Here is a 525,000-nt window from a genome sequence, read left to right as displayed (position 1 = left end):
GTGCATTTCATAACCCAACTTGTACTGAAGCAACCTTCACCAGGCTCACACTTTCATTAAAGAATTCTCAGTTCTTGATTGATATTACAGTTTAGTGCCAATTAGTGTCAGAACATTCCAAATCACTCCCAGTCAATGAAGTTTTGCAAGTGTAGTCCACAGAGGATCCTTTCAGTACAGTTGGAGGCCATTTGGCTCATCAAGTCTGCACTGGCATTCTGAAACACCCAGGCCCACCCCATAACCCCATGTATAAACCTTGGCTAACCCGCCTGAGCTGAACATGTCACTCCCACTTGGAGTACTGTGCGCAGTTCTGGTCGCCTCACTACAGGAAGGATGTGGAGGCTATTGAGAGGGTGCAGAGGAGATTTACAAGGATGTTGCCTGGATTGGGAGGCATGCCTTATGAGGATAGGTTGAGGGAGCTGGGACTCTTCTCCCTGGAGAGACGAAGGTTGAGAGGTGACCTGATAGAGGTTTATAAAATGTTGAGAGGTTATAGATAGGGTGGATTCTCGGAGGCTATTTCCCAGGGCTGAAATGGTCACTACGAGAGGACACAGGTTTAAGGTGCTGGGGAACAGGTACAGAGGAGATGTTAGGGGTACGTTTTTCACTCAGAGGGTGGTGAGTGAGTGGAATCGGCTGCCGTCGGTGGTGGTAGAGGCGAACTCGCTGGGGTCTTTTAAAAGACTTCTGGATGAGTATATGGGATTTAATGGGATTGGGAGTTACAGATAGTTCGATGGCCTGGTAGGTATGGATATGATCGGCGCAACTTGTGGGTCGAAGGGCCTGTTTGTGCTGTAGTGTTCTATGTTCTATGTCAGAACACTAAGGGGTCTGTACTCGTTGGAGTTTAGGAGGCTGAGGGGTCATCTTATTGAGATGTATAAGATAATGAAGGGGATGGATAGGGTAGAGGTAGAGAGATTCTTCCCGCTTAGAAAGGAAAAGAGAACTAGGGGGCACAGCCTCAAAATAAGGGGGGGGGGCAGTTTAGAACGGAGTTGAGGAGGAACTTCTTCACTCAAAGGGTGGTGAATCTCTGGAATTCTCTGCCCGTTGAAGTGGTGGAGGCTACTTCGCTGAATATATTTAAGTCACGGGTAGATAGATTTCTGATAGACAGGGGAATTAAGGGTTATGGGGAGAAAGCGGGGAAGTGGATCAGCCATGATCTTATTGAATGGCGGGGCAGGCTCGAAGGGCTAGATGGCCTACTCCTGCTCCTATTTCTTATGTTCTTACATTCAATTTAGCATAGCCAACCCATCTAACCTGGATATTTTTGGTGTGTGGGAGGAAACTGGGGCACCCGGAGGAAATCCAGGCAGACACGGGGAGAATGTGCTAACTCCACACAGACAGTGTCCCAAGGCCGGGTCCCTGGCGCTGTGCCATTGTGCCATCCTGTTGTGATGTAGAGAAATATGGCTGCCAAGAGCAAGATCCTATGAACAGAAATGAGGTTCAAGTTCAGCCTTGGAAAAGCTTGTGCCTCCTTCAGCATGGCACTCCCTCAATGCTACATTACCAGTGGCACAGTGGTTAGCACTGCTGCCTCACACTGATAGGGACCTGGGTTCAATTCCCAGCTTGTGTCACTGTCTGTGTGGAGTTTGTACATTCTCCCCATGTCTGCGTGGGTTTCCTCCGGGTGCTCCAGTTTCCTCCCACAGTCTGAAAGGCGTGCTGGTTAGGTGCATTGGTCTTGCTAAATTCAACTTCCATGTACCCAAACAGGTGCTGGAGTGTGGTGCGTAGGAGATTTCCACAGTAACTTCATTGCAGTGTTAATGTAAGCCTACTTGTGACTAATAAATAAACTTCAAACTTGAAGTGTTTTGTCAGAACTTGGGTCAATGAAAGGTTAAAATCTCTATTTTGTATTTCTGTCAATCTCCTGCAGGATGTTTAAGAGCACACGGGTTACAATCGGAAGGCCACAATTTACCCTCAGGTAGGGTCAAGATCACCAGCCTGAAGTGAGTTATTACCGTCTGAAAAATGACATCAGTTTCCCCATCTCCTGGGTAAAAAAGCCTTTGGGATAATAAGGTTGAAGATAATTTAGAAGATAATAGCCAAAGGAAGTCATAACTGTCTGAGTTACATATTGGGCAAAGATAAACCTTTACATAAGAACATAAGAAATAGGAGCAGGAGTAGGCCATCTAGCCCTTCGAGCCTGCCCCGCCATTCAATAAGATCATGGCTGATCTGTCGTGGCTCAGTTCCACATTCCCGCCCTCTCCCCATAACCCTTAATCCCCTCGCTTATCAAAAACCCATCAACCCGCGTCTTAAAAATATTTAGCGAGGCAGCCTCCACCACCTCAACGGGCAGAGAATTCCAGAGATTCACCACCCTTTGAGTGAAGAAGTTCCTCCTCAACTCCGTTCTAAACCGCCCCTTTATCTTGAGGCTGTGCCCCCTAGTCCTACTGTCCTTTCTGAGCGGGAAGAGTCTCTCCACCTCTATCCTAACCATCCCATTCATCATCTTATACATCTCAATGAGATCTCCCCTCATTCTTCTAAACTCTAACGAGTACAAGCCTAGTTTATTCAGCCTCTCCTCATAGTTCAACCCCCTCAACTCCGGCATCAGCCTAGTAAACCTCCTCTGCACTCCCTCCAAGGCCAAAATATCCTTGCGTAAGTACGGCGACCAAAACTGCACACAGTACTCCAGCTGCGGCCTCACCAATGCCCTATACAGCCGCAGCAAGACCTCCCTACTTTTATATTCAATCCCCCTCGCTATGAAGGCCAGCATCCCATTCGCCTTCCTGACCACCTGCTGCATCTGTAGGCTGGGTTTTTGCGACTCATGCACAAGGACCCCGAGGTCCCTCTGCACCGTCGCCTGTTTTTCACCACGTAAGTAATAGTCCTTCACTTCATTGGCCATTTCATTTGGCTAATATCTAACTCTTGTCACTGTTGGTCTTGGGCATGGGTGGGTCAAAGAGGTGATTGATGAACTGGCCACTATAGTTAAACACGTCCCACGCCAAAACTCTGAGAAGAATCAATGCCCAAAAATTAATGCCTAATTGTTGAAAAACATGGGGAGGAATCGGTCAGACCCGGCGTAGGGACACCAGCGGGCAGTTTCTCAGCTGGTAGGATCTGCCGTCCGATGTCGCCACATGGAGGCAGTCGGGCAGGGCAGCCAATGAAGGAGGTGGGTGGGGCTTCTACACTGCTGATCCAATCAGATGGCTGGCAGCTCTGCAGGCCGTCATGATGTGGAGATGCCGGCGATGGACTGGGGTAAACACAGTAAGAAGGTGTTGAGAGACCTCTAACTCTGCAGGCAGCAGAGGGAGCCCGAGAGCATCTCCATGTCAAGGCCTTCTCACCGGACTGGCAGGCAGGCAGGGGTCAAGCAGGGAGGCCCTGGCGATCGGAGGGAAAATCGCTCCTATGACGGTTGCGTTGTGCCCTGGGGCTTTGGCCATTGATGAGCCTTTCTTTAGGCCCTGGAGCCTCTGGCTCTGATGTGCCTCGCCCTACTGGGGAAACAACCTCCTCCTTAGAATCATAGAACCCTACAGTGCAGAAAGAGGCCCTTCAGCCCATCGAGTCTGCACCGAACACAATCCCACCCAGGCCCTATCCCCATATCCCTACATATTATACCCACTAATCCCTCTAACCTACACATCCCTGGACAACAAGGAGCAATTTCTTAGCATGACCAATCAACCTAACCCGCACATCTTTGGACTGTGAGAGGAAACCGGAGCACCCGGAGGAAACCCACATAGGCACGAGGAGAATGTGCAAACTCCATACAGACAGTGACCCGATCTGGGAATCAAACCCAGGACCCTGGAGCTGTGAAGCAGCAGTGTTAACCCACTGTGCTACCGTGCCGCCCCTCCTTGTAGCCAATCACCTCCCACATGGTGGGGGAGATGGGGTGTTGAGAGGGGGGCAGCAGGGGGTGATCCAACACCAGCTGATGGAAAAAATGGCCTTTAATTGGACCTTTCACTTTCTAAGTTGGCCACTTGCTCCTAGTCAGGGCTGGGCTAGTCAAGCCACTGCCACTCCCACCAGTGGGAAACTTCTCCATCAGCAAGGCTGCCTGGCATTTTATCCCATTCCTTTGCCCCATGTGTAAACCCAGGAATAATGAATATTATCCTCCCAATCACTTAGCTCCATCGGCCAGGTCACTGAGTGGGCCAGCGGCGGGGGAAGGGTTAAATCAGCCTTATCTTGGGCAGGAGATTGCCAGCTCCCTACTTGTGATCTGTCTCTCCAAAATCCATTAGTTAGTCTCCTAAGTTTGGTTCAATGCTCATTAGCGTCTACTTAATGTCATCCGTGCATTAGGAAAACATGACCAGAAGGCAAAAGCTTCGAAAGCCTTCTGAAAATGCTCATCTGAATTTCAAACAAACTGCGCATTAATCAGAGCCACTCTGGAGGTGTCACAGGCTCTAATGGACTGAGAAGCTTTGATCTGAATTTCCATTTCTGGCTCCGATAAAATTGTCCTCTGTTTTGAGCCTGTTGCAGTGATGTTCGCCATGTGCAGTCCCCTGGGGGGAGCTGAAAGAATAGCTGTATATACCACCTTAGACCATTGGATTTATCAAAAACACTTTACAGCAATGATGCACCTTTTGGATGTGTCATTACTGTTGTAATGGTGGTCATGAGAATGGAGAAAACAGAATTCAGAAGTCCAAAGACAAGAATAAACAGTGCAACGAGTACTTTATGAAGACTTTCATCCTCTTCCACTTTGGCTTTGGAAACAAGTTTAGTCCTGGTCCAATTCTTGATCAGCTGATCTCGCCCAGGGGAGTAAGGTCCTTTCACTCACTCTAGCCGAGACCCACTTGCTCTGTATCAACCACAGCTGTCATGATGTGGAGATGCCGGCGTTGGACTGGGGTAAACACAATAAGAAGTCTCACAACACCAGGTTAAAGTCCAACAGGTTTATTTGATAGTAAACCCACAAGCTTTTGGAAACGCTGTTCCTTTAACAGGTGTGTGGGAGGTTCTGCTTCCTTCAGAACTTTCCACACACCTGTTAAAGGAACAGTGTTTCCAAAAGCTAGTGGTGTTTACTATCAAATAAACCTGTTGGACTTTAACCTGGTGTTGTGAGACTTCTTACTGTGTCATCCACAGCTGGACAGGTCACATCAGGTAAGGGCAGCTTATGTTAGCCTCCATTGTTGAATAGTTGTCCGTGTCGACACCTAGGTGAGGCAGCAGAGGGTAGGGCCCGACCACAGCTGGAGAAGGTGGCTGGAATTTTATTGGCACGCCTGCCCCGATTCCGGGTGCCGGGTGAGGCTCGGAGGACAACATTTTCTACTGGCTTCAGGCAGGATTGTACGAACCTCGGGGCAGACACGCTGGTAAAATGCTGCCCAGTATCTTCGAAGAGTAAAACTGCATCTAAACAATTCACTCTATCGTAGATTTGTACAGCTTTACAGTGTAGAAGAATCATACAGTCCCTATGGTGTAGAAGGAGACTATTTGGCCCATTGAGCCTGTAGCAACTCTCCGAAAAAGCATCCCACCCAGCCCAGCTGCCTGCCCTACCCCCCTGGTAACCCTGTGCATTTATCAGGGCCAATCCAACTGACACGCACATCTTTGGAGTGTGGGAGATAACCGGAGCATCTAGGGGAAGCCGGCAATAACAGACAGGGGGAGAAATTCCACACAGACAGTGACCCGAGTCCAGAATCAAATCCGGGTCCCTGGCGCTGTGAGGCAGCAGTGATGACCATTGCGCCACAGTGCCGCCCACAAAATATTTCACTAGTCTGCGTGGCCAGGTTTGGTCCTCTGCTGGGTGTACGCAGGATGGCCTGTCTACCAGCCTCTCCACGTCTCACCGCTCACTCCTCCTACTCCCCCTCTCTGTCTGCCAAAGTTAATCAGTCAGATTTCAGCTGGAGTAAGATTTGAGCCCAGGTTTCTCGCTTCCCAGCCTTCTAGCACTGTGCCACCACTCTCCCATTCGTTCCATCTGTCCTTTGAAAGAGCTCTCTAATTAATTTTAGATGTTTCGAGAGTAGCCTAGTGCTTCACGTTGTTAGTGTACGCTTAAACTGGACCAGCAGATGGGCACCACGACAGCTCAGTGACTATCACTGTTTGCTGTGCAGACACATGGATTTGGGCCAGTGTCTGTGGGAGTTTGCGCATTCTCCCCGTGCTTGCGTGGGTTTCCTCCGGGTGCTCCGGTTTCCTCCCACACCCCAAAGATGTGCTGTTAGGCTGATTGGTGTAACAAATTGTCCCTAAATTATTATCCCCTTAATCTGGTTTCCAATGGGGGTACCATAAGCATAAACATGGGTCAAGGGTGGAGGAGGAAAAACACATTGTTAAGATGACAGCGCAGGCTCGTTGGGCCGAAGGGCCTGTTTCCCGTGCTGTGTTGTTCTTCTTTGTTCAAACTATTCATTTTCACACGCAGCTGTGATCTCTTTTTAAAAGTTATCATTGAATCTGTTCCACTGTTTACATGGGGCGGATCTGTTTAGAGAGGGTGGACAGTGATAGCCTTTTTCCTCGGATGGAGAAAGCTAGCACGAGGGGGCATGGCTTTAAATTAAGGGGTGGTAGTTATAGGACGGATGTCAGGGGTAGGTTCTTTACCCAGAGGGTGGTGAGGGATTGGAATGCCCTGCCTGCTGCAGTTGTAAATGCGCCTAGTTTGGGGGCGTTTAAGAGATCCGTGGATAGGTTTATGGATGGAAAGGGATTGGTTTAGGTTAGAGGGTCATTGCTTTTTAACTGGTCGGCGCAACATCGTGGGCCGAAGGGCCTGTTCTGCGCTGGAATGTTCTATGTTCTATGTATTGCCTCATTCCAGACAGTCCACCACATTGGGGCAACTCGCTGAGTGAAAACGACTCTGATTCCCCCTCCCTGTTCCTCAAATTCTGGTTACGTATCTCCCTGTCAGCCAGAATAATGTCTCCTTATCTCCTGTACCCTAGCAAAGCAACATGAAATTGTGGGCTGGTCGAAATTTCTGCGTCAGTGAGCAGGGTGAGATTCGATTTGAAGGTTGTGATGTTTCCTTTATTAAAAGGCACGTCCTTTAGCGAACACTGTGCTGAGTTAGAGATTTTCAAAGCAGAGCACTGCCTCCTGCCCTGCCCTCAAACCTGTCCGAACATTAATTGGAATTGTGACCATTTGCCTGTGCACTGATCTGTTTCAGTGCATTAGTAACAGCGGCTTATCCCTGACGTGGAGACTCGAGCTGCTTCTCCTTCCTGATTGGTGGTAGCCTCAGGTTAGACCTTGAGAAAGTGCTGGAAATTGATGGCAGCGTACAGGCATGGTGAGGAATATTCCACAAACATGTTTGTGTGTGTCTCCAGGCAAGTTCAACTGTACGTAAGAGCAAATTAGGAGCAGGAATAGGCCATTCAGCCCCGCTCCATTATATGATATGACCATGGTTAACATAGAACATAGAACATAGAACATTACAGCGCAGAACAGGCCCTTCGGCCCACGATGTTGCGCCGACCAGTTTTTTTTTAAAAAAAACAATGACCCACTAATCTAAACCAATCCCTTTACATCCATAAACCTATCCACGGATCTCTTAAACGCCCCCAAACTAGGCGCATTTACAACCGCAGCAGGCAGGGCATTCCAATCCCTCACCACCCTCTGGGTAAAGAACCTACCCCTGACATCCGTCCTATAACTACCCCCCCTTAATTTAAAGCCATACCCCCTCGTGCTAGCATTCTCCATCCGAGGGAAAAGGCTATTACTATCCACCCTATCTAAACCTCTAATCATCTTATATGTTTCAATAAGATCCCCTCTTAGCCTCCTTCTTTCCAGCGAAAACAACCCCAAATCCCTCAGTCTCTCCTCATATGACCTCCCCTCCATACCAGGCAACATCCTGGTAAACCTCCTCTGCACCCTCTCCAAAGCCTCAACGTCCTTCCTGTAATGTGGGGACCAGAACTGCACACAGTACTCCAAGTGTGGCCGCACCAGAGTTGTGTACAGTTGCAACATGACGCTGCGACTCCTAAATTCAATCCCCCTACCAATAAACGCCAAGACACCGTATGCCTTCTTAACTACCTTATCTACTTGATTCCCAACTTTCAGGGATCTATGTACACATACACCTAGATCCCTCTGCTCCTCCACTCTATTCAAAGTCCTCCCGTTAGCCCTATACTCAACACATCTGTTGGTTGGATTAAGGGGTCAACTCCATGACCCGCCCACCCCCAATGAGCTTTGACTGCAGAAAGTCCATTCACCAACTTATAGAATCATAGAATCCCTACAGTGTAGGAAGAGGCCCTTCGAGTCTGCACAGAACACAATCCCACCCCGATCCCCATATCCCTACATATTATACCCACTAATCCCTCTAACCTACACATCCCTGGACACTAAGGGGCAATTTCTTAGCACGGCCAATCAACCTAACCCGCACATCTTTGGACTTTGTGGGAGGAAACCGGAGCACCCGGAGGAAACCCACGCAGACACGGGGAGAATGTGCAATCCCTACACAGACAGTGACCCGAGCCGGGAATCGAACCCCGGTCCCTAGAGCTGTGAAGCAGCAGTGCTAACCCACTGTGCTACCGCGCCGCCCCAACTTCATCTCTTAAGTTCAGGCTATCACACATCATGGGTGGGAATTTCTGCACTTTCTGTGGCATGTTCTGCAGCAGTGGAGGTACAACAGAATCTTCTGGTCCCATCGCTGTCAACAGGGTTTCCCTTCCCGCCGTCAGTAAACCTGTGGCGGGGTTTGACGTCGGCAGGACTGTAAAATCCCGTTGGTGCGAACCGGCTGGAAAATTCCATCCCATTTTTTATGGGTGATGTGGACAACTAAACAGAATAGGCAGCTTGGCTATGGCTTATGTTATGAAGAGGAGGTTGATCCTTCCTCTGAGAACTAACACTGAACCACGCAAAGAGGAGTACCTCACTCATAATCTGTAAAAGGGAGTGTTAAGTGGTACAATCTACTCTTCAGCAACTTTTAGTGGTTAAATCAAAATAACGGGTGGCACAGTAGCACAGTGGTTAGCACTGCTGCTTCACAGCTCCAGGGTCCTGGATTCGATTCCTGGCTCAGGTCACTATCTGTGTGGAGTTTGCATGTTCTCCCCAAGTCTGCGTGGGTTTGCTCCGGTTTGCTCCCACAGTCCAAAGATGTGTGGTTAGTTTGATTGGCCATGCAAAAATTGCCCCTTAGTGTCCTGAGATGCTTAGGTTAGAGGAATTAGCGGGTAAAATATGTAGGGATATGGGGGTAGGGCCTGGGTGGGATTGTGGTTGGTGCAGACTCGATGGGCTGAAGGGCCTCTTTCTGCACTGTAGGGTTCTACGGTATGGCAACTCCCTGACACACACACTCTCAAATCAACATATAACACTATTTATCAAACTCATAGTGAACAAATTAACTAAACTATTAATAAAACACAATTCTAATGGGATGCTGCTCAGAAAAATACAATTCCCACTCTTTAACAAATAAAAATCTAGAATTTTAGTCACTCTCTAAATTACAACCAGGTTTTTCATCTTCCGGAATATTCTGGGCTTTCTCTGTTGATTCTTGTGTCTGGAACTGCTTTCTTCTCTGGTACATTTGCTATCGAGGTGCTACTTTGAGCTGAGGGCTTTGAGCTGGGCAGATGGCAGTAACTTGTTCTGTTTTTTTGTCCCACTGCCTGTTCTTTTATATCCGTGATGACAGATCAACATCCCCCACAATCGGATTGGTCCTAGGTTGCCAAAAATCATCGGATTCAAATCTGATAGGTTGCTGGTATCCGAGTGCCTAGTTTAAACTGATAGGCTGAATTTAAAAAAGTCAAAAGTCTGTTACCAAAGCAACTCTGCTGCTTGACTTTTATACAAATGATTCAGTCTGGCACCATATGCACCTGCATTTGAAAAAACATAACTTTGCAACATTTCATGCCACCTCTATCAGTACAGGCCCCTCTCAATACCAAAGATACGTGGGATCAGGTTATTGAGTTGGATGATCAGCCATGATCATAATGAATGGCGGAGTAGGCTCAAAAGGCTAAATGCCTCCTCCTGCTTCTATATCTACATTCCAATGTAAGGCTGGAGGGCCTTTGAACCTCTTGACCTGAAGCAAGACTGAGCACAAGAGTCTAATCCCATACGGGGTACAGACTAACCTGCTCAGCCTCTGGGTTTCTCTCAGCCAGTAGCATACAGACCCAAACACTAGTAACAGCCATCACCCTGAATGTTTCTATTTAAATCAGGAACGTCCTCGGAGCTGAGGCAGCACAATAAATATTCATTTCCCTGCTCGGGTCTCGGAATTCCATTTATCAACATCTGACTACACTTCAGCGCATGTTGAAACTCCTGAAACGTTTGCCAGAAGAAATGGAGATAGAATTACAGAGCACAGGAATCGACTCTGTGCCTCACCAAGCTCGTCTCCCGGATACTGTAATCCCAGAATCATACACATTCCCAATAACCCTCATTAGCACACTCTTAAACAAATCCCCTTCCAAAAGCAACTGTAACACACTCTGCCACAAGAACACTCAATTCAGACAGCTCAATATTCTAATCCTCTCTTAACCCTGAAACATTTCAATTCTAGTTGAAAAAATTTCTCAGATCTTTCTTCATAATAATTAGACTTTTAAGTGTTGTCGTTGGGTTAAAAATTCATTCGAGAGAAGCATTCTATAAAGCTCAGGTTAAGGCTGGAATTTTACCGGCATGCTGGCCCCGATTCTGGGAGCTGGGCAAGGCTCGGAGAACGGCCTTGGGCGGGATCGGACAAACATTGGGCTGATGTGCCGGTACAAATTCCACCCAAAGCGTCAACCGTGGCAAACTGGTAGAACTCTCGTCTGCCTGAGGTTTGTGGGTTCAAGCCCCATTACAACATTCTCAAATCGAAGCCCAGTGTGTACCGCAGGAGTGCTGCACGGTTAGCGGTGCTGTCTTTCTGATGATACATTAGGATGAGGCATCGTTAGTCTTTTAAACTCAGCATAAAATATCTCAAAACACTATTAACATAGATCATACATAGAACATAGAACACTACAGCACAAACAGGCCCTTCGGCCCACAAGTTGCACCGATCACATCTATACCTACCAAGCCATAGAACTATCTGTAACCCCCAATCCCGTTAGACCCCATGTACTCATCCAGAAGTCTTTTAAAAGACCCCAGCGAGTTCGCCTCTACCACCACTGACGGCAGCCGATTCCACTCACTCACCACCCTCTGAGTGAAAAACTTACCCCATTCTCTATACCTGCTCCCCAGCACCTTAAACCTATGTCCTCTCGTAGCGACCATTTCAGCCCTGGGAAATAGCCTCCGAGAATCCACCCTATCTATTCCTCTCAACATCTTATAAACCTCTATCAGGACACCTCTCAACCTTTGTCTCTCCAGGGAGAAGAGTCCCAGCTCCCTCAACCTATCTTCATAAGGCATGCCTCCCAATCCAGGCAACATTAAGGACAAGAAATACAGCTGCCCTTGAGACCAAATATCTCTTGAGCAACATCACTAAAGCTGGTTAACTGGTCATGTTTGCAGGATCTTGCCTGGATGGTGTCAAGCTTCTTCAATGTTGTTGGAGCTGAACTCATCCAGGCAAGCAGGGATTATTCCATCACACTCCTTGTAGATGGTGGACAGACACTGGGGAGTCATGAGGTGAGTCACTCACCACAGTATTCCTAGCCTCTGACTTGCTTCTCTAGCCACAATATTTATACGGCTCGTCCAGTTCAGTTTCTGGTCAATGGTAACCCCCAGGATATTGATAGTGGGGGCGTCAGTGATGGCAATGCCATTGAATATCAAAGGGCAATGGTTAAATTCTCTCTTCTTGGAGATGTTATTGCCTGGCACATGTGTGGTGTGAATGTTACTTGCCAATGTCAGCCCAAGTCTGGATATCGCCCACGGCTTGCCGTATGTTGACACGGACTGCTTAAATATCTGAGGAGCCACGAACGATACTGAACATTGTGCAATCATCGGCGAACATCCCCACTGACCTTATGATGGGTGGAAGGTCATTGATGAGACAGCTGTAGATGGTTTTGCTACCCTGAGAAACCCCTGCACTAATGTCCTGGGACTGAGATGATTGGTCACCACCAACCACAACTATCTTCCTTTGTGTTTGCTTTAAGAGATCACACACCAGGTTATAATCCAACAGGTTTAGATGAAATCACAAGCTTTCGGAGCACTGCTTCTTCGTCAGGTGAAGATTGCTGCGAATACTTCCGCCTTATCTTTTGCACTGATGTCCTGGGCTCCTCCTTCATTGAGGATGGGGGAGCCTCCTCCTCCAGTGAGCTGTTTAATTGTCCACCACCATTCACAATTGGATATGGCAGGACTGCAGAGCTTAGATCTAATCCATTGGTTGTGTGATCACTTAGCTCTGTCTGTCTGTGATGATTGTCGCTTCAAGAACAACACGGCAGAGTAAGAGTTACATAGTCTGTGTGACAACTGGGACTCAGGGTGTGGAATGGTGAGACAGGCTCCTTGGCAGACACGTTTTTGGGAGCTAGCTATAGCCATGAGGATGCTGTACAATTCTTATTAATAAATATCTTTTGTATTCATTAACAGTAAAAATCTATCTTTACATCTGGCGACGAGGATAAATGATCCTGATACTACATCTAGCCCAACACCTGTGAGCATCCTGAGTTAATCAAAGTCTGAATATGAAAGTACTCACCAGAGTGCCTCTCTATGGTGGAATAGACCCATTTGCCTCCTCCATGGAGGACTGGGTGCAATATGTTGACTGTCTTGGGTATTATTTCCAAGCAAGTGAAATAGGGGAGGAGACAAAATGCAAAGTGCTCGTGGAACTCAGAACTATAAACTTATGCACAGTCTTACAATCCCAAGCGTGCCCAACTCCAAATCATTTAATGAGCTTGTGGATTCAGAGAAGGCTCAATTATAACCACAACCATCAGTCATACTCCAGAGATTCACATCTAATTCAAGGGTGAGACCTCAAGCAAATCGATTGTGCCTTACATTGTTAAACTGAAGCAATTATCAGAGTGTTGTAATTTTGCAGCCACTGTAAATGACATGTTGTGGGATAGGTTAGTCTGTGGTGTGAAAAACGATGCTATTCAACACAGATTGTTTGTAGAAGTTGACATAAACTTTAAATGAGCAACGGAGATAGTGCTGGCCATAGAAAGCCCTGAAGAAGGTGCACAAGGGCTTCCGAGTACACAAAATGTTCACCTGTTAGCCAGCCCGAACACCAAAACTGCCATGAAGCAGGAAACAATTTCAACCACCAGCTAAACAAAAAGGTACAAACTGGGCAATCAGTCAATAACGCTTAAAGTGGAATGTTACCAGTGTAGAGGTAACCACACCCCTAAACCATGTCAGTTTAAGGAGGCTGAGTGTTTTTATTGTCACAAAGGAGGACATTTGATAAAGCAGCGCAGAGCTAAGTCGAGATCACCAAGTAATTGATCAACTGAGATGTTACAAGTTTCAAAGGTGGAAGAGCTGAGTGTTAGTGACTGCAATATTCACTCTGTTTAATCTAAAAACAGGAAAGACAGACCCTGTCTATTACTGTAACTCTCTGGGAAAAGGGAAAGCCTCTTCAGATGGAAGTGGATACAGGGGCATCAGCCACCATGATGGACAAGCATATAGTTCAGTACCTGAGAGAGGGAGTCCGACCATTGAACTCAAGGACTGTGGGGGTGTGGGTTAGTGGCACTTCTGCCAAGTTGAAGGTATAATCGGAGAAGCAAGAAAAAAGGCATCACAGTGATACCTATACACCTTGGACAACAGTCTACCCAGCTCCCTTTTGATGGGTGAAGACCAAGGCTCTCAGCCGTGATTGGCTGAAAGAAATCAAGTTGAATTGGGCCCAGATATTTTGCACGGGAACAAAGAACAAAGAGCACAGGAAGAGGCCCCTCACTCACCGAGCCTGCATCGACACGTGACACCTTTCTAAAGTAAAAGCCTTCTGCCCCTCCAAGGTCCATATCCCCCTATTCCCAGCCTAGTTATGTATCTGTGAAGATATTCAGATACATAAACAGCTGAGAAAGACTTGAGAAGGAAAAGCTATCAATAGTCTTTGGCATCAAGAAATTCTGCCAGTATTTACATGGTAGACTCTTTCCCATTGCTTCTGGCCATTAACCGCTCCTGGCCTCCTTCAAAGAGGACCAGGAGATCCCACTGATCCTCTTGGTAAGAATTTAACAGTGGGCATTAATTCTGTCCGCCTATGGTTATACTTTCAAGCACCAACCTGGGACATATGTAGCGAATGCATGTGCCATTAGCTGCCTGTCCTTGCAGGAAAGTATCGCATGTACCCCACCAACAAAGCAAATCACAGCTTTAAATCTTTTAGACGCATTGCCAGTCTCGGTGAAGCAGATCAGGAACTGGACCAATCAAGATCCAGCTCTGTCCAAACTGAATACTTATCAGAATGGGTAAATGAGCCAGTTTCCAAGGAAATGGAACCATTCTTTACTCGCAAGAAGGAATCGAGTTGTCAGGGATGGCATCACACTGTGGGGAGCAAGAATAGGCTGTTCCTGTCCCAGACCGAGAGCTGCTGTAAACTGAATTACACAGCGCTCATCCTGGCATCTCCAAGGTGAAGAGGTTTCCAGGAATTATATGTTGGTGGCCTGCTATTGATCGAGAAGCTAGTCAAACACTGTCAATAGTGCCAACTGCTACAGCCCCACTGCACCCTGGGAATGGCCTGGCTAGCCATGGGTAGGAATCCATATTGAATGTTTTGGTCCATTTGGGCACAATGGTTTTGCTTGAGATTGATGCACAAACATCAGTGATAAATGGACGGATGTTTTAGAGATGAAGGCACCTGAGTCACACACGACTTTCGAAAGGTTCCGCCAATGCTTTTCAACTTGCGGATTACCTGAAGTCACACTGTCAGACACCATGTTCACAAGTGCCGAGTTTCAAAACGTGGCCACTCTCCATGGTATTAAACATCAGAACTGAGAGTTACCACCCAGCATCAAACAGATTAGCCGAGAGAGCCGTCCAAACTTTCGATTCTGGCCTAAAGAAACTGTCGGGAGGGAGCTTGAGAAACCAGGATCTCACCATTTCCCCTTGGCTATCGTACCCCATCCACAAGCAACAACAAGAGTTCCACCCGTAAAGCTGCGAAATGCAACACATCTCAGATCGAGACTGAGCTCCGTGTTTCCACAAGGAGGGCAGAAGCCAGCCAAAGTAATCAGAAAGCAATCCCTGATTCCCGCTGTACAGCACCATCAGTTCTGGTCAACGAAGCCACAATAAGAAGTCTCACAACAACAGGTTAAAGTCCAACCAATTTATTACATATATGCTCTGTCTGAGGCCAGAACTCTCCATCTACCCGACGAAGGGGAAAACCCCGAAAGCTTGTGAGTTTACTATCAAATAAATTGGTTGGACTTTAACCTGGTGTTGTGAGGCTTCTTACTGTGTTTACCCCAGTCCAACGCCAGCGTCTCCACATCAGTGAAGCCATATACATGGATAATGGATGAAATTGGATCCCTACTGCCTGTAAGATTGGACCCCTTTCATATCCAGGGGAGGGATAGATCGTTTGTAAGCACATGGACCAGTTGAGGAGTAGAGACAGAGACACACTCCAGTGCTCAGTCTTTTTTTTATTAGTGTCACAAACTGAGGTTGACATTAACACTGCAATGAAGTTACTGGGATCAAGAAATGTTTTTGAACCTATGAGCACTGAAGTACCAGATGATCCTGTTATCAACATAACTGATACCTCCATGGAAGTAAACAGTGATGAACTGCCCGCACCAGGAGAGGGTCCCGTTATTGCAGTTCCTGCCAATGTTGATCCTGTGGAAGCATCTCAGACCACACAGTTACACCCGCCCTGCAAGGAACAGAAAACCCCTCAAAGACGCCACTTATAACTGTCCAACTCACGTATTTAATGCTGAGCTAGTATTTAGGATGGAGAGAATTAGTTACTGTGTAAAGGGGGAGGGATGTGGTGTATATCCTTTTAAGGGCAACACAGCCTGTGTGACCAATCAGAGTGGGGGAATCACCCATGGTAAGAGAGGCTTAAAGAACAAAGAACAACACCGCACAGGAAACAGGCCCTTCGGCCCTACAAGCCCAGCCCGCCATTTTAACATTCAGTCAGTGCCCTCTTAGACCTATGACTTTTGTCTACACCTATTGGACTCCAAAATAAAGGGGTGCAAATTTAGAGAATTATAACCAGATTGAGGGGTGCCTAATTTAGGGACAATTTGTTAACACCAATCAGCCTAAGAGCACATCTTTGGGGTGTGGGAGGAAACCGGAGCACCCGGAGAAAACCCACACCATCACGGGGAGAATGCGCAAACTCCCACAGACACCGGCCCAAATCCATGTGTCTGCACAGCAAACAGCGATAGTCACTGAGCTGCCGTGTTGTCCTGGGCACCATGAGGCTGCTGTACAATTCTTATCAATAAATACCTCTCACTTTCACTAATAAAGGTCTGTTAAAGTACTTTGGTAACAGACTCAAGTATTTTAAAAATGCAACTTTTGAAGTTACGATGTCAATGCTCAGAGTGGACAGGGCAACCCTGAATCTATCTCTCTGCTCGCTCCAAAAACACAAATGCAAATTGAATCCAATTCATGGTCCCCACAAGGGAGACAAACAAGATCCAAGCTGAAAAGATACATCTTTGAACCCCATCTTGGACTTGAGCTTAGCCAAAAGGCTGTGAAAGTGTAATCTTTACACTAGTGCATGTTCCTAATGCTGTTTGGTACATAAGTAGTCCTGTATTGTAACTTCACCAAGTTGACACCTCATTTTTAGGTATGGCTGGTGCTGCTCCTGACATGTCCTCCTGCACTCCTTATTGAACCAGAGCTGATCCCCTGGCTTGGTGGCAATGGTAGAGTGGGGGATATGCCGGACGATGAGGTTACAGGTTGGGGTGGTGGTACGCAGTAATCAGCAGGAGGTTTCCTTGCCCGTGTTTGATCATGAGCAGACTAGAGATGGAGGGATATAGGAGACTGTTCTAAATAAGGATCAAGAATGTTGGGATGTTCCTGGGAATCAATTGATTCCTATGGACCTTCCAACATATTTTATGGCTCACTTGTCTTACTTCTGAGCTTCTGGGGATTCCGTGAATGTCTGTATAAGTTGTGTATGTTTATTGATGTCTTTTCTTTTAATCCACAGGGGATTCGGTCCGCCTTGTTGGCCAACGAGGGGCATACACGCGGTGGGTCGTGCGAGGGCTGCTCTTGGATGTTGCTTCGGGAGTTGCCTAGTGCTTCACGTCGTTAGTGTACGCTTAAACTGGACCAATTGACGGGCAACACGACAGCTCAGTGACTATCACTGTTTGCTGTGCAGACACATGGATTTGGGCCGGTGTCTGTGGGAGTTTGCACATTCTCCCCGTGCTTGCGTGGGTTTTCTCCGGGTGCTCCGGTTTCCTCCCAAAAACGTGCTGTTAGGCTGATTGGTGTTAACAAATTGTCCCTAAATTAGGTATCCCTCAATCTGGTTATAATTCCTTTATTGTGGAGTCCAATAGGCGTAGACAAAGGTCATAGGTAGAAGAGGGCACTCACAATGTTAAAATGGTGGCGTGGGCTCGTTGAGCCGAAGGGCCTGTTTCCTGTGCTGTGTTGTTCTTTGTTCTTTGATGCAATGGAGTCCAGAGTAGGTGTCATGTACGTGCAGAGAAATCCACTCCTGACTGTATACTTCAATACTCCCTGTTTTACTGTGTCTGGTGGGACAAGACATACCCTGTCCTGTGGTAGTGGTGTCTGGGACATTAAGGTATGATTCAGTCTGTCTGACTGTCAGGCTGTTGTTTGACTAGTCTACAGAATAGCTCTCCCAATCTTGACACAATCCCCAGATGTTAGGTTTACTGCTGTTGTTTGCCTAAGTTGAGTTTGAGTTGTCTGTCTGGCACCATCCATAGGCTTTGTGGTGGTTGGCTGCAACTGAGTGGCCATTTCAGAGACCATTTAAGAGTCAACCACATTGCTGTGCTGGAGTCACATGCAGGCCAGACTGGGTAAGGACAGTAGATTTCCATCCCTAAAGGACATTGGTGAACCAGATGGGTTTTTATGACAATGGTTTCACGGTCATCTTTCGACTTTTAATTCCAGGGCCAGGATTTTACAGCCCCTCCCACCCAGCAGGATATTACAGTCCCGCCAAACTAAATGGAGAGTAAACTGGATCACCACATCAGCCAGGAGAAGACATGCCACAGCGGGGCTGTAAAATCCTGGCCCAGCTTTTATTGAACTCAAATTGCACTGTCTGCTGTGGCCCACACAGCATTAGCCTGGGTCTCAGGATTACTCACCCAGTGACAATAATGCGATGCCACTGCCTCCCCTGGACTGAACTCAACAAATGCTGCTTTGTCATTTGGGAAATCCCACACTCTGAATTTATAGAAACATGTAAACTAGAAGGAGGAGTAGGCTGTTCGGCCCTTTGAGTCTACGCCACCATTCATTTTGATCATGACTGATCATCAAATTCTATATCCTGATCTCCTACCCTTCCTCCCATATCCCTAGATCCCTTTCACAGAATCCCTACAATACAGAAAGAGGCCATTCTACTCATCAAGCCTGCACCGACAACAATCCCACCTCGGCCCTATCCCCATAACCCCATGCATTTACCCTATCTAGTCCCCCTGACACTAAGGAGCAATTTGGCATGGCCAATCCACCAGCTTTCGGACTGTGGGGGGAAACCGGAGCACCCGGAGGAAACCCATGCAGACAGGGGAAGAATGTGCAAACTCCACACAGACAATGACCCAAACAGTGACCTTTAGTCCCTATATCTCATCCTTAAAGCCTTGCCCTTGTCATGGGTTTAAAATTGACCAATGGTTACAAGGTTCCAATTGTCAATCCATGTTTACAACGAGGAACCGGATATCTGAATACCCTTCAGATTCTATCCCCTGATATCTCAGGTAAATGTAATAAACTGTAACAAAACAGAGACTGGCAAACACACAGCTAACCCAGCAGCTTCTTGAGGACAAACTAGCTAAAATTATAGCTTTGGATCTTCCATCAAAGGGTGTTGCAGAGGAAGAACATTTAATTGGGACTTACAAAAGAACATAGGAAGAAACATAATGCAAGACATTAAATGCACTCAACAGATACAGAGTAGGTGTAAATAGCTGAGCTGCTGCTTGGATTTTGTTGAAGAACAGAGAGTGTTGATAAAGGTTTTACAGTGGATACTGTAGATGGAGACTTTGGGAAGGTATTTGATAAAGTATCGTAGAACAGATTTACTCAAGCAAGTGGGAGCAATTTTCCAATCTTGTCGCGCCTGGACCTGGGGGTGGGTAGGGGTAGTCTACGTGTTGTCGGTGAGGTTCTGATGTCCGTGGGGAGAGGGAGGGGGCCTCCCAGTGCACTGTGAGATTGGGGTGACCTTTCAAAACAGTGTCTGAGCACTTTGAGGTCAGGCTGACCACCATGCATGGGCTCCACCTTCTCCCCCACCTCACGCCCCTCCCCCCCACCCTTCACCCTCTGCCATACTGCTGCGTACCTCACCTTGCACCAAAAAAGTGACTGAGTGTGGAATGATTGCGATGCAGAGCGTGGTTGAGGGACCAGCGCAGGTCACTCCCTTATTCTTGCCATTATGACACTTAATTGTTTGGGGAGAAGTTCTGTGCATGGTAACAAAGGGAGAATGGTAACTTGGGTATAAAATATGCTAAGGCTTAGCGTTAGGAGACACAGAAGTGAACAGATGTTTCCTTGGGTGGATATATACAGTTGAATCAACCAGGGATTGGTATCATCACTTTTCATGTTACAAAGAACCCGGACTTGGATACTGGGAATACAATTTTGAAGTTTGCAGATGACACAAAATTAGGCAGTGCAATGAATGGTGAGCAGGGTAATAATGTGAAGGATTCCAACCTCAGACTGTATGTTTTTATAAAATGGCTATTGATATTCTCATTGCTATTTCTGAAATCTTAAAACTGAATAAAATGGTTGAACCTATGTCAGGCTCCGACCCTCCTGAACAAAAGGAGCTGCATCGCAGTCTCAGGAAAACTCCCACCTTGTCATCTCTGAGGATCTGCTAATGAGCATCTTGGAGAGGTGAAGGTGGGTCGTCTGCTCAGACCAAAGACCCACAATCTTCATTTCCATTTCTGTGACAATTAAGTCTTTGGAATCCAGACAGTACATTAACATAGTCTGTCAAAGACCTGTGCAGGGGTGGGTGTCAGGTTACACAGGCCGCTGGCTTGTGGAGCAAGTCATATTTGCCTTGTTGAACTGCAAAACTCAGGCTGCTGTCTACCATCTTAGTCATGATGTGGAGATGCCGGCGTTGGACTGGGGTAAACACAGTAAGAAGTCTCACAACACCAGGTTAAAGTCCAACAGGTTTCTTTGATAGCAAAATCCACTAGCTTTCGGAGAGCTGCTCCTTTATCAGGTGAGTGGGAGTTCTATTCACAAACAGGGTATATAAAGACACAAACTCAATTTACAAAATAATGGTTGGAATGTGAGTCTTTACAGGTAATCAAGTCTTAAAGGTACAGACAATGTGAGTGGAGAGAGCGTTAAGCACAGGTTAGAGATGTGTATTGTCTCCAGATGAACAGCTAACTGGAGACAATACATATCTCATTAACCTGTGCTTAACGCTCTCTCCACTCACGTTGTCTGTACCTTTAAGACTTGATTACCTGTAAAGACTCACATTCCAACCATTATTTTGTAAATTGAGTTTGTGTCTTTATATGCCCTGTTTGTGAACAGAACTCCCACTCACCTGATGAAGGGGCAGTGGTCTGAAAGCTAGAGGATTTTGCCACCAAATAAACCTGTTGGACTTTAACCTGGTGCTGTGAGACTTCTTACTGTGTTTACCATCTCAGTAGCAGCCTCACGGACAAGGAGCTCTGTACAGGTGGAATTCCTGACACCTACTTACACGGCTTCTGCTGAAAATGATGTACCACCCCTCTGCAAGCCTGATTCATCTCTGCAGGCCTCCCTCAGCATGTGAAATCAACCTCATTGGAAAAGTGAATTATCCAGCATCGGTGTTTAACCCCCTGGTCTTCCTGAAGGAATTGGACATTGAATATGGACTCTGGACCTCATGTGGGTGAATATATATTTCACTGTGGCCTCTGTAAAACCTCTTTTCTCTATCCTTCTTTTACTGTCAGAGTGGGGAGATGATTGTTATCGAATCCTGACAGTGAAAATGGGGGCCATCTAGCCCATTGAGTCTGCACCAACTCTCTGAAAGAGCATCTTACTCCCACCCAACTCCCCCTGTTCTATTGCCATAACCCCATGCATTTACCATGCATAATCACCCTAACCTTCACACATGACACCAAGATCAGTGGCATAGTGGACAGTGAAGAAGGTTATCTCTGATTACAATGGGATCTTGATCAATTGGGCCATTGGGCTGACGAATGGCAGATGGAGTTTAATTTAGATAAATGCGAGGTGATGCATTTTGGTAGATTGAACCAAGGCAGGGCTTACTCAGTTAATGGTAGGGCCTTGGGGAGAGTTACAGAACAAAGAGATCTAGGGCTACTTATTCATAGCTCCTTGAAAGTGGAGTCCCAGGTAGACAGAGCGGTGAAGAAGGCATTCAGCATGCTTGGTTTCATTGGTCAGAATATTGACTACAGGAGTGGAATGTCTTGTTGAAGTTGTACAGGACATTAGTAAGGCCATGCTTGGAATGCTGTGTACAGTTCTGGTCACCCTATTCCAGAAAAGATACTATTAAACTGGAAAGAGTGCAGAAAAGATTTACTAGGATGCTACTGGGACTTGATGGTTTGAGTTATAAGGAGAGGCTGAATAAACTGGGACATTTTTCTCCAGAGCTTAGAAGGTTGAGGGGTGACCTTATAGAGGTCTATAAAATAATGAGGGGCATAGATCAGCTAGATAGTCAATATCTTTTCCCAAAGGTAGGGGAGTCTAAAACTAGAGGGCATAGGTTTAAGGTGAGAGGAGAGAGATTCAAAAGTGTCTCTCCTCATAAACTAATCCCCTCATCTCCGGTATCAACCTGGTGAACCTTCTCTGCACTCCCTCCAAAGCCAATTTATCCTTTTGTAAATAAAGAGACCAAAACTGCGCACAGTACTCTAGTTGCGGCCTCACCAGTGCCTTGTACACTTGCAGCAAGACCTCCCTGCTTTTATATTCTATCCCCCTCGTGATAAAGGCCAACATTCCATTCGCCTTCTTGATCACCTGCTGCACCTGCAAACTGAGATTTTGCGATTCATGCACAAGGACCCCCAGGTCCCTCTGCCCAGTAGCATGTTGTAATTTTTCTCCATTTAAATAATATTCCATTTTACTATTATTCCTTCCAAAGTGGATAACCCCACATTTGCCAACATTATACTCCATCTGCCAGATCCTCGCCCACTCACTCAGCCTATCCAAATCTCTCTGCAGACTTTCTGTGTCCTCCATGTAATTTGCTTTTCCATTCATCTTTGTGTCATCAGCAAACTTTGTTACCCTACAGTCAGTCCCCTCCTCCAGATCATCTATATATATGGTAAACAGTTGAGGCCCCAGCACCGATCCCTGCGGCACGCCACTAGTCACCAACTGCCAACCGGAAAAGCACCCATTTATTCCAACTCTCTGCTTCCTGTTAGACAGCCAATCCTCAATCCACGCTGACACTGTACCCCCAACTCCATGTTCCTTAATCTTTTGCAGCAAACTTTTGTGAGGCACCTTATCGAACGCCTTCTGGAAATCTAAAAACACCACACCCACCGGTTCCCCTCTATCAACCGCAGATCAAGTTGATGTGTCAGTTAAGAAAGCTTATCGAATACTGGTTAGGCCACAGTTAGAATATTATGTACAATTCTGACTGCCAGACTTTAGGGGACGGCACGGAGACACAGGGGTTAGCATTGCTGCTTCACAGCACCAGAGACCTGGGTTCAATTCCAGACTCGGGTTACTGTGTGGAATTTGCATGTTGTCCCCATGTCTGCGTGGGCTTCCTCCGGGTGCTCCGGTTTCCTCCCACAGTCCAAAGATGGATTGACCATGCCAAACTCCAGATGACGGGGATAGGGCAGAGAGGAGGGCTTTGGTAGGATGCTCTTTCAGTGAGACAGTGCAGACTCAAAGGGCCAAATGGCCATTTTCTGCAGAGTAGGGATTCTATGGTTCTTCGGGAGGATATAAAAGCCCTTGGGAGGGTATAGAGGCTTACCAGGATTATTCCAGGGGTGACCGAGAGATTGGAGAAACTGGATTGGTTCTCCTTACAGCAGAGAGATGGTTACAGGGAGACCTTGTGGGAGTGTTCAAAATTGTGTGGGGATTTGTTGAAACAAACAGGAGGAAAATATTTCTTCTGTCAAAGATCCCAGATTAAAATAATTGGCAAGCGAACCCGAGGGGAAATGAGGCAATTACTTCACACAGAGGATTGCTGTGAACTGGAACTGACCTTTACCCAAATGGATAGTACTTATAAGATTCCATAGATACTTTCAAAAGGGACATATACCCAAAGAAGATTAATTTGTGGGATTATGGGGGAAAAATAGGGTTGCGGCAGTAATTGGATAGAGGTGGGAAAAAATTAGTAGGAAACTAGTGGGAAAAACTAGAACCAGAGGGCAAAACCTCAGGCTAAAGGGACAATCCTTTAAAACAGAGATGAGGAGGAATTTCTTTAGCCAGAGAGTGGTGAATCTGTGGAACTCTTTGACACAGAAGGCTATGAAGGCCAGCTCATTGAGTGTCTTTAAGACAGATAGGTTCTTGATTAATAAGAGGGTCAGGGTTTATAAAGAAAAAGCAGGAGAATGGAGATGAGAAAAATATCAGCCATGATTAAATAGTGGAACAGACTTGATGGGCCGAGTGGCCTAATTCTGTTCCTATGTCTTATGGTCAAAGAGCCAGCATGGGCTTGATGGGCTGAATAGTCTCCATGAATGTTGTAGGATTTTATGAATGGAGAGATCTGAAGTGGAAATAGGAAAAGCTGGTAAAAGGGAACTGAATCCAACAGTTGCGGAGATAGTAGCTAGCTAACACCAATCATTCTCACTGGCTGGGGTAGAGGGGATCTCCAATCTCCACGCTCACCCCCCACCACCATCACACCCATTACCACTCTCCCATCTTAAAAGGAATGTGTACCAAAGTCGCATTTTGACATTATTAACATCCAATGGTAAAGCTTAAACTTGCAGGAACACAGACCACTTTGAGTTTTATGTGTCTGGTTCATGAGGAACTGCACTGGAACAGCTCAGGAAACCAAAGACAGATGTTAGAGTGTTCTATCAGAAAGTGATAGGGCACTCAGGGTTATACATGTAATTTGCTTAATAAATGCAGTATTTTGTCATACAAAACTTGAATATTGTTGAACAAACACTTTTTTGTCGAATCTTTTCATCTTGCGCTCATCAGGACATTGGGAGGAAAACAATGTAAAGGAAATCAACAAATTTAGTCTGTGTGAAAAGAAAGTGCTAATTGGGTGGCAAGTGGACTCTGATTGGTAGAGGCATTACCATGGAGAATGCACCAGTTGATGATGACCGACAGTTAAATGGCAAGCATTGTTTGGAACTTAAACCAGCTTGACTCTGATTGGTCAAGATGTGGAGATGCTGGCATTGGATTGGGGTGGGCACAGCAAGAAGTCGCACAATACCAGGTTAAAGTCCAACAGGGTTACTTGGAATTATGAGCTTTCCGAACGGTGCTCCTTCATCAGGTGATTTAGCAGAATCTGAAAGCTCGTGATTCCAAATAAACCTTTGGTACTTTAACTTGGAGGCTTCTTACTGATTGGTCAAGGCATTGTCTTGTGGAATGAATCAGCAAATGGCTGTCACTTACTTTGTTTAGCTGAAACAGGCTCGATGTGTGAATGTGCTCCATGCCAGCACAGAACGTATGCTGGTACGGAGCACATGTATTAATATGTTTTAATACAGGCAAATGCACTACACTCTGAGTCTGACTGACAATCTTAAATTGGTTGTCAGTATAATTCTTAGCACACTGAGGATTACTTAGCAAATGTTGTCCAACTGCAGAAACAAATCTATTGTCCGACATTAGATTTTGAGTTTTGTAAGTACAGGCTGTACTTGCCAGTTGCGAACAGTGCAGGGGAAATTACGTTTGATGTGATCCACCCAGTTTTTGGGACCCATGGACTACGTTGGTTTGCAATGTGGAGCAGCTCCCTATCTCAGCCAACACAACCTGGAATGACCTTCTGAACTGAGCTTACAGGATACTGCAAGGCTTGGATAGAGCGGATGTGGAGAGGATGTTTGCACGAGTAGGAAAAACTAGAACCAGAGAGTGCAACCTCAGGCTAAAGGGACGATCCTTTAATACATTGGGGATACATTGGGGAGACCATGCAGACGCTATGACAACGGATGAATGAACATCGCTCGACAATCACCAGGCAAGACTGTTCCCTTCCTGTTGGCGAACACTTCAGTGGTCACGGGCATTCAGCCTCTGACCTTCGGGTAAGCATTCTCCAAGGCGGCCTTCACAACACACGACAGCGCAGTCGCTGAACAGAGACTGATAGCCAAGTTCCGCACACATGAGGACGGTCTCAACAGGGATCTTGGGTTCATGTCGCACTATCTGTAACCCCCGTGACTTGCCTGGGTTTACAAAACCTCACTTACTGTACTGTCTGGAGACAATACACATCTCTGTAACCTGTGATCAGTGCTCCTTCCACTCACATTGTCAGCCACTTCAGGTCTTGAACAGCAGGTTAGGTGTAAGGATTCGCATTCTAATCAGTAATCTCTAAACTGTCTGTGCTTTATATGGTCTGTCTGAGGCCAGAACTCTCCATTCACCTGACGAAGAGGGAGACCTCGAAAGCTTGTGAGTCTATTATCAAATAAATCGGTTGGACTAAAACCTGGTGTTGTCAGACTTTTTACGATCCTTTAAAACAGAGATAGAACATAGAACATAGAACATTACAGCGCAGAACAGGCCCTTCGGCCCACGATGTTGCGCCGACCAGTTAAAAAACAATGACCCTCTAACCTAAACCAATCCCTTTCCATCCATAAACCTATCCACAGATCTCTTAAACACCCCCAAACTAGGCGCATCCACAACTGCAGCAGGCAGGGCATTCCAATCCCTCACCACCCTCTGGGTAAAGAACCTACCCCAACATCCGTCCTATAACTACCACCCCTTAATTTAAAGCTATGCCCCCTCGTGCTAGCTTTCTCCATCCGAGGAAAAAGGCTATCACTGTCCACCCTATCTAAACCTCTGATCACCTTATATGTTTCAATAAGGTCCCCTCACAGCCGCCTTCTTTCTAATGAAAACAACCTCAAATCCCTCAGTCTCTCCTCATAGGACCTCCCCTCCATACCAGGCAACATCCTGGTAAACCTCCTCTGCACCCTCTCCAAAGCCTCCACATCCTTCCTATAATGTGGGGACCAGAACTGCACACAATACTCCAAGTGCGGACGCACCAGAGTTTTGTACAGTTGCAACATGACGCTGCGGCTCCTAAATTCAATCCCCCTACCAATAAACGCCAAGACACCGTATGCCTTCCTAACAACCCTATCTACTTGATTCCCAACTTTCAGGGATCTATCTACACATATACCTAGATCCCTCTGTTCATCCACACTATTCAAAGTCCTACCGTTAGCCCTATACTCTACACATCCATTATTCCTGCCAAAGTGAATTACCTCACACTTTTCCGCATTAAACTCCATCCGCCACCTCTCGGCCCAGCTCTGCAACTTGTCCAAGTCTTCCTGTAGACTAAGACACCCTTCCTCACTATCTACCACACCTCCGACTTTGGTGTCATCAGCAAATTTACTAATCCACCCAACTATACCCTCATCCAGATCATTTATAAAAATTACAAACAGCAGTGGCCCCAAAACAAATCCCTGAGGCACACCACTCGTAACCGAACTCCATGATGAATACTTACTATCAACCATCACCCTCTGTCTCCTACCCGCCAGCCAATTCCTAATCCAATTTCCTAAATCACCCTCAATCCCATACATCTGCAATTTCTGCAGAAGGCTTCCATGGTGAACCTTATCAAACACCTTACTAAAGTCCATATACACGTCAACTGCCTTACCCCCATCCATCTCTTTGGTCACTTTCTCAAAAAACTCAATAAGGTTAGTAAGGCACAACCTACCCTCCACAAAACCATGCTGACTATCTCTAATCATTTCATTACTCTCCAAATAACTATAAATCCTATCCCTAATAATTTTTTCTAAAACCTTGCCCACAACAGAAGTAAGACTCACCGGTCTATAATTCCCAGGGAAGTCTCTGTTCCCCTTCTTAAACAATGGGACAACATTCGCCAACCTCCAATCTTCTGGCACTATACCGGTGACCAACGACGACCTGAAGATCAGAGCCAGAGGCTCTGCAATCTCGTCCCTTGCCTCCCAGAGAATCCTAGGGTAAATCCCATCCGGCCCAGGGGACTTATCTATTTTCAAACCCTCAAGAATAACTAGCACATCCTCCTTGTCAACTGCAATACTGTCCAGTTTACAACCCTGTAACCCAGTGTTCTCCACAGCTACATTTATGTCCCCATTTATGTTTGAGATGAGAAGCAATTTCTTCAGTGGTGAATCTGTGGAACTCTTTGCCACAGAAGGCTGTGGTGGCCGGGTCATTGAATGACTTTAAGACAGAGAAAAGTAGGTTCTTGATTAATAAGAGAATCAGGAGTTATGGGGAAAAGGCAGGAGAATGGGGATGAGAAAAACATTAGCTATGATTGAATGGTGGAGCAGACTCGATGGGCCAAATGGCCCAATTCTGCTCCTATATCTTACGGACTGTATAGAATCATAGAACCCTACAGTGCAGAAAGAGGCCCTTCAAGTCTGTGCCGAACAGAATCCCACCCAGGCCCTACCCCCATATCCCTACGTATTATACCCACTCATCCCTCTAACCTGCACATCCCTGGACACTAAGGGGCAATTTCTTAGCATGACCAATCAACCTAACCCGCACATCTTTGGACTGTGGGAGGAAACCGGAGTACCCGGAGGAAACCCACGCAGACACAAGGAGATTGTGCAAACTCCACCCAGACAGTGACCCCAGTCGGGAATCGAACCCAGGACCCTGGAGGTATGAAGCAGCAGTGCTAACCGCTGTGCTACCGTGCTACCCACTTTCCTATAATTCTATAACAATGACCAAAGCAGGATTTCTTTTTTATTTGCTCGTGGCATTGATGGAAAGGCCAGCATTTCTTATCCTGTTCCTTCAAAAGGTGACGGTGAGCCACAGAGTGGAAGCATTGCAGTCCAATCGTTATTGGAATTTGGATAGATCAGATAATACTGTCCTGGGCTTTCAGTATTGGACTCAGGCTGGGGGGCCGGGTATTAATATAACACATAGGGCTAGGAATTGTGGATGGAAGTATCATGAGACGGTGGGAGCAATTATTTTGTGACAGAAGAGATTTGACAGTCTTGTTAATATTTTATGACACGTTTGTGATAAAATATTCTCTAACTTAATAAGATTAAACATAGGCTGTTTATGCAGTTGCCAATGCCTACATCATCTTCTAAAGCCTAACAAGGTTAGACTCACTGTTTGCAGGGATCAATGAGAGTCCATCAGTGAAAGTGGCCCTTTTCAATGTAACTCTGGCTCAGTAATAATTGTGGCGAAGACAGATCAGAGACCGGACAACATTCATAAGAACATAAGAACATAAGAACCTAAGAAATAGGAGCAGGAGTAGGCCATCTAGCCCTTCGAGCCTGCCCCGCCATTCAATAAGATCATGGCTGATCTGTCGCTGCTCAGTTCCACTTTCCCGCCCTCTCCCCATAACCCTTAATCCCCTCACTTATCAAAAACCCATCAACCCGCGTCTTAAAAATATTTAGCGAGGCAGCCTCCACCACTTCAACGGGCAGAGAATTCCAGAGATTCACCACCCTTTGAGTGAAGAAGTTCCTCCTCAACTCCGTTCTAAACCGCCCCCCTTTTATCTTGAGGCTGTGCCCCCTAGTCCTACTGTCCTTCCTGAGCGGGAAGAGCCTCTCCACCTCTATCCTATCCATCCCATTCATCATCTTATACGTCTCAATGAGATCTCCCCTCATTCTTCTAAACTCTAATGAGTACAAGCCTAGTTTATTCAGCCTCTCCTCATAGCTCAATCCCCTCAACTCCGGTATCAGCCTAGTAAACCTCCTCTGCACTCCCTCCAAGGCCAAAATATCTTTGCGCAGGTGCGGCGCCCAAAAATGCACACAGTACTCCAGCTGCGGCCATTCCCCACCATCAGGCTTAGGGATAACCCAAGGGCTCTTCGGAAACCTTTCCAAGCCACTTGGGGAAAGGGGACAGAGAATTCCTTGTTGGTGGGCGGCAGTTTGGCAATTCCAAAATCCCAGCTGAACTCCAAAAATGCCTCTCCCTTTTTATCCGAATCCACTAGGATTCCTTAACTTGGAAATCAAGGATTGTTGCACCCAGAAACCGTTCGCGGGTCTGGATTTCAGGAGGCGAAAAATAGCAGCAGATTGCTAACGGCTCCGGCAAGTATCCCATTAATGTGGAGATGCTGGAGCTGGACTGGGGTGAGCACAGTAAAAAGTCTCACAACGCCAGGTTAAAGTCCAACAGTGCACTCACCTGATGAAGGGGCAGTGCTCCAAAAGCTTGTGCGACTGAATAAACCTATTGGGCTTTAACCTGGTGTTGTGAGACTTCTTATCCCATTAAAGTAGTGGATTGAGTATTTGGTTGTTTCATTTCTGCTAAATATCATCCAGTGAGGTCTCCCAACTTCCAATAGTGATTATTCACTGACCACTTTACAATGAGAAATGAAAATACGAAATGCAGATAAAAATAATTCATTTTTGGGATGTCTTTTGCTTAATTTGTGAAGAGGTTTATGTTTAAAGCACTGGGGAGGCAAGTTTGAGATCTATGATTCCTTCCTGGTCAATCTCCCTCCTGAGGTTCATTATATTAAAAAGCATAACATCTCACATCCACCCACCGCTTAATAAATGTGTGCTTATTATCGCTTTACAGCCCAATTATCCTGCCGCCCTCTAACCTTCTGCTAAACAAAAATCAATGTGTAGATAATGATGAACACAGGGTTGTTTGGTGTGTGTAATGTGTGTGTTAAACTCATTCCAAATCAAACATCCATTGGTACACCCCCTCAGCCACCACTCCCCCGAGATCTGTCTGGGGGAACAGTACAGGCAGTTTTCCCTCCAAGATGCTGAGTTGCTTCAAGCTCTGGGAAGGTCAAAACTTCACTGCTTTCCTTCTGAATTCTTTGTTAAACGGCACATATCCGAGTGGGCTTGTTGCATTCAGCAGTGTGTGTGTTGCCCCCATGGCTTGCCTGGGTGTGCAAAACCTCACTTACTGTACTGTCTGGAGACAATACACATCTCTTTAACCTGTGATCAGTGCCCCTTCCACACACATTGTCGGCCACTTTAAGACTTGAACAGCAGGTTAGGTGTAAAGATTCGCATTCCAATCAGTAATCTGTAAACTGTGCTTTATACGCCCTGTCTGAGGCCAGAACTCACCTGACGAAGAGGGGAAACCTCGAAAGCTTGTGAGTTTACTATCAAATAAATCGGTCGGACTTAAACCTGGTGTTGTCAGACTTCTTACTGCAATTCATCAGTGCCAGGGCTGGCTGCTGCTCACATCTCGGCTGCTCTCAGCCCCAACTTGCGGGAGGATTCAGTGCTGGAAGCTGCACACTTTTACCGAGACAACTTCAACAATTCTGTAACATGACCGCCTGCTCCTGCCCCAGGAGCTGGAAATGACTGCGGTAGACGGGGCAAAAACAGCAGAACAACTTCTGATGCACCCGAAATATTAATTACTCAGACATTCCGCACCCCAGCTCTGATTAACTCTGACAACATTCCCCCCCTTGGTACAAAAGACATTTAAAAATATATAACCTATTCCTGGAAAGTTTATCTGTGGCTGCAAACACTCAGATATAAGGATCGGATTTCACCCTGAACTCAATCCACACACACAGGAGAAGCTGCGGATTTCTCAGGGAGAGTCACAGGGTGGTGCTGGGCAGGTGAAAGCTAAACTCGCTTTAACTTGTTTTTGTCTTTGCATTGCTACTTACTGCATTGTCTCCTGTGTGCACTGCGCACTGCCTGTCCCTTCCAGCGACACATGCTGCTAAGCCGAAGGCGTTCTCTTCCCCCTCTCTCTCTCTCTCATTCATTCAGCACTTTGCCACCTCTGCTGCCGGCTGTGGTTCCACATCGACCTGTCCATGTCTGGCTGTAGGGGGGAGGTGAGTTAGCAACTGGGAGAGGCGATGGACAATGATCAGGTCAGAGGACATCAGCTGCTTCTGTGTTAAAAAAAATAATACAGAGGGATTCAGTGTAAGGATGTCACAAAGATCAGGATATTAACATTGTGGCTGTCTTACCAAGAGTCCACACACACACAGTGCAAAAGGAGATTCTCATCTGCTGGATGTTTAAATGAATGAGGTGCAGTCTCTGGCGGCAGGCCAGCACCGAGCCATCAGCTCGACTTTTCCCCCACTAGGAAGAAAGCTCAGTGAGTGTTACCAGTCCGGGAAAATGTTCCACTGATGTGGCAGCTTCAGACAGCGATTGGTTCCCTCTGACCATCAGTGGAGATGATGTAGAGATGCCGGCTTTGGACTGCACACAGTCAGAAGTCTGACAACACCAGGTTAGAGTCCAACCAGTTTATCTGATAGTAAACCCACAAGCTTTCGGAGACACGGTCCCTTCCTCAGGTGTGTGGAAGGTTCTGATCAGAGAAGGGTGTATAAAGACACACACGGTTCCCGGAATACTGATTAGTGGAGAAGCAGGAGGGCTGATTTTCCTCCACCATCTGGGCTTTACCCCAGCTCAGCTTCCACTTGTGCTGTCTCCTGAGAATAAAGTCTGACAACACCAGGTTTTAGTCCAACCGATTTATTTGATAATAGCCTCACAAGCTTTCGGGGTTAGCCCAGTCCAACGCCTGCATACCCACATCCTGAGAATAACCCAGTCAACACTCTCCTATTGGGGAATGTCAGCCTGACCAGGGCAATAATCCTGTCCAGCTCCCACTGACAGAGAACATTGCAGCCTGCTAAACATTCTTTTTATTTCGCAAAAAATATACTTTACTCCTAAAAGATCTGAACAAGGATCACAAATGTTTCAGAATTGCACAGTGCAAGAATATTCAGGTGTTCTGCACACATCATGCTAAACATTGAACAGTGTACAGTCAAAAATAACATTACAGACATTTTAAAATGTTATTACAAAGTGTGCAATGGCATTTTGGTTGTCTGCATAGATCAAGTTAGAAATCCCTACAGAATTATAGAATCCTTCCAGTGCAGAAGAAGGACATCCGACCCATTCTCAGTCTGTACCAAAAACAATCCCACCCAGGACCTATCTCCGTAACCCTGCACATTTACCACGACTAACTCACTTAACCTCGGGACACCAGGGGCAATTTAGCATGGCCAATCCACCTAAACTGCACATCTTCAGAGTGTGGGAGGAAACCAGAGCACCCAGGGGAAACCCACACAGATACGGGGAGAACATGCAGACTGCACACAGACAGTGACCCAAATCTGAATTCAAACCCGGATCCCTGATGTTGTGAGACAGTGCTAACCACTGTGCCGCCCTCAAGCTACACTCTGAGGTCCTTCAATACAACTGTGATGTGTGTAACATTCACTGTGTACATTCAATGTGAGTCGTACAGCCTTAGGGGGTTCTGTACAATTCCCCTCCCCTCAGTTCACTATGGCTGATAGATCCTCCCCCCACTGGGTCTCTGTCGTGTCTGTCCCCAGGGTTTAGTGCATCCCTCAGCAGATAGTCCTGAGCTTTGGAATGTATAATATAAAATCCCATGAGGGAACCATGGTGGAATGAGTGAGTGACAGGGGCTTTAATCTCTATTATTAATCCTATTCACGGGATCCAACCATTCTGGCAAACCTAGCCAATCTAATGTGTAGGGTTAGATTTAGAGGGTAACAGGGATGCTGATAGCTAAGGCCAAGTCTCACCTTCCTTCACCTCTCCTGACGTAAGTGAAATATTTTCACTCACCCTCAGTGGTTCTCCAATAGTGGAGTAAGAAGTCTCACAACACCAGGTTAAAGTCCAACAGATTTATTTGGTAGCAAACGCCACTAGCTTTTGGGGCTTTGCCTCCGTCAGGTGAGTGGGATTCTGATCACAAACAAAACAGATTTCCCCACTCACCTGATGAAGGGGCAAACCTTGAAAGCTAGTGGCGTTTGCTACCAAATCAACCTGTTGGACTTTAACCTGGCATTGTGAGAGTTCTTACTGTGTTTACCCCAGTCCAACGCCAGCATCTCCACATCACATCTCCAACAATGGACAGAGATGCTAATGAGGGTTTTCTGATTTGAATGATCTACAAAGACCCGTTGCTTGCAGGAGACGCTGGAACAAGAATTCCCATTCTGCCTTTTATAGGTCATTATTTGGCCTGTCTCTGGAGTTCTGAGCCCAGTTTTGGTGGGTATGATGAGGTGGCATGGAAAATGGTTCAGATAGCTAAAAGAATGAATCCTGTTTGTAAGACAGACAGATATATAACATTTAGAGTTGAATAATATTCCTATTGACAGAGTATTACAGTTTGAGAGACTGGGGAGTGTAGTATAAGGGCCTGGCATATGAAGGGTTAATGTGAGACCGTGACCAGTACTGCCCATACAGTAATGTAAGAGAACATGCACCCAAGGGTCAGTGTGGTGTTGGATAGAGTTGTGTGTAGAAGCAGGTATGGAGATAGCTCCTAGCTTTGACCTTCCTACCTCTATATAGTTTCTAGTAGTTAATAAATTCCTGCTATCAAACAACCTAAGACTAGAAATATTTTAACAGACCTACTGAACTATGCCAACAGCTCACACCATGGTGTCTTACAAATGGAATAACTCAAAACCTCACAGAAACTGCAGTAGAAATTAAAATCCAGAGACCTTAGGCAAAAAAAATCAAAGAAGCATTCTGACCAGCAAAGGAGGTGAAGACAGAGAATCACCAGAGACAAGCTCCAAAGAAAGGCTTGGAAGCTGAAGGCAGAAATTAAATTTCTCACTGCAGCAGAAGACTCCACTGAATCACGTGGAAGAAAGCTTCAATACCCAGGGTGGAATTTTCCAGCCATGCTCACCCTAAAACCAGAAAATTCCATCCGAGGTCAATGGACCTTTGCATGGTTCACACCCCTCCAACCCCCACCCGCTACGATTCCCGTGAACAGGCGAGACAGGAGATATTCCAGTTCCAGAGTCAGTAGACCGAGCAGGGGTGAGCTAAAAATGGACAACACTAGTTCTGAAAAAAGTTGAACACCTGCAATGGTCAGAAATTGCCATTTAAAGCTCAGTCAGAGAAGCCTGAATCTGTGCCTGAACACATACTCGAGTTCCCTCAGAACAAAAAAATAATGCATTGAAAATGGATCATAACTATTTAGGCAGCTTCAAAAACCCAGTAAAAGTCAGAGTTCATCACTACCATGACTCAAGAACATTGCGCCAAAGTGGGGAAGGCTCGAACCAATTAATCCAGGTGGTTGTTGAGAAATTGTAAATGTTGAGATAGCAAATGTCATTAGCGCAGGAGCCCACTAATATCAGCAAATACTGGGAAAGCCTTTCGGGAAGAAGCGTACTGCATCACCATCTTGGGGCTTTAGAAAATCTTAAAGCTAAACCTACAGTTTAAACATTTTATTTTTGCTTTTGGGTATTAGGTCACAAATCCAAAGTATATCATGAAGCCAGACTAGACCCCAACAATTTTCTACTTTGGCATTAGTGTGAGGATAAGATGATTCAATCCAGGCTCTACTGACAAATTAAGAAGCTTTTATCAAAACAAAATTTATTTAACAATGCAGTTTAACTATAACAAATAAATTAGCTTAACTGTTAACAATTGAACAATATTCAAGTATGACAAGATACAATTCTTAACTGCTGACCTATCACTATGAGTTCCAATTCAAGCAATATTCCTCTTATAGACTAAATCAACTCTTTAAAATTAGTTAGCAAAACACAGGCATAATTACTTATCTTAGGTTAACAGTCCCAGAGCTTTCAGAACATTTCTGGAGAGAGAGAGAAAGTGAGACAACTGTTTCCTCTATAGCTCAGGTTGCAACTGCCTGTAGTTTTAAATTGAAACTGAAACAGTATTTTTTCCTTGCAATCTTAGCTCGTCCCATTAACTGCACGACTCTGAGTAACTGGTCTGAAAGCCCAGGAGAACCTAAAGAAACAAGAAGTCTATTAACTCTACAAAATAACACATTCCTTAGCTAAAATCAATTATTAGCTTGCACTCTTAGCATCTGCAGACGAATCGACTCTTGTAACAAAACGCTTCATAGAACATTGAACATTACAGTACACTACAGGCCCTTCAGCCCTAGATGTTGCGCTGACCTGTGAAAACCAATCTAAAGCCCATCTAATCTACACTATTCCAATATCATCCATATGTTTATCCAATAACCATTTGAACGCCCTTAAAGTTGGCGAGTCCACAACTGTTGCAGGCAGGGCATTCCACACCCTTACTACTCTCTGAGTAAAGAACCTACCTCTGACATCTGTCCTATAATTATCACCCCTCAATTTAAAGCTATATCTCCTCATGCTAACCATCACCATCTGTTGAAAAAGGCTCTCACTGTCCACCCTATCTGATCCACTGATCAACTTATATGCCTCTATTAAATCACCTCTTAACTTTCTTCTCTCTAACGAAAACAGTCTCAAGTCCCTCAGCCTTTCCTCATAAGACCTTCCCACCATACCAGGAAACGTCCTGGTAAATCGCTGCTGCACACTTTCCAATGCTTCCATATCCTTCCTATAATGTGGCGACCAGAACTGTACGCAATACTCCAAGTGCGGCCGCACCAGAGTTTTGTACAGCTGCAACACGACCTCATGGTTCCTAAACTCAATCCCTCTATCAATAAAAGCTAACACACCGTACGCCTTCTTAACAACCCTATCAACTTGGGTGCCAACTTTCAGGGATCTATGCACATGGACTCCGAGATCTCTCTGCTCATCCACACGACCAAGTAACTTACCATTAGCCCAGTACTCTGTATTCCTGTTACTCCTTCCAAAGTGAATCATCTCACACTTTTCAGCATTAAGCTTCATTTGCCACCTCTCAGCCCAGCTCTGCAGCTTATCTATGTCCCTCTGTAACATGCAACATCCACAACTCCACTGACTTTAGTGTCATCCACAAATTTACTAACCCATCCTCTAACCCTCATCAAGGTCATTTATAAAAATGACAAACAGCAGTGGCCCCAAAACAGATCATTGAGGTACACCACTTGTAACTGAACTCCAGGATGAACATTTCCCATCAACCACCACCCCCTGTCTTCTATCAGCTAGCCAACTTCTGATTCAAACCATTAAATCACCCTCAATCCCATGCCTCCATATTTTCTGCAATAGCCTACCATGGGGAATCTTATCAAATGCTTTACTGAAATCCATTTACACCATATCAATTGCTTTACCCTTATCCACCTCTTTGGTCGCCTCTTAAAGAACTCAATAAGGTTTGTGAGGCACGACCTACCCTTCACAAAACCTGTGTTGACCATCCCTAAGCAAATTATTCCTTCCTAGATGATTATAAATCCTATTTCTAATAATCCTTTCCAAAACTTTGCCCACAACAGAAGTAAGGCTCACTGGTCTATAATTACCAGGGTTGTCTCTACTCCTCTTCCTGAACAAGGGGACAACATTTGCTATCCTTCAGTCTTCTGGCACTATTCCTGTAGACAATGACGACATAAAGATCAAAGCCAAATGCTCTGCAATCTCCTCTCTAGCTTCCCAGAGAATCCTAGCATAAATCCCATCTGGCCCAGGGGACTTACCTACTTTCACACTTTCGAGAATTGTTAACACGTCCTTCTTATGAACCTCAATCCCGTCTAGTCTAATAGCCTGTATCTCAGCATTCTCCTTGACAACATTGTCTTTTTCCTGTGTGAATACTGACGAAAAATATTCATTTAGCGCCTCTCCTATCTCTACGGATCCCACGCACAACTTTGCATTTCTGTCCTGACTGGCCCTAATCTTACCCTAGTCATTCTTTTATTCCTGACGTACCTGTAGAAAGCTTTAGGGTTTTCCTTGATTCCTCTTAAAGCAGCTCCACCCTAAACTCAAAATATATCAATATATTCTGATCCAAGTGTATCATCACACTTGGATCAGAAATCCACTCTTCCAGATCAATTTGGACTTTTCCAAGGCCCAGATAGATCACAAAATTGAAGACTTTGACGAAAGAGATTCCTTAAGTACATGAACAAGGTATCAGTAAAAAGACAGAAGCTGACAAATGAACACACTGCTTTATTCAGTAGGACTGATAGCTGATGATATAATAACTGGGAAAGAAATCAACCAATCATCTGCAAAGCTTAACGAAATTTTAAAATCGTTCAATGTTTATTTAACCTAAGAAGTAACAAAATCCTTGAAAGGTTTCAATTTAATAACCACATCCAGCAGTCAGGAGAACCTGTGATCTGGTGATCTATAGAGAGTGGCTGAAGACTGTTATTATGGCAAACCAAAATCTGAGCTACTCAGGGGTAGAAAAGGTGAGGCAGTGCCAGATTTGTTTTTTTTGTTCATTCTTGGGACATGGGCATCATTGGCTGGGCCAGCATTTATTGCCCATCCCTAGTTGCCCTTGGAGGGCAGTTGAGAATCAATCAAATTGTTGTGTAGTCACATGTAGGCCACACCAGATAAGGATGGCAGATTTCCTTTCCTAAACATCAGTCGACCAGATGGGTTTTTCCAACAATCGACAATGGTTTTATGGTCCTCAGCAGATTCTAAATTCCAGATATTTTTAATTGAGTTAAAATTCCACTATCTGTTGTGGTGGGATTTGAACCTGGGTCCCCAGAACATTAGCTGATTTTTTTGGATGAATAGTCTGGCGATAATACTGCTCGGCCATCGCCTCCCTGTGGGGTAACTGCTGGGCTCCCCTATGTTGCGTTCTCAGACAAGTTTCAAGGAAAGGAAGATCCAACCCTTGAGAAAGCCATTTAGATTGTCAAGCAATCTCAAATCTATTGGCAGTAAACTTCCATATTAAGGGGAAAAAGTCAACAACAAAAAAAATCTTCCATCCAATTTGTGAAATAGCACAGAGAGGGACACTATAGACCAAGGGAAGCAATATCCTAGCCAACCAGTAGAGTAGAGTCCAAAGAGGTTGATTGGCCATGCCAAATTGACCCTAGTGTCAGGGAGATTAGCAGGGTAAATGTGTGGGGTTAAGGGAATAGGGCCTGGTGGGATTGTGGTTGGTATAGACTCGATGGGCCGAATGCCTTCTTCTGTACTGTAGGGACTCTATGATTCGATGACCATGCCAGCTTTGTAGAGCAAAGCTTCCCCCCAGAGGGGATCAATGTCTTGCACTTTCAGCCCAATGCTTTCAATGTAACTATAGGACACTTTGGGAATCTGTACAAATCCAAATCAGATTATATGGGAGACTCCAAAAAAGGATTCACAAGGCCAAGACAGTATGTCAGGAAGACACACAGCCATACTTCTTGGGTGAGGTCAAAAGATCCTAGATTTTTACGTTGAAGTGTGGACATCTCAGTTAATGGCCATCGCACAAACTTTAAATTGGACTTGAGGTGCACTAGGTGTTATGGTCCTTACAGACAAAGAACCATCAGCAAGAGACTTCTGGCTATGAACAACGTCATCCGCAACCAGTCTATTTCTCTCTTGAGAGAAATACCTGCGCAGACCTGAATCTCCTCAAAACGGCAAAAGGTGTTAAAACATCTCACGTGGTCTATTATACAGAATTTCAATTTCTTGAGAGCTCAAACAAGAAAGATTCTCTTAACTGGAATTTCAGTTTTGAATTGTTTTCTCTTTTTGCGGAACCGGTTTTGTCCACTTTCGTTACAGGTGCCAGAAGCCCTTCATTGGTCAGACCAGCCAACCGGATAGTTACCACAACCCCTCGAATGGATGACAGTTGCAATGAGGAAAGTCTTGACCTGAAATCCAACACCACATAAACCGAGACCACAGGCAGATGCTGCAGTCTCCAGCAACGTGGTAATGCCTCAGACAATGCTGAACCTGAATAGCAGCTATCCATTAACCACAGCATACCACACAGACAACGCAAAGGTGAGCTTACCACCACATCATGCCCTCACAACACAAAGAGGCGTCCTTCATCCCAGTGTGTGTCACGGTGAGGTACACAAAGACGGAAGAGAGAAAAACACCATAGCTATGAACCTAGAGTTGGTCCACCCTGTAAAGACTGGGATAAACCAACTGCGAACTATCACTACAACCGGGGAATTGACAAAGAGCGATTCATATTAAAGAGCAGATAAAGAGGATGCCACGAACTCTAATTCAACAAAGTTTACCTCCAGCAGCGACAGGTTCTACCACTCTGACTGTAGTGAGAAAAAAATTTGGAAGGGTCTAAGACCACCTGAACCTATGAACTTGAGGAGGGGAGGATAGGGTGGTAATTTATGGGATAAATTGGGATAACTTGTAAATTCATTAGATAAAGACATAAAGAGAGATATGGTATAATGGTGTGGTGCATAAAGGGTTAATGTGGGTCTGAGTACAGTACCGCCCATACAGTGATGTAAGAGAACACATGACCCCCCATGTAGCTTTGGACTGAGCCATGTGTAAAGGCAAGCATGGAGCCTATAGTGGAACCTTTACTGTACCAATGTATATCGTTTCTGGTACTTGATAAATACCTAGTGTTCGACTACCTGAGACTAGCAATACCTTAATAATACCTACCAAACTACATCCAACACCTACAACAGGGAGGACTGGAGACAAGTATTTAACCAATGCAAAAGTGAGGGTAGACCAAATGTTAGGCAGGGCTTCTTTAAGACTTGAACAGCAGGTTAGTTGTAAAGATTCACATTCTAATCAGTAATCTGTAAACTGTCTGTGCTGTTATGTGCTCTGTCTGAGGCCAGAACTCTCCATTCACCTGACGAAGGGCAAATCTCAAAAGCTTGTGAGTTTGCTATCAAATAAATCGGTTGGACTTAAACCTGGTGTTGTCAGACTTCTTACTGTGTTTACCCCAGTCCAACGCCGGCATCTCCACATCAGGTCTTCTTTTCCCAGAGAGTAGCGAGTCTACACATATAAAGTTCAAAAGTACTTGTTTGGACAGCTGTGTGAGGATGTTTTTCCTGTTTGGGGGATATAGAACACATGGTCAAGAGTCTCAGAATAAGAGTTCAGTTATTCAGGACCGAAACTTCTTCACTCATAGGGTTCTGAACTTTCAGAATCCTTTACCCCTGAGAATTGTGAATGTTCAGCGTGTGAGTAAATAAGACTGAGATGGATCGATTTTTGGTTTCTAAGCAAATCAAGACATATTGTGAGAAGGTGGTGTTGAGATTGAGGATCAGCCCATTATCTTACTGAACGGCAAAGCAACATCAACAGGTGAAATGGCCAATCCTGTTCTTGCCTTCTTTGCCACGTATCTTGACCTGGTGTGCCGGAGTTGACTCTTTCTGGGAAATTTCCCCATCCTGCCTCCCAGGGGAATTGTTGCAGGTGGAGGTCAAAAGTCCGTTGACCTGGGGTGAGGTTTTTTGGTTTCGGGCAAACGCAGCTCCCGCTGTTTATATTTTTTTCAGGAGAGAGCTCGAGCATTGCTTAGCCGAGGTGGGGATTGTTTCACACTGGGTGGTTTCATCGCCTGAAGAGGGTCGGAGACGAATTTTCCACTGTTTTCCTTCTTATTAATCCTGGGTTTTTTTTCTCTCCGGTGTATCTGGTCATGATGAACGTGGGACAGGCTTGATGGTTCTTTTCCTAACCATCATTTCAGTCTGTTGCTAACTTTAATGACACAGGTAAAGCTAACAGATTACAGAGAATACACATCCTCACAGATCGGCCCATTGTGAAGATACTTGTGAAGATCAGGTGAGGAGGAGTGAACTGGCTCTCCTCCATTCAGTTTCTTCAGTTGGTGACGACAAAAGTTTTTAAATTTCTTTCCCCTGTAGAGGCCTTTCCCACATCCCAAATGTATCTTCGGTAATATCTAAGCAGGGAATAATAAAAGGCCAATCACAAGGTTTTCCTGAAAGAGCCAGTTTATTGGCTGCTAAACTTGAGGGAAAAAAGAACTACAGATGTGACGTTACTCAGGTATTAAAAGCAAGGAAAGTTAGAGTCCAAATAAAAAGTTAAACAATATATGGTTAAGTCCTTTGCTTGAGACATAATGTTGCAGCTGTTTTAAGTTCGTTGGTTGCTTTAAAATCCTGGAGTCAGGGTGAAGTCTGAGTAACTGCATTTGCAGGATCTTTACTATCCATAATCCATCTCCCAGAAATTGATGTATTTCTCCTGAGGTCCTTTCTGATGGACTATCTGTATCTGCAATTTTAGTCTGTAGAGAAAGGATTTATTAACTTAAGAAGGAGAGAGAGAGATTCTTAACTATTCCATTAGCAGTTTTTCAAGAGTCCTATTCATAGAATCATAGAACCCTACAGCGCAGAAAGAGGCCCTTCAGTCCATTGAGTCTGCACCTAACACAATCCCATCCAGGTCCTACCCCCATATCCCATACCCACTAATCCCTCTAACCTACGCATCCCTGGACACTAAGGGGCAATTTCTTAGCACGGCCAACCAACCTAACCCGCACATCTTTGGACTGTGGGAGGAAACCGGAGCACCCAGAGGAAACCCACACGAACACGAGAAGAATGTGCAAACTCCACACAGACAGTGACCCGAGTCGGGAATCGAACCCAGGACCCTGGAGCTATGAAGCAGCAGTGCTAACCACTGTGCTACCGTGCCGCCCAAAGCCAGCTTTCAAAGTCCTGCTCTCTGTATCTTCCAGAGATACATTCGCCATGTCTGCTGTATTGTTGTAACATTTTGATATGCCATCTCAGAAACTTGTTTGCCTTTCTTACCCTCGCTTTGGAAGGTGGCCTTTCATCGTAAAGCAGGTTTGTGCTGTCTCATTTCAAATTGCTGAATTTCAATTCAACTTTTTAAAATCATTTTTCAAAAACTTTCATACCTCACAGAAACACGAGTGAACACACAGGAATTACACTCTGAGTGGGAAGAATATCGGCTAGCTCCAACTGGCACCAAAACGCTTCCCACTTCTCCAGCCTCACAGCTCCAGGGACCCGGGTTCAATTCCTGGCTTGAGTCACTGTCTGTGTGGAGTCTGCACATTCTCCCCGAGTCTGCGTGGGTTTTCTCGGGTGCTCCGGTTTCCTCCCACATTCTGAAAGGCTTGCTGGTTAGGTGCATTGACCCGAACAGGCACCCAAGTGTGGCAACTAGGGGGATTACACAGTAACTTCATTGCAGTGTTAATGTAAGCCTTACATGTGACTAATAAAAAAACTTTAAACTTTAAGGAAGAATATATACAACCATCCACAAGTACACTTCCAACTGTCACACCACATTGACTCAGAACAAAAACATTCTTTCACTGTCGCTGGGTAAAAATCCTGGAACTCTCTCTCTACCATTATTGAGGGGGTAGCTAAACCATGGGCCTGCAGCAGTCCAGGAAGGCTCACCACCGTCTTCCCATGGGAAATTTGCAATAATCAATAAATGCTGGTGTTGCCAGCGACACATCCCACACACAGATAACATTTTAAAAAGAAACAATGTGACGTTTAGAACTGTTGGGGGGAGAAAAAGCTGATTTTCTGGTAAAACAAGTGATGTCAAGTTGTTAAATTCTAGAAACAAGCAGAGAATTTGAGTTAATTGTGAGTATGTGTTAGTGCAGCTTGTTCACGTGTTAAACAATGATTCCAGTTGGTGATGTGGGTCAGGATACTGCTGGCATGTTCCTGAGCTGGATTACTGAAGTTGTCTAAGTGTCAATGCATGTTCTGTAAGAGATTAATGGAGAGTGTCACAGAAGGTGCTGGGACTGTATTTTATGGGATTTATTTTTCTCTTCTAAAGGATGATGGTTAATGGCCCACGTCCTGTGGAATTTAACAAAGCAATTATAAAACACTGACTATCTGCCATTTCGCTTGTACTCTTTCTGTGTGATTTGTGAATTACTAGATCACAACTGCAGGTGCAGAAATCCATTTAGTCCATATCAACCTCTCGATCTGGGGAGGATCCACCCACCCTTCCCAGAGTAACATCTAACTGGCTTTGTGAATGATTCCATGGATTTTGCCATCACTAAACTATCTGGACATTTATTTCACCTGTTGACCTCACCATACATGAAGAATTTCGCCATACATGAAGTAGGCCTACCTACTAGACCTATCTATAACTCCCAATCCCATCAGATCCCATGTACTCATCCAGAAGTCTCTTAAAAGACCCCAACGAGTTCGCCTCCACCACCACCGACGGCAGCCGATTCCACTCACTCACCACCCTCTGAGTGAAAAACTTACCCTGACATCTCCTCTGTACTTGCTCCCCAGCACCTTAAACCTGTGTCCTCTCGTAGCGACCATTTCAGCCCTGGGAAATAGCCTCCAAGAATCCACCCTATCTATTCCTCTCAACATCTTATAAACCTCTATCAGGTCGCCTCTCAACCTTCGTCTCTCCAGGGAGAAGAGTCCCAGCTCCTTCAACCTATCTTCATAAGGCATGCCTCCCAATCCAGGCAACATCCTTGTAAATCTCCTCTGCACCCTTTCAATAGCTTCCACATCCTTCTTGTAGTGAGGCGACCAGAATTGTGCACAATTTCCTCAATTAATTGGTTTGTTTACTGGTTTGAACTTGTGGTTCCTCATTTCATTCCTGTGGTTTAATTGAAAGTTAGATTCCTCTTTGTCTTCCTTCTTTTTTGGCTTCTCTTCTCATCACAGGACTTTTCCCAGTCTGTCTGAGTCTTCACTTGCTCAAAGAAATCAAAGCGTTGGTCGGAAAAGATTTTGGGTCTGTGCTGAAAGTTCTTACCGATACTCCCCCAGCAGTCATCCTCAGACCACCCTGAGGTCAAGAGGTTACTATTCGGGTGAATTCGGGGTTTACATGTTCCAGGAAAGCCCAGCGAACATTTGACTGTTGGTGACATTAATATTTGAACAAGATATTGTATCGGGCAAATATTCAAAAGTGTGGCTCAAATAATGGAATATCGAGTTTTTGGCAAGTGAGGTGTGAAATTTTGTCTTATTAAGTTACCCACTGTTGTGGTTGAGGCCATCAATCTCCATTGTCAGGCTCTCCCATAGATCTCAGGGTTCTAACCCTACTTTATCTTCAATAGTCTTTACTTGCACTTGGTAATCCCACGTTTACCAAACTTTGAATGAAGCAATGTGATCTTAACACTGTATCCATCTTTTCTCATCCAAATACAAAGCCATGTCCGATGATTGGATGGATTATCCCAGTGGCGAATATCTTTCTGTGTTCCGGTTTATCAATATCATAAAGAAGGTTTAGTGCAATTCACCATCAAAGGGTCATATCCAGCTTTATGTTGCTACCAAGAGCTTTGCAAGTGCTGGACCTTTTCTGCTATGGTCAGAGAAGGATCATTGTAGCCCAAGTTGTTCCTACCAGACTGGAGCCCTACCTCACTGGGAACAACAAGGTGCAAATCACTACTGAAGACATGATGAAGTCAATCATAAAAACCCTTTATTTACCTTTCCTGATCTCAGCTTGATGCAACACACCACAGTCAGTTGAATGTTTTTAAAGACACTACGCAGGAAGTGTGATAGCCAAAGTGTGCACAGCAAGATCTTACAAGCAGCAATATGATAATGGCCAGAGAATCTATTTTTAGATGTTAGCTATTGGATAAACAATTGACCAGAACACCAGAGAGAACTCTCCAGTGCTTTGAATGTCATAGGAATCATTTAGGTCAAACTGAGAGGCAGAAAGCAGCTTGTGTTGTGAATGAAGTACATGGCATCTCATTAGTGGTATTTACAGTGACTGGTAATTATCATTGGTTTAATATCACCTACAAACACTATTAACAATTGTACTGTCTACTTTTTGCGTACAAGTCTCTGGGGTGGGACTTGAACTTCTAACGCAAAAATGGGAGTGCCACCAACCAATCCTATAGCAGGCACATATCTGAAGATTGACCAATTATCTGTTGGACACCAGAATAGCTACACAGTATAAATACCTGGTTAATGTTATTGTGCAAGTACATACCACTGCACTCAGAAAGGTTACAGATCAAGAAAGAGATACCCCTGATACGTGTACAGCTAATGAATTTTATATTCGTTCTCAAGATTTGGGAGTCGCTGACCAGGCCAGTATTTAGAACATAGAACATAGAACATAGAACATTACAGCGCAGAACAGGCCCTTCGGCCCACGATGTTGCGCCGACCAGTTAAAAAAAAACAACAACCCAAAACAACAATGACCCACTAACCTAAACCAATCCCTTTTCGTCCATAAACCTGTCCACAGACCTCTTAAACGCCCCCAAACTAGGCGCATTTACAACTGCAGCAGGCAGGGCATTCCAATCCCTCACCACCCTCTGGGTAAAGAACCTACCCCTGACATCTGTCCTATAACTACCCCCCCTTAGTTTAAAGCCATGCCCCCTCGTGCTAGCTTTCTCCATCAGAGGAAAAAGGCTATCACTATCCACCCTATCTAAACCTCTAATCATCTTATATGTTTCAATAAGATCCCCTCTTAGCCGCCTTCTTTCCAGCGAAAACAACCTCAAATCCCTCAGTCTCTCCTCATAGGACCTCCCCACCATACCAGGCAACATCCTGGTAAACCTCCTCTGCACCCTCTCCAAAGCCTCCACATCCTTCCTGTAATGTGGGGACCAGAACTGCACACAGTACTCCAAGTGCGGCCGCACCAGAGTTGTGTACAGTTGCAACATAACGCTACGACTCCTAAATTCAATCCCCCTACCAATAAACGCCAAGACACCGTATGCCTTCTTAACAACCTTAATTGCCCTTTAATTTAATCCCTAATTGCCCTTGAGAAGGTTTCGGTGATTTGCCTCCTCAAAACTGTGCTGCAAATGTGGTGATGGGTGCTCGCAAAGGGATGTTAAGTAGCGAGTTCCAAGATTTTAATGCTGAGGAATGTTCAACATACGACAAATCTGAATAAAGTCTGACTTGGGGAGGAACCTGGAGGTGACGATGTTGTCACAGATCTGCTGCTCTTGTCCTTCTAATATTCTGAAATGTTATTAGGTCCAAGGCAAGACCATTACAGAGGCTTTAGGTTGCTTTATTAAAATGATCGAAAATGAAGCTTTGACCACTATACTCAAATTGCATTAAGATTTATTGCACCTGAAAATGACCATGAAGATAGATTCCCCATAGTCCTTCTAAACAGAGCTAGAGATTGTCTTGAGAGAGGGGAACATTTTCAGTTCAAGCCACAAACTTGGGAGTTCTGCTCCAACACCTTGGTAACTTTAGTGAATGGGAGAGTAATTGCCTGGAGGGTTTGCCCCATTTCTTTGTGATTGTATGATTAGGGGATTGAATCCACACGGCTGCAACATATCTAAACGGGGCAGGTTTGATAAACTGGTCCAGATCCACGTTTTTAATCACGTGTTTGGATACCACTGATTTGTGGATTTGTTTTCTGTACAGCCATGTTAATTTGTTGCCATCTTCATAGGATAATAGAAACCCTAGGGTGCAGAAAGTGGCCCTTCAGCCCATCGAGTCTGCACCGACCACAATCCCACCCAGGCCCTACCCCCATATCCCTACACATTTACCCTCTAATCCCTTTAACCTACGCATCTCAGGACACTAAGGGGCAACTTTAGCGTGGCTTAAACCACACATCTTAATGATCTAAGTATCTGCACACCAAAGCCCCGCCATTGCATTTCAAATCTGACCATCATTCTTTCACTAATCTTACTTCCAAAATATATTGCTTCCCACTCATCTGCATTTGCCACCTGCCTGCCCACACTGCCAGCTGATCTATGCCATTCTGCAGCTTTCACAATCACTGCCAAAATTTGCCATCCCTCAATTTGGTGTCAGCCGCATTTTTCAGTAATGTCTCTTCAATGCAGGAATGAAAGTGCTATTGACAAGGACTCCTGTGGAACAACACTTATTTCATTTGCCCAGTCCAAGAATTTTCCTCTCAATTTACTCTCTGTCCTCCGGCCATTTCTTTATTCCTTGTGTTTGCATTTTCCTTAATTCCATCTGCTATTATCTTTCCTACACACAATCTTTTACACCGTGCCTTATCAGATCAACACACTTTTTGACCTTCAGGCAGTATGAACACTTGCAGACTCGATACATCACAGACTTGAGAGAAACAAATCTCCCCTGCCCAGCAAATGGACCATATCTCTCGATTCCAAACTCCAAATACGCCAGTGTGAAATTGTGTGCCAGTTAATGCTAAACGTGCGCTATGGGCTCACATCCACTGGGAACCGGTATGAGAACACTCAAAACTAATTTTACTTGGAAAAATTGGAGGAGGAGAATTTTACGTTGTTAATGTGAGTTTCGAAAATAAGCCTCATCTACGGAAGAGAGCATTCTTGCCCGCTGTGCCACCCTACCCCTTGCCATCTGTTTTGTTTCTAATAATAAGTTACCTTGTTCGTTTTGGTGTGTTGCATCAGAACTCTGGGATGAATAACTCGGATCAATAACTTGGGTCATCTTCATTCCAGAGGTTACCCAGTGAACATCCTTTGCATCTGAAACAGAGATCATTCTAGTCATTGTTAATCACATGAAGATTCGAGTTGTGGGGAGCTGCTTGTCACCGTGACTGACAATGATACAGGAGGATGATGACAGCAGCCCAGATCCATCAGTTGCAAAGACATTTGATTGATTAGTTTCCTTCCACTGATTCTGTACCACAATTGATCGCTGACTCCATTCCCATGAATTTATTCCTGCTTCCAATCTGGAGGCAAGAAAGGAAGTTCAACTGAAGCTCCCTCTCCCAAACTAACATTGAGGTTCATCTCTCTCAAGTCCGACTTGAGTGGGGCAGTATAGTGGCACAATGGTTACTCACGGCGCCCGGGACCTGGGTTCAATACTAGCCTTGGGTCACTGTCTGTGTGGAGTTTGCACGTAATCCCCATGTCCATGTGGGTTTCCTCCGGCTGCTCCGGTTTCCTCCCACACTCCAAAGGTGTGAAGGTTAGGCGGATTGGCCAAGTTCTTCCTGAGGACAGGAGTTTATGGCCTCGCTCAAGCGACATTGGAAATTCCCACTAGAGGTCGATGGAGATTGTCGGACCCTTGCCCACTCCGATTCCGTGCTGGGTGAGGTGGTAGAGTTCTGGCCTTAGCATCCAAGATGGGTAAGTTAGGGGGAATTAACAATATAAATGCACGGTGTTTTGGGGCTAGGGAAGTGGATGGGCCTCGATAAGATGTTCTTTTGGAGTGACAGTGCAGACTAGATGGGCGAGATGGCCTTTTTCTACACTGCAGGGATTCTATAATTCTAACTCCACTCTCATTCTAACATGCCGTTCGTATACCTGACACCAGACTCCTGAAGCAACAGCTGCACACAGAACTTAGTAGATGGACTGGGGAAAGGCTCTGGTCTGATTGATTTATTATTATCACATGTGTTGGGAAAGTGAAAAGTATTGTTTCTTGCACACTGTACTGACAAAGCATACTGTTCATAGAGTACATTGGGGAGAAGGAAAGGAGAGAGTGCAGAATGTCGTGTAGGGTGCAGAGAGTGATCAGCTTAGTGTAAGGTCCACTTGCCATAGTTGGCGGGGATTGGTGTGGCTAACCTGGGACTCTAGCTTGTCCCGTACTGTCTTTTGGCATCCTTGTTGGATCTCCCTAGATAATATCAGGATTTCTTGTATAGATCAGGGTCGCCTGACCTGAACGCCTGAGACCTGGACTTCAGCAGGCAGTGGATATCCCTGTTCATCTGGGGTTTCCAATTGGGAAACACACAAACTTGCTTCTTTGGCACACAGTCTTCTACACACTTAGGATTGAAGTCAGTTTCTATAGTGGTACTCGGAGAGGATGGTTGCAGAGTTTTTAAATACTGACCAGTCCACTGACTCGAAGCAGTCCCGCAGGACACTGAACAACTTCCTTTATTGGATTCTCCCATTTCAGTTTTTGCTTGTAAGCCGGGAGCAGGAGCACAGCCTTGTGGTCTGATTTGCCTCAGTGTGGCTGGGCAATAAGAGCAACAGGCATGTTTCACATTTGTGGAGCAGTGGTCTAGGATGTTTGGGCCTCTGGTGGAACGGGACATTTGCTAGTGGTAACTTGGTGGTACACTCATGAGCTTGGCTTGGTTGAAGCCTCTGGTCAAGATGAACAAGGCCTCAGGATGTTTCATCTTAAGGCAATTTGTGGTGGTGTATATTTTGTCCAGTGCAGTCTTCATGTCCGCGTAGGGTGGGGTGTAAACTGCTGTCAGGATAACAGAGGTGATCTCCCACAGAAGGTAGTAGGGGCAGCATCTTAGTGTCAGGTTTTCCAGATCTGGGGAGCAAAAATTCACCAGTGTTGCTACGTCTAGGCACCACTAGGTATAGATTAGAAGGCAGGCCCCACCTACATAACATAAGAACATAAGAAATAGGAGCAGGAGTAGGCCATCTGGCCCTTCGAGCCTGCCCCGCCATTCAATAAGATCATGGCTAATCTGAAGTGGATCAGTTCCACTTTCCCGCTTTCTCCCCATAACCCTTAATTCCCCTGTCTATCAGAAACCTGGTCTTGCTTGAGGCCGTTGTACAGTCCATTCAATGGATTGAGAAACCCTCTGGTTATAGAGCACTGTCCGTGAAGCAGGAGTGAGCCACGTCTCCGTGAAACAGAGCACACAGCAGTCTCTCAGTCCCTTTGAAAAGTGAGTCTGGCTTTAAGTTCATCTAGCTTGTTTTACAGAGATTGGCCAAGGGTAAGCTGGGGAGAGGGGGGGCCTTGGGTCCACACTGCCTCGGCCTCACCTGCAGGCCTGCACGTTTGCTGGAGTAGCTGCTTCAGTTTGGGCCTGGGAGTCAGTGTGAGTAGTCTGTGATGTCAAGGGTGTAGGTTTGTGCTAAGGATGGTCCTCAGGCTCTCCTGAAGAGGTCAAACACCCTCACTGACTCCAGCTTGTGACCAAAGAGAGAAGGCTCATTCGCAAATTCACTCAACATATCGAGACACTTGGTTGCAAACTTGAAGAGGCAAAGTTGATGTTTCAGAAGGAGTGTACAAACCTCCGATCAACCCTTCAAGCGCATCTGTCCCACATGTGGCAGAGTTTGCAGGTCGTAAATTGAAATTTTAACTATTAGTGTCACAAGTAGGCTTACATTAACACTGCGATGAAGTTACTGTGAAAATCCCCTAGTCGCCACACTCCGGCGCCTGTTAGGGTACAGAGGGAGAATTTAGCAAGGCCAATACAGCTAACCAGCACATCTTTCGGACTGTGGGAGGAAACCGGAGCACCCGGAGGAAACCCACACGGGCACGGGGAGAATGTACAAACTCCACCTAGACAATGACCCAAGCTGTGAATCGAACGCGGGTCCCCGGTACTGTGAGACAGCAACCACTGTGCCATCGTGCTGTCATGGACAGCAAGTAGCCAGGGGGAGAAACATCCACCAATGCTGGGACATGATTTTCAAGATGGGTAGATTATAGAATGTCATTGTAGGAGTTGCTGATATTTAACAGCACCTGGGGTACTGGGTAAAGCTTCCATGGGGTGGGGAGCCCAAGAGAAAAGCCTTACACCTCCGATTGACTCATTTGTACCTTCAGGCCTCAATTCCCTTCCTCTCCCTGTGTATCCCAGTCCTCCCCAACACTCAGCCTGTGCATTCCAATAGAAACCTACTCGTTCTTCACAGTTTTTAAATGGAAAATCAACTCTAGTGTCAAAAAATGATGACATTTAGGGACCAAAAGAGGTTTCGATACAAATGATTGGTTTCCTAAAATAGAAAGAAAATACTGCAGAGGTTAGAAATCTGAAATTAGAAACAGAAAATGGTGGATAAACTCAGCAGGACAAGTAGCGACGGTGAGGAGAGAGTTAATATTTCTAGCCTAATACGCCTCTTTCTCTGCAGTTCCATCCTGCACATTCCAAATCCACCCAGGATCATAAATATTTCTAGGATCCTCGCTCGGACTGCTGTTTCCACTGTGTGCTGTGAGCCACATGTACACACTCGACTTCCCGGTCACCAAGTCACCTCTCAAAGTTACCCTTGTCCCCAGTTTCCATTCATCCTTTGCCTCATCTTTTCAGGCGTTCAGGAACATAGTTGTGAAGAAGAGTCATATTTGAGTCGAAATGTTGGCTCTATTCCCTCTCCACAGATGCTGTCAGACCTGCCGAGATTTTCCAGCATTTTCTGTTTTTAGATGGATGGTTTGTTATTTCGGGGAATGTTGATACTAAACCACATGGATGTGCCACAGGCTGACCTTGAGGGATCATGAGGGAGCGACTGAGAATTGCTCACACAGGTTCTTCAGAATGAAATGAGAATTTAAAAGGATTAAATTGTAAGAACAAGTTGGATAGACTTGGCAGGCAGTCACTTGTATCTGTAAGATTGCTGGTTGATCTAATCATGGTGTTTAAAATGTTAAAAGATTTGATTTATTATTGTCACTTGCGTGGGTTACAGTGAAAAGTGTTGTTTCTTGTGCGTTATACAGACAAAACATACCATTCATAGAGTACATAGGGGAGAAGGAAAGCAGAGAGTGCAGAATGTAGTGTTACAGTCATAGCCAGGGTGTAGAGAAAGATCAACATAATAAAAGGTAGGTCCATTCAAAAGTCTGATGGCAGCAGAGATGAAGCTGTTCTTGAGTCGGTTGGTACGTGATCCCAGATTTGTATCTTTTTCCCGACAGAAGAGAGAATATTCAGGGTGCGTGGGGTCCTTAATTACGCTGGCTGCTTTTTCAAGGCAGTGGGAAGCGTAGACAGAGTCAACGGATGGAAAGGTGGTTTGCGACATGAACTGGGCTACATTCATGACCCGTTGTAGTTTCTTGCAGTTTTAGGCAGAGCAGGAGCTATACCAAGCTGTGATACAACCAGAGAGAATGCTTTCTATGGTGCGTCTGTAAAAGTCATAGGGGACTTGCTGAATTTCCTTAGCATCCTGAGAAAGTAGAGGCATTGATGGGCTTTCTTAACCATCGCATTGGTGTGGAGGGACCAGGACAGACCGTTGGTGATCTTGACACCCTAGAAACATGAAGCTTTCGACCATTTATATTCACCCCCATGGATATAGACAGGGGCATGTTCTCCACTACACTTCCTAAAGTCGATGACTATCTCCTTTGTTTTGTTGACATTGAGGGAGAGATTATTGTCATTGCTCCAGTTCACCATATTCTCTATCTCATCCCTGTACTCCGTCTTGTCACTGTTTGAGATACAACCGACTTGAAAAATCGAGTTGGAGGAGAACTTGGCCACACGGTCATAGATGTGTGAGTACAGTAGGGGGCACCGGTGTTGAGGATGGTTATGGAGGAGACTGGAGAACACTGTGTTAGTGATTTCAGCAGCTTGCTTCTGTGAGCTTTGATGGAACAAACAATAGGGATATCAGTCTATCGTTTAAAGCTCAAACATTGGCCGCCTGCTTGATGGCCACAGCGTTTCCAGGACAATGAATGAAGAACTTACAGTCTGGAGATAATTTACAGTTGTAAATTTGGTGAGCTGGAGATCAAGAGAGGGACCTTCCAGTCCTGCTGCTGGCAACGGGTCTTCTTGTTGTTCTCACCCTCCTCTGCTGGGGAACCCACAGTGAGGTGCCAGCATTGGTGGGACTGGAAAATCCCATTGGCAGGAACAACCAGAAAGTTTTGGTCCTGATATCATTACTTGAGAGCTTCAAATGAAAGTATTTGTCTCCATAATTTAAGTTGCCAGTTTATCAAAGCAGTTCTATTTTATTTGGTTAATATTCCAGTCTAGTTTTGGTAAACACATGATAGGAACGCAGGATCTCTTCTCTGAAAAGAGCCAATGTTTGCTGCTCACTTGCTATAATTTGGTAATGGCATGATGTAATGACAATGACAATTCATAGCAAACCTATATATATCAATTAGTCTATAATAGACCAGCATGAGGCAAGAGAAACCTCAGTGGTGGAACCAATAGTTGAAATACTATGATCACACAGTGCCTATCATGTTTCTTATAAGGGGTATGTTTAAAATTCAGCTTTGTTTTGCAGGGTGACGGTTTGTCTGGGAAAACCTTTAGTAGCTGGGAGTAGGAAATAAGTACTCATTTTAGATTTTGAGTGTTTAAGCAGAGCTAATACATTTGTATTTATTTAGTTTCCTATGGGGTTTCAGAGTAAAGTTTTGATAAGGTTGATTGACAGGGACAGGATCATGTGGTTAATGGGAGTATTTAAGCTTGTAATAAATAAAGAATTTCTGTTTCATTTTAAAATACAAGCAAGTGCTGCCTGGATGGCCAGAAGAAAACAGTCTCTATCTCTCTCTCTCTCTCTCTCTCTCTTTCTCTCTGTCTCTCTCTCAAGGTGTTCTGAAAGCTCCAAGCCTGGTAACCTAAGTCACAGCAAGTATACATGTGTTTTGCTAACTCATTTTAAAGGGTGATTTACGTCTATAAAAGAAATATTGCTTGATTAGAATTCATAGCAATAGATTAGCAGTTAGGAATTGTGTCTTGTCATGTTTGAGTATTATTCAATTGTTAAAAGTTAAGCCATTAATTTGTTATTAAACTGTGTTGTTAAACCAAATTTGTTTTGATAAAAGCTCCCAAATTTGTTAGTAGATTCATGCCTAGATTGAAACATCTTACCTTCACATTAATGCCAAAATAGAAAAGTTGTTGGGGTTTAGTTTGGCTTCATCACATACCTTGGGTTTCTGACCTGGAACCCTAAGACCATTGGTTCAAAGTCACTTGTTATTCTCAAGCACAATACATTCATCTAATGAACCTGTCTCAAATTATTCATCTGCTTTAACTCAAAGTATTATTTTCTGAAGGAAAGCTATCTGAGTTGTACTTGAATGAAACAATATCATCTGCTTCCACAGTCTTGTAAAGTAAAGGCTTACATTAACACTGCAATTAAGTCACTGTGAAATTCCTCTAGTTGCCACAGTCCGGCGCCTGTTTAGGCAATGCACATAACCAGCACGTCTTTCAAAATGTGGAGGAAACCCACGCAGACACAGGGAGAATGTGCAAACTTCAAACAGTGACCCAAGCCTGGAATTGAACCTGGGTCCCTGGTGCTGTGAAGCAGCAGTGCTAACCACTGTGCTACCATGCTGCCCTCACTCAGAAGGAACAAACAGTAACTCGGGGAATAAGAATGCTGGTCCAAATAGTTCCTCCTTGTGGGGAGGGCCATTTGCTAACAATCATGTCCAGTAGTGTGTGTGTTTGTGGATGTGGAAAGGAGAGGGTTAATGTTTCACATCAATGAAAAATGAATGGAATAGTTTGGGGAGGGAGAAGTGAGACTCATGTGGAGAAGATATTGGTCAAGATGCAAGTGGCAGAATTCCACATTTCTGTCCTGCCACATCCTAGGTTTCCTGATTTGAGTTATTTTACCAATGCCTTCAAAGGAATTACTAAATGGAAATCTAAACTTTTACTGTTGGCCCAAAACAGTGCAGGATAAACATGAACCTGCCGATCAAAGGCTCTGTGATTTAGAAGCAGGAAGGGGGAGGTTACTGCTATTTTTAAACTACTTGTTTTCTGTTGCCAATTTGTTAACTTAGCGTTCTGAACAGCTGTCCTTTATCTGCTAACTTATTATTTTTAATGATATCAATTCAAACACACATGAATTAAATCTTTTGAATGTTGAAACCTAGCAGCACCCAGCAAGTGCATCAGAGTGAGGTTCACTCAGTTGGTTTGGAAACAGGAGGAAATGATTCAGCCTCTTAAGGATCAATTCAATGAGATCGCGGCTGATTTATACCTGAACTTTGCTTCCTTTCTGTTGATAACCTTGCTTATCAGTGATCCACTGATCTTAATTGTGAAATCTCCAATTGTCTCAACATCCACAATATTTCGTGGGAGGGAATTTCAGATTTTTACTATCCTCCTTGTGGAAAAAGCATTTTCGGATTTCCCTTCTGAATAACCAAGCTGTAATATTGATACCGCGCCCAATTGTTCTTCATTCTTCCATGGAAGGAAATTGTTTTTTTCCGATCCTATCTATAGTAGCATGAGGTAACACTGCTGCAATCACACAGTGATTGAATTAAACAAGGTAAGGCTTTATACAAACACAGCAACTACATTAACAAGTCTTTACTCTTTGGCTCACACTGAGGGTCTGTTTGCTTCCTGGACTCGCACCCATTTGTCCCATTGGCCAAGGTTTGCGTGCTTCCATGCAATAGGCCCTGGATGGGTCACCTGATCAGCAGATGATCGTCTTTTAGAGGCCTATACTACCACATTCCCCACCCCACCCCAGTCCCTCAATACTATATACATAACAGGATAAAGCCAGTAACTGTTTACAATGAGGCCAAAAACGAAAAAGTGGGGTCATTGGGTGCAGTCTTTTATAAAGTCAGTCGATCAGGCAGCTTCTGGAGTTTGGTGGAATGCCTCAGTTCTATGATAGGTCTTTCCACCACTGAGTCAGTGGTTTAGTTAGCAACAGCTGGTTGACCAAAGGTCACAGATGGTGCGCTAGTGTCCTTCTAAATGGAGCAAGAAGGGCTTCTTCTCAAACAGCCAGTTCCATCATTCCAAGCTCTGATGAAGGAACATTGGTAGTAATCACTGGATCCACTTGTTCTGCTGGTGGAACTGCAGTTTCTCTTCTCCTTGTGTTCCAAATCTCACTTGTAGGTCCACCAAATACGATGCAAGCCCAGATCTTGCTATAATTCTTCCAGGTAGCCCTGTTGGTCCAACCTCAACATTTCTAACAAAAATGAGATTGTCTACTCTGAAGGATCTGATACCTCTGATCAAAGAACAAAGGACAAAGAAAATTACAGCACAGGAACAGGCCCTTCAGCCTTCCAAGCCTACACTGACCATGCTGACTGTCTGAACTAAAACCCCCTACTCTTCCGGGAACCATATCCCTCTATTACCATCCTATTCATGTATTTGTCAAGACGCTCCTTAAAAGTCACTATCATATCCACTTCCACTACCTCCCCTAGCAGCGAGTACTGACAAATTGCAGAGGCTGCCAGAAACATCTTGCAAAGGAACATGGTTAAAATACATTTCTTAAAGACACAGTATCATCACACTGTCTTCTATTTTGTGTGATAGGATGGCTCCTATCCAATAGGGTAATAGCACATTAATGTTATCTGTTTGTCTGAATCAAAGTGGACTAGTGAGTTGGCTTATTGTAAAGCCAGCTGAAGTTGCTCAAAGGCTTGCTTTCCAGTGCCAACAGTGATTTTTTTAAGGAGATAGTGCAAGGGATGTTGCCAAGTTTGGGATAAATTGGCTGTAATAATTAACCATACCCAAAATTATTTTAATTCCACGGTGTCTCTCGCCGCTGGGACATCTCTGATTGCTTTCACTTTTGGCATCATCTTTAAACCCAAATACTTAGCCTCAGTTTCATTCTTATTCCTGCATCTCGAAACCTTTTAAGGACTTCCTCCAAGTTGGCCAGATGTTCTTCCTGTGAGGCCCCCATCACCAGGATGTCATCCAACACAACACGACTTTTGGAATTCCTTGCAGCAAATTCTCCATCGTCCATTGGAAAATTGAACGTGTGGGGCATGATGCCAGGGCACAACCTTGTGTCGTAAATAGCCCCCTGTGATTCTCGGTCGTTGCTAGGTTCCTGGAGTCTTCATCTGGCTTGAGTTGTAGGTAAGTGTGGCTCAGATCGAGTTTTGAATCCATGAGGCCCCCCCACTGCCAACTTTGCATAAAGATCTTCTATTTTAGATTTTGGACACATGTCGAGTTGCACTGCCTGGCTTATGGTGAGTTTGTAATCGTGACAGATGCTGACGGTGCAGTCTGGGTTTGCAATAGGAATGATAGGGGCTGCCCATTTGGAGAACTTTATAATTTCCAAAAAAATTTAGATATAGACTCAGAGTCCACACTGATTTTGGCCTTGTCCTCCTTGTATCCGGCCCAGCTCGTTCTCATCTTTGTTGGGCTGGTGGCCTGTTTTTCTCTTTTGCTTCTGTCCATGATCCTGCTCCAGCGATCTCTGCTCACCCCCCCTCTGTACCTGCCACTCAAAGCCCTCATCTCACAGCTGTTCCTCACCATAGTTGATTCACCTTCCTGCGTGCCCTGTAGCTCGAAAGTGCTTTTTTGGGCATTTTTGATGCTTTGGCCTGTCCAAGGATATTTTCGTTTCTGCTCATAGTTTTCTTTTGGATATTCAGATTATTAAAGCCGCAAACCAAACGATCACGTAACATGTCATTCAATGAAGATCTGAATTCACAATGCTTAGCCATTTCACATTGCCTCACTACAAATGATGGCTGAATTTAATTTGTTTTGTTGCAATATACTGGAAAGCTTGGGGGTGTAACGCTCTTTCACTCACTGCTTTTCAGAAGAAGTCATATTCGATTTGAAATATTAACGCTATTTCTGTCTCCTCACAGTCACTGCTGGAGCTGCTGAGTTTATCCAGCATTTTCTGTTTTTATTTCAGATTTCCATCCTCTGCAGCATTTTCACTTTATTTTCGGAAGTCACTCAGTTGCACTGAAACTTCTACAGAGGACTTGGTATCTGAAGCCACTGGAGAAATTAAGCTTCTAAGGAGGTTATAAATCTGGGGTCTGCATACCGTAAGCAAGATGACTTTCTGTTTGTCTTCCCCAGTACTATCATTAGCGGTGAAGGAATAGCCCAGCCCCTCAATGTTCTGACTCAAGTCTTCAATCCAATAATCAAAAGGATTATTTCTCACTCACTGTTACTGCAGAGATCTCTTCTCTTTCTTTCTTTCTCTGGAGATCTATAATCATAGAACCCTACAGCACAGAAAGAGGCCCTTTGGCCCATCGAGTCTGCACCGAACACAATCCCACCCAGGCCCTACCCCCATATCCCTACATATTATACCCACTAATCCCTCTAACCTACACATCCCTGGACACTAAGGGGCAATTTCTTAGCATGGCCAATCAACCTAACCCATACATCTTTGGACTGTGGGAGGAAACCGGAGCACCCGGAGGAAACCCACGCAGACACGAGGAGAATGTGCACACAGACAGTGACCCGAGCCGGGAATTGAACCCAGGACCCTAGAGCTGTGAAGCAGCAGTGCTAACCCACTGTGCTACCGTGCCACCCACCCTTAATGGCACACCCTTCCCCCCTCGAATCCTGAAACTCGTGACTGTTGCCAATGTAATAGCAGGAGGTATCAATGAGGAGGCTGCTGTAACCACAGATTTATTTAAACAATGACGAGGTAAAGCTTCCACTCACACAGCAACTACAGTACAGGTCTTTACTCATTGACTTACAGGCTCACACCAAGGGTCTGCTTGTTCCCTGAATCCATGAGTTTTTCCCCACTTGGCCAATATTCATGCACTTCCATGCAATAGGTCATGGGTGGGTCACGAGATCGGCGGATGACTGTCCCTTAAGTGGGACACTATCAAATTCTATCAAACTCCTATTTATTGACCACATCTCAGCTTTCAACACCATTAGTCCTCCAAAACTCATCTCCAAAATCCATGCCCTAGGGCTTGGCTCCTCCCTCTGCGACTGGATCCTGAACGTCCAAACCCACAGACCGCAATCAGTAAGGATAGGCAACAACACCTCCCCGGCCTCACTTCAACATCAGATAGAAAAATACTAGTGAGGGCCCTGATATCATTGGGTGGCACGATGGCACAGTGGTTTACACTGCTGCCTCAAAGTCCAGGGACCCGGGTTCAATTCCGGCCTCGGGTCACTGCCTGGGTGGAGTTTGCACATTCTCCCTGTGTCTGCATGGGTTTCCTCCCGCAGTCCAAAGATGTGAGGGTTAGGTGGATTGGCCATGCTAAATTGCTCGTTAGTGTCCCAAGACGTGTCGGTCAGATAGATTAGCCATGGGAAATGTATCGGATTACAGGGGATAGGGCACAGAGAGGGCCCAGGTAAGATACTCCTATCAGCGAGTCAGTGCAAACCCGATGGGCCGAATGGCCTTTTCTGCACTGTAGCGATTCTATGATCATTGTCCAGAAAAGAATAGCTTCCCTCCATGAGCAACACATTAGATTGACTCTCGGACAGGATGCAGTAAACTTCGGAATCCTAGACTCTTGTCAATGGATGGCAGTTTCACTAACTCGGTGAATGGGTGCAACCTGTTCAGATGAGGGAAGTGGCTGATGTTTCAGGAATGAATGAACTCCTTATGATATCGAGTGTGGCAGTACCGACTAGAAAATGGAACAGATGCTCAGTGTTACCCTCAGTGTCAAATTGCAAGGACAGGATTTCCTCCAGGATCTGACCTGCCCCGATCCAAACACTATTTCACAGTGGAGCAGTTAGGATCTCAGACAGGAAGCCCACCCTTGGCTCTAATAAGGCCCTTCAGTGGCGATATAATGGCCACTTAAAGGCCTTTTCCTGTCCAGCCACAACTTCAGGTTGGCAGGAGCAGGGTGCCAAATAGAGAAAGTTACCAATCCCGATATTGGGTGGGGAGGGGGAGGGCTCAGTCTGAAGTATGACACTAGGACGAAGACTCAGACACAGCACTGCGGTACCTCTGTCTGTCACTGCGGCACTGTACATGGAATGGCTGGAGAGCTGACGGCCAATCCAATTTGATGACAGCTCTCCAAATCAGGACTCTGTCCGAGAATGGATAATAGTTTTGCTTGTTGCCAATGGCAACGGGTCTGTTAGAGTTGATGGGTTGTATCCAGGCTCATGTTTAGCAGACTAGAGGGGCACAGCCTCAAAATAGGGGTGGGGGGGGGCAGTTTAGATCAGAGTTGAGGAGGAACTTCTTCACTCAAAGGGTGGTGAATCTCTGGAATTCTTTGCCTGTTGAAGTGGTGGAGGCTACCTCGCTAAATATATTTAAGTCACGGGTAGATAGATTTCTGATAGACAGGGGAATTAAGGGTTATGGGGAGAAAGCGGGAAAGTGGAACTGAGCCACTTCAGATCAGCCATGATCTTATTGAATGGCGGGGCAGGCTCGAAGGGCTAGATGGCCTACTCCTGCTCCTATTTCTTATGTTCTTATGTTTACGGTCACCTCAAAGAATTATTCGTCCAATATCTAGAACTCTATTTATGATCCGTGCACAAGTGTCTCCTTTTATATAATACCAAGTTTAATTATGTTGACTGATATTGGGTTTCCACAGGGTGTTAAATGGCAAGGCGTCACGCAAAAAAACACAAGCTGGTTCCCAGCCTCCAGCTTCCTAGAGAGCATTGCTTTGACCCAAGAAAATATCCTCACCCCAAGCTGTGGATCAACTTGCTCCGAGCCCTCCACATGACAAGGGGGAGCTGCTGATCCTCCCAGGAATGCCTGACTTAAAAGAGGAAATGGGTTCATTTCTCCAAATGGAAACCTTGGACCTTGCCAAAGGATTACAAAGGTTGTACTTTTTATACGTTCAGCTACATTTTAGCTGCTCCTCAGTTTTTACTTTGTGCTCCACAGGATTTGTATAGAATACCGGAAGGAGTCAGTAACAATCTTTGTCTTAAACTCTGGTATCCGGTGTCTTGGCAGCTGGTCAGAATTTCAGCCTTTGACTTGAGCTAACTGTTTAAAAACACGGTTCTTGCATTTCCAAACTGTTTGTTATTCGCACACACGGGCAAATTTAAGATTTTCCCTTTATTGCAGTATTGCTAGAAAATTCTAAAATTATTATACTGTTATATAACCACAACACTTAAACTAAGCAAAAGGATGCTGAGATGGACCGAGCATTTAAATTATCTTAAGACATTCTAAAACCTAGGTAACAACAACACTTGATGTTTGTGAAGTGCTTTGGAACATTTAGAGATGAAAGACAAGATGAAGGGTGATATAAATGCAAAGTACGTCTTTCATTCTGCGTGGATGTTATTTTGGGCACAGCTGCAGAATAACTATTCAACAGAAAATATTTAATGAACTTGGACAGGTTCCTGTAGCTGTGCATCTGAATAGTGACAGCGTGTAGCTGACTGTCTGACTCCATTTCCCTAGCTGGCTTTGAGTGAAATGTCTAACAGTGATTACAAAGTATGTGCACTTCTGAAGACAGCTTCAGCACGCAGATGAGGGCTGAATATCCTCCTCCTGCTCCTATCTTCTATCTGTGTAAAGGCTTCCGATTCAAATTCTCTCCTCACACTTTGTGGTGCAGTAAGGCACACTTTCAGAAGAAATAGGAGCAGGAGTAGGCCATCTAGCCCCTCGAGTCTGCCCCGCCATTCAATAAGATCATGGCTGATCTGAAGTGGATCAGTTCCACTTTCCCGCTTTCTCCCCATAACCCTTAATTCCCCTGTCTATCAGAAACCTATCTACCCATGACTTAAATATATTTAGCGAGGTAGCCTCCACCACTTCAACGGGCAGAGAATTCCAGAGATTCACCACCCTTTGAGTGAAGAAGTTCCTCCTCAACTCCAATTTCACCTGTTTCCATAGCAAATAATTCCCAGAACAAGTCATTGGTCTGTTGCCAGATGTTTATAGCTTGAGGAACATCAAACTTAGTTGATCAGGAGTCTCCTTGCTCTTACCGCCAGCCATTGGTGTGTTTGGAAGGATTTTGCAGGTTGACAGTCAACCTGTTTGACTGTGTCATGAACGCACCTTCCTTGGCCATCAGAAGGGATGGCCTTCTAGGATGGGACTTCCTTCTGGCCAGGAAAGGCTGGGATTTTCTTTCCTGAAGAAGAAAGGAAATTTTTCTTCTTCTGGGATGAAGACTTGAAACTTGAGCTCTGGCTCAGAGGCAGGGACACACACTGCACCAAAATATATATCCTACATAAAGACTCAAAGAGTTGGATTTTCAGGGAGTTGGGGAAACTCCATGAAAATGAACAAATTGGCAGCTAGGACCTGGTTCTGGGATTCATGACTCCATTCCCAGTGCCTCTATTGCGGGTGTGGCCTGTTTCAGATTGTGATCTTGTACCCGACATTCCTGATCTGGTTGGTTCTAGAGCAGGGATAACCATCTGACAGCCCCATGCAATTTTCTTGGAATTGGCTGAGCTTTTAAAAGACTTGTGGCTCATGGTCTCACAGAGGTGTCCTGAACCATAAACTGCATGCAACATCAGGTTGTGAGACTTCTTACTGTACCCACCCCAGTCCAACGCCGACATCTCCTCATCATAAACTGGATGGGGGAACCTTTAGTAAGGTAAGTTCACAAGGTCTAACCCGATCTTCCCATGCCAAGCTCTGCTCCTTCACTCATCCCCATGGCACCCTCATACTTTCGATCCCAAGCTATGGATCTTTAATACCTATTCAGCCACTATCTGAACCAATTAACTCTGAAGTAACAATTGGATGTGTGAAAAAACTTTAACACGAACAATCTTCCATTTATAACTTTCTACTTTCTTTAAGAAAAGCCTTTTACGACAGCCATAGAAAAATGTCATTCACCTGCCCTTTTAAAATACCAGTAGTAGAATTTGCGACCATTTGATATGTCTTTATTCTGTGTAAAATGTGCAATGGATCTCAGAGCAAGAACGGTCAATATTTTCCCTGGGGCAGTTTCAGTGGTTGAATGGGTGTCAGCCAAACCTCATTATACATTATTGAAAGGTGGGTGAAGGGCCATAGCTTGGCATGGAGGGTACGATAAGGAATGGGGAGGGTAGAAGGACATATGCTGTCATCTGAGGTATTATGGACCGTGGGAGTGGGCAGGGGGTTGGCATGGATTTTAAAAATTCTTTCATGGGCCAGCCCCAGCTGAGTCAGCATCTACAGTCTATCCTTAATTGCCCCTGAGAAGGCAGTTAATTGCCAACCACACTGTTTTATGTCTATTGATGTTTATCGATGTCTCCTTTTACATCCACAGGTCCGCCTTGTTGTCCAACAAGGGGCGTACACGCGGTGGGTCGTGCGAGGGCTGCTCTTGGATGTTGCTTCGAGAGTTGCCTAGTGCTTCACGTCGTTAGTGTACGCTTAAACTGGACCATCTGACGGGCAACACGACAGCTCAGTGACTATCACTGTTTGCTGTGCAGTTATAGGGACCCACGTCAGATCTCCGAATTGGATCAATGTCTGTGGGAGTTTGCACATTCTCCCCGTGCTTGCGTGGGTTTTCTCCGGGTGCTCCGGTTTCCTCCCACACCCCAAAAATGTGCTTTTTGGGCTGATTGGTGTAACAAATTGTCCCTGAATTGGATCTCCCTTAATCTGGCGCACATATAGTTCTCTAAATTTGCACCCCTTTATTGTGGAGTCCACTAGAGATAGACAAAAGCGTTGACGATTGAAGAAAAACTTGAATGAGGCACTGACTGAGTGTTAAAATGGGCAGCACGGGCTTGTAGGGCCGAAGGGCCTGTTTCCTGTGCTGTGCTATTCTTTGTTCACACGGATACAGAGCCACGCTCAGATCAGATAAAGATGATAGACATCCCTGCCCAAAGGACACCAGCAAACACGATAAGCCCCCTCAACAATTAACAATGGTTTCATCGTCATTATTAGACTTTTAATTCCAGATTTTTATTGAATGCAAATATCATCATCTGCTGTAGTGGAATTCGAACCCAGGTCATTACCCTGTGTCTCTGGATTACTAGTTTGGTCACAATACCGATACACCAATGTCTCCCTGTGAGGAATGGGGTGTGCGTTTGGGGGATGACGGGTGGTGGTTACGGGGCTGTTCTTCATTGTGCTGACCTTATTACAAAACCTCAGAGGTCTGAGGCAGCTCTTTCAGGCAGTACCCACCTCAGGACCCACCTCCAGACCATTTTCAGGGCAGTGGGTACATCCCTAAATTCACCCAAACCCCCTAAATCGAAAATCTCGCCTTTGCTGGCATTTTCCCCAGAGGCGGGCACATACAGCCAGGAAATTTCCAAACTCCCGCCATCCACCTCTGGGATACATGGCATTAGTGAGAGAGCTGAGCAGAAGTTCTTCAATGCAGCGACTCCTCTGACTATTTAATGCAGCTGTAGGAATTCAAATTAAATGAATTAAATCTGGAATGAAATGAAGCTATTGGATGGTCATAAAAACCCATCTTCAGGGGAATAAATCTGCCAGGTTTTCCCAGTCTAGCCGTATGTGACTCCAGACCCACAGCAATGTGGTTGTGTCAGGGATTTTTCTAGCAGCGAAAGTAACGATAATTTTAAAAGACCTAAAAGGTAGAAATCTGCCTGGCAACAGTAATGGCCAACATTTCCCGGGCCAGGTAAGCATCTGAAAGTGATCAGGGCATTCCAAAGGCATGAGAGCATCTAACGATTGCTCTAGGAGTAGAAACAGATTACCTAGATGACTGCTGCAGAATTGTGAGGTTCCACAAGCAGTTTACCGAAATGACGGGGTGATTCAGGACTAGCGAAATGCTAAACTCCACAAAAGAAAAAAATTTGAGATACGAAGATAGCCTCTCGAGTTTGAAATACAATATGAGGAAACAGTGTCACTGTGAGCCCAGGCAGGCAGACTTGTCCACACCTGAAGTTTATTTCTTAGTGTCACAAAGAGGTTTACATTAATACTGCAATGAAGTTACTGTGTAAACCCCTGAGTCGCCACATTCCGGCACCTGTTCCGGGTACACCGAGGAAGAATTTAGCATGGACAGTGTGCCTAACCGGCGCATCTTTTGGACTGTGGGAGGAAACCGGAGCATCTGGAGGAAACCCACGCAGGCATGGGGAGAACGTGCAGACTCTGCACAGACAGTGACCAATGTCAGCAATCAAACCCGGGTCCCTGGCATTGTGAGGCAGCAGTGCTGAGCACTGTGCCACCCTGCAGTCACAGACAGAGTCAGTCTGGCACTCACAGCCGGGAGGCTAGGACCCACTTCACAGCCAAGGGAGTCGAATAACATATATTATTTCTCAGAGACGCTATTGTGTTGCTCCTAAGTCACAGAGCCAAGACGTTGCTGAAAACCTTCATAAAGGCAGGTTAAATATCTTCACTGGAGCAGGAAACGATGTTTCCCAGACTTATTCATCATCCCTAATTTGTGTGGTAACTATAAGCTTGATTTGATTTATAGATTTATTTAATTTGGATGTTGTTTAGGAAAGGGAATCTTAGTGAGTTCAGGGATTGTAGATATATTTTGGAACAACAGATAATTTCAACATAAACTGTGTGTTTAGTTATTAAGTTTCTCAAAGTATCGTCATTGTCATTGAGCATTTTTCTTAAGTTAATAAATATTATGATGACTGGATTGGCTCCTCACTGGGGTTTTATGTGACTTTTTACAATATTCCAAGAAAACTCTGTACCATCCAAACTGGAGTTTCAAGTTGGAACACCTTGACAGTAATACCAGTATGGTTTGTGATACTTGACTTTTAGCTATCCTCTGAAATGGTCTAACAAGTCACTCAGTTGTGTCAGTGACAGAAAGGTCAATTAAGAATAAAACTGAACATCTGAAATTGACCGAGGCACCAGAAATGGCATTGGCTCAACTTACCCAGTCAACCCAGTCCTCGATCCAGACTACCATCTGACAACTTGTAGCAAAATTGCAAGGTCCTTCTCACAGACTAGTCAAAACATAACCAACACAATCACACTCAGTGGATCATACCTTAGAACCAATGTCCCAGACTCCTCCTTCACAGTCCCTTGGTATTTCTTATCCCACTGGCAGGACAGACCCAGCAGAGGTGGTGTACAGTAAGGAGGGATTGGCCCTGAAGCCCTCAACATTGACCCAATACCCCTCATGGCATCAGGTCAAACATGGGCATGGAAATGTCCTACTTATTACCACCAGATTTTTGACGGCTTCCTTAATTAATACACACTTATCTAAATGTCTTCTAATTTTGTTCTCGATTATTACTGCCAAGGTTAGACTGACTGACCTGTGGTTTCTGGATTTATCCTTGCATCCTGTTTGGAACATTTGCTATTCCCTATTCCTCTGGCACCATCCTTGTATCCAGGGAAGATTCAAAAGTTATGGCCAACACAGTTTCCATCCTGATCTCCCTCGAATAACCTCAGATGCCTCAACTGGTCCCAGTGACTTGTGAACTTTATGTACAGTCAGCCTTTCTGATACCTCCTCTTTATCAGATGTTAATCTGTCCACTATCTCATCTACCTCCCCTTTCACTATACGTTTGGAAACATCTTCCTCCTGATATAGACTGATGCAAAGGACTCATTTAGTACCTCAGCCATGCCCTCCGTATCTCTTCCCTTTTTGTTGACCCCCTTCCCTCCTTTTGCTACTCTTATATGTCTACAAAAGACTTCTGAAGACTTTTTTTTAGCTCTCAGTCCTTTCCCATATTATTTATTCCTTCTCTCTTGTTTTCTTTCTCACTTCCCTTGTGAACTTTCTACGTTCAGTGTGGAGATCTTTTCTTTACAATTTTGCTTCCTAACTAACGCAACATTTTTGGTGGATCACAAACTGACCCTTCACGAGGACTCCAGAGTGTGATTGGTGGAAGAGACCCACTGTTCAGACAGGACCCAGAATTCCCATAGGAGGCACCATCGTGTTTCAGACACCAAGACAGGAAATTGTCATTCAAAAACCCACAGGGGGTTTGGGAATGTTCTATGTCTAATAAACAGCAAGCATAGTTTGCTCACCACACGCCATAAAGTCCAAATTAGATTTACTGCTCACGTTTCCATGTTGTCATGGGACTGTGAGTAAAATGTCTTCAGAGGCAGAAGTCCCTTCGCTGAAATCCATTTATTTACAAACTCTAACAGCAGTACACAGAGTGCTCGCAGTCAGCAGTTTGGGGTGTCAGAGGAACTGACACTCTCAGTTAAATCCAAGGCAAAGACTCCCTGATAACAAAGAACAAAGAACAAAACAGCCCGGGAAACAGGCCCTTCGGCCCAACGAGCCCGTGCCACCATTTTAACACCACCAGTCCCCCCCTCCACCCATGACCCTTATCTATTGTTTTTATGGCCATCCACATTGAGGGAAACTGATTTAGGGACAATTTATTCCTGCCAATCAGCCTAACAGCACATCTCTGGGGTGTGGGAGGAAACCGGAGCACCCGGAGAAAACCCACGCAAGCACGGGGAGAATGCGCAAACTCCCACAGACACCGACCCAAATCCATGTGTCTGCACAGCAATCAGTGATAGTCACTGAGCTGTCGTCTTGCCCAGTATCTGGCCCAGTTAAGGCACACACTAATGACATGAAGCACTAGGCCAATCTCGAACAACCAAGAGCAATTGATTGGCCCATCAGTTGGATCCTTAGTCAGGGACATCTTTTGGTGTAATATTAGCTTGCAAGAAAGGCATATTTCAGCAATCATTGAAAGGAATTAAGGCTCATGCTGGGATTTGAATCCAGGATCTCCTGTTTACTAGGCAGGTGCTTTAACCAACTGAGCCATAGAGCTTTATACTCCAACAGGCCAACCTCAATGGCCTGATTAAAGTCATTACACTATGCCTGTTTAATTTTGAAAGCATGGTGCTCAAAACTGTCAACTGACTGGGAATTTTGCAACTTAAAATGAAACAGAATAAATGATTGAAAATACAAGGCTGCCTTCCAAGGTGAAGGTGAAAAACAAACAAGTCACCCTCAGAGGGGTGCAAAGATTCAGATGTTTCCTATAATTCAGAAGCCGATCAAAATTTGTCACTAAGGAAGAGAGATTAAAATGTAAAGTGTGGGGATATTGGCTGCCACAGATAAACCCACCCAAAACCCCTTGGAAATACACAATGGGTGAAGTATTTCAAGCCAGGCTACAGTTACTGCAGAGAGGTTGCAAGAAAGATTTCAGCTGAGAAAATTGGCTGAAAGCTGGGCTCTCTCGCTCTCTCCTTTGGGTGTCACCAACCATGCTGCAACTGGCAGATGGACTTCAACCTGGGTAAATGTGTACTGGTCCATTTTGGCAGGACCAATGGGATGAAGGAGTATAATATCAAGGAGTCTTAGCAGTTCCTCCTCAACTCCGTTCTAAACTGCCCCCCCCTTATCTTGAGGCTGTGCCCTCTAGTCCTGCTGTCCTTTCTAAGCGGGAAGAACCTCTCTACCTCTACCCTATCCATCCCTTTCATTATCTTATACGTCTCTATAAGATCCCCCCTCATCCTTCTAAACTCCAGTGAGTACAGACCCAGTCTATTCAGCCTCTCTTCATAGTCCAACCCCCTCATCTCCGGTATCAGCCTAGTGAACCAGCCTAGTGAAGGTCTCCAACAAGCAGCAAATTTCCAGGCCCTGCCTGGAAAGGTGGAATACATAACACACCGCAAAGGTCTTCAAACCAATAAAAGTGATAATCAATCAATATTGTTTCGAAGGATAGTGATCTGAACGCGTGGTTGCTGGAATTCGGCCTTCATGGTGCATGCACCTACTGTACTTAATCAAACTTTGCCCCATTCCTATGACGCAGGGGGCTCAAAATTGGCAGATTCAGTAAGGATGTATGGATATTCGGGTCCAATAGGCCACCATTGACCCGACTGAAGGGAAGGTGACGGTCTAATAGTATTATAGTAATATTATAGCTAGACTATTAATCCAGAAACTCAGCTAATCTTCTGTAGACTCAGAAGAATCCCACCACAGCAGATGGTGGAATCTGAATTCAATTAAAAAAATCTGAAATTAAAAATCTACTGGTGACCGTGGAACCATTGTCGATTGTTGGAAAAACTCATCTGGCTCACTAATATCCTTTAGGGAAGGAAATCTGCTGTCCTTGCCTGGTCTGGCCTACACGTGACTCCAGAGCCACAGGAATGTGGTTGACTCTTAACTGCCCTCTGAAATTACCTAGGAAGCCACTCAGTGAGGGCAACTAGGGATGGGCAATAAATGCTGTCCCGCGAATGAATGAAAAAACAGCTCCTTAGCTGCCTGAACCTTCCAATCAGGAATGTTCCAGTGGGCGAAACAGCTTGAATGAGAACAAAGAACAAAGAACAACACAGCACAGGAAATAGGCCCTTTGGCCCTACAAGCCCGCGCTGCCCATTTTAACACTCAGTGGGTGTCTCATTCCAATCCTCCTTCTATCTATGACTTTTGTCTACATCTCATGGACCCCACAATAAAGGGGTGCAAATTTAGAGAATTAAAAGTGCACCAGATTAAGGGAGATCCAATTTAGGGACAATTTATTGACACCAATCAGCCTAAAAGCACGTTTTTGGGGTGTGGGAGGAAACCGGAGAAAACCCACACAAGCACGGGGAGAATGTGCAAACTCCCACAGACACCGACCCAAGTCGGAGATCCGACCCGGGTCCCTGTATCTGCACAGCAAACAGTGATAGTCACTGAGCTGTCGCGTTGCCCGTCAGTTGGTCCAGTTTAAGCGTACACTAACGACGTGAAGCACTAGGCAACTCTCGAAGCAACATCCAAGAGCAGCCCTCGCACCACCGCGTGTATGCCCCTTGTTGGCCAACAAGGCGGACCGAATCTCCTGTGGATGTAAAAAAAAAGACATCAATAAACATACACAGCTTATACAGACATTCACAGAAGATCCCCAGAAGCTCAAGCGTAAGACAGGTGAGCCATAAAATATGTTGGACGGCCCATAGGAATCTATTGATTCCCAGGAACGTCCTGAGGCTCTTAATCCTTATTTAGAACAATCTTTTGTATCCCTCCATCTCTAGTCAGCTCATGTGCCTATCTAGGTAAGCCTTAAACAGCTCTAGCATGCCTGCCTCCACCACCCTACTTGTCAGTGCATCCCAGGCTCCCACAACCCTCTGTGTGGAAATCATCCCTCTGACATCTGAATTATACCTCTCCCCTCTCACCTTAAGCCCGTGACCCCTCGTGATTTTCGCATCCAACCTGGGAAAAAGCTTCCCACTGTTCACTCTATCTATACCCTTCATAATCTTATACACCTCTATTAGATCTCCCCTCATTCCCCATCTTTCCAGGGAGAACAACCCCAATTTGCCCAATCTCTCCTCATAGCTAAGTCCTTCCATACCAGGCAACATCCTGGTAAACCTCCTCTGCAATCTCTCCGGGGTCTCCACGTCCTTCCGGTAGTGCGGTGACCAGAACTGGACGCAGTACTCCAAATGTGGTCTAACCAACATTCTATACAACTGCAACATTAGACTCCAGCTTTTATAGTCTATACCCCTTCCTATAAAGGCAAGCATACCATAAGCTTTCTTCGCCACCTTCTCCACCTGTACTGCCACCTTCAAGGACTTGTGAACTTGCACACCGAGGTCCCTCTGTGTTTCTGTACTCTTGACGGTCCTACCATTTATTGTATAACTCCCCCCTATGTTATTTCTTCCAAAATGCATCACCTCTCATTTATCTGGATTAAATGAGTTTGAACAATTCCTCCTTTTCACCCCGTTCTTTACTGGCCTTCACATTGACAAGTGAAATATTAACACTCTGACCAAAGAAACTCATCTACCTCCCACCTCTTATTGCCAAGAGTAAAATTAATCATGAGTGAAGGTTCAGGGCTTTAAAGCTACGAAGGAATGAATCAATTTTATTGTTTTTTAATTACAGTTATTCTTAGTCACATTGTGATTCATTTATACAGCACTGGCTCAGGACACAGAGAGTTTGGTTCAGCGAACGGGATACAGAGTGAGAAGGAATGAATAATACATTGAGGCTTTCGCACAGGCCAGAGCTCGTGTCTGCTGGGCATAGGGAAGTTGCAGTGACTGATGATGGTTATATTGATAATTGCTGTTCCTTTTTGGCTCATTTCGCTGTAGAGTTACGACTCTCACAAAAAGATGATTTAATAACCACATATGCAAAGTGACCTGGATGCTGATATTTTGACCTTTATCAGTACGATGAACAGTGCAATTTCAGAGTGTATATTTCTATCTGCTAAACTGAAGGCTTAGGAAACTGTTAAGTGCCAGAGAATGAGTGTTGAAAGGTCAAAATTCTAGACCATAGACAGAGGTAATTAAGACCATTAGATTATAAGAAGTAGGAACAGGAGTGGGCTGTTTGTCCCCTCAAGCCTGGTCTGCCACTCAGTAAGATCATGGCAGATTTCCTCGTCTGGTGAAATGGTACGATGACAATAATCTCTCCCTCAATGTCAACAAAATGAAGGAGATAGTCATCGACTTCAGAAAGTGTATTGGAGGACATGCCCCTGTCTACATCAAGGGGGATGAAGTAGAAAGGGTCAGGAGCTTCAAGTTCTAGGTGTCCAGATCACCAACAACCTGTCCTGGTCCCCCCCATGCCAACACTATAGTTAAGAAATCCCACCAACGCCTCTACTTTCTTAGGAGGCTAAGGAAATTCAACATGTTCACTATGACTCTCACCAATTTTTACAGATGCATCTTAGAAAGCACCCTTTCCAGGTGTATCACAGCTTGGTATGGGCTCCTGCTCTGTCCAAGACAGCAAGAAATTACAAAGGGAACGAAGCCCAATCCATCAGGCAAACCAGCCTCCCATCCACTGACTCTGTCTACACTTCCCGCTGCCTTGGCAAAGCAGCCAACATAATCAAGGACTCTATGCACCCCAGACATTCTCTCTTCCACCTTCTTCTGTCGGGAAAAAGATCCAAAAGTCTGAGGTCCCGTACCAACCGACTCAAGAACAGTTTCTTCCCTGCTGCCATCAGACTTTTGAATGGACCGACCTTACATTAAGTTGATCTTTCTCTACACCCTCGCGATGACTGTAAGACTACATTCTGCACCCTCTCCTTTCCTTCTCCCCGTGCTTATGTTTATTTTATTCGTGTCACAGGTAGGCTTACATTAACACTGCAATGAAGTTGCTGTGGAAATCCTCTATGTACAATATGAACAGTATGCTTTATCACTATAGTGCACAAGAAACAATGCTTTTCATTGTATACGAATAGTGACAACAATAAATCAAGTCCACTTTCCTGCCCTTTCTCTGTAAGCCTCAGTTTCCTTACTGATCAAAAATCTACTTCAGCCTTAAGTCGACACAGGACTCTGTCCCCACAGCTCACTGTGATAAGGAGTTCCAAAGACTCCCAACCCTCTGAGAGAAGAAATCCCTCCTCATTTCAGTCTTAAATTGGCAGTCCTTCATTCTGAACAAAGAACAAAGAACAACACAGCCCGGGGAACAGGCCCTTCGGCCCAACAAGCCCGTGCCGCCACTATGCTTGCTCCTGGACTCTCCCATAAAAGGGAAACATTCTCTCAGCATTTACCCTGTCAAACCCCTGAAGAATCCGATATGTTTCAATGAGATCACCTCTCATTCTTCTAAATTCCAATGTGTAGACATTAAGTATGTAAGGTCAGATAGATCCCAAAGGTAAAAGGGGAAGAAGGCAGTCATGCCGTTAATGGAAAAAAAAAATTGTGAGTGTGGTTTCGAACGAAGTTGGTTTTGCTCATGAGAGTTGCTTGTATTTTGAGGCTGTTCTGAAACACTGGGCAGGAATGTGTCCCGGCAAGTGACCACTGCTGGTCAGAGATGAACAGTTAGCGGCAGTGGTACCAGGGATCCAAGGTTAGCAGCCACGGCTTCATTAAAATACGGCTTGCCCACTTCCTGATCCAAACCCAGAAAGTCAGCATGGAATATCTACCTGCCTGGCTGTTAAATCCAGCAATAAAATGTGACTGCCCAGCAGAACGGTCCCTATTACAAAGTAATTGGATAGGGAGTGGTTGGAAAGGTTAAGGGTTTCCTGAGTGAAACACTCAGCTCATCCTCACCTACCGATAAACCCTACTTGAAAACCTACCTTCGGTTACGGGCCTCTAAGTAGCTCAGATCATGCTTGGTTTAACAGGGAAACAATCGCTTATCTCACCTCTGGTTAAGGTAATAGATTGAGCCTGGATGACATCAGCAGAGCTCAAACTGCATATTTAAAAAGGACACCAGCAGCTTCGGGCAAGAATCCTCACCTCCTGAAATTGAAAACTGCCCTCAGCCGGACCTGGGCAGGAAAACAGTGGTTAGTTTCCCCTCTAACAGGAACAGAAAATGCTGAAAAATATCAACAGATCTGTGGAGAGAGAATAGAGCCAACGTTTCGAGTTTGGACGACCCTTTGTCTACTCGATTTCCCCTCCTCCATTTACAGTCCCACTGTCATCCCTCCCCATTCCCGCTGCCACATCGGATTAAGTTATAGATTCATAGAGGTTTACAGCATGGAAACAGACCCTTCGGTCCAACTTGTCCATGCTGCCCCTTTTTTTAACCGCTAATTTAGTCCCAGTTGGCCCATATACATACCCATGTAACTGTCTAAGCGCTTATTAAAAGACAAAATTGACAAAAAAGGAGTTGAAATTGAGCCCATTAATGACAAACGCTTGAGATTTCATTGTCAAGTAGTAAAAGGTTGAAAACAGCAGCAACTGAAGCTTTCCAACAGTCAAGGGGAAATTGCTGATCTCAGTTTTTTGACCATGCATGACCAGTATTGATCATTGAATCAGTCATTCAGATCACGCAGTACTGCTTTCTATATTCATTCTGACCACAGTGAGACAGCTAATTGCCTCGGTTGGAAATTTCCCTGTGTTATGTTTGACGACATTAATTAAATTCTCAAAAGGACAGCTGAAAATGGATGACTGTAAGGGCATTGAATTTAGAAAAGAGAAGCAGAAATAAATATAGCATCTCGTCATACCCCCGCTGTCTCAGAATGATTTATAACTCATACATTTTTTTTTAGCAGAGATGTGTACAGAAATAACAGTCAACCTTCCAATGCCAAACTCAACAGAAAGCAAATAAAATAAATGACCGTTTAATTTATTTTGGTGCAGACACATATATCTGCTGGGCTTTGGGAGGACTGCCCAGCTCTCCTTTGTATGGAGCCAAGAGATATTATAACCCCCACCTTCAACAGTGCAGCACTCACTCAGTGCTCCATCTTGAATGTCACTCTGGGTTATGTGCCCTGCATTGAAGTTTGAATTGAGGAGGTTCATTCCTATTCCGAGTCTTCAGACCCTGTCAGTCCTGATCTTCAAACACATCTCAGTCTACACACTCCCCCAGTACCAGTTGCCTTACCTCCCTCAACTTCCCCTTCCCTCCCCTCCAATCTTACTCTCACGTCCCCTGCAACAAGAATCCCAATCCCTGACCAGCCTGGTCTCATTTATCTGAGCCCACTCAGTCTCCTGCCCAATTCCCATCCTGAGTCCTGGTGTTCCAATCAACATCCACAGTCCACATGCATTATGTGTAACGTCTTCCTGTGTCAACAGAGGCTGGGGGCTAGCAGGTGACCAGGGATTGGGCCTGCGCAGTTAAAAGATACCTTTTTCTCAAGCTGTTAGGAATGTCGGGGAAATCCATGCCCCATTTGACTGCACACAACAACCTTAAAGATAAACGTGCAAAAGGATCGTCCACATGAATTGTTAACTCAAGTTTCTCTCTCCACAGATGCATCCTGACCTGCTGCGTATTTCCAGCACTGTCTGCCTCTCTGACCTCAAGCAAGCACAGGTTGGATAGAAGTGTATCACAGCTGGGCTAGACGTTTGACACCCCGCTTTCATTCAGATTGCGTTCCATTCTCCTTATCTTTGAAGTTTAGTAAAGTAACAGAAAAATAGAAATAATCAAGTTTTAACTACTAAATGCAACTGACAACAAAACCATGCAGAGGTTTACAGGGGAGTCTAAAACTTAGAGGACGTAGGTTTAAGGTGAGAGGGGAGAGATACAAAAGGGTCCAGAGAGGTATTTTTTTCACACAGAGGGTAGTGAGTGCCTGGAACGAGCTGCCAGAGGTAGTAGTAGAGATGGGTACAATTTTGTCTTTTAAAAAGCATTTAGACAGTTACACGGATATAGAGGGATATGGGTCAAATGCGGGCAATTGAGTCTAGCTTAGTGGTTAAAAAAAAAGGCAAGTTGGCCGAAGGGCCTGTTTCCATGTTGTAAACCTCTGTGACTCTATGACACTAGTTATTCATTTAATATTGTGGTCATCATGGGAACAGTCACAAGCCATTTATCTGTTACAGGCTTGTTGGAACTAACCTGAATGGAGGATGAGGGTAAAGCAGTTGATGTGGTGTACATGGATTTCAGTAAAGCATTTGATAAGATTCCCCACGCTAAGCTATTGCAGAAGATACGGAGGCATGGGATTGAGGGTGATTTCGTGGCTTGGATCAGGAGTTGGCTAGCTGCAAGAAGGCAGAGGGTGATGGTTGATGGGAAACTCAGTTACTAGTGGTGTACCGCAAGGATCTGTTTTGGGGCCACTGCTGTTTGTCATTTATATAAATGACCTTGATGAGGGTATAGAAGGATGGGTTAGCAAATTTGCAGATGACACTAAAGTCGGTGGAGTTGTAGACAGTGTGGACAGTGTAGACAGTTGCAGGTTTCAGAGGGACATAGATAAGCTGCAGAGCTGGGCTGAGAGGTGGCAAATGGAGTTCAATGCGGAAAAATGTGAAGTGATTCACTTTGGAAGGATAAACAGGAATACAGAGTACTGGGCTAATGGTAAGTTACTTGGTAGTGTAGTTGAGCAGAGAGATCTCGGTGTCCATGTGCATAGATCCCTGAAAGTTGGCACCCAGGTTGATAAGGTTGTTAAGAAGGTGTACGGTGTGTTAGCTTTTATTGATAGAGGGATTGAATTTCGGAGCCATGAGATCATGTTACAACTGTACAAAACTCTGGTGTGGCTGCACTTGGAGTATTGTGTACAGTTCTGGTCGCCACATTATAGGAAGAATGTGGAAGCATTGGAAAGGATGCAGAGGAGGTTTACCAGGACGTTGCCTGGTATGGTGGGAAGGTCTTATGAGGAAAGGCTGAGGGACTTGAGACTGTTTTCGTTAGAGAGAAGAAGGTTAAGAGGTGACTTAATAGAGGCATACAAGATGATCAGAGGATTAGATAGGGTGGACAGTGTGAACATTTTTCCTCAGATGGAGATGGCTAGCACAAGGGAACATAGCTTTAAATTGAGGGGTGATAAATATAGGACAGATGTCAGAGGTAGGTTCTTTACTCAGAGAGTAGTAAGGGTGTGGAATGCCCTGCCTGCAGCAGTAGTCGACTCGCCAGCATTAAGGCCATTTAAATGTTCATTGGATAAACATATGGATGATATTGGAATAGTGTAGATTAGATGGGCTTTAGATTAGTTTCACAGGTCGGTGCAAGATCGAGGGCAGAAGGGCCTGTACTGCGCTGTAATGTTGTATGTTCTATGTACGGTGTATAGTTCCTCATCAGATTCACCTGCTGATTTCTCTCCAATGATCTTCTGTGTTAGCTTGTTTGGATCTTTTCCCATTTGTTTAAAGTTTATTTATTAGTTTCACAAGTAGCCTTACGTTAACACTGTAATGAAGCTACTGTAAAAATCCCCTTGTCGCCACATTCTGGCACCTGTTTGGGTTCACTGAGGGAGAATTTTGCACGGTCAATGCACCTAACCCGCATGTCTTTTGGACTGTGAGACAAGAGCACCTGGAGGAAACCCACGCAGACACAGGGAGAACGTGCAAACTCCACACAGACAGCAACCCAAGCCAGGAATCGAACCCGGGTCTCTAGCGCTGTGAGGCAGCAGTGCTAACCACTGTGCCACCGTGTTGCCCACTTGTGTACAAAATAATTTTGCTTCTTGCAGTTAAAACACTACTTTCGCCATGCTGGATAATCCTTCTTTTCCCATGTGAGATGTCCTCTGCAGTATTTACATCCTAACCTTTGTCTGTGATTGCTCTATTCCTCTGGTTTGGACTGTCTCTCAGTGTAAGTATCTCCTGCTCTGGTGTGCCATACGTATGCTGCAACTGATGCTTTACAACTTCTGCACGTCTATCACCTTCTTTACAAACAGTTTTTCAACATGAGATAGAATTGCTCTCACCAAGGGGTCTTCATGTCTGAGATTAATGTATCTTTAATCAGATCATCTTTTATCTGCTCAAATTCAAATTTTGTTGTCACATGCCATTCGGTATCTCATTTTCACTCTGAACTCCAGTGTTGAATACAAGATGTTGAAATGTAACATTCACTCAAGGTTCAAAATGTGCATTCAAGGTTTTCAAAAGCTCTGTCATCTTTTCTCTTTGCTCGTCTGCTGGATTTAGGGTGATATAGGACAGGATTCTCCAGCCACACATGCCCTAGGACCTGAAATACCACCCAGGCTCAACAGATTTTTGCCGAATTTCCTGTCTCACTCGCTACGATTCCTGTGGTGGGTGAATGGGACAATTTTGGCCATATTTTCTGAAGAAACCTTCTCCTAGGAGTGTTAATAGCTCGGCCACTCTTATTGGTTCAGGTTTGTTAATGAAGTCAGTTGCAATTCCATAGTTTTGCCATTGTAAGTGGAGACACTGGCAATGCTGCCATATATCACATTTCATTTTGAGTGGAGACAGGATTGGAAAGTTTACAAAGTTTTCTATGTTCGTTCATGCAGTATTTTTAGTAGTTTTATGCAAATTTGTACTTTTCTATGTACCTTTCTGAGCTGCGTCTCACTTGCAGCCTCTGTCTGCTTTCCCCAGTCTTTTTTTGAATACTTGAACTTTTATTTCCTGGGTTCTCAGTTCTCTGCACCTTTAACAGGGTTCAAAATCTATTTTGTTTTTGCTTTTGTACACCATATTTCAAGGAAAAGGAGAGCAATTTTCATCAGTGCGTAATCAGTGAGATTGACTTGAAATCGCAGCCCGCAGGCAACCTGCCTCATGGCAGATTCACATAACCATGGAAAGCCAGTGGTGTAATGATAGTATACTTAGTGTTACAGAATACCATCGTGCAAAAGAGGCCCTTCAGCCCATCAAGTGTGCACCAATGCATGAAATGCCCTGACCTGCCCACCAAACCCACTTGCCATACCTGAAATGTTATGGTGTGCCAAGGTACTGTTTAAAGGATGTGAGGCATCCCACCTCCACCACCCTCCCAGGCAGTTCATTCCAGACCATCACCACCCTCTGAGTAAAGAAGTTTTTCCTCAAATTCCCCCAAACCTCCCGCCCCTTCACTTTTAACTTGTGACCCCTTGTAACTAATCCTTCAACTAAGGGGAGCAGCTGCTCCCTATCCACTCTGTCCGTGCCCCTCATAATCTTGTACTCAATCAGGTCACACCTCAGTCTTCTCTGCTCCAATGAAAATAACCCAAGCCTATCCAACCTCTCTTCATAACTTAAATGTTCCATCCCAGATAGCATCCTGGTGATTCTCCTCTTCACCCCTTTCCAGTGCATTCACGTCCTTCCTATAATGTGGCGACCAGAACTGCACACAGTGCTCCAGCTGTGGCCTCACCAAAGTTCTATACAACTCCATCATCAACCTCTCTGCTTTTGTAACCTATACTCTGATTGATAAAGGTGAGTGTTCCATATGCCTCTTTCACCACTCCATTTACTTGCTTTTCCGCCTTCAGAAGTTTATGGACAAGCATACCAAGGTCCCTTTGTTCTTCAGAACTTCCTAGGGTCAGACCTTTCATAGTACACTTCCTTGTCAAATTAGTCCCTCCAAAGTGTATCGCCTCACACTTTTCAGTTAAGTTCCATCTGCCACTTATCTGCCCATTTGACCATCTTCTATATCTTCCTGTAAACCAAGACATTCAACCTCACTGTTAACCACCCAGCCAATCTTTGTCTTATCAGTAAACTTACTGACCCTACTCCCCACATAGTCATCAATGTCATTCATATAAATAATGAACAATCGATGGCCCAGCACAGATCCCTGTGGTACACCACTGGTCACTGGCCTCGAGTCACATGAGGACGGTCTCTTGGGATCTTGGACTCATGTTGCACTATCTGTAACCCCCGTGGCTTGCCTGGGTTTGCAAAATCTCACTTACTGTACTGTCTGGAGACAATACACATCTCTTTAACCTGTGATCAGTGCTCCTTCCACTCACATTGTCGGCCACTTTGAGACTTGAATAGCAGGTTAGGTGTAAAGATTCGCATTCTAATCAGTAATCTGTAAACTGTCTGTGCTGTTATACGCTCTGTCTGAGGACAGAACTCTCCATTCACCTGACGAAGAGTTTAACCTTGAAAGCTAGTGAGTTTACTATCAGATAAACCTGTTGGACTTAAACCTGGTGTTGTCAGACTTTGTACTGTGTTTACCCCAGTCCAACGCCGGCATCTCCACATCTCGAGTCACTAAAGCAGCCATCTTTCACCACCCTCTGTCTCCGACCACTAAGCCAATTATGAATCCACCTTATCAGAGCCCTAACCCTAACCCTGTATCCCATGTGCATTAGCCTTTTGAATAAGTCTCCCATGTGGAACTTTATCAAAGGATTTGCTAAAATCCATGTAAACTACATCAACCGCACTGCCCTCATCCACACACCTAGTTACATGCTCAAAAAATTGAGCAAGAGTAAATTGAGTAAATGTGCATTTCAAAAACCCAACACAGTTGAGTGGTAGAGGACACCAGAAGCCATCAGTTCCCTTCCATCGTTCTCATCTCTTGACTTTCCAAGCAATGAGATGGTATTGGAACAGAAAATTGAACCTAGATTCTGCCATTCTCGCTGGCATATGGCCACCAAACAAATCTACTTGTCTGTTTCCATGAATTTGTAAACCTCCCAACACCTGAATGGATTCTGTCATCACTCTTTGAATCATAGAATCCCTATAGTGTAGAAGGAGGTCATTCTGCCCAACGAGTCTGTACCTACCCACAATCCCACCCAGGTTCTACTCTCATAACCCCACACATTTACCCTACTAATCTTCCTGACACTAGGGGCAATTTAGCATTGCCAATCCACAAATCTTTGGACTGTAGGAGGAAACTGGGGCACCTAGACGAAACCCACGCAGACATGGGGAGAACATGCACTCCACACAGACAGTGATCCAAGGCTGGAATTGAATCTGGGACCCTAACGCTGTGAGGCAGCGGCGGTGCTAACCACTGTGCCTCACTCTCTCTACTGTAACTTGTTACTTATCATTTAATTCTTCTTTTGAAAATATAATTTCTCTCAATTCGACAGGGGCACATTAAAAAAAAACGTAGTCCAGTTCTTCAGCAATCCTGTTGATGATTTGTAATCACCACCTTGTTTAAGAGTGCACCTCTCTGCCCAACCATTGACTTTCTGGCTTTAACCACAAGTATTACTTCCTTCAGAAATACTCTGACCTTGTATTACTCAAAGACATGTTTTATACTAAACACTAATATCTCAGTGTGTCTATGTCCACCCTATCAAGCCCTTTCAGAATCCTGTATATTTCAGTGAGATCACCTCCCATCCTTCTAAACTCCAGGGAATATCGAGCAATTTGTTCACCCTGTCTTCCCAGAAATCAAGATTGTGAACCTAAATTGCCACAATGCTATCAATCGCTTCCCCTCGATAATACAAATGCAAAATTACTCTCACCCAACAATAAGAGTGATAGCAAGTCTTTACAGCGAATTCAATACTCCCAGTTTTAGTTCAGGGTTGATTCGCTTTGACAATGCCTGGTTTTCAAGACAATGCACATACAGAAAATTAAAACTTAACATTTTGAGGGGGAGTTTTTTTTCTGTCATGTGAATGTGGATGCCACTGGCAAAGCCAGCACTTGGTGTCTATTCCTAATTGCCCCGGGAAAGGTGGTGGGGAGCCGTTTTCTTGAACCATTGTGCTATATCACATCAAGGTACACACACTGCTATTAGAAAGGAATTCAAGGCAATTATAGTTCCAAGTCAGGAGTATGTGGCTTGGAGGGGAACCTACATGTGGCGGTGCTCCCATGCATCTGGTGTTGATAATTAGCAAGAATAGTTTGTGGTTGCAAATAAAGTTGAGGACTCCAATTTATAAAAGGATTCGACAGAAGTCCCCACACCTACAAGGCATTCTTTTTTTTCACTACAGATACACATTTGTCCACTCATTTAAATTTGCAAATCTAATCTACAATGAGTAAAATCTTTTCTCCATCGTCTATAACTCTTTTGAACTGTACTCACCAATGCTATTTACAACATAAACAGGAGCAGTATTGTTGGTGATACAATACCCTTAACATCCTCCAACATTTATTTCTATGCAAAATCCCAAACTAACTCCATTTCAATATAACATTCAATATAACTCTCCATGGAGTGACCCAGCAGGAAAGATGTGGCAGGCCACCCAGAATCCAATCGCTTTCAAGCACACAGCGAGCTTCTTTTCAATGTTGTTTCTCTGCAAGCTTTCTTTAAATGTTTGTTCTTTTGATGACTACTGCTGCTGTTATTCAGCACCCCTCCATTGCCAAGTGACACAGTGATTAGCACTGCTGCCTCACAGCCCCAGACCCGGGTTCAACTACCAGCTTGAATCACTGACTGCACATTCTCCCTGTGTCTGCGTGGGTTTCCTCCGGGTGCCCTGGTTTCCTCCCACAGTTCGAAAGGCGTGCTGGTTAGGGTGCATTGGCCATGCGAAATTCTCCCTCAGTGTACCCGAACAGGTGCCTGGGTTTGGCGATTTTCACTATAACTTCATTGCAGTGTTAATGTCAGCCTACTAATAAATAAACTTCAAAACTTTTAAACTTTATTTGTTAAGTCTTTCTGGGTATCTGCAGTGGGGACATACAATTTTTCTCTTGTTCCATTGAATTTCTGCAATTCCTTTTTGGCTGTTTGCAGTGTCCATCAACCAGTCATCGCCAGATTCCATTGTGGTATTCTTAACAGATAGATTTACAGACCACAAAGTTACAAACAAAAGCTTTATTGGAACGATGGTTACTCTACAGGCTATTAGGATAGACTGCCTATTTGCAAATGGCCAACGATGCCATCAATGATGTCACATGACTGGTTTCTTAAAGTGCCCTTGTTCCAACTAATAACAACATCAACACACAAGAACCTGGAGTTCAACTACTCCAGGCAACCATGTGGAGTTCCACTCAAGTGGCTTTGATCATCAAAGCAGATTTTGGCAGCCTTGGTGCTATTCTGGTGATTAAGGTGGTGTTGAATATATACTGGGCTCCATTAGGACTCAGATGTTTAGATCATGCCGCCCACTACCAAGGAATGCACAGGGGCATTAAAAGCAGCATCCTGCCTCCATGCCAGGCGTAGGGGAGAATGAGGTAGGGTCCACAATCTACCAGCATCGAGAAACCAATGCACTGCCACCACCACGATGCATTGGGAAGCCAATTTTCAGGTTGTGTAGATAATTAATAATGGTTTAAATATGACCAAGTGTGACTTAATATAGAATTTAAAATTTAACAAACGGTACAAGGGAATCAAAGTCAAACCAGAAGCAGATTTATAATGAAATTCTATGCAATCATAGAACATAGAACAGTACAGCACAAACAGGCCCTTCGGCCCACAAGTTACACCGATCATATCCCTACCTACCAGGCCTATTTATAACCCTCAATCCCATTAAATCCCATGTAATCATCCAGAAGTCTCTTAAAAGACCGCAGTGAGTTTGCCTCTACCACCACCGACAGCAGCCGATTCCACTCACTCACCACCCCCTGAGTGAAAAACTTACCCCTAACATCTCCACTTGTCTATTGTGTCTTAATTCTAAACAAGTAAGCCCATCGTGGGATTTCCCACCTCCCTACGGTGTGGTTTCGGTGACAGATGTGGCTCACCATTGGTCACCACTCCTGCCAATGTCCATGGCATTTTACATGGCTCACCCGCCTCGCCACAGGAGGGGGTCATTTTTGTTGGAATTGGGAGATTCCATCGATGGGAAGGGCCAGAAAATCCCACCCTCTGTTCATTCAGCTACATCATCCCTCAGTTCGACAATCACTTTTTTCGCCCATGCTGATCTGAAGCATGCCCCCTCCCAACATCTCTGCACCCCCCCCACCCCCAACACACACACAAACACAAGTACCCACCCTCATCTGTTTCTTCCCTCCTTTATCTTCCCTGAATCTGAATGCACTGTAACCTGGAGTAGTAAGTTCCCATTCCTCCCCTTTAAGGCAGTTCGCTGTAATTGTCATAGTTCTATATGGTAACTTGTGCTAGCAGTTTCAGCAACATTATTTAGCTTGCCCTGTATATTTACATAAATGCACCCCAAACCCGTTTTTGGCTCCTTCACATTTCCCCAAGTCTGATCCATCTTATTTTCCAAACTATTTTCACAAGAATGCTATTTGCCTCTCCCAGCCCTCGTTGCGCCTTGTTTCTTGTAGTTATTGCTTTATCCTGGTCCCCAACCCTCTGTGAACAGTTGAAACACACTCCCAAGCCTTATTTATTCTTCCAGTGAGGACATCATCCCAATTTAGTTAAGGTGCAGCCCATTCGCTGTGTGTAGGTCATCCCTTCCCCAAAAAGTGGGCCCATGCCCCAGGAAACTGAAGACTTCCCTTCTACCTCAAACAAAGGGATAGTGTTGCCCACGATCTCCAAGATCACCACAGCCTTGACTGTGTCTCTAGCTCCTTCCAGGCAACCACAGGCAAAAAGAGCAACACTTGCCAATGTTTTCTTCAGGTCATCATTTACAGCACCGGGGGGGTGGTGGGGCTGTCCTCTGAAGAGAGATTGGGTTCTCAACTCTCTAGAGTTTTGAAGAATGAGAGATGACCTGAGTGAAACCTACAAAATACTCATAGGAATAGACAGGGTAGATGTAGGTAAGATGTTTCTCTTGGCTGGGGGGTCTAGAACCACAATTTCAAAAGAAGGGTGAAGACTCATAGGACCTAGATGAGGAGAAATTTCTTCACATGGAGGGCTGTGAATCTTCAGAATTCTCCACCTCAGAGGGCTGTGGAAACTCTGTCATTGAGTATGTGTAAGGTCGAGATTGATGGATCTCTGATTAAGAATAATGTAAAGGGTTATTGGGATAGTGTGTGTAAAAGGCATTGAGGTGTCTGATCAGCTGTGGTCACATGAATATAGGAGAAGGCACAGTGGGGCTGAATGGCCTCCTCCCCTGTCCTACGTTCCAATATGAATCTCACAACATCAGCAATATTCAAGGGGGGGCAGGAAGTGTTTAATGAATAAGCAGCACAAGAGCAGAGGCAAAAGTAACGATACCACCCAAATCAGGAGAGACATCATAGGCAGTGAGTGAAAGGTGACAATATGAACAGGTAGGGAGCACACTGATTGGCATCTTGAATTTGGAGGGGGAGAGTAATTACAGATCTGTAAGGGTATGCAATTTCCTGGCGATGAACATTTGGAGAGGTTTGACATGATCAGGAATAGTCAGCATGGATTTGTCAAGGGCAGGTCGTGCCTTACAAGCCTAGTTGAGTTCTTCGATAATGTGACTGAACACATTGACGAAGGAAGTGCCGTGGACGTAGTGTACATGGACTTCAGCAAGGCGTTTGATAAGGTCCCCCATGCAAGACTTCTTGAGAAGGTGAGAGGGCATGGGATCCAAGGGCCTTTGGCCTTGTGGATCCAGAACTGGCTTGCCTGCAGAAGGCAGAGAGTGGTTGTGGATGGGGCTTTTTCTGAATGGAGGTCAGTCACCAGCGGAGTGCCTCAAGGATCTGTTCTGGGACCCTTGTTGTTTGTCATTTTCATAAATGACCTGGATGAGGAAGTGGAGGGATGGGTAAGTAAGTTCGCTGATGACACGAAGGTCGGTGGTGTTGTGGATGATCTGGAAGGATGGCAAAAGTTGCAGCAGGACATAGATAGGATGCAGGACTGGGCGGAGAAGTGGCAGATGGACTTCAACGCGGATAAATGTGTAGTCGTCCATTTTGGCAGAACCAACGGGATGAACGAGTACACTATCAAGGGCAGAAGTCTGAGTAGTGTTGAGGAGCAGAAGGATCTTGGGGTCCGGGTCCACAGGACTCTTAAATCGGCCTCGCAGGTGGAGGAGGTGGTCAAGAAGGCGTATGGTGTACTGGCCTTCATTAATCGAGGGATTGAGTTTAGGAGTCGGGAGGTAATGCTGGAACTTTATAAGACCCTTGTCAGGCCTCATTTAGAGTATTGTGCGCAGTTCTGGTCGCCTCACTATAGGAAAGATGTAGAAGCTATTGAAAGGGTACAGAGGAGATTTACAAGGATGTTGCCTGGACTGGGAGGCATGCCTTATGAAGTTAGGTTGAGGGAGCTGGGACTCTTTTCCCTGGAGAGACGAAGGTTGAGAGGCGACCTGATAGAGGTTTACAAAATGTTGAGAGGAATAGATAGGGTGGATTCTCAGAGGCTATTTCCCCGGGTTGAAATGGTCGCTACGAGAGGACACAGATTTAAGGTGCAAGGAGGGAAGTTCAGAAGTGATGTTAGGGGTAAGTTTTTCACTCAGAGGGTGGTGAGTGAATGGAATCGGCTGCCGTCAGTGGTGGTGGAGGCGAACTCGCTGGGGTCTTTTAAAAGACTCCTGGATGAGTATATGGGGTTTAATGAGATTGAGGGTTATAGATAGGTCTGTAGGTTGGTAGGTGATGATGTGATCGGCGCAACTTGTGGGCCGAAGGGCCTGTTTGTGCTGTAGTGTTCTATGTTCTATGTTCTATGTTCTATGTTCTTCACAAACAAGGAGAGAAAATGACTGTAAATTTTGCCACAATCTTCCATTATTCCACTAATAGAATTTTGGCTTTACCTGAGTGATTGCCTGAATTATAACAAGCTTGCATTCAGCTGCACTCAGTCTAATGGAATGGCTCAGACTGAATATTAAACTCTGTTTTCATGTTCCCAGCTGCTTGGAAGCTATTGCTTGGCTTTGACAATTTTTTTTAGGTTGAAGCAATAATTAAAGGCCAGAATACAGGTAATCATGGACAAATTAATTCTGTGCAATTGTGAACATGCCTGGCAGTTACAGCTGAGGCCTTGAGAAGGTTTTGTACATTATTCTCCTCCCTCTGCCTCCGTCATGTCCCTTGTTAAACCTTGTTTAGTTGCTGCTTCAAGTTCTGCCTCGGGACACTACGGGAGAGATTTTACTGCCTCGCTCATCCCGAAACCCATAAAATTCCGTCCAATGTCAACTGACTTGTCCATTGTGAGTCTCTCACCTGCTCCGATTCGCGTGATGGTAAAATACTGGCCTACATTTTGCTTCTGATCTATTTGGGTATCTTTAAAAAGTGAAATCATTTCACCCTCCTTTAAATTTCCATGCCTGCGAGTAAAGGTAGCATCAATGAGAGGATGGAGAACCCCACTTGACAATTCATTCAAAATATTTCCCATCCTGTAGCTGGAATTTGGGTGGTGAATGGAGCTGTGCCTGAGAAAATCTGACACTAGCTGGAATTAGATCCTCTACTAAAGTCCTCTTGGATCTGACAGTAATCCCACAACCAACTTCGGAACATTGTGATGACGCTGTGTTAATTTGATATATTTCATGTTTAGAGTGGGGTTGCTTTAAGAGGCAGTGTTCTGTTACAGGAGCCGATTTGACTGGGAAACAGGCCACTCAAGTGCTAAGAATGTAGGATAATAAGACTTTAGCGAGGGATGTGTTTTGCTGTAGAGTTAATGGACCTTTTGTTTATTTAGGTTCTCCTGGGGTTTCTGACCCGTCATGTGGTTAACAGGAGGATTTAAGCTTGCGGGGAAGACATATGTTTCAGTTTCATTTTTAAAGAAAAGGGAGATGCTGACTGAAGCTATTTAAAAGAAGAGGCTCCCTCTCTTTGAGAATATTTTTCTGAAAACTCCAGGGCTGGTAACCTAAGTCACAGCAAGTATGCCTGTGTTTTGCTAACTAATTTTAAAGGAGGGGTTTAAGTCTATAAGAGGAATATTACATGGATTAGAACTCATAGTGATAGGTTAGCAGTTAAGAATTGTCATGTTTAAGTATTGTTCAATTGTTAGAAGTTAAGCTAATTAATTTGTTATAGTTAAACTGTGTTGTTAAATCAAGTTTGTTTTGATAAAATCTTTCTAGTGTGTCAAGGGAATTGCACCTGGAGTGAAACGCTAATGCCAAAACAGAAAATTGTTTTTGTCTGGCTTCATAATCATAGAAACATACATTGCAGAAGAGACCCTTCAGCCCATCGAGCCTGCACTCAACATGCAAGAAACACCTGACCTCCCACCTGCCAGTATTTGGCCCATAGCCTTGAATGTTATGACGTGTCAATTGCTGATCCAGATACTTCTTAAAGGATGTGAGTCAACCCGCCTCCACCACTCTCTCAGGCAGCGCTTTCCAGACCATCACCACCCAACTTTTTTTTAGTTTAAAATGTATTTATTAGTGTCTGAAGTAAGCTTACATTAACACTGCAATGAAGTTATTGTGAAAATTCCATACTCACCGCACTCCAGCGCCTCTTCAGGTAGACTGAGGGAGAATTTAGTATGGTCAGTGCACCCCACCAGCACATCTTTTGAGCTGTGGGGGGAAACTGGAGCACCCAGAGGAAACCCACGCAGACACGGGGAAGGAGGTTCTTTGACCAATGCGTCAATGCCAAATCTTTGAACGAGTTGTCCAATTGAAATCCATACCCCAGCCCATCCCTATAACACTGCAAATAAATCCTCTTCATGTCCCTATGTTGGAAATGCTACTGTCTTTTGAAAGTTTCTATGGTTCTGATTCCACTAGCCTGTCAAGTAATGTGTTCCAGATCTCAACAACTCTCTCTATATGACGTGTTTTCTTAATAACCTGCTGGCTCTTTTCCCGAACATTTTAAATCTATTTTTAATGATATATTAGTTGTACTTAATTGATTGCAGTTGATGAACATTAACTGGGTATTCACTTGTGCCCCTAGATAAGGGAATGGACTGAATATAATTGCTTATAAAAGTGTGTGGAAATTGGCTCAGAGTCTATTCTTCAGCAAGTGGCTTTCTGAAGCATAACTTGAAGCTTAGGATGGTTGCTGTGAGTTGGAAGTTGGAAGCTAAAAGAAAAGAAATTCAGACAGAAAGCGAACATTCCTGCAGAAAATTGTGGAAAGCAAATATAAATTTTTGGGGTATGATTACCCTCTGACTGCTATTGGGTCTGAACCATATTATCAATGAAAGTTGAAAGGGTCGGGTTAGAAACTCCAAACTACTTTTTTAAGACTGCCCAAACATAAACTGTTTACATTGAAGTTGGTTAAGATGAGCATGATATGTTTCACTTCAGGTATGATTCAACAACCCACTAGGGCGCTTTTATCAAACAAAGTTCATTTAAGAATATAGTTAACATGTATAGAAAGAAAATTAGCAATAGCTTTTATCAATTACAAACAGAAAAAACAGAAAGAAGATAACCACAATAATGTATTAACCCTTAATTGAATATTAAAACTGTTCCGACAAACCAACACCTTTTATAAACAAATCTATTTTCACAGGCTTAACACAGCATAGATTAAAATCTCACTTGAATGGATTGGATCTTTCTAAAGTCTGTACTTGAGGTAACCAGCAGAATTTCTGAATAGGACAGGGAGACAGAGACCGGTAAGCTCACAGAAGGGAATTCTCCAATGGCCTCGGAGCTGGGAGGGGTGGATTTTATGAGCCTCACCCGTGCGAGGTCGTAATATGCCGGCCAGAGACTTCAGCTTCTTTCTTGCTCGATGCCTCCTGGGGCAGTACAGTGGCACGGTGGTTAGCACTGCTGCCTCTCACAGCGCCAGGGACCTGGGTTCGATTCCTTCTTGAGTCACTGTCTTTGTGGAGTTCGCACATTCTCCCCGTGTCTGCATGGGTTGCCTCCGGGTGCTCCTGTTTCTTCCCACACTTCAAAAATGTGCGGGTTAGGTGGATTGGCTATAGTAAATTTCCCCTAGCAGGGTAAATGCATGGGTTTATGGGGATAGGAGCTTGGTGGGATTGTGGTTGATGCAGACTCGATGGGCTGAATGGACTCCTTCTACACTAGAGGGATCCTATGATTCAGCCTTAAAACTAAAAACTAAACTGCAGCCTCAGAACTCTCAAAACTGAAACCTTAAACACACTGGAAAGAAAATAAAACTTTCTAAAAGCACATGATCTCTTCTAACAATGCAGGATCATAAATCTAATCCCAGAGTAAACACAAACAACTCCATTTAAGCTTTGAAGTAGCAATAAAAGGACTCATGTAGTCAGCCTGGCAACAATAATGACATCACTGAAGCTTTGAGAGCTGCAGAAACCACGATTAAAAAAAAACTTTCTTAAAGAGACACTAACGTGACACATTTGTGCCACACAAGCATCAGGCACTGATCACCTTCATGTGGGAAAATGTGGAATTGTCCACTTTGATGGGAAGAATAGGTAAGCAATACATTTAACTGGAGAGAATCGACAGAATGCTAACACAGATGGACTTGTACATGAATCTCCTCGAATTATTCTTCAACTTCACCAAGTTATTAAGAGGGCAAATTGAATATTGACCTTTATTGCAAGGAGAATGGAGTGGGGAGATCTTGTGACAACTGGAGAATACTACAATGTTTTTGTTTGCTTCTATCAGATGTAATTTTTCTGACCGCATTCAGTGACCCTTGGAGGAGAGGTCAGGATGGTGAGTGACCTCGATCACTGACACATCAGAAAGTGGAGGTTGGTTGATGGATGTAATACTTGAAGGATGGCAGACGGGAAAAGACCATCAAAAGATGGGTCAACAATTTGGATCTTGCAAAATCTGACTGCCTCGCAGTGCCTGGGGGGAGGATTGGTAAGAACTGTGACTTGTTTTGGGAAAGGACTTTATCGGATCCCGAAATGCTGGAATGGAGACAGAAATCTGCCTAAAGGGATGTTGCTTTGAGGACTTACTGCTGCCGCTGTAGTGGAATAGCCACCACTGAAAACGGGGGGACAGAGTGAATGAACAAGCTGCCCGTCCGTAAGGTCATTCAGTGACTTGGTAATGTCTGTATCAAGGAGACGGTAATGTATGGACCAATTTAGGGAGCTATCGGGAACAGGCTGGATTGAGGTTATTGTTTGCACTGATTTTATATGTACATATATATCCTTTCAATAAATTTATCTATCTTCTTAATTATTTTTCTCCTATAATTATGATATGAATTATAATAACCAATATTCAGTAAAGTTGTTTTAATACTAGTGAGGCTCTGAAAGGGACAAAGCCCGGGAAACAGGCCCTTCGGCCCAACGAGCCCGCGCCGCCATCATCATCATCATCATCATCATCAAGGACCCCCTTGCCCAATTCCTTACACAGACGAAGCTCACGAGGTTGATTCCCAGGATGAAATGGTTACCTTACAAGCGAAGGTTGAACAGATTGGGATGGGGTAAAGGATTCCAAACACTAAACCCAGCCTGCTGAAAAAAGCAGTTCATCCTCATCTCCATCTGAAATGGGAGACCCTTACTTTTGAACTGTGCCTCCTAGTTCTAAGTCCCCCCTTGAGAGGAGACATCCTCTCAGTGTCTATCCTGTCTAGACACCTTCAGTCACAGCAGTGCAGGGGGCTGGGAGATATAAGTGGAGGCCATGTAGAGGGTTTCCTGCTGGGGGCCATGGCCTTCCACACATCTCCGCCCACCGGAATTCCAGCGTGGTCAGCTCCATGTTGGAAATTGGTGCAGAGCTAAATTGAATTTTAAAATGAGCATTTAAACCCGATTAACGGGCCCAGTGGCCTCTCCCCCACATTCCCCACTAACAGGTAGCTAACGGCCCAACCCCGCTGGAGTGAAGGAGAGGCCAGGGAGGCTCTCAATAAGCCAGGGATGGGAGAGTGCCCTCTGGGCATTGCTTGGTACTGCCAGCATAGCACCCTGGCACTACCCAAGGGGCAAAGTGGCAATGCCCAGGATTGCCTTGGCACTGCTAACCCAGTCGTTGGGCAGTGCCAAGGGATGGGAGCTATTGGGCAGGGCTTCTGGCGAGGATGATGAGTCTGCACTTTGGGTGACTGTCTGTGATGAATGTGCACATTCTCCTTGTGTCTACTTAGGTTTCCCCTGGTTCAAAGATGTGCGAGTTAGGTGGATTGGCCATGGTAAATGCATGGAGTTATGGGGATAGGGCAGGGTGTATGGGCCTGAATAAGGTGCTCTTTTGGAGAGTCGGAGCAGACTCGAGAGGTTGGATGGTCTCTTTCTGTTTTCACCAGCACAGTTACCTGAGGGTAACTTTTGTTGTGTCTGGCATTGGTTGTAGCGTTTAACCAAGCTTTCTCTGTCTGTGTCCAACCTGGCTCACCACACACAGCCGTGCGCCAACATTGTCAACTGGGTGGGCACTGTGTACTTTTTCCAGTAATAATCTGCTGCCAGGATGAGCATCCTTACTCCTCACAGAAGGACACTGTCTTCACAGCTCAATTTGTCCTTCCTTATTTGAAAGGGGTTTAGTTTCTACACATTCCCTGGTAACGCCAGCCATAAAGAACCACTTGCTTAACTTTGGATAGTGTTGGATCTTTCTGAGTCCAGTATTTGATTTTTTGCAACAGCACTGGTAGTGTGTACAGGAAATCCAAGGAAGAACAATTTCCTGTGGCACTGGAGGGGACGGCATATTTTCTAGTAGTGGGAGTCGGCTCAAGGCATCTGCATTTGGTATTTATATCCCCAGTCTATATTGGAAGCATATTCACAAGCGGCCATCAACACAGGCCAATTCTGTGTCCTCACAGATGCTATTGGAGCGATGGCTTTACCTTCTCAAAATAAGCCTAGCAGGGATTTATGATCAGTTATTATGGTGAACATGATGGTGGAATTTCTTTATCCCAAAGATGATGACCAACTCCTTTTCGATCTGTGAGTGTGACTTTACTGCATCAGTAAAGACCTTTGAAATACAGCCAACGAGCCTTTCAAACCCATCCTCCCTTTTATATAACAAGTCAGTTCCGATTTTACAATGAGATGTATCACAATGAGGATGGTTCCTTTTGAAGGATTGAGATGGACTCAAAGGCAGGGCGATCGCAGGGCTTGTTTCACTGGTCAGAAGGTTTCCTTGGAAAGAAGGAGAATGAGGGGAGATCTAATAGAGGTGTATATGATTATGAAGGGTATAGATAGAGTGAACAGTGGGAAGCTTTTTTCCCAGGTTGGATACAAAAATCACGAGGGGCCATGGGCTTAGGGTGAGAGGGGCAAGGTATAATTCAGATGTTAGAGGGTGGTTTTCCACACAGAGGGTTGTGGGAGCCTGGGATGCACTGCCAAGTAGGGTGGTGGAGGAAGGCACGGTAGAGTTGTTTAAGGCTTACCTAGATAGGCACATGAGCGGACTAGAGATGGAGGGATACAAAAGAATGTTCTAAATAAGGATCAAGAGCCTCAGGATGTTCCTGGGAATCAATAGATTCCTATGGACCGTCCAACATATTTTATGACTCACCTGTCTTACGTTTGAGCTTCTGGGGATCTCCGTGAATGTCTGTATAAGCTGTGTGTGTTTATTGATGTCTTTTTTACATCCACAGGGGATTCAGTCCGCCTTGTTGGCCAACAACGGGCATACACGCGGTGGGTCGTGCGAGGGCTGCTCTTGGATGTTGCTTCGAGAGTTGCCTAGTGCTTCACGTCGTTAGCGTACGCTTAAACTGGACCAACTGACGGGCAACACGACAGCTCAGTGACTATCACTGTTTGCTGTGCAGTTACAGGGACCTGGGTCGGAACTCCGGCTTGGGTCAGTGTCTGTGGGAGTTTGCACATTCTCCCTGTGCTTGCGTGGGTTTTCTCCGGGTGCTCCAGTTTCCTCCCACACCCCACAACCGTGCTTTTAGGCTGATTGGTGTAACAAATTGTCCCTAAATTAGACCTCCCTCAATCTGGCGCACATATAATTCTCTAAATTTGCACCCCTTTATTGTGGAGTCCAAGAGGCGTAGACAAAAGTCATGGGTAGAAGAAGGATCGGAATGAGGCACTCACTGAGTGTTAAAATGGGGGCGCGGGCTTGTAGGGCCAAAGGGCCTGTTTCCTGTGTTGCTTTGTTCTTTGTTCTTTGTTCTTTGTTTCAGTTTGTCATGTCTGGTGTTTTTTTAATAATACCAATAGCGGCGACCGGTTTGGAATAAACCTTCTGAAGTAATTTACCATTCCAAGAAAAGATTTTAACTTTGGGGCTGGTGCTTCTGCAGTGGCTCAAACTTTATCTTCCATTGGGCGCAAACCACGTGCATCTACTCTAAACCCCAAATAAATCATCTTGTTTGCCTTAAAGGTGATGCCTCCTTTTAATCTTATTTCCGCTTCTGGAACCTTTATAAAACCTCCTTTAGGTTGGTTAGATATTCCTCTTCTGTGACTCCTACGATTAGAACAGCATCCAAGCGAACAACTAACTGAGATCAGTCAGAGTGGTGAATAATTTGGAGGAGAGCTTCCAGTTGGTGGTGTTCCTATTTGTCTCTGCTCTTGTATTTCTGGATGGTTCGGGGGAAGAGAATTCCATACACTAATCACAGAATCATAGAAATCCTACAGTGCAGAAGGAGGCCATTTGGCCCATCGAGTCTGCACCAACAACAATCCTACCTAGACCTTATTCCCGTAAACCCAGATATTAACCAGGCTAATCCCTCTAACCTACACATCCCAGGACACCAAGAGGCAATTTAGCATGGCCAATCAACCTAACCCGCACATCTTTGGACTATGGGAGGTATGCGCAGACATAGGGAGAACATGCAGACTCCTCACAGACACTGACCCAAGGCCAGAATTGAATCTAGGTCCTGGCGCTGTGAGGCAGCAGTGCTAACCACTGTGCCGCCCTCAGAGAGAAAAAAAAAACATTGACAGTGAGCTTCAGAAACCAAAATAACAGAAAGTGGCCGAACGTTTGATAAAAGTGGTTTAAGGAAGAGGATGAGGTAGAGAGATTTAAGGAGGGAATTCCAGGCTTTTGGACCTCAGCAGCTGCATGGCACAGCTGCCAGTGGTGGAGAAATTAAAACTGGGAACATTCAAGAGATCAGAACAAGAGGGGTGTCGACATCCTAGAGAGTTAGCGGAGATTTCAAAGAGAGTGAGAGACAGGGTCACGGAGAGATTTGAAAATGAGAATGAGAATTTGAAAATCAAGGTACTGCTAAATGAGGAAGCAATGTGGGTCCGTGAGCCCAGAGTGATGGGTGAGAAGCATCTGGAACATGTTCGGATATCGGCAGTAGAATTTTGGGTGTGTTTAATTTTACAGAGGGTGTGTAATTGCCTGAGTGTGTGTTGGAACAGACCAGTCCAGAGGTAAAAAGGGCATAAATGATGGTCTCAGAGGGAGATACACTGAGGGAGGAACAGAATCAGATAATGTTATGATCCAGAGAAAGAGAGAATTAGTCACTTGGGAATAGAAATCATATTTACAACAGAGGCCATAACAAGGAAACTGTATTGCAGCCACTCTTCCTCCTTCTGTTGTGTGCAGGGTCTGGAGTTTAACTGGTTGGAATCCAATTTCTGAAACATTTTCCTCAAATTTCTTCATCATTGTACTGCCCTTTTTAAGGAAATTTATGGAGCACTGAAAGAAGGGAATCTATGTATGGTTACGAAATTTGCAATGACAAAATGGCAAAATTTGCTGACAAGTGGCAGATGGAATTTAATGTGATAAGTTTAATTGAGTTTAATGGAGATAAATGCGAGGTGATGTGATTGGGTTGATCAGACCTGGGCAGGACTTACTCAGTTAATGGTAGGGCACTGGGGAGAGTTACAGAACAAAGAGATCTAGGGGTACAGGCTCATAGCTCCTTGAAAGTGGAGTCACAGGTGGATTGAGTGGTGAAGAAAGCATTCGGCATGCTTGGTTTCATTGGCCAAAACATTGAAGACAGGAGTTGGGACGTCTTGTTGAAGTTGTACATTGGTAAGGCCATATTTGGAATACTGTGTACAGTTCTGGTCACCCTATTATAGAAAGGATATTATTAAAGAGTGCAGAAAAGATTTACTAGGATGCTACCAGGACTTGATGGTTTGAGTTATAAGTAGAGGCTGAATAGACCGGGGCTTTTTTCTCTGGAGCGTAGGAGGCTGAGGGGTGATCTTATAGAGGTCTATAAAATAATGAGGGGCACAGATCAGCTAGATAGTCAATATCTTTTCCTAAAGTAGGGGAGTCTAAAACTAGAGGGCATAGGTTTAAGGTGAGAGGGGAGAGATACAAAAGGGTCCAGAGGGGCAATTATTTCACACACAGAGTGTCTGGAACAAGCAGTAAGAAATAGTAGTAGAGGTGGGTACAATTTTGTCTTTTAAAACGCGTTTAGAGAGTTACATGGGTAAGATGGGTATAGAGGGATATGGGCCAAATGAGCTAAACTGGACTAGTTTAGGGGTTTAAAAAAGGGCGGCATGGACAAGTTGGGCCGAAGGGCCTGTTTCCATGCTGTAAACATCTATGACTCTATGACACGAAGATAGGTAGGAAAGTAAGTTGTGAGAAGGACATAAAGGCCAGAATTTTGAGAATAGTGGGGGTTTCTCACCCTCTATCATTCAAACATCAGTGGAGAACACATCCCCCCAGACACTGTCTGCCCCGCAGCCATTTCACCCTCAAATTGGTGTTAATTAGCCACAGGCGGAACCTCTGCCCCTCACTTGGGGGGCGACCCCTTCCTTGGAGAACTACAGGCCAATCTGGCTGGAAGGGGCTCCCTATCCCTGCAGCACCAGAAGCTGCAGTGGTAAGGAATAGAACTTCAGAAAGAGGTGTCTGGCACTCTGGCACTGCCCACCCACTGCCAGGGGGGTGGATGGGGAGGGGGTTGTGGGGGGTGGGGGGAGGGGTGCAGGGCCAGAGGTCATACTGGGAGTAGCCAGTCGGTGGCAGAGGGAGGGGGAGATGCACTGTCACTCTGCATCAGGGATCAGTGGGGGAAGGGGGGATGATTGAGGCAGGCCACTTGGGGGGTGGGGGGGTGTGTCAATCTGGCGATTATGAGGGGTTTGGGCTAGTGACCGCAGGAGGGATGAGGGTAGGGGTCAGGTCAGTGGTTACTGGGTGGACGAAGGGAGAAAAATTGATCCAGGCTGGAGGACGGGGTGCTCGTGGGGTCAATAGGTATGGCAGTAAACCGCGGGCCTTGTGGTAGCACGAGGCAGGGCGGTGGGGGGTTGTTGTGCTTAGGCAGGGAGGCTGGCTGAGAGTAGCAGAGGCCGAGTGATAGGTCTCTGCTGCTAGAGGCCTGCGCATGTGCAATTGCGCCCTCTTCTGCTCTCTGCCAGCATTCGGGTAATTTAAGTCCCGCCCCCTCCCCCTACAGGCAAGAAACAATTCTACTCTGCAGAAGGAGGCCATTCAGCCCACTGACTCGGCACCAACCACAATCTTGCCCATCTCTCCCCATAACCCCAGGCAATTACCCTAGCTAGTTCCCCTGACACTAAGGGACAATTTGGCCAATCCACCTAACTAGCACACCTTTGGACTGTGGGAGGAAACCGGAGCACCCAGAGGAAATCCAAGCAGACACGGGGAGAATGTGCAAAGTCCACACTGACACTGACCCAAGCGGGAACTGAACCTGGGTCCCTGGCATTGTGAGGCAGCAGTACTAACCACTGTGCCTCCATGCTGCCGAGTATGAGGATTTTTCTTTGCAGATCTGAACTCACCAAAAAAGGGATCTTGATTTCTCATACATCTTGAGCTTAGAATTCTTTTGGTAAGATCGCTCTTCAAATCTACGTTAAGTTTAACATGCTTAGGAAAAGGGGACATTGGACCTGTGTTTTCCTTAGAATTTTCTTTGTTATATGTCTGGGTCAATTACAGGCCCATTGATAAAGGTTGAGTGCCGTGATTAATCAACAGTTCCATTGCTGTATCAGGCGATCACCAGGAAGGTAGAAGGTGAAATGGAAGGATCTTTGTAGAGCAATTCCTTTTAATCCAATGATTAAAAAGGTCAGCAAGTCTCCACATGTGAATTTTCTACACTTGTCTGCACCTTACTGCATGGTCAGCATTTCAATAGATACCCATGGAACTGTGACTGTGTGCTTCTGTCATTTAATTAAAAACCCGTAACGTGTTTCTTTGTTTCCTGAGGTCTGATTGTAAGCAGCATGCTTGCTGAGTAACTGAGCAAGGCCAGCCTTGAGATATAACTCAGCCATTCATCTAAATGTTAATTAATTTCAAGGAATTAAGCAACTGCTCAATTTTCATCCAGCCCATGCACACGGGAGCGTGTAGTCCCCTTGCACAGTGACGTGATAACTACGGCTCAGTGGTCTTAACTCCCAAGTCCTATTCCAGAGACCCAAACACAGCACCTAGACTGGGCTTCCCGTGCAGTACTGAAAGAATGCTGCACTGTCAGCATCTTTCCAATGGCATGTTAATCTGAGGCCCCTGTTTGCCATCTCAGGTTCTTCCTGCTGTCCTGCACATTTATACTTTGGCCAATACTTAGAATAATAGAATTATTGGATGCTTACAGCAGAGAAGGCGGTTATTTGGCACGCAGCGTCCATGTTGGCTGAGCTGGGCCCTTGAAAAGAACGATCCGGTCGTTGTCACGCTGTTTATTGTAGGATCTCCACTTGCATAAATTGGCTGCTATATTTCCTACAGTGGGTATTTCTCAGAGGTAAAGTTTGTCAGGCCAATATGGAGCTGTGAAATGCAATCTGTTTTCTTTTTCTCCCACTTATATCAATTACATTGGGATATCTTTCATAGAAAACATAGGAATAGGAGCAGGAGTAGGCCATTCGGCCCTTCGCACCTGCACCACCATTCAATATGATCATGGCTGATCATGCACTTCCAGTATCCCACTCCCGCTTTCTCTCTGTACCCCTTATCCCTTTAGCCACAAGGGCCATGTCCAGCTCCCTCCTGAACATATCTAATGAACTGGCCCCAACAGCTTTCTGTGGTAGAGAATTCCACAGGCTCACAATTCTCTGGGTGAAGAAGTTCTCCTTATCTCAATCCTGAATGGCTTATCCCTTATTCTTAGACTGTGATCCCTAGTTCTGCACTTCCCCAACATTGGAAATGTTCTTCCCGCATTTAGCCTGTCCAGTCCCATCAGAATTTTATGTTTCTGAGATTCCCCCCTCATTCTTCTGCATTCCAGTGAGTACAAGTTCAGTTGATCCAGTCTCTCCTCATATGTCCGTCCTGCCATTCCAGGAATCAGTTTGATGAACCTTCACTGGACTCCCTCAATAGCAAGAATGTCCTCGCTCAGACTAGGAGACCAAAACTGCACTCAAGATGTGGACTCACCAAGGCCCCATATAACTGCAGCAAGACAACCTTACTCTTATGCGCAAATCCTCTTGCTGTGAAGGCCAGCATGCCACTAACTTTTCTCGCTACCTGCTGTATCTGCATGCCAACCTTCAGCGACTGTTCCACCATGACACCCAGGTCACGTTGCACTTCCTCTTTTCCAAAACTGCCACCATTCAGGTAATAACCTTCCTTCCTGTTTTTACCACCAAAGTGGATAACTTCCCACTTATCCACATTATATTCCATTTGCCAAGTATTTGCCCATTCAGCCAGCCCGTCCAAGTCACTCTGCAGCTTCTTAGCATCCTCCTCACAGCACACACTGCCACCCAGTTTATGCTGTCTGCAAATTTGGAGACATTGCATTCAATTCCTTCGTCCAAATCGTTAATGTACATTCTGAATAGCTGGGGTCCCAGCACTGAACCCTGTGGAAGCCCACTAGTTAGTGCCTGCCACTCTGAAAAGGACCTGTTTATTCCCATTCTCTGCTTCCTGTCTACCAACCAGTTCTCTATCCACGTCAATACTTAACCACAATACCATGAGCTTTAATTTTGCTCACTAATCTCTGGTGTGGGACCTTGTCAAAAGCCTTTTGAAAGTCCAGATACTCAACAACCACTGATCCACCCTTGCATTCTACTGGTCACATCCACAAAATATTCCAGAAGATTTGTCAAGCACGATTTCCCTTAATGAATCCATGCTGACTTGGACTGATCTTGTCACCACTCTCCAAATGCTCAGTTATTACATCTTTAATAATTGACTTCAGCATTTTTTTCCATCACTGATGTCAGGCTAATCGGTCTATATTTCCCCGTTTTCTCACTCCCTTCTTTTTTAAAAAGTGGGCTACATTCGCTACCCTCCAATCCACCGGTACTCTTCCAGAATCTATGGAATGTTGGAGAATGATCACCAATGCGTCCACTATTTCTGGGGCAACTTCTTTAAGTACTCCGGGATGCAAAGCATCAGGCCCGGGGTGTGGGGAGGGGGGGGGGGTGTCTTTCGGGAGCATCAGGCCCTGGGGACTTATTGGGTTTTAATCCCAGCAATTTCCCCAATACAATTTCCTGACTAATGAGGATTTCCTTCAGTTCCTCCTTCATGGTAGACCTTCTGTTCCCTCGTATTTCTCGAAGGTTATTTATGCCCTCCTTAGTGAAGACATAGCTAAAGTATTTGTTGCCCATTATGAATTCACCTGATTCTAACTGTAAGGGGCATTTGTCTTCACCAGCCTTGTTCTTTTCACATACCTATTGAAGTTTTGCAGTCAGTTTTTATGTTTTCTGAAAGCCTATTCTCATATTCTATTTTCCTATTCCGAATATAACCCTCTGTCCTCCACTACTGAAGTTCAAATTTCTCCCCGTCCTCAGGTTTGCTACTTTTTGGACCAATTTATATGCCTTCTCTTTGGCTTTAACACTATCCTTGATTTCCCTTGTTAGCCATGGATGAGCCACCTTGCCCATTTTCCTCTCATGCCAGACAGGGATGTACAGTTGTTGAAGTTCATTCATACGTTCTTTAAATGTCTGCCATTGCCTATCCACTGTCAACCCCTCAAGTGTCCTTTGCCAGCTTATCCTAGCCAATGCACGTCTCATACCATCAAAGTTATTTTCCCTCAAGTTCAGGACCCTAATCTCAGACTTAACTGTGCCACTCTCCATCTTAGTGAAGATTTTTTACCACATTATGATCACTCTTCCCCAAAAGATCTCACACCACAAGGTTGCTAATTAATTCTCCCTCATTACACAATACCCATTCTAGGATGGCCTGCTCTCCTGGTTCCTCAACATATTGGTCAAGAAAACCATGCCTTATACATTCGAAGAAATCTTCTTCCATCGCATTGCGATCAGTTTGGTGAAACCAATCAATATGCAGATTGAAGTCACTTATAATAACTGCTGTACCCTTACTGCATACCCCTCTAATTTTCTGCTTGATGTCATCCCCAACCTCACGACTGTTTGGTGATCTGTGCACGACTCCCACTAGTGTTTTTTGTCTTTTGCTGTTCTGCAGCTCGATCCATACAGATTCCGTATTGTCCAGGCTAATGTCCTTCCTTACTATTGCATTAATCTCCTCTTTAATCAGCAACACTACCCCACCCCCTTTTTCCTTTCCGTCTATCTGTCCTGAATATTGAATCCCCTTGGATGTTGAGTTCCCATCTCAAGTCACCCCGGAGCCAGGTCTCCGTGATCCCAATTACATCATATCCGTAATTCATTCACCTTATTACAAATTCTCCTCACGTTGAGACACAGGCTTTTTATTGGCATTTATTACCCTCTTAGAATTATGAGGTACTGCGACCCTTTTTGATTTTTGTCTTTGGTTTCTCTGCCTTTGACTTTTCCTCTTACTGCCTTTTGTTTCTGTTTCCACTTCACTTCCCTCTGACTTCCTGCCTCAGTTCCCATCACCCCACCACATTAGTTTAAACCCTGTCCAACAGCAGGAGCAAACACTGGGACATTGGTTCTGGTCCTGCCTAGGTGCAGACAGTCCAATTTGTACTGGTCCCACCTCACCCAGAACTGGTTCCAATGTCCCAGCAATTTGAATCCTTCCCTCATGCACCATCCCTCAGGCCAATATTCATCTTAGCTACCCTACTCTGACTAGCATGTGGCACTGGTAGCAATCCTGAGATTATTACCTCTGAGATGCTACTCTTTATATCCTATGTGCCTATATGCACCACAACAGCTGGTTGGTAACCCTCTACCTTCAGAACATCCTGCAGCTGCTCTGAGACATCCTTGATTCTTGCACCAGGGAGGCAATGTACCATCCTGGAGTTTCATTTGCGTCCGCAGAAATGCCTGTCTATTCCCCTTACAGTTGAATCTCTGATTACTATAGCTCTGCCAGTCTTGTTCCTGCCCTCCTGTGCAGCAGAGCTGCCATGGCGCTGTGATCTTGGCTGATGCCACCTTCCCCTGGTGAGCCAGCCCCCCCAAGAGTATCCAAAACGGTATATCTGGTTCAGAGGGAGATGACCGCAGGGGACCCCTGCACTGCCTTCCTACTCTTCCTCTGTCTGATCGTCATCCATTCCCGATCTCCCTCAATACTTTTTACCTGCGGTGTGACCACCTCACTGAACATGCTATCCACGACTTCCTCAGCATCGCGGATGCTCCACAAAGGGAATCCATCCGCAGCTCCAGAGCCACCAAGCGGTCTAACAGGAGCTGCAGCTGGACACACTTCCTGCACATGAAGGAGCCAGAGACACCAGAAGAGTCCCTGAATTCCCACATCGCGCAAGAGGGGCATAACACAGTTCTGGGATTTCCTGCCATGACTTAACCCTTAACTTACAACGATCGCAATACCAAGAGGAAAAAAAGGGAGTAAAGAAAACTACTTACCAGTCACCAGCCAATCACCTACCTGGCTGTGATAGCACACTTTGATTTCTTTCTACCTCTCACTTGCCCTCGAGTCTCCCTCGCAGGTCCGCTTCTCAGCTCCTCCCAAAGGTGAGCATCTATCTCCCCTCAGCACCAAATTCCCACTCAACTCAAAATTTCCGATACCCTCACTCTGGCTGAATCTCACTCCGGCTACACTCTCCGTTCCACCAGTAGGACGTATGTGTGGGCAGTATGGTAGCACAATGCCATGTAGAGTGGCACGGTAGCACAGTGGTTAGCACTGCTGCTTCACAGCTCCAGGGTCCTGGGTTCGATTCCTGGCTCGGGTCACTGCCTGTGTGGAGTTTGCACATTCTCCTCGTGTCTGCATGGGTTTCCTCCGGGTGCTCCGGTTTCCTCCCACAGTCCAAAGATGTGCGGGTTAGGTTGATTGGCCATGCTAAGAAATTGCCCCTTAGTATCCAGGGATGTGTAGGTTAGAGTGATTAGTGGGTAAATATGGGGGTAGGGCCTGGGTGGGATTGTGGTAGGTGCACATTCAATGGGCTGAAGGGCCTTTTCCTGCACTATAGGGTTCCTTGATTCTATGATACACAAGTCACTGGTCCAGGGGTCCCCTGTGGTCGTCTCACTCTAGAACAGATACACTGTTCTGAATACTGTTGGGGGAGATGGCTCACCAGGGGAAGGTGGCAGCAGTCCTCACAGTGACTTTTTTTTCGGTTAGAGGAGAAGGGAAGAAGGGAAACATAGAACATCGAACACTACAGCACAAACAGGCCCTTTGGTCCACAAGTTGCGTCGATCACATCCATACCAACCAAGCCATAGAGCTATCTGTAACTCCCAATCCCATTAAATCCCATGTACTCATCCAGAAGTCTCTTAAAAGACCCCAGCGAGTTCGCCTCTACCACCACCGACGGCAGCCGATTCCACTCACTCACCACCCTCTGAGTGAAAAACTTACCCCTAGCATCTCCTCTGTACCTGCTCCCCAGCACCTTAAACCTGTGTCCTCTCGTAGCGACCATTTCAGCCCTGGGAAATAGCCTCCGAAACATTGAAATAGTGTTTGGGGTTTAACTGTCCCATTATAATAGCTCCCCCACAAACCACTGCCTTGCTCAGGTCCCCTCTGTGGAAATGGTGACTGTGCCAAAGGTGCAAATCTTCACCCCAACAGCCAATCAGCATTGTCACTTTGCTGCCCTCTGCTGGAAAGACACAGGAAATAAGTGGATGCGACTGGGATACTGATATCTTCACGGGGGGCGGGGAACGAGGTATTCTTTAAGTTAGGCACTGGTGCAGCTGTTTCAGTTCTTTCTGATGTGGAACTGTGTTTGAATTAGAATTGATCATTTCAGCCATCATGCAAAACACAATACAGTCCAGGAGGTACAGAACTTAAGGTCATAGGAGTTGGGATTGGAGGGAGGGGGGGGTTGCTGTGGTGGGATGGTGGTGAGAGATGGTAAGGCCACAGTACTAATAACCCAGGGTCACGCTGGGGATCTCTGGGTTTGATTCCCACCACAGCAAATGGTGCAATTTGCATTCAATAAGAATCTAGAATGAAAGGTCTCATGATGAAACCATTGCTGAGAAAAACCCATCTGATTCACTAATGTCTTTTAGGGAAGGAAATCTGCAGTCCTTACCTGGTCCAGCCTACATGTGACTCCAGATCCACAGAAATGTGGTTGAATGCCCTCTGAAATGGCTGAGCGACCCACTCAGGTTGTCAAAGTGCTGAAAACAAATCAATAAGAAATGAAACCAAATGGACCATGACCACCGTGTGTTGATGCAGGCACTGGAAACAAGAACAGCAAATTCAGCCCTGCTGTCCCGACAATGTCCCCCTTACTAAAACTTGGGGCTTGTGCCAAAATTGGGAGCCCTGCTCCACAGGCTGGTCACCCAACCGTCTGACACAGTCATACTCATGAGATCATAACTTACACCACCATCACCCAGCAGAGGTGGCAGCGGTACAGTGCAGCACCAGGTGGCACAGTGGTGCCAGTTAGCACTGCTGTCTCACAGCTCCAAGGGCCCAGGTTTGACTCCTGGCTTGGGTCACCGTCTGTGTGGAGTTTGCCCATTCTCTCCGTGTCTGCATGGGTTTCCTCCAGGTGCTCCAGTTTACTCCCACAGTCCAAAGATGTGCGTGTTAGGTTGATTAGCCTGCTAAATTGCCCCTTAATGTCTCAGGATGTGCAGGTTAGAGGGATTTGCGGGGTAAATGTGTGAAGTTAGGACCTGGGGTGGGATTGTTGTCGGTGCAGGCTCGATGGGTCGAATGGCCTCCTTCGACATTGTAGTGTATCTCTCTCTCTCTCTCTCTAGTGGTTACAGTCAGGACAGAGTTGCCCTCAGGGCCCCAGCAACAGAAGCAGCAATTGATGGACAAGGCTAAGCGATTCCACAAACAATGAAGCAGATGTAGGCTCTGCAGCTGGGAATTCTGGTGGACAATTAACCATTCCCTGGGGCAGGAGGCTCCGCAAATATTCCCATCCTCAATGGTGGAGGACCCCAGAACCTCATTGCAAAGGATAAGGCCGATGCATTTGCAACAACCTTCAGCCAGAAGAGGCTGAGATGGATCCCCAGGACCACAGATACCAGTCTTCAGCTAATTTGATTCACTCCACATCGTATCATGAAATGGTTGAAGTCACTGGATACTGCAAAGCCTATGAGCCTTGACAATAGTACTGAAGACTTGTGCTCCGTAAACTTGTTGCACCCTATCCAAGATGTTCCAGTACAGCTACAACACTATCAGCCACTCAGCAATGTGGAAAATTGCCCAGGTATGTCCTGTACATAATAAACAAGAAATTAGCCAACTACTGCCCCATCAACCTGATCCCAGTCATCGGTAAAGTGATAGAGGGGGTCATCAACAATCAGTGAAGTCAGGGGGCAAACTCTCCTCTGGTTGGAGTCATACCTAACACAAAGGAAGATGGTTGGAGGCCAATCATCTCAGCTCCAGGGCATCACTACAGGAGTTCCTCAGGGTTAGTGTCCTCGGTACAACCATCTTCAGCTACCTCATCAATCATCTTTCTTTCATCAAAAAGTCAGAAGTGGGGATGTTTGCTGATGATTGCACTACAGCACCATCCATGACTCCTCAGATTATGAAGCAGTCTGTGTCCAAATGCAGCAAGATCTAGACAATATCTAAGCTCTGGGCTGACAACTGGCAAGTAATATCTGTGCCACACTAGTGCTAGGTGATGACCATCTCCAACAAGAAAGAATCTAACCATCGCTCCTTGCAAGTCAATGGCAATGCCATTGTTGAATACTCCACCATCAACATCCTGGTGTTACCATTGCCCAGAGACTGAACCGAACCGGCCATATTTATACTGTGGTCACAAGAGTAGGGCAGAGGCTGGAAATCCTGCTGGTAACTCACCTTCTGACTCCCCAAAGCCTGTTCACCATCTGCAAGGCAAGTATCAGGAATGTGATGGAATACTTTCCATTTGCCTGGATGAGTGCAGCTCCAACAACACTGAAGAAACTTGACACCAGGACGAAGAAGTCTGTTTCACTGGCTCCACTTCCACAAACATTCACTCCCTCTACCACCAATGCAGAGTGGCAGCCGTGCACTGCAAGGACACACCATGGCTCCTTAGACAGCACCTTCCAAACCCATAATCTCTAACATCTAGAAGGGTGGGAGCACCACTAGCTGGAAATTCCCCTCCAAGTCATTCACCATCCTGAAGGCACTCACACCACCTCCTCAAGGGGCAATTAGAAATGGGCAATAAATGCTGGTTTGGCCAGTGAGACCCCCATGAATCAGTTTTTTAAAGTAGGAAAGACTGATCTAGGCTGTGGAAGTGGTGGTGTAGTGGTATTGTCGCTGCACTAGTACCCTGGAGACCCAAGATAATGCTCCGGGGACCTGGGTTCAAATCCTGCCATGGCATATAGTAAACTTTGATTTTGATAAGAATCTGGAATTAGGAGGCTAATGATACCATGAAACAATTGTCGTAAAAACTTTGACTCCAGATTTTCTAGGGCTCCTTGATGCCCCACTCAGTCAAATGCTGCCTTGATCTCAAGTCACTCTCACATCATTTCTGGAGTTCAGGCCTTGTGTCCATGTTGAAACCAAGACTTTTATGATGCCAGGTGTCTGCGTGACCTTGGCCAAACTAAACTGAGTGTCAATGAGCAGGTTATTGCTGAACAAGTGCCACCTGATAGCGCTTTTAATGACCCTTTCCATCGCTTTATTGATGATCAAGAGTAGACCGATGGGGCGGGAATTGGCTGGGTTGAATTTGTCCTTCTTTTTGTTAAGTGGACCTACCTGGGCAATTTTTCACATTGCTGGGTAGATGCCAGTGTTGTACCTGTACCAAAACGGTTTGGGGTGTGGCTAGTTCTGGACTGCAAGTCTCCAGTACTATTGCCAGAACTGGAAACATAGAAACTAGAAGCAGGAGTAGGCTACTTGGCCATTTGAACCTGTTCTACTATTCATTTTGATCACGGCTAATCATCAAATTCAGTATCCAGATTTCCGCCCCCACCTCTTCCCCCCCCCCCGCCCAATATCCATCGATCCCTTTAGCCCCAAGAGTTTTATCTAATTTCTGTGATCAGAATTGAACCAGTAGATCAGACAAGGATTGAACAATGCCTTTTCCAACAACAAAACCAACTTTACTTCATCATTCCCCTGTTAACGTGACATGCATGCTGTTTCACCTTCATAATGCAGGAGGGAGAGAAAAATGGTATCAAAGAAATGAGTTCAGGTTCACGGAGGGGGAAGGATGTGGCCATTCTCTTGCCAAAGCAAAGGTCATACACTGAAACACAACAAGAGGGGTTGACTGAGGTCGATTTGCAAATCCATTCAGTGGAACATGATATCATGTTGCTGGACAGGATGCCATTGGATAAAGTATACCCGTGAGTATCATTTCCACTGGGAATTTCTGTTACGATTTCTGACCAATCGATATCAAGTGAAATTCCTTTTTCTCACTCTTGCAAACTGCTGGATCTGGTGCCATGGTAACAGTGAGTATTAATGGATCTCAAAGCAGTTTTAATCCCAAGAGTCAGAGAAAGGTTCAGCCCTTTGACTGGTGAAGCAATCTTGATATAATGTTTGATCTGCGGTGGAATCAAGAAATAAGCAATACGGAGGCAGCTGAGTCATTTACATGCTGGCACCTTAAGTACAAATTAGTATTCTGTCAATAAATCTCATTAAATCTTTAAACAAAATGCAAATTTTACTGTAAGAAGAACACAAAAGAAGTGATTGGTCTGCATGCAAATGTAGTTTATTTGTGAAATCCACTAATCCTGAGAATTGTCCCTGTTTCTAAGCACTTCTGTTTGAAAAATAAATTGCATTAACAAACAAGGAATATGGAGATTAAGGATTCACATGCTTATTACATTCTCGATTGCAAAAATGAATGTTAAAATCAGTTACTGTCTTTGTATTCATCTCAAACACCTACCATAGAGCATCAACTGTCCCTCAGCACCATGAGTGTTAATTACAAACTTGCTGTCAATTTCCGATAGTTCAATAAATTCCGATCTTGCCCTTATCATTTCAAACTTCTTCACTTAAAGAGTGGTGAGTAAGTGGAGCTCAACGCCACATGAATTGATTGGGATGAATCGTATAGGATCATTGCAGGGGAAACTAGATAAACAGAAAAAGGGAAAAGGAAAGGAAGGTAATTCTGACAGGATTAGAGGAGGAATGATAGGAGGCTCACGTGAAGCATAAACCTGTCTGGCCAAATGATTTCTGTGCTGTGTAATGAAGACTGCAACAAAATACAAAACCTGCAGAACGAGCACGTAAATAACAAATATATTTCAATGTAGATAAGAGGGAAAGATTCTCAGAGAGGGATAAACCAACCAAAGAAGTTAAGGAGAGTGAAACAAGAACAGAAAATGTAGAAACTCATCCAGTCTCGAAATGTTGGCTCTATTCTCTCTCCACAGACGCTGTCAGACCTGCTGAGTTTCCCCAGCATTTTCTGTTTTTGTTGCAGATTCCTGCATCCACAGTATTTTCCCTTTGTTTAAGTTAAGGAGAGTATTAAGTTGAAATAAAATACATTCCAGGAGGAAAAGTCAGTGATAGCCGAAAGGACTGGGATAAATCCAAATTCAGTAAAAGTGGACTAAAAACATCATAAAGAGAGAGAAAGTAAACAAAGAGTATAAAACTTGACAATAAGAGCTTCTTTGTATAAATAAAAAGGAAGAGAGAGGTCAAAGTGGACATACACTCCTTAGAAAATGAATCTGGCGAGATAGTTATGGGGAACAAGGGAATGGCAGGGGAGTTAAAGAGATATTCTGCATCAGTCTTTCCAGTGGAAGATACTTTGAACAATCTATTAATACTAAAGAATGTAGGGGAGATATCAAGTAACATCCCTATAACAAGAGAAGTAGTATTAGATAAACTAATTGGGCTAAAGGCAGTTAAGTTCCCTAGCCCTGATGGTTTGCATACTAGGACCCTAAAATAAGCCATTACAGAGATGCCATAGAATCCTTACAATGCAGAAAGAGACCATTCGGCCCATCACGTCTGCACTGACTCTACAGAAGAGCATCCAGGCCCACCAACCCTCCCCTATCCTATCCCCATAACCCTGCACATTCACCATAACCAATCCATCTGATCTACACATCTTTTGGGTATCGAATGCATTGCTTGTAATTTTCCAAAAATCCTTAAATTCGGGAGAAAGTGCCAATGTGACACCTCTATTCAAAAAGGGAGGGAGGTAAAAAGCAGGTAAGTAGACTGATTAGCCTAACATCTACTGTTGGAAAAATGTTAAGGAATTAAGGAAGTAATAGCAGCACATTTGAAAAATCATAATCTAATCCAGCAGAGTCAGCGTGGCTTCATGAAAGGGAAATCGTATCTGAATAATTTGTTAGAGTTTTTGTGGAAATGTCAACCACAGTGGATAGAGGTGAACCAGTAGATGTGTTGTATTTCGACTTCCATATGGTGTTCAACAAAATAGCTCACAAAATGTTAAGTCATAAGATAAGAGCCCGTGGTGTTAGAAGTACATGTTGGCATGGATAGAGAGTTGACTAATTGAAATTAAACAACGAGTGGGGATTTGGGGTTCTTTTTCAGGTTGGTGACCTATAACCAGTATGATTCCACAGGGATCAGCACTGGGACCATAACTGTTTACAATAAATATTGATGATGTGGAGGACGGAAGCGAATGTACTGTAGCCAAATTTGCAGACAACACAAAAACAGGTGGAAAGGTAAGTTGCGAGTGGGATACAAAGAGATATTGGCAGGTGCAGTGGGTAAAAAGTTATCAAATGGAAAAAATGTGAAGTTGTTCATTTCGGAAAGGAGAATCAGTTAGATGGAGAAAAACTGCAGAAACAAAGCTGCAAAACAAAGGGACTAGGGGCTACACACACATGTACACCAATTATGATTCCTGGTATGGAGGGATTGTCTTATGAGGAAAGATTTAAACAGGTTAGGACTCTATTCTTTGGAATTTAGAAGAATGAGAGGTGATCTCATTGAAACATATAAGATTCTTAAGGGTTTGGTAGGGTAAATGCTGAGAGGACGGTTCCCCTCATGGGAGAGTCTAGGACCAGAATCTCAGAATAAAGGAGTGCCAATTTAAGACTGAGATGAGGATGAATTTTTTCTCTCAAAGGGTCATGAATCTTTGGCACTCCTTGCCACAGAGAGCTGTGGGGATGGAATCCTTGTGTGTATTTAAGGCTGAGCTAGATAGATTTTTGATCAGTAAAGGAATCGAGGATTAATTCCCGCCTTACAATAGAACCTGGTCTCTAGTCATCTCAGATGCCACTGGGCCAAGACCTTTCTCCGCTGGGACTGTGTGGTGGTTGATAAGAGTTTCTCAAAGTATTTAAAAAGGAGAAGAATAACTAAAGTGAGTATTGATCCTCTAGAGAGTGAGTCTGAGGAATTAATAATGGAAAACTAGGAAACAGCAGGTGAGTTGAACAGATATTTGTGTCTGTCTTCATTGTAGAAGACACAAACAACATCCCCAAAATCCTTGTAAATCAAGAGGTGAAAGGGAGGGAGGAATTTAAAACAATTACAATCACCAGTGGAAGAGTATTGAGGGAACTACTAGAACTAAAGGCTGACAACTTCCCAGGATCTGACCCCAAGAGGGGTCAGATTCATTGCACTTTTTCAGAATTCCCTGGATTCTGGAAAGCTCCATCAGATTGGAAAATAGTGAATGTAGCTCTTCAATTCAGGAAAGGAGGGAGGCAGAAGGCAGGAAACCACAGGCCAGTTAGCTTAACATCTGTCACAGACAAAATGCTAGAATCATTATTCAGGAGATTATAGCCGGTACTTAGTAAACCTCAATGCAGAGATCAATGCTTAATCAAGCAGAGCCAACATGAAAGGGAAATTGTGTTTAACTAATTTATGATATTCTGGATGTAACAAGCGATGTAGATAAAGGGGAACCTATTGGTGCACGCTTAGATTTCAAAAAGGCATTTGATGCAGTTTCACATCATAGGTCATGGAATAAGATAAGAGCTCATGGTGTAGGGGAGGTAACATACGAGCATGGATAATGGGTGGCATGGTGGCACAATGGTTAGCACTGCTGCCTCACAGCGCCAGGGACGCGGGTTCAAATCTGGCCTCGGATCGCTGTCAGTGTGGAGTTTTCACATTCTCTCCGTGTCTGCATGGGCTTCCTCTGGCTGCCCTGGTTTCCTTCCATAGTCCAAAGGTGTGCAGGTTGCCCCTTAACATCAGGGGATTAGCAGGGTATTTATGCATGGTTGAAGAACGGGGCCTGGGTGGGATTGTTGCCGGTGTAGACTTGATGGGCTGAATGGCCTCCTTCTGCACTGCATGATCCTACGACAAAGGATTGGTCCATCAATAGGAAGTAGAGGGTAGGAATAATTGGGTCACTTTTGGTTGGAAAGCAGCAATTATCTTTCTTAAGTAAAGCAACCAAAATTATACATAGTACTCCAAGGTCCTTTACACCGCAGTAGAATTTCCCTACTGTCCCCTTGCAATAAACAACAACATTTCACCCACCTTCCGAATCACTTGCTGTACATGCATAGTAACAATTTGTGATTCAGTGGCTGAGCGCTAGGGCCCCAGTTATTTACAATCTACGTCAATGACTTGGATGCAGGGACAGAATATATGATTGTTAAATTTGCTGATGACACAAATTTAGGTAGACGAGTAAACTATGGAGCAAGATGTGGGAAAATGTGACCTTGTCCATTTTGGCAGGAAGAATAAAAAAGCAGTGTATCAGTTTAATGAAGTGAGGTTGCAATGCGACAGAGGGATCTGGGTGTCCCGGTACATGAACCACAAAATGTTGGTATGCATGTACAGCAAATGATTAGAAAGGTGGATAAATGTTATTATTTATTGCAAGGGGAAGGTAGGGAAATTCTACTTCAGTTGTACAGGATCTTAGAATACCATGTATAACATTGGTTACTTACTTAAGAAAGGAAAGAATTGCATTAGAAACAGTTCAGAGGTGGTTTACTTGATTGATCCCTGCAATGAAGGAGTAATCTTACGAAAAAAGGTTAGAGAGGTTGGGTCTCTATCTATTAGAGTTCAGAAGAATGAGAAGTGATCTTATTGAAACATTTAAAATCCTGATGGGACTTGAAAAGGTGCAAGCTGAGAGGAAGAGGAGAGAGGAGAACTAGAGAACATGGTTTAAAAATAAAGGGTCTTCCATTTAAGGTGAAGATGAGGAGACTTCTTTTTCGCACAGGATTTTTACTCTGTGGAATTCTCTTCCCTGGAGATGAATGGAGGTTAGGTCATTGAATAATTTTAAAGCAAAGTTTTGCAGATTCTTGATTATCAAGGGAGTCAAAAGTTATAGGAGATAGATAGAGAAGTAGACTTGAGACCACATCAAATCAGCCATGAACTTATAAAATGGTGGAGCAGGTTCAAGGGGCTGCAACTGGAGTACTGTGTGCAGTTTTGGTCACCGCACTTGCGGAAGGATATTTTGGCCTTGGAGGGAGTGCAGAGAAGGTTCACTAGGCTGATACCAGAGATGAGGGGGTTAGACTATGAGGAGAGATTGAATAGACTGGATCTGTACTTGTTGGAGTTTAGAAGGCTGAGGGGGCATCTTATAGAGACGTATAAGATAATGAAGGGGATAGATAGGGTAGAGGTAGAGAGATTCTTCCTGCTTAGAAAGGATAGCAGGACTAGAGGGCACAGCCTCAAGTTAAGGAGGGGGCAGTTTAGATCGGAGTTGAGGAGGAACTTCTTCACTCAAAGGGTGGTGAATCTCTGGAATTCTCTGCTCGTTGAAGTGGTGGAGGCTACCTCGCTGAATATATTTAAGTCACGGGTAGATAGGTTTCTGATAGACAGGGGAATTAAGGGTTATGGGGAGAAAGCAGGAAAGTGGAACTGATCCACTTCAGATCAGCCATGATCTTGTTGAATGGCGGGGCAGGCTCGAAGGGCCAGATGGCCTACTCCTGCTCCTATTTCTTATGTTCTTATCTTCTTATGAATCGCCTCCATCTGCCCTTAATTTGTACCTTTGACTATCTCAGGTGGTATTATAGCTTTGGACTCTTGTAGCAGGGCTAATCCAGTCCTTTTTTGTTGAGTCATCTATTTGTAGAGTGACAGATTTCTTCATAGACTAGCACAACAAACTTTTCATATTACTTATTTGAACTCATGCACAACATTCCCTGTGCAACTATCGTCAAGTGCCTCCAACCAGAGCCTGTGAAAGAAATCATAGACCCTGGTGTTTCTTCTCTTTCTGGGTCCCTTATTTCCTCCTTGTTCCACTTTAATGCATGTTATTTTTCCATCTTCTCAAATTCATCAGTCAATCCAGCAGTTGCAGAAAGGTTCTAGGAAAATGATAAATGATGAAAATGGAAATGATGGAATCCAGTTACAAATATCGTCTGATAGACAAGCAGCGTGGGTCATTAATATTAGGTACAGCAACAATATAATGCAGTGTTGGATTGTGTGTTTGACAGTGCCATTGTGACTATTAAATCAGTGAGTACAAATTTTACTTCCTCGGCATCGCGAAATATTGTTAATTTGACAGGAAGGTATCCCTTTAGTTATTTATATCACTGCGCAGTAATAATACTGATTCCAGTGACTGCCTCAGCCTCATTAACATATTTTGCACATTGCACCAGATAGACACAGTGACAGTAACTTCATATTTGGGGTAACGATTCAATAGTTGCAACCCAGATAAACTGCACAGGGTCTTTTCCATTCTGTAGAAGCATTAGAAAACTTTCTCCTCCCTGGCTGCGTGGTATTATTCAATATCATTATTTCATACAAGGGGTGCAATTAGATTCTATGTTATCAGTAATCTCAAAGGGCAAACAAACAAAAAAAAAATCAAATGACTCCTTAGGGAATTTGTTCCTGCCTGTGCTGGTGAGGTCTCTTCCAGTGTTGGAATGAGGTGGTGATTGTACTTAACGTGGGGGTTGAATCATTGGTCTCTTCTCTGGGTCAGTTGGGATGTGATACCAAAAATCTTCAAAGCATCAAATTGTCTCATCACAATACTCTATATGCATTTGGATCAAGAGCAGGTCTTTCTTACTTCTGATCGGAGGGGACTTTTCAATAGCTGTGCTAGCCTCAACCCTCAGTGACACCTCCCTCATTTCAAGTTTAGTGAGATCTTCATAAAGATGGTGCCGGAATGTGGTGGCCTCTTGCAAGCTGTGCCCAGTATACCCTCTAATTCTATCCTTTACTCTTGTTCTATGCTTCTAAAACTCTGTTTTAACTCTTTTAAACGCTCTAATAACAATGTACTATTACAACCTCTTACAGGTTTGGCGACAAAGGCCTGTCCATCAGGCAAACCAGCCTCCCGTACATTGACTCTATCTATTCTTCCCACTGACTTAGAAAAGCAGCCAGCATAATCAAGGATCCCACACATCCCTGACATGCTTTATTCTACCTTCTTCCACCAGGAAAAAGAGACAAAAGTTTGAGATCACATATCAACTGACTCAAGAACAGTTTCTTCCCTGCTGCCATCAGATTTTTAAATGGACCTACCTTATACTAAGTTGATCTTTCTCTCCTAGCTGTGACTGTAACATTATATTCTGCACCCTCTCCTTTCCTTCTCTATGTACAGTATGCTTTGTCTGTATAGAGGGCAAGAAACAATACTTTTCACTGTATACCAATACATGCGACAATAATAAATCAGATCAAATAAAGAACAGCAGTTTCACTGTTTCAGTGACATAGAATATATTTTCCTTTGTCCATTCCTCTGGTTTGGGTTGTTGGAAGTTGTCAAACCTCAGTTCCTTTGTATGCTGTCAGCATGACTTTGTTCCATTTCAGAGCATGTTTTTTGAGTTGTTTTTCAAATTTTAAGGAAAAATTGATTGATTTTTCTCAGTCTAATTCAGGATAAATCATGCTAGGATCTTATTCACAGACACTGCTATATTGTGTGGTTCCCAGCAGTCTGAAATAAGCACAGTTTTAGACACAAATATTAGAGCTGATATCAGATCAACTTGAACCATTTCACCATGTACTGTGGAAGGCTACATTGCTGTTTTGGTATACAGGCTGTAGTGAGTAATGTGGCATTTTATATACTGATGTGAACATGCATATGAATGCATAGTTACATACGATCATACAATTTGTTTTATTCCTTCATGGGATATGGGGCAGGGCCAACATCTATCACCCATCACTGAGGACACTTAAGAGTCAACCACATTGCTGTGGGTATGGAATCACACGTAGGCCAGACCACGTAAGGATGGCAGATTTCCTTCCTTAAAGAACATTAGTGAACTAGATGGGTTTTTATGATAATCAACAATGATTTCATAGTCATCAGTAGAGTTTTAATTCCAGACTTTACACCATCTGCCATGGCGGGATTCATACCTTGGCTCTTAGAGCATTGCCCTGGGTCACTGGATTGTACAGTAAGAAATCTCACAACACCACGTTAAAGTCCAACCGGTTTATTTGGTAGCAAACACCACTAGCTTTTGGGGCTCTGCCCTTTTGTCAGGTGAGTGGAGACATATAGAGACATACACTCAGTTTACAGAATACTGATTAGAATGTGAGTCTTTACAGCTAATTAAGTCTTAAAGATGCAGACAATGTGAGTCAAGGTAGCATTAAGCATAGGTTAAAGAGAAGCGTATTGTCTCCAGATAGGACACTAAGTGAGATGTTGCAAGCCCAGGCAAGTCACGGGGTTACAAATAGTGCGACATGAACCCAAGATCCCTGTTGAGGCCGTCCTCCTGTGTGCGGAACTTGGCTATCAGTCTCTGCTCAGTGACTCTGCGTGGTCGTGTGTCATCAAGGCCACCTTGTAGAATGCTTACCCAAAGATCAGAGGCCAAATGCCAGTGACCACTGAAGTGTTCGCCAACAGGAAGAGAACAGTCTTGCCCGGCGATAGTTGAGCAGTGTTCATGCATCCATTGCCGTAGCATCTGTGAGGAGCAAAAGGCTCCTTGGTCTTGCTCTGCCATTCAATAAGTTGATGTTTGATCTGATTGTAACCTCAACACAGTAAAAAGTCTGACAACACCAGGTTTAAGCCCAACCGATTTAATTGATAGTAAACTATCACCTGAAGAAGAGGGAAACCTCGAAAGCTAGCGAGTTTACTATCAAATAAATCGGTTGGACTTAAACCTGGTGTTGTCAGACTTTTTACTGTGTTTACCCCAGTCCAACACCGGCATCTTCACATCATTTAACCTCAACCCCACACTGCTGTGACCCCCAATAACTGTTTGCCCCCTTGCTCTGAAGTCATACTAGAATAATACACACTAATATAAGTATAATCAAGCAGCTTTTTCTTTTTAACTTTCTAACAATTTTATAACTAATAAGCAAAAAGTTTGAAAAATTGCTTTTGTATGTAAAGCTCTGTATTGCTGGTATCTCCCGGGCAGCCCGGGAGGGTTGGCATCGCCTCCACTGAGGCCCCGCCCACTGCGATCCGGGTGCGCAGAGCGCTTGGCGCAGGCGCAGTGTGCGGGGCGGTTGGCGCAGGCGCAGTGCGTGCCGCTCATTGTACCCATGGCCGCCGAGATGAGTTCCGAGGTTTCGGAGCCGGTGCCTCTGACAGCGCCCAGCAACCCGGTGCCGGCCGGGCCCGGCCAGGTCAGGGTGATAGGAGCGGTGCCTGCCCGCGGAGGGAAGCGGCGCTCCGGGTAAGAACTTTACAATCACCCACCACTTCAGCCCTCAGCACCATTGATAACCCAGCATCACCCAGGGAGGGGCCAGGGGCAATGGGGGCGGGGCCAGGAGCAATGGAGGCGGGGCCAGGGGCAATGGGGGCGGGGCCAGGGGCAGTGGGGGAGGGGCCAGGGGCAATGGGGGAGGGGGTGGGGCCAGGGGCAATGGGGAGGGGGGAGGGGGTGGGGCCGGGGGGAGGGGCCAGGGGCAATGGGGAGGGGGTGGAGGGGAGGGGGTGGGGGTGGGGGAGGAGGGGTGGAGGGGAGGGGGTGGGGGTGAGGGGGGGAGGGAGGGGGTGGGGGTGGAGGGGAGGGGGTGGGGGTGAGGGGGGAGGGTGGGGGTGGGAGGGGGTGAGGGAGGGTGTGGGGGGGGTGGGGGGGGAGGGTGTGGGGGGGGTGGGGGGGGAGGGGGTGAGGGGGGGGGTGGGGGGGGAGGGGGTGGGGGGGAGGGGGTGAGGGAGGGGGTGGGGGGGGAGGGGGTGGGGGGTGAGGGGGGAGGGGGTGAGGGGGGGGGTGGGGGGGGAGGGGGTGAGGGAGGGGGTGGGGGGGAGGGGGTGAGGGAGGGGGTGGGGGGTGAGGGGGTGAGGGAGGGGGTGGGGGGGAGGGTGGCGGAGGGGGAGGGGGGGAGGGTGGCGGAGGGGGTGGGGGGGAGGGGGTGAGGGTGGCGGAGGGGGTGGGGGGGAGGGGGTGAGGGTGGCGGTGGGGGGGAGGGGGTGAGGGAGGGAGAGGGGGAGGGGGAGGGTGGAGGCAATGGGAAGGGGGAGGGGAGGGGCAGTGGGGAGGGGAGGGGCAATGGGGCAGGGGAGTGGGAGAGGCTGGTAACGGGGGAGGGGGCGGGGCTGGTAACGGGGGAGGGGGCGGGGCTGGTAACGGGGGAGGGGGAGGGGGAGGGGGGGCTGGTAACGGGGGAGGGGGAGGGGGGGCTGGTAACGGGGGAGGGGGAGGGGGGCTGGTAACGGGGGAGGGGGAGGGGGGGCTGGTAACGGGGGAGGGGGAGGGGGAGGGGGGGCTGGTAACGGGGGAGGGGGAGGGGGGGCTGGTAACGGGGGAGGGGGGGCTGGTAACGGGGGAGGGGGAGGGGGGGCTGGTAACGGGGGAGGGGGAGGGGGGGCTGGTAACGGGGGAGGGGGAGGGGGAGGGGGGGCTGGTAACGGGGGAGGGGGAGGGGGAGGGGGGGCTGGTAACGGGGGAGGGGGAGGGGGGGCTGGTAACGGGGGAGGGGGAGGGGGAGGGGGGGCTGGTAACGGGGGAGGGGGAGGGGGAGGGGGGGCTGGTAACGGGGGAGGGGGAGGGGGAGGGGGGGCTGATAACGGGGGAGGGGGAGGGGGGGCTGGTAACGGGGGAGGGGGAGGGGGAGGGGGGGCTGGTAACGGGGGAGGGGGAGGGGGAGGGGGGCTGGTAACGGGGGAGGGGGAGGGGGGGCTGGTAACGGGGAGGGCTGGTAGCGGGGGAGGGGGGGGCTGGTAACGGGAAGGGCTGGTAACGGGGGAGGGGGGGGCTGGTAACGGGGAGGGCTGGTAACGGGGGAGGGGGAGGGGGGGCTGGTAACGGGGGAGGGGGAGGGGGGCTGGTAACGGGGAGGGCTGGTAACGGGGGAGGGGGGCTGGTAACGGGGAGGGCTGGTAACGGGGGAGGGGGGGCTGGTAATGGGGGAGGGGGAGAGGAGGGGGGGCTGGTAACGGGGGAGGGGGAGGGGCTAGTAGTGGGGGAGGGGCTGGAAATGGGGTAGAGGCTGGGGGCAATGGGGCAGGGGTAGGGGCTGGGGGCAATGGGGTGGGGGCAGTGGGGGAGGGGCCAGGAGCAATGGGGTGGGGCCCGGGGCGATGGGGATGGGGAAGGGGAGGGGTCAGGGCAATGGGGGAGGGGCTGGGGCAATGGGGGAGGGGCCAGGGTCAAGGTGACCAAGGAGAGGGGAAAGGATAACAGGTGGGTGGGTAATACTGGGGTATAAACTAGCATGGGAAGGGGGTGTGGTGCCACTATGACCTCGACAAGGGGCTCTGGGTGACGAGGCACTGTAACCTGGGGACTGGGAATGGCAGCCAAAGGGAAGAGTCCAGGCATCGGGGCAATGGCATCCAGACAACGGGACAGCCTTCAGTAACTAGGGCCGGGGCCAGGATATCAGCAGGTGGGGCCACACTGTAACCAGCGGGAGGGGTACAGATTCTTCCTGGAATGAAAACTTTTTCTGACTTTCAAAAGTGCTCAGTTTGTTCCACTTCCAAGTAATCTTGCTCTTCTTTAAATTCTTTGGAAAATGTTTCCATCCTGACTTTCATCAACTTTATGCTGTTCCATTAATTGGGGTAAAACAGAGCCACAACTTGCTCTTTCTTTGGCCAAGGAATTTATGCATCTTGAATTCAGTAGCTTTGAAGCTTGAAGCTACCTGACCCACGGATTAACAGTTACCTTAAATGTGGTATTGTTATATGGGGCAAGGTTAAATGTCTTACTCCTGTTAGTAAGTCCCATGTTCCTAAATTTTTAACAGATGCTAATTGCATTTATTTTCAAAATCCTATCAACTTCCTGGAGGATACCATTGAACAGAAACTGAACTGGACCAGCAATATAAGTACTGTGGTTGCAAGAACAGGTCAGAGGCTCGAAATCTAGCAGTGAGTAACTCAACTCCTGACTCCCAAAGCTTGTCCCAGGCACAAGTCAGAGTGTGATGGAATGCCCTTCACTCGCCTGCTTGAGTGCAGCTCCAGCAACACGCACGCTTAACCACATTCAGGACAAAACAGCCCTCTTGATTGGCATCCCATCCACAAACATTCACTCCCTCCACCACCAATGCTCAATATCAGCAGTGTATGCCATCTAAAAGATGCACTGCTGAAACTCACCAAGGATCCTTAGACAGCACCTTCCAGAAGGACAAAAGCAGCAGATACCTGGGAACGTCACCACCTGGAGGTTCCCCTCCAAGCCATTCACCATCGTGACTTGAAAATATATTGCTGTTCCTTCACTGTTGCTGGGTCAAAAACCTGGAACTCTCTCCCTAACAGCACTGAGTGTACCTACTACATTGACTGCAGCAGTTCAGGAAAGTAGCTCATTACCACCTTCTCAAGGGCAATTAGGAATTGGCGATAAATGCTGGACTAGTTATCGGTGTTAATAAAACAAGAATTTTAAAATATTGTGAGATAATAAAGTACAGAATAATAATGATTTCTAACTTGTTTCCATTGGAGCTCTTGGCAGCTCTTTTCCAGTACACAAAATAAATCTTGGAATTGAACCTCTCAGGCACTGTCACAGGTAATGATAGCAGAGACTTGGCAGTAGTATTCTGTCAAACTGAAACTGTTGGGTAGGAATATTTTTGTGGAGTGTGCAAGCTCAGTTATACAGGGCATTGGTGAGACCACATCTTGAATACTTGTGCAGTTTTGGTCTCCTTAATTAGGGAACGCCGTAAATGCGTTGGAGTTGGTTCAGAGGAGGAATACTAGATTGATACATGGAAAGAGCTGGTTGTTTTATGAGGACATTTTGGTAGGACAAACTTGAATGCGGATTACAGGGTCAACGGCAGGATTCTGAGGAATGTAGAGGAACAGAGAGATCTTGGGGTTCCTATCCACAGATCTCTGAAGGTTGCCACTCAAGTGGATAGAGCTGTGAAGAAAGCTTATAGTGTGTTAGTGTTTATTAACAGGGGTTTGAGTTTAAAAGCTGTGGGGTTATGCTTCAACTATACAGGACCTTGGTGAGACCACATTTGGAATATTGTGTGCAGTTCTGGTCACCTCACTATAAGAAGGATGTGGAAGCATTGAAGAGAGCGCAGAGGAGATTTAACAGGATGTTGCCTGGCTTGGAGCATAGGTCTTATGAGGAAAGGTAGAGGGAGCTGGGGATTTTATCTTTAGAGCGGAGGAGGATGAGAAGCGACTTATTAGAAGTTTGTAAGATGATGAGGGGTTAGATAGAGTGGACGTTCAGAGACTATTTCCTCGGGTGGATGTAGCTGTTACCAGGGGGCAGAACTATAACGTTCATGGTGGGAGATATACAGGGGTGTCTGAGGTGGTTCTTTACTCTGAGAGTAGTTGGGGTGTGGAATATACTGTCTGCTGTAGTAATGGAGTCGGACACTTTAGGAACTTTCAAGCGATTATTGGATAGGCACATGGAGCACACCAGAATGATAGGGAGTGGGATAGCTTGATCTTGGGTTCGGACATAGCTCGGCACAACATCGAGGGCCGAAAGGCTTGTACTGTTAGATGACATAGAATCATAGAACCCTACGATGCAGAAGGAGGCCATTCGGCCCATCGAGTCTGCACTGACCACAATCCCACCCAGACCCTATCCCCATAACCCCACTCATTTACCCTAGCTATCCCCCCTGACACTAAGGGGCAATTTAGCGTGGCCAATCCACCTAATCCTCACATCTTTGGACTGTGGGGGGAAACCCACGCAGACATGAGGAGAATGTGCAAACTCCACACAGACAGTGACCCAAGCAGGGAATCGAGCCTGGGTCCCTGGTGCCGTGAGGCAGCAGCAGCAACCACTGTGCCACCGTGCTGCCCGTGTTTGAAAGGTTGGAATTGTTTCCGTTGGAGATTAGAAGAATGAGGGATAATTTAATTGATGTATACAAAACCCAAAAAGTATTGACATAGTGAATGTTGAAAGGATTTTCCCTCTTGTGGGTGAATCCAGAACATGGGGGCACTGTTTTAAAATTAGGAGTTGCCGTGAGACAGAGAATTTTTTTCACTCAGAGGATTGTGAGACTTTGGAACACTCTGCCTCAGAATTTGGTAGAAACAGGATCACTGAATATTTTTAAAGCGGAGCTAGATAGATTCTTGTTGGGCAAGGGTATCAAAGGTTATTGGGGGCAGATGGGGAATATAGAACTCAACATAAACAGCCACCATCGTATTGAATGGTAGAGCAGGCTTGAAGGGTTGAGAGGCCTAATTCTGCTCCTATTTCATACGTCTGTATGTAGCTCTTATAAGGGGATCAACGTTTCTGAGTGGACAGTGCTTAGTTCTTCTGTTTGATTGCAGCTGATGTAGAATTAAAGTTATATTTGATATTTCTGTTGTTTCCCCAGCGCTCTGAATAATCAGTTGCAATGGTGTGTTTGCATGTTATTAGCATGAGAGCTGGAATATTGGGTTAGTTCCAGTAAAATCAGCTTTTTGCATAAGTATTTTTATTCAACTTTCTTTTTCATTCGCAGCAGGTGTGTCACTGACAAAGCCAATATTTATTGTCCATTCCCAATTGTCTTTGAGAAGGTGAGCTGCCTTCTTGACTGGATATAGTCCAAAGATACATTCAGTGCTGAGAAGGAGGGGGTTCCAGTGTTTTGATACAGCAAAATGTCAACTCAGGATGCTAAGTGACTTGGAGGGGATCTTGCAGGTGGTGGTGTTCTCATGTATCTACTACTTTTACTCTTGTAGGCGGTGAAGGTTGTGGGTTTGGAAGATGCAGTCAAAGGAGCCTTTGTGAGTTGCTGAACATAAACACTAAGTATTTTACTGATGGTACACACTGCTACCACTGCACAGGGAGTTAATGCTTATTGTGATGGATGGGGTGTTGATCAAGTAGGTTGCTTGGTACTGGATGGTGTTGAGCTTTTGTATGCTAATGGAGCTGCATTCATCCAGGCAAATGAAGAGTATTCCATCGCACTTGTGCTTTGTGTCTTGTAGATGGTGGACAGTCTTGGAGGAGTCAGGGCATGATTATTCACTGCAGCATTCCAATCTCTGACCTGCTCTTGTAGCCCAAATATTTATAGCACTGGCCTAGTTAAGTTTCTGGTCAGTGGTGACCCACAAGATGTTGATGGGAGGGATTTAATGATGGTAATGCCAGGGACAGATGGTGAGACTGTCTCTTGTTTACAGTGGTCTTTGCCTGGTGCTTGCATGGCAAGAATGTTTCTTGCCACTTATCAATCTGAATGTTGTCTAGGACTTGCTGCATTGGTGAGGCAGCTGAAAAATGAATGGAGGGTTTTCTTGCAATTCCAATTGGTATAGATTTTTCTAAGGATGCTTGATGACATGCTTAATCAGATGTTAATTTGATGTCACTCTAACCTCAATTCTTGAATTCAGTTCATGTCCCTCTTTGGACCAAGGCTGTAATGAGGGCTGGAGCAGAGTAGCCCTGATGGAACCCAAACGGAACATGCTGGGCAGGTTAATGCTGCAGAAGAGCTTGATAGTGCTATCAATGACACCTTCACTGCTGATTGAAAGTGAACTAGTGAGCTGGTAATGGGCTGATTTGGATTTGTTGTGTTGGGCAAGCAGAACATACCTGGGCAGTTTTCCATGCCCTCCGTTAGATACAAGTGTTAGAATGTGACTGGTGTCAACTTTGTACTGGATGTAATGTGACCAATAGTACCAAGATGTGAGGGTTTGCTGACCCAGTGAAGCATGAAACCAAATACAGTGTGATGTAATAGTCGGCTGACTCACTATAAATAAGAACCTGTGTGCAATTGTGGGGAACTTGGATTGGCCCAGGGTGAGGCCCCAGGTTGGAGTAATGATGTTTCTTTATGAAACCCTTTTTTTGATTTATAAGTTGGAAGAAGTTCTGTTCTATTTTTATTGTCTGCATTTGAAGAGTCACTTCTAATGAAACAGCCAGTGGTGAATTGGAACAGGTTGGATAGAGGTCTGGGTCTTATTAAATTTCCATTGGTCTATAATTCTCGAAATTATCCACCCAGATAGCAGTTGGCTAATCTGAGGACTGGTTTCCGGTTCTGTATCGGAGTTACGTGCAATCCTGCAGAGGATATTCAGCCAAAAGACAATTAAATCAGTTAGAGCTTAGACATTAAACAACAGAGTCCACCACTATTACTTTATCCCTGTTTATAAAGCCCACAGCCCATGTAACTTTTTAACCACTTTCTCAACCTGCCCTGCCACCTTAAACAATTTGCACATATTTACCCCCAGGTCTATCTGTTCTGCACCCGATTTAGAAATGCAAGCTTTATTTGATACTGCCTTTCCTCATTCTTATTTTGAATTACTACCTTTAATTGTTTGTCCTTACAATAAACTATTGCAACCAAATTAGGACTAAAACAGGATCACTGTTACCATTTTAAGAATACAACAAACATCTGAGGTTTTATTTGGTGCTGCACCTTATGGATTATGAAATTTAATGCAGAGCAGTGTGAAGTGATTTTTTACAGGAAGAATGAGGAAAGGCAGTATCAAACAAAGTTTGCATTTCTAAATCAGGTGCAGAATAGATGGACCTGGGGGTAAGTATGTGCAAATTGTTGAAGGTGGCAGGGCAAGCTGAGAAAGTGGTTAAAAAGTTACATGGGCTGTGGGCTTTATAAATAGAGGGATAGGGTAATAGTGGTGGAGTCTGTTGTTTATGGATGTCTAAGCTCTAACTGATTTAATTGTCTTTTGGCTGAATATCCACTGCAGGATTGCATGCACCTCTGGTACAGAACCGGCAGTTCATGTTGACATTGTGACCTTCCTCTGAGCCTGTTGGATCTGCTGATTTTGGCCTACATGTTCCTTAAAACCTGCAGAATCAAATTTCAGTGCATGCTTCTACCTTGGTCAGTTGGTGCAGTTATTTCCCCAAGAGATTAGGTCTGCAGTACAGAAGTTTGTGGGCTCTTTTTTCAGATGTTCTTGTATTGTTTTCAGGGTACACAAACCAGGAAATTATGCTGTGTCTTTGTAAAATACTAACTCAGCCTTGAGTACTCTGTCCAATTCTGGTCGTTGCAGTGTAGGAAGAATGTGAAAGCTTTACAGAAGGTGCAGGAGAGACATACAAGAATGGTTCCAGGAATGAGGAATTACGATTCCCAGGATAGATTGGAAAAGCTGAGTTTGCTCACCTTAAAGAAGAGAATGTTGAGAATCATGAGGGGGTCTGGGCAAAGTAGATAGCGAGAAACTGTTCACTTGGTGGAAGGCTCAAGCAGAGGACATCGATTTAAGATGATTGGCAAAAGAACCAACGGTGACATGAGAAAAGACCTTTCTAATGCAGTGCCTCAAAACGTGATGGGGGCAGATTCAATGATTTCTTTTTCATTCGTGGGACATGATCATCGCTGGCTGGCCAGCATTTATTGCCCATCCCTAGTTGCCCTTGAGAAGGTGGTGGTGAGCTGCTTTCTTGAATCACTACAGTTCATGCGCTGTGGGTGACCCACACTGTCAATAGGGAGAGAATTTCAGGATTTTGACCCAGTGTGTGGCTTTCAAAAGGAATTTGTTAAGCACTTGAAAATAAAAACATTGCAGAGTTAGGGGAACCGCAAGGGAATAGGGTGAGCTGATTTGTTCTTGCAAAGAATTGGCATGACAAGTTGACTGGCATCATTCTGTGCTGTAAACCTTCTATGATCCTGCAAATAAACCATGCTTGTCTGTGCCTGAATCATCTTGTACAGGAAAGCAGATGAATTTTAAATGCATTTTCAAGCAAAAATAAAACTGAAAAATGTTATGAAGACTTAAGTCAATCCAGACATGCTTAATTGTGACAAAAATGAATGTTTGTTCCTAGTTCCTTTGTTTTTCATTACAGTTTTAAACATAGGGATTAAAAATGCTGCAGCCAGGATGGAGCTTGTAGTTTTCCCTGTACAATTGTTGTGGAACGAGGTCTGAATTTTGAAAGGATAGCAATGTGCTAATGCATTGATTAGGGTGTGCGGCAGGAATCAGACTGCTCGCTTCTGCTACAAAGCAAAAATCAATTAAACAAAAGACAGCCTGAACTAGATGTGAACAAAATGTGCTTAGTATTCATTGGGAGTTCCAGCTGTCAGTTGACCAAATGCAAACGTTATATATTTTTATTCCTCATCCAACGCCCCACTTGGTAAACCAGATGCCAACTTTGCTGCTTGTAAACATGGCACCCTCTTACAATCACTGCTTGTTCTACAGTTGGATTATACAAATATAAAGATGTGTTACAAAGAAGTGTTGCCATTTGGTTTGGTTTACTGTGCAACATCTCAACAAATTACAGTTTGGAACTTTACTCTCTGCCCCTGCAAATATTGTAATGGAATGCTGGCCTTTGTATCTTGAGGAATAGAATGCAACGGGTAGATGTCATGTTTCAGCTAACGATGGCCCTGGTTAGACTGCACCTGGAGTATTGTGAGCAGAACACCATAAGAACAGTATATTGGCTTTGAAAGGAGTGCAAACATAGATGTACTAGAATGATACCTGGACTGCAAGTTAAATTATGGGAAGAGACTACACAAACCAGCATTGTATTCTCTGGAATTGGGAAGGTCAAGGGGTGACTTGATCAAAGTGTTCAAAATATTAAAAGGAACAGATGTGGTAAATGCAAAGAAAGTATTTCTGTTGCTTGGGGAGTGGAATTAGAATCATAGAATCATCGGTGAATTCCTACAATGCGAAAGGAGGCCATTTGGCCCATCGCGTCTGTACCAACCACAATCTCACCCAGGCCCTATCCTCATAACCCCATGCATTTACCGTAGCTAGTTCCCCTGACATTATGGGGCAAATTAGTATGGTCAAACCACCCAACCTGCACATCTTTGGACTGTGGGAGGAAACCGGAGCACCCACAGGAAATCCACGCAGATATGGGGAGAATGTACAAACTCCACGCAGATAGTGACCCAAGCCAGAAATTGAACCCAGGTCCCTGGTGCTGTCAGGCAGCAGTGCTAACCACCATGTCGCCCAAAAAGAAAACTGTCTGCACCTAGTATTCCCAGGCAGTCTTCCATCCAAGCACTAACCAGGCCTGAGTCTGCATATCTTCCGAGATGAGACAGGATCGGACGTTTTCAGACGAATAGGAAGCACATACCAAGGGCAATGGAAGAGTGGAACTCTCATCCACAAACAGCAATCAATGCCAGATCCAGCTGTAAATTTCAAATCTGAGATTGATGGATTTTTGTTATTGAAAGGTGTTAAGAAATATGTTGCAAAGGTAGGAATGTGAATTTGGTTTGCTGATGAGCCATGATCTTATTGAATGGTGGAGGAAACCTTGGGTTAAATGGCCTGCTGTTCCTCTGGTTTCTACTTTTGCTGGCAAACAAAATTACTGATGTGTTTTCCAATATGGTAGAGAATTTCACAGGTTCATCTGAAATTCTGTAAGAAGCACGTGGGGCGGCACAGTAGCACAGTGGTTAGCACTGCTGCCTCAGTGCCACGGACCCGGGTTCGATTCCCAGCTTGGATCACTGTCCGTGTGGAGTTTGCAGGTTCTCCCCGTGCCTGTGTGGGTTCCTTCTGGTGCTCTGGTTTCTTCCCACATTCTGAAAGATGTGCTGGTTAGGTGCATTGACCCGAACAGGCGCTGGACTGTGACGACTAGGGGAATTTCACAGTAACTTCGTTGCAGTGTTAATGTATGCCTTACTTGTGACTAATAAATAAACTTTAACTTTAAGAATTCAGAGGATGTTATTTATCTGGTTGTGTGCTATTTCTATACAATTCCTTGGCTATCTGCTTTTTTTCTAAGAGTAACTAAATAGTTTAATTTGTTGTGAAAAGGTCTGGGATAAATTAAATTCGTCTTTCGAGGTGGTGAATCATTTCCGGTATGTATTATTTCATGTTCACAAAATGGGAACGTTTACATTTCTGATCATGAGGGTAGGCTTACCAATAGTAGTTTGCACTGGGAATGAAAGTATTCAGAGCAAGTCTGAAGTGTAACAATCTACATTTGCATATAGAATCATAGAATCCTACAGTGCAGAAAGAGGCTCTTCAAATCTGCACCGACCACAATCCCACCCAGGCCCCACCCCCATATCCCTACGTATTTTACCCACTAATCCCCCTAACCCATGCATCCCAGGACACTACGGGACAGTTTTAGCATGGCCAATCAACCTAACCTGCATGTCTTTGGACTGTGGGAGGAAACCCACACAGACACTAGGAGAATGTGCAGACTCCACACAGGCAGTGACCCGAGCCGGGAATTGAACCCAGGTCCCTGGAGCTGTGAAGCAGCAGTGCTAACCATTGTGCCACCGTGCTGCCTAATGATGAATTCACATAGACATTTTCTGCCTCTTAATTGAAACATTTAAACTCCCAAGTGTTAATAGTTAACATAGAAGCCGAGTAGGTAAGAGCTGGTCATTTGGCCCTTCAGGCTTGCTCCACTATTCATTACGATCCTCTATATCAATGCCATACATGCACTCTCCCCATATCCCTTAATGTCTTAGAGTTGAGAAAACCTACTTATTTTCTCCTTAAATATATTCAGTAATTTTGGCTCCTCAGCCTTCTGTGGTTGAGAACTGCACAGGTTCATCACCCTCCTGAGTGAAGATATTTACCTGATCTCATTACCTGATTCTGAGAGAGAGAGAGACGCACACCCACACACACGCACACAGCCAGAGGAAACAACATCCCTGGATCCAGCCTGTCTAATACTGTCAGAATGTTATGTTTAACTGGGATCCTCTCTCATTCTTCAACTTCAGTGAATATAGGGCTGGTCAACCCAATTCCTACTAATATAACAATCTCACCATCTCAGGAAGCAGTCTGGTGAAACTTTGCTGCATTCCTTCATAGAACCATAGAAAATTACAGTCAGAAACAGGCCTTTCACCCTTAACCCATGCCCTCTTTTTTTTCTCCCTTAGCTTCAGTGGAAAAAGCCTGCTTGCATTCACTCTATCTATACCCATCAAAATCTAGTACACCTCTATCATATCTCCCCACATTCTTCTATGCTCCAGGGGATAAAGTCCTAACCTATTCAATCTCTCTCTGTAACTCAGCTTCTGAAGTCCCAGCAACGTCCTTGTGAACCTTCTCTGCACTCTTTCAACCTTATTTACATCCTTCCTGTAACTAGGTGACCAAAACTGTACACACTACTCCAAACTTGGCCTCACCAATGCCTTATATAACCTTACGATAACATTCCAACTTTTATACTCGATACTCCGATTTATAAAGGCCGGTGCACCAAAAGCACTCTTTACGACCCTATCCACCCGTGATATCACTTTTAGGGAATTCTGTACCTGTATTCCCAGATCCTTCTGTTCAGCTTCAGAGTCCTACCATTTAGCCTGTTCGTCTACTTTGGTTTGTCCTTCCAAAGTGCAATACCTCACACTTGTCTGCGTTAAATTCTATTTGCCATTTTACAGCCCATTTTTCTAGTTGGTCCAAATCCCTCTGCAAGCTTTGAAAACCTTCCTCACTGTCCACTACACCTCCAATCTTTGTATCATCAGTAAATTTACTGATCCAATTTACCACATTATCATCCAGATCATTGATACAGATGACAAACAATAATGGACCCAACACCGATCCCTGCAGCACTCCACTCGTCACAGGCCTCCACTCAGAGAAGCAATCCTCCACAACCTGTCTCTGGCTTCTTCCATTGAGCCAGTGTCTATTCCAATTTACTACCTCCCCATGTACACCTAGCGACTGAACCTTCCCAACTAACCTCCCACGAGGGACCTTATCAAAGGCCTTGCTGAAATCCAGGTAGACAACATCCACCGCCTTCCCTTTGTCCACTTTCCTGGTAACCTCCTCGAAAAACTCCAACTGATAGGTCATGTTTGACCAATCATGCACAAAGCCATGTTGACTCTTCCTAATAAGTCCCTGTCTATCCAAATATTTGTAGATTCTATCCCTTATCACACCTTCCAATAACTTGCCAACTACCGACGTCAAACTTACTGGCCTCTAATTTCCCGGATTTCTTTTGGAACCTTTTTTAAACAACGGAACAACATGAGCTGCCCTCCAATCATCCGGCACCTCCCCCGTGAATACTGACATTTTAAATATGTCTGCCAGGGCCCCTGCAAGTTCAACACTAGCCTCCCTCAAGGCCCATAGGAATACTCTGTCCGGTACTGGGGATTTATCCACTCTGATTTGCCTCAGGACAGCCACCACCTCCTCCCCTGTGATCTGTAAAGGTTCCATGACCTCCCTGCCTGTTTACCCTATTTCTGTAGACTCCATGTCCGTTTCTTCAGTAAATACGGATGCAAAAAAACCATTTAGTATCTCCTCCATCTCTTTTGGTTCCATACACAGTCTACCACTCTGGTCTTCAAGAGGACCAATTTTATCCCTCACTATCCTTTTGCTCCTTACATACCTATAGAAGCTCTTTGGATTTTCCTTCACTCTGTCTACCAAAGCAACCTCATGCTTTCTTTTAGCCCTCCTGATTTCCCTCTTAAATAGCTTCTTGCACTTTTTATTCTCCTCGAGCGTCTGATCTGTTCCTTGCTGCCTGTACGTTACATACAACTCTCTCTTCCTCTTAATCAGCGTTACAGTCTCCCTTGAGAACTAAAGTTCCTTATTCCTATTTACTTCCATGTATTCCTATACTTCCATGGCAAGCATATTATTTCTTAGGTGTAGCGATGAAAACTGCACACAGTACTCCAGGTGTGGTCTCACCAAGGCCCTGTACAACTGCAGTAAAACATCTTTGCCTCTGTACTCATATCCTCATTGCAATGAAAGCCAACATATCATTTTGCCTTCCTAACATCCTGCTGCACCTACATGCTTGCTTCCAATGGTTCGTGTACAAGGACACCCAGGTCCCTTTATACATAAAGGCCTTTGGCCTTGTGGATCAAGAACTGGCTTGCCTGCAGAAGGCAGAGAGTGGTTGTGGATGGGTCTTTTTCTGAATGGAGGTCAGTCACCAGTGGAGTGCCCCAGGGATCTGTTCTAGGACCCTTGCTGTTTGTCATTTTCATAAATGACCTGGATGAGGAAGTGGAAGGATGGGTAAGTAAGTTCGCTGATGACACGAAGGTCGGTGGTGTTGTGGATGGTCTGGAAGGATGGCAAAAGTTGCAGCAGGACATAAATAGGATGCAGGACTGGGCGGAGAAGTGGCAGATGGACTTCAACGCGGATAAATGCGTAGTCGTCCATTTTGGCAGAACCAACGGGATGAACGAGTACACTATCAAGGGCAGGCGTCTTGGTAGTGTTGAGGAGCAGAAGGATCTTGGGGTCCGGGTCCACAGGACTCTTAAATTGGCCTCGCAGGTGGAAGAGGTGGTCAAGAAGGCGTATGGTGTACTGGCCTTCATAAATCGAGGGATTGAGTTTAGGAGTCGGGAGGTAATGCTGCAACTTTATAAGACCCTTGTCAGGCCTCATTTGGAGTACTGTGCGCAGTTCTGGTCGCCTCACTATAGGAAAGACGTAGAAGCTATTGAAAGGGTACAGAGGAGATTTACAGGGATGTTGCCTGGACTGGGAGGCATGCCTTATGAAGTTAGGTTGAGGGAACTGGGTCTCTTTTCCCTGGAGAGACGTAGGTTGGGAGGCGACCTGATAGAGGTTTATAAAATGTTGAGAGGAATAGATAGGGTGGATTCTCAGAGGCTATTTCCCTGGGTTGAAATGGTCGCTACGAGAGGACACAGGTTTAAGGTGCAGGGAGGAAAGTACAGAAGTGATGTTAGGGGTAAGTTTTTCACTCAGAGGGTGGTGAGTGAATGGAATCGGCTGCCGTCAGTGGTGGTGGAGGCGAACTCGCTGGGGTCTTTTAAAAGACTTCTGGATGAGTATATGGGGATTTATGGGATTGGGGGTTATAGATAGGTGTTGATGTGATCGGCGCAACTCGTGGGCCGAAGGGCCTGTTTGTGCTGTAGTGTTCTATGTTCTATAAACACTTCCCAATCTATCACCGCTTAAATAATCTCTTTTTTCTACTGAAGTGGATAAACTCTCACTGAACCACATTATATTGCATCTGCCATGTGTTTGCCCACTTACTCAACTTATCTAAATAGCCTTGAAGCCTCTTGGCATCCTCCTCGCCACTCATTTCCATGTTGTCAACAAACTTGGAAATATTACATTTGGTTCTCTTATCCAAATCACGACTATAGTGAAAATCCAAGCACCGCTCCCTGCAGTACCCCACTAATCATTGTCTGCCATTCCTAAAAAAAATTAGTTCCTAATCTCTGTTTCCTAGGAGTCTGCTGACTGATTCTCAATCCATGCCAATAATATCCCCAATCCCATGTGCATTAATTTTGCACTGTGGCCCTTCTTGCTGTCAGCCATTGTTTTCTCTACCTTCCTTCAGTTCTAATGTAGTTTCCCTCTCTTGCGTCTCTCCATTCAGATTCTCGTACCCCTGCCACTTGAGTAATATCGAATGCCCCCTTGAGGATATTGGCTCCAGTTCTACTTACAAAGGTCTCATTTTTGCCAGAATCGGTCTCAATGTTTCAGGAAGATAAATCCCTTCCCTTGTACACCATGTCTCCAGCTGTGCATTTATCTGATCATAGAAATACAGAACGCCTAGAAGTGCAGCATGATCTTATTGAATGGCGGGGCAGGCTCGAAGGGCTAGATGGCCTACTCCTGCTCCTATTTCTTATGTTCTTATGTTCTTAACCCATCGAGCCTTCAGCAACATCAATCCCACTTTGGCCCATCCCCGTAACCTCAAGTATTTAGTCTCTAATCCCACTGACACTGAGGGGCAATTTAGCATGGCCAGTCTGCCTAACCAGCACATCTTTGGAGTGTGGGAGGAAACTGGAGCACCCGGAGGAAACCCACACAGACACGGGGAATTCATGCAAACTCCACAGAGATAGTCATCTGAGGCCGGAATTGAACCTGGGTTCCTAGCACTATGAGGCAGCAGTGCTAACCACCGTGCCACTTCTAGAAGATCTATTTTCACATTCCTGATCTTGTTAGCACTGGCACTGTGAGTAACCCCGAGATTACTCTCTTTGAGATCCTGCTTTTTAATTTATTTTCAAACATAAAGTAAAATTCTTGTGACCATCATGGAAATGGCTGAAATCAAATATGAATTGTCAGGATATGATTACACTCTGATCTTAAAATCTGAACCATATGACAAGTGAAAGAATGAAGTGATATGTGGACACAATTTGCAATCCTACCAGAGAGAAGATAAGGTGTGGCCTTGGCTTTGTCATTTACCGCAAGAAATAAAATCAGAAATGATGTATTTTGTGAGATGGATGCATGTCAGTTGGATCATATTGGTCCTTCTATCAGAGCACGTGGAAGAAATATACAAGAAAGATAATCTTTTATAAGTCCCCATGAGGCATGGTCATTTTGTTTTTAACAGAATTCAAAAAAAATTTAGTAATTCCATGGAAGATATGTGGCGGACTTTAACAAATTGTATAAAATGTTGACATAATTAAATTTGGAATCCCTAGCTCTGTAGATTGCTGGATTGTGCTAAGATGTCTCGTATGGACATGAAACTGCCTCTAAATTGTGTTTGACCACAGTCTCCTTCACCAAGAACAATCAGATGTTTGCTTCCTTAAAAAAATCACCAGCAAAACAGGAATTTCCTTCAATCTTTGTGGTTTTTTTTGAGGACGGCACGGTGTCAGTGGTTGGCACTGCTTTCTCACAGCGCCAGAGATCCAGGTTCAGTTCCGGCTCCAGGTAACTGTGCGGAATTTCCATGTTCTCCCTGTGTCTGTGTGAGTTTCCTCCTGTCGTCCAAAGATATGTGGGTTAGGTTGATTCACCATGCTTAATTGTCCCTTAGTGTCAGGGAGATTAGCAGGGTGAATACTTGGGGTTATGTGTTGAGGGCTTGGTGGAATTGTTATTATGCGGGCCCAATGGGCTAAATGGCCTCTGGCCTCTTTTTGGACTGCAGGGATTCTATGATTCTAATCTGTGATTCATATGAACAAATGTGACATTCCACAGTGACAGGAAGTGTAGAAGACAATTATCAGATTTTGAAATAATCCAGACATCAGATATGGGCATCTGTTATATATTTAAGTAGTTGCATGATTGCTTTAAGAGCTGATCACATGATGGTGGGGCCAGTGACACAAAATGGTATTGTCACTGGACTAGTAATCCAGAGACCCAGGGCAAGATCTGGGGACCTGAGTTCAAATTCCACCATGGTAGGTGATGAAATTTGAATTTAGTGAAAAATCTGGAATTAAAAGTCGACTGATGACCATGAAACCATTGTTGATTGTTGTAAAAACCCATCTGGTTCACTAATGTCCTTTAGGGAAGAAAATCTGCTGTCCTTACCTGGTCTGGCCTACATGTTAAACCAGACCCACAGCAATGTGGTTGACTTTTAAATGCCTCTGAAATGGAGGGTAATCAGGGATAGGCAATTAATGCTAGCCCAGCAATTAATACTATGGTCACATCCCATAAATGAATAACAAAAAAAAATTGATGGTATTTTTAGAGTGTTTCACAAGGTGCTATTTCTGCACAGGCAACAGCTCTTACAATACATCTTGTTAATTTGGAATCACAGATGCGAACCACTTTTTTTTTTCCTTTTTGTCTAAAACCACTACCTCTAATGTAGTACATTACAAAAAGAAAATTGGTGCTGAGTTGGGATTTGTTTTATCAAGAACATCGAGAAAAGGTCAGAAGGAAGAAAAGCATTTCACTTTTAATATTAAAAGACTGGGAGAAATCAAGGATTAAAGATTAAAGTGCCAGTGCTGAAAGAAAAAAGAAAATAAAATTGCATTTCTTATCAGGGAAAAATTTGGTTAGACTCTTCTAAGCTGCAGGGTCCGCATGTGTGTTGCAGTGTGTGGCAGCAGAGCAGGACGCTCACTACACAGTTGAAAAAGAGTGAAAGCTCTGTATGGTTTTAATAAAGGGGGTTTTTCTGATTAGAGAAGGTTGAGATTCCAGGCAGTATCTGACATGTTTGAAAAGACTTTGCTGTATGCCTGGGGTTTGCAAAAAAAAAAATCAGATCAACAGCCTTCAGGGTAGGAAGGGAACACTGGGAAACAGTTAAAAAAAATATATATACTGAGCAGTCTTGAGTTGCAAGAGAAATGGCAGGTCAATTAGGCACCATAGTTCTTTTCCATGAAGACAATGAAACATGGAGTTTGTGATGATACTGTGCTATTTTGATGTATTTTGTGTTTAAGGTGGGGTTGTTAAGAAGAATTTTTTTGTATAAGAGTTGATTTTTTTGGTAAACATGCAACAGGTGGTAAGAATGAAGGCAAATTACTTCAATAATTTTAGCTAAGGAATGCGTAACTTTGCAGAGTTTATTGATCATTGGTTTATTTAAGTTCTCCTTTAGACTAGGTTGATTGACGGAGACAGAGTCATGTAGTTATTGGGAAGAATTAAGCCTGTAGGAAAGAAAGTGTTTCATTTTCATTTTAAATATTCAAGCAGTTGCTACCTGAAGAAAGCAGTGGCTCTCTGTCTCTCTTTCTAGGGGCTTTCGGGATGATCCAAACCTGGTAGCCCAAGTCAAATCAAGTATGCCTGTGTTTTGCTAACTAATTTTAAAGAGAGACATAAGTCTATAAGATAAATATTGCTTGATTGGAACTCATAGGGATTGGTTAGCAGTTAAGAATTATATCTTGTAATTTTTTTTGTATTGTTCGGTTGTTAAAAGTTAAGCTAATTAATTTGTTATAGTTTTGTTATAATCTGTTAATTTGTTAAAAGCTCCATATTTTGTCAGTAGAATTGCACTTGGAGGAAGACCATAATACCATAAGATATAGGAGCAGAATTATGCCACTTGGCCCATCGAGTCTGCTCTATCATTCAATCTTTTTTTTCATCGCTATTCCCCTGCCTTTTCCCCATAACTCCTGATCCCCTTATTAATCAAGAACCTATCTATCTCTGTTTTAAAGACACTCAGCGACCTGGCCTCCACAGCCTTCTGCGGCAAAGAGTTCCACAGATTCATCACTCTCTGGCTAAAGAAATTCCTCCTCATCTCTATTTTAAAAGATCGTCCCTTTAGCCTGAGGTTGTGCCCTCTGGTTCTAATTTTTCCTACTAGTGGAAACATCCTCTCCACCTTCACTCTATCCAGGCCTCCCTGTGTCCTGTAAGTTTCAATCAGATCCACACTCAGCCTTCTAAATTCCAACGATTACAGTCCCAGAGTCCTCAACCGTTCCTCATACAACAAGCTCTTCATTCCAGGGATCAATCTTGTGAATCTCCTCTGTACCCTTTCCAAGGCCAGCGCATCCATTCTTAGAAACTGCACACAGTAGTCCAAATGGGGTCTGACCAGAGCCTTATACAGCCCCAGAAGTACATCCCTGTTCTTGTATTCTCGCCCTCTACACGTGAATGCTGACATTGCATTTGCCTTCCTAACTGCTGACTGAACATACATGTTAACCTTAAGAGAATCTTGAACAATGACTCCCAAGTCTCTTTGTGTTTCTGATTTCCTAAGCATTTTCCCAATTAGAAAATTGTCTGTGCCTCCATTTCTCTTTCCAAAGTGCACAACCTCACACTTTTTTACATTGTATTCCACCTGTCACTTCTTTGCCTACTCTCCTAACATGTCCAAGTCCCTCTGAGCCCCCTGCTTCTTCAATACTACCTGTCCCTCTACATATCTTTGAATCATCTGCAAACATAGCAACAGCACCTTCAGTTTCTTCCTCCAAATCGTTAATGTATATTGTGAAAAGTTGCGGTCCCAGCACTGACCCTGAGGCGCACCACTAGTCACTGGCTGCCATCCTGAAAAAGACCCCTTTATCCCCACTTTCTGCCCTCTGCCAGTCAGCCAATCCTCTATCCATGCCAGGACCTTACCCTGAACACCATGGACACTTATTTAAAAGTCTCCTGTGCGGCATCTTATCAAAGGCCTTCTGGAAATTTAAATAAATCACGTCCACTGGCTTTCCTTTATTTAACTTCCTTGCTACCTTATCAAAGAACTCTAACAGATTTGTCAGACATGACCTCCCCTTGACAAAGCCGTGCTGACTCAGTCCTATTTTATCATGCACTTCCAAGTACTCTGCGATCTCATCTTCAATAATGGACTCTCAAATCTTGCCAATGACGGAAGTCAGGCTAACTGGTCTATAATTTCCTGTCTGCAGCCTCCCTTCTTAAACAGCAGTGTTACATTAGCTACCTTCCAGTCCTCTGGTACCCTCCCTGCCTTCAGTGATTCCTGAAAGGTCACCACAATTTCCTCAGCTATCTCTTAGAACCCTGGGATGTTGTCCAACCGGTCTGGGTGATTTATCCACCTTCAGACCATTCCGTTTCCCTAGACCTTTCTCCTTAATGATGGCCAGTACATCATCTGTGCCCCCTGACTGCCCTGGAGCTCTGGCATCCCACTGGTGTCTTCCACCATGAAGAATGATGCAAAGTAATTATTCAGTTCCTCTGCCTTTGCTTTGTTTCCTATTATTACTTCTCCAGCCTCATCTTCCAGTGGTCCAATGTCTATTTTCGTCCCTCTCTTTTATATATCGAAAAAAAACACTTCCTATCTTCTTTTATATTACTAGCTGGCTTACAGACATATTTCATCTTTTTTTTTAGTTGTCCTCTGTTCACTTGTAAAGGCTTCCCAATCTCCTGGCTTCTCACAAGTCCTCACCACTTTGTATGCTTTTTCTTTTGCTTTCATGCTGAGCTTGACTTCCCTTGACTGTCATGGATGCCTCGTTCTCCCCTTAGCATGTTTCCTCCTCCTTGGAATGAACTTCTGTTATGCCTCCCGAACAACTCTCAAAACTCCTGCCCTTGCTGTTCCACTGTCTTCCCTGCTAGGCTCCCTTTCCAATCAACTCTGGCCAGCTCCTCCCTCATGTCTTTGTAGTTACCTTTATTTAATTGATATACTGTTACATCTGACTCCAGCTTCTCCCTCTCAAACTGCAGGGTAAATTCTATTATATTGTGGGCACTGCTCCCTAAGGGTTTCTTCACCTTGTTCCCTAATCAAGTCTGTCTCATTACATATCACCAAATCCAGAATTGCCTGTTCCCTAGTAGGCTCTGTCACAAGCTGCTCCAAAAAAAATCTCTTCGACATTCCACAAATTCCTTTTCTTGGGATCCACTACCTACCTGATTTTCCCAGTCCACCTGCATATTGAAGTCCCCCATGATCATTGTAATATTGTCTTTTTCATATGCCCTTTCTATCTCCTGAATAATTTTCTGCCCCACATCCTGACTACTGCTTGGGAGCCTGTACATAATTCCCATCAGGATCTTTTTACCTTTGTGATTCCTCAACTCTACCTATAGAGATTCTGTGCCTTCTGATTCTATATCACTTCTTGCTATCGATTTAACTTCATTCCTTACTTACAATGCAACCCTGCCCCCTTTGCCCATCTGCTTCTCCTTCTGATAGGACACATATCCTTGGATATTTAGATCCCAGACCTGATCCCCTTGCAAACACGTCTCTGTGACGCTCACAACGTCGTGCTTGCCAATTTCAATGTGCGCAACAAGCTCATTTACCTTGTTCCGTACACTGCGCACATTTAGGTACAACACCCTCAGTCCTGCATTGACCAACTCCCTTCTCATACCTGTTACTTTCTAAAATCTCTGTTCTATTACGTGGTCTGGAAACTTTACTAACCTCTCCTGAGCCTTCAGCTCCATTAACCTGCACTTCTACCCTCTCCTTTGATTTTCTAGTTCTCCGTAGAACTGAACCCTCCCGCCCCACTATTTAGTTTAAAGCCTTATTTATGATTCAGATGAAGACCGCCCCATCGGAACAGGTCCCCTCTTCCCCAATTCTGGTGCCAGTGTTCCATGAATTCAAACCCATTCTTCCCACACCGATCTTTGAGCCATGCATTTACGTCCTTAATCTTATTGACCCTGTGCCAATTAGCTCGTGTCTCAGGTAGTAATCCAGAGACCATTATCTTTTTGGTTCTGCATTTTAATTTAGCTCCTAGCTCTTCATAGTCCTTTAGCAGAATCTTTGTTTCTGTTCTACCGATGTCATTGGTACCTACATGTACCACAACAGCTGGATCTTTACCCTCCCACTCCAAGTTCCTCTGCCGCCCAGATGAGATATCTCGAACCTGAGCACCAGGCAGGCAACACAACCTTTAGGTTTCTAGATCCTGGTCACAGAGAACAGTGTCAATGCCTGTAACTGTATTATCCCCAACTAAGATTACATTTCTTTTTTAACACAGTGCCGTGGTCAGTTTGCTCATCCTGCCTGCAGTACCCGTTCCCGTCTACACAGGGAGCAAGAATCTCAAACCTGTTGGACAAGTTCAGGAACTGAGGCTGCAACAACCCTACCTCCTGGATCCCTCTACCTGTCTCACTCACAGCCATACCCTCCTGTCCTTGACCACTGGCCGAATTTAAGGTATCAGAGGGTTAGATAGGGTGGACAGTGGGAGCCTTTTTCCTCGGATGGTGATGGCTAACACGAGGGGACATAGCTTTAAATTGAGGGGTGGTAATTATAGGACGGATGTCAGAGGTAGGTTCTTTACTCAGAGGGTAGTAAGGGAGTGGAATGCCCTGCCTGCAGCAGTTGTGGACTCGCCAACTTTAAGGGCATTCAAATGGTCAGTGGATAGGCGTATGGATAACATTGGAATAGTTTAGGTTAGAGGGTCATTAGATTGGTACCACTGGTCGGCGCAACATCGAGGGCCGAAGGGCCTGTACTGCGCTGTAATGTTCTATGTTCTATTTACTCTAAGGGGTGTGAATGCCTCCTGGAACACAGTGTCCAGGTATCTCTCCCCCTCCCTGATGTGTCGCAGCATCTGAAGCTCAGAATCCAGCTTATCCACTCTGAGCTGGAGTTCCTCGAGCAACCAACACTTACTACAGACCTGCTCACTGGGAGCCACAATGGGGTCCACCAGCTCCCACATCCTGGATGAACATCACCTGACCCTCCATCTCTATTTGGTTCACCATGGTAGGCTTCTGCAGAAAATGCAGATGTATGGGATTGAGGGTAATCTAGGAAATTGGATCAGGAATTGGCTAGCAGATAGGAGACAGAGGGTGGTGGTTGATGGTAAATATTCGTCATGGAGTTCGGTTACGAGTGGTGTGCCTCAGGGATCTGTTTTGGGGCCACTGCTGTTTGTAATTTTTATTAATGATCTGGATGAGGGTATAGTTGGGTGGATTAGTAATTTTGCTGATGACACCAAAGTCGGAGGTGTGGTAGATTGTGAGGAAGGATGTCATTGTTTGCAGGAAGACTTGGACAGGTTGCAGAGCTGGGCTGAGAGGTGGCGGATGGAGTTTAATGCGGAGAAGTGTGAGGTAATTCACTTTGGTAGGAATAACAGATGTGTTGAGTATAGGGCTAACAGGAGGACTTTGAATAGTGTGGATGAACAGAGGGATCAAGGTGTATGTGTACATAGATCCCTGAAGGTTGGGAATCAAGTGGATAGGGTTGTTAAGAAGGCATACGGTGTCTTGGCGTTTATTGGTAGGGGGATTGAATTTAGGAGTCGCAGCGTCATGTTGCAACTGTACACAACTCTGGTGCAGCCGCACTTGGAGTACTGTGTGCAGTTCTGGTCCCCACATTACAGGAAGGATGTGGAGGCTTTGGAGAGGGTGCAGAGGAGGTTTACCAGGATGTTACCTGGTATGGAGGGGAGGTCCTATGAGGAGAGACTGAGGGATTTGGGGTTGTTTTCGCTGGAAAGAAGGCGGCTAAGAGGGGATCTTATTGAAACATATAAGATGATTAGAGGTTTAGATAGGGTGGACAGTGATAGCCTTTTTCCTCGGATGGAGAAAACTAGCACGAGGGGGCATGGCTTTAAATTAAGGGGGGGTAGTTATAGGACGGATGTCAGGGGTAGGTTCTTTACCCAGAGGGTGGTGAGGGATTGGAATGCCCTGCCTGCTGCAGTTGTAAATGCGCCTAGTTTGGGGGCGTTTAAGAGATCCGTGGATAGGTTTATGGACGAAAAGGGATTGGTTTAGGTTAGTGGGTCATTGTTTTTTAACTGGTCGGCGCAACATCGTGGGCCGAAGGGCCTGTTCTGCGCTGTAATGTTCTATGTTCTATTTCAGTTAATTAGTTTTTAATTTGGATTTTTAAAAAATTTATACCTTGTTATTACCCCAGTCTCGATGCAATGTCTAACCAGTAATTTAAATAGGTTTTCAAATTTAGCACAGCTCCCTGTTAACCAATCAAATCACAGCCCTCCTGTGATGTCACTTCCACGTTTTTTTTGTCTGAATTCACTCAGTTTCAGAGAGTGAAGAGTATCCCTTACTGACCAATCGGCACTCTGCCTTGTGGGACTTACTGACCAATCGGCACTCTGCCTTGTGGGACTTACTGACCAATCGGCACTCTGCCTTGTGGGACTTACTGACCAATCGGCACTCTCCCTTGTGGGACTTACTGACCAATCGGCACTCTCCCTTGTGGGACTTACTGACCAATCGGCACTCTGCCTTGTGGGACTTACTGACCAATCGGCACTCTCCCTTGTGGGACTTACTGACCAATCGGCACTCTGCCTTGTGGGACTTACTGACCAATCGGCACTCTGCCTTGTGGGACTTGCTGACCAATCGGCACTCTGCCTTGTGGGACTTACTGACCAATCGGCACTCTGCCTTGTGGGACTTACTGACCAATCGGCACTCTCCCTTGTGGGACTTACTGACCAATCGGCACTCTCCCTTGTGGGACTTACTGACCAATCGGCACTCTGCCTTGTGGGACTTACTGACCAATCGGCACTCTCCCTTGTGGGACTTACTGACCAATCGGCACTCTGCCTTGTGGGACTTACTGACCAATCGGCACTCTCCCTTGTGGGACTTGCTGACCAATCGGCACTCTGCCTTGTGGGACTTACTGACCAATCGGCACTCTGCCTTGTGGGACTTACTGACCAATCGGCACTCTCCCTTGTGGGACTTGCTGACCAATCGGCACTCTCCCTTGTGGGACTTGCTGACCAATCGGCACTCTCCCTTGTGGGACTTACTGACCAATCGGCACTCTCCCTTGTAGCCTCTACTGCCTGTTTTCACCCAACTCCAAAAGCACTCCTCACAGTCGGGCAGCACTCACCGTGCAGTCAGGGCAGCACCGGGAGGCCTTTGATTTTGTAGGCACAACTTATAAATCCCTGGAACTGGTTTTATTAGTTGTCCAAACATCTAGCCAAGTTCAGTTGAGAGCTGACTCAGATGATTCCTATTGCAGGAATGCACTAAAGTGCAGCTTTTAACTTCCCAGATAAGAACTAATTTAGCTCATCCTGAAAGTAAGTTTAATGACTACTTGCCTTCTTATAACTTGAACTCCTTGTTTTCACCTAACTCCAAAAGCACTCCTCACAGCCAGGCAGCACTCACTGTGCAGTCAAGCTAACACTGTGAGGAAACATCCTCATGTGAAGGCCAAAATAGAAAATTGTTGGGTTTTAATCTAGATTCATAGTATACCTCGAGGTTTCTGATCTGGAGCCCTCACAAAAGAGTTAAAAGCTGTAAGGCAGTGGGTGTTAAGAATTGCTATTTTCTTTTCGGGTGTTGCATTTGGTCAATTTAAATAGGGAGTGCCTTGTGGAACAATGGCTCTTTCCGTGGCTAAATGTTTCCTGGGTGTGGAAGAGGTCATGACGTGGATGTGCCGGTGTTGGACTGGGGTAAACACAGTAAAAAGCCTGACAACACCAGGCATTCTAGTCAGTAATCTGTAAACTGTCTGTGCTTTATATGCTCTGTCTGAGACCAGAACTCTCCATTCGCCTGACGAAGGGACTAACCCGAAAGCTAGTGAGTGTACTATCAAATAAATCGGTTGGACTTAAACCTGGTGTTGTCAGACTTTTTACTGTGGAAGAGGTCACTCAGAGTGGTTTACAAAAGGTGGTTAAAACAAAGCTTTTGGATCTTGCAAATCAGCTGAAATTGACTTTGCCTGAAAGGTTGAGGAAGGAAGAGGTGATTTTAGTGATAGCTCAGCATTTAAATTTGCCAGAGACACAGTTGGAATTATTGTAATTGGCTAAAATTCAACTGCAAATGAAACAGCTTGAAATGGAATTTGAAGCAACAGAAAGAGTAAGATAGGCAATTGCAGTGGGAAAAGAAAAATCGGGAATTGCTCTGGCAAAGCAAAAAGAAAAAGAGAATTGTCCAGAGGGAAAGAGAGACTGTAGCAATCACAAAGGAAAAGAATGGAGACAGTTTGAATTGTAATTAAAAGCAGCAGAAAGGGGAGAAAGAGAGAATTACAACTTCAGGACCTGGGGAAAAAAAAACTTGAACTTGAAATGGAAGAAGTGCAAAAGGTTAAAACTGCAAGAATAGCAGCAAAAATCGCAGATGATTTTGCTGTAATTCCTAAATCAAGGTTTGGTTTTCGACATCAATTTCAATCTGTGAAGGATAGAAACTGGGGAAAAATGGTAAAAGCAAAGGCGATCTCGTTGGAGATAATTTGCCTCAGGTTAAAAAGGAAACATATGCAAGTGGAAGAGAAATAAGAAACCTTAGATGGATTAATTGGAATAAAGTTGGGCATGCAGTGTTTAAAAAAAACAAGAGAAACAGACACGGTAAACAGGGTCAGGTGGAGGATGAAGCAAGTAACTTTAGTTCAGGAAAGTAATTGGAATTGCAATGGAAAGATGTGTGGATAAAGCAGTTGTATCTGAAAGTAAACATTGAATCTGAGTCTATACTGGAGTGTCATTACATTAAAAATAATGCCTTAATGAGGAAGTGGAGACCTTTACATATTCAGGTGGACAGAAAATAGAACGTGAACATTACAGCGCAATATAGGCCCTTCGGCCCTCGATGTTGCGCTGACCAGGGTCTAATGACCCTCTAACCTAAACTATTCCAATGTTATCCATATGCCTATGCACTGACCATTTGAACACCCTTAAAGTTGGCGAGTCCACAACTGCTTCAGGCAGGGCATTTCATGCCCTTACTACCCTCTGAGTAATGGGCAGAAGTTCATCAAATTGTATTACTGGTGGGTTATAGAAAGGAAGTGTTGTAGGTAGTACATGAGGTTCCAGTAGAAGATCATTTAGGAGTAAGGAAAAATCAACATTTTTAGTGGCCTGGATTGCACAAGGACGTAATAGAATTTTGCTGTACGTCACTCATGTCAGGTAATACGAAAATCTCAAGCAATAATCAAACCACCCTTAATACCAATTCTGACATTTGAGGCACATTTTACAAGGGTCTGAATTGATTGCGTGGGACGCCTGCCTAAAACGAAAAGTGGAAATCAGTATTTGTTGAGCATAATTAGATAATGAGGAAATAATCAGAAAATGGGATAAATTATTGAGTTATTTTCCAGAGGAAAATAAAAATGATCTGAAAAGGTTATTACAATCCGTGGAGCTATATGTGGGAATAAACTGGAAAGTACTGAAGTAATTGTACATGAAAATGCTGTTCCAATTAAACAACATCCTTATAGATTTAATCCACTCAACTCAGCACAGGTTCAGAAGGAGAAGTTGATGTTTGCTCAGTGAGATGCAGCAACCAAAAGTCTCCATCAAATATGAAGAGCAGGTGGATACTTATAAATCTCAGATAATAAAGACATGAATGGAGGCAAATTAGTGCAATGTAAAACTTCTCAAGTGCAATAAACCTAGCCAGTGAGAGCCAATCACATTGCGGTAGTTCTGAACTCGCACGTAGGCGAGACTATGAAAGGACGGCAGATTTTCTTCCCTAAAGATGGGTGGTTCTGATAATTAACAATGGTTTCATGGTCATCAGTAGATTCTTAATTCCAGTTTTTTTTTCACTGAATTCAAATTCCACTATCTGCCTTGGCGGGATTCAAATCCTTGTCCCCAGTACACTTGCTGAGTTTCTGGAGTAATAGTGTAGCGATAATACCACTAGGCCATTGCCTTAAACAGGATTTCCCCTTGCTAAAACCAAGTTGACTTGTTCTAATCATCCTATGCTCTCTGAATGCACAGTTAAGACTACCTTCATCACAGTTTCCAATATTTTTCCCATCACCTGATGTTAGCCTAACTATCTGGTAGTTAGTTCACTGTTTTCTCTCTCCTTTGAAAAGTAGTGCAAAATTTGTCAACGTCTAATGGGACCATTACTGAATCTGGGAAAGTTTGGAAAATTCTAACTAGCAACATGCACTGTATCTGCAGCTACCTCCTTTGGAGTCCTAGGGTGTAGGCTATCAGATCCTGAGGAATTATAGGATTTTAGTCCCTGAACTTTCTCCAATACTTTTTCTTTGCTGATATTCATTTTCTTAATTTCCCCACTTGTTTAGCCCCTTGATTATCACCTATTTCTGGTATGAAAATTGTCTTCCGCTGTGAAGACAGACAAAAAATATTTGTTCAATGCATCTGCCATTTCCTTATTCCCTATGATAATTTTTCCTGTCTTTTCCAAGGGACCAATGTTTATTTTAGTTACTCTCTTCTGTTTTACATTCTTTTAAAAGCCCTTACAATCTGACTTATATGAGGTTTCGGTGGCCTTTGCTGGTTGCTAAAACATTCCCAGTCCTCAGACTTTCTACTGTTCTTTTGCAACGTTGTCAGCCTCTCCTTTTAATCTAATACTTTCCTTGATTTTCTCCGTGAGCCACAGATGGGTTTTTCTTGCTGAGGTTTTGTTTTACAGTGGAATGTGTTTTTGTTGAAGACTTTAAATTGTTTCTTTAAATGTTTCCCACTGTTCGTTTACCTCCATACCTGTTTGTCTGTTCACCCAATTTTAGCCAGTTCTCTTTTTATATTATGATCACTATTCCCCAGTGGACCTTTTATAATGAAATTACTAATTAATCCTGTTTCATCATGCAATCTTGGTCTAAGTTAGTTTTATCCCTAATGGTTTTGCAGTGGTATTATTCCAAGAAAATGTATCAAAAATGCGCTCATCTTCTGGATCACTCTTTGACAACTTGATTGTCCCAGTCCATTTGAGTTCAAGTACCCACAATTATTGCATTTCATTACTTGCACTAAGTGGTGTCTTGATTTATACCACCTAGTGTGACTGGTGTGACAGCCTTAATTATGCTCATCCCTGGAGTGGAACTTGAACTTACACCCTACTGAGCTAGAAGCTAGACTGCTACCCCCTGAGCTGTGTCATACCTGAATATGGTAAGTCCAGTGTAAGTTTACTAGTTTGATGACCAGGATAGGTAAACTATACTTGAGGAGAGACAGTGATACTGGGTTATTCCCTCAGGAACAGAGGAGGCTAAGGGAAGAATTAACAATTGTGAAGTATTTTGATGGAATGGATAAGGAAAGTTTATTTGCTTTGGTTGTGTGGACTACTTTGTTGTAAGGAATGGTTAAGCTGGAGAACATTTATAGCAGAGAATTACACACAAAATGGAGAAGATGGAGTACTGGGATTAATTGGCTTTTTCTGGCAAAGAGCCACATTAGAGGAAGGTAGGTGGAAGTGTGCTCAATAGAATGGCACAGTGGTTAGTACTGCTGCCTCACAGCACCAGGGACTGGGTTCGATTCCTGGCTTGGATCATTGTCTATGTGAGTCTGCACATTTTCCCCATGTCTGTGTAGCTTTCCTCCAGTTGTTCCAGTTTCCTCCCACTATCTGAAACACATACATTTGCCATACTAGATAAAGTGTGGTGACTAGGGGATTTTCACAGTAACTTCAGTGCAGCGTTAACATAAGCCTACTTGTGACACTAATAACTAAACATTAAACTTTTAAAACTTTAGCTTTTATAGTTTTAATTCATGTCAATCAATTTATTGTTGTCACGGAAAATGGTCAGAATTCCAGAATATAATTTCCAAATGGCAGTTAAAATCTCTTTTAATATAAACAGAATTTGATTTACTTTCCATTAATCAGTGGTTATAATGCATAATTCCATTATTTTTAAAGTTTATGGGATGTTGGTATCGCTGGCTAGGCAACATTTATTATCCATCCCTAATTGTCCCCAAGAAGGAGGTGGTGAACCGCTGCAGTTCCTGAGATGTAGGTACACCCATGGTGCTGTTGGGAAGTTCCAGGTTTTGACCCAGTGACAGTGAAGGAACGAAGATATATTTCCAAGTCAGGATGATGAATGACTTGGAGGGCAACCTCCTTGTGGTGGTATTCCCAGGTGTCTGCTGTTCCTGTTCTTCTCATGGGTATGGAAGGTGCTATTGAAGAAGCCGTGGTGAGTTCCTGCAGCGCATCTAGGAGATAGTATATACTGCTGCGACTGAATGTTAGTGGTGGAGGGAGTGAATGTTTGTGAATGGGTTGCTACTCAAGTGGGCTGCTTTGTCTTGGAGGGTGTCCAGCGTTTTGAATGTTGTTGCAGCTGCACTTGCCCAGGCAAGTGGGGAGTATTCCATTGTACTCTTGACTTGTGCCTTGTAGATGGTGGACAGGCTTTAGGGAGTCAGGACATGAGTTACTCTCCGCAGGATTCTTTACCTTTGACCTGCTGTAGTAGCCACAATATTTATATGGCTGGTCGAATTCAGTTTTTGTTCAATGGTAACCCCCAAGATGTCGATAGGATTTTGAAAATAAATGCAATTAGACTTTGTCAAAAATATAGAAACGTGGATCTTAGTAGTCTTTTCCAAATAATTATTTTGAACCTTAATTCACATATTAGTTTTATGCTCGTTCATTGTATTCCAAAGCTTCATTCTTCGTATTTTTGGGCCCATTAAATAACAGTCAGCAGATGATGAAAGATTAATTCTCAATCAGTGTAGAACATGTGTGACCTTTAAATCTTGCCATTTTGTTGTAATTCTGATGTTCGGAGTGATAGGTCCACTAATGTCGGCTGTTGTCTTTGTCCATTGATCTTTGCATTAAATGGTTTTCACTTCAATTTATCAAAATATTGGCAGCCAGTACTCGCTCATGTTGCTGTTGTCTAACTAAGGTCACCTTCTGAGCTTGTTTCATATTTGCTAACGGTGCACTATCTCAAAATTGAATATAATTAATGTTTAAAAATACCTTGAGAGCTTTACTGAGGTTATCTGCATTATCGGATAACTGTGTAATTTCCAGGTTTACGATGTTTGATTTGGTTGGGATCAGAAACTGAATTACATAGGTCAGTCCATAAAGTGAAAAAACGGACTCACTGGCCCTTTCACTTGTTTTCATTGCCAGAGACCAGGATTATGGATTAAAGATTTTCTTATTGATCTTTGCCAGGAGTGAACAAAATCCACATTTAGCGAGTAAATCTATTTCGAGGTCTATAATTAACATGCAGTTTTAATGGAGCCAACCGTATCTTGGTTGTAATGCTGAAGAATTATGTTCGAGAACTGTGCCCTTAGCCGTGCTGTTCCAGTAAAGTCACAACGCTGCCATCTACCTGACAATGTGGGAAATTAGGAACATAGGAATTAGGAGATAGAGTGGGCAATTCAGCTCTTCGAGCCTGCTCCACTATTCTATATGATCGCGGCTGTTCTCCATCTCATCCTATCACCACTTCTTTGCCTTTCCCCGTAGCCCTTTATCCCACTTTTGATCAAATATTTATCTATCTGAGCGGGCTGCACGGTGGCTAGTGGTTAACACTGCTGTCTCACACTGCCAGGGACCTGGGCTCTATTCCTGGCTTGGATCATTGCCTGTGCAGAGTCTGCATATTCTGCTCGTGTCTGTGTGGGTTTCCTCCAGGTGCTCCAGTTTCCTTCCACAGTTTGAAAGATGTGCTGGTTAGGTGCATTGGCAATGAAATACTCCTCAATGTGTACCCAAACAGGTGCCGGAGTGTGGTGACTAGAGGATTTTCACAGTAACTTCATTGAAGTGTTAATGTAAACCTTGTGGCACTAATAAATAAACTTTAAAAATTTAAACTACCTCTTTCTTGAATCCATTGATTTATTCTGTATCTAAAGCACTCTGGGGCAGTGAGCTCCTTAGATTCACAACTCCCTGAGAAATAGCTTCTCCTTATCTCTGTCTTGATCCTCCCACCTTTTACTCTACAACTATGACCTTTTGCTCCTAGACTGTTCTGGAAGGGGGATCATTTACCAATTCCATTGAATACTTTATATGCCTCAGTCAAATACCCCCTCATTCTTCTGTTCTCCAACAAGTACAAGCCCAAGCTACTCAACCCTCCTCATATGACAGCCTCTTCAAATCTGGAATCAATCTAGAGAACCTCTTCTGAAATGCCTCCAATGCCATCACATCTTTTCTCAAAGAAGGTGACCAAAACTGAGCACAGTACTCAAGTGTGGTCTCACCAATGCTTTATACAATTGTAACAACACTTCTCTACTTTTATACTCCAGGCCCTTTGCAATAAATGCCAAGATTTCATTTGCCTTCCTTATAAGATTCTGCACCTGCATACCCGCTTTCTGAGACCCGTGCACAAGGACACCCAGATCCCTCTGCACAGACACCTGTTTCCCACTTAAATAGTAATTTAAACTCCATCTGCCAGATTCTGGCCCATTCTCCTAGCCTGTCGATATCCATTTGTAAACTTTTAATCTCCTCATCAGAGCTTGCTTTCCCACCTATTTTCATGTAATCAGCAGATGTCGCTATGTTACGTTCTGTCCCAGTATGTAGATCATTGATATAGATTGTAAATGGTTGTGGTCTGAGAACTGAACCCTGCAGGACCCCACTAGTTACAGATTGCCAACTCGAGAAGGAGCCATTTATTTCAACCCTCTGCTTTCTATCAATCAGCCAGTCCTCAATCCAAGCCACTACTCTACGCCCAACCCCTTTGGATCTAACCTTCTGAATTAGTCTCTTGTGTAGCACCTTATCAGATGCCTTCTGGAAGTCCATATAGATCACATCCATGGGATCCCCATTTTCTACCTTGCTGGTTATATCCTCAAAGCGCTCGAAAAGATTTATGAAACAAGACTTGCCCTTCACAAAACTGTGCAAACACTGGTGAATTGAGCTTTGCTGTTCCAGATGCTCAGTCACGCCCTCTTTAATGATTGACTGCAGCAACTTTCCTACCAAGCTGACTAGTATATAGTTTCCAACTTTGTGCCTCGCTCCTCCCTTGAATAAGGGCATCACATTAGCATGTTTCCTGTCCACCGGTAACTTTCCAGAATACAGGGAATTTTGGAATATCACAACTGATGCATCCATCGTCTCTGTTATCACATCTAATGACACCCTAAGGTGTAGGCCATCAGGTCCCATGGACTTGTGTACTTTTAAACCCTTCGGTTTACTGAGTACCTTCTCCCTGGTTATTGTAATTTCACTAAGTTCCACTGTATTAACTGCAGTTTTTGGGACAGAATTATTATCTTCTACTGTGAAAACAGAGACAAAGTATTGATTTAGTGCCTTTGCCATCTCCGAATTTCCCATTATTACCCCATTATTTCCATCATCTAAAGGACCGACATTGACTTTCATTATTCTCTTCCTCTTTACATATCAATAGAAACTTTTGGTGTCAGTATTTATGTTTTCAGCTAGCCTTCTTTCATAGTCCATTTTAGTTTTTTTGATACTGCATTTGGTCACCTTTTAGCGCTTGAAGTTTTCCCCAATCCTGCTTGTTGCCACTAACCTTTGCAGTGTTATATGCCCTTGCTGTCCTTGAGATTCTCATGAAACCATGGATGATTTTTCACCCTTTTGTAATTTCTCTTCCTCTCAGGAATGTACCTTAGTTGAATGTTTAAGTTTATTTATCAGTGTTACAAGTAGGCTTACATTAACACTGCAATGAAGCCACTGTGAAAATCTCCTAGTCGCCTGACTCCAGCGCCTGTTCGGGTACACTGAGGGAGAATTTAGCATGGCCGATGCACCTAATCAGCACGTCTTTCGGACTGTGGGAGGAAACTGGAGCATCCGGAGGAAACCCAGGCAGACATGGGGAAAATGTTCAAACTCCACACAGACAGTGACCCAAACTGGGAATCGAACTCAGGTCCCTGGCACTGTGAGGCAGCAGTGCTAACCACTGTGCCACCTTTAATATCTTCCTAAAAACTGCCACTTCTTTTACCGTCCTCCCCTTTAATATTTCTGAGGCCTGCATACTTACCTTTGCCCAAGCTTGAGTATGGGACTCTGTCCTCTCTCTTCCAATCTGAATTTGGAATTCTACCTTGCTGTGATCACTCCTTAACTACAAGGCCATTAACCAATCCTTCCTTATTAGATAATACCAGATCTAAAGTAGCCAGTTGTTCATAGAGTCCATAGAATCCCTACAGTACAGAGGAAGCCATTTGACCCATCGAGTCTGTACCCACTACGATCCCACCCAGGCCCTATTGCCAGGTATAAACTGTCCACAAAAGGCAGGACAAATCCAGTCTAGCCAGAACCCCCCCCACCAATCTACACTCAAGTATCAGTAAAGTAATGGAAGGTGCTGTTGACTGGCATTTACGTAACAATGACCTAATATTTTAGTTTGGGTTTGGCCAGGACCACTGGGACCGTAACCACATCACAACCATAGTGCAAATCTGGACAAAAGAACTGAACCCCAGAGGTGAAGTGAATGACTTCCCTTACTTGCAAGACAGCATTTGACGCGAATGTGGCACCATGCAGGTGTAGTAAAATTGACGTCAAAGGGATAAGGTGGAAAATTCTCCACTGTTCAAATGGTGCTGAAGGCAAAGGAAGATGGTTGTGACTGTCAGAGGCCAACCACTTAACCCTAGGATATCACTGTTGGAGTTTGTTATTGAGTGTTATTTTGCACCTTCTTATTTAAATCCATTGCTGATGTTAGCAGTAATTGCTGTGACATGTCAGTGATTGCTTTTGCCACGTGTGTATACTTGTATATTAACTGCCATTAGTTCTGATTCTTTTTCCATTGCTGATATTTCAGTGTTTAACAAGCTGCTCCCCATTCTGAGTGCGTATTGTATCTTAAATTTCATTATTTTTATATATTAAAAGAAGATTAACTCTCACAATACCTTCTGATTATCTTTTTGTGGGCAAGTTATCTTTTTGGTGACAGAATAAAATGAATTCAGAGCATAGGACATAAAATATAGCTAATTTGCCATGTGAGTGGCAGTCGAGAGCTCTAATCTGTGGGTTTTGTGAGTTTGCCAACAGAAGACAAGTTAGCAACACCATGGATGATCAGTAAGTTTGTGAAAGAACTGGGATTGAACTGAATATATGGAAAGGTTGGAGCACTTTTTCTTTGCCTCATCTGCAATCTGTTTTGAAAAAGCATTCAATTCTCTTGACTCTGGAGGGTAAAGACTTACAAGCTAGTGAGAAATGTAGTTACTCTTTGGAAGCCGGAGGACATTTCATTTGCAGTTTTAGATCAGCATGTTCAGAATCACCACAGTCCTAAGCCCTCGGTGATTGTTCAACGTTTCAAGTTTCATAAATTTTCAGAAGACGAGACAGTGTGTCATTAACGTTGTTGCTGATTTATGCCAGCTCTCTGAACATTGAGTTTGGGGAAGTTTTGGAAGAGATGCTTCGAGCCAGACTAGTTTGTGGCATTAACAAGGATGATGGAACTGCGGGAAAGTGGAACTGATTCACTTCAGATCAGCCATGATCTTATTGAATGGCGGGGCAGGCTCGAAGGGCTAGGTGGCCTACTCCTGCTCCTATTTCTTATGTTCTTATGATATTCAGTGGTGTTTGTTGGGAGAAACCACATTTACCTTCAAGAAGATTCTAGAAATTTTGCAGGGCATGGAAATGACTTCCAGTCATGCAAAAGATATTCAGAAGACCATTGGCGCCACGCAGGCAGGTGCACCGTATAAAGTAAAGAAAGAGGCTGCAAGTAAAAAGATGAAGACAGTGGAGTGTTTTAGGTATGGACAGTCACACTATGTAAATCATTGCAAGTTTATGGATGCCGTTTGTCACCGTTGCAACAAGAAGGGCTAGCTAGCTAAGAAATGCTAAGGTGCTAAGAGCAAGTTGAAGGCTCAGCTGAGGACTTCAAAGGTAAGGAAGCCTCAATCGACGATGCATCCTTGGAAAGGGCAGACCAGGCAGAGGAGGACACTTACAACATGTTTAATATGTGTGCAGAGCCTATTTATGCTACAGTGGAGATTGATGGTAAACAAATCGCGATGGAGGTGGACAACCTCTGCATCAGTAATCAGTGAGGAGACCTTCAGGAATACTTGGAGCTCTAAGCAGGCACCAGACCGTAGAGGAATCAAACTTCGGATGTACAGCAGTGAGACTGTATCATTGCGTAGCGCGTTAGAGGTGCAAATTGAAAACAGCCAAGGAGCAAGAGCATGGCTTCTGGTGGTAAAAAGGCATGGTCCCAGTGTAAGAAGTTTCAAAACACCAGGTTAAAGTCCAACCAGTTTATTTGATAGTAAACCCACAAGCTTTCGGGGTTTGCCCCTTTGTCAGGTGAGTCACAAGGGACAAAATTGTGAGACTTCTTACTGTGATTACCCTAGTCCAATGCCGGCATCTCAACATCATGGTCCCAGTGTACCAAAGTATGACCAACTCAGGAAAATTCAGTTGAATTGGGGTGAGATAAATTATACAAAAGTGACAAAGGATATCATTCAGTAATATTCTGAGGTTTTCAAAGACAGACTGGGTTCTTGCAGAGCACTGCAGTAAAGTTATTCTTAGATCCTTAGCCTATTCCTTGCTGTGTCAGTCACAGGATTGTGCCCTCTAAAAGGCAAAGTGGAGGAGTAGTTGGAGCAGCTGCAGAGGTGAGGAATGATGAGTTCATTCAGTTTTTACATTGGGCAGCTTCGATTGTTCCTGTTCTTAAAAGTGATGGTACTTTGGCGGGGCAAAGTTCAATACAGATATATGGGGGATGTATTTTACACAGGGTTGTGGGGGCCTGGAATGCACTACCAAGCAGAGTAGTCTAGGCAGACACGCTAGAATTATTTAAGACTTATCTAGATAGCCACGTGAGCAGACTGGGAATAGAGGGATACAAATGGATGGTCTAGTTAGGAACACATGATCGGTGCGGGCTTGCAAGGCTGAAGAGCCTGTTCCTGTGCTGTGTTGTTCTTTGTATTGTGTGCATAAGTGGGGAGTACAAACTTGCCATTAATCAGGTTTCCAAGCTGAATGTTTACCCATTGCAAAGGTGATCTGTTTTCAATTCTTGCTGGGGGCAAGACATTTTGAAAACTGGGCATGAGTCAGGCATATCAGCAACTCTTGCTAGAGGAAGATTTGAAGCAGTAAATGACAATCAACAACCGTAAAGGGTTGTTCAAGCATAATTGTTTGGCTTTTGGTGTATTCTGTATTCTAGCGACCTTGCATTTTCTAGTCTAGCAATCTTGCAAAGGACAATGGACAAACTGTTGCAGTCTACTTGGATGACATTTTAATTATGGGTAAGACCGAGGAGGAGCACCTCAGCCATCGGGGTTGATTTTTAAAAAGATTTTCAGAAGTTGGGTTGGATCCAAAGAGGAGCAAGTGCATTTTTCAGGCAGAATATGGAGTATTGAGGCCTCAATCTCTGCAAAATGCTTATCTCTTGTGGAAGGGAAAGTTTGAATGATTAAGCGCCTAGAAATGTGGCCAAGTTCAGGTCATTTGTAGGTTTGATAACATAGAAACATAGAAAATTGGATCAGGAGTAGACCATTTGGCCCATTCATTTTAATCATGGCTGATCATCTAACTCAATAGCTTGATCTAGTTCGCTGACAAAAGCTAATCATGGGAATTCACAGTTGAATAAAGAAGATATAGCTATTGTGAAATGATGGAAGGATTCCATTAGTACCTCTATGATCGTTCGTTCACCATATGTACCGAATACAAGCCGTTGAGTCTTTTGAGCGAGATTAAAATATATTCCTTCCATGGCCTCAGTAAGAACACAGTGCTGGGTGCTTACATTGTCAGTGTACCAATACAATATTGTGCACAGAGCAGAGAAGGATAATGTTATTCATTGGGTCGCCTCCTTTTATTGGATTTGCCAACCCAGGTATTGTCTGCTCCCGAGATGATTTTCTTAATATGGAGATTTGCTCCATCTCCAGCGAGTGCTAAGCAAATCAAGCAGTAGGCAGCCAGAGATCCTATTCTGTCACAAGTTAAAAAAATTATGATGTGAGAAAGGCCAACTATCACAGAAGATGGGCTCATTCAGGTGCCCCTTGAGTCAAAAGTCCGTGTGATATTGGTCTGTGTTTTGTGGGATTCCGGTTCGTGATGCAGATTCCCAATGAAAACTGAAAATTTAAGTTGAGCCTTTAAAAGCCCCAGTCGAACGTTTAACTAAATTAATATGACCACAAACATTTAAAATTTCAATTTATATGGATTGATTTTGTAATAATCTTATGCAAGGCCAGTCTTCCATCACCAATCACTCTTTATTTACAGTGTGTTCGTAAAGCTATTCAGCAGCTCCAGCGTGCAGGTCAGCCCCGAGTCTAGCGGCCACTGGCTTGAGTGGAACCGGCTGGGTTAAACCCCCTAATGCTCCTTTCCTACTGGGGGAGCCTCCATTCGCCTAATGGGGAGCTCATATTCTACAAGGCCCACTGCGAAATCTATTAATCTCCTGTGGCCATCATAACAATTTTAGTTTCTGGTAACATTCTTATTTTGGATTTGTAAAAAATGTCAAGCATTTAAATGTCTCCTGGAACACTTATTCAGTATTAAAGAGCATGCCAAGAGTTTGGGAATATCTCACTTTTTCCATTTTTTTCCCCAGTTTACATTGAAAGTAAAGAAGATTACGCAAGACAAGTATTTAAAATAATTGTACATGATGTATTTTTGGCGATGGCGTTACCTAGCTTGGGTAATGGGGTCATGTTCAGCGTTTGTGTTCATTTTTGCTAGAAGTTTAAGAACTGTGGGTACAAACTTAGATTGTTTTATTAAAGTGCCCAATGTATTTTTATTTCCTGTAAGTAATTGATTTAAAATTTCTAAATGATTCATGCTTGTCTAAGCGTGACCTTTTCTTTAAATGCTAAAAAATTGCAAAGAGCAAGCTGATGAACATAAGTTGTAATTTATGTTCATCAGCTTGCTATTCTGATTGGCGGTTGGTGACTAGTGGAGTGCCCCAGGGATCGGTGCTGGGGCCTCAACTGTTTACCATTTATATAGATAATCTGGAGGAGGGGGCTGAGTGTAGGGTGTCGAAATTTGCTGATGACACGAAGATAAGTGGAAAAGCAAATTGAGCGGAGGGTGTGGAAAGTCTGCAGAGGCTCAGCGAGTGGGCGAGGACCTGGCAGATGGAGTACAATGTTAGCAAGTGTGAGGTTATCCACTTTGGCAGGAATAATAGTAGGAGGGATTACTATTTAAAGGGCGAAAAGCTGCAGCATGCTACGGTGCAGAGGGACCTGGGGGTCCTTGTGCATGAGTCGCAAAAACCCAGCCTGCAGGTGCAGCAGGTGATCAGGAAGGCAAATCGGATGCTGGCCTTTATAGCGACGGGGACAGAATATAAAAGCAGGGAGGTCTTGCTGCAACTGTACAGGGCACTGATGAGGCCGCAGCTGGAGTACTGTGTGCAGTTTTGGTCGCCGCACTTGCGCAAGGATATTTTGGCCTTGGAGGGAGTGCAGAGGAGGTTCACTAGGCTGATGCCGGAGATGAGAGGGTTGGACTATGAAGAGAGGCTGAATAGACTGGGTCTGTACTCGTTGGAGTTTAGAAGGATGAGGGGGGATCTTATAGAGACGTATAAGTTAATGAAGGGGATGGATAGGGTGGAGGTAGAGAGATTCTTCCCGCTCAGAAAGGACAGCAGGACTAGAGGGCACAGCCTCAAGATAAGGGGGGCGCAGTTTAGAACGGAGTTGAGGAGGAACTTCTTCACTCAAAGTGTGGTGAATCTCTGGAATTTTCTGCCCGTTGATGTGGTGGAGGCTACCTTGCTAAATATATTTAAGACACGGATAGATAGGTTTTTGGTAGGCAAGGGAATTAAGGGTTATGGGGAGAAAGCGGGAAAGTGGAACTGATGCACTTCAGATCAGCTATGATCTTATTGAATGGCGGGGCAGGCTCGAAGGGCTAGATGGCCTACTCCTGCTCCTATTTCTTATGTTCTTATGTAATTTTTTGGGGGGTTTTTGTTGCTCAGTTAGAAACACCAGTGTATGTTTTTCTAATATATGCTATCCTAAAGCCAACACACTGTACTTTCAGAGAAGGAGCAGGCCATTGGAGTTTGCTCTGCCAATAGAAGGGCGTCTAAGTACTCTTCTCCCACTCGAGCATTGAAATCACTACGAATGATGAGTTTGTCCTGGTGAGGTTCTCCACAAATTATCTTGCTGGTATGATTCAGCTCAGAAACTCCAAGTGTTTTCTGAAGCCCACCTGGATCGTAAGTTTTGTACTTTGAATTTGGCTAGGATAAGCATGATGTGTTTCTTTTCAGGCATGATTCACCTGACCCATCAAGGAGCTTTTATCAAACAAAGTTTATTTAAGAATATAGTTACCATGTATGGAAAGAAAATTATCAATAACTTGTATCAATTACAAAAAAAACAGAACGACTAGGATAATGTATAACCCTTAACAAATATATTGAAATTGTTCCAATCAAACAAGAACTTCCCATAGGCAAAAACCCGTTCCACAGGTTTAACACAGCAAGGACTAGTGCTCACAAGACACTGGGACTGAGTCCTTTGCATGAATACTGCAGTTCTTTTGAGGCACACGCTGACAGGTTTGGAGTCATAACAACTTCCCAGAATATCGGCGAGGCTCTGGTTGAGCCACCAACAACAGATTCCCTACTCCAGAAAGGCAAGAAGCCTTGCTTTCAGCTAACCAGCAGAATTTCCAAAAGTAGGGAGAGAGGGAGAGAAAAACATTTCTTTCCAGCTTGATGTCTCTTCTAAATTAAACTGCTGCCAGCCAAAACACTAAATGAAACTTGTAAATTCACTAGGAAGGGAAAAAAAAACTGTGCAAAACACATGACCTTCTTCCTAATAATGTAGGGTCATAAAGGATCCCAAAGTAAAAATAAACAAACCCATTTAAGTAGCGGTAAAAGGACTTCTACACACAACTCGGCAACACTGAGAGCTGCATTTAAAATTTGATTTTAAAATAAGCTCTTAAAGGCACACTAATGTCACACTGAATTCATCATAGAATGCTTCCTTAATGTTGTCTATATGTCATTGTTGAAGCAAAGGCGCAAGTGAGTGTTGCATGCTGGTTCCTGGCAAGATTTAAATGAAGAACCATGAGTCGATTGCTAATCCCCATGGGAGGTCAGTCAAACTTGCATATGAGTTCAGATCAAATGGCAAAAGCCGTGCTGCAACATTGAGACTGGTTCTTGGACATTCCAATCCAATAGAATGTGCAACCTGCACCAACCTTATCAAATTGAGACCCCTAAGTGAGCCTAGTTTTGCTTTGCGTGGCTAGATGCTCTAGCTGCCCAACATACTGGCTATGGAGGCTGTTCTGTGCTCCAGTCTCATTGTTGTTTAGAACTGTTCTGACAGTCCATGAATCAAGCTTCATAAGAACATGATTACTCATTATCATTATATTCTGATTGTGGTAAATGGATGACCAGCCAGGAGTAGTAATTTGACCGGTGCAAAGAATGCACAGTAAGAAGTCTCTCAACACCAGGTTAAAGTCCAACAGGTTTATTTGATAACACAAGCCACTAGCTTTCGGAGTGCTGCCCCTTCATCAGGTGAGTGGGGTTTCAGTTCACAAACAGGGCATATAAAGACACAAACTCAATTTACAAAATAATGGTTGGAATGCGAGTCTTTACAGCTAATCAGGTCTTAAAGGTACAGACAATGTGATTGAAGAGAGTGTTAAGGACAGTAAGTGAGGTTTTGCAAGCCCAGGCAAGTCGTGGGGGTTACAGATAGTGTGACATGAACCCAAGATCCTGGTTGAGGCCATCTTCATGTGTGCGAAACTTAGCTATCAGTCTCTGCTCAGCGACACTGTGTTGTCGTGTATTGTGAAGACCGCCTTGGAGAGCACTGACCCGAAGATCAGAGGCCGAATGCCTGTGACCGCTGAAGTATCCGCCAACAGGAAGAGAACACTCTTGCCTGGTGATTGTCGAGCTGTGTTCGTTCATCCGTTGTTGTAGCGTCTGCATGGTTTCCCCAATGTACCATATCTTGGTACATCCTTTCCTGCAGCGTATCATGTGGACAATGTTGGCTGAGTTGCAAGTGTATATACCGTGTACCTGGTGGATGGTGTTGTCACGGGAGATGATGGCATCCATGGCGATGATCCGGGCGTGTCTTGCAGAGGTTGCTGTGGCAGGATTGTGTGGCGACGTGGTCACTTCTTAAGGTTGGATAGTTTGCTGCAGATAGTGGTCTGTTTGAGATTGTACGGTCATTTGAAGGCAAGAAGTTGAGATGTGGGGATGGCCTTGGCGATATGTTCGTCTTCATTAATGACATGTTGAAGGCTCCGGCGAAGATGTAGCTTGTCCGCTCTGAGGAAGTACTGATGGTGTGAGACTTCTTACTGTGTTTAGCCCAGTCCAACACCGGCATCTCCATGTCATGGCAGAGAATGCAGGCATTGTTTAGGGTTCTTTTTCTCCCCCTTCCCTGGATAAGGGAGAGCATCACTGCCTGAAAGTCTACTCTGTCATCTCAAGTAGATATGAGCTCCACATCTGCCCCAAATTGTGGAAAGTGACCATCACCTTCAGGCCACCCGTATGCAGGGTTATGACTGAAGATTGTAAGTAGTATCCCTAGATTATCACTACCCCATTGCCGCAAGGCTTAGTATGTCTGATGTTTTAGTTGATGACTTACTAAACAACCCTCACGTTGAATGTATTTAAGTGGGTAGAGTTTGCACAGAGCCTCTCCCAATCCCTCGTTCAAGGCAGCTAATAATACATTGCTGCAATGTGTGCCAAAACATAGCAGCTGAAGGGATACAGGTTTGATATTGGAATTGTCCCCCTCCTAGAAGAGCAGGCTGAATAGCCACATCTACCCTGCCATCACCATCCAGCCCATTGGCAGAATTGTGATCTTCTATACTGTCAGCTGGTGTATACCTTGCGAGCTAACCCATAGCTGGGAGTTTTCCACCAGAGTTACTTCCTCCTAGACAGATTGTAAATTAACGCTGACAAGCTTTACCAATCTGGAGTTGTCTGGTTTAGAGGCACCAAACACTTGCCTCATACCTCAGTCAAACAGGGACTGGAACATGAAGCTGGGCAGAAAGAGTTTGATTAGGAGAAGCTACTTGAGGAATTGACCATATGGGAACCTCAGCTCTCTTCACCATCCTAGTGGTTCCTAACCCTTGAACCCCAGACTGTCTTCCAGAAAGCAGACAAATTGAAAATAACATGGAAGTACCCTAGAGCTAAACATTGGTGCATTCTGGGTTAAGTTATTGTATGACAGAGAGACCTCAAGGATGTGCGCTTTACTCACTGTGGTAGCAAGCAAGTTTAGTTTACTTATTATTGTCACAAGTAGGCTTACACTGCAAAGAAGTTACTGTGAAAATCTCCTAATTGCCACACTCCGGCATCTGTTCGGGTATACTGAGGGAGAATTTAGCATGGCTAGTGCACCTAACCAGCACACCTTTCGGACTGTGGGAAGAAACTGGAGCACCCAGAGGAAACCCATGCAGATACGGAGAATGTGCAGACTCCACACAGACGATGACCCAGGCTGGGAATCAAACCCAGGTCCATGGCGCTGTGAGGCAGAAGTACTAACCACAGCGTCACCATGCTGAACTGTACCTTTGGGATGTGGAATAGTGATCTGATCACTAGCGTGTCAGGAGTATTGTGCCTTTGAAGATAAGATTTAAGGCTCTTTGGCAATAAATGTGGGGGAGGCAAAGGCTAGTGGTATCATTGTTAGATTGTTAATCTCGAAACTCAGCTAATGCTCTGGTGACCTGAGTTCGAGTGGCACCACGGCAGGTGGTGAAATTTGAATTCAATTAAAAATATCTGGAATTAAGAATCTGCTGATTTTCATGAAACCATTGTCGATTTCGAAAAAATCCATCTGGTTCACTGATGTTCTTTAGGGACATTCTTACTTAGACTGGCATAATGTGTGACTCCAGAACCATAGCAATGTAGTTGACCCTCAACTACTCTTCAAGGGCAACTAGGGATGGACGATAAATGCTGGCCAACCAGCGATGTCTATGTTGCACGAATTAATAAAAATATCAGCTACTGATAAAAATTGACCTGAAGATTCTCCATGAAAGTCTGTGATCAGTCTATGGCATGAAACCTCAAAATTTAGCACTGTTAAATGTCAGTCATGTGGTTCTCATGAAGGATTCCTGCAATGAGGGCAAAGAGGACATTCCAAATTTAGGAATAAAGACAATCTGAAAGCCAACCTTGGGGCTTGCAAGCTGAATCTCAATACAATGGGAAAAAGCAACCTTGGACAGACCAAAATGGGTCAACGCTATTCAGGATAAAATATCTATCTTAATCGTCACCCCATCCACCATACTAAACATTCACTCCCTCCAACAATGACACAAGGTAGGAGCAGCGTGTGCCATCTGCGAAAAGCATGGCAGCAACAGTACATTCCGATCCCAAAACCCACACTAGGAATGACATCACAAGCATGTGTCCTTCCAGGCCATGCAGCATCCTGACTTTGGTCTATATTGTCATCCCACACCATCCTGGCTCACTGGACAATTCTCTGGATGTACCTACCCCTCATAAACTGCTATAGTCAGTGCCAACTTCTCAAAGGTAACTTGAAGTTGGCAGTAAAAAAACAGCTTTGCCAGTGGTGCTCACATCCATGGGCAAATTTTAAAAATGAGGTTACAAATACCATGGGTGTGCAAAAGTTATTCAACTGTGGAATGACTACAAAATTCCTCTCATAATAAATGTGCTGCTGTTTGTGTTTGTTTCAAATGTTATACTTTTCTGACGTTTTTCATATATTTTGGACAGGTTAAAATTGTCACGCTTACAAAAGTATAACAACTTTCAAACTGAGAACATTTAGGCCTGGCATGATTGAAATTGTGTGGTAAGAAATGGTGTAAGATGGTAATTCTATTCGCCCAGCCAATACCCGGTGATCAGCTAGGTGACAAGTCTTTTCTCAATTTGCTACTTCAATAGATTGAAAGTTTTGATTGCAATATATTTTTCCTTAGACTGGAATTTGACGATGAAGATGGAGAAGGACCTAGCAAATTTTCAAGGTAGGTGAATTGGGGGACTGCAAGTATTGAAGCATGTGCCATGTAATGCCAAAACCAAATTGCCCAGTACATTATGGGCAGTTTTACTGGTATTTCACCTGAAATGGGAAGCTCCTTTTTAATATAAAGTGGTCTTTTTTACTGTGATCACCAAGTGGGTCAAGAATAAATAAAGATGTGGTGAACCTAGATGTAGGTTCAGGAGAGCCACCAAACAGAATTTGATACCGAGAGACTTGAGGAAATGTCAGGCCATCTGCTCAAGGTGGTAGGTGAGTTAATGGCTAGGGAGTGAGCTTGATGGTGGGGACTTATGTTCTTATGTTCTTATGACTGAAGACTTGGCTTCTGTCTTTCCAATATTGGAGAAAATTCCTGCTCGTTCAGTACTGCATCAGGAAAGTAGTGTGACAAATCTGAGGTGGTGGAGTGTTGGTGCTGTTGAAATCTGTGTGGAACTGATGTGTTTTCAGATGTCATCTCTGAAAGACAATATATAGATAAGATAGCTGAGGGGACTAAGGATAAATCCTTGGACACTCCAGAGGTCATAGTGCAAGTGCAGGTTAGGGTTTTGTTGCCTCACAGCCAGAGAATTACCTGCAATGGTTCCCTTTCGCATGCCCTGCTATTTGTTATATCCTTTCCCTCAGTGACATTTTCTGAAAGTACGTGAGTTCTGTCTCTCATTGTGCCAGTTGTCTGAGACTGTGCCAGACTGTTGGCAATCTGTGTTCCCAAGATGAGTTCCATCATTACTGCCATGTTTGTCATGTTGCTTGGCTAAATGCCTGCCTCTGTTCACCTGCAGAAATCCTTATCCGTGCATCTCTTACTTAAAGACTTGAGTGTTCCAGTGCAATACCGGCCATTCCACTGGCAAAATTTGAGGTTACTAAAACTCTGCTGCCCATGTCCAAACTTGCACCAAGTCCATCATTCCTATGCTTGCTGAGCTACGTTAACTCTCACTTAAGCAAGGCCCAAATGTTTCATCTTTGTTTTCAGTTTACTCTGGATTCACTTGTCTCTCTTGCTGCAATCTTCTTCAGCCCCACAAATCCCTTGTCCAATTCTGGTCTCTTGAGCATCCCTGATTTTAACTGTTTTCACCATTGGCGGCTATGTCCTCAGCTGCTAAGGCATGACACTTTAGAATTCCCTCCCTAAACCATTCTGTGTCTCTGCCTCTCTACCTCTCCTTCCTTCCTTTAAAATGCTCACCAAAACCAACCCCTTTGACCAAGCTTCTGATGACCTGTCCTAAATCTTATGTGGCTGTGTCAGATTTAGTTTTGTAACGCTCCTGTGAAATGCTGCGGGGTACTTTAAAGGCACTATATAAATACAGGTCATAAGAACATAAGAAATAGGAGCAGGAGTAGGCCATCTAGCTGCTCAAGCCTGCCCCACCATTCAATAAGATCGTGGCTGATGTGAAGTGGATCAGTTCCACTTTCCCACCTGCTTCCCATGACCCTTAATTCCCTTATCGATCAGAAATCTATCTACCCGTGACTTAAACATGTTCAACGAGGTAGCCTCTACTACTTCAATGGGCAGAGAATTCCAGAGATTCACTACCTTCTGAGAGAAGAAGTTCCTCCTCAACTCTGTTCTAAATTGCACCCCAACCCCCCGGCTCCCCCACCTTATTTTGAGGCTGTGTCCTCTAGTTCTGGAAAGAAAGAGATTCTAGAAAGAATCTTTCTACTTCTACCCTATCTAGTTCCTTCATTATCTTATATGTCTCCATAAGATCCCCCCTCAGCCTTCTAAACTCCAATGAGTACAGGCCCAATCTACTCGATCTCTCCTTATAAGCTAATACCCTCATCTCTGGTATCAACCTGGTGAACCGTCTCTGCACTCCCTCCAAGGCCAATATATCATTTCGCAAATAAGTGGACCAAAACTGCGCACAGTACTCTAGTTGCGGCCTCACCAGTGCCTTGTACAGTTGTAGGAGGACCTCCCTGCTTTTATATTCTATCCCCCTCGCTATAAAGGCCAACATTCCATTCGCCTTCTTGATCACCTGCTGCACCTGCAGACTGAGACTTTGTGATTCATGCACAAGGACCCCCAGGTCCCTCTGCCCAGTAGCATGTTGTAATTTTTCACCATTTAAATAATATTCCATTTTACTATTATTTCTTCCAAAGTGGATAACCTCACATTTGCCAACATTATACTCCATCTGCCAGGTCCTTGCCCACTCACTCAGCCTATCCAAATCTCTCTGCAGACTTTCTGCGTCCTCCACGCAATTTGCTTTTCCATTCATCTTCGTGTCATCAGCAAACTTTGTTACCCTACAGTCAGTCCCCTCCTCCAGATCATCTGTGTATGATAAACAGTTGAGGCCCCAGCATCGATCCCTGCGGCACGCCAGTTATTCACCAACTGCCAACCAGAAAAGCACCCATTTATTCCAACTCTCTGCTTCCTGTTAGATAGCCAATCCTCAATCCACGCTAACACTTTACCCCTAATTACCCTAATCTTCTGCAGCAACCTTTTGTGAGGCACCTTATCGAACGCCTTCTGGAAATCTAAGTACACCACATCCATCGATTTCCCCTCTGTCAACCGCACTAGTCACATCTTCATAAAAATCCAGTAAATTTGTCAAACACGACTTCCCCTTCGTGAATCCATGCTGCGTCCATTTGATCGAACCATTCTTTTCCAGGTGTCCTGCTATTTCTTCTTTAATGATGGATTCCAGCATTTTCCCAACTACGGACGTTAAGCTAACCGGCCTGTAGTTACCCGCCTTTTGTCTACTTTTTTAAACAGCGGCATAACAGTAGCTGTTTTCCAACCAGCTAGCACTTCCCCAGAGTCCAGTGAATTTCGATAAATAACTACTAACGCATCTGCTATTACTTCTGCCATTTCTTTCAGTACCCTGGGATGCATTCCATCCAGGCCCGGGGACTTGTCTACCTTTAGTCCCATTAGTCTACCAGGCACTGCTTCTTTAGTAACAGTAATTGTATTAAGGACCTCACCTCCTACCAATTCTCGATCGTTAATATTCGGTAAGCTATTTGTGTCCTCCACCATGAAGACCGACGCAAAAAACTTATTTAAAGTCTCAGCCATTTCCTTGTTTCTCACTATTAAATCCCCACTCTCGTGGGGACCCTCCGAGGGTCCAGCATTCACTCTCGCCACTCTTTTCCTTTTTATATATTTGTAAAAACCTTTACTATCATTTTTTATATTTTGAGCTAGTTTAATTTCATGATCTATCTTTCCTTTCTTTATCGCTTTCTTAGTCGCTCTTTGTTGTTTTTAAAATCATTTCCAATCTTCTAATTCCTCACTATTTTTGGCCACTCTCTACGCATCAGATTTTAATTTAATACTCTCTTTTATTTCCTTCATTATCCACAGCTGGTTATCCCTTTTCTTACAGTCCTTCTTTATCACCGGAATATATTTTTGCTGAGTACTGAAAAAAATCTCCATAAAAGGTTATTGCTGTTGTTGTACGTGCGATAGTTAACCTATTCTTTGGATGATGATTTGAGGCTTGCGTATGAAGGCCGAAGTAAAGGTGGAACCATGGGTGACATGAGTTGACCTTGTGGGCTTTTGTGGAGATGCCATTAGAAATTTAGTAAGATTAACAATTTGTAAATTCTGGAATCTATTTGCAAATTATCAAAGTACACATCCTTTGTCTTGACATTTTGCACTTTTCTGGATTGGTGGTATTAGACCTGTAATACTGTCCACTTAAATACAGTAAGTGTAGGATCTAAGCACAGAAGACCTTTTGTTCCTCCCTGTATTTGTATTGTTAGAAAATGTGATTAGTGTAGAGTGGAGGAATAGGAGCAACTCTGAAAGCATTCTGTTTCATGGGCTGGAATTTTACATCCACAACAACCATTCCCCCCCAGTCCCCGTTCCCCCAAATCCACTTAGCAACAAGTTGGGAAGCAGTTGGAAATGGCAGGTGAGGAGGGGAAACACCATGCCCATTAGCTACCTGCTTCTGCTGGAATTTTACCAGCAGCTTCCTGCAGCCTGTCTGACCTTGGGACAACTGAGGGCCTTTAGTGGTCAGTTAGGGCTGCAGGGCATATTCCTGCTCCCCAGTCCTATGTTCCTGGATTAAAATACCAGTCAAATACCAATGACAATGTGGTGCCCATACCAGGTAACCGTGATAGTCTGGAGGTGCTAGCCTGGGCATCCTGTGGCCCATAGCCCCTGGGGCTATATAATGCCTGTACATGTTTTTTCCCCTTGCCCCATTGATCACGACTCCCACCTCACTAGCGTTGATTGCCCCCTTTTCTTGGTGTCTGATTCCAGCAGCGATCTTCACCGTGGAATAGCTTCAGTCCCCGCAGTGGCCACTGACCCAGTGCTGCTTCTGAGAGTGGAGAACTGCTGGGCATCGGATTGGCCGGCAGCTCCCAAGGGCAGTTTTTTTTTTATTTTTGCAAAAATGTAGTTTATTCATAAAATCTAAAAGACGCCTTACAAAACATTTCAGATTGTTCTTACAATAAAGTATGATGATATTCAGATTTTCTCCAGAGACTGAGATTCAGAACATTACAAACATTTCAATACCGAGGGTAAAATTCTTCTCAAATTATATACACCTATCATGTTGCACTTTGATCTGCTTCAGTACATTTGCCTAGACTTACTACATCTGTAAAATTATAAAGCCAATGCTGAGAATGGACTGGGCAAATCATAGAATCCCTACAGTGCAGAAGAGGCCATTTGGCTTATCGAGTCTGCATGGACTCTCTGACAGAGCATTTTATCCAGGCCCCATACATTTAGCATGGCTAATCCATCTAACCTATGCACCTTGGGGCACTAAGGGGCAATTGAGCATGGCCAATCCATCTAACCTGCTGGATTTTGAATCAGTGGTCTTGTTACGAAGTGGAGTGTTCCGATGGTTTTGCCTCAACACCATGTATAATGTTCTCCCAGTTCTTTGTGTACCATGCTTGATTATTGACTATAAAGAGGTGCATAAATTCAGCATACACAGAGGCATTCCTTGTTTATATCTTTTTAAGATTTTCAAATTAATTTGTTAAACGTATTTCTTTTATTATTCAATGTTCTTTTATAACCAAAGCGTACGTGTTAAATGCTTATATACCTCTCCATCATGATATTATTCTGATGGCGGTTTCTAATTCTAAATATTATATCTTTGAGCATATAGTTTTGTACTTATCATGCAGTGATTGTTGTTCTTGCTAACATGCAATGTATGTAGCTTTGTTTTTAGTTCCTGTTGAGTTGACTGCCTTTTTGTTTTGTAGGTATGCAGTTCAGATCCTTGATGATAAAGAAAAAGGTACAAGGTAGGAGTGACCCTAATGGGTTTAGCAATGAGCCAAAGCAAACCGTTTCATCCTGTTCCCACAAAGCCAACTCACTCTTTTTTAGCGTAGAGTTGATTTTGCTTCCAGGTTAGATGATGACTACATTGCTGATGACAAGAAAAGTTGGACAGGTAGGAAAAAGCAAAAGGCATCCAAAGCAATTTTAATATCTTCTTAAATTTGGTTGAGGTCTGCATTTCTTATAAATGGGAAACATACAGCCGTTATTTTGATGTGTGAGGTAAGGAAAACTTAAATGCTCTCTAATCACATGACATTGCCTTTTGTCATCAATATAAATGTGATTATATTTATTGAATTACCCTTTGTATGCTAATAGAACCTGACCAAGTCTCTTTAAAGGCGTAAAGATATATATCATCAGTGTTTCTGTGAGCATATAACAGGAGGAATTATGATTTTTCGGTTGATTTTTTGACGTATCATGCAGTGCCTTTTTTTTTACAACATATAAAGATATTATACTTTATGTGCAGCATGCAAATTTTGGTGGGTTGCATTTGGTTATTTGTCAAAGGGATTTTATGAATTAATTAGAATAATTTCTTGATCTCTGCTGACTATCTTGAACTGAATAATTTCTATGAAAAAATTTTGGCGTTTTTACTGTAGAATCCAGATAGGAATGGCACATCAGCTTGACTTAGTCATTAGCACAGATGCCTCTGGTTCTAAAAGCTGTGGGTTTAAGACTCAATCTAAGGCATGAATATATTCTGGGCTGACTTTTCAGTTACTGAATTCTGCATTGCCAGGAACCCTTTGAATGTTGTTAAACTGAGGTTTTGTCTGCCTTTCCCTGTGTTGGCACCATGTGGAAATGGGCCAGAGAGTTTTTCTGAAATGCAACAATTCTGCCTTAAACAGTTCCACCAAAACAGGTTAATTTGTCATTTTTCTTCCTTTTATTTCAAATGGATTTTGCTACGTATGGTGTTTTTGCCTACACAACAGCCATGCATTCATAGCCATTCATTATACGGGTAGTTGTTTGAAAGTTGTGATGTGAAGCAAATAAATGTGGGTTTTGTTTACTGGCTTTCATGAACTGCTTTCTAAGCAAAAGTCTGCTTTATATAAACTTCTCCATTTCATTTAATTTTTGAGGTGGTTTACAATACTGTTCTAAAAATGAAATAGATTAATCATGCGCACAGAAGATGTGGTGTACAGTCTAATGGGATACAAAGTGTACCTGTGAGTTATAGACTCTGTTACCGTTGATGACAGTCATCACAGTTCAGTACTCATTCAATTTACCTGAAGGCAATTTTGTTTGTCACATAGAATAATGTTCTGGTATAAAAATCAAGACGTTTATTACAAAAAGTTCTGAGAATTTGGTGGAGGATCAATATAATGTAATAGTGAACTAGTTCAGCCAATTGTTGAAATAAATGGATGGAAATGTAGTGTGTGAGGAGAAAGCGCATTTGCCAGTATTTCTGTAAAATTGTAAAGTTGCTTATGCAAAATTATGAAAGTCAATAATTTTTTTTAAATTATGTTGTTTACATGCTTCATTTGTATAGGGAATTAGGCATTCTGAAGTAAGTACAATACAAATCAGAAATATGCAAATACTTTCATTTAGAACAAGTTGATGATTTAACTGTCAGTTACGCAATTTCGTGAAGTGCTTTTCATGTTTAAAGAGAAATCAGCTTGATGTCTGTTACAAATTTTTAGAGCTGCCATAGAAATTCTCACATGTTCATTGGCACAAGTTGCTTCCATAAGTGGACCTCATGCTGTTTATGTTAGTTTGCACTACCAAATGCCTCTCTCTGTGATTGTTTCATCCTCCTGGTTTACACTAGTCACAGTAAGAAGTCTCACAACACCAAGTTAAAGTCCAACAGATTTATTTGGTAGCAAATGCCCCCAGCTTTCAGAACGCTGTTCCTTTGTCAGGTGAATGGGAGAACTCCCACTCACCTGACGAAGAAGCAGCGCTCCGAAAGCGAGTGGCGTTTGCTACCAAATAAACCTGACGGACTTTAACCTGGTGTTGTGAGACTTCTTTCTGTGTTTACCCCAGTCCAATGCCGGCATCTCCACATCATTACACTAGTCATACAGACAGGGCAGCATATACTTGCATATGCATTTCCCCAATCTTTCAGTAGGTGGAACTGATGAACTCTCTGGTAAGACAAAATAGATGATTAAATCAAGAAGTGGTTTATACTCAAGTTATGTGTGACTGAGCAAAAATAGAAATTCTAGACTTTATTTAACAACACAACATAGCAAAAAAGAACTGTAGTATCTGGGATAGCAAATTAAATGTTCCCTTTTTGCTTTATTTCCCTGGGGGTCTGCATCTAGCTGAGAAAACTAAATTCCTCGGTCAAGTGAAGACCTTTCCATTAAAGTCCATTAGGCTTGACTGACCGTGAATATGTACTTCTGCCATTATCCTTGATTCTAATGCTAGGAAGCAGATCACCCTGACAACTAGCTTGCTGAGCTCAAACGAATCAAGTTATTTCAGCTAGGATAGGAGTGAATGACAACTGAAATGTCAGATCTTGCTTTCATTATCTGGAGCATGCTGGTTGAGACATTTTGTCTGGGTTCTATATATAGTCAAGTCCTGCTGTCCTCTTAATTTAACCTTTTGAGAGGTTTCTTTAATTTCAGCTTTATTAACGCTATGGCTCTACCATGTCAGTGTAGCTGGGAAACCTGAAACAAGATAGTGTCACTGAAATAATTTACTGGCAGATGTAACTGGATTGTCTTTCCATTTTGTAATTTTGCTTAATAGTTTATCACTATTCTAAATGATACTATGTTATAATCTGCAGAGAGAATCACAGTGAAATTGAGAGACGGCGCCGAAATAAGATGACTGCCTATATCACAGAATTGTCTGACATGGTGCCAACGTGCAGTGCTTTAGCACGTAAACCCGATAAACTGACCATTCTACGCATGGCTGTCTCACATATGAAGTCTTTAAGGGGAACAGGCAATACTTCCACTGATGGTGCTTATAAGCCTTCGTTCCTAACAGAAAAGGTTAGTGTTGGAATTAGAAAGTCTACTAAAAGTAAGGTGGTGAATCCTGAAACTGCTGAGAAAAGAGTTGGCATTTCCTTTTTGTACAATTAAATCCTGTCATATGCATCTATTTAGCTAAGTGCAATGTAAGCTGAACACAATATGTTTTTCAAGTTGGAACACTTAGTTGAAATTAAATTTACCACTCTTTAATGAATGTAATGAAAACAATGGATAACCAAAAAGTCATTTGTTCTATTCCTGATCTTTAATGAGCTGCTAATCTCATCCATGGCTCCAAAGAGTGAGGATGGATCTGCGAGTTTGAGCAACTGTGTCAAATACTGCAGAAAAGTTAGCATGATCAAGTAGAGATGTGTCAATCAAACCTATAAAGATATGACTTTGGCCAAGACTGTCGTCCTTTGGAAAGAGTAGAAACTGGGATGAAAGGAATTTAACAATGTGTTTGGAAGCATTGGGTGTGTAGCTGGGAGGTAATAGCACGTTCAAAGTGTGCCCTCCATGCACTGCAAGAATGGACTGACAAAGGGTCACAGGAAAACAATTGCATAAAAAAGCAGGTTTTTTTTGTCAGAAAGTTTATCTTGATGTCATGATCCTAGATCCAATGTAACCATTCCCAAACATTAAGGGTCTTTGATGCTCTTAAGTGTCATAATGTCCCATAGATGTTTATTTGTATTCCGTCTCAAGCATTTAATTTAGTTTCAAAATATTTGGTATTCTCTGTCATCACTTTGAACTTGATTGTCGGAATTCTAACACCCTGCCTGCCATGGAATTGGAGTGGGCAAGGGGTGGACAGCGGAAATGTCGGTTGACCTCGGGCAAGAATTTCCAGTCTTACTTGAGTGAAGCTGTAAAATCCCCACTGTGTAAAAAAACCTATTTGGAAGGAAAATCGTTGCATGCTGGGGTGGCACAGTGGGTCAGCACTGCTACCTCACAGCGCCAGGGACCCGGGTTCGATTCCCGGCTTGGGTCACTGTCTGTGTGGAGTGTGCATGTTCTCCCCGTGTCTGCGTGGGTTTCCTCCAGGTGCTCTGGTTTCCTCCCACAGTCTGAAAGACGTGCCGGTTAGGCGCATTGAACAGGCGGCGGAGTGTTGCGACTGTGTGGATTTCACAGTAACTTCCTTGCAGTGTTAATGTAAGCCTTACTTATGACTAATATATAAACTTTGAAATTCTGAGTACAAATAAAAATTCCAGAGCAGCACATACTTCCAAACAAAACTCTGCTGCCATCCTTGACAAAGAAGCAGCCTAACACATTAATTGATATGCCATTGTGCTATCTTAGATGGATTAACAGCCCTTGAGGGAACTCTAATGACGGAAAAGGTTATGATATCTGTGGCCCACCAAGGAGATGTCTGTTCTTTGTGAAACTAATAGAAACTGAGCAATTATCATTTCTAATGTGCATCTGGTTCGTTGATATGAGAACTCACACAAGGGTCCAAGTGATTTGACGAGGGTAATTCTTGTTTTTATCAGTTATGCCCTGTAGTGGAATTACCTTTAGAATAGGTAACATACGTAAGGTCATTTTTTGCAGTTCACAGAAATTTGCATGTTGCTTGTGGAAAGGTAGAGCAAAGTTTAGAGGGAGCTGCAATGAGCTTCTAAAGTATCTGCAAATGCTGAAAAAGACCTGAGATTAAATTGTAGCCTTTTTCAACCTTTTAGAGAGAATTGGATGCTTAGGAGTAGTTTGGGTTATTGCTTGGTTGAACAAAAGTAAAAATATTTGAAGTATATCATTGCTTAGCCTCTAAACGCAGAGGAAAGCATGGTAAAACATTACAGGAAAATAAGCTTGGGAATGAGAGAATAGTGAAAGAAAGAAGTCACTGAACAATGCAAGTGTCACAGAAGCTAATCAATTATGAAGGACAAGATTAGGGGACAGCCATAATAACTACCCATACATCATATTTGTTGAATAAAATTAACTTTGATAGTCATACTGTGAGCTTGGACTGAAAATCTAGCTAAATACAACAAATTGCGATGCACTTAATTAGTCTTGAACCTATGATTTAGATTCTATTGATATTAAATATCAATACCGTACTTAACTTTGTAGTGTTCCTAATTGTGATAAAGATTTTTGCCATAAAGTGGAAGTAATTAATCTGTCTGTGTCCTATTTAATTTTTGATAATTTTGAATAAATCATTAAGTTACACTTTTGCCCATAATGTGCGGCCAAATCTTCTGCTGCCCAGATCTTCAGAGTCTGGATGCGTGGCTGAAGAAGAATGGCAGGACCCTGTGGAAGTCCTGTTAGATATGCTCAATTTAACTTTCACCAGTATAAGTTCTCTCCCTGATTTTACTTGGGTTCTTTGACACCACAGTTGGTCAAATGTTGCTTCAATATTGAGGGCAGTGACCCTCTTTTACTTCTGGAATTCTGCTTTGTCCACGTTTGGACCAAGGCTGTACTGAGACATGGAGCTGATTTGGTCCTGATGGAACCTAATCTGAGCATTGGGAAGCAAATTATTGTTGATTACTGCTGCTGTATTGCATTGTTAACTTTCATTGCATTGCTGACGATTGAGAGGAAACTGAATGAGCAACAATTGGTTGGATTGGATAGGTCCTGCTTTTCATGGACAGGACATAACCCGGGATATTTTCCATTTTGTTGAATAGACACGGGTATTGTTGGTAACCAGTACAGCTTAAGAACATAAGTAATAGGAGCAAGAGTAGACCATCTAGCCCTTCGAGTCTGCCCCGCCATTCAGTAAGATCATGGCTGATATGAAGTGGATCACTTTCCCGCTTTCTCCCCATAACCCTTAATTCCCTTGTCTGTCAGAAATTTATCTACCCGTGACTTAAATATATTCAGCGAGGTAGCCTCCACCACTTCAACGGGCAGAGAATTCCAGAGATGATGTCGCTTGGCAAGCGACATGGCTAACTCTAGAACACAAGTACTTAAGCTGGACTATTGTAAAAAGCCATAGTCTTTGCTGTATTTTTTTAAGAAGTGGGCATCACTGGTGAGGCCAGCATTTGTTGCCCATCTCCGTTTGCTACAACTGAGTGACTTGCTCGGTTATTTCAGAGGGCAAACAGGTCAGACCAGGTAAGGATGGCAGATTTTGTCCCTTAAAGGACATTAGTGAACCAGATGTGTTTTCACATGATCACAATTAATTAAAGTAGCTTTTTTTAATCTAACAAAATAATTTATTGAATTTAAATTCCACTAGCTGCCAAGGTGGAATTTGAACCTGTGCTCCCAAACCCTTAGCCAGGATTCCTGTGGTATTACCACTGTGCAGTTGTCTGCCCGTACATATTTGTGCTTAATAATTTATTGCTACCAGTCAAGTTAATTGGAATGGCTGATCTCAGTGATGATGGGAACCTGGGGAGAAGACCAAAATTAATCATCTAAGAAAAAAATATTTTGTCAAAGTTGTTCATCTTGCATTCACCAGGACAATCACGGATTGTTACAGTGAAGAAGGAGGTCATTTGGCCCATCTTGCCTGTACTGGCTCTTCAAATGAACATTATGACATAGTACCATTCCCCGACCTTTTTCCTATCACCCTGCATATTATTTCTATTCAAGTAATTATCTAATGCCCTCTTGAATGTCTCAATTGGACCTGCCTTCAGCATACTTCCAGGCAGTGCATTCCAGACCTGAACCACTCGTGTGAAAATGTAGTTTCCCCTATAGTGCGGCACCCAGAACTGTACACAGTATTCCAGCTGAGGTTGAGTTAGTGTCTGTATAAGTTCAGCGTAACCTCCTTGCTCTTGTACTCTATGCTCCTATTAATAAAGCCTAGATATTATTTGCTTTATTAATTGCTTTGTCCACCTGACCTGCTACATTCAATGAAAGTAACTTTCAGCCTCAGTTATTAATTAACAAATACAGTCAGGTCCCCCTGCTCCTGCAAGAATACCAATGCCAGGGAAAGCAGCATCTTCACACTCTGAGTGCTAATTGATTGGCAAGTGGACCCTGATAGTGGCATTGCTATGTAAAATGCACCGTTTAATTGTCAAGCTTTGTTTGCAATATAAATTCGGCTGCCTAACTCTGGTCAAGGCATTGGCCTGAGGAATGAACCAGTGAACCACTGTCCTTTTTTTAAAGTGGAAACAGGTGAATATGTATACGTGTGTATAAAGAACAGGGCCCTGTGCATGAATATATGTGGCTAACAATACACACACATGCCCGATTGCGACTCTGACTGACAATTTTAAATTGGTTGTCAGCACAACACAACCAGAAAGAATGCTTTCTATGGTGAATCTGTAAAAGTTGGTGAGAGTCATAGCAGGCATGCCAAATTTTCTTCGACTTCTGAGAAAGTAGAGGGGCTGGTGGGCTTTTTAATTATAGTGCCACATGGGGTGACCAGGACAGGTTGTTGGTGACCTGGACACCTAGAAATTAGACCATTTTACTTCATCCCCATTGATGTAGACAGGTGCAAGTCCTCCACAATGCTCCCTGAAGTCGATGACTGTCTCTTTCATTTTGTTGACATTGAGGGAAAGATTATTGTCGTTTCACCAGATTCTGTATCTTTTTCCTGTACTCCATCTTGTCATTGTTTGAGATCCGACCCGTTATGGTGATGTCATCAGAAAATTTGAAAATCGAGTTGGAGGAGAATTTTCCATATAGTCGCAGGTATGTGTATAGGGAACATTTTAAGGGGCAGAGGACATAGCTGGGCACTGGTATTGAGGATGATCGTGGAGGAGATGTTGCCTATCCTTGCTGATTGCAGCCTGTGGGTTAGGAAGTTCTGGATCCACTCATGGGATAAGGACCAAGCCCCAGGCCACACAGTTTGGCAATATGTAGGAACAATGATGTTGAAGGTTATAGGTTCACCTGAGGCTTTTGGGGTGGAGGGTGTACTCTCGCTGACCGCTTGCTGAAAACAGGCATAAAATGCATTGAGCTCATCAGGGAGGGCTGCATTTTACATATGTTCCTCTTGTTGCCTCTTATGCCTTTTATGTCTTGCTGACTTTGCCATTGTCAGTGGGGATCCGTGTGGCTAGCCTGGTACTCAAGCTTGGTACAGCACTATCTCTTGGCATCTTTGGATCTCCTTAGATCATATTTGGTTTTCTTGTATAGGTCAGGGTTGCCTAACTTAAATGCCTTAGCAAGGAGGCCATTTAGATTGTTGAGTCTGTACCAAGTCTTTCAAATCCAATTAGTCCCACGCCATTCTGTCCCAACATTTCCTTGTTGTTGTTTTCTCCTTCAAGTATTTATCTAATTCCACTTTGAAAGCTACTTTCAAATTTATATTCATTACCTGGTCAGAAAATGCATTCTAAATCCTCGCCACTCATTGTACAAAAAAGTTGTTGTTCTTGTTACTTCTAGTCTGTTTGCCAATCACGCATGGTGGCACTGCTGCCTCACAGGACCAGGAACCCGGGTTCGAATCCCAGCTTAGGCCACTCTGTGCGAAGTCTACACGTTCTCCCCGTGTCTGTGTGGGTTTCCTCCCACAGTCCAAAATATGTGCTGGTTAGATGCATTGGCCATGCTAAATTCTCCCTCCGTGTACCCGAACAAGCATCGGAGTGTGGCAACAAAGGGATTTTCACAGTAACTTCATTGCAGTGTTAATGTAAGCCTATTTGTGACACTAATAAATGAATTTTAAAACTTTGATCTAGCTATTAACCCAATACCGTTGGAAACACTTTCTTTCTTTATCTAAACCCTTTATGATTTTAAACATCAAATCACCTTTTAAGTTTTCTCTGCTTATAAGGTGAAATGCAGAATCACAGAATTGTTACGATAGAAGGAGGCCATTCACCCTTCATGTCTGCACCCGCTCTCCAAGCCAGCATAATGACTTAGTTCAAGTCTCCTGTTGTTTTCCCTTATCCTGCACATTGTTTCTATTCAAATAATCTACTGATGTCCTTTTGAATGTCTTGATCGAACCTACCTCCACCACACTACCAGGTGCATACTTATTATGTGGAAACGTTTTTTCTCACATCACATTTGCTTCTTTTGCTGTGCCCCCTCATTCTCAATCCTTTACGAGTGGGAACAATTTTTCCCATTCTGGCCCCCACCATGAATTTCAACGCGTCCACCAGATGTCCTCTTAGCCTTTCCTCCCCAAGAAGAACAGTCTTTATTTTCATAATTAAAGTTTCTCATTCCTGGAACCATTCTTGTAAATCTCTTCTGCATTCCCCCACTTCCAATATTGTAGCGCCCTGACCCGTACACAGTACTTGAGATGAGGTTTGACTAGTGTCCTATACAAGTTCATAGTCTTGTTGCTCTTGTATTCTATGCCTCTGTTAATAAAACCTAGATACAGAATGCTTTATTAACTGCTGTCTCCACCTTCCTGCCACCTTTACTGATTTATGCACATACATAGCTAGGTTCCTTTGCTTCTGCACACCCTTCAGAATTGTATCCCTTATTTTGTATTGTCTACCCATGTTCTCCCAACTGAAATGAATCACCTTGCACGTTTCCACATCTGCTATCTATCTGCGCATTCCACCAACTTGCCTATGTTGTTTTGAAGTTCTACTCTGTCTTCCTCACAATTTATAATGCTTTTGTGTTTTGCATAATATGCAGGCTTTGAAATTGTCGTTTGCACACCAATATCAGGAAAAGCATATGTTGCAATATTGACTTCTGAGAAGCTCTACTGCAAACCTTTCTCTAGCCTGAAAAATAACATAGAAAGAGTAAGCCATTCAGCCCGTCAGGCCTGCTCTGCCATTTAATAAGATCATGGTTGATCTAATAGTAACTTCATAGAACATCTAGTAATTAATAGTACATCTCGCCTACCCCTGATAACCTATCATCTCCTTGCTTCCCAAGGATCAATCCACCTCTGCCTTAAAAATGTACAGACTTTTCTGGAAGACAGTTGGAAAGACTCATGATCCTCTGTGGGAAGAACGTTCACCTCATCCTCATTTTAAATGGTCAATCCCTTATTTTTAAACAATAACCCCTAGTTCTAGATTCTCCCACAAGAGGAAATAACTGTTGAGACCCCTCAAGATCTTATGTTTCAGTCAAGTCACCCCTTACCCTTCTAAACTCCAGGAGTTACAAGCCTAGCCCCTCCAATCTTTCCTCATAAGATAACCCACAGATTCCTAGTAGTAGTCTGGTAAATCTTCTCTGAACTGCTTCCAACACATACCCTTAAATAAGGTGACCAATACTGTACACAGTTCTCCAAATGTGTTCTCACTAGTGCTCTGCATTTCTGAAGCATGAACTCTCGACTTTTGTATTCAATTCCCCTTGCAATAAAGGATAACGTTCTATTAACTTTCCTAATTACTTGCTGTACCTGCATATTAGCCTTTTGCGATTCATACACGAGGACACCTAGATCCCTCTGTACCTCAGAGCTCTACAATCTTTCACCATTTAGATATTAAGCTTTTTTATTCTTCCTGCCAAAATGGACAATTTCACATTTTCCCACATTATACTCCATTTGCCCACTCAATCTATCTGTATCTTTTGTAAGCTCATTATATCCCCTTCACAGCTTACTTCCCTACCTATCTTTGTCTCATCAGCAAATTTGGCAACCATTCCATCCATCCCGCTTTCCAAGTTATTTACATAAATTTTAAATAGTTGAAGCCTGTGGCACTGATTCCTGTGGCACACCACTTGTTGCACATTGTCAACCTGAAGAAGACTTATTTAAGTCTCCTGTGCTTACAGTTAGCCACCAATCTTCTATCCGTACCAATGTGTTAGCCCCTACATCATGAGTTTTTATCTTCCGCAAAAAATCTTTGATGTGGCAATTTATCAAATCTCTTCTGGAAATCTAAGTCCAGTACATTCACCAATTCCATAGCACGTTATTCCCTCAAAGAACTCCAGTAAGTTCGTTGAGCATTATTTCCCTTTCACAAAACCATACTGACTTTGCCTGATTACTTTAAACTTAACCAAGTGCCCTGCTATATCTTCTAGCATTTTCCTTATGGCACATGTTAAGCTAACTGGCCTGTAGTTTCCCCCTTTCTGTCTCCCTCCCCTTCTGAATAACGGAGTTACATCTGTTATCTTCCAATCTAATGGGATCTTCCTTGAGTCCAGGGAGTATCAGAGAATTAAAACGGATACATCAACTTAATTTAAGATGCAGAAATTAAATCCATCAGAATCCGGGCATTTATCAGCCTGCAGCTCCAAAAATCCCAGAAAGTCACTGATGTCTGACTGTGTTTCTGGTTCAATTATCTCTGGAAGAACCATACCACACTTTGTGGTGATAGATACTTTTTCCTTGTTGCCTGCTATAATAGGCTATTAGGATGTGGGTCCTTTCCTTTACTGCAAGGAGGGACTGATAGGCTTATTTAAGTAAGCTGCTTCTGGGGGAATGCGCCGATACAGGTCCCAAGCCATGGCTCTAAATCTGTCGCAAATTCTTTAAGGATCTCGCCTAATCTGCCAAACTCGGGTCTTGTGACAATACAAAGATTGGCCTTATATTTCTACAGTCGACCATTGCTCATTACAGCTGGGAAATCCTGCTGACTCTGCCAATTGTTGAATACAGACTTTTTGAGCTGGGAGTTGCTTGAATAATTGCATCTTTATTTTTTCTTCAGTACATGTTATCCCTTCAGTTCCTACTCAACTAATTTACACAGTCTGCTGTGTACGTTCCACTGCTATCTTTGTGTGATTTTAATACTTTTAATTGGCTCTCATTCACAGCATTGTGGGCGTGTCCATGTTTCTAGGTCAGTTGGTTAGCAGAGTACTTCTGTATTTTGTTTCAAATTTAATACATTAACTCTTATACCTGTTGGACAGTTGCAAGGGCTGAGGCTCCTGCACTGCTGCCCCCGGATCCCTTAACCTACCTCACTTGCAGTCACACCCTCCTTCACTGACCACTGAACAAATTGGAGGGCGTTACCCCAAGGGATGTGACCGCTTTCTGGAATGAATTGTCTAGATAACCTTTCCCCTGTCTGATGTGTCGCACTGTCTGCAGTTCAGCCTCCAGCTCAATAACTTGGAGTTGAAGTTCCTGCATCAATAAACATTAAACTGCAGATGTGTTTGGCCTGGATCACACTGGTATCCAGACGTTCTCACATCATGCAATCGCAGCACATCACCTGCCTTGCTATCCCCAGTATTTGAATTTGATTTATTGTCACATGTATTCACATACAGTGAAAAGTATTGTTTCTTGCGCGCTATACAGACAAAACATACTGATCGTAGAAGGGAAATGAGAGAGTGCAGAATGTAGTTTACAGTCATAGCTAGGGTGTAGAGAAAGATCAATTTAATGCAAGGTAGGTCCATTCAAAAGCCTGACAGCAGCAGGGAAGAAGCTGTTGTTGAGTTGGTTGATTCATGACCTCAGACTTCTATATTTTTTTCCCGAAGGAAGGAGGAGGAAGAGAGAATGTCTGGGGTCCTTAGTTATGCTGGCTGCTTTGCCAAGGCAGCTGGAAGTGTAAACGGAGTCAATGGATGGGAGGCTGGTTTGCGTGATGTATTGGGCTAAATTCACGACCTTTTATAGTTCTTTGTGTTCTTGGGCAGAGCAAGAGCCGTACCAAACTGTGACACAACCAGCAAGAATGCTTTCTATGATGCATCTGTAAAAGTTGGTGAGAGTTGGAGCTGACGTGCCAAATTTTATTAGTCTTCTGAGAAAGTGGAGGCGTTGGTGGGCTTTCTTAACTATAGTGTCGGCATGATGGGGGGAACCAGGAAAGGTTGTTGGTGATCTGGACACCTAAAAACTTGAAACTCTTGACCCTTTCTACTTCGAACCCATTGATGTAGATTGGGCATGTTCTCCTTTATGCTTCCTGAAATTGATTACAACCTCCTTAGTTCTGTTGATGTTGAGGGAGAGATTATTGTTGCCGCAGCAGATTCTCTATCCCATTCGTGTACTCTGTCTCGTCATTGTTTGAGATCCGATCCACTATGGTGGCGTCATCAGCAAACTTGAAAATGGAATTGGAGGGGAATTTGGCTGCACAGTCATAGGTGTATAAGGAGTCGTAGGTGTATAAGGAGTATAGTAGGAGGCACCGGTGTTGAGGATGATTGTGGAGATGGTGTTGTTGCCTATCTGTACTGATTGTGGTCTGTGAGTTAGGAAATTCTGGATACAATCGCAGAGGGAGGGGCCAAGGCTCAGGTCACGGAGTTAGGAGTTTGTATGAATTAATTAATAATTGCAAATTAATTTACAATTAATTTGCAATTATTAATTAATACACCTTCCAATAGGTTTTGGCACTGCCAGATATCATTACAATACCGATAAAATATTACAGTATATACGGATAAAACTCAGTTTCTAATGAGTCTCATTACTGACTTTCTTGCTCCTGTTATACCAAGATGGAAGTCAAATCCTGGAGGCTGAGAGTAGAAGCAAAAAGCATCTCCTCCCCACCTTAACCAAACTTCCTACTCAGCGCACTTCAATTTTTGCAGTAACCCTTACCTATAGCGCCTTTTTCAAACTCCATGCACTGAATTCCCTCTTTGAACCAAATTGCCAGATATATTCATTCAGTCACTGCATCACTCAGTCTGAAGTCTCCCCTCGCTGAACACATGCCTGTTACATCTTTTGCCATTATTCACTCTTTCCTATCACTGAACCAATTCTATATCCACATTCCCACTGTCCTTCTTAATTCCATGAGCTCTAACTTTTCTCAAAAATCTGGTGTGATGCTTATTGAATGCCTTTTGACCGTCCATATACACCACGTCAACAGCATTACCCTCACCGACCCTTTTTGTTACTTCAAAAACGCCAGCAAACATTTTCCTTTAAGAAATCCATGTTGGCTCTTCCTAAAAATCCACATTTTTTCATGTGATTATTAATTTTATCCTGAATGTTGTTTCCAGACGCTTCAACACCAAACTTATGTTGACTGATTGGCAGATACTGGGCTTAGCCTTACAAACCCTTTTGAACAAGGTGTCAAGTTTCCAATTCTCCAGAGCTTTGACACCAATTCAATTTTCAAATTTGCTGTTGACACCACCATAATGGGTCGGATCTTAAAAAATGATGAGACAGAGATAGAAAATCTGGTGAATTGGTGTGACGATAATAATCTCTCCTTCAATGTCAACACAACAAAGGAGATTGGCATTGATTTTAGGAAGTGTAATGGAGAACATTCCCTGTCTACATCAATATGGACATAGTAGAAATGATTGAGAGCTTCAAGTTTTTAGATGTCCAGATGACCAACAATCTGTCCTAACCCCCATGTTGACACTTTGGTTATGAAAGCCCACCAATGCCTCTACCTTCTTAGCTGACATGTCAAATTTCCTTTGTCTTCTATGACTTTCTCCAACCTTTACAGATGCATTATAGAAAGCATTCTTTCTGGTTGTATTACCAGTTGCTATGGCTCCTGCTCTGCCCAAGACCACAAGAAACTACAAAAGGTTGTGAACTTAGCCCAGTCTGTCATGCAAATCAGCCTTCGATCCATTGACTCCATCTACACTTCTCCTACTTCAGAAAAGCAACCAGCATAATTAAGGACCCCCTGCACCCAGGACATACTCTCTTCCACCACCTTCTATTGGGAAAAATATATAGAAGTCTGAGGTCATGTATCAACCCACTCAAGAACAGCTTCTTCCCTGCTGCCATCAGACTTTTGAATGGATCTACTTCACACTAAGTTGATCTTTCTATATACCCTAGCTATGATTTTAACATAACATTCTGTACTCTCTCTTTTCCTTCTCTCTGAATAGTATGCCTTGTAAGTCAAGCATGCAAGAAACAATACTTTCCACTGTACGCTAACACGTGTGACAATAAAATCAAATCATTTGCTCTGTCTGCATGCTCTTAGCCTGCGGTGTGACCACCAGGCTGTGCACAACAATGATTTCAGCCATCATTTAATTTTTCAAAACCTGGAGGACAAGTTTCTGCAGCCGGTGACACCTTCTCTTCATTTAGAGCACATGGTGTGTCAGTTACTTCCTGCATACCACAGGATGCACATTCCAGTCGTGCTGAGCTGACGTACCAAACCATAACTTTTAAAAATCATTCTTCTAAATAGAAAATTTACCAGTTACTCACCTGTCAGCTTCTTCCCCTGTAGTGAAGTTAGAGCCAGTTATTGGAGGCTGAAGAAAGATAAGAACTTCCCCATTCACCAAACTCCAACTAATGCAGCCCAAAACTGCACTCCAATGCAGACTCCTGGCTTTTGCAGTCTGTTCACATTACTGTAATCCTTGTCCACAAAGCCATCTCAGTAAATCACTTCTGTACTCTCTCTAGGACTTTCACACCCTTCCCTGGGTGAGGTGTACAGAACTGGACACACGACTTCTGCTGAGGCTGAACTAGCAATTTAGCGTTTCTTTAGATAGAAGGTCATCGATCTAAAATATTAAGTTTGTTTCTCTCTCCACAGATGCAGCTAGATTTGCTGAGTATTTCCAGCAGTTTCTGTTTCTGATTTCCAAAATCTGTAGCATTTTACTTTTATATATCTCAATACGTTGATCCTGGAGGATTTTGTTTCAGAAAATTGAAAGAATGAACTTGCTTTGATTGGGCTTGTTGGCAAATCTTGAAAATATGTTTCCCAGAAAATGAATGCAAGTGTGTCACTGATTTTGCGCATTGTATTCTGGTGGTTTCTCAGGGTTTCTGAGCTTGAGCAGTTGGAGTCACTGCAGAATAAAGTGTGTTCCAGGAAGTGGTCAGAAAAACGTTTATTTAATTATTTCATAATATGGGGATCACGATCATAACCAGCATTTGTCCCTCATCCCTAATTGCCTCCATCTTGAACCACTAGTCCACGTGGTACAGGTATAGGTACAGGTACGCCTGCAGTACTGTTTAGGAAGGGAGTTCCTAACAGCTGCATCTGTGTAGAGAGAAACAAACTTAACATTTCAGATCGATGACCTTCTACCTAAAGAAACACTAAATTGCCAGTTCAGCCTCAGCAGGACTCGTGTGTCCAGTTCTTGCACCTCACCCAGGGAAGGAAATGAAAGTCCTAGAGAGATTTACTGAGGTGGCTCTGTGGACAAGGATTACAGTAATGTGAACAGACTGCAAAAGCCAGAGTGTTTGTCTGCATTGGAGTGCAGTTTTGGGCTGCATTAGGAACTCCCTTGCTCCAGTGAGAGTGAGTGAACAGTAACTGGAACTCCCTTGCTCCAGTGAGAGTGAATGAACAGTGATATTGATCCAACTCAAGATGGTGTAGAGCTTGGAAGGGAACTTGGGATGGTGGTATTCCCACGTGCTGCCCTTGTCAGTTTAAGTGGTAGAGGTTGGAGCCATGGAAGGTGCAGTTGAGGAGCTTTGTTGAGTTGCTGCAGTGCATCTTTTGTGTGGCACATTCTGTTGCCACTGTTATGCCGATGGTGGAAGGAGTGAATACTCAATGTGGTGGATGAGGTGCCAGTCAAGTGGTCTGCATTGTCCTTGATAGTGTCAAGTGTTGTGAGAGCTGCTTTCATCCAGGCAAGTGGAGAATATTCCATTGCAGTCTTTACATCTGCTGCGTAGATGGTGGACAGACTTTTGGGAATTATTCACTTCAGACTTCCCAGATTCTCACCTGCTCTTGTCCCCACAGTATTTATTTTACCAGCGAACATCCCCACTTCTGACTTGGGGCTGGAAGGAAAGAGGCAGGCAGTGCACTGATCTGGGAGTGTGGTGCTCAATATTGATGGTCGCAGTGAATACCAGAGAAGGTGACAACACCATGGGGTGCAACCATCAACGTGAAACCCGTTGGCTGTATTTCCTCCTTGATGCCAGGGTGAATGAGGTCATTGAGGGTGTACAACATTCTGAGTGGAACCAATGACATAGAAGGGAAAAGCATTGTGGTCCCACAGTCTCAGGTGCTTAGTTAAAGTTAAAAAGCATGATTTCAAAGGTAGTCATCTCTGGATTACTCCCAGTGCCTCATGCTTGATTGAGATTAAAGTAGGGTTAATAAAATAGAACAGGTTAACATCTAGCGGAAGAGATGCTATGGATTCCTTGGGCATTTGGACCAATTATGGGGCAAGTGGGAAAACTTCAAGATTGAGTGGTGGCACTGCAACAGGGTTAAAACCAGTGTCTTTCATAGAATCCTTACACTGCGGAAAGAGGCCATTCAGCCCATCGAGTCTACACTGAGCACAATTCCACCCAGACCTTAAACCCATAACTCCTCATATTTACTTTGCTAATCCCTCTGACATTAGGATTAATTTAGAATGGCCACTCAATTTAACCCACACATCTTTAGACTGTGGGAGGAAACTGTTGGAGCACCGGAAGAAACCCATGCAGCCACGGGGAGAATGTAGAAACTCCACAGACAGCGACCCAAGGCCAGAATTGAACCCGGGTCCCTGGCTGTGTGAGGCAGCAGTGCTAACCACTGGGCCACCATGCCACCCCTTTGTGGGAAGATTAACAAATACTGTTGAGGAGAATTAACCTAATTTGGCAGATAGGTGGGCAACAGGATGAAGCGTTGTAGAGAGAAGAAACAAAATGCACAGAAAGTGTCATTAGGTTTAGAATATTAATGGAAAATGACAAGTTTAAAATTACCAGAGGAGCGTTCACGTCAGTGAGTTGAAAATCAGGTCCAGTTGGATCTCAAGCAAAGTGGCAGTTGAATGATGTGCCATATTTAAAGCTGAGATGGTTTAGGTACTGAGTAGATGCTTTCATGACAGAGAAGGAAAGAACATTCAAAACTAGAACTCCAATATGGTGATAGAAGATACAGAAAGAAGAAGCGTACAACAAGTGTAATACTTTTCAACATATGAATTAGGAATAGGAGTAGGCCACTTGCCCCTTGAGCCTGCTCTGCCATTCAATAAAATCATACTAATCTGACTGGAACCTCAACCCCACATTTCTGCCCCCCTTAACCTTTCAACCCCCCCTCCCCTTGTTGATCAAGAATCTATCTAGCTCTGCCTTAAAAATATTCAAAAATTCTGTTTCCACTGCCATTTGAGAAACAGAGTTCCAGAGACTCTCAACCTTCTGAGAGAAAAATATTCTCCTCACCTCCAGCTTAAATGAGTTACCCCGTATTTTTAAACAACAACTCCTAGTTCTAGATGCCTGAAAAGAGGAAACATACAGGAAGTAAGAGAAGAGGGGGAGTTGTGTTTTTGATTTGGGAGAACATCACGGCAGGACTGAGAGGGGATATATCCAAGGGTATATGGTAGAACTGTGAAATAAGAGGGGAAATTACCTTGGTAGGATTGTACTACAGGACCCCAAATGGTCAATAGTAAATTGAGGAGCAAATATGTTAGGAAATTACAGATAGCTCTAAGAAAAATAAGGTGGTATTAGTAGAGGACTTTAACTTCCCCAACATTGACTGGGACAGCCATAGTATTAGAGGGTTGGATGGAGAGAAATTTGTTGAGTGTACTCAGGAGGACTTTCTCATTCAGTATGTGGTTGATCTGACTAGAGACGGGGTGAAACTTGACCTCCTCTTGGGAAATAAGGAAGGGCAGGTGACAAAGTGTTAATGAGAGATCACTTATGGGACCAGTGACCATAATTCCATTAGTTTTAAGATAGCTATGGAGAATGATAGGTCTGGTCCAAAAGTTAAAATTCTAAATTGGGGCAAGGCCAATTTTGATGGTATCAGGCACGAACTTTCAACAGTTAATTGGTGGGGGGGTCTGTGGGAAGGCAAAGTGATGTCTGGTTAAGTGGGAGGCTTTCAAAAGTGTGTTAACCAGAGTTCAGGTAGGCACATTCCTCTTAGAGTGAAGGACAAGGCTGGCAGAAGTAGGGAATCCTAGATGACTCGGGATATTGAGGTCCTGGTCAAAAAGAAGAAGGCGGCACATGACTTGCGTAGGCAGTTGGGATCAAGTGGATCCCTTCAAGAGTATAGACGGTGTAGGAGTAGTGTTAAGAGAGAAATCACGAGGGTAAAAATGGGACACGAGATTCTTCTGTTTTACAATTTATTAGTGTGACAAGTGGGCTTATATTAATACTGCAATAAAGTTACTATGAAATTCCTCTTCATCTCAGAGCTCTGCAATCTCTCACGACTTTAATAAATAAGCTTTTAGACGGTTAAAGGCTTTTTTATTCTTCCTGCTTAAATGGAAAATTTCACATTTGGCCACATTATACTCCATTTGTCAGACTTTATTTCCCACTCAACCTATCTATTTCCTTTTGCAATCGTCTTCATCCTTGTAAAAATTTACTTTCCTTCCTATCTTTTTATTATTAGCAAGTTTATCAACTATACCTTCAATCCCTTCATCCGAGCCATTGATATGAAGAGTAAAAAGTTGTGGGTCCAGCAGTGATCCCTGTGGCACACCACGCAGCGGTCGCATCCTGCCAACAGAGGAGAACTATCTCAATAACAAAGAAGAATGACCAAAAGGGGACGGAGAGAAAATATGAGAATAGATCTGTGGCTGACTTTAAGAGAACCCAAAAATCTTTGATAAATATATCTCTTAATCTGCAGATGAGGGTGAATGTTCTTGTAGATCATAACTGAAATGTTTATATTATGCATAAGAACATAAGAACATAAGAAATAGGAGCAGGAGTAGGCCATCCAGCCCTTCGAGCCTGCCCCGCCATTCAATAAGATCATGGCTGATCTGTTGTGGCTCAGTTCCACTTTCCCGCCCTCTCCCCATAACCCTTAATCCCCTCTCTTATCAAGAACCCATCAACCCGCTTCTTAAAAATATTTAGCGAGGCAGCCTCCACCACTTCAACGGGCAGAGAATTCCAGAGATTCACCACCCTTTGAGTGAAGAAGTTCCTCCTCAACTCCGTTCTAAACCGCCTCCCCTTTATCTTGAGGCTGTGCCCCCTAGTCCTACTGTCTTTTTTGAGCGGGAAGAGTCTCTCCACCTCTACCCTATCCATCCCATTCATCATCTTATACGTCTCAATGAGATCTCCTCTCATTCTTCTAAACTCTAACGAGTACAAGCCTAGTTTATTCAGCCTCTCCTCATAGCTCAACCCCCTCAACTCCGGCATCAGCCTAGTAAACCTCCTCTGCACTCCCTCCAGGGCCAAAATATCAATGCAGCCAGTAAGGAATAGTGAAATATTCTATCTTGCAGCATTTTAACCAACATCTTTTCTTTTCCTTTCCTTTCCAAGGAGTTGAAACATCTGATTCTGGAGGCAGCAGATGGATTCCTTTTTGTAGCTGCCGCTGAGACTGGAAGAATCATCTATGTGTCAGACTCTGTTACACCTGTTTTAAACCACCCGCAGTCTGAATGGTTTGGGAGTACCTTGTATGATCAGGTTCATCCAGATGATGTGGAGAAATTGAGAGAGCAGCTGTCAACATCGGAAAGTTCGATGACTGGTAAGCGTTTTGTCTGGTAATGACAGATTGGCCTGTCAGAGAATGTAAAATCTGCTTGAAAGTTAATGAAGTATCAGAATTGCATTGTCTCTGTACAGCTAACATACCAGTTCTGGGTTTAAACAGAAAATGCTTGTGTGTCCAAAAATCAGTAACACTAAATGCTTGAAAATTAATGAAATATAAAAGCAAATCTAATAAATGGAATGAATGAGAATGGTTGACATTTGAACTTTATCATCACCTTCATTCTCAATTCATTTGCTCACAAAGATTTATAACAAGGAAGAGAGCAGCACTCATTCTGGTTGAGTTATGCCACCATAGAAAGATCTCCAGAACAAAAGGAGGGCATTCTGCTTGTTGCATCTGCGCTGGCCAGAAAATATGTTTACAAGCCGAATTCCATTGTCCATCCCTTGATCTGTGGCCTTGTAGGTTGCAGCATCTCAACTGCAGATCCAAGTTTGTTTTTAAATGTAATGAGGGTTTCTGCTTCTACCTCCTTGTCTGGGTCGTGAGTTCCATACCATGCTCTGGGAGGGAAAAATGTTCTGTAATCCTCCTCTAATCATTTTACCAATATCTTCAAATCTGTGCCCCTTGTTATTGATGTCTCTACTAAGGGAAATAAGTACTTTCTATCCACACCGCCCCTCAGAATTTTATACACCTCAGATAAGTCTCCCCACTGCCTCCTCTGTTCCAAAGAAAGTGCTCCCAGCCTGTCCAATCTTTCCTCAGAGCTAGAATTCTCCATCCCTGCAGCATCCTCAAATCTCTTCTGTAACCTCACAAGTATGATGACATCCACCCTGTTAGGCAGTGACCAGGCTGTATACTGTTTCAGTATTTGGTGTTTTATACAGTTCTTGCGTAACCTTCCTGCTCTTGCACCCTAGGCCTCAGCCAATGAGGAATCCATAACATTTTATTGACCACCTTATCAATTTGTCCTGCTATCTTCACGATCTGTGCACTGCAAGATCCCTCTGTTCATCTGTAATTCTTAGTACTGTGCCATTTATTATAGATTCCCTTACCTTATTTGTCCTCCCACAATACATCACTTCTCATTTCTCCAAATTGAATTATCTTTGCCATTTTTCTGATCAGTTCATTGATATTTTTCTGCAGCTTTCTTGTTCACTATCAATCACATGACCATTTTTATATCCCCACTATATGAACAGCAAGGAGCCTAGTGCTGCAGAACCTCACTAGAAAGAGCTTTCTGATCACATAAATGTCCTTAACTTTTTATTTTGTGCTATTGAGCCAATTTCAGATGCAATATGCCACCTTTTCTTGGAACTCATGAACTTTTAATTTTTTGATTAAGAGGGACCTTGTTAAATAACCTGTTAAAATCTAGGTAGTCTATGTTAAAAGTGTAACCTGCATCCTTGTTACCTGCTCAGAAAACTTCAGTCAGGTTGGCCACCTTCCCTTGACAAAGTAAAGCTGACTGTCTTTGATTAATCTGTGCCCCTCTAAATAATGATTTATATTGTCTCAGAACTTTATCCAATAATTTGTCCACCACATACATTAGGCTGACTGGCCTGCATTAAGTTAGCTTATCCCTTTCTCTATTTTTAAACGGTGGTAAAATATTTAAGTTTATTTATTAGTATCACAAATAGGCTTACATTAACACTGCAATGAAGTTACATGAAAATCCTCTAGTTGTCACACTCTGGCATCTGTTTGGGTACACTGGGGGAGAATTTAGCATGGTCAATGCACCTAACCAGATGAAACAAAACTTTAATTGTCACAAACAGACTAAAACACTATTGACTAATCATTATTGTTGTAGGTAGCTTACACTTTAAACTACAAAACAAGTTGTTTAGGAAGCTATTACAAAGTGATTTTTAGCTCCCGAGAGTTTATTTCTGTTCCTTTCGAACACAGCCAGCTAACTTATATAAGAGCTTTCATAGTGACGGTTCTTGTCTGATGATTTACCATCTGAGACAAGTTAGGCATATCTTCCAGACTTGTTTCAAATCTGTACAGATTTGATCTTTTCAATCAGTGTGTGAGTTCCCACTTGCATTCCCACACGGTGAAGTATAAAGACTTACAACCTCCAGCCATTGCTACGTCCTAGATCCTGGCAAACTGCCCATGACGGTAAACTTCCAGAGACATCTTAGAAACCCTTCACCTCATAAAATCCATGTATGTGACAATGTGAATCACTTAAGCTTTTGGATTGTGGGAGGAAACTCACGCAGACATGGGGAGAATGTGCAGACTCCGCACAATGACCCAAGCCGGAAGTCGAACCTAGGTCCCTGGTGCTGTGAGGCAGCAGTGCTAACTACTGTGCCACCACGCTGCTCAAGTGTTAGCAGCACTCCAGTATCCATTATGTAGCTAGAGATGATTGGAAAATGATGGTCCGATTACAGCAATCAAGGAGGCCATTCGGCTGATTATGTCAGTGTTGGCTGTCTGCAAGAGCAACTTAGCTAGCCCCCCTCCCTTACCTTTCCCAGTAGCCCTGAAAACTACCTCTCAGGTATTTGTCCAGTTCCTTTTTGAAAGTCATGATTGACACTGCTTCCACCACACTGTTCGGTAGTGCATTTCAGATCTCAACCGTAGACATTTCTTCTCACGTTGCCATTGGTTCTTTTGCCAATCATCTTCAGTTATTGTTTTCTGGGTCTTGACCCTTTGGTCAATGAGAACAATTTCTCTCTATCTTCTGCCTTGACCCTCATGACCTTGAAAGCCTCTTAAATTTTCTCTCCTCTAAGTAAATTTAACCCAGATTCTCCATCTATCCACATGGCTGAAACTTCTTATTCATAAGAGCATAAGAAATAGGAGCAGGAGTAGGCCATCTAGCCCCTCGAGCCTGCTCCGCCATTCAATAAGATCATGGCTGATCTGAAAGTGGGTTCAGTTCCACTTACCCGCCTGCTCCCCATAACCCTTAATTCCCTTATTGGTTAAAAATCTATCTATCTGTGACTTAAACACATTTAATAAGGTAGCCTCTACTGCTTCATTGGGCAGAGAATTCCAAAGATTCATTACCCTCTGGGAGAAGAGGTTCCTCCTTAACTCTGTTCTAAATTGACTCCCCCGTATTTTGAGGCTATGCCCCCTAGTTCTTGTTTCCATTCTAAGTGGAAATAATCTCTCTGCTTTTACCCTGTCTAGCCCCTTCATTATCTTATATGTCTCTATAAGATCTCCCCTCAACCTTCTAAACTCCAATGAGTTCAGGCCCAACCTATTCAATCTCTCCTCATAAGCCAACCCCCTCATCTCCGGAATCAACCTGGAGAACCTTCTCTGTACTCTCTCCAAAGCCAATATATCCTTCCTTAAATAAGGGGACCAAAATTGTACACAGTACTCTAGGTGCGGCCTCACCAGTACCTTGTACAATTGCAGCATGATCTCCCTGCTTTTATACTCCATCTCTTTCGCGATAAAGGCCAACATTCCATTCGCCTTCTTGATCACCTTCTGCACCTGCAAACTGAGTTTTTGTGATTCATGCACAAGGACCCCTAGGTCCCTCTGCACAGTAGCATGTTGTAATTTTTCACCGTTTAAGTAATAGTCCTTTTTACTATTATTTCTTCCAAAGTGGATAACCTCAGACTTACCAACATTATACTCCATCTGCCAGATCCTTGCCCATTCACTCAGCCTATCCAAATCCCTCTGCAGACTTTCTGTGACTTCCACGCAGTTTGCTTTCCCACTCATCTTTGTGTCATCCGCGAACTTTGTTACCCTACACTCGGTCCCCTCCTCCAGATCGTCTATGTATATGGTAAACAGTTGAGGCCCCAGCACCGATCTCTGCAGCATGCCACTAGTCACCAACTGCCTACTGGAAAAGCACCCATTTATTCCAACTCTCTGCTTTCTGTTCGATAGCCAATCCTCAATCCACGCTAACACTTTACCCCCAACTTGTGTACCTTTATGCAGCAACCTTTTGTGAGGCACCTTATCGAATGCCTTCTGGAAATCTAAATACACCACATCCACTGGTTCCCCTCTGTCAACCACACTCGTTATAACCTCATAAAATTCCAGTAAATTAGTCAAACCTCGGTCCATTCCTGTAAATTTCTCCGTGCCCTCAATATCCTTCTTAAAGTTTGGTGCCCAGAATTGGACAGAGGACTTCCATTGGGCATGATACTTCTGTTGAGGTCAAACTAATATTCTATAAAGGTTCATCATAATTTCCTTGGTTTTGTACTCTATGCCTCTACTTATAAAGTTCAGGGCCCCCACTGACTTTTTAACCACTTTCTCAATGAGACTGAATGAGATCTTTGTTACAACCAGTCCCCAGGCGAACTTCCTCAAATTTATCATCCCAGAGGTGATCCCTTAATTTGTTAAATTCTGGGTGGGATACCTTCAAATTGTTATGCCCCAGGTGAGGAGGGATGATCTGGCTCCTGTTCTTTATTCTATCCTTGGGCAGTCACATCAAGATTAACTTAAAAAGGATCTCTTCCCCTGTGGAAAAGCTTTTCCCACTCTTAATATTTTGTTTTAAAAGGAGCCAATTTAACCAGGCTCTACTTTAAAGAGAGAGTTTATTAGCTACTAAACACACAAAAAAGCACATGCATAAACATTCACACAAATTAGAAATGAGAACTGAGCCCAAGAGAATTTTTAAAAAAACATATGCAAATCAGTCTTTGAATAGAATGTCATTGAGGTTTGTGATTCCAGTAGTGCTGACTTCAGCAGTTGAATAGTTGGTTTTGAGATTCTGGCATCCTGCAGCTTAGCCAGCAAGTTCCAGTTTTGCTGACTTGACTTGTTAGCGGTGTCTCTCCACACTCTGAAACACCCAGCACTAGTGGACACTGACTAAGATTTGCAGCTAGCTTTTATCTCAGTCTTTGTATATTCCCGGATGGCAAAAATCCATTATCTGGTCTGGGATATAACTTATTATTCCTGTTGAGATGATAATCAGCTTCCATTATCTTTATATGAGAGGGCAATTATTTTCTGTATGGTTTTCATGCCTTTAATGTGTCCCAGGAAGTGATATTTCAATTTCTGTCAGTATCACGTAAGAACATAAGAACATAAGAAGTAGGAGCAGGAGTAGACCATCTAGCCCTTCGAGCCTGCCCCGCCATTCAATAAGATCATGGCTGATCTGAAGTGGCTCAGTTCCACTTTCTCCCCATAACCCTTAATTCCCTTGCCTACTAAAAACCTATCTACCCGTGACTTAAATATATTTAGCGAGGTAGCCTCCACCACATCAACGGGCAGAGAATTCCAGAGATTCACCATCCTTTGAGTGAAGAAGTTCCTCCTCAACTCTGTTCTAAACTGCACCACCCCCCCCACCCCTTATCTTGAGGCTGTGCCCTCTAGTCCTACTGTCCTTTCTGAGCGGGAAGAATCTCTCTACCTCTACCCTATCCATCCCCTTCGATATCTTGTATGTCTCTATAAGATCCCCCCTCATCCTTCTAAACTCCAACGAGTACAGACCCAGTCTATTTAGTTTCTCTTCATAGTCCAACCCCCTCATCTCCGGTATCAGCCTAGTGAACCTCCTCTGCTCACAATAAGTGGCCGTTCTTTATGTAGAGAAGCCAATGACAGGTTATTCATGGGAATTAATTCAACCAGTGACTCAATTTACATTATCTTTGGCGTGTATGCCCATTTTTAAAACCACAAGCCTTATTTAAATTTCAGCATGTCCATTTGTAATTTGGGATTTTTCTCCATCAACTTGACACCATTCACCTTCAGCAATTTTTGCACATATACCCCCAGATCTTTCTGCTCCAGCACCTTCTTTAGAATGGTACCTTTTTGATGTGCCTAATGTACCCAAGTCTGAGTACGCTTTTACTATTTCACTGTGGATGGCAAATAGGGAATTTGTTACTATTTGTGATTATTTGCGCTGCTTAAATTGATACTATTTTAGCAGAAGGTTTTAATCTGACTCTTCAGACTAAACTAACCTCAGGATTGTCTGTAATAGAAACAAGTTCAGTTCTGTGAGTCTTCAAAGGTAGAATTATCCTGGAATCATTTATGGCTTTATGAACAGGAGCAGCTCAAAGTTAAAGCCTTATTATTTACATTTATAAAACATGTTTCGTTGGCTTCAAGTCGCTTTACAACCAATGAAGTATTTTTGATATGTAGTCATATTTATGTAGTTACCCACAATATTGCATAAGTGATAAACCCAGTAACTACAGGCCAGTCAACGAACATAAGTAGTGAATAGGTTTAAGACAGTAACAGGAATAACAGTAATTGGCTTTTGGAAAACTACGGACCAATTAATGAAAGCCAGTATAGATTGTTAAGGTAAATTATGTTTGACTGACTTAATTGAGTTCTTTGAAATAACGGAGAGGGTTGCTGAGGGTCTTGTAGGTTAATTACAGACTTTCAAAAGGCGTTTAACATAGAACCACATAATAGACTTGTTAACAAAATTGAAGCTTATGGGATTAAAGGGATATGGCAGCATGGAGATAAAATTGTCTAAGAAATGGCACAAGGAAAATAGTGGTGTCCCTCAGGGCTTAGTATTGAGATTGCCACTCTTTTTGATGTGTGATTTGAACTTGCATATACAAAGCATAATTTACAGATGATATAGAAAATATTGAGAAGTTTAGTATCAGATTTAAAAAGGCCTTAGATGTGTGAAATGGCCAAACGCATGGCAGTAAAGGTTTAATGCGGGGAAGTGTAAAGTGATAAATTTTGATTGGAAGAATGAGGAGAAGCATTATGAACTAAACGATAGAATTTTAAAGGGACATTGAGACCTGGGAGGGCATGTGCAAACATCTTTGAGATACTGAGAAGACTGCTGAATAAAGATCCTTGGCTTTATTAATAGACAAAGTTATGCTAGTTCCTTATAAACACTTGTTTGACCAGCTAGAATAATGGGTTCAATTCTGTGCATCACTTTCATTATAAGGATTTGGACACTGTGCAGAAGGGAGTTACTAGAATAGGGTAAGTGTTCTCCAATGGAAACCAATTACTTTTGAAGAGAAATTTGAAATTCCAGTTAATAACTGAAAGACTGACACATCAGAATATCATTTTTAAAATTTTAACTGTGTCAAATGAGGAAGAACACTGTTGACTAAACATTTATTTTCTTTTGTGGGCAACTTATACTTTAAATTACAGATATTAACAGTTCTTTACCACTCATTGCGTTCTCCGTGGAATTACAGTTCTTACTGCGAACAGTTTACAGTTGCATGCAGCTTCCAACAGGTTGGTTCCTTTTTACTTTCCCAGTCAGGTAACCTCTAATCTGAGAGCAATCTCTCATTGTGAGAGTTACACTGGAGATTTCTTCTCTAGGTGCAAGCTAGGGAAATCTCCCAGCCTCCCATTTATTTCTCACGAGCCTTGTTTTCAATCTGGGTGTAAGCTCCTGCACAGATTGTGTGTGGTGAGCGAAAGCATCATTTTCTCTGCTTCAGTCACAGGCCTGGCAAATTCTGTCTTTTAATCTGTTACTTCTCAGTTGGCCCAAAGTTAAACAAGATCAAACTGCCATTTGTCTGTTACATTCTTGCGTTTACAGTTAAGCCTATAAACTGATCGATCTCGGTATGACTTCCTCTAGCTTCTTCCCCATGACAATGGAAAACACGTTAGCTTTGTCTCCAAGTAGAAATGCCAATCAGTTATGTTGGGGTACCAGATCAGAAACGTGTTTTCCATTGTCATGGGGAAGAGGCTAGAGGAAGTCATACCGAGATCGATCAGTTTATAGGCTTAACTGTAAACGCAAGAATGTAACAGACAAATGGCAGTTTGATCTTGTTTAACTTTGGGCCAACTGAGAAGTAACAGATTAAAAGACAGAATTTGCCAGGCCTGTGACTGAAGCAGAGAAAATGATGCTTTCGCTCACCACACACAATCTGTGCAGGAGCTCACACCCAGATTGAAAACAAGGCTCGTGAGAAATAAATGGGAGGCTGGGAGATTTCCCTAGCTTGCACCTAGAGAAGAAATCTCCAGTGTAACTCTCACAATGAGAGATTGCTCTCAGATTAGAGGTTACCTGACTGGGAAAGTAAAAAGGAACCAACCTGTTGGAAGCTGCATGCAACTGTAAACTGTTCGCAGTAAGAACTGTAATTCCACGGAGAACGCAATGAGTGGTAAAGAACTGTTAATATCTGTAATTTAAAGTATAAGTTGCCCACAAAAGAAAATAAATGTTTAGTCAACAGTGTTCTTCCTCATGTGACACAGTTAAAATTTTAAAAATGATATTCTGATGTGTCAGTCTTTCAGTTATTAACTGGAATTTCAAATTTCTCTTCAAAAGTAATTGGTTTCCATTGGAGAACACTTACCCTATTCTAGTAACTCCCTTCTGCACAGTGTCCAAATCCTTATAATGAAAGTGATGCACAGAATTGAACCCATTATTCTAGCTGGTCAAACAAGTGTTTATAAGGAACTAGCATAACTTTGTCTATTAATAAAGCCAAGGATCTTTATTCAGCAGTCTTCTCAGTATCTCAAAGACCAGACCCCAACAGTTTTCTATTTTGGCATTCAAGTGAGGATAAGATGTTTCTCTCCAGACACAGTTCCACGGACACACTGGGAATCTTTTATCAGAACAAACATCATTTAACAACACAGTTATGATGAGTGAATTAGCTTAACCTTTAACAATTGAACAATACTTTAATATGACAAGATACAAGTCTTAACTGCTAACCTATGAGTTCCAATCAAGCAATATTTCTCTTATAGACTTAAACCTCTCTCTTTAAATTAGTTAGCAAAACATGGGCATTCTTGCTTTGACTTAGATTAACAATCCTGGCACTTTGAGAGACGCTGTTTTCTTCTGCTATCCAGGCAGCAACTCCTCTTGGTTTTAAAATGAAACTGGTCTGTTCCTACAAGCTTAGCTCCTCCCATTAAGCACATATCTCTGTCCCTGTTAATGAGTCCAATCTAAAATCCCAGGGGGAACCTAAGTAAACCCAAATGCATTAGCTCTGCTTAAAAAAAAAATTCCATGTCTAAAATGTGTACTTATCTTGTTCTCCCAGCTACTAATTTAAAAGTTTTCCTAGATAAACCATCATTCTGCAAAACAGATCTGAATTTTAAATACACCTCTTTCAAGAAATATTAGGCACAGTTGTCTTTGATCACAATTTTCCTTTCATCTGCGAAGTAAAGGGATAATTCACAGCACAACCGCTTACAACTTGATATCTGTAACACTTTTTTGGGACTTTGGGAATTTCAGGATCGGCTTAGAAATTGTTATCATTGTCTACAAGCGTAAATAGTTTGCAAAGATGAGATGTGCTCATCTCTTTGATCTCTAACAATTCAACCACCCAGGCATATTGTCAGGCAGATTCCAACACAGATCATATGACTCCTCCCCCCACTGTACATTTAAGGATGCAGTCCTAAAACATCAACATCTTTTAAAGCTCACATTTTAACTACCAGGTTATGTTTCACTTTTGTAGTTGGGGTGGAGAAGCTGGGGTCTCAGCATTCTGAATGGTTTTGATAGAGTAAATAAGGAGGAACTGTTCCTAGTGGCGGGCGGGACATGGACGATGCAAAGATCCGTTGACCTCGGTCGGGATTTTCCGGTCTTGGGGTGAGTGCGGCTGGAAAATCTTTCAGGTTGATGACCTTCCATCATGGGAAACTTTGAGACTGTATCAAAAAAATGACAATTCAAGTGGTTAAAATTAAGAGGAGAATTATTGAGCTGGAGTTTGAAAGAATTGAACCAGCTGAAGATAATTGTGAAGCATGTTTTGAAGCTCAGGAATAGGAGTGTGATGTGACTTCCATTGTAGCCACTCTGTTATAAACACGAAACAAAATAATATGGTGCAGTGCGCAGAATCCTTGTAAAGAAGTGGGTACTTTCTGTTCTTTTTTTCTTGACGGTGAGCAACGCTGGAGGAAAGCCTGAATGTGCAGGCCTGGCGTTGAAATATCTTGAAAGCCAAACTGGAAAAATACTCTAGAGTAAGCTGGATGAACATATCAATTTGTGCCATTAAAATTCTCCCCCAGTCCGCCAAAGGACCTTTAAATGATAGCAGAGTTCATTTACAATCCAGCCAGCAGATGGCACTGGACAGCCACACATTTCTTTTGTATTCGTTCTCCATCCAGGCAAGGTTATCATTTATCACCATTCCTGGGATGAATTTAATATATCTCTTAGAAAACAAGTTTCCATAGCACCATTTGTGGGCAGAATTTGACATTTCATAAATAGCTTGTGTTGGAAAATCAATGGAACAGACAATAATTTCAGTCTGTAATGGCAGAAATGTGCTCACTGAGAATGTTTGTCGTTCCAGGAAATGAATGTGTTGGTGCTTTCAAACGTAGGTTGAATTAATTGATGCTTTATGAACACAATAGTCAATCTTCTATAGACAAAGTAAAACAATGTACCTTGCAAGCTTGTCCTGACAAATTACTAAGTAATGTGTTCCAATTTAACAGTGTGAGATTGTTGTGTGTGACCATTAATCATATAAAGGGCTTCTCTGATGTAGGAATCAAATGGCACGTGAGATTAACTGCTTCTCAACTGTTTGTTTCCTTGATGAAAGATGAGCATTAAATTATTAGTTATGAGTTGCCCAGAGATGAATCATGCTTTGCAGTTGCAACGAGCAATTATTAACTTGTTCATTGGTTTAAAACCTGCATTGTGAGCCACAGCTTAGGCAGTGGCACTCTTGTCTCTGGAGGTTTGAGGCTCAAGCCGCACTTCAAGACTCGAGCACTAAGGTCAGGGGGTGTAAAAGATCCATGGTACTATTTCAAAGAATAGCAGAGGAGCTAGCCCTGGTATCCTCATCAATGTCTATCTTTCAATCAACATCACAAAAGCTGATTAAAGTTAAAAGTTTATTTATTAGTCACGAGTCGGCTTACATTCACACTGCAATGAAGTTACTGTGAAAATTTTCTAGGCGCCATGTTCCGACGCCTGTTCGGGTACACTGAGGGAGAATTTAGCATGGCCAGTGTGCCTAACCCGCACATCTTTGGACTGTGGGAGGAAACCGGAGCACCTGGAGGAAACCTGCGCAGACATCGGGAGAATGTGCAGACTCCACACAGACAGTGACCCAAGCCGGGAATCGAACTCAGGCTCCCTGGCAGTGTACCACCGTGCATGCTCTTTGTAGGAGCCAGCTGTGCACTAAATGGTTGCCAGTTTCCTGCATTACAACCTTGACTACGCTTCAAATCTACTTCGTTTGGCTATGAAGTGCTTTGAGATGTCTGATAATCATGAAAAGTATTATATAAATTCAGTGAATTTTGCATTTTATTTTAGTTTTTTTGGATTTTCAAGAGGCTGCAATCGCACAATTTTTGAAGGGCTTGCATGTTTTGATAGCATGGGTAATGCAGGATATACATTGGAAATGAAGTTTTCTTGGCATGTTTGTACAGTTTGTTCTTGATATCTAGGATTCAGTAGGGTGAGGGGATAGGAGGGTTTTCATAGTTCTCTTGGGCAGGATTGCTGTGCTCCCTGGAAGGGGGTGGATTCTCTTCTTTTTGGAATGAGGATTGTGATATTTGATCGGTGAGCGTCTGAGTTTGGAACTTTGGGTTGCTTCATTAGTAGGGGCACAGTGTACGAGAGCAAGGCAATTTTGATGAACTTGCATAAGACACTCGTTTGGCCTCAGCTGGAGTATTGCATCGAGTTCTGGGTGCCACATTTTAGGAAGGATGTGAAGACACTGGAGACTGCAGAAAAGATTCACGAATGGTTCCAGGGATGAGGAACTTCAATTATAAGAACATAAGAAATAGGAGCAGGAGTAGGCCATCTGGCCCTTCGAGCCTGCCCCGCCATTCAATAAGATCATGGCTGATTTGTCGTGGCTCAGTTCCACATTCCCGCCCTCTCCCCATAACCCTTAATCCCCTCTCTTATCAAAAATCCATCAACCCGCATCTTAAAAATATTTAGCGAGGTAGCCTCCACCACTTCAACGGGCAGAGAATTCCAGAGATTCACCACCCTTTGAGTGAAGAAGTTCTTCCTCAACTCCGTTCTAAACCGCCCCCCCTTTATCTTGAGGCTGTGCCCCCTAGTCCTACTGTCCTTTCTGAGCGGGAAGAGTCTCTCCACCTCTATCCTATCCATCCCATTCATCATCTTGTACGTCTCAATGAGATCTCCCCTCATTCTTCTAAACTCTAACGAGTACAAGCCTGGTTTATTCAGCCTCTCCTCATAGCTCAACCCCCTCAACTCCGGCATCAGCCTAGTAAACCTCCTCTGCACTCCCTCCAAGGCCAAAATACCCTTGCGTAAGTACGGCGCCCAAACTTGCACACAGTACTCCAGCTGCGGCCTCACCAATGCCCTATACAGCCACAGCAAGACCTCCCTACTTTTATATTCAATCCCCCTCGCTATGAAGGCCAGCATCCCATTTGCCTTCCTGACCACCTGCTGCACCTGCAAACTGGGTTTTTGCGACTCATGCACAAGGACCCCGAGGTCCCTCTGCACCGTCGCCTGCTGCAGTTTTTCTCCACGTAAGTAATAATCCTTCCTACCATTATTCCTACCAAAGTGGACCACCTCGCACTTGCCAACATTAAATTCCATTTGCCAGTTCCTGGCCCATTCGCCCAGCCTATCTAGATCCTTCTGCAGACTCTCCACACCCTCCGCGCAATTTGCCGTTCCACCAATCTTGGTGTCATCAGCAAATTTCGACACCATACACTCGGTTCCCTCCTCCAGATCATCTATATAAATGGTAAATAGCTGAGGCCCCAGCACCGACCCCTGGGGCACTCCACTAGTCCCCAACCGCCAATCTGAATAGCACCCATTGACCCCCACTCTCTGCCTCCTATTTGACAACTGGTCCTCTATCCATGCTATCACCCTACCCCCAACTCCATGCCCCCTGACCACCTTGGTGTCAAATGTGGGGTGTCTTCAGATGTTTCGCTTTACTAAATCTACTGTATAAATACAAGTTGATGCTGTGTACTGGTTTGAGCACTTTACAGGTCATATATTTTTAAAGGGAATAACGTTCTCTAAACAGCGTGATGGCTTTGTTTATTCTGATTTAATACAGCTTTTGGTGCAATTTGAACTGCAATAAGTGAAAAAAATTTATTTTTAAAATGTTCAAATATCCAAAAGCAACTTTAAACAGAGAGCCTGTTAGAAACTGGGAGCTGACAATTTCTCAAAGTGTCATTTGCTGTTTTACGTTGCTTCAATAATTAGAAGCTTCTTTGATGCATCTTATCAACTTCTTTTAAGGTGAACATTTGCATATTTGCTGATTTTATTTCACAATCTTTGTGACATGTTGTATTTATTGATGGGAAATGAAGATATGAATTGTGTCTCATTAATCCTTGTCCATTGGGTACTGGAGGAACCATTTCGGTCAGTCTGAGCAGTTGAAGGAAACACCTGTCTGTGGAAAAGGTGACCTGCTTTTTGACCTTCGGAAGTTATAATTTTAAGTTTTAATTTTTTTTTACATTGAATAAGACTGAGAAACTTTGTCACCACCAACTTCAAACATACGAAGGCTTAAATCTCATGGAGCTAAGATGGGGATGCCAAGATCGAGTTAGAAGAAACCCATCCAAGAAAGCCTGTGACGGGAAAGCAGGAAAAGAGGGAGGGGCCAGAGGGCGGGAGATGAAAAAAGGGATCACATTTGGTTCTCAGACTGTAAGCAGAGTACCTGTGCAGTGGGCAAGGAGAAATTAGTGTGGGCCAGCATGTTTGTTAGGAAAGAGAGACTCCATTTATATAATAGCCTCTCTGCAAGATTGGATATCTCAAAATGCTTTACAGTCTATGAAGCACAGCCAGTTTTCTGCTATTAGATCTTTTTAGGATAGAGGTGGAGAGACTCTTCCCGCTCAAAAAAGACAGTAGGACTAGGGGGCACAGCCTCAAGATAAAGGGGAGGCGGTTTAGAACGGAGTTGAGGAGGAACTTCTTCACTCAAAGGGTGGTGAATCTCTGGAATTCTCTGCCCGTTGAAGTGGTGGAGGCTGCCTCGCTAAATATTTTTAAGAAGCGGGTTGATGGGTTCTTGATAAGAGAGGGGATTAAGGGTTATGGGGAGAGGGCGGGAAAGTGGAACTGAGCTACAACAGATCAGCCATGATCTTATTGAATGGCGGGGCAGGCTCGAAGGGCTAGATGGCCTACTCCTGCTCCTATTTCTTATGTTCTTATCTTCATGGGATTCCCCTGCAACAGTAAACAGGGTGAACACAACCCTGCAGTGGAGCTATCGAACTAGAAGAAGCAGTCCTTTTTCTGACTCAACTTTAATGCCAGTTAAAAAGAAAAATAAATTTTAAATGGGCGGCACGGTAACACAGTGGTTAGCACTGCTGCTTCACAGCTCCAGGGACCTGGGTTCAATTCCCGACTTGGGTCACTGTCTGTGTGGAGTTTGCACGTTCTCCTCGTGTCTGCATGGGTTTCCTCCGAGTGCTCCGGTTTCCTCCCACAGTCTAAAGATGTGTGGGTTAGGTTGACTGGCCATGCTAAATTGACTGTAGATGCATAAGTTAGAGGATTAGTGGGTAAAATATGTATGGATATGGGGGTAGGGCCTGGGTGGGATTGTGATTGGTGCAGACTCGATGGGCCAAATGGTGTCTTTCTGTACTATAGGGTTTCTATGATTTCTAAATTACACCCCATTGACAGCTTTTAGCCGTTCCTTTGCATTACTGTCGTTCAGCTAGAGATTAAACTGGAAAAAATCGATGCTCTGTGTACTTTCCCATCAATACTTAAACAGGTGTTAGGTCTCTCATTACTATATGCCTGTTTAAGGTTTGATTTGATTTATTATTCACATGTGTTAGTATACAGTGAAAAGTATTGTTTCTTGCATGCCACACAGACAAAGGAGAAGGAAACGAGAGAGTGCAGAATGTAGTGTTATGGTCATAGCTAGGGTGCAGAGAAAGATTAACTTAATGTGAGGTAGGTCCATTCAAAAGTTTGATGGCAGCAGGGAAACGCTGTTCTCAAGTCGGTTGGTACGCGCCCTCAGACTTTTGTATCTTTTTCCCAACAGAAGAAAGTGGAGGAGAGTAGATGCATTTTGTCTTTAATTGTGCTGGCTGCATGTCTGTGGCAGTGGGAAGTGTAGACATAGTCAATGGATGGGAGGTTGGTTTGAGTGATGGACCAGGCTTGTTTGCGACCATTTTTGGTTTCTTGTGGTTTTAGACAGAGCAGGAGCCATACCAAGCTGTCATGGTACACTTATAAAAGTTGGTGAGAGTCATATGGTATCAGACATATTTCAAACAGTATTGAGATGCAGGAAGTTAACTCCAGAAATTGGACCCCCCCCCCCCAGTTTCATCCCTGAGAAATGAGTTAAACAAGGTCCACTATTACTCAACAAGAACAAGGAATGCTGGAAAAACTCAGCAGGCTTTGCACCATCCATAGGGAGAAGCAACAGAGTTAACATCTTGAGTGTGTTTGACTCTTCATCAGGACTAAAGAGAGGGAAAATGTGTTGGCTATTAACATTTGTTTAATAGAAGCTTTATAGGTGGGTTAAATTACTCATGTAATCTTCTAAATATGTGACTGAAAAATGATCTGTAATATATAATGTTCCCAAAGGCTGATTATAGCAGCTTAATGTCAATAGGTCGAACAATGTTCATCAAGTAATCATGTACAGTGCTGTAAAGGAATTGAAATTCAGCATTCTCTCACTCTTGCTATGCCAGTGTGGATTGGCTGAGCTGATACAGATGTGGTAAAGCTATGGGCACTTTGAGGTAAAAGCAAAATATTGCAGATGCTGGAATCTGAAGCAAAAACAGAAAATTCTGGAAAATCTCAGCAGGTCTGACAGCATCTAGGGAGAGAATAGAGTCAACGTTTTGAGTCTAATTAACCCTTCTCGCTTTGAGGTCCCTGATTCTTTATTATGCATGCTACAGCGTATCCAGATTACTTCTTTAGAACATTTTGAACTAAATCCACCACAAGAATGTCGGGACAAAACGGCACAAGTTAAAGATTAGATTGTTCAAGGAAAAGCCAGGCCACTTCCTTTGACTAGCCTAGCTGTTTGACTAACTCATTTTGGAAATAGTGATGAAGTTTACTATGAAATGTCAGAATGAGCACTTCGTTAAATTTTTAATTTTGTATAGGAACTTTACTATAAATATATTCTGGCACTTGATACCATTAAAGATTATTTCCACAGCTTAATTACAAAGTCCTTTTACCATGTGTGTCCTCCAATATGTTTGTATGGTTTGAAAGTTAACTTCAGTGTTACATTATTAATTCAAAGGTGTTTATGACATACTGCTCTTCGGTATCTTACAATGAAAAGAGATGTAGCAAGTATATTTTCAGGTATTGCTGAAGTGAATAACCTGAGATTTTTTGGCAAGAGAGTATCTGAATTACATTTGTTTATTTTCATTGAGATTCAGTGGTTGGCACAATGCATTTTCGTAACCTGAGTATTTTTAGTGTTTAAAGGTCTTCTTTAACTTATTGTATTTGTGCACCATGTATTTTGGCTTCTTTCAATTTGTTATGCATGGTGGAGACATGGCATATGTCCAGAATTGTGGCCTAGCTGCCTTATAGATGTCTGTTACAAATCATTCATTGCTTTCGCAATTAATGCAAGTGTTTGTTTTTAAACCATCTGCTTCAAGTTTAATTGGTGGCAATTCTCTTTTTCCTATCGTAGGGTGACAGTGTTGTTTTGAGCTTGAAGTATTTCGAGTGCTTTTCAGCTTTACCTGGAGTACCTACTGTTAGTCATCTTGTTCTTTATTTTGTCTCTGTCCGTCCGCGCAATGATCGCATATAATTAATGTAATATCTATTCAATGTGGTGTAGTGGGAAATCTTTCAGTGGGCAACTTGCTGGTATTTCTGGTTTTGAAAACCAGCTTTGCATTCACCAACAGGCTGATGGACATTTCACTGCATGAACCAGCAAAGATTGAACTGAATTTCCTCTTTTGACTATTATACTTGTGTCTCAGGGTCCAAGAATTTGTGTTGTCAACAACTTATCCTTTGCAACCCATTAGTTTTTAAGCAAACTTTTAACCTTAAGCAGTGTTTTCAGAACCAGGCTGTATAACCACCAGTTAGAAATGACAGAGAGATGGTAGCAGCCTCCCGTCAAAGGCTGTTTTTATTGTTTTCCTAAATGGAGCTCGACAAATTTCTGTTTGCTAGTAAAATTGAAGGTTATAAATATAAATGTAGACAGAAGACCAAATGATCCGCAGGATTGCTTATGTTTTGCTGCTTCTTTAACCAAACATGCACTTATGAAAACCCCGCAGTTGAGTGGGTTTTAATATTGCAGCTTTTATAGCATTGGAATGATATTTTGGGAGTTCTGCTTCAGTTACAAACCACCCTCAGAAATAAAGTAAAATGTCCAAGACTTTGCAGATTACAAGGTTCATTAGCAAAGGAGGTTCATCGGTCTTCAGTTTGTTATTTTTCATGCATCTTATCTGAAAGGGCAGATTTTTAAACAAGGAAAATTGTACCTGAGTGTAGCCAGCTTGCTGTAAATGCCCTGCCTGTTGATCGAGACATACTGACCTGGCAGTTGTCCCTATATCATCAGCACTAATCTGTCATTATGCAGGAAATTATTTAATTACAAGTGGAGATTAAATGCAGTTTGGTATCTGGGTAATGAATTGAATTTGTTATGTGTGGTCCCATCCAGCTTCTTCATTTAAATGTGGCTGAACTATGATATTGTGCGTTATTGATGATATGTGCAGTAGAATTGCTATGATTGTGATTTTTAACACTTTTTTTTACTAAGTGACACCTTTCATGCATTTTTCAATTATCCCTGGCAGTGGATTAGCAGACTGAATGTTTGAACTATCATTATTCTGAATGCATGGGGGGTTGAGGAGACTGTATCTGCATTTTTATGTTTGCCAATAACTCGACTATATTTTTGCCAGGCAATAATGTAATAAATCAAAAGACAGACTGAGCACGGGATGCGTACTTACTTTTGGTTTAGGGTCACAGTCATACTTTTTTTAATTCATTCGTGCGACCTGGGCATCAGTGGCTGGGCAGCGTTTATTGCTCATCCCTAGTTGCCTTGCGAAGGTGGTGATGAGCTGCCTTCTTGAACCACTGCAGTCCACATTGTTGGTGTCTTGCTCCCCCAAACTCACCTTAAGCCAATTGCAGCGCTCTAAGATGAAATGGTACACTGTTCCAATTGGGTATTTCAAGGTGTTGAAATTTTTGGCTCAACCGTATTCCTGCGTTCTACCTTGTCTTGTCCTGCTGTGCCAGATCCAGCTCCTAATGGTTTAGCTGGAATGTATTCTTTCTCTGAGCATCCACTTCTTGCTTTACCGGTTCAAGAAAGCAGTTCACCACCATCTTCTTGAGGGCAATTAGGGATGGGCAATAAATGCTGGCCTAGTCAGTGACGCCCGTATCCCATGAACAAATATTTTAAAAAACAGAGAAAACAAAAAAAAGACGAATTTGCTTGCACTACATCTGAAATTAGGCTGTAAATATAAATATGTTACTTTATGACCCTCTGTCCCTCTAAGGGAGTGACAGCTGGCCTTGTGTCTTGACTTGAAATTTCAGTCAGATGTAAGATGTGGTTGGCTAACAGCAGGGAGCAGATTATTGGACACTACTCATTCACATTGTTCAGATTCCAGGCGGATTGCTGAATCTGTTGTTTTTGTTAAATAAACAAGTCAAAATCATGCAGAAGTGACACAAGCCCCAACTGCATTGAAAACATAATTTGTTTATACTGTTAGCTGATGTGGATGCCAGAAATACTGCCCCACCCAGCAAGAATGAAACATTTGACTTTGACAATCCTGCAAGCTTTGTGTTAAAGTGCCAGCACCCTTTTAAGGATGTGAAATACACTAGTATGATTTATTTGGGGTGATTCTTAGGTGGCAAAATCTCACCCAGTGGCAACAAGTATCAGAAAATCATGGGCTGGCCAAACATGGTAGCAGTCAGGCCTCCCCATGTTGTGGTGTATGTTTCTTACTTGAAAACAACTTATCAGGTCAATGAATGGTGACACAAGGCTATGCTGAACCTAATCATGTTCAGATATTTTGGATGCTTGAGTTAACATTTGGGAATTATATGGGTAATTGTTGAAAATAGATAAAGCTATGCCAGAGTCAAAGCGGATTCTTTTCTTCCTATTCATGTTCCTATTAACCAGTATTATGATTTCTCTGCCCTGGCTCCCAGCTGAAAAATCTCATTCACATAGCTTCCAGTTTGCACCCCGGTCTTGGCTTCATCTGGCCCATTTCTGACTCTTTCCTTATCTTTTTCTAATACAAAAACAAAATGAGAAATGTGGCCAAACTGTGGCTTATGAGGAAAATTAGAGATGGTATTGGATCCAAGGAACAAGTATACAAATTGGCTAGGAAGATAGGGAGGGTTGGGAGCAGGTTAGAATTCAGCAAAGGAAGACAAAGTGATTGATTAAGTAGGGGAAAATAGAGCATGAGAATAAGCTTGCGGGGAGCATAATAACTGGCTGTAAAAGATTCTGTAGGTATGTGAAGAGAAAGAGATTGGTGAAGACAAATGTAGGTCTCTTGCAGGGGAATTTATAATGGGGAACAAAGAAATAACCTACCAAAAAATACATTGATTCTGTCTTCACAAATAGTGATCCAAAAATGTTGAAGAACCTGGTTTAGTGAGATGGAGGAACTGAAGGAAATTAGTATTAGTAAGGAAATGATGTTGGGGAAGTTAATGGGATTGAAGGTGGATAAATCCCCAGGGCATGATAATCTACATCCCAGAGCACTTAAGGAAATGGCTCTAGAAATAGTGGATGCATTGGTGGTCATCTTCCAAGATTCTATGTAGACTCTGGATTAAACTCTTATAGGTTGAAGGGAAGAGAACACTGAATTATAGACCAGGGTGGGGAAAATGCTAGAGTCCATTATAACAGAGCATTTGGAAAACAGTAGCAGGATCAGGCAGAGTCAGGGTGGATTTATGAAAGGGACATCATGCTTGACAAATCTTCTGGCATTCTTAGAGGATGGGATTAATGGAGTTGATGAGGGGGAACCTCTGGATTTATTTGGATTTTCAGAAAGCTTTCAGCAAGTTGCCACATAAGAGATTAGTGTGTAAAATGAAAGTGCATGGGATTGGGGTTGGTGTATGGGGATGTATAGCAAACAGGAAACAAAAAGTAGGAATAAATAATTCCTTTCCCAAGAGGTAGGCAGTGACTAGTGGGGTACCGCATGGATCAGTGCTTAGACCCAAGCTACTCACAATATGTAGTAATGGTTTAGATGAGGGAACTAAATGTAATATCTCCAAATTTGCAAATGAGACAAAGCTGAGCTGTGAAGAGAAAGAAGAGAACGATAGACAGAGTGGGAATGGGGAGCAATGGAGCAAAAGAATGGGAATGGGGAAGGAATAATTGAGAGCGCGGGAATTGGGACGGAAGGAGGAGGGAGTGAAAGTGGGAACAGGGAGGGAGGGAGCGAGAGAACGAGGAGGGAGAGAATGAGCAAGAGAGTAGGAACAGGGAGGGAGGGAGCGAGCCGGTGGGAACATGATAGAGGGAACGTGACGGACGGAACAAGAGAGCGGGAATGGGGAGAGAATGATCGAAAGAGCAGGAATGGGGAGAGAGACTGGGAACAGGGAAAGAGGGAAAGAATGAGCGGGAACAGGGAGGGAGCAAGAGAATGGGAAAGGGGAAGAAGGGAGCAAGAGAGTGGGAAAGGGGAGAGAGTGGGCGAGAGAGCAGGAAGGAAAGGGGAGAGAGGGACAACAGGGAGTTAGGGAGGTAATGAGAGAATGGGAATGGGAAGGAGGAGCTAACGAGAGCAAGAACGGGGAGGGATGGAGATAGCGGGAGTGTGTGAACCGTGAGGCAAGTAGGTAGTGAGAGAATAGGAGCAGGTAGGGAGCGAGAGAGCAGGGACTGGGAGGGAAAGAGCGAGTGAGCGGGAACAGCGAGGGAAGGAGCAAGCGAGTAGGAACAGGAGGAAAGGAGCAAGATAATGGGAATGGGGAGAGCAAGATCAGGAAAGAGAGAAAGCTAGAAAGCGGGAGAGTATGAATGGACAGAAGGATAAAACTGTTAGCTGTACTTAAGCAAGTTTTGTAAATTGCTGAGCATGCAGTTCACAAATATTTTATTGATGACCTGTACCTTTCAGTGTCTGTATGTTATGTAATGTTTTTAACCTCATTCCATTCACAGTACAATGCTTTAGCAATTTGCTGCAATAAAAGGGGTTATGCTTCACCTAAAAACAGACTGGGGTGAATAAACTTCCAGTTCCTGAATCAATTGTGAGTAACACCATGGGATGTCTTCTAATGTTACAGGAAATATAATCTTGGAGATTAATGAATCCTTGGATACATCCATAGTTGTGCAATAGTGATTTAACTGTTTCAACAATTTTCTTGAGTTAAAAGTTCTTACCAAGGTTGAGATTTGAAAGTTATTACATTGGCAGTAATATAACGAATGCAGGTTGATTAAGTAATTTGTGCAGGCTGAATAAGTGGTGTGTTATATTTAATAAAACCCACAATATTTTATTTCCTTGCAAGGGAAAGCTCAGATTCTTCAAATTCCCATATGTTTCGCTATCAGTTGGCAGTGGGTAAGTAGCGGGGGCCCTAAATCAATGTCTGCTGTGAAAATAATGTCCACGCAGTACAAACATTCTGTCACTTTTCCTGTCTGTGCAACACTTGTTTCACATGTAAGCTACTGGAAGTTGGAGGGTGAAGATGGATTGGAGTCATTCAAAACACAGGGAAAGAAAATTGACAGGGGGTCCTAAAGGACACAGCTGCTAGACTGGGACTGTGGCAGGTAGCGAGGGAACCAACAAGAGGGAAAAACTTACTTGACCTCATTGTCACCAGCCTGCCTGTCACAGATGCATCTGTCCATGACAGTGTCAGTGGAAGTGACCACCGCACAGTCCTTGTGGTAACAAAGTCTTATCTTCACATTGAGGATACCCTCCGTCCTGTTATGTGGCACTACCGGTGCGCTAAATGGAATAGATTTCAAATAGATCTAGCAGCTTGAGACTGGGCATCAATGAGGTGCTGTGGGCCATCAGCCACAGCGGAATTGTACTCGACCACAATCTGTAACCTCATGGCCATGGCACTATCCCCCACTCCACCAATACTTCCAACCATGGATCAGTGAAGAGTGCGGGACTGCATATCCAGAGCAACGCCAGGCATGCCTTTTAAGAAAAATGAGGTGTTAACCAGAGGAAGCTGCAACACAGAATTACTTGCATACCAAATGGCATGAGCAACAAGTACTAGAGCTAAGCAATCCCACAATCAATGGATGAGCTATAACTTCTACAGTCCTGTCACATCCGGCTGTGAATGGTGGTGGACAATTAAACAACTCACTGGAAGGGCAGGCTCCACAATTGTCCCCATCCTCGATAATGGAGGAGCGCAGCACATCAGTGCAAAAGATAAGGCTGAAGCATTCGCAACAATCTTCAGCGAGAAGTGCCAAGCAGATGATCCATCGTGTTCTCCTCGGGAGGTTCTCAGCATCTCTGATGTCAATCTTCAGCCAAATCAATTCACTCAGTCCATTTGTGTGATTCTGTTAAATTCTTTTCATTACAACATCGGGATAGATTAACTGTTGTTTAAACCCCCTTAGAGACAGATAACGTTTTAAATGAGATTAATTTCCCCAATGGGACTATGTGAAGGGCAGGATTTTATTTCTTGAAATTTTCACTGTAACAAACAAAATAAAAGTGACACAATTCGATGATTAACTTACAGGCAAATAGAACATCAGCTTAAAAAAAAAAGCTTTACATCATGCTTTGGGCACACATATCAAAGGATAGTCCAAAAACCTCTCCCTGCTCTCTAGCCGAGCTCAATCACTCCTCGCCATGTGAATTGAATCTTCATCACCAACTGCTTCACTCTCATGGAATCTTTCAGATGTGATTATCATCAGTGGGGAGGCGATGGCTGAATGGTATTATTGCTACACTATTAATCCAGAAACTCAGCTAATGTTCTGGGGCTCGGGTTCAAATCCCACCACGGCAGATAGTGGAATGTGAATTCTATTAAAAATGCTTGGTATTAAGAATCTACTGATGACCATGAAACCATTGTCGTTTGTCATAAAAACCCATCTGGTTCACTAAAATCCTTTAGGAAAGGAAATCTGCCATCTCTAACTGGTCTGGCCTACACATGACTCCAGAGCCACAGCAATGTGGCTGACTCTCAACCTGAACAAGGGCAACTAGAGATTGGCAACAAATGCTGGTCAGCCAGTGACACCCGTGTCCCGCAAGTGAATTAAAAAAAAACCCTTTCTCAAATCTTCAAGATTCTTTCTGCTCTGTCCCCTTTCCATTTAACAGAAACAGAACCCTTAAAAGCACATCTTTAACACTGTCCGGTTTTCTTGCTTCTCCCCGACAGTATTTCCGACAGAATCCGTACTTGGGAGAGCTCCAGGTCTTTTCTGCCTGCCCCTCAGCAGCAGCCTTTTCTTTGTTGTGTGAGCTTGTGTGAGAGATGCTAGAACCTGCCACTCAACACCTCAATGGGTTTCGATTTGACTTTCTCTTCCTTCTTAACACTCATCACCATAGTAACCTGAAATCATGGCATTCCTCCGAACTGAGATGTTTGCCAGGAATTCATCACCTATTCTTTCCGAGCTATCTGTATTACTTCGAATTAAAGGTATATTTTAGCACACAATTGTTTTGTAAAGTTCAACCTCCATGACATTGTCCAATCATAATCAAAAGCAGATGTAAATTTAAGGTGTCAATAGCATCGCTAATTTAAAAGCTCCTTCAGATTGAAAAATTAGGTCAAAAGATATGGCAAATAACTATATTTAAAGAACTGTTTCATATTTTACAATGAATCTGTATTGCATTTAAAAATAAAAACTCCACTGGAAAAGAGATCCATTTATGGCTAAATCCAGAGATTAAAGATCATCTTGTCTAAGGCCTGGCTGGTGGGTCAGATGCTGCCCTGAGGCAATGTCATTAGAGCGAACCTGCCAAGTCTCCCAAGATTTCCTGGCCAGAATTTTAAAAAATGCTCAAAGCCATCCATTCACAGGCTGGTTTCACTGTACATTCAGCAGCTACTAGTGAGCCTATGTATGGTGAAACAAGTCCATGATTGGGCAAGTGTCACAGCACCAATTTCTGGGTAAGTTTTTAATATCTTGATTTCTGGGGAAGCTTAGAAGAACAAGTAGCATGGATAGGGAGCTGGCAGTGGGGTGGGTGGCGGTGACTGGAGCTGTGTGGCTGGGGTTCCCAAACCCTGGATTCTATGAAGTGAGAGAGTAGGAAGCTGCCAAATGTCGCATGTTGCGAGGTTATTCCTTTTGGCAGGAAGAAAAGGAGATTAACCTTCTTTAAATGTAGTGAAACCAGTAAATGATGATGTTCAGCCTCACTTTTTACTTTCACTGGCTGGGCAATCCCAAGAGGTGGGAGCTTAGGATCAGGGTGCCTAGCAGTGGATATCCTGGCAAGAGGAGCCCAGACATCTAGAGTAGGACATGAGGCAGCGGAAGCAGGCTGCACATCACCTGAGTAGGCGAGTGATTGGAGACAGTGTTAGAAGAAAATTGATGTGTAATGTTGTGCCATTCTTAATCTTTTAGAAATTTGCTCGTCGCCCTCTCAAGTGAGAAACATTTTGAAATGTAAGCCCCCAGGTGAAGTGGTTAGACAAGCCTGTACTAGATCAAAAGGAGGAACATGTAATGTTTCCAGGAAGTTTGGCAAACCTGGATAAGATGCTCTGTCGCAGGGCTAGTGCAGACTCGATAGGCCAAATGGCTTCCTTCTGTGTGGATTCCATGATTCTATGAAGTGAGAGAGTAGGAAGCTGCCAAATGTCGTATGTTGCAAGATTATTCCTTTTGGCAGGAAAAAAAGAATATTCTTCTTTAAATGTAGTGAAACCAATAAATGATAGTGTTCAGCAAAATTCTGATGTCTCTTTAAAGGAAAGAGGGGAAATTAACAAGCAGGTACAGCAAGCAATGCAGAAGACAGTTGGAACACCGACCTTTATTGCAACAGGATTGGTATAATTATGTAATATATTTATAGGAGTTTGGTGAGATTGTATCTGGAGTACTGTGTACAGTTCAGAAAGGATAGTAGGACTAGAGGGCACAGCCTCGGGATAAAGGGGGGTGCGGTTTAGAATGGAGTTGAGGAGGAACTTCTTCACTCAAAGGGTGGTGAATCTCTGGAATTCTCTGCCCGTTGAAGTGGTGGAGGCTGCCTCGCTAAATATATTTAAGACGCGGGTTGATAGGTTTTTGATAGGCAAGGGGGTTAAGGGTTATGGGGAGAGGGCGGGGATGTGGAACTGAGACACGACAGATCAGCCATGATCTTATTGAATGGCGGGGCAGGCTCGAGGGGCTAGATGGCCTACTCCTGCTCCTATTTCTTATGTTCTTATGTTCCAAGGTGTATGTGTTCCGGGGGTGGTACAGCAAAGGCTCTCTGGATTAATTCCTCAGAGGAGAGATTGAGCAGGATGGGCCTGTAGCTTGGAGTTTGGACAAATGTGAGGTAGTAATCTCATTCAAGATTCTGAGAGGCTTGACAGTTTAGATGCTAAAAAGCTGCCTCCCTGGTTAGTTCTGGAGGCATATTCTCAGGATAAGGGGTTAGCCATTTTGGACTGCGATGAGAAAACATTCCTTTACACATAGAGTTGTGAATTTTTGAAATAGCTGTGGATGTTCAGCCACTGAGTACATTCTAGGCTACCATCACTGGTTATTTGGACTCTAGGGGAATCAGGAGATATGGAGTAAAGTATTGGACCAGGCAACATCTGTGGAGTGAGAAACAGAGGCTGGAATTTCACATTAGTGGCCTTCTCCCTTCCAGTCTGAATTTGCTAGTAGGTGCAGATTGGATCATTGTGCTAAACTGAAATAGTTTCCATCCTTGATCTTGGCCAGGAATTGGGGGGGAGTGGTGGGGAACGCCTCAACATTGAGGTTGCCCTTCTCCAAACGCACATGGCCTCCGTTCCCCAGAACTCCTGGTACTGCCCTGAAATGTAGCCCTGGAGCTGGGCTGAGGTGCAGCGCTGCAGTAACTCTTCTGACAACACCAGGTTAAAGTCCAACAGGTTATTTGGTAGCAAACACCACTAGCTTTTGGGGCTCTGCCCCTTTGTCAGGTGAGTGGGGAGTTCACCTGATGAAGGGGCAGAACCCCGAAAGCTAGTGGCGTTTGCTACCAAATAAACCTGTTGGACTTTAACCTGGTGTTGTGAGACTTCTTACTGTGTTTACCCCAGTCCAACACCGGCATCTCCACATCATAACGCTTCTGGCCATTGCAGCGCTTTGAGAAAAGATTGCCTGGACTCGAAACGTTAGCTCTCTTTACTTACAGATGCTGCCAGACCTGCTGAGATTCTCCAGCATTTTCTGTTTCGATTGCAGTGCTGTGTGTCGAGGCTGATTGGCTGACAGCTCTCCAAGGTGGACGGGCACCCCGCCTGCACCCAGCCAGTGCTCAGTTGAGTAAAATGGCAGCGGGCCTGTCCTAGTCAGTGGGATGCGTTCCCCTGCTGATTCCCAGGACGGTGGGTGCCAAGCACTTGCCATCCTGAAAACTCAGTCCAGAGTTTTCTGCGAATTGCGCAGCTAGCGTGAAAGAGTCTATTCATTATCGGAAGGAATGTGGGGATTGGGCATGCAAGCGGAGTTCATGTAGAAAATCAGCATTTGTTATATTGAATGGTGTAACAGGCTTGAGGGGATGTGTGACCTACTGCTCTGTCTATTTCTTGTATTCAGGGAAGAAATCTTTGGCATCCTGAAACTTCATGCTTGGTGGCTGCCAGATAGAAGTTATTTATGATGATTTTGTTAAAGTCAACTGAATAGATGGTATTATAATTATTTATACATTTTTTGCCCTCTATATCAATCCCATTGTGCATATCAAAATTATTTGACATGCTTTGATTAATTATAAATTGCAGCTGAGTGAAGAGGATGGAAACTTTTCACTGCTGTAAAGAGAAAGATCCTAGCTTCTGTGGTCTCTTTGCAAGTAGCTCATCCCTTGTACAGTTCCAGTAAATTTCCTCTGCACTTTCTCTGAGGCATTTGCTGGCTTCATTTCTGGATCAGGCAGTTGGCTGAAGGCTGAACCTTTTAGAACTTTAAACGTCCTCAAGGTTCAGTTTGGCTGCATATTCTGCCAAACTCTACAGTATAAGAATGTAGATTCTATAGTAAAACTGGCCAGTGTGGCATTTTCTGAATGTAGGAAATCTTTTGAAAGTATACTTAAAAATAGATCTTTAAAATACCATTCTTAAAAAGTTTTGTTGTTCAGAAAATGTGGGCATCTTATACAATATAAAATCAGTTTATTATTGTCAACCACCAATAGCCAGCTCTTCAAATCTTGCTGCCCTTTTCTGTGGCCGGGTGGGATGCCGTATTGCTAAGCAATAGCAAGCAAACTGGAGCCACTTGGTTAAAATGGTAACATTTACAACATTGAGGCGATGCATTCTGTTCCTATCCTGTAGGAGGGGTGGTTAAGTATGGATGGTCATGAGTGTGAGATCATGTGCACTCCCAAATGAGTGTCTGCATTTCCACCAGTTAGCACGTGCACTTTATGGCGTTCACAATGTAAACTTCTGTCATTGGCAGTGCCTTCCTGGGAAAGGTCAAGGTTTAAAGGCCTGATGAACATTTCTCATCTAGCATTCCCTAATCAGGCTTCAGAAGATGTTGAGGAGAGTGAGGAATAAAATTCTTGAGTTCAAGTTGCAATTTAAGCTGAAAGCATACAAGGAGATAAGGAGTTCAAAGAGCTGGTGTTCCAAGATAGGGATGCGGGATTCCTGCATTCTAATGGAAGCATTGACCAAACTGTTTTCTGGTTGAGACATTCTCTGTCACAGAACATTCTGTTTATTGATACCCTTTTTCCATATTGATGATAAACGTTAGTTGAAAGCCTTCATTCCTCATTCAATCAGAGGAAATGTTCCGTCCCAAAATTTCCTCTTAACTTTCTCAGTAACTTAGTTCTCTCATAATTATAGTTTTCATCCGAGCACCATTCTGATGAATCTACTCTGTATGTTCTTGATGGTTTTAGTGGTTCAAAAATTGCTGGAAAAATAGTGATTAATCCATGGTGCCCACCATTATTGTTGTGCTTTTGAAGAAAGCAATATGTGACGAGGAAGATGTACCACAGTTGAGTCACCAGAAATTGCTGGATGATTTTCATCATTTTCCCCTGAACCTTGCAAAAAACTGAAACTCAGTATAAACCTTGAAGAGGTTGCTGGATTTACTCCGCAAATATGAATGAATCTTGAGACCAATATTTCAGACTTGTATTTCATATTACAAGAAACCTGTTAATTTTGTGTTTTAAGGCTTTAATATGAAACTTAAACCTGGGATCCTGGATTGGGAACAAGTGAGACGGGAGTCTCGCTCCTACGTTCCTAGAGTTTTTAACATTGTAATTTGTGATTTTCTTTCATTTTTTGTCTTTATTTTGTCTCCTCGAATCCAATTGTTTTTTTCACCTTTATTCTCCTTCTTTTGTCTAATTAGACTCCAAGTCACCTGACTTCTCTCTTCATGTTTCCTTGTTCCTTTTATCACGACGTGATATGTGCTTTATGCTGGATGATGATTTTTAATCAAATGGCTGGAAACTCAAATTGAACTTGTAAAAATTTTATAAAGACGAGAGCTGAAGTGATTTGAACTCGTAGCTCAAGACAGCTAACCCCATTTTGCATTACTATACGCTCCACATTCCAGTCCATTAGAATGGAGTCAGTCTGTCTGCAAATCAAAGCCAATGACTTCAGGTGTCTGTGACGGATTCACATTTCCTGCCTCATTGGCAAGGCATCTATGGCAATCACCTGAGGTATTCAGCTGTTGGAGATGAGCCATTAAGATTAATTGCTTGGACAGTGGGACCCTGGCTTCCAGAAATTCCACCTTTAGAATACGTGGATATTTCTTCTTTTTAATCTTCCTGGCAGTTGGAAAAGAAAGATCACATGACAATCTAACCCTCCATATATTTTAAGCACATGTTTTCCCCGGAGAACTGAGGACGTGTCCCTGCTGCCTGTCTTTTTGTTTTCTCCAACCCACCTGGTAAGTTTGAAGCCTTGTTTGCTGACTGTGGTTGTCCCCTGCTGCAGACAGAGATTTCTTAAGAGAAGCTAACCTAGCACTATCGCCTTCTGAAGGACAACCAACTTGACCATTAAATACAGCTGGGTCACCAGATTGTGTACTTGTACTTTTTATGTGAACTTTCCTTCCGCACTCTAATTTGTATTTGTATGTATGTATGCATTTTGAATGTAGGTGTGTGTGTGTGCAAATCAGTGTGTATTTTTAAAATCTAGCCTCTTCCTTTGTTAAATCTGTCCTATTTTGTATTTTTTGAAATTTGAAATGCTCTGGCTGTTTTGAAGAACAATCCATTTAGTTTCCGCCCCTGCTTTTTCCCAATCTCTTTGCAATCATTTCCAAGCATTTATTCAATTCCCCTTTGAAGGTTGCTATTGAGTCTGTATCACCACCTTCTCAGGTAATGTATTCCAAATCTTAACGATTTGTTGCATAAAAAGTTCTGTTGATGTTAGTAAGGACATGGAGAGAGTTTTGGATGATTTGAAGTTTAAAGGTAACAAGAGCCTGATTGAAGGTTTCAGCAACAGATGAGCTAAGGCAGGGGTAAATTTGGCAATGTTTACAGGTGTGGGAATAGTGGACATTGAGATGTTGTGGATATCTGTTTGGAACTGATCAGGACAAGGTTGCGGGTGGTTTGTTTTAGACTCAGACTGTTGTAGCAGCAGGGGATGGAGTTGTTATTGAGCAAATGGAGTTTGGAGTGGAGCCTAAAGATAATGTATCCAGTCTTCCCAGTTGGAGGACATTTGTGCTCATTCAGTCTTACGATGTTGATGAGCAGTCTGATAATTTAGCAACAATAGAGGGTTTAAGAGCAGTGATGTTTGGAGCTTCACGTTGTAAGCATTTGTGTGGAAACTAAAGCCAGCTGGACAAAGTGGGGGAGGATGGTGTGGTCAACCATGTCAAAGACTGCAGACAAGTCAAGAAGGATCATTTAGTTTTTTCAGTTGGATAGGATGTCGTTTGCAACTTTGACAAGAACTGTTTCAGTATATTTGGCAAGGGCGAAAACCTAACTGGAGGTCATTCAAAAATGAAGTTCCAGGAAAGATGAGCATGACGTTTGGAAGTGCAAATATGTTCAAGGACTTTGGAAAGAAAACCGAGGTTGAAGATGGTAGTTTTATGGGCTGGTGAAGCTTCAGTTTGATTTTTTGAAAGGAGCAATGAACAGCAGATATAATGGAGAAAGGAGCAATGCTTGACAAGAGAAAACTGTCAACAATATTGACTACAGTGGAGAAGGAAGCCATTTGGCCTGTCGAGTCTGCACTGACTCTGGCAGAGTATCCTATCCAGGCCTCCTCTCCCACCCTATCCCCGTAACCACAAACATTTGCCATCGTCAATCCACCTAACCTGCACATCTTTGAACAGTGGAAGTCAAGCATACGGAAGAAACCCACGCAGACATGGGGAGAACATACAAACTCCACACCCACAGTTACCCAAGAATTGCCCTTGATGCTGTGAAGCAGTTGTGCTAACCACTGTGTCACCATATTGACTAACGTGGGACTAGGAGGGGAAGTTGGGTGGTCAGCAGTTTAGTAAGAATAGAGTTGAGGGTACAGGAGGTCGGTCTGGTGGACTAAGCAAACTTGGAAAGGCATGAGGAAAATAGGAGAGAAACTCAAGAAAAATGCAAGTTCAGTGCTCTATACAAGGGAAAATGTTAAAGGAACTTTGGTGCAATGGTCTAATGGAAGGAAGGAAATTGGCAGAGACAGCTGATCAAATGCTTTAATACCAAAGAAGTCCATAAGCCCCTAGCACAGACATTTGGAGGTAAGTGTGGAGGAGGGGGGTTAAGAAAACAGTCAGTAAAATAAGTCAAGGGGCTATCTTTACATTTCAAGGTGATCCTGGAATAGTGAGTGGCTTGACCAGATACGAACAAGACCTTCATGTGGTTCAGCCAGGTCTGGCTGTGGATGACTAAATATGTTTCCTCCATAACCTTCCACATCTCCGGTTCTTGGACTGAAAGAAACGGAGGTGAGGCCTGTGCCAAGGCAGAACAACCAGGGTGAGAAAAAGTAGTGTTTTGTTTTTGGAGCAAGGTGATTAAAGAGTAAACATGGGGATGCAATTGAGCAAATCAGTAGCTGAAGAAATGCTGTGGTATTTGGAAGCAAAACATTTGAGATGTTGTGGGTGAATAGGGAGTTGGTGTTTTCCAGGAATGGAAACAGATAGAGGTTTCAGTTGGGGTGAGGAAGGGAGATGTAGGTGGGTAATGATGCAAGGAAGTAAACAGGCCAAGGAGCAACTTGGTGATAAGCTTCACTGCATTGTTGATGTGTGTTGGAAGGTGCAGCCAGGTGGGGAGGATTTGTTATGGGAGGGTAGCGTCCAGGTTTCCATGAAGACTATGATATTGATGCAGTTATTCACAATAGGTGCCTGGAAATCAAAGAAGGGCCTTGCATTCACTTCAAGTTCAAGTGTCCTTGAAAAACTCACTTCTTCTTCACTATTCTCCATGGCACCTAATGTATGCTATCACAGGTTAGCAATTTTAGCTACTTCATTGCCCATTTCTGAACCTGATTCTGCTGAACTCATTCCTCATGGGTTTACCTTTCCTTTCCCACTACCTCTTAAGACCCACAGGAGAATGGTTAACCACTGACTTATTCTGTATCATGTACAAGAGTATTCATAGTCTCAAACAAGGCTTTCACTATCCATGCACACATCATGCTTAAACATGTGACATCCTGACCCTGCCAAAAATCTTTATTTTCACCTTCATAACATTACCAGTCTCTGCCTCTACCTTTTTCCCCTGTTGCCACTGAACTCTTGACATCTTTATATTCCATTTTATAAAGCTCTTTTTGTTGGCTTCCTTACCTTCACAAATTCGCACTTTCTGAAATCCTACTGCCTACATATTAACTAATTTGAGGCCCCACTCACTATTCAGTCCAAGTCGTCACTCCCCAAGTGACCAAGTTTGAAATTTATGTGTGTAAATCCCTTCATGCCACTTCTGCAACCCCCTTCATATTCTCCTTCTGTGCCTTCAAGTCTTTTGATTCTGGCATGCTGTACACCACTTCATCGATCACTCCACTCTACTTTCAAACCTCACTATTTCTACCTCAATCTCCAACTAAACAAAACCCTTGCAGCTGTACAGAGCACTGGTTAGGCCACATTTGGAGTACTGCGTCCAATTCTGGTCGCCGCACTAGCAGAAGGACGTGGAGGCTTTAGAGAGAGTGCAGAGGAGGTTTACCAGGATGTTGCCCTGGTATGGAGGGTCTTAGCTATGAGGAGAGATTGGGTAGACTGGGGTTGTTCTCCCTGGAAAGACGGAGAATGAGGGGAGACCTAATAGAGGAGTATAAAATTATGAAGGGTATAGATGGGGTGAGTAGTGGGAAGCTTTTTCCCAGGTCGGAGGTGACAATCATGAGAGGTCACGGGCTCAAGTTGAGAGGGGCGAGATACAACTCCAGTATCAGAGGGACATTTTTTACGCAGAGGGTAGTGGGGGCCTGGAATGCGCTGCCAAGTAGGATGGTGGAGGCAGACACGCTGGCATCGTTTAAGAATTACCTGGATAGCCACATGAGCAGCCTGGGAATGGAGGGATACAAACGAATGGTCTAGTTGGACCAATGCGCGGCACAGGCTTGTTCTTTGTTCTTTCAAACCACATCTCCCTCGATCAACATCACAAAAACGGATTATCTGGTAATTATTACGTGTTTGTGTGACATTGCTGCTGTGTTTCTTACATGACAACAGTTTAAAAGTGTGGACAATTCAGAAGTACTTCATTGGTATACAGTGCTGTAGGATGCCCTGTGCTCATGAAAGATGCTATATAAATGCAAGTCTTTCTTTATCCTTGCAACCAAGCTTTTCATGAATCTTGTCACACAGAGGAGAGCAATTTCTTTAAATTTTTTTACTCCATTCTTGAAATTACAAAGCCAATGCTTGAAATGGACCAGACAAACCCAAACCTATTCTCCACTCACTCCAAAAACCAAAGTCAATCCAATTGAATCCAATTCATCGTCCCCAGAAGGGAGACAAGACCCAAGCGACAAAACAAGGCACTGCACCCCTCCTTGGACTTGATCTGACGTTTGCTCTAAGTGTTTGTTATGTAGGAAACTATTGCCACTAATTTGTACACAACACTTAATGACAGCAATGAATGTTCAAATAGTCTATCAATTGGTGTTAATTGAAAGGACAGAGTTAGTTGGGATATTTTACTTCTCTTTGAATAGTGCCAATAGAAACTTTACATTCATTTAAACAGACAGGACTGTAGTTTAATATGCCAGTTGAGAGTTGGCACCTCTGAAAACATAACACTCCCTCAGGACTGCACTGAAATGTCAACTTCTATCAAATGCTAAATTCCACAGTGGGCCTGGACTTTGCTGGCCTCTGACGTGGTTGCAAAAATACTATCAGTTGTCAGAAGCTAGCACTTCTTTTATTGGCCTATTGATCTCCTTGCAAGTGTTTCTACAGAAGGTTGTAGTTCTCTGAAGTGATGGTAATTGACTGGAAAGATGAAGAACAACCCAGGGGGATAGAATGCAATTTGAAACATTTTAAAAAAACGACGAACATCAATGAGTGAATAAAATGATAATTGGAATGAGCATTTTTCCAAGATATTGCAGATTGGTTCCTGTGATTGCAACTGATATTCTGTGATATTTTCTTAAGTCCTGAATTTTGGCTTCGTCCATGAATCCTTGTCAATGTACTTGAACTGCTAAAATTATTTCTAGTGGAAATGACCCATAAGAAAATAGACAGCAGGGGTCATGTCTTCATGAAATGATCTATGTATGAAATGGCTAATGTTTCTGTATATAGTATACAACAAATTTAGAATTAATTATTCTTTAAGACCTGTTCTTCGTACTACGTCTTCCATAGAGTGTAGCCTAGCCTAATCTTCTGGGAGATTATTTTATAAGTAAAATGATGTCATGATGTTACAGCTAATTGTACAATTAAGTAATTTTCAAGTGTCATCACTCCTGTAGTGAAGGGAAACATGGCAGCCAGTTTGTGCACCGTAAATTCATTGAGGTTTACAGCATGGAAACAGGCTCTTTGGCCCACCTTGTCCATACTGCCCTTCTTTTAATCACTAAGCTAGTCCCAGTTCCTGCATTTGACCCATATCCCTCACTATCCATCTGATCCATGTAACTGTCTAAATGCCTTTTAAAAGAGAAACTAGTACTTCCTTTACTACTGCCTCTGGCAGCTTGTTCCAGACCCTCTGTGTGAAGATATTGCTTTTCTGGATCCTTTTGTATCTGTCTCCTCTCACCTTAAACTTATGCCCTCTAGTTTTAGACTCCCCTACCTTTGGGAAAAAATGTTGACTATCTGGCTTATCTATGTCCCTCTTTTTTTATAGTCCTCTGTAAGATCACCCCTCGGTCTCCTATGCTCCCAGGAGAAAGGTCCAGTCTATCTAGCCTCTCCTTATAACGCAAACCATTACGTCCCAGTAGCAGCCTAGTAAATCTTTTCAGTACTCTTTCTAGTTTAATAATATCCTTTCTATAATAGGGTGACCAGAACTGTACACAGTATTCCAAGTGGTCTTACCAATGTCTTACCAACCTTAATTCAACAAGATGTTCCAACTCCTGTATTCAATGTTCTGACCAATGAAACCAAGCATGCCGAATGCTTTCTTCACCACTCTGTCCACCTATGACTCCACCTTCAAGGAGTTATGATCCTGTACCCCTAGATCTTATTGTTTTATAGCTCTTCCCAACACTCTATTAACTGAGTCAGTCCTGCCCTGTTTCGATCTACCAAAATGCATCACCTTGTACCTCGCAAACTCCATCTGCCGTTCATCAGCCAACTGGGCCAATTGATGAAGATCCCCCAAATATACTTACACAAGCAGCAATGACTAGACCAGATATGACCAGATAATCTAATTCTTAAAGAAAAACATTTATCAGAGAATTATTTTTTGTGAGGATGGCTGAAGGAAAAGAAAATGGCAAAGACACCAAGAGAACTCCTTTGCTTTTCCTCATTAGTGCCATGGCGTCTTTTACAGCTATTTAAAACCATAGATTGGGTCTTGGTTTAATGTCTCATCTGAAAAACAACCCTCCAGCAGTACAGCACTTCATCAGTAATGTGTTGATGGGTCAGGCAGGACGACATACTAAAGCTACAGGAGTGACGTTTGAACTAATGACTTCTCTATTTGGCTGACTAATTATTAGCAAGTGTCAACAAGGGCAGGATGACCTGCCCCCACGTTTTTTTTGGGCAGGATTTATTCAAGAATAAGTCAGACATAAAGGTTTTGCCCTTTTTTGACAGGCTGATTGTTTTTCCAGAAGCTCATTTGGCAGTTTCATTTCTTTAAGACATGCTCCCAATGTTTTTGTGGTTACCATGTAAATCAAGGTTGTGATATTGTCTCGTGTGATTTCTCATAGGACCGTAAATTATTGGGCCTCATCTCCCTTATCCATTACTGACTTGAAGCAGTATGTATACTGCAACATAACAATGCATGGTCCCCTTGCTGGCTATCATGGAGAATGTGGACCCGGGGTAGTACTGAATACACTCTACTAACTATACTGAAGAACGAGATTAAAGAAACTAGGGAAATGGATGTCCGCCAAGAGATTCAGAAGATTTTCTTTTTGAAGTGTTTTCTAGTGTTCGCTTTGACTTGTAAATTTCTGATTTCATAGAATCATACAGTGCCGAAGGAGGCCAATTAGCCCATCAAGTCTGCACTGACCACAAACATACCCAGGCCCTGCACCCATGACCCCATGCATTTACCCTAGCTAGTCCCCTGACCCTATTTAGTATGGCCAATCCACCTAACCCACACATCTTTGGACTGTGGGAGGCAACTGGAGGAAACCCATGCTGACATGGGGAGAATGTGCAAACTCCACACAGACATATTATCCCGGGATTCGAACCCAGGACCCTGGCGCTGTGAGTCCGTAGTGCTAACCACTGTATCGCCGTGCTGCCCTGATTTATTTTGTGCTAGAAGCTCTACTTCCAAAAGAAATAGTTTGGATTTAGGTATTGCTAGCAAAGCTAACATTTATTAATCATCCCTAATTTCCCTTGAGCGGGTAATAATGCACCAGTTTCTTGAACCAGTCCCACGTGAAATTGCTGTTTATAAATAATTCCAGGATGTTGATCCCAAGGATATATTTCTGTAGGAAGATGGCATGTGACTTGGAGCTAATTCCTTACACCTGCTTCCTTTGTCCTTCTAAGTAGTTGACTTCATGGGTTCGATAGGCTGATGAAGAAGCCTCAGAGACTTGCTCCACTGCATCACTCATCAGCCACATTTCAATCATGGTGTCCCAATAGAGGATTGGCTGTTTAAGTTGGTGGGTGAGCTGGCAATCAGGTAGATTGCTTTGTCTGATGGTGTTGCATCCCTCCAGGTAAGTGGATGCTATTCTATTGTACTGATTTGTGGGTGCTGGAAAGGTTTGATGAGTCAACCCCTGACCTGCTCTAACAGCCGGGGCATTTATGTCAACATTCAGCTGAGTTTCTGGCCAATGGAGATGATAGAGGGTTTGTCAAGAGGAAGTGACTTGATTCTCCCTTGTTGGAAATGGTCATAGTTTGTGGCACAAATGTTACGTACCACCTATCAGACCAAGTTGTTCAGTTTCTGGTGCGCGTGGGTATGGAAAGCTTCATTATCTGAGAAATTGCAGATAGAGCTGAGCGCAAATAATGAATGAACAGCCTCGCCTTCAGTCCCTTCACAAAAGAAGGGCATTAATGAAAGAGCTGAAGATAATGAGGCCTAGAACACTGCCCCGAGGTACTCCGGGAGTGATATTCTTGGGCTGAGATGATTGGTCGCCAACAACTAGAACCATTTTCCTCTGTGCCAGGTATGACTCCAGACACTGGAGAATTTTCTGCCTGTTACTCGGGCTTCTTGGTGCCACACTCGGTCAAATGCTGCCTTGATGTCAGATGACCCTGGCTGTAGCTAACATGAACATCAGTGAGGTTATTGGTGAGCAGTTTTATGCTTGATGCACTACTGATGACACTTCCATCATTTTGTTCCTGATGAGGAATAAGGCGAAAAATTGGCAAAACCTTCAAGTTTTCATTGCCCAGGGTACAGTAAGGTACTGACGTGAGAAACACCATGGAGGAAGTTTGGGATTCGGAAGTGGAATTGGAGAAGGAGTTAATTACTTTTTCTCGTGTTGCCCCTATTTTGATTGCTTGTTTGAATTGGTGTAGAGGCAAATTGACCTAACGCTTTGAGTACAGAGCAATAGTATGAACTATTGATAGTTTTATTTCCTCTCCTGTGGTTAAGGGCCCAAGGCAAACAGATGGCAGGACAGAGAGGCAGATTGCTAAATGACAGTCGAGTGCATTGCAAATGACTGCTATCTTGTGGGAAAAAAGCCTTGCAGCAGGTCTAAGAGTCATTCGCACCTATTCCAAGATGCTTCCCAACACCATCGAATCACATTCCAATTCATAACATGTACAAGGGTAACGTGGTGTAGCTTTCTCTGATTTACTAAACATTACTGTCTAAATGTATTTGTAGCATGCAAGAATGCCTCTGGCACATCAAGTTTAACAAATGATGCTGTGGCTTGTATATAGAGGCATCCTATCTATAAAAATTTTAATATGTTCCTATGTTATCTGGAATGAAGAAAAATAAATCATTTCTCTTTTATTTAGAGGATTGACATACTCCTTACACAACAAGCTCACTTTTTCTCCCAAACCTTAGGGTATTAAGAGGCTACTTCTGATTTAGCTGCAGGCAAAAATGAACGGATACAGGTCCTGGAGTTTTCTGATGTAGGCGTAGACAGTCATTGCAGCATTGGCAATCTGCAGCTTCACAACCATAGTTTCATTTGCAAGCTCAGCATGTAGCTATCCTAGACAGCAACACGTTGGCTGGATTTGTGTGCTGAGTGAAGGATGCGTAGCATTCAAATAACATAAATCCTAGCAGGTAGGTAGTCACTTTACCAGTCGTTCTTTAAATTACCAGTTGATCTCTTGTGGCATTGTCCATGCTACATTTGACTGTCTACAGTTGGCACATTGGCAGAAGACTCTCGAGTCCAGCAATGTTGTGAGCACAGTCTCCTTTTGCATGACGTCTTCCTTTTCTGTGAAATGGGGCACTCTGTGGGTATTTGAAAGCATGGAAGCATTTCCCACCCGCTCATCTCCCCAGCAAAGATCCATGTTAGCAGCAAAGCATCAGGGCCATCCTGTCTTCACGTAAAGTAATTGTGAAGATTTATCATCTTTTGTTGAGCTACATAGATTCAGCGTCCCCCGGCACCTCAGATTTAAAATTCTCATCTTTAGTTTTAAATCCCTTCATGACAGTGCCCTGCTTTAACTCTGTAACCATCTTCAGCCTTAACAGCCTTGTCCCGTCAACCTCTCTATTCTCCATTCTCTGAGTCGATACACTTTGAGACGGTTTTGTTACACTGAGGACACTTTAACATAAGAACATAAGAAATAGGAGCGGGAGTAGGCCATCTAGCCCTTCGAGCCTGCCCCGCCATTCAATAAGATCATGGCTGATCTGAAGTGGATCAGTTCCACTTTCCCACTCTCTCCCCATAACCCTTAATTCCCCTGTCTATCAGAATCTATCTACCCGTGACTTAAATATATTCAGCAAGGTAGCTTCCACCACTTCAATGGGCAGAGAATTCCAGAGATAAAAGTTAAAAGTTAGTATTAAATAAAGAAATGCTGTTTTGTGAGAAGAATTGTGTGATATAATATACAAATAAAATGCTGCAGAAGGGTGTGTTGCTTGAAGCTCACTTGTGTTCTTCGTAATATTCTGAGACCACTGGAGGCTAATGGCTGTGGCAGAAGCTGGTTCCTGAGTGCCATTTGGGGATTTCCAGTTCCTTAGTAATGCTCTCTAGCTTGGGAGTGTTGGTTGTCTTATTTTCTCACTTTTTCCGTGTATGGCTTCTGGAGTGTGACTAGTAAATCTCCCAAGGTGATGTTTGCAGTGAACTCCAAGCATGTAACCTTTTGTGTCTGCATATGTCTTCAGTGATCATGTTTTGCTGTAGTGTGATCTGTGTGCTTCCTGCTGATTGTTAAAGTGTGCAATATTTTCTTATCTCTTATAAATGTTTCTTTGTTATGATAAGTTTCTGGGGTATTTGTGTGTTTATGTGTCTGAGTATGATGTCTTGTGGTTATTTCTCTATAATTCTATGAAAATTAATTTGTTGTGTCTGAATGTGTTTATATCATATCAGTTGTTTTTATTTTTATTTCGATAGTTTTTGTGTTAATTTATGTTTGCTCTGTTTTTTGTATGATTATGTGTTGTATATCAGGGTGATTATTATTCTGTTGGTAATTGAGGTGGTTGTTTAAATCCACAAAGTGTACATGGCAGCTCGCCAGCACCTTTCTAAAGGAATTAAGAACATAAAAAACAGGAGCAGGAGTAGGCCATCTAGCCCTTCGAGCCTGCCCCGCCATTCAATAAGATCATGGCTGATCCGAAGTGGATCAGTTCCATTTTCCCGCTTTCTTCCCATAACCCTTAATTCCCCTGTCTATCAGAAACCTATCTACCCGTGACTTAAATATATGTAGTGAGGAATTGGGGATGGCCAATCAATACTGGCCTGCCATACGCGTTCACATCCCTTGAATGAATAAACAAAATGTCCCAAGATTTTTTCCCATGTTACATGAATCATCCCAGGGCTGGTTGGTCACCTTCATTATCAGTTGCTTTTTTTGGATGTGGTGCATGGGTTTTGCAGTTCTTCCTGCTTCCAATCCTCCTCCCATTTAACTGAGATGGAGACTGCTACCAATACACACTGGCATGTCTACACTGGCGGCTGGGTTAACTCGAGGCTAATTACAAAAGCAAAATACCGCGGATACTGACAATACAAAATAAAAACAGAAAAATGCTGGAAATCTTCAACAGGTCTGGCAGCATCAGGGAGATAGAACCAGAGTCCGTGGCCTTTTGTAAAATCTGACTGCGTTCCTATTTTTGTTTTAGACAAATTCCCTTGGATTCCTGAGGTTTTTCGACTGCTAGATAATATTTTCTGCGCATCAAGTTACATTGAGTCTTCAGCACAATAACAAGTCACTCGACCCAATGGTTCAATATCAGTGTTTGTACTCCACAAAAGTCTCCCTCTGGTTCCCCTACATCTAACCTTAATATCATATCCTTCTATTCATTCCTTCCTTGTGTAGTAATGTAGCTCCCATTTAAATGCATTGACACTATCGCCTCAGCTACACCCTGTGGAATGTGTTCCCCATTCTTATCATTCTTTTTGTTAAAGTCGTGTCACAATTTCAACTGAGTTTATTAGTGACTGTCTTCTATTTGTGACCTCTAGTTTTGAATTCCTGAGAAAGATTTTTGCTATGTTTACCCAAACAAACCTTTTCATACACTTAAAAACTTTTATCAGGTCATACCTCATCCTCCTTCTTTCTATAGGAAAGATTCTCTGCCTGTTCAGCTCTTTCAGTAAGTTTATATTTTCAGTTTTGAAATCGTCCTTATGAATCCTTTTGAACCTTTTCCAGTTCCTCTGTATAATGTTTGTAATACAGAGATCAGAACTGTGTGCATGTGTGACCTAAGAAAGGTTCTGTACAAGGTTAATATAAAATCTCTGCTTTTTAATTCTGCCCCTCTACAAACAAGCTGGAAGACTGCTAATTGGGACAATGATGGTAATTTGGTCAGAGTAGGAATTTGATTCAGCAGGGAGGAGATAGCATGGACTTCATATTAAGAGGTAATCATAAATAAGTCAATATCTAAATTAGTAATTAATTAGTTTTAAGGGAATAACATTTAAAATTCCAAATGGAAGGTAACACCATTAAAGAGATGGAATTGCATTAAAATGTCGTCTACATAAATAATTCAATCTTACTACTCTTCGGCGATCACTCACTGTCGAGTATGATTGTCCGCCAAAGAAACTCTGCGTCGTTGGTCATGAGTTCTGTGGGTCCTTGGTGTGGCCCTGATCTACAGCCTCATCTCCAACTGTACACTTAACAGGTGTTTCCAAGAGGTGGGTTCAGTCCTTGGACTCGGAATGCTGGCATTCATTTTTCAGACTCCTTTTCTAAAGAACTGAATAATTGAATCATAAATAATTGAATGTTAAATACAAGCAAGGCAGCATGAAACTAAAGATATATGACGTAAGTAGATAAACTTTTAAATAAAACAATGGGACAGCTAAAAGCTGTTGCTGCACTTACTGTGCTATGTGGGAAATCCAGGATGCTTCATGGAATCCTGCAGTGCAAAGGACTCCATTCAGCCCATCGAGTCTACACCGAACACACTCCCACTCCCCGTGAATTTACCCTAGCTAGCTCCCCAACACTAAGAGGCAATTTAACATGCTCAGTGCACCTAACCTGCACATCTGTATTCCAGATAATCACATGTGCTGGATGAAGGATTGCAAAGATGATCCTGGATAGGTGCGAAAGTAACAGGGTAGTTGTTATGGGAGACTTTAACTTTGCAAATATCGATTGGAAAAGCTATAGTTCAAGCACGTTAGAGGGGTCAGTTTTTGTCCAATGTGTGCAGGAAGGTTTCCTGACACAGTATGTAGATAGGCCAATAAGAGGTGAGGCTACATTGGATTTGGTACTGGGTAATGAACTAGACCAGGTGTTAGACTTGGAGGTAGGTGAGCACTTTGGTGATAGTGACCACAATTCGGTCACGTTTACCTTAGTGATGGAAAGGGATAGGCATATACCGAAGGGCAGAAGTTATAGCTGGGGGAAAGGTAATTATGAGGCTATTAGGCGAGATTTAGGATACATAGGGTGAAGTAGGAAATTGCAGGGGCTGGGAACATCTGAAATGTGGAGCTTATTCAAGGAGCAGCTACTGCGAGTCCTTGATAAACATGTACCTGTTAGGCAGGGAGGACGTGGTCGAGCGAGGGAATCGTGGTGTACTAAGGCAGTTGAATCTCTAGTGAAGAGGAAGAAGGAGGTTTATGTAAAGATGAGACGTGAAGGCTCAGTTAGGGCACTGGAGAGTTATGAAATAGCCAGGAAGGAGTTAAAGAGAGAGTTAAGAAGAGCTAGAAGAGGACATGAGATGACTTTGGTGGATAGGATCAAGGAAAATCCTCAAGCTTTCTACAGGTATGTTAAGAATAAAACATTGGTTAGGGCAAGATTAGGGCCAGTCAGAGACAGCAGTGGGAAGCTGTGCGTGGAGCCTGAAGAGATAGGAGAGGCACTGAATGAGTATTTTTCGACAGTATTCACACAGGAAAAGGTCAGTGTAGTCGAGGAGGATACTGCGATACCAGGTGGTAGACTAGATGGGATTGAGGTACATAAGGAGGAGGTGTTGGCAATTCTTGAGAGTGTGAAAATAGATAAGTCCCCTGGGCCGGATGGGATTTACCTTAGGATTCTCTGGGAGGCTAGGGAGGAGATTGTAGAGCCTTTGGCTTTGATCTTCATGTTGTCATTGGCTTCAGGTATAGTGCCGGAAGACTGGAGGATAGCAAATGTTGTCCCCTTGTTCAAGAAAGGGAGTAGAGACCATCCTGGGAATTATAGACCAGTGAGCCTTACTTCTGTTGTGGGCAAAGTTTTGGAAAGAATTATAAGGGATAGGATTTATAATCATCTAGAGGGAAATAAATTGATTAGGGATAGTCAACACGGTTTTGTGAAGGGTAGGTCGTGCCTCACAAACCTTATTGAGTTTTTTGAAAAGGTGACCAAAGAGGTGGATAAGGGTAAGGCAGTTGACGTGGTGTATATGGATTTTAGCAAAGCGTTTGATAAGGTTCCCCATGGTAGGCTATTGCAGAAAATGCAGATGCATGGGATTGAGGGTGATTTAACAGTTTGGATCAGGAATTGGCTAGCTGATAGAAGACAGAGGGTGGTAGTTGATGGGAAATATTCAACCTGGAGTTCAGTTACAAGTGATGTACCTCAGGGATCTGTTTTGGGGCCACTGCTGTTTGTCATTTTTATAAATGACCTAGATGAGGGTGTAGAAGGATGGAATAGTAAATTTGCTGATGACACCAAAGTTGGAGGAGTTGTAGACAGTGAGGATGGATGTTACAGTTTGCAGAGGGACATAGATAAGCTGCAGAGCTGGGCCGAGAGGTGGCAGATGGAGTTTAATACGGAAAAGTGTGAGGTGATTCACTTTGGTAAGAATAGCAGGGGTACAGAATATAGGGCTAATGGAAGGACTCTTAGTAGTGTGGACGAGCAGAGGGATCTCGGGGTACATGCGCATAGCTCCCTGAAAGTTGGCACCCAGGTTGATAAGATTGTTAAGAAGGCGTACGGTGTGTTAACTTTTATTGGTAGAGGGATTGAATTTCGGAGCCATGAGGTCATGTTACAACTGTACAAAACTCTGGTGCGGCCGCACTTGGAGTATTGTGTACAGTTCTGGTCACCGCATTATAAGAAGGATGTGGAGGCGTTGGAAAGGGTGCAGAGGAGGTTTACCAGGATGTTGCCTGGTATGGTGGGAAGTTCTCATGAGGAAAGACTGAGGGACTTGATGTTATTTTCATTGGAGAGAAGAAGGTTACGAGGTGACCTGATTGACGCATACAAGATGATCAAAGGATTGGATAGGGTGGACAGTGAGAGCCTTTTTCCTCAGATGGTGATGCCTAACACGTGGGGACATAGCTTTAAATTAAGGGGTGGTAATTATAGGACAGATGTCAGAGGTAGGTTCTTTACTCAGAGGGTAGTAAGGGCGTGGAATGCCCTGCCTGCAGCAGTTGTGGACTCGCCAACTTTAAGGGCATTCAAATGGTCTGTGGATAGGCATATGGATAACATTGGAATAGTTTAGGTTAGAGGGTCATTGGATTGGTTCCATTGGTCGGCGCAACATCGAGGGCTGAAGGGCCTGTACTGCGCTGTAATGTTCTATGTTCTATGAAGGTGAATGGTGGCCCCCAGGGGTCAGCATTAACACCCAGATCTTTTTGCTAAGATGTCATGTCAAATATTTTGCAGAAAAGGAAAGCTCATAATGTAGCATATAAGAAGATTGGCTATCTGGCTAGCAGAAAATAGAGAGTATGCTTGCATGGGTATAATATAGGAAAATATGAAGTTGTTCACTTTGGCAAGAAGAATAAAAAAGCAGAGTTGCTTAAATGCAGAATGGTTGCAGAATGCCGAGCTGCAGAGGGATCGAGGTGTTATCGTGCATGAGTCACAAAATATTAGTATGCAAATACAGCAAGTAATCAAGAAGGTTAATGGACTTCTATCTTTTATTACGAGAGGAATTGAACATAAAAATAAGAATGTTATTCTTCAGTTTTACAGGGCATTGGTGAGACCACATCTCAAGTGTTGTGTATAGTTTGGCCCCCTTATTTAAGGAAGGATGTGAATATGTTGGATGTGGTTCAGAGGAGAATAATTAGAGTGATATCTGGAATGGGCAGGTAGCCTTATGAGAAAAGGTTAGATAGACTGGACTTTTTTCCATTGGAGTTTAGAAGAGTGAGCGGTGATTTGATTGATGTATATAGAATCCTGAATGGTATTGACAAGTTCAACATGGAAAGGATGTTTCCTCTTGTGGGTGAGTCCAAAACTACAGGGCACTGTTTTAAAATTAGGGGGACCCTTTTTAGAATGGAGATGAGTAGATTTTTTTCTCTCTGAAGGTTGAGAGACTTTGGAATTCTCTGCCTCAGAAGGCAGTGGAGGTGAGGTTGTTATTTTTAAGGCAAAGGTAGATAGATTCTAGTCAGGTAAGGAAATGAAAGATTATTGGAGGGGGTAGATGCAAATGTAGAACTTGAAACACAAACACATCAACCATGATCTTAATGAATGGCGGAGTGGACTCAAGAGGCGGAATGGTCTACTTCTGCTCCTATTTGTTCGATATGCAAGGGCAACAGATACATGGGATCGCCACCAGCTGGAGGTTCCTGCCAAGCCACTCACTAACCTGACTTGGAAATATATCACCGTGCCTTGACTGGGTCAAAATCCTGGAGCTCCCGTCCTAAGTGTACTATGGGTATATCTACACCACGTGGACAGCAGTGATTCAGGAAGACAGCTCTCAACCTCTTTCTCAAGGGCGATTAGGGTTGGACAGTGAATGCTGGCCTAACCAGTGAGGCCCATATCCCCTGAATCGATAAAGAAAACCTGAAATTGAGCACCTCAGGCATAACTCCGAAACTTGCAGTGATTAAAACTTGGAAATAGAGTAAATGCCGAGCAAGATATTAACAACCTTCAGGAGGATATAGGCAGACTGGCGAAATGGCCACTTGCATGACGGATGAAATTTAATGCAGAGAAAAGTGAAGCTATAGATGTTGATAAAATCCCTACAGTGAAGGAGGAGGCCATTTGGCCCATCAAATGTGCACTGATTCCACCCAGGCCCTTTCACTGTAATTCCATGCAGTTACCCTAGCTAGTCCCCCTGTCACTAAGAGGAAACTTAGCATGGCCAATCAACCTAACCCTCACATCTTTAGACTGAGAGGAGAAACCGGAGCAACTGGAGGAAACCCACACAGACATGGGGAGAATGTGCAAACTCCACACACACACACACACACACACACACACACACACACACACACACACACACACACTCTGACCCAAGCCAGGAATCGAATCCAGGTCCCTGGCGCTGTGAGGTAGCAGTGCTGCCCAAGGAAGAATAAAGAGAGGTGATATGAACTAAATTATACAATTTCAGATAGTGTGCAGGAACAGAGGAACCCGGGGATATATGCGAGCAAGTATTTGTAAGGGGCAGGATAAGTTGAGAGTGCTGTTAAAATACATGGGATTCTTTGTACAAAAGCAAGAAAGTAACGCTAAGCCTTTCTAAAATACTGACTAAGCCTCAGCAGCAGTGTTATATTCAATTCTGGGTATCACACTTTAAGAAGGATGTCAAGGCTTTCAAGTACGCACAGGAGATTTATTAAAATAGTTCCAGGAGTGAGGACCTTGAGTGGCTGAAGTATCTGAGTTTAATGCGCTCGAAGGTTAAGAGGAGACTTGATAGATGTATTCAAAAATATGAACCATTTTGAGGGCAGAGATGAGGAGAAATTGTTAATAATGGCACAAGGCAGATGGCTGCTCGCCACAGGAGACAGATTTGAATTGGATGAATACTTGTGAGGAAACAATTTACAGGGCCATAAAGAAGAGTAGGTGAGTGGGACTAGATAAATAACTCAACAAAAGAGTTTACACAGTGTGAAATGCTGAATGGCCTCTTTCTGAGTGCATTCTTTGATTCTAAATGAGCCCAAATACTTAGTTTGCTGGGTTTTTTTAAACTTTATTCCAATCCAATCAAGTCAAATTAAACCCAATTCAGAGTCCCAACAAGTTGGGACATTCCCGATCCAAGCCGACAAGACAGGGCCCTCACCTCCAGTCTTGGGCTCGATCCACATGATCCAAGCTGATCGGAGTAGGTGTAGCTCCTCCTCCAGGGCTTGATCCCATCCGCACCCCAGCCAAAAGGCCGAGTCGCCGCTTTAAAAAATTGCTTCAAATGAAGCTGAAATGTAACCTAATGACTTCAACCAAGCGCAGCATGTCGACACTACACTTGATCTTAGCCAAAAGGCCGAGAAACTTCACAGTTTTAAGTGATTTGTCCATCTCTACCCTCTGATCCTATACCCATCATTTTCGAAGTAGCACAGATCCCTTTTTTGATTTGATTTTATTTATTATTGTCACGTGTACTAGTATATACAGTGAAAAGTATTGTTTCTTGTGTGCTATACAGACAAAGCATACTGTTCATAGAGAAGGAAAGGAGAGAGTGCAGAATATAGTGTTACAATTATCATTAGGGTGTAGAGAAAGATCAACTTAATGCAAGGTAGTTGATGCAAATAGTGCTTAATGTGAATAATGCTTATTCTTCTTACCAAAATACAATACATCACATTTACTTATGTTGAAATTAATTTACCAGGCTGGAAATGATTGGCTTTCTTTCTCTCTGAGTCTGATACCAGTTTTGTAGTTGAACCTGATAATTTTCTTGGTATTCTTTATTTTTGAAATGTCCAGTAACGTATATTATTGATAAGGTTCTTCTGATTTGTTAACCCATGAGAATGATGGGTTATCCACACCTGAAATGTTTGTTGTAAAGTTTTTGGACGACCCCAGTGACCCCAATAAATGATTGAATTATGGACTTGGAAGCATGAGGGTAGATGATGATACAGGAAGAAATGTCATGTGCAGCAGTATGAGTTGTCCGTTTAACCCATTGGCTTGTTCTGCTATTTGAAAAGTGTACAGCTAATTTGATTGTGGCCTCAGTTTCACTTTTTTGTCCACTTGCTATAAACTTTGACTCTTCTGTCAATTATTGATCTATTGAACTCGGCTGTAAGATATTCCACAACTCTGCCTCCACTGCTCTCTGGAAGGAGAATTGTGTGAACTAATGATCCTTTGAGGGTAAACATTTCTCCTCATCTCCATTTTAAATGGGAAGCCCTTCATTTTAATCTCTGTCCCCCTAGTCCTACCTTCTTCTGTAAGGGAAACATGCTCTCAACAGCCACCCTGTTAAATCCACTCAGGACCATCTATGTTTCAATAAGATTGTCCCTCATTCTTCTAGACTCCAATGGATGCAGGTCCAACCTCTCTCATGAGATAATCCCCTCATCCCAGGAATCAGTGTGCCTTCTCTGAACTGTTTCTAATGCAATTCCATCCAGGTTTGCTTGGCTATTGACACACCGGCTAGTGAATGATTGAATCAATTAACAATATTATGGTAATGCAGGCCAGGAGATAGTATGCTGTAGCAGCTAATGGAATGGGAAAGGTGAAGGATGTGAAATGAAAGAGATCTTCCCAAGTAGCTTGATATCGCTAAGCCATGTGCTGAATCCTTGTTAAACCTGCACAACTTCTATCTTGCATTTCAGTTACATGCTATAACAATGAGTAGAGCAAGATTTATATGAATCGTTCTTGGGAAATGGGTGTTACTAGCCAAGCCAACATCTAGCTCTGCATAGTGGCATGACCAGTATGGGACAGAATTCTCCATCACTCCCAACTGCACTGTTGTAAGTTGCTGGGATTTATTCTACACACACAATTTGTATTAAATGGTTATTGTCCTCTTACTCCATTTTGCTAGGGAAATTGGCCTGCTTTTATCAAAAGATGTAGTTACATTCATAATTCTGTATGTTGTAGTTTGTGAAGACTCTCTCTACCTTGGCGTTCTTTTGCAGTTTTCTGAGTAAGTAGACTTTGTTTGCTGTATAAATACCACACCACCTCCAGCTCATTGGCTAAAAGTAATGTTGGTAAACACTCTGAACATTTATTGCAATCGTGGTGGTTCTTGAGAAGGTGGTGATGAGCTTGAATCATTGCAGTCCATATGGTGAAGATGCTCTTGCAGTGCTGAAGGGGTTCTGCAGGGAGTTCCTGGACTTTGATTCAGTGACAGTAATGGAACACTGATATTTGACCAGGTGACAGTAAAGTTAGCATGATGTGTGTCTTGGGGAGGAACTTGGAGTGAATGGTGGTCCCGTTCACTTGTTTCCCTTTTGTTCTGACAAAAGGGCATTGATCTGAAATGTGAACTCTGTTTCTCTCCACCAATGCTGTCTGACCTGCTGAGTATGTCCAGCATTCTTTACTTTTATTTAGGTGTGAACTTGCTTATTTTATCAAAGCAACTTTCCACCTCTTCCAGCAGTTTTGTTCTGGAAACTCCTTTTAGCACCATGCCACATTCAGAAAACTGCCAACAACATTGGAAGAATATGCATGTGCAGTTTGTCTGAACTCACACTTATTATTCTGGCAGTGGGCCAGCGTCATGGGAAATTTGTGGAGAAAATGGTGAAAACAATGTTACTGGATTCTGAGCCCAAACAAGAATTTGCAGAATAAACTATTATCTACTGCAGCCAGCAGCCATTTTTTTATATGCTACCATTGCTGTGCTCAAGAGACTGAGATCTAATTTATCTTGATGTTCATGTTGACATTTACAGAGCTGTCTTTCCAGGCAGCCTGTTGTCGGGTTTAAAATTTCTTAGTTGTTAGATAGTTTGAAAAATTCCATTATGATTAAGCAATTGAGAAATACAGCATGTCTTGAAGCCTGTGCCATTTTTTGACTTTTGTGTCTGTGATCCATTATTTTTAATTAAAAGAGAGTTTTTAATCTTGTTTTCAATTTACGATATTTAGTTTTTATTCCTTTGTCACAATGTACTCTTCCACTTCACAAGCTGCCCACAGCTAGTAATTCGGTGATTGACCAATATTCAACATTTCATTAAATACTGTTCTGACTTTGCCACCTAGAACACAATATAAATTTCCTACCCCTGTGAAAGCAAGAACTCAAAAAAGTGCTCTGAGAAGGTCAATAACGTGTGGCTGTGCTTAATTATCCTTTGGTAGATTCTTGTCCTTATTAAAGCAAAATTGTCTGTCTTCAGATTAAAAACAATTACAACATAGTACCACAGAAGGATAAGCTTAAAGTCATCGACCTGAAATAGCCTTTTCTCATTTCACAAATGCTGCCTGACCTGCTGAGTATTCCTAATATTTCTTGTTTCACATTTCTGTTGGCCTCGGTATTTTGCTTTTGACATGCTTATGGTATGTATGCTATTGTGCAAAGTTGTGCTTGAATTACATTGCCTTATGTGCTTCACAACTTTTTGTAATGAACCTCACCATGTTCTCTATCAGCTGGGGGGATAATTTTCTGTGAATTTCTGTTTCTAGCCCTTTGCATGATGCATTTTCTTAAAGTTTACTTTTTTTAAATATTGAAGAAAAACTGCACATTTTTAGTTGCTTACGAACTATATTTGCAGATAGTGAGATCTTAAATTCCTATTATGCCTGAAATCAGATCTATTTGGGGCTAATTTGTGATAAGAACTAAGAAAATTGATCACTTACAAAATTTAACTATAGTTGATCTCCAAAGACATTGCTAGTGGATTATAAAGCAAACACCTTAGCAGTATTGGGAGAAATATTAGTGCTTTAGAAGGTTGTTTTGGTAGGCTCTGGGTGGATGCGGAGCACTTGGGACCTGGGAAAGTCTAATTGCTCAAGGGTACTTGAGAGTTGAGCTTTGAACCTGAGTGAGACCTCATGGAGAATGTCTGGAGGAATGAGTTTTGGGTGGGAAGAATTCTAACAGGGTGGGAGCAGGGAGATCCAGCACCTAGGAGGCTGAAAAAGAAAAGAAAACCTGGGGAGAACATGAGACATTTTGAGCCATATGAAGTCTTGGGGTCAGGTGTGTGGTCTCAGGGTGTAAACACAGTAAAAAGTCTGACAACACCAGGTTTTAGTCCAACCGATTTATTTGATAATACTCACAAGCTTTCGAGGGGACTGCCTCTTCGTCAGGTGAATGGAGAGTTCTGGCCTCAGACAGAGCATATAAAGCACAGACAGTTTAGAGATTACTGATTAGAGTGCGAATCCTTACACCTAACCTGCTGTTCAAGACCTGAAGTGGCTGATAATGTAAGTGGAAGGAGCACTGATCACAGGTTACAGAGATGTGTATTGTCTCCAGACAGTACAGTAAGTGAGGTTTTGCAAACCCAGGCAAGTCACGGGGGTTACAGGTAGTGCGACATGAACCCAAGATCCCTGTTGAGACCGTCCTCATGTGTGCGGAAGTTGAGGGGAGACCTGATAGAAGTCCACAAGGTAATGAGAGGAGTGGACAGAGTGGAAGTTTTTTCCCAGGGTGGAGGAGTCAGTTAGTAGGGGGCATAGGTTTAAGGTGCGAGGGGCAAGTTTTAAGAGATAGATACCCTACAGGGCAGAAAGAGGCCCTTCGGCCCATCGAGTCTGCACTGACCGCAATCCCACCCAGGCCCTATCCCCATATCCCTACATATCTTTACCTGCTAATCCCTCTAACCTACACATCTTAGGACATTAAGGGGCAATTTAACATGGCCAGTCAACCTAACCCGCACATCTTTGGACTGTGGAAGGAAACTGGAGCACCCGGAAGAAACCCCAACAGATACGAAGAGAATGTGCAAACTCCACACAGTGACCTGAGCTGGCAATCGAACCCAGGTCCCTAGAGCTGCGAAGCAGCAGTGCTAACCCACTGTGCTACCGTGCTGCCCCCTTTCTTTAAAAAAATTTTCTCTCAATGTAAAGTTTGCAACGCAAAGTTTACATTTTTATTTTACTGTACTATGAAGCAGATTTTTTACAGAGTGATGGGTGCCTGGAATTCGTTGCCGGGGGAGGTAGTGGAAGCGGATACAGTAGTGACTTGTAAGGGGCGTCTTGACAAGTACATGAATGAGATGGGAATAGAGGGATATGGTCCCCGGAAGCGTAGGGGGTTTTAGTTAAGTCAGGCAGCCTGGCCGGTGCAGGATTGGACGGCCAAAGGGTCTGTTCCTGTGCTATAATTTTCTTTGTTCTTTATGAGATATGAGTATCACTGGCAAGGCCAGCATTTGTTGCCCATCCCTAATTGTCCTTGAACTGAGTGGCTAGCTTGGTCATTTCAGAGGGCAGTCAACCACATTGCTGTGGGTCTGGAATCACATGTAGACCAGACCAAGTAAGGATGGCAGATTTCCTTCCCTGAAGGACCAGACAGGGTTTTATAACAAGTTCATGGTCTTCTACCAACTGAATATAAAGTCCACCAGCTGTCATGCTGAAATTTGAATCCATGTCCCCAGAGCATTAGCCTAGCTCTCTGAATTACTAACCCACTGACCACTATGCCACCACCTTCTCTGTTTTGCCTGCCTTCCTTTCTCAATTCCTAATGTCCCTTCGTTGAGGAGATAGACTGTCGACCCCATCGTTTACCAAGGCTCCAGATGGCCCGTTGCTCTTATTATGTTGCGATCAGCTCATATATCTAGCGACTTGCAGGATAAAAGCTATTTGAGCAGAAGGTTGTAGGAAAAAACTTAACTAATGGGACACACTATGAGAGTCTTTGCTTGAGCAGTTCTGACTGTTGTCGTCTTATAAAGAAAATTATGCGCTGACTTGTTTTTATGACACCTGCCAATAAATTAAAATAGTGGCCGGAAGAACTTTCTATTTTTCCAGAATAAATGTTCACATCAGCCAATAAACTGCATATAATTATTCTATTCTGATGATATCACTAAAATCTGATGCTGAAATGCAGGAAATATGAGCAAGCATGCTGGCTTTCTAACAGGAGGGAGGGTCCTGGGGATTGCAGCACAGGAAAGAGAATGGCCAGGAAGCGATTCATATTCATTTTACTGTGAAAAATATTTGCTCAAGATTGCTTTCATGCCCTTACCTATTGCAGCTGGATAAACAAATAGCTAGAAATAAAAGGATAGAAACTGTGAACGTTGGAAAGCTGAATTAAAATCGAAGATGCTGGAAACATGTTGAAGATTGCACGATTCAACATTTCTTCAAAACAATGAGCTGTTGATCACTCCCATTAATTGAGCATATGTCTGAGGTGTAGTCTCTTTGAAACATTACCAATAAAAACTTCTCAAACCTCACCTTGTGCTTTTTCAAGTCATTAGAAAAACTGAGGGTAATGAGAAATCCTATCACATTATGTGGAAGGAGGACATTCATTGAGGGAATTTTAACTACCTTTTACTGAATTGTTGTTTTTGAATGCAATGGTAAGATAAAAGCTGGTTTTAACCACGTGCTTTTCTATGTGTGTCAATCTCAGTCTCTGAATTTAAGGAGTATTCTCCGTTGACTTTCATATCTTTAAAATTTTTGATGAATGAGTGTTTAATGAATGACAGGACACTGGGAAGCTCAGAGGAACAGATGGATCTTGGAGTACTTTCACAGATCCCCGAAATCGGCAGAGCATGTGAATAGCATAGTTAAGAAGGCATATGCGGTACTTGTTTTTTTTTTCAGTTGTGGCAGAGAGTTAAAGAGCAAAGAGGTAATGTTGGAGTTGTACAGAGCCTGATTAGGCCACAGTTGGAGCACTGTGTGCAGTTCTGATCCTCTCACCGTAGCAAGGATGTGATTACATTAGAAGGGGTAACAGAGGAGGTTCACCAGGATATTTCCTGGGATGGAGCATTTGAGCTATGAGGAGATACTGGATAGGCTTGGATTGTTTCCTTTGGAATGTAGAAGGCCGAGGAGGAATGTGGTTAAGGTATGTAAGATTATGAGGGGTATGGACAGGGTGAGTAGGGTTTGGTTGAGGGAGTCTAGTTTTAGGATAAGTGGCAGGAGATTCAGAGGAGATTTGAATGGATGGTAGAGGTCGCAGGTTTGGAAGGTGCTGACTACAGAGCCTTGGTAAGTTTCTGCAGTGCATCTTATAGATGGCACATAATGCTGCTGCTGTGCATTACTAGGGAAGGGAGTGAATGCTGAAGACAGTGGATGGTTGCCAATCCAACAGGCTGCTTTTTCCTGCTTTGGGTCAGACTTCCTGAGTGTTTACCCAGGCGAGTGGAAAGTATTTCAGCACACTCCTGATTAGTTCCTTGTAAATATGTCTTTGGAGAGTCAAGGAGGCAAGTTACTCACAGTAGAATTCTCAATCTCTGACCCGCTGTTGTAGTCAGAGTATTTATATTGGTTATCAGCCCATATCTGAATGTTGTTTAGGTCCTGTTGTACATACACATGGACTGCTGAGGAGTCGTGTACTGTTGCTGAACATTTTGCAATCATCTGCGAACATTTCTACATATGACCTGATGATGGAGGGAAGGTCATTGATGAGACAGCTAAGTGTCCAGGACACTACCCTGAGGGGGTCCTGCAGTGAGGTCCCACGACTGAGACACCCATCTACAAAGTGAGGCATAAGGAAAGGAACTCCTTTCTTTTGCTCCTCTATACACCTGTGGTGTATAGAGGAGCAAACCTGTGGTGATCAGGAATTGGTTACTCTCTGCATGGTCAGCTCTGAGTGTTCACGCATGATATTGCCCCCTCATGGACAGAGTCCCTAAGGACAGTTTCAAAAATGCCCTTTTTGACTGTTACAAAACTCCCAATGAGGCCTGACGTTTCACATGTTGGATACACAGCACCAGGTGTCTCCCTTTACACTGTTTCCGGGTTCCTTGCTTCCCTGGCCCTAATGATGGCCATGGAACCAGAAGAAGTTACAAGATTTCCTTAATGATGTTCATCCTGTCAATGTTTAGATAAGCAGAGGTATTTGTACCATTGGAATGTTCGTAACAAGTACAATTCCTGACTACTTATAATTACAGGCTTTTGTTTATTTTGTTGCCTATATCCTGTCTTAGGAATGCGGAACTGAGGACTTTTCCTGTTCAGTGCTTGCACAGGTGAACTGACCAGTGTTATTTTCCACCCTTCCACAATAATCAAGCTAGTAAGTTGACAGTGGCCAGTTCAACTTAATATATCACACCTTAAATACATTCTCTTGGCATAGTTATGGTATGCGGTCGAAAATTAATCAGTTACATCATCATGTCAGTCCATATTTAGACAGGCAAAAAATTGTTGGCAATTCCCTTAAATGTTGTGAAAGTGGTGGAGGAAATATTTACCTCACTCCCAGGCTTTGAAAAAAATCTCGGGCTTTTGATAAAAGATGTTGTTGAAGGCATCAAGTGAACACTGACAGTAACAGAGTCACTAGAATGGAAAAATGCCGTCAGTTATTTCACAGAAGTGAAGTTAGGAAAAGATGTTTGCCTAGTCAAACAAAGAAAAGTCAGAGAGATGACCAAAATAGGAGTGAGTCAGGTGGGTTTTAAAAGGGAGCAGCCTTGGGAAGGTGAAGGTTGATGGGTTGAAGGGCTACGGAGGGTTAAAGTGAGTTAAAGCATGAGTGAGAATTAATTGGAGACATTGAGATACCAGAACCAATCATCTTAGGAAGAGTAGGAATGATGGGTCAGTGGTGCTGGTGTGTGATAGGATGCTGAAAACAGAATTTTGGATTAGTTGCATTCGTAGAGGACTGAAAGGAACAGGTGATTGGCAAGGAGAGCATGGGAATGGTCAAGACTGGAGGTGGAAATGGGCATGGATGAGGGGAGCTGCTGGTGTAGTGGGATTGTCACCGGACAAGTAATCCTGAGACCCAAGTTAATGCTCTGGAGACCTGGGTTTAAATCCAACCGTGCCAGGTGGTGAAATTTGAGTTCAATAAAAATCTGGAATTAGAAGGCCATGAAACTACCCGTCTGGTTCACTAATCTGCCATCTTTACCTAGCCTGACTTGCATGTGACTCCAGGTCCACAGCAATGTGGTTGATTCTTAAAAAGTGCTATCTGAAATGGCCTAGCAAGCCACTCAGTTGAAGGGCAGTTAGGAATAGGTAATGAATTTCAGCCCAGCCAGTGTCACCCACATCTGATGAACAAATTTAAAAAAAAGAAAGTTTCAATGGCAAATGGGTTAAAGTGTGACAGGAGGCGAGTGGTGCTCTGGAGGTGGGTCTTTGGATAGATCAAGTTTTCATCCTGGTTGAATGGAATACTCAGGTTACTAACAGTCTCGATTCAATCAAAGACAAAACTGGGAGGGGGAATGGACTTAGTTGTGATGCTTGTGGAATTTGTGAAGGGGGCTGGAATCAAAGGTACCAGCCTCTTTTGTGCTGTTAACTGGAAGTGAATCTAGATCCTGATTCTGGTGGTAGTCTAACGGAATGTGGAGATGCTGGTGTTGGACTGGGGTAAACACAGTGAGAAATCTCCCAACACCAGGTTAAAGTCCAACAAGTTTAAATAATACGGTGACACTGAAGCAGCAGAGGGAAGTAGTGGGAGCGTAGAATCTGGCTCCTGTTTATAGATAGATGGGAAATAGAAGGACAGCACAGTGGTTAGCACTGCTACCACACAGTGCCAGGGACCCAGGTTCAATTCCTGGCTTGGGTCACTGTCTGTGCGGAGTCTGCACGTTTTACGTTGATTCTTAAAAAGTGCTATCTGAAATGGCCTAGCAAGCCACTCAGTTGAAGGACAGTTAGGAATAGGTAATAAATTTCGGCCCAGCCAGTGTCTGTGTGGGTTTCCTCCGGTGCTCTGGTTTCCTCTCTGTCCAAAAGATGTGCTGGTTAGGTGCATTGGCCATGTTAAATTCTCTCTGTGTACCCGAACAGGTGCCAGAGTGTGGTAACTAGGGGATTTTCACAGTAACTTCCTTGCAATGTTAATGTAAGCCTACTTGTGACACTAATAAATAAACTGTAAAGGAACGTCAAGGGTAGATCATTGAGAAAGTCTGGAAGTAACATTGCGATATTGCGAAGAAAAGCTGGTGATGCTCTAACTGTATACTGATAGATCAGAGTGGAAGCGAGTGGGCAGTCCCATTAAACTGGACAGCAGGAGGAGTGATGTTGAAAGAGGATGATGCAGTCGACAGTTTCAAAAGCTGCATAAGATGTGAAAAGGAGAAGGTGAGTGATGCTTCTCGGCTGCAGTCATTGACAGTGTTGATTGTGGCTTGTGAGAACCTTGGACTGCTCCCTCCCCACATAGCTGCATTTTCTGCGTATACAAAAAGTTTTAATTATGAGATGCATAGATATTTGTTAGGAAACATTATACACAAGAATGTTTAAAATCTTAATGTCTGGTCAGCACTTCTCTATTGCTGTGAAACCGGGGCAAAAGATTTAAAGCTATTGAAATGTGGGCATGAAAAGAATGCTTAAAACATCTTGGAAGGAGAGAGTAAACAATGAGAATGTCTTGGAGAAAATGAAACCCAGATGAGCCATTTTAGCCATCAAGGGCGGCAATGTACACGGAACACTGAATGTCACATCGGGGAAGACTGAGCTTCTTCAATAAATGACAGCAAGGAAAGGGCAATCATGGGCAATTAGAAAGCAGAGTAGAAAGCTTACAATAGAAGTGATTGGTGCAACATTGCATCCAACTCTTGGCAAGAGGAAGGAACCTGAAAGAAGCATTCAGGGATATGAACTAGAGTTAGAACAAATTAGCCATCCTCAGATTCACTGCAGGACTTAGTTGGCAAGGGTGAAACCATGAAAAAGCAGGGACAAGACTAGCCTATTGCACTGGGGGTGTGCTGATATTTATCGTGGTTTGCGCAGGCTAGGGTAGAGTAAAGGATTAGGGTAGCCAATGAGGTTAAACCAGGGCTTCATTGATGCAATTTTTCAAAGCCATCTTGGCCTTTTGGCTAAGGTGAATCATAGAATCCTACGGTGCAGATGGCAGCCTATTGAGAATGCACTGACCACAGTCCTGCCCAGGCCCTATCCCCATAATCCCATGCAGTTACCTGAGCTAGTCCCCCTGACATTAAGGGGCAGTTTAACATGGCCATTTCACCTAACCCGCACATCTTTGGACTGTGGGAGGACATCAGAGCACCCGGAGGAAACCCACGCAGACACAGGGAGAATGTGCAAGCTCCACACAAACAGTGACCCAAGCTGGGAATGGATTCCGGGTTCTTGGTGCTGTGAGGCAGCAGTGCCAACCACTGTGCCACCGAGCTGCCTTAAGCATTAGATTAAGCCTGGGAGGGAGTGCAATGCCTGGTCCTATCAGCTTGGATCTTGTTTGATCGAGCCCAAGATAGGGGTGCAAAGTCTCATCTTGTCAGCTTGGATCTTATTTGCCCCTCATAAGGGGAACGTGAATTGGATTCAATTTGGATTAGTTTTTTTGGTTGAAATGAAATGGTCGTAAAATACTAAAAAACACAGCCTCAGAGGCTGCATGGCCTATTCCTGTTCCTGCTCCTCTTAAATGACTGACTTGTTTTGTTCGTTTTCTGTCTTCACCCCTTTTTGTATCGTGCTTGTATCTCTATCAAGTGACTGGCCCATGTTCTATTTTTCTTTTCCTTATGTAGTGGTTAAATATTTACACCAGGTGTAGCTGAAATTCTCACCAGCTGATCTACATAATTAGTTTGATTTCCACTCAGTTTTATTACTAGCTAGGGCATTGTATCAGAGGGAGAAAAGCTGATGATCATTTCCTTTTAAATCAAGGAAGGGTTGATTCACTGACGAGGTTATGATGGTGCATATAATCTCTTGGCTCCCAGTCCTTTACTCTGCAGTCTGTAGGACGGTTCAGTTGTTCTATCTCAATAAGCAACAGCAACCTTTGATAAAGGAATGCTATTGCAGAATTGAGCCTCATTTGTATAAGGTGTTTCCATTCTTCCCATTTTTAAATGTTTTGAATCAGCATAAACCTTGAGATTTCTGAGCTGGCCTCAGGATTAACTTTATTAATCAAAAAAACTTATGGATCTAATGAAAAGTGATACAACTGAGGTTGGATGTTGAATAGTTGTCTTGTTATGGTGTGAAAAGTTACTGCAACATACATGTATGAAAGCTGCTTTAAATACAAACTTTAAAAATAGTTGGAGATTTTTTAATAATGCATGCTTTTTGCACTAGCCATCAGGAAATGTGAAAAGACCCACAATAACTATCCGATTTGCTTGTTTAGCTATTCGCTTTGAAGTTTTTTTTAGTAATAATATCACCGCAGATATCTTCGCAACATTAAGGTACTTATCAGGAATTTTATGTGGCGAAGATAGCACAGTGTGCCCAATATTGTCAGAATATTTTGAGAATAATTGTTTTCACTCTGTTGCCATGTTCCACCAGTTGAATTGCTTGATTGCACGATTGTCTCTCGGTAGCAGATAATAAGTGAAGCACGCAGCGAGGTACCCTTTAGTTGTACTAAGCAGTATTAAGTTGGCATTTATCATTTTTGATATGAAGTTTGAAATCATTATCAAATTCATCTTTGGTTTTGTGTATTGTAGCAGAGCAGCATTCACTCTTGACAAACCTGTACAAGATTTAGGGGAGCCAGTGACCTAATGGTATTATGACTGGACTATTAACCCAGAAACTCAGCTAATGTTCTGGGGACCCGATTTCGAATCCTGCCACAACAAATGGTGGAATTTGAATTCAATAAAAATACCTAGAATTAAGAATGTACTGATAATCAAGAAATAGTAGTAGATTGTTGGAAAAACCCATCTGGTTCACGAATGTCCTTTAGGGAAGGAAATCTGTCACCCTTACCTGGTCTGGCCTACAAGTGACTCCAGAGCCACGGCAGTGTGGTTAGCTCTTAAATGCCCTCTGAAATAGACACTCAGTTCAAGGGCATTTAGGGATGGGCAACAAATGCTGGCCCAGCCCACATCCTATGAAAAAAATGGTTAAATATGGAATGCATCGACTTGCTGGTGATGGAACTAATTTTTGAATTTGAATTAAGACTTATAAAAACTTGAGCAGTTTGAAGAATTGTTAACTCAGAGTGAATTAATTTAGTAGCTTTAAAGATGATGCTACAGTCAACAAAACAGTGTTTTACTGCATGTAAAATGTTCTTAGTAAATGTTTGCAGTACAGGGCTAATGTAATTGCTGGTGACCTGACCAGCAAAAACTTGCTGAATATATTGTCAGGACAGGATGCATTTGTTCTCTAAAGCAATAAGTCTGCTTTTTAATTGTGTTTGAGCCTTTGCACCCAAGTGGTTGAGGAGATGAGCAGAATTGAACTTCTGCTGGAACTTTAATTAAGACATCAGGCCCATATTACCATGGTCACATGCATGAGTCCAACGTTCTCTTGGTGTATGCAAATATGATGAGTATCACTGGTTCTCAATCTAAAGCTGAATGGTGTGGGGCTCTGTGTGAAGACAGTCAATTGCAAAATCAGAAAAAGTCAATGTAATTATGAAAATAAGTAATTGGGTGCACTTGCAAAATCTGTAATATTGTCTTGAGATCTCATTCGTCCAATTTCAAAGTTTTGTGTAACTCAATCTTATTGCTTCATTTAGGCATTGGAGTAGATCTATTATTGAATTGTAGAGAATTTCCTGAGATCAATGCTTTGTTTGCTTACAGTGACTCTGTTTAGTTGCCTTGTTCTTTGCTTTGCAAGTTCTTTGCCTCAGTGTTGCTGTGCTGTTATTTTTCTCCCATTATTGGCACAAAGCCCTGACTTTAATTCTTGGAGTTGTTTCTAACACTCATGGAATGATTGTGCTTTATCATTTTCATGTTGAATCAATCTTGAGTTTTTAATTGTTGATGCAACTTCCAAGCAGAGAAATTTTCTAGAATTACACTGAACAGGAGGAAGATGTTAAGCCAGGAGGTCCTTCAACACTATATCATTATTTTTTTGTCTCAATTATCTTGCAAATGTGTTTCCTTTTTAAGTTTAGATTTACCTTAACCGTACTGATTCTTACAAGAAAGAAACTGAGTGTTTTACCATGAAAGGATTAAGTTCTTTGGGTGCTTTCTAGATACTCACCCAAGTGACTGTTGTTTGTGTGTGAACGTTGACAATTACGTACTGACAGGCTGTTAGACCAATACATCGTACTTGAAATCCATCCACTTCCAGCAGGAGTCATCAGAACACAATTGGGTCGAGGAGCTTGGCTGCTTAGCTAGTCAAGCTAATGGAACAATGGACTGCCTTCAAAGAAGAGATAGTCAGTACAGTCAAGATGCATTCCCAAGAATGTGGGAAAAAACGAATCCAGAGTTCCTTGGATGATGACAGTGATGGTGAGTGAGATAATACAGAAATAATTTGAAAACCAGAATTACGACGGAAAGTTTAGAGGGAAAATGAAAAACAGAAATGAAAGGTAAAGGGAGAATATGAAAAACCCTGGCAGCTAACCCTTCATAAAAGGAAATCCAAGAATCTTCTATCGGAACATAAACAGTAAGAAGTTCAGTTAAAAAGACAAGTGGGACAGATTAGGGTCCAAAAAGGAGATTTCTGTTGAGAAACAAAATGAGTACTTTGCATCTGTCTTTACCAAGGTAAACTGAGCACTGACGTAATTTGACTTTCCAGCTGAAAATATAAATATATTTTCTGGAAGCAGTCACTCTTTGTGGTTTCATTGTAGAAACAAGACAAACATGGGTTGTGTAATCTTCTTCTGACCACTTTCTGCAACCAGTCATGTCAGATTGCTCTCTCAAGTAAAAACTAAGCATTTTCTAATACTTGAAATCTATGATTTTAATTTAAACTTCAAAAATGCTTCTCCTTCTTTCATTTCATCTGAAATTTGAAACGAGGTGTTGAGTCTTTGCCATCTGTTAGTTGTCTGAAATTCTGTTGCCTCTATCCTAACTTGCGTGAGCTCCTCTTCACCTATCACTCCTTGTCCTTGCTGACCTACATTGATCCCTAAAAACTTTCTTTAACAGGAGAACCATGGGAACTCCTTCCCACTCTTGCTGACCCAAGACCTATAAAACAAAACCCACGTACCTGTCTGAAAATGCAAAGCCCCTACCGGAACACACTTTTCTATACCCACCTCTTAATGGCGCATTTCCAGCAACCATCCCCCAACTGCAACCTGGTAACTGACCCAAGTAGTAAGGTCCCACTGAAAATCTCGACAGCCTTCAACCGTCTGAGAATGGACCAGGAAGATGTGACCACTTGCTCCACAAGTGGAACATGAGGAACAACTTAAATAGTGACTGTGGTTATCCAGGTTAGACCATCGCTATATACTCTGCCATGAGAGATCCATTCCTGGTGGCATCATTGCCATTCACACTACATCAAGCTAAAGCCTTGAAATGGATTGAAAAATCGACATTGAAATATAACTATTTCCCATGCCGTAAGGAAAGAAAATCCCAGTTTCAGAATGTGGTCTCTCGTTTAAGATGGACAAGGATTTTTCGAGTTGTTCATCTTTGGAATTCTGTATCCCTGAGAGCAGTGGAAGCTGGATCATTGAATGTATTCAAGGCTGAGTGCCCTGATTTTTGATCAGTTACAACAACAACTTACATTTCCATAGCACCTTTAATGAAATAAATCATTCCAAGGTGCTTTAAGAGTGTCATAAATCTCTGACTGTATGACACTCAGTCACCTAAAGGAAATATTGGGTCAGATGACAAAAATCTTGATCAAAGAGGAAGGTTTAAAAGAAGAAAAATGAGTTAGAGAGGCAGAGAGATGCAAGGGCAGAGTTCCAGAGCTTGAAGCCTAGGTAACTGAAGGCACAGCTGCCATTGGTGAAGTAACTGTGATTGGGAATGCACAAGAGGCCAGAATCAGTGGAGTGCAGATACCTTAAAGTTGTGGAGCAAAAGGTGATTAAAGAGATAGGGAGAATGTGAGGTCACTGAGAGATTTGCAAATATTTATAAAATCAAAATGTTGTTTGACCAATATAGGTCACTGAGCACTGACGGGAACAGGAGTTGCTGTAAGTTAAGACACAGACAGCAGAGCTTTGAATGACTTCGCGTTGATGGAGTTTGAATCGTCAAGAATATAAGGACCATAAGACGTAGGAGGAGCAGAAGTTGGCCATTTGAATTTGCTTCACTATTCAGTGAGATCATGCCTGATCTGATATAATCCTCAACTCCACTTTCTCTTATCCCCATTACCCTTGATTCCCTCACTGATTAATAATCTGACTAGCTCCACTTTGAACATGCTTAACAAGTGTGAACAAAGAAGTCAAGAGTTCTGGGGTTCGGGCAGGAAAATGTAGAAGCCACAGTCAGATCAGCAGTGATCGTACAGAATGACGGTTCAGACTCCAAAAACAAAATAGCTTACTCTTGCTCCCTTTTTTTATTATTCATTTGTGTGATGTGGGCATCACTGGCTAAGCCAGCATTTATTATCCATTCCTATGACAGAAAGAAAAGCTCTTTTACCCAGCAATGAAATGTACTACCTTGGAATATGATAGGGGCATGTATGGTTAGGACTTACAAAGGGAATTCCGTATATATTAACGGTAAAACATTTGCACGGCTTTGGAAAAATGTTTGAGGAGTGTGACTAGCTGGATTTCTCTTCCAGAGAGCTGACAGGCCGAACGGTCTCCTGTATTGTAACAGTTGGAGGTGCTATTTGAAGGAGTTGAGGTGAATACAATATATGCAGTTCAAGGGATGTTAGATAAATGTATCTGGAAGAAAGGGGCAGAAGGATTTGTTGATAATGTTAGGTGAATGAGAGTGGGAGGAGATGTGTGTGTGCAGCAAAAAGGAAACTTGGGCCCACTTGGCTGAATGACCAGTTTCCGCTCTGTAAATTATTTTGATGTAATTCTGTACATTTTCAGATAATTCCCAGACTGGTCCAAAGTGCCAACTCACCACAAATGACACTGATGACCTCATTCCATAACTTAAATAACCAATGATGAAGGCGCGTGAAATAGCAAACCTTGTGGAGTTTTAGGAGTGGTAACTAATCTTTTTATCATGTTTTTCCAACCATGTATCTGGGGAGACATATGAAGCCCTTTTAAACAAAAATGAGGACATTTCTGAGTGATGAAAAGTAGTATTATTTAGCTTGCGTATGTTTTGTTTGAATTCAAATCTGAAAAAAATCCACTGAGATGAATTTATTTTGGACATTACTCAAGAAGAAACGATTGAACCAAGTCCCCTGATGTTTCATTTCATTGGTACCCAGTTACTATAATGTACAAATAGTGCATTAAAATGCCAGTGACCCTTATTCAGTTGCACACACGAGCTGTTGTTTGCTTTCAGCTTGGAATAAGACTTTAAAATCAGCTTAATTCTTTGACTGTAAGCATTCTTTTTGGGAAGGATTAGCAAGCCACTATTGGTTGGCTGTCCCTCTTGATATTCCATATGATGTGTTGGTGTTAAATTTCTCATGTTATTCCATCATTTCTAAATCAACATCAAATGCTTCAATTTAGTCTTTCCCAAAGGCATTATAACTGTCCGGACTTAAAATATTTTGCTGACATTTACTTTAGAAACTGAAAAGGAATTATTTTTGTTTTGATTTCATGGTATACTGCAGTGATATTCTGTGGTTTTGTTGGGTGACTCGTCGCAGAGTTTCTGTGTTTTACTTTGTGAAAAAGCAAAGGTAGAATGCTTGGTTTTGGCTGAGGGAAGTATTATATTTGTTCTAGTATAAGCTTTAAGGGATGCTTGTATGGCAGAACAGAAACACTGCAATTTACATTGGCTCTCTGTCCCTAAAACTAGACACTGACTGACTGATTTATCAATACGAGCTGATTAACGCCAGTTATTGTATTTAGTTATTAATCACACACCTGTGTATGAGATGTAACAGTTCAATTAGTGCTGTAAAAGAACAGAACACAGCACTGGAAGGAGGACACCCACCTGATTCATGGAAGGCAGTTTGCTTGGGTGGTGAATTTGAACACATCAGAGGCCAGCACTGGAGTGCAGGAAAAGGATGAATGGCCTCACCTGCACAACTGCTCAAACTCACTTCACAAAGTGGGAACGTGGATGTGGGTTTCAGTGGTCTGGTTACTATCTGCGCTGTTCTTGGATAATAAAGGGCTTCTTAAGGCGATGTGTTGGTGGTGCCTCATAGCCATACATATGCATGTAGCCTGCAGTTTGACAGCAGTTCCTTGACCCTGCCACACGGGAATATCTGGCACCGAGGCTTGCACCAGCCAGCTCAGCTGATGCCACGTGTCCTCATGTCTTAACCTTCTATCTGCAGGAGCTCATCATTCTGGAAGGTTTCTGCCAAAGAACCCTAGTGGATTCATTGCATCTTTCACATGGCATACAGTAGCCAATCAGTCATTGCTACTGCCTGGCAATATGTATGTGCCATTGTACCCCAAATGCTATCAAATCACCTTTCTCTCCTTGTACAGGACAAGCCAGTACACAAGTGCAGGGGAGAGGGAGGGAGGACTGGAAGGAGCATTGCTGAGCTCAGCCCATACAAAAATAGAACTACTGAGTTGGCAGGGGAGGATTGGGGACTGGGCAAGTGGAAACAGTGGGGTAGGCATCCAACCTCCATCCTCTAAGGAGCAATGCTTAATATCTTTGCCCAGAAACCGAAACCTCTTGTATGCTGGAGGCAGCTCATGCAGTCACCCACTCTCTCCTCTCACAATTACTGATGCCAGCAAGGAGGGTAAGGCCAGACCCCAAACTCCACCACAAGCTTCAGCCCACAGGGGAACAATTATTTTTGTTTTGATTTCATGGTATACTGCAGTGATATTCTGTGGTTTTGTTGGGTGACTTGTCGCAGAGTTTCTATATTTTACTTTGTGAAAAAGCAAAAGTGGAATACCTGGTTTTGGCTAAGGGAAATATTATATTTTTGTTTTAATATATGCTTTAAGGGATGCTTGTACGACAGAACAGATGGTAAGATTGGACCTGTAGAGCCATCACAGTAGTCACCTGTACCCTTCACCAACCCAGAGAAATAAACTATGGTGGGAATGAGAATTAATTCGGATTGGATTTCACATTATGATGGTCACCAACACAGACCTATTTGCCCAATTGGAGGAGGCAGGGACAGCCAAGCTAACTCAAATTCAGAGAAGTCAGAGGGAAGAGATTCCAACAGAGTCCAAATCAGATGATAAACCTGTGGGAGCGGTCTTAGACAAGATGCTTTGAAAGAGACATTGGAGACCCTCAACAGAGTGGAATGTGAGCTGGTTAAGTTTGTCTGTCTGCTGTTGGGTGAAATGGTACTGATGAGAGCATTGAGCTTTCTGTGGGGAGGGTGGCAGAAGCCATGGAGATGCTTATTCGACAGAACACCCAGTTACTGACAGAGATGTGTGTAGTATGGGCAAGGTTTTGCCAAGTCCACACAAGAGGGGAACAAGGCCCCTCAATCTCCATCAAGGTTTCCCGTCTCCTCAAGGAATAAGGGAGGTTCCCCTGTGTACTCGGGAAAGAAGAATGTCAGGCAGACATCCTGGGACCTTCCCCTCAGGTCTGTCGGAGAGTTTGAGACCCTTTGGCATCTCCTTTCTCCACAACCCCGTGAGCTTTGGCCTCAGTGAACACAGAGGGTGCAGCTGTACCAGAGTAGAATGTCCAAAGTTAGTCGTCCAGGCCTTGAGGACTACCAGCGTCGTCAACGACAACAGGGCACAGCGGTCAACAGGCTGTCACACTGTACAGATGTTCTACCTCATGTTAAAGGATCAAAACTGTAAAATCTGTGTAATTGCAACTTAACTCAAAAGATCTCATTTGGTCAGTTCAGGATCAGTTTGGCTCTGTTGGTAGAACTCTTGCCAGTGAGCCAGACATTTCTGGAATTAAACCCCAGCATGGGCTAGAGCAGATAATCTTGCTGACCCTTCATTGCAGGACTGAGGGAGAACTGTGTTATTACAGTAATCATCTTTCAGATGAGACATTAAGCCTTTTACAGGTAATCTGCTCAGGTGCATGTAAGAGATCCCATGATATTTAAAGAGGAACAAGAAGGTTGCTCTCTAATTATCTTCAGACAGTCCAACCTAGTCCAGAAGGATGTATTGACAGCGATTTACATAACCGGGCACTTGTTTTTTCTTTTTTTAATTCATCCCTGGGATGTGGGTGCCGCTGGCTGGGTCAGCATTTGTTACTTATCTAGGCTGTTTCAGAGGGTATCTAAGATTCAACCACAGTGCTGTGGATCTGGAGTCACATATAGGCCAGACTGGGTAAGGACGGCAAATTTCCTTTCCTAAAGGACATTAATGAACCAGATGGATTTTTATGACAATCGACAATGGTTGCATGGTCATCAGTAGACTTTTAATTCCAGATTTTTAAATGTTTTGTAGGAGGTGACCTCTGCTCCAGTTTGAAACAGATCCAGTTCTCTCTCTGTCTGTGTGGGTTTTCATGATGTGGGTATGCCGGCGTTGGACTGGCGTAAACACAGTAAAAAGTCTGACAACACCAGGTTTTAGTCCAACCTATTTATTTGATAATATACTCACAAGCTTTCGGGGTTAGCCCCTTCGTCAGGTGAATGGAGAGTTCTGGCCTCAGACAGAGCATATAAAGCAGTAATCTCTAAACTGTCTGTGCTTTATATGCTCTGTCTGAGGCCAGAACTCTCCATTCACCTGACGAAGGGGCTAACCCCGAAAGCTTGTGAGTATATTATCAAATAAATAGGTTGGACTGAAACCTGGTGTTGTCAGACTTTTTACTGTGTGGGTTTTCTCCAGGTTTCTTCCCACAATCCAAAGGTTAGGTTAGATGGATTGACCATGCCAAATTTCTCCATATTGTCCAAAGATGTGTAGGGTAGATGGACTAGTCATGGGAAATGTGTGAAATAGGGTGGGGGGGAGGACCTTTGTAAGATACGCTGAGAGCTTGATGGTTGAATGACCTATTCTGCACTGTAGGGATTCAATGATCCTTCGTATTACAAATTCCCTCAGTTTGTCCCCTTGGGGCTCAGCAGTGGACACCATGGTCCCCCTCCCTCTGATTCCCCCCGTACCCCACTGCCTGTGCACACCTGCACACACACTCCCATACCTTTCCCCAGCCTTTCCCACACTCCCACTCCACAAATCACCGAACCCATTCCAACCCTAACAGCTTTTCATTCTTCCCCCCCCCTTATGATCCACAGCATTCTCCACTCTCTGCGAGTACCCCACCTCTTCCCTCTACTCTCCATCTTCCTGCTCCCACAACATGAAGACCGGTCAGTCCACTTGATTGATGTAAGTGCTGCAAGAGGGTCCAAACGAGCGATAGTCTACGGGGGAAGAGGGTAGAAGAAATTCCAGTTGGGGTTAATTTAAATCCGGTCATTGAGATGCAGAAGGACTTGGCCAGAGATGGCCAGTGGCAGGATTGGCGACGCTCACCACAGCCACAGGTTCCCATCGTTAGGAAACGGCTTCTCACGTTCCCACAGGATTGTTCACTCCCGCTTGCCACAGGGGGAGAGGACTGGCAGGGGAACTTGAACCCATAGTTTTCTGTTAAATGGCCACTGAGCCATGGCTGATGATCTGTAACCTTTTATTGCTTAATGGAATATCATTATGATTTCTCCTTTGTCTTTCACACATTTTCTAATTCTTTCGTGCTCTTATAGCTTACAGTAACAAATGGGAGGAAGGCATGGTTTTATTTTTGCTAAGTGGAGGTCAGTGGAGAGTGATCATGGAATCATAAAATCCCTACATTGCAGAAAGAGGCCATTCAAGCCTGCACCAACAACAATCCCACTCAGGCCCTATTCCTGTAACCCAGGTATTTACCGTGCTAATCTCCCAGATACTAAGGGTCAGTTTAACATGGCCAATCCAATCTAATCCGCACATCTTTGGACTGTGGGAGAAAACAGGATCACCTGGAGGAAACCCATGCAGACATGGGGAGAATGTGCAAACTCCACACAGACAGTCACCCAAGATCAGAATTGAACCTGGGCCCCTGGTGCTGTGAGGAAGCAGTGCTAGCCACTGTATCAGATCGCATTGCCAATCAAATGACCAGAAAATTAGGTCAAATGTAGTTATTTTACTGGACCGTGCAACAGAATGCCAAAGCCAGAGATTGTCATTGGATTGTGATGCAGTTTATTAAGGGGCAGCATTTAATGTAATGGCACCTCTGTACTGTCACACACACAACACATACTATAGAGGGCAGTACTTCTGATTACACTCTGTTGACACAAAAATAAAGCTGATTGCCTTATTTGGTCAGTATTTTGTAGCAGCCATTATCCTCAATAAGAACATTGATACCGACTACATGAGTTTTAGTCTGGAGTGTAACCTTCCATACATAAGATCTGGGTAGGGAGTTTATAAGTATCATTGTAATCCCTAATACAAGAGTTGGATTTAAACCCAATCCTAAAGTTTAAACTCCTGATACAGGCAAACAGTTCATTGAGGACGTTTTGAAAACCAGCATTGCTGTCTGTGTGTTATGAAATGGAGGTTGATCTGCTCTCTGAGAACTAACACTGAACCACTCAGAGGCATACCTTACTCATAATCTATAAAAGAGAGTGTGAAGTGGCACAATCTGCTCTTCAACAACTTTTAGTGGTTAAATCAAAATAATTCCCTGACACACCTCTCAAATCAACAAATAACACTATTTATCTAACTGACAGTGAACAGGTTAACTAAACTAGTAACAAACCAAATAAAACCTGGAATGGAATGTTGTTCAGATAAATAGAATTCTCACTCATTAACAAAACAAAAAGTATGTTAGTCACTCTCTAAATAATAACCACGTTTTGTCTTCCAGAACCTTTGGCACCTTCTCTGTTGATTCTTCTGTCTGGACTTCTTTCTTCTTTGCTGTCTTTGCTATCAAGATGGTGCTTTCTCTTAAGGCATATGTGAAGCCAAGAGCTAAACTCAGAGCTATTACTCTGGCAAACAGCAGTTGCTTTCTGCTTTTGTCCCACTGCCCTCTTCTTTTAGACCTGTGATGACAAATCAAAATCCGCCACAATAGGATTGGTCCCCAGTTGCCGAAACCATCAGTTTCAAATTCAATAGGTGCTTGGTATCAGAGTGCCTGATTTTTGTACTGATGGCTAAATTCAAAAGCCTGTTCTGATTGAAATTGTTTGGCTGAATTCAAAAAAATTCAAGAAACCTGAAAGCCTGTTGCCTTGGTAACCCTGCTGAATGGCCTTCGATACAAGTGTTTTACTTTGGGAACTCCATCTGTACTTGCATTGTTTTAAGCACAGAAAAGACACCATGTTTTTAAAGGGACCATACAATAATTTCACCTCTTAGCATTCTACAATTTTTTAGAATTTGGTGTTTGTAAAATTATAATATTCTACTCAATTTCGCAACACTATGAAAGAGATATTAAATTGAGGTTTTGTCTGGCAGTTCATTCAGGTGATTGTGAAAGATACGCCGCAGTATTTGAGACAATTCACCCCCTTTGTCTTGGCAGCCTTTGTCAATGCCATTGAGCTGGCCATCGATCTTTGAACAGAGGGGAGTATGGTAGGATGAGAGAGGAATTGGCGAATGTTGATTGGGGGAGTGCGTTGGAAGGTAGGTCCGCTGAGGAGCAGTGGAGGATCTTTAAGGAGATCTTTCTTGGCGCTCAGCAGAAATTTATTCCGATGGTTAAAAAGGATCGGAGGAGGAGAGGTAATCAGCTGTGGATAACGAAGGAGATGAAGGAAAGTGTTAAATTAAAAGCGGATGCGTTTAGAGTAGCTAAGAGTAGTGGGCGAGAAGAGGATTGGGAGAGGTTTAAATGTCAACAAAGAATGACAAAGAAATTGATAAAGAAGGGTAGGATAAACTATGAAGCTGGGCTAGTGCTTAATATGAAAAAGGATAGCAAGAGTTTTTATAAATACATAAAAAGGAAGAGGCTGGCTAGGGTGAACGTTGGACCCTTAGAGGATGAGAGGGGGGACTTAGTGGTAGGGGCTGGGGAAATGGCTGAGGCCCTGAATAACTTTTTTGTTTTGGTCTTCACGGAGGAGAACGTGAGTAATTTGCCGGGTGTTAGCGATGGAAAGACGGTAGGAGTGGAGGGCCTGAATGACATTATTGTTACTAGAGAGGCGGTGCTCGACAGACTGGAGGGACTGATTGTGGACAAGTCCCCAGGACCGGATGGAATGCATCCAAGGGTTCTGAAGGACATGGCGGAGGTGATAGTGGATGCCTTGGTGATTATTTTCCAAATGTCGCTGGATTCCAGGGAAGTGCCGGAAGATTGGAAAACGGCTAATGTTATGCCGTTGTTTAAGAAGGGTGGCAGGCAAAAGGCGGGGAATTATAGGCCGGTTAGTTTAACGTCTGTTGTAGGAAAAACGTTAGAATCCGTGATCAAGGAGAAAATAGCGAGGCGTCTTGAGGAGAATTGTTTGGTAGAGCAGACGCAGCACGGTTTCGTTAAGGGGAAGTCATGTCTGACGAACTTATTGAAGTTCTATGAGGATGTGTCTAGGGCGGTGGATAGAGGAGAGCCGGTGGATGTGGTCTGTCTTGATTTTCAGAAGGCGTTTGACAAGGTACCTCACAAGAGGTTATTGCAGAAGGTCAGGGGGCATGGAGTTGGGGGTAGGGTGTTAGCGTGGATAGAGGATTGGCTGTCAAATAGGAGGCAGAGAGTAGGGGTCAATGGGTGCTATTCGGATTGGCGGTTGGTGACTAGTGGAGTGCCCCAGGGGTCGGTGCTGGGGCCTCAGCTATTTACCATTTATATTAGATGATCTGGAGGAGGGAACCGAGTGTATGGTGTCGAAATTTGCTGATGACACCAAGATTGGTGGAACGGCAAATTGTGCGGAGGGTGTGGAGAGTCTGCAGAAGGATCTAGATAGGCTGGGCGAATGGGCCAGGAACTGGCAAATGGAATTTAATGTTGGCAAATGTGAGGTTGTCCACTTTGGTAGGAATAATGGTAGGAAGGACTGTTACTTACGTGGCGAAAAACTGCAGCAGGCGACGGTGCAGAGGGACCTCGGGGTCCTTGTGCATGAGTCGCAAAAACCCAGCCTGCAGGTGCAGCAGGTGGTCAGGAAGGTGAATGGGATGCTGGCCTTCATAGCGAAAGGGATTGAATATAAAAGTAGGGAGGTCTTGCTGCAGCTGTCTAGGGCCCTGGTGAGGCCGCAGCTGGAGTACTGTGTGCAGTTTTGGTCGCCGTACTTACGCAAGGATATTTTGGCCTTGGAGGGAGTGCAGAGGAGGTTTATTAGGCTGATTCCGGAGTTGAGGGGGTTGAACTATGAGGAGAGGCTGAATAAACTAGGCTTGTACTCGTTAGAGTTTAGAAGAATGAGGGGAGATCTCATTGAGACGTATAAGGTGTTGAATGGGATGGATAGGATAGAGGTGGAGAGGCTCTTCCCGCTCAGAAAGGACAGTAGGACTGGAGGGCACAGCCTCAAGATAAAGGGGGGTGTGGTTTAGAATGGAGTTGAGGAGGAACTTCTTCACTCAAAGGGTAGTGAATCTCTGGAATTCTCTGCCCGTTGAAGTGGTGGAGGCTGCCTCGCTCAATATTTTTAAGATGCGGGTTGATAGGTTTTTGATAGGCAAGGGGTTAAGGGTTATGGGGAGAGGGCGGGAATGTGGAACTGAGCCACGACAGATCAGCCATGATCTTATTGAATGGCGGGGCAGGCTCGAGGGGCTAGATGGCCTACTCCTGCTCCTGTTTCTTATGTTCTTATGATCTGATTGGCATTTGCATTTGTTCTTTATTAACAATAACTCTTTTGCCACCATAAGTCACTGCATTTAAAAATCATTAGTTGTGTGGAATGCTTTGCAATATCTCAATGTACTAAAAGTTTTATTATTTGTAATTCCGGCACATGGGGAAATTAGAATTGGGCAATAAATGCTGACTGTGTCAGCTGTGTCCATATCCTATGAAGGAATAAAAGAAATTCAGAATTTAATAAACAGATCTTTTGTTGTCCTCAGGATAGTTTAATTTGTTTTAACACAAGTGAAATCTTCTCCCCATGTTTCAAATATTTGCTCATTATGAGCTCAGAAGTACTGCTCCACTCTCTTTGTTAGTCTGTTGTTATGTGTCCGTGAAAGAAAGGAATTAAAGATCTCTTTGGGTATACAACCCTGCAGTTTGTTAGATTCCTGGATGATGTATGTTGGGTGTGGCACAAATTTTGGGATCCCAGATGTTTGGAGTATTTCTTTTTACCTGAAACCTGATTGAGTTCCCAAACCTTACCACAGAAATATGTCTGCATTCCTTTAAGGCTCCTGTTAGAATGAACTTGCGGGATTTTCTGAAGCCATCTCTGGCCAGGATTTTCCAGTTCGCCAGTAGTCAGTGGACTTTTGGCTGGCTGTCTAAATTTTGTGTTCCCACCCAGGTCAGGTCCCACCATGGGTGGAACTGAGAAATCTGAGCCAGTGTCTCTAGAAAGTCATAACAATGTATTGTTTTTGGTTTTGCCTATTGCTTTTTTCAGTGTCTTTTTTAACATTAAGACAGAATAACACTTGGCATTTTACCAGTGAGAGAATGAATGATGTTGAAGCTTTTGTAGTTCATGCAACAAGGTTTAATATTTTAATACCAGAAGTAAGCTTTTTTTATCCTGATCTTTTGTGACAGTTACTGTTCAAATAATCGTGAGGCTGAGGAAACTGACTTGCTATTTATGTGCAAGTTGCATAGCAACTTCAGAGAAAGCCAGGTACATAGTTAAATGGGAAAATTCAGAAGTTACAAACATACAAATTAGGAGCAGGAGGGCCATTTGTCCCTTCGAGCCAACTTCACCATTCAATAGAATGATGGCTGATTTTTTTGTCTTTCAAATTTCACATTTCCCAATACCATCCCCCCATAACCTTTGATTCATTTTCTTAACAAATCTCTATCTACTCCTGCCTTAAAAATAATTCCTGACCTGAGAAAGGAATAGCACTCTGAAAGCTCGTGATTCCAAATAAATCTGTTGGGTTTTAACCTGGTGTTGTGAGACTTCTTACTGTGCCTGCCCCAGTGCAATGCTGGCTTCACCGCATCTTAAAAATATTCAATGACTCTACCTCCACCACCTTTTGAGGCTGAGGTTTCCAAAGTTGCACAACCCTCTCAGAGAAAAAAAATCTTCTCGTATCTGCCCTATAAGGGCAAACCCTCATCTTAAAACAGTGTCCCCACAAGAGGAAATATCCATTTCATATCCACCCTGTCAAGACCATTCAAGATCTTGCATACTTCAATCAAGTTACCTCTCACCTTTCTAAAGCCCAGTGGAAGCAAGTCCAGCTTGTCCAACCTTCCTTTGTAAGATAACCTGCTCATTGCAGCTATTAATCTCATAAATCTCCTGTGCACCACCTTTTTCAACACATTTCCATCCTTCCTATGTCCAATGAAACCAAAACTGCACAGAGTATTTGAGATGTGGTCTCACCAATACCCTGTATAATTGAAGCATAGCATCCTTTTTTTTAATGTTCAATTCCTGTTGTAATAAAGGACAGCTTTCCATTAGCACTCTTGGTAACGTGCTGCACCTGCAATCTAACTTCTTATGACCCATGTGTGAGAATGCCTAGATCCCTCCACACCTAGAAATTCTGCAGTCATTCTCAGTTTTCTATTCTTCCTGCCACAGTGAACAGCTTCTCATTTTCTCACTTTGTACTCCATCTGCCAGAGTTTTGCCCACTCACTCAACCTATCCAAATCTGTCTGCAAGCTCCTTTGCCAGACCTTGCCCATGGCTGTCTGGGCGCGCCCCCCCCCCCCCCGTGCAGCAAATGGAGTGCCAAATTCTCAATTCCCGTTGGCAGTAGGTCCGGGGAGATCAGAGAATCCAGCCCTTTGTGCGTCTTCACAACATATTTTGCTTTCTGTATCCGTGTCGTCTGCAAATTTAGCTAACAGGCCTTGCTCAATTTATATCAATGATTCATCTAAGTCATTGATATAAGCTATAAAAGGTTGAGGCCCCAGCACAGACTCCTGTGGACTCCACTCATCATATATGCCAATCGGACAAAGACCCATTTATGAATACCCTGTTTTCTGTCAGCCAGGGGAATATGTCCCTTACACAATGAGCTCTGATTTTCCACAGCAACCTTTGCTGTGGCACCTTATCAAATGCCTTCTGAAATCCAAGTTCACTCGTACCTTTAACCACAGCACATGTTAATCCTTCAAAGAACTCTAAAACCCTGCTGACTTTTTTTTCAATTACTTTGAGTTTTTCTGAGTGCTCAGCCATAACCTCTTTAATTATAAATTCTAATACCTTTCACACAATAATGATCAATTCTAACTCCTTCCACACAACAGATGTCAAGCTAACTGACCTATAGTTTCCTGTTTCCCTATCTTCTCACGTGGAGGGATAATATTTGCTACTTTCCAGTCTGATGGAATCTTTCCCGAAACTAACATCAATGTATCTACTATCTCATTAACCACCTCGTTTAAGATGCTAGATGAAGTTCATCTAGACCCAGAGACTCGTCAGCCCGTTGCTCCATCAGTTTGCTCAGTGCCATTTCCCTAGAGTTTCTAATTTCAATAAGTTTCTCTCTTCTTTCCACCTCCTGATTTACAGATATTGCTGGCTTTTTTTTATCCTATGTCATGAAAACAGAAGCAAAACATTTTTAAATATTGTCTTTATCTACTGTTAACTCCCCACTCTCACTCTCTGGAGGACCAACGCTTAATTTACTTTTTCCCTTTTAAGGGACCTATAAAAACTCTTGCTATCTGTTCTTACATTTCTAGCCAGCTTCCTCTTACTCTAATTTCTTTCTCCTTTGCTTTTTCCTGAAGTTTGATGTTTTCCCTAAAATCTTTAGTTAACCATGGATGGTGGGTTTTCCCTTTAGAATTTTTCTTTATCGTAGGAAAATGCTTATCGTGATTATTTTGAAATATCCCCTTAAATGTCTTCCATGCTTCCCTATTGACCTACCCCCTAACCTAGTTCACTTCAACTAGCTCAGCTTTCTTGCCCACAAAGTTGCCCTTATTTAAGTTTAAAATACTAGTCTTAGACCCACTCTTCTCCCTTTCAAATGGGCATAACATTCAGTCATATTGTGGTCACTGCTACTGACTTTGAGGTTATTAATTAATCCTGCCACATTACAAAACACCAAGTCTAACATAACCTGTTATCTGGCTGGTTCCAGGATGCGCTACTTCAAGAAATTATCTCAAACATTTTATGAATTCCTTATCCAGACTCCTCCTGCCAGTCAGATTTTTCCAGCCTATATTAAATTAAAGTCATCCATGATTATTATTGTCTGAGATGCTGTGTGGAATTAGAATCTCACTGTCCAGTTTGATAGGAAAAAGAAGGAAGTACTTCAATGGAGAGAATCTGCAACACAGAGGGATCTGGGTGTCCTCGTGCATGTATCACAAAATGTTAAAGTGTAGATACAACAAAATAATGAGGAAGTCTATTGGAATTTATTGAAAGGTGTTGGAGTATAACAATAGGGAAATATTATAACTGTACAGAACCTTTGTGAGTGCAAGCCTAGAATAATGTGCACAGTTTTGGTCTTGTTATTTAAGGAGAGAGATACTTGCATTTCAGGCATTCAGTGAACATTCACTCGGGTGATTTGTGTGATGAAGGAAAAGATTGAGCAGGTTGGGACTACACTCATTGAAGTTTAGAAGAATTAAAGATGATCTTATTGAAACAAATAAGATTCTAACAGGGCTGATGCTGAGAGGATATCTCCCCTCATGGGGGGAAGTCTAGATCCTGTGGGCATAGCTTTGTGGCCCTGCTAGCCATCCTGAATTGGACACTAAATCTCACAAGAGGCCAAGTATGGCGTTTGTGCCAGTGAGATTTCCAAATGCGATCTTCCCACTCCAATGATGCGACCATGCCCTGGACAGGCATGAGCCTGACCGGCTTATAATACATTTAAATATCATCAGTCGGCCTAACACCACCACTTTCACTCTCAATGTATTGTCGCATGCAATCAGCATGAAGTTACACCAATGCTAATCACTACTGGGTTTCAAATGTGTAGCCCACGTGAGGGACATGCCCTGACACTGCCCCCTGAGATGTCAAACTGGTGGTGCCAACCTGGCAATGCCAAATTGGTAGTGCAGGGTGGGCCATGTGATGAGCCCCATTGGGGGGAGGCTCCCCTTATGTGTGGGTGGGATGGAGAGAGAGAAAGCCCCTATGGTGGTAGCCGGGATGGGGTTACCACGGTTGCCAGCGTGGTGGCCAGGAGTTACCCAGGTGCTTGCATACTCTGGATGTGGGTTGATCCAATACTTGAGGATGGGGGTGTCCTCCGTGGGTGGGCAGGATAGGGAGTTCATCAATGCAGATTGGGCTATTCTTTAAAGGTGGCATCCCAATCTCTGTGATAAGGCCCTGCCAAAGTGACAAAGCAAACCATGCCCCAGATTGTCTGTGTGCTGAGTGCCAGAAAATCTGGAGTGAAAACTTGGCTGTGTATCTGGAGTGATACATGCTGGTTATGGTAAAATTTTGCCCACGGTGTCTTTAAAACAGAGGTGAGGAGGAATTGTCTCCTTAGAGTCATTAATCTTTCAAACTCACAACCCCCAGACAGCAATGGAGGCTGGGTTATGGAATGCATTGATATTCAACAGCATTATCACTGCTAAAGCCCCCATTATCTACATCCTGCAGGTTACCGTTGACCAGAAACTGAATTGGTCCATGCATATAAATATTTGGCAGGTCAGAGGCTGGGAATTCTGCAGTGAATTCTCAGTCTTGAAACCCCAAAGGTTGCCCACCATCTACAGGAGTCAGGCATGTGGTGAAATATCCTCCACTTGCCTGGATGAGTGCAGTTCCAGTAACACTCAAGAGGCTCCATATCCAGGACAAAGCAGCCAGTTTGATTGGCACCCTACTGACCACCTTAAACATTCACTCCCTCCACTACTAACACACACTGGCAGCAGTGAGTACCAAGTATAAGATGCACTGCAGAAATTCACCAAAGCTCCTTTGGTAGCACCTTCAACACCCACAATTTCGAGCAGGACAAAAGCAGCAGATGCATGGGAGCACTGTGGCCCGCAAGTCCCATCCACAAGCCACTCACCATCCTGACTTGGAAGTATATTGATATTCCTTCAGTGTCACTGGGTTGAAATCCTGGAATTCCCCCCTCAGCAGCAGTGTGGGTGTGTCTACACTACATGGACTGCGGCGTTTCAAGAAAGCTGCTCACCATCGTCTTCTCAAGGGCAATTAGGGATGGGCAATAAACGTTGACTTAACCAGCGAAGTGAATGCCCTGTGAACGAATAAATATATAAAAAAACACTAAGGCTGTGTTAAACAGTGTTTTGGGGCTGAGAGCAGAGTGGTTGGGCAGGCAGCAAGCAGGAATGTGGAGTTAAAACCACAATCAGATCAGTCATTATCTTATTTAATGGTGGGACAGGTCAAAGGGGCTGTATGGTGTCCTGTTCCTATTTATTATGTTCGCCTGTATCATTTCCAGCTTTTTTTTCTCGAGCAACTGTGTGTTTAATCACTTGAACTTTACTTCAGAGTTTAATTTGTAAAAGTCTGGAGTTTTCTAATGGTAAGAGTTTCTACTTGCAATAATAAGTATATTTTGAAGTATTATAATTCTAAAATATGAAAGACTTTTCACATGTAGGAAGGAGAGGATAGGAATTGATTTTGAATTATGAGCTGCCAGTGGCATTTAATTCAATGACTAACAAAGATAAATGGCAAAATTTTAGTTTCTTTGTTCTCCGAATGCAAATGAGGCTGACAAAGCCCTTTTATCACAAGTTAGCCCACTTCAGAGGTCAAGCGTGGGACTGTGGCCATGTAGACCAGATAGATGGCAGATCCGCTACCCTGAAGTGCGTTCGTGATTCAGTTGGATTTTTATGATGACACATTTATAGAACATAGAACATTACAGTGCAGTACAGGCCCTTCAGCCCTCGATGGTTCCACTGATCGGTGCAACAATCTAAAGACCCTCTAACCTAAACTATTCCAATGTTATCCATATGCCTATCCACTGACCATTTGAACGTTGGCGAGTCCACAAGTGCTGCAGGCAGGGCATTCCACGACCTTACTAACCTCTGAGTAAAGAACCTACCTCTGACATCCGTCCTATAATTACCACCTCTTAATTTAAAGCTACGTCCCCTCGTGTTAGCCGTCACCATCCGAGGAAAAAGGCTCTCACTATCCACCCTATCTAATCCTCTGATCATCTTGTATGCCTCAATTAGGTCACCTCTTAACCTTTTCCTTTCTAACGAAAACAACCTTAAGTCCCTCAGTCTTGCCTCATCAGACCTTCCCACCATACCAGGCAACATCCTGGCAAACCTCCTCTGCACCCTTTCCAATGCCTCCATATCCTTCTTATAATGCAGCGACCAGAACTATACGCAATACTCCAAGTGCAGCCGCACCAGAGTTTTGTACAGTTGTAACATGACCTCATGGCCCTGAAATTCAATCCCTCTACCAATAAAAGCTAACACACTATACGCCTTTTTAACAACTTTATCAACCTGGGTGCCAACTTTCAGGGATCTATGCACATGTACCCCGAGATCTCTCTGCTCATCCACACTACCAAGAGTCCTTCCATTAGCCCTATATTCTGTACTCCTGTTACTCTTACCAAAGTGAATCACCTCACATTTTTCCACATTAAACTCCATTTGCCACCTCTCAGCCCAGCTCTGCAGCTGATTTATGTCCCTCTGCAAACTGTAACATCCATCTTCACTGTCTACAACTCATCCGACTTTGGGGTCATCAGTAAATTTACTAACCCATCCTTCTACACCCTCATCTAGGTCATTTATAAAAATGACAAACAGCAGTGGCCCCAAAACAGATCCCTGAGGTACACCACTTGTAACTGAACTCCAGGTTGAATATTTCCCATCAACTACCACCCTCTGTCTTCTATCAGCTAGCCCATGCCTGATCCAATCTGCTATATCACCCTCAATCCCATCCGTCTGCATTTTCTGCAGTAGCCTACCATGGGGAACCTTATCAAACGCTTTGCTAAAATCCATATACACCACTTCAACTGCCTTACCCTTATCCACCTCTTTGGTCACCTTTTCAAAAAACTTGATAAGGTTTGTGAGGCACGACTTACCCTTCACAAAACCGTGTTGACTATCCCTAATCAATTTATTTCCCTCTAGATGATTATAAATCCTATCCCTAATAATTCTTTCCAAAACTTTGCCAACAACAGAAGTAAGGCTCACTGGTCTATAATTCCTAGGATGGTCTCTACTCACCTTCTTGAACAAGGGGACAACATTTGCTATCCTCCAGTCTTCCGGCACTATGCCTATAGCCAATGATGACATGAAGATCAAAGCCAAAGTTCTGCAATTTCCTCCCTAGCCTCCCAGAGAATCCTAGGGTAAATCCCATCCGGCCCAGGGGGCTTATCTATTTTCATACTCTCAAGAATTGCTAACACCTCCTCCTTAAGTACTCCAACCCCGTCTAGTTTAAAAGACTGTATCTCAGTATTCTCCTCGATTACATTAACCTTTTCCTGCGTGAATACTGACGAAGAATATTCATTTAGTGCCTCTCCTATCTCTTCAGGCTCCACGCACAACTTCCCACTACTGTCTCTGACTGGCCCTAATCTTGCCCTAACCAATCTTTTATTCTTGACATACCTATAGAAAGCTTTAGGGTTCTCCTTGATCCTATCCACCAAAGTCTTCTCATGCCCTCTTCTAGCTCTTCTTAACACTCTCTTTAGCTCCTTCCTGGCTAATTTGTAACTCTCCAGAGCCTTCATGTCTCATTTTTACATAAGCCTCCTTCTTCCTCTTCACCAGGGATTCAACTTCCTTAGTACACCACGGTTCCCTCGCTCGACCACTTCCTCCCTGCCTGACAGGTACATATTTATCAAGGACTTGCAGTAGCTGCTCCTTGAATAAGCTCCACATTTCATTTGTTCCCAGCTTCTGCAGTTTCCTACTCTAACCTACGTATCCTAAATCTCGCCTAATAGCCTCATAATTACCTTTTCCCCCAGCTATAACTTCTGCCCTTCGGTATATGCCTATCCCTTTCCATCACTAAGGTAAACGTAACCGAATTGTGGTCACTATCACCAAAGTGCTCACCTACCTCCAAGTCTAACACCTGGTCTGGTTCATTACCCAGTGCCAAATCCAATGTAGCTTCACCTCTTGTTGGCCTATCTACATACTGTGTCAGGAAACCTTCCTGTGCACATTGGACATAAACTGACCCCTCTAACGTGCTTGAACTATAGCTTTTCCAATCGATATTTGTAAAGTTAAAGTCCCCCATAACACCTACCCTGTTATTCTTGCACCTATCCAGGATCATCTCTGCAATCCTTTCCTCTACATCTCTGGAACTTTTTGGAGGCCTATAAAAAACTCCCAGCAGGGTGACCTCTCCTTTCCTGTTTCTAATCTCACCCTATACTACCTCAATAGACAGGTCCACATCAAACATCCTTTCTGCCACTGTAATACAGTCCTTGACTAACAATGCCACGCGTCCCCCTCTTCTACCACCTTCTCTGCTCTGACTGAAACATCTGAACCCCGGAACCTGCAACAACCATTCCTGTCCCTGCTCTATCTATGTTTCTGAAATGGCCACAACATCGAAGTCCTAGACACCAATCCAGGCTGCAAGTTTGTCCACCTTATTGCGTACGCTCCTCGCATTAAAGTATACACACTTCAAACCACCTTCCCTCCTGCCAGTACTCTGCTGCGACCTAGCAACCTTATCCATGACCTCCCTATTCTCATCCTCCTGTACATTGGAGCTACAATTCAGGTTCCCGTCCCCCCTCTGAATCAGTTTAAACCCCCCTGAATGGCATTGGCAAATTTTCCCCCCAAGATATTAGTACCTCTCTGGTTCAGTTACATGGCTTTCATGTATATTTTTCTGCTGCTAGTCCACAAACCACTAGATTTATTCAGTTGAATTTCACATCCTGCCATGTAGGAATATCAGCCCGTGACCTCAAGGTTGAGATATAAAGTAACCACTGGGCTACTCTACGCTGTAATTGACAACACATCAATAGATTCTTGGTACATTATTTACTTTATCAAAAGCTGCATAGATTTTTGTGACAGAAACTGAAAAGAATGCCAAAATTATGTGAGGAATATTGAACCATTTTGGTATTAAGGCAAAAAAAAAGACACAGAAACCTAAAATGTAATCTGCAATTCAAAAACTGAGAGGAGGAAATTGTGTGCACGGTATGGAGCATGGACTTTGAGTAATAATCCATAAATTGTAAAAGAAGTGATGCATAATATATTGAAAAAAGCAAAATTATGCATAAACTCTGGAAAACTTATTGAAGAATGGTAGAAATTTTAAATGCTGCAAATGCAAGGGAGAGTTGGTACCCTGCACTGATGAAGAATAAAAATCACACCAGTTAAATGGGACAGATTTGCACAGGGGAATGTAATATCTGAACGAGATTGCAAGAATTTATAATTTAGACCTAAATTAGGAGGCAAAGATCATAGATACAACTACCATATGCAAGGACTATACTGCTATTTATCATTTGTGTTGGGCCCAAAAGCCAATTTTAGAATTGAGTGCTCATGAAAACCTCAATCAAATACAGAGTGTACTCCTAGTAAAAACATAATGTGATTTGGGCTGTGACACGTGTGGGGATACAACTATCAACTCAAAGATTGAACTGTTGTCGGTGAATCAACATGTCGGGACTGGGCTAGTTACTTAGCCCAATAATGCACCCACATTGGGAAGTACTGTTTGTACAAGTGGAAAAAATAAAAACTGAATTTGGCACATTGGAATGCATAGAAGTAACAAATAAATTGGAACGAATTTGTCAAATTCTTGTGGCATTGCACATGGGATCAAGACCAGGTGTGATATTTACGTGAAGCAGGTTAGATGGTAAAGGATCAGAACAGCAGGATGCTTACAGGTGAGATATTTAGTAAGCTATGGATATGTGGGTGAATTCATTGGTGACAAAGCAATATATGTAAATTACAAATTTTATGAAACAAAGCTTTAAAGGAAAACAGTCCAGCCTTCCATTTCATGAGAAAGTTGCATACAAGTTCTATATTGCCAATGCAAATTATTTTAACAAGTTAGATGCATCTTTAAGATTTCTAACCCTGAAACGGGACTGGCCAATTTGTGATAAATGCAAAAGCAAAATAAATGGGTCAGACCTGAAATGTTAACATTTTTTCTCCACAGACCTTCCGAGTGTTTCCAGCATTTTCTGTTTTTTATTCCATGACCAATTTGCGAGTTGTGTATGGTCAGTTCTCTGTGCAGATCTGCAGCTTCTCAGCAAAAACTTAACTAATCACAAAAGGTGAAAGTATATTGTAATACCATTCAGTACACCAATGATAATGACACATTAAGGATGATGTAGTTGTGTGGGGTTTATCGATGTTAAACCAAATGAGCTTTTTTTTTGCTGTTAGAAGCACTTTTCTTCCTTTAAAAAAAACATGCCTGTTTGCAGTTGAAGTATTCTAACAGGCATGCCACCAAGTATATGCACCAGGAAGACTATGGTGTCAAAGCAGTAATTAGAGTGAAGGGCAAGGCTGACAGAAGTCAGAAACCCTGGATGACTCGGGATATTGAGGCCCTGGTCAAGAAGAAAGAGGCACATGATGTGCATAGGCAGCTGGGATCAAGTGAATCTCTTGAAGAATATAGGAGATGTAGGAGTAGAGTTAAGAAAGAAATCAAGAGGGCAAAACACAAAATTGTTTTGGCAGACAAGGCAAAGGAGAATCCAAAGAGTTTCTACAAATACATAAAGGGCAAAAGAGCAACAAGGAGAGAACAGGGCCTCTTAACGATCAACAAGGTAATCTATGTGCAGATCCACAAGAGATGAGTGAGATCCTAAATGCATATTTCTTATCAGTATTTGCTATTGAAAAAAACATGGATGTTAGGGAACTTAGGGAATTAAATCTTGATGTCTTGAGGAGTGTATGTGTTACAGAGAAAGAGGTGCTGGAAGTCTTGAAGCGCAACAAGGTAGATAAATCTGTGGGACCTGATGAGGTGTATCTCAGGATCTTGTGGGAGGCTAGGGAGGAAATTGTGGGTCCCCTAGCCAAGATATTTGAATCATCAGTAATCACAGGTGAGGTGTCTGAAGATTGGAGAGTGGCGAATGTTGTGCCTTTGTTTAAGAAGGGCTGCAGGGAAAAGCCTGGGAACTACAGGTTAGTGAGCCTCACATCAAATTATTGAAAGGTATTTTGAGGCAGGATCTACAAGCATTTAGAGATGCAAGAACTGATTAGGGATAGTCAGCATGCCTTTGTGAGTGGAAAATCATGTCTCACAAATTTAATAGAGTTTTTTGAAGGGGTAACCAAGAAGGTAGGTGAGGGCAGTGCAGTTGATGTTGTCTACATGGACTTTAGCAAGGCCTTTGACACAGTACTGCATGGTAGATTGTTGCATAAAGTTAAATCTCATGGGATCCAGGATGAGGTTTCTAAATGGATACAAAATTGGCTTCTTGACAGAAACCAGAGGGTTGTTGTAGAGCGTTGTTTTTCAAACTGGAGACCTGTGACCAGCAGTGTGCCTTGGATCAGTGCTGGGCCCACTGTTATTTGTCATTTATATTAATGATTTGGATGAGAATATAGGGGGCATAGTTAGTAAGTTTGCCGATGACACCAAGATTGGTGGCATAGTGGACAGTGAGGAAGGTTATCTCCAATTGCAGCGGATTTTAATCAGTTGGGCCAGTGGGCTGATGAATGGCAGATGGAGTTTAATTTGGACAAATACGAGGTGATACATTTTGGTAGATTGAACCAGGACAGGATTTAACTCAGTTAATGGTTGGACATTGGGGAGAGTTACAGAACAAAGAGATCTAGGGGTACATGTTCGTAGCTCCTTGAAAGTGAAGTCACAGGTGGACAGAGTGGTGAAGAAGGCATTCAGCATGCTTGGTTTCATTGGTCAGAACATTGAATACAGGAGTTGGGACGTCTTGTTGAAGTTGTACAAGACATTGGTAAGGCCACACTTGGAATACTGTGTGCAATTCTGGTCACCCTATTATAGAAAGGATATTACTAAACTAGAAAGAGTGCAGAAAAGATTTACTAGGATGCTACCGGGACTTAATGGATTAAGTTATAAGGAGAGGCTGAATAGACTGGGACTTTTTTCTCTGGAGTGTAGGAGGCTGCGGGGTGACCTTATAGAAGTCTATAAAATAATGAGGGGCATAGATAAGGTAGGTAGTCAATATCATTTCCCAAAGGTAGGGGAGTCTAAAACTAGAAGGCACAGGTTTAAGGTGAGAAGGGAGAGATACAAAAATGCCCAGAGGGGCAATTTTTTCTCACAGCGCGGTAAGTGTCTGGAACAAGCCGCCCATGGTAGTAGTAGAGGCCGGTACAATTTTATCTTTTAAAAAGCTTTTAGATAGTTACATGGGTACAGTGGTTATAGAGGGATATGGGCCAAATGTGGGCAATTGGGATTAGTGTAGGGATTTAAAAAAAAAGGGCAGCATGGACAAGTTGGGCCGAGGGGCCTGTTTCTATGGTGTAAACCTCTATGACACTTTGACTCTCTATACAAACCCAGTGAATTGCAATCATGAAGGGAGAATAGGCCTCCTGGCTGGCTCTATAAACTTGAGCTCATTCACATCTTTGCATGTATCCTACCTCGTGCTAAGTCCCTTGCTCTGTCACCCCTGTTCTCATTGACCTGCATTGACTCTGCCGGGCAATGCCTTGATTTTAAAATTCTCATTTTTTGTTTTCAGATTGTTCCATGAACTTGCTCCTCCTTTCTCTAATTTCCTCCAGCAGTGTGACTACTGAGATCGCTAATCTCTTGGACATTCCCGATTTTATTTCCACAATTAGTGTTGTGCTTCAGCTCTGAAATTTCCTCCTTAAACCTCTTCATCTCTCTCTCTCCTTTAAAATGCTCTTAAAAATATGCATCTTTGGGTACATTTTTGGCCAGTGATGGGCAGCCAAGGTTAGTGAGTGGGCTGCATGAGTGGCTCTCCATCTTAGTGGGCTGCAAGATTGAAATCAGGCTTGTTCACTAACCATGGTCATATGAATAAGATTAAATACACTTAACATGTATGTTGAATTTTTCATGTTACAGAAAATAGTTGAATCATTTTTATATTAATAGAATTGTCATTAACTTCAAATGGTAAAACCACAATAAATGTTTGTACTTTGGACACAGCGCACATCTCTCACAGTCAGTGTGAGCAACAGCACAAACCTCACTTCACTTGCCCTTGCTTTACCTGTGTATCAGTCATATTGGTAGGAGTAAAAACGGGAATCAAAACCAAATGAATGTGACAACCCTGCGCCTGAGCAACAGTCAACAACATGTCCTGTGGGCTGCACTCAGAACCCTGATGGACTGCATGTGGCCTCCAGGCTGCAGGTTGCCCATCACTGCTTTTGGCCATCTGTCCTATCATCTCCTTACTAGGTCAAATTGCGTTTGCTGAATCACCAGCGAAGTGTTTTGGACTGCTTCATTGCACTGCTATAAGTGCAAGTTGTTGTGAATCTACACTATGACTTTTAAGCCCTATCTCCAGCTCACATTCCCTTTGGCTGCTGTTCTGCTGAGACTGTGGGATAAATTCACATCCCACATCAATCTCAATCTGGAGACATTGTGCACTGATCTTACTTTAACGTTTATTTTTGTTTCCCCTTAAAACATAGGCCGTATTCTGGATCTCAAGACTGGTACAGTTAAAAAGGAAGGGCAGCAGTCTTCAATGAGAATGTGCATGGGGTCCAGGCGTTCCTTTATTTGTAGAATGAGGTAAGGACATAGTTTATCCTGCTAGTAATTTACATAATAGAATGATAAACCTTGTTGCCATAGCATCTGTTTTCAAGAATATGAAAAGCTCAGTTGCAGGTATTTATGAATTTTTGTAGCACAGATTCCAAGTGCATTGGTTCTTTCTAAGTGATGTATTAGTGTTTACATTTGTTTATATGTGTTTATAAGCCCAAACTATAAAGCGTTTTATTCATTAATGTAGATTTGGTCTTTGAAGCTTCTGTGAAAGAAGCTTTTATATAAAAAAAAGGGATTCAAATTGCCTCAAAACACGCTCTCACTTGCACCACTCAAATTCATTCTTGAGTTTTTTTTCAAGTGTTTTGAAAGGCAGTTTATTTTAACACCAACAGCCACTAGTTGGCCAAAGAGTACTTCATCATTTTATTACACACATTGAGTTTTTAAACCTTCTTGTGTAACTGCAGCTTTGATTGCAATAATCTATAATTTATTGATGGTTGAAAAATGTAAAAAATCTAGCTAACTGGAGCTGTACTAATTAAATATCTTGGCTTAGTGCATAAGAAAGCTTTTTTGAGCAATATACTTCTCCCCGCCGGTGTTCACTGTACTCCTCGTGCCAGATGGTCATTGCCCACTCTGCACAATGATTAAACACCCCCTCGGTTGATTACTATTCCAGTACTCACTAACCCCCCTGCCCCGTATTATTTTTCTTTCCCTTTGTATTTCCTTGCCCTAGATTCCAATCTGAAGTCACTGCACCACAAGAGCTACTCTCTGGTTCTCATTACCCCATTCTATCCAGTGCAGTACATTGACTGTGAGCCCACTCTTTCAGGCTATAAAGCTGTTTTCACATTGACTTCTTCAGGGTTATTGCCTGCCTCATCCTCCGTTGCAGCCTAAAGTGTTCATTTAGGCTAGCCCTCTGTGAATGTCCTGCAGTATTCTCTGATTTCCACCCACCTGTCTAGTCACCTGAAATGTTGCTGTCAGGTAGCAGTAATCTTCTCTTCTTCGTCTTTTTACCTCCACTCATTGTCTGCTATGGGTCTCTCCAGGTACAATTAACCAAAGGCTATAGGGGTCTTTGCTCCCTCAGACCTATCCTTCAAGACTGCATTTTTGAAATAAATCAGACCTGAGAGTTGTCACAAAGGGACATGAACTTGTTTTAGTCCTGGGCACATGACCATCGACAACCTAGAGTGAAAGTCTTAGTGATGCTTGGGACTTTGGGGAATACTGCAATGTGGAAGAATTGCTCTGATTTGTTCTGCCATGTTCCCTTCGAGTAATAAGATTTGACCTGGTGAGCAAACTCCAGTGACTCGCTTGAAACAAAGAACAACACAGCATGGGAAACAGGCCCTTCGGCCCAACGAGCCCACGCCACCATTTTAACATTGTGCTTTTCCTCTTCCACCCTTGACCCATGTCTATGCTTACGGCACCCACATTGGAAACCAAAACATTTGTTTGGCTGGTGTTGCAGATATCCCATATGATTGGATAAAAGATAGAGCAGACATGGGACAGAGCCGAGGAAATTGTTTTACATGAGAATTGTGAGGCTATGGAATGCACTGATTGAAGCACTTCAGCACGCGTGTGAACAGAGTACCTTATGTTTAGGCTGATCCTTTCAACAGGCTTCTATTAAACCAAAAGTGAATTGGAATGAGGGGGGTAATATAGGGAGGTATGTGCAAAGAACAGGGAAAACCTTTGCAGGGGGTTGAGAGACTGTGTAATACGCTACCAAAGTTGATGATTGAATCAAAGATATGAATGGTTAAGAATGGGCTAGATAGATTGTTCTTCACATATACTGTACTATAACATTTTTTAAATGATGCAAGGCATCTCCATGCACAATAAATGAAATACTCCTCTGACATCTACTCACTGTTAATTCTCATCAGTCAAGTTCCCACAAACATTCATGAGTACCGCTGGTTGAGAGATAAATGTTGGACAGGACACAGGAAAGAACTCTCTTCTCTTAGATTAATGTTTTTCTTCTGTCCTACCTAAACAGCCTAATGTCTCATGTGAAAAATGGCACACCCATGAGTGGAACACTCCCTCAGCACTGCATGGGAGTGGCAGCATAGATTGTATTCTCAAATCATGTAGTGGGACGTGAACCAAAACCTTCTGACAGAGAATGTTAACAATAGCACTGAGGGAGCCTGTCTGCACAGTAAAGCTGCAAATATAATGCTAAATATAAAACAAAATGCATCATTTTTGTTACGCTCAAGTGTCTTTACATCTCTATAGCTGAGAAATGTGGAACCAAAAACAAGTTAACCAAATTGCCAGACTTCCCTTAGCCAGTTCATCCTTCTGACTTGTGCATTCTGCTTGGGTCTCACCAAGTGCGAGGTAAAAGAGGTCTGCTGTTTATCCTAATAAAACTGCATGCCTCATCCCTAATTTTGGTTTGTGACTTAATCTGTCAGCTCACAAGCTGTTCCATTCTCTCTTCGAAGCCCATATTTGCTTTAACCATGAAGCTACAAACATTAGGATTGATTTAACAACTCCATCCTATTATAGCTTACAAAATGCACAAAGAAACTCCTAACGAAATTCCATCTCAAAAAATTATTCACTTGTTTTAAAAATAAAATGAACTGAGACTCACGTGGTTTTGTCACTGATTTCTGGTCTTCCTTTAAATGGTCTTAAAGAATGATAGATCCACAGTCTCTTAACACGCAATAATGAAAGGTTGTTTGGAGCTGCCATATGTCTCTTAAAGTGATTAATATACTCCAATAATTTTTTCAAACAGCTTTATTGATAAAATGAAGTACCGAAGTTGTACATTTTCATGAGAGCTGTAACATAGCTGTGGAAAAGACTGGATTAATTATAACTTCCTTGGACATTTCATTGCAATGGAATGTTATGTATCTGATATTTACCAAGACGTAACTTCATTGCAGTGAGTGATTTCTAAAAATTAGATATTTTACAACATACGTTTTGTTAACAAGCTAAAGACACTGTTTCACCACTGGAATCTGCAACGCATGGAAATATGGCAAAACATCGCACAGCATACTCTGGCTGTTTTACGTGCAAAGAAAATTTAATTTTTTAAACAGAGAATCATCAAAAGATATGCTGATGAAAGAGGACATTCAACTCCAGTGCCTATGCTGGTAGAAGCTATCTAATTAGTTCCACTTTCCTGCTCTTTCTCGATAGTTTAGTTTTTTTTTCCCTTCAAGTATTTATCCAGCTTCCTTTTGAAGATGTTTTTCTTCTTTCCTGGGATATGAGTGTCACTGCCTAAGCCAGCGTTTGCTGCCTATCTCCAATTGTCTTGCAAAGGTGCTATACCCCTTGTTGTACTACCGAAGTCCAAATGGTGCAGGTACAATGCACTGTGCTGTTAGGAACGTAGCTTCAGGTTTTTGACTCAGCGAAGGAATGGTGATATAGTTCCAAGCCAGGATGGTGTACGAGTTGGAGGGGAACTTGCAGGTGATGGTGTTCCCGTGCATCCGCTGCCCTAGTGTTTCTAGGTGGTGAAGTTGTGGTTTGGAAAGTGCATTTGAAGGAGAACATAAGAACATAAGAAATAGGAGCAGGAGTAGGCCAACTAGCCCTTCGAGCCTGCCCCGCCATTCAATAAGATCATGGCTGATCTGTCGTGGCTCAGTTCCACATTCCTGCCCTCTCCCCATAACCCTTAATCCCCTCCCTTATCAAAAACCCATCAACCCGCGTCTTAAAAATATTTAGCGAGGTAGCCTCCACCACTTCAACGGGCAGAGAATTCCAGAGATTCACCACCCTTTGAGTGAAGAAGTTCCTCCTCAACTCCGTTCTAAACCGCCCCCCCCTTTATCTTGAGGCTGTGCCCCCTAGTCCTACTATCCTTTCTGAGCGGGAAGAGTCTCTCCACCTCTAACCTATCCATCCCATTCATCATCTTATACGTCTCAATGAGATCTCCCCTCATTCTTCTAAACTCTAACGAGTACAAGCCGAATTTATTCAGCCTCTCCTCATAGCTCAACCCCCTCAACTCCGGCATCAGCCTAGTAAACCTCCTCTGCACTCCCTCCAATGCCAAAATATCCTTGCGTAAGTACGGCGCCCAAAACTGCACACAGTACTCCAGCTGCGGCCTCACCAATGCCCTATACAGCTGCAGCAAGACCTCCCTACTTTTTATATTCAATCCCCCTCGTGATGAAGGCCAGCATCCCATTTGCCTTCCTGACCACCTGCTGCACCTACAAGCTGGGTTTTTGCGACTCATGCACAAGGACCCCGAGGTCCCTCTGCACCGTCGCCTGCTGCAGTTTTTCTCCACGTAAGTAATAATCCTTCCTACCATTATTCCTACCAAAGTTGACCACCTTGCACTTGCCAACATTAAATTCCATTTGCCATTTCCTGGCCCATTCGCCCAGCCTATCTAGATCCTTCTGTAGACTCTCCCCACCCTCCGCACAATTTGCCTTTCCACCAATTTTGGTGTCATCAGCAAATTTCGACACCATACACTCGGTTCTCTCCTCCAGATCATCTATATAAATGGTAAATAGCTGAGGCCCCAGCACCGACCCCTGGGGCACTCCACTAGTCACCATCCGCCAACCCGAATAGCACCCATTGACCCCCACTCTCTGCCTCCTATTTGACAGCCAGTCCTCTATCCACGCTAACACCCTACCCCCAACTCCATGCCCCCTGACCTTCTGCAATAACCTCTTGTGAGGTACCTTGTCAAACGCTTTCTGAAAATCAAGAAAGACCACACCCACCGGCTCTCCTCTATCCACCACCCTAGACACATCCTCATAGAACTCCAGTAAATTTGTCGGACACGACTTCCCTTTAACGAAACCGTGCTGTGTCTGCTCTATCAAGCAGTTCCACTCAAGATGCCTCGCTATTTCCTCCTTGATGACGGATTCTAACATTTTACCTACAACAGACGTTAAACTAACAGGCCTATAATTCCCCGCCTTTTGCCTGGCACCCTTCTTAAACAACAGTGTAACATTAGCCGTTTTCCAATCTTCCGGCACTTCCCCGGAATCCAGCGACGTCTGGAAAATAACCACCAAGGCATCCACTATCACCTCCGCCATTTCTTTCAGGACCCTCGAATGCATTCCATCTGGTCCTGGGGACTTGTCCACAATCAGCCCCTCCAGTCTGTCGAGCACCACCTCTCTAGTAACAGTAATGTCAACGAGACCCTCCAGTCCTACCACCTTTCCATCTCTAACATCCGGCAAATTATTCACAACCTCCTCCGTGAAGACCGAAACAAAAAAGTTATTCAAGACCTCAGCCATTTCCCCATCCCCTACCACTAAGTCCCCCTTCTCATCCTCTAAGGGACCAACGTTCACCCTAGCCAGCCTCTTCCTTTTTATATATTTATAAAAACTCTTGCTATCCTTTTTTATATTAAGTGCTAGCCCAGCTTCATAGTTTCTCCTACCCTTCTTTATCAACTTCTTTGTCAATCTTTGTTGACATTTAAACCTCTCCCAATCCTCTTCTCGCCCACTACTCTTAGCTACTCTAAATGCCTCCACTTTTAATTTAACACTTTGGTGAGTTGGTTGGTGAGTTGCTGCAGTGCTGCACTATAAATGTCCTGAGCACCATTCTCCCTCAAAAATTGATTCACTTGTTTCAAATTATAAATAAAATGCACTGAGATTTGAATCATAATTGATCTCTGTCCTGGACTTTTCTTCCAATGGTTTAAAAAGGATAAGCCCACAGTGTTATAATGGCACATTTATGAAGTTATTTGGAGCTGGCCATAATGTGCAAAGTTTAAATGCTATACTGCCACTGTGCAGGGAGACAGTGAATGTTTAAGTGGATGGTATGTTGATCAAGTGGGCTGCTTTGTCCTGGATGATGTTGAGTTGAACTGTTGTTGGATCCAGACTCATTCAGACAAGTGGTGAGTATTTTCATCCCACTCCTGACTTGTACCTTGTTGATGGTGACAATGCTTTGAGGAGACGGGGGAATGAGCTACTCACTCTGACCTGTTCTTATAGCCAGGTATAGGGACGGCACAGTAGTTAGCTCTGCTGCCTGACAGCACTAGGGTCCCAGGTTGATTCCTGGCTTGGGTTACTGTCTGTGTGGAGTCTGTACATTCTCCCTGTGTCTGCGTGGGTTTCCTCCAGGTGCTCTGGTTTCTCCCAAAGTCCGAAAGACAGGCTGGTTAGGTACATTGGCCTTGCCAAATTCTCCCTCAAATGTACCCAAACAGACACTGGAGTATGACAACAAGGGGATTTTTCATAGTAACTTTGTTGCATTGTTAATGTAAGCCTACTTGTGACTAATGTATAAACTTTATTTAAAAAAAAATTCATATGGCTGGCCAGTTAAGTTTCTGGTCAGTGGTAATACCCAGGATGTTGATGATAGGGATTCACTGATTGTTAACCCAAACTGAGCGGGTTATTACTGAATAACTGCTGCTTTAAGGACATATCAGGTAGGGTGCCAATGATATTGCTATATTGGAACAGCTTAGCTACGGGTTTGGCCAGAATTTGCTTCCAACACACTTTTAGCCATTGCATTCCCAATCATCATAGCTTATTGCATGAAATTTGTTTTTCCTCATGACATCTGTCTCTCTTTCACCAATTACCTTGAATCTATCTGCCCTGGTTACTGATCCTTTTGTCACTGGAAGCCCTTCATAATTTTGAACAACCATCATCTGTCAGCACCTTCTCGAGGGTAACCAAGGATGAGCAGTGGCTAAAGGAAATTACAGCAGATGCTGGAATCTGAAAACCTCAGCAGGTCTGGCAGCACCTCTAAGGAGAGAAAAGCTTTGACAAAGGGTTATCTGGATTTAAAATCAGCTCTTTTCTCTCCTTACAGGTGCTGCCAGACCTGCTGAGATTTTCCAGTGGTTTCTCTTTGGGTTAAGGATGAGCAGTAAATGCTAGCCAATGCCCACACCCCACAAAAGTATTAAAAAAACTACCAAAAAGTGGACTGAAGTAAGCAGTCCTCCTTCTCAGCTTATCCACATAACTGAAGTCACAGTCCCTGTTAGCATTGTAGTAAATCCCCTGGGCACAATCTCAAAGCCTTGACATCTTTCCTAAAGTCTGGTGTCCAGAATTGAAGACCATACTCCAGCTGGGGCCCAACCTGGGATTTATAAAAGTTGGCAACAATTTCTTTGCTTTTGTATTCTATGCTTTTGTTTATAATGCCTGGAATCCTATACAATTCTAAGTCTTCTCAAATGGTCCAACCATCTTCATAGATTTTCTTTACTCCTGTCTTTAAAATTGAACCATTTTAGTTTATATTGTCTCTCTAGCTACAGGCTTGGAGGGCCAAAGGGCCTCTTCCTTTGCTGTACTTTTCTTTATTCTTCAATTCTCTTACCAAAGTGCATTGTGTCACACTACTCTATATTACATTTCCTCTGTCATGCATCTTCTCTTTCACCAGTCCATCTACGCCTTCATGAGGTTTGCTACTATCACTTGCAACCTTTCCAAATGCTATGACATTGGCACACTTTGAAATTTTACCCTGTATACCCAAATCCCAGTCATTAACATATATCTAAAGCAGCAGTGATCCTAAAACTGATCTTTGGTATATACCAATGTGTACTTTCCTCTATTCTGAGAAACAGCCATTCACCACTTGCTTGCTGTGTCTTCGCTAATTTTTTTTATCTCTGCTGCCATGACTGCCTCTTTAACCCCGTCATTTTCTTAAAGGAATCATTGGGCCTTCATGGCTGTGCTAGCAATGCTGAAACAGCCTAAGACAAATCCCATTGTCCTGCTCTGCTCCCATTGACCCATATCCTTCCCTTCAAAAGCACAATTTTATTTTCCCTCAAAGCTTCCATTCCAGCAAAGAAGATTGTGGGTTGTGAATCCCAGGCTCCGGTTTATATGAATTGCTAGTTTTGCTTGGAGAATGGAATGTTTGAAATTAAAGTTAGACCACCAGCTGAGAATACAGCTAGATTGTGTGAAATCACGCTCTCTTGTTTCATGTAGTAATTTATCAGCTAAGCATATTGTGTTTGTATGATGAAATTCCATTGCCACTTAGCAAGGCATATATCGTTTCTGTTCTTGAATAGTTTCAGCAATTTTATGGCCAAACACTGATTAAATCTGAGACTCTGCATGTCAAGATTTTGTCCTGTAACCCAGTCTGTCTGGTTCACTCTTGTGTTGCACACCCAAGTCACTAGGATCTGGCTCCATGGACTCGATCACCACAATTATAGATTTCTAAAATCAGAAGAGTTTTGGAAAACATTCAAGCTACAGCATGGGCAGTGAGGGCTGTGTGTCTGAGCTGGCTCTTTACTCAATCAGAAATGAATTTAATTGCCTTGCTCTTTCCCTTTAATCTGTATCTTCTGCTTTTTCAGTATTTTGCCCTTTAAAAATGCTGCCAGAGCCTTTGGCAGAGAACTCCATTGCAATGGTTTGAATCCACAGCAAAACAATGATCTTCATTGTTTTCCTCCAATTTGTCTCTGTGACAAGTCATTCCATGCATCATTTTTTTCTTATCTCTCCGAACCCTTTTTCCCGATCATTTTGTAACTATTTTAACTTAATTCATTCTGTAAAACGTCTACCAGTTAAGATATTGATGATAGTTGTGTATTGTGTTGGTAACTAGATTAACATATTTTTGCTTATGTATGATTTAACTAATTGCAGTAAACGTGGTAAAAAAAAAATTTGTTAGTATCATAAGTAGGCTTACGTTAACACTGCAATAAAGTTACTTTGAAAATCTCCTGGTCACCACACTCTGGCGCCTGTTCGGATACACTTACATTTTGGAAGAATTTTAGCATGATTAATGCACCCAATTAGCACGACTTTTGGATTGTGGGAGGAAACCGGAACACGTGGAGGAAACCCACACAGACACAGGGAGAACGTACAGACTCACAGTGGCACAATGGTTAGCAGTGCTGCCTCACAGCACCAGGGACTCGGGTTTGATTCCCAGATTGGGTCACTGCCTATGTGGAGGTTATTGTGGTCTTCTTGTCAGTTTTTTTAACATTGATTCATCCTGTTGTTAAGTCAGTTGCTTACACCTCATTACACGATTCTTCTCCCATGCTCCCAAGCTCCTCCCGCAACATTGCCACCCAGCACAGAAACTCATACGTTTGCTTTTACCCACCTTTGGTTATTCAGACTTCCTTCTTGTCAGCTTTCCATCTGCCACCCTCAATACTCTCCAATTTCAGCTGCCTGTATTTTGTCTGAAGCTGTGTCTTGCTCATCCATCAGCATGTCCTGATTGATTTACATTTATTCCAAATCCCCCTCACCACCAGTCACTGTGCAATCGATGTGAACCATTTGGCTTTGTGAATCCACCTCAATGACATTGCCCTGCTTTCTTGTCAGCCTTCTCATCCAGCCTTTGTCATCTCTTGTATGCTTGTTTTCTCTTCTCCTAGCCTTTTTCACACTCTCTTTGGATGTACAGCCTTTATCTCCATCTGGTTACATAGAAGATAGGAGCAGGAAGCAGCCATTGAGACTGCTCCGCCATTCATTAAGATCATGGCTGATCATCCAACTCAATAGCCTAATCCTGCTTTTTCCTCATAACCTTTGATCCCATTTGCCCCAAATGGTACATCCAGCCGCCTCTTGAATGCACTCAATGTTTTGGCATCAACTATTTCCAGTGGTAATGAATTCCACAGGCTCACCACTCTTTGGGTGAAGAAATGTCTCCTCATCTCCGTCCTAAATGGTTTACCCTGAACTCTCCGACTGTGACCCCTGGTTCTGGACTCCTCCACCATTGGGAACATCCTCCAAGCGTCAATCCTGTCGAGACATATTAGAATTTTATAAGTCTGTATGAGGTCCCCCCACATTCATCTTAACTCCAGCGAAAACAATCCTAACCTCATCGACCTCTCCTCATTTGTCAGTCCCGCCATCCCCAGAATCAGCCTGGTAAACCTTCACTGCACTCCCTCGAGAGCAAGAACATCCTTCCTCAGAAAAGGAGACCAAAACTGCACACAATACTCTAGGTGTGGCCTCATGAAGGCCCTATATAATTGCAACAACACATCCCTGCTCCTGTATCCAGAACCTCTAGTAAAGAAGGCCAACATGCCATTTGCCGCCTTTACTGTCTGCTGCACCTGCATGCTTACCTTCAATGACTGTGCACAAGGCCACCTAGGTCCTCTCTCCCAATTTATAGCCATTCAGGTAGTAGTCTGCCTCCTTTTTGCTTCCAAAGTGAATAACCTCACACTTTTCCAAATTATGCTGCATCTGCCATTGATTAGCCCACTCACCCAACCTATCCAGATCATTCTGAAGGGTCTCTGCATCCTCGTCACAGTTCACTCTCTTACCGAACTTGGTATCATCAGCAAACTTTGAGATGTTACGTTTTGTTCCCTCATCCAAATCATTAATATATATTGTGAATAGCTGGGGTCCCAGCACAGATCCCTGTGGCACCCCACTAGTTATTGCCTGCCAATTTGGAAAGCACCCATTAATTCCTACTCTCTGTTTCCTCTCTGCCATGATATGGAGATGCCGGTGTTGGACTGGAGTAAACACAGTAAGAAGTCTCACAGTAAGAAAGTGTTATGAGACTCCTCTCTGCCAACCAATTTTCTATCTATCTCAATATATTTCCTCCAATCCCATGCGCTTTAATCTTGCACGATAATCTCTTGTGCGGGACTTTGGTTGAACTCTGCTTCTCCACTTCAGTCCACCTTTTAAAAAATCTTCATTTACCTTTGACAGAGCAGTGAGTCATTCTTAATCTGTTTTCCTGACTTGACATTTGTATTCCATATGTCTATTTGTCAAACTCTGTAAAAGGTTCTATATAAATGCTAGTTTTAGTTGACTGCGAGTGTGCTGGGGAACATGGTAACTGCCTGGACTATTTTTGGTATATACTGTGTGGCACACAGTCCCACATATTTCACATATTTGGTCACGTTTTATCAAAAGCATGGCTCACTAATGCAAGTTGATCTTTTCTATTGGGCATAAGTAAAAAGTACTTGACCTCGTGGTTAAATCAGCGATAATTATACAGTTGGTCAGCCTAATGTACAGTAGGCTGGCCAACATTGCCAATATTTAACGTGTCTTAACTAATGGGCTTTTAATGCAGGTATGGAACAGCTCCCTTGGAACACCTCTCTTTGAGTAGACTGACTGTTCTTCGGAAGAGATACAGGTGATAACCTCATTCATTTAAATATTAACTATTCTTTTGCGGTCTGTGAATATTATTTGATTATATGTTTGTTATAACCCTTTCTATGTTTTTTTGTGGTTACTGATGTCAAATTAACTATTATTATGGCATTGATGTTTTCTTAGGAATGGTTTGGGACCAGTCAAGGAAGGCGAATCCCAGTATTCAGTAGTACACTGCACTGGATACATCAAAGCTTGGCCACCAGCAGGTAAATTAATACTATTAGAGGGGTAATTTAATTTCCCCTCCTGACCACTGCAACAGCTGACCTTTCTACAGATAGCATCACTAAAAGGTTCTTTTATCTTCAGGTGTTCAATTGCCCGTGGATATTGGTTCTGTAAAATTTACAGAAAAGGAAGTCTGCTATTGTGCTCACCCTTTGTTTTTCTCTTTTTCTCTCTTTAAAAGTGAGCAGAGGACAACCGAAAAAGCAATAAGGAGGCAGAAGGTGAAATATGAGTGTAAGCTAGCTGCTAATATAAAAGAAGATAGGAAGAGCTTTTTTCAATATATAAAAGGTAAGGGAGAGGCAGAAACAGCCATTGGACCACTGGAAAATGAAGCTGGAGAAGTAATAATAGGAAACAAAGCAATGGCAGAGGAACTGAATAGTTACTTTGCATCAGTCTTCACGGTGGAAGACACCAGTTGGATGCCAGAGCTCCAGGAGAATCAGGGGGCACAGGTGAGTGTAGTGGCCATCACTAAGGAGAAGGGTCTGGGGAAACTGAAGGTGGATAAATAACCTGGACCAGATGGACTACACTCCAGGATTCTAAAAGAGATAGCTGAGGAAATTGTGGAGGCATTGGTGTTGATCTTTCAGGAATCACTGGAGACGGGGAGGGTACCAGAGGACTGGAAAGTAGCTAATGTAACACCACTGTTTAAGAAAGGAGGGAGACAGCAAATGGGGAATTAGAGGTCAATTAGCCTGACTTCGGTCATTGACAAGATTTTAGAGTCCGTTATTAAAGATGACGTCGTGGAGTACTTGGAAGTGAATGATAAAGTAGGCCTGAGTCATCGTGGCTTTGTCAAGAGGAGGTCATATCTGACAAGTCTGTTAGGGTTCTTTGAGGAGATAACAAGGAAGTTAGCTAAAGGAGAGCTGGTTGATGTGATTTATTTAGATTTCCAGAAGCCTTTGACAAGGTGCCACGTAGGAGACTTTTAAATAAGTTAAGAGCCCATGGTGTTGAGGGTAAGATCCTGGTATAGATAAAGAATTGGCTGACTGGCAGAAGGCAGAGGGTGGGGATAAAGGGGTCTTTTTCAGAATGGCAGCCGTGACTAGTGATGTGTCTCAGGGGTCAGTACTGGAACTACAACTTTTCACAATATACATTAATGATTTGGAGGAAGGAACTGAAGACACTTGCTACGTTTGCAGATGATTCAAAGATATGTAGAGGGACTGGTAGTATTGAGGAAGCAAGGGGGCTGCAGAAGGACTTTGACAGGTTAGGAGAGTGGGCAAAGAAGTGACACATAGAATACAATGTCAAAAAGTGTGAGGTTATGCACTTTGGAAGGAGGAATGGAAGCATAGGCTATTTTCTAAATGGGAAAATGCTTAGGAAATCAGAAACATAAAGGGACTTGGGAGTCATTATTCAAGATTCCCTTAAGGTTAACATGCTGGTTCAGTCAGCAGTTAGGAAGGCAAATGCAATGTTCACATTCATGTCAAGAGGGCTAGAATGCAAGAGCAGTGATGTACTTCTGTGGCTATGTAAAGGTCTAGTCAGACCTCATTTGGAGTATTGCGAACAGCTTTGGACCCCATATCTAAGAAAGGATGTGTTGGCCTTGGAAAGGGTCCAGAGGAGATTCACACAAGAATGATCCTTGGAATGAAGAGCTTGTCATATGAAGAATGGTTGAGGACTCTGGGTCTGTGCTTGTTGGAGTTTAAAAGGATGAGGGGGGGATCTTATTGAAGCTTACAGGATACTGCGAGGCCTGGACAGAATGGACATAGGATGTTTCCCCTAGTGGGAAAAACTAGAACCAGAGGGCACAACCTCAAGCTAAAGGGTCAATCCTTCAAAACAGAGATGAGGAGGAATTTCTTCAGTCAGAGAATGGTGAATCTGTGAAACTCTTTGCCGCTGAAGGCTGTGGAGGCCAGTCATTGTGTCGGGAAAAGACAGGAAAATGGGGGTGCGAAAACTATCAGCCATGATTGAATGGCCGAGCAGACTCGATGGAACTAATTCTGCTCTTAAATCCTACTGTCTCCTCCTCCCAACCCCCATTTGTCATCCTTCACTTCAGTTTTTCCGTGATTCAATAGAGATATTCTAAATCATGAAGGGGCTGGTCAAACCAGAGAGGGAGAAACTGTTCCTGCTCATAAAAGCATTGAGAATGAGAGGGCACTGGTTTAAGGTGATTTGCAAAAGAAGTAAATGAGATGTGAGAAAAAGCTTTTGCACACAGCAAGTATTGGGGCCTGGGGCGCACTGCCTGGAAGTGTGTTGGGGACAGGGTCATTCAAGGAATTCCAGAAGGAATTAGATAATTATTTGAATAGGAACAATGTGCTGGTGTACAGGGGATTGGCACCAAGTCATGATGCTCATTTGGAGAGCTGGTGCAGTCACGATGGGCTGAATGTAAAATGTAGGTAAAATGTTAGAATCCGTCATCAAGGAGGAAATAGCGAGGCATCTTGAGGGGAATTGCTTGATAGAGCAGACGCAGCATGGTTTTGTTAAGGGGAAGTCGTGTCTGACAAATTTATTGGACTTCTATGAGGATGTGTCTAGGGCGGTGGATAGAGGAGAGCCGGTAGATGTGGTCTTTCTTGATTTTCAGAAGGCGTTTGACAAGGTACCTCACAAGAGGTTATTGCAGAAGGTAAGGGGGCATGGAGTTGGGGGTAGGGTGTTAGCTTGGATAGAGGATTGGTTGTCAAATAGGAGGCAGAGAGTGGGGGTTAATGGGTGCCATTCAGATTAGCGGTTAGTGACTAGTGGAGTGCCCCAGGGGTCGGTGCTGGGGCCTCAGCTATTTACCATTTATATAGATGATATGGAGGAGGGAACCGAGTGTATGGTGTCGGAATTTGCTGATGACACCAAGATTGGGGGAACGGCAAATTGCGCGGAGGGTGTGGAGAGTCTGCAGAAGGATCTAGATAGGCTGGGCGAATGGGCCAGGAAATGGCAAATGGAATTTAATGTTGGCAAGTGCGAGGTGGCCCACTTTGGTAGGAATAATGGTAGGAAGGACTATTTCTTACGTGGAGAAAAACTGCAGCAGGCGACGGTGCAGAGGGACCTCGGGGTCCTTGTGCATGAGTCGCAAAAACCCAGCCTGCAGGTGCAGCAGGTGGTCAGGAAGGCTAATGGGATGCTGGCCTTCATAGCGAAGGGGATTGAATATAAAAGTAGGGAGGTCTTGCTGCGGCTATATAGGGCATTGGTGAGGCCGCAGCTGGAGTACTGTGTGCAGTTTTGGGCGCCGTACTTATGCAAGGATATTTTGGCCTTGGAGGGAGTGCAGAGGAGGTTTACTAGGCTGATAGTGGAGTTGAGGGGGTTGAGCTATGAGGAGAGGCTGAAGAAACTAGGCTTGTACTCGTTAGAGTTTAGAAGAATGAGGGGAGATCTCATTGAGACATATAAGATGATGAATGGGATGGATAGGATAGAGGTGGAGAGACTCTTCCTGCTCAGAAAGGACAGTAGGACTAGGGGGCACAGCCTCAAGATAAAGTGGGGGGTGGTTTAGAGCGGAGTTGAGGAGGAAGTTCTTCACTCAAAGGGTGGTGAATCTCTGGAATTCTCTGCCCGTTGAGGTGGTGGAGGCTACCTCGCTAAATATTTTTAAGATGCGGGTTGATGGGTTTTTGATAAGCGAGGAGATTAAGGGTTATGGGGAGAGGGCGGGAATGTGGAACTGAGCCACGACAGATCAGCCATGATCTTATTGAATGGCGGGGCAGCCTCGAAGGGCTGGATGGCCTACTCCTGCTCCTATTTCTTATGTTCTTTATGTTCTGAATGGCCTCTTGCTGCACCGCAACAATTCTGTGATTTTTTTTAACCCTTCAACATTACTTGAGTTCTTGGCAACTCTTTCTCTCCTCCTCCTGGCAACTTTTCTCAGTCTTGTGGGAAGAGCGTAATTGAATGAGGGAGTTGGGTGGGAAGTGGCAGTAGATCAGTAGTTATGCCCATCCCAGTTTCCTATCTGGGCAGACCCTGTATCCTGCAAGTTAATATTCATTCCTGAGGTATGTTATTGAAAGATGATTTGTTCATCTTTCATTATTAAATTTGTGTATGTTTATATATGTTAACGCATAAAAATGAAGTATCTTTGCCACTTTGTGTCTAGCAACACCTTTTGGTATTTCCAGTTAATCTGACATTTCCTGTGAGTGACTTGTTAATGCAACTTAACCTGAAGTTCCAGAGTGTGCAACATACCTCTCTAGCAAAGACTTTCTTTTTCACATCAGAATTCTGGAGTAACATGATTCCATCTTCTGTTAAACGTAAACCAAGTTGTAAACCATAGCATTCCGTACTGAGCAACACTGAGCTTTTCTTTGAGGCAGTGTGGAATACTATTTGATGAAATATTGGGATTAATTTGTTGCTAGTATGTTCAGTTCATAAGATATAGAAGCAGAATTAGGTCATTTGGCCCATCAGATCCACTCTGCCTTTCGATCATGGCTGATCTGCTCCTCATCCTCATTGTCCTGCTTTTTTCCCATAACCCTTCAACCCCATTACCAATAAAAAGCTGTCTAACTCCTCCATAAATGTACTCACTGTTCCAGCATCCACCGCACTTTGGGGTAGTGAATTCCACAGATTCGCAACCCTTTGGGAGAAGTAGTTTCTCCTCAACTCTGTTTTAAATTTGCTGCCCCTTATCTTAAGACTATGATCTCTCACCCTAGAATGCTTCACAAGAGGAAGAAACTGCTCCACGTCTACTTTATCCATACCTTTTATCATCTTTTATATATCAGTTTGATTCCCCACATTCTTCTAAATTCCAGAGAGCATAAACTGTCCAATCTCTCGTCATACGACAAACCCCTCATCTCTGGACTCAATCTAGTGAACCTCCTCTGAACTGTCTCCAATGCCACTCCGTCTCTCCTCAAATAAGGGGAACAAAACTTTGCACAATGCCTTGTATGGATGCAACAATACTTCCTTACCTTTATATTCTATTCCTTGAGCTATAAATGCCAACATCCTGTTCGCTTTCTTTATTTTCTGCTGTACCTACATGCTAGTATTCCGTGACTCATGAACAAGGACCCAGATCCCTCTGCATCGGAGCACTCCAAAATCTCTCCCCATTTAGATGATAAGCCGTATTCCTATTTTTCTGACCAAAATGCATGACCTCACACTTATCCATATTAGATTCCATTTACCTACTCTCCTAACCTATCAATAACCAATTGTATGGTTCCTATTTCCTCACTGTCCTGCCTATTTTTGTGTCATCTGCAAATTTAGCTATAGAGCCTTCTATCCCTATATCCAATTTGTTAATATAGATTGTAGATAGCTGGGGCCCAAGGACCAAAACATGTGGTACACCACTAGTTACTTCCTGCCATCCAGAAAAAAATTGCGATTTATCCTGACTCTGTCTTCTGTCCATCAGCCAGTCACCTATCCAAGGTAATAAATTAACCCTAATCCCATGTGATCTAACCTTGTGAGTTAATGTTTTAACTTATCAAACGCCTTCCGGAAGTCCAGATATATTACAGGATCCCCATTATCCACTTTGCTTGTTACATAAGAACATAAGAAATAGAAGCAGGAGTCGGCCATCTAGCCCTTCGAGCCTGCCCCGCCATTCAATAAGATCATGGCTGATCTGAAGTGGCTCAGTTCCACTTTCCCGCTTTCTCCCCATAACCCTTAATTCCCTCGCCTACCAGAAACCTATCTACCTGTGACTTAAATATATTTAGCGAGGTAGCCTCCACCACTTCAACGGGCAGAGAATTCCAGAGACTCACCACCCTTTGAGTGAAGAAATTACATCTTCAAAGAACTCTAGCAAATTAGCCAAACATGATTTGCCCTTCATAAAACCATGCTGACTCTGTTAGATAGCGTTTTGACTTTTCAAATGTGTTGATATTGTTTCCTTGATAATTGATTCTAACACTTGCCCAACAACAGATATTAAACTAACTGGTCTGTAATTTCCCACATTTTGCCTCCCACCCTTCTTGAATAAGGGCATTACATTAGCATATTTCCAATCCACTGGAACCTTTCCCATGTCCAGGCAATTTTGGAATATTATAGCCAATGGATCCACTGTCTTCACTGCCAGTTCCTTTAATACCCTAGGATGTAGGCCATCAGGCCCTGAGGACATGCCTGCCCTCAATCCCAATAGTTTGCTGAGTACTTTTTCCTAAACAATGTTGTTTGTTCAAAGTTCTACCCTTTCTCTTGCCTCTGACTTGCCCGTTCCTATAGGAATGGTACTAATGTCCTCCACCATGAAAACTGAGGCAAAGTATTGATTTAACATCCCTGCCATTTCCGTGTTCCCCACTATTAACTTTCCAGTTTCATCTTCCAAGGACCAACATTCACCCTAGCGACTTTATTCCCTTTTATATACCTATGGAAGCTCTTGCTATCCTCCTTGAGATTTTGCGCTAGTTTTCTTTCGTAATTTACCTTAGCTCTCTTTAATACTTTTTTAGTATCCTTTTGTTTATGTTTGAAAGTTTCCCAGTCTTCCAGCCTGTCACTGGCCTTTGCAGTATGGTACACCGTAAGTTTTTGTCTTTATTTTGTCCTTGATCTCCTTGTTTAGCCATGGATGTTTTTTACCCCCCCCTTACCATCTTTCTTCCTCACTGGGATATATTTTAGTTGTGAGGTCTTAAGTATCTTCTTAAACGACTGTCACTGCTCATCCGCTGTCCTACCTTTTAGCCTTCCTGCCCATTCTACTCAGGCCAAATCTGTCCATGTGCCGATGTAATTTCCTTTGTTTAATTCCAGAACGCTAGTTTGGGGCTCCACATTCTCACCCCCAGACTGAGTTTTGAATTTGATCATATTATGATCACTACTTGCTCGAGGATCGTTAACTATGAGGTCACCAATTAGACCGTCCTCATTACACAATAACAAATCCAGACTAGCCTGCTCCCTGGTTGGTTCCACAACATACTGTTCCAAGAACCAATCTCTGATACATTCAATGAACTCTGCCTCCAAGCTCCCTGTGCCAATTTGATTCTTCCAATCTATGTGCATATTAAAATCAGTAAGAAGTCTCACAACACCAGGTTAAAGTCCAACAGGTTTATTTGGTAGTAAACCCCATAAGCTTTCGGAATGTTGTTCCTTCGTCAGGTGAGTGGAGACTATCCTCTCAAACAACACTTTAACCTGGTGTTGTGAGACTTCTTGCTGTGTTTACCCCAGTCCAACGCTGGCATCTCCACATAATATTAAAATCACCCATGATTATTGCCATACCTTTCTTGCACGCCCCCAGTATTATAGAACCCTACAGTGCAGAAAAAGGCCCTTTGGCCCATCGAGTCTGCACTGACCACCATCCCACCCAGGCCCTACCCCCATATCCCTACACATTTACCCACTAATCCCTCTAACCTATGCATCCCAGACACAAAGGGAGAATTTTAGCATGGCCAATCAACCTAACCTGCACATCTTTGGACTCTATATTATGCCTGACTGCGGAACTACTGCTTGGGGACCTATAGATTACTCCTACCAAGTACTACTTCCCTTTGCTGTTCCTTATTTCTACCCAGACTGATTCCACATCATTATTTCCCATGCTTATGTCATTTCTCATTACAGCACTGATCCCTTTCTTCACCAGCAAAGCTACATCACCTCCTTTTCCTTTCAGTCTATCTTTCCGAAATGCTGAATATCCTTGGATATTCAATTCCCAGTCCTGGTCTCCTTGTAACCATGCCCCAGTAATCACCACCAAATCATACCCTTTTGTTTCTATTTGTGCCAGTTATTCATTAATTTTGTTCTGAATGCTTAGATACAATGCTTTTAAATTTGTTCTACTGGTAAATTTCCTTACTCTTTTATAATTCCTTGGTGCATAAGGACACTCGTCCGTTCTGTCCCCCACTTTTGTTGTCTGGTAACCATCCACCACATTGCTAACCTCCACCTCCTTTCATTTGGATTTTCTAATTTACCCTATAACTGGATTCCACCCCACCCCCCCATTCAGTTTAAAGCCCTATTTACAGCCCTAGTTATGCGATTCGCTGGGACTTTGGTCCCAACATGATAACAATGAAGTCTGTCCCATGAATTCAAACCCATTTCTCCCACACCAATTTTTAAGCCATGCATTTACCTGCTTAATCATATTGACCCTGTGCCAATTAGCTCGTGGCTCAGGTAGTAATCCAGAGATTATTACCTTTCTGGTTCTGCTTTCTAATTTAGCCCCTAGCTGTTCATACTCCCTTAGCAGAATCTCTGCCTGTGTTTTATCTATATCGTTGGTGCCTATATGGACTACAACAACTGCATCTTTACCCTCTGACTCCAAGTTCAACGGCAGCCCAGATGAGATATCCTAAACCCGAGCACCAGGGAGTCAGCACAACCTTTGGCATTCTCGATCCTGGTCACAGAGACTAGTGTCTATGCCCCTAACAATATTACCTCCAATTACAGCTACTTTCTTTTCTCTTTCCCCACTTGAATGGCTCCATGCACCATGGTGCTATGGTCAGTTGGCTCATCATCCCTGTAGACCCCATTCTTGTTCACACAGGGAGCAAGAATTTCTAACTTGTTGGGCAAGGGCTGAGGCTACTCCCTGGATCCCTCTATCTGCCTCACTCACAGCCACACCCTCCTCTTCCTGACCACTGGCCAAATTCAAGCTGGTTAGTGTAAGGGATGTGATTGCCTCCTGAAGCACAGTGTCCAGGGGACTCTCCCCCTCACTGTCGCAGTGTTCGAAGCTCAGAATCCAACTCATCAACTCTGAGCTGGAGTTCCTCAAGCAACCAACACATACTTCAGACATGCTCACTGGGAGCCATGATGGGGTCCACCAGTTCCCACATCCTGCAGCAACAACATATCACCTGACCCTCCATCCTTAGTTTACTTATTTAGTTTTCAGTTTTGTCTTCAAAATTTTTAAACTTCTTTATGTCTGTTTATTATCTCAATCTAAATGCAACCTATAACCAGTAATTTAACACATGTAAATTTAGCAGATTCCCTATTAGCCAATCAAATCACAGCCTTTCTGTGGCATCACTTTTCAGTTCCCCCCCAGTTGAAACACTCAGAATCAGAATCTCTTCCCTCCTCAGCTTGCTGTCTGGCTCGCCCACGCTCAACTCCACTCCTGAAGTCAGTCACCAGCCAATCACTTACCTGCTGGCTGTGACGTCATGGTTTGATTTCTTTCTAGCTCTCATTTGCCCTCGAGCCTTCCTCGTAGGTCTGCCTCTCTGCTGCTACCGAAAATTGGGCAGCACAGTAGCATAGTGGTTAACACTTTGCTTCACAGCTCCAGGGGCCTGGGTTCGATTCCTGGCTTGGGTCACTGTCTGTGTGGAATTTGCACATTCTCCTCGTGTCTGCATTGGTTTCCTCCGGGTACTCCAGTTTCCTCCCACAGTCCAAAGATGTGCAGGTTAGGTTGATTGGCCGTGCTAAAATTGACCCTTAGTGTCCTGAGATGTGTAGGTTGAGGGATTAGCAGGTAAATATGTAGGGACAAGGGAGTAGGGCCTGGATGGGATTGTGGTCGGTGCAAAGTCGATGGGCCAAATGGCCTCTTTTTGCACTGTAGGGTTGCTATGATTTCCATGAAAATGAGCACCTCTTTTCCCATAGCACCAAATTCCCATGCAGCTCCAAATTCCTGATACCCTCACTCTGGCTGAAATCTCACTCTGGCTGCAGACTCTCCCACTGGTGTGTGCAGGCTCATTGCTCAGGGACTGCACATAAATTCCATATGCATCACAGAATCAATTCTATCGTCAAAGATTTTTCGGGGTTGAGTTAAGACTATGGCAAGGGTTATTATCCATTAATTTCAGTCATTCCTAAATTACGTAGACCACAAACTGTTTATGGGCTTTTTGCTTCTGAATTGCTATTCACCCTCATCAAATGGGTATTTTGTGGCTTTCATGTTCTTGGAAACTTGGATTCTTAAAGATATAATTGATAGTTTGGAATAGTTTTGATTGTGTCTTAGTACAGCACTGTGGGAGTGTTATTTTGTTGATTTGTCTTTAGGATAGAATGTTAATCTGAAAAGTCTGTCCTTTCCAGGAACAAATCCTGTGATCTTATTGAAAGAGCAGTAGGGAGTTCTCCTAGTGCCCTGGTCAGTGTTCACCCCTCATTAATTTCCCTGCGATAGACTGCCTGCGCATTACCTTCTTGCTGTTTGTGAGACCTTGCCGTGAAATGAATTGGTTGCACTTGTCTCCAGTGTATGTTGGTGACTACAATTCAAATTTCTTCACAGACTGTGAGGTGTTTTGCAATAGTTCTGAGGTTATGAAATGCAAGTTCTTTGCCCTTCATACTGCAATTTGTTAATGATCTCTTTTTCCTTACTTTCTGTTATAATTTGCTACTTTTTGGCTCCTCGTATAGCAACTTTGCTTCTGTAACACGGCAATTATTTCAGTCGCAATGACTACACTATTCTATTGAAGCTGATAGTGACTTGTGGATTGTGTGAAGAAGAGGAGTGTGGTACCCGAGAGTAGTGGTTAAGGTGCTAGAATGTTATTCAAGAAGTTCAGTGCAAAACCCACCACAACAGGATATGAATGTAGGAGCAAGAACAGAAGAAATAGGAATTGGAGCAGGAGAAGGTTTTATGGCCTGCTCTATAAAATTGAGATCAATAAATAGTAAAAAATAACCAAGGCTATTTAAAAATTTGGTATCTTTGGCGGTCCAGTGGCACAGTAGTTAGCACTGCTGCCCGAGAGCTCCAGGGACCTGCATTCAATTCCAGCCTTGGGTGACTGTGTGGAGTTTGCATGTTCTCCCCGTGTCTGCAGGGGGTTTTCTTCGCGTGCTCCAGTTCCTTCCGCAGTCGGAAGTATGTGCTGATTAGATGCATTGGCCATGCTAAATTCTCCCTCAGTGTACCCAAATAGGTGCCAAGCACAGCGACTCAGGGATTTCACAGGAACTTCATTGCAGTGTGAATGTATGTCTAGTGGTGACACCAATAAATAAAAAACTTAAAAAAACATTCTTCCTTTGTCTGAGCAGGTTTCTTCTGGGTGCTTCCCACAGTCAAAAGGTATGCAGGTTAGATTGATTGTCCAAGCTAAATTGCCCCTTAGTGTCCCAAGATGTGCATCTTTAGGGGGATTAGTAGGGTAACTATGTGGGATTACAGGAATAGGGCCTGGATAAGCTGCTGTATTGAGAGTCGGTACAAACTTGATGGGCCAAATGATCTCCTTCTTCACTATAGGATCCTCTGATTCTATATTAATGTGCCTTACCGCTTTTACTGATCTATGTATTTGTACTGAGATTGCTTTGCTCCTCTACCCCATCAAGATACTCGTTTAAATAATATGTGACACCCCCCCCCCCCATGTTAGCAAAATGTAATGCCTCACACTTACCTGTACTGAAATTAATTTGCATAACGTGCCCACTCTGCAAGTTGCAAAGAAGTTTTCTTAGAATGATACCAGGGATGAGAGACTTTAATTATATGAAGAGACAGTTGAAACAGGGATTGTTCGCCATAGATCCAGAGGAGATTAAGGGATGATTTAATCAAAATGTTTTTAATTCTGAGCAGTTTTGAAAGAACAGGTAAAGATAGATCTGCTTCTGTGGACAGGAGGGTTGGCAACTAAAGGATTGATTCAAGATCATTGGCAGAAGAACCAAAAAGATGAGTTTTTTTAAACAATGTGCTAGCCAATTCAGTAGTAACTTTCAAAAGGGGATTCATTAATTATTTAAACTGCGAAAGGTTAAGAAACTATAAGGAAAGATTATAGGGGAATGGAACAAACTAAATTGCTCTAAAAGAGTTGGAATAGGCATAATGGGCCTATTATATTCTCCTGCCATATAATGCTATGATGCTGCTATCAAATTTCCATTATTTTGCTGCTCATTTTCACCACAACCAATAAGGATAGGCAACAACACCTCCATGGTCACCCTCAACACCGGTGCTCCACAAGGCTGTGTTGTCAGCCCCCTACTATACTCCTTATACACCTATAACTTTGTGGCCAAATTCCCCTCCACCTCGATTTTCAAATTTGCTGACGACACCACCATAGTGGGTTGGATCCCAAACAGTGATGAGAAAGAGTACAGGAATGAGATAGAGAATCTGGTGAATTGGTGCGGCAACAATAATCTCTCCTTCAGTGTCAACAAAACGAAGGAGATTGTGATTGACTTCAGAAAGTGTAGTGGAGAACATGCCCCTGTCTACATCAATGGGGACGAAGCTTCAAGTTTTTAGGTGTTCAGGTCCCTCCATGCTGACACTACAGTTAAGAAAGCTCATCAATGCCTCTGCTGTTTCAGAAGACGAAGGAACTTTGACATGTCAGCTCCGACTCTTTCCAACTTTCACAGATGTGTCATAGAAAGCATTCTTTCTGGTATCACAGCTTGATATGTCTCCTGCTCTACCCAAGACTGCAAGAAACTACAAAAGGGCATGAATGTAGCCTAATCCATCACTCAAACCAGCCTCTCATCCATTGACTCTGTCTACACTTCTCGCTGCCTTGGCAAAGCAGCCAGCGTAATTAAGGACCCCACGCACCCTGGACATCCTTTCTTCCACCTTCTTCCATCAGGAAAAAGATACGAAAGTCTAAGGTCACGTACTAAGAACAGCTTCTTCCCTGCTGCCATCAGACTTTTGAATGGACTTAGCTCGCATTGAGTTGATCTTTCTCTACATCCTAGCTATGATTGTAACACTACATTCTGCACTCTCTCATTTCCTTCTCTATGAATGGTATGCTTTGTATAGCGAGCGTGAAACAATACTTTTCACTGTATACTAATAGATGTGACAATAATAAATTAAATCATTATTTAAAGTCTCTTCTAAAAGTCATGACTTAACTACAATACTTTTTCAAAAAGGAGAGAAATACTTTAAGTTCCTTATCAAATTGACCATTCCTTTTGCAAGACATATTAGCCTATGATACAAAAATCTGTGAGCACATATTTAAAGTTCAGGGAAACAGATGCAGGGAGGGGCAGAAGGGTGGCAAAGTGGTTAGCACTGCTGCCTCACAGCAACAGGGACCTAAGTTCAATCCCAGCCTCACCTCGTGTCTTCATGGGTTTCCTCTGGATGCCCCGGTTTCCTCTGGATGCTCCAGTTTCCGCCCACAGTCAAAGATATGCCGGTTAGATGGATTGGCCATGATAAATTGCCCCTTAGTGGCAAGGGGTTTAACAGGGTAAATATGTGGGGTTACAGGAATAGTGTCTGGGTGGGATTGTTGTTGGTGAAGACTCAATGGGCCAAATAGCCTCCTCTACCCTGCAGAGTTTCTAGATTCTAGAAGGATATGAGGAAGAACTATTTTACATAGCGAGCGACTTGGAACTTGCTGTCCGTGAGGATGGTAGAAGCATGATTGACGATTTCTAAAGAAAATATTTTGGGCGTTTGAAGAAAATGAATGTGTAGGGCACAGTGATAGGGCAGGGGAATGGGACTGACTGGAATACTCCATAGAAAACTGGCATGGATTGTTAATGGGCAGAATGGCCTCCTCTGTGCCATGAGTGACCCTGTGACTTTTTGACTCGATGAACAAGATGCTGAAGCAAGGACTGCTAGATTTAATCAGAGGAGAATTATTTTTCCTTCCTGGTGAATCCAGTGTTCTTATTGTTGAGCTATTTAACCAGCTCAGCATATCGCAATGCCAGGCATTGAAGCTCAGAGCTTCCTAATTTATGTAGCCCATTGTAGAACCATACATTATATCTACCCAGTGAATCATGGAGGACAATGAAGTTTATTTGTTAGTCACAAGTTGGCTTACATTCACATTGCAATGAAGTTACTGTGAAAATCCCCTAGTCACCACACTCTGGCACCTGTTCGGTACACTGAGGGAGAATTTAGCATGGCCAGTGCACCTAACCTGCACATCTTTGGACTTTGGAGCATGGGAGGAAACCAGAGCACCCGGAGGAAACCCACACAGACACAGGGAAACCGTGCAAACTCCACACAGACAGTGACCTAAGCCGGAAACTGAACCTGGATTCCTGTGAGGCAGCCGTGCTAACCACTGTGCTACCGTCCTGCCCCAGGATTTCCTCCATCTATCTTTTTTTGCTACAGTGATTGTCACTGGATTGTTTTAGCCTCTGAGACAATGGACAGCTCTTCCAACTTTCATATTTGCTATTTTTAATGGATTCCCGCTCGCCATTTTGATTTTGGAGAAAATAATGACAATTCGCTTAAGTACATTGCAACCATGTAACTGACACTGGTATGGATATGAATATTTTCTTAAATATTATGGGAGATTGAAATGTATGCCACGTTTCAACATCCTGCTGCAATCTTCCATCTTTAGAAATGTGAAAATTTAGTTTGGATATTCTCTTTTAAAATGTTATTGCATTCAAATAGCCCTTCTCCTCTTACCCCTCATCTGCTTGTGGCATGATTTTAATATTTTACTGTCTGATGGTTGCTGCCTTAATTGGAAAGGGTGCAGAGGAGGTTTACCAGGATGTTGCCTGGTATGGTGGGAAGGTCTTATGAGGAAAGGCTGAGGGACTTGAGGTTGTTTTCGTTAGAGAGAAGAAGGTTAAGAGGTGACCTAATTGAGGCATACAAGATGATCAGAGGATTAGATACGGTGGACGGTGAGAGCCTTTTTCCTCGGATGGCGATGGCTAACACAAGGGGACGTAGCTTTAAGTTGAGGGGTGATAATTATAGGACAGTTGTCAGAGGCTCTTTACTCAGAGGGTAGTAAGGGTGTGGAATGCCCTGCCTGCAGCAGTTGTGGACTCGCCAACTTTAAGGCTGTTCAAATGGTCAGTGGATAGACATGTGGATAATATTGGAATAGTTTAGGTTAGAAGGTCATTAGATTGGTTCCGCTGGTCGGTGCAACAGCGGGGGCCGAAGGGCCTGTACTGCACTGTAATGTTCTATGTTCTATTAATCAGATGCAAGTATTGCAACAATGCGAGCGCGTCTCTGAATTAGGGAAAGAAGATGTAAACATTAGTTAAGGATTCTGCTTCAGATTACTGTCCAGTGATTCAGGCTGGAGGAATGAAGAAAAGCAAGGATGTGTTGTACGTATTTGTGCCTCTGCATGTGTTGTGTGACCTCAGTCCAGGTGCGTGGATTTTTGCTGCTGTGTGCTCTGACAGCATGCAGCAGCAGATCTTAGATAGCTTAGTCTTTTCCGTGACAAGCTTTGATTTAAAAATTCTGCAGACTCTTTTGCTGCCCCAGAACTGTCCATTACTGGGATGGATGCATCAGTATCTTTAACTTCTATCAGTTTGTTGTGGTAAAGGCATGGACTTGTTAGCCAGAGGCCCAGGCTAATGATCTGGGGACATGGGTTCAACTCCCACCACGGTAGATGGTGGAATTTAAATTCTGTCAATAAACCTCTAGTAACAGTGACCATGAAACCATTGTTAATTGTTATTTAAAAAATCTGGTTTACTTATGTCCTTTAGGGAAGGAAATCTGCCACCCTTTCCTGGTGTGGCCTGTAATGTAAGGCTCTGGTCAGACCACATTTGGAATATCATGAGCAATTTTGGGCTCTGTATCTAAGGAAAGACGTGCTGGCCCTGGTCCAGAGGAGGTTCATGAGAAAGATCCCAGAAATTAAAGGCTTGATGAATGATGAACTTTTGAGGACTCTGAATCTGTACCCAATGGAATTAAGAAGGGTGTTGGAAGATCTCGTCAAAATTTACGGAATCTTCTGTCCATCATAAGGTTCGTTGGGGACGTTCACTGATGATTACACAAAGTTCAGCACCATTCATAGCACGTCAGATACTGAAGCAATCTGTGCCCATATACAGCAAGGTCTATATAACATTCAGGCTTAAACTGATTCATGGCGAGTAACATTCACGCCACACAAGTGCCAGGCAATGATCATCTCTGACGAGAGAATCCAGCCATCTGTCCATGACATTCGATGCATTAACATTGTTGAATCCCCCACAATCAGCATCCAGAAAGTTACATTGACCAGAAAATTAACTGAACTGGTCACACACATACTGTGGCCTGGAGCAGGTCAGAGGCTGGGAATTCTGCAGAGAGTAACTTCCCTCCTGATTCCCCAAAGCCTGACACCATCTACAAGGCACCCATCAGGAGTGTGATGTAGTACTCTCCCCTTGGCTGGATGAGTACAGCTCGAAAAACATTCAAGAAGCTCAACACTGTCCTGGGCAAAGCAGTCTACTCGATTGATACTGCATCCATCACTTCCCTATGTTCACCCCCTTCACCACCAATGTATGCTGTACACCATTTGCAAGATGCATTGCAGATGTTTACCAAAGCTCGTCTAGCGTCACCTTCCAAATCTATGACCTCTACCTTCCTAGAAGGAGAAGGGCAGTAAATACATGGGAACACCATTACCTGCAGGTTTCCCTCCAAGACAAGCACTATCCTGACCTGGAACTATATTACTAATCCTTCACTGTAGCTGAGTCAAAGTCCTTGAACTCTCTGTCCAACAGCATTGTGTGTGTCCTGGCACAACATGGACTACAGCAGTTCGAGATAGTGCCTTCCCGCCATCTCCTTGAGGGCAATCAGGAGTGAGTAATAAAAATGTTGGCCTAGCCCAGTGATGCCCACCTTCTTCAAAAGGATAAAAAAAACTGGGGCACAGATAGGTGAAAAGTCTTTTCTCGCAAGGACACCTTCTGAACTGTGGCATACTGCCCTAGATTGTGGAAATATTACTACTGCCTGCTGTATCATTAGCCAAAATAACATCTACATTTTTAATAATTTAGAAACAATATAAGAATAATAGATCCCTTTACAAATAAATTTTATTCTGCAAACATTTTGAAAAGTTTTAAATGGTTTGCTAATGATAAGCTTTGAATTGGGCCAGCATCTTCTAGGATTACAATCCTTCTCGATTTTCCTTGGACAAAAATGGAGCGAATTCACCTTCAAATATAAGTCCTTCATAAACCATCACATTTCTGTCTACTCCCATGGTAAGAAATTAGAAGTAATGATTTCTCACAAGCTTCGCTCTTTGTTGAAGCCTTTGTTTATTAACATAGAACATTACAGCGCAGTACAGGCCTTTCGGCCCTTGATGTTGCGCTGACTTGTGAAACCAATCTAAAGCCCATCTAACCTACACTATTCCAATATCATCCATATGTTTATACAATGACCATTTAAATTCCCTTAATGTTGGCGAATCCACTACTGTTGCAGGCAGGACATTCCACATTCTTACTACTCTCTGAGTAAAGAACCTACCTCTGACATCTGTCCTGATCTATCACCCCTCAATATAAAGCTATGTCCCCTCATATTAACCATCACCATCTGAGGAAAAAGGCTCTCACTGTCCACCCTCTCTAATCGCCTGATCATCTTATATGCCTCTATTAAGTCACCCCTTAACCACTTTCTCTCTGATGAAAACAGCCTCAGGTCCCTCAGCCTTTCCTCATAAGACCTTCCCACCATACCAGGCAACAAACTGGTAAATCTCCTCTGCACCCTTTCCAATGCTTCCACATCCTTCCTATAATGCGACGACCAGAACTGTATGCAATACTCCAAGTGTGGCTACACCAGAGTTGACCTCATGGCTCCGAAACTCAGTCCCTCTATCAATAAAAGCTAACACACCATATGCCTTCTTAACAACCCTGTCAACCTGGGTGCCAACTTTCAGGGATCTACGCACATGGACACTGAGATCTCTCTGCTCAACCACACTACCAAGTAACTTACCATTAGTCCAGTACTCTGTATTCCTGTTACTCCTTCCAAAGTGAATAATTTCACACTTTTCCACATTAAACTCCATTTTCCACCTCTCACCCAAGTTCTGCAGCTTATCTGTGTCCCTCTGTAACCTGCAACATCTTTCCGCAGTGTCCACAACTCCACCGACTTCCATGTCATCCGCAAATTTACTGACCCATCCTTCTATGTCCTCAACAAGGTCATTTATAAAGATGACAAACAGCAGTGGCCCCAAAGCAGATCCTTGTGGTACACCACTAATAACTGAGCTCCAGGATTAACATTTCCCATCAACCACCTCCCGACTTGCAGCTAGCCAATTTCTGATCCAAACTGCTAAATTACCCTCCGCCCCATGCCTCTGTATCTTCTGCAATAGCTTCACGTGGGGAACCTTGATTCATTTCTATTTTTCATTATGGTTCAATTCCTGTTCATTTACAAATGGTTTATCTCTTTATTCTCCTTCACCATGTATTCAAAGCTTTCTTTTTCTGGGCTGAACTAACTTTCTTTCCTTTCTCTTTCAACATCTAATTCAAAGATCCATCTGCAACTGAATCCTAGCCAACTCAACCAAATTGCTATTTAGACTAGCTTTTTCTTCTAATTACAAATGTCAAACTTTCTTTTGGGCCTGCTTTTATCTCTTATCTTCAATTCTGCTAATTCTATTAAGTTAATCTTGGTTAACTGTTACAACGCATGCAGAAATAAATCACAGTGGTTAGCACTGCTGCCTCACAGTGCCAGTGACCAGAGTTCGATTTCTGGCTCGGGTGACTCTTTGTGTGGAGACTGCATGTTCTCCCCATGTCTACATGGGTTTCCTCCAGGTGCTCCGGTCCCCCCTCAAAGTCCGAAAGGTGTACTGGTTAGGTGCATTGGCCTTGCTAAATTCTCCTTCGGTGTAATGGAACAGACACCAGAACGTGGCAACTAAGGGATTTACACAGTAACTTCATTGCAGTGTTAATGTAAGCCTACTTGTGAAACTAATAAACTTTAAATCTTTCCTCTCCAGAAGTCTTAGCAACTGACAAAGTTATTCTGCTTCTCAGTCAGACAATAAATGTTCATCATGAAATCTTGTTAGCTTAAACTTTAGCCATATCTCAGCAGCTAGCACATCAGGCTGTGGATTTGAAATTATGCCAAGAGCCCCCAGTTTCTTTACAATCCTTTTAGGGAACATTGACATTTAAAGGGAAATTGAACACCCAATGGTTAACTAATAGAACCCTGCCACAAGATTTCATGTTCGTAAATAGCAATTTATTGCTTAGAAGAGGATTAAACAAAAAAGGCACTGTTTCCCTTTCATGTTATAATATGTTCAAAATGATTCACTTCTGAAGGAGCAAATCAAAAGTATGCCACAATTGTCCAGAATTCACTTTAATTGTCCAGTGTTCCAGCTATTCTCTGCAATAAGACATTTTGCATCAGAGCTCTCGATTGTGGATGTCTCAGCCCTTTGTTCTGGTTGCCTGCTCGATGCTTTCAACCTAACTCTGCTGGTTACTTTCTTTTTCTCAAGATTTTGTTAGGACCACTCTTTAAGTTCTTTTTCCAGTTTCAAACTAGGTTACCTTCAGCTTTTATTCTCCTTGCAAAATCCAAACTGAGATTAAGCTCCGCTTGCATTCCACATGGTGAACAATGAATTTGCTATTTTCTCTGCTTAACTGACTAACTTCCATTTTCTTTGGTTGTCCTCCCCGTTTGCTGAGCTATGAACTACATGAGATCTCAGCTACAACTGCCTGCTTTCAGAGCAAACAGCAGCTCAGTTAAACAAGAGGATCTCCCATCTCACACAACCTGTCTTCGTGACGATGTGGCAGACTTTGGGACAGAAGTGTACCAATGTTGACCTTTAATTCTACGATACATGAATAATTTATATTGTTAATGGATGTAATTACCCTTTCACCAGACTCTGGGCCCATGATGAAACCTCCACGTTTGTGAAACACACATCTTTCTTTCAACCACATTCATAATTTACATCTTTTATTGAAGTAAGTGGAAACCTTTCAGCTATATATAGGACTTAAAAGATGGATCATCCATCCTTCATGTTTACACCTCTCTGACCTTGTATAGGTTAACTTTTAACTGTGATTAACTTCAAACTTGTTAAAATTGCATTTACTTCAAGGTGGTTTATCACTTTCTTAATCTATTTTTCGAGTTAAAACTTTAATTCCTAAGACTAAAAGTTATATGCTAAAACATATAAATTATGAAGTAAGTATTCAAGATACATTCTCATGTAGAGCACTCATTATGAGATGAGCATTGCTTCTCAATCATGTTGGCATGAAAAGTTAGCTCCAACAATGTTAATTCTATTTAAATACAGCATTTCCTTGGATATGTGGGCAAATTGATATAATTTAATATTACAATCATAGAATCTCCACATTGCAGAAGAGGCCATTTGGTCCATCAAGTCTACATTGACTCTCCAAAAGAGCATTCCACCTAGGTGCTCCTTTCTTCCCTATCTCCATAATCCCCACGCACTTACCATGGTTAATCTACACATCTTTGGACTGTGGGAGGAAACTGGAGTACCTGGTGTCGTTCCTATTTTCAAGAAAGGGAATAGGGATAGCCCGGGAAATTACCGACCGGTGAGTCTGACCTCAGTGGTTGGTAATTTGATGGAGAGGATACTGAGGGACAGGATTTATGAACATTTAGAGATGTTTAGTATGATCAAAAGTAGTCAGCATGGCTTTGTCGAGGGCGGGTCGTGCCTTACGAGCCTAGCTGAGTTCTTTGAAAATGTGACTAAACACATTGATGAAGGAAGAGCAGTGGATGTGGTTTATACGGACTTCAGCAAGGCATTTGATAAGATCCCCCATGCAAGACTCCTTGAAAAATTGAGAGGGCATGGGATCCAAGGGGCTGTTGCCTTGTGGATCCAGAACTGGCTTGCCTGCAGAAGGCAGAGAGTGGTTGTGGTTGGGTCTTTTTCTGCATGGAGGGCGGTCACCAGTGGAGTGCCCCAGGGATCTGTTCTAGGACCCTTGCTGTTTGTCATTTTCATAAATGTCCTGGATGAGGAAGTGGAGGGATGGGTTGGTAAGTTTACCGACGCCACAAAGGTTGGTGGTGTTGTGGATAGTCTGGAGGGATGTCAGAAGTTGCAGTGAGACACAGATAGGATGCAAGACTGGGTGGAGAAGTGGCAGATGGACTTCAACGCAGATAAATGTGTAGTGGTCCATTTTGGCATGTCCAATGGGATGAAGGAGTATAATATCAAGGGTAGGACTCTTGACAGTGTAGAAGATCAGAAGGACCTTGGGGTCCGGGTCCATAGGACTCTTAAATCGGCCTTGCAGGTGGAGGATGTGGTCAAGAAGGCGTATGGTGTACTAGCTTTCATTAATCAAGGGATTGAGTTTAGGAGTCGGGAGATAATGATGCAACTTTATAAGACCCTTGTCAGACCCCACTTGGAGTACTGTGCGCAGTTCTGGTCGCCTCACTACAGGAAGGATGTGGAAGCTATTGAAAGAGTGCAGAGGAGATTTACAAGGATGTTGCCTTATGAGGATAGGTTGAGGGAGCCAGGTCTTTTCTCCCTGGAGAGGAGACCTGATGGAGGTTTATAAGATGTTGAGAGGAATAGATAGGGTGGATTCTCGGAGGCTATTTCCCAGGGCTGAAATGGTCACTACGAGAGGACACAGGTTTAAGGTGCTGGGGAGTAAGTACAGAGGAGATGTCAGGAGTTAAGTTTTTCACTCAGAAGGTGGTGAGTGATTGGAATCGGCTGCTGTCGGTGGTGTTGAAGACGAACTCACTGGGGTCTTTTAAGAGACTTCTGGATGAGTATATGGGATTTAATGGAATTGAGGGCTGTAGATAGATAGGTAGGGATACGATCGGCGCAACTTGTGGGCCGAAGGGCCTGTTTGTGCTGTAGAGTTCTATGAAAACGACGCAGATGCAGGGAGAATGTGCAAACTCCACACGAACAGTCACCTAAGGTCGGAATCGAATCGGGTCCCTGACACTGAAGCAGCAATGTTCACCACTGTGCCACCATGCTGCCCTTAGACTGGTTGTGATAATATATTTAAAACTGAAATTCAAAGTGATTTTTTGGAGACCATAATGTTACTTATCATGTCTGTTCTGAAGAGCATGTTGACAGATATACAGCAGAACTGACTTCAAGTATCTGTGAGGAAATGTTGAATATCAACTAGACTAGGAGAATTTTTCACTGTTCCTTTAACTTGAAGCTTCTTGTGTCATTATAACAAGTTCAGTAGTCACTATTGAACAAAGAACAGTTCAGCGCAGGAACAGTCCCTTCAGCCCACCAAGCCTGTGCCAACACATGACGCCTTTCAAAACTAAAGACCTTTTGCCTCTACGTAGACTGTATCCCTCTATTCGCTGCTTATTTATGTATCTGTCAAGATGCCTCTTAAACATTGCTATTGTAATGGCAGCGCATCCCAGGCACTTAGCACCCTCTGTGTTGAAAACTTGACTCTCACTTCCCTTTTAAATGTTCCCCCTTTTACCTTAACTTGATGATCCCTAGTAATTGATATTACTACCCTGCAAAAACACTCAATCCATTCTATTCATGCTTCTCATAATTTTATAAACTTCTATCAGGCTGCTTCTCAGCCTCCGACACTCAAGTCTATCTTAATAAAACACCTATCACATCGTCCTTTTTTATATTGACTTATTAACTGACCTAGAATATCAACATAACCCCTGCTAGAGACACCATGCCCTCCTTCTTTGTGAATACCAATGCCAAGTATCTGTTAAGGACCTCATCCCCCTCTTCCGACTCCACGCATAAATTCCCACCTCTGTCCTTGAGAGGACTTATCCTGTCTCCAGCTACCCTTTTGCTAATTATACACATGAAGGTGAATAGTGTGAAGTATTGCCTGAAAAAAAAAGCTGGAAGTATTTTACTTCTGAACATCACCTTGTAGATTTCGATGGAATTATTGTGGTCCCAGCACTGATCCCTGTGGGACACCGCTGATCACAGATCTCCAATCAGAAGTCACCCTTCCATTGCTACTCTTTAGTCTTTTAGATGGTCTTTTCTAATTGATAAGTAACATGGGTGGCACCATGGCACAGTGATTAGCACTGCTGCCTCACAGCGCCAGGGACCTGGGTTCGATTCCTGGCTTGGGTCACTGTCTGTGTGGAGTCTGCATGTTCTCCCCGTGACTGTGTGGGTTTCCTTTGGGTGTTTCTGTTTCCTCCCACAGTTCAAAGACGTGTGGGTTAGGCAAATTGGCCATGTTAAATTGCACTTAGTGTCAGGCGGCTAGCAGGGTAAGTACGTGGGGTTAAGGTAATGGGTCTGGCTGTGATTGTGGTTGGTGCAGACTCAGTGGACCAAATGGCCGCCTTCTACACTATGTATGGATTCTGTGATTCTATTCTTTAGGCACCATATGAAGGTGTTCTGTTCCAGAAAGCACAGGGTTCCAATGTGCATGTATTTTCTTGGAGATAACATTCCTTTCATCAGTCATGGCTGAAAGTTCATTCTTGGCAAAAACAAATTTAAATTTAAATGCTAAAGATTAGGAAGAGTGGATTAATATTCTATCTTGGATAGTACTGGAAGAGCTTTATCATTTTGGAAGTGATTAAATATTTCCTGTTTGATTTAATTAATGACGTTAAATTGATTAACTCACTTTTTCCACAGTCTTTGTTGGATTTGAAAAAAGAAGAGAGGAAACAAAAAGGAGAAAGAGAGAAAAAAAACTCTCTCCTTTTTGTTTCCTCTCTTCTTTTTGATTGTATTTGCCATTTTCTGGTCAAGAGATAAAAAATATCTCATTGAAGTGGCATTCACCAATCATCTGGAAGCCTGTCTATTCCTCTTCACAAAATGTTCTTGTAAACATTAAGAATTCAGCTGTAATTTGTCGATGGCAACCTGTATTTCATCATCAGCTACACAGCACGTTGTTCCATCAATGTTTTACTGCAGGAGGTTATATAACAGGTCAATGTGTGATGAGTCCAGTGCGTGGATAAAACGAGTTGGCATTCTTCCTGCTTTTGTACTTTAGTTTTCTTCTCACTTCCAGCCTACACCACTGGCTAACAGCAATGTGAAAAAGAGAACCAGAAAGTTTCAGAGGAAGTAGTGCCCCCGGACATGGCAATCAGCATGAAGTAAAAGTTGACATAGACCCAGGTGACCATTGAGAGGGAGAGCTGAGTGGTGGCGAAATTTAACCTGCAGATAACCACATGTCAGGCAAGGGGCAGGGATGAGAAGGTGGGGCCTTCATGAATAACCTCAGCCAGTACAGGAATTGAACCAGTGCTGCTGGCTTCGCTCTGATGCGTGTACAGCTGTCCAGCCAACTGAGCTAACCGACTTCGTACGCGCCCTGGCTTTCATAAACCAAACTCCCAGCTATTGGAAATAGTTCCACAGCCTGAGGGATATTATTATATATTTAAGTGTATGCATGATTGCTTTAAAGGCTGATCGCATGATTTGATGGTGACATGATTAGGGTGTTTCACGGGCTGCTGTTTAGTTTTCTCTTTCCGTTGCGTTACTTTGAATCAGTGTGTGCAAACCACATCTAATTTTCTTTTTGTTAAAACCCATGATCCCTAACAGACTTAGGACAATACAAATACCTTGGGAGAATTGAAAGTTAAGAGAATAAACACTGTCAAAAAAAATCTGGACTGGAATTCAAAGGCGAAATGGTGTCTAAATATGTCATTTTTTCACAACTCTTGTAGCCAAGCCGATGTCAAACGTAAGACTTTACATTCCTTTGGGCACATCCCAGGACAGTGATTGTGAGCTTGATAGCATTCCATAAATCTGTCCTTATTTCTGAGTGTACAGGGATGGTGGGAAGTTTGCTGGAGAGGGAGGAGACTGAAAGGATAAACAGCGTGGGAAAAATATAACTAGGTGTATAACTAAGTGTATTGCCAAGGAAATGTGTGGTGTAGACTTTGCTGCATGGAACTCACTATCCTTAATGGTAGAACACCCCACAAATGATTCAGAATGTGTTCTCTCCATCTGCGTCTCAGCGCAAACAAGGTGGGTTAACCCCATGCGTACGTATGCTCCAATATGTGCTTCATTAGAGAGTGAGAAACCAGTTCTGTAAGGAACTTAGCACTGCTATCAGCAGAACTCATAAGTCAAAATATCTATTACCTACCGGGGAATTTCAACAAAAGAATGAGCACAGACCACGAGGCACAATCCTCCTACCTGAGACAACATGGCCTGGGAAAGATAAATGAGAATGACTGAGAACATGAGTTTTGCTCCTACCATAAACTTTGTGTAACTAACACCATCCTTCAGAACAAACCATGCTGCAAGGTGCCCTGCTCTAGGACCTCAGAGTTGATGACCTTGTCTTGCCAGGAGGTGTCAAAGGCATATCTGAAACAGTGAGGATGTAAAATGTTCAGCATTTTCACTTGCCAAGCAAATCTTGTCAAGATCTCACAACCAGAGAGGAGTGTGCTGAGGACATGAGCTTAGTAGATTCACACTTTGGTGAATTCAGTCAGGCTTCTGTTGTCCCACATTTGCTTCCTCAGTTTGGACATGACAGCTGCAGCTTTTACAGCATGTATGTTCAGCATTAAGAGGCAGATTGCTGGTGATTGTGGAGCCCAGATGTGTGAAGCTAACAAACAATCTCCAGCATCACATTAGCCCATCAAGTCTGCACCAACCATAATCCCACTCAGGCCTTAGTCCTGCAACCCCATTCATTTTACCCTGCTAATTCCCCTGATGCTAACGAGCAATTTAGCATGATCGACCAGCCTAACCTGCGCATCTTTGGGCTGTGAGAGGGAACCAGAGCACCTGGAGGAAACCCATGCAGACACGGGGAGAACGTGCAAACTCCACACAGACAGTGACCTGAGACAGGAATTGAACCAGGGACCCTGGCACTGTAAGGCAGCAGTGCTAAGAACATATAAGAAATAGGAGCAGGAGTAGGCCATCTGGCCCTTCGAGCCTGCCCCGCCATTCAATAAGATCATGGCTGATCTGTCGTGGCTCAGTTCCACTTTCCCGCACTGTGCCACCCTCAGGAGCTTGACTGGAACAAAGGGCAGAAATATTCGCGTGACAGCAAGGTGGAGAATTAAAATAACTGCCCAGTAGAATCTGTGTTATACAACACAGATGTTTCACAAAGTGAGTCCCAGCCTGCACTTGGTCTCCCCAGGGTAGAGGAGATCACATTGTGAGCAGCGAATATAATGCAGCAGATTGAAAGAAGTATATGCAAAGCATTGCTTTACCTGAAAGTAATGTTAGTGGCTTTAGGCAGGGAGGAGGAAGAAGGACAGATGTTACATTTCCGAGTTTGCATGGAAATGTGCTGTGGGAGGGGTATGGGTGTTGGGAGTAACTGAGTGGTGGATCAGGGTATCACAGAGGGATCAGTCTCTTCAGAATACTGAAAGGGGAGTGGAGGGAAAGTTGTGTTTGAATGGCAACGCCATGCTGGAGTTAGTGAAAGTGGCGTAAAATAATCCAGTGAAATGGAGGTTGGTAGAGTAGAGGATGAGGAGAAGAGGAACCATACTGGGGGGGGGGGGGGGGGGGGGTGCAAGGGGCAAGGGTGAGGGCTGAAGTGTGAGAAATGTGATAGATTCAGCTGAAGGCCCTGGCAACCATGTGATGGAGGTGTGGGGAGGTGTCCTTGCTGAGGGAAAAAAAAACAAATACCCCAGAGCACTTTGTGGAAGAGTCAATTACTGGGGGGGGAGCAGGTTTAAGCACGGCAAAAAACCACACCAACCTCTTCAGAAGACAAACACAGGACAGAACTCAACATCTTCCAAACTCACGTCTACTTCCATTTAGAAGAACAAGGGCAGCCGATACATGGGAACACTACCACCTGCAAGTTCCTCTCCAAGCCATTCACCATCCTGACTTTGGAAATATATCGCCCTTCCTTTGCAGTCGCTGAGCCAAGATCATGGAATTTGCTCCCTAACGGCATTGTGAGTCAACCCACAGCACATGGACTGCAGTGTTTCAAGAAGGCAGCTCACCACCATCTCAATGGCAATGGGATGGGCAGTAAGTGCTGTAAGAAGTCTGTCAACACCAGGTTAAAGTGCAACAGGTTTATTTGGTAGCAAAATCCACTAGCTTTTGGAACGCTGCTCCTTTGTCAGGTAAGTGGGAGTTCTGTTCACAAACAGCGCATATAAAGACACAAACTCAATTTACAAAATAATGGTTGGAATGCGAACCTTTATAGGTAATCAAGTCTTAAAGGTACAGACAACGTGAGTGAGAGAGCGTTAAGCACAGGTTAAAGAGATGTATATTGCCTCCAGACAGGACAGTTAGTGAGATTTTGCAAGTCGTGGGAGTTACAGATAGTGTGACATGACCCGAGATCCTGGTTGAGGCCGTTCCCACGTGTGCAGAACTTGGCTATCGGTCTCTGCACAGCGACTCGGCATTGTGTGTCGCGAAGGCTGCCTTGGAGAACACTTATCTGAGGCCAAATGCCCATGACCGCTGAAGTGTTCGCCAGCGGAAAAGAACACTCCTGCCTGGCGATTGTCGAGCGGTGTTCATTCATCCATGAGTGTAGTGTCTGCATGGTCTCCCCAGTGTACCATGGCCTCGGGACATCCTTTCCTGCAGCATATCAGGTAGACAACGTTGGCCAAGTTGCAAGTGTATGTACTGTGTACCTGGTGGATGGTGTTCTCACGTGAGATGATGGCATCCGTGTCGATGATCCGACATGCCTTGCAGAGGTTGCTGTGACAGGGTTATATGGTGTCGCGGTCACTGTTCTCCTGAAGGCTGGGTAGTTTGCTGCGGACAGTGGTCTGTTTGAGGTTGTGCGGTTGTTTGAAGGCAAGAAGTGGGGGTGTGGGTGGTCTTGGCGAGATGTTCGTTTTCATTAATGACATGTTGAAGACTCTGGAGAAGATGTCGGAGCTTTCCTGCTCCGGGGAAGTACTGGACGACGAAGAGTACTCTGTCCACTGTGTCCTGTGTTTGTCTTCTGAGGAGGTCAGTGCAATTTTTCGCTGCGGCACATCGGAACTGTCAGTCGATGAGTCGAGCGCCATGTCCTGTTCTTAGGGGCATCTTTCAGCGTTTGGAGGTGTCTGTTGCGATCCTCCTCATCTGAGCAGATCCTGTGTAAACAGAGGGCTATCGGGAATGGCTTTTTTTAACATGTTTAGGGTGGAAGCTGGAGAAATGGAGCAATTAATGCTGGCCAACCAGCGATGTCCATGTCCCTCGAATTAATAAAAAAATTCTTCCAGTTCCTCTGTCTCCACTGAATCTGCTCTGGAAATGAACACTGGCACAACCTTGGGTCTAATGTATTCAGAGAAATAACTTATCTGTTGTTAATTTATCTCCAAGAATTATAGAACATACAACATTACAGCGCAGAACAGGCCCTTCGGCCCACGATGTTGCGCCGACCAGTTAAAAAACAATGACCCTCTAACCTAAACCAAACCCTTTCTATCCATAAACCTATCCACGGATCTCTTAATTATGTTATTGGTATCCTAAATTTGGTCTAAATCTAAATCTAAATCTAAATCTGTGTTTCAGGTGTACAAATAGTCATTTGGTACTACAGAGCGTGAGATTTGTGAAATAAGACATACTGTCAAAATACCAAATTTCAAAAGGAGCAACAATCCACAAAATAGTTTCTGCGTAATTGTTCTTTTCCATGTAAGTTGGTAATGCTTCAGCGAGCAAGAACCTCTGCAGGCAAAAGGAACATATCCAAACATTGTTCCTTTTTTCGAATTAAACAAAAGCATTGGGGAGGATAGTTCCCTGGTGCATTCTCCATGGCACCACCTCAAAGAATTAGTATTGACTTGTAAACCGATCAATTTGCAATTTGGCATTCTTGCATCTGCCCTGATGAGTGCAAAACAAAAAGCTTTGACAGCGTTGTCTCTTTAGCAATAATGAACAAACGTGGCAAAGCCTGTTGCTCGAACATGACATGGAGTGTGATGGACAGTAATATGCACAAATGTATTTGTGAGTTGATACTGGATGTCCAATGGCATTTTGCAGGTTGAATCAGAGGAAACATTGTTTTATGATAGTATTGGGTAATGGCAGATAACACACGGATTTGTGATGACTGAATAAATAAATAACCCTTGTATTGTATTCTAGTGTTTTTGTTGTTGTTTTGGGGTTATAATTCTGGGATTTTGTACAGTTTTCCTTGCAGGACTGGGCTTTGGTACCATGGGAATTTGGCACTACTTAGGAGGTTCCAGGGTCTGGAAGCACTGGAGGGGTTACTACTTTAGAACTGACAGCACTGATGTGGGATCCGGATGTTTGACGTTGGTAAGTGGATCCCAGAGTTTCAAAACCAGAGGACCAGGCGACCCAGTGTATGGGGGTATTCCATGAGCTAACAGCAACCAAGGCATTAGTTCCAGGATTTGCCACCACCAGGATGTAGATCAATGTACTTTAGAGTACTTTAGATGGGTCAGTTTTCGTCCAGTGTGTGCAGGAGGGTTTCCTGACACAGTATGTAGATAGGCCAACAAGAGGCGAGGCCACATTGCATTTGGTACTGGGTAATGAACCAGGCCAGGTGTTAGATTTGGAGGTAGGTGAGCACTTTGGTGATAGTGACCACAATTCGGTTATATTTACGTTAGCGATGGAAAGGGATAGGTATATACCCACAGGGCAAGTGTTATAGCTGGGGGAAAGGAAATTATGATGCAATTAGGTGAGATTTAGGATGCTTAGGATATGGAAGGAAACTGCAGGGAATGGGCACAATTGAAATGTGTGAAGCTTGTTCAAGGAACAGCTACTGCATGTCTTTGATAAGTTATGTACCTGTCAGGCAGGGAGGAAGCGGTCAAGTGAGGGAACCGTGGTTTACTAAAGAAGTTGAATCGCTTGTGAAGAGGAAGAAGGAAACTTATGTCAAGGTGAGATGTGAAAGCTCAGTTAGGGTGCTTGAGAGTTACAAGTTAGCCAGGAAGGACCTAAAGAGAGAGCTAAGAAGAGCCAGGAGGGGACATGAGAAGTCTTTGGCAGGTAGGGCCAAGGAAAACCCTAAAGCTTTCTATAGGTATGTCAGGAATAAAAGAATGACTCGGGTAAGATTAGGGCGAGTCAGGACAGTAGTGAGAAGTTGTGTGTGGAGTCCAAAGAGATAGGAGAGGCGTTAAATGAATATTTTTTGTCAGTATTCACACAGGAAAAAGACAATGTTGTCGAGGAGAATGCTGAGATACAGGCTATTAGACTAGACGGGATTAAGGTTCATAAGGAGGAAGTGTTAACAATTCTGGAAAGTGTGAAAATAGATAAGTCCCCTGGGCTGGATGATATTTATCCTAGGATTCTCTGGGAGGCTGCGGAGGAGATTGCAGAGCCTTTGGCTTTGATCTTTAGGTCGTCATTGTCTACATCAATAGTACCAGAAGACTGGAAGATAGCAAATGTTGTCCCCTTGTTCAAGAAGGGGAGTAGTGACAAACTTTGGTAATTATGGACCAATGAGCCTTGCTTCTGATGTGGGCAAAGTTTTGGAAAGGATTATAAGAGATAGGATTTATAATCATCTGGAAAGGAATAATTTGCTTAGGGATAGTCAGCACAGTTTTGTGAAGGGTAGGTCGTGCCTCACAAACCTTTTTTGAGAAGGTGACCAAAGAGGTAATGAGGGTAAAGCAGTTGATGTGGTGTACATGGATTTTAGTAAAGTGTTTGATCAGATTCCCCATGGTAAACTATTGTAGAAGATATGGAGGCAAGGGATTGAGGGTGGTTTCGCGGTTTGGATCAGAAATTGGCTAGCTGCAAGAAGACAGAGGGTGGTGGTTGATGGGAAATGTTCATCCTGGAGTTCAGTTACTAGTGGTGTACCGCAAGGATCTGTTTTGGGGCCACCGCTGTTTGTCATTTTTATAAATGACCTGGATGAGGGCGTAGAAGGATGGGTTAGTAAATTTGTGGATGTCACTGAAGTCGGTGGAGTTGTGGACAGTGCGGAAGGATGTTGCAGGTTACAGAGGGACATAGATAAGCTGCAGAGCTGGGCTGAGAGGTGGCAAATGGAGTTTAATGCAGCAAAGTGTGAAGTGATTCACTTTGGAAGGAGTAACAGGAATACAGAGTACTGGGCTAATGGGAAAATACTTGGTAGTGTGATTGAGCAGAGAGATCTCAGTGTCCATGTGCGTAGATCCCTGAAAGTTGGCACCCAGATTGATAGGGTTGTTAAGAAGGCTTACGGTGTGTGTTAGCTTTTATTGGTAGAGGGATTGAATTTCGGAGCCGCACTTGGAATATTATGTACAATTCGGGTTGTCACATTATAGTAAGGATGTGGAAGCATTGGAAAGAGTGCCGAGGAGGTTTACCAGGACGTTGCCTGGTATGGTGGGAAGGTCTTATGAGGAAAGGCTGAGGGACTTGAGGCTGTTTTCGTTAGAGAGAAGAAGGTTAAGAGGTGACTTAATAGAGCATATGAGATGATCAGAGGATTAGATAGAGTGGACAGTGAGAGCCTTTTTCCTCAGATGGAGATGGCTAGCACGAGGGAACATAGCTTTAAATTGAGGGGTGATAGATATAGCACAGATGTCAGAGGTAGGTTCTTTACTCAGGGAATAGTAAGAGCGTGGAATGCCCTGCCTGCAACTGTAGTGGATTCGCCAATATTAAGGGCATTTAAATGGTTATTGGATAAACATATGGATGATATTGGAATAGTGTAGTTAAATGGGTTTAGATTGGTTTCACAGGTCAGTGCAACATTGAACATTACAGCACTCTCAATGTGTTTACCTTTACTAATTCAGTTGGTAGGGAGGATGGTCCGTAGATTTGGCAGACCTGAATTGGGAATGTGGACTTTTTCTGGTGTTGATAGTTTATTTGGAAAACTTGGTCTGCTTCTCATTGTAGCTGCATAAATAGTTATGGTTAATTATTTCTCAAAACAAATGATACTTTAGAATTCTTAGTAGAAACCATTCACAAAAGTATCTTAATCTGTTTCTCTGTGGTGGCCTTGCCTTCTGAAGTTTTCCAAAAGTATACAATTCATATTTTTTTACTCTGGAATTTCTCTTAAACAACTTCTGAAATTTATCTTCCAGCATGTTAATTATTTGGAAAAGCAAACTGATATAATACAAACTGTGAAAATATCTTGCCGTTTTGGTGTCCAAGATATTTTCAGTCAACAGAGATCACATCAACTTGAATATTAAAAATACAGCTGTACAATCCCCCTTTCTCTCATGTACTTACTTGCACTGTGTGAAGTGGAAAACAATATTCGCTATAACATTTTGCCTGAAAGAGTTGGCAGCCACTACCTCCAGCTGCTGTTTTAGCATCAGCAATGAGGAAAAAGTGATCATGGTCACAGGTTGGGGTTTACATTTGATGTCTGGCCATTCATTATCAATGGGCAGAGAACTTGGCAGTTTTTTAAAGCTTCAGTTAAAATTACATTGGGTTAAAGCACTCGTACTTGGCACGTTTAAACTGACCTTTTGTAATCGGATGCTGCAAATCTAGTATATGCCTAGATTGATATATTTTTTGATGTTTTTGTTTTAATACTCATGAATTTTGAACACTCAACTGAACAATGATGTCGGACAGTGAGCTCAGTAAGATAAAGTAAGTAGTAAGGGTCAAAACAATTAGGCTTCCGTTTTGCTTTTATCCCGACCATTGGGATCTGTTCTGTCCTAATATCAAGCACCAAATTTAGATTTCCGAATGGATTTTGATAAGGTTGTTCCCAAGTGAAGCCTACCTAAAATATAGGTGTGTAGATTGGAAACAACTTCATGGCATGGATAAGAAATTCTGTCTACCTGGAACGTAGGTTAACACGCTCTGTGTTCCAAATTAGGGTCTCTGAGAGATACCTTTTCCAGTTCATTGTCATGAGTTATAGAGCCATAGAGGTTTACAGCATGGAAACCGGCCGTTCGACCCAACTTGTTTGCGCTGCCCTTTTTTTTAAGTCCTTAAGCTAGTCCCAGTTGCCCACATTTGACCCATATCCCTCTGTAACCACCTTAGCCATGTAACTGTCCAAATGCTTTTTAAAAGACAATATTGTACCTGCCTCTACTGCTACCTCTGGCAGTTTGTTCCAGACACTCACCATACTATGTGTGAAAAAATTGCCCCTCTGGACACTTTTGTATCTCTCCCCTCTCACCTAAAACCTATGCCCTCTAGTTTTAGACTCCCCTACCTTTGGGAAAACAATATCTAGCTGATCTATGCCCCTCATTATTTTATAGACCTCTATAAGATCATTCCTCAACCTTCTACGCTCAAGAGAAAAAAATCCCAATTTATCCAGCGTCTCCTTATAACTCAAACCATCAAGTTCCAGTAGCATCCTAGTAAATCTTTTCTGCACTCTTTCTAGTTTAATAATATCCTTTCTGTAAAAGGGTAACAATAACTGTACACAGTATTCCAAGAATGGCCTTACCAACGTCTTGTACAATTTCAACAAGACGTCGCAACTTCGGTATTCAGTGTTCTAACCAATGAAACCAAGCATGCTGAATGCATTCTTCACCACTCTGTCCACCTGTGATTCCACTTTCAAAGAGCTATGAACATGTACCCCTAGATCTCTTTGTTCTGTAACTCTCCCCAAAGCCCTACCAATAACTGAGTAAGTCCTGCCTGGTCTGGTCTACCAAAATGCATCATCTTGCATTTATTTAGCTTAAACTCCAGCCCACTGGCCCAATTAATCAAGATCCAGTTGCAATCGGAGATAACTTTCTTTACTGTCCACTATGCCATCAGTCTTGGTGTCATCTACAAACTTATTAACCATGCCTCTTACGTTCTCATCCAAATCATTAATACAAATGAGAAATAACAGTGGACCCAGGACTGATGCCTAAGGAACACCGCTGGTCACAGGCCTCCAGTTTGAAAAACAACCCAGTACAATCACCCTTCTGTCATCAAGCCAATTTTGTATCCATTTAGCTACCTCACCCTGGATCCTATGAGATTTAACCTTATGCAACAATCTCGGCCTTTTGGCTAAGATCTAGTGTAGTATGGACATGCTGTGCTTCGTTTAGGTTACGTTTTAGCTTCATTTGAAGTAGTTTTTAAAAGCAGCATCTCAGCCGTTTGGCTAAGTTGCAAATGAGATCAAGCCTTGGAGGAGGAGCTATGCCTACTCCAATCAGCTTGGATCATATAGATCAAGCCCAAGACAGGAGGTGAGAGCCCTGTCTTGTCAGCTTGGATCGGGAATGTCTCAACTTGTTGAGACTCTGAATTGGACTTGATTTGATTGAATTGGAATAAAAACAAAAAAAAAACCTACCATGTGGTACCTTGTCAAAAACCTTGCTATAGTCCATGTAGACAATATCAACTGCACTGCCCTCATCTACCTTCTTGGTTACCCCTTCAGAAAACTCCATAATTCTCCCATAAATTGTCTCAATGCTCTGTAACTAGCTGAGGGACGTAACAAGAGTACTCCTATGTGATAGGGTTCCAAGATTTTCATGTTGTTGCCACGTGTACTATTTCAGCCTGTTTGAAGGTGGACTGAATGAATAACTGGATGAGATAAAGTTAGATAGAAATTAGTTACCAGCTTTATTTCATAGTTGGATGAACATACAGCATAAATGTGAAGATCAAACCCCCTTAATAAAATACATATGACTTATCCACATTCAATAATGCAAAATAAAGAACATAGGGCTTTTGACGTAAGCAAGATGGCTTTGAACTTTCCTCCAGCGCTTCTAAGCTCCTTATGTGAAAAGCCTCACAGCATTCCTCTCAACAAGCCTGACTTGCACTACATGGCTTTCTTGTCCCAAAAAGTCTGTCAATTTTATTGATTTTTCTAAATGCATTCCTCGTTTTCATGAACATGATGTGGAGTTGCTGGTGTTGGACTGGGGTGGGCATAGTAAGTAGTCTCACAACACCAGGTTAAAGTCCAACAGATTTATTTGGTAGCACGAGCTTTCAGAGCCTTGCCCCTTCATCAGATGTCTATTTTCTGTTTGTGAACTGAACCCTTCACTCACCTGATGAAGAGGCATTGCTCCGAAAGCAGGTTGGACTTTAACCTGGTGTTGTGAGACTATTCACTGTTCATGAACAGACCAGGATTGATTGATTTTCAAAAATAGTGTTGTTTGAGTTACCAAGTTAATCTGATAAGCAGTTAATTTTTAATTTCTGGGAAACACAATTCCCATTTTAATACAGAAACAAAATTCTGCGGATGCAAATTTTTGCAAGTTGTTCACATGCATAAATAATTTTCAAATCCTGAAATATGATATATTTATGACATGTAGGACCTAAGGGATAGGAATGGTAACATCCAAACCTGCAGATAATACTTAGCTACAAGACTTGGATCAAATGTAGACACAATAAAGGCAGATGAGTGGTTGGTCTATGCATTTTATAACTCACTGCTGACTATAGCTGATTGTGCACTGCGTAGGTTTCTCCTGGCCTTTTCCAAACTCCAGCTGAAATTACCTGAACTTAACCTTAGGAAGACTGAAGTCATTGTTTTTTTTTGTCCCTAGCCACTGATTCCATTCTTCTTCCTGGCCAGTGTCAAGTTGATTAAGACTGTTTATTGAGCCCTGCGCTGGTCATATGTCCACACAAAGGTTGCTTACTTCCCTCCAGAACTTGAGTTTATCCAAAAGTCTGCTGCACATATCCTAGTCTGTGCTAAATCCCGTTCGCCCGTCATCATCAACTAACATTAACTCCAAGCCCACCAGTGCCAAAATACTTAAGTCTTGCCATTGTGTTCAAATCTCTCCTTGGCCACACCTTTTACCATCTGTAGAACTTCCTTCAGCTCCTCAACCATCTAAGAACTTTGCATTCCATCAATTTTGTCATCTTGCACAATCTTACTATCTTTACCCTATTATTGACAATTTTGCAGTTCCCTCTCTCACCCCACCACCTCGCTGTTGCTCTCACTTCCTTTAAGGTGCTTTGTAAAACTTACCTTTTTGACCAAGCTTTAGGCCACCTGTCCTGGAGTGTTTTACCAATTAAATCTGCAAAAGTAATTGAGTGCTGTGAGTAATTAATCTCTGCACTGTATAGCTGCTTCCTGTGCTCCCACATCTCTAAACAGCAGATCCATGCCTTTTATAACTTCTGTGCAGTTCTTGTTAGTTATGCAGCTTAACAGCAGGAGTCAGCAATAAGAATATTACTTATGGATCTACATCACCCTCAGTCCTGAAGGCAGGATCTCTGGGCCGGTTATGTTCACAGATGCAGGCACAATTCAGTAATAATTTAGAACTTATTCAACTAGCTCCTGAAAAAGCTTCACAGGCTGAACAGTGGTCACCGAGTGAAAATGAGGCACATGGAGGTATTCCAAAAATGAAGGAAGATCAAACCACAAACAGAATACTTTGATTTTCTAAACAATAAGTATTTATCTTCTGTAGTTTGTCCTTCACTTCTTATGCAGTGACATAATTCGCTTTCAGCGCCCAGAGCTGAAATAATAATAACGGACAGATAGACATTTTTCTGGCTCGTTTCTATCAGTTCAAATGGTTAAGCAAATTGTCAGAATTCCAAGATTAGGACTGGAATGTATTTCTTTAAATAGTAGAAATATAGAAGTGCTTGCCAAGTTTTTCTATGATGATCAGAAAGTATTTTGTTTTGGAATAGAAATGTTCATTATAAGGGACCATTTACCCAGAAGTTTAGTACAAGTACAATGTGATTGATTAAGGATTGTGATTATGATGTCAAATTGGAATGTGTTAATATATTCCCAGTAAACCAGAACGGTTTAGCACTTGGAGAGGCTAGTTTTGGACGTTTGTGAAATTCTGACACCTTTGCAAGTCTCCCTTTGTTTAGTTTCTGCTGAATAGTGGATGAGATTGTCTAAATTTAATGATGGTACTAAAGATACACATTGTCATAAAAACCAGCTGAACCCTATAATAGACCATCTGGCGTTAAGAAATGGTTGCAGGCAATTATTATATAATGGTGCAACAGATGTCTGCCACACATGCTGTCCTTTGTAGGAATTATTTGTGCAAAAAATTCAGTTACAGGTCAGTCAGTCCATGGGTGATATATCAGCCAGTTGTGCTGTGTCCACAGTAATACAGATTGTTTTTACAACTCCAATTTTTAACTAATAGGTCTGTCAAGTTATTTCAGAATTAATTATGATTAATTTCTTAATTTTAATCTTCGTTTTAATCATACTTAGTGATGCACATGATGCAACACCACACGCATCTTCAGGTTTGTTTAGACTTATTATCAATGCGTAGATTTATATAAATCTTAATGAATCTTTTGTTGTGAACAGCAGCTTCTGTGAAGCTGAAACTCAGTTTATAACTGAATATAATCGACTGTTTTGCCCGACAGTCACCAGAAAGTTGAAATAAAATTGCCATTCGCAAGTCTCTCCGATACACAATGGGCTGGATTCCACCCCCTTCCCCCATGCTGTGTTTTCCGGCAGTGGAGGCAGCCTGGCAGCGGGATCTTCTGGTCTTTCTGCTGTCAATGAGATTTTCTGTTATTTGTATCCTCTGCCAGGAAGCCCATGGCAGGGACCGCCATCAGAGGGGACTGGAAGATCCCGTTGGCAGGAACGATTAGAAAATCCCACCCAATGATTTCTTTTAATTTTACCTTATTCTTCTATTGCCTTCTGTTGGATGTTAAACCATGTTAGTCACAATTTCTTACTTGTCCTATTTTCTACATTTGTTTTTAGCGCTCTCTGCTTGTTTATAAGGATGTCCCTCTGTCCCACCCAACCTAACCTGGTAGCTTTGTCTGGCCACCCAACTGGGGATGATACCTAACATGTGTTAACTTCAGCACAAAGATTTAGATTGATTCTCTGGTACAGGACTAAGGGAGAGAAATTAAATCAAGGACCTGTCTGCTCTCTGAGGTGGACAGAAAAGATGCTATGGCACTGTTTCAGAAAAAGAATAACGGAGTCATTCCTGGCGCCTGACCAGTATTTAACATTTAACCTACATTACAGCAACAAATTATCTGACCAGGTCACGCTGCAGCCTGTAGAACCATTTCCTATATTACCATAGTGACTACACTTCAAAAGGACTTGGTTGGCTGTAAAGCATTTGGCTGTTTTGAAGCCACGGAAAGCTCTTTATGTAAGTATTTTTATTGTCACCATTGCATTGTTCCATAATCCAGTTAATCACTGGGAAAATTCTGCTTTTATCCACTATGTCCCATTTCTTAATTTTAAACACTTCTATCAGATCCCAGTTTATCTCTCCTGTTCTAATGAAACAGTCCCATTTTTGAAAACCATTCTTTACATTTACATTTCCTCATATCAGGTGAATCTGCATTATAACCTTGCATTACCTCAGCAATCGTCCTACAGTACAGAGTCCAAAACTGCTCCTAGTATTCTAACCATGGTCTTTGTAAGGTTTTATACATATTCACCATTACATCATAAATTCATTTCTACTACCTACTGTAAAACCTAGTGTTCAGTTAATATGCTCATGGAATTATTCACTTGAGGCACTGTTTTTAACATTGTGAACCTGACCCCAGCCTCAAATCCAAATGAGCTTTTGCTCATCAATCCAAACCCCATTTAGTCAGTGTAATTATTACTTTTATACTAAAATATTCTAGTTCACATTTTCTGACATAGTATATTCAATCCTAAAAATGTTCTCTTTAAAGTTCGTTTTGCTTTCAGAATTATTTATTGTCTTTCATTTTTAATATCATTAAATTTGGTTATCAGCTCCCTCTAGCCCCGTGACTAAAGTTTCTTCAATCTTCGTAAGTCAATTCTTTCACATCGTGCGTCAGGAACATGGTATATCTTCACACTACTTCTGGATCTTATATGTTTCTCTTGTACTTTGTTGACCTTGTACCCTGTTAATACAATATTAAGGAGTGATTTGCAGGGACACTATATTTCAGTGTTCTAATACTGTTGTTTTACTAATCGCTGCTGCGTAATGACTGAACATGCCAGTCAACTAGATCTCTTTCCAGTTGTCACTTAACTTACTGAGATCATAAAGCTCCTTTATAATCCATTTCTCATCCAATGCGTGACAGTTTAACCTTAGGATTTTGTGCATCATTATTCTTCTTGCCTACCAATTTGATTTTAATTCAAGTTGTATGTTGGCAGCTATTTTATTGTTTGCACCTCATGCTGTAATTGTAGAATCTTCTTGTACGAAAGGGAGCTATTTGGTTAATCATGCTTGAACTTTCCAATTAGTCCAACTTCTCAATGCTTTCCCTATAGCCCTGCAAAGATTGCCTCTGCAAATATATTATCCAATTCCTTTTTGCAAGTTCCTATTGGTCTGCGTCCACCACAATTTAAAGTATTGAATTCCAGATTATCATAACTTGCTATGTAAAAGGAGAACTTGGTTCCCTTCTGGTTCTTTTGCCAATTTTCTTAACTCTGTGCTCTCTAGTTACTTTCCCATTTGTCAATGGAAACAATTCCCCCCCCCGCCCCCCTTTTCCCCCTCACAGGAGAATCTGGAATTAGGGGACACAGTTTAAAATGAGGATCTCCCATCCAAGTCAGAGATCAGGAAGCAGTTCTGTCAGCTGAACTTTGCCCTTTGGAGTTTTCTTCCATTGAGAGCAATGGAAACTGGATCATATATTCAAAACTGATGTTTGATTGACAAGGGAGTGAGGGTTATGGGGAACAGGCAGGAAAGTGCAGTTAAGGCCATCATTAGCCCAACCATAATTTTATTGAATGGCAGAGCTGGCACAATGGGCAAAATCCTCCTGCTCCTATTTTTTATGATCTTCTGATTTATTCTATGCAAACCCCACATAATTTTGAGTTAACGTTTATTTATTAGTCACAAGTAGTCTTTCATTAACACTGCAAAGAAGTTACTGTGAAAATCCCCTAGTTGCCACACTCCAGTGCCTGTTCGGGTACACTGAGGGAGAATTTAGCATGGCCAGTGCACCTAACCTGCACATCTGTTGGAGGAAACCCAAGCAGACACGGGGAGAATGTGGAAACTCCACACAATGACCCAAGCTGGGAATCGAACCCGGGTCCCTGACAGTGTGAGGCAGCAGTGCTTACCACCGTGTACGCTTTTATTACACTTTTATTACTTTCTTTTCAGTAAGGAGAACAAGCCAAGCTTCTCTTGACTCTCCATGTAACCGAAGTCTTACATGCTTAGTATCATTATAATAAATCTCCTATGTATACTTCCTATTGCCTTGGCATCCTTCTTAAAGTATGGTGGCCAGAATTGGATCTAATACTCCAGCTGCGGCCTCATTGAATTAGCATATAAACATTTACTGCAGCTTACTTGCTATTGTCTTCTGTTCCTAAAGCCAAGGATTCTGCATGTTTAACAGTCCTACTATTGTATATGCAATCACCCAGCTCTCTGTTCCTTCACCCACTTCAGAATTTGACATTTAGTTTATATTACCTTCTCTTTCCTGAAATGCATAATTTCACAATTGCATTTATAAAATTCCATCTGCCATCTGTCTGCCTATTTTGCCAGTGTTAAGTATCTTGCTGAAGTCTGTGATTATCATCCTCACTGTTTAACTACAAACTATGAAATTGTGTCCCTACGTTGTCTGTGAATTTGACCACAGAAGAGAGCTGAGCGTTGATCTGTGAGGCAGTGTATTCCTTGCTTTCCATCTCCTAGCCAACATCATTCCCTTAACAAGTGTCTACTGGTTTCGTCCCTACTGTCAATTGTTAATCCTTCTCTAGGTTTCATTCAAATTCACTAAGTTAAAGCAGACTTTCAAACAATACTTTTTCAGTTACTTCTGAAAGTACATCATGCTTATATAGCACTTTTCCTGATTGAATTGGGTGATGTTTCTTCAGTAAAAATAAAGGAGGTTTTTTTTCGTTCTGAAGTCATGTGTAGCTGTTTTGTGCCGGTTTATTCCACGTAAATTAGCTCCCTATGAATGTATTGTATTACCAGTTAAGTGATGAAATACTCAGGCCTGTAATCCGTTTGGCTCCTTCTTCAACTTTTAAATTTTCTTAATTACCTTACTTGTATCAGAAGTGACACTGGTAGTAGATTAGAGCAGGAGCATGATGTATTCATTCTGAATAGGGGTGGTAAAATTAAGGAGAATGAGGGCTCAAAATGATTTAATTTGCTGGTGCTGCCTTTGATTGTTGCTGCACAGACTGCTATCTATCCTGTTGTTGCTCAATACTTTTGGAATTTTGTTATTTGCCTTTCTCTCAGAACTATGAAATAAGCAGAATTCTGCTACCATTTTTTTTCAGTAATTGAAATTTCTAATGTCCAAAATGACATTAGAAATGACTGAAGGACGCCTCTTCAAAACTTGCTTCCAAGGTCCCACTGCTAGCAGTTCCAGGTTTCTAACCTGTAATTCAGCCCGATACTCAGGATCGGGACCATGGAATGAAAGCCAAGTCCCAGAATTCAGTGTTAAGCATGCCTAATTTAAATCACCTGACAATGTGAAATTTTAAGAAATACTGTACTGATACTTGGTTCATGAATAAGGAAATTAGAAACTTTTGTTTGTAGCGTTATACTAATTGAAGTATCTTTGAAATGAGAGAGCCAGTGTCAATGTTTGTCAATCAGTGTCTGTTTAAAAAGTCAGAACAACATAAATTTACACGCTGCACTTAAGAATCCTTCTCAAGGAACTTCATAGGAATGTAATCAGAAAAAGATTCAAGCAGAACCAAAGAAAATATTTGGACAGGTGAATTAAAAATTTGATCAATGAGGTAGTTTTTAAGGTGTATCTTAAAGGAAGAGATAGAGAGAGGCAGGGAATTCCAGAGTTTAAAGTCTGGATAGTTGAAGGTAAAGCTGCCAATGAAGAAAGTGAAAAATGCACAAGAGACTAAAGCTGGAGGAATGCAGAATTTTTGATTGGTTGTAAGTGCTGGTAGAATTCTGTGTACAATTACCTTCCTTTAATTCAGGTCTAAACACTGCTGCCCTAGCAGGGAGGCCTTTTCACTCATTTCCGCCATGAATAATTGCATGAATCACTTCCTATTTAGCATACACTTTGACTTTGCATCTCCAATCCAGTAAAATAACATTTAAATAACGTGAAATTGTTTCCCTTTTGTAAAAATAATAGTGTTCAATTTCGTTTTAAATCTTCTTGCCTAAAAAAAGTTCTGCTGAATATTTTGCAAGTGTTGTACTGTAATTTCTCAGTAATTGAATGCTGCTGGTAAGTAACTTGATAACATAATGTAATAGGCACTCACTTAAGCATTGGCTCCTCAATTGAGGGTACCTGGCCCACTAATATAAAAGCATATGGTGCATTATATCTGATTGGTTTTAGATTTGGTTCTATTAGAATCCTAATGTTTTGTTATTTAAATGCACTATACAATGGTGTGGAGAAGCAGCTTGCTGTCTTCTTTGATCCATTCTCTGAAGCCGCTGTTAATTCCTCCTCCTTTGTGCTTGTGTGCAAGAATGAATTCAGCCACTTCAAGCTGATAAAGCTTCAGGCCTGGAGGATTAATAAGAAACCTAGTTTTCTGATTGATGGATTTTTACTAGTCAGGGAGCAGTTTTTGCCATCCTTCGACGCATGCCGTTTTTAACCTCTTGTTCTCCACTGCTTCATCAGCGTAGCCAGCCGTTATGCCTTTTATCTTCTCCTGAGGAAAAGTCCTTAAATAGGCATTAGCAATAATTGAAACTTTCTTCAAACATCTCAATATTCTGACTCTTGTGTTTAAATCCCTACAGGGTCCTGGCACTCCCACCCCCTCTTCCCTGCAGTTCTTACCAGCTGCTTCAACTTTACAAATGCTCCTCCAGTTCTTCGATCCACTGGCTTTGAGCCATTCCCCCTCTGTTTGTGGCTGTCTTTGGCTCCACACACTAGTTCCCTCTATAAACCACACCACCTCTCTCCTTTCTGAATACCCTTAATACCCAACTCTTGCTTCTGGTTGAGCATTGTTTTTGATCACTTTTACCTCTCGTGCAGCAGGTGATCACTGTCCCATCACAACCTTTTGTGAACCACAAGATCTCTTGGTGCTGCGGTACGTAGCAGAACTCCATATCTACTTGTTCACTAGGAAGTTGGATGTAGGGGTAGTTGGCCACCGATAAATCTGATCAATTAATCACATTTTGCAATTTAATTAGGCAAACGTAATATGACAGTGAAAGATATTTCCTGGAGCGTTATTTTGTTGCATAAACTATTCGGAGACTTTGCCTGAATGAGGTCAACTTGTTTGTTTCTGTGTCCAAAATGGATATTTTCAGAGTTCAACCAGAGTAAAGTGATAGTAAAAGTGATGATATTTCTTATTAATGACAGCGTGAAATATTTGTTCTTTGGCAGGAATGACCCTTCCAGAGGAAGAATCAGATGGCGGACAAAACAGTAAATTTTGCCTTGTTGCAATTGGACGCCTTCAGGTATTTCAGTATTCGGTTGATGAAAGTCATATGGTTGTCTCTTTTCTGCAACAGACGGCGCAGACATCAGTTCAATTCTGCTTCACTTCAGAGTGCTGCAAGAGAAGACAAATGAGTCATTTATATATAACTTCATAAAAATCTAATACCAATTTTGTAAAGTAAACCTGGTGTATTAAAAACCTCATGAAGCTTTCCTCTGGCTATTAGAGTTTTTTGAGGATGTAATGAACAAGATAGATAAAGGCGAATCAGAAAATATCAGCTGGAACTCTCCGGTCATTCACATTGATGGCACTCTCTGGTCCCACCAGTAGTGCACCCCCTCCCGTGGGTTTCCCAGTGACTTGATAGCGAGCTTTTGTGAGACCACTCTGAGAGTACTGTATTTTGGTGGCTTTACCTAAGAAAGGGTATACATGTCGTAGAAGCAACATACAAATTAGTCCTTGGAATGAGAGGCTTAAAGTAGTCACAAATAAGGCTTACATTAACATTGCAATGAAATTACTGAGAAATTCCCCTAGTTGCTTCACTCTGGCACCTGTTTGGGTCAATACACTAACCAATAGGCTTGGCCTGTGATGAGAGATTGGACCTATACCCTCTGGATTTTCGAAGAATGAGAGATAACCACATTGAAACTTCTAAGGTTCTCAAGAGCTTATAGTTATTTGCTGAGAGATTGTTTCTCCCCTAACTGAAGAGTTAGAACTAGGGGGTGTAGCCTCAGATAAGGAGCCAATCACTTAAGACAGATGCAGAGAAATTTCTTCACTTAGAGCTAAAAATCATTGGAATTTTTTAACTTTGAGAACTCTGGATGTATGGTCAATGTGTATATTTAAAGCTGAGATAGATCTTTGGATTCTAGGGGAAGCCAGGATATGGGGATTGAACAGGAAAGTGGAATAGTGAGGTCCAGGATCATCCATGATTTTATTGAATGGTGGAGTAGGCTCAAAGGATCCATATGGCCAACTCATATACCTATTTCTTATCTTAATCATATGAGATAAAAATGGTTGTGTCAACTTATTGCACTTTTTTTAAGATAAAGACCTGCAATAAATCAAGCTCACCAGCCTATTAACAGCAATATTGTATATGTGTTCTGCAGGACTTTTTGCTCTTCTGGTTGAGTAGGAAATTCTGATACTGGAAAGGAATAGCAACTCGGGCAAAGGTTGATACTTACCAAGCTCAATGCTCATGTTTCATAGGTAGATATGTTAAATGGGATGGGTCCACAGCTCAGAAGGTTCATTTGATTTCTGACACTCCTGTGCACAACAAGCAAAACATTTTCTGCGAGGTAGAGAGCCTTCACGTTGTGAGGAAAACAGTCAAAAATAAATTGAGATGAAACTTCGGTCATGCAGAAAACAAATGGGAAATGCATTGTTTTGCGACTATCCATATGCTGTACGCTTAATATATCACCAGACAATGCTGTCTAAATTGAGATTTTCTTTTTAAATACTGTTTTCACAATTGCAGTTTTCCTTTAGTGATATTTTTCAAGCTTTGTTTTTTCCAGAATGTCGAGGCTCTTAGATGCGGTTGATTCTAAATTGGAAACAGAATCTGTTCAAAATTCAATACTAGGCAACTTTCCAAAACTCATAGAATTGTTTTATTCTGCAACAAATTCACATGAGCGAGTCCCTTTAATGGTTTAAGCATTACATTTTGATCAGTAATGTTTACAGCTTTGCACTATTAGAAGTAGCAAATTTCTAACAACGATCTATGCAGCACAAACACAGTGAGTTCACCCTACCTGTGCAGCCTCTTTGAAAGAGCAATCTAATTAGTCCCACTCCTCTTTTTCCTGCAAATTCCTCTTCCTCAACGAGATGTTCCATTCCATTTATAACGTAATCATTGAATCTGCTTCCACTTGCCTCTTGGGGATTGCATTCCTGACCATAATTCACTGAGTAAGAAAGTTTGCTCCTCATTCTCCCCCTGGATTGTTTGCTAATTGTCTTAAATCTGTGTTCTCTGGTTACCAGCCTGCTGCCAGTAGAAAAAAACACAAGCTTCTCACTAGCTACTCCATCAAACTCCCTCATAATTTTGAACACGCTTATTAAGTCATCTCTTAATTTTTTTAGGAGGAAGAATAATCCCAGCTTTTTTGATCTGCCCAAACGTGGTCCCTAAGCCCTGGTGCCATTCTTGTACATCTCCTCTGCACCTTCCCTAAGGCTTTGACATATTTCCTTGCATGTGGGTGCCAAAATTGGATTCAATACTCCGGCTGAGGCTTAACTATCGATTTATGGATGTTTAGTATAAAGTTCTTGTTTTAGTACTGAATGCCTCTACTTATGAAGCCAGAATCATGTATGCTTGTCAAAGAGCCTGATCAATTTGTCCTAGACCCGTGGAGATCTTTGCTTGTGAACCCCAAAGAGTTTTACCATTCCAATGCAGCTGTTAATAATTTATAATTTATATTCTCTTCTTATTTTCCCTTCCAATATACATTAAATTTGACCTGCCCATTTTCACTTGTGTGACGGTAACACCATTAGACATAAGAGCAGAATTAGGCCATTCAGCCCATCGAGTCTGCTCCGCCATTCAATCATCGCTGATTTTTTTTTTCTCATCCCCATTCTCCTGCTTTTTCCCCATAATCTCTGATCCCCTTATTAATCAAGAACCTATCTATCTCTGTCTTAAAAATACACAATGACTTGGCCTCCACAGCCTTCTGCGGCAAAGAGTTCCACAAATTCACCACTCTCTGCCTAAAAAATTCCTGCTGATTTCTGTTTTAAAGGATCGTCCCTTTAGCCTGAGGCTGTGCCCTCTGGTTCTAGTTTTCCCGACTAGTGGAAACGTCCTCTCCATGTGCATTATATCCAGGCCTCACAGTATCCTGTGAATTTAAAATAAGATCCTCCCTCATCCTTCTAAACTCCAACAAGTACAGACCCAGAGTCCTCAACCATTCCTCATATGACAAGCCCTTTGTTCCAGGGATCATTCTTGTAAACCTCCTTTGGACACTTTCCAAGGCCAGCACGTTCTTCCTTAGATAAGGGACCCAAAACTACTCACAGTACTCCAAATGGGGTTTGGCTAGAGCCCTATGCAGCCTCAGAAGTACATCCCTATTCTTGTACTCTAGCCCTCTCAACATTAATGCTAACATTCCCAACTGCCGACTGAACCTTAAGAGAATTTTGAACAATGACTCCCAAGTCCCTTTGTGTTTCTGATTTCCTAAGCATTTCCCCATTTAGAAAATAGTCTATGCCTCCATTCCTCCTTCCAAAGTGCCTATCCTCACACTTTTCCACATTATATTCCATCTGCCACTTCTTTGCCCACTCTCATAACCTGTCCAAGTCCTTCTACAGTCGTGTGTTCCCCCCCCCCGCTTCCTCAATACTATCTGTCCCTCTACATATCTTTGCATCATCTGCAAACTTAGCAATAGTGTCTTCAGTTCCTTCCTCCAGTGTCTGTGCGGAGTTTGCACATTCCTCTCATGTCTGTGTGGGTTTCCTCCCACAGTCCAAAGATGTGCTAGGTGCCATCTTTGTGCCAAAGAGGGTTAGGTTGATTGGCTGTGCTAAAATTGCCCCTTAATATTCTGAGATGCGTAGATTAGAGGGATTAGCGGGTAAATATGTAGGTATATGGGGTTAGGACCTGGGTGAGATTGTGGTCGGTGCAGACACAATGGGCCAAATGGCCTCTTTTTGCACTGTAGGGTTTCTATGTTTCTTTCAAATCATTAATGAGTATTGTGAAAAGTTGTGGTCCCAGCACTGACCCCTGAGACACACCACTAGACACCGGCTGCCATCCTGAGAAAGGCCCCTTTATCCCCACTCTCTGCCTTCTGCCAGTCAGCCTGTCCTCTATCCATGCCAGGATCTTACGCTGAACACCATGGGTACTTAACTTATTTAACAATCTCCTATGTAGCACCATGTTAAAGACCTTCTGGAAATCTAAATAAATCACGTCCACTGGCTCTCCTTTATATAACTTCCTTGTTACCTCCTCAAAGAACTCTAACAGATTTGTCAGACGTGACCTCCCCTTGACAAAGCCATGCTGACTCAGTCCTTTCTTATCATGCACTTCCAAGTACTCTGATTTCATCTTTAATAATAGACTCTAAAGTCTTGCCAATGATCGAAGTCAGGCTAACTGGCCTATAATTTTCTGTCTGCTGCCTCCCACCCTTCTTAAACAGCGGTGTTATGTTCACTGCTTTCCAATCCTCTGGTACCCCCCCGCCTCCACAATTTCCTCAGCTATCTCTTTTAGAGCCCTGGGGTGTAGTCCATCTGGTCCAGGAGATTTATCCACCTTCAGACCTTTCAGTTTCCCCAGAACCTTCTCCTCAGTGAGGACCACTACACTCACCTGTGCCCCCTGATTCTCCTGGAGCCTTGCCATCCCACTGGTGTCTTCTACAGTGAAGACTGATGCAGTTCCTTTGCTATTGCTTTGTTTCGTATTATTACTTCTCCAGCTCATTTTCCAGTGGTCCAATGTCTATTTTTGCCCCTCTCTTATCTTTTATATATTGAAAAGAACTCTTCCTATCTTCTTTTATATTATTAGCTGAATGACACTCATATTTCATCTTCTCCCCCCGATTGCTTTTTTATTTATCCTCTGCTCACTTTTAAAGACTTCCCAATCCTCTGGCTTCCCACTAATCCTCACCACTTTGTATGCTTTTTCTTTTGCTTTCATGCTGTCCTTGACTTCTCTAGTCAGCCATGGATGTGTCATCCTCCTCTTAGTATGTTTCCTCCTCCTCAGGATGAATTTCTGTTGTGCCTCCCGAATAACTCTCAAAAAACACTGCCGTATGTGTTCAACTGTCTTCCCTGCTAGGCTCCCTTTCCAATCAGCTCTGGCCAGCTCCTCCCTCACGTCTTTGTAGTTACCTTTATTTAATTGTAGTGCTGTTACATCTGACTCCAGCTTCTCCCTCTCAGACTGCAGGGTAAATTCTATTATATTGTGGTCACTGCTCCCTAAGGGCTCCTTCACCTTGTTCCCTAATCAAGTCTGTCTCATTACATATCACCAAATCCAGAATAGTCTGTTCCCTAGCAGGCTCTGTCACAAGCTGCTCCAAAAAAAATTTCTTAGACATTCCACAAATTCCTTTTCTTGGGATCCACTACCTACCTGATTTTCCCAGTCCACCTGCATATTGAAGTCCCCCATGATTATTATAATATTGCCTTTTTTATATGCCTTTTTTATCTCCTAATCTACTCAACTGGACTCATCACGTTAACACACTGGCTACAAGAGCAGGTCAGGGGCTAGGAATACTGCAGCGGGTAGTTCACCTCCTGACTCCCCAAAGCCTGTCCACTATCCACAAGGCACAAGTCAAGGGTGTGATGGAACACTCCCCACTTGCCTGGAAGGATGCAACTCCAACAACACTCAAGAAGCTTGACATCATCCAGGGCAAAGCAATCCATTTGATTGGCACCACGTCCACAAACATCCACTCCCTCTACCACCGACGCTGAGTAGCAGCAATGTGTACTATCTACAAGATGCATTGCAGCAATTCACCAAAGATCCTTAGGCAGCACCTTCCAAACCCATGACCGCTTTCATATAGAAGAATAAGGCAGCAGATACCTGGGAACACCACCACTTGCAAATTCCCTCCAAGCCACTCACCATCCTGACTTGGAAATATATTGCCAATCCTTTGCAGTCACTGGGCTAACAACCTGGAATTCCCTCCTGAATAGCATTGAGGGTCAACCCACAGCACATTGGACTGAAGCGATTTAAGAAATCGTCACTCTCTCGAGGGTTGGACAACAAATGCTAGCCAGCCAATGACGTCCATTACCACGAATGAATAAAACAAAAGTCCTCCTGAAATTTTTATTTTATCATGTTCCTCACAGTTTACTACTTTTTAAATCTTTATGTCATCTGCAAACTTTGAAACTATACCCTTGCACCTAGGTCCAGGTCATGAACATATGTTAAAAAAATGATCTTAATACCAGCCCTGGAGGAGATCACTGTTTTACTTTCCTCCTGTTTCAAATATAGCCTTTTAACGTCAGGTCTCCTAGGCTACTTTGGATCAACGCTCAAACTATCTTTCTAACCTTCCATTTTACTGACAAGTCTATTATGTGGTAGTTTATCAAATTCCTTCTGAAACTCCATAAATAGGTGTATAACTTCAAAGAATGCACAAAGAAGATGGACATTCTCTCATAGTTGTCTGTCTATCTTGTAGCTAGTTGGCTTTTAAGTTTCTTTTATGTTGAAATGCCAAATGCAGATCTGAATTCTAGCCAGTGCTGAACATTATCTGTGCTGACTGTCTTCATGTAAGATGAGATGTTCCCCACAAGGCCATGTACATATCACAGCTTTAGGTAGAGAGTGATTAATAACATCTTAAGTGAACGTTTGGCATCAGTGCTTATCTTATTCAACTTTCGGAAGCTTGACCACTGCATCAGGACACAGTGTTGAGGGCAAATCCACCCACGGTTAAACATTTTAAGAGAAATAGTTCCATGTATATATTATCATATATTTGTCAGATGTATTTAATATTGTAAGTTAACATAAACACCAATTTAGAAACTGGCAAAAGTTAACATAGCCCCAAATGGAGAGGCTGTTCCAAAACTGCTGAATACAAGCTCATGATGTTAACATAGCTATTTATGCTGAATGTGCAGTGGAGCGTGGTTTTAATTGCCCAAATCTATTGAGACTTCTGTATCCCCACTAATCCTCTTTTTGTTCTTTAAAAAAGAAGAAAAAGTGACATTTGGGTTTCCAATAGACCAGCCGGATCCTAGCTTCTCCAGGGCTACTTTAACAGTCACTCTTCCCAATTCACAGTGGTTACGTGACCCACCTTCCCTTTCAGTTTCCCAACTCAGTGCAGGCATCACTTCTGCCACTACAAATCTCAGTTCTTTCCCCCACAATTATGGTCATTCTACCCTTCATCCCCAGGACTCTACAGTTTAACCTAAGCAACCTTCTCATCGCACCCACAGTTCAAATTGGCACAATTTTTCCCTTATCCATTAATGCCATGAATCTCCTCTTGTCCCTTCCCTTTCAAGTGCTGTGGTTGGATTCTTCCCCCCATTCCCATGAAATGCTGCTCCCACCTCTTTCATTTTCTGCTGTGATGGAAAGCAATTCGTGCTTCAACACAGGGCAAAAATTTCTGATCAATCCTAAGTGCGCCAAGAATTACACTAACAACCAGTTTAAGAGTATCAGTCAGGCTTGCAATGTGGCTTGCTTATACTTGTTCCCTTTCAAGCTAAATGAATTTGTCCAAGCATGCTCTGTTCCCCCTCGTGCATGGCCCATCGCACATCTCAATCAATCAGAATCGACTTGCATTTTTTGAATTTAAACAAAAGTTCTGGAGTGACTGTTCCCTGGTGCATTTTCAGTGGCAACACTGTGACCAATCACAGTCCACTTGCCAACCAATCAGGTTCCTATTTCTGTGAAACCCTTCAAAATTTGATAATTTTGCATTTGTCCTGAAAAGTGCAAGATGAAAAGCTTTGACAACATGTCCTGCTCTGCCAACTGTCTAATTTCCATTAAGGCTCTAATATTTACATTATTGAGTTTATTTATTTTTGACATTGTTGCTGCCAGTCTCTGCAGTTTGTACGTGTTATGTGCCTGTTATAAAGTGCTGTGCTTTGATAATGTTTTGCACTCTTATGTTTAATTAAACCTCCAGTGGTACTGGTTGCTGCTAGTGATGTATTCTATATAAAACCCCTAAGCCCTAAAGTTGCTCAATTATTTTCAGGTATGAAATGCAGCTTTACCATGTGCCTTTAATCTCCTTTTTAAAAGCCCTTTTGACCTCGAAAGCAGCTGCCAGTTGAGATTTTTGTAAGTTATTGTCGGTCTATAATTGCACTTAAATTGAAAAGGAATCCAGGAAAAACAAAATCAGATGTATTAATTAACTTTTGGATGACCCTATGGACATAGCTATCCTGTCTGGATGTGCTGTACATAAAGTACCTGTGCGATTGCTTGTTGAACAAGGGGTAACCATTTTTGTTGAGTGTGATCTTTTGATATCTTTTCCTACTAGCCTGTTCTAATTTACTTTTGTCCCTCCAATTCAGTTCTGCTGTTGCACACCCTTCCTAGTTTAAGACTTTCAACTAAGTCTCTGCTAATGCTTTTCTAGAGCTAGACTCGAGGAGGTATAATAAAAAATCTTGAGGTGGACCTAGTGGATGATTTGATTTATTGTAAAATATTTTCCTAGTTTATTTCCCTTCCCTTCTGGAGAGAAGTCCTGTATGTGCCAGAATCTTGCCCAAGTTCCCGTTTCTCTGGTATGTAAGCTCAGACAGCAAGTGTTAGCGAAGCACAATCTTTGCATTACCAACATCCACATGAGTACTTTTTTCCAACAGCATCACTGGGTAGCACATGAGCAGGAAACTAGATTGGTTGATATCTTCTTTAGTCCTGGAATGCTGAAGCTACCACACCGCTAGCCCTGAATTCAAGAAGCGAACCTGTTATGGGCCTTCCCTTATTTCAGGATGTGGCGGGAGATCTTGATAGGGGCCAGTGACAGTTTGTTTAAAATATTTAAAGGCTGGGATTCAAAACATTTGCTTTTGGAATAAAGCCACAGTATTCTATGGGTTGTAAACAAACAAAGACAAACTTTACTATACAATCTCAGAAAAAGAAAACAATTTATAATATCAGTCTTTTACTCTTAATATTCAGGGAAAGTATGAGTTACATGCAAATTAATAAACTGCCCCACTACACTATAGAGCAAATGGCAGATGCAACCCAGACTGAGTCCGTAGTTTTATCAAGAACCCATCCAGACATCAGTAAACACCAAGTCAGACGATCTTATTGAAACTCTGTCTCATGAGCTTTACCTTCAAAGATCACTCCTTAGAATTCTACGTTGCTCCCACTCAAGTGGCTTTAACAATGGCCCACTTTACAGGATTTCAATCTCATCTTCTGAGATTCCATCTCATAGAGTCAGAGTCATAGAGGTTTACAGCATGGAAACAGGCCCTTCGGCCCAACTTGTCCATGCCACCTTTTTTTTTAAAACTCCTAAGCTAATCCCAATTGCCTGCATTTGGCCCATATCCGTCTATACCCATTATACCCATGTAACTATCTAAATGCTTTCTAAAAGATAAAATTGTACCCGCCTCTACTACTATCTCTGGTGGCTTGTTCCAGACACTCACCACCCTCTCTGTGAAAAAATTGTCCCTCTGGACACTTTTATACATCTCCCCACTCACCTTAAACCTATGCTCTCTAGTTTTAGACTGTCCTACCTTTCAGAAAAGATGTTAACTATCTAGCTGATCTGTGCACCTCATTATTTTATGGACCTCTATAAGATCACCCCTCAGCCTCCTATGCTTCAGAAAAAAAAGTCTCTCCTTATGACTCAATCCACCAAGCCCCAGTAGCATCCTCGTAAATCTCTTCTGCACTCTTTATAGCTTAATAATATCCTTTCTGTAATTGGGTGACCAGAATTGCACACAGTATTCCAAGTGTGGCGTTTCCAATGTCTTCTACAACTTCAGTAAGATGTCCCAGCTCCTGTATTCAGTGTTCTGACCAATGAAACCAAGCATGCCAGATGTCACCTTCACCACTCTGTCCACCTGTGACTCCACTTTCAAGGAGCTATGAACATGTACCCCTCGATCTCGTTGTTTTGTAACTCTCCCCAACGCCCTACCGTTAACTGAGTAAGTCCTGTCCTGGTTCTGTCTACAAAAATGCATCATCTCACGTTTGTCTAAATTAAACTCCATCTGCCATTTGTCAGCCCACTGGCCCAATTGATCAAGATCCCATTGCAATTGGAAATAATTTTCTTGATTATCCACTATGCCACCAATATTGATGTCATCTACAAACTTAATAACGATGCCCCCTATATTCTCATCCAAATCATTAATATAAATGACAAATAACAGTGGACCCAGCATTGATCCCTGAGGCACACCACTGGTCACAGGTCTCCAGTTTGAAAAACAACTCTCTACAACCATCCTCTGGCTTCTGTCAAGAAGCCAATTTTGTATCCATTTAGATACCTCACCCTGGATCCCGTGAGATTTAACATTATGTAACAACCTACCATGCGGTACCTTGTCAAAGGCCTTGCTAAAGTCCATGTAGACAACATCAACTGCACTGCCCTCATCTACCTTCTCAGTTACCCCTTCAAAAAACTCAATTAAATTTGTGAGACATTATTTTCCACTCACAAAGCCATGCTGACTGTCCCTAATCTGTCCTTGCATCTCTAAATGCCTGTAGATCCTGTCTCTCAAAATACCTTCCAACAATTTACCCACCACAGATGTGAGGCTCATTAGCCTGTAGTTCCCAGGCTTCTCCCTGCAGCCCTATTTAAACAAAGGCACAACATTTGCCACTCTCCAATCTCACCTCACTCCTATCGATGATTCAAATACCTTGGCTAGGGCACCCGCAATTTCCTCTCTAGCCTCCCACAATGTCCTGGGATATACTTCATCAGGTCCCTGGGATTTATCTACCTTGATGCGCTTTAAGACTTCCAGCACCACCACCTCTGTAATATGTACACTCCTTAAGACATCACCATTTATTTCCCCAAGTTCCCTAACATCTATGCTTTTCTCAACAGTAAACACTGATGAGAAATATTCATTTACGATCTCATCCACCTCTTGTGGATCCACATAGATGACCTTGTTGATCCTTATGATTCCCTCCTTGTTGCTCTTTTGCCCTTTCTGTATTTGTAGAAGCTCTTTGGATTCTTCTTTGCCTTATCTGCCAAAACAATTTTGTGTCCCCTTTTTACCTCCTTGATTTCTCTCTTAACTCTATTCCTACACCGCCTATACTCTCCTTCGATTCCCAAGTAAACTCAAACACTAGTTTAGAAGAACAGTTTCAGACTGATGGCCATGCCAAGCAGAACACCACTGCTGCAAAGGGGTACCTTTGCCTCTGCAGCCTATGGTATGGAGTCATAGCTGCAGTTCGCAGACTTCCTTCAAATTGGAGCCTACTTCTTTGCTCCCTTCTTTTAACTTAATGTGACCTATTCTTGTCCCTGTCTCTGTGACACTTGTTGACTGCCTGACTGCCTTAAACTGACTACCTCAAAAAGAACTGTTCCCTGAGCCTTGAACAGATTTGATGACCTATCAAAACACTCCCACAGAGTCCTACCCTTTTGCTAGGCAGGAACTAATGTAACAAGTTTGGATCATCCTGTACCTTAAATATTACAAGCTTCACAGACTGCTGATTTAACACAAAGACCAATGCATTTCATGACAAACCTGAAATCATCCTAGTCTGTATGGTTAGTCATCAGTGTTGTAATGTCTTTGTAGTAGTTATCTCCCTTATCATTATTGCACAGGGCATTAGAATATTGATAAATTTCACTAATGAAGTTAAGAACATAAGAAATAGGAGCAGGAGGAGGCCATCTAGCCCTTCGAGCCTGCCCCGCCATTCAACAAGATCATGGCTGATCTGAAGTGGATCAGTTCCACTTTCCCGCTTTCTCCCCGTAACCCTTAATTCCCTTGTCTATCAGAAATCTATCTACCCATGACTTAAATATATTCAGCGAGGTAGCCTCCACCACTTCAATGGGCAGAGAATTCCGGAGACTCACCACCCTTTGAGTGAAGAAGTTCCTCCTCAACTCTGATCTAAACTGCCCCCCCCCCTCTTATTTTGAGGCTGTGCCATCTAGTTCTGCCATCCTTTCTAAGCTGGAAGAATCTCTCTACCTCTACCCTATCTAGCCCCTTCATTATCTTATATGTCTCTATAAGATCCCCCCCTCAGCCTTCTAAACTCCAACAAGTACAGACCCAGTCTATTCAATCTCTCCTCATAGTCCAGCCCCCTCATCTCTGGTATCAGCCTAGTGAACCTTCTCTGCACTCCCTCCAAGGCCGATATATCCTTTCGCAAATGCAGCGACCAAAACTGCACACAGTACTCCAGCTGTGGCCTCACCAGTGCCCTGTGCAGTTGCAGAAAGACCTCCCTGCTTTTATATTCTATCCCCCTCGCTATAAAGGCCAGCATCCCATTCGCCTTCTTGATCACCTGCTGCACCTGCAGACTGGGTTTTTGCAATTCGTGCACAAGGACCCCCAGGTCCCTCTGCACCGTAGCATGCTGCAGCTTTTCGCCTTTTAAATAATAATCCCTCCTACTATTATTTCTACCAAAGTGGATAACCTCACATTTGCTAACATTAACTCCATCTGCCAGGTCCTTGCCCACTCACTCAGCCTATCCAGATCTCTCTGCAGACTTTCCGCGCCTTCCATGCAATTTGCTTTTCCACTCATCTTCGTGTTTTTTTTGAAGTTTTATATATTGAAGTGTGTCTGCTGTTATATTCCAAATGTATACGTCTAAGGAAATGTAAATGGTATTACAAACTGGAATTGCTCATCTATGTTGAATAGAATCTTCATTTTGGCATTTTTAGAAAATAAATTTAGAAAGTAAAAGCAGTAAGAAGCATTGTGTAGGAGCTGAAGTTGATTGAAGAAGATCCCAATAAGATACAAACCCATTCAGTGAGTTAACAATTTATTCACTTCAAACTAACATAAGAGGTCCGAGAGGGGGTGCAATCCCTTACCTTGTCAGCTTGGATCGTGTATGTCTCACTTATGGGGACCATAAAGTAGATGCAGTTTGAATTTGAATTTGGAATAAGTAAGGGAATGGATTTGGGTTTGCCTGGTCCACTCTGCACATTGGCTTTGTAACCTTAAGAATGGAGTAAAAACATTTTTTCAACTTGCATAAGAGAATTAAAGCATTTTAGAACTCTAGGAAGATATTTTTACAATATTTTCTTGTTTATAATAATACCATTGGTTGAACCCAGTTGTTCTATTATGATAATTTACAAGACATCTAACTGTAAAATGCTCTGTTGAGACCAGTTATTTGAGAGTTGTTATGAAGGTAAATTGTAATTCTATATGTGCAGATTGTGTATGGCATTTCTTTCATTTTTAATATAAAGGTAATGATGGTTATTGTTTTGATATTTCTAAAATCTGTTTTTTATTTCATTTAATAAATTATCTGCAGGTTGAGGCAAATATTGGAAAGGAAACAAGTCGTTTTGAGGCCACTGTCTATGTCAAGCATGCACATACCACTTGTAGCACAGCTTAAATCCACATCTCACGATCTCAGAATGGGATGCTTACCATGAGATTATAAACATTTCCCATTCCATCTAGCCTGTGACTTATCTGACTGAGTTTGCAAAATAATGCTGACTGTTTTATGATGATTGTCGACCAGTTTAAACCTACCCTCACTAACTTCACAAAGACTTAAATAATAGGAAAGAGATAACTAGGCTGGATTTGAAACTCTGCACCAATTACTTTCTAACCTTTCTTGTTAGGATATGTACCTCTCTTTTACTGACTCTTTAACTTTTCTGCCTTCCTTATTTGGCCTCCTAGACTGTTTCAGGAGCCCAGTTTGCTAACCTGCATGTAACATTGTGCCAAAGTCCCTGCCAAACCCGACATGCACAATTTTCCAACAGCACAAGAAAGTGCTTGGTGTTCCGGTTCGTAGAACACAGACCCATTCAGATTTTTATTTTTATTTTTGACAGTTGTTTACCAGAGCATCCATCAAGCAACAAGAAAAACAACATTTCAGTAAAATCTTTCTATGTAGTATTTGGTTTCTCAGTATCCTTCAAAAGAAACCTCAAAATGTAGATGCTTGTTTTCAAGAATCTGGAGATGTCTGACGACAGCCTCCCTGGGACAAATTGATTCTTGCCCACAAGGAATTAGACTTACGCAGCCAAAAGTATCTCTTGCATTCATCATAAAATATTCATTGCAACATTGTGGGCTGGAGTCTAACACATACCCCAGATGTGAATTCATATAGTATTCACTGTACAGTATAATTACGAATAGTTCACTCCACTAATCAGGAAAAGGATTAAGTTGATATGTTGTTTTCTTGTTTCAAACACATGGGTACTTTATTCTGCCAACCTGATGTTTCTATTTTGGTTCCCTTTTGCTGCTCATTTTCATTCGGTAAGGGTATTAAGGGTTACAGAACCAAGCTGGATTGTTGGAAATAGGATACAGATCAGCCATGTTGGAATTGAATTGTGAAACATGAGAAGGGTTGGAATGGGCTCCTCATGTTTCTATATTCCTCGGAAGCAGCCAATTGCCGCTGGTGGGGAGAATAGGAAAGTATGCAACAAACTAGACAAAACAAACAGATTGGTTTCTAATTGCTGCTCCTTCAAGGAAGGGAGTAGGACAGTTTATTTTGAAAAGAAAAGTAATTTTGGGGTCATCCACCTCAGGTCTACTGTTAAGAATTAATTCCTCCACCCAGCAGGACAAATTGTGAAATTGTTTTTTTTTGTGTTGATTTGTCCTTTTGAAACTCTGTCTTTTCTGGAGGCTGATGACAGTCATTGCCTTGTCAGTGAGTGGTTCATTGTGCTTCAGACAGGTGCGACCTTTTCTCTCCTTGGCACCAAACAGGAGATGTCTGAGCCGTGTGACTGAAATAGGCTGAATGCACAGTGGTGCTTTGCCTGAAAGCCAAGACCAAAAATAAAACACATTTTGTCTTCTAATGTAGAATTCCTCCTCTGTCATATTCAATTCTAATGTATTTTCTAAGGTAACCAGCTCACCTGTATGTATGGATATGAATGGACTCGCCATCCCCACAGAATTCCTGTCCAGGCACAACTCGGATGGACTCTTTACCTTTGTGGATCATCGATGCATCACTGTCATTGGCTATCAACCACAGGTTAGTTTTGGTGGTAGGATGTTTGCAGTCTTATTTAGGGCTCTCCTCACTGTTAGAACAAATTATCTGCAAGCAGAGACAGAGTGTAACATAGCAGAATTCGAGGCTAATTCTAAAATAAGTGGGAAAATAGGCAGTGAAGAGGAGATAAAGATTTTACAGACTGATATAGATAGATTTAGGAGAATGGGCCAATATTTGGCAGACGGAATTTAATATGGATAAGCGAGAGGTTTTCCATTTTGGAAGAAAAATAGAAAGGCAAATTATTATCTAAATGGAAAGCAGATTCAAAATGCATTCGGCAGAGGGAATCTGGATGTCTTTGTTCATGAATCACCAAGTCAATATGCAGGTACAGCATGTAATAAAAAAGGCAAATGGTATGTTGGCATTTGTTGCAAAGGGACTGGAGTATAAAAGTAGAGAAGTGTTGTTGCAATTGTATAGAGTGTTGATGAGACCAGGTCTGGAGTAATATGTCCAGGTCTGGACTCCTTATTTGAGGAAAGATGTGGTGGCATTTCAGGCAGTCCAGAGGAAGTTCACCAGATTGATTCTGGAGATTGACGTCTAAGGAGGGATTAAACAGTTTGGGCTTATCCTTGTTGGAGTTTAGAAGGATGAAAGAGAATCTGATCAAGATATATGAAATTTTAAAAGGGATTGGTAAAGTAAACTGGACCAAATGTCCCCTCTTAAGGGGCAATCTAGAACAAGAGATCACAGGTATAGGTTGAGAGGTGGTAGATTTAAAACTAAGAAAAGGAGGGACTACTATTCGCAAAGGATGGTGAGTTGTGGAACTCACTGCCCCATAGCATTGTAGGGTCTGAATCATTGAATGGTTTCAAGAAAGAGATAAATATATTTCTAGTAAAAAACAGGATAAAGGGATATGGGGAACAGGTGGGGAGGTGGATCTGAGATCAGGAAGAGATCAACCATGATCTGATTGAGTGGTGGAGCAGGCTTGAATGGCTGTATTTGCCTGCTTCTGCTCCTAATTCTTAATTTCCTGTGTTTTCTCTGTGTTATTGTAACACCTGAAATTTAGCTTGATTTCAGTTAAGTTCTACAGTACATTACGAGAACTACATGAGAAGATTTTGCGAGGTCGGTAGTCAGATCGAGTGGAAAATCATGGCCCCTGGAGAAACTACATGCTGAAATTTCAGTAAAAGACAAGTATATGAAACGATCTCTGTACTTTTAGGATTTGTTCAGAGCAGTAAATCTCTATATTGCTTTGAGCTGCAGTCAACTCGTGTCAAATCAAGGGAGTTAGTACAAATCAATATCAGTGGGCCAAATACAGACGAGAGCCAACAAAACACTAGCTCTGGTGAATTTTAGTCAAACAACCCAAAATACTGCATAGTTGGCTACATTTTTTTTTGAATTTCACAAATGTAGAATTTCCAAAGTAGGTAATAACTTACTGATTATGCTTGATCTACACAGCCACAATATGCGTGTGTAATATCAGATCAGTCATCTGTTCCTGAGCAGTTCTTTTGAACTGTTTTTAAACTTGACTTAAGCGAGGTTAAAGCCAAAAATAATTGTGGCTAATGTCACATGATAGAAAATCTCGACCGTCTTATTTTTGTGGAAAACTCTAAAACAAATCCAGCATTTTAACCAACTGTGTTTAACCCTATTTGTGCAACTGTCCTTGAGATGTTTGCAAGCCCTGCAACAATAGCAGCAGTTTGTCTTTTCTAGCACCATCCGCACGATGAGACATTCCAGGGTGCTACAGAGTGAAATGTGTATTTCTGTCTGCCAAGTAGGCAATTACACCAACACTTTACAGACAATTAGAAAGTCCAATCAAAACCAAAGAGTGTTGATTAGTCACACCCAGAAAGTCTTTTTTTTTGTTAATTACTGAAATCAAGACAGCACTTTTTTCATAGAAACCTGACACTGATTTATATGGAACAGAAGAAAGGCTTAAAGGTGAGTAGACAGTTAGAGAAATACTTGTGGCTGTAGTATATGTAAATACTGTAGTCACTTCAAATTTCTTCCATGACAATTTTAGAACCAACTTACCTCCTAAGGTGATCACGTGCAGGCAATTATGGCGAGTGTCCCAGCCTAATTTTATAAAACAGCTTGTGATTATGACTTCAGACTGGCCTAAGAGAGCCAACAATGCTGGAAATCCATGTAAAGGTATAGACAATGCGTTCCTTTAAGACTTGATTACCTATAAAGAATCACATTCCAACCATTATTTTGTAAATTGAGTTTGTGTCTTTGTATGCCCTGATTGTGAACAGAACTCCCACTTACCTGATGAAGGAGCAGTGCTCCGAAAGCTAGTGGCTTTTGTCACCAAGTAAACCTGTTGGACTTTAACCTGGTGTTGTGAGACTTCTTACTACATTTCTCCTAACAGGGTAGATGCTGACAGGATGGTTCTCCTCATTGGGGGATTCTAGAACTAGAGGGCACAGTTTGAAAATAAGGGATCTCCTGTTTCAGATGGAGCTGTGGAGGAATTTCTTCTCTCAGTAAATAGTGTTTGGAATTCCCTTCCACAGAAAGCAATGGAGGCTGGATCATTGAATATACTCAAGGCTGAGTTAGACAGTTCTTTGTTCTACAAAAGATCAAGGGTGATGGGAGGCAGGCAGTAAGGTGGAATTAAAACCATGACCAGATCAACTATGATCTCATTAAAAGGTAGAGCAAGCTTGAGGGACCATATGGCCTTTTCCTGCACCTGTTCCTTATGATCTTACTACACTTGAATTTGGAGTTTATTTAGTAGTGTCACAAGTCAGCTTACATTAATACTGCAATGAAGTCACTGTGAAAATCCCCTAGTCGCAACACTCCGGTGCCTGTTAGGGTGCACTGAGGGAAAATTTAGCATGGCCAATGAACCTAACCAGTACGTCTTTTGGACTGTGGGAGAAAACTGGAGCATTTGGAGGGAATCCATGCAGACATGGGGAGAACGTGCAAACTCCAAACAGTCACCCAAGCTGGGAATCAAACCCAGGTCCTGGCACTGTGAGGCAGCATTGCTAGTAACTGTGCTGTCCTGATTGTGTTATGAATATATTGAAGTTCATGCACTGCACAGGTGAGGTTTAGACATTCATTTTAAATTGTGGAATAAACCATTCACTGAGTTTCAAAAGATACAATTATCTCAGCAGGCATTCTAAATTCACAGTTTGATAGCTTAAATAAACTTAAAGGATTAGCTAACTTTATTGTGATTACTGATTATTTTTTATAACAGATTAATGACTGATGATTTAAAGGCTTTAATGAGTTTCAACTGTAGATTTTTGCTCTATTTCAAGTGTGTTTGAGAATTGTATTAAATTGTTAGAAATTTGCTCTTCTTCACCTCCATGTGATTCCTGAGGTCCGCCCATATTTGTAGAGTGACCATGGAAGTGGCATGGTGTGTCTGAGGGACAGGGAATGTTGGTGGGGGAGATGCATTGGCACCTGGGTGGAATAGAATATATGAGGGGGCATGGGAGGGCAGTAAGGTGAGGGCTAAAGGGACTAACAGCTTCTAAACAGCCTGCCTTGGCATTTGTCTACCTCTGAGGCCGCCTCTGATCTCTTTCAGAGGTTGATGGTTTACTCTATCCTCCCCTCAGCTCCTGGAGTGAAAATTGGATCTGACAAGGTGGGAAATTTCCTGACTCAAGCTGATTGCTTCTGTATTGGAAATTCGGCCCATTGTATATCATGGAGCTCATGTTGAGCAGAACAGCTTTAGTTTCCAATCCTGCATAGCTTCCTTTTGATAATCTAACCTCTGGACTGGATGGTGGAAAACACAATACTTCAAAGATATCAGATGGCATTGTATCTTCAGGGAAGTGGCTGTCTGGTTTAAGTCCAAAGTCAAAAGCCAGTTTCATTCTGTTTTGACGTATGCAAGCACAGGTGAATCCCAGGTTAATGCCCACTCCCTGAGTACAATTAAACACACAGTTAAAATACCATTAACAGGAGACAAGTGCGCAGAAACAGAGAAACAACCTTCAAAAATTGTAAACAATGCCATGGGATTTATATTACTGTATATGCTAATTGTGTTCTGTCAGTAAGCAGCCATGCTTGAAGGGAGCCAGTCAGAGTAAGACCTCAGTACACTGCAAGATTGACTCATTACTAGGATTGATGGTCCAGTTCCCTTTACTTAAATATTCTTGATCTCTCTTTTCTTGCCAGGAGCTACTTGGAAAGGATATTGTAGAGTTTTGCCATCCTGAAGATCAAAGCCACGTGCGGGACAGTTTTCAGCAGGTATTTACAGCATGCAATTGAATTATTAACCTCGTGTGCTGGAATATCATGTTTTTCATGAACTTTCCACGCTCACCTTAATTCTTCAGACAAAGGTAGTCTCTGACTTGGTGATGTGAAGTGCTAAGCCGTTTAATATTTTTCCATTTAAAGGATGAATTTATAATTACAAATATTTGATTTTATCTAGTAGACTTAAAATCCAAGTGCATGTTTTGTGCAAAGCATTTTGTAAAAATTAGACATTGAAGTAACCTGTTTTGGTTATTCATAATAACGAATAGCATGAATGTTTTAACCATCCAAAAAATAACCATTTGCATCTCAGATTGATTTGAAACATGTAACCCAACCAGTCATTCATGTCCAATCAACACCAAGTGGCAGTTCACAGAGTTTGTACAAATAGGAGTTGAAAGTGTCACTTGGTTGTTTCGGGATACAGGATTTCACAATGCGGAGTACAGCTTATTGCCTCTCTATATCTCATCATGACTAATTTGATTATGTTGATGGAAATGAGCCATGTGAGAAAAAAAGCTGTCTGAAACCTCTTGTTTGAAGAAAATACTGGGGAATTTAAGAAAAAACTCCCGAATTTATAATTGTTAACTCCTCAGATAAACCTTTGAGAAACTTCAAGCTCAACTACTTCTGCTGACTAATGTTGCCATTGACAGTGGATGGTTTTGGGCTATTTGGTCCAGGGGGGGTGTCATGGCCAAGCCTGATCTTGTGGCCATCACACATCTGTACATAAGACATTTGCTGAGGAAGTCCTTAGACAGTACTCAGAAGCAGGTCCATTGGTGTATTGTATAATGTAGAGGATAATTGCCTCAGCAGCTCAGCACAGGTTAGGGTTCGAACTCTCCTGCTCTGTGTAACGTAGCTATTCATCATTTTAAAAAAGCGTTTTGCTTCACGCATCAGGGTGCCAACAGAATGGAACAAGAACCTTTACCATTTTCATCCTTTTGCTAATCTTCAAAACTTCATAAAAGATTGAATGACAGTACAAAGTGTCCTGAGGTGGCAAGTCACTTGTCGTTCTTCCAAATTTCATTCCACTGGGCAAGGATGACATCTCAGAATTGAATAGGACAGTTTCCAGTCCTGCATAGCATCCTTTTGATAATCTAACCTCTGAATGTGATAGAAGCAAAATGAGTGTTTCAAAGATAAGAGATGGTGTAGCTTCAGGGAAGTGGCAGCCTAGGTTAAACCCTGTGTTCAGTGGAAACTATTTCACTTTTAGTGTGAGTTTCCCACATCAAAAATAGTGCACTAGCTTTATAATCCTTTAAATGTTTTTGTGTGTAGTGCATTCATCCAGTGCATTCATCCCTGTGGAAAATCTTATGTCATTGTTATATTTCCTTGATGAAACACTGAAATTGTTCTTGATTTTAAAATAATGTGAAGTTTTTCACAATAGATTTAAATACATCAGGAGGTTACTTCAGGACTAGGCAAAAAAAGGGAAAGGAAGATGAGAGGTAAGGACCAGAACAGCACAGCACCTTACTGCTGCTGAGTGCCTGACAATGTGGATGTGCTGCTGTGAGTTTCAACAAGGTAAAGGTTAATAAAAGGTAAAGTCACCATAGTCCCAGATGACCAAAGGCTGTTTTTCCCCTTTGAGGGGGAGAGCTGACTGGTGGTGATTTAACCTGAGGATCACAGGGGCAAGGTTGAGAAGGTGGGCCCTTCATGAATAACCTCAGCCGGTACAGGAATTGAACCCGGACTTTGGGTATCGCTCTGCATCGTGAACCAGCTGTCCAGCCAACTAAGTTTCTTATCTAGAATACCTTCTGTGTCCTTGTTGCTCTGAGTGCTTCTACCAAATGGTGTTGAAAATTGAGGAGCATTGTTGCATCAGCTGAGGAAGGGTGCCTGGTGATAATCAGCAGGAGGTTTCCTTCCTTGGACATTGGCTGTAGGTAATGATTTGCTGAATGTGACTATTTAAGTTTGTGAATATGACTACCCTGTGGGACAGATCTCCGAATTTTGGAACAAGTCCCTAGTTGTTAGTAAGGGCAATGCCGTGTTGGCTGGGCTAGGTGTTGCCAGGTTGGCGTTGGATGGTTCATCCTGTTTGTTCTAATTTGACTTTTGTTGTGGTTTGGTACAACTGAGTGGCTTGTTAGGCCATTTCAGAGAGCAGGTAAGAGTCAACCATGTTGCTGTGCATCTGGAAGCACGTGTGCCAGATTAGATAAGGACTGTAAGTTTCCTTTCTTTCAAGGACATTAGTGAACCAGATGGGTTTTTACAACAATCTGGCAGTTTCATGGCTGTCATTACTGAGACCAGCATTTTATTACGATTTACTCATTAATTGAATTTTAGATATCCCAGCTGCCATGGTGGTATTCCAATTACACAGCATTAGTCACAGTCTTCGGATTACTTGTTCAGCAACATTCCCGCTATGCTGCTGTTCCCTTGGTTTTATATTTGCCACACATGGTGCCGCACCCTCTACACTGGGGAGATGAAATGCAGATTGGGCAACTGACATTTTGAATGTTTCCTTTCAGCCCAAACTGTTAGTATAATTCTCCACTTTGTTCTCATGTTAACCTCTCTGTTGTGTTTCATTGAAGTTCAGGAACCTCATCTTTTGCTTCGGCAGTTCTCCAGCGTGCTGGGATTAACATTGAGTTCACTAATTTCAAATTGTAACCTTTCATTATGTTTCTTTTTGCTTTGCTTACCTTTGGATTTTCACTTTTTTTTGTTTTACGATGCTCACAGTGCTGCCATTTGCACCTCTTCTAGACAGATCCTTTCATAGAATTCCTAGTGAGGCCATTCAGCCCATTGGGCCTACATCGACAACAATCCCACCCAGGCCATATCCCCGTAACCCCATGTATTTACCTTGTTAATCTCCCGACACCAAAGGACAATTTAGCATGACCAATCAACCTAACCCGCGTATTTTGCACTGTGGGAGAAACCAGAGTACCCAGAGGAAACCCATGCAGACATGGGGAGAACATGTAAACTCCACACAGACAAATGACCCAAACTGGGAATCGAACCCGGGTCCTTGGCACTGTGAGGCAATCACTGTGCCATTGAGCTATGTTGCCACTCCCTTTGGCCTTGCTCATCACAGTTTTGTCATTTAATTCCTCCTGTCTTGCACCATATCACAGGCTTACCTTTTTCCTTTTTTGCCCTCCTCTCCTTTAATTTGCTTGAAACCTGATGCCTCTCTAACTCGCAGACCAGATGAAAGGTTGTTGACCTGAAACATTAACTCAGTTTCTCTCTGATGCTGCCAGTCCTGTGGTGAATTTCCAGCATGCTCTGTTTTTATTTCCAATTCCAGAATTTCTAGTATTTTGTTTTAGTGCACTGATAATAGGATTGAAAAAATCTAATAGTTTCATAACACACAATTCTTGGTAGATTTATGTGGCTACATTTTGTAAGTGAACATCAATTTATTATCAATGGGCGGCAAGGTGGGCAGAGTGGTTAGCACTGCTGCCTCACAACGTCAGGGTCCCAGGTTCAATTCCCACCTCGGGCCGCTGCCTTTGTGGAGTTTGCATTTTTTCCCTGTGTCTGCGTGGGTTTCCTCCGGGTGCTCTGGTTTCCTCCCACAGTCCAAAGATGTGCAAGTTAGGTTGATTGGTCATGCTAAATTGCCCGTTAGCATCAGGGGGATTAGCAGGGTAAATGTGTGCTGTTATGGAAATAGGGCCTGGGTAGTATTGTGGTCAGTATAGACTCGATGGGCCCAGTGGCCTCCTTTTGTACTGTAGGGATTCTATGAATATTTATCTGCCATACAAGATTTATTTTGACCTGTTACATTGAATTTTGGTGTGTTCGTGGAAGTACTAGCTATCAGTAATGAACAAAGAACAACACAGCGCAGGAACAAAGAACAAAAACAAAGAAGAAACAGGCCTTTCGGTCCTACAAGCCCGTGCCACCCATTTTAACACTCAGTGAGTGCCTCATTCCAATCCTCCTCCTACCTATGACTTTTGTCTACATCTCTTGGACTTCACAGTAAAGGGGTGCAAATTTAGAGAATTGTATGTGCGCCAGATTAAGGGAGGTCTAATTTAGGGACAATTTATTAACACCAATCAGCCTAAAATGCTTGGTAAAATCATTGCTCCTTGTTAATCTCGTTTCTCAATGTTAACCTCATTTCAAACAATTCTTTTTACTAAGAAATCCTCATTAATTGCCTACACTGCACAAAATGTTGAAAAAATTATTTACTTTGGAATGTTGTATTCCTTGCCTTGCTGTTAGGTGCAAATGTTTCTCCCAGTTGTGCTGCTCTCTAGTACAGTCAGGGGTGACAGCTAAAACAGACGCATCTTTCCCTTGAAGGCAGACACCTGAATTATAGATATGTATATAGATATGTTATGTGTGTCTGTGTTACACCGTGGATACATACAGTGGCAAGCATTGCAGATGGTTTTAGTGTTTTTAACTTTTTAATATATCTAAAATCATATAAACTTAAGTAATGCCCATGTGTGTGTGAGGAGACCACAGGACTTGAAAGAAATTGTACCAGTATCTTCTTGGTTTTGTGTTACTTCTTTGCAGTTGGTATTCTGGAAATAAACATAGATGGTTTGACTAGTCAAATAATGAGGAATATGTATGATCATTTATTTCATAGAATCCCTACCGTGCAGAAAGAGACCATTTGGCCGACTGACTCTGCAAAAAATCCACCCAAGCCTATCCCCATCACCTCACATATTTACCCCACTAATCTCTCTAACCTAAGCATCCTGGGACACTAAGGGGCAATATAGCCAATCAACCTAGCCAGCACATCTTTGGAGTGTGGGAGGAAACTGGAGCACCCGGAAGAAACCCACACAGAAACGGGAAAAGCATGCAAACTCTACAAAGACAGTGACCCAAGCTGGGAATCGAACCCAGGGCCGGCCTGGAGTTATGAGGCAGCAGTGCTAACCACTGTACCTCCGCGCCACCCTGTTTGTGGTTGATCTTTGTTGATTGGACTTTTTCCTACCTGTCTATGAGCTGATTGTTAGTTGTGACAAAGGCAAAGCCAGTAGAACTGGCATCAGTAGAATTGGTTTTTAGCCATGTTGAAATGGTCTAAACTACTTTTTCCCCCAGCAGCAAAAAAGCCACATAGTGATTATTTCAGTAATTTGCAACTTTAAGAAAGTATTCCCTCAACAAATGTGTACATGCTACAAATTCCCTATGAGATAGAAGCGTGTACATTATATAGGGAGACATTGATTGCCTTATCCAAGTGGAGCATGGGTCTCGTCTACAATATTGCCGATGGCTTGTGATTTGTTATATGGAGACATTGTGTGTGAAACTGAATCTTAATTAATTATTTAATATTACAAATTCAGATTTTCCTCCCAAGAGAAGTGATTTTATTTTAAAGTTGCATTTTCAATTGTAAGGGAATTTTTTTTGCTCAAACTTCAACAAATTGCCTTTTCAAATTTTATCTTCTAAGATGACATGGTTTGATTGGAGTACTGTATAAGCAGGAGTGTGTGGCAAGCAGCGTGCTGTAATTACTCGTGTCAGTGCAATGCTTCTGACGGTGCTTGCAGTCTGATTTGAGTTTCTGATGTATTAAAAGATGCCATTACAGAAATATAGTTGTTGATGGATTTAAAAATTCTGATTCTGCTAACTTTCTGCACCTACCTGACTTGGTAGAATAATGCTCTTGGTAATTTAGCCTTGATTTTTTTTTGACCAAGTACATTTCCCGTCCCCCTCATGTAGATAACACTTGAAGAGGAATAATATCTCATTGACCAACTTCACTGGTAATACAACGGGGTACTCATGTAACCTGTGAGAGGGAGAGATGAAGTAACGTGAGGGAAGTAGTAGAAGTGTTTAGTTTTGAGTTAGGCAGACAGCTTCCATTTGACTGCCCTTTTTTTTGGGGTAGCAGACATTCTTGTTTTCCTATGGTATGTGTATGTGATTTATTCTTGCAATTCATTATCTAACGTGATGCATTCAGCGATTTTTTTTTTCTATCTGCATTTCATTATTTTGAGCGTGCATCTTGCAAATTTTTTCCAAGCATACCCTTCTAAAAGTAAAAGGACATCGTGCGTAGCTCAGACAGCAACACTGTAGGTCGAGAGTTGTTTTTGAGGATTGCAATGTAAAAAGAGAAAACACAATGTTTATGCGGGTAATTTTAGCCTGTTAGTTTATAGCAGGAATATACCTTTTGTTCTAAGCCAATACAATTTGTTTTTCTCCCTCCTAAGCTGTTGGTTATTATGATTTGATAGTGCATGCATAAAAGTGAGGTTATTGGCACTGATGTACATCTGCTTTCGAACTGGCAAGCATCATGTAGAGGTTTCCTTCCCTAAGAGAGATAAAGACATGAGCTGAGTGGGAAACTTGGGCCTTTGTGTTGTTTACTCAGGCCAAGAATAATATGGGATTTGTATCGTCAGTTCCAGGGCTTGTTTTATCTGTTGTGCAATCGGAAGCCCTAGATCTGGATACTTGGAGAGTTTGGTTTCCTTTGTGACCCCATGTTAGGGTGTGGAGCAGGTTACTGTTGATAGAAGGGTGTTGGTTGTTGACCTGAAAAAAGCTTTTTCAAGGAATTAATCACAAGTTTCAAAGGCACAATGCAACCCAGTTATGTAATACATCTGGGAATAGTGTGTTCCCACTATTCAGATGGATAAGACAGTTGGAACTAAAATCTACTTATTTGAATCTGATTTGGGTGAGGACGTTTTGTGTGCAAGTATTATTTTCAAATTCCCTTGCGCCTGCTACAGTCTTTGTGAGCTCTGTATCCCAACATGCACCATCTACTCATCTAACTGATTTACTGAGTTTCCCCTCCCTTGCGCCGCTGTGGACCCTTCGCCCCTCACCCTGTGCTTGCTCGCCTATCATTGGCTCCCAAACTGACCAGGTCTCAATTTTAACATTTGCTTCTTTGTTTTCGAATCCTTTCCTGATTGAGCCTCTCACCATCTCTGTAACCTTCTCCAGACCTATTGTTATAATCCCCACTGATGTTACGTGCGAGTGTGTTCCAATCTGAAACACTGGTTTCCCGTGGTGTATTTTTTTTGGATTTGGCGAGAAACGTTTGTGGAAACAGGGAGAACTCAGGCCTCTCTTTTGTTTAACAAACAAATAGAAGTATCTATTAAAATAAGAGAAAGATAATAAAACACTGCACAGAACAATCTTAAAACTTCAGCAAGTTAACAGGAAGCAGTTGGTCCCTCAAAGACTGAGAACCCAAAAGTATCTGTTTCCCCTGTACCTAAATTCTGCTGAGGCCCTGTTATTGATTTGATTTATTATTGTCACATGTATTAACATGCGGTGAAAAGCATTGTTTCTTGCGCGCTATACAGACCAAACATACCATTTATAGGGAAGGAAACAAGACAGTGCAGAATGTAGTGTTACAGTCATAGCTAGGGTATAGAGAAAGATCAACTTAATGCAAGGTAGGTCCATTCAAAGTCCATCCAGCAGCAGGGAAGAAGCTGTTCTTCATCCAGTTGGTACGTGACCTCAGACTTTTGTATCTTTTTCCCGAAGGAAGAAAGTGGAAGAGGGAATGTCCAGGGTGCGTGGGGTCCTTAATTTTGCTGACTGCTTTGCCGAGGCAGCGGGAAGTGTAGACAGTGTCAATGGATGGGCGGCTGGTTTGGGCTACATTCACAACCTTTTGTAGTTGCTTGCAGTCTTGGACAGAGCAGGAGCCGTACCAAGTTATGATACAACCAGAAAGAATGCTTTCTATGGTGCATCTGTAAAAGTTGGTGAGAGTCATAGCTGACATGCCAAATTTCCTTAATCTTCTGAGAAAGTAGAGACATTGGTGGGCTTTCTTAAATATAGTGTCAGCATGGGGGGGGACCACAACAGGTTGTTGGTGATCTGGACACCTAAAAACTTGAAGCTCTTGACCCTTTCTACTTCGTCCCTGTTGATGTAGACAGGGGCATGTTCCCCTTTACGCTTCCTGAAGTCAATGACAATCTCTTCATTTTGACATTGAGGGAGAGATTATAATTGCTGCACCAGTTCCTCTATCTCATTCCTGTATTCTGTCTCATCATTGTTTGAGATCCGACTCACTACAGTGGTGTTGTCAGCAAACTTGAAAATCGAATTGGAGGGGAATTTGGCTGCATAGTCATAGGTGTATAAGGAGTGTAGTAGAGGCTGAGAACTCAGCCATGTGGGGCACCATGTTGAGGATGATCATGGAGAAGGTGTTGTTGCCTATCCTTATTGATTGTGGCCTGTGGGTTAGGACGTTCAGGATACAGTCGCAGAGGGAGGTGCCGAGGCTACGGAGTTTGGAGATGAATTTCATGGGAATAATAGTGTTGAAGGTTGAGCTGTAGTCAATAAATAGGAGTCTGACATAGGTGTCCTTGATATCTCGGTGTTCCAGGGTTGAGTGCAGGGCCCAAACAACTAACAGAATCAAATCTACCCAGTGATTACCATGCTGTGATCAGGACTTGGGAATGGTTTTTGGTTCAGCAATGAAAATGATCTTTTGCACTTCCTGCACACGTGCTGCCCGCAGGTATGGCAAACATTCCTGGCTTCCCTACATGGAGCATGAGGAATACATCACAGCTTTGAGCTCTCCTGCCATAACTTACCCCTTTAAATTAAACCTTTTAAATCAATTGCTTTTGGGCCCTTTTTCCTGGATCTGTGTTGTTACAGAATATACAAGCTACAAATTAGAAAAAGACCTTACAAACTATAAGCAATAAAAGTAGTAAATACTTACCCGCTCACTTACCAATCCGCTTTCTCCCATGTAGCCTCAACAGTTGTAGCAAGACCACTGTGGAGGTTTAATTTGGAAAGTAAAGAAAAAAGTGCAAAAAACACCCCTTTCCCCTCTGCACCAAATACCCATTATGGTCCAAATTCCCAATACTCACACTATCACTGGCTGAGTGTCACTCAGAATGAGGTCCCCCCACAGTTTATTTGCAAACATACTGCTTGTGTGCTTCTAATAGTCCTTTTTCTAAACGGAGCTGAGATGTCTCACAATAGTTAAGCTTCAATCTGCTGCCCAGGCATGCTTTCAAAATGCATGGCTGCTTGATTCTACTTGTTCAAATAAAAACATTCATTTTAATACCATTTTTCTATCTTGTGACACTACCACTTGCCTAGATCACTGCACCTGTCCCATTCTACACTTTTACATATTGTCAACATTCAATGCTCCACTGTTAGTGGCTGTGCCTTCAACCGCCTCGCTCCTAACCTCTGGAATTTTTTCCTTAAACCCCTTCATCTGTCTCCTTCTCACACCTGCTCAAAGAGGAACATTAAAACCAAACTCTTAGTCCAAGCCATTGTGCTCTGCATATAATCGTTTTTGTGGCTAGAATTTAATTTGATAATGCTCTGGTGAAGCATCTTGAGACATTTCATATTTTGATATTTAATTTTTAATTGTATAAATTCAGTTTAAATATATTCAGATGGAGAGCATTGATTGGATAATTACTTGAATGCATCTGAAGAGACATTTATGAACTCTGATCTGGGAGTCGCGACTGAAACTATATAATTGCAACTTTTCACCCTGTGACTAAATCTGAAGCTGAGTAAAGACGGCTTTTGGTCGCCTACTTCACTAACTGGCTGTCAAATGGTTCACATGATAGCAAAGAAGGGTTGCCTATAAAGGTGAAGGTTTGAAACTAAGAAAAAATTTCAGACAGAAGATCAGAGAAGCTTTTGTAAGGAATGGCTAGAAGCTGCTAGGGACCTGTCTAGCAACAATAGTAGCAAGAATTTAAAATGGCATGATAGGATTCTAGCTACCCAGTAACACCCAGAAATCTACCTAACGACAGCAGAAGTAAGCAGTCTAAAGGAATGATAGGATGTGATTTTCCCAGCAACAGGTAGGGATCTGCTTTGCGTCAGCAGTGGCCAGCAGTCTAAAAACATGATAGATGTGATTTGCCCAGTAACTAGATTAGAAGTCATTTAAACAGAATCAAGTACAAATTGCCAAATTAATAGAAACAGCTTACCTAGACAATGGATCAATGGAGATATACATATACTAATTTCTAGAGTCGAGGAATTTGACTCTATGGTACAGTGGTTAGCACTGCTGCCTCACAGCATCAGGGGCCCAGATTTGATTCTGGCCTTGGGTGACTGTCTATGTGAAGTGTGCGTATTCTTCCTGTGTCTGTGCGTTTCGTCCAGATGCTCTTGTTTTCCTCCCAGACTCCAATGATGTGTTGGTTTGTGAATTGTCCTTGCAAAATTCCCCCTTCAGTCTCAAGATGTGTAGGTTGGGTGGATTGGCCACAATGAATGTCCAGGGTTATGGGGATGGGTTGGGGTGAGGGCATGGGTGGGATGCTCTTCTGTGGTCGGGGTAGATTTGATGGGCCAGATAGTACTGTAGGGATTCTATGAGAGATGCAGACAGTGAAATCTATGGAATGAAATATCAAGGATACTAAGTTATAGGGGAAGGCAGGCAGCTTTACATCTAACAGCCCTACAGACTAGTTACATCCAACAGCCTGGCAGGCTAGAGTCATAGAGCTTTACAGCATGGAAACAGGCCCTCCAACCCAACTTGTTCAAGCCACCCCTTTCTTTAACCCGTAAGTTAGTCTCAGCTGCCCACATTTGGCACACATCCCTCTATACCCTTTTACCCATTTAACTGTCTAAACGCTTTTTAAAAGAAAAAAATTGTACCCGCCTCTACAACTATCTCTGGCAGCTTGTTCCAGACACACACCACCCTGTGTGTGAAACAATTTCTCCTCTGGACCCTTTTGTATCTCTCTCCTCTCACCTTAAACCTATGCCCTCTAGCTTTAGACTCCCCTTCCTTTGGGAAAAGATATTGACTATCTAGCTAATCGATGCCCCTCATTATTTTATAGGCCTCTATAAGATCACCTCAGCCTCCTACTCCAGAGAAAAAAGTCCTAGTCAATCCATCATCTCTTTATAACTCAAACCATCAAGTCCTGGTAGCATCCTAGAAAGTTTTTTTGCACTCTTTCTTGTTTAATAATATCCTTTCTCATAAGGTGGCTAGAACTGCATACAGTATTCCAAGTGTGGCCTTCCCAATGTCTTCTACAACTTCAACAAGATACTCCAACTTCTGTATTCAATATTCTGACCGATGAAACCAAGCATGCCGAGTGCCGCCTTCACCATTCTGTCCACCTGTGACTCCACTTTCAAGGAGCTATGAACCTATACCCCGAGATCTCTTTGTTCTATAACTCTCCCCGATGCCCTACCATTAACTGAGTAAGTCCTGCCCAGGTTCAGTCTACCAAAATGCATACCTCGCATTTATCTAAATTAAACTCCATCTGCCTTTCTTCAGCTCACTGGTCTAATTGATCAAGATCCTGCTGCAATCCTAGATAACCTTCCGCACTGTCCACTGTGTCATCAATCTTGGTGTCATCTGCAAATGTTCTAACCATGCCTACTAAATTCTCATCCAAATCATTAATATAAAATAACAGCGGACCGATCCCTGAGGCATACCGCTGGTCACAGGCCTCCAGTTTGAAAAAACAATCTTCTACAACCACCCTCTGGCTTCTGTCAGCAACCAATTTTGAATCCATTTGGCTACCTCACCCTGGATTCTGAGAGATCTGCCATATGATACCTTGTCAAAGGTCTTACTTAAAGCCCATGCAGACAACATCATCTACACTGCCCTCATCTACCTTCTTAGTTACCCCTTCAAAAAACTCAATCAAATTTGTGAGACATGATTTTCCACTCGCAAAGTCATGTTGGCTTTCCCCAATCAGTCTTTGCTTCTCTAAATGTCTTTAGATACTGTCTCTCAAAATACATTCTAACGACCTTCCCACAATAGACATGAGGCTCACTGACCTGTAGTTCCCAGGCTTTTCCCCCTCAACTGTTAAACAAAGGCACAGCATTTGCCACCCTCCAATCTTCAGGCACCTTACCAGAGACTATTGATGATTCAAATATCTCTACTGGGGACCTGCAATTTCTTCCCTCATCTTCCACAGTGTCCTGGGATACACTTCATCAGGTCCTGGGGATTTATCTACCTTGATGCGCTTTAAGATTCCAGCACTACCTACTCTGCAATATATACACTCCTCAAGACATCACTGTTTATTTCCCCAAGTTCCCTAACACCCATGCTTTCCTCAACAGTGAATACTGATGAGAAATACTCATTTAGGATCTCACCCGTCGCTTGTGGATCTGCACATAGATGACCTTGTTGATCCTTAAGAGGTCCTATTCTCTCTCTTTGTTACTCTTTTGCCCTTTGTTACTCGTAGAAGCTCTTTGGATTTTCCTTTGCCTTGTTTGCCAAAATAGTCTCTCTCAGCTCTAGTCCTACATGCTCGAGACTCTTCAACGATCCACTTGATCATAGCTGCCTATGCTAATCATTGCTTCCTCCTTTTTGACCAGGGCCTCAGTATCCCAAGTCATCCAGGGTTCCCTACTTGTACCAGCCTTGCCCTTCACTCTAAGAGGAATGTGCTTACCCTGAACCTTGGTTAACACACTGTTGAAAACTTCCCACTTACCAGAAGTCACTTTGCCTTTCCATAGACTCCCCTAATTAACTGTTGAAAGTTCCTGCCTGATATCATCAAAATTGGCCGTGCCCCCATTTAGAATTTTAACCTTTGGATCAGACCTATCATTCTCCATTGCTATCTTAAAATGGAATTATGGTCACTGGTCCCAAAGTGATCCCTCACTAATACTTCTGTCACCTGCCCTCCCTTATTTCCCAAGAAGAGGTCATGTTTTACTCTCCCCCATCCCCCCAACCCCAGTCATACCGTTCACATACAGAATGAGAAATTCCTCCTGAATACACTCAACAAATTTCTCTCCATCCAAGCCATTATGGCTCCATTATGGCTGTCCCAGTCAACAGCCCAACAGGCTAGTTGCATCCAGCAGCCCGACAAACTAGAGTCATAGAGGTTTATAGCATGGAAACAAGCCCTTCAACCCAACTTATCCATGCCACCCCTTTTTTTAACCCCTAAGCTAGCCCCAATTGCCCGCATTTGGCCCATATCCCTCTATACCCATTTCACCCATGTATCTGTCTAAACACATTTTAAAAGACCCTCCTCTACTACTATCTCTGGCATTTTGTTCCAGACACTCACCACCCTGTGTGTGAAAAAAATTGCTCCTCAGGACCCTTTTGTATCTCTCCCCTCTCACCTTAAACCTATGCCCTCTAGTTTTAGACTCCCCTATCTTTGGCTGTCCCAATCAACAGCCGGACAAGCGGGTTGTGCCCCGCGGCCCCACAGACCAAAATTTTCAAAGAGTCCCATTGCCGCTAACATTTAGAGTGACAGCAGATTGCAGATAGTCCCCACAAGATGGGGTAGCACAGTGGTTAGCACTGCTAACTAGCTTGGGTGAGTATATGGATTTTACATGTTCTCCCTGTATCTGTGCGGGTTTCCTCTGGGTGCTCCAATTTCCCCGTACATTCTAAAGAAGTGCAAGTTAGGTGGATTGACCACGTTCAATCCCCCTTGGTCTCCAAAGATGTGTAGGTTGTGAAATAGCCATGGTGAAACCGCAGGATTAAGGTGATAAGGCAGTGGGAATGGTCTGGGTGGGATGCTCTTGGGAAGGTTTAGTGCAGATTTGATGGGCCGAATGGCCTCTTCTGCGCAGTAAGGATTCTGTGGTTCTGAGATGCAGTTTCGTACCTTAGCTGAACCAACAGAAGATAGTTTCTCAGACTCATTTAGTCTATTGCGTGGTAACTGTGAGCTGGATTTGATTCATAGAATTACACAACTGAATGTTGTTTGGGAAAAGTGTGAGTTCAGGGAATGTGGGTATTACAAGAGGTAATATCAGAGAAATGGATGTGTTCAATCATTCATATGCTTCAGTGCTATTGGAGATTATAATCTTCCTTGTGTATTTTTCTTTTCATTTGTTTTAATAAATGCTCCTTATTAATTGTTTACAGAAAGACAGGCCTATTTTCTCACTGGGTTGTGCACAGTTTTTTCACGTTAATCCAAACAAATAGACATCGCTATGACCCAGGTTGGGACACTCTCGGATATACCATCAGCAGGGTTCGTAAGAAAGTCAGTGTAAATTGTCAGGGTATGATTACCCACTCCAGCGTTCTCAGAACCTGAACTTTATGCATAGTGGAAGAATGAGTGAACGTGTGGACATGGGTTATATCCCTCCCAAAGAGAAATGAGGTATGGGACCTGAACCTGTGGATTCCTCTACACTAATGGAACATGCATGTCACAGTGGTGCAAAGTTAAATACATTTAGCATGTTAGTAGGTTAACATTTGGCATGTGTACTGTGCATGTTTCATTTTTTTTCCAACCAACCTTCCACTTCACTTCTCACTCTATGATTATTTATCAGTAGAGGAGTTCTCTACAATATCTTTCTGGAAGAAGTACCTTTGCTGGAGGATGGTTTGAAAGATCCTGGAAGGATCGATGAAAGTCCCTGGTGGACAATCAGAGATCAGAGGCCGCATTTTCGTACCCCAATTCAAAGTAAAGTTAATAAAGTTTATTTATTAGCCACCAGTAAAGCTTACATTAATACTGCAATGAAGTTACTGTGAAATTTCCCTAGTTGCCACAGCTCAGCACCTGTTCAGGTCAATGCACCTAACCAGCACATCTTTCAGAATGTGGGAGAAAACTGGAGCACCCAGAGGAAACCCACGCAGACACGGGGAGAACGTGCAAACTCCACACAAACAGTGACCCGAGCCAGAAATCAAACCCGGGTCCCTGATGCTGTGAAGCAGCAGTGCTAACTACTGTGCTACCGTGCTGCCCAATTCAGGCAGAAACAGAAGCAGGTAAGCCGAAAAGCTGTAATGACTCTTGTGGCCAGGTATCCCACCTTCATTTCCAGTCAATTTTCCCCAGGGCGGGGGACCCATGGGCCTAAAGGGGCCAGTCAAAATTGTGAAGTGCTTGTTAAAAGTACAGCTTGCTGAATGCTGGCATTCAGCAGCTGCAGGCAGGCAAGGACCACGTTGGGAGTGAGTCATGGAGCTGATGAAGGTTGAAGAAGGTAAGTGTTCACGTTTTGCATCGGTTAAATAGCTTAACTCTTTGAAATAAAAATTGCAGCAGCCTAGCACAGGTCAGGAGAGGAGCCAGCATTAAGAACCTAGACAGTTCAGGGGGTTGTCACCCTCCTGGCAACACATGGACATCAGGGAAAGGTTGTTGCACTCCTTCTGAGCACGAGGAAGACTGCAGCTGAAATGGGTACTGCATCATCAGGTATCGAGGACATTGGAGATGAGGAACAGTGGCCTCCAGTGAAAGGCATTAGAAGAGGGATAGGGTATGAAGGAGACAATATCCTGAGCACACGATCTAAAGGCAGAGACAAAGATCGTTGGACCTTGAGGCTCTGGAATGGCACAGCTCACAAGAGGTAAGACAGAGGAGATGGAGCTGAAGTTGGAGGGAGAGGATGGTGAACTGAGTTGCTGTTGATGCATGGCAAGGTGACCTCCTGCCACCTTCTGGGAAGATGACCTCTGGATACCAGCCTTAACTCCCCTGTGACAGCCTGGGCAGGATTTCCCGGCTGCTCTTACCCTGAAACTGGAAAATCCCGCCAAGGTCAGTGGACACTTGCATGGTCCATGTCCTGTGCACTATGATTCCCAAAGTAGGCGGGACGGGAAAACTCTGCCCCCGCTTCCTTTTGGTCCAGTGACAGACTTTAGCTCAAACTATCTCAGAGTAGCTAGCAGCCTCGATGATAGCTGCTATGAGTTCCTGAAACCCATTTTTATTCCTACCCCCGTTAGCTTTAATTGGATAGGAAGCCTATCTCTTTATTAATTAAAGGCCCTGTCTGCCAAAATTCGGACTTAGTTTCCTACTAGAGGTGGGTTTCTGACACAAAAACAGACTTAACTCCTGTTTCCCACCTCCCTTGCAAAAGCCAGACACGTGGCGCCTTTAACGGTCATCATGGGGAACTGAACCCGTAAGAATTTGTAGTAATGCTCTGGCTTGCATAGCTCTTGAGTCACAGAGTTTGCTAATGTAGTATTCTGCCAGTTGGCATTCCTTCCAAGATAGGATGTGATGAAATCATTTGTTGCTCATGCACATAATTGAGTAATTTTTAAGATTAATCTTTCCATCTATTCATTTAAGGTTGTTTTGCATGGTGCTATAAGATTGCCACACTCACTTTGAAAGCAAACACAATGAACTCCCTACTTATTTCTTTGGAATTTAGGGTGTCTGTACTATCTTTCAGCCTGAATCAGTTTGATGCTACACCTTGCTCGCTGAGCTTTGATCCTCAATGTCTGGATCCCTCTTTACTCTCTGTGTCAATAACTGGTCTCATTGTGAAAGGTGCATCTTAGGATTCTTTGTAATCTATGTTCTTCCTGTGTATTTGTGGGTTTTCTGCACGTGCTCTGGTTTCCTCCCACAGTCCAAAGATGTGCGGTTTAGGTTGATTGGCCATGCTAAATTGACCCTAGTGTTGAGGATTACAAGGTACGTGTATGGGGTTATGGGAATAATGCCTGGGTAGAAGTGTGGTCAGTACAGGCTCAATGGACTCCTTCTGTACTGTAGGGATTCTATGAATCTATTCTATGATTTGATGTGGTTAAAGGTTATCAAAGGCTACTGCAGAAAATAATAGCTCATGATGTAGGTGCTAACATATTAGCATAGATGGAAGATTGGCTAGCATACAGGAAACAAAGTAAGCATAAATGGGTCTTTTTTTGGCTGGCAGGATGTCTTGAGCATTGTGTTACAGGGATCAGTTTTGGGACATCAACTCTTTCCAATTTGTATTAAATGATTTGGATGAAGAAACCCATGGTGTGGTTGCTAAATATGCTGATGACGCAAAAATAGGTAGGAAAATAAGTTGTGAAGTGAATATAATGAGGCTAGAAATGGATATAGACGTGAGTGGGCAAAAATCTGGCAAATCTAATATAATGTGAAAAAACATGACGTTGCCTAGTTTGACAGGATGAATTAAAAAAGGAGACAGGATATCTAACAGTAAGTGATGCAGAGGGATCAGAGTGGCCTAGTTTGTTAATTGTGAAAGGTTAGCATGCAGGTCCAGAATAGAATGTTATTGTTTATTACAAGAGGAATTAAATACAAGAATAGGGAGGTAATGCTTCAGTTATACAAGGTACTGGTGAGACCACATCCGGAGTATTCTGTACAGAAATGGCCTCCATCTTTAAGGAAAGAGGTAATTGATTTGGAAGCAATTTAAAGAAAGTTGACCAGATTAATCCCTGGAATGAGCAGATTGTCTTGTGAAGAAAGCCTGGGCTGGCTAGGCTTGCATCTGCTGGAGTAAGAAGCAACTCGATTGAGACATATAAGATCATGAGGGGACTTGACAGGGTAGATGTGGAAAGCGTGATTTTCTTTTGGTTTATACGGAAATTGGGAATCAATGTTTAAAAAAATAAAGGTCATCCATTTAGAACTGTGATGAGGAAAATATTTTTCTCTGAGAGTTGTGAGACTTTGGAATTCTCTTCCGCAAAAGGAGGCTGAGGCAGGTTCCTTGAATATCTTTAAGGCAGAAATAGATTGATTCTGGATTCTTTGTCAGAATTGCGTGTGTGTTTGGATACCTATGAGGACAAGATCAACCTTTTAACCAGGTTGGATCATCAGCTGTCTGCATAAAACCACCGAACTCCATGTGAGTAATGGGTGTGTAGCAAAATTACTGAGTGTTTCGACCAAGGACTTGAGGAGGGAATAAAACTGGCTTGGAAAGTCAATTGCATTTTTAATGTTGGGTAACCCTATTTTGATCTCTCAATCACCCTCCAAATTCTCTTGGTCGTCACGTTAGTTGTAGGACTGCTGGTTCTTGGGAAGCCCTCTCCTAAGGCTGATACGGGCCTGAGAAACAGCTTCACATAATCCTCCTTCTTGCCTGCTTTCTTGATGAAGAAGAATATGTTTTTCCTTCTGCTGAGTTGGTCAGTTAGTCAGCTGACTAGTGGATGAACTGCCTTGCAAGCCTGTTTTCAGGCAAGTTATTTGTTTGTGCAGACGAATGCTTTCCCATGCTGAAGATTACCCCCCCGTCCTCGAGAGGTTATTTTTGAAGATGATGTCATTCTATAACATTGCAATTTTCTTTTAACCAGCTCAGGATTACCTCCTGCTCATAGTGAGGAAGCTTATTCCCTGCTGGCTAAGGGGCTCATCAGTGATAGTGTAGCTTAACTTATACCAGGCTGGAGTCTTACTATTGCTGACCAGAAAGTCCCAGTGATGCACAGTTGAATATATGAGGGATTTAACAGCTCATTGTGGAAAACAAATATTCATCAAAATATGTTTCTCTTCCAAGGAAGGGGAGACTGTTCGGAATGGGTGAACAGACCTTTAAGTCCTAATTTGATGTCAATTGCTCAGTAGAAGTCACTGATATATAAAGGGGTCACAGGTGGCATTATTTTATTGGCGGACAATTGTGTGTGAAGTTGGATCAAAGAAATAAAGGTGTTTTATGAAGAAGCAGAACTCGTGTCTTCTTTACAGCAACCAAGAGGCTCAAACGGATATCACCAGTCTTTCCAAAGCTACGTGCTTGAAAATAAATCTGAAACAAAAATATTGGGACAGAAAGGATAATAACAGCATTGTTTCAGATCATGGGCACAAGTGACCATCCAAACTGTGACAAACTCTAGTCCATCCAACCGGCCCCACACAACAGTGAGGAAACCTAAACGGAGAGGCTAATTTGACAAACATTGGAAAATTTACTTATCACTCCTCTCGGTGATTAACACCAGTCCAGAAAATCTCTCTGGCCTTAATAACTCTTTGCACTGCCTAATTATTCAGGAAGTATGTGAGTTGCAAAAGCCTGCTATCCTTCAGAAGAATCATTCCTTGATATCTAACCAAGATCTAGGCGTGTACACTTAAGTGTTATTGCTGCTCGACTCTAGCCTGTTTTATCAGAACAAACTGCCAGCAGGAACACTAACCAATCCTCTCATCATCTAATAGACCTCATTCAGATCATCCCCCAAGCCTGCATTTCTCTAACGTAGAGACACCTGGCTCTGTGAGCCTGTCTTGATAACTGAGATGCTTGGTACTGGGAGTTAGTCTAATGATCCTCCACTGCATCTTTTCCAAAGCCTCATTATCACTCACCATATGCGGGGATTAAAACAGGTCACAGTATTCCAACTGAAGCCCAAACAAATTTTTGTGACTTGATGAACTGGACATTCTCTGTACAAAGTCATATAATGAATTGTCCATTGGTTTCATGTTCATTCATCTGAGAATAAACTGAACATATCTAATAATTGTTTTCTTCTCTCAAGGTTGTCAAATTGAAAGGGCAGGTCCTGTCAGTGATGTTCCGGTTCCGAACAAAAAGCAGGGAGTGGTTATGGATAAGGACAAGCAGTTTTACTTTCCAGAATCCCTACTCAGATGAAATTGAATATATTATCTGCACGAATACCAATGTAAAGTAAGTGTCTGTAATTAAATAGTATGTACACCCATGATATAGTCAAGCTGGAGTAGTGTAAAGTGAATTAAAATATATAAATATATTTCAAACGCATTGAAATATATAGGTCCAGTTCAGTTTTATTAGTGATTATATGAGAGTTGTTTCATTCATAAAAATAGAAAATGCAAGACATGCTGTCAGAGCAGTATATGTGATGAAATATGCAGAGTTAACATTGATATTCCTTTATCAGAACACAGAAAGCACAATTTTCCTGTCCTGTCCACACGGGAATCGCAGTGGACTGGACACGGACCTCACAAAGGTCTGTTGACCTTGGGCAGGATTTTCCGGTCTTGTGGCAAGCTCTTCTGGAAAATCCCGCCCAGAGTTAAGTTGGAACAAGTTCTACAGAGTTCAGCGGAAAAGGGAGTGGAATAAAGAATAAAAGAGGAGGGTTTGTGCCAGGGTGACGGGCAAAAGTAATGATGATACAGGACGCAAGGTGATGACAATGTCAAGTTGATAAACACATGATTTGCCTAGAGGAAACATATGTACGAAAAGCAGAATCATCACCATCTTCCATGAATGAATTTTTCAGGGGACCGTGGGCCAGAATTACAGGAGGTGAGCCAGCAGCAGCTGTTGTTTGTTGGGCTTTCCCTTACAGATTTGATTTCCAAGAAGTTTTGTGTGGGAAGTGGCTGCACATTAGAGATACAAACAGCGCAGTTCTCTCTCCAGGCAATCTGGGACAGGGCATGAATTGCGTAACTCTTAAACCAATCAGGTTTCAGGATTGTTATTAAATGGTGTAAAGTCTGAAATAAAAATTTGCGAAGTAATGAATTCAATAGGGAGTAAGGGGGGGGATAAAGAATGGGGAGAGTTTGGGAGACGAAGAAGAAGTAAAGCTATGCAGCTTATTTTTGTTAAATTTCCAGCAATTCAAGAATGCAGTTCCACATTCCCCCCGCCAACAACCTGCCTTCGGCTGGCTGGCACAGGGGGCCTCATCACTGCAACCCTCTGGCACTGGGGGTCGCATCGCTGCGCCTCTCCAGTGCTGGGGAGTAGCGTTGTTGGGCCTCTCTGGCGATGGTGGGAGGGGGGGTGCACATCACATGGCCCCTCTGGCACTGGGGGTCTTGTTGCTGCGCCCCTCTGGCGCTGGGGGTGGCGCTGCTGCGCCCCTCTGGCGCTGGGGGTGGCGTTGCTGTGCCCCTCTGGCGCTGGGGGTGGCGCTGCTGCGCCCCTCTGGTGCTGGGGGTGGCGCTGCTGCGCCCCTCTGGTGCTGGGGGTGGCGTTGCTGTGCCCCTCTGGCGCTGGGGGTGGCGTTGCTGCGCCCCTCTGGCGCTGGGGGTGGCGCTGCTGCGCCCCTCTGGCGCTGGGGGTGGCGCTGCTGCGCCCCTCTGGCGCTGGGGATGGCGCTGCTGCGCCCCTCTGGCGCTGGGGGTGGCGTCGCTGCGCCCCTCTGGCGCTGGGGGTGGCGTCGCTGCGCCCCTCTGGCGCTGGGGGTGGCGTCGCTGCGTCCCTCTGGCGCTGGGGGTGGCGCCGCTGGGCTTGCAGCTTTCATATTTCTATTGTTGCAAACAGGAAAGTGTTTTGTTTGCTCGATTCTGCAATAAAATATGGGTTTTTACAGAATTTCAAACTTGTGCTCTAAGCTGCAGAGTCAAAGAGCTTAATTAATTACCAAAGTATCCCCATGCTTGTGCCTTTTAATTGTTTTTTGTTGTTATGGAAAATTGCCTGTTGTGGACATTCACTGTCATAAATTAATGTGAGACTATAAGAGATTTCTATCACTAGCTGGAATATACTGTAATTCACACTCTTTTTAAGAAGCCTGTTTCTGACAGCATTCTTTGGCAATCTAAACTGCGTACTTACTACATTATATCATAGTTTAATGAAAGGTGAATGATCTTGATAGTGATTAAATAGTACTCATTGAATAGCCAGTGGAGTTGGCTTCAACTGTGGCAGTAAGCATGATTGCCTGCTTTTACTACTTTCCAAGAGCTGTTTCATTCACTTTTCCACAGATCATTGTTTGATCATCATTGTTTAGCACCTTGGTCAAGTACAATGTACCATTTGTCATTACACACCCATGTTCTCCCTCCCTGCCACTCCTCCATACTTTCAGAAGGACAGAGTGGTCTTTCGGTTGGGGTGCCCTTGATTTATATAACTCTTTATTCATAAAATTCATAGAAGTACATTCCGTAATCAAGCTTGACATTGCATGAAGCACAACCCCGATAAGTTTCTGTCAATACAAGTACCTCACTACGCTTGCCATTACACGTTGTATTTACAATGAGCAATCATGTCAAACATTCTGTGGTGCATAGAGCCCAGAGAGTTTTACAGTTTCATCTTCTATGTTCTGTCGCAAGAGGGTGTTAGACAGTGATCTTTCCCTATTGAGCCTTTTCAGTAGCTGCTATAAACCTCAGCATGAAGTCCAGGACTTGGACTATGCCAGTCTGCCCCACTCAACTGCCCACAGCTCTTTATTGAAGTTTTAGTAAGGAATGAAGTTAAATCGATAGCAAGAAGCGATATAGAATCAGAAAGCATAGAATCTCTGTGGGTACAGTTGAGGAATTGCAAAGGTAAAAAGACTCTAATGGGAGTTATGTACGAGCTCCCTAGCAGTAGTCAGGATGTGGGACAGAAAATAAATCAGGAGATAGAAAAGGCAAATATAAAAGGCAATATTATAATAATCACGGGGGACTTCAATATGCAGGTGGACTGGAAAAATCAGGTAGATAGTGGATCCCAAGAAAAAGAATTAGTGGAATGTCGAAGAGATGGTTTTTTTGGAGCAGCTTGTGACAGAGTCTACGAGGGAAGAGGCCATTCTGGATTTGGTGACATGTAATGAGGCAGATTTGATTAGGGAACAAGATGAAGGAACTCTTAGGGAGCAGTGACCACAATATGATAGAATTTACCCTGCAGTTTGAGAGGGAGAAGCTGGAATCACATGTAACAGTATTACAATTAAATAGAGGTAACTACAAAAGCATGAGGGAGAAGCTGGCCAGAATTGATTGGAAAGGGAACCTAGCAGGGAAGACAGTAGAACAGCAATAGCAAGAATTTTTGCGGGTTATTCAGGGGGCGCAATGGAAATTCACCCCAGAGGAGGAAACATGCTAAAGGGAGGATGAGGCATCCATGGCTGACTAGAGAAGTCAAGGACAGCATAAAAGCAAAAGAAAAAGCGTACAAAATGGTGAGCATTAGTGGGAAGCCAGATGATTGGAAAGCCTTTAAAAACGAGCAGAGGACAACTAAAAAAAGCAGTAAGGGGAAGAAGATGAAATATGAGTATAAGCTGGCAAGTAATATAAAAGAAGATGGGAAGAGTTTTTTTCAATATAGAAAAGGTAGGAGAGAGACAAAAGTAGTTATTGGACCACTGGAAGATGAGGCTGGAGAAGTAATAATAGGAAACAAAGCAATCGCAGAGGAACTGAATAGTTACTTTGCATCAGTCTTCATGGTGGAAGACACCAGTGGGATGCCAGAGCTCCAGGGCAGTCAGGGGGCACAGGTTAGTTCAGTGGCCATCACAAAAAAGAAGGTTCTGGGGAAACTGAAAGGTCTGAAGGTGGATAAATTACCTGGACCGGATGGACTACACCCCAAAGTTCGAAAAGAGATAGCTGAGGAAATTGTGGAGGCATTGGTGGTGATCTTTCAGTGGAATCACTGGAATCATGGAGGGTACCAGAGGACTGGAAAGTAGCGAATATAACACTGCTGTTTAAGAAGGGTGGGAGGCAGCAGATGGGAAATTATAGGCTGGTCATGCTACCTTTGGCCATTGGCAAGATTTTAGAATCCATTATTAAAGATGAGATCGTGGAGTACTTGGAAGTGCATGATAAAATAGGACTGAGTCAGCACAGCTTTGTCAAGGGGAGGTCATGTCTGACAAGTCCGTTAGGGTTCTTTGAGGAGGTAACAAGGAAGCTAGATAAAGGAGAGCTGGTGGATGTGATTTATTTAGATTTCCAGAAGGCCTTTGACAAGGTGCAGCCAAGGAGACTGTTAAGAGCCCATGGTGTTACGAGTAAGATCCTGGCATGGACAGAGGACAGGCTGACTGACAGAAGGCAGAGTGGGGATAAAGGAGTCTTTTTCAGCATGGCAGCCGGTGTCTAGTGGTGTGCCTCAGGGGTTGGTGCTGGGATCACAACTTTTCACAATATACATTAACAATTTGGAAGAAGGAACTGAAGGCACTGTTGCTCAGCTTGCAGATGATACAAAGATATGTAGTGAGACAGGTAGTATTGTGGAAGCAGGGGGGCTGCAGAAGGACTTGGACAGGTTAGGAGAGTGGGCGAAGAAGTGGCAGATGGAATACAATGTGGAAAAGTGTGAGGTTATGCACTTTGGAAGGAGGAACGGAGGCATAGACTATTTTCTAAATGGGAAAAGGCTTAGGAAATCGGAAACACAAAGGGACTTGGGAGTCCTTGCTCAAGATTCCATTAAGGTTAAAGTGCAGTTCAGCCAACAGTTAGGAAGGCAAATGCAATGTTAGAATTCATGTCGAGAGGGCTAGAATACAACAGCAGGATGTACTTCTGAGGCTCTGGTCAGACCCCATTTGGAGTTTGTGAGCAGCTTTGGGCCCCATATCTAAGGAAAGATGTGTTGGTCTTGGAAAGAGTCCAGAGGAGGTTCACAAGAATGATCCTTGGGAATGAAGAGCTTGAAGTATGAGGAACGGTTGAGGACTGGGTCTGTACTTGTTGGAGTTTAGAAGGATGAGGGGGATCTTATTGGAACTTATAGGATACTGCGGGGCCTGGATAGAGTGTTTCCACTAGTAGGAAAAACTAGAACCAGAGGGCACAACCTGTGGCTGAAGGGACGATCCTTTAAAACAGCGATGAGGAGGAACTTCTTCAGCCAGAGACTGATGAATCTGTCAAACTCTGCCACAGAAGGCTGTGAAGGCCAGGTCACTGAGTGTCTTTAAGACAGAGATAGATAAGTTCTTGATTAATAAAAGAATCAAGAGTTATGGGGAAAAGGCAGGAGAATGGAGATGAGGAAAAATATCAGCCATGATTGAATGGCGGAGCAGACTTGATGGGCCGAGTGGCCTAATTCTGCTCCTATGTCTTAAGTCTTTACATGGAAGGACCAGCGTGTTAGAGGCAAACCAATGCACCTTTTTCACCAAGTTGATGGTTTTCACAGCAGTTGATGTTTATTTTGGTGTACATCCCTGGTGACAGCCCATAGAACACTGACTCCCACATTACATAAATCTCTGACTCCCACGTTACATTAGAGTGCTGATTCCCACATTGCAAAGCCGCTCAGGTTGAACCTTGACAGAAACCAGTGCAGCTCTTCCCAGTCCTGATTTACAAAGGCACATTGTGCATGATGGTGAGTGTTGATCTGTTCCCCCACAGAGGAGCAGCAGAGGTAATTGGTAGTGGAGCAAGTTTCCAGGGTAAAGACAGCTGCCCACTTGCTGTTACTCTTGGCGGCTGTACCGCATTTGCACTTTTGCTGCAGCTTCTTTATTCTGGTGTAGGTAAATGATTGAATTGAGTGTTAAAAGCAGTTGAGGAACTAGTGGAGACCACTTAAGATCTTTTGGACACACAAGAGGATTGGGGCAAGAAATCTAGCGTAGTATCCACAATCGCGCTAAACATTCTGATGCCCGTCTACCTTTGCCAATCAAAGATTGGAATAAATCTCAGTTTAATGTTTATGCCTGTACCAAATTACAGGCCAACTTCATTAGATTGAACTTTCACTCTCTACTGAGGCCCATTTTACCTTAGTAAGCATCTTGCTGTCCATGTTTCTTTTTTATAGTCCTGCATTCTGCACTGCTCCTTTCTCACCTCCGCTGCCACTTTGCACAATTCATTCTTTATGCTTTTCGTCTCATGTTGACGCTGGCTCTTATTTCTAGTATAATTGCAGATATCCAATGCTTCTGTATTCAACAAGATTTATTAACAGGTTTATTTGAAATCACAAGCTTTCAGAGCACTGCTCCTTCATCAGGTGATGTGACAAAGTGTCATGTGACCTCACATCTTGTCCTCCCCACTCCAACACTGGTATCTCCACACGTTCACATTCAACAAGCTGATAATATTTCCAAAAGAGAACTATATATCGAGGATGATTACATTTTTTGTCTATTTGGAGAAGTAACAATTTGAAAAGATTTTAAAGATCTGATTTTTTGATGCGGATGCAAGAGCTATTTGTCTTGTACTTTGATTCACTGTATTTCATAGCTTAGAGTTCAAAGGCATTCATTTCAGCCCACTTCCTGTCATTAGAATGGTCTCTTGGGGGGGATGGGGTGGGGACGAGCAAGTCATGACATCTGATAACAGTTAATAGTCCGGGCTTGAGCTGCATCTCTGAGGTACAAAGATTGATGGTACATCCAGTAAAATAAAACACAATATTTATGATTTGTGATGCAGCATCTGTATCTCTGTGTCCTGTTCTGTTGTGCAACACTATCAAAACATGTCCTCACTTGCTGCTTTATAACTGTGAGGTTATGTGGTCAAGTTATAACAAAATACTTTCTTTATGGTGTAATCACTCCACCATGCGTCCTTGAACTGTTTTGTTAGAAGTGGTCTTTGTGACCATGACCTTTCAAAGTTTACTTGAAATATGGCAGTAGTTCAGCTTGTGCAAGAAAACTAAGTCATAAACAACAAACTATTATGCATTCTTTTGTTGATGTTGTCCCTTTAATGTTAATTTGTTTAATTATGTATGAAGAGAAATGTTAATGGGTTGTACGATTGCCAACAATTATCATTGAGAAACCTTGTTGCTTACCACCATGGCAAGATATATAATGATGTGGCGATGCCAGCTTTGGACTGCGCTGAACACAGTAAGAAGTCTCACAACACCAGATTAAAGTTCAACAGGTTTATTTGATAGCAAAACCTACTAGTTTTCAGAGCGCTGCCCCTTTGTCAGGTGAGTGGAAGTTCTATTCACAAACAGGGCATACAAAGACACAAACTCAATTTACAAAATAATAATTGGAATGCGAGTCTTTACAAGTAATCAAGTCTTAAAAGTATAGACAATATGAGTGGAGAGAGCATTAAGCACAGGTTAAAGAGATGTGTATTGTCTCCAGACAAGACAATTAGTGAAATTTTGTAAGTCCAGGCAAATCATAGGGGTTACGAATAGTGTGACATGAACCCAAGATCCCGGTTGAGGCCATCCTCATGTGTGCAGATCTTGGCTATCGGTCTCTGCCCAGCGACTCTGCGCTGTTGTGTGTTGTGAAGGCCACCTTGGAGAACATTTACCAGAAGATCAGAGGCCAAATGCCCGTGACCGCTGAAGTGTTCCCCAACAGAAAGAGAACAGAATTGCCTGGTGATTGGTGAGCAGTGTTCATTCATCTGTTGTTGTAGCGTCTGCATGATCTCCCCGTGTACCATGCCTTGGGACATCCTTTCCTGCAGCGTATCATGTAGACAACGTTGGCCGAGTTGCATGTGTATGTACTGTGTACCTGGTGGATGGTGTTCTCACATGAGGTGATGGCATCCGTGTCAGTGATCTGGCATGTCTTACAGAGGTTGCTGTGGCAGGGTTGTGTGGTGTTGTGGTCACTGTTCTCCTGAAGGCTGGGTAGTTTGCTGTGGACAAAGGTCTGTTGGGGATTGTGCGGTTGTTTGAAGGCAAGAAGTGGGGATGTGGGATGGTCTTGGCGAGATGTTTGTCTTCATCAATGACGTGTTGAAGGCTACGGAGAAGATGTCATAGCTTCTCCGCTCTGGGGAAGTACTGGACAACGAAGGGTACTCTGTCCACCATGTGCTGTGTTTGTCTTCTGAGGAGGTTGGTGCGGTTTTCGCTGTGATGTGTCGGAACTGTTGATCGATGAGTCGAGCGCCATATCCTGTTCTCATGAGGGCATCTTTCAGCATCTGGAGGTGTCTGTTGCGATCCTCCTCATCTGAGCAGATCCTTTGTATAGGGAGGGTTGTCTGTAGGGGATGGCTTCTTTAACGTGTTTAGGGAAGAAGCTGGAGAAGTGGAGTATCATGAGGTTATCCATGGGCTTGCGGTACAGTGAGGTACTGAGGAAACCGTCTTTAATAGAGATGCGTGTGTCCAAGAATGCAGCCAATTCTGGAGAGTAGTCCATGGTGAGTCTGATGGTGGGATGGAACTTGTTGATGTCATCATATCGTTGTTTCAGTGATTGTTCACCACGAGTCCAAAAGAAGAAAATGTATCTAGTGTATAGCATCGGTTGAAGATCCTGTGCAGTGAAGGGGTCTTGTTTGAACCTGTGCATGAAGATGTCGGCATATTGAGGTACGAATTTACAAGATAAATAATGACAACTCATTTTATTCATGACAACAAACTCCCTGTACCTATGACATGGTTGTAAATTTAATTTATTCCATCTAAACATTTGTGAATCATGTTTTGTTTTTAATATTTAATTAGAACACTACATTACTTGTTTCTTTTTAAATGCTTCTCGAGCATTCAGAAGTTTGTTGGCTCCCACTGTTCTAGGTGACTAATAGCACTAAATCAGGATTGTGGTTAGTGTTGCATGTCTTTTGCAACATTTTGATGGAATGGAACTTCAAAATTAATCCATGGAACATTACATGTGGTATAGTATTTTCGAGGTAACTGTATACTGAGAATTTTTCATGTTAAATTTGTGACTCAAAGTGGATTGACATTTTGGCTTGAAGTCAGGATTGGGTTCTTTCAAATTGTGTCAACTATGAAATGGAAATTGCCAGTAATTCAACATCATAGATGTTTCATGTCTTTGGCTTCTGACTGGTTTGGGACGTGGAGTGTCTTGTGTGGTAACCAGCTATAGAAGTTAAAGTTCAGATTGAAGCTTCATAGCTTGGAAGTTAAAGTGTTGAAATTAAAAAATTCAGGCGATCTCTGTACGGTAGTGGAAAATGTTTCAGCCTACTGACCTTCAAAGGAAGTCAGTCTCTGCTATTTCTTCACAGGCCCCCACAACATTTTCCATTTTTGGCCTTCACCTGAGGGTGAGCAAGACCAGATTTTTTTCCATAACAAATACTAAAGGCAAGATATGAGGATACACTTACAAATGAAGGATTAGCAGAAGTCAATTTTTTACAGAATGAGAGAGGACGAAAGGCCAGGATTTAATTGGCAAATATTTATGTCAATGAAAAATGTGAAAAATCTCTTGTTCCTGATTTGCTGTAATTGACTATAACTGCTTAGCTGTTTCTCTGTAACCTCAGATATGCTCCGGTCAATCTGATTTGGCCGTGGAGAGTTCTCCTTGTGCATAAGTAATTCAAGACCTTCCATTGGATGCATGATGTCCAGCGCTGTTTGTGTAAGAAGTCGACTGAGTGCCTTTAGATTGCTGTAACCCAAGAGAACACTAACACAGCTTCCTTATTTCTTGTCAAAGCCTCAAGCCTTCTACTTCTCACTCAGGCCAGACTAGGGGCTTGCAGGGATAGACGTCAGATCTGTAAGTCTAAGATTGGGCTTGTTACATGGTACTGCTTTGGGAACACATTGTATTTTCCAGAAGGTGAACATTGTGGGCTGGAGGAGATTTGTCCATTTCAGATCATGTCTATCTTAAAGGATGTGCAAAACTACATTGGGAATTTGGGAAACCATGAAAGAATAGTTCTGTGACTTCCCTGAACCTGTGTTACTCTTTCTTTGCTTTTTTTAAATCATTCTCTCTGTCTCTGTATTTCTATTGCTCTCTTATAGTGTCTTGCATCATATCCCTGAACTTGATTCAGTACCCTACTCCTGCAACCCACACTCATGCTTTGATAACCAACAGCTCCCCTGGATAGCCTCCCGTGTTTCATTCTAGTAAAGCAAGAGCAGTTCCAAAACTTTGCTGCCCATATCCCAAGTCCACCAAGACCCGTTCACCCTTTACCACTGTACTCATTGAACTACATTTTTAAAATTGCTCAAAGGCGTTGCCTCTTCCTATCTCTCTAATGTTCTACAATATCACATGAATTCTACACCACTCCGGTTCTGGCCGCTTGTCCATCTTTGATTTGCTTAATCCTTCTGCTGGCAACCATGCCTTTGGTTATCAAGGCCTCAAGCTATAGAATTGCCTCCCTACATCTCTCCACCTTGCTTTCCATCTTTTAGATGCTCTTTCTATCTACCTACCTTTTTTATCTGTCTTCCTATTTCTTGGTGTGAAATTGTCTGATAACACTCCTGAAAGCAGCTCGAGTTACTGTACTAAAACAGCTTTATAGACAGGTTTCTGTGTCCGACCTCTCTCTCCACTTTTCTCTGATATAAATTTCTTATCTCACTCTATTATTCTGCTTTTGTTAATGTGTTTGTGTTACAATCGAGTCTCTATTTATATTTCTTTAAGGCTTTCATTGATTTTAGTCATTGTTATTCCAGTGATCTCTGCCCACTGTGTTAACTTCCTTCAGCTCAATTTCCTGTAATACTTTCTCTCGATGGGATCAGAGCCAAAGCAGCTGGGGCCCTGGAGGGAGAAAGCAGGTGGAGCCAAACCTGGACAAAATGCTGTGGAAGGAAGCAAGTGTCAGGGCAGGAGGAACTGCGTTATCAACATGCATAATGCCTCGAGTTCTCCTGCTCTTGTAATCTTCACATCAGGCCTTGGGATGTGAGTTGGATGGATAATCAAGTGCAGGATTCTGATTTTATGTGATGAATTAGAATATACAGCACAGAAGCAGATTATTCAATATTTTATTTATAGCCTTCTCCCATCTCTCCTCGTCTAACTCTATCAGCATAACCTAATTCTTCCTTCGTCATGCTCACTTATCCAACACCGTAAGCACATCTATTCCATTGGCTTTACTCCCCGGGTAAAGAGGTTCCTTCTGAATTCCCTATTTGGTTTCTTGGTGACTATCGTGAATTAGTGATTTGTAACTTTGCTCTTTCCTGCTCTAGTGGAAATATATTCTTAATGTCAACTTTTTGAAACCCTTTCATAGACATAATTGCCCATAAATGGGCCGTTAATTATGCAGTTGGTTACCTGCTGCTGCTGCTGGATGGGTGGCTTTTGCTGGTGATGATGCACTTCGGGAAGGTGATCTAGAAGCGGGAATGTTCGACCCACTGACTGGACACCAAAGTTTGGGTTTCCTCTGGGTCCCATCTTTAAGCCTACCCACACGGATCCACAAAAATTCCACTCTGAATCTGTACTTATCTCAGTACAGCTCAAGTTTCCTCAGATTGCATTCAATTTGAAATCACTGAACTGGTGAAAACTTCCACTTCTACACTCTTGGAGTGAAAACCAATTTTAAAAATTACACCTTGTTGAATGAGGTATAACTGGGGGCCCGATTCTCCCAAAAAAATCTGAAGTGTTGAATTGCCAAGAAAAATGGTGTAAATCACGATTGTTTTTTCAGTGGGAGTTCAGACTCGAATCTCCCACACTGTGCAAAGCAGAGGTCACAATCATGAATATCGTTAAAAGTTTGGTGGGGGCAGGGCCTATTCATGCCAGAGACTGGAAGTTCTGGGCCTCTGCATGTGTGCAGTGGCCCCGATCTGTCAGATTGTAGTTTGCTGGCCAGCCTGAGACCCCCGCAATGCTGCCCCCAGCCCTCTTTCTCCCCCGCCTCGTCCCAATCGCTAGCCTTCCTCCTGACCTGATCGATCCCAATGCAGAGTGAGGCCCTGCCCCCTGGGTTCCACCCCTTGGAAGGTGACCCCCAGGCATTGACATTTGCCCCTTGGGTAGTGCTGGGGACACAGGGTGGCACTGCCAGGGTACTCATGCTCAGGTGGCACTACCACCTCTCCCCACCCTGCTGGTCTGTAGATGAGGGTAATGCATTTTACAGTCTTCTTGGATTTCAGCAAGGCTTTTGGTAAGGCCCCATCTGAATACAGGTATAAGAGCCCGTGGGATCTAAGGAAATTTGGCAAATTGGATCCAGAATTGGCTGAGTGGCAGGGTGATGGTTGAGGGATGTTTTTTGAACTAGAAACTATGTCCAGTGAGTCCTACAGGGATTATATATATAAATGATTTAGAGCTGAATGAAAGAGATTGATCATTAAGTTAGTGGATGATTCAAAAATTGGTAAATAGTGAGAATCACAGGGCGACATGGGCTGGTTAGTGGCAAATGGAAGTCAATCTGCATGAATGCAAGATGATGCATCTGGGCAAGAGAAACAAGACAAGAGAACACATGATGAGCAGCAGGATCCTGGAAAGCACTGAGGATCAGAGGGACCTTGGTTTGCATGTACAGTGGCCCCTTAAGGTAGCGGGACAGGTGAATGAAGTGGTTAAGAAGGCATTTGTATACTTGCCCTCATTAGCTGAGGCAAAGAATTTAAGAGCAGAGAGGTTACGTTGGAACCACATAAAACATTGGTGAGGTCAGACCGAGAATATTGTGTGCCATTCTGGAATCCACATTATAGGAAAGATGTGATAGCGTTGGAAAGGGTGCAGAGAAGATTTACCAGGATGGTGCTTGAGATAGAAAGTTTTAGTTATGAAGAGAAATTGGACAGACTGGAGTTATTTTCCCTGGAGCAGAGGAGGCTGAGGCTGGACATAAAATTATGAGGAGTGCAGATAGAATAGACAGGAAGAAAGTTTTCACCTTCATGGAGGGATCCCCCAGAGTAGTTAGACAACAGCCTGACATAATCATAAAACATATAATTCAGCCAAGGTCTCGAACTCCTCCATCACCACTACTGGTTATGTCCTGTTCTACTAAAGATGGCAGGTGGCACACTGGATACAGACAGGAAGCCATGGTTTGGGAGTCTTTTGCACTTATCCCAGATACCATGACATCTCGTATATGACATCAATCCAAACATGGCCAAGGAAACTTCCTGCTGATCTCCACACACACACACTACCCTCTCTCAGCTGATGAAGCAGCACTCTTATATGCCAAATACCACTTGGGGAAAAGCACTAAGTGAGTTTACCAAATGTACTCTGAGTGGAGGAATTTCAGGAGTGACTTAGCAGCATCAGTTGGCTGAGGTCATGCCTGCCAGACTGATGTTGCAGGATCAATGTGTGGGAAGAACCTGCTTCGCTTTGCCCTCACCAATTTACCTGTCACAGGTGCGTCTATTTATGACAGTGTTGGTAGTAGAGACCACTGCAAAACTATTGTGGAGATGAAAGCCCGTCTTCACTCTGAGAACACCTTCCTAGCATTATATGAGATATTACTACGGATTTAAATGAGAGAAGTTCATATCCAGCAGCTCAAAACTGGGTATGCAGGCTCAACTGTGGACCACCAACAACAGCAGAACTGTATACAGTCACAACCTGTAATTCATGGCTTAGCATAACTTTTTACCATGACCATCATTCAGTGTGGAGAGCATGTCAGGAGCAGCACCAAGCAGATCTGAAAATGAGATGCCAAACTGTCAAAATTAAAACTAATGTATAAATAGTGACGTTTAGTGACATTACCATTGATGAATCCCCAACCAACACCATCCTGGATATTAGCACTAACCAGATATTAAATACTGTGGCTATTAAAGTATGCCATTACTGCAGCAATTGTTTCACCTACTGATTCACAAAGCCTTTCCACCACCTGTGAGGCACAACTCAGGCATATAATGCAAAACTTTACACTTGCTTGAGTGAGGACAGCTTTGACAACATCTAAGAAGCTCAACATCATCCAGGACAAAACGACTTTCTTGATCAGCACCACATGCATCACTTTAAACATTCAGTTGCTCCACCACAGGTACACAGTGGCAGCAGTGTGTGCCATCTACGTGATGCACTGCTGTTAACTCTTCAAGCCTTAATCAAAAGCATCTTCCAAACCTGTGACCGGGTTTGATCAGAAGGACAAAGACAGCAAACACAAGTGAATACAACCCCCAAGTCACAAACCTTTCTGACTTGGAAAGATACCACTGTTCCTTTATCGTCTTTGGAGCAAAGTTCTGGGTCTCCCTCGCTAATAGCACTGAACACGCTTTCTGTCTAAGAACTTGCTGTCACCTTCAAGGTAATTTCAGAGGGCAGTTGGTGATGGACAGTAAAACAGTGACATTCACATCCCATGAATGAATAAGTAAAGAAAAGAGAACTATTAATATTTGGATTAATATGAAATTATTTTGATAGAATTTCGAAAACCTCCTCTGTAGTCTAAGTAATCAATTATGACACTTGCCTTTTGACTACGTTTCAAAAATGTATACATTTACGATAAATTTTCATAAAAATGTTGAGGAATTCAAATTTGAAGCCAGAAATAAAAGCTGAATGTAATATTTTAATAGTGTGCTGGATTTTCAGTATTGTTGCAGCTGTTAGGGGGGAAATCAGTAATTATTTAGGAGTTAAGATTTGGCTGGGAATGATGGCGTTTCCTGATATGTAAGTGGAGCAGTGCCAGTTCTGCTTTTTGTAGTACAAGTAATTTAAATGAATGCTGTCATGGCTTGTTTTTCTCCCATTGTGCTTGTGTTCTGTGTTACAGGCAACTGCAGCAGCAGCAACAGGCTGAACTTGAAGTGGGTCCAAGAGAAGGTCTACCTTCCTATGACCCTTCCCAGGTAATGCAGACAAAGAAATACTTCAAAGGAGGCCTGGTCATTGAAATTACATTGTATATTTATCTAGAGGATGCTCGGTTATATACTTCAGAACGTTGAATAAACAAGTTAGAAAATCTGTCTGCTAGTTAGATCAAAGCCTGCACTCCAAAAAAAAAATGATGGCACTAATAGGTTTCATGTCCCTGTTTACTTAAAAGGTCCCTGTTCCAACTGTGTCTGCCGGTGTCCAAGAGCATGGAAAGTCAATTGACAAAACTGACCCACTGTTTTCTCAGGACAGAGACCCCAGATTCACAGATATCTACACAGGTATTTCGTCTGGTAAGTTGTATTATGAAATTAGCAGTGGCAGCTGAAACATTTGTGGAGATGCCGGTGTTGGACTAAGGTAAACACGGTAAGAAGAACATTCAACAGACACGACGTTGCAATGTCACAACAGAACAAATTCAGGCTTCATTTTGTTTGGTTTAAATATTTAAGATGTTCCATCCTCCCTTTCTTCCCTCTCCCAATTTGTTCCCTTTTTTTAAATCCCTTAAAATGAACTGCTTAAAAAGCAGACAAGAATAGTTTTCAAGATTTCAAGGTTTAATCTTTTAAAACTTTGGCATTTTTAAAATAATCATTGTTGGAGATTGCATATTTATTTTATTTTTGATCTTTGTTTTTCAAACTTGTGTTTGGGATGACTTCAAGTGAAATTCAGTTGTCTTCAAATAAAGCAAAGATAGTAGCAATTAAGGAGGACTTAAGTGAAATGTATTAAGTTCATTGTAAGTTTAAGGAACAAAAATGTCAGGGTTTCGAAGTTAACTGCTGCTACTGGAAGTACAATGTAACCTAGAGTGTAAGTTAACCCTGCCTGTTAGTGTTTATTTGCTTATGAGTCAGGAAGGCTTGTTTCATAAATCACTGACAGTGGTTCTGCAGCTGTTTTTGAGAATTCATGGAAACTCAGCTCCAGACTGTCAGGTCTTGCACTGTCAATGTTTTTATGTTTTCTGCCTGCTGCTGGCATTGTAACTTTCAAATAGAAAATGTTAGCGGCTGTTACTAAATGATCAGATGATGCATAAATAACAATCTCGACTCCACCATATCACCACTTTCATATCCATACAAATCTGTTTTAGAGAATGTTAATATAGAACATGGGAAAACTACAGCACAAACAGGCCCTTCGGCCCACAAGTTGCACCAATGATATCCATGCCTACTAGGCTTACTATAACCCTCAATTCTATTAAGTTCCATGTACTCATCCAGAAGTCTCTTAAAAGACCCTATCGACTTTGCCTCCACCACCACCAGTGGCGGCCAATTCCACTCACCCGCCACCCTCTGAGTGAAAAACTTACCCCTAACATCTCCTCTGTACCTACTCCCCAGCACCTTAAACCTGTGTCCTCTTGTAGCAACCATTCCAGCCCTTGGAAAAAGCCTAACTTGGAAGACTGATACCCAAAGATAGCCAGCAATATGAAGAGAAGTAAAAACAGAAAATGCTGGTGGCATCTGTGGAGAGAAAAACACAGTTAATGTCTCGCGTCCATATGACCAGAACCAATTGGATAGAAGACTCAAAATATTAACTGTGTTTCTGTCGCCACAAATGCTGCCAGACCTGCTGAGTTTATCCAGCATTTTATTTCAATTTTCCAGCATCCGCAGTATTTTGTGTTTATTGGTATGAAGAGAAGGACTGGCTCTTTAGCGCCTCCCCAGGATGTCTCAAAGCATATCAGAACATGTAAATTAGTTTTGAATGCAGCCACTATTCTGTAAGATAATGCACAGAGTAAGATCCTAGAAATAATCTGTGGAATAAATAACCAGATGATCTATATTTTTTTCCCTGATGCTGTTGGCTGAGGAAGGAATGTTGTAGGGACTGTTCCGCTACAAATGTTCTTCTTTATCCACGTGAATAGGCACAAAGTGGCTTGGCTTAAATTTTGTTTCAGAAAATGGCATCTCCAGCAATTCAGCACTCTCTCAGACTAGCAATAAATGTCAACCAGATTGTGCTGAAGATTTAGCAGGGACTTGAACTCCTGACCAGCTGTTTGAAGAAAGGAGATTATGACATCACTTAAACTAAGCTGACACCTACAGTAGGAAATCTTGACTTTTCTTTGTATTGAATGCAGTTAGGCAGTAGCTGCTGTCCAGAGCAAGCATTCTGTACTAAGGTCCCCGGGTCCAGCTATCATTCTCTGGATGTGTACAGAAAGGGTGCACAGTGGAGTTTGTATGATTATTGTGTTTTGGAATTGTGTCTTTAAATTTAGAGCAAAATGAAGCAGGAGTTGGACTCTGAAGCAACAGGGTGAGTTGAGAGTAACATTTTGAAAAGTGGATATGGTGGAGGATGGTCAGAATCAGCTGGATGGATAGAAGGACAGTTTGCTTTGAGGTGGAAAGGGAGCAGAGGAAGTCATTGTGATATCAGGTTACAGGCTTTCTAAAGTATTACTGAAAGTAACGGATAGGTCAGTCTGCCAGGATCCAGAAGAGAGAGAGAGATGTGATGCTGAAAATTTCGATGGTTCACTGTACTAGATTGCAAGCGAAGCTCATGCTGGATTGAAAAGACCAATTTGTACAAAGTTAAAAGTGAAGCTGGAAGATTTGCCCAGCTTGTGCTGGAGGGAGGATTTACAATCATGCCTTCACCAAGATGGGCAGTTTGGGGTTAGGAGTTCCCAGACTGCAAAAAGAAAAGTATAGAAATAAACCCCAAGAGTCATTTTGGACTGATGCTGAGAGAATTGAATTCTCCTGAAAGAATAGTGTAAAGTATACCTATGAAGTGCTTTTTTTTGATTAGGCTAAAAATAAGAAGGGGGTATTCAGGTGTAGGTTGTCTACAAAAATAATGTTTAGTCAATAGTGTTTTTAGTTTGTTACAGTAAGTGTCTCAAAATGTGGAAGCTTGTCCTTTTATCTATTAATTGGAAGTTTGAATTTCTTTTTAAAAGTTATCAGTCTCTGCTGAGACTGTAACAGCATCCTCTTATGCAAGGAACCAGCAATGCTGAATTCAATGAAACTCAATGAGACATCAACATCCCATATATATAGAAATTTGTTTTCAGTAGTCTTGAATTGAAATATATCTTATCTATAATACATTAAATTTCTATGCATTTCCTGTGTAGAAAACCATGCACCCTGTACCCACATTTCTCTAACAACTTTGTGTTCAACAAAAAAGTTAGCATACAATTGTCACAAATCAAGATAAGAATGTGAGAATGTGAATTTATGGAGCAGCTTACAACCAATAAAGTAGTTTTGATGTGTAGTTGGAAATCACAAAAGCTGATTTGCAAGATTCTACAAAAAAAAATGATGTTTATGACCAATTAAACTGTTTTATCAGAACATTATATTATTCTGAAATGTCAGCCTAGATTTTGTGCTCCGGTTTCTGGACTGGGGCTTAAGGTCACAACCAGCTGACTAATGCTGCCGCTAAGCCAGGGCTGACATCCAATTCCTGTGTCAATATTTATAACGGAAGCTGCCTGCCTAAACCTACAGAAATGCAATTTATATCCTCCATCATGAGTAGCTGTATATCACCTCCGCTGTTATGTGTCTCCCAACTCCTCAGTCTAAACTGCAGAGAAATTTCCTATTTTGCACCGTGGTTAGCACTGTTGCCTCTTAGTGTCAGGGATCTGGATTCGTTTCTTGGCTTGCGTCACTGTCTAAGTGAAGTTTGTATGTATGAGTGGGTTTCTTCCAGGTGCTCTAGTTTCCTCCCACAGTCCAAAAGACATGCTGGATAGATGCATTGGCCATGCTAAATTATCCCTCAGTGTACCCGAACAGGTGCCAGAGTGTGGTAACTAAGAGATTTTCACAGTAGCTTCATTGCAATATTAATGTAAGCTTACTTGTGATTAATAAATAAACTTTATCAACTCTATGCCTTGGCTTCCTAATTTGCTGTAAGCTTTAATAGAAAGCAAAACATATAACTTCATAATGGGGATGGAATGAAACCTGTGCACCCTTGTTTAGGAATATAGGAAGGAACACAGGAAGTATGGACTATTTGGCCTTTCGAACCTTCTCCGTCATTTCATTAGATCATAGCTGACCTAGTTGTGGACTCGTCTTCACCTTCCTGTCTGTTCTCCATAACCCTTGATTTCCTTGTCTAATTATCCCACATCCTCTAACATTGCTTCACTGTACCTCCGGTCTTGATTTCCCATGGCATTTCTCGCAACCTATTGAAAGGCTTGCATCTTGCATCCAATTCCAGTCTGTCACGTTTTTGCTAACACACACTTGTAAGTTGGCTCAAAGCCAAGCTGTAATAAATCACATCCAAAGAAGTAGCAAACATACAAAAATGAGGAAAGTGGTTAGAGAAATGCCAGTGAGAATCCATTAAAACTTTAGGAAAAGATGAAATATAAATAAATTAGTCAGCAGAATTTAGCCAGTAATCAAATAACATTTAAAATGGAAAACGATACTTGCACCAATCATTTCATTTATGATGAAAACAGAACTTGCTGGAAACAGCTTCTTCCCCGCTGCCATCAGATTTTATAATGTACCTACCTTTTATTAAGTTGATCTTTCTCTACACCCCAGCTATGACTATAACACCACATTCTGCATCTTCTCCTTTCCTTCTCTATGAACGGTATGCTTTGTCTGCATGTATAGCGTGCAAGAAACAAAAGTTTTCACTGTATCCTAATATAAGTGACAATAATAAATCAAATCAAAAAATTGTGGCAGAGGTTGCATCTGGAGAGAAAAACAGAATCAATGTTTTAGCTCCTTCACCATTGATTGCAACAAGCATTTCGTACGGTTAAGGTGAAGCTGGAAAAGTGCATAAGGGAGGAAGGAATAGAAGGATACAGTTGGGTGAGATCAGGTGAAGTAGGCAGTTCATGTGCTGCATCAATACAGACATGCATGAATTTTCATTTGTAACTTTTAATACTTTCACAGTAGTTTTAGTGTCAGAACTACATCTGACAGTATTAAGTTTTGATTGTTTTCCTTTGAAAACTTTAAAGGAGTTATACCTATAGATTGTAAATGTGAACAGGTTGTTGAATTTTTCATCGTGCATTCTGAGTTGAAGCATGAATATGTGTCCCATTAACTTGTATGGATTTGCGAGTTTAATTCCTTTTTCTGAAAGATCTCAAAACAAGCTGGAGATTGCATTATTGCAGTTAGTTTCACTTCAGTATTAATAGTTGCTCTTTGTCATCTTCTGCCCAGTTATTACCTCTGGCTTGTGGTTGGAACCTGTGATCAATAAAAATTAGGGTTGCTTTTGACATTAAGAAAGCAAAACAAAAGTTGTTAATTTGAGAATGGATTTCTTCTTCTCACTTCAGTGGAAAAGCTGAAGAGAATTTCAGTTTGTTTATTCAAGTGCTAAATTTCACAAACTGAATGTGAATGCTTGATGTTCTTTCTGATTTGTTGCTGCCCATGTTAATTATGGAAAGTTCCTCCCCTTATCAAAATGACTCCAGTTTTAGCCGGAAAACCTTTTCACTTGAGAATCAAAGACAGAGAAGCATTTCTGTTCTCTAATATTTGAAAACTATCCAACTGATTAAATTTGGAGGATTTAATCAGTTTTAAGTTTAATAAAGCCAAATTCTCTAGTTGTACAATTTCAGCTTTAACCTCATCACAGAATTGTTACAGTGCAGGAGGTGGCCACTTGGCCTATCATGTCTGTACCGACTCTCTGAATGAACAATTCATTTAATGTTATTCCCCTACATCTGGCATGCTCGTCCTGTCAGATCTGGACAATTAGGGAGCAATCTAGTCTCCCTGACAACTTTGTCTGCAGGAAGTGTGTCCAGTTGCAGCTCCTCATTGACTGCTTTGTTCGGTTGGAGCGGCAGGTGGATGCACTGTGGAGCATACAGGAGACAGAGAGTGTGATAGACACTAGTTACAGGGAGGTTGTCACACCACAGGTTCAGACAGGTAGATAGGTGACTGGCAGGAGAGGCAGGCAGGCAGTGCAGGAGTCTCCTGTGCCTATTCCCCTTTCAAACAGGTATATCGTTTTGGATACTGTTGAGGGAGATAGCCTGTCGGGGGAGATATCAGCAGCAGCCAGGCTGGGTTCTGCTGCGGGACAAAGTCAGGCAAAGAGCAAGCCAACAGTAATAATAGGGGTCTGGCTAGTTAGAAGCACAGACAGGCGTTTCTATGGTTTCATTCAAGACTCCAGGATGGTGTGTTGCCTCCCTGGTGCCAGAGTCAAGGATGTCTCTGAGCGATTGCAGGACATTCTTCAGGGGAGGGTAAGCAGCCAGAGGTCATTGTACATATTGGTACCAGCAACATAGGCGGTAAAAGGGATGAGGTCCTGAAATGTGAATATAGAGAGTTAGGCAAAAGGATAACATACAGGACCTCAAAGGTAGTAATTTCAGGATTACTACCACTGCCATGTGTTAGTAAGAGTATGAATAGAAGGATTAGGCAAATGAATGTGTGGCTTGAGAGCTGGTGAAGGGGGTAGGGATTTAGATTTTTGGATCATAGGGATCTTTTCTAGGGAACGGCTGATTTGTTCAAGAGGAACAGATTACACCTGAACTGGAGGGGGATTATTAACATTCTGGTGGGGAGATTTGCTAGAGCCACTCAGGAGGGTTTAAACTAGTTTGGCAGGGGGGTGGGATCCAAAGCCATAGGGAGACAGAAGAGAAGTTTGAGGACAGCACAGAAGTTAAAGAGAGCATGTTAAGTAGTAAAGGCAGTGTCAGTAATCCTAGAACCAGACAGATCAGGCAAAAGCAAGACAGAGAGCAAGGGAAGTCCAGATTAAACTGCATTTATTTCAATGTAAGAGGCCTGATGGGCAAGGCAGATGGACTCGGGGCATGGATGGGAACGTGGGACTGGGATATTACAGTAATTACTGAAACATGGCTAAGGGAGGGACAGGACTGGCAGCTCAATGTTCCAGGGTACAGATGCCAAAGGAAAGATAGAACAGGATGTAAGAGAAGAGGGGGAGTTGTACTTTCGATTAGGGAAGGCATCATGGCTGTACTGAGAGGGGATATATCTGAGGGTTCGGCCACTGAGTCTGTATGGGTAGAACTGAGAAATAAGAAGGGGGGAGTCATTTTGATAGGGTTGTACTATAGACCCCCAAATAGTCAGCGGGAAATTGAGGAGCAAATATGTAAGACAATTACAGATAGCTCCAAGAAAAATAGGGTGGTAATAGTTGGAAATTTTAATTTTCCCAATATTGACTGGGACAGCCATAGTATTAGCGAGTTGGATGGAGAGAAATTTGTTAGTGTATTGAGGAGGAATTTCTCATTCAGTATGTGGATGGCCCAACTAGAGAGGGGGCACAACTTGACCTCCTCTTGGGAAATAAGGAAAGGCAGGAGACAGAAGTGTTAATGAGTGATCACTTTGGGACAGTGACCATAATTCCATTAGTTTTAAGGTAGCTATGGAGAATGATAGGTCTGTCCCAAAAGTTAAAATTCTATATTGGGGCAAGGCCAATTTTGATGGTATCAGGTAGGAACTTTCAAAAATTAATTGGGGGAGTCTGTGGGAAGGCAAAGGGATGTCTGGTAAATGGCACGCTTTCAAAAGTGTGTTAACCAGGGTTCAGGATAAACACATTCCTCTTAGAGTGAAGGGCAAGGCTGGCAGAAATAGGGAATCCTGGATGACTCGGGATGCTGAGGCCCTGGTCAAGAAGAAGAAAGAGGCACATGACATGCGTAGGCAGCTGGGATTACGTGAATCCCTTGAAGAGTATATAGACTGTAGGAATAGAGTTAAGAGGGAAATCAGGAGGGCAAAAAGGGGACACGAGATTGTTTTGGCAGATAAGGCAAAGAAGAATCCAAAGAGCTTCTACAAATGCATAAAGGGCAAAAGAGTAACAAGGGGGAGAGTAAGACCTCTTAAGGATCAACAAGGGTCATCTGTGTATGGATCCACAACAGATGGGTAAGATCCTAAATGAATATTTCTCATCGGTATTTACTATTGAGAAAAGCACGGATTTTGGGAACTTGGGGAAATAAATAGTGATGTCTTGAGGAGTGTACATATTACAGAGAAGGTGGTGCTGGAAGTCTTAAAGCACATCAAGGTAGATAAATCCACGGGACCTGATGAAGTGTATCCCAGGACATTGTGGGAGGCTAGAGAGGAAATTGTGGATCCCCTAGCAGAGATATTTGAATCATCAATTGTCACAGGTGAGGTGCCTGAAGATCAGAGAGTGGCAAATGTTGTGCCTTTGTTTAAAAAGGGCTGCAGGAAGAAGCCTGGGAATTACAGGCCAGTGAGCCTCACGTCGGTGGTGGGTAAATTGTTGGAAGGTATTTTGAGAGGCAAGTGTCTAGAGACGCAAGTATTGATTAGAGACAGACAGCGTGGCTTTGTGAGTGGAAAATCATGTCTCACAAATTTGATTGATCTTTTTAAAGGGGGTAACCAAAAAGATAGATGAGGGCAGTGCAGTTGATGTTGTCTACATGGACTTTAGCAAGGCCTTTGACAAGGTACCACATGGTAGGTTGTTGCATAAGGTTAAATTTCATGGGATCCAGGTTGATGTATCTAAATGGATACAAAATTGGCTTCTTGACAGAATAAAGTAAAAAGTCTGACAACACCTGGTTTTAGTCCAACCGATTTATTTGATAGTAAACGCACAAGCTTTCGGGTTAGTCCCTTCGTCAGGTGAATGGAGACTGAATATCCACTTCTTGACAGAAGCCAGAGGGAGGTTTTAGAGAAGTGTTTTTCAAACTGGAGGCCTGTGACCAGTGGTGTGCCTCAGGGATCAATGCTGGGTCCACTGTTATTTGTCATTTATATTAATGACTTGGATGAGAATATAGGAGGCACGGTTAGTAAGTTTACAGATGACACTAAGATTGGTGGCATAGTGGACAGTGAAGAAAGTTATCTCCATTTGCAATGGGATCTTGATCAATTGGGTCAGTGGGTTGACAAATGGCAGATGGAGTTTAATTTAGACAAATGCGAGGTGATGCATTTTGATAGATTGAACCAGGGCAGAACTTACTCAGTTAATGGTCAGGCACTGGGGAGAGTTACAGAACAGAGATGTAAGGGTACAGGTTCATAGCTCCTTGAAAGTGGAGTCACAGGTGGACAGAATGGTGAAGAAAACATTCAGCATGCTTGGTTTCATTGGTCAGAATACCGAATACAGGAGTTGGAGTGTCTTGTGAAGTTGTACAAGACATTGGTAAGGCCACACTTGGAATACTGTGTGCAGTTCTGGTCACCCTATTATAGAAAGGATATTATTAAACTAGAAAGAGTGCAGAAAAGATTTACTAGGATGCTACCAGGACTTGATGGATTGAGTTATAAGGAGAGGCCAGATAGACTGGGACCTTTTTCTCTGGAGCGTAGGAAGCCGAGGGGTGATCTTACCGAGGTCCGTAAAATAATGAGGGGCACAGATCAGAGGGGAGTCTAAAATTAGAGGGCATAAGTTTAAGGTGAGAGGGGAGAGATACAAAAGTGTCCAGAGGGGCAATTTTTTTCATGCAGAGGGTGGTGAGTGTCTGGAAGAGGTAGTAGTAGAGGCAGGTACAATTATATTTTTTAAAAAGCATGTAGATAGTTACGTGGGTACAATGGGTATAGAGGGATATGAGCCAAATGTGGGCAATTGGGATTAGCTTAGGGGTTTTTAAAAAAAAGGACAGCATGGACAAGTTGCCTGTTTCCATGCTGTAAACCTCTATGACTCTACTGTCTCGCCATAATCCTACATGTATTTCTTGTTCAGTTAATGTTTCCCTGGACTTCAGAAGCTGACACCTAGATGCCCCCAATTAAGTGAACTTTAACTGCTGGATCATGCCCAGTCTTAGAACCTCCTTCCTGATTACTGTCAGATCCATGGAACCTGCTCTATTGCTGTCATATCCTCTGTACAATTCTTCCAAACCCCAGGATGACTCGACCCTGAGCCTGTTATAATTGCCACATTTGAGGCACTATTGCAGTGCTGCCCCTGGTGTACATAAGCTGAGTATCACTGGAAAATATGACTTGCCATGCTCTTGGTACTTACAAATCCCATTTAGCCGTGCCTTGGAACTTAGCTTGTGGCTTTAAAAATGTTTTAAAGGTTGGAGTTGGTGAATAATCAAGTTGGATTGGAAGTGTTTTCTACCAGAATGACACCCTAACCCCCCTGAGTTAAATTACAAGGAGTGTACCCCCTAAACTTTGAAGGTGAAGTCATCATTTGGTCAAACTATTCAAGACAGTAATGGGGACAGATAGATTGATAGAGAGAAGCTATTATTGTTGAGTGGAGAGGCTAGGATGTAGGTAATTGTTTAAAAACTCGGCACAAGAGTTTCAAGAGTGAAATTAAGGAATACTTTCTCATAAAATTGGTGGTAATAGTTTGGACCTCCATCTGCAAATGGCAATCGATATGAGATGAATTGTTACTTTTAAATCTAAGATTGATACATTTTTATTAACCAAAGATAATAAATATTATGCGGCATAAATGAGAATATATAGTTAGATAACACATCTCTCAGAATGCCATTTGGCCCATCATTCCTCTGCTAATTCATTGAAACAGCTCTCCAATTTATCCCAATCTCTCACTCTGTCCCCATAAGCCCTACAAGGTTCGTTTCTCTGGTATTATTATCACCTCTTTCAAGGGAAGACAATAACCTAGTTTGTGGATCCCAGGGAAATGGTGACTCCTTATTAGCTGAGACCTATTGGGATATGACATGTAATTGCAAAGGTTCAGGTTGCCATGGACAAAGCCTTTCTGCCACAGGAGTGTTTTATGCTTATGCTATTTAAATGTTTTAGTCAATAGTGTACCAGAATCTAATATCTTTTGGAGCTGGTGGTGTTAAATATCTTAATTGCTTCTTGAATTCTGTTTAGAAAGACACAATTGAACCTGCCTCCAATGTAATCACCAAGGCATATCATTCCAGATCACAAGTATATCTTTACCTCGATGTTTTTAATCCTTGAAATTACATCTGCAAATATAATGGAATTTTGCTGTCCTATCACTGTAGGTAGTCCCTGATCACTAGATAACCATGTGCACCATTTTCTTTTCTCAATCATTTTGCCATCTTGTTTTCAGCTTTCTCCAGGTCATTCTTTTTCTTTCCATCATTTCTATCACCTCCAATTTTTAATTGTATTTATCTATTTGATTTATTATTCAATTAGCCTCCCACTTGCTGCAGTTCCCTTTAGTTCTTGGTTTTGCTCCTTTGCCAAGTTGTGTTGTCTGTAATATGTTATTCCTTCCACCCTTCCCTACTATACCCCACTCTTGTGTTGCTAGCTGCATTTACACAAATAGTCCTCGTTATGTTAAATGGCACTTTATGATTGTTCGTTTGAATCTACTTGTGCCACCACTTCAAGCATATGACGTTCTTCGTATCTCCATCATTGAGGTGAAGTTGAGGACTAATTTCATTTGAGTGTAAATTATCGCTATCAAGACTGCTTGTGATCATTAACTTTAGTTCCTCGTTTCATGTGCACATCCACACACGTCTTCTCTAGGTCTAAATTGAGAACTTAATGAGCAAACTATTGTTTGAACCACTTTGAATAAACGCTTTAAAGTTTTTCTTTACTTGGAAGACGGATGTAATGTTATTATTAGCGTCTGCTCACAGTAACCTCTGTGCAATGGCAAGAGCCTGAAGTAGCTCAGCAGAAGTTGGACATATTGCCCCAGGGGAAGACGTAGTCCAGTGCTTCAGCTAAATGGAATTTCATTCATTTATCTGAGATTTTCTTGACACCCCTCATTCTGCTGAAGACAGATATGTGGCGTATTGCTCGCACAATTTTTTATTTGGCTAATGTACAAGGCAGTGCTTTTGGCATAACGATTTGGCAAGAGGCTGAACTTCCTCAAGGACCTCAGTCGTCCCCTGATTGTGAGCTGAGAAGCAAGAGCCCAGGCTGATCTACTTTCTGCGATTCAGCATTGCTGAATGCTGACGCCAGCCTCAATGTTTCTCGGTCAAGTGGAAAAAGCTTCCAAGCTCCAAAATTCAGAGGATGTAGCAGTGAGAGTAGAGCTCCCACTTAAGAGTCTGTTTTAATCTTCGTTTCTTTTTATTGCAGTTTTTGATCTACTTTGATGTTTTTGTTTGTTACTGCAGTTTTTGTTTGACTGGTGCGGACTGGGATAAGTTCCAGTCCTAATATCCGTATAGATGGAAATGTTAAAAATCTTTTGACGGCTGTCGGAAGCAGTAGTTTTATTCTCCGATAAAGTTGAGTGTGGGGAATAAAGATAGAGCTAGAAACTGAACTCTATATAAAAGAAAGTCTGGGGAATTATAAAACAAACAACAATTTCCGACCTGCTCCGATCCATGGCTCCCTCCCCAGTGGCCTGCACCTGATATGTATTTCCACATGCAGATTGCCTGTACCCACAAGTTCCTGGCTGCCATGCAGGGAAGGTAACAACAAACTAATGAGGCCTTACCAGTGACATCCAGCTTCACTTGATTAACTTGTCAGCTTCTTCGGTTCCCTGCACCTTTACCCGCCATGGCCAAGATTCTCAATGTAGAGATTACAGAGCAGGTTTACAAGATTTTGATACCTGGATGAATGGATTGTCTTACGGTGAAAGGTTAGGTAGAATGGGCCTGTTTGCACTGGAGTTTAGAAGAGCGAGCTGTGACTTGATTGAAGTATAAAAGATCCTGAATAGTCTTGACAAGGTGGATGTGAAAAGGATGTTTTCTTTTGTGCGTGAGTCCAGAACTATGGGGCACAGTTTTAAAATTGGGATCGCACTTATAGGTTAGAGATCAGGAGAATTTTTTTTCCCAAGGGTTGCGTGACTTTGGAACTCTCTGCCTTAGTAGGTGGCGAGGTCATTGAATATTGAACGTTGGACCCTTAGAGGATGAGAGGGGGGACTTAGTGATAGGGGATGGGGAAATGGCTGAGGCCTTGAATAACATTTTTGTTTCGGTCTTCACGGAGGAGGACGTGAGTAATTTGCCAGGTGTTAGCGATGGAAAGATGGTAGGAGTGGAGGGCCTGAATGACATTATTGTTACTAGAGAGGCGGTGCTTGACAGACTGGAGGGACTGATTGTGGACAAGTCCCCAGGACCGGATGGAATGCATCCAAGGGTTCTGAAAGAAATGGCGGAGGTGATAGTGGATGCCTTGGTGATTATTTTCCAAACGTCACTGGATTCCGGGGAAGTGCCGGAAGATTGGAAAACGGCTAATGTTATGCCGTTGTTTAAGAAGGGTGGCAGGCAAAAGGCGGGGAATTTATAGGCCGGTTAGTTTAACGTCTGTTGTAGGAAAAACGTTAGAATCCGTGATCAAGGAGAAAATAGCGAGGCATCTTGAGGAGAATTGTTTGGCAGAGCAGACGCAGCAAGGTTTCGTTAAGGAGAAGTCGTGTCTGACGAATTTATTGGAGTTCTATGAGGATGTGTCTAGGGCGGTGGATAGAGGAGAGCCGGTGGATGTGGTGTTTCTTGATTTTCAGAAGGCGTTTGACAAGGTGCCTCACAAGAGGTTATTACAGAAGGTCAGGGGGCATGGAGTTGGGGGTAGGGTGTTAGCGTGGATAGAGGATTGGCTGTCAAATAGGAGGCAGAGAGTGGGGGTCAATGGGTGCTATTCGGATTGGCGGTTGGTGACTAGTGGAGTGCCCCAGGGGTCGGTGCTGGGGCCTCAGCTATTTACCATTTATATAGATGATCTGGAGGAGGGAACCGAGTGTATGGTGTCGAAATTTGCTGGTGACACCAAGATTGGTGGAATGGCAAATTGTGCGGAGGGTGTGGAGAGTTTGCAGAAGGATCTAGATAGGCTGGGCGAATGGGCCAGGAACTGGCAAATGGAATTTAATGTTGGCAAATGTGAGGTTGTCCACTTTGGTAGGAATTATGGTAAGAAGGACTATTACTTGCGTGGTGAAAAACTGCAGCATGCGACGGTGCAGAGGGACCTCGGGGTCCTTGTGCATGAGTCGCAAAAACCCAGCCTGCAGGTGCATCAGGTAGTCAGGAAGGCAAATGGGATGCTGGCCTTCATAGCGAGGGGGATTGAATATAAAAGTAGGGAGGTCTTGCTGCAGCTGTATAGGGCACTGGTGAGGCCGCAGCTGGAGTACTGTGTGCAGTTTTGGTCGCCGTGCTTACGCAAGGATATTTTGGCCTTGGAGGGAGTGCAGAGGAGGTTTGCTAGGCTGATGCCGGAGTTGAGGGGGTTGAACTATGAGGAGAGGCTGAATAAACTAGGCTTGTACTTGTTAGAGTTTAGAAGAATGAGGAGAGATCCCATTGAGACATGAGGATGGATAGGATAGAGGTGGAGAGGCTCGTCCCGCTCAGAAAGGACAGTAGGACTAGAGGGCACAGCCTCAAGATAAAGGGGGGGCGGTTTAGAACGGAGTTGAGGAGGAACTTCTTCACTCAAAGGGTGGTGAATCTCTGGAATTCTCTGCCCGTTGAAGTGGTGGAGGCTGCCTCGCTCAATATTTTTAAGACGCGGGTTGATAGGTTTTTGATAGGCAAGGGGATTAAGGGTTATGGGGAGAGGGCGGGAATGTGGAACTGAGCCACGACAGATCAGCCATGATCTTATTGAATGGCGGGGCAGGCTCGAGGGGCTAGATGGCCTACTCCTGCTCCTATTTCTTATGTTCTTATATTTTAAAGGCAGAGGTAGATAGATTCTTGTCAGAGAATCTAAGGCTATCAGGGTTATATGGCAAACAGAACTTGAAATGCAAACAAATCAGCCACGATCTTATCAAATGGCAGAACAAGCTTGAGGCGCCGAATGGGCAACCTCTGCTCCCATGTCATATGTTTGAGTTTTGGGGCTGGTTTTCTTTCTTACAGATCTGAGAATTAAATGTTAATTATAGAAATGATGTATGAAATTAAACAATACACATTCATCTTTCATTTTAAGAAGAGGGTTAATAATCCTTTTTTTTCCTATTTGCAATCTATTAATGATTTGGCAGATATGTATTTCCATTAGCCAATTTCTCACTTTGATTTTTAGTAACATCAGTTTGTCTGCAATACAGATCCTTCTACATCTTTGTCAAGGAGCTGACAATGCCTTGGAGCAACATAAATGTCATAGCTCATTAATCTTGCAGTGGAACATTCACCTTTTTTTGCAAGATTCACTGAATAAAAAATTGCAAAACTCCCATTTTACCCATAAACACATCAGCAGAAACAATCTATTCTTTATCCCCACAAACACACAGCTGACAATTCTTTGAGTTTTCATTGTCTAAAATGTAGAATGATAAACCTGTATTATGTTTGATTTTACAAATATTATTAGGATTTAGGACAGACTACCATTTATGAATCTCACTTGCCTTCTTTAATATGAGATTTTGATAAACATACCAGTAAGTTACAGGGATGCTGTGCTTGGATGTTGTTCCTTTTGTTTAATTAAATTTATTACTGTGCGGTCTTGAAATATTTTCAATTTTAATATATCTAGTGAGGACATGTTGGCATTATTTATATTGCGGTGCAGCAAGAATCACAATATTCAGTACAAATTACAGTTTCCTCTTCATGCGCATCTCCCAATTATCACACAACTATTAAAACTGTTTGGTGTTTTATGGGTGATGTGAGAATTCTGCTAACCTTTACCCCACTGTAGCGGCAAGATTGAGAGTTGACACACAAATAGGTAGGAAAGTGAATTGTTTGGAGGACATAGAGTTTACAAAAAGATTTAAATAGTTAATTGAGTGGACAAAAAAAATTGGATGGCGTATAATGTGGGAAAAGATGAGCTCGTCCCCTTTGGGAGGAAGAATTGAAAAGTAGTAGTATGTTATTTAAATGGAAAGACTATAGAACTGTACATGAATCACAATGTTTGTATGCGGGTACAACAAGCGACTCAGATGGCAAATGGAAAGTTTACATTTATTATAAGGGGAATGGAATATAAAAGTCAGGAAGTTTTGCCACCATTGTATAGGGCATTGGTGCAACCGCACCTAGAGTGCCTCTTACAGCTTTGGTCTCCTTACTTGAAAAAGCCTATGATCGCATTAAAAGCAGTTCAGAGAAGGTTCACTCGTCTAATTCCTGAGGTGAAGACCTTATATGGACAGGTTGTCCCTGTAAGTGGTTAGAAGAATTAGGTTTCTTATTGAAACATAAGCTCTTCAGACAAATTGATAGGGTGGATATTTCAAGGCTGTAGAAGAGATTAAAACTAGGGAACACAGTTTTAAAATAAGAGGTCTGCTATTTAGGAGTGAAATGAGAATTGCTTTTCTTGAGGGTCATTAGTCTGTGGAATTCTGTTCCTCAGAGAACCGTGGAGGCTGAATCATTAAATATTTTTAAAGCTGATTTAAATTGGTTCCTGAATGAGAAAGGAGTCAAGGGACATGGAGATAGACAGGGAAGTAGAATTGATCCCACAGGCAGATCAGCCATGATCTTATCAAATGGTGGTGTCGGCTCAAAGGTCTGAAAGGCTCAGTACAGCTTCTAATTTTATGTTTGTATGTGGATGTATCTTAGTAAGAAGCACATCAATTACCATTCCTAAAAGTGTGCTTCTCAGCTTGAAGTTGTTTTCGTTCACTTCATTAATTATTTTGGCTGTTTATCCAATTTGCTTTTTGCATTTCGTTATTTGTTATATTTTGTCTCCTGCTTCGTTATCTATTTACCATTTATATAGATGATCTGGAAGAGGGAACCGAGTGTATGGTGTCGAAATTTGCTGATGACACCAAGATTGGTGGAACGGCAAATTGTGCGGAGGGTGTGGAGAGTCTGCAGAAGGATCTAGATAGGCTGGGCGAATGGGCCAGGAACTGGCAAATGGAATTTAATGTTGGCAAGTGCGAGGTGGTCCACTTTGGTAGGAATAATGGTAGGAAGGATTATTACGTGGCGAAAAACTGCAGCAGGCGACGGTGGAGAGGGACCTCGGGGCCCTTGTGCATGAGTCGCAAAAACCCAGCTTGCAGGTGCAGCAGGTGGTCAGGAAGGCGAATGGGATGCTGGCCTTCATAGCGAGGGGGATTGAATATAAAAGTAGGGAGGTCTTGCTGCAGCTGTATAGGGCACTGGTGAGGCCGCAGCTGGAGTACTGTGTGCAGTTTTGGTCGCCGTACTTACGCAAGGATATTTTGGCCTTGGAGGGAGTGCAGAGGAGGTTTACTAGGCTGATGCCGGAGTTGAGGGGGTTGAGCTATGAGGAGAGGCTGAATAAACTAGGCTTGTACCCGTTAGAGTTTAGAAGAATGAGGGGAGATCTCATTGAGACATATAAGATGATGAATGGGATGGATAGGATAGAGGTGGAGAGACTCGTCCCGCTCAGAAAGGATAGTAGGACTAGGGGGCACAGCCTCAAGATAAAGGGGGAGCGGTTTAGAACGGAGTTGAGGAGGAACTTCTTCACTCAAAGGGTGGTGAATCTCTGGAATTCTCTGCCCGTTGAAGTGGTGGAGGCTGCCTCGCTAAATATTTTTAAGACGCGGGTTGATGGATTTTTGATAAGAGAGGGGATTAAGGGTTATGGGGAGAGGGCGGGAATGTGGAACTGAGCCACGACAGATCAGCCATGATCTTATTGAATGGTGGGGCAGACTCGAAGGGCTAGATGGCCTACTCCTGCTCCTATTTCTTATGTTCTTATGTTCTTTAATTAAGCACATTCTGAATATCGGCGATGCAAAATCTCATGTGATAGAAGGTTTAATTCATACTTGGCTTTCTGGTGCTTCACTGTGAGCCAGTGTTTTACACATCAAAACCAGAGAAATTGTGCACACCGCAACATTCGACAGGCTCGGAATATCCAAGCGTGGCACCAAAACACTATTGCCTGATTGGGCATAAACTCTATTATTCTTGATTTGATTTATTTTTGTTACATGTATACAGTGAAAAATATTGTTTCTTGCGCACTATACAGACAGAGCATTCCATTCATAGAGAAGGAAATGAGAGAGTGCAGAATGTAGTGTTACAGTCATAGCTAGGGTGCAGAGAAAGTTCAACTTAATGCGAGATAGGTCCACTCAAAAGCCCAATGGCAGCAGGGAAGAAGCTGATCTTGAGTGGGTTGGTACGTGAACTTTTTTATCTTTTTCCTGATGAAAGAGGATGGAACAGAGTATGTCCAGGATGCGTGGTGTCCTTAATTATGCTGGTTGCTTTTCTGAGGCAGCGGAAAGTGTAGACAGTGTTAATGGTGGGAAGCTTGTTTGAGTGATGGACTGGGCTTCATTCATGTCCCTTTGTGGTTTCTTGCAGTCTTAGATAGAGCAGGAGCCATACCAATCTGTGATACAACTAAAAACAATGCTTCTTGTGGTGCATTTGTAAAAATTAGTGAGAATTGTAGCGGACATGCCAAATTTTCTTAGCCTCCTGAGAAAGTAGAGGCATTGGTGGGGCTTTCGTAACTACAGAGTATCAGCATGGGGAAATCAGGACAGGTTGTTGGTGATTTGGACACCTAAAAATTTGAAGCTCTTCACCATTTCTACTTTGTCCCAATTGATGTGTACAGGGGCATGTCCTCCACTATTTTTTTGAAGTCGATGACTGTCTCCTTCGTTTTGTTGACATTGAGGAAGAGATTATTGTCATTGCTCCAGTTCACTCGATTCGCCGTCTCTTTCCTGTACTCCATTTCGTCATTGTTTGAGATCTGATCCACTATGGTGGTGTCATCAGCAAACTTGAAAATTGAACTGGAGGGGAGCTTGGCCACACAATCATAGGTGTATAAGGAGTATATTAGGGGGCTGAGAACATATTCTTGTGGGACACCGGTGTTGAAGATGATCATGGAGGTGTTGTTGCCAATTCTTACTGATTGCAGTCTAAGTTAAAAAGATCAGGATCCAGTCTCAGAGGGAGCTGTCAAGGCCCAGGCCATGGAATTTGGAGATGAGTTTTGTGGGAATAATGAAGACTGAGCTGTAGTCAATAAATAGGAGTCTGACATGGGTGTCTTTGTTATCTAGGTGTTCCAGGGTTGAGTGCAGGGCCAGGGAGATGGCATTTGCTGTGGGACCTGTTACAGCGATAGGCAAATTGTTGTGGATCCAGGCAATCTGGGAGGCCGAATTCCGTGCCATGACTAACCTTTCAAAGCACTTCATAACTATGGATGTCAGAGCCATCAGATGATAGTCATTAAGGCACCTGCCTGGCTTTTCTTTGGTACAGGATGATGGTCACCTTCTTGAAGCAGATAGGGACCTAAGGTTATTGTAAAGAGAGGTTGAAGATGTCTATGAATACCCCCACCAGCTGATCCATGCAGGATCTGAGTGCTCGTTCAGGTACTCCATCCTGGCCAGTCACTTTCCATGGGTTGACCTTTGAAAAGACTGCTCTGATGTCTGCAATGGTGATCTCAGCTACAGGTTCAACCAAGGTTTCCGGATGAAGGACGTGTTCTCGCTAACCTCTTGCTCAAAACGGGCAGAGAGTGCATTGAGCACATCAGGGAGGAGCGCGTCGATGCTGGCAATTTTTATGTGCCTTCATCTTGTAGCCTGTTACGTCTTGTCAAACTTGCCATAGTCGGCGGGGGTCCATGTGGCTAGCCTGGGACTCTAGCTTGGTCTGGTACTGTCTTTTGGCAACTTTGATGCATCTCCTTAGATCGTATCTGAATTTTTTGTGTATTTCAGGATCGCCTGATTTGAACGCCTCAGACCTAGACTTCAGCAAGCAGTGGATATCCCTGTTCATCCATGGTTTTTGGTTGGGAAACACGCGGATTTGATTCTTTGGCACACAGTCTTCTATAGAATTACTAATGAAGTGTGTAGAAGGCTGTGAACTATTATTCAATTATTTCCTTGTGTTTCACAGTGGGGCTTGGCTATTCACCTGGGCGCTTCACTATAAAAAAAATTTGGTTGTTTAATCCCAGCTATTTGGCACATAATTTAGCTCAAAGGTGGAGGGATACATCATGGAATATGAGATTGGATCAAAATGGTTGAATGAAAGGAAAAGATTAACAAAGGTATGAAATTTTCCATGGTACTGTTATTGAGCAGTACCTTGGGATCAAGGATTAGTTGTTTGAACTCCAGTTCATTGATTCCTGAGATGGCCAGTAAGTCCAGTGAATGATCTGCAGATTTTGCCACATGCAGTCAATGCTGCTTGAAGGATTTATGTATTCTATGGGTCAGATAGATGAGCTGTTTGGAGGTTTGTGCAGCCCCTCTGACACCTTGACGTCACCTCTGTCTTGAAGTTTTCCCTACATTCTCAAATGAGCTTTCTCCATTTTGTTGATCACAAGCCAAGTGCTCCCTATGAGTTGGCAGCTAGTTTGACTCTTTGAAGATATTTTGAAGACATCCCTAAACAGTTTCCATTCTCCTAGTGAGAGGCCTCTGCCCTGAGCAAGCTCTGAGTAGAATAATTGCTTTGGGAATCTAGTGTCAGGCATGCAAACAAGGTCTCACCCAAGAGAGCTTTTTTGAGTGATTAGAACCTTGTTGCAGGGTAAGTTGCCTGGGGCCAATGTTGGGTCAATGTTCTTGCTATCAGATTTGGAGGCTATAAAAGCTGGTACTTCTCTGAAGAGTCTGCTATAGATTACCCAAGTCTGTGGAGAATATAGGAGCATAGGGAACAAGACTGTCCATTAAACATTGACTTTTGTCTCATGTTTGAGATCCTGATACTCAAATACACTTATGCTCCGTTGACCAACTGGATGAATTTCGTCATTCAGATTTATCATCATCTAAAGGCAGCTTCCAAGATATGGAAAATGGTCCATCTTTTCCAGGATTTTATCATTGATCTTGATCAGTTGAGGTGGGTGTTGGTGGGGAGATGTCGAGTTTTGGAAGTTGGTCGGAGGGAGGACATTCATTTTCTGGATGCTTAATGAGAAAGCTCATTTTCTCATCAGCTTTGAAAAAGGAGAGAGCCATGACCTGGAACCAGTTTCTGAGTGAGCTTGAACAGAAGTATCAGCTGCATAATGAAGCTCGATGACTGAAGTCAGTGGTTTTGGTTTTGAAGATGACATAGGTTGAACATTTTCCCATCTGTCCTGTCAATTATCTCCACAGCCATGGACAGTTGCTGGAGGTGAGGCGCATTACTACACCGAGGAAGCTGGAGAAGAGAATTGGTGCAGTGACATAGCTGCGTTTGATCCCATTCTTCACGGAAATCAGATTTGTGGTGGCTCAATTAGTGAGGATCACAGCTTGCATGCCATTATGGAGTAGATAGAGGATAGTGAGAAATTTTGACTGCGCGCAAATTTAGGGAAGGTAACCTATAAAGCTTCATGGTTGAAAGAGTCAAAGCCTTTGAGAGTTCAAAAAAGGCCATGGACAGTGGTTGGAGCTGCTCCTTATAATTCTTCCACTTTGCTATGCAATAAAGGTCATGTCCATGGTGCCACTGAATGGATAGGAACTGCACTGCAACTCTGCAGGTATCTCTTCAACCTGTTTGAGGAGTTGAGTGAGGAGGATCCCTTGCAATGGTCTTCGCTGTGGCAGACACTCCTCTGTAATTTGCTCTGTCTCCCTCCCTGAGTATAGCCACAATTACAGTGTCCCTGAAATTCCCCAGCACACACTCCCTTTCCTTGATGAAGTTCTGCAGTCAAACCAGGATTGTATCTCTGCTGGGTCTCAGCAGGGATTCCAGCTGCTTCAGAAGCTTTGTTGCTTTTCAGCTGTTGAATAACTTTGCTCAGGACCAAGGTGGCATCAAGAATCAGCTGGATGGGGTTTTGAGGAATAGCATTAGAGGCTTGATTGAAGGTTTCTTCACAATGTTCTCTCCAATGAGCACTAACTGTCTCCCTGTACTTGATGAACACCCCTCCATATCTGGCTCTCAATCGAGTCCTGTTGACAAAATATTTAGAATATGATCTTGGCAAAACTAATACCCTGTTCCATCAACAAGACGAGCACGAGATCTCATGGCAACACACACACACACACACACACACACACACACACACACACACACACAGTCCACACAGTGGCACCTGTTTGACTATGTCATTGTGTGACCAAGAGAGGGTGGCAATGTCCATATCACCCACGCTATGATAGGTACCAATGACTACTGGAACGATTGCTGCTTCAGCTGGTCAGCCATCTCCCGTCAGCCTGGCCCCATCAGCAGAAGCAAAAGAAGCCATGCTGTAAGGACATTAGCATTGAGGCCTCAAACATCCCACCAAGGCAACTATTCTCACTCAGCCAACCTATAAAACTCCAGCCACCAGGAGCTACAGTATGCTGGTAGTGCCTGGTTGACCCTAAAAACCACAGCAAGCACCTTGGCCTCTTTACTAGAAAACATCATGACTGATTTGATTAAAAAACAACTAACTTGAGCATAAGTGCAAAGCTTTTGCAGACTGGAAACTTGACCACACCTCAAGAGGAAAGCATCAGTCCAACTGGAAGGGCAGCACCCATGACATGCAGAACACGCAGTGGACAGAAAGAGTGAGGGACGCCAATGACAGGCATAGTTTCTTCAGCAGTGTCAACATAATATTCCATACCATAGTGAGCCAAATGATAGTAAGCACCAATAAATGCAAAATGATGCAAAATTGTCAGAAATTGTGCAATGTAACTAAACAATTAATAAAACTGAACTATTGTGAAGCGATGGTTGGCAATTTAACTTACAATATATGGACTTGTGACAAAGGGGAAGGCATTAGATTATGTGGTCAGAGCAGTTAAACACTAGTAAGAATGCATAAGGAGGAATGTTTTCAGCATTAAATGCAACGTCACTTTCAAATGTTTCTGAGATTTACTGCATGTAGTATACTCAAATACTCGCCAATTAAGGTATTGTGTTCAATTCTAGTCATCACACCACAAAATATGGGTGGCACGGCGACAGAGCAGTTAGTGCTGTTGTCTCACAACGCCAGGGACCCAGGTCCAATTTTGGCCTTGGAGGACTGACTGTGAGGAGTTTGCACATTCTCCCCATGTCTGCGTGGGTTTCCTCCAGCTGCTCCAGTTTCCTCTCACACTCTAAAGATGTGCGGGTTTGGTAGATTGGCCATGCTAAATTGACCCTAATGTCAGGGGGATTAGCAGGATAAATGTGTGGGGTTACGGGGATAAGGGCCGGGTGGGACTGTTGTCGGTGCAGGCTCAATGGGCTGAATGGCCTTCCTCTTCACTGTAGGAATTCTATGATTCTAAATAATGTAGAGCATTGAACCATAATGTTGATGTCAAGTGTAAAGGAACCAGGAGAGAACTGAACTGTACAAGTTAAAAAGAATGCATCTACATACGCCAAATATCAGCACTCAGAATTTTACTTCATGCAAAATAATGTCATAGAATCATATCATAGATTCATAGAACCCTGCGGTGCAGAAAGAGGCGAGTCTGCACCAAACAGAATCCCACCCAGGCCCTATCCCCATATCCCTACATATTATACCCACTAATCCCTCTAACCTGGATACTAAGTGGCAATTTCTTAGCATGGCCAATCAACCTAACCTGCATATCTTTGGACTGTGGGAAGGAACCAGAGTACCCGGAGGAAACCCACGCAGACACGAGGAGAATGTGCAAACTCCACACAGACAGTGAACCGAGCCGGGAATCGAACCCAGGATCCTGGAGCTGTGAAGCGGCAGTGCTAACCGTTGTGCTACCGTGCTGTCAGCAAAGGTAGTTGAGATTTACATTGGAAAGAGTTGCTATGCTGAAAAGATGTAGATAATTGGGCTGGCAGCATTAGAAATATTTAAAACAACTGGAATGTATTAATTTATCAGAAGGGAATTTGAAAGATTAAATGGCCTCCTCTCTCATTCTTTACTTTCTTACTGTGAAGAACCCCTCTTTATGGGGACACAGCAGAAGAGAATCACCTGGCTTGAGGGACCAGTTGAGATGCGAGTGGGTAATTACCCCAGGGGTGGAGTCCTCTCCTTGGCAGAAGAAAGCCTGAAGACGTGGGGACCTAGGCAGCCAGAATCAGAATCACAGCTCCTGTTTCTGATGACTATTTTCTTTCTTTCCTTTTTTTTTTCAAAAAAAACTCTAAACTTTTGACTGCATTGGCCAATTCAGGTCTGCTCTGCATCTACCCCCTCAGGGTCTGGCAATATTTCTACAGCTCACTGGGCCTATTCGCTTGAGTATACTTCAGGTGAGTATATTTTTCCTTCAATCTTCGATTAAAACAGGATACTCACTAGTGACGTGCCATAGACAGTATTGGTATTATCCATCCAATCCTTGTCACCAATGAAATGATGTACGTTCTCAGACTTCATCAGGAACAGAAAGATATTTATTAATATGGAAAAACTACAGAGGCCAGCAGCCTCTTGGATGTTCCAGTTCTTACATGCTTTTTTTTACATATCTTCAAAATGTCTTCTACCCAAGAGAGGAATCTAAACCCTGGGGTGATAACCTACTCTCAGTCCCAATTGAACCCTCAAGCTACGTTACCCTTTTCTGCTGTGTTGTCCTTAAAGGGAGGGTCACAACATTTACACTCTTGTACATTTCTTACATCATCTCTCCTTCCCAAGATGCTGCACGCATCTTGTATTCACAAGACAGGATTGTCAACTTGGCAGGCTGCTCTGATGAAGGGTCATCTAGATTTGAAACGTTGGCTCAATTCTCTCTCCACAGATGCTGTCAGACCTGCTGAGATTTTCCAGCATTTTCTATTTTTGTTTCAAATTCCAGCATTCGCAGTATTTTGCCTTTATATTACTGTGGTTACAAGCATTGGTTAATGTTATGTTAACCTTTTAAAACTGTCCAGAATGACCCTGTGTAATGTCATTGAAGGCTGTAAACTTTAAACATTGTGATTGTTTTGTGGAGTTCACAATCAGCTGATTCAACCAGCTTGCAATGTGCAAAAAATTGACTCGCACAAAAATTACTGCATTATGTTTTTGACCAAAATTTATTGTCTCCTACACACCCAAAAATTATTCAGGCAGATCAATCTATCCACTCTTAATAACTTGCAGATTTACCATATTAATTAAAAATAGGTGTTGATTTATGATCAGAATTGTACAATGTGCTTGCCTTTACAAAGAAGTTTGTACTTGGATTGCTGTAAGACAAACAACTCTCTCAGATGATGCTCAGATTTGCATTAACCTAACAGGGACGGCACAGTGGTTAACACTGCTGCCTTACAGCACCAAGGACCTGGGTTTGGTTCCCACGTTGTGTCACTGTCCGTGTGGAGGTTGCACGTTCTCCCCTTGTCTGCATGGGTTTCCTCCGGGTGCTCCAATTTCCTTCCACAGTCCAAAGATGTGCTGGTCAGGCTGCTTGGCCGTGCTAAATTGTTCCTTAGTGTCAAGGGGACCACATGGGGTTATGGGGATTGGGCCTGGATGGGATTATAATCAGTGCAGACTCGATGGGCTGAATGGTCGACTCCTGCACTGTAGGATTCTATCTATCTAGTCCAGGAGCAGCGATCTTGATTAAAAAATTGTCCTAATTGTTTTAACACAGGTGAAAAGAAAACAATGTCGACAACATCAGCAGCCGGAAACCAACAGATCTACTCGCAAGGAAGTTCATTCCAACCTGGGCGAGCAGGACAAACATTCAGGTAAATTCAGAGCACTGCAGAACCAGCCCATGTTGTTTAACAATTGTACTCATCAGCTGCAGCCAGTCAAACTGTTCTTTCTTCTTTGTTCAAAAAAACAACAACTTGAGGAAACTCATTTCAGGACACTGTTCCTTTAAAAACTGGGATCGTGCGTGATATATATATATATATATATATAAAAATATAAAATGAGTGTACATTATAATGTGCACATTTTGTTTGTATATTGCTGCAATCAAGTTAGCTCTTAGCCTTTTTATCTGAGGTTTGTACAGTTTTTTTGAACATTGCCTTCCAGATGCCAGCTTGCATATTGACTTACCTTGCTTAACTTGGCTGTGTTTCTCTCAATTGTATCTACCTCAACTTTTAAACTTGGCTAACTGACCTTTCCTACTGAACAAGAAAGGTTTGTTTGAACTCGAATATGAAAGCAGCACTGCTGGTATGTGCAGCCAGCCTGAGCACTTAGCTTCATGAAAAGGGTTCAGCATTACATGTACAACTCAGATCCATTGATGTTAGCCCAATCTTCTCCCACATTGAGCTCCACACATGTTCTCCACTGTCTTTGTAACATGAACTTTGGACTGGCAACTCCTTTGGAGTCTGTTAACAAACAGCTAAGATTCATTCCTTGGCTTTATCCCCGGTGACATTGTGCACATCTGCCATTGGTGTTACATGGGTCTAGCTCCGTCAGCAGGACTAGGAATGCAGATTGAAATGACGTGTACTTCTGTCAAAAGTGGCAACCAGTTACTAAAGGAATTGCACCAACACAGAGATCAGTCCAGTTTGCAGCAAAACAAGCTAATCTCCTGCAACTTATGTGGTCTGTTATTTTCAAAGAACAAAGAAAATTACAGCACAGGAACAGGCCCTTTTGCTCTTCAGGCCTGCACCGACCATGCTGCCCAACTGAACTAAAACCCCTTATCCTTCTGGTGACCATATCCCTCTATTCCCATCCTATTCATGTGTTTGTCAAGACACCGCTTAAAAGTCGCTATCGTATCTGCCGTCACGATCGTATCTGCACACAATACAGTACACTTACACTTACACTTCTTCTGATGCAAACTTCTATAGAGCTTTGCCTTTTTATTCTTGCAGTGCATTCACTGGAGGAAAGATTGCCATTCTTTTGACACTTGATTCAGTGAGTTAGACTTGATTCTTAGATCCTACGAAGGGTTATCCACATTCCAAACATTAGCTCTGATTTCTTTCCACAGATGCTATCACACCTGCTGAGATTTTCCAGCATTTTCTGTTTTTGTTTCCAGTTTCTTCCCACAGCCCAAAAAGACGTGCTGGTTAGGTGCGTTGGCCATGCTAAATTCTCCCTCAGTGTACCTGAACAGGCACCGGAGTGTAGTGACAAGGGGATTTTCACAGGAACTTTGTTGCAGTGGTAATGTAAGCCTACTTGTGACACAAATAAATAAATTTTAGTAGTAATTGTTCAATCTGTACTTATTCACTCTCACATCCTGTCTCGGGTGCTGTGCTGAAATGCCTCCCGCGTTACAGTAAGTTTCATTCCAAATTTCTGTAGAAAGTCTCAGTGTAATTAATAGCTGCCAGTGTTTATTCATTACTTGAGTGTGAAATTAGGCCCAATGTCTCCTTGTTCTGAATTCCCCAACAGAGGAAACCGCTCCGCCATCTGTTCTATCAAATCTGTTTATTATTTTAAACACTTCAGTCATCCCTCAGCCTTCTAAACTCAGTGCAGTGGAACCCAAATGTATGCAACCTGCCGTCATAATTCAAAGCTGATTCATTCTGGTGAAATCTGTCCTTCAAGGCCAACATAACATTCTGAGCAGTGCCTAAAAATGAATCTCTTCAAATGGATAAGGCAGAAATAAAGTCTTGCATTTACATAGCACCTTTCATGGCCATTGCATGTTCCGAAGCACCAATGCAGTGTAAAGTGTAGGAAATACAGCAGCCGTATTGCACACGGCAAGCTCCTGCAAGCAGTAATGTCATAATGATCAGATTATCTGTTTTTCTGATGTTGATTGAGGGAGAGATTTTTAGGACAAAGCATACAACTCCCCATCCCTTTCTTCAATATGGTCTCATGAGCTCTTTCATATTCACCAGGGAGGGTGAGACAGCCACAGTTTAATGTCTCAAATGAAAAATAATACTGCAACATTCTCCCAGTACTGTACTGGCTTGTCAACCTAAATTATTGTGCTCAAGGCACGACCTTTGGATATAAGTGCTTCTGACTGAGTCATAGAGGTTTACAGCATGGAAACAGGCTCTTTGGCCCAACTTGTCCCTGCCGCCCCTTTTTTTTTTAAAACCCCTAAGCAAATCCCAATTGCCCACATTTGGCCCATCTCCCTCTATATCCATCATACCCATGTAACTATCTAAATGCTTTTTAAAAGATAAAATTGTACCTGCCTCTACTACTACCTCTGGCAGCTTGTTCCAGACACTCACCACCCTCTGTATGAAAAAATTCCCCCTCTGGGCCCTTCTGTATCTGACCCCTCTCACCTTAAACGTATGCCCTCTAGTTTTAGATTCCTTTACTTTTGCAAAAAGATATTGACTATCTACCTTGTCTATGCCCCTCATTATTTTAGACCTCTATAAGGCCACCCCTCAGCCTGCTACACTCCAGAGAGAAAAGTCCCAATCTATTCAGCCTCTCCTTATAAGTCAATCCATTAAGTCCCAGTAGCACCCTAGTAAATCTTTTCTGCACTCTTTTTAGTTTAATAATATCCTTTCTATAATAGGGTGACCAGAATTGCACACAATATTCCAAGTGTGACCTTACCAACGTCTTGTATAACTTCAACAAGATGTCCCAACTCCTGTATTCAATGTTCTAACCGATGAAACCAAGCATGCCGAATGCCTTCTTCACCACTCTGACCACCTGTGACTCCACTTTCAAGGAGCTATGAATCTGTACCCCTAGATCTCTTTGTTCTGTAACTCTCCCCAATGCCCAACCATTAACTGAGTAAGTCCTGCCCTGGTTCAGTCGACCAAAATGTAACACCTCGCATTTATCTAAATTAAACTCCATCTGCCATTCGTCAGCCCACTGGCCTAATTGATCAAGATCCCGTTGCAATTGGAGGTAACTTTCTTCACTGTCCACTGTGCCACCAATCTTGATGTCATCTGCAAACTTACTAACCGTCCAAATCATTAATATAAATGACAAATAACAGTGGACCCAGCACTGATCCCTGAGGCACACTGCTGGTCACAGGCCTCCAGTTTGAAAAAGTAGTTCAATTTTGTATCCATTTAGAAAACTCACCCTGGATCCTGTGAGATTTAACTTTATGCAACAACCTACCATGCGGTACCTTGTCAAAAGCCTTGCTAAAGTCCATGTAGACAACATCAACCACAACTGATACAATGGACAGAATTTAATGCCCTCCCTGGGGGCAGGTTTTGTGGTAATGGGACATTTAAATAAACAGAAGGGTGGCCCATTCTCCACCTTGATTAAGTCTAAGGCAGTCTTCCTACCACAACATCAGTTGAGACCCTTAAGTGGGCAATTGGTGTTCAACCAGTGATACGCAGGGGACTCGTCATGCGGAAGAACCAGTCAGCAAACGCTGTTGGAGTTGTCTGTAGGCTTCCAGAGGGGGTCCTGAATTCAAAGACACTCATTACCTGACTGAGGGACCCAGCACTGGGAAAGGGGACTCGCTAAGAGCCAAACACCTCCCCTTGATGCTGACCCTTCCCACTCTCCCATCTGCAACACTCATCCCACCATCTGTGACCTGAGTGGTTACATTGTCAGGAGCTGCCACTGCTCCCCTTATGGTACTGCTGGCCTCTGCCTGGCAGATCATACGGGTTGGGATTTCCACCCCGGGATCTTTGATCCTAGTGAAGGCCCATCATGGTGTAGTTAGGTGTGTGATTGACATTTAATTCAGTGGACCTTCCCGAAAAAATGCAATGCAGGACCCTCAGCATCTCTGTAAATGGCAAACGAGATCCCAGTCATCTCCCATAAATACCACCCAGTTGGTCTGCACATGATTCTGTATAACTGAAGCATAATTTCCAACCCTTTGAGATAAAGTTTGACCAGTCTTGAGCCAATTGAGTGATTAAGATTTTGTAGTAAATAGTCATCTTATTCTTTAGGTTAACTGTGGGATGATTGATAAGGAAGGTATAAATGTCATGCTAAATAAGGCTGTTCTGACAAATTGAGATGCATTTTTGAGATAGTTTAAGGAAGTTTTGTTTTGCTATCTCTGACTTTGTGAGTGCTAGATGATATAGTACAAGAAAGCTGATCTTTATTTCATGTGGGTCCACTAAAGGACATGGGAATAAAACGTAAACCCTTTTTAAAAATCAAATTTGTGATCAGTGATCGTACCAATTATCAAAATGTATTATTTTCTAATGCAATACATTAACAAAAAAATGAATGCATGTTGGTTGAATTATGGTTTTCTGTATTGTCAATAATGGTAACAATTCATTATTGAAATTCCCACTAAAGTTAACCTATGGATATTAATTTCCCACTGCTTCCTGTACATTTTAAGTGCAATCAACATAAAACAGTAATTACCTCCCAACCAGCTTCATTGATGTTAGAATATTGTTTCAAAATTTATAATTCCAATGCTGTTCCGGTCGGCCTCTTGCCTCCATAAACCTAAGCCCACCCAAAACTTTTCTTGTATCCTAACTGGCACCATGCCGCATTTATCCATCAACACTCCTTTCAATGAGAAAGTTGGTTTTCAGGTCTTGCAACACTTATATGTTATCATTCTTATTTTTGTTTTTCAATCGTTCTTCTTGCCATCCTTCTCCCCCTCCTCCAGCCCTACAAGCCTCTAAGATCTCTGCATTTCTATCCGATTACACATTCTTAATTTTAATCCCTCCATCATCAGTGATAATGTCTTCAACTGCTTAGATCTTAAGCACTGTCATTATGAATTCCCTTCCTAAAACCCTTTCACCTCCCTCAAGACACCCCTTAAAATTTACCTCTTTCCAGACCTTTGTGTTAACTGTCTTAAATTTCATTACGCAGCATGTGGTCAAATTTTATCTAATAACATTCCTGTGTCTATGCTGTGGAATATTATATTGCATTCAGTACACGATATAATTGCAAGTTGTTGCTGAGATTAGGGTTGGCTATTTAACAACAAATCTCTAATATTGTCTTTTCAGCACTTCAATGGTACCTGGTGGCAACATCATTCAGCAAACGTCTTCAGCCGGCCAGATTTTAGCTCAGATATCTCGTCAATCTAATGCTAATCAGGTCTCTGCAACATCCTGGACTGGAAGTCGACCACCTTTCCCAGGACAGGTACTGCATCACATTTTAGGTGGATAGATTACTCAAATCATGTTGAATAGTTGGTTTCCGAACAGCAAACTGAAATATAATTACATCTGCAATTAATGTTTTGAATTAAAACTCGACTGTGTAGATTTTGGTTTATTTTCACAAAATCTGTAGATTGCTTTTAAATTGTGAGTGATGGGTTTGTTTTCTGTTCCAATATTGATCGTTGTCATTCTGTTGATGAGATTATTTTGGATGGGTTATCCTGATTTTGTGCCAGGTGTTCACAGGTACTGTTAGGAAGTTGCATATATAAGGTTAAAAATGAGGTGTTTGACAAATGTAAATATTGGAAAGAAATGCTAAGAAAACCAAAAGAAATCACATAGCATTGTCTGCCAGCATTGCAAAACAGGCTCTGAATTGGACCAATGATTTTAAAGCAAGCACTCAAAGACACAGAACCAATTGAATTCAAATTTGAGTGTTGTTGGCAGCCTGAAGCTGTTCAAATTGCAGGAATACGGAGAGGTAATTCTAGGTATTTAAACCTGGACAAGGAGAAATAATGGTTAAAGTAATCTGGCCACCTCTTCAGAAGGAAGGAGAGGCTAGGCTCTCATAACCAAATCCTGCAGTTTATTGTAAGTCTTCATCAAACTTACCATCTACAGTCGAAGATAAATCAACTCAACTGGAATTTATAAGCTTTTGTTTCATTCATGAATCTTGTAATATCCGGACAGCATTCTATTGGGGAGTTTATTCAGTTTGCTAATTGTTTTAATAAAGTTGTCACCAGTTTTAAAATAAAAACCTGTTAATTGTTCATGATAGAGAGTATCCAATCCTACTTTAATTTACCTAAACTAATAACTTCCTACTCCCGCACACAAACTTACTTAAGATTATGAGGCAAGTATTATCCCTTTAGGAGGTTCCAAAATCACGCAGAGGGAAGCATCACCTCTGCGTCATAACAGTGCTATTCAAATCCTCTAACACCTGAGCCCAAATACACAAAACAAAGAAGCTCTATCCCCATCATTTCTTCACACATATGTCAGCTAGTTGATTCACATGATTGGAGATAGATGCTTGTTCATCAGTGGTAGTTTTGAATTTTGTTTCCGCCATGTAAGTAATGCTGGCAAGGCTGTTTTTCATTGCTATCTCTAAGAGTCAAATACGGTCAGAGTAATCATGTGTAGACCAAATTGCCTTAAGTGGGAACAGATCATTTTCCCTCCTCACTCAGTCCAGTTTGGGTTCCACCAGGGCACTCAGCTCCTGAGATCATTACAGCTTTAGTTCAAACATGCATAAAGAGCTGAACTCGAGGTGAGAGTGACTGCCCTTGATGTTAAGGCAGTATTGACTGAGTTGGGCAGTATGGAGTCTCAGTAGGATTGGAGCCAGTGGGAATCAGGGGGAAAACCCTCCACTGATTGGCATCATATCTGGCACTAAGGGTGTGAGTTTCTTGAAATGCCTGAACTTTGAAGTAGTTACTTTTTCCAGTGCTATCACTAGATTAGCTAAAGAGTTCCTAGCTCTATCTGTGCCTGTTGCTGCTGCAGTGTGAAGAACTCCCCATCAACCATCAGTAGGTGCATGTGGGCTTGTGTGTTTTCTTCTGTTATTAGTTTTTGAAATAATTTAAAACAGTGAAAAGAATTTTGAAGGTGTTTTTTAAGGCAAAATTTATATTTTAAACGTCTAACTTTTTATCTGAGACTGAAAGTCTGACCCAACAAGACAGGCATCTGGGAAGGTTAATTACAAGACCAGTGTTATCTTCTGTTTGTACTTCGAACCTTAAATAAGTGTTCATAAAATTGTTTATTTTTCTCTATTCAGATGCCAAAGGATGCCATTCCCAGTTGAGTAAAAGAGCTTAGGTTTTTTTTATTTTTCCAACTAATTTCAAAACAAGCTCAAAGATGTGTTTAAGAAGGCTTTTTGACTAAAATATTATTTTTTCTTTTCACAAGAGTCTAGCTCAGAGAGACAGACAAGCATAGAAAAATTTACATTTATACCCGCTGTGCTTTATTTTGTTTCTGCATAGAATCTTTGCACAATTATTGTTTAAGAAAAAAGTAATTATACAGACGTACCAGCTACACCCAGTTTGTACTATCACCCAGTTACATAATTAATAGAAAAATTACAGTCTTCAGCATTTTATATACTGAGATGGGGAGACAGTGGTTTAGTGTTTTTGTCCCTTCATTCAGGGCCAAGCACATGCTCTGGGGATCCAGGTACAAATCCCACCACCAGGCTGGAACTTGAATTCAATTAATAAAATCTGGAGCTGAAAGCTAACCCCAACAATGGGGACCATGAAACCATTATTGATGCCTACAAGGAAATAAATCTGCTGTCCTTACCTGGTCTGGCTTACATGTACACCAAATCCACGGCAATGTGGTTGACTTTTAACTGCCCCCAGAAATGATGAGCCACTGAGTTTGAGGGCAATTAGAGATGGACAAAAATGTTGGCCTTGCCAGTGATGCCCATATCCTATGAAAGAATAATTTTTTTAAAATTCGAATTCTTCCCAGAGCCTAACGCAGCAGCAGAGTAAAGCCAGGAACATACAGGAACAGGGCTGAGACATCAGTAGCACTTTGCAAAATGTTTACAAGTCAGTTTTAAGTTCATAAAGACTCCTTAATTGTATTGAAAAATACATCCAATTTCTTTACAGTTCTAACTAGAGGTACTGGCCACAAAAGCAAGAAAATTATGCCAGACGTTTATATGTCACTGGTTAGGTCTCAGCTCAGAATACTGTATCTAATTGTGGACACTAAGCTTGCAAGAAAGGTGCAGAGGCAATGTACTAGAACGATACCAGAGATGAGGAACTTCAGTGAGAACAGGAATTGTTCTCCTTGGAGGAGAGAAAGCCTTTAATGGGATAGATAGGAAGGAATTATTTTCACTGACAGGAATGTTAATAACCAGGTGAGATATGAATATTTTTATGCAGCAAGCTGAAATACACGTCCTGAAAGGGTGATGGAAACATATTCAAAAGTAACATTCAAAAGGGAATTGGATAAGCATTTGAAAAGGCAAATAAAGCAGAGTTGTGGGTGAAGCGTGGGGAAGTGAGACTAACTAGGATAGCTCTTGCCATGAACCAGTACAGGGATGATGGGCCAATGGTTTTTTTCTGTGCCTCACTTTGCCTGAGCCTCGCACTTAGATTTTGCTCTTTCTGTGCACGCTGTGGGCGACTGACTCCATCTTTTATCCAGAGAATCCCTACAGTGCAGAAGGAGGCCATTTGGCTCATTGAATCTGCGCAGACTCTCCGAAAGAGTGTCTTACCCAGCCCCACCTCCCCACTCCTATCCCCGTATCCAGCATGGCCAATCCACCTAACCCCATGGGAGGAAACTGGAGAACCCAAAAGGAAACCCACGCAGACATGGGGAGAGTGTGCAAACTCCACACAGTTAGTCAACCAAAGCCGGAATTGAACCTGGTCCTTGGCGCTGCGAGACAGCACTACTAACCACTGTGCTACCGTGCCACCTTTTTCTGTTGTATACTCATTTCATTGTAAAAAACCAATCAAAATGTACTTAATGTATTGCCATTGAAGAAGCCTCAACAGTTTCTCCTTCCCCATCCATTGGTGTTGCTGGAAACCATGTTACAATACTGAGTCATTTGAAACTTTTGCAGTCCTGCTAAAGCATAGGACAACATCATTTGTGTAAGCGGTGACCCTAAATCCCAGGAATCTCTCGAGTGTTGACAAAACCTCTCAGTGCTAATAATGTCAAGGATCTCCCCCTTCCAGCCACGCTGTTAAACTCCGTGGGTACCACCTCAACTTGTCAAACTCAGCACTTATCATTCTGCTACTACCTCCTTTTTCCAAAATAAACTAGCTCCTGTATCATTGACAATATTTTTCAGTACATTTGAACATACCTATTGAATCACAGAATCGTCACGGCGCACAAGGAGGTCATTTGGCCCACCGTGCCTGCAGAGGTTCTCCAAATGAACATCATGACTGACTGGCATTCTCCTGCCTTTTCTCATACACCCGCATTCAAAATAATCAGCTAACGCCCCCTCAAATGCCTTGATTGAATCTGCCTCCACCAGACTTCCAGGTATTCTGTGTATTGTGTATTCTGTATTCTAGACCCAAACCACTCAGGAGAAAAAGTTTATTTCTCCAATCTTTCCGCATAGCTGAAGTTTCTCATCTCTGGAACCATTCTTGTAAATGCCATATCGTTCACATCCTTCCTATAGTGTGGCACCCAGAACTGTACACAGTATTCCAGCTGAGGTCTAAATAGTGCCTTGTATAAGTTCAACACTATGTCCTTATTAACAAAGCTCAGAATGCTGTATGCTTTATTAATTGCTCTCTCCACCTCTCCTACTTTCAATGACCTATACACATATACATCTAGATCCCTCTGCTCCTGCATCCCCTTCAGAATTCTACCCCTCATTTTACCTCTCCATTTGCATCATACCAAAGTGCACCACCGCAGATTTCTCTGTTTTGAACTTCATCTGCCATCTATCTGCCCACTTCACCAATGTATCTTATATCCTTTTGAAGATCTACGTTGTCCTCTTCACAGTTTACAATACTTCCAAGTTTCGTGTCAAACTATGAAATTGTCCCCTGTGCACCAAGATCGAGCACAGTGGCACAGTAGTTATCACTGCTGCCTCACAGCTTCAGGGACCCAGGTTCAACTCCCGGCTTGGGTCGCTGTGTGGACTTTGCACATTCTCCCCATGTCTACATGGGTTTCCTCCGGGTGTTCCAGTTTCCTCCACAGTCCAAAGAAGTGCTAGTTAGGTGCATTGGCTGTGCCAGATTCTCCCTCAGTGTACCCAAACAGGCGCCAGAGTGTGGTGACTAACGAATTGTCACATAACTTCATTGCAGTGTTAATGTAAGACTACTTGTAACTAACAAATAAACTTTAACTTAATATGTATTAGGACTTGCTCACCACAAAAGTTGCTTTTATTGTGTATATGTTATTGATAGGAATTCTGGGTGATTTAAAATTATTTTTTCCTTCTGCTTATAATTGTTGAATATTTCAAACATTTTACAGTATTTTTCCTTCATTATTCAGACAAAAATGTGCTTGCAGAGCAGTTCTCCCCATGCAGTCTCATTCTGCCTCCAGCTCTTATGCTAAGAATAAAGATTAGTAGAGAAGTTTTAATGAAGGGTGAAATATCTGATCTCTGCCGCAGTGGCATTTATCTGTACCCATATTCTAATCAATCTCATGATGTTGTAAGTTAGCCAAGCAGTGAATCTAATGCAGAAGCTTCAGTTTTCATGTCAGACACTTCCTCTCACTCCAAACTAAGTGCAATTTTTTAAGAAGTCGCTTCTGTGAAGCATTTTGAGACTTACTTTAGAGCCACTGTATAAATACAAGTTACTGTAGATGGTGTATCAATTTTGGGGCCATTTTCATAAACCATTTGCTTTTAAAATATTTTCCTTTGGAAGGACCACTATTTCAGTGCAGTCTGATTTGGTCCACACAGACAACACTTCATTCAGCCCCCAAATAATAAAACCCATGTAACTTTGTAATGTAGTGAAGAGGTGTCTACAAGATCATTGGAAGTCTACCAAATGGCTTGTAATCTGAGCTGAAGTGAAACTTGGCTCCAGAAAATCTCCTGGCTTGAGCTCAGTTCAATGAGTCTTTTTGTGGCTGCTGGTGGCAACACATTTCAGCAAACGTTTGAACCAAGTGCCTTTTGCCACTTCAAAGTTTAAAATGCTCGGAAACTGCCTCCACGATAACATAGAAAAGATGTTTCCATTTCCTGATGTTGATGGAGTTTGAGGCCAAGCCAACAGGAGAAACACACGTGCTCCTTTTCAAGTAGTTCGTAACGTGTATTCCTTCAGCTCAATTTATTTTTAAAGTTGGAGTAGATAACATTTTAGTTCATGTAAAAAGAATGCTTTCATTTCAGATGGTTTGCTTTGTCAAATTCGTGAACAGAGAGTACTTTATGAAATTAGGTATATTAGCTCTCTGTCATATTACTGAGCTGGTAATTTGCAGACCGGGACTAATGATTAAGAGGCATAAGTTCATGATTTGGGCAATTTAATTAAATCTGGAATAAAAAGCTAGCAATTATAACAATGACCTTAACCCGCAAGATTATCATAAAAACTTAACCTGGTGCACCTATCTCTTCTGGGGAAAGAAATTGGGCTGGCATGTGACTGCAAACATGTGCCTGGCATTATTCATGACTCTTAACGCTCCTTCAGTTAAACCAAGCCAATAGAGTAAAGCATAAGAATTAAAACCTGACAGATGAATGTTTCAACCTAGGCATTGGTACCTGGCCCAGTCTATCGTGCACGGGTCTTCCTCACTAACCTCTGGGGGCTTGTGCCAAAATTGGGAGAATTGTCCCACAAACTGGTCAAGCCACAGCCTGACATGGTCATAATCATTGACTCATTCTTTTCAGTCAGACATCTCCACTGTCCCCTCAGTATATCTAATCGTACCAGAAACACAGGTCTATAAAAGGTAGGCAGGACAGTGATATACAATTGGAACAGAATGGCCCTAGGATCCCTTAACATGGATTGGAACTTGTGACTTCAAAACATTAGGTCAAGTGTTGCAAGGAAACCACCTTCTCATTGCCCTCCCTACCTGCTGAAGCATTGCTCCTATCCACTTTGAAGTACTGAGGACACCAAGTACGCAACATATGCTTTGGATGGGGGGTGGGTGGGGGGGGCTTCAGTGTCCATCACCAAGTGTGGCTCAGCAGCATCACCATTAATTGAGCTGACCAAGTCCTGAAGGAGATAGCGACTAATCTAGACTTGCAGTAGGTAGTGAGAGAATGTACTTGACCTGATCCTCACCAAACTACCTGTCGCAGATGCATCCATCCATGGCAATGTTGATAGGATTGATCATCCCGCAGTCCTCGTGGAGACGACATCCCATCTTCATGTCCTGAGCTTATGGTTCAGTATATTCCTCACTCCTCCATTATTACCAAGACAGGAGATCAACCCTGGTTCGATGAGTAATATAGATGAGCATGTCAGGAACAGCACCAGGTATACCTAAAAATGAGGTGGCAATCTGGTGAAGTAACAACACATGCTGAATAACAGAAGCTAAACTGTCACAACTGATGATTCACATCAAAGCTCTGCTGTCCTGCCACGTCCAGTTATGAATGCTGATAGATAATTAAACAAATGATGGAAGGAAGAGGAAACCTCACAAACATCCCCATCTTTAATGGTGAAGCCCAGCTTCAGTGCAAAACATTAGGCTGAAGCGTTACAGTCATCCTTATTCAGAAGCACTAATGGTTAATCTGTCTCCACCTCACGAGTTCCTCCAAATCACAGATGTCGATATTCTCCCAATTCTCTTCTCACTAAGATCAAGGCACTGGAGACAGCAAAGGCTATTGGGCCCTGACAACATCCCAGCAGTTGTACAGAAGACTTGGTCAACGCAACTAGCTACATCTCTAGCCAGGCTGTTCTGATTCAGCTTTAACACTAACAGCTACCTGATAATGAGAAAACTGTGTCCTGTCCACAAAAATCAGAACAAATCCAATCTGGCCAATATTATCTGTCTACCCTTGATCATTAGTAAACTGATGGACAGTGTAATCTTCGTGCTATCAAGCTGAACATATTCCGCAATGCTTACTGATGCTCAGCTTGGATTCTGTCAGGGCCACTTGGCTTCTGGGTGACATGGTGGTACAGTGGTTAGCACTGTTGCCTCATGGTGCCAGGAACCCAGGTTCAATCTCAACCTTGAGTGACTGACTGTATGGAGTTTGCTTGTTCTCCCTGTATCTGTGTGGGTTTCCTCCCACAGTCCAAGGTAGGGTAGATATGCTGGGTAGGTGGATTGGATGTAGTATACACACAGGGGATATGGAAGGGGAGAGGTCTGTGTAAGTTATTCTGTCAGAGAGTTGGTGCAGACCCAATGGCCTGAATGTCCTCCTTCTCCACTATCAGGATTCTATAATCTTTTAATAGCCTTGGACCAATTGTAGAGAGTAGAGCTGAACTCCAGAAGTGGGAGTGCCTGGATCTCGAGTCAGCATTTGACCAAGTGTGACACCACGGAACCCATGGAAATGGGAATCAGTAGGAAATGTGGAAAACATGCACTGAGTTTAGAATCGTGCCTGGCACAAAGGAAGATGGTTGCAGTTGTTAGAAGCCAGTCATCTCAGGAGTACCTCGCGTTGTGTCCTAAGCCCAGTCATCGTCAGCTGCTTCATCAATGACCATCCCTCCGTCATAAGATCAGAAATGGGGCTTTTGCTGATGTTGCAGTATTCACCACTCCTCAAATACAGAAACTGTCCTTGACTTCACACAGCAATACCTGGCAACACTCTGCCTTGGGCTGATAAGTTACATTCAGTCCCACCACACAAATTCCAATGAGATGAGCATGTGACAGGAAAACTGGAAATATGGTGATTGTTAAGCTGCCTAGAATGTAAGCTTAGAAAGGAGGAGGAACAGATAGAAGTGTAGAGAACGCAGTAGGTGTGCTGCATAGTGCTTTGTCACTGACCACCATTGGTGTGTCTCTTCTCTCGGCCTGTGTTTTTCATCCTCTCGTTTATTATCTTTTGTTTGGCAACCACGTCACTATTGAGGCAGAGCTGCGAATTTAGAGTCAGAGAAGTTTACATCTTGGAAACAGGCCCTTCGGCCCAACTTGTCCATGCTGCCCTTTTTTAACCAACGTGTTAGTCCAAATTGCCTGTGTTTGGCTCATATCCCTCTGTACTCATCTTACCCATGTAACTGCCTAAATGTTTTTTAAAAGACAAAATTGTACCCGCCTCTACTACAACCTCTGGCAGCTTGTTTCAGACACTTACCACCCTTTGTGTGAAAAAATTGCCCCTCTGGATCCTTTTGTATCTCTCCCCCATCATCTTAAACTTATGCCCTCTAATTTTAGACTCGCCCACCTCTGGGAAAATATGTTGGCCGATTTATACCCCTCATTATTTTGTAGACCACTATAAGATAACCCTGAGACTGCGACACTCCAGGGGAAAAAGTCCCAGTCTATCCAGCCTCTCCTTATAACTCAAACCATCAAGTCCCGGTAGCATCCTAGTAAATCTTTCCTGCACTCTTTCTAGTTTAACAATATCCTTTCTATAATAGGGTGACTGAACACAGTATCCCAAGTATGGCCTCTCTAATGCCTTGTACAACTTCAACAAAACGTCCCAACTATTTAATGTTCTGATCAATGAAACCAAACATGCTGAATGCCTTCTTCATCATTCTGTCACGTGTTTCTCCATTTCCAACGAGCTATGAACTTGTATCCCCCCAGATCCCTTGGTTCTATAACTCTCCCAATGCCCTCCTATTAACTGAGTAAGACCTACCCTGGTTCAATCTACCAAAATGTATCACCTCACCTTTACCTAAATTAAACTCCATCTGCCTTTCTTCAGCCCACTGGCTCAGTTGATCAAGATCCTGTTGCAATCCGAGATAACCTCCTTCACAGTCCACTATGCCACCAGTCTTGGGTGTCATCTGCAAACTTACTAACCATGCCTCCTAAATTCTCATCCAAATCATTAATATAAATGACAAGTAATAGTGGATCCAGCACCAATCCCTGAGACACACCGCTGGTTACAGGCCTCCAGTTTGAAAAACAATCCTCGACAACCACCCTCCGTCTTCTGTCATTAAGCCAACTTTATCCATTTGAGAAGCAAATATGTAAGGAGATTACAGATAGCTCTAAGAAAAATAGGGTGGTAATAGGGGATTTTAATTTTCAAAACATTCATTGGCACAACCATACTATTAGAGGTTTAGATGGAGAGAATTCAGGAAGAATTTATCATTCAGTATGTGGATGGCCTGATTAGAGAGGGGGTAAAACTTGACCATGGATCCGGTGAGATTTAACCTTATGCAACAATCTCCCATGTGGTATCTTGTCAAAGGTCTTGCTAAAGTCCACGTAGATAACATCAACTGCATTACTCTCATCTACTTTCTTGGTTACCCCTTCAAAAAACTCAATCAAATTCATGAGACGTGATTTTCCACTCACAAAGCCATGCTATTGCTAATCAGTCGTTGCCTCTCTAAATGCCTGTAGGGACCTCATCCCTTTTCCTACCAATATCATTGGTACCAATATGTACAATGACTTCTGGCTGCTCACCCTCCCCCTTAAGAATATCCTGCAACCACTCAGGGATGCCCTGGACCCCAGCACCATGGAGGCAACACACCATCCTGGAGTCTCCATTGTGGCCACAGAAATGCCTGTCTGTGCCTCTAACTAGTGAGCCCCCCATTATTACTGCTTGCTTGCTCTTTGCCCAACCCTGCTCTACAGCAAAACCAGGTGTGGGTGCCACAGACCTGGCTACTGCTGATATCTTCCCCTGACAGGCTATCCACCCACAACGGTATCCAAAATGATATATCTGTTTAAAAAGGGAATAGTGCAGGAGTCTGCTGTGCCTATCAGCCTGCCTCTTCTGGTGGTCACCTGACTGAACCTGTGGTGTGACAACCTCCCTGTAACTAGCGTCTATCACACACTCTGCCTCCTATATGCTCTGCAGTGTGTCCATCTGCTGCTCCAACTGAACAATGCGATCTGTGAGGAGTTGCAGCTGGACACATTTCCTGCTGTCAAAATTGTCAGGGAGACTAGACTGTTCCCTAATTTCCCACATCTGGCAGGAGGAGCATACCACTATCCTAACTGTCATTCTGTCCTTGTACAGGTTAAAAAAAGAGAATCTCAACTCACTTTTCCCCTGCTTTGTGGCCCTCACTGTGACTTTTTTTTTGGTTAGGGAAGGAGGTAGAGAGGAAAACATTGAGTTAGTGCTTGGAGTTTAACTGTCCCTTTCCAACAGTTCCTCCATAAACCATACACTGGCAACAAGCCAATCACCACTCTGCTGCCCTCTGCTGGATTCTTGCCTTCATTTGAACACAGAGGGTGTCTCCCGGAGGTCCACCTTCTAGAAGCAGTGACTGTGCCTAAGCAATTCTTCCCGCAACAACCAATCAGCGGGGGATACCATTGAACAGAAACTGAACTGAGCAAGTGAAAGCTAGATGTTTGCTTTCACTTGAACACAAATGTGATTTTTTGGATGTTTCTTTGTTTTGTTGTCTATTGGGTGCTTTTTAATCTGACAACCTCATTGGGAGGTTGGTTTGATACACCCAAGTTTTTTGTCTGTTGTTCTGCACCCTTCTCTGTTTTGTTTTACATCTATCAAGTACCAGGATCTGCACCTGAAGTATTGTGAGCTATGGGCCTTGTGCAAGAAGATGGGATTAGAAAGAGCTCCTGGGTGTTGTTGGGTTGGCATGGAGAAGATGGATTGAATAGCCCCCTTCTATGCTGTATAATTTCTATGATTCTATGTTATTTTGTTGTCTTAATCTCCCCAATCTCAAGTTTATTGACTGACTTCCTTTACAAATTCTCCATGCACTGACACTGCGCAGAAGCAGCGGATATTACTGCTCATGTATGTTTTCACAAGTTCTAAAACAATGTGGGTACATCTGTTTTTTTTTGGTTATGGCTATGGGCAATAATAAATTCAGGGTTGTCAGAGAATTTGTTGGAAGTTTTCGGCCATAACACCCGCCAGATAAATCAAACCATTGCTCCTTCACAGTCACTGACATTACCACTTTGGAATTCCCCACAAATAACATCCTGGGGGATACCATTGAACAGAATCTAAGCAAACCAAAGAAATGCTGTAGCAGCAAGAGCAAATGAGATGCCTGGAATTCTGTGGAGAATAACTCACCACCTGTCTCCCCAAAGTCTGTCCACCATCTGGAACGCGCAAGTTAGGAGTGAATACTCTCCACTTGCGGCTCCAACAACACTGAAGAAGCTTGACATCATTATGAACAAATTTGCCCTGTTGATTCGCACCCCATCCACCACCTTGGACATTCACTCCCTCCACCATCAACACAGAGTGGCAGCAGTGCACATGATATACTAGATGCCCTGCACCAGTAGCAATTCTCCAGGTATCATTTGACAGCACCTCCCAAATCTGTGACCTCTACCACTTTGAAAGCAGCACCTGCAAGTTCCCCTTCAAGCTGCACACTTTCCTGACTTGGAACTATAACCATAGTGTGGAGATGCCAGCATTGGACTGGTGTCAGCACAGTAAGTAGTTTCACAACACCAGGTTAAAGTCCAGAACAGGTTTATTTGGTAGCACAAGCTTTTGGAGCGTTCTCCTTCATCAGGATATGCGCAATCTTCTTGAAGATCCTCTCCAAGAAATGCTGCCAAATTTAATCTGGTGCTGTGAGACTATTTACTATACCTACCCCAGTCCAACGTTGGCAGCTCCACGTCATGGCTACCATTGACACTGCAAACTGCCGGCTCCAAGTAGAGAGGATCTCCAAGAAGATCGTACATATCCTGATGAAGGGGCTGCACTCTGAAAGCTTGTACTGCCAAATAAATCTGTAGAACTGTAATGCCATTCCTCCATTGTCGTTGGATCAAAAGTCTGAAATTCTCTGCCTAGAAGCATTAGAGGTATATTTATACCACATACACTAGTGATTAAAAAAGATGGCTCTTCTCAAGAGCACTTGACGATAGGCAACAAATGTTAGCCTTGCCAGAAAACCCCAGGACCAAACCTGGCATTGATGTTTAGAATATAATACACTGCACCATTTTCAGTGGCCAGGCGGTGCAGCGTTATACACCCCTTCACTTGCACTCTGGTAAAGAGAGCCTGTACATCTTCAAACTCAACCTAGTCTCTCATTCAGGGAAAAATACAGATGCAATGTTTTTACAGCTGTAGTGGGGATATGGTTGTGAAACTCAGTATTGACAATGGGAGGACATGTGGTTATCTCTATGCTGTGGAAAGCTACCTTTTATCAGCCTGTTGCATTACCACTACAGATCAAAACCAGCATACGCTAAGATGTGTTACAAATTAAAACAAACCGGTTCTCCCAGTGCCTCATCGGTAGGGCTGGAATATGTCACGTAGACAGGAAGATTGTAAGTTTAAAGCCTAAGTTTTAATTTCAAGCAAGTTGTCCAAATGATACATTGGACTTCAGTATCACTGGGTTGAATGAGGGAAGAGAATCTTCTGGGGTTTTTGTGTCTGTTTGCAATACAGTCTCTCTTGCTGGTGTTAGCGCGAGTGGGCGAAACAACCACTACGGACTCAGGGTGAAGTTCAATAACGGCATAGCTTTATTTTCTTTTATTTCGATGGAGAAGCACAGTCAGGACATATAGTCAGACTGTCCCGAAAGCGCTCTGCCTGTCCCTCGCGGCAGGCTATAGTTAAACCTGAACATCGGTGCAGTACGCGATTCAAACGCTAATACTTTGTTTACAGTATTCAGCCTTAGCCATCCTGTCTCGATGTTTCCAAGTGTTGAGGAAATTGTTTTAGGTGTGTGTTAATTGTTTTGTCTGATTGGTTATTTAAAAGTCTAGAATCTCCGGGGTTTGAACCATAGGTGTGTCATTGATCTCAACAGAGGTTTTGAGGGGCCAGGAATGTTTCCTTAACTATGGTAATTTTAGGTGTCTCCATGGGCTGTTTGACTGTTTTAAAAGTGCTGATTTTGATGGGGTGGAGAGTTAGTTCCTGTAGGTGCCATCCTGCCCAGCTTCCCTTATGTGCTAGCCCTCATTTGCATTCTAAAAGCATGCTCTTGCCTACTGATCGGTGTCTGTTACTTTGTGATTTTTAGTGGAGGGGCTCTGGTGTAACTTCAGTCTGCTTCCATTTTGTGTGCCCAATTTCATAAAATTTGTTGTCCGATAACACTGGGTAAAGATCAGAGGCTATGATGGTCCTGCCTCTGCGTGTACTAAGTTTACAGTGAGAGAATTGCCACTCAGTGTAGTCATGGAAAGAGCCTATTGCCCATGGAGTGGTATTATTTCACATCTTCATTCAAGGGGCAAAGGTGGGAGGAGAAATGAATGTCATCTTTGCCAGTGTCTTTGAGAGAGAAATAGATTGATAACCTGTCATTGTAACAAAGATGCAAGGTTTCGATCTGAAACATTAACTCTATTTCTCTCTATAGATAATGTCTGACCTACTGAGTATTTCCAGCACTTTCTGTTTTTATTTCAGATTTCTGAAATAGGCCATAAGACATAAGAGCAAATGTCGCCCATTGAGTCAGCTCCACCAATCAATGAGAGCATGACTGATCTGCTATGATCCTCAACTCCATTTTTCCACCTTATCTCTATAATCCTTGATTCCCTTACTGATCGAGAATTTTGCTTTTCAATTATTCACTTTTTATTTTGTACAAACCTGGCTATGATGGGAATCACTTTATAGCAGCTTGGACAACGTATGTACTCTACACACCTCCAAGGTCTTCTGCCTGGCTGGAACTGCTTTTACCTAGTTCCATTCTTATTTGTACAATCATAACCAGAGAATCACTGCAATTACTTTTCCACTTCCAAAGTTATCTCAGTTATCCTCCAAGGATCTGTCTTTCGCCTCTTTTTATTTCTCGTCTACGTGCTGCCTACCTCATTGCCGTTTTCCACACTATCCCCATATCCGTTGATGTTTTTATGATCAATACATGTACCAATTCCTGTCATGAACATACTCAATTAATGAGCCTCTACATTCCCCTTGAGTAGGGCATTCCAAAGATTTCCTATCCTCTCAGTGAAGAAATTCCTCCTCATATCAGTCCTAAATGTTCTACCCTTTATTCTGAGAATGTGTCCCCTGGTTTTAGACACCCCAGCCAGAGAAAACATTCTTCCTGCATCTACTTTGTCGGACCCTGGGAGAATTTTGAATGTTTCAATGAGATTGCCTCTCATTCCGTCAAACTCTGGAGGGTACGGGCCCAATCTCCTCACTTTTTCCTCATAGAACAATTTCACCATCCCAGGGATCGGTCTGGCAAACCTTCTCTACACTCCCTCTACGGCAAGTATATCCTCCCTCGGGTAAGACCAAAACTGTACACAATATTCTAGATGCAGTTTCAGCTAGCCTCTGTACAATTGCAGCATGACATCTTTACTCCTGTTTTCAAATCCTCTTGGAATAAAGACCAACATATCATTTGCCTTCAGAATTGTTTGCAACGCCTTCATGTTAATTTACACTAACTTATGAACAAGGACACTCAGGCCTCTTTGGACATCAACACATCCCATCTCATACCGTTTAAAAAAAACTCTGCACCTCTGTTTTTCCTACCAAAGTAGATAACTTCATACTTTTTCACATACTCCACTTGCCATGTTCTTACCCACTCTTTTAGCCTGTTGAAATACTCTTAAAGTACCTTGCACCCTCCTCACAACTCACATTCCTACCTAGTTTTGTGTCATCAGAAATAGTAATTTAGTCTCCATATTCGAATCATTGATACCCCATGAGTCGCTGATGATTGCAAAGTGCTCAGCACATTTCACTATTCCCCAGATACTGAAGCATTTCATATCCAAATGCAACAAGACCTGGACCACATCCAGGCTTGGGCTGACAAGTGGCAAGTGACATTCATGCCACACAGGTACCAGGCAATGACAATCTCCAACAAGGGAGGATTTAACCATCACCCCTAAGCATTCAGTGGCTTTACCATCACTGAATCCAGCCCCCACTATCAGCATTTTGAGGATTACTCTAGACCAGAAACTGAAGTGGACTAGCCATACAAATACTGTGGCTACAAAAGCAGATCAGAGGCTCGGAATTCTGTGGTGAGTAACTAACCTCCCGACTGCTCAAAGTCTATCCACCATCTACAAGAATCAAGCCAGGAGTATGATGGAATACTTTCCACTTGTCTGGATGAATGCAGCTCCAACAACACAAAAAGCTCAACACCATGCAGAGCTAGGCAACCCATTTGATTGGCACCCCAACCATAAATACTCGCTCCACCCTGACGAACAGTGGCAGCAGTGTGTACCATCTTCAGGATGCACTGCAGGAACTCACCAAGGCCCCTTAGACAGAACCTTCCAAATCCATGACCACTACCATCTGTAAGGTCATGGGCAGCTGATACAGCTGGAACACCACCACCTGGAGGTTCCCCTATCCTGATTTGGAAATATATTGTCATTGCTTCACTATCGCTGGGTCAAAATCCTGGATCTCCCTTCCTAATAACACTTTGGTGTACGTATACCTCAGAGTTGCATTGGTTCAAAAAGACAGCTCACCATCACCTTCTCAAGAGTAATTAGGGATGGGCAAGAAATGCCGAGCCAGCGAGCTCACCTCCTGTAAAATTAATTTTAAAATAGTCACAACCCCCTAAACTGAGAATGACCTGTTATCCTTACTCTCTGTTTTCAATTCAATAACCGATTCTCAATCCACGCCAGTATATTACCTCCAATCCCATGTGCTCTCATTTTGTTCACTAACCTTGTGTGGAACTGTATCAAAAACCTTCTGAAAATCCAAAAACACAGTACAGACATTGTTTTGCCCTCATTTATTCTGCTACGTTCTCAAAAAACTCCAGCATGTTTGTCAAACATGTTTTTCCTTTCATAAATCCATGTCAACTCTGCTCAGTCCTCCCATTATTTTCTAAATGCCCATTTGTCACTCACTTTGTAATAGATTCTTGCAGTCTCCCTACTCCTGATGTCAAGCGAACAGGTTTGTTGTTCTCTGTCTGTCCCTCTTAAATAGTGGGGTCACACTTAGTACCTTCCATTTTGCAGGAACCATTCCAGAGTCTGTAGAATTGTGAAAGGTGACCACCAGTGCACTAATGGTAATTAATGATGGACATTTCCAAAATCCCATGAAATATAATTTTTAAAAATGTATTTCATCAGTGGAAATTTCTTTCAATGAAATATTAAGATTGAGCCAATGACTTCAGTCCCCATCACAAACTCCACTTTGTCATGACCGATTCCATCCCTGACAATTGTCTGAAGCTGATCCAGGCTCATTGCAACCTTAACCCCAAGATGAACTTTCATCCGCATATCCACACCATCAGTAAGAATGCCTAAAATAAAGCATCAAATTGCCAGATTCTGCCCATTTGCTGCTGAACTCTCATTCATCTCTCTGCTGCCTCTTGGATTATTCCAATACACTCCTGGCCAGTCTCCCATCTTCTACCCTTCGTGAAAGTCATCCAAAACTCTGCCCGTGTCCTCACTCGCACCAAATTCCATTCACTCACCATCACTGTCTTTGCTGACTTACATCTAAGCAATATCTCATACTTGTTTCATAATTACTCCATGTTTTCAACACCCCTCCCCTCTCTAACCCTATCTGGATGGTCAGCTCCAGTTGCCAACCCCCAAAATATCTGCACTCCTCCAATTATAGCACCTGAGCATCTCTGTATGGATAAGCTATAACTGAAACTTGAGGGAGGTGGGCAACTGCACTTGTAAACTTATAGGAATACTAAGAACAGAATTAGGCTACTTAGCCCCTCAAGCCTGTTCCTCCATTCAGTGAAGTCAGACTGATCTGCAGCTTATCTCCATATACCTGCCTTTCCTTCACATACCTTAATATCAATTTCAGTTTTAGAAGAGAGTTCCAAACACCAACTGCCTGCTTGTGTGTAAATTTCCTCATCTTACGCCTACAGGTTTGGCCCTAACCTAGATTTTGTTTGCGCCATGAAATTCTTTTAAGCTTTCAGTGTGATAACAAGTTCAGACATAAGTGGCAACAGGTATTGCTGCTGTACAACCACAGAATGTAAGATTACAAAGAGCATTCAGGCTGTATGCATACTGGATAGGGCAGCAGTAAATGCCCAATTGCTTATTTGGAAATGTTCTGAAATATGAATGCTCGACTAATCGCCTGGTGGATTGTTGCCCGCTTTAATTTCAGACTTAAGGGTCTGAATGGGGGGTTATCCACAAGCCTTCCTACGCCACATTTAATTGGAGCAGAGGTGGAAAGGTAACTGGATCCCCATTTCTGCCTGATTAACTGTCTCCCCATTTCCAAAGTCATCTTAGGGCCCAACTCTAATTCTGGAGTCTCCTTTCCAATCCTTGTTTTTATTCATGGGACATCGCTGGCTGGCCAGCATTTATTGCTCATCCCTAGTTGCCCTTGGAGGGCAATTGAGAATCAACCACGTTGCTGTAGCTCTAGAGTCACATGTAGGCCAGACCAGGCAAGGACAGCAGATTTCCTTCCCTAAAGGACATTAGTGAACTAGATGGGTTTTTCCAACAATCGACAATGGTTTCGTGGTCATTAGTAGAGTCATAAAGGTTTACAACATGGAAACAGGCCCTTTAGCCTAACTTGTCCATGCCACCCTTTTTTTTTCAAACACTGAAGCTAGTCCAATTGCTCCACTTGGCCCACATCCCTCTATATCCGTCTTACCCTTGTAACTGTTTAAATGCTTTTTAAAAGACAAAATTGTACCCGCCTCTACTATTACCTCTGGCAGCTTGTTCCAGATGCTCACCACCCTCTGTGTGAAAACATTGTCCCTCTGGATACTTTTGTTATCTCTCCCCTCGCATCTTAAACCTATGCCCTCTAGTTTTAGACTCCCCTACCTTTGGGAAAAGATATTAACTATCTAGCTAATCTATGCCCCTCATTATTTTATAGATGTCTATAAGATCACCCATCAGCCTTCTGCGCCCCAGAGAAAAAAATCTCAGTCTATCCAGCCTCTATATACAGGAGGTAAATGGCAGAACCCTTAAGAGTATTGACAGGCAAAAGGATTTGGGTGTACAGGTGCACAGGTCACTGAAAGTGGCAATGCAGGTGGAGAAGGTAGTCAAGAAGGCATACGGCATGCTTGCCTTCATCAGCTGGGGTATTGAGTTTAAAAATTGGCAAGTCATGTTGCAACTTTATAGAACCTTAGTTAGACTGCGTTTGGAATATAGTGTTCAATTCTGGTCACCACACTACCAGAAGGATGTGGAGGCTTTGGACAGGGTACAGAAAAGATTTACCAGGACGTTGCCTGGTATGGAGAGCATTAGCTGTGAGGAGAGGTTGGAGAAACTTGGTTTGTTCTCACTGGAGTGACAGAGATTGAGGGGAGACTTGATAGAAGTCTACAAGATTATGAGAGGCATGGACAGAGTGGATTGTCAGAAGCTTTTTCCCAGGGTGTAAGAGTCAATTACTAGGGGGCATATGTTTAAGTTGTGAGGGGCAAGGTTTAAAGAAGGTGTAAGAGGCAAATTTTTTACACAGAGAGTAGTGGGTGCCTGGAACTTGTTGCCAGGGGAGGTAGTGGAAGCAGATACGGTAGTGACTTTTAAGGGGCGTCTTGACAAATACATGAATAGGATGGGAATAGAGGGATTATGGACCCGGGAAGGGTAGGGGGTTTTAGTTAAGTTGAGCAGCATGGTCGGTGCAGGCTTGGAGGGCTGAAGGGCTGTTCCTGTGCTGTAATTTTCTTTGTTCTTTGTTCTCTCCTTATAACTCAAACCATCAATGTCCCAGTAATGTCCCAGTAAATCGTTTCTGCACCCTTTCTAATTTAATAATATGATTTTTATAATAGGGTGACCAGAACTGTACACAGTGTTCCAAGTGTGGCCTTACCAATGTCTTGTACAACTTCAACAATACGTCCTATCTGTGTTCACTGTACTGACCAATGAAACCGAGTATGTCAAATGCCTCCTTCATCACTCTGTCCATCTGTGACTCCACTTTCAAGTAGCTATGAACCTGTACTTCTTAATTCCAGATATATTTTGTTGAATTCAAATTCCACCATGCCATGGCAGGATTCAAACCTGGGTCCCCAGAACATTAGGTGAGTTTCTGGATTAGTAGTCTGGCGATAATACCACTTGGCCACTGCCTCCCATTTTAAAAACCTTGATTAGATCGTCTTTCAATCTTTTGTTCTCGAATAGAAGCCAAGTTTATGTGACACTTTATTCAAGTTAAGTTCAAATGTGACACCCGAACATCTTGCCTGTGTTTTCCCAGCAGATTGACAGTTCTAAACTCTTGGGGTTGATTCTAACTTTACCCGATAATTAAAATGGACTATTGTGAATCAGCAGCCTGCTTTACACATCCAGCTCTTCGTATTTCCATTGGCTTGCATGGAAAATGTCAAACCTGTCCCTTTCAATCATGTTACAAATCCAGGATAAGCAGTAGAAACCAGTGGCATCAGTCAGTCCTGTTAGTTGATTCCATATCTACCACATTCCAAAGTTGGATATTGTGCCCCTACATGCAGTGTAGTCAAACGTAACAAATATCAAATTAAAAAGCTGGTTTATTTCGCAGAATACACATAGAACATTACTGCACAGAAACAGGCCTTTTGGCCCTTCTTGGCTGTGCCGAACCATTTTTCTGCCTAGCCCCATTGACCTGCACCTGGACCATATCCCTCCACACCCCTCTCATCCATGTACCTGTCCAAGTTTTTCTTAAACATTAAAAGTGAGCCCGCTTTCACCACTTCATCCGGCAGCTCATTCCACACTCCCAACACTCTCTGTGTGAAGAACCTTCCCCCCAGTATTCTCTTTAAACTTTTCCCCCTTCACCCTTAACCCATGTCCCCTAGATTTTTCTCCCCTAGCCTCAGTGGAAAAAGCCTGCTTGCATTCGCTCTATCAATACCCATCATAATTTTATACACCTCTATCAAATCTCCCCTCATTCTTCTACGCTCCAGGGAATAAAGTCCTAACCTGTTCAACCTTTCTCTATAACTCAGTTTTTCAAGTCCCGGCAACATCCTTGTAAACCTTCTCTGCACCCTTTCAACCTTATTAATATCCTTCCTGTAATTAGGTGACCAAAACTGCACACACCACTCTAAATTCGGCCTCACCAATGTCTGATACAACCTCACCATAACACTCCAACTCTTATACTCAATACTTTGATTTATAAAAGCCAATATTCCAAAAGCACTCTTTACAACCCTATCTACCTGTGACGCCACTTTTAGGGAATTATGTACCTGTATTCCCAGATCCCTCTATTCTGCTACACTCTTCAGTGTCCTACCATTTACTTTGTATTATCTACCTTGGTTTGTGCTTCCAAAGTGAAATACCTCACACTTGTCTGCATTAAACTCCATTTGCCATTTTCAGCCCATTTTTCTAGCTGGTCCAAATCCCGTTACAAGCTTTGAAAACCTTCCTCACTGTCCACTACACCTCCAATCTTTGTATCATCAGCAAATTTGCTGATCCAATTTACCACATTATATACCAGATCATTGGTATAGATGACAAGCAACAATGGACCCAACACCGATCCCTGTGGCACACCACTAGTCACAGGCCTCCACTCAGAGAAGCAATCCTCCACTACAATTTTGTCTTTTAAAAAGCATTTGGACAGTTACATGGGTAAGATGGGTATAGAGGGATGTAGGCCACATGTTAGCAACTGGGATTAGCTTAGGGGTTTAAAAAAATAGAGCGGCATGGACAAGTTGGGCCAAAGGGCCTGTTTCCATGCTGTAAAACCTCTGTGACTCTATGACACTGTAATCCTACCCAATGTTGAGCAATTATCTGAGCTTTTTACTGTCTATAAGTGGTTTTGAGCAAATAGAATGGATGTAAGTAAAGCCACCCACTGCAATTTCTGTTTGTGTCAGTGAAGAGTTATTGCAGACTGGAACTACGTCAATTTTCAGTGGGAAACCCTGTTGTTCTACTTGCTACATATGTTGACATTTAGCACTGTGTATTGTGTTTGGTTGATTCCTACGCAAGGAAAGTGTGGTTAAAATGTACTTAGCAAAGCATTAGAGAAAAATTTCACAATTACTTTCCAAACATCTGCTTTTCTAGTGTACACTTACCATATGGTTTGCATTTGCTCATCTTGAAAGCCTGTCCTTGCACAGAAGCAAACATCTGTCAAAGCATAAACATATACAAATATTTTGTGGGTATGGAGGTTCTGCTCCAGCGTCTGAACAAGGATTCATTGGCTTGAAGACATGTTTAAGAATACGCGGCTACATGATTTAAGGAGCAAATAATTATCCTATGATAAAGTAAGGTGCCAGCTTCTTTCTTCAGTAATCGTTAAAGATCAATAGGTGCAATGCCAGTTTGATGTAAAGAAAAGCTATGTGCTAAATATTAACACATGTAGCAAGTAGAACAACAGGTTTTCCCATTGAAAATTGACGTAGTTCCAGTCTGCAATAACTCTTCACTGACACAAACAGAAACTGCAGTGGGTGGCTTTATTTACATCCATTCTATTTGCTCAAAACCACTTATAGACAGTAAAACCCTCAACATTGGGTAAGATTACAATGTCATAGAGGTGAGGTTGGTGTGCAGTTTAGTATGTGATGGTGTTGACTGTGTGTCAGTGTCACTAGCACAACCTGGCTTTGCTCCTTAACCAGATATTCAGGAAAGATGGGTGAGGTGAAAGCGGCAGAGTGTCTGGTGAAGGGATTTAACGACTGAATTCATCTTCAAATATTCCTTCAGATGATGTTTTAACTCTAATACTGTGTTCAAGTCTTTCAGTGAATACTTTGTCAAGATTGTCCTTAACACAGTGGATACAGCCTTGTTATCAGTTTGATATCCATAATAAAGTGGGAACAGTTAGTGTTTGGGCATTCTACATTAGACAGTCTCAGTAACGTCTGTTATGCCAGTGCAATTAGTTTTAACAAATGTGTCCTCTGAGAAATCCATAACCTGAGTCAGTGTTAAGTAAAAGTCATGGGGACAATTCTCCCAGCTCACTGCGCTGCCCTAGTAGCGGAGGCCGTGTAGTGGGCATCCTGCTGGGTAACATAATGTCCGTGCATCTCTGGCTACTGGATTTCCGGTGTCATCTGCCAGGAATCGGAGCTGATTTAAATCATTATTTCAATCTCATTATGCCGGCCCGAAGGGGGCTGAAGTCTTGCCCCCTTCCCCCCTGCCAGGAGTGTTTCACTCCAAGTCAGAAATTCCTGCCTGACTCAACAGACCTTGGCGTGGTCTTCCCTCACCCGATACAATTCCCGTGGCGGGAGGGATGGGAAAATTCTACCCGTTAGGTTTTAATCAGGGGGCCTCATTGGCCGAATAGCTCCAACCAAAACCACGCTGTCACATGACCAAGACTTGAGCTGTTTGAATTCCTGAAATGATGCAGCTTTTGCATTCTACAGTCAGTTGCATCTTAACCTCTGAAGAGACAGCCTAGCTCCTGCCTTTGACCCCCATCTCTCTCCAAAGTCTGATCTTCAAAAAGTGAACTACAGAGTGAACTGATTTCCAGAATACAAGAATACTTGCTGCATCTTCAACAGCCTGCAGCCGAGCTGCTTGGATCAAGGCCAGGAATCCTGCCACACGCAACCACTTGAAAGAAGCTGCATTGGACATTGACTGACTGGACTTTGGATGCACATGGAAACATTTGCATTTTTATTGTGATCTTTTCTCTGAACCCCTTTCTTTTCGTTATTCCTCTTTTATTGTAAGAATGCAAAAGTGGGGGAAGTTGTGAATGCAGTTCCCACGTTTTTGAGTGTGTCTAAAATAAGCTAACCCTCTATAACTTTACCCCCTCTTGAGTTTGCTGTGGGGTTATTAAAGAGAAGTGAAGGGTTTCACCACTTGTAAAGTGGAAAACAAAAACACTTTTCTATTGACGGATAGTGCGAGGCGAAATCAGGGCTGTTTAAATTAATCCCCTCATGTCCATAACAGATAGGTAGAATAGAAAACAAAAATATGATTTAAATGGAGACAAACTACAGAATTTTATGGTTAACGGGGAATAGCATTCCTCATCCATAAACCACAAGAAGTTAGCATCTCACTACAGCAAGTATTATGGAAAGTAGGTGGAATTATGACCTTCATTGCAAAGAAATGGAGTATAAGAAATCTTTCTACAACCCTACATGATGTTGATGAGAACATACCTAGAGTACTGCATACAGATTTGATCTCCTTATTTTGATTCATGGGATGAGAAAAGGTTGAGCAGGTCGGGTTTATACTTTTAGAAGAATGAGAGGTTGTCTTCTTGAAAGATGTACAGTTCTGAGGAGACTTGACATGGTAGATGCTAAGAGGATGTTTCCCCTATTGGGGAAATCTAGGACTTGAAGTCACAGCTTCAAAATAAGGAGTCTTCCATTTAAGATGGAGATGAGGAGGTAGTTCTTCTCTAGGCATTAAATGTTAGAATCCGTCATTAAGGAGGAAATTGCGAGGCATCTTGAAGGCAATTGCTTGATAGAGCAGACGCAGCACGGTTTCATTAAAGGGAAGTCGTGTCTGACAAATTTACTGGAGTTCTATGAGGATGTGTCTAGGGTGGTCGATAGAGGAGAGCCGGTGGATGTGGTCTTTCTGGATTTTCAGAAGGCGTTTGACAAAGTACCTCATAAGAGGTTATTGCAGAAGGTCAGGGGACTTGGAGTTGGGGGTAGGGTGTTAGCGTGGATAGAGGATTGGTTGTCAAATAGGAGGCAGAGAGTGGGGGTCAACGGGTGCTATTCGGATTGGCGGATGGTGACTAGTGGAGTGCCCCAGGGGTCGGTGCTGGGGCCTCAGCTTTTTACCATTTATATAGATGATCTGGAGGAGGGAACTGAGTGTAGGGTGTCGAAATTTGCGGATGACACCAAGATTGGGGGAACGGCAAATTGTGTGGAGAGTCTGCAGAAGGATCTAGATAGGCTGGGCGAATGGGCCAGGAAATGGCAAATGGAATTTAATGTTGGCAAGTGTGAGGTGGTCCACTTTGGTAGGAAGAATGGTAGGAAGGACTATTACTTACGGGGCGAAAAACTGCAGCAGGCGACGGTGCAGAGGGACCTCGGGGTCCTTGTGCATGAGTCGCAAAAACCCAGCTTGCAGGTGCAGCAGGTGGTCAGGAAGGCGAATGGGATGCTGGCCTTCATAGCGAAGGGGATTGAATATAAAAGTAGGGAGGTCTTGCTGCAGCTGTATAGGGCATTGGTGAGGCCGCAGCTGGAGTACTGTGTGCAGTTTTGGGCGCCGCACCTGCGCAAAGATATTTTGGCCTTGGAGGGAGTGCAGAGGAGGTTTACTAGGCTGATACCGGAGTTGAGGGGGTTGAACTATGAGGAGAGGCTGAATAAACTAGGCTTGTACTCGTTGGAGTTTAGAAGAATGAGGGGAGATCTCATTGAGACGTATAAGATGATGAATGGGATGGATAGGATAGAGGTGGAGAGACTCTTCCCACTGAAAAAAGACAGTAGGACTAGGGGGCACAGCCTCAAGATAAAGGGGGGGGCGTTTTAGAACGGAGTTGAGGAGGAACTTCTTCACTCAAAGGGTGGTGAATCTCTGGAATTTTCTACCCATTGAAGTGGTGGAGGCTGCCTCGCTAAATATTTTCAAGAAGCGGGTTGATGGGTTTTTGATAAGAGAGGGGATTAAGGGTTATGGGGAGAGGGCCGGAAAGTGGAACTGAGCCACGACAGATCAGCCATGATCTTATTGAATGGCGGGGCAGGCTCGAAGGGCCAGATGGCCTACTCCTGCTCCTATTTCTTATGTTCTTATGTTCTTATGAATCTCTACCCTTTCAAAGAACAGTGGAGCTGGGTCATTGAATTTAATCAAGGTTATGTTAGATGTATTTTGAACTACAAGGGATGCAAGGGTTGAAAGTTTATTTATTAGTCACAAGTAAGACTTATTAACACTGCAAAGAAGTTACTGTGAACTTCTCCTAATCACCACATTCCAACGCCTGTTTGGGTCAATGCAGCTAACCAGTGCATCTCTCAGACTGTGAGAGAAAACCGGAGCACCCGGAGGAAACCCACGCAGATGTGGGGAGAATGTGCTAACTCCACACAGACAGTGACCCAAGCTGGGAACCGAACCTGAGTCCCTGATGCTGTGAGGCAGCAGTGCTAACCAGTGTGCCAGTATGGCCGCCCATCTTGTTAGTGTTATGGGTGACAGGGAGGAAAAAGGAACTAAGGTCATGATCAGATCAGCTGTGATCCTGCAAAACGGTGGAGCAAACTCAAAGGGGCCAATGACATTCTCCTGCTCCAATTTGTTATGCTCTTAATTCATTACCTGTGGGCTCGAGAGAGATACAAAGACAATTGAATTATTTAATATTGAAAGGAACATAGAACTGAAATAATGGCACTCACTGATTCTCTATTAATAAAATAACTAAACCTAAAGTGGTTTGTGCAGCAAGGATGTTGCAATGTTAAGAAAAGCGTGACCTGTTACATTATGCGATTGAAATTCTTGTGTACTTGTATGAGCAGCTTTAATCAAAATGTTGAAGATTTTTATTTTAAAAGTAGAACATGAGAATTCATTGGAATGTGAGGATTCAATCCTCAGCAATATTGCATGTGGTTATCTGCTGCTCCTGTTCTTTCGATCTTAATGAACTGCACTCTAATATGTTTAGTTAGCACTTTTTCAGCTTATTAGTATTACACTTGCAGCTTGAGTAACCTTTCAAAGCAGCATTCAACTAAAATTTGATATATTTGCACGTTGAGAGCATGGTTTGAATTAACCAAATAAAGTCGTACGGATCTTTTATTTGGACTTCAGATAATTGAACTTTTAAAAAAATATAATTGTCTCTTGCAGCAAGTCACATCTCAATCTGGTAAGGCTCAGTCGCCACCTTTCGCCATGGGATCCAGCCACACGTTCCCAGCTGACCCCTCTACTTTCAGCCCCCTTTCCAGTCCCGTGTCCACGTCGTCACCAGGAGGACCTTCTTATACCAGTCTGGCAAATCGATCCACTGGTTTTGGTGAGTGTGAATCTAAACTAGTCGTGACCAGAGTGATTTTTCAACTGACATCCTTCCCAGACCAATAGATATAACTGTAGATGGGTTCAAAATTGGGATAGAGACTAAGGAAAATGTCAGCTTGTTCTAATATAATGCCATTGCCTGCATGGTCAGAAAGCCCAAAACGTTGGTTTCCCTGTGCCACAACTCCCACCCAATAAGGGATACAGCTTGCCTTCATAATACCTTCTTGCAAATTTTGAGATTTGTTTTTTCACTGAAGTAATATACTTCTTGATCACTGAAATTCTACCATTTCAGCACCAACCAGAGGATATTGCACTGCATGGCCAGCGTCATAGTCTCTGAGTCAAAAGCTCTCTATTCAAACATATATGCATAAGAACATACAAATTTGGATCAGGAGTAGGCCATTCGGCCCCTCAAGCCTACTCTGCCATTCTGTAAGATCATGGTTAATCAATGGCATGCCTACCTTCACTGCCTCTGATTCCCTCGTTAGTTAAGAAATCTAACCATCACAGCTTTAAAAATATTCAATGATCCTGCTTCCACCACACTTTGGGGAAGATTGTTCCACAGATTCATGACATTTTGACAAACAAATTTTCCTCATCCCATCTTAAATGGGAGACTTTTTTTTTCCCAAAAGGGAAAACATCCTTTCAGCATGCACTCTAATAAGCCCCCTTAGGATCTTGTATATTTCAATAAGAAAATCTTATTATTATGATCAAAGGTTGAGTTTATTTATTAGTCACAAGTGAAATTCCCCTAGTCACCACACTCTGGAGCCTGCTTGGGTACACTGAGGGAGAATCTAGCATGGCCAGTGCATCTAACCAGATTGTGGGAGGAAACCGGAGCACTCAGAGATAAACCCACGCAGACAAAGAACAAAGAAAATTACAGCACAGGAACAGGCCCTTCGGCCCTCCAAATATGCACCAACCATGCTGCCCGACTGAACTAAAGCCCCCTATCCTTCCAGGGACCATATTCCTCTCTACCCACCCTATTCATGATTTTGTCAAGTTACCCCTTAAAAGTCACCATCATATCCACTTCCACTACCTCCCCCAGTAGCGAATTCCAGGCACCAACATCCTCTGTAAAAAATCTGCCCCGTATATCTCCTTTAAACCTTGCCCCTCGCACCTTGAACTTATGCCCCCGAGTAATTGACTCTTCCACCTGGAGAAAAAGTTTCTGCCTATCCACTCTTTTCATGCCCCTCATAATCTTGTAGACTTCTATCAGGTCACCCCTCAACCGCCGTTGTTCCAGAGAGAACAAACCAAGTTTCTCCATCCTTTCCTCATAGCTAATGCCCTCCATACCAGGCAACGTCCTGGTAAATCTTTTCTGTATTGTTGCCAAAGCCTCCACTTTCTTCTGGTTGTGTGGCGACCAGAATTGAACACTATATTCCAAGTGTGGCCTAACTAAGGTTCTATAAAGCTGCAACATGACTTGCCAGTTTTTAGACTCAATGCCCCTTCTCCACCTATGTTGCCACGTTCAGTGACCTGTGTACCTGTACATCGGGAACATTGGGAAACTCCGCACAAACAATGACCCAAGCTGGGAATTGAACCCAGTTACTTGGCGCTGTGAGGCAGCAGTGCTAACTACTGTGCCACTGTGCAGGTGCCACTTCAGGACTTGACAGCCACGGAAGGTGCATTCACAACATGGCCCAGCCCACAAATTCTTCCTTCGCACCTACGGCAGGCAATAAGAGTGGGAGTGTTTCCTGCGCAGCCATACTTGACGTGGAGTGGCACTCCTCAAGCTACAGCCTCTGGCTGCAAGCAAGCGACCTGTTCCAGGGAAAAACAAGCTAGGAAGCAAACATAAACGTGTGCTGCATCTAAGTGGCCTTTTGATTAAGTCATTACGAGTTAGCATCTGTGGGGATGGTGAGTAAAAGCAGCTAATGTGTTTAAATGTTATGTAGAACATCCTCAAGCATTTACTGTTCTTTCATATCAATAAATCTGGCTGAAGTCCCAGCCCATATAACTTAGAGCTGATGCCGTTGTTTAGGGAAAGCATTTTCTGAAAGGATGATGAAAGTACATCCAATTGTAACTTTCAAAAGGAAATTACATATACTTGAAAAAGAAAACAAAAATGTAGGACTATGGTGAACAGCAAGAGAGTAGGTCTCGTTAAGAACTTAATTTCGAAGCACAAACACAATGGGCTAAGTGGCATCCTTCTGTGTTGTCAGATTCTATGCAGGTCCCCCAGTATGGAATTAAAAAGCCATTATAGTGGAAAATGCCTCTTCACAATGGCACCAATCAATGGCATGAATAATGTAGAAACTCCCCCATTTCCTTGCATTAGTTCTATTTTGGTACCAGCCAGTACAGTGTGCTGCAGACTGTGTGCCAGCCTCTTTATAAAGAGCTCCTTCATCCTTCTGTAATTTGATTCAATTTACTATTGTCACATGTTTTGGGGTGCAGTTAAAAGTATTGTTTTTTTGCACACTATATAAACAAAGCCTACAATTCATAGAATACATAAGGAAGAAAGAAAGGAGAGGATGCAGTATATAGTGTCATGGTTATCACTAGGGTGTACAGAAAGATCAACTTAATATGGGGTAGGTCCATTCAAAAGTCTAGCGGCAACAGGGAAGAAACTGTTCTTCAGTTAGTTGGTACATGACCTCAGACTTTTGTACCTTTTTCCCAACATACGAAAGTGTTTTGGTTCATCTTAATTATTATATGGGGAACATATCAAATAAAAAAGTAAAAAATTGTCAGCTTCTCTTTATTCTTGAAATCCACTTTCCCTCCCTACACCTGTGGTTGCTCAGTAGCGCTACCACCTTCATTTTCTTTCTCAGGGATTGATTCAACACTTCAGTGGTTCTCTGTGGGCTGGACTTGTTGCCTCAACTTCTGAAAGTGGGTGGAAGAAATGTCTTTGCCCACATTAGTGTTGGTCTATAAACAATACGCATCAAAAAGTAATGGTTATATTTCAACAAAACTCGGTGCACAGATAAGGTTTGGTCCAAGGAAGAACTCCGTTTTTGGCAAAGATATAAATCCAGAAACCAATCCCAATCCTGGAATTTTATAACCTTCTCCGTTAAATTGAGAAGTTGGACAAATTGATTTTTCTTTTGAATGTTGTGGGTTATTTTATTCAAAATATTGTCAATGGTTTTAGAATGTTGTGGATTGTCTCAACTGTTATTTGTCACAGCTGCCAAAATGTGAGCAGAGTTTTCAGAGCAGGTTATTCAGTGTGGATTAGCCTGAAACCACCTCAGTGAGGAGGAAGCTCTTCATAAAATGATTTATTTTTTCAGCTTTCTAATTACAGAGCAATAGGGAGAAGACTCAAGGAAGAGCTGCAATATTGTAATAATATTGGGTGATACAATATGGCAGAGATATGTACTTTACTGAGTGTTCTGTTCACTTGCTTGTTTGGAGGCAATGAAAAATTCTTGAAGTCATCAATGTAAAGAAAATCACTTCATTTTTCTTTTTTGGGAACTTTGCGTGCCTTGATTATGAAAATTAATATGGTTTTTATTGTTGATTTTCCAAAAAAATCAGTACTACGATAATTAGGAAATCTATACACAGCTATCAATTGTCAAATGACGTATATTCTGAGGCACAAATTATAATAAATCAAATGTCAGTTTGTTTTCTTTTTCTGCACTATTAATTTGTCTGCCAAAAATTCCCTTGGTCTCTTCACATCACTCTCTATTGCCAAACACAGTTTTAACAGTTCTGCTCTGAGATTAGCTGCTTAGATGCATTCACCCCAGGTATAAGAGCAGCCTAACATAAGTTGCCAATAATTCAGTTGTCCCTCCCGGTTTGGATACGCATGGCTGTTACTTGGTGCGGATGTGCCTGACAACTGGAATCTGCTGCCCTGGGCATTGTGTGTTGATAGATCATTGTGTTGCGTCAGTGTTTTGCTTAAGCTTATGATTGCCAAATCATGCATTTAATATCAGCAGTCAAATTGCAGTTCTATTCCAATGCAAATATGTTTGTGTCCTTGGTGTCTTGAGGGAGACATTGAATTTGCTATTAGTAAGAAGGCCTGGAACATTCTGTTTCTATCAGTCACTACAGATGAATAATAGATTGTGCTATATATTTTCATATGCTGGGATTGACCCCTGTCTTCTGTTTTAGTCAGTTAACCTGCAGCTTGGTAATGGTTTTACCAAAAGCTCTTTCTCTTCATTGCTCTTCTGAACACACCCTTGTCATAAGCTTAGGCTGTTTTAGATGTTAAAATTACCCTGTATAGATTATAGACATGATGTGGAGATGCCGGCGTTGGACTGGGGTAAACACAGTAAGAAGTCTGACAATGCCAGGTTTAAGTCCAACCGATTTATTTGATAGTAAACTCACAAGCTTTCGAGGTTAAACTCTTCGTCAGGTGAATGGAGAGTTCTGGCCTCAGACAGTCTCAACGGGGATCTTGGGTTCATGTCGCACTATCTGTAACCCCCATGACTTGCCTGGGTTTGCAAAACCTCACTTACTGTACTGTTTGGAGACAATACACATCTCTTTAACCTGTGATCAGTGCCCCTTCCACTCACATTGTCAGCCACTTTAAGACTTGAACAGCAGGTTAGGTGTAAAGTTTCGCATTCTAATCAGTAATCTGTGAACTGTCTGTGCTTTATATGCTCTGCCTGAGGCCAGAACTCTCCATTCACCTGACGAAGAGGGAAACCTTGAAAGCTTGTGAGTTTACTATCAAATAAATCGGTTGGACTTAAACCTGACATAGATTATAGACACCATTGTTGCTAATGAAACACAATTAATTTAGTAAGACATCTCACAACACCAGGTTAGAGTCCTGTAGATTTATTTGGAATCACGAGCTTTCAGAGCACTGTTCCTTCATCAGGTGAGTGGATTCATGGACCTTAACCTGGTGTTGGGAGACTTCTTACTGTGCCCACCCCAGTCCAACACCGGCATCTCCACATCACAATTAGTTTAGAACTAGCTGATTTCCTTTGAGTCAGAGAACATACAAAAATAGCAACTTATATAGCACCTTTAACATAATAGGCAGAATCCTCTCATGGTGGGTGCAATGGTGGGAGGGGGGTGGGGGAAGGGCAGAATTCAGAGGAGCCCAAACGTCGGCTTCTCTTTGATGTGCTTCTGTGCAAGGCAGGAGCTCGTGGTGTTGGAGGTAATATTTTGGCATGGGTGGAGGATTGGCTAACTAGTAGGAATTAGCGATAAGAGAGTCTTTTTCAGGTTACAAGGCAGTAACCAGTGGATTGCCACAGGGACCGGTTCTGGGACTGCAGTTCTTCACAGTATATATTCGTGATTTAGAAGAAGGAACTGAGTGAACTGTGGCCACATTTGAAAGTGATAAAAAGGTGGAAGGGAAGACAGGTTGTCAGGAGGAAATAAATAGTTCAGAGAGAGATATTGACAGGTCAAGTGAGTGGGCAAAAAATTGGCAAATGGAATTCAATGTGGGGACATGTGAGATTGTTCATTTTGGAAGAAGAATGGGAAGGTGGATTATTATTTAAATGGAGAGAGACTGCAGAAAGCTGTAACACAAAGGGACTCGGTGGGGGGGGGGGGGGGGGTTGTCCTTATTCATTAAACCCAGAAAGTTAGCATACATGTGCAGAAGGTAATAAGAAAGGCAAATGGAATGCTGGCTTTTATTTCAAGGGGGCTGGAGTATAAAAATAAAGATGTGCTGCAGCAACTGTACAAGATACTAGTGAGGTCACATTTTGAATGCTGCGTACAATTTTGGTGCCCTTATTTAAGGAAGGATAAGCTAAGATCAAGCATCAGATCAAGCCCAAGATGGGACGCATTGCCTCATTTTGTCAGCTTAGATCGTGTTTGCCCCTCTTGTGGACACCATGAATTGGATTCAATTAGATTTTGAATTTGGTTTTAAGTAAGAAATGGATATGGGTTTGCCCAGTCCATTCTGAGCATTGGCTTTGTAACTTTAAGAAAGGAGGGAGTACAGAGGAAATATACTGGGATGATCATAGAACCATAGAATTCCTACAGTGCAGAAGGAGGCCATTCAGCCCATCGAGTCTGCACTGACTCTCTGATCCAGGCCTACCCTCTGCCATATCTCTGTAACTTCATGCATTTACCTCACTGATCTCCATAAACCTGCACACCTTTGCACACGAAGAGGCAATTTAGCATGGCCAATCCACCTAACCTACACACCTTTGGATTGTGGGAGGAAACCCATTCAGACACGGGGAGAACATGCAAACTCCACACATTCATCCAAGACTAGAACCCAGGTTCCTGGTGCTGTGAGGCAGCAGTGCTAACCACTGTGCTACCATGAGGTCCAGGTATGGTCCCATGTCTGGAAGGGGTATGAGAAAAGATTAAACAGATTGGGTCTGTACTCCTTTGAGTTAAAAAGGGTGAGAAGTGATACGATTGAAGCATGTAAGATTCTTAGGGGGTTAGATAGGGTAAATGTTGGGAGGATGTTTCCACTCATGGGAGAGTGTAGGACCAGAGGGCATTGCTGCAGAACTAGAGTGTTCATTTAAGATGGCTTTGAGGAAAGATTTCTTCTCTCGAAGTGTGGTTAATCTTTGGAATTCTTTACCCCAGAAAGCTGTGGAGGTTGACTCCTTGAACATTGTCAAGGCTGAGATCGATAGGTTTTTAATCAGTCGGGGAATTAAGGGTAATGGAGAGAAGGCAGGAAAGTGGATTTAAGCGCTAGATCAGTTATGATCTTTTAAATGGTGAAACGTACTGATTGGCTTACTCCACTTTCTATTTCTTGCGAGATTTTCTGCTGGTGCCTGCCATGGTGGATCACTAAACCTGCTGGAGGCAGGAATAAAACTGATTTGCATTTTGCTAATGGGATGTGGATGAATGCTGAACCAGAATCTTCCACGCATGCCTGATTCTCTGCAATACCAGCAGGAAAACACGCCAGTCCAGCCCAGCATGTCAGGACTCACCTGAATAATACCTGGGGCTGCCTCCAGAGTTCGGAATAGAAGCCACCAGCAATCTTGGACCCTGGAACACCACAACAGTGGGTGAGGGAACATCGAGCATGTGGGTCTTCCAACTTCAGTGTCATTGAGGAAGCCCATCTCCCAGCCTCAGTGTGTTCCTGGAGATTCATCTCCTTTCTTCAGGAGGTCTACAGTGGTGGGTCGGCAGTGGTGGGAGCATTTTTAATATGACCCCTGCTCTCTGAACAAGGCAAATCCATTGCCTCTGCCAGGTTTTCAAAAAGTCATGGTTCACAGCACGTATCATGAACTGTAATCTGCTTGAGGAACCTTTTGAAAGATAAGTTTCAAAAGGTCCAAATATCCTGATCTCAACCAGTCTACCTGCCAACCCATTCCTGGGATTTATTGCTCTGTCTTATGAGATATTTCTTGCCCTCATGTCCCTGAAACTGAGTCCTGTTATTCTTTTGTACTGGTTAAACATAGAACCCCTACAGTACAGAAGGTGGCCATTCAGCCCAACAATCCCACCCAGGCCCTATCCCTGCAATTCCATCTATTTACCCCGCTAATTCCTCCAACCTATGCATCCCAAGGCAATTTATCAGGTCAATCAACCTAACCACTGATCTTTGGATTGTGGAAAGGAACCAGAACACTCAGAGGGAACTCAGGCATACATGGGGAGAATGTGCTAACTCCACATAGACAGTGATTTGAACCCAGGTCCCTGGAGCTGTGAGGTAGCAGTGCTAACCACCAAGCTGCCTGGTGTATCTGAAAGTCTCATGTCAGTCTTACTTTCCCTCTTGTGAAATCTTGAAGACCACTGCAAAGTCCCTTCAAAGACATCCCATTTAGTGTGAAAAGCCTTTGTCAAATCCTCCCTGTGACCCTGACAATCAGACTTGTTGTTTTGTCCTACATGTCTTTATTGTCTCTACATCCAAAAATTATAACAAACGATTTCATGGTAACTACAATATGGTTCAGTGTGAGATTCACTTAGGATCTAAGATGAGGATAGATCAGAATATATTAGGAGTAGTAGGGGTAATGTTGCCAGACTACTAATCTGAGTTTGACTCCTGACAACAATGTCAAGTGGCTATCCCTGTTTAATTTTGAAAACATGACTTTTCAACTGTCAATTGACGGAAAGTTCATCTGCAAATGAGATAGGAAGATGGTGGACTTAACATTTGACAACTGGAAGATATTTAACAATGGCTGTGACCCCTGGATACAGACTTTTTGGAAGGGGATTAGAAGAAGTGAGCAGAAACAGAAAGGTTAGCAAACCTAGAAGAAGGCCCAGTGAAAATACAGACCAGCAACTCCTGAGCCCCCTCAGCAGAGACTCTGTGCCGGAATTGGGCTCCTGAGTGGGACGAGGTGATGCTTAACGCACAGTGACCACTACAGTGCAAAATATCACGTCACAAGATTTGATTTTTGATTTGATTTATTAATGTCACATATATTAATATACAGTGAAAAGTAAGGTTTCTTGCATGCTATACAGACAAAGCATACTGCTCATAGAGAAGAAAAGGAAAGAGTGCAGAATGTAGTGTTACAGTCATAGCTAGTGTGTAGAAAACGATCAAACTAATGCAAGGTAAGTCCATTCAAAAGTCTGACAGCAGCAGGGAAGAAGCTATTCTTCATCCAGTTGGTATGTGACCTCAGACTTTTGTATTCTTTTTGCCGAAGGAAGAAGATGGAAGAGAGAATAGGCAGCGAGAAGTGTAGACAGTGTCAAAGGATGGTAGGCTGGCTTGCATGATGGATGGATTGGGCTACATTCATGATCTTTTGTGGTTTCTTGTGATCTTGGGCAGAGCAGGAGCCCATACCAAGCTGTGATACAACCAAAAAGAATGCTTCCTATGGTACATATATAAAAGTTGGTGAAAGTCGTAGCTGACATGCCAAATCTCCTTTGTCTTCTGAGAAAGTAGAGGCATTGGTGGGTTTTTTTAACTATAGTGTCAGCATAGGGGGACCAGGACAGGGTGTTGGTGATCTGGACACAACTGTGATACAACCAAAAAGAATGCTTCCTATGGTACATATATAAAAGTTGGTGAAAGTCGTAGCTGACATGCCAAATTTCCTTTGTCTTCTGAGAAAGTAGAGGCATTGGTGGGTTTTTTTAACTATAGTGTCAGCATAGGGGGACCAGGACAGGGTGTTGGTGATCTGGACACCTAAAAACTTGAAGCTCTGACCCTTTCTACTTCATCCCCATTGATGTAGACAGGGGCATGTTCCCCTTTACACTTTCTGAAGTCGATGACAATCTCCTTTGTTTTGTTGACATTGAGGGAGAAATTATTGTTGCCGCACAAGTTCACCAAATTCTCTATCTCTTTCCTGTACTCTGTCTCATCATTGTCTGAGATCCGACCCACTACAATGGGAAGATGGAAAGCTGCCAAGAATACATCTAAAGTAGAATTCCGACTCTGGTCAGATGTATTCTTGAAGGTATATCCCTATCTTCAGTGATGGTGGAACCAGCAAATCACAAAAGGTAAGGCTGAAGCATTTGGAATCATTTGCAGCCAGAAGTGGATAATTCATCTCAATCTTCTCCTGAAGTCCCCAGCATCAGATATCAATCTTCAGCCAATTCAGTTCAATCCACACGATATCAGGAAATGAGTGAAGGCACTGCAAAGTCTATGGGTGCTGATAACATTGCAGCAATAGTACTGAAGACTTGTGGTCCAGAACATGCCCCATCCCTAGCCAAACTGTTCCAGTACAGCTACAACACTGGCCAAGTATAACCCAACAATGTGAAAAACTGCCCAGGTGTGTCCTGTACACAAAAAAAAGGACAAGTCCAACCCAGCCAATTACAAACCCATAAGCCTACTCTCAATCATCAGCAAAATGGTGGAATAGGTGTGTCAGCAATACGTCATGCAGTACTTACTCAATAACCTGCTTATTGACACTCAGTTTGGGTTTTGCAAAGCCACTCAGCTCCTGACCTCATTACAGTCTTGGTTCAAACATGGGCAAAAGAGCTGAAGTTAAGAGGTGAGATGAGAGTGAGACAAAGATTTGCTCTTGGAAGTTCCTTCGAGAGTTGCCTAGTGCTTCACGTCGTTGGTGTACACTTAAACTGGACCACCTGACGGGCGACACGACAGCTCAGTGACTATCACTGTTTGATGTGCAGATACATGGATTTGGGCCGGTGGCTGTGGGAGTTTGAACATTCTCCCCTTGATTGCGTGGGTTTTCTCCGGGTGCTCCAGTTTCCTCCCGCACCCCAAAGATATGCTCTTAGGCTGATTGGTGTAACAAATTGTCCCTAAATTAGTCTTCCCTCAATCTTCCCCAATAGGCATTGACAAAGGTCATAGGTAGAGGAGAGCAATCGTAATGTTAAAATGGCGGCGCGGGCTTGTTGGGCCAAAAGGCTTGTTTCCTGTGCTGTGTTGTTCTTTGAGAGTGATTGCCCTTGAAACCAAGGCTACAATTTGCCAAGTGTGACATCAAGAAGCCCTGGCAAAACCAGTCAGTGGGAGTGGTGAGGTGGGGCAGTGTGGGGGGGCAAAGTTGGAGTCATACCTGGCACAAAGGAAGGTGAGTTCTGGTTGTTGGTAGTCAATCATTGCAATTCCATGACATCACTGCAGGAGTTCCTTAGGATAGTGTCTTAGACCCAACCATCTTCAGCTGCTTCAACAATGACCTTCCATCCATCATAAGGTCAGAATTGGGGATGACTCAGAAACCGAAACAATCAGTGCTGAAATACAGAAAGGCCAGGGTAACATTTGGATTTGGGCTGATAATTGGAAAGTAACATTTGTGCCACACAAGTGCCAAGCAAAGAATCCAGCCATGTCCCCTTGATATTCAAAGCATTATTTTGCTGAATTCACCATTTTCAACATCTTGGGGATTACCATTTATCAGAAACTGATCTAGACCAGAAAATCAGAGGCTGGGAGTCTTTATGAGTAACTCATTTCCTGGACCCCAACACATGTCCACCATCACACATCAGGAGTGTGGTGGAATATTCTCCACTTACCTGGACGGGTGCAGCTCCAAAAACATCTCGACACCATCCAGGACGAAGCAACCAGTTCGATTGGCACCCCATCAACCACAACAGACATTCACTCCCTTCACCACTGACAAGATGCACTGCAGGAAATCACCAAGGCTCATTTGACAAACCTGTGACCTCTACCAGCTAGAAGGACAAGGGCAGCAGAAGCAAGGGAATATCACCACCTGCAAGTTTCTCTCCAAGCCACATACCATCCTGACTCGTAATTATTGCAGTTCTTTCATTGTCACTGGGTCAAAGTCCTGGACTTCCCTCCCGAACAGCACTGTGGGTGTACCTGATCCACATGGACTGCAGCGGCTCAAGGACATGGCTACCGAGCAGTTAAAGATGGTCAGTAAATGTTGGCCCAGCCAGTGACGCCCACATCCCATGATCTGATGAACAAATATTATCCCATAACGCCAGTTAACTATTACTTCTGATTGCACAGACTTACTACCTTGAGTTAAGTTTAAGGGTTTTTCTCTGACAATTATTGATGAATTTAGGATTTATCTATTAATAGCAGTGCAGAATATATTTTCAGACTTAGGAAGGGCAGGCATAAGTCACCAGTACAAGTACTTTTATTTCTTTTGAGCTGCTAGCAGTTCCTGAGAGGTTGACCCTTGACTTCAGGTGATTCCAAACATTTCCAGGAAATTTAGCAATTCGATTGTAGAGTTTTTGACTTTTGAGTTCAAGTTATTCTAACACTTGCTCACTGAAAAGGCCACACTTAAAACATTGTGCATATCTAAAAAAAATTAGCAATGTGTATTTATCCAGCATCATGACCTCCTGATGCCCTGAATTGTTTTATAGCTAATTAATAGCTAATTGTAACGTAGGAACCAAAGCAGTCAATTTACACGTAGCAAGCTGCAACAAGAGCAATATGGGTTTACAAAATACTCTGCTTTGATGTTCATTGAGAGAGAGATACTTTTTAAACTTTCTCTCAGTATTGTACTGGGGAAGTGTTGGCCAAGATTAAGTTCCCAAATCCTTAGAATGAAGATTTTGACTCAGAAACAAGAATGTGACTCCTCAACAGAAAAATGTCTCAGCATACTTCTCAAAGGTCAAATAAAAACTAAAAGCTGAGCCAAAGGAAGGAGGTATTAGCAGTTGGCAAGATTTGGGGAGTGAGTTTCATAGTGCCTGGAATGGGTAGCTAATGTTTACAGCTATCACTCAGTGATTAGAAGGAAAAAGGAATTCAGAAAAGGCCAGAGGGATGTCTATTGAGTTGCAGTGTACGAGGAAATTATAGAACTAGGGAGAGGTGAGGCCCATGACAGGATAGGTCAGTACATGGTTTGTAAAAGAAACAAACTTGAGTGGCCTAATGATCTTTCTCATTTTCGACTTGATCTCTCTCAACAGGTTGAAAAAATGTTTTGTTTTTAAGAATGATTCAATGAGTAATTTAAGGAGAAGGTACACCATCAGTCTTATTTCTTCAACCAGTGTTTGTGTCCAGAATATCATCACTTTATAGTGAAGAGTGAGTTAAATGTCAGATTGACTGGGCATTGTTGATTAACTTCATGAAATGTCTTGAAAAACAAGTGATAAGTTCTTGATTCATTTTCAGTGGATGGATTCAAAAAGCTATAAATCCCAAAGTGCAAGCTGTCAGTTCAGGAATGTAAAAGCCCGATGTTAATAGAAAGATGATACAATGCTGTTATATCAGAAATAAGTTATAAGATTGTCATTCCCAGTTCTGATGGATCTGCCCTAAATATTCCTGTTTTCACCGTAGAGTTTTAATCAGTTCTCTGCCTGATATGTGGCGCAATCGGTTGGTGCATTCGGCTGTTAACCAAAAGGATGGTGGTTCGATCCCACCCAATGACGAAGTGCATTCGTCTCTGGGCACACAGTGGCACAGTGGGTTAGCACTGCTGCCTGACAGCGCCAGGGACCCAGGTTTGATTCCTGGCTTGGGTCACTGTCTGTGTGGAGTTTGCATGCTGTCACCGTGTCTGTGTGGGTTTCCTCCTGATGCTCCGGTTTCCTCCCACAGTCCGAAAAACATACAGGTCAGGTGTATTGCCCTTGCTAAATTCTCCCTCAGTATACCCGAACAGGTGCCTGAGTGTGGCGACCAGGGGAGTTTCAGTTATTTTATTGCAGTGTTAATGTAAGCCTATGTGTGACACTAATAAATAAACTTTAACTTTGCGAAAACTTACAGCGATGTTTTCTTATAACATAACTCCACAGTTCTTTTATTCCCTGCCCCACCTTTATTTCCCCTGTAAAAGAAATCTCAATCGTGTGGAAGAAACATGTTTCAATCAGTTGTGTGCTTGTGTAGTTTTATCTCCAGTAGTTGTGCAGAATGCAGTGATCCTAGATGTCCATCTTTTCCAATTGTACCAATTTGCCAAACTTTTCTCCCTGCTGGGTCAGGGTTGCTATTTCAGTATCTGCCCAACTCTCACATAGTGAGTGAAATGCAAGAATCAGAAGAATGTAAATGCACTGCGGGTACATAATACAGGAGCATTTTAGTCAATGTTTAATATGACTACAGTACATCAAAAACGTACCAACTGTCAGTTCAACGAGGGAAACACTGACAGTAAATTAATGACTTTGATTCGCTAAAGGTTTACTCCAAGTATTTTTGACCAGCAGCCAGAAGAACCTCTTCAGTTTTATAGTTCACAAAGAGTTCTACAAAAACAAGTTGTCAAATCGTGTTTTATTTTCTAATTTACTTGAAGCTTGCTCATGCAGTGTTTATGGATTGGGTTTTTCAAACATACAGCCTGATGAGAAAATGATGGCTTGCAGTTAAAACCTCACATTTCTCAAGGATAAGTGCCAATTACTTCAGGTCAACCATGGATATTTCTGTTCCCCTCCATCCCAGAGGATCCGGTAAATAATGTTGGGAGTGTGTCCAAAGCACATTCCCTGCAAGCGAAACTTTCCAGGCCTGACTGCAGAATCACCACTGGCATCTTTTCAGACTTTTTGGTGTTCATATTTTGGTGTGGAAAGGATGTGCTATAAGAGCAAGGTAAAACAAGTCAACAGTTAGGAACCCTCAATTTTGAACACTTCATAATGGGCCCAGTATTGGGCCAAGGGATCATACTTTGAACTATTTCTATTCTATTATTGCACTGTACTTCATTGTGTACATATGCATTTTCCCATCATGCCTGTGCCAGCTCTTTGAAAGAAATATCCAATTAGTTCCACTCTGCATTGCGCTGCAATGTTTTCATTTTCAGGTATATATCTGACTCCTGTGTGAGTTGATATTGTTAGTGATGCTGTTTTCAGATGATGTCCACCTCTCCTCCAAATCTACCACCAGCAGCCCTCTCCAGAGAAACCAATCTTTGACCCCGCTACCCCAGCAAGCTATTCTCCATCTCCGATCTCCCTTTTACTCTTCAACATGGTACCCACCCCCACCCCCCAAAATTATTTTGTGGGATGCAGGCACTGCTAGTGAGACCAGCATTTGTTGCCCATTCCTAATTGCCCTTGAGAAGGTGGTGATGAGCCGCCTTCTTGAACCATTGCAGGCTATGTGGTGTAGGTACATCCACACTGCTGTTAGGGAGGGAGGGAGTTTCTCCAGAACTTAATTCCTCCAACCAGGTTTCTGCTTATGTAACTGTACCAAAATTGCTCTTTTCAAAGTTCAAAATAACAGCTTGCATCACTGGCAATAGACTATCCCTCCTTTCTACCTTCCTGCAGCTTATTACACAGTTGACCATACACTATCCTCCTCTACCTTCTCTGCGCTATCATCTACCTGTTCAATTTTAATCTACCTAACCATAGAAATTTACCTGCAATGGCATCTCGTTCTTCCACATCATTACCTCTTGCGTCCCCACTTTCTCCCCCTCCTTCCTTCCCATTCCTTATCTGCATAATCAACTTAGTGGCAACAAAACCAAAGTGTGATCGCGCCCTACATTAGGAGATTTTCCAGCTGTGCTCAGCCCCAAGGCCAGAAATTCCTGCCTGAGGTCAACAGACCGTTGCATGGTCACCCCCCACCCCCAGCCTGCCACAATTCCCATGGCAGGCGGGATGGGAAAAATTCCACCTAAGGTGTCAGATTTCACGTTTACACCAAAGACACCCTGCTTGGCCTCACCGCTATCTCTCTTCACAGCTCCACTGCCACTAAATCCACAGGATGTTTGTCTGTCATCCAGTACAGGATGAGCTACAAAATCCCTCCCATCCCAGGAGACTGTCAAAGGCTGAATCATATTGTTTATAGCCTTGGTATTGTATTTGCTGCAGTGATGAGTTTCCACCCACATACCTGTACCAGAACTAAAACAGAAAATGCTGGGAAATCTCAGCAGTTCTGGCAGCATCTGTGGAGGGAGACAGAGCTAATGTTTCAAGTCTGGATGATTCTTTGTCTTTAACGTATTTGTACCACCTGTTTCCACTTGATAACACTGCCTACTGTTAACCATCCCTGCTTGAAAAGACCCTTATGCATGTATTTGCTGCCTTTAAATTTGACTATTCCAATAGGTAATCTAAATTTTAATCTCTGACCGTTGTTGACCACACCTTCAGCTACCTTGGATCTAAGCTCGAGAATTCCCTCTCTAAGACGTAGGAGCAGAAGTAAACTATTTAGCCCATTGAATCTGTTCCACTATTCACGAGATTATGATCAATGAGATCATGAGGAAGATATAATCCTCAACTCCACTTCCCTGTCTTATCCCCATAACCCTTGATTCCCTTACTGATTAAAAATCTGTCTATCTCAACCTTGAATGTATTTAGCAACATAGCCTCTACAGCCCTCTGCGGTAAAGAATTCCACAGATTCACTATCCACTGAGAGAAGAAATTCTTCCTCATTTATGTCTTAAATGGACAACTCCTTACTCTGAGATGATGCCTTAAGCCTCTCCCTAATTCTCCTCCCTATTTTAAAACAGTCCTTGAAAACTCCCCCTTGACCAACCTTTTGACCACTTTACCCTAATATCTCCTAAGGTAAGGAGCTATCACGTTTTGATTTGTAATGCTCCTAGGAAGCTGCTTCGGAATTCATTGTGTTCAAAGTGTCAAACAAATCCAACTTGATTATGTTTTGTTCCCTTTTGAGCGTTACGATTGAATTTGCCTCTCCTGCCTCAGGAAAACAAAAATACAGATCACAGTATTCTGTAAATGGCAATAAGCTAGTAACTGTGATGGTACACAGGAATTTAAGATTCCAAGTGCAAACATCGTAAATGAAAGTGGGCAGATAGATTAAAAAAAAAGTTAATGGAATGTTGGCCTTGATCTTTACCCAACTTGAACACATTCTGTGCTGTAACAAGTCTGCCATTCTGTCTGGAAGTTGTGTTGTAGCGGTACAGGGTTATGGTTCACCTGCATCTGCATTGTGGGCACTACACCTCAGGAAGTATACACTGCCATGGAAGGGTTTGCAGGGCAGATGCACCAACCCCAAAAGGATTCAGTTATAAGGACCAAAGAATTAGGAGAGACTTGTGTTCTCTTTAGTTTAGAAAACAAAGGGGTGATCTGATTGAAGTGTTTAAGATGATGAAATACAGTTGGGGAGTCCACTACAAGAGGACATGAGCTGAAAATTAGAGCAAGTGCCATCCATAGATAAGGCCAGGGTGTACATCTTCACAGAAAAGAGTGGAGGAGATGTGGAACTCTCACCCCGCCTCCCTCCCCCTTCCCCGGACTGAGGGCAGTGATCTGCGTGAAAGTTGAGAGTCCATACAGAAAGTGAGTTATAGATTGATCAATCTATCCCTTTGTCTACTGCCTGGTTAAAACTGATTTCAATCTGCATCAGTGCAATAGTTTTTAATTGTGTTGTCCCTGGAGGGATGTAATTAGTTAGGTTCAATGCTGTTATCAATAGCTGAGTTCTGAGGAACTACGTTAGTTACTACTGTAGGGCAATTAGTCATGGTTGTATTTCAAGGTTAGTAATTCACTTTCTAGCTATTGCACTAGTCATTCTTCAAGTGAAAATATTGTGTCCCACACCTCTTGAATTCATCTTTAAGCCTTCAGTGGTATATGCATTTAATTGTTAACTTCTATTTATGTATATAGTTTATCTGAAAATAGTGATTGATGCCTATTCTGCACACTAAAAAGGCATATCCTTCTGCTGAGGAAATAATTCTTCATATTTTCCTCTGTAAATGTCATATTAAATCAGCCCTGAGCAATCTGTCTCCTTAACCTTACACAGATTCCCTCTCTGGAAATAGAGGCGCTCTGAGGGAGAAGGAAATTAAAGGTTCGTGCTGAAATGTCGAGATACCCATCTCTGAGGAAGGCCAGTAGAAGCAATTCATCCTTACTATTATAAACAGACAGTGTTGGAATAAACTGAGCAGGTCTGGCAGCATTTGTTCACAGCAAGATGGATTAAAGGGCCAGATGTTTGAGCCCGATGGGATTGGGACCAAGGATGCGATCAGGCTCCTGTGTATGCCACCTCAACAACACGGTTCCAACCTGGAGCCATTTTGAAATAGGCTGGACCAAGGCGGAACAGGTGCCCTGCACGCACGTAGCTAACATTAATTAAGGAGCCTACCGTGGTTACTCACCCGTGCTGAGTGGAATTTCCAGATAACAAGCTGGCTGCCTCTGCAATGGCTGAAATATAACCAGTGAAAGGTGACAACCTCCCAGCAGCAGGGGTGGGGGGTGGTGGCAGGGGATTAGCGCTCCAGTGTCTGCCTTAAACCTTGACCACTTGGCCATTCGGACCTCCTTCAGACCCATCTTTTATTCCTTTACTTTTGCCTTGTGCCATTAATCCTTTAGTTACTTAAATCTAACCTTCCCTGACTTCCACCATGTTGCAGACTTTAACCCACCAATCCACCCCTTTCCCTGTCTCTGTTGCTTCCCACACTTCTCCAGTTCTGATGTAAAGTCACTGGCCTGGCGTGCAAGCTCTGTCTTATTCTCCACAGATGCTGCAAGGCCGACTGAGTATTTCCAGCATTTTCTATTTTTTATTTCAAATTTCCAGCCTGTGCAGCGTTTGGCTTCTGCTAACCTATCCTGATATCCACATCAGGAATGCTGATGCTCAGGAGCGGAACACAAGCATAGCGAGGTAACCCCCCCATGTGTTTGAGAGCGTTTATATCAGTTTCCAGGCATAGCAGTTAAGCAGCATTGTTTTGAAGAGTATAATGAATATCACTTTTGAATTCCTTGCCAGGCAACTTAACTTGATTTCGGGACATGATAGTACTTAACATCCTTTTGGTAAATTGGGTTTTCCAATTTCACAGATTACTTACTCATCAGAATTGGCTGGATGGATTTTTATAAAGCTTGATTTGTGACAACGTGCCCAGAAAGTGAGTGTGTTGAATCCTGTCGTGCATTGGGATAGTAAATACATTGTGTTGAAACAAACTGGTATTTGTCAGATCATGCATCTCAATAAATTCTCAAGTGATGCCTTGAGAGATAAATCAGTAAGTTACACGTCTTTGTTTTTTAGGTTTTTTATCGGTTGGTAGCATGCTGAGTAAATAAATATAAAACAAGTAAATCTATGCACCAGTGGTTATTGGTTTTAATATTTAGCAATCTTACTTCATCTTAATTCCTCAGAAAAAAGCATTAATTTGTCAGGGAATGAGGGTGTGTGTGACTGCTTTACACCCTGTCTCAGCATTCACGTTCATTTCCAAAATCACACAACACTAATTCACACTCACATGGTATGTGGCACTCTTATTTAGGACTTTGTTGAAAGCCTTTTCAAAGTCCAAATAAACCACATCCACTGGCTCACCCTCATCGATTCGATGAGTTGCATCTCCAAAGAATTCCAGTAGATTTGTCCTTTTGTAAATCCATGCTGACTTCTGTCCAATCCTGCCAATGCTTAAAGTTGTGCCAAACCTTATCTTTCCGAAACTTGCTCTTTTGAGTGAGAAAAAAATTAAAACGTGCTTCCCGGCCCATGTGAAAAAGTTGGAAACGCCTGAATGATCCCATTAGTACCACTCCCTTGGCCTATCCCAGTTCCTGTGTTCTTTTTCCTGTCAAGTACTTATTGTTTCCTTTTGAAAGTCACTATTGAATCTGCCTCCCTCACCCTTTTGGAGAGAGTGTATTCTGTACCACCCTAACTCACTCCACCAAACAAAAACTCCCCATCATACCCCTGGTTCATCTGTGTTACCAACTTCTCCTGCCAGTGGAAATAGTTTGTTCCTCTGTACACTTATTGAAGTTTTAAGTTTGACTCCCTTTATTAAATTTTTCTTTGGCCTACATTGTTCTGAAGAGAACAATCCCAGATTTTCTCATTCCTCCACATAACCAGTGTCCCTAATTCCTGGTACCATAAACTGTCCTGCTCTCTCTCCAAGACCTTAATCTCCTTCTGAAACTGAGATATTTAGAATTGAATACAATGAGGCGAATTTTCCCTTCCATCCGCCACAGGAATCAGAGCAGTGGACCACGGGAAGGTCCGTTGACCTCAAGTGGGATTTTCTGGTTTCAGGGTGGGTAGGCCAGAAAATCCTGCCCAATATTCCAGCTGTTTGATTTGATTTATTATTGTCACATGTATCAGTATACAATGAAAAGTGTTGTTTCTTGCTCGCTATACAGACAAAGCATACCATTCATAGAGAAGGAAAGGAGAGAGTGCAGAATGTAGCGTTGCAGTCAAAGCTAGGATTTAGAAAAAGATCAACTTAGTGTGAGATAGGTCCATTCAAAAGTCTGATGGCAGCCGGGAAGAAGCTGTTCTTAAGACAGTTGGTACGTAACTTAAGACTTCTGCATCTTTTTCCCGAGAGCAGAAGGTGGAAGAGAGAATGTCTGGGGTGGGTGGGGTTCTTAATTATGCAAGCTTCTTTTCTGAGGATGTGAGAAGTGTAGACAGAGTCAATGGATGGCAGGCTGGTTTTCATGATGGACTGACCTTCATTCATGATCCTTTGTAGTTTCTTGCAGATCTTGGGCAGAGCAGGAGTCATACCAAGCTGTGATACAACCAGAAAGAATGCTTTCTATGGTGCATCTGTCAGAGTTGGTGAGAGTCGTAGTTGATATGCCAAATTTCCCTAGTCTTCTGAGAAAGTAGAGGCGTTGGTGGGGCTGTCTTAACTACAGTGTCAGCCCTGGGGGGGGACCAGGACAGGTTGTTGGTGATCTGGACACCTAAAAACCTGAAGCTCACGACCATTTCTACTTCATCCACATTAATGTAGACAGGGGCATGTTCTCCTCTACGCTTCCTGAAGTCGATGACCACCTCCTTCATTTTGTTGACATTGAGGGAAAGATTATTGTCATTGCACCAGTTCACCAGATTCTCTATCGCATTCCTGTACTCTGTCTCGTCACCGTTTGACATCCAACCCACTACAATGGTGTCGTCAGCAAACTTGAAAATCAAGTTGGAGGAGAATTTGGCCACACAATCATAGGTCTATAAGGAATATAGTAAGGAGCTGCGGACAGCCTTGTGAGACACCAGTGTTGGGGATGATCATGAAAGAGATGTTGTTGACTATCATTACTAATTACGATCAGTGGGTTAGGAAGTTCAGGATCCAGTTGCAAAAGGAGGATCCCAGGCCCTGGAATTTGGAGATATTTCATGGGAATAATGGCGTTGGAGACTGAACAGTAATCAATAAATAGAAGTCTGATATAGGTGTCGTTGTTATCTAGGCATTCCAGGATTGAGTGCAGGGCCAGGGAGATGGTGTCTGCTGTGGACCTGTTACAAACTGTAGTGGATTCAGGCAATGTGGGAGGCCTGAATTGATTCATGCCATGACTAACCTTTTGAACAGTAGGACGTCTCACAACACCAGGTTAAAGTCCAGCAGGTTTGTCTGGTATCATGAACTTTCGGAGCACTGCTCCTTCATCAGGTGAGTGAAGGAGCAGCGCTCTGAAAGCCCATGATACCAAATAAACCTGTTGTGAGACTTCTTATTGTGTCCAACCCAGTCCAACGCTGGCATCTCCATCTCATGGCTGCAACCTTTTGAGGCACTTCATAATGATGGATGTCAGAGCCACCGGACAAAAGTCATTAAGGCATGCTGCTTGGCTTTTCTTTGTTACAGGATGATGGCCATCGTCTTAAGAAGATCATTAATTTGTGGCTTAACTAATGATCTTGTTAAGATACATCTTGTGTACTCTATACCCTATTTGTAAAGCCAAGGATCCCATATGTTCTTTTTGTCAACCTTCTCAAATTATCCTGATTTCTTCAAACACTTGTGTATATTAATCCTTAGGCTTCTGTTGCTGCATCCCTTTTAACATTTTACAAGTGTTCCATGAACGCTGTCTGAATTTTTATTGTGTAAAAGTTGCCAGTATTTGGACTTGATACTTAATTTCTGAAAGCACAGCAAACAAATTGGAATTCCTGAAGAGAAAGCAGTCATTGGTTTGCTATCCCTCTTAATAATTTCAATTGGCGATTCCCATTTTGATCAGAAGACATTTCCCTGTTTTGTTGGAAATTCAATACATTGAATCTCCAATTCAAGCTAAAAATTGTCTGTTATTTGTCAACAGCAGACAGGTTTTTTTTTCCATCACGCATTGTTCTTTTTCCTCACTAAATCCATTTCGTGTTTAAACTGTTTTAAAACTGTAACACAGCCAAAACATTTTCCATTTCTCAGTGCACTTTCTTTCTTTACTCAATGCTCAGTTTAGGTTTTGCAAGGACCCTCAGTTTGGGTTTTGCCAGGAACACTCAGTTCCTGACGTCATTACAGCCTTGGTTCTAATACGGACAAAAGAGCTGAACTCCAGAAGTGAGGTGAGAGTGACTGCCCTTGACGTCAAAGCAGCATTTGACTGAGTGTGGCACCAACAAGCCCTAGCAAAGCTGGAATCTGGAAATCACAGAGGAAAACTCTTCGCTGGCTGGAGTCAGACCTGGCACAAAGGAAGGTGGCTGTAGCTGCTGGAGGCCAATCAGCTCAGTCCCCTGACCTAGCCACAGGAGGTCCTCAGTTCAGTGCGGTAGACATTTGTACTACACAAGTACCAGGCAACCATAATCTCCAACAAGAGAGAATTTAACCATCGCTCCTCGACATTCAACTATATTATCATTGCTGAATCCCCCAGTATCGATATCGTGGGGGCTGCCATTGACCAGAATCTGAACTGGACTATCCAATGTAAATACTGTGGCTACAAGAGCAGGTTAGAAGTTGGAAATCCTGTGGTGAGTAACTCACCTTCTGTTTCCCAAAGCCTATCCACAATCTACAAGGCACAAATCAGAAGTGTAATGGAATACTCTCCACTTGTCTCAATAAATGCAGCTCCAACAACACTCAAGAAGCTTGATATCATTCAGGACAAAGTTGCCTGCTTGAATTTCACCCCATCACAAACATCACTCCTTCCATGACCAACACACATTGGCAGCAGATGCACTGCAGGAACTCATCAGACTCCTTGGAATAGCAGCTTTCAAACCCACAACTGTGACCGACCAAGGGAACACCACCACCTGCAAGTTCCCTCCAAGTCACTTACCATCCTGATTTGGAAATATGCTTTAACTTTCAATGGCATCATCACATCTTCAATCCCGACGATACCAGTGCCCAAAGGTTTAACCGGACAAGCAACATAGTAACAATGGCTACAAGACCAGAAGCTGGAATGTCTGTTGAAGGACTCATCCCCTGGCTGCGTCAAAACCCGAAGTTCAACTCCATCCAAGACAAAGCAGACCCACTTGTACTGTACCTACGCACCACACCACTCACTCTGCCATTAATTCAGCATGGCTGCAGTGTTACCATCTTCGACAACACCTTCCAAGTACACAACCTCTATCACCTTGAAGGACAAAAGCAGCAAGCACGTTACCATCACCATCACAAGGTCATATTCAGACCGCAGTGTTTCAAGAAGGTGGTTCATCCCCAACTTCTTGAAAGTAATTATAGATAGCCAATCAATGATATCTTTTGTCAGCAATGGACACATCACAGGAATGAATAAAAAAAGATAGTACTCGACTGTTTTACTTTGATATTTGCCACACCTTCTTGAAAGCTACATCAGGAAATGTGATTTGCATTGATTTCCCTTTGGGCCATTCCCCCGGCCCAAATGACCTATCAATCATTCTTCCCCCCCAACAATTCCAAAAGGTCATAAATTCCAGGAGAGTGCATTAGGTCCAAATTAAAAATAGACAGAAAGGCCTATTAAATCATTTAAGCAGCAATAAAAAGACATCTAGCCGGGCAGCTCGGTGCACTAATGAAAGAAAAGAGCTGCGTATAGCTGCAGAGAACATAACTAAAATACCTTTCTTAAAGGCACGGTAGCATCACATATGTACTTCCCCCAACCAGTAACATTTTCCTTTTGTTTGCTATTTCTTAGCACCACTGAAACTAATTTCAGTTTATTTGCATTAGTTTGCTGTTCAGTAACTTCCAAGCAGGTTAAAAAAAAACTGTTGCTCACCATAAACAACTTGTCTTCTTTAAAACCTTGATATTCAAATCTGTTTCACAAAGCAAATGTGTGTTAGAGCATCAGGGTGCCATTAAAGAGTTTCATCTCTTTTGCAAATTGACGATAGTTCAAATGTTCATGCCTTGAGCTTTGAAATTCTCATCCTGCATCCTCTGCTTCTCATAGAAATCAAAATCCCTAAAGTGCAGAAGGAGGCCATACTGCCCATCGAGCCTGAACCGACCACAACAATGGTGCCTGACGTGGGGCTCGATAGATTAAGAGTCTCATGCTCTACCAACTGAGCTAGCCAGGCAGATAAAAAAACCTTCTCATGGCCTTTTATATACTGCTTAAAACCTATCCTCTTAACCAAGCTTTTAGCTCGATCTTAATATTTCCTACGTCTCCAAATTGGTTTTAATCTAAGTCCCCTCTTATGAGGTATTTCACCATGCTAAAGGTTCTATATAAATGTACACTGCTGTTGTAGAATGCATGGGAAAGATTGAAGAAGGTAAGAGTGTTTACCTTGCAGTTCTCGAAACCCTTTCAACTTATTCAGCCTCTGTGTAATGAAGCTTTCTTACTTCCTCCCCACTGTGTTCTTAGTAATTTAACATAGCTTTCCTCTAACTGAGAAGGAAATGTAGAACAAGGCTGCATTTCCATTATCAAAGAAGGAAAATCATGTGAGATGAATACAAAATGAAAACTCTAAGAGAATTTTCTTCATTTGGATGATTGTCTAATTCATTGTTAGGGAATATCTAACAATCAAACGAAGAGGAGCACTGAGTATATCATCAAAGATTGATTGAGTTTCCCTTCCCAGGCACTCTCAATATAGGTTTGATTAAGTCTTTTCATAAAAACCCCACATATGTCAAGGGTTTTTGTACCAAGATTTTGGAAAATGAGAAACTTGTTGAAAACAAAGTTGTCAATAGCCTTGGAGCAAAACTACTCCATCAAAATGCAGCAAGTACAAAGTCTGACCCCTGCAACATCTTTCTGATACAATGCTTCTGTGTGATGTACTTAACTGAATTCAGGGGCTTTAACACGCTTAGTTTTGTTCTTATTGATCGAACTGAGCTGGGCCGAGGAATTTATTCGTGAGACTGGTCTCTTTGTCATGTTAGGTCAAGTTGGAATCATGGGGAAAGAAGTGCTTGGATTATTTGTCGTATGTCATCAAAACACAATTCAGTTAGTTATTTTTGGATTACGATGCCAATGGAGGAACAACGGTTACTGATTTATTATTGTGATCATTACAAATAAAAATTGTATAATTAAATGAGCCTGTTAACAAAGGGGTTTCTGAAGCCACTGAGTTCCATTTTAGCATTGTCCCATGTTAGCATTGTCCCAATCACAGGCTGATTTTCACAAACATGTTTCTTGAAATATGTATACCAATGCTACTGTACCACCAGAGAACAGTGAGAATTCAAATTTTGCAATTTGAAAGTTTGCTTTGAGCACATGTTCACTATTATGTCTAAATCAAATTAACCTAAACACATTCTGTTTATGTTAGTGATGTAGTGACAGATAGTAAGTCATTACTGGATAGTAAGGGATGCTAAATAATATCCATAGATTTTAGCAAGAGTTGTATCTGGCTGCTGTCTTTAGAACAGGGTCCAGTTGCTCAGTTTCAAACGAGGGACAAAAGAACAGAAACAGGAACCCTTGTCGCTGCACATCATTCTAAATTCTTCACCTTCCTTGTGATGGCCCTGATATGCTCCCGTTCCTGTACTCCAGTCTTTGTTGGAACAGTTAGTGACCAGAGAAGACTCATTCCCCACCAAAGAAAATAATTGCATTAATGTAGTGTTATTCCTGTCCTCACACTGTTCCAAACCCATATAAAATAATGTTAATGTTTAGTTGCTGTGGGCAAATACTGCAGCTAATCAATATATAGCAAGTAATGAGATAGGAAGAGGAATAGGCAATTCAGCCCCTTGAGTCATTCTGTAACTCCCTGAGATCGTGCTGACGTAAAAGGTGCTGCACTCTGCTGAAATGTTGATCTTGGTCAAGTAGTTGAGTTCTCAGTTCAGAATCTTCTGACGCCAGTTAAAATGCCATCGACTGAGCAAAACTCTTGCTTGCCAGCTTTCTTATTTAATCTGTCTACTGAACTCCGATATTTTTTTGCTATCATCAGGTTCACATCCTCCCATCCTCAATGAATTGTGTGTGAGAACATTTTCTCCACCCTTAATTACTTTAGTGTCTCTTGCACCTTAAAGCCAGACAAACAAAATTTATGAGAAATTTGCCTCACCCGAATATCATACTCATAAAACAGCAACGAAACATATCTGAACAGGCAAGGACTTGCCACTGACCAAAGTAACAAACATTTACAAAGACTACAGGTCGGGAATCAGCTACCAGTGAACAACTTGCATTTACATAGCACCGTAGTAAAACCTCCTCGGGCGCTTTGCCTTCATAAAGACGTTATCAAGGTAACATTGCTACTAAATCACATAAGGAGATGATTGGACATCTGGCCAAAGAAGTGGGCTTTAAGGGGTGGTTTACAAGAGGAGAGAGAGAAGCAGAGGTTTAGAAAGAGAATCCCAGAGAGTAGATTCTCAGAGCTGAAGATAATGTGATGGAACAATAAAAGATGAGGATATATGAGAAGCCAGCCTTGGACACTGTGCCACATTGGGGTGGGACAGTGGTTAGCACTGCTGCCTCACAGTGCCAGGGACCCAGGTTTGATTCTGCTCCGGTCACTACGTGTATGGAGTTCACACGTTCTCCCCGTGTCTGCGTGGGTTTCCTCCGGATGCTCCAGTTTCCTCCCACAGTCCAAAGATGTGCCGCTTAGGTTGATTGACCATGGTAAATTGCCCCTTAGTGTTGGGGGACGAGCTAGGATAAATGCATGGGGTTATGGGGTTAGGGCCTGACTAGGATTGCGGTTGGTGCAGACTTGATGGGCCAAATGGCCTCCTTCTGCGTTGCAAGATTCTGTGACATGGGCTGAAATTTCTGAGAGCTATAAGGGCGGAAAAGGTTACAAAGATAGGGAGTTCCAAAGCCAAAGAGGAATTTTAAATAGTAGTGAGAAAGAAACCAATAAATCATTCAAAATATATTTTGTAAGTACTTTCAGACATCATGTTGTCTTTAGCCAATTTCACACAGATGAACCAGAATTTTAAATTTCTTTAATTCTTGCAAAGTTAAGTTTAGCTCATTATTTTAATGTTAAGTTGGCTGATAGCCTTGGTGATTTAAAGTCTGTAAGAAGTCTCACAACACCAGGTTAGAGTCCAACCAGTTTATTTGATAGTAAACTCACAAACCTGGTGTTGTGAGACTTCTTACTGTGTTTACCCCAGTCTAACGCCAGCATCTCCACATCATGATTGCCATCGATTTAAAGTTACCCAGAGAGGGAGTCTCAGCTGACTTATATTAGTTTGCTATAGCAGCCAGTATGGTTCACAGCCTAGGATGCTAAACATGGAAAGGATTGCTTTCAGTCATTGTAAATCGACCCTTACTCTGGTTTATTTAAATAATGAGCAATGTCTTGTTTCTATTTTTAAAGGATGGGCCAATCTAGAGCCCTTGGTGATTAATAGCTCAGCAAGTAATCATGTGGACTTAAGGCAGAGGTCATAGAATTCCGTGCTGTCCCTTTCTCTCTCTCTCGTGCTTTCTCCTCCCCTTTCTCTGTGTCACACATAAGATCAACTAATGAGTCCTGGCATCCTGATTGGAGAGTGAGATAACGCTAATGTGTCAGTAACATTTTCTGCCTTTTTTATTTTTTTTATTTTCCAAGGAACACCGGGAATTATCTGACACACGGTGAAAGTGGTACTCTGTTCATTCGTATATTTGTAAAATAAGTCAACTGCAGTTTGCAGTTATGTCTTTTCTTGAAGGGGTATTTTAAAGCCTGTCCTTTCCATAAAGAAAGTAGAATATGCATGTGTGATACTACATTAACCACAGCAGCAAATACCATATTATGGTCCTTTTGTCATTTGACCATTTAATGTGATTTGGGCAGCAAAGGTTGTTTTCCAGAGTGTAAGGAACATGAGGCTACAGGTCACAGAACCTGAAGGAATGTCTCACCGAAGAAAAAAATTGGAACAACATGAATATATATAAAAGGTTTAAGAAAAATTGGAAAAGAAAATTTAAACTCACTCGTAAAGTTATCCAAATCCAGTTGGGATTGTGGTTATGCCTGAAGCTTAACTTTTTTTTTCAGGTCCTGGGTTGAGTTTTGGTCTTTTCATTAAGTTTCCAGTGATCAGGTCTGTAATTTCTAACCTCTGTGTGGCAGCTGCTTTTCTCCCAAGCAAACCCTTTGATGTTATTGATGCCTATCACTGGTGTCCACTACCTGCACCCGTTTCTCCCACCTCCCCTCCAGTATTATCGTCAACATACTGTGAACAATGTTATAGTGGATGCATTTCTTTCTTTTAAAAAAATCAATAAAGAAATTAACATTTAATTTATTCAGTATGATTTCTTGTTTTGTTCATATAGTGTTTATGTCCTTTTTGGAATTTGTAACGTGCTGCGTATTAATCGATATCTGCAGGTTTTCTGGCTATCACTATATTTCCTAATATTAACTAATGTCTTGGATTTACATTGAAATCTCTCCCACAGCCGAGAGTGGACAGAGTAGTGGACAATTCCAGGGCAGATCATCTGAAGGCTCGGCTGTATGGTCTCAGTGGCAAGGCCAGCATCACAATCAACAGGGAAATGAGCAGCATACACACCAACAGCAAGGACAACCTGAGGTCTTCCAGGTGAGGGTCTGCTCAAATATTAATCTGTTTCTGAATCTAATGACCGTACAGCTCCTCAGATGTGCTGCTTACTCGGTGCATTCAGCCAGAACTTCACACGTTTGCGATTCAATCAATGGACCACATTAAAATCGGCACCATCCATGCAACACAACTACAATTGTTTTTCACATCATGGCTGCGCGTTTCCTATTTTAGATCAAATGGAACTTCCCTGACGCATATGAATTGGAAAAGGTAAACTCATTCTTAAATCCATGTGAATGGTTGAATTTAAGAAATGTTGTACTATTCATTTGATAACCATCACAACATTAAGAGTAAAATTTACACAGTAGATCCTGAAAAAGCACTACACGAGTTCAAAACCCACCAGGACACTCCGAGAATTTGAATGCAGTTCTTTCTTTTCAATCTGGAAATAAAGAAGCTGTAAAAATTGTTAAAGTGAGAATGTAGCTGAGGAATTGTTATAAAAACCCAAATAATTTCCTTTAGAAAATAACTCTAGTGAGCTTATCCAGTCTGGACTTTTAGTCCCACACCAGTTGGCTGCCCCTAATTACCTTCTGAGGAGATCCAGGAAGCTTTAATTGCATCTAACCACAAGCAATTAGGGATGGGCAATAAATACCAGCCTTCTCAGTGGTACCCACATCCAGAACTGAATTAAGGAACTGTCTTGGTGACCCTGTGTAATCCTGAGCAGTCAGGTAACAATCAAAACAGGCAGCAACAAGCAGTGCTATTAGGATACAAGACTTGGGCACATATTGGAAGGTTACATTCCTTACGTAATGTTTCCCAGTCATCCTGTGGTGACTTGTGCCGATTGCTATTTACCTATGAAATATATAGCACGTTTCCAAAAGAATCCAAGTTGAAACCTCAATGACACAAGTTGGTGCAGAGGAAATTAACACACAATGTTACCAAGAACTCTGAGACCTCAGTCAACTGCCTTGTCCACATTGGTCGCAGATTGAAAAACAAGTACTAGATAGATCAGTGTAATTCCTTTCGAATGCTGACAGAGGTCACTAGGACTTAGCCTGATCTTTTCTACAGATCATTTCTTAGGTTCATTTAGGGTAGGAATTTATAGAATTGTTATATTTTCTGCCAGAACACAGGTAGAACAATGTGTCTGTTGCTGAAGACACTTTCAGAGCTTGTGTTTAGAGTCATAGATGGTTACAGCATGGAAACAGGCCCTTTGGCCCAACTTGTCCATGTCACCCTTTTTTAACCACTAAGCTAATCCCAATTGCCCGACTTCAGTCCATATCCCTCTATATCCATGTTACCCATGTAACTGTTTTTTAAAAGACAAAACTGTACCCATCTCTACCACTGCCTCTGGCAGCTCGTTCCAGAACTCAGCACCCACTGTATGAAAAAATTGCCCCTCTGGACCTTTTTGTATCTCTCGCCTCTCACCTTAAACCTATGCCGACTAGTTTTACACTCCCCTACCATTGGGAAAAGATGTTGACTATCTTATCTATGCCCCGCATTATTTCTCTGGCCCTTACATGGAGCAGTCAGTTTTGGCAGTTCTTATAGGGCAAGGGCCAAGGAAAAGTAATTTGAAAGCAGAAGATTGTTAAATGAGTGCCGGTAATATCTGATGTGGCTACTAGTTGCCTCTCAGAGCCATTTTATTCTGTAATATCTACATACCAAAATATCCCCATCCTCAGTGTTAGAGAGCCTAGTACATCAGTGCAAAACAATCTTCAGTGTGAGGTGAATGAACTCCTGTGGGGGCAATCCCAATTCCTGCAAAGGATGATCCATATTTTTCTGGGGCCAAGTATCAAAGTAGAGTTGTCATTTTGGGCACAATTAGTGATTTCAGTACAAATTGCAACTAGTTTGAAAAATGTTTTGTTGACCCATGTACGTAGAATTGAATGGAGAACCTGCCTTTTATTAAGTTATTTATTAGTGTCACAAGTAGGCCTACATTAATATTGCAATGAAGTTACTGAGAAAATGTCCTTGTCACCACACACCTATGCCTGTTCAGTTGCCCTAAGGGAGAATTTAGCATTGCCAGTGCACCTACCCAACACATCTTTTGGACTGTGGGAGGAAACCAGAGCACTCGGAGAAGACCCACGCAGACATGGGGAGAGCGTGCAAACTCCACACAGAGACCCACACCAGGAATCGAACCTGAGTTCCTGGCGCTGTGTGGCAGCAGTGCTAACCGCTTTGTCATCATGCCTTAATCTAGAGTGACGTGTATTTGAGACCATAATTGTAAAGAGAAATAAAGTTTCTCCAAAAATACTTTTGGTTTATTTAAGAGTAGAAAATTGCCAGCTTGATTAATAAAGCTAAAAATGGGTTTATCATTGGAAGTAATCTATAATTCAGTGTCAGTCCACCACCTGTGACTTTAGTTGACTGAAATTGACTTAAAAAACACAATTCAATTTTCTAGTTGGATTGTGTTAAAGTGTGCCAGTCCCTCAAACTTGTAAAACAATCAAAACCTTTTAATTGATCAGTTAGTGTCGTTGTGCCCAGATTCTCCAACTTAATTTTTGGAGTTTTCTTGAAAAGCTGGAAATGAACGCAATGAGGGGATTCTCCCATGATGATAAATTCACTCTGGCTGTCACTGGTTTAGTGAGTGGGGCTTGCTTCTAGCGCAGTTTTAAAACTAGCACAGAAGGTAATGAAAAATGTGAGTTATCCCAAATATAACTTGTGCTTAAACTTCCATGATCTTTTATACCAGCCATGTGAATTTTGGCCAATTGCGCCAAGAGAAGTTAGTGCAACTGAGCAGAAAAGCCCGGTCAGAGTGGTTGTTGTATCTTTCACAGTCATGTGACAGTTTTCAATCTATACAAATTGTGTGTGTGTACATTAACTCATTTTTTGCGGTATGTTTTAAGTTGTAAGCTTTAATCCTGGGTGTTTCCTGTGGTGATATTTTCATATTACCACAGGAAAGGTAATTATAGGCCAGTTAGTCTTTCTTTGTTGGTTGGTAAGTTAATGGAAAAAGTCCTGAGAGATAGGATTTATGACCATTTGGAAAGATGCAGCTTAATCCGGGATAGTCGGCACTGATTCATGAGGGTTAAGTCTTGCCTCACAAATTTGATTGAATTCTTTGAGGAGGTAACTAAGTGTGTAGATGAAGGTAGAACAGTTGATGCTGTATACATGGATTTTAGTAAGGCGTTTGATAAGGTTCCCCATGGTAGGCTCATGAGGAAAGTAAGGAAATTTGGCCGATTGGATAAGTAACTGGCTATCTCATAGGAGACAGAGGGTGGTGGTGGAGGGAAAATTTTCAGACTGGAGGCCAGTTACCAGCGGTGTACCACAAGAATCTGTGCTGGGTCGTCTGCTATTTGTGATTTTTATCAATGACTTGGAAGAGGGGGCTGAAGTGTAGGTTTGTAAATTTGCTGATGACACCAAGATTGGTGGAGTAGTGGATGAGGTGGAGGGCTCTTGTCGGCTGCAGAGCGGGGCCAAAAAGTGGCAGATGGAGTTTAACCCTGATAACTGCAAGGTAATTCATTTTGGTAAGCCAAACTTGAATGCGGATTACAGGGTCAACGACAGGTTCTGAGGAATGTGGAGGAACAGAGAGATCTTGGCGTTCATATCCACAGATCTCTGAAGGTTGCCACTCAAGTGGATGGAGCCGTGAAGAAGGCTTATAGTGTGTTAGCGTTTATTAACAGGGGTTTGAGTTTGAGTCGTGGGGTTATGCTGCAACTATACAGGATCTTGGTGAGACCACGTTTGGAATATTGTGTGCAGTTCTGGTCACCTCGCTATAAGAAGGATGTGGAAGTATTGGAGAGAGTGCAGAGGAGCTTTACCAGGACGTTGCCTGATTTGGAGGGTAGGTCTTATGAGGAAAGGTTGAGGGAGCTGGGGCTTTTTTTAGAGCGGAGGAGGATGAGAGGCGACTTAATAGAAGATTTTAAGATGATGAAGGGGATAGATAGAGTGGACATTCACAGACTATTTCCTCGGGTGGATGTAGCTATTACTGGGGGCATAACTATAAGGTTCACGGTGGGAAATATAGGAGGGATGTCCGAGGTAGATTCTTTACTCAGATAGTGGTTGGGGTGTGGAATGCACTGCCTGCTGTGATAGTGGAGTCAGTCACTTTAGGAACTTTCAAGTGGTTATTGGATAGACAATTGGAGCACACCAGAATGATAGGGAGTGGTATAGCTTGATCTTGGGTTTGGACATAGCTCAGCACAACATTAAGGGCCTGTACTGTGCTGTACTGTTCTACGTTCTATAAGATTTCTATGTGAAGACCTAACTCTTTCAAAGCTCTGATTGTTTTTTGCTTACAGGATATGTTGTCTATGCTTGGAGATCCAACTCAAGGCACTGGCAATTACAACAATGAGGATTTTGCTGATCTAAGCATGTTCCCATCATTTTCTGAATAACTAGCTACTAAACCAATGTTTGCTCAGTGACAAGGTGAGCATATAATGGCAGCAAAGGTCTGTGGCTAAAGGAACTCTTTTAAGCAAACTTAAACCATTTAAATAAAGCCAAATGGATTTAATTCTGTAACATTAGCAAACCATGTCATACATTCCGAGCAGGGAAACTGGGGACAAATGCATGCAGGTAATGAATATCTGAATGTAACCAAACTTTGTAAGATCATCCCCTTATCCTGTGAGGAAAATGAGTATCATACCCCAGCTGTTGGCCATTAGAACAGAACATGTATGTCTTGAAATCTAACCATTCTAACAGCAATTCTATATTGCTGTAGAACCAGATAACATTGCATAAAAAGTACAGACCTAAGTGAGACAACAAAAGAAAAATTATAATCTGACTTCTTTCAGTCTTGTTGGATAATCAAATACTTTAAAATTAAATTTAAAATGAAATATTTCACTAATCATGGACAGGTGACATCTCTGACCTGCAGAAAAATTCAAGATGATGAATGTTTTTACTTTATACTGTAGCTGTTTGATGACCATTTCCATTCTTCCTGCATCTGATACAGCTGCTCAGACATACAGTGTTCATTACTTTCATCACTGGGTTATGAAACTGGCAAGTTTCAGCACAGTCCGGACCTTTTCAAAACTGACACCAGTGAAATAGCAACACTGGGAATTATTTTTTATCTGTTTAAAAGAAGGAAGTGCCATTATCTCGATTCCAGAGAGGAAGGGAAGAGCCAACAAAACCCTTCCCTTCCCTTCCTTTCACCCTACCAGGCAGATCAGTGTGAGAATGCCATTCTCTAACATCCCAAGCCTCACCCGGACGGTGCGTCTCACTAAAATAGCAAAACACTGCAGATGTTGGAATGTGAAACAAAGAAACTTGCTGGCAAAGCTCAACAGGTCTGGCAGCATCCGTAGGGAGAGAAACAGAGTTAAAGTTTCAAGTCCACACGGCTCTTCTTCAGAACTAATGGGGGTTGGATTATGTGTGAGAGAGGGTGGAATAATGATTAGTGGGAGCTGGGGGGAGATTGCAAATAAAATGTAGCAAAACTTAAGAACAAGTGATAGATAACCTGGTGGGGGAGTGAGAGAGGGTTTTTTTTGCATTGGAACAAAAAAGGTTTGGGATATTAAAAAAAACGTAACGATGGAGGAGAAAGGTCATGATCTAAAGTTTTTGAACTCAGTGTGAGTTCTGAGATCTGTAACATGTCTAATTGGAAAATAAGGTGCTGTCCTCCAGGTTTGCTCTGAGCTTCAATGGAGCATTGCAGCAGGCCAAGGACAGACATGTGGGCATGAGAGCAAGGTGCCTAGATTGTATTAGACTGTTTATAATTTGCATTTTTCAAGTGCTCATTTTTATATTCATTATTAAAATTGTAAATGTTACCGTGCGATGTTCAGATTCATGCCTTAATGTCAGTGTCTTGCAGACAGTATTGCATGTGGTATGTATTACATGTGGCTGTAGTCTGGCCAAGGCCTCAGTGGTGCTTTTTCAGTCATATGTAGGATGGGCTATTCTCGTGTTATGTTCATTAGTGCCAATAGAACCAAGAAAACAAGCATTATATGAAAGAATGGATTAAGTTAGGTCAGGTGTTGTGTCCTGTAATGCCAAAGTTTCACAAAAATGGCATCAGATGTTGGAGCCTCTTAACTCACACTATTTACTCCCAAGATTGAAATGTGTATCAGTCAAAAATATGACTTAAAACCTGGATCTTAACCCAAATATGTGATGCTGCTTAAGAAGTTCTTTGAAAAGAGCAATAAATCCATTTGTATCCCAAACCCTACCATTCCCTGAAATGTACTTTATCATTGTTTGTGAAGTTTAGTGCTTTGGTCACAATTGCAAGTCCAGTTTGAAGTTAACAAAAATGAATAGTACATTAGATTTCCAATCTTCTTGCATTTTTTAAACATTCAGGCATTTGTAAAAAGAAAATGAAAATTGTGATTGTTTTTAAAACCCTTTTCTTGTTGATATTGTTTAAAAATCACTGCAGATGTAAAATGTACTGGAGTTTGATTGACTAGGGTTTTTCAGAATTATAGAGGGAATGAATTGTAGAAGATAAATATCTCCTTTCATTTAAGATCAGCATCAAGTGACCATAATTTCGCCCCAGTATTTTTTGAAGGGAACTTTCCTTCCCTCATTTGGATTTGGAGTAACATATTGAGGATGAAGATTCAGCCTTTGCCACTCTGCAGAACCAGGCAATATATTCAAAAATCAGCTAACCATGAGGAATAAAAACCCTTAGCAAGTGAAGGAAAAATGTTAACTTTCCAGTTTCCTGAGGTTTCACCTAAGGAAATAATTCACAAATCCAAACAGAATACCCCATTGTTGTTGGCAGTTATCTGGTGAATGCACTGTGCTCGACACGAAGGAATCGGTATAACAGGAGATTTGAAGAATAAACCGAGAGGTTGAGGATGAAATGATTCATTTTCTTTATAAAGCTGAGAGTTCCTGTGTTAATCAGTCTGTAGGATCTAACCCTGCTATTGAATTGTTTCGCTAATTTGTAATTGCATATAAGAGGGTGATGGTGTTCCAACATGACTTCCCTCTGAATCATTTATTTCATATATGACAAAACAAAAGGGAAATAAAGCAGAATAATTTTAGGCGCTCACAGTCTTGATGCAGATTCCTCCCAAAATCAATGAAGTGAAATCTTGCAAAGTATTTCCTTTTGCTAGCCTGTGTCAAAGAACAATAAAAATTATAATCATGTACATTGATATAACTCTAAAAATTTATATTGGATAGTGCAAAATTTGTCCCAGATCTTTTTTTATTTCCTTCATGGGATGTGGGCATCGCTGGCTGGGGCCAGCATTTGGTGCCCATCTGTAATTGCCCCTGAGAGTCAACTGCATTGTTGCGGATCCAGAATCACATGTAGGCCAGAACCAGGTAAGGATGGCAGATTTCCTCCCCTGATGGGACGACAGTGAACCAGATGGATTTTTACAATGGTTTCATGGTCGTCATTAGACATTTAGTTGCAGATTTGCACTGAATTCAAATTTTACCATCTGCCATGGTGGGACTTGAATTTGAGTGCCCAGAGAATTGCTGGGTCTCTGGATTACTAGTCCAGTGACAATGTCAGTCTAAAGATATGCAGATTAGGTGGATTGGCAATGCTAAATTGCCCTTTAGTGTCCAAAGATCTATAGGTTAGGTGGATTAGCTATGGTAAATGCAAGGGGTTATGGGGATAGGGCAGAGGGGAGAGCCTGGGTTGAATGCTCTTTTGAAGAGTCAGTGCAGACTGCATGGGCTTCCTTCTGCACTCTAGGGATTCTGTGGTTCTAATACCACTACACAAGTTGCCATTGGTAGTTTAATTAAAATCAGTTGTGCAATGTACCAGAATTGATAGAAAACCCAGTATAGTCCAGAGGAGGTTATAGAGATAGGGAGGGATCAACCCATGAAAGGATTTGATGGGATCTTCCCATGGTAGTGGCATTGTCATAAGATTAATAATCCAGAGGCCTGAGCTAATGCTCTGGGGAACGTGGGTTCATAACTCGCCATGGCAGCTGCTGAAATTTAAACTAAATTAATTGAAATCCTAGAATCAAAAACTGGAGCCTGTAATGATATAATAATCATCGGTTATGGTAAAAATGCACTGAGTTCACTTAAGTTCTTTAGGGAAGTTCTGGTCACCTTATTACCGGAAGGACGTGGAGACTCTGGAGAAGGTGCAGAGGAGGTTTACCAGGATGTTGCCTGGTATGGAAGTACTGGGTTATGAGGAAGGATTGAACAAATTGGGGCTGTTTTCCCTTGAAAGACGGCGACTGAGGGGGGATCTAATAGAGGTATATAAGATTGTGAAGGGTATAGATAGAGTAAACAGAGGTAAGCTATTTCCTGTGTTAGAGACACACAGTACGAGGGGCCACGGGCTTAAGGTGAGGGGGGAGAGGTATAACACGGATATTAGAGGGAGGTTTTTCACACAGAGGGTCGTGGGGGTATGGAATGCTCTGCTAAGTAAGGTGGTGGAGGCAGGCACACTGGAGTTTTTTAAGAGTAACTTGGACAGGCACATGAGTGGGTTGGAGATGGGAGGATATAGGAGATTGTTTTTAAATAAAGTTCATTAGCATTGGGACGTCCCTGGTAATGTAAAAGGATATGGTATGATAATGTTTTTTCTCTTTTAGTTCACAGGTTTTAAGTCGGTCCGCCTTGTTGTCCAACGAGGGGCATACACGCGATGGGTCGTACTGGGGCTGCTCTTGAATGTTCGAGAGTGACCTAATGCTTCATGTCGTTAGTGTGTGCTTAAACTGGACCAGATGCTGGGCAACACGACAGCTCAGTGACTATCACTGTTTGCTGTGCAGACACATGGATTTGGGCCGGTGTCTGTGGGAGTTTGCACATTCTCCCTGTGCTTGCGTGGGTTTTCTCCGGGTGCTCTGGTTTCCTCCCACACCCCAAAGATGTGCTATTGGGCTGATTGGAAGTAATAAATTGTCCCTCAATGTGGATTGCCATAAAACAATAGATAAGGGTCATGGGTGGAGGGGGGTTACTGGTAATGTTAAAATGGCGGTGCAGGCTCGTTGGGCCGAAGGGCCTGTTTCCCGGGCTGTTTTTGTTCTTTGTTCTTTGAAATCTGCCGTTCTTATCTGCCTTCATATGACTCCAGAGCCACACAAAGTCATAACTGCTGTCAAGGAGAATTAGGGATGGGCAACAACTGTTGGTCTTATCAACGAGGCTGTGAATAAAATCAATAATAGGGCTTCATTGTAAATGAAATATTAATGCAGGCTTTTGTGAGATTGTTTAGATTTAATTTCACAACTGCTCTATACAGGACTGGTTCTTTGTGTTAATCAATTTAACCGTAGCTGTTTCTTATTCTGTCCCAATTGGAGGTGAAGAATCATAAAGAAAGCTCTGACTCTAATATGCAAGACGCAAATGTGGCTTCTCGTCAGTCAATGACAAAACGTAGGCAGTGCAAGCACCACTTTGACTTAGTTTAGAGAACCAATGCCCAGAGAAGGATCTTCACCTTAGAAGTGTCAGTGTAGAATAATTGCTGTTTAAACAGCTTTCAGTATTGGACTAAAGATTCTTCTTGGAGTTAAATGAAGCACTATAGTGATGTTTTCTTTGAGAAATCCATAACGTCTAGCAAATGTTGAGTGTAACATTTTCAAGCTGTCTATTGTTCAAGCTTCTGCTGGTTACTTTAGCTAAAAAGGCTCTAAGTTCAGAGGTAAATAGTAGAAGTGTAAATGTAAATAGTTGTACTAGAAGCGTCAGTGAACTTGCTGTTTTAGGAAATATTCTGTATTTTCAGTATTTTGTAAGTATTTTTGATGTACTTTCAAGTAATGTAGCATTCTAATTTCTGCTAAAGTGCTGTTATTTTTGTATACTGCAGTGCCATTTAACTGAATACATTTCATTTGAGAAGAAATGTAGCTCCACTGTTAGGAGAATATGTTTATCAAGTCGGTATAGTTGTAAATGTAATTTGTGCAGAAAGGTTTTAGCATAGGAACAATTTGAATAACTGTCTTTAAAAGTGTAGAGCTATTTTAATTACACAATTTTGCGCTGGAGTAAATACTAATATTGGCGTAAAATCCAACTTCACTGAGTGTGAACTGACTATTGCCTGTTCTGTGTGATTATCTTTTCCATTGACTTCATTCGGAGGAAAGATTGGGTGGGAACAGGAGTGAATAATAGACATGGGTGGATAATGGGTGAGATACATAAGACAATTCGCTACAGCCTCATTGGATTTGAGTTTTACCCTTATTGTGTTTTAGTTATTTCTAACCATTCAATTAAGACTGTAAAAAAAATGTACAAATTATTTGTTGGCTTATAAGGGCAATTCTTCATACCACACAGGTTGTTTCCATAACATGTCAGGCCAAATGTACAAACCCCCCCCACAAAATATAATTACTGTAATCTTTCTCTCAATTTTCTAGTGTATATGGATTCATAATCCAAATGCATATTATATCTGAAATTATAATCTAGCTATTTTTAACAGTTATATTTATGTATATAGATTTTAACCTGTATTGTTTAGCTTTTAATGCAATTATAATTTGCCTGTTAAAGTGGCACAAATGCATAATTCCTAGATGTATGGTACTAGAGTACGTGAAGACTCGACACAAAGCCTTCCTTACTTTATTTCAGATGTTTACTAATGAATGTCCCTGGATGATTTGTTTCTGTAGCCTATGGTTTTAAAATAGAATTCATTTGAAGGTCATGAGCCCTTATCGAATGTTTTGTGTGTGTGTGTGTCTCTGCAAAAGTTTAATTTGCAGTATTGTGGGCAAAGCGATTTGTACTTCATCTGATATTACAAATAATGCATTTAAGGTGACTTAACAAATCTTTAATCAGTTGCTGTTGTTCATGTATTCTGTCATTCCTGAGTATTGACATTGCACATTGAAGCAGAAGGTACAAGTGTCATTTTTGTGGTGTTTTGTGTAATGCTACTAATAAAGCCAAACCAATAATAATTGTCTGTCTGTTTACTTTTGTCTTCAGAAGTTTGGTCATATTATTGATGTGTTCAGCTGTATGTAATGGTTCCATACAAGACCTTGAAATGTTCCCAGCGTATTTTGAAGAAGCCTGTTTCTCTTTGGACAGTTGCTAAGGAATAAGTTAAGGTAGCAATTAACTACTTGGAATGCAACTCTTGTCAAAACTTGCAATGGTTTGTGTTTATGTATTTGCTTCCAGCAGAGTGAGGTCTTGTTGAAGCTGATTTCTCAGTTATCTGAGGGGTCACGAGGTTGCATACATTGAAGCAGTTCAGAACATCGAGCTGTTAACTGCTGGGGTTTATATCCTGGAGTCAGATTCTTTTCTCCACTAAATGTCCTGCTGCTGAGTGTGCATAAAAGACCTACTTTTCAAGCCACGCTACTCAGAAGATTCACCCTTGAGTACTTAACACTGTGTAAATATTGCATTAAAATTTGATTAATTTCTCTGCACTTCTGTGGTGGTGTTGGTGCTGAAGTGGGTTTTGGGGCAAAGTTGCAATGTGTTTATTCTGTCCTATCCTGGCTGGGTAGTCTCTGCAAAGGGTGCAGTGCAGATTCACCGGAATGATCCTGAGGTAAAATGATGTGGAGATGTCAGCGTTGGACTGGGGTGGGCACAGTAAGAAGTCTCACAACACCAGGTTAAAGTCCAACAGGTTTATTTGGTGTCACGAACTTTCCTTCATCAGGTGAGTGGCTGGGGTAGAAAGAGTTTTATTTTTCAGACAGGCTCCATGGAAGAATACAGAAGATTAAGGGGTGATTTAATAATAGTATCTCAGGTGATCTGTTGGATAGGTAGTGAAAAGCTGTTTCTTGTGATGAGAGAGACCAGAACAAGGTGGCATAACCTTAAAATTAGAGATGGCTCATTCAGGGTGATAAACGGAAACACTTCTTCATACGAAGAGCAGTAGAAATATCAGATTCTTTCTTCCAGCCCCTTCACCCCATTGTCTCTGTTCTACAGATGATATCTCCTAACCAATTTGCTACGCAAGCCAATAGATTACCTCCAATTCCAGGCGTGCTAATTTTTGTTAGAAATGCCTTTTGGAAGTTAATATTATCGCATTAGTTACCTCCTCAAAAAATTCAGCTAAATTCTTTAAACTGACTTGTCCTTTACAAGTCCATGCAGGACCTCTCTCTCTGGTTCATGTTTATCCAAATGCTCAATTACTGTGTCTAATTACAGATTCTGGTAACTTCCCCCTAATAGGCACCAGACAACAAGCCTATAGTTTCTTTGTTTATCTCTCTCACTCTCAAATAATAGTGTCATTGGCAATTTTCCAATCCAAGGAAGCAATTTCTCAATTAAGGGAGTTTTCACCTCCACATTCTGTCCTGACTTTTAAACAGTAAAAAGTCTGACAACACCAGGTTTTAGTCCAACCGATTTATTTGATAGTAAACTCACTAGCTTTTGAGGGGATTCCCTCTTCAAGATAAATTGGTTGGACTAAAACCTGGTGTTGTCAGACTTTTTACTGTGTTTACTCCAGTCTAACGCCAGCATCTCCACATCATGACTGACTTTTAAATACATTATCCTTGCTTCATTGGTGATGGGTGAAAATCCTGGAATACTCCACCTAATAGTACCATGCGGTTCGTTCACAATAAGAACTTCAGTGGTTCAAGAAACTGATTCACCACTAACTGCTCATGTGCAACAAGAGATGGGCGTAAAACTAGTTTAGATAATAATACTGACATCCTGAGTGTGAACACCTACATTTGATTTTGAATTTCAAATAATCTTAGTTTAATTGAAGTCATTATTTAAATACAAGAAATGAAAGAAACATTTTGCTTTGCAAGTTCCTATTATTATCCACACTGTGTTCTAGAGTCTGGTCACTATGAACATTTAAGAAAATCCAATTTAAAGACCCCTGGAGATCAGCAGGAACTGACATTTACAGTTATGAATTAGTTTGGGTTAAGGTGCTGGATATAATGTCTTATCACTGGGGAGTTGGAAGAGAGGAAACCCTATCCATCTGAAGATGACTAAATACTTGGAGTTGGCTGCCTCACGGTGAACTCATGGTTGCTGATTGTAGTTTTTAACTAAACAGATTGAGTGTTCCTGTGCAGCCTTGAAATGCTTCCTGTCCATTTTCCTGTGTTGCCTCATAAATCTTATCATGTTCAAAAAACTTGCTAACATTGACATTTTCCTACTGACCTTATTTCTCTTGCGTTATCTAACCATCTCTTCCTCCATGTGTACCATGCACACCCACACACGCATTATCTGACCATCTCTTCCTCCCTGTGTACCTTGCATGCGCGCGCGCGCACACACACACACATACATATATAATGGTGGCTAGTTCAGTGCGTATTGCTGGTAGCTGAAGTCATGAGTCAATCAAAGAATCAAGTAGCCTCATAAGGAATAAAATTAATAGACAAAGCTGGTAACTTTACAGATTGATAGGACATAAAGGTTAATGAAATTGGAGGCTACGTGGTGAGTCCAGAATGTGAAGGAAGCATTTTGACCTTCTGTGGGCTACATAAAGTACTCCCAATCAGATTGCTGTTTCCACTGCCTGTTAATTGTCTCCCATCCTGACTCGTGAAATTTTTGCCATCTCTAATTAACCAGTGAGGGCTTAAGGAAACATTACGAGGAGCCTGGAATAGAACTGACACCCATTCTGATTTACAAATGCACTCTTTCACCAAGAGTGACAGTGTTGACTAAATAATCACATCCTTTATGAGTTCAAGACATTCCAAACTGCCTTGCATTCAATTATATTACAGAATATTTACAGCACATAAGGAGGCCATTCAGCCCATCAAGTCTCAACCAGTTCTCAAAATGAGCACTGAGCACTTGCTTTTTAGATAACAGTCTCATTCTCTTTTGAAAGCCTCAATTAAACCAGCCTCTACCACACTCTCAGGCAGTGCATTCCTTCTCTAATCGCTCACTGCATGAAAAAAGTTATTCCTCCTGTCACTTTTGCATCTCCTGTTAATTATTTTAAATCTCCGCCGTCTCGTTCTCTATCCTTCTAAGTCTTCTTGAGACTGCGATCTGTCCCTCTCCCTGGTTGAGGACCTTTTTATGTTCTTTAGTTTGAGATCTCGTCTCTGCAGACTCCCTACATTTCTCTTTTCCCACAGTTTACATTCTTTCAGCTGAACTCAAAACTGCTTTTGCTGCAACTGTGGGGCCCTTGGTTGTTAGTCAGTAGCCCAGTTTTTTACACCCTTTGTTTGTTTTAGAGTCATAAAAATAACCAAATAAAAAGAGTTATTAAAATGCAGACATCTTTTAAAGTGAAACTAAAACTGAAATGCTTTTAATACACAGGTACAGGAGTATAAATTAAACTTGAAGGTAGAGTTTATGTCCAATATAAATACAAACATAAATTACCTAAATTTTATCAATTTTTAACAAGTACCACAGGGGGTCAGTGCTGGAGTCTAAACTATTTACAATTTATATCAATGTTTGGGATAAAGGGACTAAATGTATGGGGGCTAAATTTGCCAATGACAGCACGATAAGTTGGAAAATAAATTATTAAGAGGAAGTCGAAAGGCTGCAAAGGGATATCAATAAGTTAGTGACTGAACAAAAGAATGGCAGATGCAATATAATGTGGCAAAATGTCAACTTGTCCACTTTGGCAAAAGAATAGGAAAATAATATATTACTTAAATGGAGAAAGATTGCAGAACCTGGTAATAGAGAGGGATCTGGATGTCCTGGTACAGGAATGACAAATAGTATGCAGGTACAGTAAGTGAATGGGCAGGCAAATGGAATGTTATTGTTTGTTGCATGGGGAGTGGAACATAAAAGTAGGGTAGCTTTACTGGGTTCATGAATAGGGAGGGAATAGAGGGATATGGTCCGAGTAAGGGCAGGTTTTTTTATTTTAGTTAAGGCATCATGAGCAGCACAGGCTTGGAGGGCCAAAGGGCCTGTTTCTGTGCTGTATTTTTTTTTGTTCTTTAGTTGTACATGGTGAGACCACTTCTGGAATAGTTTTGGATGTCTCTTTATTTGAAAAAAAAGTACAATTGTGTTTGAAGCAATGCAGAGAAGGCTCACTTAACTCATTCCTGGGATGAGAAGCTCACCCTATGAGGAAAGGTTGAAGAGCCAATATCCATTGGAGTTTAGAAGAACAAGAGATGCTGTTATTGAAACATACCAGAATCTGAGGATTTGGTAAAGTGGATACCCAGAGGATAGTTCCACTTGTTGGGGAGACTACAATCAAGGGATACAGTTTAAAACTAAAAGGTCTATATTTTAAGAGAAGAGTAATATTTTTTCTCTCTGAGGGTAGTTAGTATGTAGAATACTCTTCTCCAGAAAGCAGCAGAGGCTGGGTTATTGAACTTATTCAGACGGAGTTAGATTTTTGGTAGGCAAAGGAGTGGAGGGTTATAAGGGGCAGACAGGGAAGTGGAGTTGAGACCTTACTGAGTGGCAGAGCAGGTTCGGTGAACTGAATGATCCAGTCCTGCTCCAAAGTCCAATGTTCCTTTGTTGGAATGTGAATATGAAATGTGAAAGGTGTTGCTGCAGGAGGCGATGAAAGAGAGAGGCTAAATTTAGAGAAGATGTTTTCACTTGAGGGGGAACCCAACACCAGGAGTTGTAAAAACATAAATCATCTAAATTGTATCAATGTAGTGACAAATAATGTAAATTCACAAGAGAAAGCTTTACCAGATAGTGGTGAGAATGCAGATTCTGCTACCTCTGGACTACTTCAATCACCATGGATGCATTTCAGAGCAGGTTAAATGAAAAGAGAAAGCAGGATGTGCTGATAGAGCATGAAAAAAATCACAGACTTCTACAGTGCAGAAAGAGGCCATTCAGCCCATCGAGTCTGCACCAAGCACAATCCCACCCAGCCCTTATCCCCAACTATTTACCGTGCTAGTCCCCCTGACTCTGAGGAGCAATTTAACATAGCCAATCCACTTAACACAAATATGTCTGGAGTGTAGGAGGAAACCAGAGCACCCGGAGGAAACCTACGCAGACATGGGGAGAACGTGCAAACTCCACACACTGATCCCAGCTGGGAATCGAACCTGGGTCCCTGGCACTGAGAGGCAGCTGTGCTAACGACTGCACTACCATGCTGGGGATGTGAAACATAAAAATCAGCATCAAATTGCTGGCTTAATGATCTATTTCTGTGCTACAAATACTACAAATATAGCTAAACAAATGTCTGAAAGTAACTTTGATACTGATCTAACTGTACAACAAAATGTAAGTGTAATGTAAATGCTCCATTTTGATTGACAATATTTTTGTGATTGAATTTGTGCATGGTTTAATTCTCTTTATTAGCTCCATACCTGAAATCAATGCTGAATCTTGCCAAATGACTTCCGTTATACAATGGCTTTGGCAAGTGAGAGATGTCAGTGAGTTGTGCAGTGACCGTGATCACTTGGTTATGTTACAGCCACTCCATCTTCATCCGTTTCCTGCCTTATTGCGTTCAGGATCTGCTTCGATGACTTAAAAGGAAGAAGAGGGTGGATAAACCTAACCAGAGGGGTCAGGTTCCTCCGAACATTGCAACAGGACAGACACTGAGAAAGTACAGCACTGATGTCAACTGAATGACTGAGTTAGCAGTTCTGAACACAGCCTGTTCCTGTGGGACTGAAGGATATATCCTGCACTGACAAAAGGAGTTGATTTTTTTTTCAAATTGCAGTCAGGAAAGAATATGTTTAATGAATAGATCACATCGTGGGCATTATCATCACCTCATTTGTAACTAACCAGTCCAGATCCAAAATCATACAAATTAGAAACAGAAAGAGGCCACTCAGCCCCTCAAACCTGCTGCACCATCCAATAAGACCATGGCTGTAACCACAAACCCACATTCCTGCCACCTCCCCCCCCCCCCCACTCACTTTTCACCCCCTTGTTAATCAAGAATCTATCTCACTCTGTCTTTAAAATATTCAAAGCCTCTGCTTCCATTGCCTTTTGAGGAAGAGAGTTCCAGAGACTCTCAGCCCTCTGAGAAAGATGCTCTCCTCGTCCCCGTGTTAAATGACCCCTTATTTTTAAACAGTGATCTTTAACTCTAGATTCTCCCACAAGAGGAACTATCCTCTTCACACTCACCCTGTCAATACCCCTCAATCTTAAAGATTTTGATCAAATTACCTCTTCTAAACTCCAGCAGATACAAACCTAACCTCTCTGACCTTTCCTCATAAGACAACCCAGCCATTCCTAGTATTAATCTGGTAAAGCTTCTCCAAACTGCTGCTAACGCATTTATATTTTCCTTACATAGGGAGACCAGTAGTGAACACAATTCTCCAGATGTGGTCTTGCTAATGCCCTGCACAACTGAGGCATAATCTCCTCACTTTTGTAATCAATTATACTCGCAATAAATGATAACATTCCATTAGCTTTCCTAATTACTTTCTGTACCTGTATACGAACCTTTTGTGATTCATAGCTGCTGTTTTTTTCTGGTTTAGACTGAGGCAGCGATTTTAACCTCTTAATCCTGTTCCGTCATTCACTGAGATCACAGTTAACCCATGAGCTAATTCTACATACCTGCATTTTCCCCCTTCCCCCAAACAATAATCTATCACTTACTCTCTGGAGAAGAGAGTTCCAAACTTCTACCACCCTTTCTGTGTACAAGTGTCTCCTAATTTCACTGAAAAAGCTGTAATTGTTAAACTGCATCCTCCAGTCTTAGAATCCCCAACCTGCAGAAAATTTCTCCCTGTCTCCCTGTTTAGTAAACCAAAGAGCCCTGCTCTGCCCAAGACGGTGAGGAACTACAAAGGGTCATGAATGTAGCCCAATCCATCACGCAAACAGCCAATTTAGGTGGATAAGGAGCCTGGCTACAGGTGATTAAAGAAGGCTGTCTGGCTTTTTCCAGTTGGCCTCCAGTATCTCGATGTGACAGGAGGCAGTTTAACTGCCTGAAGACGGACACTTAATGACAGCCCTGGGATCCAGTTTTCCAGGCAGATCATTGCTACCTTCCAGGATGAGGGTGTAGCCAAAGACTACCCTGCAAAGGGATCTCAAGCCCCACCCTGCGCGGTGGCCCGGCTGCTTTATCTATGTTTGCATTTACATTTTTGTAAAAAAGTAGCAGGTTCATGTTGAAGCCTCTCAGCTCCTTACCCTTGACTGCAGCCGCTGCACCTCCCAAGGGGAAAGCCTCTGATTTGTCCTCCAGTTTCAAGAGTCTGCCCTTGTGCTGGCACAGTGATTAGCAATGCTGCCTCATGGAGCCAAAGACGTGGGGTAGCACAGTGGTTAACACCACTGCCTCACAGCGCCAGGGACCTGGGTTCAATTCTAGCCTTGGGTGATTGGCTGTGGAGTTTGCACATTCTCTCCGTATCTGCGTGGGTTTCCTCCGGGCGCTCCAGTTTCCTCCAAAGATCTGTAGGTTAGGTGGATTGGCCATGGTAAATGCACAGGGTTAGAGGGATAGGGCCTTGGTAAGATGCTGTTTCAGAGGGTCAGTGCAGACTGAATGAGCCGAATGATCTCTTTCTGCACTGTAGGGATTCCATGGTTAATTGGTTGGGGACCTGACTCCATGCCATTTAAGGGAACACTAAGATCAAGTGTCGTAGGGACATGCTGTGCTTGGTTGAGGTCATTCCTAAATTGGAAACAAATATTACGAGGGGCCACAGGTTTAGGGTGGGGGGGGGAGGCGAGCTTTAATTCAGATGTTAGAGGGAGGTTTTTCACACAGAGGGTAGTGGGGGTATGGAATGCACTGCCAAGCAAGGTGGTGGAGGCAGGCATGCTGGAGTTGTTTAAGGGATACTTAGACAGGCACATGAGCGGGATGGAGATGGAGGGATATAGGAGACTGTTTTAAAAAAGGATTAAGAGCCTTGGGATGTCCCTGGAAATCAATTGATTCCTATGGACCTTCCAACATATTTTCTGACTCATTTGTTTTACTTTTGAGCTTCTGGGGATTCCTTTGAATGTTTGCATAAGATGTGCATGTTATTGATGTTTTTCTCTTTTAATCCACAGGTGATTCAGTCCACCTTGTTGTCTAATGAGGGGCATACACGCGGTGGGTCGTGCGAGGGCTGCTCTTGGATGTTTCGAGAGTTGCCTAGTGCTTCACGTTGTTAGTGTACGCTTAAACTGGACCAGCTGACGGGCACCACAACAGCTCAGTGACCATCACTGCTAGCTGTGCAGATACATGGATTTGGGCCGGTGTCTGTGGGAGTTTGTGCATTCTCCCTGTGGTTGCGTGGGTTTCCTTCCACATCCCAAAGATGTGCTCTTAGGCTGATTGGTGTAACAAATTGTCCCTAAATTAGTCTCCCCTCAAACTGGTTTCCAATGTGGAATGCCATTAGCATAGACATGGGTCATGGGTGGAGAGGGGACTCACAATGTTGAAATGGCAGCGTGGGCTCGTTGGGCCGAAGGGCCTGTTTCCCGTGCTGTGTTGTTCTTTGTTCTTTATTTTAGCTTCATTTGAAGCAATTTTTAAAAGCGGCGTCTCGGCTTTTGGCTAAGATGCAGATGAGATCAAGCCTTGGAGGAGGAGCTATTCCTACTCCAATCAGCTTGGATCATATAGGTCAAGCCCAAGACAGGAAGTGAGAGCCCTGTCTCGTCACTTTGGATCGGGAATGTCCCAACTTGTTGGGACTCTGAATTGGATTTGATTTGATTGAATTGGAATAAAAACAAAAAGAAGGGAATGCCCTGGTCAAAATCCCCAAAAAAGTATCCGTTTCCATCTGGGACAGGTTTAGATTCAGGAACCAGAAACAGTCCCAGCTCCTGTTTCTCGCCTTGAAATGAAAATCCAGCTGTCGGCTTCCCGAGGGCTCTGAAAGTGCTGCCGCTAAATAGGAGAACTGAAGCGGCAAAATCTTCTGGACGCTGATCGGTTGGAGTGGGATTTTCATTCAGACAGACTGCCCCAACTGAAATACACACAGCCTCACCAGCAGACTCGGACATCATGTGAATGGCAGAATATTGGGATAGTGCAGGGAAGTGAGCTTGAAGTCAAAGTTCAGCAACAATCTTGAATGGTGCAGCAGGCTCGATGGGCCGATCGGCCTATCATGCTCCCATTTCTTGTGTTAGATTCTTATTCCTGTTTAAATCACATAGACGTGGAGATGCCGGCGTTGGACTGGGGTAAGAAGTCTCACAACACCAGGTTAAAGTCCAACAGGTATATTTGGTAGCGAAAGCAACTAGCTTTCGGAGCGCTGCTCCTTCGTCAGGTGAGTGGGAGTTCTGTTCACCTCCTAATGAAACCTCTCAGGATGACAGAACGAGCTCCAGGCCTCACAATAATTTTATTACATTCAGTCTACAGTGAGCCTACAGAAGGAGTGAAGGTGTAACAGACGGGGATGGGGATTTCCCTGTGAACGCTGATATCTCAGCACTCGAATGGTATGGTCAGAAAATGCCTTTATAAATAGAGGAAATATTGGAGTAATAAACTCGGTTACTAATAAACAGCTTGGAAAAGGATCAGAGCCAGAGTATCGGCCTCTTGTCTGTTCAAACCCCACCCCAGAGACTGAACAAATAACAGACCAGGGCAGTGCTGAGAGGGTGCTGCACTGTCAGAGGTGCTGTCACAGACAGAGGTAGAAGATGCCAGAGGACTGTGAGGAGAAGAGTAGAATCCTCCTGAACAACATTAATCTCTCAACATATACCTGAAAACAGACTCTGGTCACGATTATGTTTGTTTGATCTCAGTGAATTGCTTCAGGCAGTGAGACCATCGGGGATGCCGTACCGATATAAATTCTCACCTTTAAGGATAGTGGGGAGTGACTCGTTGAAACAAGTTTCAGTTCAGTGAAAGACTTGATTGGAGAACCGAGGCTGAGCCCAGAGAGGGGGGAGCGATGCAGCATCGGTTCATGACAGGTCCTTGCTTCAGTGAATGTTCTCCTTTCACATTGAAGGTTGGGCATTGCACCGGCTGATTATAAAATGATGAGATTCTCAAAAAAGAGCTTTTCACAACGGCCCAACTCATTTTGTAGCCAATTAAGTAATCTTGAAGTTGTAAGGTTGGGAAAAGGGCAATCGATATATGAAAAAAAGTTAAAGTTTGTTTTATTAGTGTCACAAGCAGGCTTACATTAACACTGCAATGAAGTTACTGTGAAATTCCCCTAGTCGCTGCACTCCAGCACCTGTTCAGGTACACCGAGGGAGAATTTAGCATGGCCAATGCACCCTAACTAGCACATCTTTTGGACTGTGGGAGGAAACCAGAGCACCCGGAGGAAACCCACGCAGACACAGGGAGAATATGCAAACTCCACACAAACAATGACCCAAGCCGGGAATCAAACCAGGATCTCTGACACTGTGAGGCAGCAGTGCCAATCACTGTGCCACCCCTTACAGCAACATCGATAAACAGCAGTGCGTTATGAGTGGATCGTCCGTGTTTAATGATTTTGACTGAGGGATAAATATTGGCCGAAACACCACGGATATTTAATTCCCTTGTTCTTTTCCAGAAAGGTGTCACTGCGTCTCCTGTATCCACTGAAAGAACAGACTCTCAGCTTAACATTTCAAAGGCAGTACCTCCAATAGTTCAGTCCTCCTTCAGCATTACTCCAAAGTATCAGCCCAAATTTCTATGTTTAAGTGCTGGAGTAGGTCTGGAACCTGCAATCTTCTGACTCAGAGGGAAGATGGACTGAGAGCTGGCGTTGCACCCGTTCTCCCAGCTCTGCAGATGTCCTCGTGTCTGACTCAAATTGAATGAGGTTTCATTGGCAGCTTTACATCACCACAAACGAGGGGATATTGAAACTCACTTGGGGATTTTTGGTGTCATTTCCTTCTTGATTTTATTTTTATTATGAGTTTTTTTCCCCCTCTTTTATATTTCAACCTCTCATTTGAAAGTGTTTAATGTCTGGAGCGCAGAAATGCCTGTTTAAGATGTTAACTGTTGTCTAGGGAGGAATTATTGGATTGAAATTCCTATTAAATGGTACCCTTTATCCAGGAATTGCAATCACAGAAACTCCCACTGGGTGTGAAACTGCACTGATTAAATAAACCTCAAAAAGGACCACACCAAATATAACTGCCGGGTAAGGTCAAAATGTTGGAAATCTGAGATAAAGCCACTACCTCCCCCTACCCTCGCAATCCAGCCCTGGCCAAACTTCAGACCTTTGTTGTGGGAGTCCCACAGCGCAGCGCTGTCAAGATAGACACTGTTATGTGGGTGCTGGGGGGGAGGGAGGGGAGGAGACCCCTGTACACCTCAACTCCAGGCTGATCTGAGCTGGTGACACAGGATTGTCACAGTCTGAGCGAGTGGGCGAGGACCTGGCAGATGGAGTATAACATTAGCAAGTGTGAGGTTATCCACTTTGGGAGAAATAATAGTAGGAGAGATTACTATTTAAAGGGCGAAAAGCTGCAGCATGCTACGGTGCAGAGGGACCTGGGGGTCCTTGTGCATGAACCGCAAAAACCCAGTCTGCAGGTACAGCAGGTGATCAAGAAGGTGAATGGGATGCTGGCCTTTATAGCGAGGGGGATAGAATATAAAAGCAGGGAGGTCTTGCTGCAACTGTACAGGGCACTGGTGAGGCCGCAGCTGGAGTACTGTGTGCAGTTTTGGTCCCCTTGCAAAAGGATATATCGGCCTTGGAGGGAGTACAGAGAAGGTTCACTAGGCTGATACCGGAGATGAGGGGGTTGGACTATGAGGAGAGATTGAATAGACTGGGTCTGTACTTGTTAGAGTTTAGAAGGCTGAGGGGGGATCTTATAGAGACATGTAAGATAATGAAGGGGCTAGATAGGGTGGAGGTAGAGAGATTCTTCCCGCTTAGAAAGGAAAACAGAGCTAGAGGGCACAGCCTCAAAATAAAGGAGGGGGGCAGTTTAGAACGGAGTTGAGGAGGAAATTCTTCACTCAAAGGGTGGTGAATCTCTGGAATTCTCTGCCCATTGAAGTGGTGGAGGCTACCTCGCTGAATATATTTAAGTCACGGGTAGATAGGTTTCTGATAGACAGGGGAATTAAGGGTTACGGGGAGAAAGCGGGAAAGTGGAACTGATCCACTTCAGATCAGCCATGATCTTATTGAATGGCGGGGCAGGCTCGAAGGGCTAGATGGCCTACTCCTGCTCCTACTTCTTATGTTCTTATGATCGCCCATGAATCCGGCAGCATAACGCTGTCCATGAAGATCGGTTGGGTGTGGAGGTGGAGGCAGGAACTGGTCTGCACTGGCAGAGTGGTGATCGGTACATCAGGAGTGGTGCAGCACTGTGGCTGAAAGCTGTTGTACTCATCCCGCAGTCTCTGGCGATCTGAGGACCACCTTGTGCATGCCGTTCTTCAGCAATCGGGTTTGATGCTAATGTGATTCCCCGCTGGCGTGACACTGAGAGATCCAGAGTATCAGCAATTTTAGGCACTCTTAGTCGACTTGAGTACAAACAGCACTCGACATGATGCATCCAATACGAGACCTTTAATGCCTTGAGCACAAGGAGAATCACCGAGCAGCTATCCTACAAGTGGTTCTGATGTTACAGAAAAACAATGTGATAATTATAGTTAATTACAACAAATCAGAAACAAACAATTGCTCTAAACCTTCATTTGCAAACATATTCACCAATTAAATCCTGGCTTTTTGCCCTTTCTCGTTTGATGAAAAACTGACTTCTGCTAATCCCTCATTTGTACAGCGTATCCCCATCTCTTGCCTTTGGTATTTGTTATGGAAAAAATCTGGTCTTGCTCACCCTCTGGTGAAGGCCAAAAGGCAGAATGTTACGGGGTCTACACAGGTTGAGGATTAGCCTGTTTGTGCTGAATAGCAAACACTGACCCCTTAGAAGGCCTATACACTGATAAACATTTTCACTGGCTGTTATAGAGAAGCCATGAAACTTTAATCTGGACATGTTAATTTCTACAATGCAAGATTGGAATGCCTGATGGACAGTGACGGGGCAGCTGTTTTAATGAGTATTCATGACTGCAAATAATATTCACACCACCTACCAGTGAGAAGACTGACCGCCATTAACCCGCTGTCAGGAGAATTGCAATGCAATTTTAAGCCAGTGGGTTTACAACATTTTGACTCTTGCCGGATTCTCCGCACCTGCCCCACGCGCCATCAAACCCGTCGCTGGCAAGACGGGAGAAATCGCCTGAAAATCACCGCAACAGATAATCCAAACCGGCAATACTCATTGTGTAGACAAGGTTCCATCACAATCTCTCTGTGTCTGCGCACGAGTTTCAATTTGTAAATGTGTGTTTGTGAGTTGTAACTGAGAATAATTCCAGTGTTGCAGACTGGCACATTCCAAGGTCCAGGACTACGTGCTGAGGGACGGGCTGAAGCTTGGGGCAGCCGCCGCAAAGGCACAATGGGGAAAGGCCACACTGTAAGGCCTTTTAACAGAGGCAGACCGAGGGCCCGGGAACTGCAGAATACCCTCGACCTGCGTAACTGTGTGCCAATCTGAGCACTAACGGCACACAGTAATTTATTGAGGCATGGATATAGTTTTAATGTTTGAAATGTTATAACTGTAATTTATATAGAACTGTAAAAAAGTTTTAATTCTGCACTGTTTGCAATTCATAGACATGTAGATTTGCAATGGTTTATTTGAGATTTTTTATGAGTGAGGAAATCTTTGGGAAAAAAAACTGAGAATAATTCCAATCCGGAGAAAGGTTATGGTTTGGAAGTGTATTAGAGCTGTAAATTCTAGTGTTTTTATTTGTGGTTTCATGGCCTGGGTACACCCTGCAGACTGAATGGTCCCAGCTTGTAATAATGTCGATGATGTTGAAAGAAATGAAGCTTTTAAAGTTTATGATAAAAGTTGGCTGATCAGAGCTACTGCTGAGTAATGCTTTGGGAGAAGTCGCATTGTCTTTAGAGAGACGTTGCCAAGCTCCCTCCCTCCTCCCCACCCACAGCCTCACTGACTCCTGGCCTGATCTGACTCCACTGCTCCCCATTACTGGCCACACTGAAATTCCTGTCCGTTGCCACCCCTGGGCCTGGGCTAATGACGCACCTTTGTTTCTTTTCATATCAGTGAAGAGGCTGGTGACATTTACATTGTGTTGAGTGAAAGGTTTTGCACAGGCCCTGCTGAGCACAATAATACAGGGCAGTCAGTAAGTATGGAACATGCTGGCAACACTCAGCAAGTCAGGCACCACATCTGTGGGAAGAGACAACAAATTAACATTAAAGGCAGAAAGTCTTCCTTAAAACTATAAGATGTTCCGGGTGACCAGTTCTGTTCTTTTGGAATCTAAGGGCTTTGAGGTGAGATTGGGGCGAGTGGGGAGGTGGGCGGGGGGAGGGGAGGCTGTGGAGGTGGGGGGGGGGGGGGAGCGGGGGGAGGTGGCAGTTTACTGGAAGTTATGGTGCTTATGGAAGTTGACAAAACCAAAATACATTCTTTGTGTTTGTAGATTTTCACCAGTTGAAACTTACCCACAGTTCTGTTTTTCCAAAGCTACAACAGACATTTCGGAAGCACAGAGGATGCTGTGTAATGTTTTGTTGGTCTCTCTATGCCTGCCACCTTCTACCCAGCCTGGGACACTCTGTAGGGAGGTTAAACTTGGAGTGAGGTTCCAGCATGGACCTGCTCCAGCTGCTTGAAGTTCCCACTCTCCAGAGGGAACAGGAAACCTCTGTTGAATTTAATAACAGGGCTACAGTCTGAGGATACGAGGACTGAGATGAGGAGAAATTTCTTCACCCACAGAGTGGTCAGCCTGTGGAATTCTCTGCCACAGAAAGTAGTTGAGTCCAAAATATTGAATGTTTTCAAGAAGAGTTAGTATAGCTCTTGAGGCAAAGCGGATCAAAGGACCAGTGGGAGAAGGTGGGATCAGGCTATTGAGTTGGATGATCGGCCAGGATCAGAATGAACGGGTGGATCAGGCTCGAAGGCCAAATGGTCTATTCCTACTTTTATTTTTTATACTTCTGTTTGTGCTGATTCATTTCCCACCTGGAATGAGTGAGAAAAGGATACAAAGCGATTACTGATCACCTTAGATCAAATGACACTGGACCTCCTACCAGATTCCAGGCAATTAGAATCATAGATTCCCTACAGTGCTGAAGGAGGCCATTTGGCCCATCGAGCCTGCATTGACAACAATCCAACCCAGGCCCTATCCCCCAACCCCCCATACTTACACTGCGAATGCCCCTGACACTAAGTGGCAATTTAGCTTGGCAAATCAACCTAACCCATACACCTTTGGACTGTGGGAGGAAACCGGAGCACGCGGAGGAAACCCACACAGACACGGGAAGAATGTGCAAACTTCACACAAACAGTGACCCAAGGTTGGAACAGAACCTGGGTCCCTGGCGCAGTGAGGCATCAGTGCTAGCCACTGTGCCGCCCATTAATGCATTGGGATGCCTAAGAGGGTCTAATGGGAATTTAGGGGGGTGTCTACAGCTCAGAGAAGGCCACTCCTGCTCCACCTGGCCTCACAAGAAAAATGTCTGCCTCACCCTCACTGAATGCCTCACTGAATGCGATTACTATCACGACAGAGGCAGTGCTTGATAGACTAACGGGACTGATGGTGAACAAGTCCCCAGGACTGGATGGAATGCATCCCAGGGTTCTGAAGGAAATGGCAGAGGTGATAGTAGATGCCTTAGTGATTATTTACCAAAATTCGCTGGATTCCGGGGAAGTGCCGGAAGATTGGAAAATGGCTAATGTTACGCCGCTGTTTAAAAAAGGTAGCAGGCAAAAGGCAGTGAATTATAGGCCAGTTAGTTTAATGTCTGTTGTTGGAAAAGTGCTTAAATCCGTCATCAAAGAAGAAATAGCGAGGCACCTGGAAAGGAATGGTTTGATAGAGCAGACGCAGCACGGATTCGTTAAGGGGAAGTCGTGTTTGACAAACTTATTGGATTTCTATGAGGATGTGACTAGTGCAGTAGACAGAGGGGAACCGGTGGATGTGGTGTTTTTAGATTTCCAAAAGGCGTTTGATAAGGTGCCTCACAAAAGGTTGCTTCAGTAGGTTAGGGGGCATGGAGTTGGGGGTAAGGTGTTAGCGTGGATAGAGGATTGGTTGTCTAATAGGAGGCAGAGAGTTGGTATCAGTGGGTGCTATTCGGATTGGCAGTTGGTGACTAGTGGAGTGCCACAGGGATCGGTGCTGGGGCCTCAGCTATTTACCATTTATATAGATGATCTGGAGGAGGGGGCTGAGTGTAGGGTGACGAAATTTGCTGATGACACGAAGATGTGTGGAAAAACAAATTGCACGGAGGGTGTGGAAAGTCTGCAGAGGGATCTGGATAGGCTGAGCGACTGGGCGAAGACCTGGCAGATGGAGTAAAATGTTAGCAAGTGTGAGGTTATCCACTTTGGCAGAAATAATAGTAGGAGGGATTACTATTTAAAGGGCGAAAAGCTACAGCATGCTACAGTGCAGAGGGACCTGGGGGTCCTTGTGCATGAGTTGCAAAAACCCAGTCTGCAGGTGCAGCAGGTGATCAAGAAGGCGAATGGAATGCTGGCCTTTATAGCGAGGGGGATAGAATATAAAAGCAGGGAGGCCTTGCTGCAACTGTACAGGGCACTGGTGAGGCCACAGCTGGAGTACTGTGTGCAGTTTTGGTCACCGCACTTGCGCAAGGATATTTTGGCCTTGGAGCGAGTGCAGAGGAGGTTCACTAGGCTGATACCAGAGATGAGGGGGTTGGACTATGAAGAGAGACTAAATAGACTGGGTCTGTACTCATTGGAGTTTAGAAGGATGAGGGGAGATCTTATAGAGACGTATAAGAGAATGAAAGGGATGGATAGGGTAGAGGTAGAGAGATTCTTCCCGCTTAGAAAGGATAGCAGGACTAGAGGGCACAGCCTCAAGATAAGGGGTTGGGTGGGGGGCAGTTTAGATCAGAGTTGAGGAGGAAGTTCTTCACTCGAAGGGTGGTGAATCTCTGGAATTCTCTGGTCGTTGAAGTGGTGGAGGCTGCCTCACTAAATATATTTAAGTCACGGGTAGATAGATTTCTGACAGACAAGGGAATTAAGGGTTATGGGGAGAAAGCGGGAAAGTGGAACTGATCCACTTCAGATCAGCCATGATCTTATTGAATGGCGGGGCAGGCTCGAAGGGCTAGATGGCCGACTCCTGCTCCTATTTCTTATGATCTTACCCCTTCCTGAGAATGAAAAAGCACAGAGTAATTCGAGGATAGAATGTTTCATGAACTGAGTGGTAGTTTAGGAATTCTGTAGAGATGGGAACGGAAGTGTTGCTTTTAGTGCCCTTGTTTCAATGCCCTTCCATATCTTGAGTGTTCCTTGGTCTGCAAGCTAAGAGACTGGAACTGATCATTATTCTCAGTGACTACGTTAATAGAATTGATAGTCTGCAGCCTAAAGTCTGAAAAAAAGTTCCTGCCAAGATAGCGGGTGTATTGGTAAGAATCTTCCAATGTTCCCTAGATTCTGGAAAGGTTCCAGTGGAATGGAAAACTGCAGATACAACACCTCCATTAAAGAAAGGAGATAGACAGAATACAGGAAACTGTAGACCAGGTAACCCAACATCTATCATTTGGAAAATGCTAGAATCCATTGTTAATGATATAGCAGCAAGATATTTAGAAAATCATAATACAATCATACTGAAAATAACGATCATTCATGAAACTTATTCAAAAATTTTACATCCCCTCAAGTGGTCAATCTATTATTAAAAAAAATTCTTTCACTAATCACATCAAAGATAGATAATCCTTTAATCATTCCCTAAAACTGTCAAACAAAATATGAACTTAGCCTTTTTCCTTGTTAAACAGTTTTTGGGCTTTAGAAACTCATCCAAGCATTCATAATAAGCTCAGCTATAAATACTACTCTGGGAAAGCACTAAGCACGTCATTAATATTTAAGTTGGTTTTGCACCCTCTGAAGCCAATTTTGCCAGCAAACCGGGGTAGGTGAAGGTGAGAAACTGATTTTACCACCTCGCTTCACCGAAAGTTGGGTGGGACAAGGTGGTAAGATCGTGCCCATGGAGTTTCAGTCAGACTGGTTGGCTCACAGTGTAACAAGTGTCTGGGGAGATTGATCAGAAATCCATTGAAGCTGCTTTGGTAACATCTGTTAATTGTTTGTGGAGTGTGCTGTGTGCAATCACAGTTCATCCATTAGTTTGCATGTGCTGTGTACTTACCATGTGTACTAGAGGACAAGATAGATTTTGTAAATAAGTTTAAAGATAAAACTTATCTTTACAAAGTTGGGTGAATCAGTAAAGTTCAGGTGAAGGAAGGCTGCAATTTCACTCATTTCCTGATGTTTATATTGAAATCTTTCCAATGTTTTTGTCTAATGTAATATGTTTCAGGTTTCTTATTTAATAAATGTTTTATTCTGTGTGTTAAAAACATGCTAGTAAACTCCTGTGAGTGTGTTCAGTAACTGCCCTCTGTGGCTCTAAAAATAAAAGTTAGGATTTCAAGCCAGGTTTCACTCTGAAACATCAACTGGGATCATAACAACGAGGATTTCCAAAAAATACTTGATAAGGTGCCACACAAAAGGCTCATGGAGTTATGCTCAAGATATTAGCCTGGATAGAGAATTGGTTAATGGACAGAAAGTAAAGATTAAGGATGAATGGGGCATTTTCAACTTGCCTGACAATGATTAGTGAAGAGCCGCAGTGATCAGTGCTGAGCCTCAGATATTTACCAGCAATATTAACAACTTAGTTGAAGGGACCAAAAGTGAGGTATTTAAATTTGTTAATGATGTAAAGCTAGGAATGCAAGCTGTGAGGAGGACACAAAGAGGCTACAAAGAGATATAGACAGGTTAAGTGAGAGGGTAACAAAGTGGTAGATAGAGATGGATCCTCCAAATCCGATGGCAAGAAAGGCAGTTGGATGGCAATGTCTTCTAACAGGACAATATGCTGAGAACCACAGAGCTGAACAAATGCTTTGTAAACCTGATACCAGACTCCCAAAGTAACTACTCTACTTGGAACCAGGTTGCAGCAGGAGACACCCAGGAGGAGAGGGAAAATGCTTCAGGCATGATCTCAAAGCATCTACAAAGAGTACAATAACCCCACTGACTCACAGCATTCACTGGCTTGTGACCAATTAAAATAGACAAGGATCGTCCAGGAAAACACTGAGCACAAGAGACTTTTTAAAAAGGAATCAGTGGGATGTGGGCACTGGCAAGGTCAGCATTGGTTTCTCTGCCAGGACACAGACGGGCGTAGTCGAGGATGAGGATGAGTGAATAAACCCTCCCAACACCTCACCTAGCAACCCCCCCAACACCTCACCTAGCAACCTCCCAACACCTCACCTAGCAACCCTCCGCAACACCTCACCTAGCAACCCCCCCAACACCTCACCTAGCAACCCCCCCAACACCTCACCTAGCAACCCCCCCAACACCTCACCTAGCAACCCCCCCAACACCTCACCTAGCAACCCCCCCAACACCTCACCTAGCAACCCCCCCAACACCTCACCTAGCAACCCTCCGCAACACCTCACCTAGCAACCCTCCCAACACCTCACCTAGCAACCCCCCCAACTCCTCACCTAGCAACCCTCCCAACACCTCACCTAGCAACCCCCCCAACACCTCACCTAGCAACCCTCCCAACACCTCACCTAGCAACCCCCGCAACACTTCACCTAGCAACCCTCCCAACACCTCACCTAGCAACCCCCCCAACACTTCACCTAGCAACCCCCCCAACACCTCACCTAGCAACCCTCCCAACACCTCACCTAGCAACCCCCCCAACACCTCACCTAGCAACCCCCCCAACACCTCACCTAGCAACCCTCCCAACACCTCACCTAGCAACCCTCCCAACACCTCACCTAGCAACCCTCCCAACACCTCACCTAGCAACCCCCGCAACACTTCACCTAGCAACCCTCCCAACACCTCACCTAGCAACCCCCCCAACACTTCACCTAGCAACCCCCCCAACACCTCACCTAGCAACCCCCCAACACCTCACCTAGCAACCCTCCCAACACCTCACCTAGCAACCCTCCCAACACCTCACCTAGCAACCCTCCCAACACCTCACCTAGCAACCCCCCCCAACACCTCACCTAGCAACCGTCCCAACACCTCACCTAGCAACCCCCCCCAACACCTCACCTAGCAACCGTCCCAAACACCTCACCTAGCAACCGTCCCAACACCTCACCTAGCAACCCCCCCCAACACCTCACCTAGCAACCCCCCCCAACACCTCACCTAGCAACCGTCCCAACACCTCACCTAGCAACCCCCCCCAACACCTCACCTAGCAACCCTCCGCAACTCCTCACCTAGCAACCCCCCCCAACACCTCACCTAGCAACCCCCCCAACACCTCACCTAGCAACCCCCCCAACACCTCACCTAGCAACCCCCCAACACCTCACCTAGCAACCCCCCCAACACTTCACCTAGCAACCCCCCCAACACCTCACCTAGCAACCCCCCCAACACCTCACCTAGCAACCCCCCCAACACCTCACCTAGCAACCCCCCCAACACCTCACCTAGCAACCCCCCCAACACCTCACCTAGCAACCCCCCCAACACCTCACCTAGCAACCCCCCCAACACCTCACCTAGCAACCCCCCCAACACCTCACCTAGCAACCCCCCCAACACCTCACCTAGCAACCCCCCAACACCTCACCTAGCAACCCCCCCAACACCTCACCTAGCAACCCTCCCAACACCTCACCTAGCAACCCCCCCAACACCTCACCTAGCAACCCTCCAACACCTCACCTAGCAACCCCCCCAACACGTCACCTAGCAACCCCCCCAACACCTCACCTAGCAACCCCCCCAACACCTCACCTAGCAACCCCCCCAACACCTCACCTAGCAACCCCCCCAACACCTCACCTAGCAACCCCCCCAACACCTCACCTAGCAACACTCCCAAACATTGCTTTACGTTGCAGAGAGGGCCACTTACTCCATGGATTTATCAGTCACCAGGAAACCCTTTGAACCAGAGTGGAAACAGGTTTACGACAGAGATAGATAGGTCCCTGATTAATTAGGGGATCGGGGGTTAGGGGAAAAAGGCAAGAAAATGGGGACGAGAAAAATATCAGCCATGATTAAATGGCGGAGCAGATTTAATGTGCCGAGTGGCCTAATTCTGTTCCTGTGTCTTGTGGTCTAAGTGAGTGCTTCAGTCCAACCTTTAGACAACTGCTATTTCCCAATTGCTTGGAATTGGTTCTACAATGGCATTGGGAGGCTGTAAGTTCGATGGAGCAGTGCTGGCAGTCTGCATTACTGACTGATCGTCATCGAAAGGAGGGTTCCAGGTGGTTGCTGTACACTTAGTTGCTGACATTACCCTGACTTTAGAAGGCAGTAGCAGAGAAACACATGGTTTCGATGAATGACCAAGCTGTCTGTGGGTTGGGTTTTGGGCCTTTACACAACACAGTAGCAAAGCCAAGGCGAGACCTCACACAGTCTCCCAGATCCTGAATGTTTCTGATTATCCACAATCGCTGCAAAATATTTCCCCATGAGAAATCAATTTGGGTTCATTGGTGTGACTAACCTTGACCAATAAGAGCTGATTCCTTCACTCTTGGACCTCGGTATTGTGATCAGGGAGGTAAATAGTGACAGGGTCAAGGTTTGGGTCTGAAACTTTGACTGGGCCCTGGTTAACTCCGCCGTGCGTTGAAAGGTACAATTTCAAATCGTGTATTTTTTTTTGCGTCAGTAAAAGACACCACCTTCCTGGTGGGAAAACTGAACTCATTTAGAGCAGGTTTCTCAGAAACTGAACACTGAAATGGAAACAGAAATGGAAGGTTTCTGGCAAACCGAAATTGGTTAAAACCAGAAACATATGAGCATACGAATTAGAAACTGGAAAAGGCCATTCAGCCCCTCGAGCCTGCTCCACCATTCTGTAAGATCTTGGCTGAACTGATTGTGTCTTCATCTCCACATTCCCATCAACCCCGATAACCTTTGACCTCTTTCTTAGTCATGAATTCAATGACCTCCACCCCCGCCCTACCCCGCTGTTCTCTGGGACAAAGTTCCAAAGATTCACGACCCTCTGAGAAAAAAACATTTTTCATTGCCGTCTCAAAAGGATGACCCTCCTTAAACGAAGCCTCCTTGTTGTAGTCACATTCTCTCAGGATCTCACATGTTTCAATAAGGTCGCGTCTCGATGTTCTAAACTGGAATGGATACAGAGCCGGCCTCACTGGATATCCCCCAGACCCGCCTTGAATTCCTTTCAATATAGGAAATTAAATGAGGATCTAATCAACGGCCAGAATTTTCCAGCCCCTCCCACTCTCCGTTTGGCAGGTTTTTCTACAGCAGAGACAGTTCGCCATGAACCTCCAGCGGAACCTTCTAGTCCCGCCAAAGTCTATGTCGTTTTGGATGTCTTACCCATCCCAGCACTGGGGAACCCATGGCATGGGGGCGACTGCAGCGGGACTGGAAGATGCTGCCAGCAGGAAGATTTGGACAATGCTGTCCAAGGGAGGGGAGTTAAGATGAGAGGAAGGTTTGATCGGATTGATAAAGAGAAACTATTTGCTCTGGTGAAGGAACCCAGAACAAAGAAACAGAACCTTCCATTTTGCCTTCCAGAGATGATCATAAAATCCCCGTTGCCCACAGGAGGCCATTCGGCCCATTAAGTCTGCACTGACTCTCAGACAGGGTGGCTTATCTAAGCCCACCTCCTGTCCTATCCCTGTAACCCCCATGCATTTACCCTGCTAATCACCCTAACCTACACATCTTTGAACACCCAGGGGCAATTTAGTGTGGCCAAGCCACCTAAACTGCACTTCTTCGGATGTCAGGAAGCATTTCTTCACACAAAAGCTCGCGGAGAGCTGGAACGTCTCCTTCCAAAACAGCTGTGGAGAGTGGGAGCATTGACTGGGAGCCTGAGTTCCCAGGTCATTGCGTTACACTGGATTCCAGCAGAGTTACACCAGGAGCCATTAATTATTGGGAATCTTTATCAAATTGAACGAATCGAACTGCTGCCAAATAAGATTTTATATCACACCAAGTTAAAGGGGGAAGAAATAAAACCAAACAGGATGCAGATGGGCCTGAATCAATCTCAATTATTGCCACTGTATCCATACAGCTACCTGTCAGTGACGGAGGAACATGTTCAGGCTTCGGCTCAACACAATGTCCTCTGCTTCCAGGGGATCTACAGACACAAAATGTACACTTATACCCAAGGCCTTTGGATGATGGTCAAACTTCCACTGCTGGGCTTAACACTGACTCTGCAAACGGCTCCCATTGCTACCGTGTATAGAACAGAGAAAAACTACAGCACAAACAGGCCCTTCGGCCCACAAGTTGCACCGATCATATCCCTACGTACTAGGCTTACCCATAACCCTCAATCCTATTAAATCCCATGTAGATATGAAAGGCTGCCTTTATTGGGTGACCAGCCATCCTGTTCACTGTGCCCAATGTCATGACCGTTCTCTCCTAATCAGTCAAACCTCCTGGTTTTTAGCTCCCCTCAGTCCCCTCCCCTTTGCCCCTTTTATATTCCAATTATTGTCGGCAAACCCAAAGAAACCCTCTTGTGGTGCACTGCACCCTGGGAATGGGAATGGCGCCCACTTGCTGACCATTCTTTGGCTGTGCTAGGTCACTCTCGCATATTCAGAAATCCTTGTCACCGGCTGGGAGGGAGTCAGCCTCTGGATGATGGAAGGAGTTGACAGCAGTGTTCACCAAGCACAAACTGTGCCCAATGGGGTAGTTAAATCGGTAAACCACCGACCAATGGCAGGCAGGTTTGGTGAGTTCTCATTGGGAGATGGTGTATTTTCCTGTTTGTTTCTCTGAGTGTGAACAAAATCTTCCACACTGAGGTAAGTTTGGCAGTTTTAAAATAAAGCTTTTGGTTGAAAGTGTCTTTTATACAGAACTTAATCTCATTATTCTACACTGCATAGTAAAGTTCATGGAGTTCCAAAGAGCAGAAGGAAGCCATTTGGCCCACCCACTCTGCACTGACTCTCCCAAAGGACACCTCACCCAGGCTCACTGCCCTTCACCCTATCCCTGAAACCCCATCCATTTAGCACGGCCAATCCACGGAACCTGCACATCTTTGGACTGTAGGAGGAAACTGGAGCACCCGGAGGAAACCCACGCAGAGAACATGCAAACTACACAGACAGTGACCCAAGGTTGGGATGGAAGGCAGGTCCCTGGTGCCGTGAGGCAGCAGTGCGAACCACTGTGCCATTGTTACATTGGAATAGAACATTCTAGCAAAGATCATGTGACAATCGAAGCCTTGGTTCAGGTTTTTTTAAAGGAAATGAGACTGAAATATTCTTGATACAGAGTCTGTGGTTTGTTAGCTGTTATCTTCAGTAACTGGTGTCTGAATAGGATTGCTAATTCTGGCTGTACATAGTCCAGGGAATGTGATCACGTGACCATCAATGACCACCCCCCCCCCATAGACTCCTGCTATTGGTCACCCAACATGTCAATCATCACAGAGCCCTACCTTCCCAAGGCTTTGCCATGTTTTGAGATTGTAGCCACTTGCTGCTTTTACTTGTAGGTTGCAGTTTGGTGTTAAACTGTTTGCCAGGGGGAGACGTCAACACTGACTCTGAAATGTGGAAACATGTTCCTTCGTGTTGAAGGTGAGAATGGAGCCCCAAGGAGCAGATCAGGAACCCTGTTCCCAATTTGGGTATTTGAGGTGGCACGGTAGCACAGTGGGTTAGCACTGCTGCTCCACAGCTCCAGGGTCCTGGGTTCGATTCCCGGCTCGGGTCACTGTCTGTGTGGAGTTTGCACATTCTCCTCGTGTCTGCGTGGGTTTCCTCCGGGTGCTCTGGTTTCCTCCCACAGTCACAAAGATGTGTGGGTTAGGTTGATTGGCCATGCTTAAAAAAAATTGCCCCTTAGTGTCCTGGGATGTGTAGGTTAGAGAGATTAGCGGGTAAATGTGTAGAGATATGGGGGGAGGGCCTGGGTGGGATTATGGTTGGTGCAGACTCAATGGGCCGAAGGGCCTTTTTCTGCACTGTAGGGTTCTATGATTCTGTGACGAGTAATTCATCTCCTGACCCCTAAAACTGCCCACCATCTACAAGGAGTGTGGTGGAATACTCTCCACTTGCCTGGAATATGCAGCTCCAACAACACTTAAGAAGCTTGACACCATCCAGGATAAAGAAGCCTTTTTCTTTCGCATCCCATCCACAAATATTCACTCCATCCACCACCAATGAACATTGGCAGCAGTGTGCACCATCTACAAGATGTCCTACAGGGACTCACCAAGGTTCCTTAGGCAGCGCCTTCCAAACCCATGACCACTACCACCTAGAAGAACAAGGGCAGCAGATACTTAGGAACACCATCGCCTGGAGGTTCCCCTCCGACTCCCTCACCATCCTGACTTGGAATTACATTGCCATTCCTTCGCAAGTCCTTGGGTCAAAATCCTGGAACTGCCTTCCTAACAGCACTGTGGGTGTACCTACGCCTCAGGGTCAGTCGTGTTTCAAGAAGCCAATACACTTTCTCAAGGGGCAATTAGGGGATGGGGCAGTAAAATGCCAGTCTCGCCAGCGATGCCCGGATCCTGTAAATGAACTACATACGAGTAACACAGAACAAATCGTAATTGCCTCAAACAAGTGGAAGTGAAACTGAATTAAAGTTCAGAGAATTTTAATCTGTTGAAGTTTTAAATATTGGAGACGAAACAAAGAAAGGAAAAATTGTGTAGGACTACAAATTCCTGCCAGAAACGGCAAATGTTGGTGAAAACATCAATGCAGCATGTGTGGTCGGGGAATTAAACTCCATCACAGAAACTGGCAGAGAAAGAATGGAATAAGTTGTGGATCCACACACAGAAACATGGCTTTCGAGAAGGAGCCAGGATTCAGTAAATATCGAGTGGAAGAACACTCTCTCCCAGCCAGTGACAAGGATTTCTGTACGTGTGAGACTGATCTACACTCAACAGGGAGAGGGGCAGCAAAACTGCACTGAAACTGGAGCAATAACACATTGCAGCCTGACCCTGTGTGAGGGGCTGGGTGAGGGGCTGGGTGAGGGGTTGTGTGAGGGGCTGGGTGAGGGGTTGTGTGAGGGGCTGGGTGAGGGGTTGTGTGAGGGGTTGTGTGAGGGGCTGTGTGAGGGGCTGTGTGAAGGGCTGTGTGAGGGGTTGCGTGAGGGGCTGGGTGAGGGGTTGGGTGAGGGGCTGTGTGAGGGGTTGTGTGAGGGGCTGGGTGAGGGGTTGTGTGAGGGGCTGTGTGAGGGGCTGGGTGAGGGGCTGTGTGAGGGGTTGTGTGAGGAGTTGTGTGAGGGGCTGGGCGAGGGGCTGTGTGAGGGGTTGTGTGAGGGGCTGTGTGAGGGGCTGTGTGAGGGGCTGTGTGAGGGGTTGTGTGAGGGGCTGGGTGAGGGGTTGTGTGAGGGGCTGGGTGAGGGGCTGTGTGAGGGGTTGTGTGAGGGGCTGGGTGAGGGGCTGTGTGAGGGGTTGTGTGAGGGGCTGGGTGAGGGGTTGTGTGAGGGGCTGTGTGAGGGGTTGGGTGAGGGGCTGTGTGAGGGGTTGTGTGAGGAGTTGTGTGAGGGGCTGGGCGAGGGGCTGTGTGAGGGGTTGTGTGAGGGGCTGTGTGAGGGGCTGGGTGAGGGGTTGTGTGAGGGGCTGGGTGAGGGGCTGGGTGAGGGGTTGTGTGAGGGGCTGTGTGAGGGGCTGGGTGAGGGGTTGTGTGAGGGGCTGGGTGAGGGGCTGGGTGAGGGGTTGTGTGAGGGGTTGTGTGAGGGGCTGTGTGAGGGGCTGGGTGACGGGCTGTGTGAGGGGCTGGGTGAGGGGCTGGGTGAGGGGTTGTGTGAGGGGTTGTGTGAGGGGCTGGGTGAGGGGTTGTGTGAGGGGCTGGGTGAGGGGCTGGGTGAGGGGTTGGGTGAGGGGTTGTGTGAGGGGCTGTGTGTGGGGCTGGGCGAGGGGCTGTGTGAGGGGTTGTGTGTGGGGCTGGGCGAGGGGCTGTGTGAGGGGCTGTGTGAAGGGCTGTGTGAGGGGTTGTGTGAGGGGCTGGGTGAGGGGTTGGGTGAGGGGCTGTGTGAGGGGTTGTGTGAGGGGCTGGGTGAGGGGTTGTGTGAGGGGCTGTGTGAGGGGCTGGGTGAGGGGCTGGGTGAGGGGCTGTGTGAGGGGTTGTGTGAGGGGTTGTGTGAGGAGTTGTGTGAGGGGCTGGGTGAGGGGCTGTGTGAGGGGTTGTGTGAGGGGCTGGGTGAGGGGTTGTGTGAGGGGCTGTGTGAGGGGTTGGGTGAGGGGCTGTGTGAGGGGCTGTGTGAGGGATTGTGTGAGGGGCTGGGTGGGGGACTGGGTGAGGGGTTGTGTGTGGGGCTGTGTGAGGGGTTGTGTGAGGGGCTGGGTGAGGGGTTGTGTGAGGGGTTGTGTGAGGGGTTGTGTGAGGGGTTGTGTGAGGGGCTGGGTGAGGGGCTGTGTGAGGTGTTGTGTGAGGGGCTGGGTGAGGGGTTGTGTGAGGGGCTGTGTGAGGGGTTGGGTGAGGGGCTGTGTGAGGGGCTGGGTGAGGGGCTGTGTGAGGGGCTGTGTGAGGGGTTGTGTGAGGTGTTGTGTGAGGGGCTGGGTGAGGGGTTGTGTGAGGGGCTGTGTGAGGGGTTGTGTGAGGGGCTGGGTGAGGGGTTGTGTGAGGGGCTGTGTGAGGGGTTGGGTGAGGGGCTGTGTGAGGGGCTGGGTGGGGGACTGGGTGAGGGGTTGTGTGTGGGGCTGTGTGAGGGGTTGTGTGAGGGGCTGTGTGAGGGGTTGTGTGAGGGGTTGTGTGAGGGGCTGTGTGAGGGGTTGTGTGAGGGGCTGGGTGAGGGGCTGTGTGAGGTGTTGTGTGAGGGGCTGTGTGAGGGGCTGTGTGAGGGTTTGTGTGAGGGGCTGGGTGAGGGGTTGAGTGAGGGGTTGTGTGAGGGGCTGTGTGAGGGGCTGGGTGAGGGGTTGTGTGAGGGGTTGTGTGAGGGGCTGGGTGAGGGGCTGTGTGAGGGGCTGTGTGAGGTGTTGTGTGAGGGGCTGGGTGAGGGGCTGGGTGAGGGGTTGTGTGAGGGGTTGTGTGAGGGGTTGTGTGAGGGGCTGTGTGAGGGGCTGGGTGAGGGGATGTGTGAGGGGCTGGGTGAGGGGTTGTGTGAGGGGCTGGGTGAGGGGTTGTGTGAGGGGCTGTGTGAGGGGCTGTGTGAGGTGTTGTGTGAGGGGCTGTGTGAGGGGCTGGGTGAGGGGCTGTGTGAGGGGCTGGGTGAGGGGTTGTGTGAGGGGCTGGGTGAGGGGCTGTGTGAGGGGTTGTGTGAGGGGCTGGGTGAGGGGCTGTGTGAGGGGCTGGGTGAGGGGTTGTGTGAGGGGCTGTGTGAGGGGCTGTGTGAGGGGCTGGGTGAGGGGCTGTGTGAGGGTTTGTGTGAGGGGCTGGGTGAGGGGTTGTGTGAGGGGCTGTGTGAGGGGCTGTGTGAGGGGCTGGGTGAGGGGCTGTGTGAGGGGCTGTGTGAGGGGTTGTGTGAGGGGCTGGGTGAGGGGCTGTGTGAGGGTTTGTGTGAGGGGTTGAGTGAGGGGTTGGGTGAGGGGCTGTGTGAGGGGCTGGGTGAGGGGCTGGGTGAGGGGTTGTGTGAGGGGCTGGGTGAGGGGTTGTGTGAGGGGTTGTGTGAGGGGCTCTGTGAGGGGCTGGGTGAGGGGCTGTGTGAGGGGTTGTGTGAGGGGCTGGGTGAGGGGCTGGGTGAGGGGCTGTGTGAGGGGTTGTGTGAGGGGTTGTGTGAGGGGCTGGGTGAGGGGTTGTGTGAGGGGCTGTGTGAGGGGTTGTGTGAGGGGCTGGGTGAGGGGTTGTGTGAGGGGTTGTGTGAGGGGCTGGGTGAGGGGTTGTGTGAGGGGCTGTGTGAGGGGTTGTGTGAGGGGTTGTGTGAGGGGCTGGGTGAGGGGTTGTGTGAGGGGTTGTGTGAGGGGCTGGGTGAGGGGTTGTGTGAGGGGTTGTGTGAGGGGCTGGGTGAGGGGTTGTGTGAGGGGCTGGGTGAGGGGCTGGGTGAGATATAGCCCCTCACACACACAGGCCTACACATAGAAATGAAATCAGGAGGCAGTTTTCCACACAAAGGGCAGTGATATCGAATGGAAGACGGGAGCTCAGGCTGAGAACGGGGGTTTCATTCGGCAGGAGCTGAAATCTGGGCCTCCTGAGGTTGGATTGAGTTGTGAGATAAAGTCAGTTACGGTGTCAGTGGCCAATCACATCGTCCTGGTGATGGGAACCATTTTACCGCTCATTTGCATAGTGTGAATGAATTGGGAACAGAATGAAGTCCCACCTTTCAAATTCAGTCAACAACTCATGAAAACTTGTCCTGTTCTAGCCTGCTCTGGTCTCGAGTTGAGTCAGCTGATGGCAGAGGGATGGACATTGACCTGGCACAGCCATGGCACTGTGTATGGGACAGGTGCCCACTGCACACACATACAGTTGTAATCAGGTTCCCTGCAGCTCCCAGGCAGGGGTACAAGTGACACCCACTTCCAGTCCCACCTTCGGTAACTGCACCCTTTCTAAATTCCACATTGGACCCCTCTCTCCCTCTCCCCCTGTAAGCCTGTGCATACTGGGAATGAGCTGAAACTTTAAACATAGGAACATAGGAGATAGGAGCAGGAGGAGGCCATTTGGCCCTTCGAGCCTGCTCCACCATTCAATAAGATCATGGCTGACCATCAACTCAATAGCCTAATCCTGCTTTCTCCCCATAACCTTTGATCCCATTCACCCCAAGTGCCATATCCAGCTGCCTCTTGAATACATTCAATATTTTGGCATCAACTACTTCCTGTGGGAATGAATTCCACAGCCTCACCACTCTCTGAGTGAAGAAATGTCTCCTCATCTCCGTCCTAAATGGTCTACTCTGAATCCTCAGACTGAGACCCCTGGTTCTGGACTCCCCCACCATCAGGAACATCCTCCCGGTATCTACCCTGTCTAGTCCTGTTAGAATTTTATAAGTCTCTGTGAGGTCGCCCCTCATTCATCTGAACTCCAGAAAAAAATCATTCTAACCTCGTCAATCTCTCCTCATACGTCAGGCCTGCCATCCCCAGCTCTGGCTGCCTTCTTTATTTTTCCACTTGCCATCCAGCCAAATCCCATTTTCTTTCCAGCTGCCAGTCTCGGCGCCAAGTCAATCCTTTCTCAACTTAGAGCCAAAACTGTTTGACACAAAAAAACAGTCGTTCAGCCAACAGGAACTGAGCAACAGGAGGAGGCCATTTAGGGGTCCTCAAACTATGACCCCTGGTTCTGGACTCCCCACCATAGGGAATATTCTTTCTGTATCTACCCTGTCTAATCCTGTTAGAATTTTATAAGTTTCTATGAAACATATAAGATGATTAGAGGTTTAGATAGTGTGGACAGTGATAGCCTTTTTCCTCGGATGGAGAAAGCTAGCACGAGGGGGCATGGCTTTAAATTAAGGGGGGGTAGTTATAGGACGGATGTCAGGGGTAGGTTCTTTACCCAGAGGGTGGTGAGGGATTGGAATGCCCTGCCTGCTGCAGTTGTAGATGCGCCTAGTTTGGGGGCGTTTAAGAGATCCGTGGATAGGTTTATGGATGGAAAGGGATTGGTTTAGGTTAGAGGGTCATTGCTTTTTAACTGGTCGGCGCAACATCGTGGGCCGAAGGGCCTGTTCTGCGCTGTAATGTTCTACGTTCTATGAGATCCTCTCTTGCTCTTCTAAACTGCAGTGAGTATAATCCTAACTGATTTAGTCTCTCCTCATCTGACAGACCCACCAATGCTCCTCCCAACTCACCAGCACCTTCTCGATTTGGGTAATAAGGCCAGCTTTGTCCACAACATTCATGTCCCGTAACCAAATAATAAAAGGAGTTATAAGTTCTGAAAAGAACTGCGTCTTATAGATTTATCCACTGCTTGATATTTCTTTGATGCGGAGATGCCGGTGTTGGACTGGGCAGTAAGAAGTCTCACAACACCAGGTTAAAGTCCAACAGGTTGTTACTAAATAAACCTGTTGGACTTTACCCTGGTTTTGTGAGATTTCTTACTGACATTTCCTTGGGTATTAAATACATTGGCAGAAAAGTTTTGGGGTTTGGTTAATGTTGGGAGTCACTGTTAGAGGTGTTTTCGTGTAGTCAATCTCGAAAGAAGTATAAAACAAATTATCAGTAAGGTATCATCCTATCAGAACTTTCAACTTCTAATTATTGCCCAAGTCAATAGCAGAAGGTGGTGGTGAACTACTGCAGTAACGTCTGGGTACATCCATAGTGCTATCAGGGAGGGAGTTCCAGGATTTTGATCCAGTGACAGTGAATGAATGGAGATGTATTTCCAAGTCAGGACATCTGCTGTCCTTCTCAGTGGTAGAGGTTGCAGGTTTGGGAGGTGCTGTTGAAAGAACTTTAGTAAGTTGCTGCAGAGCATCTAGTGTTTGATACACATTGTGTACTTACGGTGGACGGAGTGAATGTTTGTGGAACGGGATAGGAGTCAAACAGGCTGCTTTATCCTGGATGGCATCAAACTTCCCGAATATTGTTAGAGCTGCACCCATCCAGGCAAAGAACCGTACAGCACAGGAACAGGCCCTTCCACCCTCCAAGCCTGCGCTGATGGTGACATCTGCCTAAAACTGTATGCACTTACAGAGACCGTATCCTTCCATTCCCATCCTATTCATGGATTTGTCTAGTTGCCCTTTAAAAGCCGCTATCATACCCGCTGCCACCATCTCCCCAGGCAGCACATTCCAGACATTCACCAACTTCTGTGTAGAAAGCTTCCCCATCACAACTCCTCTAAACTTTTTCCCATGCATCTTAAACCTCTGTCCCCCTAGTACTTGACTTTTCTACCCTAGGAAAGAGCATCTGACAATCCACCCTGTCCGTGCCACTCACCATCTTATAAACTTCTATCAGGTCATCCCTCAACTTCCATTGTTCCAGTGAGAACAAATTGAGTTTATCCAACCTCTCCTCACAGTTACCACCCTCCAGACCAGGCACCTTTTCTGTATCTGCTGCAAAGCATCCATATCCTTCTGTTAGTGTGGTGACCAGAATTGTATACAATATTCTAAATGAGGCCGAACTGAGGTTCTGTACAGCTGCAGCATGACCTGCCAATGTTTATACTCAGTGCTCCGGCTGATGAAGGCGAGCATGCCGTATGCTTTCCTGACTACCTTATCCACCTGCATTGCCACTTTCAGTGATCGGTGAACATGTACACCCAATCTCTCTGCCTGTCAATGCTCCTAAGGGTTCTACCATTTACTGTATAATTCCTACGTGCTTTGAATCTTCCAAAATGCATTACCACACTCTTGTCCAGACTAAACTCCATCTGCCATTTCTCTGCCCAAGTCTCCAACCAGTCTATATCTTGCTGCATCCTCTGACAATCCTCTTTATTATCCAATTTTGTGTCATCTGCGAACTTACTAATCAGGCCAGCAAAGGTGAACAACAAAGATCCCAGAATTGATCCCGGAGCAACACCTCTAGTCACAGCCTTCCATTCAGAAAAGCACCCCTCTATTGCTACCCCCTGTCTTCTTTGGCCAAATCAGTTCTGTATCCATCTTACCAGCTCTCGTCTGATCCCGTGTGACTTCACCTTTTGTACCAGTCTACCATGAAGTACCTTGTCAAAGGCATTACTGAAGTCCATGTATACAGCATCCACCGCCTTTCCCTCATCTATCATCTTCATCACTTCCTCAAAAAATTCAATCAAGCTAGTGAGGCACAACCCTTTCACAAAACCGTGCTGTCTATCACTAATCAGTCAATTTGTTTCTGAATGTGAGTAAATCCCATCCCTAAAAATCTTTTCCAATAATTTCCCTATCACCGATGTCAGGCTCACCGACCTATAATTTCCTGGATTATCTGTGCTGCCCTCCTTAAACAATAGAACGGCACTGGCTATCCTCTGGAACTTCACCTGTAGCCAATGAGGATACAAAGATTTCTGTCAAGGCCCCAGTAATTTTCGCCCTTGCCTCCCTCAGTATTCTGGGGTAGATCTCATCAGGCCCTGGGGACTTATCAACTTTAATGCTTTTTAAGACCTCCAATACCTCCTCCTTTTTGATAATGACATGACCCAGAATATCTACACAGTCTACTGTAGGCTCCTCATCCATCAATTCCCTCTCTTTGGTGAATATTGAGGCAAAATATTAATTTAGTATCTCACCCATTTCATCTGGTTCTATGCATTGATTCCCTTCACTATCCCCGAATGGATCAACCATTTCCCTAATTACCCTCTTGTTCTTTACGTAAGTATAAAATGCCTTAGGATTTTCCTTAATCCTGTTTGCCAAGGACTTTTCATGACTCCTTTTATCCCTCCTAACTCCTTCCTTAAGTTCCCTCCTACGTTCTTTATATTCTTCAAGAACTCCATCTGCCCTGAATCTTTTAGACCTTTCGAATGCTTCCCTTTTTCTTTTTGACAAGGCTCATGATATCCTTCGTTATCCAGGGTTTCCGATGTTTGCCACAATTGGAGAGTATTCCATTACACTTCCTGACCTGGGGAATGGGGGAGTGAGTTAACGAGCACAGGATCCCGTGTCTGACCTGCTCTAGTAGCGATAGAATTGATATGGTTGGTCCAGTTCAGTTTCTGCTCAGTGTAGATGGTGGGGATTCAGCAATAGTAATGCTGTTGAACATCAAGAGGAGATAATTTGATTTAAACCATAGACCATAAGACAGAGGAGCAGAATTAGGCCACTCGGCCCGTCGAGTCTGTTCCACCATTCAACTGTGGCTGATATTTTTCTCATCCCCATTCTCCTGCCTTTTCCCCATGACCCCTGATCCCCTTATTAATCAAGAACCTATCTATCTCTGTCTTAAAGATACTCAATGACCTGGCCTCCACAGTCTTCTGCGGCAAAGAGTTCCACAGATTCTCTGGCTGAAGAAATTCCTCCTCATCTCTGTTTTAAAGGATCGTCCCTTTAGCCTGAGGTTGTGCTTTCTGGTTCTTGTTTTTCCTACTAGTGGAAACATCCTCTCCACGTCCACTCTATCCAAGCATCGCAGTGTCCTGTAAGTTTTAATAAGATCCCCCCCTCATCCTTCTAAACTCCAACGAGTACAGATCCAGAGTCCTCAACCATTCCTCATATGGCAAGCTCTTCATTCCAGGAATCATTCCTGTGAACCTCCTCTGGACCCTTTCCCAGGCCAGCACATCCTTCCTTAGATACGGACCCCAACACTGCTCACAATATTCCAAATGGAGTATTTACCCTTGTTGCAACTGATCACTTTCTGACACTTGTGTTGCAGGTCACATCAGCTCCTCTGTATGTGGACATAGATTGCATCAGTACCTGCGAGGTTGGGAATGGATCCTGGGGCACACTGACTGCAGGCTGAATATTAAGGTCTTTTCCACTCTGGAGAAGGGGCATCCATTTTCTGAGTTAGCTCTTGGATGTTTGGAGAGTAGCCTAGTGCTTCATGTCATTAGTGTGTGCTTAAACTGGACCAGATGCTGGGCAACGCGACAACTCAGTGACTATCACTGATTGCTGTGCAGACACATGGATTTGGGCCGGTGTCTGTGGGAGTTTGCACATTCTCCCCGTGCTTGCGTGGGTTTTCTCCGAGTGCTCTGGTTTCCTCCCACACCCCAAAGATGAGCTCTTAGGCTGATTGGTGGTAATAAATTGTCCCTAAATTAGTCTCCCCTCAATCTGGTTTCCAATGTGGAATGTTTATGGAGTTTTATGGATGGAAAGGGTTTGGTTTAGGTTAGAGGGTCATTGCTTTTTAACTGGTCGGCGCAACATCGTGGGCCGAAGGGCCTGTTCTGCGCTGTAATGTTCTATGTTCTATATAAGCATAGACAAGGGTCACGGGTGGAAGAGAGGACTCACAATGTTAAAATGGCGGCGCGGGCTCGTTGGGCCGAAGGGCCTGTTTCCCGTGCTGTGTTGTTATTTGTTCTTTGTTGGAATACCCACACTCTGGATGGTATCCCTGTTACTTGTTTGCAATTGAGTGGCAGCTTTTGGAGACTTTTGGGAACTTACTTGCCTGAGTTTGTTTTTGCTCTGATGCTTGAGGTCCTTTTGAACCCCTAGAGGAAGTGGGGAGGGAATCCATAACATCTCAAACACAGTAGTCAACATCCGCAGGGAAATCTGAGGAGGAATTCAGACAGGTTCATCTGGGAACAGAACATACAGTATGGTTCTGGGCCATTTCCTTTCCAATCCTCGCGCGATATTTTATTTCCAGGATAAGAAAATAAACCTTTTTGACAAGTTTAGAGGAAGAAGACAGGTTTGAAATGACTGTAGTTGATTTAAGTGGGTTTGTTTGATATTTCTTCCTCTGTTATTTTTGTAAGATGGTGTTAACTCTCTTATTTCAACTTCATCTGTCAAGGTTCATTCCTTTTTGTTTTCCTATTTGAAACATCCCATCAAACCTTTATTTTCCTATTTGAAACATCCCATCAAACAGAAATGAGTTATGATTGTAAAGGCTGCAAAATGTTCCAAATAATCTTCCAGCTGATTGATGGTGGATGGTGCTTTCTGCCTCATTTGCTTAAGTTTTCTAAACTAGTTCCTGTGCAGAAATGGCCAATGGTTCAGCATCTCTTGGAGAGGGGGAGGTGTAGTATAGTGGTATTGCCACTGGATTACTAATCCAGGGACCCAGGGAAACTTTCCGGGGACAAAGAACAAAGAACAAAAACAGCCCGGGAAACAGGCCCTTCGGCCCAACGAGCCCGCGCCGCCATCTCAACACCACCAATGCCCCTCTCCACCCATGACCCTTATCTAATGTTTTATGGCCATCCACATTGAGGCAAACTAATTTAGGGACAATTTATTACCACCAATCAGCCTAACAGCACATCTTTGGGATGTGGGAGGAAACCGGAGCCCCCGGAGAAAACCCACGCAAGCACGGGGAGAATGCGCAAACTCCCACAGACACCGACCCAAATCCATGTGTCTGCACAGCAATCAGTGATAGTCACTGAGCTGTCGTCTTGCCCAGTATCTGGCCCAGTTTAAGCACACACTAACGACATGAAGCACTAGGCCAAGAGCAGCCCAAGTACGACCCATCGTGTGTATGCCCCTCGTTGGACCCAGGTTTGAATCCCACTACAATAAAAATTAGGAATTAAAAGTTAATTGATTACCACAAAACCACTATCGATTGTTGTCAAAAACCATCCGGTTCACGAACATTCTTTAGGGAAGGAAATCTGCCATCTTTACCCAGTCTGGCCTACGTGTGATTCTAGCAGTGTGGTTGACTCTTGATGAGGAAGTCACTCAGACAGTAGATGCTGCCCATATCCAAAATAATTAGTGTTTTGGAGCATTGCAAAGACCGGTAGCACTAACGTGGTTGAGGATTTTTATTATGAGGGAGAATTTGGGGCTGGAGCCGGAGTGTTGGTGGTACTTTGTAAGAACAGGAAGGAGAAGGAGAGGCAGTGGGACTGCCGGTGAGCTGAGGACGTGTCACTGTGTCATGGGGTGGCTCTGAAGGAGGAAGGTAGATCACTTCCTACAATTCTCAGACTGAGCATGAATTAGCATTGGCTAAGGTGTGTCTGAGACACCATCATCAGTCCTTGGAGGGAGTGCAGAGGAGGTTTACTAGGCTGATACCGGAGTTGAGGGGATTGAGCTATGAGGAGAGGCTGAATAAACTAGGCTTGTACTCGTTAGAGTTTAGAAGAATGAGGGGAGATCTCATTGAGACGTATAAGATGATGAATGGGATGGATAGGATAGAGGTGGAGAGACTCTTCCCGCTCAAAAAAGACAGTAGGACTAGGGGGCACAGCCTCAAGATAAAGGGGGAGCGGTTTAGAACGGAGTTGAGGAGGAACTTCTTCACTCAAAGGGTGGTGAATCTCTGGAATTCTCTGCCCGTTGAAGTGGTGGAGGCTGCCCCGCTAAATATTTTTAAGACGCGGGTTGATGGGTTTTTGATAAGAGAGGGGATTAAGGGTTATGGGGAGAGGACGGGAAAGTGGAACTGAGCCACGACAGATCAGCCATGATCTTATTGAATGGTGGGGCAGGCTCGAAGGGCTGGGTGGCCTAGTCCTGCTCCTATTTCTTATGTTCTTATGTCTGGTAAGACCCACTGCTGAATCTTACATGGTCACTGGGGCTGGAGGTTGGCCAGGTTGCTGGAAAAGCGCTGCAGTGGCAAATATACACTCCACCCGAGGCATATCACGGAAGGTTTGATTTAACACACTCACATCGCAAAGTGAAACATGGTTCAAACTCTGTACTGGGTTCCGTCACTGGGGCTGAGTGAGTTGGACCAGTGTGAGCTGATCAAGGAGAATCAGTAAGGATTTGTGAAAGGAAGCTGATGTCTGTTTTATTGTTGGAATTTTTCAGGAGGGCACTCACACAGATGACGAGATTCTGATATTAGGTAAGGTTCCAGATGAGACAAAAGTGAAATCATACAAAATTGGAACCAGCCTTGTGACATAGGTAGATAATTAGTTGGGATGTTGGATTCCAAAGAACAAAGAACAAATCAGCCCAGGAAACAGGCCCTACGGCCCAACGAGCCCACGCCGCCATCTCAACACCATCAGTCCCCCTCCCTGCCCACGACCCCTGTCTAATGTTTTATGGCCATCCAGATTGAGGGAAACTGATTTAGGGACAATTTATTACCACCAATCAGCCTAAGAGCACATCTTTGGGGTGTGGGAGGAAACCGGAGCACCCGGAGAAAACCCACGCAAGCACGGGGAGAATGCGCAAACTCCCACAGACACCGACCCAAATCCATGTGTCTGCACAGCAATCAGTGATAGTCACTGAGCTGTCGTCTTGCCCAGTATCTGGTCCAGTTTAGGCACACACTAACGACATGAAGCACTCGGCCAATCTTGAACAACCAAGAGCAGCCCCAGTGCGACCCATCACGTGTATGCCCCTTGTTGGACACGAGGTGGACCAACTTAAAACCTGTGAATGAAAGAGAAAAAAAAACATTATTATCATACTATACCCATTTACATTACCAGGGACGCCCCAATGCTAATGACCCTTATTTAAAAGGTTCTCCTATATCCACCCATCTCTAACTCAGTCATGTGCCTGTCTAAGTTACTCTTAAAGGACTCTAGCGTGTTTGCCTCCACCACCTTACTTGGCAGAGCATTCCATACCCCCACTACACTCTGTGTGAAAAACCTCCCTCTAATATCTGTGTTGTGTTCCACAAACATCAACTCCCTCCACCACCGATGCTCAGTAGTAGCAGTGTGTTCTATCTACAAGATGCACCGCAGCAATTCACCAAAGATCCTTAGACAGCACCTTCCAATCTCATGACCACTTCCACCTAGAAGGACAAGGCCAGCAGATTCATGGGAACACCCATGTTCCCCTCCAAGCCACTCACCATCCTGATTTGGAAATATATCACCGTTCCTTCGCTGTCACTGGGTCAAAATCCTGGAATTCCCTCCCTAAGGCCAACCCACAGCACACGGACTGCTGCGATTCAAGAAGGCAGCTCACCACCACCTTCTCAACTAGGCGGGCAATAAATACTGGCCCAGCCAGCAACTCCCGTGTCCTATGAATACATTTTTTTAAAATGTAAGAGGCAGAGCACAATAAAGTTGTGCAAGTGATGCTGTCCAGGGCTGTGTACAGCTTTTCACCATATATATGAATGACTTGGAAAAATGAATGGTGAGTTTACACCATTCCAGAGTAAAACTGGGAAAACATTTTCCCACAAAGAATAGTGGAAATCTGGAACTCTGTCGGAGTCAACTGAAAATTACAGGAGAGAACCAGGGATTTGCAATTGGTGCTGAAGGAACAACGTTTCCAATCCATTTCCTTCTTCTGATAGGCAAGGGGATTAAGGGTTATGGGGAGAAAGCGGGAAAGTGGAACTGATCCATTTCAGATCAGCCATGATCTTATTGAATGGCAGGGCAGGCTCGAAGGGCTAGATGGCCTACTCCTGCTCCTATTTCTTATGTTCTTATCACACTGCCCGCAGATTAGTCCCATTCCAACCAGCAGCAATTGATTGTTGATGGAGATTGTTTTCAGCGCAGATTTAGTGTGAGACAAGCCGAGCAGTAGTGTGGATCCCTGAGTCAATCAGATTGAAGAACCCTCACTCAGGCACGTAGGGTGGTTGTTAATGCCCACCCCTGGGGCAGGTTTGGTGATAATGGGCTAGTTAATGGGGCAGGAGGGTGGGGCCTGGGGACCTTGCCACCCTATCACCACTGCCCCAATTAAGTCTGTGGCGGGAAGTCCTGTGGAAGTCCCACACTGCTGCTCACGGACAGATATTGGCCATTTAAGGGCCACCTCCCTCTATCGCTGGTATTTACCCAGCTGGCTGGGGACACTCTATGTGAAAGGCTTGAAAAGTGAACCCTGGCATGATTGCTTGTGAGTTCCGGGGCTCCAGCACTGGGAAGGGGTGGTCCGCTGAGAACCATTCCGTCCCTCCTCCACCCCTATCCCTGTGGAAACCCTTTTCCACCCTCCCCTTGCAACACGACAAACATCACACCTCAGAGTTGGTCTATCAACCATCCCAGGCCTCGGGTGGGTGTTATACCAGCAGCAACCACACCTGCCAGGTGGCACTGCTGAGCTAAAAAGGCCAGCAGCCTCTGATGGGCCAGCAGCTCTCTGTGGGTGGGACTTTTACCTCTGAGGGTAATCTGAAGGACCATAATGTGGAGATGCTGGTGTTGGACTGGGGGGGGGGGACACAGTAAGAGGTTTCACAACAACAGGTTAAAATCCAACATATTTGTTTGGTAGCACGAGCTTTCGGTGCTACACACAACAACGCAGAATCGCCCAGTAAAAACTCGGTGTGAGGGGATTGTGAGGTTAGGACAGAGGAAGAGGAGTAGGCCATTCAGCCCATCACACACTCTCTCCCACTCACTTCCTCTCATTCACACACACACACACTCTCTCTCTCTCCCTCTCTCTCTCACACACACACACACACACACACACACACACACTCTCTCTCTCTCTCTCCCTCTCTCACACACACACACACACAGACACACACACACACACAGAGAGGCCTGGTGGGTGAATAGAGTCCAAGTGGGCTGGGTACTGGCCTGCAGGCCCATATTGGACAAGTCTGGCCCAGACAATGGTTTCCTGACACAAGAACCTCAGTATGTATTGTAACCCTTTCATAAGCTAATGGCTGGGTCACTATCAGTCCTGAAATCAAAGCCTGTCCCAGACAGACAACAGATAAACATCCTTGTATGAGAGAGAGTGTGTGAGAGAGAGTATATGTGTGTGAGAGACAGTGAGTGAGAGAGAATATCTGTGAGAGTGTGTGTGTGAAAGTGAATGAGAGTACGAGAGTGAGTGTGTGTGAGAATGAGTGTGTGCGAGAGTGTGTGAGAGAGTATGTGTGAGAAAGTATGTGCGAGAGAAAGTGAGTGAGGAGAGAGTGTGTGTGTGTGAGAGAATGTGTGTGAGAGAGTGTGTGAGTGTGTGAGAGAGTGTGTGTGAGAGTGTGTGAGTGAGAATGTGTGAGAGAATGTGTGCGCGAGAGTGTGTGAGTGAGAATGTGTGTAAGTGAGAGTGTGTGTGAGAGACAGTGTGTGAGAAAGTGTATGAGAGAGGAAGTGAGTGAGAGAGAGAGTGTGTGTGTGTCTGAGAGAAAGTGAGTGAGTGTTTGTGAGAGACTCTATGTGTGAGTGACTGTGTGTGTGAAAGTATGTGTGTGTGAGAGAGTGTGTCAGACCCACTGTTCCTCTTTTGAAACTGACTAGAAGAATCCTGGGTGAGGGGTGAGTACATGAACAACATTCCAGACTCAATAGCCAGAATTTTCCTGCTGTTCTCACCAACAGGATTTTGCTGTCCCACCGACAATGAACCCTTGCTGTGGTTTCCCAGGGGAGGGAGGGGTGTATAGAACAAGAAACCTCATCGAAAGCAGTGCAGAAAATCCTGCCCAATGACTTCTGATCTGTGAGTCTCCTCGCTCTGAGGTTTTGTGATTATAATGTCCTTACAGCTGGGGGTGAGATTCCACAATGATGATGGAAGGGGTTATTTTGTACCTGTAACTTCTGTTGGCAGTTTCGAGAATAAAGGACCAATCCTATGGTCATGTGACTTGTAACAGCCATCTTTTTGGTTCAGCAAAAAGCCCCTTTTTAAAAACAGCAAAAAACAATAACATTTTGATATCTACAAATTTGGAGTTTTCATATGTCTTAATAACATGACATTTTATTCTAAATTCTCTCAAATGAGGAAATAATATCTCTGTTTCTGCTCTATCAAATCCTTTCAACATTTTAATTCTCCATCAGAGCACCCTTCAATCCCCTATCCTCAAGAGAAAGGCCAAGTTTTTCCAATCTGTCCTCCTGTTAGTCCCATCATCATTCCGATAACTGTGCGTCGGCTAAAGTATCCTCCGTTTCCCAAACTGACAATGGGAAGAACATTGCGATCTTTGTTGAATTAGTCCCATGTGATCTTTGACATGTAGCTGAGGGCAGATTGGGCCTTGACTTAATGTCATATCTGGGTGATGTGCGAATTTTGTAGCCCGCACTTTGTGCTTTTCCTAGGACCCTACATGTGCACCGACCTTTCACTCTTCTTACAGTTGTGTGTTTCATGTCACTCTACACTTAGATTTTAGATTCATAGATGTTTACAGCACAGAAAGAGGCCATTTGGTCTATCATACCCACAGAGATCTGATTACACTAATCCCATTTTCCAGCGCTTGGCCCATGGACCTGGAGATTACAGCAGCAGAAGTGAATATCCAAATACTTATGATAGGAGAGATTCTGACTGCGTGATTAACACTGCCTCACAGCATCAGGGACCCAGGTTCAATTCCGGCCTCAGGTGACTGTCTGTGTGGAGTTTGCACATTCTCCCCGTGTCTGCATGGGTTTCCTCCGGGTGCTCCGGTTTCCTCTCACACTCCAAAGATATACGTGTTAGGTTGATATTGGAGAAAGAGAATGCTAAATTGCCCCTTAGTGTTGGGGGTTAGCAGGGTCAATGCGTGGGGTTACGGGGATAAGGCCTGGGAGGGATTGTTGTTGGTGCAGGCTTGATGGGCCAAATGGCCTCCTTCTGCACTGTAGAGATTCTAAGACCTTCTTTAACCACACTTTCAGACAGTGAGTTCCAAACACCCACTACCCTCTGGGTGCAAAGGTTTCTCCTCAATTTCCCTCCTTATCTTAAATCTGTGTCCCCTGGTTATTGACCCCTCTACTAATGGAACAAGTGCTTTCCTGCCCACTCTGTCTATATCCGTCATAATCTTACACACCAAACCCCGGTTCCCTCTCAACCTTCGCTGCTCCAAGGAAAATATCCAACCTTTCCTCATCGCTCAGACCCTCCAACCAGAAGGTCCTGGTGATTTTCCTCCACATCCTCTCCAGTGCAATCACTTCCTATAATGTGATGACTAATTTCATTGGTATTTGAGATGAGATTTCCACCATGCAATCTAATAGTTATCGTGTGGATTTCCAGAAGCTCGGGGAAGCAAGCGATGTGAAGAGGGTGACAGCTGCCAGTGGATGAAGCTTAGCGTCTGCTCTAGAACTTTCTGTGGTTGAGGAGCTCTCCCTGAGGAAAACCTTCTCCCCAGTCGCAGCCTTGCTCTCTGTCCCTATTCACAATCTTAGCCGACCTCTCCCAAACCCCATCCCAGAACCCTGACCTTCCCCCATTCCCTCCCGTGATCTCTTCTCTGCCCCTCCCCACCCCCAAGCACGGACTCTGACCTTCCTTGTCCCAGATGGTGGGGACCATTCCCGAGGGCCTCCCATTGCCAGCCTGGTTGCTGTTAGACAAGAGCCAGAAGGGGATGTTGGTGTTGTGGTTCTGCCGTTAGAGTGGTGGGGTCTGTGTGCCCCCCGGCTTTGGCTCACCCTCCATCCTCGGTGCCATCACCGGTATTTCACTCTCCCTCGGGCTCTCTCCACCTTGCTGTAAGTATGAGGGCCGGCCTGACAGAAGGCCTGACTGTTTTTGAGCTGTCAGTTTTGTTGGAACAGTTTGTTAAGCTGTCAGTCATCCTTAGCCATAGGGAACGGCTGAGACAGAATCTGTTCTCCATGAATCAGGAGCTGTCACTCCAGGGCTCGACTTAATAAATCTAAGCTGATATAATCACCTCATCCGTTAACTCTGACCCATTCAAATATAGTGTAGCCACTTCCAGCCCAGTCACTGTTCAGGCAATCTCAATCCAGAGGCAGAAGAAGCTTCAGGGCAAGTTAATAAAAACTCTCAAAGCTCTGAAGCTAATTCCAGGAGAGAACAACATCTCAGGGTATCAAAATCCCACATACCATTCCCTTTCTGCACAAGATAATTCCTCTCTCCAGAATGGACCTTCTGAAATTGTGTAGATTTATAACACAAACAATGGGTTTCTGCGCCAATAAATACTTCCCAGCACGAAATCTAATTCTTTATTTTCATATTTTATATTTCAGCTTCTTAATTCCCTGTTTAGTACAATTAACAAAGGAGCAGGTGAGGCCATTCAGCCCCTTGAGCGTATTCTACCATTCTAATAATCATTGGATTTTGGGCGGCGCGGTAGCACAGTGGGTTAGCACTGCTGCTTCACAGCTCCAGTTCGATTCCCGGCTCGGGTCACTGTCTGTGTGGAGTTTGCACATTCTCCTCGTGTCTGCGTGGCTTTCCTCCGGGTGCTCTGGTTTCATCCCACAGTCCAAAGATGTGCGGGTTAGGTTGATTGGCCGTGCTAAAAATTGTCCCTTAGTGTCCAGGGATGTGTAGGTTAGGGGGATTAGTGGGTATAATATGTTGGGATATGGGGGTAGGGCCTGGGTGGGATTGTGTTCAGTGCAGACTCGATGGGCTGAATGGCCTCTTTCTGCACTGTAGGGTTCTATGGATCCATTTGTTCCTAAGTGATCTACACCTCAACTCCATTCAGCATACTTGCTCCATATTCTTTGATACATTAACAGAAATGTGTTGGTCTGGACTTTTCATTAAAAGTAACAGTGAGGCTGACAGACCTTCGGAATATGGAAATGTGTTTCCAAACTCAGGAATCTGATTGATTTTTTTCTGCCACACCAGTCCCTCATCAACAGATTCAGTTTCAAACTGTAAGAAAAGAGACAAGCTCGCTGATCTTACTCATTAGTTCCACACCAAAACAAGCCAGAAAAAACTTCTAGCTGGTGTACTCAAGGACTAATGAATTGTTAATGGTGCATT

The 525,000-nt window shown here is 43.2% G+C and overlaps 2 protein-coding genes across 6 annotated transcripts in view; one reads left to right on the top strand and one right to left on the bottom strand.

Moving 5' to 3' along the window:
• The window catches only part of ctxnd1 (cortexin domain containing 1), a 67,347-nt gene extending 35,795 nt beyond the window's left edge, over window positions 1–31,552 (bottom strand). The window contains exon 1 of the mRNA XM_080214284.1: window positions 31,427–31,552. The gene's annotated coding sequence lies outside the window, so the exon portion shown is untranslated. The remainder of the gene's footprint in view (window positions 1–31,426) is intronic.
• Window positions 31,553–116,505: 84,953 nt separating this feature from the next.
• arnt2 (aryl-hydrocarbon receptor nuclear translocator 2) lies at window positions 116,506–486,385 on the top strand. 5 transcript variants are annotated; one of them, XM_080214131.1, is made up of 20 exons: window positions 116,506–116,640; window positions 161,751–161,798; window positions 167,117–167,158; window positions 170,014–170,227; window positions 187,488–187,701; window positions 274,439–274,541; window positions 285,741–285,806; window positions 285,953–286,038; window positions 329,437–329,513; window positions 344,295–344,429; window positions 348,648–348,722; window positions 368,200–368,351; window positions 382,928–383,003; window positions 383,204–383,327; window positions 408,646–408,745; window positions 413,966–414,107; window positions 440,813–440,981; window positions 469,280–469,425; window positions 473,778–473,910; window positions 485,972–486,385. In XM_080214131.1, the coding sequence occupies exons 1-19, from the start codon at window positions 116,507–116,509 to the stop codon at window positions 473,874–473,876; spliced, it is 2,202 nt and encodes a 733-aa protein (XP_080070257.1). In that variant the 5' UTR covers window position 116,506; the 3' UTR covers window positions 473,877–473,910; window positions 485,972–486,385. The 5 variants fall into 5 exon arrangements, with proteins under 5 accessions (XP_080070257.1, XP_080070256.1, XP_080070258.1 ...); XM_080214130.1 differs by lacking the exon at window positions 485,972–486,385 and adding an exon at window positions 485,854–485,947; XM_080214132.1 differs by lacking the exons at window positions 167,117–167,158; window positions 485,972–486,385 and adding an exon at window positions 168,733–168,750 and having other exon boundaries at window positions 473,778–480,891.
• The last annotated feature ends 38,615 nt before the right edge of the window (window positions 486,386–525,000 follow it).

This window comes from Carcharhinus amblyrhynchos, chromosome 28 (genome assembly GCF_965287045.1).
Source record: "Carcharhinus amblyrhynchos chromosome 28, sCarAmb.v2.hapA, whole genome shotgun sequence".
In the NCBI taxonomy this organism is placed as follows: domain Eukaryota; kingdom Metazoa; phylum Chordata; class Chondrichthyes; order Carcharhiniformes; family Carcharhinidae; genus Carcharhinus; species Carcharhinus amblyrhynchos.
This window is presented reverse-complemented; position numbering and strand designations above follow the sequence as displayed.

Excerpts from the sequence above, each read along its gene's own strand:
- arnt2 (XM_080214131.1), top strand. The coding sequence starts at position 116,507 with ATGGCCGCCGAGATGAGTTCCGAGGTTTCGGAGCCGGTGCCTCTGACA. Across the intron at positions 116,641-161,750 it reads GGAGGGAAGCGGCGCTCCGG|ACTGGAATTTGACGATGAAG; the intron begins GTAAGAACTTTA and ends ATTTTTCCTTAG. Across the intron at positions 187,702-274,438 it reads ATCGGAAAGTTCGATGACTG|GCCGTATTCTGGATCTCAAG; the intron begins GTAAGCGTTTTG and ends CTTAAAACATAG.